Source organism: Dipodomys merriami, unplaced genomic scaffold (genome assembly GCF_024711535.1).
Source record: "Dipodomys merriami isolate MVZ:Mamm:240054 unplaced genomic scaffold, mDipMer1.0.p SCAF_143, whole genome shotgun sequence".
In the NCBI taxonomy this organism is placed as follows: domain Eukaryota; kingdom Metazoa; phylum Chordata; class Mammalia; order Rodentia; family Heteromyidae; genus Dipodomys; species Dipodomys merriami.
The window spans coordinates 2,577,570-3,122,541 of NW_027202749.1; the positions used below are offsets into that span (position 1 = coordinate 2,577,570).

At 56.9% G+C, this 544,972-nt stretch overlaps 8 protein-coding genes across 19 annotated transcripts; 4 read left to right on the plus strand and 4 right to left on the minus strand.

Moving 5' to 3' along the window:
- Window positions 1-8,570: 8,570 nt before the first annotated feature.
- On the plus strand, window positions 8,571-90,642 carry Afap1 (actin filament associated protein 1). 4 transcript variants are annotated; one of them, XM_070021785.1, is made up of 18 exons: window positions 8,571-8,712; window positions 48,655-48,783; window positions 50,678-50,772; window positions 52,428-52,536; window positions 53,335-53,546; window positions 56,233-56,412; window positions 61,046-61,141; window positions 62,377-62,458; window positions 67,895-68,044; window positions 71,581-71,792; window positions 74,608-74,753; window positions 77,901-78,018; window positions 81,279-81,527; window positions 81,772-81,886; window positions 82,651-82,815; window positions 84,349-84,539; window positions 86,215-86,379; window positions 87,891-90,642. In XM_070021785.1, exons 2-18 carry the CDS (start codon window positions 48,657-48,659, stop codon window positions 87,915-87,917), a joined length of 2,439 nt encoding a protein of 812 aa, XP_069877886.1. In that variant the 5' UTR covers window positions 8,571-8,712; window positions 48,655-48,656; the 3' UTR covers window positions 87,918-90,642. The 4 variants fall into 4 exon arrangements, with proteins under 4 accessions (XP_069877886.1, XP_069877890.1, XP_069877887.1 ...); XM_070021786.1 differs by lacking the exon at window positions 8,571-8,712 and adding an exon at window positions 19,224-19,284; XM_070021788.1 differs by lacking the exon at window positions 8,571-8,712 and adding an exon at window positions 29,435-29,454.
- Window positions 90,643-95,282: 4,640 nt separating this feature from the next.
- Sorcs2 (sortilin related VPS10 domain containing receptor 2) lies at window positions 95,283-321,388 on the minus strand. Its single transcript, XM_070021615.1, has 27 exons — window positions 321,014-321,388; window positions 225,424-225,491; window positions 187,477-187,576; window positions 149,820-149,984; window positions 143,902-143,975; window positions 138,273-138,337; window positions 136,249-136,361; window positions 135,552-135,641; window positions 132,049-132,228; window positions 126,178-126,324; window positions 122,493-122,595; window positions 120,845-120,921; window positions 118,513-118,604; window positions 117,837-117,944; window positions 113,882-114,002; window positions 113,056-113,189; window positions 112,025-112,153; window positions 111,253-111,424; window positions 106,633-106,819; window positions 105,021-105,154; window positions 104,060-104,183; window positions 103,407-103,519; window positions 102,846-102,971; window positions 100,237-100,336; window positions 99,482-99,581; window positions 98,087-98,190; window positions 95,283-97,147 (listed from the first exon to the last, which is right to left on the minus strand). Exons 1-27 carry the CDS (start codon window positions 321,386-321,388, stop codon window positions 97,083-97,085), a joined length of 3,366 nt encoding a protein of 1,121 aa, XP_069877716.1. The 3' UTR covers window positions 95,283-97,082.
- Window positions 213,414-215,148, plus strand: Psapl1 (prosaposin like 1). Its single transcript, XM_070021610.1, has one exon. The coding sequence runs from the start codon at window positions 213,414-213,416 to the stop codon at window positions 214,989-214,991; it is 1,578 nt and encodes a 525-aa protein (XP_069877711.1). The 3' UTR covers window positions 214,992-215,148.
- A 22,765-nt stretch (window positions 321,389-344,153) lies between the features above and the next one.
- On the plus strand, window positions 344,154-349,736 carry Grpel1 (GrpE like 1, mitochondrial). The gene is made up of 4 exons (XM_070021792.1): window positions 344,154-344,260; window positions 347,010-347,172; window positions 348,126-348,207; window positions 348,318-349,736. The coding sequence occupies exons 1-4, from the start codon at window positions 344,199-344,201 to the stop codon at window positions 348,662-348,664; spliced, it is 654 nt and encodes a 217-aa protein (XP_069877893.1). The 5' UTR covers window positions 344,154-344,198; the 3' UTR covers window positions 348,665-349,736.
- A 1,440-nt stretch (window positions 349,737-351,176) lies between these two features.
- Tada2b (transcriptional adaptor 2B) lies at window positions 351,177-360,087 on the minus strand. 2 transcript variants are annotated; one of them, XM_070021790.1, is made up of 2 exons: window positions 359,803-360,087; window positions 351,177-354,374 (listed from the first exon to the last, which is right to left on the minus strand). In XM_070021790.1, the coding sequence occupies exons 1-2, from the start codon at window positions 360,070-360,072 to the stop codon at window positions 353,382-353,384; spliced, it is 1,263 nt and encodes a 420-aa protein (XP_069877891.1). In that variant the 5' UTR covers window positions 360,073-360,087; the 3' UTR covers window positions 351,177-353,381. The 2 variants fall into 2 exon arrangements, with proteins under 2 accessions (XP_069877891.1, XP_069877892.1); XM_070021791.1 differs by lacking the exon at window positions 359,803-360,087 and adding an exon at window positions 357,247-357,372.
- A 439-nt stretch (window positions 360,088-360,526) lies between these two features.
- On the plus strand, window positions 360,527-362,814 carry Cfap184 (cilia and flagella associated protein 184). Its single transcript, XM_070021793.1, has one exon. It carries the CDS (start codon window positions 360,588-360,590, stop codon window positions 362,385-362,387), a length of 1,800 nt encoding a protein of 599 aa, XP_069877894.1. The 5' UTR covers window positions 360,527-360,587; the 3' UTR covers window positions 362,388-362,814.
- A 6,225-nt stretch (window positions 362,815-369,039) lies between these two features.
- On the minus strand, window positions 369,040-449,066 carry Tbc1d14 (TBC1 domain family member 14). 5 transcript variants are annotated; one of them, XM_070021799.1, is made up of 14 exons: window positions 449,046-449,066; window positions 438,356-439,061; window positions 418,276-418,396; window positions 397,931-398,049; window positions 394,847-394,929; window positions 392,036-392,153; window positions 390,110-390,216; window positions 386,080-386,160; window positions 385,075-385,169; window positions 380,936-381,007; window positions 380,251-380,379; window positions 378,249-378,358; window positions 373,627-373,885; window positions 369,040-369,189 (listed from the first exon to the last, which is right to left on the minus strand). In XM_070021799.1, the coding sequence occupies exons 2-14, from the start codon at window positions 439,042-439,044 to the stop codon at window positions 369,124-369,126; spliced, it is 2,049 nt and encodes a 682-aa protein (XP_069877900.1). In that variant the 5' UTR covers window positions 439,045-439,061; window positions 449,046-449,066; the 3' UTR covers window positions 369,040-369,123. The 5 variants fall into 5 exon arrangements, with proteins under 5 accessions (XP_069877900.1, XP_069877899.1, XP_069877902.1 ...); XM_070021798.1 differs by lacking the exon at window positions 449,046-449,066 and having other exon boundaries at window positions 438,356-439,239; XM_070021801.1 differs by lacking the exons at window positions 438,356-439,061; window positions 449,046-449,066 and adding an exon at window positions 424,492-424,657.
- Window positions 449,067-459,670: 10,604 nt separating this feature from the next.
- On the minus strand, window positions 459,671-523,016 carry Kiaa0232 (KIAA0232 ortholog). Of its 4 annotated transcripts, XM_070021794.1 has the most exons (10): window positions 522,902-523,016; window positions 507,154-507,654; window positions 493,186-493,323; window positions 482,047-482,113; window positions 481,092-481,170; window positions 474,601-477,937; window positions 473,171-473,242; window positions 467,801-467,909; window positions 464,083-464,180; window positions 459,671-462,279 (listed from the first exon to the last, which is right to left on the minus strand). In XM_070021794.1, exons 2-10 carry the CDS (start codon window positions 507,382-507,384, stop codon window positions 462,103-462,105), a joined length of 4,308 nt encoding a protein of 1,435 aa, XP_069877895.1. In that variant the 5' UTR covers window positions 507,385-507,654; window positions 522,902-523,016; the 3' UTR covers window positions 459,671-462,102. The 4 variants fall into 4 exon arrangements, with proteins under 4 accessions (XP_069877895.1, XP_069877896.1, XP_069877898.1 ...); XM_070021795.1 differs by lacking the exon at window positions 473,171-473,242; XM_070021796.1 differs by lacking the exon at window positions 464,083-464,180 and having other exon boundaries at window positions 462,172-462,279.
- Window positions 523,017-544,972: the final 21,956 nt, after the last annotated feature.

Sequence of the window (544,972 nt, forward strand, 5' to 3'; positions counted from 1 at the left end):
GAGCAGGGGAAGCCCACGACAGGTCTTGGTCTTCGCCTCAGAAATGACTCTAGTCCCAGGCACTAGAGAGGTGTAAGTGGGAGCACCATGGCGTGAGTCCCCCCCAGGCAAACCCGCAGGACCCTACCTCAAAAGTAACTAGACCAGGGTGGGCGCCAGTGCTTCAACATGGGATCCCAGCCAAGCGGGAAATGGAGATCTGGAGGGTCAAGCTGTCAAACCTGCTCAAGAGAGAAAACTTGAGATCCGATCTCCAATGACCCGACAAAAAGCCAGACTAGAGGCACGGCTCAAGTGGTCGAATGCTGGCTGTGAGAAAGAAAGCTAAGAAGAGCTTAAGGCCCTGAGATCAAATCCCAGCAAAAAGAAAAAGACCCACCCAACCCAAGGCGGCGAGGGCCGGAGGCAGGACTCAGCCCCGCCCCCATGCAGACCTGCCCCTGGCCGGAGCCGGCCCCTCCGCACCCACCCTGCGCCCCCGAGGACGCCCGGCCTCTGGGGAGAGGACGCGGGGTGGCCGGTGGAGGCCGCCTGCCCCGGGAGATGTCGCTGGTTGGTTGTCACGGAAAGCCACTGCAGGGCAGGCCTCCCTAGAAGCCCGGAGACCACGCTCCTCACAGGGTGAGGAAGAACGGGGCTCTGGGCAGAAGCCCTGCACCAGCGGGCGGGGGAGGGGGGAGGAGGAGGGACAGGGGAGGCAAGAGGGGAAGGGGGCGGGTGACTGAGCCACCAACCAGCAGGCTTCCCCAGCGGTCGCCGGGCCCCGCCCCCCTCCAGGGGAGACCAAGGCGCGAGGAGCACCTCCTCACCCCTCCCTGCAAGCTGCACACTCGGGCCGCACTGCCCTCGGCAGGCCCCAGGCGGGCCCGCACCAGTGCCCCCCCCCAGCCAGCACTGGCTGTCTGAAGCAGAGACTGAGCTTGGCCTAGAGGAGACCTGGGGGCTGGTTCCCTGAGAGGCCCAGGCCCCCCCCCAGCCGCCCTCAGGCCTCTTTCTTACCACCCACACTGTATCCTTTGCAAAGGCTTTCTCCTACTGGGACTGCCCGTCTGGCAAACTCCTATTCATCCTTCAATACCCAGCAAACACACCCTCTTCTCTGAAGACTTTTCACAAAGCATCTCTTCCTTCCCCAACTGTTGTAACCCAAATAGCTCAGTTCATCATCTGGCCATCGACAGAGACAAATAGGAGACGCTCCTTGAGCTCAAGGGCCGACCCCAAACCTGTGAGCAGCCAGTGAGACACTCTGCAACCCAGAGAAGCAAACCCTGGTGTGGTGAGGGGCACAGCACAGCGGGCGGAGCCCAGCAGGGCTGCGAGGCTCCCTCCCTCCACCCCTGCTTCCCCCCACCCCCAGCCCCCTAGCGCTTCCCCCGGAGCCCAGTCCAGCGAGGTGAGCGAGGTCAGCCAGGCAAGGGCGGCACCTTCCAGGCAAAGGAAGCAGCAGGGCTGACGAGGACCGGAGGCTGTGGAGGGCATCCAGGAGCCGGGGAAGGGCGGCGGGGCGGGAGGCAGACCCTTCCCATGAGGCCCGGCCTGCGTCTGGGGAAGTCCTCCCTGTCAGCTCGGCCTGTTCCCCCCTGCTGCTGGGCCCCTGCTTTTGCGCTCCCCGGTCATCTGAGCTGCTTTGGCAGATGCCTGTGTCTAGGGCGTGGCAGGCTGGAGAGCATGGGTCAGGGCTGCTTCGGTTATGAGGCCCCCCTTTGTGTGTGGGGCTCAGGTCTGAGGGGATCCCTGCCAAGAGGTAGCAACATGGCCCACAATGCCCAGCAGTGACCCCAGACCCACCCCTGCGGTGCCACCATAAGGGGGTCACCTTCACTCCAGGCCACTGTGCTCAAAGCCTGGCATCAGGGTCTTCTCTGGTCTCAGACACCTACATGTCGGCCAGCCTCGCCTGCCCAGAGGACAAACACTCATTCACAGGATGCAGGACCTGTGTCACCCCCAAGGTGCAGGGGTCCCTTTCACTATGTCTAAGGAATGGCTTTGTGTCACCTGGCTTTGTTCCTAGCTGTGTGGGACACCAGGCCAGGACGGCCCAGGGGCTCCCTCCGGTGGGCACGCCCCACACCAAGGCCCTGGCCCTGCTGACTGAGCATGCAGGTGCTAACTCCCAGCCCCCACCCCAGACAAACTTTTAAAAATGTGTGTACGAATATGTATTCAGTTAGCCGTCTGCAGACCACAGCTGAGAGGCCGGTGATGCTTGGGCCTTCCCCCTCACCGTGACTTCCTGTCATTCAGGGCGTGGTCAGGGGCTCTGGGTTTTTGGGGATGGAGAATGTTCCTGAGGACCTGCATCCATGGGAGTGCAAGCAGCCTCAGCACACGCACATGCACTGCCAGCTCCACATTCTTATCTCCACCAGGACTGGGCTGGCAGTTAAGCCCGGGCCCTGGTGGCACTGATGGTCTGTGTGGGTCATAAGAAGATCTCCATGCTACCCAGGCAAGGTGTACAAGTGAGACACTGTCTCAAAACTAACCAGAGGAAAAAGGCTGAGATCTGATGCAACCTTGTGCCTACCTAGCAAGAACAAGGCCCTGAGCTCAAACCCCAGAGCCACACAGACAGACAGACACTTATTCACACATACACACAGAGCAAGGGTAGGTGGGAGGTGTTTGCACAATTCCCCAATATAATCATATGGTTTTCTCTTTGGAAGACCTCCTATAGTATTGGGTTTCATAATATCAAACCATCTTTGCATTCCTGAGGTAAACTCCATCTGGCTCGAACCTGCCGCTCCCTTTGATCACATAAAGATGATCCCGGGTGCAGTGACAAACTATCTTACTACATTTTTTTCTTTTACATTTCCTTACTGCTATTTTATTTTATTTATGTTGAGACCAATTGGAAGATGTCTCACACAGCAGTCCCTGAAGGGAGGCTGACATCATCCATGCACTGTGGGGAAATCGTTAAACTATAAGACATGGGAAGTGAACTTACACAAATGAACTCAACATACACATGTTGTTTAAATTAGTGCAACAGACATCGTCTCCCATCGTTCCTGGGAGCGCTGGGGCATGATGTCATGTTTTTACCCTATTGACCAGAGTCTCGCTGGGATTGGTGGGTGTTTCATATAAAATGTAACTCGAGACAAACAATGTGCACATTGCATCGGAATCTGAAAAGAACCAGAAGTGAGAATCCCATCTTACAGAGATTATGTTGTCTGGAGGTGGTGGTGCGAGCCTGCAGTTTCAGTGCTCAAGAGGCAAAGGTGCAAGCAGGAGGTGGCCATCCAGGGCCTGCCTGGCTACACGGCAGACCCCATCTAGAAAGGAAAGAAAGGGAGGAAGGAAGGAAGGGAGGGAGGAAGGAAGGGAGGAAGGAAGGAAGGTAGGGAGGGAGGAAGGGAGGGAGAAAAGTAAAGCAGGAGGGGGGAAACTTACTTTGTTGGAAGAGATTTTAGGAGACATTCTACTGAGATGAGGTGTCTACAGGCTAGGCGAGCTTCTTTTCTTTCTATAAGCATTCTTGTAGAATGTGTTAGCTGGGGCACGTGCTCGTGCTCGCTCAGCTCTTCTGTGCCTGCGGCCGCTGTGAGCAGACGCGCTTGTCTGGGCGGCAGGCGCGGGCTCCTGGTCACCATCGCCAGAGGTTCTCTCTAACTCGGAGCCCAGCTGTGCGTCCCCCGGCCCAGCGGAGGCTCCGGCTGGGCTCACAGACAGATGCGGTGCGGTTGGATTTCTTCTCATCAGCGCGGGGGGCAGAGCAGCTCCCGCCACGCAGGACACAATGGAACCCTGCCGGGTCCCCTCTGCTTCGGGCCGCCGCAGAGCGGGGCGCTGACGTGGGGCCCAGGCTGGTTCCCGGCTTAGCCGTGGACGGCGACCCCATCTCCACTGGCATCCCCAACACCGCTCCCCGCCCGGGAACCCGTCTCGCCAAGTGCTGCAGGTGTGGCGGGAGGCGTGTTCAGACGTGTTCTCGGCGCCAAGCCATTCACCCCACAGTCGCCCTGCAGTCCAGGAAGGGCGAGGCTGAAGATGACCTTTGGGGTGGGGGTCACCCCCGAGGAACACCCGAGCCCTCTCAGGTCAGGCACTGGCCGGGAACCGCGACTTGCAGCCATAGTACCTTCTACGGCATCTTCCCCAGACCAGGCCTGAAATACCCAATCCAGGCCATCCCTCACGCAGGACCGCGTAACCATCGGCATCTTCCATCCCTGCCCAAATTCTTTGTCTATTTAAACCCACAGCTCACGCCTGTGCCTTCGCAGAGGCCGGGCCGGGCAGCCGCGCTCGTACCCGGTGCCAGATAACTCTCGGTAACTCTTAGTTACTGACTTTCCAGTGCACGCTATGGTCATCGGCTAGACCTGACACGTGGCCACGGGAGACCCCGTCTGGACGCTAAACTCTGGTTTCCGGCTTAGGATTGCATGCCTGCTCTAAAACGTGACCAGCAGCACGAACCTCTTCCTCTCCCTTTCTTTGCTCAAGGCGAGCGCTCGCTCTACCGCTTGAGCCACAGCACCACTTCCGGTTTTCTGGTGGTTCATTGGAGAGAAGAGTCCCACGGACTTTCCTGCCTGGGCTGGCTTTGAACCGCGATCCTCAGATCTCAGCCTCCTGAGTAGCAAAGGGGACAGGCGCGGGCCGCCGGTGCTGGGCTCCAAGCCACGTTCCTTCTCTGTGCAGCAGGGCTCAGGCGCTCGCGGTGCCGACGGTGCGGCCGCCCGAGTGAGCCGGGCCGCGCCCCTCCCCCCCCCTCCACCTTCCCACGGACGGACACAGGTCCTGCCAGCGGCCTGCAAGGAGCACGCGGAGCTGGGGAGACAGGGTCCTTTCTGGAGGAAAGCAGGACACTCAGGCCTACATTTCACCACTGGCCTGTTGAAGACTCCCCGTGGCTACCAACCCTGTATTTTAGAAAGAACCAGCCGAGACACGTGGCCGGTCCACGGGTGAAGGTGTGTGGCAGGGGGCCACACATCTGCAGCCGGGAGCCCGGTCGCCCTGGTGAGCTGACGTCACTTCCTGAACCGGGCCTGGAGCTCCCACGAGCACCCGCGTGCCGTGGATTCCCCATTCTGGGTCCGGGAGCCCGCAGCGGGGCTTTGGCGTATTCCCTGCTCAGGACTGGGCGCTTCCTTGAGCGCCCAGGGGGAAACCTGGCCGGGTGTTGGACCCCAGCTTCACCTACCGGTCCCTCTCAGTATCAGACCAGGGCCTCCACAAGGGGCCCGGCCAACGCCGGCTGCCTCTGGTCCCGAAGTGGGTGGTGCTCCACCCACAGCTGTTGGGGAGAAGGTGAGTCTCGTGTGAGTTTTCTGGAACATTCCAGGTTCCGCAGAGGAGAACTCATGCCTTGCTGGGATGGGTTTGAGAGATGGGCTCAGTCGTGTATTACAGCATGTGTGAGCGCCGGCACCCCTCCGGGGGCCAGGCTGCGCGAGTGCAAATCCTGTACGCGGCGAGCGCGCGAATCCTGTCCGCCGAGGTGGCGCAAGGTCCCACTTCCTTCCAGCTTCTCTCTGCTTCTACTCACTGTTGGAGGACGGCCTTGCTCCTCATTACAGGACCGCAAGCGTGGCATCACGGGAGCAAGGACTTGAGCAATTAGCCAGGATAAACCTTTTATCCTTTATGTCGTTGTTTTTTTCCCCCCACATGAAAAGTCTGATAAATATGAAGAGTTGGAATGCCTCTCCCTCTTTCCTCGTGGCTGTGCGGTAGCTGCTGCAACTCCAGCCATCATACATGTGCTTGAGGTGGTGCTCCCTGCTGCCGAGAAAGGACACTAGCTGTGTTTCTTTCCCAAGAGAGAGGCATCCTCCCTAGACACCAGGGATATGCCAGGAATCTGTAGCTACTGCTATCTTAGGAGTAATTTGCCACGTGGGGCCTGGGAAAAACGGGGAGAGTTCTGATTTCTAGCACTTGCCAGTTCAGTGGTCCGCCTCCTCCCCTGGGTCTGGTTGTAAGCCGCCATGTTGACCCTGCTGACTGCAGACAGGAGAAGAGACTGAGGCAGCGGCACTACCTGGGGCTTCCACCCTCTGAGGCAGCGGCATAGAGGAGAAAGCCATCGCAAACCACTAGGGGATGATGCATTCAATTGTCTTAAATATAAATATATATGTGTAAAACAGCACGGTTTTGTCATGTAATATTTGAGGAATGAGTCTGTTTAGCGGTCAACTTGCAAAGTTCCCAGAGAATGGGCTGTGAGCTCTGGTGGCCCGGTTCAAAGCCGGCCGGACAGGGCGGCGAGAGCCCTCTGCGTCACCTTCCACTTCATCTCCCTCCCAGGCCAGCCCCTGAAGGGAGGGAGTCTGGCCGGCAAGGAGGCAGGGAGGCTCTCTGTGATGGAGGTGGTGCGCTGAGCTGGCCCTTCTGCCTCTCCCGCCCTCCATTCGCCCTCCCAGGACCTGTGGAGCTCTGCCGGGAGCCAGCCAGTTTGTTCCTTCCTGCTCTCTCATGGCCTTCCTGTGCACAGGAAGACAGAGGAGCTTTAAATGAGCAGGTAGCATCGCGATGAATGCCAGGAAGAAGCGTAGGATCCGTGAGCGGGTACGGGAGAAAAGGTTCATACCTGCTGCTTCTTGCTTCTAATGAATGCCCGCAATCTTAGGGGCTGAGAGCGGCCAGGCACCAAGCCAGGATCTGCGGCTCATGCCTGCCGTCCTGTCTGCTCACAAGGCTGAGATGGAGAGGATCCTGGTTCAAGGGTAGGCTGGGGAAAAAGTGAAACCCCATCCCAAAAATAGAGCACAAAGGGCTGGGGGCATGACTCATGAGGTAGAGTAACTGCCTAGGAAGAGCCAGGCCTGAGCTCAAGCCCAGGACCACCAAACAACAACAAAACAGTAATAATAATAACAGCCCACGCGTCCCTTGGCACATGTCTTCTTCTATCATCAGAACGTTAGTATATTTAGCTAGATCCTCTATTTAGGGCCTTGCCAAAGCCACTCTGTGTGTGCTGTGCTGGGCTGGGCCGTGCTCTCCTCTGAAGCTTGACTTAGGGAAGAATCTAGTTTCCAACTTTTCAGGTTGTTGGCAGAGTTCATTTCCTTGCATGGACATGACAGGAGGTGGGGCGCCCACTGGGGGCTCCCCTGGGGGGTGGTGGGAGGTGGGCTGCCCACTGGGGGCTGTCCTCAAGTCTAGCCTTCACAGAGGGGCCAGCTCCCTGTCCAGCAGCTGGCTTGCAGGGGCCGCAGGTGCACGCTCTGCTCTCTGGTGTGGTGTGTGTAGCCAGCGTCGTGTATGTCTACGTTCTTGTCAACCTGACCTGGACGGAGAGGTGAGGAATGTGGAGGAGCAGGTCTGGCGTGGAACGCAAAGCCTTCTGGGATGGAGGAGGTTGAGCTGCCTCCCGGAAGGCAGTAGGGGCTAGGAAGGGATCTGAAGCAGATGCTCACATAATGTAGATAGTGTTTGAAGCCCAAGGGAGACTGAGATTTCTTGGGAGGGGATAAATAAAAAGGAAGCAGGCTTGGTGCTGGTGGTTCATATTTAGAATCCTAGCTACTCAGCAGGCTGAGACCTGAGGGTCTGGTTCAAAGCCAGCCCCGGCAGGAAACCCTCTGCGAGACTTTTTTTTTTTTTTTTTGCCAGTCCTGGGGTCTGAACTCAGGGCCTGGGCACTGTCCCTGGGCCTCTCTGTGCTCAAGGCTAGCGCTCTGCCACTTGAACCACAGCGCCATGTCTGGCTTTTTCTGTGTATGTGGTGCTGAGGAATCGAACCCAGGGCTTCATGCGTGCTAGGTGAGCACTCTACCACTGAGCCACCTTCCCAGCCTCCCTGAGACTCCAAGTAACCACCAAGAAAGCTGGAAGTGGCGCTGTGGCTCAAGTAGTAGAGCACTGGCCTTGAGCAAAGAAGCCCAGGGACAGCGCCCAGGCCTGCAGTTCAAACCCCAGGACTGGCAAAAGAAAAAGGGGGGGTGGACTGGCTCCAGTTTCCATAGCCCCTGGGGCGTCGGGGTGGGAGGGTGAGAGGGTGGGGGGTGGGGGCAGGTGCCGCCCCTCCCTGGGAGGGGTGGGGGGACGTGGCCAGGGCAATAGCTGTGGGGAGGGAGACTCAGTCCAGACATCTCCAGGGGGCTCCAGGGCGGGTGGAGGGCCGGCAGGGCGGGTCCAGCTCTGGGCCCCTCCACAGGGAGGCCCCACTGGTTTCCTCGGCACCCCAGCGACGACCTGCTCGCGGCCGGTCCGGTCGGGCCGAGGGAGGGTCACGCCTCGAGCCTCAGTTTCCCTCCCGGTAAAGCAGGCCTGTGTCTGGCTCTCAGCCCTACGAACCTGGGTCTGGGTGAGGAACGGGCCCTGGCTGCGAAGCCCAGGTGGGCGTCACGCGACGCCAGGCAGTCCAGGGGCCCCAATCCGGCCACCCGCACCCCAACTCCCCGCGGGTCCGCGCCCCCCGCCGCGGCCCCGCCCAACCTCCCTTTGTTTCCCCAGGTCCCGCCCCCTCCGGGCAGCCCCTCTCCCATTGGCCGGGGGGCGTGGCCCGGCGGCGGGAGGGGCGGGGCGATCGTGGCGGGCGGGGCCCGGCGCGCGCCTGCGCAGTGTCCTCCGGCCGCGGCCCGGCGCCGGGCGCATCTCCGCGCGGATCCCGGCGGAGGGCGGCTCGGCGAGCGGCGCAGGGCCCCGCCCCGGGGCTCCATTGTTGAGGCGGCCGCCGCGGTGCCGGCGCCCAGGGCTGGAGCGAGCAGGTCGAGCCGGAGGCGCGAGGTGAGGCGGCGGGAGTCCCCGGGCCGGGCGGGGTCCGGTGTCGGGCGGGTCTCCGGGCAGGGCGGGGCGCCCCTGTCTGGGGTCCGCCGGGCGCCCGGGCGTCCCGGGACCCGGCCGGCTGGGGGCCAAGGCGAGGGGCCGGGCCGGGACTCGCCCGGGCGCCCGGCTTTGTCCGGCCGGGGCGGGCGCCGAGGGCTCCGTGCCCGCCGCAGCGCCGGGGCGGGGCGCCCGGTCCCCCCGCGTGGGGCGCGGCGCCGCGGGGCCCGGCCGCGGCCTGGGTGTCACCGTCCCGGGCGCGGCGGCGAGGACCGCGTGCGGGGCCCGCTCCCAGCCCCGCGCCGGGGGGGGCCCGGCCTCGTGGCCCGCGGCGGCCGCGGGGTCCCCGCCGGGTGTCCCGCGTGCGCCCCGCACGCGTCCGCCCTGGCCCCGGGGCGGGGAGCGGCAGCTGGAGGGCCGGTTCCCGGGAGCCGCGCCGGCGGGGCTGGGGCTGGGGGGGATCCCAGCTGCAGGGGGCTGGGACTGGGCTGGGGGCTGGGGCTGGGCTGGGGGGATCCCAGCTGCTGGGGGCTGGGGCTGGGCTGGGGGCTGGGGCTGGGCTGGGGCTGGGGGCTGGGCAGGGGGCTGGGGCTGGGCTGGGGCTGGGGGCTGGGGGCTGGGAATGGGCTGGGGGGATCCCAGCTGCAGGGGGCTGGGGGCTGGGGCTGGGCTGGGGCTGGGCTGGGGCTGGGCTGGGGCTGGGGGCTGGGAATGGGCTGGGGGGATCCCAGCTGCAGGGGGCTGGGGGCTGGGGCTGGGCTGGGGCTGGGCTGGGGCTGGGGGCTGGGACTGGGCTGGGGGATCCCAGCTGCAGGGGGCTGGGCTGGGGGCTGGGGCTGGGCTGGGGCTGGGGGGATCCCAGCTGCTGGGGGCTGGGGCTGGGCTGGGGGCTGGGGGGGATCCCAGCTGCAGGGGGCTGGGGCTGGGCTGGGGGCTGGGGCTGGGCTGGGGGCTGGGGCTGGGCTGGGGGTTGGGCTGGGGGCTGGGGTGGGGGCTGGGGCTGGGCTGGGGGCTGGGGCTGGGGGGGATCCCAGCTGCAGGGGGCTGGGGCTGGGCTGGGGGCTGGGGCTGGGGCTGGGGGGATCCCAGCTGCAGGGGGCTGGGGTTGGGCTGGGGGCTGGGGGCTGAGCTGGGGGGATCCCAGCTGCAGGGGCTGGGTGTTGGGACTGGGGCTTGAACTCCGGGCCTGGGGGCTGTCTCGGGGCTTTCTCCACTCCAGGCTGGCACTCTAGGACCGTGACACACCTCCACTGTTGTCCTGTTTTTCTTTCTTTTTCTTGGTAGTTACTTGGCGGTGAATCCCACAGCCTTTCCTGCCCCTGCTGGTTTGGTTCTCTGATCCACGGATCTCAGGCTCTCCGGTGGCTGGGTTACAGGCGTAAACCATGGGAGCCTTTTCGGGTCAGCTTTTCCCACTTGAGAGCAGTAGGAAGGGGCGTTTTTAACATGTGGCCTGAAGTTTCTTCTAAACCAGGAGATGTCTACATCCCTGGTGCAAACCCTTTGAGGTCCATACCTGGTTTATTGGCCCCGTGTTTTCCGTCTGCCCACACCCAGTTCCTCAGGGAGCTCCCTTTCTCCCTCTTCTGTCTGTCTGTTTCCACTTGGTGGTGGCCAGGTCCCTCGGAAGCCCTCCCTGCCTTAGGCCTCTTCCTTCAGGAGCTTCTGGGCTTCTCCGCTGCGTGGGTTTGGGCAGTACGGGGTTAACCCGAGTGTTGGAATGCCCGGGAAGAGCTCTGGTCTGCAGTCACACTTTGTACCTGGGGCAGGTGGCTGCGGGGAGCAGAGGGCCTGTCCCCCTGCCTGAGCCCTGCAAAGCACTCCACTCTCCAAGGGGTTTTAGATGACCGGACGACTTTACATCCTAGCCTTTGCCGCACAGTTCAGAGTACTTTATTTAGAACCTATTGAGCTGGGAATTAGTTTTCAGTTGCTCCCGGATGGTTACTCTATGGACTTCCTCACCCCCAAGTGTCTTGAACTCGAGCCTTCCTACCAGCCTTCTCCGCCCTGCATCTTCCGTTCTTTTCACCGAACACAGCGGAGGCCGGTTTTCTAGTGGAGTTCCCTTGGTGGCGCTACCAGCTTCGGGAGAGGCTTGCCGAGGGGCTCAGCGGAGAGGCTTGCAGAGGGGCTCAGAAGAGGACCTTCCTTTCGACCCTTCTAGTTTCCTTTTGGAACGATAGCTGTGTGGACCACTGCCGTGGTTGTTGAGGACCCGTGTCTGTGGTGTGACCTTAAGGAACTTTCTGGTATTGCCTTGTACATTCTTCACATTTGTTTTCACTTGCAACATGGGCGTCCTATAAAGTTGGTTTGGCTTCTTTCCTCAGTGAAGTCATCAGCTGCCGTCCTTTTTCTGGAGCATTTTGTCATCTTTCAACTGTCTGTGAAGTCTGCCAACTGTAGGCCGCTCTTGCTCCCCATATATAATAGAGATTTTGGTTTGGAGAGTCTGAAGTAAATGGAATTTCGAGAGTGCCCTGAGTTGGAGGTACGTGGCTTTAACCGTTCAAAAAGCTGCATCACAGTGACCCCGCAGGGACCCGATTCTAAGGAACACAGTAACAGTTCCTGAAAAATCTTAAGGCCTTTTTCAGTTTGTCCATTTGGTAAGGTGGGATATTTTGTGTGCTTGATTCTTTTCAAGATCTAAGTTTGTAGAAGGACACAGTTTTCTCTGCTACTTTGATGATGATAGGTATTAAAAACAGATGAAGCCAGGTTCCAGTGACTCACCCCTGTAATCCTAACTACTCTGGAGTCTGAGCTCTAAGGATTGCGGTTCAAAGGCAGCCCGGGCAGGAAACTGAGACTTACCTTGACTTACCTCCAATTAACCACCAGAAAACCTGAAGTGGCACTGTGGCTCAAGTGCTAGCCTTGAGCTGAAAAGTTCAGGGACAGCGCCCAGGCCAAAGTTTGAGCCTCACAACCGCGCCCCCCCCCCAAAAAAAAAGACAATAGCTGTTTGGTCAAGTAGGGTCACTAGTGAGTTGCAATTTTTATTTAACTCAGGATGTGCCTTTTTTATTTCCATTCTTTTTCTCATTAAGGGGGAAAAAAAACAAAAATTGTGGCAGGAAGATAGTTTTGTCAGGACGTCTTATCTTGGGGGGAAGGGCTCTTCCAAACCACTGGATTTTATTTTTAAAGCCTTTTATTAATATTTAAACTGAAATTTCTCTAGTTCATGCTTGTGCTACACCGAGAATATTTTTTGTTCGTTGCACGTTTGATTTGTGTAAGGTTTAAATGGAAAAGGGTGTGTTGTGGAAGGGTCCCTGGGGCTGTGTGGGGGGGATGGGGTGGGGTGGGGGAGGCAGATTTTGACACAGCTTTTCCTTCACTGTTGTTCTGCTGCAGTTGCCTGAGGGCTCAGGGGAAGGGGGGAGGGGATGGAGAGACGCCTCTCCCCTGGGTGGTGGCGAGGTGGGCTGCCTTCTGCCAGTGTTTTCAGCCGTGGTGTGCACTTTCTTTTTCCAGACTGTGATGATTTTATAAATCATCTGGTGTCCTCAAAGCTCAGAGTACTTTTTCTTCGTCTTTGGTGTCCCACTCCCCACCTTCTCTGGGGATTTTCTGTTTTCCATTTTAAGTCTCCCTTTGTGTCTGGTGCTGTGGCTGGTTACCAGCGAAGGATGTAAACAGGAGCCGGACACTAAGGATAGCTTTCTCTCGTTGTTCTGGGCAGGGCACTTGGATTCAAATTTGGCTCTGTCAAGGCTCTGTTTAAGTCGAATTTCTTGGAACTTCAGTTGCTTCTTTTATAAAAGGGTGTTGGTCGTGAGTAACACCTTGTCTTCCTTACCCAAGAGATTTTTTTTTTAGCATTATGAATATAATGGTATTGATTTTAAGTTGTAAAATAGTGTGTTGCCAAAACATTGAAAGGAATGTTTCATTAAGAATTAGGGTTGGGGCTGGGAAGGTGACTCAGTGGTAGAGTGCTCCCTTGAGCTGAAGAGCTGAGGGACAGCGCCCAGGCCCAGAGTTCAAGCCCCATGAACGACCAAAAAACAAAAAACAAAACAAAACAAAAAAAACAAAAAAGAATTAGGCTTGGTTTGCGTGGCTCCTGCCTGTTAGGCCCGCTCATTGGGAGGCGGAGATTTCAGGCCAGAAAAGGGAGGGGGAGGGAAGCTGGCCAGACCCTCCACGTACAAGCTGGTTGAGGTAGGGCTTGCCTTTCATCCAAGCTGTGCTGGAGGCAACTGTGGGAGGATTTTGATTTGAGGCTTGACTGGTTAAAAATGTGTGAGATCAGCCGGTGTCAGTGGCTCACGCCTGCAATCCTAGCTGTTCAGGAAGCTGAGATCTGAGGATCTTGGTTCAAAGCCAGCCCTGGCAGGAAAGTCCATGAGACTCTTATCTCTAATTAAACACCAGAAATCCAGAAGTGGCGTTGTGGCTCAAAGAGTGCTAGCCTTGAGCTGAAGAGCCCAGGGATAGCCGCTCCCCCCCTCCCCCCCCAGTTAAAGGCCCCAACGACCAAAAATAAATAAATAAGTAAAAGATATGTGAGATCTAAACAAACAAGCAAACCCAAGATGTGTGAGGTCTAAACAAACAAACCAGCAAAACCCAGGCCTACAGAGCAGGAGGACCCGGGGTGGGGAGGGGGGACGTTCATCGGGCTTTTTCTTTTTTTTCTTTTTGTTGGTCTTGGGGTTGAACTCAGGGATGGGCTCAACTTTTGCTCAAGGCTAGCGCTCTACCACTTGAGCCCCAGTGCTACTTCTGGTTTTCTAGTGGTTAGTTGGAGATGAGAATCTCACAGACTTTCCTGCCCAGGCAGGTTTTGAACCCGATCCTCAGATCTCAGCCTCCTGAGTAGTTGGGATGACAGGTGAGAGCCACCAGTGTCTGGCTCATCTCTTTTTCTTTTTTTTTCTTTTTTGTCAGTTGTGGGTCTTGAACTCTGGGCCTGGGTACTGCCCCTTAACTCTTCAGCTCAAGGCTAGCACTCTACCACTTGAGCCCCAGTGCCACTTCTGGTTTTCTGGTGGTTAGTAGGAGATGAGAGTCTAACAAACTTTCCTGCCTGGGCTGGCTTTGAATCGCCATTCTCAGATCTCAGCCTCCTGAGTAGCTAGGATTACTGGTGAGAGCTGCTGGCGCGCCGCTGGCATCGGAGCTGGGGAAAGCGCCAGCCTTTTCTGTGCTTGCTTACGTTGTGTGTGTTAGCTCGCTTTTCTGTTGTTTGGGTGTTTGTTGTATATTTTGGGAATCACCAGGTTCATCCCCTAGTTGTCATGGTCTTTTTTTTTTTTTTTTTTTGTCATGGGGCTTGAACTCGGCCTGGGCGCTGCCCCTCAGCTCTTCAGCTCAAGGCTAACGCCCTACCACTTGAGCCACAGCGCCACTTTCCTCAGATCTCAGCCTCCTGAGTAGCTAGGATGACAGGCGTGAAGCACGGTGCCCGGCTGCCGTGGTCTTTTATAAGCAAAATTACTGAATGTTCACCACTGGGCCTCTAGCAGTCCCTTTGCCCGTTTACCTCCTGTGAACCTGCCTTTGTGCTTTCCTTCTTCACAGTCACACTGGGGAAGGCCAAGGTCAATCAGAGGTCAAGGTCAGGAAGCACTGGCCTTGCACTAGTAAGCTGTGCACACATGCACGTGTGGAGCCGGGCCTTTTTACGTGACATCCACAGACATTGTTCAGATTTCCTGTCATGTGCTAGATGCGGGTTATGGTGGAAAGGGCTGGGGCTCGGTCTGGAGGGAGAGCAGGCCTGCTGGACTGAGGGCTAGGGGTGGCGGTTTCTGCTTTGTCCCAGGGTGGGCTGGTCCATGCATCCAGGAGGCCACCTATGGTTGTTGCAGAAAAAGGTGGGTATGTGGGGGAACACATAGCAGCCATTGGGGAAAACAGGAAACAGGATCGTGGTTCAACTCAACCCATGCAGTGAGATACCCTACCTCACACAGGTCTGGAGGGGCTCACGTGGCAGAGGCCAGCCTCGCCAGCCTGAGGCCCTTAACAGGAAGACAGTGTTCCGTCCTGGGTAGGAGTCAGTGCCCGGCAGCGGAACAGCTGATGGTGTCACCGAGTATTAAGACCAGGAGTTGATCCCACAGGCGTTTTTGTTTGTTTTACTTTATTAAATCACTGAATGGATTTCACGTGTGTATTTTGAATCCCCACCCATTCCACGCCTGACCCTTGCGTCTGCCCCACCCCGCCGGAGCATTCCATACATAGTGAAGGCCAGCACAGGGCGGAGCTCTGTCAACAAACGGGCATTTTAGACAACACGTTCTTGGCAGTGGAGCCCGAACCACATTTACCAAATGCCACAGGGAAAGTTCTCACTTTGCGTTGTAAAAAGGGCAGCAGACAGCAACTCTTACAGAAACGGAGTAATACAGAAAATTTCAACAAACCATTCAAACTACTTACCTGCTTGAAGAGCCTTCTTCCCTGCCACAGCTCTGAGCAGATGAGTGAGTAGCCGCCATGGCTGGAGGTCCGGAATCAGCACTTCACCTCACTGGCGAGCCTGCCCCCGTGCGAGCCTGCCCCCGTGCGAGCCTGCCCCCGTGCGAGCCTGCCCCCGTGCCAGCCTGCCCCCGTGCGAGCCTGCCCCCGTGCGAGCCTGCCCCCGTGCGAGCCTGCCCCCGTGCAAGCCTGCCCCTCTGCGAGCCTGCCCCCGTGCCAGCCTGCCCCTCTGCGAGCCTGCCCCTCTGCGAGCCTGCCCCTCTGCGAGCCTGCCCCCGTGCCAGCCTGCCCCTCTGCGAGCCTGCCCCTGTGCGAGCCTGCCCCTGTGCTAGCCTGCCCCTCTGCGAGCCTGCCCCTCTGCGAGCCTGCCCCTCTGCGAGCCTGCCCCCGTGCCAGCCTGCCCCCGTGCCAGCCTGCCCCCGTGCGAGCCTGCCCCTCTGCGAGCCTGCCCCTCTGCGAGCCTGCCCCTCTGCGAGCCTGCCCCTCTGCGAGCCTGCCCCTCTGCGAGCCTGCCCCCGTGCTAGCCTGCCCCTCTGCGAGCCTGCCCCTCTGCGAGCCTGCCCCTCTGCGAGCCTGCCCCTCTGCGAGCCTGCCCCCGTGCGAGCCTGCCCCTGTGCGAGCCTGCCCCCGTGCGAGCCTGCCCCTGTGCTAGCCTGCCCCTCTGCGAGCCTGCCCCCGTGCGAGCCTGCCCCTGTGCGAGCCTGCCCCCGTGCTAGCCTGCCCCCGTGCTAGCCTGCCCCTCTGCGAGCCTGCCCCTCTGTGAGCCTGCCCCCGTGCTAGCCTGCCCCTCTGCGAGCCTGCCCCTCTGCGGGCCTGCCCCCGTGCTAGCCTGCCCCCGTGCCCCTCTGCGAGCCTGCCCCTCTGCGAGCCTGCCCCCGTGCGAGCCTGCCCCTCTGCGAGCCTGCCCCCGTGCGAGCCTGCCCCTCTGCGAGCCTGCCCCCGTGCTAGCCTGCCCCCGTGCTAGCCTGCCCCTGTGCTAGCCTGCCCCCGTGCCAGCCTGCCCCCGTGCGAGCCTGCCCCTGTGCTAGTGAGAGAGCCACCCTTTTCTTTCTTTTTTTTTTTTTGTCGGTCCTAGGGCTTGAACTCTGGGCTTGGGTGCTGTCCCTCAGCTCTTCAGCTCAAGGCGAGCGCTCTACCACTTGAGCCACAGCGCCACTTCCGGTTTTCTGGTAGTTTATTGGAGGTAGGAGTCTCATGGTCTCTCCTGCCCGGGCTGGCTTTGAACCGTGATCCTCAGATCTCAGCCTCCTGAGTAGCTAGAATTATGGGCGTGAGCCACCCTTTTCTTGCTTGTGTTGTGCTTCAATGTCTCCCACTTGAACTGGGTCCTTTTGGTGCTTTAGAAGCTTTTTCCTGTTTTTTTAAGGGTTCTTGACCTTTTGATCTTGGTGTCACTGGTTTCGCGTCTTTTCCATTCTGGTTTGATTTTTGTACATTTTTGGCTGGAGTATCTTGTCTAGATTTCTTCACTGGAACTTCTTTTTCCTCGTCATCAAAATTGTCGTTCTCTCCATCATTGTCCTCCTCATCTTCATCAGCAAGTTTTACTTTTTCCCATGGGTCCCTGCTACCCCTTCCAGGGCCGTTTCCCTTGCCAGACACACTTACGAGTTTTATATCCTCCACAGCAACACAGTTCTGCGTGGACATCATGCGTGTGTGTTATAAGGGGAGGTGCGCACAGTTCTGCCTGGACATTGTGCGTGTGTGTGTGTATGTGTGTTACAGGGAGAGGTGTGCACAGTTCTGTGTGGACATTATGTGTGTGTGTGTTACAGGGGGAGGTGTGCACAGTTCTGCGCGGACATCGTGCGTGTGTGTTACAGGGGGAGGTGCGCACAGTTCGTGGACATTGTGCATGTGTGCGTGTGTGTTACAGGGGGAGGTGCGCACAGTTCTGCGTGGACATTGTGCATGTGTGCATGTGTGTTACGGGGGAGGTGTGCACAGTTCTGCGTGGAAATCGTGCGTGTGTATTACAGGGGGAGGTGCGCACAGTTCTGCGTGGACATCGTGCGTGTGTGTTACAGGGGGAGGTGCGCACAGTTCTGCGTGGAAATCGTGCGTGTGTATTACAGGGGGAGGTGCGCACAGTTCTGCGTGTGTGTGTGTGTGTGTTACAGGGGGAGGTGTGCACAGTTCTGCGTGGATGGCCTGTCTCTGTTACAGAGGAGGTTTGTGGCTTCCCATACATTTCAAAGTGGCTGGACCCCAGACGTTTAAGAATTCGCTACTTAACATGATATTCTTTTTGGTCAAATATATTTTGTTTCAGTTTTAACATAGCTGAACAGGCACATAGTTTTAGGAGTCAAAAGTTCTCTAGGCTTAGAACAAAAACATAGCAGTCACCACCCTACCCTGACCCAGAGGCCTCCCTGGTAAAGTCTGGAGGGGGAAGGAGAGAGAGAGGGAGAGAGGGAGAAGGGGGAGAGGGGAGGGATACAGGATTGGGGGGAGACCTGCCTCCTCCGTCTGTCCGTCCCCCTCCGTAGTTCTGTGATTTTGTATAGAGTGTGAAGTGAATATGAACCCTGCCCTGCTTGCCCACCCAGAGCCTCAGAACTCCTGTAACTTCCCTGGTGCTGGGGGACAGAAACATCTTTCCATGTAAGACTTGGTCTGGTCCTCAGCTCCTCCCTGGAATCCCTTCTAATCACTGGAGCATTGCATGCCTTTTGCACAGTAGTAGGTGGGCCCTGACAGTCTGGACTTGGGGGGGGTCAGGAAGACCAGGGAGCAAATGTCAGCCCCACTCTCCAGCCCAACACACACACACACACACACACACACACACACACACACACACACACACACACACACACACACACACACACACACACACACACACACACACACACACACACACACACACACACACACACACACTCTCTCTCTCTCTCTCTCTCTCTCTCTCTCTCTCTGTCTCTCTCTCTGTCTCTGTCTCTGTCTCTCTCTCTCTCTGTCTCTCTCTCTGTCTCTCTCTCTCTCTCTCTCTCTCTCTCTCTCTCTCTTTTTGGTCCAGTCTCGGGGCCTGAACTCTGGGCCTGGGTGCTGTCCTTCAGCTCAAGGCTAGTGCTCTATCACTTGAGCCACAGCGCCACTTCTGGTTTTCTGGTGGTTAACTGGAGATAAGAGTCTCACAGACTTTTCTGCCCGGGCTGGCTTTGAATCATGATACTCACATCTCAGCCTCCTGGCTTTGAACCATGATCCTCAGATCTCAGCCTCCTGAGTAGCTAGGATGACAGGTGTGAGTCACCGGCACCCAGCGGAAATGGTTTCTTGATGGTGTGACTCAGCCCCCGGGATGTTTGCTGGTGTGGCTGCTGAGGTTGGAGGAGCGAGGAGCGGCACTGGGCATTGTGTATTGTGTGGGCCATGTGTGGGGAGCCCCCGGCATCTCTGCAGGGCCTTGTTTGTGCTGAGTCCATCTCTGGGGCCCTCGGGAGAGGGTGGGCCTGACCACGTGTGGCCAGTGCTGTCTGCCTCCTTGCTTCTTGATGAATTCAGGTGTGCTTGTTGGGGGGGTCAGAGCTTGCTGGAGCTTTTTCTTTTTGGTTGGTCGTGGGGCTTGAACTCTGGGCATGGGCACCATCCCTCAGCTCTTCAGCCCAGGGCAAGTGCTCTACCACTTGAGCCACAGTGCTACTTCCAGCTTTTTCTGCTTATGTGGTGCTGGGGAGTCGAACCCAGGGACTCATACATGCAAGGCAAGCACTCTACCACGGAGCCACCTTCCCAGCCCTTGCTGGAGCTTTTCTGCAGATGGACGGATGTTTTAGTTTTCCTGTTCTTGAAGGGCCAGTTCACAGGAGGGGACTCAGGAGTTCCAAAGCAGAGGTCCTTGGGTGGGGGTGTACCCTCGTGCTTGTGCAGGGGGGCCTGGGGGGAGTGCCATCCTCACCGCCATCTCCACTCCGCACTGTGTCCTGTGTTCTAGGCTCTCCACCTCCTAGCCACGCCCTCAGCCCCTCCTCTCCTTTAGTCTGGAGAGCACCGCTGCTGAAGCGGGGACATCACGTCCTCTTCTCTAGGGCTCCGTTGTAGGGGTGACGGTGCGATCAGCTCCCCACGTGGCTTTGTCACATGGTAAGTGGGACCCAGACTGGCCCCCAGAGCCAGGCTTCTGACTCGCAGCCTCCGCTGCCCTTCACTTGCTGTGCTTTCTGGTGGTGGTCCAGCCTCTTTGGGCTGGGACCGTCGTGCCCACGGGCTGTCACCCCGGAGATTTTGCTGGCCGTGGGAACTTGGTGAGCAGTCACTTGCTGCTCCTGGAGCTTGGGGATCGGCCGTCTCCTCAGTTCTCCGGGCTGGTGGGGTGGCGTGGAGGAGTGTGGAGTGGGCTGTGGGCTGTGGCTGTGGCAGGGACTGGAGGGCGTGCGGGCTGCACCGGAGAATTCCTGCCGGGGACGGAGGGGGACTCCGGGGCCTTGTCAGCCTTCACAAGAGCCTTTCCTCCAGTTCTGTGTGGGACAGGGTGCACCAGCCAGTGAGCAGTGTCCTGCATGCTCTCAGTGCTCCACAAAGCCCTGTCTACATATTTAGGGTGGAGAATGAGCCCCCAGTGTGTCCCCAGCCTGGTCAGACGCTGCTGAGCAGGGCTTGAGTCGAGATCGCCCCCCTCTACCTCCCCTACCCCCGCTGAACGGGGGGCTTGAGTCGAGATCGCCCCCCTGTTGAACGGGGCTTGAGATCGCCCCCTTCCCCCCCACCGCTGGCTCTCGGTTTGGGGAGGACGTGGAGAAGGCAGCGTCTCACGGAGGCAGCACCTGGCTTGCCTGGTCTGACCTGCCTGACCACTGCACAAAGCCCCTGGGGTTTGTTACACAGCCACCCTTTGTAACGTGGTGGCTGGGCTTGCTCTGACCTCCCCCTGGTGGCCCGCTCTTACCTCTGTCTTTGTGGTGGCCACCAGGTACGGCGGCATGGCCAAGACCTGCCTGGGCACTGTGGCTCTGCTAGCTAGCAGCCGGCAGGTCTGACAGAGCCTCTGGGGTGGGGGAAAGGGGGAGGATGAGGTGCTGTGCCCAGTCCAAGGCTGGGCAGGGGGGAGACAAATCCAGAAACACAGTGCTCCTGGACACATCCGAGGTGCTTTGCCACACTGTGAGGCTAGCTCTGGCAAAAGTCACGGGGTCCAGCTGCCAGTTTTGAAGCAAATGAATCTCCAAGTCAGTTACAGTAATTTAGGTAATACAGAAATGTAGAAATAGGTAAAAAGTGGAAATTTGAATTTGTTTTCTCTAAAGGTTGTTGGTTAAATGTGAATTTCACTTTCTGTGCACTGTATACACACTGTGAGAGTATGGATATGTTTAACAATTGTGTAAAGTTATTCATTCATGTCCACCCATGTGCCCAGTACTGCACTCAGTGCTTTCCATGTGGTCACTTGCTTAAGATTGTGACCATTTCACAGTGGGGAAACTGAGGCACAGAGAGCCCTTGTCTGGTGTCACACAGGCAGACTGTGGGGAGGTGCTCCGGCCGGCTTCAGACCTTCTAACGGTTGTGCAGATGACCTGCCCCACAGGTGGGCACTGAGGCCCCAGCCTCAGCTCTGGAACCCCTCCAAACCCTGGGGGGACGCACTGAAGCCTGGGCAGATGCCGCTCAGGCCTGCGCCACAGCCCCCCGCGCTGTCCAGGCCAGAAGGCCGCCCGGGGCAGCGCTTTAAAACCTTGACCTTGGGGGTGGGAGTGTAGAAGGAGGAGGGCAAAGTGGGCATCCTGGGCCACCCTGTCCTCCCTCCCCTCCCTCCCCTGCCCTCCCCCATCCTCCTCCTCCCTCCCCTGCCCTCCCCCATCCTCCTCCTCCCTCCCCTGCCCTCCCCCATCCTCCTCCTCCCTCCCCTGCCCTCCCCATCGGCAAGAGCTCTGCAATGACCTGAGGCTGAGTTCACTTCCTCTGCGGCGCAGCGCAGGTGGCGGGGAGCTTGTGTGACCAGCGCGTTCCCCGCTTGCCCCTGTGATCCCGCGCAAAGCTGCGGTGAGGCCTGCGTGGGGCTGCTGACACTGGGTGCAGACTGCAGTTTTGCTCTTGATTTTGATGACTTCTGGGTGTCTGGACATCACGTGGCCATCCAAGTCTGCAAACTATGGAGGTGCAGGCGAGCGTGGAGAGCTCACCTCCCAGTCATGGTTCACGTGTGTCCCGTGAGCGTGGGGCCTCACCTCTGCCAGCCCGGTGCTTTGGTAGCCATGTGCGTGCGGGCTCTGTGCCCGGCATGCAGCAGGCTGCCGGAGGGACCCGAGCAGGTGGGCATCGGTTGAATGATGATGCAGTCAGAGTCATCGGATGTGACAGAAGTTGCCTCAGTGTCATAATTATTACCGGGGAGTGAAGCACTTCGGACACTTGCTAGCCACTGGTGTCTTCTCTGCCGGCTGGGGAGTGACTGAACCCTCTTGGCTTAGAATCTGCCGTGCAGGGCTTCTGCAAAATACCGCCTGACCACATGGAGAGACGCCCACATTTAAGATTCACCCTGTGGAAATCAACAGCAACAACTCACGTGAGAAAGCCAGGCTTCTCAGAGCTGCCCACTGTCTGCAGGGGCCGAGCCGCCGGGGCCTCCGCACAGGAGAGCTGGGGGGCAGCCGGGGAGGGGTGCTCAGGGAGCCTGGGGGAGCGGAGGTGCCACCTAGAGACACCTCCCGAGTAGCTGGAAGAATAGGCGTGAACCCCTCACCCAAACCGTCACCCTCTTTTTTTCTCCCTCTTCCTCCTTGACACATTTCTCACTACAAATTGAACAGCTACCTTGGTTCCTTCATTGATATTCTTTGTGAATGGCACGTGCAGCGACTTCAGGGAAGCGAGGTGTGTTCCTGGAGCTTCTTACAGCCTTGCTGGTCCCCGCCTTCCCCTTCCAGCTTTGCAGACATTCTCCTGCACCTCAGGTTCACCGGGGGAAGAGGCCGCGCTGACTCAAGTGGTTCAAGCCCTGCCCTCCCTGTAGTGAGGAAGTGGCACACATAGACACTGGCTGTCCAGACAGGACTCCCCTTCCCCAAGACCCAGCCTGGGGCGCAGAGATGCTAAGCTACTGTGGTGGAGCTTGGTGGAGAAGTGGAGGGAGCAGAGAGAAGGAGGTAGCTGCCATTTCCTGTCTCATAATGATTGACCCTAGGTCACCGATTTCCTGTCTGATAATGATTGACCCAGGTCACTGATTTCCTGTCTGATAATGATTGACCCCAAGCCACTGGTTTCCTGTCTGATGATGATTGTTCCTAAGCCCCTGGTTTCCTGTCAGTCTGATACCTTTTAATTGTGAAGCCCTGGGAATCAAGTCCCAGCCTTGGGCGGAGACTTCTGAGGGGGGCCTGGTCTAGCCCCAGCTGGATTCTTAGTACTAGATTCTCAGTACTGGATTCTCAGTACTGATGATTAGTTTTGCACGCTGAGCTCTGGTAAATAGGCATCAGGTGAATTGCTGTTCTTAGGATGTGTTCAGGGTTGGCAGTATTGGTTGTTGGTGGTTACATAAACAGTATGTAGTGTCTTTGTGTGTGTGTGTGTGTCCATGTCCATTCTGGGGCTTGAACTCAGGGCCTGGGCACTGTCTCTTTTTCATTAAAGGCTGGTGCTCTACCACTTGAGACATATCTCCACTTCCAGCTTCTTGCTGGTTAATTGAAGATGAGAATCTCATGGACTTTTCTGCCTAGTCTAGCTTTGAGCCATGATGATCCTCAGATCTCAACCTCCTGAGTAGCTAGGATTGTAGGTTTTATGTTTTGGAAGATGGTTCTGATGCCGAAGGAGAAGGAAGAGTGGAGGGCATTCCTGAGTGGAAGGGGGCGGCTAGCAGGCTAACATACCCACCCGCGTGCCTCCCGGAGGCCTGGTGTGGCCAAGGCACACAGAAAATGCATTTGGAAGAGAAACAAACCCAGATCAGACGCAGAGCTGACAAAGGAAGCTAAGAAGGGTGGTGGTTTCGGTTCTAGAAGAGAGGAGCCTGGATGTCCCACCTCTCAGTCCCCGGGGAGAGATGAACTAAAACCGCAGTGGTTATCAGGCCGCAGCGGAGTGAACGGGGCTGCAGGCCGGGTTGACACGCTCCTGCCCCAAGTCTGGAGTCACTGAATGAAACATCAAGCAGTGCCTTCGTGCTTCTGTCTGATCACCCCAGGACAGGCTGCCTGCCTGTCACCGGAGAGGGAGGCAGGGCGGCTCAGGCTCTTAATTATGTCTCCTGAGGAGCTCCCGTCCTCAACATCCGCTCCACCCTCCGGCTGTGTTTGGTCCTGTCTCCTGTGTCAGAGGTCGTGTGGAAGGGAGCCACCCCTCCTCGCACATGTCCGGGAGGGGCATCACGCCCTGGCCACCTGCCCACAGCGCACAAGTGGCGGGCGTGACAGCCCACGTCTGCTGGGGACAGATGGGCTGTGTCAGCCCTGGACGCTTACAGCGTTGTGGCCTACAATAGCCCATGACAGCCGCCAGGGCTGGCCAGCTTGCTCAGGACTGCTGGGCCAGCCAAGGACTGGACACAGGAAGACGGCCTCCAGGCCCCACCCTCGAGTGACTGTCTGGGTGAGGCCAGGGGAGCTGCCCGGGACCCGTCACATTCTCCACGGACTTTGGCGATGCTCGTCTGTCACAGGGTCCCGGCAGCAGAGGCTTCCAGGGTGGTTAGATCAGACACGGCGTAGGGAGGTGTGGGAACATCCTGTCGCTAGTGAGATGTCTTTTGTGGGAGTGCCTGGGCCCTGGGCCCTGCATCCTGGGCCCTGGGCTCATATTGTGCCCATCGCTGGATTTCTGCTTTCACCTTCCATCTGCGGGAGAGGGAGAAGGGCTTCATCTCTGCTCCTCTCAGGTCCCTGTATTCTTTGTTAGACTCATCTTCTGTTCCTGCCCCAGGCAGGAGCCAGGCTGGGGCTGGAGTCCCCCCCCCCCCCCCCCTCCAGGCCTGGCTGAGCTGTACTCTGTTTCTCTCTGTTTCTCTCTGTTTCCTGATTTCCATCTTTAACTTGGCAAGCCCACCCTCAAGGTGGGGTGGGGGGTGGGCTGCCCCTCTTGCACGTGCGTTCTCTCCCAGAGGACAGCACAGAGGACACTGGGCATTGCTTTGGTGGAACCCACGCCAGACCCCTTTGCCTGGAGTTGACTTGGTTTGGACTGGAAGGAGCTCCGGCATTGTTTTCTTTATCCTGAAGCATAGTCACGGCAGACTGGGGACTTGCTCAGCCAGCTCCCAGGGTGGGGAGGTGTGTGTGTGGGGGGCTGCCACCCCAGCCGCATCTGGGGGTTCTGTGGAAAGCATTTTGCACACACAGCCGGGGTGGAATAGAGGATGGACTGGAGCCCAGGCTGCTGTGTTTCTGAACTGCAGCGTGGTCTCAGGGGGAGTGGACCAGGGGTGGCATGGTGATGATGGCTTGGCCCACAGATGGCTTGCACTGCGCTCTGCAGTGTCTTCCGTGGGTTCACTCACCCGTCCTCACCCCTCTCCCAGGACAGCTTGTGATTGATACTCACAGAGCAGAGCCGCCACAGATCTGGCCCGGCGTCACCAGCTCGGACGATCTAAGCACCGCTTAGATGTGGACAAAGTCCTGACTCCTCCGCCCTGGCTGCACAGGGTGTGTGGAGGAGACCTCGCCTGTGTTGGCCTGGCCTGCGTTGGTCTGCGTTGGTCTGGACTGTGGAGAGGCTGCTGTGGCTGAGTGGCATGGAGGTCTGGGCGGGGCCACGCAGGCCTGCCGCTGACTTCAGGGGCCCTGTGTCTCAGGATTGTTTGGAGGCGTTGAAGAGCCTGGTGAAGCCTCTTCATTTCAACACATCAGCATCACCATTTAAAAATTATTATTATTATTATTATTTGGTGCTAATCTTGGGGCTTGAACTCAGGGCTGGGTGCTGTCCTTGAGCTTTTTTGTTCAAGGCTAGTTCTCTAACATTTGAGCCACAGCGCCACTTCCAGCTTTTCTTACTGATTAATTGGAGATCATGACCTCACAGACTTTCCTCCCCAGCTGGCCTTGAGCTTTGATCCTCAAATCTCAGACTCCTAAGTAGCTGGGATTTCGGGGGTGAGCCACCAGTGCCCGGTTAGGGTCTGCATGCCATTTTGGAAAAGCTGAGCTGGGCCTCCTTTTCCCACCATGTGCCCCCTTCCACAAAGACTTGCCGCCTCTCTGCAAGTTCACTTTGCGACTGGGAGGGTACCACAGCTTCAAACTTGCTTTGGGCACCACTTGCTTTCTTCACATAAGAAAGGGCCAGGGCGGGGGAGGATTTGGGTACCTCTGGCCGGAGCAACTCCACACCCACTGAGCGCCCCTGTGTGCCTGGCACTTAGGACGTGTGTGTTTTTGGAATTGTTTAATGGTTACTTTTTGACTGCTTGGGCAGCAAGCGATACATCCACAGGTGAGGCAGGCCTGCTGTATTCAGAGCCATTTGGTAAAGAGAATGTGTCCCTAGTCCTTGAACCATGCATTTCTTTAGTTCTAATTAGCAGTCGTTAATTTACCACTTAAACGTTGGCTTCTTGAATTTCAAATGAATGCAGCCAAGGGATCTCACACTTGGGCCCTTGCCACTAAAAGCAGAATTGGAGCTGTCTGAGGGAACAGTCCCAGGCTTGGCTCATTTCTTTGGCTGATTCTCCCAAACTAAGCAGGAGGCTTTGCATTCCTTTACAGTGACTTCCGGGACTGAGGGCGGAGTCACGGCGGGCCCTGGCTTCCTTAGCCTGCCTGGGGACTTGGCCTCCATGCTGTCATTTATGCTGTGCCCGGCACAGCCAGGCGCCTCCCAGGGCACCCCGGGGTTTCTTTCCTTAATTCTCTGTCAGTCTGCAAGTGTTTCCTGTCCTCCCTCTGATTCTCAGACTTGCAGTTCTTTTTGAACCAGGACTACTGTCGTGGCTGAGGCCTGCCCTTGGCACTATCTAGTACGCACGTAAGGCATTCTCTCTTTGGTAGGCCAGTGGAGTACAGAATAAGGACAGATCTTGAGATTCAAGCTGTGTGCTATGAACTCTGTGTTGGCAGAACTTTCTAGATCGTTTTGTTAATACAAACTAAAATAATTTAGTAACTCAGCTTGGTGGCTCCTTATTGCCTGAGAGGCTCGGCTTTGGGGACAGGCAGCAAATAATGTATGACTCCTGCCTTCCCCAGCATGCCTGTCTCTCCTGTGTCGGACAGATCTGGGGGCCATGCCCGTAAGACAGCGTGAGTGTCCAGCTAAAGGGCTGCCCTGGGATACAGGGCCGGCTGTCTGGTGTGCACCTGAATACAGGGCTGTCTGCCTCATATGCACCTGAATACAGGGCTGTCTGTCTGTGTGCACCTGAATACAGGGCTGGTTGTCTGGTATGCACCTGAATACAGGGCCGGCTGTCTGTGTGCACCTGAATACAGGGCTGGTTGTCTGGTATGCACCTGAATACAGGGCCAGCTGTCTGTGTGCACCTGAATACAGGGCTGGCTGCCTGGTGTGCACCTGGACACTGGGCGAGTTGTGCATTATGAGCATGAGCCATGGATACAAATACAGGCCACTCTCCACAGGACCCTGTGGTGAGTGCTGCCTTGCAGCCTGGTGAGTGGCCTTGGTATGGATGAGTGATGAGTGGTCTGTGCGTAGGCCTCTCCTTCCTTTTTAGAAAACGGTGCAGTGCCAGCTCACGGCTTTGCACCAGAAGCTGGCTATCTCTGGCGTGGTTTGGTGGCTACCCTGCCAGGCTATTCCTTCTGCCAGGTGGGCTCTGGCTCTGGCTCTGGGCTGTGGAAGAAGGCTTGGCTATGTGCAGGGTAGGCCTCCTGCTGCTCCTTTGACTTGGAGACCCTGATGGCCTACACTACACGCTGCAGTCTAACTTTCCGCCAGGTTATCTTCCGTGAGCACGGGGACAGCATCCGTGGTACTGGGTCAGCCATGGCGCTGTGCAGCTGTAGACATTTCCTGGCTTCCTTCCCAGTGAAGGCCACTGGGCAGAGTAGAGAGCTGGAAAGAGGAGGCCGCCTGCTGTGGGTCACGCTGAGCGTGTTTGAAGCGGAAGTCACCCTTTATTGCTCTACTTTTTGGAGCGGATTCCAACTTTGGGTGAGTTCTTTGGAACTTCATTGCTGTCAAGTGGCAGTTGAGTGCCTTTGACCGATGCTATAGAAATATATAAAACTCAGCTTTTGCGTGTAGCAGTAGAAAGCTGCCTCTTGCTTAGCTGTGTGGTGGTTTGGGGGACTTAACGCCTGCCTGGAAAGAGGTGGAGGGAGTTTTCTGTTCACTGCCATTCTCTGAGAGCTGACTGAGGCTGAGGGCCGCTCAGAAGCAATGTGCTTGCTCATGGGTGTCTGAGGCACAGGCCTGGTGCTGGGATAGCCCATGGGGGAGGGGGGGGGAAGGTTGGCGCCGGCATGGTGCTGGGATAGCCTGCGGCGTGGGGGTGCCGGCCTGGTGCTGGGATAGCCCATGGTGGGGGGGCACCGGCCTGGTGCTGGGATAGATAGCCCATGGTGGGGGGGGGCACCGGCCTGGTGCTGGGATAGCCCATGGTGGGGGAGCGGGGGCACTGGCCTGGTGCTGGGATAGCCCACGGGGGGGGGCACCGGCCTGGTGCTGGGATAGCCCATGGGGGAGGGGGGGAAGGTTGGCGCCGGCATGGTGCTGGGATAGCCTGCGGCGTGGGGGTGCCGGCCTGGTGCTGGGATAGCCCATGGTGGGGGGGGCACTGGCCTGGTGCTGGGATAGATAGCCCATGGTGGGGGGGGGCACTGGCCTGGTGCTGGGATAGCCCACGGGGGGGGGGCACTGGCCTGGTGCTGGGATAGCCCACGGGGGGGGCACTGGCCTGGTGCTGGGATAGATAGCCCATGGTGGGGGGGGGCACTGGCCTGGTGCTGGGATAGCCCATGGTGGGGGAGCGGGGGCACTGGCCTGGTGCTGGGATAGCCCACGGGGGGGGCACTGGCCTGGTGCTGGCCCCTTCCTGGTGCTGTGGGCTCCCGGTGTGCGTTCGGTGCCCGTGGCATAGCCGTGCGCTGTGTTTTCGTGCCCTGTGAGGCCACAGCACTATTCAGCCGGGTTAAAGGAATTTTTATTGAAGACATTTGCGAAAGAAATCTCTTTAGAAAAACCTGCCCCGTTTCTCCCGTGGAGTTAAATTCCAGCTCAGAAAAAACAGCTGTGTGCCCAGAGGGTTTTGGGGTTTCGGCCTGTGACAGATGAATTTAATTTGTTGTTATATGAGGATATTAATCTTGTGTGGTTTTATTAGACCTCTCTCTCAAGTGGAATAGACTTTTCTATAAAAGTCACACTTTCTCTTGGAGAAGTGTGACACTAATTTTATGGGACTGTCTCCCAAAAGATTACCTGCCAGTGGCCGACTGTTTTGCTTCGGAGGGCAGCCCCAGGCCTGGGCTCCTGCCTTGCAGCTGCCTGGGGCTGGAGAGCGGCATGCGCTTCCGCCGCTGAACCCCCTGCGGCTGGCACACATGGGTCCACAGAGACGCCGCTGTCACCCAGTCCCCCCAACACTCGTGAGACGAGTCCTTGCCACGTCACTGCCAGCGCCAACAATGACCACTTAAAAAGCGGTGACACCCAAAAAGAAGGATTGCATTCTACTTTGCACCGCCTGTGAGCCGGCACTGGTCTTGAGCGCGGGCTCTGTCTTTGAGCTTTTTGTTTTTTGCTAAAAGCTTTCATGCTCTGCCTCAGCTCCACTTCAGCGACTCACAGACTTTCCTACTCGGGTAGGCTTTGAACCGTGATCCTCGGATCTCTGACTCCTAGGGGCTGGGATTACAGGCTTGAATGGCTGGTTCTGGGCTCAGTTTGCATCTCTGAGCATTAGTGGAGTTAAGTGATTTGCCATGTGTTCACTGTGTGATTTGGCTCTTCTGTGTTGAGTCCCAGTCATTGGTGGTGGAGTATGGGACTGTGACCATGGAGTCGGTGAGGGTGGCCGGCCATTCTATTGTGTCACCCGGAGACGGGATGCGCTCCTCGGCTGTGCGGTGCTAGGCGGTGGGCGTCCTTGGCATAAGAGCCACCTGCCTTTGGCCCATGGATCGGTGTGTCCTTAGAAGATCCTGCACCAGGGTGACAATTTGCCACGGCCCCCATCCTGCAAAGTCCTGTGGATGGCGGTGGCAGCGATGGCTCCCGTGGGGACAGCAGGCTCCCGTGGGGACGGCGGGCATGGGAGCAGGAGCCTCTGCACCCTTACCGCTCGCTGCGGCGCTTCCGTGCGCTCCACGGGAGGTGGGGTCCTCAGCACCTGACAGCCCGGTGAGTGAGCTGACCCCCGCATAGATGCAGCCCGGGGGGAGGTGCCGCCGGGACTCACGGGGAGAGGGGCTCTCTGGGGGAGGGGAGTTGCTGGGGTGGAGGGAGAGCCGGCGATGTTTTGGGGAAGAGGCTGGGCTGTGGGCCTCACGGGGCCTCCCCCATGCTGGTGTGCCTGAGAACCTGTGCTGGAGCCTGCCTGCCCCCTCCAGACCAGCATGGCCTGGTCTTTGCCCCTTGCCACCTTGTTCAGTGTCTGGGTGTTACAGGTGTGGGAGGGGCCTCTCAGGGCCAGGGTGTTGGGGGCCCCTGGAGGTGTCACTCAGTGTTATGTCAGGGTGTTGTGTGGGAGGGTGTCACTCAGGGTCAAGGTGTTGGGGGCAGTGGGAAGGGGTCACTCGGTGTCATGTCAGGGTGTTGTGTGGGAGGGGTCACTCAGGGTCAGGGTGTTGCAGGTGTTGGAGGTCCCTGGAGGTGTCACTCAGCATCACTCAGGGTCAGGATGTTGCAGGCTGTGGGAAGGTCTCACTGTTGGCCACTGAGCCCCACCTGGATGACAGGCAGCCTGGCAGAGGACTCTGGATGCACCTGTGCTGACCACGGGGGCCGCTTGTCTCTGGTGGACATGCGCAGGCTCATCTGTGATGGTGGCAAGAGTTGCTGGACCAGAGCTGCCTCCTGAAGCCAGATGTATGATGGAGGCGGGTCTCCTCAGGGTGTGGGGTGGTGCGGGTCTCCTCAGGGTGTGGGGGGGTGCGGGTCTCCTCAGGGTGTGGGGTGGTGCGGGTCTCCTCAGGGTGTGGGGGGGTGGGGGTCTCCTCAGGGTGTGGGGGGGGGTGCGGGAGGTTGGCTGGTTACGGGCTGTTGTAGCTGACCCCCTTGGATCAGAAAAACAGCAAGGTACAAGACATTGTAGAATACCGCCTTCCTCTGTGGGTGCCATTATTTCTAAACATGTAGAAAAGTCTCCTGGGAACTTGAGGCTCTTGTGTTCACTCAGAAGAGGGCAGGAAGTTGCAGAAGAGGCATGTTTGGTTTTTTTGGTCAGTTGTGGGGCTTGAACTCTGGGCCTGGGCACTGTCTCTCAGCTCTTCAGCTCAAGGCAAGCACTCTACCTCTTGAGCCACAGCGCCACTTCCAGCTTTTTCTGCTTATGTGGGGTGGAGGAATTGAACCCAGGGCCTCAGGCATTCGAGGCAAGCACTCTACCACTGAGCCACCTTCCCAGCTCCTGATGTTTGAATTTTTATTATTGTGGTTTTATTATTTAGTGAGTCTTAGTCATGTTTTTTTTTTTTTTTTAAGTCGGTCGTGGGGCTTGAACTCTGGGCCTGGGCGCTGTCCCTCAGTTCTTCAGCTCAAGGCGAGCACTCTACCACTTGAGCCACAGTGCCACTTCCAGTTTTCTCATGGTTTATTGGAGATGAGAGACTCACAGACTTCCTGCCCGGGCTGGCTTTGAACTGTGATCCTCAGAGTTCAGCCTCCTGAGTAGTTAGGATTGCAGACCTGAGCCACCAGTGTCCAGCTAGTCTTAGGCTAGTCTTAGTCATTTTTAAGTTGGTGTGACATTTGTCATCAAAGCACTGTTTACTTTTGAGAGTTTGAAAAAATGATAGTAAAACCTGCGAGTGGGGAGAACTTCTGTGCCTCAGTTGTGGTGAGGTTAGGCACCGCGGTGGGCTCGTCTCCCCACACTTCAGAGCAGGCCACGCGTGCGTGGGTGCAATGCCGGGCCCCTGGACGGGGTTTGGGTTGTGTGGAGAAAGCCTCTCCGGCCTGGGCTCTGGAGGGGCTCTCATGAGCCTGAGCTTGGGCAAGCTCTTGGTGCTTGGCTTCTCTCTTCTTTTTATGGAGTGGGCATCGTGGTACTTTCGCGCTGCGGGTGTGGGGCTAGGGGACACAGGGACACGGGCACGAAGAGAACGTAAAGAGCAGAGCCGCCCGGGGTCCGCCCCTCCTGAGCCCTGGGCCCCGCTGAGGCCCCGCAGACCTGCCATCGTCATCTGCTGTCATCTTAGCGGCCCTTGCCAGGCACAGCTTGTCCTGATTTGCATTTTGGGTGTTGGTGCTATTTATAAATAATTAGGAAGGCATGGGGGCCTGTTTATGGCAAGCTAGCCAATTCAGCAAAACACGGAGAAAATCTGTTAGCACAGCTTGCACGTGCCCGGACGCCGGCATTGAAATAAACACGCTCATTTGCCCGTACTTAAAATGAAACAACAGAAAAAGGCATTTAGTCACCGGCCAGATGGTTTGCAGAGCTTTTTCCTGGACGTGCACGAGCGTGTCTATCAGACATCTGAAATCCGAAGCCATCTTTGAAACAGCGCCATGGCTGCCCTGGCTCCGGACGCCCTTCAAGGGGCGCGGAAGACCGGGAGAAGAATCACAAAGGCTTTTGTCAGTGCAGGCTCAAGCTGTCCCTTTGGTGCCCTAGTTCCTGATTCATCTTACAATGTTGGCATCACCCAGGTGCGGGGCGGGCTCTGGCCGTCCTGCCTCTCCCACCGCCTTCCCTGGCCACCTCGTACACATGTGTGCTAACCCTGCAGCCCCAGGGCCGGGCAGAGACAGCTACGCCTGTGGAGGGAGTGAATGCTGAGAGAGCCTCCTTTGGTCTTCTGTGGCTGCCTGACTGGAGTGGCCACAGGAGCAGGGACCGTTGTATGCTGAGGCCTAAGGGTTGTGTGGATGCCCCGCCTTGCCCAGACGCACCTGGGAGGAAGAAGGTTTGGGTGTGTGGAAGTGAAAGAGGTGGCGAAAGAGAAAGCGGTGAGCTGCGGGTCACCGCCCTTCACCCAGGATTCCAGCGTAGGCCCCTGAGGGGGGCAGGAGAGGAAAAACTGAGGCACAGGATTGTATAGGTCCTGGGTGAGGTTCTGCGTGCGTGCGTGCGTGCGTGCGTGCGTGTGTGCCTGCGTGTGTGTGTGTGTGTGTGTGTGTGTGTGTGTGTGTGTGTGTGTGTGTGTGTGTGTGTGTGTGTGTGTGTGTGTGTGTGTGTGTGTGTGTGTGTGTGTGTGTGTGTGTGTCTCCCAGGGCCTTGTGCATGCTGAGCCAGGCCCCAGCCCCTGAGTCTTCTCAGACAGTTCATGTCTGCTACGCTGTCCGCTTTACTTGGAACCAGGGCTCATATGTGCTCCAGTGGCTCACACCTGTCATCCTACCTACCCAGGAGGCTGAGATCGGAGGATCATGATTTGAAGCCAGTCTAGGCAGGAAAGCCTGTGAGATTTTTATCTCCAATGAACCATCAAAAAACCAGATGTGGAGGTAGGACTCAAAAGGCAGAGCACTAGTCTGGAGGGTAAAAGCTCTGAAACACCACCCAGGCCCTGAGTTCAAGCCCTCGGGTGGGCTGTAGATCACACCTGTGTCCTAAGTCTTGGTACGTAGAAAAGGTCTTCGATTTCCAATTTCCTCACATGTTTTATTAAACATACAAGAAAGTAGGCATTTGGGAGTGGCAATTTTAGAAAAAAAATCAATTTGGAGTATTATAGTTGCTGTGCAATTCTGGGTCTAGAATTGAGGTACTTCAGACTTCTGTTTAAGGTACATTTTCAGCCCCATGGTTTAGGTAGAAATTGTAATTTTAGACAGATGCGCTTCTAGCTGTGTGTTTTAAGAGAGGCCTTATTAATTTTAAATTTGCATGGAGAAGCAGATGGCAGGGTGAGGTGATAGTCAGATGTTAGATCATTGATAGCTTTTTGCTCCAGTGTATTAATAGAGCTGGGATTTGGGGACCGGGAAGCCCACGATCAACTGCCATAATTGTCCCCAGGCCAGCTGGGGCCCTCCCCCTGGGCTCCAAGATTGCTCCTATTACAGTCCATAAAGACGGATTGTTCCTTGCGTGAAAGCATCACATTTTATCTATTCCACCTAACGTTTGGAAGCAGAGCTGCCCAAAGAAAGCTCTTTCAAATCTGTGGATTTAGAAGTCCGGAACAGATTCGGGTCCTCTTTGTGAATGGTTGTGTGCTCATGATGGAACCGAGCGGTGCATTCTCCTGCAGGGTCTGCGCGGCTCTGTTTGTGAAGGATGTGAGACTTGGAGTATAAATAGGAGTTCAGAGGGTGTAGGCAGGGCTTGAGCCCAAGTTTACATAGATCCAGGCTGAAGGTGCAGAAGGACCTTGCTGTCCAGGTGCTGGCCTTGGAAAGGCTGGCGTCCATCTGCTGGCCAGTCAGCCCCGGTGGGGGTCTGTAGCGGTGCTGCGTGAGGCCTTGCAGTCTGAGTCTTAGGTCTTGTCAGATCTCAGGCTTTCGGCTTTGGGTGCTGCGCTGAGATCGGGAGGCGGGACCTCGCTCGCCAGCCCCCTGAATCTTCATAAACTTCATGAAGCTGCCAGGAGGGGGAGGCCCTCCCTCCCCGCCTGCCCGGCTGCACACGTGCCCTGTCCCTTCCCTCCTTCTTCCTGCCCCTTCCCACCCAGGCCTCTCCTTGCTGATCTGAGGCTGCTGAGACTATGGGGTACGGGCAGCTCCGCCCTGGTGCCCGCTGTCCCCTGAGACCGTGGGGTGCGGGTGGCTCCGCCCTGGTGCCCGCTGTCCCCTGAGCCTGTGGGGTGTGGGTGGCTCTGCCCTGGTGCCCGCTGTCCCCTGAGCCCGTGGGGTGCGGGTGGCTCTGCCCTGGTGCCCACTGTTCCCTGAGACCGTGGGGTGCGGGTGGCTCTGCCCTGGTGCCCGCTGTCCCCTGAGCCCGTGGGGTGTGGGTGGCTCTGCCTCAGTGCCCGCTGTCCTCTGAGCCCGTGGGGTGCGGGTGGCTCTGCCTCAGTGCCTGCTGTCCCCTGAGACCGTGGGGTGCGGGTGGCTCTGTCCTGGTGCCCACTGTCCCCTGAGACCGTGGGGTGCGGGTGACTCTGACTCAGTGCCCGCTGTCCCCTGAGACCGTGGGGTGCGGGTGGCTCTGACTCAGTGCCCGCTGTCCCCTGAGCCTGTGGGGTGCGGGTGGCTCTGCCCTGGTGCCCGCTGTCCCCTGAGCCTGTGGGGTGCGGGTGGCTCTGCCCTGGTGCCCACTGTTCCCTGAGACCGTGGGGTGCTGGTGGCTCTGACTCAGTGCCCGCTGTCCCCTGAGCCCGTGGGGTGCGGGTGGCTCTGCCCTGGTGCCCGCTGTCCCCATGGGGATAGTTCCTGTCTTGGTTGGACAGCATCAAAGTCATGTGGCACCAAGTGGGATCTGGAAGCGGTGCCCCAGGGAGGTGTGTTCCCACCCCAGGTGGAAAGCTGGGCACACATGTGGCATGTGGTGTCTACACTGTGATGTTTGAGGATGGCAGAGGATTGAGAGTGCAGCTGAGGGTAGTCTGTGTGCGTGTGTGTGTGTGCGCGCGCGCGTGTGTGCGTGCGTGCGTGTGTGTGTGTGTGTGTGTGTGTGTGTGTGTGTGTGTGTGTGTGTGTGTGTGTGTACTGGGGCTTGAACTCAGGGCCTTGGTGTTGTCCTTTAGCCTTTTGACAGTTTAGCTTTTTTTCCCTAGGCTTGAACTTGGGGCCTGGGTGCTGTCCTTGCGCCTTTTTGCTCAAGGCTAGGACTCTACCACTTAAGACACAGCTCCACTTCACGCTTTTAATCGCCTCGACTGGCTTCAGACCCAAGATCCTCAGATCTCAGCCTCCTGAGTAGCTAGTGGGACAGGGGCCTAGTTTCATTCCCTCTCCCCCAAGTGGCCATCTTTCTTGTGATCAGCCTTCACTTAAGTGCTGAATTCTTGCTCAAGCTGATGCCTCCAGCTGCATTCCACACAGAAATCATTCTTGGTCTTCCAAAAGCACTTTCACCGCCTAGGGGGAGAGCAGTGCCAAAATCTGGCTGGACTTAGCAGGAAGGCGGGAGGGACCACCAGGCCGAGCCGGGGGTTGGGCACAGGCCCGGGATGGGAGAGGCGACCTGACCGGAGGCCTACTCAGTGTTTCCCAGTTGGTTCCCTGTTTCTCTAACCTGGAAGTCAGGTTCTGATGCTGGGGAGGGCGCTCTGCGGTCCACTCCTTTGATCAGTGCACTGCAGCGCCCATGCCAGTGACACATGAGTGTTAAAGGCGGCTGTATTTATTCACGTGCCAGGGTTTTCGCGGTGTTTGAGGAGGTGGGCTTCTGGACTCCTTGCATGGTTCTGTTTCAGAAGGCAGTGGCGTAGGTAGAGCCACTGGGTCGGGGGAGGGGCTGGCGGTAGCTGGTGGCAGCGGCCAGCCTGGGGCGGAGGGGGCGTCCACTGGTGACGCTGTCCCGACCACGCTCTCCAGCCTGTTTGGTGTGTGGGGACCTCCTTCCTTTCCTGCTCATTTCATTTCTTTCCTTCCTCTCCTGCTTCATTTTGACTCATGGCTCACGCTGTACACAGAACAGCCCTGTCAGACTCGTAGCCAGACAGTGCTAATAGGTGTGATCTGAGGGCTGCTGCCTGTGACCTGTTCTCCCCTCCATCAGGGGGTTTGGTGGTAATTGTGATTTCTGAGAACATTGTTCTGATAGGTTCTACAAAGTCAGGCTTTCTTCAGTGTGAATTTGCTACAGAGGCTATATTTGCAGACAAATCGATGATCTCCCAGCAAGACTGCTGCGGGTGTGTGTGGTGGTGTGGTCCAGAGGGAACTGTGTGAGTTTATGAATCACTAGCAGCAAAATTCAACCAAGTCAGTTACTAATCACTGATGAAATGATGAATGATGAATCAGTCAGCCAGGCCCCAATACATTTAAAAAAAAAAAAGACCATGACCTGTAGCTGGTCGCTGCCAACAGGTCACTCGGTGTTTTCAGGCAGTTGAAAACCTCACTGCCTAGGCCCCTGGATCCTTCGCTATGTCCAGTTACCTGGTCCACAGCCTGCTTTCTGCTCTCTGCCTCAACTCCTGTAGGGCTCCAGATGAGTCCAGTGGACCAGCACAGCGCTAGCACGGCTTCCCACGCCTCCTCTTCCCCAGCCCCAGGGTGGGAGGCCTGTGTGTGTGGAGGGCGCTGCTCACTCACAGATCACGGTCAGAGAAGGTGCTGTGCAACAGGGATGGTTTTGGTCTTTGCCCTTTTTGAGGAAAGATTATTCATGAGTCCATCCATTACCCTGTTTTTGCTTCAGGAAGAAAAACATGGCTTCCCTATTGGCGTCTCATGTGATCCGATACCAACCGACCGACGATTGCGGCCTCGCTGTCCGCCGTCCGCCGTGGTGGCGTGTGTGGGGCCAGCGTGACAGGCCCTTGCTTCGCTCCCGCTGGCAGGGAGCTGGGGGTCGGGGAAGCAAGGCATACAGCTGTGAAAACTGGAAGAGGGAAGTCGTGTGGGGTGGGCTGGTGGGGGAAGGGGAAGAGGGCTGGTCTGTAACCTGTGCTGGGGTGGGGCCGCCACGCTTCAGACACAGAGCCTGGGAGACTGGCTTTCGTGATGAGAGGGACCGAGGTTGTAGCGATGACAAAACAGATGTTGGCTGGAGTCACTGGAAGCTAGACAATGGGGTGCTGTATTAGGATGGGGAATGCTGAGTTTGGGGTCACAGTGGAGATGCCAAGAAATGTTGGAGAAAGAAAAAGCAAAATCCCCACGAAGCACAGCCATCCGTGAGGAATGAGCGGAGCAGACCTGTGTGCACAGGGCCGGAGAGCAGCAGAGGCGTCCGTGGAGTGGAGCCCAGTCGCTCTCCCCCGTCCTGCCCCGGCCCATACCTGTGTGCCGTCTGCCGTGCCACCAGTGCTCGACACTGACTTTGGTTGGCTGCAACCTGGAAGTTGCTCTGAAGTCCTGTTCTCCCTGGCTTCTCCCGAGGTTCGTTCTCCTAATTCGTCATCCCCTCCCCTCGCCGGCCCTCCCCTCACTGTCCCCGCCTGGCACCGGTGGACGGTGAGGGGCTGTGGTGACCCCAGCTTCCCTCCGGAGGCCGAGGTGTGAAGGGAGCATCCCACCCTGCCCTGCAGGGTAGAGCGCACGCCGCAGTTTTGCTGGCGCTCACTGGGTGCCGGGGCGGGGCCCGGTGGGTGTGCTTTGTCATCTTGGGCACCGCCTTTTAGGGTGCAGATGGTCCTTATAGAGTCGTGCTGGTGAGGACAGGCGCTCGGAGGCGGCGTGGCGGGGCTCCGGGCCTGAGGAGGGCTCTGCGTGTTTACCTGACCACAGACGAGCCCACAGCTGGCTTTGCAGAGGGAGGGGGAATCACGCGCAGAGCAGAATGTCCACCCGGTCCCTCCGCCTGAGCCCCTGCTCGTTCATCTCGCACGCGCCAGCTCCAAGCCCCGAATCAGAGTGAGACAACCGTCTTCTCTAATGTGCTTCTATTAGCACTTCGGCATATGTTACCCAGAGCGCCTTGCCCACCGCCACCCCCGTGCCCGCACGCTCACCGAAAGAACCATCTGCCAGCAGCGCCAGGCAGACAGATGTAGGCCGCTCAGCCTCCCCTCCCCAGGGGGCAGCCTTGGGCCTCCTCTCCGGGGGCTGAGGCTCCAGCCCGGCCTGCTGTCAGCAGCCCAGGGGAGAGGTGATGGGCCGGGAACCCGGGGCCCTCACCGCCTCCCTGATGACCAGCTGGTGGCAGGCACAGGCCTGTGCGTGGGAGGAGGGGTGGACAGAGGAGACATGGAAGACGGGCCTTTGTCCCCTGCAGCGCAGACTCGGCGTGTGTAAAGGACCACGCTCAGCGCCTTCAGACCGGTCCTCGTAGGTTCCCTGCTCTTGGCTTTCTCCAGACTGCCTTGAGATGAGTTTCCTGTCCACACCGCTCTGCTCTCCCCATGGCTCTGGAGACTATGATTAGAAAGGGGTCCTTTGTCTTGGCCTTCCAATTTCCCTCCATAGAGTCTATTTCCCTGAACACACAGAGCGCACTTGGAGCCAGCTTGTGTCAAGGCCAGCGTGGTGTGGAGCAGGTGTGTGGGAGCAGGCAGGAGGCTTTGCTCACTGGGCGAGGAGTAGGGAGGGGCCCACAGGCGCAGGCCCGGGCTTTCCCAGGCTGGCTCTCGGTGTCGGCACCTGTTCTCATCACAGCTTTCCACTGCAAGGGCCTGCGTCTCTGGCTCTTTTAATTTGTTAAGAGCCTGGTGTGTCATGGCACAGCTCTGTGTGTGTGTGTGTGTGTTGTATCTTTGTATCTGTCTTGGGGCTTGAACTCAGGGCCCGGGTGCTGTCTCTGAGCATTTTTGCTTAAGGCTGGCACTACCACATGAGCCACAGCTTTACTGCTGGCTTTTCCTCATTCTTTGGAGCTAAGAGTCTCACAGATGTTCTTTCCTGGGCTACCCTTGAACTATGATCCTCAGATCTCAGCCTCCTGAGTACCTAGGATTACAGGCGTGAACCACGGGTGCCCAGCAAGGGGTGCGTGCCTGTGTTTATTACTATAGTGAGTCCAGCATTCTCTGGAGGGCCAGCCTGGTGCCCCAGCGAGGTGGAGCTGCTCCCCTTGGCCAGCACTGGCCCGATGGTCAGCTGCGTTAAGGCTGTGGTGTCTGTCGTTGGGCAGCGCTGGCCTGGTGGTCAGCTGTGTTAAGGCTATGGTGTCTGTGTTGGCCAGCGCTGGCCTGGTGGTCAGCTGTGTTAAGGCTGTGGTGTCTGTGTTGGGCAGCGCTGGCCTGGTGGTGGTCAGCTGTGTTAAGGCTGTGGTGTCTGTGTTGGCCAGCACTGGCCCGATGGTCAGCTGCGTTAAGGCTGTGGTGTCTGTTGTTGGGCAGCGCTGGCCTAGTGGTCAGCTGTGTTAAGGCTGTGGTGTCTGTCCTTGGCCAGCGCTGGCCCAATGGTCAGCTGTGGTCTGTCCTTGGCCAGCGCTGGCCCGATGGTCAGCTGTGGTGTCTGTCCTTGGCCAGCGCTGGCCCGATGGTCAGCTGTGGTGTCTGTCCTTGGCCAGCGCTGGCCCGATGGTCAGCTGTGGTGTCTGTCCTTGGCCAGCGCTGGCCCGATGGTCAGCTGTGGTGTCTGTCCTTGGCCAGCGCTGGCCTGGTGGTCAGCTGTGTTAAGGCTGTGGTGTCTGTGTTGGGCAGCGCTGGCCTGGTGGTCAGCTGTGTTAAGGCTGTGGTGTCTGTGTTGGGCAGCGCTGGCCTGGTGGTGGTCAGCTGCGTTAAAGCTGTGGTGTCTGTGGTTGGGCAGTGCTGGTCTGGTGGTCAGCTGTGGTGTCTGTGGTTGGGCAGCGCTGGCCTGGTGGTGGTCAGCTGCGTTAAGGCTGTGGTGTCTGTGTTGGGCAGCACTGGCCCGATGGTCAGCTGTGGTGTCTGTGGTTGGGCAGCGCTGGCCTGGTGGTGGTCAGCTGCGTTAAGGCTGTGGTGTCTGTGTTGAGCAGCGTTGGCCCGATGGTCAGCTGTGTTAAGGCTGTGGTGTCTGTGTTGGTCAGCGCTGGCCTGGTGGTGGTCAGCTGTGTTAAGGCTGTGGTGTCTGTGTTGGGCAGCGCTGGCCCGATGGTCAGCCGTGTTAAGGCTGTGGTGTCTGTGTTGGGCAGTGCTGGCCTGGTGGTGGTCAGCTGCGTTAAGGCTGTGGTGTCTGTGGTTGGGCAGCGCTGGCCTGGTGGTGGTCAGCTGCGTTAAGGCTGTGGTGTCTGTGGTTGGGCAGCGCTGGCCTGGTGGTCAGCTGTGTTAAGGCTGCGGTGTCTGTGTTGGGCAGCGCTGGCCTGGTGGTGGTCAGCTGTGTTAAGGCTGTGGTGTCTGTCGTTGGCTGTCCCCAGGAAGCCTCTTCTCGGAGTGAGCACCCAGAGGTGATGGGACTCATGCCACCATGGTTTCCCCGGTTCAGCTGGGCCCAGGACGGTCTGTGCCGCTGTCCTGTTAGCGCAGCCCTGGGCGCCCAGGGAACCACGCAGGGGCTGTGTTACCAAAGCCTCGCTCACCGGGACAGGCATGGGCCGGCTCCAGCTGTGGTCCAGCCCTGGCGCCCCTGACGTGGGAGGAGAGGCTGAGCTGGCACGGACCCAAGATGCCCACCCTCTCTCTACACGGCTGCCTGAGCACCGCCGTGCACAGCGGAGCTGCCAGAGGCCCAGCACGGCCCGGCCCTGGCGTCCTGCGTGTTCCCGGCCCCCAGTGTCCTTCCCTGCCTGGGAATCTATGCTTGGTGTAGGTGGAGCTGGGGGAGGGGCTGAGGCCGTGGGTGTGTGCATGTGAATCTGAACACGCTCTTCAGATCTCACCACATGCAGAGAGCCCTTTCCTAGGGTGTGAGTGTTGGTGTGGTAGGGGGGCTTCTCCAGGTGACCCCTGGGCAGCAGGACCGGCCTCACCCCATGCTGGTTGGAAATGCAGGCTCTCGGGCCACACCGGGACCAGGGGTGATGACCCTGGTGAGGCAGTTTGGGAGGTGCAGATTTAGGGGCCCTGTGGAGAAGGGGTCTTCCATAAGCCTTCACCACAGGCTGAGAGCAGCTGTGACCGTCACTCATGGACGTGGTTTTCCCCACAGCCAGGGCGCCGCAGAGCAGGGCAGGCAGGCTAGACGGGCTAGAGACCGCTGGTGTCTGCCACACCTGGCCGCGAGCCTGGGAAGTCCCGTGTCCTCTGGCGCCATAGTTCTCTGCGTGTCAATGCAGGTGTCTGGGACCGATGCTGTGGTGGCCCTGGTGGGTGCAGGAGACCCCGTGTTTTGGCCCCTACGGGGGTGCTTCCAGTACCTGTCCTCTGCACAGCCCCATTCTCATTTCAGGGTGGGCCCGCGGGGTCACCCCAGCTAGTTGGGGTCCTGCGGGCATAAGACAGGATGGGAAACACTGGTGTCTGTGCAGTCTCAGCGTCCTGATGCCTCTGTTGGACCCCCAGACCCCCAGTTAGACTTTCAGTAGCTTCACCAGAGCAGGCACTGTGTGCGGCAAAGTAGTGGCCCAGACATCAGCTCATCACGTCGGGCGCACGAAGAGACTTTCCTGGATGTACTGTTGGGTCGTTGCTGGCTGGGAGGCCGGAGGCCCTGATGTTCTGACAGCCTGCTTCTCTGAGGCCTTGTCCCCACTCCCCGAATCACCCCACAGGGTAGCTGCACAGCCCCGCGTGGTCTGCTGGGCCCGGAGTCATGGTTCGGGGCCCTCTTCTGCTCCTGCGGCCAGGCTGAGTGCTCTCTGTGGGCCACTCTCGCTTAGAAGTGGCACTGGGGTCAGGGTTCATGGTGTCCTGTGGATCTCACTCGGCTTTTGCTGGCACTCCACCACTTGAGCCACACACGCGGTCAGATGCTCTGCTAGTTATGGAGATGGAGTCTTATAGATTTCTGACTGGGTCAGCTTCACACTGCGATCCTCATATCTCATCCTCCTGAGGAGCTAGGGTTGCAGGAATGAGCCATCGGTCCCTGGCTTACTTCTCATTATCTGGGATCTTCCCCCAACATGAATGGATACTAGGATTTTATCACATGCCTCTATCTATGAAGATAGTCATGGGGCTGGGAAGGTGGCTCAGTGGTAGAGCGCTTGCCTTGCATGCATGAAGCCCTGGGTTCGATTCCTCAGCATCACATAAGCAGAAAAAAATAAAAAGCCGGAAGTGGCGCTGTGGCTCAAGTGGTAGAGAGCTAGCCTTGAGCTGAAGAGCTGAGGGACAGTGCCCAGGCCCAGAGTTCAGGCCCATGACCGGACCCCGCTCCCCATAAAAAAAATAAGATAGTCATATCTCTTCAAGGGTCTGTGAGGTACATTGATTGATTTTCTGATGTTTTGCCCACCTCCTTCTAAGGACGCACCCCACTGCTCCTAACGTGCTATTTCCATTTGCTAAAATTGAGTCCATGCCCACGAGGGCTTGGTTTGGGGTCCTTGTGGTAGTGTCTTTTCCCCTCTGAATATTTGTTTGCTTTTCTTCAATTTTCTGCAAGGCTTGATGGATAATTTATTAGTATTTCTCCTGAAATGTTTGGTGGAGTTCACTCATGAACCAGGTCCTGGGGTTTTCTTCAGTGTAGCGCTGTGTAGGTCGCTTGGGCCTTCTGGTCCCCATCTTCCTGGGGGAGCTGTCCCCCTTCATCTGAGCAGCTGAGCATCCACATGTGAAGTGGTTTGTGTTCCCTCTCCGTCCTGCTGGGACCCGGCGAACTGGGCGCCCATGGCCTCTCTCCTGAGGGACCCCAGCACACATCAGGGCAAGGACTGGCCACTGCCTGGGTAGGGGAGGGGCTGCTGGCGGATCTGTCGCCCAGAGGCTGTGTGGTCCGAGTCTTTGGTGCATTTGGATGACCCATAATGTAAATTCTTTCTCTATGGCAAGCAGCTCGGTTTTCTAAAATAAGTGAACAATTTCATTTTTGAAAATTCAAGTTTTTCCATCCAAGCAAATTATTCCTGAAATTAGTAACTTCTTTATGGGGTGAGACAGTTGCATGAGCCAGGCCTGACAGCTAAGCCCAAGATGTTACTTTGTTTCTTATTAGCATACATTAGCTATAGGAGGGGGAGTTCTGTGACATTTCCAGGCCTGTGTCCCGTGTTCCAGCCAGTCTTCAAGATGTCCTGTGTTGCAGGAAGGGTCTGTGCATGGGTGTGGGCTTGCGTGTGCTTTATGTATGAGGCTGAGGGGCTGGAAGAGTCCCCAAACTAGAAATATGTGCATGAGTTAGCGCTGCTTCTGTGCTCACTGCAAACGATCTGTCATTGGCTTGTTTTTAGTCCATTTGGTTTTACTTGTAATGTTCCTTTTTCTTTGTACTGTTTGTGTGTGTGTGTGTATGTGTGTGTGTATGCCGGACATGGAGTGTGAACTCCTGAGAGCCTGAGAGCTATCTCTGAGCTTGTTTGCTCCAGGCTGGCACTTTAACACTTGAGCCACAGCTTCTGGCTTTTTTTGGGGGGGCGGGGGAGGGTAATTTATTGAAGATAAGAATCTCACAGGCTTTCATGTCCTGGCTGGTTTTGAATTACAACCCTCATGTCTCCATCTGGGAGTAGCTAGGATGACAACGTTAGCCACAGGCATATTGGTTACTTAGAGTTTTGAATGGGATTCATGACCTCCTGTAGATGGCTTTCTTCCAGCTTTGTTTTTTAACTTAATAAAAGCCCCCAGAGATTACAAAAAGAATTGACATAGAAATGCCGGCTAGATGGCTTTTGTTTTTGCAACGTTGGATTTGAACCCAGGCCCTTTCATGTCCTAGACAGGTGCTTGATCCACTAAGCCACACCCTCCATTCACCTAGGTGCTTTTTCCTGTTGGCCTCTTACTACCTCTGACCTTTAATTTACCTACATGTCATTTGCTTGTTTCCTTACTTGGACTGAAGGGATTGCCTCTTCGGCCTTCATGCCACACTTTTGGACACCCAAGTATCTGTGCGTGAGTGTGTTGTTTTGGTGTCCTTGTGTGTGTTCAGCACACACGTCCCTGTCCGGCTCTGCTCTTCTGCTCCTCCCAGGCTTCCTCTTGACCTGTACCCTCTCCAGCTTTCCTTCAGTTTTTAACAACCTGGTAATTGAGCTGAGCAGAAGGAAATTGAGCAGATAGATAGAGCTAAGTGGAATGGAAACACTGAAGATCACATTGAATGCTTTCTCAGCAGCTAGCGTGGTTCATGTCAGCCGTCTCCTCCCTGCTGGGGAATCTGGACAGCCGGTCCTGAGGCTGTGTCAGGTGGCATGTACTGTTATGATCAGTTAAAAGTGAAAGCATGTTCAGTCAGGCTGTGGTGGCTCATGCCTGAAATGCTAAGCTGTTCATGAAACAGATCTGAGAATCACAGTTCAATGCCAGCCTAGGTAGGGAAGTCTATCTCAGATTAATCAGGAAAAAGCTGGATGTGGAGTGTGGCTCAGCTGGTAGTGCACTGGCCTTGAGTGAAAAGCTAAGGGCAATGTCCAGGCCCTGAATTGAAGCCCCAGTATTAACGTGGTGGGGGAAAAGTACACCAGGTCCAAACGTTTGCCTGTCTTCTGTTTTCTACAAAAGAATGGCAGGCCATTTTCCACCATGACTCAAATCATCCACAAACAAATGAATAGGCCTTTCAAGGAGCACGGTGATCTTCCAGAAGAACATGGCTGTGGATTTTGACTGGTTCCTCTGGGGTCTTCTGCGGGCTCGGGTAGTCCAGACAGGAAGCTCAGAGGGAGGGCACCCCTTCTCAGAAGCCCTGGCTTTCCTTGGGGACCTGGTGAGTCAGAGCTGCAGCTGTCTAGGGAGCCCAGCAGGCTGACCGGGTCTGCGCCCCCTGGAGAGAGACCCCAGGCGTGAGTTGCAGATGAAACTGCTGAGCTGAGGTGGGAGACATTTGTTTACAGTCCTTTGGGGAGTCCTGTGGGGCAGAATGGAATGGAGCATGGGAAGTCAGGAAGCTCAGTGGCTGGGATCCAGGGTCCCCCAGTCTTTGAAGTCATGGCTGTGTTGAGTTCGAGAGTCTCAGATGTTGTGTGGAGCGGAGGGAAGCTTTCTGCCCAGTTAGCGTCTAAAAGGAGGCTGCTTGCTCAGAGATGTTGCTCTAAGCAGCCCGTTTGGATTTTCTGGGAGGCTGTGGAAGGATCAGGAGGAGGCAGAGGATGTGAGCTGTAGCCCTATAAGGGAAAGTATGCAGGGGCCTCCACATCTCATGCCTGCAGCAGCTGGAATGCGTGTGTGCCTTGGAAGGCCCAGCCCCGTGGTCACCTGCTGCCCGGGAGCATGGCCTGTGTGTCCCCCCCACGTCCCAGGTGTGTTCTGAGCATGCCACCCAGGACACCTGCTAGCAGAGGAGGAGCCGTCATCTCTGCAGTTCTGTCTTGAACACAGCCCTCCAGGAGTTGGGTGCCGGTTCATGAACTCGCACTCAGCGCACACACATGCTGTTTGCCAGCATCGTGCTGGACAACTCACCCAGGCAGAGAAGTCACACTGTGGTCCCCGCCACCTGCTCAGCCGGGGACCTCAACACAGGAGCCTTGAACAGTGTAACGTGGGAAGGGGCTGAGGGCAGATCAGAGGTGGTGACAGCCAGAGAGAGACGACCAGGTGGGAGACGGAATAGTGTGTGTGCACGTATGTGTGTGCACTCGTGTGTGTGTGTGTGCATGCACACATATGCACGCGTTAGGGATGGGTGAGACACACCAGACATGGACTAGCAGCATGTGTAAAGTCTCACGGGCAGAGCCAGAGGGAACTTGAGCTGCTGAGAGCTGCTTGTGTGAGAAACAAGTGTGAAACAGGTGTGAAAAGAGATGAATTTGGGAAACGAAGAGAACTAAGATCCCGAAATGGCCTTTGGAGAAACTGGTGGGGAAGGTCAGGGAGGCTATTGCGGAGGCTGAGGGCAGGAGAATCTCAGGTTGGAGGCCAGCCTGGGCATTATGCTAGAGACTGCTTCTGAATACAGCTGGGCACGGTGGTTTCTGCCTGTCAACCTAGCCAAGAGGGAGGGATGTTGTTCCAGGACAGTTCGAGCAGAGAAGAGCCGTGCTCTGAACAGAGAGAAGCTGGTGTGGTGGTGTAGCCTGCCGTGGGGGTAGTAGGGAAGTGGCAGTCAGGGATGGAGCCTATGGCAGGGCTTTGCTAGGAGAGACTGGCTTTTGGTTTTCTCGTTTGTGCAGTTCCTTTAGGTTTAGACATCACTTTATACCTGCTTCAATAAATCAAAGCCTTTGGGAATTGTCAGGTTTTATCCTATCTCCTGGACCACTTTATACACAGTGTGGCGTTCAGGCTTTGGCCCAATCGCACTGTGCAGCCATCGGGGTTGAGGCTTGTTTTGGGGGGATCCCTTGATGACAGTCTGACACATGGCGGTCTTCTTTTTTATTTTTTTTTAATTTTTTTTTTTTTGTCCAGTCATGGGGCCTGAACTCTGGGCCTGGGCACTGTCCCTCAGCTCTTCAGCTCAAGGCTAGCGCTCTACCACTTGAGCCACAGCGCCACTTCCGGCTTTTTTTCTTTTTGCTTATGTGGTGCTGGGGAATCGAACCCAGGGCCTCATGCATGCAAGGCAAGCGCTCTACCACTGAGCCACCTTCCCAGCCCCACATGGCGGTCTTCTGAGCAATGATCTGTTTTGCCCGGCTCCCGCTGGATGTGCAGAGTCTCACAGAACAGCCTTCCTCGCTGTTTGGTGCTGGGAGGCTGTTGATGAGCTCCGGGGACCAACAGCCTCCACCGTGGGTCCTCCATCTTTGAGTTCTGATAATGCTGCAAGCGTGTGGTCAAGGAGCGGCCTGCTGGATGGATGCGGGCTCTGCCGCACACTAGCCCACGGGTTCATAACACCCATCCTATCTTTAGCAAGAGGGAGACGACTTGGGGAACTGTTTATCGTATTACATGACTAAGAAAAACTGGAGCTGGGATTGTAGCTGTGTGCTGATGAGCATTGCCTGGACTTTGTAAAGGGCAGTGGAGCGCGGCAGGGGCCACGTGAGCGCCAGAGGCTTAGGATGAGCGGAAGTCCTCCAGGGAATGAGTCCCCTGTTACCTCGGGGTAGATCTTTGGGCCAGTCACATCACGCTGTTTCATGTCATTTCTACCACTGTAACATTTTGGAGAGAAGAGAATGCCTGCAGACCCCTCTGGCTCGGATTCAAGGCTGCAACTCCTGCGGTTCCCTCCCTCCCTCCTTTCCTCTCCCTTCTTCTCCCCTATCCCTCCTGCCTCCCCTCCCCCCTTTCCTTCTACTCCCTCTTTCCTTCTCCTTCCCCTTGCCCTGCCGTTGCCCTCTTCCTCTTCCTCCTCTTCCTCCTCTTCCTCCTCCTCCTCCTCCCCCTCCTCCCCCTCCCCCTCCTCCTTCTCCTCCTCCCCCTCCTCTTCCTTCACCATCACCTCCTCCTTTTAAAAAATCTGTAACAGCCTGGGCCACGCTTCTCTAACATGTGCCTCCATGTGGCTGGTATTACAGGCGTGCGCCATTAGAGTTGACACGAGATCTTAATACTTTTTGCCCAGGCTGGCCTCTGTGAGTCTCCTGACCTCAGCTTCTTGAGTAGCTGGGATAAGTCAGTGCACCTGGCTCCGACCTTCTTCCCCTTAACACTGGAATTCAGCATCGTACATTGACACTAAGTGGTGACATCAGCTTTGGGGCATGACATCATCTTTGGCAGCTGGCTCTGGTGCTTCTTTTAGCTGAAATCTGCTGCTTTGACACAATGTGAAGGAGCCAGGTGTTTGTTCAGAAGGGACACCCATGTTTGTTCAGAAGGGACATCCATGTCTTCAGTAGTCTTTCAGTAAGGTTGCAGTGGTTGCTGGGATAGGACCTTGGCTAGCTCGTCATCAGATAAAGAAGATAGCCAAAATACTCCAAGAGCTCCGAAAGTTAAACAATAGTACAAAGATTGCCATTAAAAATTACATATGTGAATTGAATTGTTCTCAGAAGAAATACAAACAGCTAATTGATACATGAAGAAATGTTCAAAATCCTTAGCCATAAAACAAATTCAGGGCCAAACTCCACTAAGATTCCATCTCGCCCCAGGCAGAATCAGGAAGACATCCTGGCGAGGATATGGGGAAACGGACCCTCAGACACTGTTGGTGGGAGCACCGTGGGGGTCCGTGTGGAAGTTCCTCACACAATCAAAAGCATCTGCCTTCGGACGGTCATGCCACCCTACAGCTGTATTTGAAGGAATTTAAGTGAAAACACAACCTAGATACCCGCACACCTGGGTTTGCAGAGCAGTGTTCACAATAGCCCGACTGTGGACTCAGCCCAAGTGCTCTCCACCTGAATGGACAAAGAGAAATACGATGGGTGTGTGTGTGCATGCACACACATGCATACGCATGCACATACACAATAGTATTAGCCTGCACTAAGGAAAAGTGGAATTATCCTATTGCAGGAAAATGAATGGAACTGGAGGTCATCGTGTTAAGTGAAACAGACCATGCTGGCAGACAAGCACTGCATGCTGTCCTATTCAAATCCAGTCGTTCCTGAGTGACAGGAACGTGGAACCGGGACTGTGGGTAGAAACGCGAAGGGGAGGGTATAAGACAGAAGGAGAGGGTGGGCTCGGGGTGATACGGTTGAATTACTTTTTATGCATATATGAAAGTAGAATAATGAAATGTTTTACATTGTCTTCCGACGCGGGGAGGCTAAGAGCGTAAGCGGGGGCTGGGCTGGATCGTGGTACATTGTGCATGCATGAAAATACCACAGTGAAACGCCTTGTACACCTGATATCTGCTAAGCGGGAGCACTTGAGGAAAAGCTAGGAATGAAAGGCTTTGGAGGTTGAGGTGTACATTCATGCTGTGATGTTTGGTTAGGTTTTTATTGTGACATTACCGACATACCAAGGAGTCTCATAATCCCCTCCCTTCTCTCTCCTTTGTTCTCAGCAATGGAAGAGTTAATAGTTGAACTTCGCCTCTTCCTGGAACTCCTTGACCATGAGTATCTCACAACCACCGTCAGGGAGAAGAAGGCAGTGCTCAGCAACATCCTGCTGCGGATACAGTCCTCCAGAGGTGGGCTCGGGTACAGCCCTCCAGAGGTGGGCTTGGGTACAGCCCTGCAGAGGTGGGCTCGGGTACAGCCCTGCAGAGGTGGGCTCGGGTACAGCCCTGCAGAGGTGGGCTGGGGTACAGTCCTCCAGAGGTGGGCTGGGGTACAGTCCTCCAGAGGTGGGCTGGGGTACAGTCCTCCAGAGGTGGGCTCGGGTATAGTCCTCCAGAGGTGGGCTCGGGTACAGCCCTCCAGAGGTGGGCTGGGGTACAGTCCTCCAGAGGTGGGCTCGGGTACAGCCCTGCAGAGGTGGGCTCGGGTACAGTCCTGCAGAGGTGGGCTCGGGTACAGTCCTCCAGAGGTGGGCTCGGGTACAGTCCTCCAGAGGCGGGCTCGGGTACAGTCCTCCAGAGGTGGGCTGGGGTACAGCCCTGCAGAGGTGGGCTGGGGTACAGCCCTGCAGAGGTGGGCTGGGGTACAGTCCTGCAGAGGTGGGCTGGGGTACAGTCCTCCAGAGGTGGGCTGGGGTACAGTCCTCCAGAGGTGGGCTTGGGTACAGTCCTCCAGAGGTGGGCTGGGGTACAGTCCTCCAGAGGTGGGCTCGGGTATAGTCCTCCAGAGGTGGGCTCGGGTACAGCCCTCCAGAGGTGGGCTGGGGTACAGTCCTCCAGAGGTGGGCTCGGGTACAGCCCTGCAGAGGTGGGCTCGGGTACAGTCCTGCAGAGGTGGGCTCGGGTACAGTCCTCCAGAGGTGGGCTTGGGTACAGTCCTCCAGAGGCGGGCTGGGGTACAGCCTTGCAGAGGTGGGCTGGGGTACAGCCCTCCAGAGGTGGGCTGGGTACAGTCCTCCAGAGGGGGCTCCCTTCTCCCAGCCCCTTCACCTCCAGCCCGCCTTGGATTCCACCTGCTTTCTAAGATGTTTTGCCCATTCATTGATGGTCATTGGAGCTGTTTATTTGGCGAGTGTCCTTGAGAGCCTGTCTTGTGCCAAGTGCTGGGCTATCTGCCAGGAGTGAATAGAATTGTGGGGCCCCCAAGAGCACCCCAGTGTTAGCTGGAGGGGTCAGAACCTGGCGCCATGTTTCTGTTTCTAGAAGCAGCTCAGACGCCTGCCGGAGCTCTTCCTGGGGGGGCCTTGTAGGCTCTTTAGCACGTCTCTGATCTTCAGACTCTGCCAGGAAGAGCCGGGTTCTGCGTCACCCACGTCCTCTGCGCAAGCAGCGTAGCCCCGCGAACACCTTCCCTGTCACTTCTGCACCCACTTTCCCAGATGCCCGCCGGCCTCGTGCGTGCCGAGGGGGGACGGTCGCTGCACACTCTCTGTGGTGTTGGGAGAGGGCTGAGGGGACTCTAGGCCAGGTTAGAGAGGCGGAGGGCACGTGGGCAGCAGGTCCGCAGGGGACCCGCGGCGCTGTCTGGATTCTGCCCCAGTCTGGGTGATAGATGGTGGCGGCTTGGACTACGCCCACTGGGGTGCCGTGGTGTGGGGGCCTGGGTGGGCGGAGGACCTGACACACCTGACCCCACCTCTCAGGCTTCTCCTCATGCCCACGCTGGGCCTCTGAGCACTTCCTCTGATGCTTCCTCTGATGCTTCCGGTCACCAAGCCTTCCTTTACCACCTGCTATGCTAAAGCACCAGCCACATGGTTTTGTTTTTTTTTTTTTTTTTAAAGCACTGGCTTCCATTTCTATTCCCCGCCCCCCCCCCACTTCCGCCTCCCCTTCCTTGCCCTTCCCTTTTCCTCTTCTCCTCCTCCTCTTCTCCCTCTCCTCTCTCCCTCTGCAGTCCTGTCGTGTACTTAGTTACTCGGAAAGCAGGGAATAACGATCCCACCTTGCAGATCGCTGTGGAGCACTGGAGAAGGAGCCTGCCCACAGCGCCCCTCACCAGCCCTGTGCTCTGCTTGCTTTGCAGGCTTTGAAGCCAAGGAGCACGCCCCGCGGCCGGAGAGCAGCGGCCTGCCAGCGCCCCCTCAGCTGCCTCTGCCGGAGATCCCTCAGCCGTGGCTGGTGAGTGAGTACCCTGCCCCTCGCGGGCGCCCGAGGCCCAGCCAGCTCAGGAGGCCTGCGGCCTGGCTGGGATGCGGCCTGGCTGGGATGCGGCCTGGCTCAGAGGTGGCGTTGGGAGACTGCCCGAGCCCTGGGTCAGGTTCAGGAACAGAGACGCAGAGGTTGGGCAGGCAGAGCCAAGCCAGGGAGCCCCAGGGCTCTCGAGTCACCTCTGAGGTCCCCGGCTGTGACCAGGAATCTTCTGCCCTTAAGGAGTCATTTTCTTCAAGAGAGACCAAGTGTGCACATGCTAGCACGGTGGCTTCGTTTGAGGTTTTGTGTTTAAGTCAAGTTTTGCACGTGCACGGGCCTGCGCCGCCGGCGCTGCGTACCGCCCTGTGCAGTTCCAGGCCTGCTACCTGCTCAGTCGGGGAAAGCGGCCGCGCGGGCCGCGCCGGCACTCAACTTTCTACGCCTGCTGTCAGTGGGGTCAGCCGACGGGGGACTCGGGGGCCATGTCCCCTTACCTGTCCTCAGCAGAGCCCTGGAGCCCGGCGGGGGAGGGGCGGTGGCGGGCCTGGCTCACGCAGAGCCATGCTGCTTCCTCGTTTACCAGACGCCCTTACCCACGGGTGCCTCCCCAGACCAGTGACGCCCTTACCCACGGGTGGCGGGAGGGAGAGGTATGTTCCCAGACCCCAGTGTCGTCCAGCTCTCCAAGGCCACGCCCCCATCGGCGGCAGTTCCTGTCTCCACATCCTCATGAGGGGTTTGGATTTGTGACGAGGGCACCGTGGGATGGTGACCAGTGAGGAAACAGTACGATCGTAGTGACACGCTGCCACAAGCGTCAGTGAGGGATGGCATGGGAAGATGGCGGCGTCTGGACCCCGAGCTCGCCAGCGTGTGTTGTAGGTGGTGTACGAGGGCGCAGGCAGAGCTGCACATGCTCTGCTGTGAAGACCGCTGAAATGTCACACACCCGGCGCGAGCCCCGGGGCACAGCCAGGGCCCCTTCACCAACCTGCTCTGCCCAGACACGCCATGCCGCTCATCTTCAGCCACATTCATCCTGCCGTGAAGGCAGGGCCGGCTCTCCCTGACTTTGGCAGAGAGGCCAAAGCTGACCTGATTGCCTAAACACCATTCGCCCCTTTTTCACATTACTGATGGACGCGGCATGCATTCTTAGAGGTAGAATTACTGAGCTAAGAGTGTTTCTCTATGAGGTTGTTCCCAGCGTGTGATCACCAGGAAGGATCAACAGTTTAAAGTCACAAAGGACATGGTGGCTCTTGCCTATAATCCCAGCTACTCCAGAGGTAGAGATTGGGAAGTTTATGGGGCGCGTCTACGCGGGGATTGCAAGGACAAGGGAACAAGGACCCATCCCTGGGTCAGAGGCCCAGAGGCCAGCCTGAGCCGGTCCGAGCCAGCCCGGCTGCACTGGGGAGGGCTGCTGTGCCCAGGACCCGCTGCTGTGTGCAGCGTCTCACTGGTAGGCTGGTGTGGCCGTGGCCATGGCTGCGACCAGGGCAGGGCTGGTGTGGTGTGAACAGGAGCTGGCCTTGCAGCCTGGGGGTGGAGGGCTTTTGTCCAGCGATGGCTGTGAGGAGGAAGTGCTGTGGGGTGAAGCCCCCCAACCCCAAGCCAACCCCGAGTTTTCCTCTCCTCAGCCTCCTGACAGCGGGCCTCCACCCTTGCCCACGGCCTCGCTCCCCGAGGGCTACTATGAGGAAGCGGTGCCACTGAGTCCCGGGAAGGCCCCAGAGTACATCACAGCCAGTGAGTGGGGTCCCCGGAGCGGGCTGCAGCGGGCATGGGACACAGCCATGGCTTGGGGTTCTTCCTCTTGGTGGTCCTTGGGTTTGAACTCGGCCCCTCGCACGCTACGTTGGCACCCTGGCACTCTACTGCCGATACAGCCTCCAGGCTAGTTTTTTTTTTCAGGTAAGGGGTAGGTTTATTCAATAGACCTGCTGGGAAAGAGCTGGGAAAGAGAAGAGAGAGCTGGGAAAAAGAAATTGCTGGGGAAAAGAGAGAGCTGGGAAAGAGAGAGAAAAGAGCTAGAAAAGAAGAGAGAGCTGGGAAAGAGAAATTGCTGGGGAAAAGAGAGCTGGGAAAGAGAGAGAAAAGAGCTAGAAAAGAGAAGAGAGAGCTGGGAAAGAGAAGAGAGAGCTGAGAAAGAGAAAAGAGCTAGATAAAAGCAGAGAGGAGGCTAGTTTTGTGTTTGTTTTTGTTTTTTACCAGTTACTTTTAGGAGAGAGCCACGGTCCATCTTGAGGCTTCTTGCAGTTTCTGGGATTATATGCGTGCGCTGCTGCATCCGGCTTCCCTCTGTGCAGACGGAGTCTTGAGGACTTTTCTGCCAGGGGTTGGCCTCAAACCTTGATCTTCCCAATCTCAGTCTCCCAAGTAACAGATTACAGGCAGGAGTCACAGAACCCAGCTTAGGGATGGGTTTAGTCACTTCCTGTGGGAGCATTTTATTGAGTTAGCACAGCCACCCCTTTCTCACTGGGTTTCCTCAGAGATTAGAAAGTCAGTGTTGTGCTCCTCTAACTGTGCTCACCTGCCTGGCAGATTATGACTCGGACGCCATGAGCAGCTCCTATGAGTCCTACGACGAGGAGGAGGAGGATGGGAAGGGGAAGAAGACGCGGCACCAGTGGCCGTCGGAGGAGGCCTCCATGGATCTGGTGAAGGACGCCAAGATCTGCGCCTTCCTGCTGCGCAAGAAACGGTTCGGCCAGTGGACCAAGCTGCTGTGCGTTGTCAAGGACACCAAGCTGCTGGTAAGCGCATTGCAGTGCCGGGCGTGCGTGGCAGGGAGCCGTGCTGGGGCCGCATTGAACGCCAGAGCCGGGCCCTGGAGTGCTGGGGCTGCGTTGAACGCCGGAGCCGGGCCCTGGAGTGCTGGGGGCACGGTGAACGCCAGAGCCATCCCAGCTCAGTGAACAGGCTGAGCTGGACTGAGCCCCGCCGAGCCCTGGCTGGGCCTGGGCGGGCGGCCAGCCAGGCTGTGCATCCCAGGCCAGGCTTGGAGCCCCCCCGCCCTGCCGGGCCTGCTGCTGTCAGTGGAAATGCTCGAATGCTGTAACTTGCCTGGCGGTGCAGGATGGACCGTGAGTCAGTGAATTCCTCCCAGCCAGGTCACCATGGGAGGGGAGGCGCTGGGGGGAAGGAAATTCTTTGGAAATTAACCCAAGAGGCAACATAGGAAGTTGGAGAGAATGAACCAGAAGCTGGGGGTGGAAGCCGTAGCCTGCAGTGGGCTGTGGGGTTGTTCCCAGAAGCCTCTAATGAGGGAAGGGGGTGAGCCTCCATCCCCCACCCTCTTCTCTCCCTGTCCTCCCTCTCCTCCCCACTGGAAAACATGCCTGATCATCAGTTATGAACTCGACAGAACCTGTGTGTGTTTGTTCATGTATGTTCGTTAGTTCGTGTTCACGCACACATGTGCCAACACTAGGGCATGAACTTAGGACCGGGGTGCTGTTTCTTAACTATTTACGCTCAAGTCTGGTGCTCTACCTCTTGAGCCACAGCTCCACTTCTGGCTTTTTTCTGGTTAATTGGAGATAAGAGTCTCATAGTTTTGTCTCCCATGGTGGGTTTGAACTGCAGTCCTCAGATCTCAGCCTCCTGCCTGGTGCCTGGCTCTTACTAGTACATTTTTGCCTTCTGCTTTTCTTTCAAGTTGGCTGGTAATTGCTCAGAAGTGTGTCACAAAGCAAAACTGAGCCTTTCTGTTTTCACTGGTCATGTTTTAATGGAACAGATGATAGTTTTTTGGTGGTTTTTTTTTGTTGTTGTTGTTGCTAAAACCAAGTTTTTTGACTTGTGGGAGTCATAATTTCCTAGAGTCACAGACCATCGTATGTTTTTAAATGAATGTCTTTGTCAGTGTCTTTTAGAAGAGTGGGGTACATTGCTTCTCCACATGTGTGGCCTGAATGTCTCCCACATTGAGAATATGCCAGAAATGATGCTCTTGGGGATTTTAAAGTCTGAAGAACTCCATGGACACAGCCCTCATTTACGGTCTCATGTACTGGCTGCAGATGTGGTTAGAAGACGATGTCTTAAGCACACACACCCCACATACAGCCTGGGCCGTGGGCGGGGAGCAGCACCTTGGGGTCCAGGCCTGCAACCCTTCCCCCCGCCCCTCTACATCTTCTCTCCCTCCTCCCCTCTGGCCTTCAATGAGTTTCTCCTCTCTACATCCTAACCATATAGCTCCCACTTAGAATACTTCCAAATAGTGGAAAGAAAATGAAACATGGGGAGAAAGCATCGACTTTGGCTTCATTCAGAAGAGCTCATGGTTTAGCTACTCAGACAACTCTGTTAACATAAAGCAAATTAGCTGTGGGAAAGCCAAGTGTTTTTCAGACTGAACAGAGAGTGGGTGACGGTCACCGCACTGCCCATCCCCGGTGGGCAGCGTGCAGGACGCAGCCCCGTGCTGTCGGCGCTGCCTTCTGGCTCTGCCTTGTGCAGGTGGCCTGGGGTCGGCACTAAGCCACCCAGGCTCCACCTGGGGGGGTTGAATGGCACACATGCAGAGTCTTGTGTAGACTCTCAGGACTTGGTAGCATGTGATTTTTAGTGTCAATTAGTAAAATATCAACAGTGTCAAAGCCCAGTTTGCTAATGAGGAAGCGGACTCAGTGAGCTTGAACTCCCAGGCCCAGCTTGGACCAGTGACTGAGCAGGACCAGGTGTTCCCCACACAGGATGTCTTTGGTTCCAAATAATAAGACACCAGGGCTGCAGGACGCAGACCTCGGCTGTGAGCCAATCGCTGGGCGTCTTAGAGCACCTGGCGGGCCTGCCGAGCAGCGTGAGCTTTGGGGGACACAGGAAAGCGCACCTGGTGGGGGGGCACAAAAGTGACATTTGCTGACCCTAAGCAGTGCAGGCTGTGCAGCCTCAGCAAATCCGAGAGAGCCTGGCAGGCCACAGTGATCGTGTGAACGCTAGTGCATTTGATGCGTTATTTAGACAGAATTGCATGTTGTGAAGCAGCACCTGAGAACCTCCACCTTATCCAAGCAGGGCCTCCCTGGCTCCCGCAGAATCTAGAACCTCAGCTTTATCATGTCCAGATGCTCAGTGAACTCTTGGTAATGAGCATGCGTGCGTGCGTGCGTGTGTGCACAGACCCTTCCCAACCACGACCAAGCCTGGCACCACAGTTTCACAATGCCAGGCTTTATTTTGCTGTGTTTTTTGAGTTAGTACTGGGGCTTGAACTCAGGGCCTGGGCTCTGTCTCTTAGTGGTTTTGCTCAAAGTGAGTGCTTCTCCACTTGAGCCACACTTGAACTTCTGGCTTTTTGCTGGTTAATTGGAGATAGTAGGTCTCCCAGACGTTGCTGCCCAGACTGGCTTTAACGGTGATCCTGGGGCGGGAGCCACGCGCCCGGCTCCGTGCCACTCCCCGACAGGACGCATTGGCTTGTGTTGAACACAGTGCTACAAGAGCTCCAAGGACCAGCAGCCGCAGATGGAGCTGCCGCTGCAGGGCTGCAGCGTCGCCTACATCCCCAAAGACAGCAAGAAGAAGCAGCACGAGCTGAAGATCACCCAGCAGGGCACCGACCCCCTGGTGCTCGCCGTGCAGAGCAGGGAGCAAGCGGAGCAGTGGCTCAAGGTAGGTGTCCCGCCGTCCCGCCGGGCGCCTCTCACGGCCATCCCTGAGGCGCCCCCCCCCCCCCCCCCCCCCGCTGCTATTCAGAGTAGGGTTCTTCTAGCACCGGCAGAACGCAGTAACCCGAACACCTTCTTCTCTTCGTGCCTCCCATTCTGGCTGAAACCCTCTTCCCCCAGCTACCCACCTTCTCAAATGTCCGCGGTTTGAGCGTTTGCCTCACGGTGGTGCTGAGTCCCCGAGCGTCTCAGAGCTGGGCCATCTTCTGGGTTTGATTGTGTGTGTATCTGAGCATTGTATGGCTTTCCATGGTTACGTGAATGAGCAACCCAGTGGCGGCCCCTCCTGCGTCATGGGGCATGTGGCCACCGGTCAGGTTTCATCTCTGTGGCCCTGCCCCTCCTCCCTGCCGCCTCGTCTTCACAGTGCTCCCTGTGCTGTGCTCCCTCCTTGTCTTCACAGTGCTCCCTGTGCTGTGCTGTCTCCTTGTCTTCACAGTGCTCCCTGTGCTGTCTCCTTGTCTTCACAGTGCTCCCTGTGCTGTGTCTCTCCTTGTCTTCACAGTGCTCCCTGTGCTGTCTCCTTGTCTTCACAGTGCTCCCTGTGCTGTGCTGTCTCCTTGTCTTCACAGTGCTCCCTGTGCTGTGCTCCCTCCTCGTCTTCACAGTGCTCCCTGTGCTGTGCTCCCTCCTTGTCTTCACAGTGCTCCCTGTGCTGTGCTGTCTCCTTGTCTTCACAGTGCTCCCTGTGCTGTGCTCCCTCCTCGTCTTCACAGTGCTCCCTGTGCTGTGCTGTCTCCTTGTCTTCACAGTGCTCCCTGTGCTGTGCTCCCTCCTCGTCTTCACAGTGCTCCCTGTGCTGTGCTGTCTCCTTGTCTTCACAGTGCTCCCTGTGCTGTGCTGTCTCCTCGTCTTCACAGTGCTCCCTGTGCTGTGCTCCCTCCTTGTCTTCACAGTGCTCCCTGTGCTGCCGCCTTGCCTTTGCAGTGCTCCCTGGGGTGGACCCGGAGTTTTGCCCAGCAGGAGTCGGGGAGCTTGCGGGGAGCAGGGAGCGGCCCTGCGCTGTGGCCCCGGGAGCTCTGGGGTGGCCGTGGGCTTGCGTGGTTTTGGTGTGGTCTCCCGCTGCTCTGGCTCTCCGTGCTGTCCGTGCTGTGCAGTGCCACCCAGGCCTCCTGTGCGTGGGGACCTCTGTCTGGCGCTGTGTCCCACTTCCCAAGTGTGCCGCCCACCGTGGCCGCGAAGCCACACTGGCCGGCGCTGGCCGCACTGCGCGTCCCGGGCTCTGAGCGCCCCCTCTACTCTCTATTCTTAGTAATTTTTTCAGTTTCCTCAAAATATCATAAAATGTTAGTAATGACAGTTTTATGGGAGGTCAATCAGCGCTGTCATCGCAGCCTTTACCTTACAGAGTCCACGTCTTTATGAATGGGATAAATTAAAATAAATTAAAACAAAGCAGTTCTCCTAGCTGGGAGAAGAGAGTGAGAGAGAGACAGAGACAGGAAGAAGAGAAGAGGAGAGAGAGATAGAGAGAGAGAGAGAGAGAGAGAGAGAGAGAGAGAGAGAGAGAGAGAGAGAGAGAGAGAGAAGCAAGGGCGCTGGAAATCCGGAGTTGTCCTTGTGTGCCTTGAACTCCGGATGTTTTTCATCGACCCGGTCTTCTCCATCTGTCTGTCAAAGAGAATTATCAAAGAGGTAAAATGAAAAGGCTGAGTGCATCCTTAGCACTCTGATTAAAAGCCAGAAGTGGAGGAGTCTCAAGTGGTAGCCTGCCAGCCTTGACTGAAAAGCAAGAGCTCCTGAGTTCAAGCCTCAGTTACCCCCCTGCGCCCCCCCCCCCATTAAAAATGAACCCTGTGGTAAGAAGCTGAAGTAAAGGCGTGGCACTGTCTGCATGGCGGGGCCGGCTCATAAACCAGTGATGGTCTTTTGTTTTAAACACAGACTGCCGTTGCCCCATTGTTCAAAGCTTCTGATCGAGGATTTTGGTATTTTGAAGCACGACTTTAGTGTAATGATTGAAATGCTTTATTGGAAACACACACATCCCTTTGCCCAGTGTGATAAATGTGAGGATGATGATGGGTAACAGCACGCGACTCCCTGCAGGACTTAACCAACCCGGAGGTTCTCCTGAAGATGCCGCAGCCACCAGCTCTGGCCGCAGTGAACTGAGTGTGTCTGTCTGTCCGTCTGTGTAGTCACACAAAAGGGGCAAGCATGAGCCATCCTTAGAGGTCACACAGAAGACGAGAGCCAGTATTCCCAGAAACAGTGTGGTTGGGTTTCTTTAAAAAAATGTGCAGAAACTGTGTTTCTGGAGAGGAGGGTTCAAGTTAGAAGCAAGCAGAATACCACACACATAACCACTTGTTTGGGGAAGGACATGTGACTGAATTTGAACACAAGCCTCTTAAGTATGTAACTTCTCGCAGAACATCAGAAACCGACTGCAAAGAGCTTGTTGAAGGCCACTCAGCCTTTGTTTATGGCCTCTTCACTCACCCCGCCCTCCCCCACTCACCCCGCCCTGCCCTGGGCTCAGGCCGAGGCTGCCTGTCCTGGCAGGGCAGGCAGTGGTGGAGCTGCTCACCTCCGCCAGCTCCCTGCACACCCCGGTCACCTGGCCTCCCCTCAGGAGGCTCCACCCCTCAGGGTCCGCCTCCCAGTAATGCCACAGGCTGGCCCCTAACCCTCAATGCATGGCCTTTAGGGAACATTCTGGATGTAAATCATGTCCAATCATCCATCTGTCATCCACCCACCATCCGTCTATCTATCCGTATCACCCATCATCCATACATCTTTTATCTATCATGCACCCTTCCATCTGTCCACCGTCTACCCACCCATCCAGAGCAGGAGGCCAAGAGGTGGGAGCCCGGGCTGGATGCTGAAGTATAGCTCTGTTTAGCTATGGGCATGGGAGTGGCAGTGTGTGTGCACATGTGCCTGCATGCCCGCGCACACACACAGCACGCACGAACAAGGGGGTCAGAGCTGCCAACACGGTGTGTATTTTTCCCCCAGCGGAAATGAAACAGGAAGAAGCAACTTTCTGGAATGGGTATTTCTGTTACTGAGACCACAGTTCTTGGCCAGCTCTGTTTAGGGGTACACTCCTTTAGTGCAAAATAAGGAGCCCAGCAGATTCAGTTTTGCTTGTATAATTGAAACACATTTCCTCCATTTAGAGCTGTAATTGTGGGCAGCAGCCTGGTGTGGAGAGGCGCTGGGTGGGCGGGCTGCCCACACTTGCCGCCAGTCCGTCTACCCCAGGCCACCTGCAGTGCGATTTTGTGTGTGGTTTAGATGAGGGGAAGACTCAGCCTGCTCAGGTAGCAAGGAGGCCATCTGGGGCTCATACCCAGCTTTCTCTGGCATGAAAGCTTAGTCATTTCCCATTGTACCTTGCTCCTTCCCTGGAGAAAAGATAGTCTGGTCTTTCAATCAAATAAAAATGCCGAGGAGGAATAAAAAGCTACTGCAAAGAGGCCAAAGTGAAATCAGCAAGGAAGTGGGAGCATAGAGAACCAGCTTCCTCCTTCCTGCATCCGTCCGTCCATCCTTCTATCCATCATCTATGCATCCAGTATTCATATATCCTTCCGTCCATCCACCAGCCATCTATCCATCCACCGGCCATTACCCAGACATCCTTTTATCTGTCATCTGTCCTTCCGTCCATCCATCCACCCACCCACCCACCCATTACCTGTTGAGGCAGCTGCGCTTCTTCCTCTACCCCGTCTGCGCTCTGCTGAGTTCGTTCCTTCCACACGAGGGCAGTCTCGGCAGGCGGGTGTGGCGGTCAGTGCTTCCTGTTTGGAAGGAGTGGTTCTTGACTGGGCACAGGCTCCGTGCATGCAGGTTCTTAGGCTATCTTCATTCTAGATTCAGGCCCAGGTGCCGTGCATGTTGACTCGTGCTGTCTCTATTCTAGATCCAAGCGCGGGCGCTGTGCCTGTAGGCTCTTGTGCTACTTCATTTAGCCACAGTCCTGCAGACAGGTCTTTCTGATTCTGCGAATGAGGAAATGATGGCCAAGAGTGGGGAAGGAGGTTCTCCAGGCCACCGGCAGGGCCCGAGGCCGGGGCTCCTCACATCCCACAGGGCCTGAGGCCCAGGCTCCCCAAGTCTCATTGCACCAGGGTCCCCCACCCAGCACTCAGCTGCCATCCGGGTGACCGGAGCCCTCAGCAGGACGCACAACTCAGAATCCTGCCCTTTGCGCACTCCTCCCTCCCGCTGCGGGCCCTCCCTGTCTGCTTCCCGGCTGCTGTCTCTGGGACTCCTCCTCCCTGGCGCCCCCGCCCCCGTCCTGTGGGCCCCTCCTGCTCATGCCCTCTCCTTGGCCATCTTGCTCAACCTTGCGGCTTTCTCCTGCAGTCCCGGGCGCTCTGTCTTCCCCTCTTTCACCCTGGGCTTCTTGTTGGTTCTTGTGCCTGCTTGCCGTGTTCTGTGAGCCTAGCCCAGGAGCCCACATGCATTTGCCACCGTGGCCCCGGAGTCTGGGGCGGCAGGAGGCCGGGCAGCACTGGTCTGGCGAGTAAATGAGCCAGTGGACAGGGTCCACCTTCGTTGTGGGCCCCGCCCCCCTCCTTTCTCCTCACAGCGTAGGCCTCTGTTCCTCACAGGTGATCAAGGAAGCCTACAGCGGTTGCGGGGGCCCCTCAGAGCCAGAGTGCGCCCCCCTGCCCGGCGCGCCCGTGCACAAGGTGGAGCTGGAGAAGGTAAGGTGCTCATCTCTGCCTCGGTCGTTGATCCTTAGTGATCGAGCACATTCGAGAGCCGCAGTGTGACGTTTCTGTACACCGCCGGCCTCGGGCTTCTGTTTCATTGCACTGAGAGCGTTCATGTTGCTCAGAGTTAACGCCGTTCTCTGGACGCTTCCATACTGCTGTTGGCAGGGAAGCCACGACCCTCTATCTCCCTGGCCCCATGCGCTTCAGGGCCTATAGTCATCTCCCACACAGGGCTGCTTGTTTTGTTCCCCACGATGCAGGCAGGTGTGGGCAGAGAGGGTGAGGGTCTCCTGCAAAGTCACGTAGCTACTCAGTGGGCCCCGATCGAGACTGGTTCCTTACAGAACACAGCAGGAGCTTCATAAATGCACCTTCCCAACGCTCGTCCCTGGCAGGCCCCAGCTCCATGCTCGCTCCCACTGTGAGGCAGAGCACCGGGCGGGGCTGCTGCCCCACCGCCTCAGAGGTGTGGAACCCGAGCCCCGAGCCGGGCCCTGTGCCCAGTGCTGCTGCTTGTCTGCCTATAGCCGGGGACCTGGCTTTCCATGTGAAGTCTTCTCTACACACACACCACACACACACACACACACACACACACACACACACACACAGTATACACACACACCTTGACCTCAGCAGTGGAGCGTGTTGGGCGTGTGCGGGGCAGGAGGAGACTTGGGCAGATTCAGGTCAGCCCCCGCAGTGTGGGCCACGGGCCGGGACCTGGGAGCGCGCACGGTGCCGTCCTGTGCTGGGGAATCCCTCCTGCCCGGGGAGCTCGGGCCTCCACCAGGTTGGGGAGACACCCACACCGCGGAGGGAAGGGGCTTGTTCACAATTCTTGGATTTTAGTCACCAGACAGACACATAAAACCAGCCATCGCAGCAATGGACCCTGACTACAAAACCTCTTCCTGTTCACTGTGGAGACCCCGGGAAGTTCTGAGAGAGATAAATGGGGGTCTGTCCTGGAAGGCCGGGGTTCCGAGTCTCTGCTCATTCCAAGGGCTGCAGGGCACAGGGAGGAAGTTCCATGGGTCATGTGTGACTCACTGCCGCAGCTGGGAAGCGTTTTCACAGTCCTAACTGTTCCAGAACTGGGTGGAGCGTTCTGAGCCGCAGTCCTGGGACCCAGCTGCGCTCCTGGCCCTCCGTGTGCCCGGGCCTCGGCCCCGCCCTCCACGGGACCACTGTGGGGTAACGTGGCCCTCGCATCCTTACAGAAACTGTCCTCCGAGAGACCCAGCTCCGACGGGGAGGGCGTCGTGGAGAGTGGCGTCGGCACGTGCAACGGGAAGGAGCAAGGTGAGTGTCTGCCCCGCCACAGAGGACAGACACACGGTTCTGCGCAGGCACAGCGCCCGGCTCCCCACGGGCCCCCTGTGTGTCTCGCGACACAGCACTGGTTGCCCCTGCCATTCCGGACCCTGGCGGTCTTCACTCCTCCCCAGGGGCTGTGTTGTCCCTGAGTCCTGCTCAGGCCCTGCTCCCAGTGACTTGACACCACCTGCTCCTTGCCCCTGGCGCCCCAGATGTCCCTGTGGATGTTGCGATGGACGGCCTTTTGGGACTTGCTTGTTTCCCTGACTACGTGCTGTCGCCGGGGTCAGACTTGCCTTCTCAGGGAGGCTCAGGCTGGCCTGGAAAGCACCACTGAGCAGGATTTGCATCCTGGGTCAGCATCCCGGGATTCTCTTCCACTTACAGCTCTGGTAGTCCCTCTGCCAACTTTATTTCCTGCTGACTTACCTGTGTTTTATGAGCTCTAGTGTAGGGATTTTGAGTTTTGTTGTTTATTTGTTTTTGGGTGCTGGTCCTGGGGCTTGAGCTTTTTGTTCAAGTCTAGTGCTCAAGCTACTTCTGGATTTTTAGTGGATAATGAGGTAAGAATCTCACAGACTTTATTGCCCAGGCTGGTTTCCAACCTTGATCCTCAGATCTCAGCCTCCTGAGTAGATAGACTTGAAGGTGGGAGCCTGGCCAGTGTCTGTGTTTTTTTTTTTTTGTTTTTTTTTTTGTTTTTTTGTTTTTTTGTTTTTTTTTTTTTTGGGTCCGGTCATGGGGCCTGAACTCTGGGCCTGGGCGCTGTCCCTCAGCTCTTCAGCTCAAGGCTAGCGCTCTACCACTTGAGCCACAGTGCCACTTCCGGCTTTTTTCTTTTTGCTTATGTGGTGCTGAGGAATCGAACCCAGGGCCTCAGGCATGCAAGGCAAGCGCTCTACCACTGAGCCACCTTCCCAGCCCTAGTGTCTGTGTTTTTGATGCTAACCGTGGAGCTTGATCTCCAGCTGGGCGCTGTCCCTGAGCTCTTTTGCTCAAGGCTTGAGCTCTACCACTTTGGAGCCATAGTACCATTTCTAGTTTTCTGATGATTAATTGGAACTAATGATTCTTGCAGACTTTCCTGCCCCAGCTGGCTTTGGACAGCGATCCTCAGATCTCAGCTTCCTGAATAGGCGGGAGCCATGAGCCTCCCACCCAGCATCTGTTTTAAACTGGGCTGGGTAGCACTACAAACTGCACCATGAATCTACCTCTTTTGGCCTGTTACCTCGTGATCTTGGGTAGCACTTGTAGGCCTGTAGCATCAGCACAGTTAACATGGTACAGGTCACAGGACTACTGCCCCAAATGTCCCCGTGTTCCCCATGGTCACGACCTCTGCCTCTGAGCACCCTGGCCTAAGAGCTGCCCAGCTGGCCCTGCTGCACGGAACTGAGGGGCGTGGCCTCTCCGTGGTGGCAGTGGGCAGGGATTGCCAGGCGGGGCGGGCTCTGGCATGGCCCCTCCTGTCACCGGGCCAGGCTCCCCTGTGTGCAAGGACTCCCGCTGGGTACCTCGCGCCAGGCCGGGGGCGTCTGGGCAGTTGTGATGCCTCTGTTTATGTGCACGTGGTGTGTCCTCGTGTTCCCCAGCCAGCTGCAGGCGTGGGATTGCAAGGTCCCGTAGATTCACAGTGAGGACGGCCTCTTCTGTTCCGCCGTTCTTGCCCCTCAGCCGTTGACTTGCACCTGAGGCTTCCCTGGCGACTCGTGACCTTGCACACCTGCAAGGTTTTGGTAACGGAGGCCCTTGACTGCATCCACGTCAGGTCACTGAATGCACGTCCTTTATCAGACGTGTGTTTGGCACAGATTATCTCTAGGCTGTGGCTAGACTTCCCTCTGAGTGTGCCCAGTGGGTGGTGGAGGGCGCGGTGCCTGACAAACCAGGCCTCTGTGCTCTGCTTGGACCTGTGACCTCAACTCCCTACCTGGAAAGCACGGCGCAGACAGTCTGACCGGCAGGGCTGGAGTTCATGCTGGGGGGGGGGGTCACGCTGTCTGCTCCCTGGTTGCGGCTTTCCGGCTCTGTCTGACCTGAGTGTATTTTAGTCCTGTCGCCCAGAAGCACTGAGTGGAAGGTATTATCTGTGCCTTCCATGGGTGAATTATGTATAATCAAAACAGGAAAGTGCTTTCTGAGTTTCGCCCTGCAGTAAAATAACATGCAATCTCCATGTCCTTGCTTGGCTGTTTTGTTTGTTTAGAGTTCTCTTGTTTTGTTTTGAGGTGGAGGTCTCCCTGTGTTGCTCACTTGAATGGGGGCTCCCAGGTAGCTGGAATAGCATGTGTGCATCACCATGCTTGGGCCTGCTTCGCCATGGGCGTGGAGTGGGTACTTCTTTGTTGCTGTGTTCTCTTGTGTGATTTCACCGCTGCACATCTGTGTGGGAGTACAGTGTCTGAATGTGCACCTGTCGTATTATTTGCACTTAGAAGTTTCCTGTTCCCTGCTACTCCTCCCCTGGGGCTTGAACTCAGGGCCCGAGTGCTATTCCTAAGCTCTTTTATGCTCAGAGCCACAGCTCTCCTGGCTTTTTGTGGGTTATTTGGAGATAAGAGTTTCATAGACTTTCCTGCGTGGGCTGGCTTTGAACCGTGATCCTCAGACCTCAGCTACCTCTGAGGTAGCTGTGCACTTACCCAGCCTTACTGGTGCCCCCTTTTAACGAGAATGCCCTCTGTGCTTTGGGACTTAGAGGCAAGCTGGTTCAGACCTTTCCCCGGCCAGGGCTGTGTTCTCGACTCCGCGGCCCACGTACAGCGATTGCACCTTAACTTCTCCCAGCTTCCTTCGGGCTGTCCGCCCCAGGCCACTCCTCCGTGGTGGGGTCTTAGCTGAGCTTCCAAGCTGTACCTGCTTGATCCGTGCCTCACACAGAGGAAGCCTGAGCACCCTGGTTTTGTTTGATGTCTGTGTCTGGTGAAGGTAGCGGCTGATCTGGGTGAGCCTCTCCCTGCCTCAGGGGGATCCTGTGTCCCAGACACGGTGCAGAGTCAGGTCCTGGCGCCAGCCCCCCGGGTGCTGAGTGTCTCTGCAGAATCGCATGTGCTAGCTGATCCGCGCGTAGCCTGGGGGGGGGGGTCCTTCCCAGCCGACGTTGGAAGATGGGCACCCGCGCTCTGTGGAGAATAAGGAGCCTCGGGGTTATATTTAGGTATTCGTGGGGTGCTTATGGGTTCCCAGTGCGCGGTGTCGGCCGCCCCCGCCGCTCCTTTCCACCTCGCCTGCCGCGTGGACGGTCGCGCACCTTCGCCGAGCTGAGAGTGGTGGAGTTCCACAGTATGTGTGAAATAGCCCTGAGAAGTTCTGGGTGCTTCCTTCTCCTGTCCCTTCGCCTGTCCGTTCTGCGTTCTCTCTCTCGGGGAAGCAGAGGCATTCCTTGCCGAGGTCAGAGGTCAGAGTCCTGGTGGGCAGAGCAGGTGGCTGCAGGGCTGTGTGCTGAGGCCTCTCCTCCTCCTTGAAGAAAGATGTCCCTCAGTCCTGTCCTCATGCGGCCTTGAGAACCTGCAGATCCCTCCCGCCCCAAACGCAGACCTGCAGCTGCGCCCGCCTCACACACCGCCTTCTCTCATCTCCCTCCCGAGGACCGCCCGGCCTCAGCTGGTCTCCTGGGGTCTCAGCCCCACCCCACAGGACAGGTGGGGAGTGGAGGACAGCATCTCCTGAGACAGGAGCGACAGCCTCTGGGCTTCTGGATGGAGGTTGCAAGTGGACGATCAGGCTGACGGGGGCTGTGTCTGTGTCCTGACTGAGGGGGGCTGTGCCTGTGTCCTGACTGGGGGTCTGTGCCTGTGTCCTGACTGAGGGGGGCTGTGCCTGTGTCCTGACTGAGGGGGGCTGTGCCTGTGTCCTGACTGAGGGGGGCTGTGTCTGTGTCCTGACTGAGGGGGGCTGTGTCTGTGTCCTGAGGGAGGCTGTGCCTGTGTCCTGACTGAGGGGGGCTGTGCCTGTGTCCTGACTGAGGGGGGCTGTGTCTGTGTCCTGACTGAGGGGGGCTGTGTCTGTGTCCTGAGGGAGGCTGTGCCTGTGTCCTGACTGAGGGGGGCTGTGTCTGTGTCCTGACTGAGGGGGGCTGTGCCTGTGTCCTGACTGAGGGGGGCTGTGCCTGTGTCCTGACTGGGGGGCTGTGCCTGTGTCCTGACTGAGGGGGGCTGTGCCTGTGTCCTGACTGAGGGGGGCTGTACCTGTGTCCTGAGGGGGTGCTGTGCTTGTGTCCTGACTGAGGGGGGCTGTGTCTGTGTCCTGACTGAGGGGGGCTGTGTCTGTGTCCTGACTGAGGGGGGCTGTGTCTGTGTCCTGAGGGGTGCTGTGCTTGTGTCCTGACTGAGGGGTGCTGTGCCTGTGTCCTGACTGAGGGGGGCTGTGCCTGTGTCCTGACTGAGGGGGGCTGTGTCTGTGTCCTGACTGAGGGGTGCTGTGCCTGTGTCCTGACTGGGGGGGGCTGTGCCTGTGTCCTGACTGGGGGGGGCTGTGTCTGTGTCCTGACTGAGGGGGGCTGTGCCTGTGTCCTGACTGGGGGGGACTGTGCCTGTGTCCTGACTGGGGGGAGGGGGGCTGTGTCTGTGTCCTGACTGGGGGGGGGCTGTGCCTGTGTCCTGACTGGGGGGAGGGGGGCACAGCGGCTGTGCCTCTATGCTGTTCCGACAGGAGCAAGGAGGCTGCAGCTTCTCCCAGATTTTCCAAGAAACGTGTATGCTCAGGGTCTCTAATTCCTCAAAGGGTTTGTGTTGCCCCAAAGCTGGCCCACGGAGGGTTGGGGTACTGGGGGAAGAAGGGAGGGTGACCGTGGCTTGACTTGGATTCAGTCGCAGCCCAGGGAGCCCCTGTGGCCGAGGAGGGTCCCACAGCACGGGCCCTAGGAGCCTGGCCAGCTCACCTTGTCCACAGGTGAGGAGCTGTGCCCCTCCACCCCACACCGCAGCCCCAGCCCGCGTCCTCGCTCCACTGGGTGCAGAGGAAGCCTGAGGGCAGGACGGGGCGCGAGGGGCTGAGCCAGGGCCGGGCACCGTGGCGGCGACACGCCTCGTGGCTGGGTCAGAGCTCCTGTGAGCCCGCTGCCCACCTGGGTGCGTCCCGCGACGCGCATCCTCCCAGTCAGGCTCACCATGTCTTCAGATGCTCAGCAGAGCACCGCCGTGCGTGACGTTCCTAGGTTTATACACCACCTGTTAATTCCCAGCTGAGCACATCTGGAAGTCAGGGGCTGGCCCAAGAGCACCAGACAGTGCAGGGAGGAGCAAGTGTCCACGTGGACGAGTCCCAGGGAGGCGCCAGTCCCCGCACAATCGCCCCGTGCTCCCGGGTCCCAGTGCAGCCCCTGTCGGCATGGCACCCAAAGTGAAGAGCGCGTGGTGCTGATACGCTCTCGTGTCCCCCGTCAGCGAGCGTCCACAGCTAACTTGTTGTTGTTGACAGTGAAGAGGAAGAAGAGCTCCAAGGCGGAGGCCAAGGGAACTGTCTCCAAGGTCACCGGGAAAAAAATCACCAAGATCATTGGGCTGGGGAAGAAGAAGCCATCCACTGACGAGCAGACCTCCTCGGCCGAGGAGGACGTGCCCACCTGTGGTAAGACCCCCCAGACACCTGGCGTGGAGGAGGGGCCCCTGGTCATGGGCTGGCGTGGAGGAGGGGCCCCTGGGCATGGGCTGGCGTGGAGGAGGGGCCCCTGGGCATGGGCTGGCGTGGAGGAGGGGCCTCCTCGTCGTGGGCCGGTCTGGGGTGGGACTCTCGTCCTAGCACTGCAGCCGGCTGAGCTGGGGAAGGCTGGTGGCAGCAGTGCCATTGGGAGGAGAGAAGCAGGGCACTGGCACCATGTCCCTTCCACCCCTCGCTCTGCCAGGAGGACAGGACCCAGCTGCAGGCTGCCGCTCAGCCGAGGCAGAGCTATGACAGAGTGGAAAGGTCCTGGAGGCCTCCATGTGCCCGCTGTGGCCTTGGCCTTCCTGGACACTCGGTGACGTGGCTCACCCTCCGTCTTACAGCCCTGAGACAGGTCGGGAGTTTTTGTTTTCTTTTTCTCATATGGTGACTTGAACCGAGGCCCTGGGCATTGTCCCTTAGCTTTTTCACTCAAGGCTGATGCGCTACCATTAGAGCCACAGCACCACTTCCAGCATTTTGGTAGTTAATTGGGGACAAGAGTCCTGCTTGGGCTGGCCTTGAACTGCGATCCTCAGATCCCAGCCTCTCCTGAGTTTGTCCTTCCATAAGGACAAATTGCACACGGATAAGGCAGAGACTGCACAGACCCTCCTTGTGTGAACAGGGCACGGACCCTCAGCGGATGGTGATTAAGAGCAGGGCTGGCCCAGTCCAGACTCAAGCCGCCTCACCTCCGTGTCTCCCGAGGCTGCTCACTGACACTGTTCTGTGTTCTGAGCCCTAGCAGAGTATCCCCAGGGCATGTCCATGGTGTGTGCTTGTGCACGCGTGCATTTCTACCAGCCTCTGTGCATACCCGCCTTCTCCTTTCCCCCAACCTAAAGCTGTCCCCAGCTCTGCTAGGCAAGGGTGAAGAGCGGCTGCAGGCACACAGGACCGTGATTGTTTTCAGCCAGCTCAGTGGAGTGGGAGAGGTTCAGGCAGAGGAAAGAAACTGGGCTCAGGCCCAGGGCACCAAGCTGAGCCTCTACAGCTGCAGCCTCCACTCCGGGGATGCTGAGCAGAGCGGCCGGCTGGAAGGGCAGAGCAGCTGGGCAGGCCGAAGAGGTGCGCATGCGTGGGCCTTGCCGGGGAGGGCAGGCTCCCCCCAGGGCTCCTGGCATGGGTTGCTCAGACTGCGCCCGGCCGGACCCCCTGCTCTGCAGCATCCGCCGTGGCTGTCCCATGCCCGGCCTCCTTTGAGGAGTTACCGTGGATTCAGTCAGCTTCCCACACAGCCCCTGGTGGTGACCAGACACAAGCGAGGTCTCCCCGACCACAGTGTGAGTGCTGTGGGCCCTGCGCTCACGGGTCCTGAGGACCACTCCACACTCAGGAAGCTGTTGGGTCAGGACTGCACCCCGTCCTCCCGTGGTCAAGGCCAGCACCCCAGACTATGTCACCCAGGCTTTGTGTGTGTGTGTGTGTGTGTTGAGGCTTGAACTCAGGGCCTGGGTGCTGTCCCTAGTTTTTTTTTCCCCTCAAGTCTGGTGCTCTGCCACTTCAGACATGGCGCTACTTTCAGCTTTTCACTGGTTAATTGGCGGTAAGTCTCACAGTCTTTGCTGCCCATGCTGGCTTTGAACCCAGACACTCAGATCTCAGCTTGCTGAGTAGCTCACATTACAAGCATGAGTCGCCAGTGCCTGGCTCACCCAAGCTTTTGAAACCAACCACAAATTGCTAAGCCCCAAGCCTCATGCAGGACCACAGGAGCTGTGTCAGGAGCGGCCTAGACGGTGGGCTTGGCGGGGTCTGCATGATCTGGTGGACATGTCCCCTGTCGCATGGCTTCCTGCCGTGGACATTGCAGTGACAGCATAGGCTTCTTACGCAGCACTCTGTGTGGTTCAGGTACCCCCCACCAACCTGGGAGCCCATATTGGGCGGGCACACGAAGCCCTCTGCCCCGGAGGCCAGCGGGAGGCAGTAGTGAGCTTGGTGGCCCCTGTGGGCGGTGCGTGATATGACACACGGTGTCTCACACTGCCCCTCCCGGCCCCACCCCTGCCAAGACAACTCCAAGTTACTCATTGGGATGGAGCGGCTCTCAGAGGTAAGGTTTGCCGCTCGTGACCTCTGGGCACACTCTGTCGGGCGGCTGTGGGTCCCCTCTCGGAGGTGAACAGGCCCTAGAAGCTGCCTGCCTGCCTCTGCACAGATGCCCGAATCCGAGCCCCTGGCAGCCGGCTGCTGCCCCGGCAGGCGCTTTTGCGTGGTTTATTTACTCTCAGGCCTGTAGGTCAACTTTAGGGTTCTGCTGAAATGTTCTTGTAACATGGCTGGGGAAGTTCTTGCTTTAGAATTTGGAGCAGAAATCATTTCAAAATATTGAACCAAGGGCACGGAGGCATGGCTCAAGTAGCAGAGTAGCAGCCTTGAGTGAAAAAGTCGAAGTAAGTGTAGGAGGCCCTGAGACCAAGTCACAAAAGCCACATTAAACGGAAATTCCCAAGGTTTTAGGCTACAGTGAGTAGCACCCTGTAGTACATGGGACCAAACAAACTGCACAAAACCCCAGCCTCCGGCCGGTGTGGCAGGTCTGGGGGCGGAGTTCACCGGGAGAGCCCTGCTGCGTGGGCCGGTCGACTCGCCCCCTGGTGGCAGAGGTGTGCTCCAGCATGAAGGACGGGGAGCTGAGCTGGTTTCACTCAGGAGCCAGGCTTGGGCGTTGGGTGGAGAGGATCCTGAGATAGTGCAGTCCCTCTACATCCCCTCTCAGGGTGCTCTGCCATTTCCCTGCCTGGCCCCTCCCTTCTCGGTGTTTTCGCCCCAGAAGATGGCTGCTTGGGGTCCCCCTGGGCTGTGCGGGGCAGAAGGGGGCCACTGCCGAGGAGGGCGCGCTGTCCCTGATGTCCTGACTACGCCAGCAAGTCCACTGTCCAGGGCTGTATTCTTTATTCTATTTTCCCTTTCTTAAACTGAACACGTCTGAAGTGTTAAAACCTGGCGTTCCCTGGTCTAAATAGGACAGGCCTCTATGGCTGGCACGTCAGGAAACGCCAGCTCTGGTTGGTGGGCGGTGCTCGGTGACCCCGCCCTGCAGGACCGTGTGGGAGGGGCTTGGAAGCCCCAAGCCCAAGTCCGCCTTCCAATGGCTTCGGCCCTGCTCGGGTGTTGGCTGCTCCTGAGAACAACCTGGCCTCCCGCAGGCCCGTTCCGTGGTTATCCTGTCCCAGCCTCTAACGCTGGTCACCCACTGCCGTGTTCTCAGGGCCGCACGGAAGCCCTGGGCACGAGAGCTGGTCCTTGGAGCTGTTGGGGCTCCCGCCAGCACCGTTGCCCACCCTGTTCCTTTGGAGCTGTCCTCTTCTTATTTCTGGGAACTTGCATTGAAAACTTGCTGTGTGGGGCGTGTTTTATATCCATGGCCACGCCAAGGAGGCCAAGCCGGGGACCTGGCAGGACCCCTCCCCGTCTGTCCCCCGGGAGGCCACCACGCGCTGTCCCTGTCCCCGCAGGCTACCTGAACGTGCTGTCCAACAGCCGCTGGCGGGAGCGCTGGTGCCGGGTGAAGGACGGCAAGCTGGTGCTCCACAAGGACCGGACGGACCTGAAGACCCACGTGGTCTCCATCCCGCTCCGCGGCTGCGAGGTGACCGCCGGCCTGGACTCCAAGCACCCGCTCACCTTCCGGCTGCTCCGCAACGGGCAGGAGGTGGCCGTGCTTGAGGTGAGTGTCCCGGGGTGTGCGTGGGCCCCCAAATCCAAGTGACCCCTCTGGAGAGTGTCCCGGGGTGCGTGGGCCCCCAAATCCAAGTGACCCCTCTGGAGAGTGTCCCGGGGCGTGCGGGCCCCCAAATCCAAGTGACCTCTCTGGAGAGTGTCCCGGGGTGTGCGTGGGCCCCCAAATCCAAGTGACCCCTCTGGAGAGTGTCCCGGGGTGTGCGTGGGCCCCCAAATCCAAGTGACCCCTCTGGAGAGTGTCCCGGGGTGCGCGGGCCCCCAAATCTGCGTGACCCCTCTGGAGAGTGTCCTGGGGTGCATGTGGGCCCCCAAATCTGCGTGACCCCTCTGGAGAGTGTCCTGGGGTGCATGTGGGCCCCCAAGCCGCATGATCCCTCCTGAGCATGTCCCAGGGTGCATGTGGGTCCCCAAATCCGCGTGATCCAGCACCGGAGCTGGCCATCTTCCCGCACACCACCGGCTGGCTCTGTTACCCGCTGCCCTTCTCCCAGTTCCTCTCGGGTTTGGAGAGAGGCAGGCGGGCCCCACAGCCCCGAGCTGCCAGCGTTGGCCATATTGGCCATGTTGGGTTTGCTGCTGCTTCCCTCTGCTTGCACGGAAGTTACGTGACACAGTTCCACGCGAGGACATCTGTCCCAAGTGCAGGAACAGCTTGTTGTAAACTTCTTTGTTCCTTACGACTGGCTGCCTTTGAGCTGTGCCAGGTGCCCCTTTTTCTCTGTTCTCTGTTCCTCGTGGAGCAAGTGTTTGGGGGCCACCTGACACCCTACAGGTAGAACCACGAGCCAGACTTCTCATGGGTGGAAGAGTAGACCCTGACTTCATGTGCCAGCATCACATTCCTTGTGTGGCTGCTTCTCGTTATAATAATTCAGAGATGCACACGCATGCGTGTACATGTGGACCTAGTGACTCCCGCCTGCTAAAGTGTGGTGCCACTGAGCCACAGCCCAGCCCCAGTCCACACTCATGACTTGATTTTGGGGAAGGACAGAAACCTGTGTGCATGCGTGTGTGCATTTGGGGGGTTTCTTGGAAGGTTACGGATCTTCTGGCACATATGAGGTCTGGGCGTTTAGAGTTTGATCTGGGTGTACGTGCAGATGGAGGGGTTAAATAGGTTAAATAGGTTTTAGAAATACTAATCGTTAATTGTTACATTTTATTTAGCTATTTTTGCGTTTTATTGTTATTATAAAAGTGATGTACAGCTGGGCACTGGTGGCTCAAGCCTGTAATGCTAGCTACTCAGGAGACTGAGATCTGAGGATCACGGTTCAAAGCCAGCCTGGGCAGGAAAGTCCATAAGATTCTTTAACTCCAATTAACCACCAGGAAACTGGAAGTGGTAGAGTGCTTGCCTTGAGCTGAAGAGCTCAGGGACAGCACCCAGGCCCAGAGTTCAAGCTCCATGACCAACAACAACAAAGAAAGTGATGTACACAGGGGTAACAGGTACTTAAGTCAGTGTGTGCCTGTTTTGGTGGTGCTAGGGTTTGAACTAGGCCTTGCGCTGGCTGAGCGGACGTCCTGCCGCCGGAGTCACTCCTAGCCTTTTTTGCTGTAGTTATTTTCAAGTAGGTTCTTGGATTTTTGACCCAGGAGCCTTGGGCCGCAACCCTACAAGCCTCTGTACAGCCGGATGACAGACACCCACTGCCACGCACAGATTATTTGTCCAGATTCCCCGGGCTGCTGCAAATCTTATTCCTCCTCATCTCTGCCTCCTGAGTAGCTGCAATTACAGGCCTGAGTCACCCCGCCTGGCCACATTTGTGCTTTTTGAAAATGCAAGTTGCCGTGTCAATTCGCTGTGATCTGCAGCCCCAGACTCATGCTCGCTCTCTGGGATGCACAGTCAGATCTATCCCCACCCCCAGCCCCCTGTTTGCCCCGCTGGCCACAGTGGCTTGTGACTTGGGGGTGGCAGCCACCAGCCAGCATCAACCACACCAGCGTCTTCCTGCCACTGGCACGTTCTCAAAAGGACTGGTATATGGTATGGAAAAGAAGGGTCCGTTCAACGTATTGATCACTTTTTAAATTTCCTTCTTTTTTACTTTCTTGTGCCAGTGCTAGAACTTGAACTGAGAGCCTTGCACTGTTGCTTGGCTGTTTTTGCTTGGGTGTGATGCTCAACCCCTTGTGCACAGCTCTGCTTCTGGCTTTCTGCTGGTTAATTAGAGATGAGAGTCTTATGAACTTTCCTGCCCTGGCTGGCTTTGAGCCATGATCCTCAGATCTCAGCCTCTTGAGTAGCTAGGATGACAGGCGTGAGCCGCCGCTGGTGCCCGGCCTTAGCGAGTGTAATCTTAGGGATATATTTCAGACTTGCCACCATGTTGAAGATGGCTCCACAAGGCCACCTGGACGGTGGGCAGCATCTTGGCTGTGGAGGCACAGCCGACACGGAGGTGATTTTGTCCCCTCTGCCCAGGAGAAGCAGGGCCACTCTGGCAGGTCGCGTCTGTGTCACTGTCCACAGCCAGCCTTGGTTGACAAAGGAAGGAGGCTTTCTAACCCCAGAGAGAGAGAGAGAGAGAGAGAGAGAGAGAGAGAGAGAGAGAGAGAGAGAGAGACACACACACACACACACACACACACACACACACACACACACACACAGATTGTCTTCACCAAGGGTGACTGGGACCTTGGCTTTCCCTGTTTGTTACACACACACACACACACACCCCCACACACACACACCAGCTGGGTTGCTCCCTTCCTGGGACAACATGGTAACACTTCTTGTGCAAGCAGTTGTCTGTGGCTGAAGAGAACACGCTGTTCCTGCACAGGCGGCATCTTCGGAGGACATGGGCCGATGGATCGGGATCCTGCTGTCTGAGACGGGCTCGTCCACGGACCCGGGAGCCCTGCACTACGACTACATAGATGTGGAGATGTCAGCAAACGTCATCCAGACTGCCAAGCAGACCTTCTGGTGAGACCCCGGGCATTAGACAGAGCAAGCCCAACACCTTCCCTTTGCTGTGGTGGTCCTCTAGATTTTGCTGAAATATTTGGTCACTCCTTCCCTCTGAGATGTCCTGTAGTGCAAGGGTTGGCCAACTTGCTGGGTAAACGACCCGTAGTAAACACTGATTTTGTTGGCCAGATATCGGCAGTTAGTTACATGCGCCCAGCTCCACTGTCTCAGGCAGACTTAATACATAACAGAAAAATGGATGTGTCTGTGTTTCAAGAAAACTTTATTTACCGGGCGCTGGTGGCTCACGCCTGTAATCCTAGCTACTCAGGAGGCTGAGATCTGAGGATCGCGGTTCAAAGCCAGCCCGGGCAGGAAAGACCGCGAGACTCCTATCTCCAATAAACCACCAGAAAACCAGAAGTGGCGCTGTAGCTCGAGTGGTAGAGCGCTCGCCTTGAGCTGAAGAGCTGAGGGACAGCGCCCAGGCCCAGAGTTCAGGCCCCATGACCGGGCCCAAAAAAAAAAAAAAAGAAAGAAAGAAAACTTGATTGGCAAAACAAGCAGAGGGCTGAGTTTGGCCTGTGGGCTGGAGAGGAGGCACATTGCCATAAGAGGACTGAGGTGTGAAAGCGTCTTTCTAGTGTTCTGAGTTTGAATTGTGGCTTTGCAAAATGGTGCTTTGTGCAAAAACATTCTCCCGAACTGTGGTTATTTCCTTAAAAAAATGTCAGGAACCTGGGCGGCAGCAGCTAGGTGCGGTCCACAGATGCCCAGCAGGGTGTCTAGGACCCACCTTCCCGATACCTGCACTGTGACCCCCAGGGTGTCCGGGGCGTCCCTGGTGTGGTCTGCTCTGTGACCAGAGCTCGCAGTAGCACTGCTGGACCCAGGCTGACCTCAGTGCAGCAGACGAAGGTCTTTTTTTTTCTCTGTGGAACTTAGCCGAACTTGGCATCTACCATTCTGAGACTGCTGCAGGCAGCTGGGCGTGGTTCATATGGTAGTCAGCCAGGTCTGGACAACAGGAGTTCTGCCTCAGCTGGTGGTGTGGGCACCAGGGTGGCTGGGCCTGGGTGCTGTCCCTGAGCTCCTCTTGCTCAAGGCCAGCACTCTAAGCTTGAGCTATACTCACTTCTAGCTTTTTCTGTGACTAATTGGAGATAAGAGACTCAAGAGCTGGCGGAAGCCAGCCATGACCCTCAGATCTCAGCCTCCCGAGTAGTTAGGCCAATAGGTGTAAGCCACCAGCGCCCTACTTCCTCTTCATTTTCTTCTCCCTCTTGTGTTCTTTCACGTTTACTTCTGTGTACCTTCAGTGTGCCAGAAGCCAGTAACTAGGGGGAGAGGCGTGTGCATGCCGTCCTTTGCCAGCAGGGGGCAGTGGTGCTTTCTCAGGACAGGCTCAGAGCCCAGGGTGCTGCTGAGAGGCCGTTTTCACCTTATCCCCTAAGTCCTCTTAACACTCCGCTTTTTTTTTTTTTTTTTTTTAATCTGGGAAGACACAGAACTAGTAAGGGAGACCTGCTTTCCTGTGTGATTTTTATCTCTGGCTGTGTTGGAGCAGAAGATCTGTTTGCTCCAGGCTCTTTCTTCCCTGGGAGCCAGGCTGTCTGCTGTCTGCGCCGCTAGCCTCATGGGCAACTGGTGTGTGGAGGCATCTCACCAGATCTGCACAGGCCACCAGCGTCCTGCAGTGGACCAGCAGATGGACAAGCTAAGACACTGCGGGGGGGAGAGCCAGGGGACAGGCAAAGGGGAAAGGGAGGGGGCTGCTGGACAGGGAGGCCGAGACACAGGGTGCTGGTCCTGGGGCTTGAATTCAGGGCCCCGGGCTGTCCCTAAGCTTTTGCAATCAAGGCTGGTGTTCTGTCACTTGAGCCATGGCTCTACTTTCAGCTTTTTGATGGTTAATTGGAGAGAAGAGTCTCGGATTTTCCTGCCCAGGCAGGATCTGATCCTCCTAAGGAGCTGGGGTCACGGGTGTGAGCTACCAGTGCCTTGAAGTTCTGAGACTCTTGTTGAGCCTGACCGTGGCCAGCAGGGGAGCAGGAAGCAGGGTCTGCGGCGTTCTTTGTGGGAGCAGCATTTTGGTTTTCTTAGGTGACTTAGGAGTCAGCTGGTCCACTGTGTGAGACCCAGAGGCACATACTGTCCTACCTCCCCCACCCCCACCCCTGCCCACAAGCTGAGCACTCTATACACCCCCCCCCCCATGCATGCACGCACGCACCCATGTACCACCACCAGCCGTAGGGCCGGGGTGGGGCTGCAGCACACCTCGATCAGTCCCCAGGCTGCACTGCAGGTGACATCTGCAGTCGTCGAGTATGCACTAGCTCACAAGATCGCAGGGCCCAGGCCCTGCCGGTGTGTGAGGATGGGCTGGAGCCATGGCGGGAGGGCGGGGGTGGGGCCCTCCCTGTGCCCCCCCAGCTGGCGCCCGGCTCCGTGGGGTGATGACCCGTGTGGCAGCCAGCCTTCAGCCTTCCCTGCAGCCACGGGCGGGGGCCAAAGAGCTCGTGATGATGACAGGAATGGTCGGGCACTAAGGAATTCCAGGTTGGGGGCGCTGGGCAAGGGCCTGGAGACCCAAATGCACTTCTGGTTACCTCATGGAGTCTCATCTGTGAAGGGTGTGGTGGGGCTGCTGGGCGCTGGGCTGGCTCGGCTGCGCCAGGCTCAGACACATCTGAAGAGCGTAGCAAACAGGCCTAAGAACTTTGCAGAAAGGCCCATGTCAGCCTTTTCAGGCATGTGTGCGCAGGGCAGCCCCTCTGCCGACTGCTGTGCTCCTCATCCCAAGTCCCCGTCCCTGCAGTCAGGCCAGGCGGCCGGCCTGCCCTCCCCCGGGCCAACGCCGGCGCCCCTGGGCCTCCTCCGCCGTGAGCTGAGGAGGGGGTGAAGCCACCGCCCCCAGGCCCTGCCCTCTCCCCCCCCCCCACCGCCTGCCCCCAGGGCCCTGACTGCCTGCCCTCCCCTCCCCCCGGCCCTGACCGCCTGCCCCCCTCCAGGCCCTGACTGTGGACCCCCCCCCCCCCGCCCTGACTGCCTGCCCTCCCCTCCCCCCCCCGGCCCTGACCGCCTGCCCCTCCCCCCCCCCGCCCTGACCGCGACACCCCCCCCCCCCCCGCCCTGACCGCCTCCTCCCTCTCTCCGCAGCTTCATGAACAGGCGCGCCGTGTCCACCAGCCCGTACGTGGGGAGCACGTCCAACGGCTACGCCCACCCCAGCGGGGCCGCGCTGCACTATGACGACGTGCCCTGCGTCAATGGCGCGGTGAGTGCCTTCCCGCGCTGCCGGCCTCCGCCCGGGGCCGGCGCCTTCCAGCAAGCCCGGCTCGGGCCCTGGCCGCTGCCACCCACAGGGTTCCTGGACGTGGGACGGGAGGGCAGCAAGCCCCCCACCCTGAGGGTCCCCTGGCTCTGGCCATGTACACTGGACACCCAGCCCAAGGTATCTTCTAAACGGAGGCGTGTAGTGCGTCGAGGGCCAGATGTTTTAGGCTCTTCTTTCCTTACTGCTTTGTTTCTCACTTCCCCTGAAGTTCGTTCCTGCAATGTGTTGTCAGGAAGTCCGCCCCATGGAGGCCTGAGGGAGGGGAGGCTGGAGCTCAGGCGTCCCCTGGGCTCCAGTCAGGGCGGAAGTTCTTCTGCACCAGCCCAGCCCTGCCTGCCCCCTGTGTCACCACCAGCCCAGCCCTGCCTGCCCCCTGTGTCACCACCCCAGCCCTGCCTGCCCCCTGTGTCACCACCCCAGCCCTGCCTGCCCCCTGTGCCACCACCAGCCCTGCCTGCCCCCTGTGCCACCACCAGCCCAGCTCTGCCTGCCCCGTGTCACCAGCCCAGCCCTGCCTGCTCCCTGTGTCACCACCAGCCCTGCCTGCCCCCTGTGCCACCACCAGCCCAGCTCTGCCTGCCCCGTGTCACCAGCCCAGCCCTGCCTGCTCCCTGTGTCACCACCAGCCCTGCCTGCCCCCTGTGCCACCACCAGCCCAGCTCTGCCTGCCCCGTGTCACCAGCCCAGCCCTGCCTGCTCCCTGTGTCACCACCAGCCCAGCCCTGCCTGCTCCCTGTGCCACCACCAGCCCAGCCCTGCCTGCTCCCTGTGTCACCACCAGCCCTGCCTGCCCCCTGTGCCACCACCAGCCCAGCCCTGCCTGCCCCCTGTGCCACCACCAGCCCTGCCTGCTCCCTGTGTCACCACCAGCCCAGCCCTGCCTGCTCCCTGTGCCACCACCAGCCCAGCTCTGCCTGCTCCCTGTGCCACCAGCCCAGCCCTGCCTGCTCCCTGTGCCACCACCAGCCCTGCCTGCTCCCTGTGTCACCACCAGCCCTGCCTGCTCCCTGTGCCACCAGCCCAGCCCTGCCTGCCCCCTGTGCCACCACCAGCCCAGCTCTGCCTGCCCCGTGTCACCAGCCCAGCCCTGCCTGCTCCCTGTGTCACCACCAGCCCTGCCTGCCCCATGCCACCACCAGCCCTGCCTGCTCCCTGTGTCACCAGCCCAGCCCTGCCTGCTCCCTGTGTCACCACCAGCCCTGCCTGCTCCCTGTGTCACCACCAGCCCAGCCCTGCCTGCTCCCTGTGCCACCACCAGCCCAGCCCTGCCTGCTCCCTGTGTCACCAGCCCAGCCCTGCCTGCTCCCTGTGTCACCACCAGCCCAGCCCTGCCTGCCCCCTGTGCCACCACCAGCCCAGCTCTGCCTGCTCCCTGTGCCACCACCAGCCCAGCCCTGCCTGCTCCCTGTGTCACCAGCCCAGCCCTGCCTGCTCCCTGTGTCACCAGCCCAGCCCTGCCTGCTCCCTGTGTCACCAGCCCAGCCCTGCCTGCTCCCTGTGCCACCAGCCCAGCCTGCTCCCTGTGCCACTACCAGCCCAGCCCTGCCTGCTCCCTGTGTCACCACCAGCCCTGCCTGCTCCCTGTGTCACCAGCCCAGCCCTGCCTGCTCCCTGTGTCACCACCAGCCCTGCCTGCTCCCTGTGTCACCAGCCCAGCCCTGCCTGCTCCCTGTGTCACCAGCCCAGCCCTGCCTGCCCCGTGCCACCACCAGCCCAGCCCTGCCTGCCCTCTGTGTCACCAGCCCAGCCCTGCCTGCTCCCTGTGCCACCACCAGCCCAGCCCTGCCTGCTCCCTGTGTCACCACCAGCCCTGCCTGCCCCCTGTGTCACCACCAGCCCTGCCTGCTCCCTGTGCCACCACCAGCCCAGCCCAGCCTGCTCCCTGTGCCACCAGCCCAGCCCTGCCTGCTCCCTGTGTCACCAGCCCAGCCCTGCCTGCTCCCTGTGCCACCAGCCCAGCCTGCTCCCTGTGCCACCACCAGCCCAGCCCTGCCTGCTCCCTGTGTCAGCGCCAGCCTGTGTCAGCAGGTGGACTCCTTGGTGGGCTTCCTTTGCACTTTCAGACCCAGACCTAGTATTTAGCGTGCTTCCCACTGCTCACCGGGACAGAGTCAGAGTGCACACACGCACTTCTAATCTAGAAACTTGGTTGGGCCACTGTGTCCTAAGTTGTCTGTGTGACTTCACCCTCGGTGTCTTAGGAGAGCAGTAGTCTGGTCTAGACTGTTACTAGCGCTGGATGAATACACCCGAGGTCCTCATGGAGCGCTGGCACCCATTTATCTGCGCTGTTTTTAGGTTGCAGAGTCCCCAACGTGCCCAAAACAGACGCGCTGAAGTGATCACAAAGCCATAAAAACCTTTCCTATTTTTGCCACAAAAGGCTATAATTACAGTCTGGAGAAAGGGCTGCTGCGAGATATAAAAATAGGGAAATGAGCAGAACACATGAATTAATATTTCCTTTTTTAAGTGCTTGGCAATTTAAAGCCTAAAATACCTTGGGGGTGGTTGGTGGAGTGGCGGCTTGCTTTGTACCCGTGTCTGCCCCTGAGTGCCTTTGTCTGCCGCGGCTCGCCTCTGCTTTAGTCCCCTGCCGGTGCTGCTGCTGTCCACCCGCCTTCCCCACGGGGCTTCAAATGCCTAAGGGTGTGACCTGGCGCACGCTGACAGCGACCAGGAACTACAGTCTCCACGCTTGAGCGGGCTGTGGGGAGCCTCGGTGGGCTCTGAGCCCTGACCCCCCAGAACCATCTGAGGCTCAGCGGCAGCCTGGCCTCCGGCCATTGGGGGCTCTGCCCAGCGCGCCCTCTCGCTCACCGTGTGGCTGAGCTCAGCCTCAGCGTCCTCCCCTCCAAGGCTGGCTCGAGCTAAGGAACAGCGTGAGCAGAGCATGGGTGCAGAGGCGTGGGTGGAGCCTTCCTTGGGTCACATCCCCGCGTGCGTCATCACCACCCCTCCTTATTTTCTGTCACACTCTGTCCAGTCTCAAGGCTCAGATCAACATCTCCTTTCTGCTTTGAAGAATCGGCAAAACAAAACACGTTCTTATCCAGTGACCTAGGAAAGGGTTCTCGACCTGTCTCTGTGTGTGCGTGTGCATGGGGTCTCGCATGTGGCGTGTTCGGGTGCTGCTCTCCTTTCTGGCTGGCGCCGGCCGGGCCGGGCCGGGTCACTAACGACAGCTGTGTGTGTTGCAGTGGGACCCGGAGGACGGCCTTCCTGGCTGCGGCAGCCGAGGCCGGGGAGAAGAGGCGTTGTACGACAACGCGGGCCTCTACGATAACTTGCCGTCTCCGAGAATCTTTGCTCGCTCCTCCCCCGCTGACAGGAAGGCTTCTCGGCTGTGCTCTAACCACTGCAAGGCCCCGGCCAGCGGCCTGCCCCGCTCCCCCTCTGTCACTAACACCTCTTCCGTGGGGAGGGTGACTGTCGGGCTGCACACGCAGGTACACGCACGCTCCCCCATCCCCGCGCCCCTCGGGAGCCGCGCCGCAGGCTTCCTGGGGTCCTGGGGCGCCGGGCCGGGCCCTTCCCAGCCTCCCAGGGTCCAGCACCTGCGGGCCGAGCGCGGCCCCGCTCTGTCTGCCCGTAGCCTGAGCTGGGTTCTAGATAAAGAGTCAGAGGCTGAAGGAAACCACGGAGGAAAAAAAGTTAGGTTCTTGTGTCTTAATATTCTGTCTGTTTCCACAGCTCAAGGGCAAAAAGCCCCCCGTGGCATCCAACGGGGTTCCCGGGAAAGGGAAGCCCCCCAGCAGTCAGCAGAAAAAGGCAGAGTCCGCAGCAGGCGTGAAGCGGACGGCCTCCAGTGAGTTCTGGGTCCGCTCTTCCCCAGGTCCCCCCTGCCCATCCGGCATGGCTCGGGCAGCGCTGTCCAAGCCGCCCGCCAGCAGAGTCGCAGTGCGCCTGCGCCGTGCCACGCTCCTGGCGGCGTGGAATACCGAGAATACCCTTCTCCCCAGCCGAGCCTCCGGCACGGTGGCTGCAGCAGCCGCTGCCTCCCGTCTGGCAGGGGACAGGCGCGGTTACAGTAGTCTGCCTGACTTGGCAGTTTTCCTGTGTGGACAGTGTGTCGGGGACATAGCGGAGGTCCCTGGGACCCTCGCAGAGCCTCCTAGTTCCCCGTGCTGTGCCAGCCCCCCTGACCAGCACGTTTGGGCAGGGTCTCCTTTTCCAGGCAGCAATCCCAGGAACCCTTGCGGAGAAGCGAGGACACTCAGGCCAGGGACGGAGCTCAGGTCGGGAGGTGGCTGTCCTGGTCAGGAACAGCTGTGGCACTGAGGGACGGGGGCTGGCAAACTTTGGGTAACAGGCTCCAGATTCCAGCCTTGTTAGAGAGGAACTCATGGGGGAGAAAAGCAGTGGCCTTCTCTGAGAGCGTTCCATGCTCGTGTATTGAGTGGTGGCTAGTCTTAGAGAACGTGGCCAGCGCGTCTCCTGCTCCTGACCAGCTGCGGGCTTCCTCTGGCTGAGCCCCCCAGCTCCCCGCTCTGTGGTCCCCTCTGACCTGAGGGCCGGGCACCCCCGCACGGCCTCTGCAGAGCCAGCTAATCCCCCGCACTGTCCGTTCAGATGCCGACCAGTACAAATACGGCAAGAACCGGGTGGAGGCCGATGCCAAGCGCCTGCAGACCAAAGAGGAGGAGCTGCTGAAAAGGAAGGAGGCGCTGCGGAACAGGCTGGCACAGCTCCGTAAGGAGCGGAAGGACCTGCGGGCGGCCATCGAAGTGAACGCCGGTAGGGCACTCCCCCGCACTCCGCGGGCGCGGCATCGGGTCACCAGCTCATTCTTTGCCCCCTTGGGGATGGGTGTCGTCCGTCTGTCTCCTGGGGCTGGGCCCTGCCGGGCAGCCCACAGCGGGCACCCGTGTGATGGACGGCCCTGTTGCAGCCCAGGCCCAACCCCAGGCTGTCAGCTGGAGCCCCAGGTCCCATCCACAGGGAAGACCTCTGCCCACCATCTCGGCAGGCGCTGCCCCCGTGTGGGCAGAGCAGCCCGCGTCTGCAGGAGGGGTGGTCTCTGGGGACACGCACCTCCCTCAGGTCTCCACAGCGCAGACCTGCTTTCCACTCCCATGAAGGGTCTGGCCGCGGCTGAATCCTGAAAGGGATCGGGGAAGAGGGTGGCCAGCGGGCCGGCTGAGAAGGTCAGCTAGTAAGGCCCAGCTACGGGGAAGGGGTCCCAGGTCATGCATTCCTGCCCTGCAGGGGTTTCTCACAGCCTGGCTTCAGTTTCTAGATCTATCTCCCCTGGGGGGGGTGAGCCCCGCTCCAGACTTAGACCAGGTCTGTCCAGTTCTAGGTGAGCCCTGGTCCACATCTATACTAGACCTGGTTCAGGTCTAGGTGAAACCCAGTCCAGATCTAGGCAAGATCCAGTCAAGACCTAAGTGAGACCCGGTCCAGATCTAGGTAAGAGAGACCTGGTCTAATGCTAGAGCAGACCAGATCCAGTTGTAGATGGTACCTGGTCCAGGGCTAGACAAGAGCCAGTCCAGAGCTAGGTAAGACCTGGTCCAGTTGTAGACCAGACCCAGTCCAGACCTAGATGAGACCTGATCCAGATCTAGGCGAGACCGGGTCCAATCCAGATTAGACAAGACCCAGTCTAAATCCAGGGGAGACCTAGTCTAGACCTAGGAGAAACTTGGTCCGGTTCTAGATGAGATCCGGTCCAGACCTAGGCAAGACCTGGTCCAGGTCTAGGTGAGCCCTGGTCCAGGCTGGGTTCCTCCCGCCGAGGGTGTGAGGCCAAAGCTTCTGGCTAGCTTAGTACTCCCCACCCCCTATCCAGGCTGAGGCCCTCCCAGCACTTGGACCAGTGCGCAGACCTGTCCTGACTGCTCCCTGGGTGGTAACAGGAGAACAGGAGGGGCCGTGCAGGGCAGGGTGAGCTGGCGGGAAGCGGGAAGTGCGTGGCACGGGTCTGGAAGCAGTGTGGAGTCGGGATGGAGCCGCCTTTCCCAGCCTGGTCTTTAGTCTGCAGGGCGGTGCTTTGCAGAAGAGCTCCCAGGATGTTGGGTGTGGACAGAGTGTGCAGGTGTGGGTGGCACTGGCGGGCCCTGTGTGTGTCTGCCGCCCTGGGGCAGCGCGAGGCCTGACCCCCGTGGCAGGTGAGTGGATGGGAAGCACGCACACCGCCTCCTCGGGATTGTCAGTCGGCAGCACCCTCAGATGCACCTCGTGTAAGCCGTGTGCGCTGGGGCCCCGCAGCGTGCTGTGTCCCCCGGGCGGGGCCGGGCCTCACAGACCGCGTGTCCCGTCTCCTAGGCAGGAAGACCCAGGCGGTGCTGGAGGACAAGCTGCGGAGGCTGGAGGAGGAGTGTAAGCAGCGGGAGGCGGAGCGGGTCAGCCTGGAGCTGGAGCTGACCGCCGTCAAGGAGAGCCTCAGGAAGGCCCTGGCCGGCGGCGTCACCCTGGGGCTGGCCATCGAGCCCAGGTCGGGCACGTCCAGCCCGCAGGTGAGCGGGCGCGGCGGGGAGGCGCTGCGTCCCAGAGGCCGCGCCTGCTCCCGGCTGGGCGTGGCCGTGGGCGTCGGCACACTGGCCGCCTCACCAAGACCTTCAAGCAGGGGGGTGCGGGCCGTGCCTCTGCATGGCTGACGGCAGGCCAGGGCCTTTCCTCGTGGCACCAGGTCCTGTCTCCCAGGCAGCAGGTGTGGCACGGCACACTGATGTCACGCCTGGCGCGGGGTCTGTGTGGGATGTGATCGTGGGCTGACGCTGGTCCAAGTGCCTCAGTAGCCCCAGGGTGGTGTCAGTGAGGCCTTCCAAGGCCAGCCCGCGTGCAAGGGCCAGCACCGAGCACAGGAAGCAGACAGCACTCCCTGCCCCCCCAGCCTTGGCCTTCCTCCCCCTCACCCCGTCACCCCCCTCCCACGCCTCGGCCTTCCTCCCCCTCCCCCTGTCACCCCCCTCCCACGCCTCGGCCTTCCTCCCCCTCACCCCGTCACCCCCCTCCCGCGCCTCGGCCTTCCTCCCCCTCCCATCACCCCCCTCCCGCGCCTCGGCCTTCCTCCCCCTCCCATCAACCCCCTCCCATGCCTCGGCCTTCCTCCCCCTCCCATCACCCCCCTCCCATGCCTCGGCCTTCCTCCCCCTCCCATCACCCCCCTCCCATGCCTCGGCCTTCCTCCCCCTCCCATCACCCCCCTCCTGCGCCTCGCCCTTCCTCCCCCTCACCCCCCCCGTCACCCCCCTCTCATGTCTGAAACTTCCCCCCCTCCCATCACCCCCCTCCCGTGCCTCGGCCTTCCCCCCCCTCCTATCATTCCCCTCCTGCGCCTCGGCCTTCCTCCCCCTCCCATCACCCCCCTCCCATGCCTTGGCCTTCCTCCCCTTCCCATCACCCCCCTCCCACGCCTCGGCCTTCCCCCCCTCCTATCACCCCCCTCCTGCGCCTCAGCCTTCCCCCCCTCCCATCACCCCCCTCCTGCGCCTCGGCCTTCCTCCCCCTCACCCCCCCCCCGTCACCCCCCTCTCATGTCTGGAACTTCCTCCCCCTCCCATCACCCCCCTCCTGTGCCTCGGCCTTCCTCCTCCTCCCATCACCCCCCTCCTGTGCCTCGGCCTTCCTCCTCCTCCCATCACCCCCCTCCCATGCCTCGGCCTTCCTCCCCCTCACCCCCCCCCCCCGTCACCTCCCTCTCATGTCTGGAACTTCCTCCCCCTCCCATCACCCCCCTCCTGTGCCTCGGCCTTCCTCCTCCTCCCATCACCCCCCTCCCATGCCTCGGCCTTCCTCCTCCTCCCATCACCCCCCTCCCATGCCTCGGCCTTCCTCCCCCTCACCTCCCCCCCCCCCCTCACCTCCCTCTCATGTCTGGAACTTCCTCCCCCTCCCATCACCCCCCTCCTGTGCCTCGGCCTTCCTCCTCCTCCCATCACCCCCCTCCCGTGCCTCGGCCTTCCTCTGGCTGGTCACTGTCTGTGGTGGTCCTGCTTGTGTCCTCCTTCCGGTCACCGGTCTGTTCTTTGGAGCATGCTGCGTTCAGGGCTAGGAGGTGGGTGACTGGGTGGTTGGGCTCCTTCTAAACTGTGCAAGGTCCCGGTTCCGCCCCTGCAGGGTGAGAGGGGTGGGGTGTGATCCTTTGGGGAAAGGCTGTGGGGCGCGGCTCACGGCGTCTCTCGCGGGCAGTCTCCCGGCTTCCGGCACCGGACTCTGGAGAACTCGCCCATCTCCAGCTGCGACACCAGCGACACCGAGGGCCCGCTGCCCGTCAACAGCGCCGCCGTCCTCAAGAAGAGCCAGCCGGCCACGGGCAGCTCGCCCTGCCGCGGGCACGTGCTGCAGAAGGCCAAGGTGAGTCCTCGGGCCTCCTAGGGCGCGGGGCGGAGCGGGCGCGGGGCGGGGCGGGCGCGGGGCGGGGCGGGCGCGGGGCGGAGCGGGCGCGGGGCGGGGCGGGGGCGGGGCGGGCGCGGGGCGGGGCGGGCGCGGGGCGGGGCGGGCGCGGGGCGGGGCGGAGCGGGCGCGGGGCGGGGCGGGCGCGGGGCGGGGCGGGCGCGGGGCGGGGCGGGGGCGGGGCGGGCGCGGGGCGGGGCGGGCGCGGGGCGGGGCGGAGCGGGCGCGGGGCGGGGCGGGCGCGGGGCGGGCGCGGGGCGGGGCGGGGCGGGCGCGGGGCGGGGTGGGGCGGGGCGGGGCGGAGCGGGCGCGGGGCGGGCGCGGGGCGGGGCGGGGCGCGCGCGGGGCGGGGCGGGGCGCGGGGCGGGCGGCCTCCCTCGGGCTGCCTCGCACTGCCGGGCCCCTGCTGGAGGCTGCCAGTGAACGCGGCCCAGACCTCAGGCCCCGCCGGAGCCCTCAGCCAGCGTCCTGCCCGGCTCAGCCCGGGGCTGGGCTCACGGGTCGGGCCGAGTGACCAAGTAAGTGAGCTTCACGGAGGGAAGAAGGGCCTCCCTCCCGCCACGGCCCTCTGCCAGGGTCTGGGGACACCCGAAACCTCCGCCGCCGCCACAGGACCTCGTCCTGCGACAGGGTGGCACCCACTGCCTTCCACGCCCAGCCTCGGCGTCTCGGAAGTGCGCGGCCATCCGGGCTTGGAGCCGCGCTGGGACTCCGCGGTGGAGGCCCGATGGAGGCCTGGTCCCGAGCAACGGGGCGAGGCCGCCTCCTGTGCTGCTCCGGGCCCTCAGGGCGTCCCCAGCGGCGGGGAGGGGAGATGCGTGTGCAGGGCGCCCTGCAGGGACACTCGGGGACACCCCAAGGACATCCTAAAGATGTGCGCCGGTCAGGTGCTGGCGCTGGGCTGCCGGGCCAAACGCACACCAGAGCCACGGGCGGCTCTGCCATCGGTCTGAGCCTCGGCACTGGGAACACTTGAGGTGTCTGTCTGTCTGTTGCCTTCCTTCTTCCTAGGGTGGGCTGTTTATCCACACCTCCCACTGTGGACACCTTCCCCCACCATGAGTTTCATTTCGTTTTATAAACCAGCACTGGGGCTTGAGCTCAGAGCCTCTCATCCCCACCTGGCTTTTTTTTGCTCAAGGACGGTGCTCTACCATTTTAGCCACAGCTCTACTTCTGGCTTTTTGCTGTCATGGACTTTTCTGTTCTAGCTGGTTTTGAAATGCAGTCCTCAGATCTCAGCCTCCTGAGCGGCTAGGATTACAGGTGTGAGCCACTGCACCCATCGCTTCCTCTGCTTTAGAATAGGTGTAGATACACAGCGGAAGTGCTGGGCCCAGGGCCACTGTGTTCCGTTCTGGGGAACCTCTGCATCATGGTGGGTGCCAGCCACTCGCCGGCCTTCAGTCCTGAAGGCTGGCCAGCTGGCGGTCGGTGTGCGGGTTGATGCGGCTCTCCTTCCTTCCCCCCAGGAGTGGGAGCTGAAGAATGGGACCTAGAGGACGGCCAGGGCCCCCGGCCTCACCCAGGGACCCCGCCCCGCCCCCGCGCCACCGCCGCGCCATCCAGCCACAAGCCGGGATGCAGAGTGGCGATGGCCTGCCGATGCCAGCGGCTCACGCGCAGCCCCTCTACGGTGCAGTGGCGCCCCTGAGAGAGCCTCCTAGTAAGACTGGGGTCTGACTTCATCGTCAGAACGCAGAAGCAACCAAGGAGTGACCCGTGTTTACGAGGCTCCTGTGTCGGATGGAGAAGTCATAGCCTCTGACCCCTTCTGCCACCTTGACTGGCCGCCGGCCTCTGCCTCCGGGCGCCAGGTCCTCGTCCACCCAGACCTCAAGCCCACGCGGGCAGTGTCTGCACCCCTGCCCGGCCCCCAGCCCCAGGGACGTGGTGCGAGCGTTGTGTTGGTGCGGTGCTTTGTCCGCAGGACCTGAGCTGCCGTTCTTTTTAACCTGAGTATCTCTCAGCCGCGTGGGCGCCGGCCGTGGGCAGCGCGGAGACGCCGTGGCCGGCCTTCCCGTCCCCGCCGCAGCGTTTGCATTCTTGTCTCGCGTGTGCCCGTCCCCCTCGGCCCGGGGCCCCAGCCCTCCCCCACCACAGCCTGAGGCTGAGGCTGATGTGGAGGCCACAGCTCCCTTGGAAAGAAAAAAGCACAGGACTCACAGCCATGGTCTGGGCCAGCTTGAGCCCCAGAAGGGCCGTTGAGAGCGCCCCAGGCCACGCGCCTGCCTGCACCCCTGTGCACAGACCCAGGCCCCAGGTCCCCCCAGCTCCTCTGCCTGCCCTCCGTGCAATAGCCCTGGGCTCCGGTCGCTGTAGACACGCACGAGGCCTGGCCCTGCCTGTGCTCTCCAGAGGGCACTTGCCAGAACTTTCCACGGCTGTGCCCCTGCAGCCAGTGTGGGCTTCCCCCACCCCCCCAAAAGCAGAGAACCCAGCAGTGCTCCACACAAAGCCATTCGCCCACAATCCAGAACGTTCTTATTGCATAGGAAGAGGTTGCAGGACAGAGGCGCCGTCAGGGCCTGCCCGGGCAGCCTCCTGTCCATGCCCACGTCTGTCAGGGCCAGCTCAGCTCCTAGCACGGCCTCCAGACCCGCTGCTGCCTTTGGTCTTCTGTAGAAGCAGGAGAGCGCCCCGGCCGGCGCCCTTGAATTCACTGCAAAGCCATTTGCCACGAAGCCCCTTGGCTCCCGAGGGGTCAGCGGTGTCTGCGGCCCCCCCCGCAGGGCACCGCCACCAGCATTTACTGTGGTCCCCGTACAGAGACGCCGGGCACGGGCCAGGTGGCCCCCAGGCCCGTGTCCTCACCAGCCACGGGAAGAGCTCTTCCCACCCCGCTGGGCTCTGAGACCCCTGCGAGTCGGTGAAACCCTGCATCCTTTCCACCTGCAGGCCGAATGGAGCTAACCAGACCCAGGCTCCTAGGCCGTGCCAGTCGGCAAGCTGCTTTGCCAGGAGAGCCGTCCTAGGCTTCCACTGTTCCGCCGGCGGTGTGGGTGGAGGCGGCGCAGGTGAGCGCCTGTGGTCTGGGTGTGGGGTGCTAGAGCCGCCTCAGGCTCCCCCTGCCCCCCCCCCCACGTCGGCGGTGTCAGGCCCTGCCGAGCGAGCGTTCGGGCCTGCGCCCAGGCTCCTGACGCGCACGTGTTGCGTTTAAAACCCGTCTGCTCACGTCACCAGTCATCTTGAAGGAGCGCAGCGGGTGAGACGCATCCCGAGCCCCGAGGCCCGCGAGGGCTCCCGCGGCCAGCTCGCGCCTCGTCCCCGCGTCCGTGTCTGTGTCTGCGCCCGCCCGCCCGCCCGCACTCCCTTCACATTTCTAGATTGGATCAGAAAGTTCGTGTAGTGCATTTGCTTCAAAGTAAGTTATTTATTTGTATATGTTCAATAGCAAAGTTTTAATTTATATGTGTACATATGGAGCGCGCCCAGGGTCCCTGCTGGGTGCTGATGGTGGTCTCAGTGACCCTCCCTCTGCGTGCCTGGGTGTGGCCGAGGGCAGCCGGGGCCGAGGGCAGACCAGCGCCACTCTGAGCCTTTCCATGGAAGGACCGGCCTGCACCGCCCTGCGCTGCCCTGTGCCGAGCTGCCACTCCACACCCCTCCTTACTTGGTGCTCGCTCCAGTCACACTTTGGAAGGATGCCCTTGGCGTTTCTTACGTCTTCTAGGAACTCCCCAGCCTGGGCCCAGACTTGGGCTCCTCCTGTCACTTCGCTTCCGTGCACTGCACGGTGACCAATATGGATCAGCTGTGTGGTCCTACATGTCACAGTGGCCTGTATAGGCCTACCATGTGGAATCTTCCAGAACCCTTTCTCTGGGATCCATGTGACCCCCCCGCTCCCCCCTTCAGGGCCGCAATCTCTCCTGCCTGCTCCCTGCATGCCCCGGGCTGCCCAGCCCAGATGTCTGCAACATCTGTCTCTTGTTTGTCCCCAAGTTACTTTGGGCTGTCTCCAAGCCCACTCCAGCAGGCTGGAGATTGGCTGCCCTTGCCAAGCCTCCGCCGGAATCCACATGCAGGACTTGAGGGACAGCTTGGCGTGGGCCGGGCACGGGCCGTGGGCAAAGCTTCTGGTCATGCTCCCTTTCCAGAGAGCGAACCTGCCAACCCCTCCCTGGGGAGGTGTAGCTTCAGCCCGTGGCCCCCTGCTCCCGGGAGACAGCCACCTTCCACCCCTGCCCGGCACTGCAGCTACCATGAAAGGGGCAGAAGCATCGGTTGTGTGCGGGGGGGGGGGGGGGGCCTGCGCTGCAGGGGGGGGACGGTGAGCGGCTGCGTGTGGTGAGCGGCTGTGCGTGGTGAGCGGCTGTGCGTGGTGAGCGGCTGCGGCTGCGCGTGGTGAGTGGCTGTGTGTGGTGAGCGGCTGCGTGTGGTGAGCGGCTGCGGCTGCGCGTGGTGAGTGGCTGTGTGTGGTGAGTGGCTGTGTGTGGTGAGCGGCTGCGTGTGGTGAGCGGCTGCGTGTGGTGAGCGGCTGCGTGTGGTGAGCGGCTGCGGCTGCGCGTGGTGAGTGGCTGTGTGGTGAGCAGCTGCGTGTGGTGAGCGGCTGCGTGTGGTGAGCGGCTGCGTGTGGTGAGCGGCTGCGGCTGCACGTGGTGAGCGACTGTGTGTGGTGAGCGGCTGCGGCTGCGCGTGGTGAGCGGCTGCGCGTGGTGAGCGGCTGCGGCTGTGCGTGTTGAGAGGCTGCGTGGTGAGTGGCTGTGTGTGGTGAGCGGCTGTGCGTGGTGAGCGGCTGTGCGTGGTGAGCGGCTGTGCGTGGTGAGTGGCTGTGTGTGGTGAGTGGCTGTGGCTGTGTGTGGTGAGTGGCTGTGGCTGTGCGTGGTGAGCGGCTGCGTGACCCCACGCCCTGCCGCCTCCCAGCGCCGCCCGTGGGCGCACACCACAGACTGGTGACATGATGAAAGCTCTTGCTTTCCCTTCCTCTTTCCTAAAGTAAATGTTAGGTGGGAGCAGTGATTTCAGATTTGTGAGGCGGCCATTTTGTTCCCGTTCCTTCCTGAATCCTCTGGGCACCGGGTCCACACTGTGAAATAAACTGACCATGAAAGCCTCCCTCACAGCGCCCGGCCCTGCGTGGGGAAGACAGCGAGGCTCTGTGTGGCCAGCAGGGGCCCAGGGCGGGAGGGAGGAGGCCTGCCGCAGCCCCCGGGCAGCCCTCGTGCCCCCCGCGCCCCCCGTGCCGCCTGCAGGGCCTCCGTCATTTCAGAATGGGATGGTGACACCGCGCTTCCCAGGGACCAAAGGTGTTTTGAAGACGATAATCTGGTTAATTAGCTCTCCACGGAGAAGGGAAACATTCTGCATTTGAACACCAGCGTTTCCTTAACAGCCCTTCAGAATTCATTGACCATGGCTAGCTGTTGTAAAATGTCTTCATAGTAAGAATGTAATTATTTCCTGATTGTATTTAAAAAAAAAAAACCTAAAGTCATATTTAAAATTCTCTTTGAAAGGAGCTGGCAAAGAAACAGGAGAGATTTTTTAATTATTATTATTATTTTATTATTGTTATTAAATACGTTGCTAGAGCCCATTAGGAAAAAACGTGAATATGTTTTGAGTGTGTTTCTCACTATATTTAATTCATAAAGGACAGAGTTTTATGAAGAGATCGCCATGAGACGCTAATTTTCAGCCTTGACCCCGGTTTGTAGTCTCGCCTTTACCACTTGAGTTTTCTACAGTTTTCACACGTGTAGCCTCTGACTGGCGCCCTGTGGCGTGACCCACCTATTCGTGTATTCTTAATAAAACTGCCATGTGGACCAGGCCTTGGTGTCTACCTCAGGTGACTGCTGCTGCACACTGCGATGCCATGGAGATGATGGGGTGGTGGTGGAAATCACGGGGGGGGGTGATGGAGGTCACTGGGTGGTGGTGGTGGAGGTCACTGGGTGGTGGCGGTGGGGGTCACTGGGTGGTGATGGAGATCCTGGGTGGTAGTGATGGAGGTCACTGGGTGATGGTGATGGAGATCACGGTGGGGATGATGGAGATCACTGGGTGGTGGTGATGGAGATCACTGGGTGGTGGTGGTGGAGGTCACTGGGTGGTGGTGATGGGGGTCACTGGGTGATGGTGGTGATGGAGGTCACTGGGTGATGGTGATGGAGGTCACTGGGTGATGGTGGTGATGGAGGTTACTGGGTGGTGGTGGTGATGGAGGTCACTGGGTGGTGGTGGTGGAGGTCACTGGATGGTGGCAGTGGGGGTCACTGGGTGGTGATGGAGATCCTGGGTGGTGGTGGTGGAGGTCACTGGGTGGTGGTGATGGGGGTCACTGGGTGGTGGTGGTGGAGGTCACTGGATGGTGGTGGTGGGGGTCACTGTGTGGTGATGGAGATCCTGGGTGGTAGTGATGGAGGTCACTGGGTGATAGTGATGGAGATCACGGTGGGGATGATGGAGATCACTGGGTGGTGGTGATGGAGATCACTGGGTGGTGGTGATGGGGGTCACTGGGTGATGGTGATGGAGGTCACTGGGTGGTGGCGATGGTAGTGAAGATCACTGGGTGGAAGTGGAGGTTACTGAGCAGTGGGGGTTTAGGGAGGGACTGGACTGGGAGCAGCACTTTGTATGGGAGCCAGAGGAAGAACTTTTCCTGGAGCAACTGTACGTGTGTTGTTTTTTTGTTTGTTCTGGTTTTTTTTTGGGGGGGTGGGCCAGTCGTGGGGCCTGAACTCTGGGCCTGGGCGCTGTCCCTCAGCTCTTCAGCTCAAGGCTAGCGCTCTACCACTTGAGCCACAGCACCACTTCTAGCTTTTTTTCTGCTTATGTGGTGCTGAGGAATCGAACCCAGGGCCTCAGGCATGCAAGGCAAGCACTCTACCACGGAGCCGCCTTCCCAGCCCTCTTGTTTTGTTTTGTGCCTGTCCTGGGCTGTGAACTCAGCACCTGAGCATTGTCCCTGAGCATTTTTGCTCTTCTGCTTGAGCCACAGCTCTGCTTCCAGTTGTGTGTGTGAGATTGAAGATAAGTCTCCCTGACTTTGCTGCCGCAGCTGGCTTTGATCCAAGATCCTCAGAGCTCAGCCTCCTGAGTAGGCTTACGGGTGTGAGCTGCCAGTGCCAGGCTTGCAGTTGGTTTTTAAGTGTATTTTTGGTTCCCAGACCTGAATACTCAAGAGACACAGCCAAAGCCCAGATCAGTGCCAAGCATTTGGGCCGACCTGACTTGGCTAGGAGGAAGTCCACCCAGCAAGACACTCAAAACTCTCATGCACCTTTTGTGTGTAGAAGTTAGGAAAGACTTCCGGGATTGTAGGCGGGGTTGCTCACAGGCAGCAGGGGTGGGGGTTCTGTGAGGAGAGGGGTGGCGAGGCGGCGGGGGGGGGGCTGAACCTGGCCTTGGACGCCATGGTGACAGGTGCCACCTCCCCTGTCCAGAAGCACCCAGCAGAGTGGAGCTGGCTGCCTCGTCCTCCCAGCGGCCATGGTAACACCCACGGGCCACCTGCCTCCCCTCAGGGCTGCCACTTCCCACGTGATGCATACTGCCCAGGCTCCAGGCAGCCCCCCCCCGCGCCCACCTACCTACCCCCCACCCTCTGTCTGCCTCCTCGTGCCCCCTGCTCCCCGTGCTCGGCTCCTGGAGGACCGGGCTGAAGTTGTGGGAGCCAAGCCCGCAGCGACCCCAGCTGGAGCCACAGCACGGCTGGGTAAGCAGGCGGCCCTTGGTTGTGTGGCCGGAGAGGAAAACGGGGCCCTGGGGGCCACGTGGCTGTGAGCAGTGCGGCCGGGAGAGGCGGGGAGGGTCGGGAGGAGGCAGCACCTCTGCTCACAGCCGGGAGGAGACTCGCGGGCCACCGCGGCGTGGCGCACGGCCGTGGCCATCCTCGCCTGGCCAGGACGGACTGGTCTGCGCGTGCGTGCACGGGCTTGGAGGAGACCCCGCAGGTGTGTGCAGCGCTGCACCGCTGCGCTCGCAGCCTGGCTCCGTTCATGCCGAGGCCCGACTAGATCTTGGAGTTCTGCGTGGCCACGGGCGGTCTTCAGACAGGAGCACGCACGTTCAGGGACACGGTCTGTCCGCTCACCAGAACGCGCTGAGGTGATTGGCAAGTTCGTGTGTTCAAGGGGCCGGGTGTGTGGAATGGAATGGGGCAGAGGCCAGAGAGCAGCCGTGAAGCCCTGCTGTGATCTGTGACCCCCTTGACCTCAGTTTCCTGAGTAGCTGGGATTAACAGTGGGTGCCATGCCCGGCTTCAAGAGCATCCTAACACCACGTTTACACCTGTCTCCCCTCCTCTCCCTCTCCCTCCCGCTCCCTCCCTCCATCTCTCCCTCCTTCCCTCCCCCCCCCCCCCCCCCCCGCCACAGTTGACACTTCAATTACGGGTGGCTCAGGCCCAACCGGCCTGCGGTCACAGCTGGGCTGGGGGAGATGTGAGGCGGGGATTGGGAATGGACAGCCAAGATGGATGTGGATCGGGTGTCGTCACATCCTGGCCTGCTGGTGCCCAGCCCCCACCTAGGGGAATGGCGGCTCTGGTCTCACCAGACAAACGGAAGGAGCTGACCACATAACCTGGAACTTTCTCCATAAACCTCAATAACCAGTTTCCCAGGGCCCGTGTTGTACAACCCATGATCACAGCCACATCTGCAGCCCCCACAGAAGCCCGAGGTCCTGCCACCCCCAGCCCTCCCTCCCATCTGGAGAATTCACTCTGCTTTGGCTGACAAGCCCTTCCTCTGGGAGGCCAAGGAACTTTCTGCCCTGGTCGCAGTGACCCGAGTCTGGTGACAAGCCTGTGCCTTTGCTGTCCGCCTCAGCGTCCTCGCCCCCCACCACTGCGTCCGCTCACCGAGACTTCCACGTCAAAACACACGGTCTTCAAAATAAGGCCAAGTGGGTCACGTCCATTGAACCTTTGTTAAAAGCATCACAAATGATTTATTGGTTTTTAAAAAGGAAAAAACGAGGAAGAACGCGTTGGTTGTTATGTGCACATGGCAGGAGGTGCCCGACGCGGCCGGGACCCCAGCGCACGGAGTCTGGTCCCCGGGGGCGTGGGCACCTGTGTGGGGCACAGGTGGCGCGGGGCGCAGGTGGCGCGGGGCGCAGGTGGCGCGGGCGGGTCCTGGCTGGACCCACTCACTGGGGAAGCGGCGCTGCTGGACGCTGCTGGACACCACGCTGTGCCCAGGCTCTGCACCCACACGCCCAGATGGGTGGGTTGGTTTTTTGAAAGAAATAGTAACATAAAATACAAGGGGAAAATGCACACGTAGCGAGGGAAAACCCTGACGGAACAGCTTTGAGAACTAGTCGAGTGGTCACCAGGGACTCCCTGGGGGGTGGCGTCCAGGGCTCCCGTGCGGCCTGGGACCTGGGCGCCGACGGCTCCGTGCGCATCTCCAGAGCGGGTCTGGGCCTGGGGCAGGAGGGGGCGGCCGGCGGCTGGGGGCTGGTGCTGGGGCCAAGGCCCTTCCTGGCACTGGGCCCTTTAACCCAGCCCCTCGCCAAGGCCAGTCTGGGGGCCCAGGAGCCTCGGCCGTTCTGGGCTGCAGGGGGAGCGCCTGGGGCGCCCTGCCTGGCAGTGCGCCTAGTTTCCGTCCATCACAGGTTCACCATGACCAGAGTACCTCCATGCCAGGAGCAGCCACTCGGCCAAGGCCGAGCGCTCCAGCGATGCCCTGGGGTGGGGGCTCACCCCTGGACCTCCCCAACAATAGGAAGAACGGGGGCATGACCCTGAAGCTGGCAGGGTGGAGGCTGGCCTGGTGGAGGCCTGGGAGGAGGACGGAGAGGAGGGGATGGCGGGAAGGGGACTGACTTCATGATTCAAGGCAAAAGGTGAAGTGTCCTGCTGTCTCTGTGCAGTGCTGCACTGGGTCCCTGGCCCCAGGCAGCCGAGCCGGGCCCCCAGACTACCTCGCTGTGACCCCCCTCTCCGAGTGCCCCGGTTCACCGTGAGGAGCCGCACAGCTCTGCCCACCCATGCGTCCCTGGCTCCGCTCCACGCGGGTCCCAAAGCAGGCAGGAAACCTTCCAGAGCCTGTCAGGCTGGGAGCCGTCCTGGAGGGGCTGTGAGGGCGCCTCCTACTGGCAGCCTGCGGAACTGCAGGAACAGGGCTCCTTTGCCCACCACACTACCTGGGGACAACTAGAGGAGCTCCGGTGGTACAGAAAGGGGGTTTTGAGAGCCAGTGACTGCCGCTTAGCTTAACAGTTAAACGTGCCCCGAATGCAAAGGGCTACCTGGAGAGGTATTTACAGGATCTGCAGTTTAACAGGAAGAGGAGCACTGGAGGGCACCGGGGGGTGGTGTTGGGTGGGTCTGGCTTACGGGACTCTGGGAAGCCCCCAGCAAGAACAGGAGCCACAGGGCAGAGGCTGCGGACCGAGGGCCGGGCCAGCCCGGCAGCCTCACCCCACGCTCCGGACAGAGTGGCCTCGGCTGGGAGAAGTCAGGCCTCAGCTGGGCAGCAGGGCAGCGTGAGCGGGGTCCAGGGCCAGAGGCAGGGACGGGACATTGGTGGCACCTTGGGCCTGGTCCGGGTGGGCGGTCAGGAGCGGCTGGGGCTGACGGAGGGAGTGTCCGCTCCCTGGGCGGGCACGGCGGGAGGAGGCGGCCTTCCCGAGGGCTCGGCGGGGCCTCCCAGCCGCCCCTGGGCTCCTTCGTCCTCCGCGGGGAGACGGTGGTCCGGGCATCAGCTGACCAGGTAGCTGTGCATCTCCCGAGAGTTGATGCTCAGGACCACGCCTGAGTGGTTGCCTAGGCAACAGAAGACGCGTGGCTGTGAGCCCCGTCTGCCACGTGGGGACGGCGTGAGGCAGGCCGTGGGGGGACCCGCGCGGAAGCGGTGAGTCGTGGACACCCGCGGTGGCATCGGCTGTGCGGGGTGCGTCCTCCGTGACCGTGGGGGGGGGGGCGTGCAGTGCTGTGGGAGCAGCGGCCCGGGCGCAGAGGTGAGGCCACACTGACCTGAACGGGAGCCCGAAGGCATCCGCAGCAGGGGGACGCGGGAGGGGCTGACGCCCCGCCCCCTCCTGGCAGCAGCTGCTGCTGGGGGGTCTGGCATGGTGAGGACTGGGGCGGAGCCAGAGAGAGGGGGCGTGGTCGTGTCAGCCCGAGACCGGGGCAGGGTGAGGGCCAGGGGCCCGGGGCTGCCCACGGAAACTGCCTCCCTGCCGCCTCCCCAGCTACCCCGTCCCGCAGCACGGCCGGCCTTGGCCGGAAGCCGGCGGCAGGCCTTGCTGCTGTGGAAGGTTGGAGCCACGGCGACGGCGGCCGGGGTGGACCACTGACGGGCTGTGCAGAGGGGACGGGGTGGGGCCCGACCAGGTGAGGTTGTGTCCGGCTAGAGCAGCCTCACTCGGAGGAGTGATGCAGGGCCCTGCCCGACTGTCCGGGCCGGCCCCGGCTCCGTGAGCAGGGCGGGCTGCAGAGGCTGTGTGGCGCACAGCGCTGCGGGCTGTGCGAGGTACTCGGGGAGCCAGTATTTTTGCTGGCAGTGGTCTTCATCCCCCCTCTGGGGCTGCCTGGTCTGGCAAGTCCCCGGACACTGATTCCGTCAGAGGCCCCGGCCTCCCTGCTCCAGGCACACAGGGGTCCCGCAGCAGGGCGGGCCGGGTCCTGTGGCCCTGGAACCCCAGGGAGAGTGTGTGGGGGTGCCCTGCGGAGCCTGCGCAGGCCACGCGTCCCAGCGCCTACCCTGGACGGTCCCCTGCGTGTCCTCACTGTGGCTCACGGGACTGGTCATCTCCTGCTCCTTCTCGTTGTGCATCTGGGCGTACACGGTTCTGCCCGGGCGTTTCCTGCAGGGCAGAGGCGGCTCCCAGCTCTCGCAGAGGGCGTGGGCACCCAGCCCTGCAGAGGGCCAGCCCCAGAGCCTGGCTGGGTGCCCTCGCTGGCCTCCGCAGAGCTGGTGTGGCTGCTCCACTTTGTCTCCCAGTACCCAGGGCGGAGGGGAGAGTGACCCACCCACACCCAAGGTCCAGCCCGGTGCCAAGAGGACCCAGCCAGCCCTGGCCCCCGCTCAGCCTCAGCCGACGCGCGCTGGGCACGGGAGCTGAGGTTCGGGCATGGGGCCCCTGCTTTCCAGCAGTGACCAGGGGGTTGGGAGCTGGGCACTAGGACCCCACTTCCTAGGGGCCACAGGGGTCAGGTGGGGGACGAGCGGATTTCCTGCCTAGGTACCTGGCGGAGGGCTGGGTGAGACCCCAGGCCCGGGCGGCCAGGGAGCTCGTGCCTCAGGGATTGGAAAGCGGGAAAGGCCATGGCCTGCCCCGGACCCCCAATCTGCCACCTGGAAAACTCAGGCTGTCCCCTGAGGTCCCCTCCTCCGGGGGACGCCAGGTTAGCTGAAGCTCTGCTATTCTTTCTCAGACCCCCCCTCTCCCCCCCCCATCCAGGTAACAAGGGGGACAGGTGCGGACGCGCCCGGCCAGAGCAGCACCGGCCCGTGCCCAGCCATGGGCCGAGGGGCCGGCAGGAAGGGGCGTCCGTTAACCTCTACAAGGACACATGTGCATCGAAGCCAGCAGATAGGGGTCCCCGGGGGACGCCCAGTGCCCAGGCCCTGGGGGAGGGTGGAGGAGGCGGGCCCCGCTGTGGTGAATGGGGCCCTCAGTGGTCCTTGGGGACCAGCACGGTCGGTCTCCACGCATCATTCTGCTCAGGCCCAGAATCCGGGGATGTCCAGGGCGGCCACCGTGGGTGCCGGCTTGTGGTCTGTGTGCCCAGGCCCCCCAGGCCCCCGGCCTCAGCACCCCCATCTGAACACCTGGGGCCCCCGTGTGGCGCCCGGCCGGAGAGGCTGGCGCAGGAGGGCCAGGAAGCGGTGCTGTCCCCCGCTCACGGGGCCTGCGCCCCGCACCCAGCCTCGCTGGCTGGGCCTCCCTCGCCCGCAGCTCCCCAAGGCCCGCACGGGAGGGGCTCCCTCGTGGAGGGTGCTGACCGTCTGTCCCTGGGGACCTCCGGTGACAGTGCCAGCAAGGGAACCAGCGCTGTGTCCTCCCCCTCCCCCCCCCCCCGCGACCCCGCCAGGAGCCGAGGCCTCTGCCCGCCCCGCGTCCAGGCCGCGCAGAGACGGGGAGGCGGCCTTGCCTTTTGAACTTGTAGAGGATGAACACCACCACCGCCAGCAGCCCCACCACGAAGAGCACCGCCGCCGCCCAGTAGCCGCCGCCGCCCAGCCGCCGGGGACCTGCAAGAACAGGAGGGGACAGCCATGGCAGGGCTGGTCAGTGAGGGACAGTGAGGACAGTGAGGGGCAGTCAGGGACAGAGCAGGGCAGCCGGGGCAGGGGTGCCAGCTCTGGAGAGGCTGCTGCATGTCATCCAGCCTGTCCCCGCTCAGGTGGGGAAATGCACCCTCACGGCCCGGGAGGCACCAGGATGCTCCTCTCGGGCCGGTCCTGCAGCTGCTGACCTGCTCGGAGCGTGGGCGGAGCCTACCCCTGCAGAGCGCCCGGCCCCCCCCCCCCCTCGTGCGCATGCCCGGGGTGAGCTGCCTGGGCTCCCTGTGGAGTGGCCATGGGGACCAGCAGCAGGGGTCATCTGGAGGGGACGTCAAGCCCCGCGGGTCTGGCCAGAAAGCCATGCGTCTAATTGGAGACTGTCCACCGGAGGGTCTCCCGGCGGGTGACGGAGGGCCACCCATGGGGCCTCAGGGCCTGGGTGCCTGCCCAGCCTGCCCCCAGGCCCAGCCAGACCTCCCACCTGAGTCTGCCCCCCCCAGACCTCCCACCTGAGTCTGCCCCCCCCAGGCCCCCCCAGACCTCCCACCTGAGTCTGCCCCCCCAGGCCCAGCCAGACCTCCCACCTGAGTCTGCCCGCCCCAGGCACAGCCAGACCTCCCACCTGAGTCTGTCTCCCGCAGGGCCACCAGGACCCGCAGCCCGCCTCGCACGGGGAAGCTGATCTTGTGAGCACTGAGCACCTGCTGGATGGCTGCGACTCTCTGAAAGGGGAAGGGAGGGGCGCTCAGGCCAGAAGGGGGGCACTCAGGCCCAGAGCTGGGGGGGGGTGCTCAGGCCAGAGGGGAGGGTCAGGGCCCTGACCCCTCCAGAGGTCAAGGGCTGGAGAGGGCCACGGCCTTCCCAGCCTCGGTGTCCTCGTGAATGGGCAGGGAAGCTGCCTGTCACCATGAGGACGGGCAGGACACGGCTGGCCCAGGTGTGTGTGTGTGTGTGTGTGTGTGTGTGTGTGTGTGTGTGTGTGTGGTGTGTGTGTATGCGTGTGCGTGCGTGTGCGTGTATGTGTGTGCATGTGTGTGTGTGTGTGTACACCTTCACGCCCCGCCCGCTCCGTCATCCTGCAGGGGAAGCCGCTGGCTGGGAGGCTGAGTGGCGTGTGGCTCCTGGCGAGGGGTTTCGGTGGACGGGCCATGCGTGTCTCCACTTGGGCCGCCGCCCGCTTTCCAATTGGGTTATTTCGTGGGCTGCCTTCAAGCCGGGTCCTGGCCTCTGACATGGCTGAGTTGGATGCGGGGCCCGCCGACCCTCTCCCCTTGTTGGAGCCTGGCTGCGCAGCTTCTTGGCTTGATGGAACTGCGAGTATCCCCGTGTGCCGGGGTCCCGTGTCCTGTGTGCCAGGGTCACCGTGTGGCGGGGTCCCATGTCCCGTGTGCCGGGGTCCCCATATGCCATTGTTTCCGGTGTGGGCACTGGGTGCTGTGTGCGCCCGCGGCGGCGTCTCTCTCCTTGGCGGCTGTCGGGAGGCTGTGTGGCTGACTGGCCGGGGCACTGCTGGACTGCTGTCCCCCCAGGGCGTGCCAGGACCTCAGCAGTGTCTGGATCTGCTGCCTTTTGACTTTGGCCACCCTGCTGGGGCTTGGGCACCCAGCTGACTCTGGGTCTTTGGGCCCTCGGTGCTGCCGCAGTGTGGATGCTGTGGTGTGGACGCTGGCCGGTGTGGACACTGGCCGGTGTGGATGCTGCGGTGTGGATGCTGCGGTGTGGACGCTGGCCGGTGTGGACGCTGGCCGGTGTGGATGCTGCGGTGTGGAAGCTGGCTGGTGTGGACGCTGGCCGGTGTGGACACTGGCCGGTGTGGATGCTGCGGTGTGGACGCTGGCTGGTGTGGACGCTGGCCGGTGTGGACGCTGGCCGGTGTGGACGCTGGCCGGTGTGGACGCTGGCTGGTGTGGACGCTGGCCGGTGTGGATGCTGCGGTGTGGACGCTGGCTGGTGTGGACGCTGGCTGGTGTGGATGCTGGCTGGTGTGGACGCTGGCTGGTGTGGATGCTGCGGTGTGGATGCTGGCTGGTGTGGATGCTGGCTGGTGTGGACGCTGGCTGGTGTGGATGCTGGCTGGTGTGGATGCTGGCTGGTGTGGATGCTGGCTGGTGTGGACGCTGGCTGGTGTGGATGCTGGCTGGTGTGGATGCTGGCTGGTGTGGATGCTGGCTGGTGTGGACGCTGGCTGGTGTGGACGCTGGCTGGTGTGGATGCTGGCTGGTGTGGATGCTGGCTGGTGTGGACGCTGGCTGGTGTGGATGCTGCGGTGTGGATGCTGGCTGGTGTGGATGCTGCGGTGTGGATGCTGGCTGGTGTGGATGCTGCAGTGTGGACGCTGGCTGGTGTGGATGCTGCGGTGTGGATGCTGGCTGGTGTGGACGCTGGCTGGTGTGGACGCTGGCCGGTGTGGATGCTGCGGTGTGGACGCTGGCCGGTGTGGATGCTGCGGTGTGGACGCTGGCTGGTGTAGACGCTGGCTGGTGTGGACGCTGGCCGGTGTGGATGCTGCGGTGTGGACGCTGGCTGGTGTGGACGCTGGCTGGTGTGGACACTGGCCGGTGTGGATGCTGCGGTGTGGATGCTGGCTGGTGTGGACGCTGGCTGGTGTGGATGCTGCGGTGTGGATGCTGGCTGGTGTGGACGCTGGCTGGTGTGGATGCTGGCTGGTGTGGATGCTGGCTGGTGTGGATGCTGGCTGGTGTGGATGCTGCGGTGTGGACGCTGGCCGGTGTGGATGCTGCGGTGTGGATGCTGGCTGGTGTGGACGCTGGCTGGTGTGGATGCTGGCTGGTGTGGATGCTGGCTGGTGTGGATGCTGGCTGGTGTGGATGCTGGCTGGTGTGGATGCTGCGGTGTGGATGCTGGCTGGTGTGGATGCTGTGGTGTGGATGCTGGCTGGTGTGGATGCTGTGGTGTGGACGCTGGCTGGTGTGGATGCTGGCTGGTGTGGACGCTGGCTGGTGTGGACGCTGGCTGGTGTGGACGCTGGCTGAGGCTCCCACTGTCTTCCCTGCCATACTCACCTGGGCTTCCCAGCATTCCTTGTGGTTTCAGTGGAGGCCACGTGACCATCCCCAGCCAATGGTGTAGGAGACCGTCCCACGGCCTCTCCTCCCCCTCCCAGACCCCCATCAGACCGCAGCGGGGTGGACGGGAGCCTCCACGGGCTGTCAGTGTCCTTGTCTGTGGGTGTGGCCCCCACGCCGGGCGGCCCAGGGCCGCGGGACTTGCCTTGTCACTGGAGAGGCTTCTCTTCCTCGTGGGCCGGGCCGGGGGCAACAGCACGTACAGGTCGGCCAGGGTGGGCAGCCCGGGCTTCACCACGGTCAGCAGCAGCTCCTCGGGGATGCCGGTCTCCTGCGGGGACAGAGAGATGCGTGCACGCGTGTCCTTATGGTGTCCCCTGTCCCGGGGCCTCAAACACAGGTTCCTAAGTCCCACTCGGCTGCCCTCACCCCCTGCACGCCACACGGCGGCCCCAAGTCCTCACAGGCCTCCCTCTCCAGACCTGCCCCTCCCGCCCCGCCCCTCCACACGCTGCCCGTGCTGAGCTCCTACTGCGCCTCCTATGCCCAGAACAACTGCACCAGCATCATTCACAGGATGAGAACCATGGTCAGGATGGGGCTCAGCCTACACACCCTCGGGGGACCGGGCAGACTGGCCCCCCCTCCACCCCGCTGCCCTGCCCCCGTCTGTTGGCTGTGAGGCTCCGGAGCGACTCCACTCCGGCCTTCCCTGTCTCCGGGCTCTGGCTCAGGGGAGGTTTAGTCGGTAGGTTGAGACGGATACCTTGGAGAGCATCCGGGTGACCACCAGGCCCACGTCCTCCCGCCACTCGGGGGTGTTGGGGTTGTAGCTGTCCAGGTCCTGGGAGAACTGCAGGGACACCACCTGGAACTGATCTGGAGAGAGGCAGGGGTGGGGCTCCAGTCAGTCCTGGCCCAGGCCCCGCCAGGACGGGCCTGGGTGCAGCCCTCCGCGGCCCTCCGCGGCAGCTGGGGGCGGCAGGGCCGGCTCAGCGTTTGGAGATGAAGCGTCCTCCCCGGGCACGGCTGGGCAGGCGGGCTGCTCACCAGGGCCACCAGAGGCCGTTACCATGAACTGACATGGGGGGGGGCCGGTCTAGGGGGCGCAGACGCAGCCCACAGGGTGTAGACGCCACAAGCTGGCCTCGTTCCTTCCTGCTTTGTGGGCTGCAACTGGACCGGCCCCCATCTTAAGAGTCCGCGGCTCAGAGCTCTCAGGTTGAGGCAACAGGAGCCCCAGAGCTGACCGTGACCTCCCTGCTGGCCTCTGAGCCTCTGTGTCCCCCCTGTGAAGGGGGAAGACCCAAGGGACCGTGTGCGTGAACCGCGCAGTGTGACCGGGTACGCGGGCGTGGCCACAGCAGCCACGGCTCTGCAGGGCCGACGCGGGTGCGGGCGCCAGGGCCGGGCACTCACCCAGCACGCGGACGACCCTGGAGTCCTGCAGCACGGAGCTCCCGCACGCGGCCTGCACCGTCACACGCACCTCCCCCGTCTCCACGAAGCGCGTGGCCACCCGGTTCTCCAGGGAGATCAGGGGCTGCGGGCACAGGGGGCTCAGGGCTGGCAGGGGCTGCCGTGGCCACCAGGGGCAGTGCCAGCCCTGCCCCCGCCAGACGGCCGGCCGCAGGGAGGGCTGCTCAAGAGCGCCTGATTCAGAGGAGGGGAGAGGGAGGGAGGGAGGAAGCAGGGAGGGAGGGAAGGGAAGAAGGAAGGAAGGAAAGAGGAAAGGAAGGAAGAAGGAAGGAAAGGGAGGGAGAGGAGGGAACAAGGGAAGGAGGGAAGGAAAGAGGGAGGGAGGGAGAGAGGGCAGGCAGGCATCCTTGCTCTGGGTCTTGAGGCCCAACCTGAGGACAGTCGGCCTTGTCCTCTCGCCAGGCGCTCTCTGTCTCTCCCCCTCCCTCCCTCCCTCTCCCTCTCTTTCCCTCTCTCCCTCTCTCTCCCTCCCTCTCTCTCTCCCTCTCCCTGTCCCTCTCTCTCTCTCTCTCTCTCTCTCTCTCTCTCTCTCTCTCTCTCTCTCTCCCTTTCTCACTGTCTGTGGCTGTTTTCACAGCACAGGCCAGGCCTCTCAGTGAGGCCCCCAGGGTCTCCGTCAGCTCCTCCCTTGGGGTGCCCTGCATGACTGCTCCCCATAGATGGCCCCTCCCCAGCCCCCTCCCCGGCGCCCCAGGTACCTTGCCAACCACTTTGTGGCCCTGGTCACGCTCCGCCCAGGCCGGCCACCTTGTTCTACCTCTTTCCCCAGGGAGGCAGGGACCCATCTGATCTACCCTGTGCCCGCAGAACACGGGGACCCCGAACCGATGCCCAGGGAAGCCGGCCTGGCCCCTGGCGGGGACAGCGCCCGGATGGAGTGGGAGGCGGCGGCGGGGCGCACCTGCAGGCTCTGGGCGATCCACCAGTAGAAGACGGTGAGGTTGGGGTTTGTGGGCAGCAGCACGGCCGTGAGGTTCACCTCCTGGTTGACGCCGGTGACGGGGACCACCTCCAGGTAGAGGGCCTGCAGCGGGGCTGCGGGGCGAGGGGGCAGGGTTCAAGGACAGCGGGGCGCCCGCCTTCCACCGTCTAGTCTTTTCTTTGTTGGTCCTGGGGATCAAACCCAGGACGTGGCGCGGGCTGGGCAGGCGCTCTGCGGCCAAGCTGCAGCCCCGCATGCGCCTCTCGAAGGGTGCTCTTGGTGACCGATATCACCCATGTCAGTGACGCCTTTACCACTGACCCCCCATCACCACCAACACGACCCCACCAACACCACCATCACCACCACCATCATCACCACCGCCAACACGACCACCACCATCACCATCATCATCACCACCAACACCACCAACACAACCACCACCACCAACACGACCACCATTACCACCAGCACCATCACCATCATCACCACCACCAACAGGATCCCCGCCACCACCACCATCATCACCACCACCACTACCACCATCATCACCATCATCACCACCACCAACATGACCACCACCATCATCATCACCACCAATACCATCACCATCATCACCAACACCATCACCACCACCATCACCACCACGACCATCATCACCACCATCACCACGACTATCACTACCATCACCACCACCAACACGACCACCATCACCACCACCACCATCACCACCATGACCATCGTCACCACCATCACCACCACCAACACGAACACCATCACTACCATCACCACCACCAACACGACCACTATCACCACCACCATCACCATCACCACCACCACCACCATCATCACCACCACCACCATGACCCCCGCCATCACCACCATCACCACCACCATCATCACCACCAACACGACTCCCGCCACCATCACCATCACTGCCACCACCATCACCACCTCTACTACCACCATCATCAACCAATATGACGACCACCACCATCACCACCTTCACCACCACTACCACCACCAACATGACCACCACCATCACCACCACCATCACCACAACCATCACAACCACCACCATCACCACCACCATCATCATCACCACTAACACGACTCCCGCCATCACCATCACCACCATCATCATCACCAACACGACCACCATCACCACCACCAACACGACCCCCGCCACCAGCACCATCATCATCACCATCATCACCACCACCAACATGACCACCACCATCACCACCACCACCACCACCTCTACCACCACCATCATCAACCAATATGACGATGACGACCACCACCACCACCAACATGACCACCACCATCACAACCACCACCATCACCACCATCACCACCACCAGACCAGCACCATCACCAGCAGCAATATGCTCACCAACACTGTCACTGCCGTTACCACCACCGTTCCCATCGCCCTCACTACAGCCACCCACGCGAACCCCAGTCCTGTCCTGCCCAGACCACTGGTGTGCTGTGTGAGTGCCGGCCTCCCCGCCCGTGGCCCGTCATCCCGGGGCTCCCGTGCGCCCCAAGACCAGGCCCCGCTGGCTCCTCGGGGTGACGGACTTACAGTTGACCTGGACAAAGAGGACGGCCTCGTCGTGGCCGGCCGCATTCTCCGCCCTGACGGACACGCGGTAGACGCCGGGGCTGTCGTAGCGGTGCCGGATGGGCTCCCCGCTCAGCGTGAGGTTCACGTACATGGCCTTGAAGTCGTCCCCGAGGTCCACCTGGTACCTGGTGGTGAGCACGTCGCCCTGCGGGACGGCGGGGGGCTCAGCCGGGGCCTCCCCTGGGCCCGCAGCCCGAGTGGATGGGCGGCACCGCGCAGCGCCTTCCAGGGGCACAGCCGGCTTCCACGTCGGAGGAGCCGCCTGGCTGTGAGGAGGGGCCAGGCGCTGGCGGCGGCAGAGGGCGGTGCGGGGGCAGATGGGGCCCCGGTGCCCGAGCACGTCACAGAGCACGGGGGGAGCACGGCTCACACGGGAGGAGCCCGGGGAGCACGGCCCTCACACGGGAGGAGCCCGGGGAGCACGGCTCTCATGAGAGGAGCCCAGGGAGCACGGCTCACACGGGAGGAGCCGGGGGAGCACAGCTCACACACGGGAGGAGCCCGGGGAGCACGGCTCACACACGGGAGGAGCCCGGGGAGCACGGCTCTCACACGGGAGGAGCCCGGGGAGCACGGCTCACACGGGAGGAGCCCGGGGAGCACGGCTCACACGGGAGGAGCCCGGGGAGCACGGCCCTCACACGGGAGGAGCCCGGGGAGCACGGCTCACACGGGAGGAGCCCGGGGAGCACGGCTCACACGGGAGGAGCCCGGGGAGCACGGCCCTCACACGGGAGAGCCGGGGGAGCACGGCTCTCATGGGAGGAGCCCGGGGAGCACGGCTCACACAGGAGGAGCCCGGGGAGCACGGCTCACATGGGAGGAGCCCGGGGAGCACGGCTCACATGGGAGGAGCCCGGGGAGCACGGCCCTCACACGGGAGGAGCCAGGGGAGCACGGCTCACACGGGAGGAGCCGGGGGAGCACGGCTCACACACGGGAGGAGCCCGGGGAGCACGGCTCTCACACGGGAGGAGCCCGGGGAGCACGGCTCTCATGGGAGGAGCCCGGGGAGCACGGCCCTCACACGGGAGGAGCCAGGGGAGCACGGCTCACACGGGAGGAGCCGGGGGAGCACGGCTCTCATGGGAGGAGCCCGGGGAGCACGGCTCACATGGGAGGAGCCCGGGGAGCACGGCTCTCATGGGAGGACTTCTGCAGTGCCGCCAGGCCTGCGGCCAGCAAGCCACGGTGTCCGTCACACAGCACCGTCCTCAGCTCTCCACTGCCCCCGTGTGGTGCGGAGCCGGGGTGCGGGCGGCGCGGGCTTTGCGGGCAGGAGCTCCCAGGGCTGAGCCTCCCGGCAGTGCTGTGCTCAGAGCCCCGATGGTGGCCCTTTGTGACAGTGACCCGGAACCTAATATATATGACGCTCCGTTCCCCGGTTTTCTAGGTTTCAGGATCGAGGCTGAGGTTGCTCCTGCCCAGTGCTGCGTCACAGGGGAGGAGACCGGGAGGGACTGAGCTGCCTGCCGGGGGCTCAGCCTGGCAGCCTGCATGTGGGGTTTAAGGAGCACTTGCTGCGGCTTCACGCCGGGCAGCCTTGGGGGAGGGAGGGGCCGTTCACAGGGGTCCCCAGCCACCATGCATCTCCACGGGTTTTCTGGATTCCTGTGTGTGTGCATGTGTGTGTGTGTGTGTGTGTGTGTGTGTGTGCACGCACATGTGTGCCAGTCCTGGGTCCTTTAGTTTTTTGCTCAACTGGCACTCTACCATTTGAGCACAGCTCTTCTTTTGGTGTTTTGCTGGCTAACAGAAATGAGCGTCATGGAATTTCCTGCCTGGTCTGGCTTTGAACCGTGACCCTGGATCTCAGCCTCCCGAGCAGCTGGGCCCACTTGTGACCCCCCCCCCGGTTGGTGCCCGCCTCAGATCCCGCTCCTCCATGCTGCGTGGGGCTAGTTTGAAGTTGATGTCAGTTGTGGGGTGTGGATGAAATGTGTGTGTGTGGCTGTCCACCCAGCAGCTGCTCTGCACCTGTGCAGAGGTGAGCAGAGACGCACGTGTGCACGTGCCGCTCCCAGCCCCCACCCCCATCGTCAGCCCTGACTCCCAGTCCACCCATTCCCAAGCCAGGGGCGGGTGAGCGTGGCTGTGTGGCTGTAGGTGGCAAGGTCATGGCGGTCTGCGTGCGTGAGTCCGTGTGAACGTGTTTTGCACGTGTCTGTGAGTTGGTGCAGAGTGTGTGGTGTGGGTGAACGCGCCGGCCTGCTCCTCTCTCCCCGCCGAAGACAGCAGCTCCCGGGGGCCTGCCCTCCCCGTGAGACCTTCCTTCATTTCGGTGCCGGTGCTGGGGCTTGAACTCGCGGCCTGGGCACTGACCTTCAGCTTTTTTTCTTTTTGCTCAGGTGTCTGGTGCTCTACTCGACCCACAGTTTCGTTGGGGATTTTCGGTGGTTACTGGAAGGTATGGCACATGGACTTTCCTGCCTGGGCTGGCTTCACACCTCCAGCCCAAGATCTCAGCTTCCTGTGTAGCTGGGATTCCAGGCGTGACCTGAAAGAGCCCTTCCTACGAGCCTGACCTCCCCTCGCCACGGACCTCCTCAGGCCTGGCAGGGCTCCTGGTGCAGGGCTGGGGCCTGGGCAGCTGGGGCCCAGGGCCAGGGCCTAGAGCTGGCCTTCAGGCCAGTCTGATTGGCTCTGCAGAGGGGAAGCACGTGCCGCATTCTCGGCTCTAGGGGGCAGCAGAGGGCCGTGTTTCAGGGCAGTCTGTCCGGAATCCAGCGGCTGCTGGGTTAGCTGGGGGTCCAGGTCCCCCCAGCCCCGTGCCAGGAACGCCGCGCTCCAGGGTGAATCCCAGACTGTCTGGAACAGCGAGGGGTCCTGGGATGTGGGGAGTCAGAGCCAGGGCACCGCTCAGGTTTGGGGGGTACAGACTTGGTCTCTGTCCACTGAAGCCAGAGGCTAGCAATGACCAGGCACGCCTCCGTTTCCCCACTCACACGCAGGTTTTGTGTACGTGCCTGACACGGCCATCAGCACTTAGCAGGCTGTGTCGTTCCCAGCCTCAGTCTCCCTGTGTGCGGGGGCCACGGCCCATGGCTCTGGGTTCGAGGGCTCTGTCCTCGCCACCTCACCCTACCTTGGCACTGTGTTTGGAAAGACACTTAACTAAAGCTCACAGAACACAGCCGCGCGTGACAGACGCTCGTAACTGTGAGCTGATGAGCCCAGGCTCAGGGACCCCACTCCCGGGGACACAGGGGTCCCACCCCTGGCGCCTTCTGAGCGTCTGCGCTTCCTGCACATTGTGAGTTCTTCTAAGGGTCACTTCTTGATTTCCTACAAGATCGCCAGTATTTCAATAACCAGAAACATAAGCATGCTATGGATTAAGTTAAAAGACCAGAAGGAAGCCGGCGCTTGTGGCTCACGCCTGAAATCTTAGGCACTCAGGAGGCTGAGATCTGAGGATGGCAGGTTCAAAGCCAGCCAGGGCAGGAAAGTCTGTGAGACGCTTATTTGCAATAAAAGGCCCAGAAAAAGCTGGAAGTGGCACTGTGGCTCAAGTGGTAGGGCACAAGTTTTGATGAAAGAAAATTACAGGGGTAGAGCCCTGGCCCTGAGTTCAAGCCCCAGGATCGGCACACACACCACCACCACCACCACCACCACCACCACGACCACCACCACCACCACCACCAGAAGGAAATACAAAATTTAACCAATTTAACCACTCCCCTGGGGGAGAAGAATTTAAGTGATGCTTGTATTTTCTACCTTTCACGTGTTTCCCATTCTACAAAAATCATATATTAATTTTAAAATCAGAAGAAAACGTAGCATTTTGTGCTAAAGTAAAAATAGAAAGAGTAGGAGGATAGACACACATATAGAGAGAAAGAAGTAGAGCTGTGTACACACACACACACACACACACACACACACACACACGCATATCGCATACGTACAAGATTGTGGCTGTGTGGTTATAAATAACAATTTCTTTAACTTTGTTTTTGTTAGGATTCCAAATTCACTAAATCAATCTAATTAGAGGTTTACCAAATTTTTTGCCGGCTACAGGAGTGAGTCAGCATTGTATCAGCCGGGTAAACACGGATGCACACGCATGCACACATGACACACGGGCGCACACACACACACACAGGGTGAGGCCATCCCCCCCCCCCCGCTGTCCCACGCCCTCCCTCCACCTCTACCTCACACTCTCTGTGACTGCCTCGTCTCAGATGGTGGGGGCCTGAGGTGAACCCCCCACGCCCGTCCTGGGCCAGCCCCTGTCCCAGGCCAGCCCCCGTCCCCGGCCAGCCCCTATCCCGGGCCGACCCCCGTCCCAGGCCGCCCCTGTCCCAGGCCAGCCCCCATCCTAGGTGGCCCCTGTCCCCAGCTGGCCCCCATCCCGGGCCGGCCCCCGTCCCCGGCCGGCCCCTGTCCCAGGCCAGCCCCCATCCTAGGTGGCCCCTGTCCCCAGCTGGCCCCCATCCCGGGCCGGCCCCCGTCCCCGGCCGGCCCCCGTCCCCGGCCGGCCCCCGTCCCCGGCCGGCCCCCGTCCCCGGCCGGCCCCCGTCCCCGGCCGGCCCCCGTCCCCGGCCGCCCCCGCCACCAGCTCACCTGCTGCTGCTGCACCTCGAAGAGCACGTCCTCCCCAGGCCGCACGGCCACGGCGTCGCCGCGGACGCGGACCCGCAGCCCCCGGGGCGGCATGAGCGGGCACTGCAGCTGCACCGGGCTGCGCCGCAGGTCCACGCCGCCCTCACACACGTTGGACACCACCTTCCGGTACCTGGGCGGGCGGGGCGGGGGGGCAGGCATCACACCGGGGGGCCTGTGGCTTCGAGCACCAAGGCTCCGTGGACCCGCCACCCATTCTCCAGCCCAGAACACGAGGCCCCGGAGGGCAGCATGGCCGCGGGGGACAGTGCGCCAGCCCTTGTTACTGCGGCCCGGGGGGCGAGGCGAGGCCCTGCTGACCGCTGTGGTTTTGCGTTGTCCCAGGGAGGGCGGTGCCTACATCAGCCGAGCTCCAACCCTGGCCTTGCCCTGGACCGCGAGGCCCCGAGTTCCATCTCTGTGTGACCTTGGGGGAGCTGGACTGTGTCCCCGGATCCATCAACTCGCCCACCTGACCCCGTCTCCCAGTCTCCCAGCTGCCGGGGGGGGGGGGGGTCTAGGGGTCAGGCCTTGAGCTGAGAAGGGCTTCACCCAGAGCCGGCTCCAGGCAGCGCTCGATCCAGACGCCTTCCCCCCCCCAGGCCTGACGCACCGACCTGCAGGATGCAGGGCCCCGCGCAGGCGCGGCCCAGCCTCTCCCCACGGACGCTGCACTCAGAGCGGCGGCCTGGACTGGGAGCGCGCAGGGCGGAGGCGGACCGCGGCCGCTCACCCCAGGCTGCTGGTGTAGGTCTGGCCCAGGGCGCAGTCCTCGGGAGGTGACAAGGGGTTGAACCAGAAGTTGGCGGAGCACTTGTCTGCTGCAGACTCCGGGGAGGGCATGCGCTCGAAGCCGTAGTCACTGGGAGGAGAGACGGCATCAGAGCCAGCCAGGGGGAACGGTGCCCGGGGGGCGCCCAGGCTCCCAGCCGGGGGGACCCAGGGGTCGGGGGAGCCTGGAGGGCGGCCTGGGGAGTGAGCGACATCTCAAAGGAGCCGTGCAGGGCAGGCCAGCTGCCAGGAGGGAGAGTCGGGCGCAGGAGGCTGCAATGCAAGGCCTGAGATGGACGGGGAGGGGTAGGTGGGAGGGGTGGGGGGGACGGGAGGGGGATCGGGGAGGGGTGGGGGGGATGGGAGGGGGGTCGGGGAGGGGTGGGGGGGATGGGAGGGGGGTCAGGGAGGGGAGGGAGGATGGGAGGGGGATCGGGGAGGGGAAGGTGGGAGGGGTGGGGGGATGGGAGGGGGATCAGGGAGGGGGATGTGGGAGGGGTGGGGGGGACGGGAGGGGGATCGGGGAGGGGTGGGGGGGATGGGAGGGGGGGTCGGGGAGGGGTGGGGGGGATGGGAGGGGGGTCGGGGAGGGGAGGGGGGATGGGAGGGGGATCGGGGAGGGGAAGGTGGGAGGGGTGGGGGGATGGGAGGGGGATCAGGGAGGGGGACGTGGGAGGGGTGGGGGGGACGGGAGGGGGATCGGGGAGGGGTGGGGGGGATGGGAGGGGGGGTCGGGGAGGGGTGGGGGGGATGGGAGGGGGGTCGGGGAGGGGAGGGGGGATGGGAGGGGGATCGGGGAGGGGAAGGTGGGAGGGGTGGGGGGATGGGAGGGGGATCAGGGAGGGGGACGTGGGAGGGGTGGGGGGGACGGGAGGGGGATCAGGGAGGGGAGGGGGAGGGGGAGGGGGAGGGAGGCCGCTGGTAGGCTGGAGGCCTTGCAGTAGGTGCCCTGTGAGCGTGAGGCCGTGACCCGCCTGGAGAGTTCGTACTCACCAGAGGAAGTCGGAGTCCCGGCACTGGCACACGCGTGAAGTGAGGGCCGACGTGAAGCTCCGCCCCTTGACACACCAGGATGTGGACTTCCTCTTCCGGAAACTTCTCTGCTGGCCCATAATGCAGTGGTCACCCTGTAGCAGGGGACCAGGGTGAGGGACCGGCCCGGAAGGGGCTGGCTCTCCACCAGTTTGTCCTGACCACCCTTTGGGCAACAGAGGGGACAGGAGGAGAAACTGAGGCCTGGAAAGGGACTAGGCATGTGTGAGGCCGAGATGAGGCAGCTTCCCTCTTCCTCTTGCGTTGCATACCGCCGCGTACCAAGTGTGTCTGGCCTGGCTGGGCCCTGAGGGGTCACAGGACTGCGGGATCCATGACCCCAGGAGCTCCCGGTCCCGGGGTGGGGGGGTGGGGGGGTGGGAGGGCGTGGGACGGCCGCAGCTTTGAGGGCCGTGTGGACTCCGGGCAGGTCCAGGGGAATGCTTGGAGCACCCAGGGCCGGGACAAGCACAGGGCTGGCAGACTGCCTGATCCAGCTGGAGTCAGGTTCTGGAAGCTTCTCCTGCCTCCCTGTTAGCCAGTTCCAGCGAAGCCCATGAAGCCGCCTGGTACGAACATGGCACCTGAATCCCTGCCTCCTGGGTGAGCCGGGAGCCGCAGCCTGCGTGACAAGGCCCTCGGCCCAGGGCAGCTGCGGGTGCCGGGAAGGCTTGGACAAGCCCCGTGTGGGGAGTCTGTGAGGGGTCCCCGGGGGAGAGGCTCCTTGGGCTGGGGGTGCCGTGGGCAGCAGAGCAGCCTGTGCGGGGTCCCTCCCCCCCACACACACCTGGAGGTCCGTGAGGTTCCAGGAGCTGTAGTCCTCGTCTCCACACGGCCTTGGGAAGGACGGCCGGAAGTCCACCTTGACCAGTTCCCAGTCAGAGCGGAAGCTGATGTGGCCGAAGACCCTGGGGAGGCGGGGACGGGGTGTCACTCCAGGGTGGCCTTGTCCCTACTGTGCAGACACCCCCTCCCAGCTCAGGGCCCCACACCGCAGCCCACGGTGCCACCCTGCTTCTGAGTTAGGGCTGTGATGACTTCCACAGGCCCTGGCAACCGGAATGACTGCTGTTGGCTTCATTGGTGTGGGCCATCCATGGCCCGTCCCGGTAGACAGGCACAGGACGGGCGTGGGACAGGCGTGGGGCATGGGACAGGTGTGGGACGGGGGTCTCTCGATGGGTGTGGGACAGGCGTGGGACAGGGGCTCTCGACGGGTGTGGGATGGGTGTGGGACAGGCATAGGACAGGGGCTCTGGACAGGCGTGGGACGGCGTGGGACAGGGGCTCTGGACAGGCGTGGGATGGGCATGGGACAGGGGCTCTGGACAGGCGTGGGACGGCGTGGGACAGGGGCTCTCTACGGATGTGGGATGGGTGTGGGACAGGGGCTCTGGACAGGCGTGGGACGGCGTGGGACAGGGGCTCTCTACGGACGTGGGATGGGTGTGGGACGGGCGTGGGACAGGGGCTCTCGCCTCCTCACAGCCACTGTGGCCGTCCCATGGCCCTTCATGCTGGGCCTAGCACTGTGCTCTGTGGGGTGATTCGTGGCCATGCTCTATGCAGTAATGGGTGGCTATGTGCTGTGGATTGGTGTCTGTGTTCCATGGAATGATTGGTAGCTATGTTCTGTGAAGTGATTCATGGCTATGTTCCGTGGAGTGATTGGTGACTATGTTCTCTGGAGTGATTGGTGGCTATGTTCCATGGGGTGATTGGTGGCTATGTTCTGTGGAGTGATCAGTGGCCATGTTCTGTGGAGTGATTGGTGTCTGTGTCCATGGAATGATTGGTGGCTGTGTGCTGTGGAGTGATTGGTGGCCATGTGCTGTGGGGTGATTGGTGGCTATGTTCTGTGGGGTGATTGGTGGCCATGTGCTGTGGGGTGATTGGTGGCTATGTTCTGTGGGGTGATTGGTGGCCATGTGCTGTGGGGTGATTGGTGGCTATGTTCTGTGGGGTGATTGGTGGCTATGTTCTGTGGAGTGACTGGTGGCTGTGCTTTGTGGAGTGATTGGTGGCTGTGCTTTGTGGAGTGACTGGTGGCTGTGTTCTGTGGAGTGATTGGTGGCTGTGTTCTGTGGAGTGATTGGCTGTGTGCTGTGGGTGATTGGTGGCTGTGTGCTGTGGGGTGATCGGTGGCTGTGTGCTGTGGGTGATTGGTGGCTGTGTGCTGTGGGTGATTGGTGGCTGTGTGCTGTGGAGTGATTGGTGGCTGTGTGCTGTGGAGTGATTGGTGGCTGTGTGCTGTGGGGTGATTGGTGGCTGTGTCTCTGTGGAGTGATTGGTGGCTGTGTGCTGTGGGATGATCGGTGGCTGTGCTCCGTGGAGTGATTGGTGGCCATGGCCAGAACATCTCATGCTGCTGTGATGCTCCCTGCCTTTCCCCAGCCTTCCTCCACCTGCCAGAACTACTGGTTGGAGTTGGGCTTGCAGCAGCAGGATGGGAAGTGTGGCCAGCCGGCTGCTCCGGCTCACCCCGGCCCCCCAGGGGAGGGCCGCCCGTGGGGGTGGAAGCCTGGCACACTGGGCCTGCGGAGCGGAGCAGGACAGCTGTGCCACACCCGGCTCTGCCTTCCACTTCCCGCTGGGGACGAAGGCGCGGCGTGGAGCCAGGTGACAGGGCAGCTGTGGCTCCCGTGGTTCACACGCACGGCCGGCCGGCCACTCGCCCGGTGCCCGTCCTCACGCGGATTTCACCCAGCGACACCCGGCCCTCCCCTCCAGAGAGCGATGGCATCTGGCCTACTGCAGATCCGTCTCTCTCGCTCTCATTTCACAGAGGTAAACTGAGGCCAGGTCAGAGACACCCCAGCAGGGCAGCACCACGGGCCACCCAGAGGCATCTGCATGGAGCCTGCGTGGGCCTGGGAGGTCTGTCTGGGAGCCATGGTCAAGGCGGGCCGAGCAGGCACCCCAGCCCCCCGCTGGCCCGTCCTGAGCTCGGGCGGAGGAGGAAGCATCTCTATCCCGAGACCTTCCGTCTCAGTCCTGCCGTGTGCCCATCCCCAGCCTCGGCCCATGCTGTAAGAAATATCTGTGATCTGGTGAAGCTGGGCACACTCAGGGAGGCCAAGGAGCCCAGCGGCCGCTCTCCAGAGAGCAGGAGAATGGGCCGGCTCCCCAGCGTGGCCCGGGAGGACAAGGCCACCCGGGGTGTGGCCCGAGGCCACCCAGCCCCAGCACTGGGGACAGCTCCGAGGCCATGCTGCTCTGGAAGGCAGTCGGCAGTGTGCGCCACGGAAGAACCGTGTCCCATCAAAACGACTGTGAAGCCGGGCGCCGGTGGCTCACGCCTGCCATCCTAGCTGCTCAGGAGACTGAGATCTGAGGATCACGGTTCAAAGCCAGCCCAAGCAGGAAAGTCCGAGAAACTATCTCCAATAAACCACCAGAAAACTGGAAGTGGCGCTGTGGCTCCAGTGGTAGAGCGCTGGCCTTGAGCTGAAGAGCTGAGGGACAGCACCCAGGCCCTGAGTTCAAGCCCCACAACTGACATAAATAAATAAATACAAACAAATAAATAAAATGACTGTGACTAGCCTGGGCATGATAGGTGGGCTGGCATCATGGGGAAATGAGAGAGACAGATAGACAGACAGACAGAGACAGAGCTGAAGACAGAGATGGAGGCGTGTTCTGAATGAGGGCTCCCACACAGGTAACTTTCACTGCGTTCCAGCCTGAGGCCGGCGGTCTTCTGCAGTTTGGATTGTTTCTGTGCCGCCGGCATCGGAAGGCCGTTTGCAGACGGCTCTGTGAATAGCTCTGTGGGGACCGTTCTGAGGCCTCTAAGAAACCCACAACAGAGCATCACCTGGCTGTGAATTCAGCCATTATGGACGGGGCGGGCGAGAGCGGCGGGGAGAGATGAAGGACGCAGCTGTGCCTGGGCCTCAGCCCTGGCCGCGTGACGGAGAGCGGGCAGAAGGGCTCGGCAGGGCCTAAACGCACACAGCACACGGCTACGCAGCGCACCGGGGCCCAAACACCCTGTGTGAGCAGGGGAAACCGAGGCCCGAGAGCCAGCTGACTTGCGTTACTGTGTGCAGTGAGGCCGCATTGCTGGCAGCCCCCGCTCCCGTTCCCGCTCTGACGAGCCCCGGCCTGATGCAGGGGCCTGGGGGACTCCGTCCTCTCCAGGCTGCCGTCGGAGCCCCGGGCACCACCGGCTCAGCGTCCCTGGCAGCAAACCTCTGCCCTGACCTGTGACTTCAGTGCAGGCCACGCCTCTCTCCTGCCTCACCCCTTGACCTCCCAGGCTGGGGACCCAGGCCTCCCCAGGGCAGTGGGGGGCAGCTGCAGGAGCAGCACTGTGGGCTCCTCCACGGGGGCCAGCGCCGGCCTCCGGAAGCCCGAGACTGGCCTGCCCCAGCAGGTCCCCGCGCCATGGCACCCAGGAAGAGGCACCGCGTGGGCCTGTGTCTGGTCAGCCTCTGGGGCTGGGTCCCGGCTCCTGGGCCTCGGTGGCTCTGACCAGTGGACATTGCTGGTGTCAGTCGGGGGACGATCACTTATTGTCATCGGCAGCCTGACCGGTGCCAGGGGCGGCTGTCCAGAGCCCTCTGCCGGCCGTGGCTCTGCCCCTTGCACTGCAGGGATCCCGGGCAGGGCCTGGTGGCCCCCAGCAGGCTGCGGGGGGCCGGGGCCGGGGCATGAGGAGCCCCCAGCCCCGGGAGGAGGCCCCCACCTCAGAACCCGGCGCTTCCCGCCCCCGCCCGCCGTAGGCCCCCGCTCACGTCATGACCAGCGTCTCCTCGCCGGGCTCACTCAGCAGCCCGTCCACAAACACCGAGGTGCTGGTGAAGTTGTGCGTGCTCCAGGTGAGGCCCTCATCCACGCTGAACCTATGTGCGAGGCGCACAGTGTGAGGGGTGGGCGGCCGCCCCTCCCGCTCCCCTGCCCAGGGGACTGGTCTCGGGGGCCAGTCCCACGCCTGGCCTGTGCCAGGCCCCCGGCTTCCCCGTGGGGGCTGAAGCCAGCACCGCCAGGCAACCCGTCAGCCCGACGTGCTCTGGGCGGGGGCCAGTGCCGGCCTCCGGACCACGGGTGGCGCGGTGCCGCCATCATCCCGTTCCTACAGCTCTTCCTGACTGAAGTGACGCTGGCTTCGGCCTCTGCCTCCCTCCCAACCCCACCTCCCCTGAAGGCCTTTCTCCGGCTTCAGGCTGCTGTCAGAATTTGAGCCCGGCGTGCCCTGCCGGCTCCCTGGCCCCCGGGCCGGGGCACCATTTTGCCCAGCCAGGCTGTATGGACTGCCATGTGGTCTATATTGCCCACTGCCCACCTCCAGGACCAGGAATGGTTCCGGGGAGATCTGTGGCCCCACAACCCCACCTCAGCACCCCCCCCCCCGGCCCCGCAGTCCCCGCTCCAGGCCCCCTACTGCCCCTCTGACCCCGCCCACTGCCTCACTTGAGGATCTTGAGGGGGATGGAGGTATCCTTGATGGCCGCGATCACGCCGCCGTGGTCCAGGTAGAGGACGTGGTGCTCCTCCTCGAACACCTGCGGGCACAGCGGGGGCTGAGCGCAGGCGGGGCGGCCGGGGCCTCAGGGAGGGGCATGGCAGAGCCAGGCCTGGGCAGAGCTAGTCTGAGGGCCCGCCACACCCCTAAGCACCCCTCCTCCAGGAGGGCGGCAAGCAGCAACTCTTAGACCTGGACGTGGGGAAGAGACATGTGGGAAACGGGGGTGGGGCTGGGTGGGGGGGACTCCCATGTGGGATTTGGCCTGGAAGCGTGGGCGATCCCCTGGGGTAGAGATACTGGAGAAACACCGAGGTGCAAACCCCAGTCTGGCATGGGGCACCCCACGGGCCACGGGCTCCAGGTGCCCTCTGACCCTGGGTGGGCGGGGCTGCCCCCACAGACCCTCATTTGTCCCCCTGCCCCACCCCCGTCCCCAGAGGACGCCCCCTGGGGTGTGAGCTTCCTGTCTACCAGCACCCAGGGCTGGTGTGGCCCTTGCTCATGCCAGGACGCCAGGCGCCCGCTGGCTCTTCAGTGGACATCAGGCCCCAGGCCAGATGCCACCTAATGTGGTACCGTGGGACCCGGCCACACCACCGCCCCTCCCCCCTCGGCATGTCTCCTCGTCACGGCCTCTCAGGCCTGTGGCTCCATCGCAGAGCCTGGGCCCGGGCTGCGTCCCCAGGCCTCCCGTCAGCTCTGCCGAGAATGAGTGCCCAGGGCCCTGGGTGGAGCCTGTGCCCCCCTCTCTGACCTGCTCCTCCCCAGGAGCCCCCTCCCTGCCCCCAGGGGCTGGGCAGCTGGCTTTGGGAAGCTGGGGCAGAAGGGCAGAGCTCCGGAGCCTGGCCTCTTCTGGATGGCCCTGGTGTGCTGAGCCTCAGGTCCCCGTGACAGGACTCTCAAGCTTGCTCTGCCCCCTCCTCCACACAGGACAAGTGACAGGGCCTGGATGGCCTCTGCCCACAGAAGGGTATCACCAAGCCACATCCGGGGATCCCGGAGAGGGAGCTGGGCTTTTGAGGCCACAACCCCGTGCCTCAGTGGGTCACCGGGCAGCGGGAGAGGAGCCCCACACCCTGCTTCTGGGCAGCTTCTCCCTGCCTGTCTCTTCCCTCCCAAGGCCCCCAAACCCCCTGGAGGTTCACATTTGCCATTCTGACTCTGCAGGGAGCCCTTGCTGCTCACGGTCCTGTGGGCTTAATGAGGCCCGCTCTGTCCCGGGCCACTCCTGTTCGGTGCCACCCGCTAGCACATCGCCACACATCCCAGTGCTTTTAGCTACTCTGTCATCGGCCTGGATATCTGCTCTTCCACTTCCTCCTCCTCTGGGTAGACGCACAAAGACCCAGCATGGACCCCTCTGCCTGCCCCGATGTGCACCTGTGCGTGCCGCGTCCTCCGGCCCCTCCACCCCATCCTGCCCATCGCCGGGCAGGGAGTGGAAAGGCCGGGCCCCAGCCTTGCAGTGTGCCAACTGCTCCTCCAGCATCACCCCAGCAAGTTGCTCTGTGCACGTGGCCACCAGTGCACTTCATGATGGGTCCCTAAAAGTGAGCGTCTGCCCCCGTCCCTGGCTGCGTCTTCTGGCTGGGGCTCAGGGTTGATGGACAGACACGGCCTGGCATACTTCAGATGTGCTTCACCACGCACAGTGAAGAGGAATGCTATGGTGAAATACACCTTTTGCCCTTTTCCAAGTTCCTTGCACACTGTTAGGAAACTCAGACCTCCACTGCGGCGGCCGTGCGCGCAGTGTGTTCGGCATTAGCCTGTGCGCACTGGACACACGCATGCGTGCGGGAGAGGCTGGCCTGGAACAGATGACCGGACCCTTCTCCCAGCACGCAAGAGCCATGCCAGGCCTCAACACGCCATCAGGCCAACACCTGAACATCTCCCAGCATCTGGGGCAGGCTCAGCATGACCCCCAGCCTCCTCTGCCCTGTGTCCTTCTCCACTGTCCACCCATCCGCACCTGTGGGGACCAGAGGTCACCCCGGCCCCACTCTCTGGCTCTTGGGCCTCCTCCACCTCTGTGCCTTCCCTTGTCCCTTTCCTCGGGTGCCCTGGTGGCATGTCTGACCACAAAGCATGCCTTGGATCTGCAGTGCCCACCTGGCAGAGCCCTAGCTGCTAGGGGCCCCTGGTTGGCCATTGGGGCTGGCAGGAAGGTAGGCCCCGCCCCTGTGAGTGGAGGGGCTGACGGCCCGGATGCAGTTCCTGGAGCCCTGGTGGGTTGGGGGCGCAGCAGGGCCCAGGCCCCTCCCACCCCCTTACCTGCCGCCAGGTGCGCCCACAGTCTGACGTGATGTACATTTCCTCTTTGTACTCCACCAGCTGTGAGCCCAGGTTACCTGGACCAAAGGAAAGGGGGGCAGCCGCGTTCTTGGAGGGAGCTACCTTCTCCCTCCCCACCTTCACCGTGGGCAGAGTGAGGGGCCCTGTCTCCTGGGTCTGTATTTCCACGGCCAGAGCACGGCCTCCTCTTCTAACAGGGGCCTGCTGTAGCTGCTGGGCACAGTAAAGGCCAGCCCTTCCCAGGGAGCCAGACCCAGGGTCCAGCTGTGGCTCAGGTTTAGAGGGAACTTGAGCCTTCACAGCTGCCTGGAAGAACACTCTGACAGGTCACAAGACAGGACAGTCACAGCCACCTTGGGAGCTGGTCTGGCCTGCCTGCTACAGTGCCCATCCACCATTCCATCCAGCTATCCACAGTCTATCCATCCTTTCATCTACCAATCCATCCATCCATCCACCATCCATCCATCCACCATCCATCCATCCATCTATCCACCAATCCATCCATCCACCCACCAATCTATCCATCCATCTATCCACTAATGCATCCATCCACCATCCATCCATCCATCCATCCACCTAATATATCTATCCATCCATCATCCATCCATCCATCCACCCACCAATCCATCCATCCATCCATCATCCAGCCATCTATCCACCAATCCATCCATCCACCCACCAATCCATCCATCCACCAATCCATCTATCCATCCATCCATCTATCCATCATTCATCCATCCACTCACCAATCTATCCATCCTTTTATTCACCAATCTATCCATCCACCAATCCATCCACTCGCTACCCACTCATTCATCATCCATGCATTTGCCTACCAATCATCATTCATCCACCAACCCATACATCTCCCAATCCACTCATCCACCAATCCATCCATCACCCATCCATCTATCCATCCTTTCACCATTTCATCCATCCATCATCCATCCACCAATCCATCCATCCAGCCATCATCCATTCATCCATCTATCCACCAATCTATCCATCCGTTCATCATCCATCCATCCACCAATCCATCAGTTACCCATCCATCTACCCACCAATCCATCCATCCACCAATCCATCTATCCATCCATCCATGTATCCACTCACCATCTATCCATCACCCATCTATCTATCCACCAACACATCCTTCCCACCCATTCCCTCATTCCCTTCCTACCTCCCATCTTCCCTTCCTTTACTCTTTATTTCTTCCCTCCCTCCTTTCCTACCTCCCATCTTTCCTTCCTTTACTTTTTATTTCTTCCCTCCTTCCCTTCCTACCTCTTATCTTTCCTTCCTTTACTCTTTCTTCTCTCCCGTTCTGTGTTCTTCTTCCCTCCCCTCCACCATTCATGACTCCATTATCATCATCTACCTATCCATCCCTCCATCATCGATCGATTCATCCATCATCCATCCATCCACCCTTCCACCCTTCCACTCAGCCATCACGTGCCTCCATCATACATTCACTGTATTTTCTTCTTCAGAATGTTCCAGAAGAGCTGAGGCTCATGGAAAGCCTGTGGTATGGCCCCTGCCAAACACATCATAGTCCCAAGTCCCTGGTGCTACTGGTCTTCAGCCTGGAGGGAGCTCCTGCAGGGTGAGCACCCACCTGCACCCATGATGAGGCCGGGGGCGGTGTCCTTGGTGTGCACAGTGCCTGACACATAGGGGCTGTCTGCCCAGCGCAGGTGCAGGTGCAGGTGGCACTCCGGCTGTGGGGGAGGGAAGGAAGTGTGGTTAGCACGTGGCAGGAATGGCCTTGGGAGATCAGATCCACCTCCGGGGTTCCAGGGCTGTGTTACAGCAGTGGAGGAAGGGTGGGAAGTGGGTGCTGGGGCTGACCGTGGCTTGAAGGGTGGCAAGGATGGGCGTGGCCCCAGCAGATACTCTTGGGCATCCTGGGGCGGTGGGAGTGGCGTGGGGGCCAGCAAGGCACCCCAGGCTAGGCCAGTTCTCTAGAACAGAGACCCCCCTGCATCTGGGGGGAGGGCCTCCATCTCTAGGGAGCTTCCTATGGCCTGGGTCTCCACAAGGGGGACTTCTTACTATGGCCCCCACATGTAGGGGTGAGCCAAGGTATGTGATTGCTAGAACCTACAAAGCTCACACTAACTCCATCCACATCTGTCCATGTACTCATCTATCCATCTTCTCATGAACCTATCCCTTCATCTACACACCTGCTAATCCATCCACCCACCCATCCATGCATCCATCCATGCATGTATCTGTCTGTCCATGCATCCATCCACTAACCTACCTACTCATCCATCTGTCATCTTCCATCTATCCATCCATGAGTCCATCCATGAGCCTACCTACTCATCTATTTACTCATCTATACATCCATCTATCCATCCACAAATCCATCCATCCATCCATCCACCAATCTATCCATCCATCCATCCATCCATCTATCCATGCATCCACCTACTCGTGTACCCATTCATTCATCTATCTGTCAACTTACTAACCCATTTATTCATCTACCCATGCATTCACCTCATGTATCCATTCATTTATCTATCTGTCAACTTACTTATCCATCCATCCATCCGTCCGTCCGTCTGTCCATCCATCCATCCATCCATCCATCCATCCATCTATCCACCCAGGACTTTATTAAAGGGGGCCGGAGTATAGCTCAGTGGTAGAGCACTTCCCTACTATGTATGAGGCCCTGGATTCTATTCGCAGAGCTACAGAGGACAGAGAAAGGCCTTTGCTCAGTTGCACCTACGTGGGGGCCTTGGATGTGTCCAGCAGTCCCTGTTGAAGTAAAGTTGGTTGCCCATGAGCCACTACCTCTCTTTCAGGGAGGAGAAAGCCCCAAGGACTGGCTCTGGAGGCCCCACCAGCAGACTGGACCCTTTGAGGAGAGGCCCTGAGGGAGGCCCCCTGTCTGCAGGAGTGGCCTGACCCGCTCTGGTGGGAGCTCTGACCAGAAGGTGGTATGGTGGGATGTGGTGGAGGCTCCATGCAGTGGGCGTCTGGATGCCGTGTGTATGGCACAGCCCTGTTTGGTGGCCTGACTCCCCTGGAGGGCCAGGGGCGGCCTGCAGTACCAAGACCATGGCTGGTCTCTTCGCCTGCTCCTGGCAGGCCAGGCTCCCCCTGGGTGGAGATGGAGGGGTGTCTGAGGCTGCCTGGGTGAGGGGGAGACGCGAGGGCTGGAGACGCATGGGCTGCAGCTGCCCAGGCAGAGGAACTCGGGCATCTGTCGGCTCGGCGGGTGGTGGGGCATCCGGTGAGCCCCACGCAGCCCTGGGCTTCCCTTCCCTGCACGTTCCCCACACAGGGCTGGTGGGCGTCTATAGCAGTGTCTGGCTCCTCTCCCCAAGGGTGAAGGTCGGAGGGGCTCACCCCGGCCACCCGGACCCCACCTCTTCACCCCGTCTTCACCTCTCCCAGAGATCTCCACAGGCAGCAGAGTGTGTGGGTTTCTATGCTGAATCTTGGATGCTAGAAAGCATTTTCCATGGGAGATTCATCATGCTAGAACACTCACGGAGCACTGGACTGTGGAAATGACCCCATTTCACTGTTGCTGGAAAGAGCTGTCCCCCACAGTGCCAGCCAGGGATGCCGGGGGAAGATTCTTGATCCAAGAACAAGAGAAAACCCAGGCCAGCCCCGGGGCCCAGGGACAACTGCAGGGCGTGAGCTGTGAGCTGGTCGGGCGGGGCTGATGGCCGTCCCGCCTGGGCTGTGACAGTCCACCGCGTCGCCCCGAACACATTCGCAATTATTCTGGCGTGAGCAGGAGCCCTCGGTGAGGAACAAGCCCTCTGTGCAGTTTGTCCTCCATGCCCCAGGAGTGGGCAGCTGGCCTGTCCATTCATTTTCCTGCTCTGTGAGTGTGTGCATGCTCTGGCCTGTGTGTGCACACCCCTGTGTGTGACGGTAGTGGGGCTTGAACTCGTGGCCTTGAACTCTCATTTGTTTTTGTTTTTTTTTCACTCAAGGCTGGCACTCTACCACTGAGCCACGTCTGCCATGTCCAGCTTTGGGTGGGTAATCGGAGGTGAGAGTCTCATGGACTTTCCTGCCCAGGCTGGCTTCACACTCTGATCCTCAGACCTTAGTGCCTGGCAGGAATTCTCCTGCTCTTGGACGCACCCCGGGCCGTGCAGGCAGGAAGCGCTGGAGTTTGCAGCTGAGACTCCAGTGGGTGTCCGTGGTGGTCCACGGGCTCATGGGGTAGTTCATTCTCCACGTCCTCCACGCTCCCTGGGGCGCTCTGTGCGCTGCCCGGGCGCCACGCTCCTGGCTTTGCTCCTCTGATTAGTTTAAGGCTGGGACATAAATCTCACAAAGGTTACCTCTTCACTGAGCTGCGTAATCACAGACAAGAAGCTATTCTTTGCAAAAATTTGCTTTGACAGATTAATGTGGCTTAACTTTCCTGATAATGATACAAAAACTAGCCCTTTCACAGAAAATCTGGTCCCGGGTGGCATTTTGAAATCGGCAGGTGACTGAGTCTCCAGGCGGGCGGGTAAACATCGGGGCCTGCCATCTCCACAGGCCGGTCCCGTGCAGAGCTGAGCGTGGCAGGGGTGAGGGGTGGGGGCACAGCCGGGGCTCAGAGAGCGAGCTGGGCCCTGCTGCCCTAAAGCCAGCTGCAAGCCGGCTGTCAGGGCCAGCCAGAGCCTGGTGTGGATGAGGGAGGGACCAGTCCTGACGTGGTGGTTTTGGCATCAGAGAAGCCCAGATTGTGGCCGGCAGGGGTGTGGTGCTGGGCAGGTTCACATCAACTCAGGGACTCCTGTCCTGTTCATTCTGTATGTGAGCAGCTAGGCCTGGGTCTGGCCAGTGTGTGTGTGTGCGCGCGTGCGTGTGTGTGCGTGTATGCACACACCTACACACACTGCTCACACCCCCATATACCATGTGCGCACACACACATACCCTACACACCACACATACACACACCATGCACACACACAGGCTGGTGTGTATTTGTTGGAGAACACTGGGGTTGGAGGGGAGCAGGAGGAACCAACAGAGCCGAGGCCCACCTGCTGGGGTGGGTGCTCCCACACATGGAGCGACTGCAGCCACGGCCGCTGCCAAGCACCGAGCTGAGAAGGCTCCCGCTGTGCGGCCCGGCTGAGCACACAGCAGCCGGGCTTGCCATGGCCGGGACCCGCTTTCCTGCCCCCTCTGGTCCCCTCCACCCGCTCTGCGGCCCGGGCTGCCCTGGGTCCTGCAGGAGTCCAGCGGTCGTCCCGGGCAGTGTCCGGGGGTGGCCCCCCAGGGCTGGCGCTGTGCGGCGGGGGCAGGGCACCTACCGGCTGGCAGTTGGTGGGTCTCCCGTTCATGTCGGTGCTGGGCGGCCTCAGGTAGTCCCAGTCTCGGCCCTTGTTGTAGGTGATGAGCGTGGTCACCTTGCCCTCAACCTTCTGGTTTGCCAGGAAGACTCCTTTCACCCCTCGGACCTGTGACCAGCACAAGGAGGGCAGAGCGGCCTGAGTGACCCGAGGCCCGCGTCCCTCCTCCCCGCGCCACCCCACGCCCCACTGCCCGGCCTCCCCTCCCCACAGGCCCACACGTGGACTCAGGGCAGCGGACGGAGGCCCGGGTATGGCCTTCCACAGGAGCCTGGACCTCTGTGCAGCCGGCTCCGCCATCCCAGGGCCCGGCCGTCCGATGAGGAGAAAGCCCTCCTCCCCGCTGCCTCCCTGGCCTCTGCTGCCAGTGGTGGCTCAGCTCCTCCCCGCGTGCGGCCCGGGCTTCCCACGGGAGCCTCTCAGCTCACTTCCCACGGGAAACCCCCAAGGACAGGGACGGGCCGCTCACCCAGCCTGCCCTGGCCAGGGCCCCCACTGCCTTCAGGGCTCGCTTTCTCCAGGAAGGGCCGAGGCCCGAGGGACGCGTACAGCCCGAGGCCCTCTTCTGCACGCTGTGTTTCGCAGAGGACCCAGACCCGCGTGCCCTGAAGCCACCGTGAGGCCGACAGGCACAGGACGGGCCCCTCCCCTCCCCATCCCCGGGGAGACGCTGTGTCTGTCCCTCTGAACACAGCATGGCATGGCTTCTTCCAAAACGCCTCAGGAAACCGGGCACACAGGGTTGTGCGGTCACGCAAAACTTCCTAGCTGAAGATGACAGACGGTAAAGCTCAGAGAAACGCTGCCAAGTTATGAGCACTCCTGTGGAGGGCACTGGGATGAACGTGCACCTCCCGCTCGAGTCTCACAGCCCGTGATGTCTGTCCCACTGTACAGGACTGCAAGGACAAGAGGCAGACGGCAGACCAGTGATGTGCTGGCCGAGAGGAGGGTGGATGGACAGACAGACGGATAGGTGGGTAGATGGGTGGGTGGGTGAATGAATGGGCTGAGGGGTGGCTAGATAATAGATTGATACATGTATGTATGTGCGTATCTGTGTATATTTGCATGTGTAGACAGCAGATGGATGAATAGAGGGATGATGGGTAAATGATAGGTAAGCAGATGAGTGGTGGATGGTGGGTAGGTGGATGAATGGGTGAGGAATAAGGTGTCAATAGGGGGTGGGTGGATGGGTGAATAGCTGGGTGGGGAGATGTTTGGATGGAAAGATGAAGAGATAATGGATGGATAATAAATAGTTGAGTTGATAGGTTGATGGGTGGAGGAATGGATGGATGGAGGGATGGATGAGTGGATGGATGGATAGGTAGGTAGGTGGATAGTTGCATGGCTGGATGGAGGGATGGATAGGTGGATGGGTAGATAGGTAGGTAGAGAGTTGGATGGATGGAGGGATGGATGGTGGATGGGTAGGTGGATGGATGGAGGGATGGTGTATTATTTTCCTGTTAATGTGTAACAAAGCCACCATTTTACAGCTCTAGAGGTCAGCAGCATGACCAGGTCTCTGAGTGAACATCAAGGGTCAGAAAGTTTGTGTTCCTCTCTGGAGGTTGTTGGGGAGAATGTATTTCCTTCCTTCTTCCAGCTTCTCGTAGCTGTTTGTGTTCTTTAACTTCTAGACCCTTCCCTTTACCTCTGGGGCTGCGACCCAGCTTTTCCTACCCCCTCACACTTGTCTTCTCTCTGGCCCTCTTCTTCTGCTCCCTCTAGCGCTGCCGGGACCTCCAGAACCCCAGGGGTTCTTCAGACTTCCAGGCAACCTCCCCATCTGCCTGCTGGTGCCCCAGTCCCACCACAGCCATGTCCCCCGCCAGGTGGTGCTGCACACAGACTGGTTCTGTGGTCATTTCTGAGGGGACATCATTCTGCTTAGCACAGTCTCCCCAACCCCCAAAGATGCCCACAAGTACTCCCCTGCCCCGTTCTAAGGTCCCCCACAGCCCCATCTCATGACAGCATTATTTCAGGACCGATCAAGTCCCCTCTACATTTCCTCAGCTCAGAGTTCCACAGCTTACAGCTGAACCGCTCCGAGGGGTCACCTGTGAGCTGTGGAACCAGGGATCAATCGTCTGCTTCCAGGACAGAACGCTGGGCCAGGCGTTCACAGGGGACGCCTTACAGAGCTTGGCGGCAGTGGGAAGCCAGAATGGAGTGCTCCTGAGCCGTTTTTACAACCCAGCCAGGAAGGGGGAGGTCTGGAGACGTGGGGACGGATGCTGTGGACGTGGCCGCCCTCGGTTCTCGTGAAGGGCAGCTGTGTGCTTGTGCGTCCGCTTTCTGCCCACAGAACCTGGGGACCCACTGTCCTTTCCTGTGCCATCCTCTCTCCCCCTCACCGCACACGGGCGGTGCTTTGTGGGCTGAATCTCACGTGCTGAAGCTGTCCTGCGCTACGTTGTGACTTCAGCTGAGATTACTGAGAGGGAAATGCACGCGACCCACAGCTGGAGAGCTTTCTGCGTGACCGCGGGTTCTGAGGGCTGAGTCTCTCTGAGGTTTAAGCAAAGGTGATTTCGTTAGCGCCTCTCCCCCGACAGGGAACATCCTAATTTTAGCATCCTTTGTGATTGGCCAGGCCGGGGCTTTCTGTGCCGCAGTTCTCTCTTCTCTCCTTTCATCTGCGCAGCGGGCAGGGCCCGGGCCACGCTGTCAGCACTGTCCCAGCGCACTGCCATCCGGAGGGCTGGAGCTGCTCCCCGCCACGCAGACACGGAGGGCCTGGCCGTGGCCTGTGGCACGTCCTCGCTTCCCGCCGCCAGCCTCGCCCACGGCAGCCTCTGTGCCCCCGTGCGCTCACCAGCTCTGCCAGGCCGTCCAGCACCGTCCGATCTCGCGTCCGCCAAGTCCAAGATCAACTCCACAGCCACAGGAGTCACACGCAGCAGCGGCTTCCTCCTGGGCCCCACATCTGTCAGCATTCTGCCACGTGTCAGGGACACACACACACACACGCTTGTTCTCTTGTTGTGTAGTCCGACATGCATCCCACTGGCTGGGTGTGCACACGGCTGGGGCACTGGAGGCTCCGTTCCCAGCCTCTTCTATCTTCTAGGCCACTCTGGTTTGTGTCTCCTTCCTCAGCTGAGGCCTGGGTCTCCAGGCTCCCTGGGGCCGGGTCTCCAGGCTCCCTGGGGCCGCTCCGGGGCTCTGATCCACAGGGCAGCTGTGACAGTGACTTCAGACCTGGCTCAGGGACTGGCTTGGACTGTGCACTGGACGCTGTGGGGCCGGCCAAGGTAGGCAGCGCCGGCTGCAGGGCCCCTGCACCATGGATAGGGGCTCTCAGGACACGGAAAGCTCGGTGGACAGAGCCTGCGTGGGTCCGGGTGCACCTCAGTGCTTGTCCCTCTGTTCCTGTGGTGGTCACAGCCTCAGAAGCTACAATCCACATAACAAAGAAAGATCAAATGGACAGAAAGAAGATAACGGGGCCCACGGGTGGGACCCCAGCAAGGCCGGCAGGTGAGAGGACCTGGCGCCAGATAGGAAGGCTGGGCCCCTCAGTGCCTGGTGGGGACGCTGGCCCCCATCTGGGCTGGGGCACACAGTGCACCCCTGGGGTTCACTCCAGCCAGAACGGCGGCCTCTGTCTGGACCGGTCTCCGTGGAAACACCTGGCCATGAGCCACGGCCACCTCTCATGTCCCAGGGAACACAGGAGAGTCTTCTGTGGACTGGGTCCACCCACGTGGCAGTGTGGTTGTAGCCGTGAGCGGCGTGTGCTGGGAACACTACCACACATGGGTGTCTTGGAGCCTTCCACATTTCCACTCTCGGAGGCCGGTCCCCGCCCGGCGTCCCCGCTCCCGCCGTCCACTGACACCACTCCACCATGGCTCTGCCCCTCGGTGGCTGCTCCCCTCCCGTCTCAGGTCAGGACGCTTGCTGCGGGCGCTGGGCTCCCTGAGTGCCCGCCGGCCCTGCCTGTCGCCCTTTTCCACACCAGCTCCCCCACGGGGTCTGGGTAGGAGGGTGTGTGCGTTAGGCCCAGGCGTGCCCGCGGTGTGGTGCGTGTGTCACAGAGAGCTGTGGGCAGAGCAGAGCGGGCACCGTCGCCACCCCGGCCCCCAGGCCTCGGCGTCCCCCGCCCACTGTGCTCTCCCTCGAGCCGCAGCCGCAGCTTGTGAGGAGCCGGCACCTGTGCCTGCCAGGTCACCCCCTGTCCACGGGGCCTCCGCAGACACGGGCCCGGTGGGGGGCGGGGGGAGGTGAGAGGCCTCGCCATCCAGCACCTGTGACCAAGCCCGCACAGGGTGGCGCTGTGGGCACTGCACTGGCCCAGGGCTTTCCAAGCGGGCAGAGGGCAAGACTGGAGGCGAGCGACAGACAGGCGGTCGAGACGCGGCCAAGCCGGGAGCCGGCTGGCTGGCTCTGCTTTCCCGGCTTGGCCGGTCCGTCTGAGGGGCCTTTGCCTTCGTCTCCTCACCTGCCTACGCCCAGGCTATTTCTCCCATCCTGGCTGCCGTGTGAGCCACAGCAAAGAGAGGGCGAGGGTGCCCGGCAACCAGGCACGGCAGGCGTTCGGCGGGTGTGGAATGAACCCTGTGGCTGTTCAGGGCACAAGCCGGGGGTACTGTGCCCGGAGGAGCTCAGGGTGGCTAATGTAAGAACCACTTCTGCTGGGTACCGGTGGTCCCCGCCTGTCATCCTAGCTACTCGGGAGGCTGAGATCTGAGGATCGCAGTTCAAAGCCAGCCTGGGCAGGAAAGTCTGTGAGACTCATCTCCAATGAACCACCAGAAACCCGGAAGTGGCGCTGTAGCTCAAGTGGTAGAGCGCTCGCCTTGAGCTGAAGAGCTGAGGGACAGCACCCAGGCCCTGCGTTCACGCCGCATGACCGACCAAAAAAAAACCTATGTCTGCAAAAGTGACCCCCAGAAACACTGCCTCTTCGCATCACAGCAGCGTGCGGCCCCACAGTTCATGCCAGAAGAGAGGTTCTCCCTCGGAAGTCGTCCGCCTCACCTGCCCTGGCCCACAAAGCTAAGGGTTAGTCCCTCTGCAGGGGGCGGAGTGGAGGGCGGGGCAAGGCAGGAAGGGGCGGGGCTTTGGAGGGTGGGGCGGGGCAAGGCAGGAAGGGGCGGGGCTTTGGAGGGTGGGGTGGAGCGGAGGGTGGGGCAGGAGAGGATGGGGCGGAGCAGAGGGCGGAGCAAGGCATGATGGGCGGGGCTTTGGAGTGTGGGGTGGGGCAAGGCAGGAAGGGGAGGGGCTTTGGAGTGTGGGGCGGGGCAAGGCAGGAAGGGGCGGGGCTTTGGAGGGTGGGGCGGAGTGGAGGGTGGGGCAGGACAGGATGGGCAGGGCTTTTGGAGCATGGGGCGGAGCAGAGGGCGGGGCAGGACAGGATGGGGCGGGGTTTGGGTATGGGGCGGAGCGGAGGGCGGGGCAAGGCAGGATGGGCGGGGCTTTGGAGCGTGGGGCGGGGCAAGGCAGGAAGGGGCGGGGCTTTGGAGGGTGGGGCGGAGCGGAGGGTGGGGCAGGAGAGGATGGGGCGGAGCAGAGGGCGGAGCAAGGCAGGATGGGCGGGGCTTTGGAGCGTGGGGCGGGGCAAGGCATGATGGGCGGGGCTTTGGAGTGTGGGGTGGGGCAAGGCAGGAAGGGGCGGGGCTTTGGAGGGTGGGGCGGAGTGGAGGGTGGGGCAGGACAGGATGGGGCGGAGCAGAGGGCGGGGCAAGGCAGGATGGGCGGGGCTTTGGAGCGTGGGGCTGGGCGGAGGGCGGGCAGGACAGGATGGGGCGGGGTTCGGTGTGGGGAGGGGCGGAGGGCAGGGCGGGGCTTGGGGCGGGGCCGCGGCGTGCGCACCTCCAGGATGTCGATGACCACGCTCTCCTCGGCCTGCCGCGAGCTGCGCACGTGCTCCAGCACCAGGGAGTAGTGCACGCCGCGCGGGTCCGACTGGTACAGGTTGTAGGTGTCGGCCTGGTTCCACTCCTGCACCGCCACGAACACCTGGTTCTCGTCCGTGCTGATGATCTGCAGGTCCTGCGGGGAGGGGGGCGTCAGGGGCCGGCGCAAGGTGCGGCCTCCCCTGAGCGGCCTCTCCTGCGCAGCCGCCTCCTGGAGAGGCCTCCGGGGCGGCCTCCCCCTGGCAGTGCAGCCTCCACTGGGGGTCTCCTCCTGGCAGCTTCCCCCTGGCGTGGCCTTCCCCTGGGCAGCCTCCCCTCGTATGGCCTCCCTCTGGCAGGGCTTCTCCGGGGCGGCCTCCCCTGGCATGGCCTCCCCTGGCAGTGCAGCCTCCACTGGGGGTCTCCTCCTGGCAGCTTCCCCCTGGCGTGGCCTCCCCCTGGCAGCCTCCCCTCGTATGGCCTCCCTCTGGCAGGGCTTCTCCGGGGTGGGCTCCCCTGGTGTGGCCTTCCCTCAGTGTACACAGCCTCCCCCCGGGTGGCCTCCCCCGGAGCAGCCTCTGCTCAGCACATAGGACCCATGGCTGGACACAGGCCCCTCCACTCTGCTCCGCTTTACAGCTCTGCCCAGGGTGGTGCTCATCCCTCTACCCGGCCCTCCCGGCCCTCTCTTGTCCATCGATTCTGCTTGCCAGGGGTTCTGGGGCCCAGGCGGCCACTGGGACTCGGTGGATGCTGAGGTGGACGTGCGTGTGCTCGCTCACCGGGCTCCTGCCCGGGCTGGGCCCTGCCCAGCACCCCAGCGTGCAGAAGGCCAGCCCCCCCACCCACTTCCTCCTCCACCCGTGGCTTCCTGACCTGGTACACAGCTCCCTCCCCTGCCTCGTCCAGGCAGAGGCTCCCAGCCTTGCTCTCCCCCTCTGGGGCCAAGCCAGGTGCATGGGCTCAGTCTCAGCTCCACATTTCATGTCCAGAAAACGTAAAGCATGAGCGTACTCGGAAGAGAAGGAGGCCTGGCAGAGGGTGGAGCCCCTGGCCTCCTCCTTCCTGCCTCTTGCACTCAGGCTTGGGCCACAGGAACTGCTGACCGGGGTCTGAGCAGGCCTGCAGCCGGCCCCGCGGCGGGCACGCTTTGTGTTCCTGGCACTGCCGGTGCAGCCGGGCGGAGGGGACGCGGCAGTCGCGCAGCCCCGGGGCCAGCGCTTCCGAGAGGCCTGGACCTGTGCTGTGTGTTCAGATCTCTTCACAGAGAAGCCGGGCCAGGTTGTGCCGTGTGCACGGTGCACTCCCAGCGCAGAGGCCCCCCAGTCACACAAGCCGGGTCCCCGTCTGCAGGGACGGGCCGGACGCAGCGGTGACAGCCACGGCAGCGTGTGATCAGGAAGGTGACGGGGCACTAGCCGGCTGCGCCCGCCCAAGATGGGGGCTGCACACCACGGGGCCTGCAGGGAGCACCCCATGGGAGCAGGCTGGTCTGCACGCTCGCCGCCCACCCGCCCCTCCCAGACATCCCTGTCGGAGCCACGGCCCGCGGTCACCGCCTGCGGTCACCGCCTGCGGTCACCTCAGCTCGCAGACAGCCGCAGCGGATGGCGGGAAACGAAGCCGCGTCACCCATCACCAGAGGGGCACGGGGCGTGCCTGGTACGGGCAGGACCCCGCGTTTATGGCAGCCAATCCCCCCGGCCCCTGTCAATGCTCACACAGCCGGGTAAGAAACACTTCCCACAACCCAAGAACAAACGCAAACAGTGATTTGGAGCTGTGGCCGCCGCCGACAGGGACCCGCGTTACCATGTAGGAACGCACGTGTCTGGCTCCGCGGCGAACACGATGCACAAACACTGCTTTTAGTGACTGCACGATTTGCCGTCTGTGACCCAGACATGTTCCACCAAGTCCTTCCTGTGAGCGGCTGTGAATCTCTAGCCCCGACGTGCCTCGGCCTGTTTGCTAGTGTGGGTTCTGTGGGGACAGTCGCAGCGCTGGAGGCCGCAGTGGCTCGGAAAGCGTTCTTCCAGGCTGTGGAGTCACTGTCCTGAGAGACGGGGTCAGCTCCCCCCCCCGCCCAGCGGGACGGGGGCTTCCGGTCCCCAGCTGTGCAAGGAGCACAGTGGATGGCCTGTGCAAAACCCTCACTGCCTAGAGAGCTGTGACACACAACACAGCTTCTGCAAAACAGGCAAGCGTTCACCTGCGTTTTCCTGTGTGTGCGCATGTGTGTGTGCACGTGCCTGTGTGCGTATGTGTCTGTGCGCATGTGCGCATGGCTGGTCCCAGGGCATGAACTCAGCCTGGCGCTGTCCCGCTCAGCAAGCCGCAGGGAGGCCCGGCCAGGTCACTGCCTGCGTCCTCCGCATGTAGGAGGCTCAGGAGGGGACGGGCAGAAAGGGGAGGCTTGTGGGGGAGGTCAGTGGGGAGGAGGTCAGTGGGGGAGGTCGGGGGGGTCAGTGGGGGGGTCAGTGAGGGGGAGGTCAGTTGGGGGAGGCCGGCGGGGGGAGGTTGTTGAGGGGAGGAGGGGGGGTTGGTGGGGGGAGGCCGGCGGGGGAGAGGTTCGGGGGGATCTGGGGGGTGCTTTTCTCCAATCCCTCATCTTCATGATGTTACTCAGGCAATGAGGAACAACAAAGGGGAAATGTGGAGGACGGTGTGGGGTGTGGGGTGGAAATCAGCAAGAGTCACAAATTCACCGTAAAACAACCAAATCTGATTAGGAAATGCGGTTAGCCAGTTGTTTGTGGGAGCTGTTGACTGGTTGCATTGAGGAGTCTGAGAAGAGGAGGAGGAGGAGGAGGGGGAAGGGGATGAGGAGGGGAGAGGAGGGGGAGGAGGGTAATGAGGGGGAGGAGGGTAATGAGGGGGAGGAAGAGAGGGAGGAGGAGGGGGAGGAGAAGGGAAGAAAGAGGGAGGGGGGAGGAGGGTAATGAAGGGAAGGAGGGAGGGAAGTGGAGGAGGAGGAGGAGGATAGACACCTGGGTCCCCAGGCCTCAGGAGTCTGAGCCTGCTCAAGGCCAGAGGACGGGGCAGCAGGCTGGGCCCCGCCCACCCCAGTGGGGTGGTGAGGGGAGGTGGGCTCCTCCCACTGGGGTCCCGTGGCCCCCAGGCCGCCTGATGCTGGGAGCCCCTCACTCCCGCACGGCACCGAGTGCTGGCTCCTGAAATAGAAGCATTAGCTCCTCATTTAGGAGCTGAGCCGAGGGGCTCATTTACGAAGCCATCGGCTCCTTCCCTTTCCCTTCATTTTTTTTCTTTTCTTTTCTGTTTTTAAAGAGAAGTTTAACAAAGGCCTCGTGGACGTTTCCACGGGGCTCAGGAGAGGCCTCTAGAACCCCGCCTGGCAGCGCTGGAGCCCTACTGTGCCTGTGGGCCTACTGTGTGCTGACGGACCTGCTGTGTGCCTGGCACTGGCCGTCCCCAAGAGCGCAGACGTGGCGAGACCGGCGGGCGGCTTGGTCACCTTACCTTGGGCAGCGCGTACTTGGGCAGCTTCATTAGGACGAAGGGCCCGCGGCGGTAGGAGACGTAGTAGTTGGTCCGGTTTGTGGATGTAGCCTGGCGGGAGGGAGAGGCTCACAGGAGAGGCTCAGGCCAGCCGGGGCCGCAGGGGCCAGTGCTGCGCGCGGGCCGGGCCTCCCCTCACCGTGGGGCAGCCCTCCTGGGGAAGGACGGCGCATGGGGCAGCTCTGGGGCCTGCATCGGAGCTAGACCCCGAGAGGGGGCTCAAGACCCGGGCTGGCCCAGGAGATGGAGGCTGGGCGGGGTGGCAAGCCCGGCCCCAGGAGGCCCCAGCCTCCTGACCTGCTGCTCCCCTGGGGGCCACATAGCTCCGCCCAGCCTCGGGCTCACGCGTGTGCACTGGGGAGATCAAAAAACACGGCAGGATGTGTAGGGTCAGGCCCGGGGTCGGAGGGCGCGGGGAGGTTAGGACACTGGTGTGCACAGGGCCATTGGAGCAGCGTCCCGGGAGCGGGGAGGGGCCAGGCGGGATGGACCGGCCACAGCCGGGCGGGGGAAGGGCTGCCCGGGGCTGAGCACATGCTCCATGGAGGGGACAGGAAAGCCCCGGCTGGCCCGTGACCCGAGCAGGACCCCGGGGCTGTGGCAGCGGCTGGTCTGGGCCCCGGGAGCCGGGACCCGAGGCCAGGCCACCTCTGCTCACCTTGAAGAAGACGTACTCGTCCTGCACGGTCAGGGAGCCGGCGTCCACCGGGCCTGCGGCTGCGGGTGTCTCCCCAGAGCAGTTGTGGATCACACAGGTGATATACCGGAACCCTGCCGGAGATGCGTGTCACATCCCACGGCAGACCCGGCTGGCCCTGCCATCCATCCCGGACATGGCACTGTCCGGCGCCACCGTGGCTGTGGAGCCCTGGGCTGGCTCTGCCCAGGCCACAGAGCTGGGGCGGGGCTGTGTGGGTCCGGGCAGTGTGGAGAGCAGTCGGGCCTGTGCTGGGCTGGGAAGGGCCACACGGGGGTCCCATCCCAGACCCCAGAGAGGATGTGGGGGGGCATCCAACCCCTCCCTAGGGAGGACCGCCCCACTGTCCCCCAAGTAGCCAGTTTCCCCGGGGTTGGTTTGCTTGGATGGACACGGGTGTGGCCAGACCATTCCCTGGGACTGCCTCACACCCACGCTCACACCCACGCTCACTCCCGAGCTCACACCCACGCTCACTCCCGAGCTCACACCCGCGCTCACTCCCGCGCTCACGTCCGCGCTCACACCCACGCTCACACCCGCGCTCATTCCCGCACTCACTCCCGCGCTCACTCCCGCGCTCACACACACGCTCACACCCGCGCTCACTCCCGCACTCACTCCCGCGCTCACTCCCGCGCTCACACACACGCTCACTCCTGCGCTCACTCCCGCGCTTACACCCACGCTCACACCCGCGTTCACACCCGCGCTCACTCCCGCACTCCCGCACTCACTCTCGCGCTCACTCCCGCGCTCACTCCCGCGCTCACACCCGCGCTCACACCCGCGCTCACTCCCGCGCTCACACCCACGCTCACTCCCGCGCTCACACCCGCGCTCACTCCCACAGTCACACCCGTGCTCACACCCGCGCTCACACCCGCGCTCACTCCCGCGCTCACACCCACGCTCACACCCACGCTCACTCCCGCGCTCACACCCGCGCTCACACCGGCGCTCACTCCTACACTCCCGCACTCCCGCGCTCACTCCCGCGCTCACTCCCGCGCTCACACCCGCGCTCACTCCCACGCTCACACCCGTGCTCACACCCGCGCTCACTCCCGCGCTCACACCCACGCTCACACCTGCGCTCACTCCCGCGCTCACACCCGCGCTCACTCCCGCGCTCACACCCGCGCTCACACCGGCGCTCACTCCTACACTCCCGCACTCCCGCGCTCACTCCCGCGCTCACACCCGCGCTCACTCCCGCGCTCACTCCCGCGCTCACACCCGCGCTCACTCCCGCGCTCACACCCGCGCTCACACCCGCGCTCACTCCCGTGCTCACACCCGCGCTCACACCCGCGCTCACTCCCGCGCTCACTCCCGCGCTCACACCCGCGCTCACTCCCGCGCTCACTCCCGCGCTCACACCCGCGCTCATTCCCACGCTCACTCACTGATTCACTGACCTGCAGGGGGAGCACAGATCTCAGGGGGGCACCGCCCTGCACCCTGCAGGACCGCCCAGAGCCTAGTCTGCGCAGTGACCTCGGTCGGCCACCCTCGTAGCCCCCAGGGGCCATGTGACTGTGGGGTCTGTGGGGGGGGACAGCCTCAGCCTGGCGTGGGGGGCGTGGGGGGTCTGTCACTCCCAGTGATGGCTCTTCACCCAGACCCGAAGGCCAGGGCCTCTTGTTCCTCTGTGCATCCCACAGAGTGGGCCACGGGGGCTGCGCTGTCCATGAAGGGTGATTACGGAGGCTGCGGCCACCTCAGGGCCCTGCGGGGGGCTGTGAGGGCGGTGGGAAGTGCTCTGTGCTCAGGGGCCCGGAACAAATCGGCCCTTGAATAGACTTCACGCTGGAGCACAGCTCCTCCACTCTAATTCATCCCCACAGGGAAGCGAGCGCATCCCGAATCATGCCGCGTCGCCGCACAGCCCGGTCAACCGTGCGGGCAGGGCCACGCGGGGCCCGGGTCGGCCGTCCGGGCAGGGCCACGCGGGCCTCTGTGCCCGTGCCCACCCTACTCACCTCCACCCAGGTCCTGCGCCTCCATGTGCACCAAGTTGGGGTCGGCGTCCACGCCAGACACAGCCCTGGAGGAGAGAGCCGAGGCTGGCATCCGCGGGGCCCACGGCCCTTCCGCACCGAGCCCCTGGGCCCCACAGCGCCGGAGGCCGCGGTGGTCCAAAGGCCATGGTCTGTGCAAGAGTGCAGGGACCCCCAGGAGTAGACAGAGGCCCAGCCAGTGTCCCTCCAGCCCGGCCCAGGGCTGGGGTGGCATCCTGCTGTTCCCAGGAAGACTTCCACTCACAAGACTTCCTGTTCCACCTCCCAGCATAGCCCGGTTATCACGGCAGGGAGCCCAGGAGTAAAGAGACCCGTCCTGTCACACAGCCCCGGGGGGCAGCTGGGGTTCCAGCCAGGACCAGATCTGAGCCAGCTGGTGCCCGTCCGCCGCCACTGGTGGCTCCCCAGTCACCCCCCCCTCCTGCAAGAACATCGAAGCCCAGGCATCTGCGCTCATGACTGTCATCCCAGCTACTCAGGAGGCTGAGATCTGAGGATCACCGTGCAAAGCCAGCCTGGGCCGAAACTCCGTGAGACTCTTATCTCCAATGAACCACTCAAGCCCAAAGTGGGCTGTGGTTCAAGTGGCAGGGGGCTGAGTAGCCTTGAGCAATAAAGCTCAGCACCTGGGCCCTGAGTTCAAGCCCCAGGACTGGTGTCGAGAAAAGGAAGAAGCATGGTGGGAAGCTTCAGGTGCTCTCTCTCTCTCTCTGTCTCTCTCTCTCTCTCTCATTCTCTCTCTCTCCCTCTCCCCCCTCTCTTTGTCTCTGTCTCTGTCTCTGTCTCTCTCCCTCTCTCTCTCTCTTTGTCTCTCTGTCTCTGTCTCCCCCCTCCTTCCCCCTTCTCTCTGGAGCTCAGGAAGCCTCGGGTTCTCAGGCACTGAGCCCTCCCCAAGGCTCTGCAGGGCTCTTGGGGGGACAGAGCCCCATTGCCATCTTGGACCATGTGCCCCGGGCCTGGACACGCCCTGACCGTACCGTGCACGGCAGAGCAGAGCTTGAATTCGTATTTCACAGGAGAGAACAGAGTGCTGGAGGCTTCACGTCCCCAGGTCGGGCAGGGCAGGGCCGGGCTCCCAGGTGGGTCTGTGTGACCCCGATCTCACACTCCACCCCAGCCACCCCAGGAAGCCCACACCCCACCCCCCGCCCCAGGACTCTGCCTTAGAGAGCGGGTACCGTTCACCCCGACCCTGGGAATAGAATTGACTTCCAGGGCACGGCGCGTCTTTCCTTGGACATACTTGATAGCTACAACCACGGGGGCAGTCCTCGGGGTGCTCGGGGGTCCCCAGGGGTCAGCACCACGCAGGTCTCTTGTCCATGTTCACCCAGGTTTTCACCCTTTTTACAGATGAGGAGCCAAGGCCCAGGGAGGTGAGCACAGATGCAGGGCCACACAGCGCCAGGCCAAAGACCGCAGCTTGCTCGCTGTACACGTGTGGCCCGTGAAAATGGCCTGGTGGAGGAACGGGGGTGGGGGCGCATCTCAACTGCCCTCCCCCCCGCTCCCAGCACGCAGGGCACCAGTGTGCCCTCCCCCCGCTCCCAGCACGCGGGGGCACGGGCCTGCCCTCCCCCCCGCTCCCAGCACGCAGGGGCACCGGCCTGCCCTCCCCCCCGCTCCCAGCACGCGGGGGCACCAGTGTGCCCTCCCCCCCGCTCCCAGCACGCGGGGCACGGGCCTGCCCTCCCCTCTGCTCCCAGCACACAGGGGCACCAGTGTGCCCTCCCTCCGCTCCCAGCACGCGGGGCACGGGCCTGCCCTCCCCCCCGCTCCCAGCACGCAGGGGCACCAGTGTGCCCTCCCCCCCGCTCCCAGCACGCGGGGTCACCAGTGTGCCCTCCCCCCCGCTCCCAGCACGCAGGGGCACCGGCCTGCCCTCCCCCCCGCTCCCAGCATGCAGGGGCACCGGTGTGCCCTCCCCCCCGCTCCCAGCACGCGGGGGCACAGGCCTGCCCTCCCCCCCCCGCTCCCAGCACGCGGGGGCACGGGTGTGCCCTCCCCCCCGCTCCCAGCACGCGGGGGCACGGGCCTGCCCTCCCCCCCGCTCCCAGCACGCGGGGGCACGGGTGTGCCCTCCCCCCCCTCCCAGCACACAGGGGCACAGGCCTGCCCTCCCCCCCCCCCTCCCAGCACGCGGGGGCACCAGTGTGCCCTCCCCCCCGCTCCCAGCACGCGGGGGCACGGGTGTGCCCTCCCCCCCTCCCAGCACGCAGGGGCACAGGCCTGCCCTCCCCCCCAGTCCCAGCACGCCGGGGCACAGGTGTGCCCTCCCCCCCGCTCCCAGCACGCAGGGGCACCGGTGTGCCCTCCCCTCCGCTCCCAGCACACAGGGGCACCGGTGTGCCCTCCCCCCCGCTCCCAGCACACAGGGGCACGGGCCTGCCCTCCCCTCCGCTCCCAGCACGCGGGGGCACGGGCCTGCCCTCCCCCCTGCTCCCAGCACGCGGGGGCACCAGTGTGCCCTCCCCTCCCGCTCCCAGCACGCAGGGGCACGGGTGTGCCCTCCCCCCGCTCCCAGCACGCGGGGGCACAGGCCTGCCCTCCCCCCCGCTCCCAGCACGCAGGGGCACAGGCCTGCCCTCCCCCCCGCTCCCAGCACGCAGGGGCACGGGTGCCTGGAGCGCAGCTCTCCACGCCACCAGCATTGAGTGGCCGTCGCCCCCAGCCACCTGCCCTCAGCATGCCCTGTTTTAAGAAAGGTCTGCAGAGTGCGGCGTGCCAGGAGCCAAGGATGCAGAGACCAACCAGTCACAGCCTTTGCTCCCCAGGAGCAAGCAGGAAAGCGAGAAGCCAATCAGCATCACCACCTGTCCACCACCTGTCCACCTGTTCCCCGTCATAAGTCCACCTGTCCATCCACGCACTCGTCCATCTACCCAGTCATCTGAACTTACCTCATCTGCTCATGTAAACATACATGCCTTTACCCATCTTTAATTCCTCCAACCACACAGCCATCCACCCATTCACTCCATCTCCCCATCCATTATCCAGCCAGCCGCCCAGCCGTCCGGCCTTCCACCCACCATTTATCACTAATTATCCATCCATCTGCATATCTACCCATCCACCATCCATCCATCCATCTATCCATTGCTGGAGGCCTGGTTCAAGCAGCAGAACACCAGTGGACTAAGCATCATCACATGCGTGCATCCACCCATCTATCAGCCATCCATCCGTCCATCCATCCGTCCCTCCACTCACCCATTCACCTCCCTGCATGTATCCAGTGCTAAGTACTGTGGACCGGTGCTGGGTCTTGACCTCACCATCATCTGTAAAGTGGTACCCACTCCTGCCCACACCCTGTCGCCCTTCACTCATGTATTCACTCCTTCCTTCATTCATTCACTCCCTGATTTCTTATTCACTCACCCACCTACCCACTCGTTGACTGATGACCAGACCGAGGCCTCAGAGGCGGGCTGCAGGGTTGATCGCCTCAGTCAGATCCGGCCCAGGCCTAGAGCTGCTGCTGAGGGGCAGACCTCGGGTGAGTGCTCCGGCCTCCCCGAGCCTCAGTTTCCCCATGTAGCCTTAGGAAGACCAGGAGGATTGCTTTGAGCCAGTCTGGTGCCTGGCATGTGGTAATGAACACGGGAAGTACCCGGCGGCGGCGGCGGCAGCTGTGATGACGTTAGTTTGGGCCACCGAGAGGCCCGGTCTGCAGCGGGCACCGGGCAGGGTGCCGCCTCCCCCGTGCCACGCGGGCCTCCCTGGGGAGAGGGTGCTGTGCGGCCAGTCCACTGCAGCCAGGCCAGGGCGGCCACAGGTCCTGCCGTCCACTCAGGGACAGAGCTCTGCAGAGATGCCGCTAAAACATGCACTCACGTGTGCGTGTGTGAGTACGTGTGCACGCGTGCGCATGTGCATCACCGGCTGTCAGCACGTTCCGGGAGGAAGCACGTCGCCCCAGCAGCCAGATGCCTGCTGTGGTTATCTCCCACACACAACACCTCTGCGGGCTTGGGCAGGAAACTGATCTGAGATGGTAGCACGTCTGAGTTAGTGCCGATTTCCCTCCCAGCGTCTGAGCGCTGTGTGCTCTCCAGCCGAGAGTCTCCACGAGCCAGGCGGGGCTGGGACGCCCTCAGCCTGACCTGGGACTGGCCTCAGTGTGGACGGACTGCTCAGTCCCTGGCCGGACACAGCCCAGAATCCCACCCCCTGGCCCCCTGAGAATGCCTGGGGTCCCTCTGGCCGCAGCTCCCGCGCTCCATGACGGACGTTGGAGCCGTCCGTGGCGGCTGGGCACTGCGGAGGTCACGCATGGAGGGGCATCCTCGGTTGTCCCCAGAGCCGAGGACATGGTCTCCAGGGCCAGTGCTGACCTGAGGAAGGCCCCGGGGACAGGGGGTGGAGGCAGGAAACCAACCCCTCTCCTGGTTACGAGCGAGCGAGGAGAGGGGAGGGGCGTTCCCAGTGTGCTCCCCCCCCCCCCCCCGACAAGACTTGGGCCGGCCAAGAGACAAGATCCAAGGTCCGCGTCCACATGTGTTAGAAATCAGTGCTCAGGTGCGACAGAAAGAGGAAGGCATGGAAGCGTATGTGTGCGCACGTGTGTGTGTGCGCACGCGTGTGGCAGATGCAGATGGAGAGGATCTGAAGGTAACTGTCCATCTCCAAAGAGAGCCGAGTCAGAAGGAACCAGAGCCGGTGCCAGGGCTCATGCTGTAATCCCCGCTTCTCAGGAGGCTTGGGATCTGAGGATCCTGGTTCAAATCCATCCCAGGCAGACTCTCTCAAAGTAACCAACAGAAAGCCAGAACTGGCTCACGTGTTTGAGGGCTAGCAGGGAAGGAAGAAGCCGAGAGTGTGAGGCCCTACGTTCAAGCCCTAGTAATGGAGTGCACGTGCACGTGCGCACACACACAGAAACAGAAAAAGAAGAAAGAATTGGGGGTCACAGTTTGGCATGGGGCCCTGCGCCTGCGGCCTTGGCTCCCCGCGCCCCACTGCTGCCTTGCACAGTCCTCCCTGAGTCCAGTGTCCAGGGAGTGGTCCTGGGAGGCTCAGCGGCCTTGCTGTCCCACTGAGGGCCGAGGGGTCCCCACGGGGGAATGCGGGTGAGGGGCAGGCCCTCCCGGGTCTGGTGTGGTCTGCAAGCTCACCTGGGGTCCAGCCCCACCTCACCTGCCCTGGCCCCTCCTGCTGGGCCCCGTGGCCGGCAGGGTGGGCACGCGGGGACATGCATGTCTCCCCAGGGCTGCTCCTTGCTCCGCAGTGGGGGCCAGGCAGGGGAGCCCCGAGCCTGCGACAGGGGGCCGGGTGGGGAAGGAGAGCGGGCCCTGTCTGGCAGAGCCAAGGGCAGCCCCAGCAAAGAGAAGTAGGTACACCACGAGCCGGCATTTGCAGAGCCCCCGCCCCCAGGTCACCCCTCTACCTCTGAGGAAGCAGCAGAGGCGCGGGGAGGAAGGCCCAGGCGGTAGCACAGCCTGGCCACTGGTGACGCCCCAGGGCTGGAGGTGGACACGGCCAGGACTCTTGACCGCTTCCAAGTTCCATCTCCCCGGGCAGACCCAGGGCAGGGGAGGCGCCAGGGCCGGGGGTGTGGCCTGGGGAGGGGCGGACGGGCTCTCACCAGAACACGCGGTCTTTGGTCACGCGCTCCTGCAGAAGTGTCCACTTCTTCCCCAGGTCCGAGGACACATAGAGCTGCGGGGCAGAGAGGGGAGACGGGGATTCCATCAGGACCGGGGGCAGCCCGCGGCCAGGGCTGCAGGAGTGCAGGCGCTACGACTCCACGGGTTCCCACGGCCACCCTACCTCTCCTACACTGGCCAGTGTCGGGGGGACCCCAGAGATCACCGCAGGACAGGTGTCCCTCCCTGCCCGTGCGGGAAAGCGGGTGCAGGCTCCATGTCATTCAATGATCTTGGCCGCCCCAGCTGGGGTGGAGGGGGGGGAGGACCTCTCCTGGGTTTCTGGAGATGCAAGCTGTTCTGGAAGGTTCTATGCTACACTGGACAATGAAATCCTTGTTCCTTCAGCTCCGGAGCCATCGGTGCTACACCACAGGTGAGCATCCCCAAAACTTGCCTGTCCAGAGGTGGAGACATGGCCTCCATCTGGCTCCCCCCTCCCTCCGCTTGGAAGGGCGCCTTGCCCGTCCGGCACGCGGCTCCGCCTCCCCGGCCAATCACACTCTTCCTGCACGTCTCTCTGGGGTCAGCGCCGTCCCCATTCGTGGACAGCCTCCTCTTCCTCCCTCCCGACTGCAGTTCCTGCGTCTGCGCTGCAGCTCTGCATCCAAGCCCCACCCGATGTTCTGCCCAGCTGCCGCAGGCCTCCCCACGGTACGTGGAAGTCACACGGGCCGCATGCACCCCCGCCTCCCATTCTCAGTCCCCTCGGTGTGGATTCCTGGCATAGGACCCTGTAATAGACACCCCCACCTCGCCTCCAGCCTGCCCGGCAGGCCCCGGCTCCCGGCGTGGGGGGAGGGAAGCCCCCACAGCAGGGGCTCACTTCCCTCCTGCCTGGCGCTCTGCTGGCCCGGCCCCACAGGTCCAGCCCCGGGCTGAGCCTCCTCTCCGGCCAGGTGCTCAGGCAGCCTGTTTTCCGAGTGGATGCGCACGTTTGACTCCAGGGCAAGAGCTTACAGCCCGATCCCTGAAGGCCAGAGAGGAAGAATTTCCGCTCTGCAGGCCAGGCGTGTGGATGACTCCTCCTGCCGGACCTGCCCTCCTGCGTTCTACGCTCTATCTGCGGATACAGGAGCCGCCCCATGGGCTCACTGTGTGTCTACACTCTCTATCCACGGACATGGGAGCTGCTCCGTGCCCTCACTGTGTGTCTACACTCTACCCGTGGACACGGGAGCTGCCCTGTGGGCTCACTGCATGTCTACACTCTCTATCCATGGACACGGGAGCCGCCCCATGGGCTCACTGCGTGTCTACGCTCTACCCGTGGACACGGAGCTGCCCCGTGGGCTCACTGCATTCTACACTCTACCCGTGGACACGGAGCTGCCCTGTGGGCTCACTGTGTGTCTACGCCCTACCCGCGAACATGGGAGCCGCCCTGGCATGATGAAGCCCTGGCCTTTGAATCTGTGTGCATGCATACAGGGACACACCTGTGTGTGCATGAGTGTGCATGTGTGCTAGCCCTGGGGCTTGCACTCAAGGCCTGCGTGATGGGAATCTGCTTTGTTCGCGTAACTCACTCTTGTTCCCATGGCTTGGCCACCGACTCCCCTCCCCCAAATCCTCCAGCCCGGAACCTTCACTCCCCACCCTCTCAGGTGACGGCCGGACAGACCTGTACCACAGACTTGGGAAAGTCTTTGAACATTCCAGCTACCTGGGACCTGCCCCCCACCCGTGACCCCCATTCAAGTCCCTCCACCCCAGCCGCTGTTAAGTCACGCCTTGTGTCTCCTGACTCTCCCGTCACCATGGCGTCCCTCTTCAACCTTCCGTTACAGTTGATCTGGTCTGTCCAGGCTGTTCCCTGCTCTTTATTCTAATGACTCAGTTTCCTAGCACTGGGTGCTGTCTCTGAGCTTTTTTGCTCATGGCTGGTGCTCTACCACTTGAGCCACAACGCTTCTTCTGGTTTTCTGGTGGTTCATTGGAGATCAGAGTCTCACGGACTTTTCTGCTCAGGCTGGCTTGGAACCGTGATCCTCAGATCTCAGCCTCCTGAGTAGCTAGGATGACAGGTGTGAGCCACCGGTGCGCGGCTTCTGTGAGAGGTATGGAGGGCCAAGGAGGAAGGGGCACTTCCCTGGCCCGGTGGGACACTTCTGGTGACCAGCGTGTCACAGAAACCTGGTCCTGGTCTGGGGAGTGGGAGGCAGCAGCTGGACTTCCTGTCCTGGCTTTGGCCAGGTGTGGGCCGCAGGGACGGCCCCTTCAGCTGCCCGGATCCACCCTGGCCTCGTGTGTCTGCCCAGTGAGCCAGGCCACCCCTTGCGGGCCTGCAGAGGGCGAGGCTCCCTGGGGGTTGGGGTCCCGGCCACGCCAGTGTCTTTGGCACATCCAGCCCGAAGCCTCTCCTTGGAGAGGTTCTACAGAGCTTCCTTCACAGGGCCCGGCATGAGCCACGCCCTGAGCCCCAGGTACAAACGGCCAGAGCAAAGACGAGTCCAGATGAGACGGAAGTCTCATGGCTCACCCTATGGTGATCGCTTCACCTGTGAGGACTGGGGCCACAGAGAGCCACAAACACGGTGCCGGACACCTGTGGCCTCAGGCACTGGAAACCACAGGACCCTCACACTCCGCCCCCCATGCACACACCAAGCTCTGAGACTGACCACAGGACCCGCCCTCCCCACCCAGCACTTGGACTTGGATAAACGCAGCCCCTGTGTTCCTGGGGCTTTCTTTTTCCTGCCTTTCTCTGTGCCATCACCTTTGTTTCTCCACGTTTGTTGTGTTAGAAAGTAACAACAGACCTACTCAGACTCCCCTTGCAGGGAAGAAGAACTCGACTGGCCAGCCTGGATGCTATTACTCCCCTGTGTATCTGGAAGGCAGTCTTGGCTCTGCCCCAGACTCCCATGGTGTGAAGGAGAGTAGAAGAGGGTCCTGATGGGAGGTAAGTTGAATAAGACAAAGAAGTGAGTCCAGCCGGGCGCCTGTGGCTCACGCCTACCTAACAGCTGAGGATCACAGTTGGAAGCCAGCCTGGGCAGGAAACACCCTGAGATGCTATCTCAAAAAAAAAAAAAAACTACTTAAAAAAGACAGAAGTGGCATCGTGGCTCAAGTGGTAGAGCACTGACCTTGAACAAAAGAAGCTCAGGGACAGCACCCAGCCCGAGATGAAGCTCCAGGACCAGCAAAAACGAAAAGCAAGCCTGACTATGTCTCAGACGGGCCTGTCCGCAGCTCTGCAGAGCCGGCCGTGGCCAGGCCCAGGGAACGGGAGCTGGCGCCAGCTCCTGCGCCGTCCTCAGTGCGTGGTCTGCAGTGAGCTGCGTGGGACGTGCCGGGGCTTCCCCTCCTACCGGTCCCCGGAGCCACCCGTGTTTGCAGAGCCTCAGGAGGCGTGGGGAGCGGGCTGGTATGCAGGAGGTCTGCGCAGGTTAACGGGGCCCGGGAGCGCCCCAAATTGCGATGGCATAGCCAGGGAAGGGTGGTGGGGTGCAGGGCAGCCCGAGGGGGGCACTGGCAGAGCAAGGGCAGGCACCTGGCGGGAGGAGCGGGGACGGGGTGGGGGTCAGGTTTGTACGCACCCCTACATCCTGTGCGCCTGGTCTCTCCCACCTTGGGGACATGGCTCCGTGTGACTTGCTTTGGTCAGTGGTGTTAGTGGGGCTCAAAGCCGCCACTCAAGCTTCTGGGTGGCTTGCTTTGCCCCTAGAAGAGTCAGGCGAAGGCCTGAAGCCCAGTAGCCACACCCAGCTACATCCCGTCAAAGTCCAGCCGAGCCCAGCACCCCCAGCGCCCCTGGGCTGATTCTCAGCGTGCGCCGCTCTGGGCACCCTGGGCGGAGGGAGGGAGTGACTCCAAGCTTGGCACTTGGAGAGCTTGGCACTAAAGAGCTTTGAAAGGCCGTGAAGTCCCCAGAACAGAGCCCCGCTGCCACTGCGATTAATCCTCCAAACTCTTCTTTACCTCAACGAAACCTTTGTTCCTCCCCCTCTGACTTCCCTGCTAGTCGCAGAAAAAGAACCAAGGAAAATAACCAAGATTTCAGCTCCATTAATTTTTCAGGGCACCATAAATTAAAGAGCAATTGTAAAGCAGTCAATTTCTGTGGGAAAATAAGTCTCCGTGATTGTGCTTCAGTCTAATTACATGGAAGGCTAAGTAGTGCTATTAATATCCAGATCACACATAGTCCCGAGAAAGATGCTGGGCAGAGGCGGCCCTGGGACAAGTGGCCATGTCAGGCAGCAAGGACAGCTGCGGGGATGGAGGCGGCCAGTCTGCTCCACCAGGAGTCTCCACTGACCTGCTTATCCCTGTGGATAGAGACCACCAATCAGCCATCCATCATCCATCATCTATCAGCCATCCATCATCCATCATCCATCATCCATCCATCATCCTCATCCATCCATCCATCATCCATCCATCATCCATCATCTATCATCAATCATCCATCCATCATCCATCCATCATCCATCCATCATCCATCCACCTATCATCCATCCATCATCCTCATCCATCCATCCATCATCCATCACCCATCCATCATCCATACATCCATACATCCATCTATCATCCATCCATCCATCATCCATCCATCATCCTCATCCATCATCTATCATCCATCATCCATCCAAACAGAAGCCACCTATCCATCCATCCATCATCCATCCATCATCCATCCATCCACCCATCCATCATCCATCATCCATCCATCATCCATCCATCCATCCATCATCTATTATCCATCTATCATCCATCATCCATCCAACCAGAAGCCACCTATCCATCCATCCATCATCCTTCCATCTATCACCCATCCATTCATTCTCCATTCATCTATCTTTCTGTCTATCTATTTATCTATCTATCCATCCATCCATCCCTGAACCTTCGTATAACAACTTAAAGATGATTTCTTTGAACGGTCTCTTTGAAAGGCAATCACATCGAACCTCAGAACTGTGACTGTTCTCCTTCAGAGTAAAAGGGACTTGGTGGCCATCACAGTGAAGGCGTGGGAATCATTAGGGTGGATGCACAGTGTGACCACATGGATCCATACACAAGGGGGAGACTTCCCATGTGTACACCTAGGGGCATGCGTGACTCATGTGTGCACCATGTACACCCATGCACATGCACAGCGGCCATCACAAAAATGGAGCAGAGATTTGGTTACATGGCCCTAGAAGATGGAATGTGATACGGCCATTAGCCAAGGGACACTGCAGCCACCCGCGCCTGGGAAAGAGGAGGATGCTCCCTGGAGTGGTAGCAGCAACAACAGGGCCTGCTAAGCCTCTCCCAGGCCCTGGCCTCTCCCACGCGGCCCCTCAGGCCCGGGCAGGGGCGGGCTCTCCACAGCCCAGTTCCGCCCCACCCTGCACAGCTCTTCTTCTCTGCCTGGGACCTCTTCTCTTGCACTTACTTCCCATGGGGCCACGGGCCACGGCTCCCAGGGAGGACTGAAGGACAATTCACTCTTCCTGCTGAGAGGAAGGGAAAGGCCCAGTGATGCTGGTAGGGGAAGGTGTGCAGAACATTCTGGAAGTAGGGGCCACGATTGGTATGCAAAGAGGAGCCACAGAGGGGCGCCTTCCCACAGTGGCTGTGACTTCCTGACTCCGCCTCACCAGCCTCGGTGCAACCCACGTCCTTCATGTCTAACGCCAGTGCCACATGGCATGACTCCTGACACCAACACACAGCCACACAGCAGTGTTGGCGCAGCGCCGTACCTCCCGGCCCCAGCTGGGCCCTGCTCAAGTCCACAGCTCGGGCTCTGAGCCTCTGCTCTGACTTGATGTCTGTCCAGCCTGGCGTTGGCCAGCGAGGGCTGGGTGGATGTGCCCGCCACACAGACCGCGCCCGGCCTGTGCCATCTCACCTTGCTCTCCTTGGTGTAGGCAAGGACCTTGTCTTCCTGCTTGGGGTGGAAGATGAGGGTCTCCACGAGGAAGGGGATGGGCTGCCTCTGGAAGCTGGCACCCTCATCTGTGCTGAGGAACAGGCTCTGCTCCCGGGCACTCAGGGAAGAGCTCACGAGGATAAGCTGAAACGCAAAGCAGGCAGGGGTTATGAGCCAGCGCCTCTCAAGTGCTTGGGTGCTGCCCCTTCCACACACATGGGAACAGCTGGTCTACTCCAACACCCTGCTCAGTGCAATCCATCCATCCATCCATCCATCATCCATCACCCATCATCCATCCATCCATCCATCATCCATCATCCATCATCCATTACCCATCACCCATCCATCATCCATCCATCATCTGTCCATTATCCATCCATCCATCCATCACCTATCCATCCATCCATCACCCATCACCCATCCATCCATTCATCCATCATCCATCCATCATCCATCCATCCATCATCCATCCATCCATCCATCCATCATCTATCATCTATCATCCATCCACCCATGCAACCATCATCCATCATCGATCCATCCACCCATGCATCCATCCATCCATGCATCCATTCATTCATCCAACATCCATTCATCCATCTATCCATTCATCCATCATCCATCTATCATCCATCCATCCATCCATCCATCTATCATCCATCCATCCATCCGTCCATCCACTCATTCATTATCCATCACCTATCATCCATCCATCATCCATCCATGCATCCATTCATCCACTCATCCATCTATCCACTCATCTCTCTATTCATCCATCCATCCATCCACTTACCTGTCCACTCATCCACTCATCCATCCATCCATCCATCCATCACCCATCCATCCATCCCCTACTCCCCCGCCCCCACCCCCATCCACTCATCCTTCCACCCACCCATGAGGTAACCCAATGCCAGTACTATTGTGTACCACTGAGACTCAAGGTCTTAGCTATTAGAGAGACTGTCCTGGAGGAAGCTGAGACGGGGCACAGCACTGTTCACATCTGAATCAGGGCTCGGAGCTGACTGGGGTCCTCCAGGAAACCAAGTAGGGCAGGATGGAGGAAGAAGGGGATGAGGAGGAGGAGGCCGTATATGGCAGAGAGGGCACTGTCTCAGGTCAACAGTGACCCAGGAATTCAGAGGCAGGCCCAAGGGACTGACGGAGACGGGGGTGGGGGGGTTGGTTGTGTTGAACACAGGGCGATCGGGCAAGTAGCAGAAGGTTCTATTCCTTTTATTTTTGGCAGTACTGGGGTTCTGAATGCAGAGTGCAGACTTACTTGGCACTCTGCCACTTAAACCAGGCCCCAGCTCTGGAGAGTCGATTGGGATGGCTGGTGTCTTATGAAAGTGTGAGTCCTCCCCCTCCTGCCGCACCTTGCTTAGACACAGGGTCCTGGCGATGCAGTCAGGGAGCTCAGGATGAGCATCCGGGGTGTGGGGTGGCCCCAAGTTCAGTGATGATGCCCTCATAAGAAGAGTCAGAGATGCAGAGAGATGGGGACAAAGAAACTGCAGGGGGGGATTCCTCTGCCAGTCACCCAGGCCCGTGGCTGGGCGGGAACGTCAGACATCGGAGGAAGCGGCAGAGCTGGGCTGACAGCTGGGCCTCAAGGAGGAGAAGCGACGGCGCCCGCGCCCACCCGTGACCGGAACATCACCCCACGCGTGGGCCGGGGCTGTCCTCAGCCCCCCTGACCCCCTCCCCCACTGCATGACCCCCCTGACCGGAACATCACCCCCACGCGTGGGCCGGAGCTGTGCTCAGCCCCCAGCAGTGGGCTTGGCTCAGCAGCCACTGGGCAGGCGCGTGGCTTCGTGGGCGCCCTGCACAGTGGGAGGCGGTGTCACGTTCCCCAGCACCCTCCCACCCCGGGAGAGACAGGGTCCAGGAGCCGCTCCTGAGGGAGGCCGGCCCGGCGGGCTAGAAGCCCCGGTGGCTGGGTTGATGTCGCACGCCGTGGCTGTCCCTGCTGCGCCCCGTCGCACATCGCCGCGGTGACCGGCGGTGGCAGGGAGTCTGCAGGGAGATGTCAGGCACAAGGCTGCTTTGAAACCGGCCGGGGGCATCACGAAGCGCCCCCTCCCCACAGTGCTCCGCCTGGCCAACCCCACAGGGAGGCTGCAGGGGGAGGAGGGGGCTTTGAGGCATCAGCCACGCGTCAGGACACCCAGAGAGCCCCGAGAGGCCAAGGCCCGCTGCCCCTGCCATTCTGTCAGCTTCTGCTCATCGAGCCGCGCCGTGCGGATGCCGGCTCCCGCAGGGCTGCTCGGGCAGGACGGGCAGAGCGCGCCCCAGCCACCGCGCTGGGGCCACGGGCGGGGGGTAGTTGTGGAGCAGGGAGTCGTGGAGCCCCTCCCCCGGTTCCCTTGATGACCCTTCTCCTGGTACCTGACCCGGGTGAGCGTTCACTGAACGCGTGTCTAGGATGTGTCTAGGATGTCTGTGCACAACTCTGGAAGGGAATTCTTACGCTGTTGTCACCCCTGCTTGCTAGGTGGGGACGCTGAGGCACAGAGAGGGAGAGCAGGCTGCTAGGGTCACACAGGTGTCTGGGATGGAGCCGGCAGAAGGGAGCATCTGACTGTGAAGCTTTTAGGGACGCTGGGCAGGGCCTGTAGCCGGGTGGGCAGGTGGGGTGGGGAGACGCTCTGGCCCTCGGCACGGGCACTGCTTTGAGAAGGCCTCTGGGCCCTGCCGTGTCTCCAGAAGACAATCAAGCCCCAGAGCGCCAATCAATCTCCCCCCCACCTCCCGCCCCATCCCCCTCCAGGAGAGCCTGCGTGAGCTGCCTGGGAGCAGGGGTCCGCCTCGGGAACACAGAGCCCCTCCCCAGGGACCAGGGCTGTGTCCCGGGATGGCCTGCCTGGCGTGAGGTGCGCAGGGAGGGCACCGGAGGGCTGCGGGGGGGGGGAGCGCAGTGCCCCCCCAGGGAGGGCTGCAAGCAGGCACGCTCTCGACGTGCTCCCTGGACCAGGGCCGAGGGAGGACACCCCAAGGCCGGTGTGAAGGAACTGTCCTCAGGGGAATGAATGCTGGGGAGCGGGATGGAAGGTGGCTGGGTGGCTTTGTCAGAAGGAAGTGTGTGTGTGTGTGTGTGCGCGTGCGCGCGCGCGCGCGTGCTGGTCCTGGGGCTTGAACTCAGGGCCTGGGCACTGTCTGTGAGCTTTATTGTTCAAGGCTTGTATTCAAGGCTCTACTTCCAGCTTTTTGGTGGTTAACTACAAGAGTCTCATGGACTTTCCTTCCTGGGCTGGCTTCGAACTGTGATCCTCACAGTCGCTAGGATGACGGACGTGAGCCACTGGTGCCCGGCCGGAATCCACTGTTTAGTTTAAATAACTTTTTCATCTCAGAGCGGTTTCAGATACACGGAGAAGATGCAAAAAGGGGTGGGGGGAGGTCCCCTACACTTTGCATGCACTTTTCCCTACTGCTGGCCTCTGCCTGGCTGTGGCACAGTCCCAGGCCGGGCAGCGGCGGGGGCACACCGGGAAGGGCGGCGTGGGGCAGCGCGGGACATGGCGGGGCCGGCCCCGTGCGGGCGCACTGCAGACCTGCTCTCCTCCCCCACACAGCGTCTGCGGAGGGCGGCCCCCCACCCCCCCCCCCGCTGGGTTCTCCAGTGGGGTCTCTGCCCAGCTCCCGGAGCTGCACAAATTCTCTGGAATGCCTCCACCCGGAGGTCTCTCTCTCCTCCTATTATTTACTTGTTTAATCACTTATTTATATCACGAGGCGCTCATGAATATTTATTTAATACTCGAAGCTGAAACTCAACGCCCGGCTGACGGAGCAGCCAGGCCCGGCTCTCCTTTGCTCTTTTGGCCCCGGCACACCCCAGTGCCGTTTCCTCGCTGCACGCGAGCCCCGGAGAGCCAGGGGAGATGAAAACCAGATGTCCTGCTCCTGGCTTCGCCAGGGTCTGCCCCACCCCGGGCCTGCCCGCCGGGGCCACAGCAGGGCATGGTGGCTTACAACCACCAGCACAGCCACTCGGGAGGCACAGACGGGGAGGATGGAGGCTCAAGGCCAGCAGGAAGGAGAGAAGTTGCTGCGACCTCATCTCAGTAAGTTGTGTGCCTTGAATTCAACTCCAGCGTTTCCCTACAACCCAATGGTTTCAGCCTCCGGTTGGGCTGTGCACTTTGGGCAAACCAACGCCTTTCTCGTGCCTCTGACGGGTAGTAAAAGCCCATGAGGGTGCCGCTGGACACTGGGCAAAAGCCACAGGGTCATGGAGAGGCGATGCATTTGCTCTCCCCCTTTCAGAGAAGACCCTGATTCGCATTCAAGTCACCTGCAGGGGCAAAAGCCAGAAAAGCCTCATTCGCTCGTTAGGGCTCAGTGCAAGGCTGCCCAGCCACCTTGGCCGAGGCGTGGGTCAGGGGTGCGTGGGGCTGCCCGAAGAACTGGACCCAGATGGAAATCTGGCTGGCGGACCAGAGGAACGCACAGCGCAGGGTCCCCGCCCAGCCTCGCCCAGCCCCGGTGCCCACCAGGCGCACTGGGCCTACACTGCTCCTGGGAGAAGCCACAGCAGGGCTGGGCTCTCCATCCTGGCTCCAGCAACTCCAATTCCAGTCTTAAGTTCTCAAAGATGGCAGCGTCGATGTGTGGTAGAACCCACAGGGCTTCCTCTTCGTTTTCTGAGCACAAAATTTCAGGCTACTTCAGCAAAACCAGAGGACAGTCCTGCTGTGCCGGGGGGGCCCAGCAAGCGTCCGGCCCGTCCCTCTGCCAGGAGAGCCTTCTCACCACCTGCTTACCAAACTCATTCCTGCCTGCGGAGGCTCCAGGGCCACCTCCCCAGGAAGCCCTCGGTGGCCAAGCCTGCCTGCCCCAACCTGCATCTCACTCCTGGGCGTGCTCCGCCCAGCGGCCCGAGGATGAGCCCATCTCTGCCTGCCCAGCCCCAAGGGGCGGCCCAGGGCTCTGCTGGAAGTGACCCCAAACAGCGACCCAGAGATCTGGGTTGGGGACCATTTTGGGCCTCGGCGTTGGCAGCATGAGCCAGGAAAGAGGGGGAGAGAAAAGGGGCAGCAAGGAAGGGATTATTGGAGCAAAGAAAACAAATCAATTAGCGTTGTGCCAGGCGGAGGCGGGCAGATTGCGCTTCCAAATTGGGAACCAGATTCTATTTTAAATGCTGTATTTTTGCCGCTTACTATTCTGGGGGAGACGCACATGGTACCTGTGCGGGGTTTGGGGGGCCACCCGCTCTCCCGCGCGATTCCTTTCACCGACGGCTAGTCCATGTGAAGCAACAAGCTCTGGGCCCAGCGCGGCCCGGGACCAGGGAAGCCCTTGCTTTATTGATCACCTATAGAAAACCGGCCAGGCAGCCGCGATTCTCCCTATTTCTCAGAGGGGAAACTGAGGCCGGAGTGGCTGAGCGTCAGGCGGGAGGCTGGGCTGCCGGCCTGGCTCCAACCCAGGTCATCCCTTGTCTCCTCACCCCCTTGCCTGAACCTCTCCTGCGTCCTGATACAACTGACTCAGAAGATTCTAGAAAGGGCCTCTCTACCTCCAGTGACAAGAAGTGGCTCCCAGAAGCCTGCAGGGGGTCTGTCAGAACTTCAGGGATGGATATCTGCCTCCAGGAGAGGGGGGGGGCTTCCCAGTGCCCCCTTTTATCCTGGTCTCCGTGCTTTTTTTTATCCTGGTCTGTCTCCGTGCTTTTTTTACCCAGCGGCTACTATGCCAGCCGCGGCCCCCGGGGGGCCTAGGGGAGAAATGCTTTGCAGTCTGTGACTGCCGGGGCTGGCCTGCAGGGGGCAGGGCTGCGGCGGGTGGAGGGAGCCCGCAGTGCAGGGCCAGGCCCATGGCGGGTGGGCCGAGGTGGGGGGGGCGCTTCAGCCAGGCTCCTGCGCCCTCTGCCTGGCCAGGGCTGCTCCCCTCCCCACCTTTGCTCTTCAAGGCCAGCCATCCTCTCTCCACTGCCTCTCTTAACAAATGCAAACAAACCGCCCCCAGAAAGGTCCCGTCCCTGCCAGCGTGGGCTGCCTGCCACACATCTCCCCATCCGCTCCACTCTGCACCGGGGCGGGGGGGGGGGCGCCTTCCACAGGGCCCCAGGGTGCTGTCTCCGGGGCCCCTCTTCCTCTGGTTCCTAGCGAGATGGAGAGGCCCAGCTGGGGACCTGGGAAACCTGGCTGCATTGCCTAGAGAGGCAGACAGAGGAAGCGACGTGCCAGCACCCACCCCCGCGGCTCAAAATAGAACCGGCCCAGTCTCGTACGGGCCTGCATGAGTCACGGCGAACAGAGGCTTCTCGCATCCACCGCACCAGAGGGGCCCCGGGAGCCGCAGGAGGGCACTGGCCCGCCCCCGACAGCAGTCACGGGGGCTGGTCCCCCCGGGACGTGGCCTCGGGCACACAGGAGGCTGGAGCTGGACCGGGGTCGCAGGTCACGGAGGGGAGACCACCGGTCACCGCAGCTCGGGCAGAGGTGGTGGTAGGAAGTCTCAGGAGGGGACCGGAGGGGACAGGAGGGCCCCGTCGTCTCAGAGCCGGGGCAGGGTGACACTGAGTGCTGGGAGCTGCTGGATGGGTGGCGGGCCAGTGGCGGTGTCCGGGCCCCCAGGGTGGGGCGGGTGCCAGGGCTTTGTCTGGGGGGTTGGGCTCACAGACAGCTGGGTGGGAGGCAGGCCCGTGGAGACTCATCCACAGAGGACAGTATGGCCAGGGGAGCCGACACCCCTAGGCCTCTCTGGCCTGCGTCAGCCCGAGGGTCGGCGCTGGTTGGGTTATGACGGCCACCCCAGCCAGAGGCCTCTCAGGCTCCTCATTAAAGATGCTTTAAAACATCTCACTGTGTGTGAAATGAGGACTATTTTAACTCTATTTTAAACAGAATACTACTTTTCAACGTCACACACACACACACACACACACACACACACACACACACACACACACACCAGCATGAGCCAAGCTAACTGACACAGCTGCCATTTATCTACTTGTCTTTTTTCCTGGGGCTTGAACTCGGGGCCTGGGCACTGAGGCTGAATTTATTTTGCTCAAGGTTATGGTGCTCCACCATTACGCCACAGCTCCATTCCAGCTTCTTTTGTAATTAGTTGGAGATAAGAGTCTCACAAACTTTCCTGCTTGGATAGGCTTCGAACTTCCATCTCAGTCTCCTGAGTGGCTAGGATTACAGGCGTGAGCCACCCCTGCCCAACCACATGTCATTTTGGTGGGAAGACATCTGAGATTTCAGACAGCCGCTGTCTACTCGGCTGCCGCCGGCCCGGGCCCCACCCCGGCTGCGTCCCTGGCATCCTCCCAGAACCGCACGGGGTACACAGCAGCACAGAGCAGGAGGCCCTGTGCCCAGGACCTTTGCTCCAACCCATGGCCTTGACCATGACCTTCACACCTGTCCACAGCCTTCCCTCAAGCCCTCCCAGCTGGGCCCCCAATGAAACTCCTTCCTGAGCTCTCCCCTGGTTTCTGACCAAGAAGGTCTGACCATGGATGGTTCTAGAACTAGGCGACCAAACACAGCGAGCTGGGACGGGACCTCCATTCCCTTCTCCTACGCTTCACATGACCCCCATCTGAGGGACAGGTGTTGGGGTGCAGTTGGTTAGGGATAGAAGGTGCCAGGGACACAGGGTCACACAGCAGGGGAAACAAAGGAGCCTGGACTCTTGGAGTGAGGGGCAGGGACCCCTCCATGCGGGGGGACGGTTTGCTACTTCTTCCTACTTTCTCTCCTGGCTCTCCTTTCACCTCCAAATATACTTACTCTGCTTACGGCCCTCATTTTCCTGTCCTTTCATCCTCCGGAGGGCAGAGAGAGCGACCCGAGCGGCCCTAGACCCTATCGGCCTTGCTTTCCGCTGACTTTGCCCGGACCCCAGAGCAGCCTGCTCCCCCTCCACCAGTGCTCCCCTCCCCTGCTGCCCTCCCCTTTCCTTCCATCTGAGAGTTCAAGCTCCAGACCCAGTTTTGGTTCACAGTGCGGGGATGAAGGTTCTGCTCAGCGACGGGAGCCTGCTGCATACGCAGAGCCTCGAGCACAACCTAGCACTGCGGTAGCTGAGCCCGCAGCCCAGTCCTGACCCCTCCCGGGAGGGGGGTGCAGGCGCGTGCTGAACCCCAGCACACAGAGCCCTCCACCTCCTCCTACAGCAACTAGGGCGGGAGGTGCTCTTGTCTCTCTGGACGGGAAATAACCCCCCCCAGGTCCCCACAGCCATGCACCCCGGAGTCCAGGCAAGGGTAATCACCACCACAGTCCTGCGTCTGCTTGGAGATGTGGGCTGCCAAACATCCAACATAATTTCCCAACCCCTCTCCTCAGGTGCAGCTATGGAATTGATTGCCAGGAGATGGCTGGTTCTGTTTTAATCACTGGCCTGACAGTTGCTGAGATGTCAGGAAACAGCCCCCAGAACATCCACAGATTGAACGGGGAGATGAGCTTTTCCCCCGGCCTGAGGCTGACTCCAAAACCCAGCACTCGACAACAGAATATAACTCATCACCGGTATTTTATAGCCCCGATCTGGGGCCAATCTCGTCCGAGGCCCGGGGAGCCGAGAGGCCGGCCTGGCCTCCCTCCTCCACAGAATTATTGACGCTCTTTGTTGTCGGAAGAGATTTCCGCCGAGGCTCTGGGGTGAATATGGTTTAATTGTGTTTTGTTTGACTGTCTGAAGACATTTTGTAGACAATGCTAAGCAGCCTGTTTGCTCGGGTGGAGTGTGGGGGCTGGCTAATTCTCTGGGGTGACTGTGTTTTGGAAGATTGTCTTTTATCAGGGTAGTTGCATTACCGACGTACGATTAGATCAGGGAACAATTTGTTCATTTGTCTGCTTCTAATTGAACAGTAGGAGGCGGGAGGGCCCAGCGCGGCGCCTTTGTGTGACGCCTTTTTAGCAGCGCCTTGGGAGTCCGCTGGGTAAAGGTGACAGCCGGGGGTCCCGTAACACTTTCACATCAGACGTTTGTGAGCAGAGACGAGGCGTGACTGCGCGGCTGGTCCAGGCGGCTAACACGCTGGCCGAGGTCAACGCCCCGGGCTGGCGGAGAGATCGGGGCTGTGCATGCTCTGGTTGGAGAACGCCGGAGGCGCAGCGTGGAGCGGGGGGGGGGGGGGGGGGGGGCCGGACCTTCCCCCTGCCCGAGAAGCCCAGTCGCCATGCGTGGCTCATGGAGTGGGTCACCCCGGCCATGTGGGTCCCCAGGGACGGCCATCGGGGGCCCACACACCACAGCGGCGGCCAGTCATCACCCTGACCTCAGTAAAACTGAGCAGGTATTATGCACAGCCACTGCACAGATGCCTTCTGCACCGTTCCAGCAACTCTGTCCAGGAAGTGGCCATCCTGTGATGCGGACCTAGGAGGCTGGAGGCTCCCTGGGGGGCTGTGTGTTCATTGAAGCCATGAAACTGGGAAGGGTCCTGAGGGAGAGCGGGGAAGACTGGGGGACTGGGAAGCGCCCTCATCCACACACACACAAACACACACACACACACACACATACACACACACACACACACACACACACACACACACACACACACACACACACACATCCCAGAGAGAAAGCAGGAGCCAGAAGATACGGCAGAGTTGTTGGTGAGGGCAGGAGAAAGGAACACCGAGGAAGCCCAGTTCCAGAAGATGAAGCTGAGTCCTGACGACACTGGAACTTCCCCAGCGTCCGCCAGGGAGCGCTGGCCAGTCCCTGAGCTCTGGTCTTGAGCTTGAGAACTGAAAGTGCCGATCACCACGCTCTTCCTTTCTCCCATGGGGTCCACTCCTGCACATCCTTCAGTGGCCAATGCAAATGTCACCCCTGTGGCAGAAGACTCCCTGCTCCATCCTGCGGCCAATCAGATGAGCAGGTAGACAACACAGTCAGTGGCAGGTGATCGGTAGCTTGGTAGTGAGTGTTTGGATGGATGGATGATGAATAGATGCATGGATAGGTTAACGAATGGATGACAGATGAACGGATGGATAGATGGATGGATGATGAATGGATGCATGGATGCAAAATGTATCACCCAGATATCCAGAGGTTTGCCACAACTAATCGTTCCTAGCTCCAGTGGAGGCACACGTGGCCCCTGTCAGGGCCCTCGCTCCTTGCCTTGGCTGTGAGGGGGGAGGGGAAGGGATGGCCACTGCCCTGCCTGTGGGGCTCGGTGGGTACTGTGAGGCTGGGGACAGCCACAGGCGTGGCTCAGGGACTCGTGGGCGGGCCGCAGAGGCAGCCCTGAGGAACACGGAGCCACACGCACCGCCCCAGAGCTCTCCTGCCAGAAATCGCCTCCAAAATGTACATTGAGGAGACATAATTTCCACATGGCTGGCTTTAAAACCAAGTAATGAAGTGGTTTTACAGTCCATTTTGAAAACAAGCTCTTTAAGTGATGAGTATAAAGCATAACTCTCTAATAGCCAAGTTCTTCAGTTTTGTGATTTCTGGTGCCTCTAGCCCCTCCCACACTGCCCTGGCCCCTCCCACATTGTCCTGGCCCCTCCCACACAGCCCTGGCCCCTTCCTTACAAACCCCCTTCCCTGGCAAGAGTCCTTTCAAAATCAGATCTCAACTGGTGTCTGGACTTTTCTTTTTCTCGGACAGGAAGCCAGCAGCCCCCAGGCCTAGTAGAACCTCTTTCGCTGTTGCGTGGTACAGTCCGCCATGGCTCCCTGGGCTTTTCTGCTTGTCATGCTCCAGATTCAGAGATTCAAGCGCTAACTCGTCTCAGCCCAGGCTGCCGGGAGCCTCCTGTCCGACGTGGTCCCTCTGGGACCTCAGCCGAGGGCCATCTTGGTGGTGACCGCACAGACCAGGGCCTCTCCCAGGCTCCGGTCCCACCAGGGGGATGGAGCGGGCGTGTAGCAGACGCTCTGCAAACATTAGCAGAGACCTCAACAACCGATGGGGAGACATCTGTCCCCAAGCAGCCATGAGGCGCAGAAGCAAGCTGTCTCAACTGCCTTCCGGAACACGCCGGTTCTTCCCAGAGCCTCCTTTTAAAATTACATTAAAGGAAATTAACAAGCTTATCTGAGGGGGGTGGAAATGGGTTTTAGTACGAAAGGAGACCAAATTCGGAAGAACAGTCTCTTACAGCCCAATTTCACTCATAATAGGGTGTCTTTTCGAGCCTGCTAATTAAACAGCATTTTCCCTGAGTCAAAGAACTGAGATTTGGCTCTGAAGGGAACTTTGCAGACAGAATCTGACATGCAGGTCTAGCGGATCCCTATAAAAAGCAACGTGAGTCAAAAGAACGCCGTCTACGCTCCAACAGCAAGGGAGCGCTTTGAAGAGAGGAGCCGTCCCCGTATGAAGGCCACGCGGCCTCCCGCGCCCTGTGAGAGGCCTCGGCGTGTTCTCGCGGTGCTGAGCGGCCTCTCCTGCAGATGTCGGGTTAGGCCGGCCATCTGACCGTGAATGCCCTGATTTCGGCCCCAACCTATGCGGCACCATCTCCTATCTCCTGATGGCAGCAGACACTGGACCAGAAAGCTGCACCTCTTCCAGGAAGAGGGCCGTTTCCACACGGGTGGAACCCCGTGTTTGCAGGGGTGCAGCCCCAAGCCATCCTGCCGCTTCTGCCTCTGGGGTGCAGCTGGACACGATGGGGGCGGCTGGGTTTCTGCTTTCCCCAGCCCAGAGGAAGGCAGAGCCCAGCAGGACAGAGACAGCACAGCACCAGTCCATTGGAACGGCCTCACATGGTGCTCGGTTCCTGGTTAGCCTTCTGTGGACGTTTTGGGGTACCTCGGCAGCGGGGACCCCTGCCCCTCTCCGTAGGACAGGAAGACACGGAATCCCAGAGCTGCCAGGCTCCATGCTATGGGCTTTCCTGCCCCATCTCAGAAGGCAGAATGCACATTTGCTCCTTGCTCTGTTTCCTGATTCCCTGCAGTGACTGGGGGGCTTCAGCAGGCCAGGGAGGGGGATGGATGGCCAACTCCCGTAGCTTGGGGTGAAAGCCAGATTCTAGAAAGACTGAGGCACACAAAAGATGTGTCCCAGCCCAATGACAAGCAGCGATGGTATTGTGGGAGTGAGCATGCGCCAGGCATCAGGCTGTAGGGCACCAACAGGGACGGCCAGCACGCTGCCTGCAGGGCTGGCGTCGAAGAGAAACTCACCCCTCAGACCAAAGGCCTGCTCACATCCACACCCTCCAACGTGGCACTGCCCGAGGGCCTCCCCTGGCTTCACCACAGGCTGCCCACGTGGGCTGTCCACACCCACTCGCCGAGGGCCTCGGGGCTGCCTCGACCCCAGGCGAGTCCAAAGCCACGTGCAGCAGCGGGGACCACGCAGCCGCTCGGGCCTCTTCCCTGGGCACAAGTAATCATTCCATGAGCAGATCCTAAAGAATGGGAGGGAGGCCCGGTAGGTGGCTCACGTCTGGAATCTCCAGCTACTGGAGAGGCAGAGATTTGGAAGGCTGAGCTTTAGGCTCAGGCAGACTTGTTTGCAAGACTCCCCGTCCCCCACCAAGTAATAAAATGTTGGGTGTTGTCGGGTTACGGATAAAGCTAAATAGACTGGAGGTATGGCTCAAGTGGTAGGGCACCTGCCTAGCAAGTGTGAGGACCAATTAAAACCCAAGAACTACCAAAAAGAAAAGAAGGAAGGGAGGGAGGAAGGGAGAGGGAAATTGAGGGAGGGAGGGAGGGAGTGGGGAAAGGAGGGAAGGAAGGAGGAAGGAAGGAAAATAAGGGTGGAGAAAGACACCCACACATGCACGTACACACATGCACGCACATGCGTGTGTATACACACACACACACACACACACACACACACACACAGGGGAGAGTCTAGGGCACACGTCCAGTAGCCCGTCCCCAGCAGATCTGCTTCCTGGGTTTCAGTCCTACTGAACTCTAATATCCCAGAAACCCCCCAAACGGAGCAGGGTGGAGTGAGGAGGGAAGGCCGGCCTGCGGCTCTGAGTGTGGCTGGGAGCCTCCTTCTGCATCCCTGGTCGGCTCAGCTCCGGGAGGAGGGGCCCCACTCTCCCTGAGCATGCACCGTCCCCCCCCCCCCGCCGTGCGTGGTTCTGAGGGTGGGGGCCTCGGGCGCACAGCGGGGACACACCCCCTAGGGACAAGGGCGGAGGCACAGCTGCTGTCTGTTGGACTCTTCCCTGCCCACCCCTCTCTGTGCCCCCCCTCTTTTGGAAGCAGAATTAGGGAGCTTCCATTTGGAGTCACTGGATTCTGGCCCAGGGCAGCCTGGAGACAATGGATGGATGGAGTAGCTTGAAGGACTCAGAGCGGAGTGTCAGGATGGCTGCGGTTGGGGGTGGGGGAGTGGGCGTTGGGCTGCGCGGGCTTGGCTCTGCGCAACGAGCACGCTTGGGCTTACGAGGCCCCAGGTGCTTCTCGGCAGAGGCTCTCTCCAGAGGGGCAGAGGGAAGGCTGGAGCTGGAGACGCACACCGTAACCGCAACATTATTCATTTAATACTGGGTGATTCTGGAAAGTAAGTTACAGCGGCTCGGCGGCGGAGCTCCCGTGCTAACCGGTAACTGGCTCCCCTGCCGCCAGCACCCGCCAGCGTCTGCCCAGGGCCCCGCCCACCCTTGGCCAGGCTGCGCCTGCCTTTGGAGCCTACTTTAGGGACCACCTAGGCTTGGCTGGGTGCTAGCCTGCAGGGGGAGAAAGGGAGGACTGGGTGGCAGCGGAGACCAGAACATCCGGGTCCCTTGCAGCCCTGCCCTTTGCCTCCAGGCACCTGGGGCAGATGGCCCGGTCCAGGGTGGCGGCCATGTCCCCAGTCCCCGGGCAGCCTGCCCTTCTGCGAGGGACAGGGCTGCTCCCTGCACGAGGAGCTGGTGCGTGAAGGCTGGCGCCCTGCGGGCGGGCAAGAGCCGCCATGGCGGGGCTCACCGGGACCTGGAGGGTGTCGGCAGCCTCTCCCCGCGTCATCAAAGGAGGGGACTTCCTAGGATCCCCCCGGCGGCTGACCCGCAGTCTGCCTGTCCTGTGCTCTGTGTTGTGCACGACCCCGCACCATCGGGTGGGAGGCCACCCGGGGACCCAGGGCTGTCTGTGCTGCGGTCACCCGCGCCCCCGCACCGGCCACCACCTCGCTTCCGCCCCCCCTGTGCTATCTATGCACAGGGGTTGGGACAGGCCTTGCCGGCGGGGGTGGGGGAGGGCACCCCAGAGTCCAGGCTGACTTAGGCCCCTGCTCTGCACCCAGATCTCCAGCGCCTCTGCAGACCCCCTGCAGGCTTTGCAGGGACCTCTCCCCGCAAGGACAGGCTGCCCAGGACTAGCCACGCAGCCACACCAGGCCACAGGGGCCTCGGGACCCAGCCATCCAGGTAGGATCCCAGGACTGGGTGGACGGTGGTGGACTGGGCAGTCTCCACCAACCATTCCTGCTGGAGAGAGACCGCCAGGCTCAGCACCCGCGGACCGGCTCACCCACGGGGTGAACAGCACGGCTGCTCTGAGCAACGTGGTATGGCCTCACTCTCCACTATTTAAGATAATAAAGAAGCCAGGCACCCACCAGTAGTGTACGCCTGCAATCCTAGCTACTTAGGAAGTCATGAGGATTGAGGTTCAAAGCCTGCCCAATCAAGAAAGCCCATGAGACTCTTATCTCCAACTAACCAAAGAATCTGGACGTGGAGCTGGGCCTCGGGTGGAAGAGTGCCAGCCTTGTGCAACACGGCTCTGAGCCAGCGTCCAGGGCCTGAATTCAAGGCCCAGGGTCAACCATAACAAAACAACAATAACAACATTAACATCAATAATAATAGAGGCATTTGGGACTGCTGCTGTGGTTCAAGTGGTAGAGCACCAGCCTTGAGCACAGAGAGGCTCAGGGACAGTGTCCAGGTCCTGAGTTCAAGCCCCAGTATAGACACAGGAAAAAATAGAAAGAAGAACTAGATGAGTGAGTGAAGGTTTGGTGTGAGCAGCTGATGAACCCCAGAAACAGAGGAGTGCGGTGGCTGGGCACAGCACACTGGGCCCTGGTGAGGGAGGGCTCCAGGAAGGTTCTGGAAGTTTCTCCACCCAGGGACGTCAAGGCCAGCCTGAAGCCTCCGGCAGGGCAGCCCTGGCTTTCCGGGCAGTGTTGTCGGTGGGAGGGGCATTTTCCTCTTCATCTGCCACCTGCTGGGAAGCTGTGTGGTGGGGGCTGGACTGGCCCTGCACAATGCTCTCAGGAGAGCACACACGCAGCGTAATCCCGGATAAACACAGCCAGGGCAGGGCCAACGCAGCAGGCGCTGCGGGAAGCCGGACCATCAAGCAGCCACCGCCGCCGCTGAACGCAGCCCAGAGGGGCAGAGGTCTCCGGGGCCTCTGCCGCTGTGGCAGCTTCCCGAAGCTCCTCGGCCCCGAGGGCTCTGTGGGAGGGAGGGGGGAAGATCAGAATTCTCTTCAGAGCCCCCCTCCATCTCTAATCTCCCAGAGCCAGGAGCGTGGGAGAGGCCGGGCTGAGCAGAGACCCTGCGGCTGCACTCAATGGGGCTGGCTAAGCTGGGTCTCCTGCCTACCCCCCACACTGGATGTCTGAGGGAGAGGGGCAGGGAGGGAGGGGAGGGAGAGCTGGGAAAAGCTGGTGTCTTCTCTTCCAGGACACAGCGGGAAGGATTTGCATTGCGTTGGGCTAGGAGGAGGAGCAGCCCCACCGCGGTGCCCCATCAGCCTCTGCTGGTAAGAGCTGCTGGACGCTGGGCGGGGTGGCCCACACCTGGAACCCCATCTACTCAACAGACTGAGAGCTGAAGAGTGTGGTTTGAAGCCAGCCCAGGCGGGAAAGTCTGTGAGATTCTAATCTCCAGTTCACCAGCAAAATTCTCAAAGTAGTGCCGTGATTCAAATGGTAGAGCACCAGCCAAAAGCTAAGGGACAGTGCCCAGGTCCTGAGTTCAAGCCCCATGATAAACCAAAAAAAGAAGAAAAGAGTTGTGGGGAAATCATCCCGGCCTCTGGGGAGACAGGAGCGGCGGGGCTCGGGTCAGCCAGCCTCGGTCCGTGGGGGTCAGCTCCAGGCTGTGGTGCCTGAGATATCCCTGCACCGCGGGCTCAGAGGCCTGAAGGGAGGGGTCTGGGACTGCAGCCGGGTGCTGAGCACGGCGCATTCCGGATCCCACGTCCCCAACCTCCGCAGAGCAGGGGGCAGAGCGTAACATTCTGCCACGTACCCAATTCAAAGCAGACACGCCGGAAGGTCGGATCCATGGGGGAGAGGGCGCGTTCTCAGTGTGACGTGTTCTCTTAATAACCCAGCCCCACACTGGCCTTCTTGCTTGCTTTCTGCTGTGCCTTTCCAGAGGGGTTCTTGGCCATGAACGCCCGCGAAGGGCCTGGCCACTCGGATTTCCTCTGCGAGGCTTCCTGTCCCCCCTTCCTCCTCCCGTGGGTGTCCCCTCAGATGGAAGGCCCCTACCAACTCGCTGAGTCTTCAGTTTAGTGGTCTAGACAGCAGAGTGATCCAGACACCAGCCTTCAACCGGGGGGGGGGGGGGAATCTGGTATCTGTTATTCTGCTGTGTGACCTTCCGCAGGTCACTTAACCTCTGTTTCCTCCTCTGTACCATGGGCCCAACGGCCCAACACGGGCTCCTACAGCTTCTGCCGTCTTTTGGGCAGTGCCCGGGATGGCGTTGTGAACAAAGCTTTCTCAGCAACTATCATCAACATCGCCACCGCTGTTATCACCAGTGCCAACACCACCAGTCACCATCTGCCCCGCGCCCTCCTCTGCCCCGGCCCGTCTCCTCCACCCCTGCCTCCTAGCCGGCTGGCTGCCCAGACAGGAACACACAGGCTGGCCCTGCCATTAACGCCTAGCCCCACGGGGCACGAGGGACCCCTGACCCCCCCGCCCCTCCCCAGCCCCCAGTCCCCACCCAGCCCACGCCCACCGTCCTCTGAGCTGTGCACAACCCGAGAGCGTGCGGAGACCGCCGCGGAGGAGCAGTGGGCGAGTGGACGGTGAAGGAGTGAGCGAGTTAGTGAGGGAGTGAGGGAGTGAATGAATGATGGACGGGGGCAGTGACGAGTGGGAGCCGCGTCTGGCTTCCCCGCGGGCCCCGCCCCAGCTCTCTGTGGTGCAGGTGAAAGGCCTCTCAAGGACTCCGCTCGCACAGGCCACGCTGCCTGTGTGCATGGGGCGACGTGGCCCGTGGGGAGCCTGACGCACACTGTGTGCTTCCCGGGGGGGGGCGTCCATCGCCCCTTGGGTGTCACTGGACATCGCGGCCCTGGGTGCAGGCGTGGCTCGGGGCCCGGGCCTCAGGCCGTCTCCGCCTGGCCTCGCAGCGGTCGCGACCCTCGGCCCAGCCCGGCCTGATGCTCTGAGTAGCAGACGCTGTCCTCCGGGTGAGGGCCGCAGGGTCCCCAGCCCGGCCCGCTCCTCCCGAGGACACGGGCGGGTTTCGCATGCTAGCGGCTCTGTGCTCCATGCTCTGGGGGACCCCAGGCCGGCCGCACGCGGGACCCCACGTAGTTCCAGGCCACAAACTCAGCGACACCAGCGCGGGGCCCCGGTCCGTCTGGAAAGGAAGGACTCTGCCAACGGGGGAGGGAGGAGGGGGAGGGGGAGGAGGGGAGGGGAAGGAGGGACGCAGTATTTTCCACTGACGTCAATCCCACTGCCCCTCCCCTGCCCCATGGCCCCCAGGGACGGGAGGACAGAGGACCTAAGTGACAAGCAGACGGGAACACTGTCCCCAGGGCTCGGACGGGTCCCGTGGGACCTCCTTTCCACGGTTAATGGTCGTTCTGTGGCTGGAGAAAAGCCATCTTCTATCGTGCAGGCGACCGAGATGACAGGTGGACTCTTGACACAACACAGCCCGAGGAGGGGTGGCCCGCGGGGACCCGGTGTCCTGAGACGGGGAGCGGGGAGCCCCTGCTCCCAGGGTGCACTCAGCTCCAGCGGGCAGATCCCCGGACACGGGCCGGCTGGTGCTGGACGGTGCCGCTGCCCGGCCACCTCTCCCGAGAGGAGAGATGGCTAGCCTGCAGCCGGCTGGCCGTGGATGTGGCCTGGTGTAGGATCCACGGGCCTAAGTATGTCCTCCAAGCCCAAGGTCTCCTCCGCCCCAGCCCAGATGAGCACTAAGCACGCTGTCTCTCTCAGTGTCTCTGTCTCGGTCTCTGTCTCTGTCTCCTTCCGGCCCAGTTGGGCACTAAGGCTTCCCAGCCCCAGATGGCTGCAGGGCACTGCGCTGGGCGGCTGTCTCTGGATCAGGCTCTTCCTAGCGCAGTCCTGCCCATGTCTGCACCCCGTTCACTTCCAGGGTCACCACTGTCCAGGGCAGCGACTAAGAGCTCATCCTTTGCTTTGGCCTAAGACTGGCCTGGATTCTACACGCAAGCCCGCAAGCCCCGCTGTGCACGGGAAGCCGGTGCAGGCCCTGAGTGGGCGTGGCAGGTACTGATTGTACCTCTGGGGTCGCATTTCTTGGGTGCACGAGACCCACAGTGGCCTCAGCTCCCTGCTCAGAGCAGGCCCAGCGGGCTGTCCCACGGGACTGAGGGCCCCAGAGGGACCAGACCAAGAGTGCTCGAGTCCTGCCCCTGCTCACTCCCAGACATGGCAGAGGGCTCGGGGGCGGCGCGGGCTTCATGCGGCTCTGCTGCACGGGGGACCCCCTCACTCCGCTCCTCCAGCCCCTGTGGGGCTGCCGGTGTCCCCAGCCCCAAGGAGAAGTCTCCTGGCATGGTCCTCCCCCGATGGAGCACGTGCGGTGTGGTGTCCCGTCCCTGGGGGGGGGACCCTCCAACCCCCAGGTTCCACTTGCTCCAGGAGCTGGGCCACCGGTGGGGGTGACTCAAACGCTTGCTCAGCACCCTGAGCCCCGCCCCAAGGCCCTGGGCAGAGCAGACCCCCTCCGCAGGCACTGACCTGCCGGAGCTGGCAGCCCTCAGGGGGCCTGCGCTGCGTGGAGAGGAGAAGGGCGGCACCTTGAGACTTTCCTCATGTGTTCTAAAGCTGGGGACAAGGTCTGTGAGGGGAGATGGCCCCGACTGTCCATGATGGGCTGGGACCAGGAACACAGCCAGTCCAGGGCCCAAGGGTGTGGCAGCCGGGGCCCTCCCTAACCCCTCCCTGTTAACAAGGCTCCTCCCTCTGCAAGGGGCATCTGGACGTATGAGCAGAGCCCAGTGCTGGCTGTGGGGGGACAGAGCCAGGGGGATGGAAGGAGAGACACCACCTCTGGAAAGGACCAAGTGCCAAAGCCAGAAGAGAAGGGAGAGGATGCTAAAAGGAGGAGGGAATGAAACCCTGGGGAAGAATGGATCTAGTTAACTCGGGAGGCTGAGAACTGAGGACCATCATTTGAGGCTACCTCAGGCAGGAAAGACTGTGAGACTCTCATCTCTAATCAATTGCAGACAACACACACACACACACACACACACACACACACACACACACACACACACACACTCACACACACACACAGAGCCGGGCACCAGTGGCTCATGCCTGTAATCCTAGCTACTCAGGAAGCTGAGATCTGAGGATCACTGTTCAAAGCCAGCCCGGGCAGGAAAGTCCATGAGACTCTTATCTCCAATAAACCACTAGAAAACCGAAAGTGGCACTGTGGCTCAAGTGGTAAAGCTGAAGAGCTGAGGGACAGTGCCCAGGCCCAGAGTTCAAGCCTCAAGACTGGTGAGAGAGGGAGGGCGGGCAAAGGGGAAGAACACACCCTGAAGGATGGGATCGGTGCAGAGTCCCATCTCCAAACCACAGCACAGCCTGCAGAAGACTCAGAACAGCGCCCCCCCCCCCCCCCGCCACGACGTTTGAGATGGAGATGGACAGCTTCAGATACAGGGGGCTCGAGCTGCCCACGACCAGGCAGCTCTGCCCTAGGGAGCACGCGAGGCTTCGAGGAAGAGGGTAAAATCGCCGCCGCACGGTGCACAGAACCCCCGGGGCCGCTCCTCGCGTGCCGGAGCGGGAAGGGGCCTCGTCCGTCCCTCACCCTCTCGGGACGCCACAGGTGGAGCGCCGCAGCGCGCAGCCCCGGCGCCCACGCGGCCCAGCCGTGCCAGACGCGCAGGGGAAATGCATCAGACACCTCGAGAAGGGGACCCACGGGCGTAGAACAATTTATGCCCGTGCAGTGGTAGTAAATACGGCCATTAAACAATGACTCCGGCGCAATTAACTCCAGCACAAAAGTCGGACGATGAGAAAGGGATCACTTGGTGGCCATGATGTGTAAATTGTGTGGAAGCGCATCCACGCTCCTCCGCTTGTCCTCCGGCTGCCCGTGCTGCTGGCCGGGGAACGTGAGGGGGGCAGCCGGCCGCGTTCTCCCAGAGAAGCCATAGCAGAGCCTCGTCCCTTCCTGCAGGAGCGGGCGCTGCCCTCCCTCCCTCCCTCCCCCCCGGCTGGGTGCTCAGTCGGCCTGCACCAGACTCTGCTCATCCCCGGCTCTGCGGAGGGCTGGCCTGGCGCTCCACAGGGAACCGTGTGATTAGGCTAATGACACGCGTGCCCTCAGCTCGGCTCGGTCACAGAGCAATTCGTTTCCCTTCGCAACCTCACAGGGTTCGAGCGCACAGGGTGAAGGTAGTCTTGGAGTTCCACAGAAAGCGCCCCGGGGCACCTCACCACGCACCTCGGGGGTGGTGGGGCCGAAGGTCACCAGGACGCCTGCCTCATCACCCAGGGCATCTCCATCTCAAGATGTCAGCCTTCCCTTCTGGGAAGAAGACCGCGCTGGGGGCCCCAGGGGCCTTCCCCGGCCTGCGTCTGCGGGGCCTCTGCTTCCGGCCTTCGCCCCCTACTGTCTGCTGGTTAAGGTGACTGGCTTCACCATTTTACATGAAGGGCTGAGGGGCAGCGCTGAGATCATGGCCTTTGCCGTTCACTGGTTCAAAGCCATCTCTGACCCTTATGGTGCTGTGTGACCTCAGGCAATTGACTTACCCACACTGAGCTTCAGTTTCAACATGTGTAAGAAGGGAAATAACACCTTCATCTCCAAGTCTTTTCATGTGTTGGAATCAATGTCTGTAATTAGCTCCAAAAGTAGTATGCCTGATAAGTGGTCGGTAACCAGCCCAAGCCTATATTGACATTATCTTCCTCATTATCTCTACCTCACAGACTATTTTGAAGCCACTGAAATGATGCTTGCAAAGCAATCCTAATGAGCAAGGGGATGATGAGAATTCAGAGTGGAAAAGCATCCCAACGGTAAGAGAAAAGAGAAGGAAGAACCCTGAGATGCAGGACCCCTCCCCGCAGGGTGGCCAGTCCCAGGCCCCCCATTTTGGGGTTGTCTAGAGTGATCAAGCACTCCTGCAGGGTCAGGGAGGGCAGGGCTGGGTGTGGAGGCCCAAGGGTGGCGGCAGGTGGCGGCTGGGCATGGGAGGTGGGTCTGGAGCTCCCTGGGCACCACCAGAGAGGGCTGGGCGGGATCAGCACCTCAGACAGCACCAGGCCGACTGGGCAGGCGGCCTGGGGCTCTGGCCCCAGGGGTGGGCGGCTTTGACCTAAGGCCCCTGGGAAGGACATGCCTGTGTCATTCATTGGGTCTAGTCTGGGGGACTCAGGCCGGTGTGGGAGACACCACAAGGGCTGGTCCAAAACCCCCTGGCACCCCTGCCCTCTGCCGGCACCCCTGCCCTCTGCCAGATGGCAGAGACAGCGCCTGCCCAGCGAGGCTCAGAGCCTACAGGTGCGAGTGACAGCAAAGTCCCCAGTCCCCAGTGACCAAATTCTCCACCTGTTCTGCTTTACAGATGGGGAAACTGAGTCCCTGGGGCCCACATGCTCCCGTCCCCAGGGCCTCTGGTCCAGCTGAGGACCTCGCCCAGGCTGAGCTGAGCGGGAAGGTGAGCATGGAGGCTGGGAGCGGCAAAACTCACCAGGAAACTCCAGCGGGCCCCAGGGCCTTTGCCCGTCTGCCCCCCAGCCTTCACCCGCACGCCCCCTTTGCCCGCGGATGGACCATGGGAGCCAGGAGCCCTGTGTCCACGAGGCGCTGGCCTGAGCAGTGCGCGGTGGGCTTGAAGCTCACGTGCAGAGTGAGGAGAACTTCACCAGCGATCTATTTCTCCCGGGGACCCAGGCCGGAAGCGTGTGGGAGCTGGCGCGTGGGCCAGGTCTGCAGGAGAAAGTCCACCGCAGCCACCACCCCGCGGGTTCGGGCCTCGCCACGCCCTCCGCCCTCCGTGGCCTTCAGAGTCACTCAGCTGCGTGGTCATTGAGACGCTGTCGGCTCACCGTGACCCCAACCCCCCGAAAATGTGACGGTCTTAGCTTCAGGCGTTCACGAAACGACAGAGCCCCTCCACTCAACTGACTTCTTAGCAACCCTCTGCCAGATGACTACACAGGTCATGCAAACCACGCGCACCGGCTCGGCACCACGGGGCACGCGGTGACCGCGCGGCCCACTCTGCAGCCGGGCACGTAGGACACGCGGGTCACACACGGTGGTGCGTGCTCACCTGGTGGGCAAACCCGAGTGCGGAGTATCCCACCCCTTCATCCATCTGTCATGCGTCCATCCGTTCACCTTTGTGCCAGTGCTGGGACTTGAACTCAGCGCCTGGCGCTCTGGCTCGGTGTCCACACCTCCACGTCCAGCTCCTTGCTGGTTAACCGGCCCTCGAGAGTCTCACACACTTCCCTGCCCGGCCGGGGTTTGGTGAAAGCCCACAAGAGCGGAAGATGGGGAGGCCTCGGTTAGAGGCCAGCGTCAGCCAGCTGCTTTCTGCAGGCCTCTCTGGTCGCCTGCACAGACGGCAGCCCAGCCGCGTGGCCCAGGTGTGTGCCTGCCCCCGGGGAAGCCTGCTCACATGCGACGCCGTCCCCGGGCCCTGGTGCACGCCCAGCCCTCTTCTTTGCACGCCCAGCAGTCACTTGGCTGGGAGCTGGGTCCTGCCGTGACCGGGAGCACGGCCTCACAGACCTGCCCGGCTCCTGTGGGGGACGAAACGCCTGGCAAAGCGGGGTGCGGGGGGGACACTGGCTGCAGCAGGCCCGCGAAGGCTGTTAGTCCTCTCGCCACCAATGTCCACTCGCCCAGGACAACGACCCCTTTCCGCCTCCCCAGAATCCACCTCTGGAGCCCAGCCTAGAGCGTGTGTGCAGAGTGCCATGCACCGCCCCCCCCAGGGACAAATCCAACCCAGGTACTGTTCGTAGGAAGAGAGAGAGGGGCCACACGTCCCCTTGAGAGAAAGAGCCTGGGATCCATCTCCCCCAAGGAAGGTCTCGCAGGCGGGCGCCAGAGCCTGGGCAGGTGCCAGGGACAGGCCGAGCCCAGGCACAGGGAGGGAGCCGGCAGGGAGGTTTGTTCCAGGGCCGGGCATCCTGGTGGCTTTTCAGCTGGAGAGGGACATGCGATGGCATCTGCAGCTGTGCCCGCAAGGCCACCCCGCCAGGCCAGAGCGGAGCAGGCGGCCCGCCCTCCGACCAGCAATCAAGCAGACCCCACACCCGCCCAGGGAGTGGCCTGGTGAGCAGGGCCCGCGCACCCCCTCCTCCCCAGGGCCGAGGGGCTCTGAACCTGCTCCCCGGCTCCCGCCCACCCTGCCAGCCCCCCGCCCCTCCTGCTGCCAGCTTGCCCCTGCTGACCGCCATGGCCGCCACCCCAGGCAGCCTTCCCAGAGAAAGCTGCCTTTTCTCGTTTGGACTGACGCTGCCTTGCCTGTGTCCACCTGCGCCCATTCCCTCCTGGGCCTCCAGCCGACAGCTGCACGGCGCGGTCCCTGTCCCCACCACGCTCCCTGGCTGCTCCAGGCACACTGGAAGCGGAGTCTGTGGGAAGACACCCATCCCCGCGCCGTGGAGGGGACACTGGCGCTCCCTGCACCGCGGGTGCCAGCCAGGAGCCGGGAGGCAGAGGGCCCGGGGCGTGCGTGACCGGAGGCGTGGTGGAGAGGGGCCGGGAAGGCCTGCCCGTGTCACACCATCCCACCCCGGGCCCCACACCTGGCGGCCGCCCTGCTCTGGGCAGCATGGGGACGCAGCTCTGGGAAGTCCCTGCCCCTGTGGGAACGGTGGCGTGGGCTGGGACATGGGCCGGGCGGGGCGGGCCCCGGGGTCCCTGGCGTCCTCCCACTGGGCAGCCCCCATCCCCGCCCAGGCACAGCTGCAGAACCAAGCGTCACCCAGCCCCGGAGCTTGAGCCTTGCTGAGAGCTGCGCCCAGCACCACCGGCCATCCCCACCCGGCGCTAGACAGTGCCGTCCATCTGCGAGGACAGACAGATGGACGGTGACTCACCCTCACCGGCCAGGACCCCATCCGACCCGGTGTGACGACACAGGGCTCACCTCGACCTCCACATGCCACGAGGGACCAGGCCACAGAGGCAGACGAATCCCGCGGGATCCCCCGCCATGGGACAGCCCGCCGCCCGCCTGCCCCACGGCTGCCCGCGCCCGGGCACGGCAGGGCGGCTCGGGCAGTCCGGGAGGAGCGGGCCGGGGCCTCTCTCGGATGACCTTGCCCCACTCCCAGGTCAGGACACCTGTGGTCTGGCGGTTGGTGGCGCCCGCTCTGGTCCTCCTAGCACGTGGCCAAGCGGAGTTTCGGCAGCTGCCATGTAGAAGTGGAGGTGAGGGTGGCTGTGGCCCCTCGGGGGGGGGGCAGTCTCATCTCCAAACATGACACGTGTGTGTGTGCGTGTGTGTGTGCGTGCGCGTGTGTGTGTGTGCGTGCGTGTGTGTGTGTTTGGGTCTAAGGTCAGCCTAGAGGTGCTAAGACACGGAGGACATCATGATCTGGGTCTGGGCACCCCTGCCCCCGCTGCAGACGAGAAAAAAACTAGGGGTACGGTCTGGATGCCACCCGTGGTCTTGGGAGCACTGTCTGCGGAGGCCAGGAGCCCCCAGGCCCACGACCGGTCCCCGGATGTGAGCAGGAGGGCGCGTAGGCTCTCTGCAGGGCCATCCGGTGAGGAGAGCGCCAAACCAAACCAACAGGGAGACGGCGAGCTGTGGGAGAGAGGCGGAGGACGGGCCACGGCCGACGCCCAGAGCCCAGAGCGGCCCCGCAACAAAACCCACACGTGTTACCGGATCCCAGCCCGGAGGACCAGAGCAGGCAGCTGCAAAAGCCACTGGACGCTGCGACCGCCCGTGTCCCAGCAGAAGGGCTCCAGGTAATCCACGCAGACACCGCGTTCCCGAGAGGCCCCGGCTTCGAGGTGACCGGCCCGCCTGGGAGGATGGAGGGCCGGCCCCGCCCGTCTGCTCCCGTGGCATGCACCAGGGGAAGAGAGGCACCGGTGCCCACAGCGCGGGCTGGCGGCTCCCGGGGTGGGGCAGACACCGCTCAGTAATGGGCGCCCTCCGCGGGTCACGGGACCATGTGCTCCTTGTCCTGGAACACACGTGCACAGCGCGATCGGGCACCAGCTGCCCGGGACAGAGCTCAGGTCCAGCCGTTCCCTACGGTGTCCCTAAGCCGGGCTTCCAGACTTGCGCGCCGGGCTGCCGTCCTCGACCACAGACCCCACGGCCTGTGCCCCGGACTGCATGCCACACTCCACGGAACGGGACCCGACGTGGAATCCTGTGCGCTCCACAGGGGCGGCCACGGGGAGGCAGGAGCGGTGGCTCGGCCTGTAACCCCAGCTACACAGGAGACTGAGAGCCGAGAATGGAGATTTGAAGCCAGCCGGGGCAGGCATGCCCATGACACTCTTATCTCCCGTGACAGCAAAAAGCCGTAAGTGGAGGTATGGTTCAAGTGGTGGTGTGCCGGCCTTGAGGGATAAAAGCTAAAGGACAGCGTCTAGGCCCTGACCTCAAGCCCCAGTACCAGCACAGACACGCGTACACACACAGAGCTGTTCCCAGTGAGCCTAACCCCACACAGCCGAGGTCCTCATAGGTAAAGAAATTCACTGCGGTTCCACCCCCCCCCCCCCCCCGCCGCTGCACGGAGCCCGCAGGGAGCCGCGGAGGGGAGGTGCCGGTCCCCGTCAGTCCAAAAGAACTCCCCTGCTTCCCACAGCCTCATTTCCGGAACCCGGCTCTTCCGCCAGATGGCTCCCACGCAGGGTTGCTTAGTGACAGTGGAGCCGAGGGCCCCGCAGGGAGGAGGGGTGCACATTCTAGAAGGGCAGGGACACACGGGACCAGCGCCCTCCCCGCCAGGCAGGGGCAGGGGCGGAGGCCGGGCCCACGGAGGCCGGGCCCGTGGAGGCTGGACAAGGCCCGGCCTCCCGGACGGGAGGGAAGAGAGTCAGCCACCTGCTGGGAGCCCAGGGCTGGGGGACTTGGTCCCCCGGGGGACCTCTGCCCCGCTGTCCCTGCCTGGGAAAGCCGTCCACTCACTTCCAGCAGCGTGGAAATGAAGATGGCGTCTGGGAGGGGCTGCGGAGTGGGGTGTGGGGGCCTGTGGAGAGAGGCCAGGTCCCCCGCTCCTGACTCTGCTTCGAGAGGAGCCCCCACCCCACCGGCAGCACGCCGCTCCTCTAGACCAAGGCTCGCTGACTCTGTCCCGGGACAGATTTCTGTATTGCTGGGGAGCTATCCTTGTATTTTATCATTCATTCATCCATTCATTTTTGTGAGGGTCCTGGGGCTTGAACTCAGCCTGGGCGCTGTCCTTGAACTATGTTTGCTCAAGCAGGCGCTCTACCACACCAGCCACAGCAGCCACACTCCTTTTGGCTTTGGGGCAGTTTCTCAGAGATAGGAGTGTCACGGGTCTTCCTGTCCAGGCTGGCTTCGAACCGTGCTCCTCAGCACTCAGCTGGGATGACAGGCATGGGCCGCGGGCAGCTCACCCTCAGCCTGTGCTTTGAAAGCACTGCGTACCGGGTCACGCGGCGCCGGCCCCGGCTGCCCGGCCCCGGCTGCCCCTCGGAGGACACTCCTCAGCCGTGACCTCTGCTCCACGCGGTCTCTGCAGACACGATCGGTGGTGAACGTCTCCCTGAGTAGCCGGGCCCGGACCCACCGGGCCTCACTAAGAGAGGAGATCTGGGCACAAAGGCAGAGAGAACGGGGCCACACAGCCCTGGCCGTGACCCCAGGCCACAGTGGCCGGGAGCCCCCTACCCCAGGGCCCCAGGGCAAAGGCTCATGGGAAGCAGTAGCCAGTATTTACCTGGTACCCCTCACGCGCTGCCTGCCCACAGCAGGCCGCCCACTGCCATGCCCACCATGGCACCTCAGGGAACCCGCCACGCGAGTGGGTGACGGAGTGAGGGACGGACGTCACCCTCCCGCCCTCCCCGGCTCCGGCATCTCCCTGCCATGCTCGTGCTGGCCTTGTGGCCTGGGAGAGGATCTCAATGCGAGGGGTAGCCGGCCCCGGGCAGGGAGGGGAGACGCCAGCGTTCATCCTGTGGTCACCGCCCGGTCCCCGCACGGCCCCCGTGTCCAATGCTCCAGCCTCCCCGTCATGAATCCTGTCACAGACAGCCTGTGTGGCAGGTCGGGCCACCACCGTGAGACGGGAGGCGGGCCCGCCTGCTTCCTCCACTCGCCAGCTGCTCCCTGCACAGACCCGCCATGGGTCACCTTCCCGGAGGGGCGCAGCGCCCTCCCCCACCCCGCTCTGCAAAGCAGAGTGACTACAGACCACTGGGCCTGGGGAGGCGGGTGACGGAGCAGGTGGATGAAGGGAATCAGCACGTCGCTGTGGAAGGGATTCAGCGTTTGTCCCCACCATCGCAGGCCCCCGAGTCCCGTGCCCCAGGCCCTCCCTGCCTTCAATTCTGTGGGCAGAAGCCCCCCTTGCATGCAGGAGAACTCGGGGTGGTCCCCTCTGGTTCCCCCTCCAGAACAGCGGGGACCGCGCCGTCCCTCTCGGGTGGGCGGCGGGCAGCTCCTCCGGCCGGTCTCCGTGGTGGGGATGCTGGCGAGTGCTCACGGGGCGGGACCCGGCCCCAGACAGCAGCTCAGGGACTAACGATGCCCTGCAGCCCCCACCAGCAGGGCCCCCCACAGGACCCCACTCCCCATTCCCAGGTGTCAGTGGTGCCAAATCTGGGAAAGCCTGGGCTGGGGGCGCCTCACCCCCTTTCCTCTGACCCAGCTCAGGGGCAGGTGAGCAGCGGCAAAGCTCGGGGTCCACTTCTAATCTGCCTGTCCAGTGCAAGTCTCCACCTCTCCAGCTCCGCTGTCATCACCCGCGCCGGGTGTTGGAACACAAAATGCACCCAGGACGCAGTGCATGGCGGCCGAGGCTGTGTCCCCTCCCCGCCTCCTCCTCCAGGTCCTAACCACCCCTCACCGGGCGCCAGGCTGAGGGGCCCCTCACACCGCTGCCTGCCACGCGACCCATGCCCCCGGAACCTTCTGAGCCACACTGGCAAAGCACAGTGCTCTGAATGGCCTGGACACAGGAAAGAACTTCACAAAAGTTGGCAAGGGGAAGGCACTTGGTAAATATTCATTGGATGAACAAATGATTATCATTATGATAATAGAATCCAGCCTACGGCACTTAATTCAATTCTCCGTCTCCATGGTTGGTTACTAATCTCTATACTCAATAAGTGTGATAAGGAGAATGAGTTCTTGCGTGGCTAGGACACTTCACACTCCGGAAAGCCCCGCGTGCTTCAAAGGCTTCTCTTGTCCTTGCGTCATTCCGGTCTCACAACAGCCTGAAGCCAGAGTACTGATGCCAGCTCCCAGGCGCAGGCGGAGAGGCTATGAGACATCATCACACACACACACACACACACACACACACACACACACACACACACACACACACACACACGCTTGCGCGCACGCACGCAGAGAATCAAAGATCAGAGCAGGGCAGAGGAAGAGGCGAACAGCTGGGGCATTCTCTGAGGCTGACGGAACAAAGACTCCGCTGCTCTCCTCGGGGCCCCAACGGGGTTGTACACTGTGACCATTGCCTTCCTTGTCTTTTTTTCCATACTTGCCTGCCAGTGAGCAGAAAGCATCACACTCGCATGTCTGCCACAGGCATATCAAGGGACAAGTAGATGGACGGATGGACAGACAAATGCATAGATGGATGGACGGCGAACAGATGAACAGATGAATGCATGGATGGATGGATCGATGAATGAATAGATGTATATATGGATAGATGGATGCACAGATAGATGGGTGGGTGGGGGGTGGATGCATGGATGGATACATGGGCAGACGGATGGATGGATGGATGGATGGATGGGTGGAAGGACACAAGAGCAGATCAGATAAATAGCCAGGATAGATGACTAGGTGGATGGATGAGTGGGTAAGTAGAGGTAGGACAGCTGAATGGCTGGGTGGGAGATGGATAGATGGACAGATGAATGGTAGGTGGGTGGGTCATGAGCATGTAGATGAATGAGTGGGCAAATGGACAGTAACCTTGGGATCCTAGCAATATGAGCTCGTGTTCTTAAATGCTTCTTTCCCTTCGTGTGAGAGTCTTTGTGCAGATTCCTACTTGTCTCCTCTTCCTGGGTCTGTCTCCTCCATCCTTCCACAGCATCTCTCTTGGTCCACTCTCTCCCTCCCTGTACAAGCCCCACGTTCCAGCCGGTGGAGGAGGAGGAGCCCTCTCCCACACAGTGGGGCTGGGGTGCCAGCGAGCATCCTGTCTCGGGGGCCTGCTCCCCTGCCTGTGCTGGCAGCTGGAGGTCCTGGTCTCTTTGGGAAGGGGCCCTGCTAGGACGTGCCAGCGGAAAGCTGCCCGCTTGACGCCGTTCCCAGCCATTTCAGAAGGATTGCACCTGACCGTACCGGGGAATGCCATTAGAACGAGACAGTTTAACAGCCCCGCGCTCCCTGGCCTGGAGTGGGCTGTCTCGTGCAATCAGCGTCATTTTCATGCAGAAGCGTGTGTGCCGGGGTGAGGGGACTGAAGGTGACCCCTGCAGTTTGGATCTGAGCCATGGGCTTCCTCGTGTGGTCCTGCCGCGAAGCAGGCCTCCCTGCCCCTGCCCCCCTCTGCCCCCCCTCCCCGTGCGTGGCTGGCTCGCGTACGGGGTTAACCTGGAGGCACCTCCTTCCCCAGACCCCACGTGCCCTGCAGATCGCAGACCCCCCCCCCATCCTTTGAGAGACGCCTCGTGAATCGCTGCTGGGTGGGAATCAGGTCACGTGATACAGGCATGGCGCACACAGCGCCTGTATCTTCTACCCACACCTCTGCAAAACATCTGGCCTATGAGCTGCAAACATCAGAGTTTTTCAGGGGGCTGAACACCGATCCCCAGAGCCGCCTTCTAAAGAGCTGATCTCGCCCGGTGCAGGGGCCCGGCTGCTCAGGAGGCTGAGATTGGAAGATCACGGCTTGAAGCCAGCCTGGGCAGAAAAGTTCATGAGATTCTTATCTCCAATTCTGGGAGAAAGGCAGAAGTAGAGCTGTGCTCAAGTAGTAGAACAGTAGCCTTGAGTTCAAGCCCCAGGACTGACACACACAAAAGAAGTATTCTTGTCTGGAAGTGGGTAAGGCCAAAGGGGTCACGGCGGACACGGGGGGGGGGGGAGAAAAATACTCATAACCCCTGAAGCAGCATCACCGAGCCATTCGCTGTGGGGTCGGGTGTGCCAGGCCAGTCCACCCCCAAGGATAAGCACACAGTTGGCAGTTTGTACCCCCAGAAAAAGGGTGCACCAATAATGCCCCAGGGCCGTCAGTCCCTGGTCCCCCCACAACCCAAATGAGGACGGTGGGCGGCTTACAAAGGCTTTGGCTCCTGGCTTGGTGGACTCCACCCCTGCCTCCCCCAGCCGCAGGCCCGGGCTCTCGGTTTACCCGCCACGTCCTCATCTGTCTCCAGCACCGTCCACTCTCCATGCGCCCACAGTGGCTCTCAGCGCCGTGGCTGAAGTCCGTGTTGTCTTCGGATGGGTCCCTTCCTGCCTCTTGCTGCCCCTCTCCGCTCGGCTGATTCCCTCTCCCCTCCCCTCGCCCCTCCCACCTCCCAGCCCCCACCTCTCACCCACACCTTGTGCACCTGAACAGTCACAAATCACCTGCCCCCAGCTTCCTCCACACCCCAAATACTGGGGACCGGGATGATGGGGAGGGCCAGAAGAGACGGACCGGGGAACTGGGGGAAATGCGAGTCCCGCTGGGGTGTGTGCCCAGGGTCCTGGCAGCCAGGTCCAAGACACGCCGCCGCCCTGCCCACCACCCAGGTGGACGCACTGTGCGCTGCCAGGAGACCCCCAGCCCAGCCGCACCCTCCCGCCGGGCTCCCGCGGCGAGGGAGAGGCCGCATTTCATGAAAAGTCCAGCTGGACTCAGGAGGACACCTAATGGCTAATTTACACGGAACGACTCGATCCGTAATTGCTCTCTAATTACGCGACAATCAGAATCATATCTCGGCCCCGTCCTCGGATGCCTATTTGTCACCTGCGTGGAGCAGGACTGCCGCCAGGAGCCATGACCGGGGGCGGCGTGCGGGGCGGGCCGCGGTGCCCCACTGCGCACAATCACCTGGGTCATTACCCCCTGCACCCCAGCAATCACACGCCGCCGCTGTCATGGGTGTATTTCAATTTATTTGTACACCTAATCACAGTCTCCTCTGGGGAGCGGGTAGCAGTTGCATGGATCATGTAGAGTAAGCAGGGGTGTGGTGGGGAGCATGGGGGGCGGTGCAGGAGGGGCTGCCCGGGAAAGAGAGCAGAGCTCGCCCACATTGTCCCCCCCACCAATGCCAGAGCCACAGGGTTCAGCTGCCCGGCGGGCGTCCCCCCTGCCCCGATGGGGACCGTGGCTGCCTCCACTTCCCCTACACCAGGACCACCCCCTCCCCCCTCTTCTCCCTCCAGAACCCGAGCGTCTCCGCACAGCACCCTTGGTCCTTGCTTGCTCTGGACCATAATGGTGGAAACACAAATGCCTGTCGGTTCCCACAGAGGGGCGGCCCCGCAAACCTGAGCATCAGCAGATCAAACCAGGCTTTCGTCATCATCGTCCTCGGGGAGGAAGGAGAGGAGGAGATACCCAGAGATTCAGATCCGTAACATCAAAGCCACTTTCCTTAAGGAAGGCTGTCACGTTTTGTTTAATGGCTCTGGTACAGTGTGTGGTGGAAAGCCACAGAAACAGAAATCAATGCGCTGAGAGGAGGTCTTCCCTGGGCGGTCACCGGCCTCCGTGACCACTGAACGCAACATAGAAACGAGGACGTGGGCGCAGCTAGCTCACCGCGGGCCGGAGCGCAGGGGAGACGCAGCCCGACCGACCCAAGCCCCGACCCTCAGCAGCCGGCCCCCGCTGACAACCTGGCTGCTGAGCTCGGGTCCCCACAGCTGGCCACCCCGGTCCGCAGGGCACGGGAGAGCAAGGAAGCTCAGAGCCCGCACGGCAGGCCCCGGGGTTGGACCCAGGTCCCCCTGTTCCCCCGGCCCTCGCTCTCCTCTCACCCTGTGGTGCTTGGCAGACAGCGGGGCTGGACAAAGGGCCCGGCGCCTTGACGATGGACAGGCGTCTGTCCCCCGTGGGGGAGACGGCTGGTGTCTCTTGGTCCCACAGTGTCTGTTCCTCGTTTGGCTGTTTGCTTTGAGACAACGAGGAGCCGTCTCCCACTGTGTTCGGTGACTTCCCAGAGCAGATCCACACAGAGCCATGAAACAGGCCCAGTGTGGGCATTCCATTTACAGAGTTTGAACTCGGGGCCTGGGCGCTGTCCCTCAGCTCTTCAGCTCATGGCGAGTGCTCTACCACTTGAGCCACAGCGCCACTTCCGGTTTTCTGGTGGTTCATTGGAGATAAGAGTCTCATGGGCTTTCCCGCCTACAATGGCTTTTAATCGCACAGCCCCTTGAGCACAGAGGACTGCATCAAGATGTCACTCTCTGGAGGTAGCCAGGAAGGGCAGCAGCCATTGGTCAGTGGACATGGGAGAAGGAGGCGGCCAGCTGGTGGCCGAGGTCAGCGTGCCGGGGCCCCTGCTGATGGCCAGCCGGCGCTGGCTGAGTAGACGGCCGGGGTGGAGCCTGTCCGGGGGTCAGGGCCCTGTGAGATTGCTGGCTGGACTGCCTTCCACCCCGGACCCAGTGAACAGACGGTCACCTGGGCCTAGAACCTGACCACCATGTCGGGTCCCAGCTTCGGGAAGAAGGAGAGGGAAACTCCGTTCTTTCTGTCTCCTGGTCCCGGGTGCAGGGCCACTGCGGCCTGTGCCGACACGGGCCGATGACCGGCCCCTCACCTAGCTCGTGACACGAGAGAACCCCAAAGGCCTGCGGGGCACGCGGCTGTCCCCGGGGGTCCCCGTCCCTCACCCTCAGCCTTGCAGAGCCGCGATGGACAGGTCACCAGGGACCTCCCCGCTGGGCCTCCCCTTCCAACCCCCGAGGGAGAGGCGTCTTCCTGACCCGGAAAAAAATGGCGCAGTTGGATGTGTCTGTGTGCAAGTGAGGAGAGCTGAACCTCGGGCCTCGGATCCCTGAACCCCCGGGGCTTCTGCACCCCATTTCCACGGTGGCTGTCCTGATGTCAGGTGCTGATCACGCTCAGAAGAGAGCAAGGCCAAGCCTCGTCCCCACCTTTGACCAGCCCAGGTGGGAGAGAGCTCCCTTCCGAGACCCACAGTCCCGGCTCCCACGGTCACCCGTAGGCTCCGAGAGAGATGCCTTCCACACGTTAGGCCGGTGTTTCGGGGTTCGCTCTGTTTCTAAGATGAAAGCTCTGCACACAGACACATCTAGTTCTTCTCCATTTTTGCTCCTGGACGGGCAGGCGCTGGCTCCCGGGGCGCCGAGGGATGCCTGGTGGAAGGGAAGGCCCACGCAGCTGGCTCCGCTCCCCGACAGCGCGTGCTCCAGGCCCCTGGCTTTGCTCTCGGCCGCAGGCTGGAGGCCTCACTTCATCGAGCAGGCTGGCTGATTTCCACACTCACCCCTGCTTCGGCCCCAAATAAAGAGGGACCAGGAAACCTAGGGAGGATGGGGCCCCCCATACGAGAGGAGGACAGGGCCACAGGCCAGGGAGTCGCTCAGTGCTAGAGAGCAGTCGGTGGTCTCCGAGGCCAGGATCTGAGTGGAGAGAAGCCCGTGGCAGAGACGGTAAGGGTGAGGCCTCAGTCCCGGACCAGGGCGGCCAGAGGGGCCCAGTGCAAGCGCAGAGCCCGGGCCACCCCGTTTCACATGGGCAAGCACAGCAGACACAGACCTGGGCTCTGGCTGAGCTCTGGCTGAGGACAAGTGCGGAGCCTAGAGAACGCAGGGCTGAAATTCGTCTTCAAAAACCGTCCTCCCCAGCTGGGGGTGGGAGGTGGGGGGTGTCTACTGGCCCCGGATGGAAATGGCAGTGAGAACCGCAGGCAGGCTGTTTGAAGCCGACGGAGGCTGTGCTGGTGGAGGCTTGTTGATGGAGTCTGTGCTGACAGAGGCTCGCTGGTGGAGGCTGTGCTGACAGAGGCTCGCTGGTGGAGGCTGTGCTGACAGAGGCTTGTTGATGGAGTCTGTGCTGACAGAGGCTCGCTGGTGGAGGCTGTGCTGACAAAGGCTCGCTGGTGGAGGCTGTGCTGGTGGAGGCTTGTTGATGGAGTCTGTGCTGACAGAGGCTCGCTGATGGAGTCTGTGCTGACAGAGGCTTGCTGGTGGAGGCTGGGCTGATGGAGGCTTGCTAGTGGAGGCTGGGCTGATGGAGGCTTGTTGATGGAGTCTGTGCTGACAGAGGCTCGCTGGTGGAGTCTGTGCTGACAGAGGCTTGCTGGTGGAGGCTGGGCTGATGGAGGCTTGCTAGTGGAGGCTGGGCTGATGGAGGCTTGTTGATGGAGTCTGTGCTGACAGAGGCTCGCTGGTGGAGTCTGTGCTGACAGAGGCTTGCTGGTGGAGGCTGGGCTGATGGAGGCTTGCTAGTGGAGGCTGGGCTGATGGAGGCTTGTTGATGGAGTCTGTGCTGACAGAGGCTCGCTGGTGGAGTCTGTGCTGACAGAGGCTTGCTGGTGGAGGCTGGGCTGGTGGAGGCTTGCTGGTGGAGGCTGGGCTGGTGGAGGCTTGCTGGTGGAGGCTGGGCTGACAGAGGCTTGCTGGTGGAGGCTGTGCTGACAGAGGCTTGCTGGTGGAGGCTGGGCTGGTGGAGGCTTGCTGGTGGAGGCTGTGCTGGTGGAGGCTTGCTGGTGGAGGCTGGGCTGGTGGAGGCTGGGCTGACAGAGGCTTGCTAGTGGAGGCTGGGCTGGTGGAGGCTGTGCTGACAGAGGCTTGCTAGTGGAGGCTGTGCTGATGGAGGCTGTGCTAGTGGAGGCTGTGCTGGTGGAGGCTTGCTGGTGGAGGCTGTGCTGGTGGAGGCTTGCTGGTGGAGGCTGTGCTGGTGGAGGCTTGCTGGTGGAGGCTGGGCTGACAGAGGCTTGCTGGTGGAGGCTGGGCTGACAGAGGCTTGCTGGTGGAGGCTGGGCTGGTGAAGGCTTGCTGACAGAGGCTGCACTGGTGGCCCTGGGCAGTCCTGACTCCCCCCCCCCCCCGCCATGTGTGGCCCGAGAGCTGCTTGCCCATCCGGGACTCTCTCCCTTCCCCTGTAAGATGGCGCGGGAGGGGCTGGGAAGTTGGCTCAGTGGTGGAGCGCTTGCCTTGCATGCCTGAGGCCCTGGGTTCGATTCCTCAGCACCACATAAGCAAAAAAAAAAAAAAAAAAAGATGGCGCGGGAACCCCCACCTTGAGGTCTGTACTCTCCCAGGCCATCCATTCAACACAGAAGGTTGGTGCTTTGTCTTTTGGTGTAAACGTGAGTGTTTTTACATGTGTGCATGTGTTGTATGGTTTTAGTATTCATTCCAACACCAGTGAAAATTCACATGAATTTTTAATACAAAACATGGCTTTGGAAAGTGTTTTCCCGCCGGGCAGTCCCTCGGGGCTGAGCCCCCAGGTGCTCGAGTCCTTGAGCCCGGATGCCCCTGCAGCCCAAAGCTGCTGGGGAGCTGGGGCAGGGGCAGGGGGCCGGGGCCGGGGCCCGGGGGAGCTGGGCGCGGCAGGGCGTGGGCCTGGTCTGCGGCAGAGGGCCCAAAGCTCCCATCCAAGGCAGGAGAGACACAAATAGAAGGGGGTTCACGGGTCTCCTGAGCAGCTCACAAGTGCTGAGTCTTCCCTTCCCTGCATGGGGGGGCCAGGGTGGCACAGGCCATGGGAGGGGCTTCCTTCTCTGCCGGGAACGTGCAGCATGGGAAGTGGTTTCACACACACGCACACACACACGCACACACGCACACATGCACACACGCACGCACACACGCACACATGCACACACACACTGCTGCCATCTCAAGCCCTCAAAGGCTCTAGAAAGTTCCTCCCTGGTCCCAGGCGGGGTAGGTGCTCTGCCCAGAGGGGTGTCTTCCCAGCACCAGGACAGATGAAGCCGGGCACACAGAGGGCTGTGAGCGGACGTGGGGGGGGGAGGTCTGGAAGGACACCAGCCCCTTCCTCCCGCCTTCCTGAGCCCTGGCCAGGGCACCCCTCCCCCTCCTGCCCTGAAGGACCCCCACATTGCCATCTGTCCTCCTGGACAGCAGCAACAGGCTAGGAGAGACAGACACAGCGCACCATGACGACCTGCTTCAGAAAGCAAGATGGTGCTCCCTGAAAGATGGTGCTCCCTGAAAGACGGTGCTCCCTGAAAGACGGTGCTCCCTGAAAGACGGTGCTCCCTGAAAGATGGTGCTCCCTGAAAGACGGTGCTCCCTGAGGCGGAAGCCGGCCAGCGTCGCTGTCCTTCTGTCTGCTCTCCCATCCCCCCGCCGGACCTGCATCTGTCCACAGCACGGCGGGATCTCCTCTTTAAACTACTCAGCCAGTGCCCGGGCTCACGCCTGTAATCAGGATGAGATCTCAGGCCTGTGGTTCGAAGCCAGCCAGGGCAGAAAAATCCTCGAGACTCTTATTTCCAACTCACCAACCAAAAACAAGAAGTTAAAAAAAAAGAAGTTGTGGGTCGAGTGGAAGAGCACCCCAGCCTCCAGCACACACACACACACACACACACACACACACACACACACACACACACACACACACACACACACACACACACACACACACACACACACACCAAGAAAGAACACAAGGTCCTGAGTTCAAGCCCAGAAAAACAACACAACACAGCAGCCTCTGGAGAGCTCTGCGGACCGGGGCCGGCCTTGCGCCGAGCATGGCACCGGGTTGAGCTCACACCCTGCCCTGTGTGTCAGTGACCTACACCCCAACTTCCTACAAGCAAACCGAGGCCTGGCACAGAGGGTCAGGACCCGTCTGGCACAGCGCTCCTGACCTCGCTCCCGGGACCCTGGGTAGGGCAGAGGCAGACCCGCATGGGCAGGAGACTCCCTGTTTCAGAACTAGCATGCGGGGCAAAGCCAGGACGCTCACCTCACGCCACGAGACCGCACACAGAGCTCAGATGAGGAATGAACGCCGCGGACGGACAAGACTGAAGAACCAAGGGGCAGCCCCCCCCCGCCCCCCTCCCGCCTCCCGCAGGCGCCTGGCCTGAATGACACTGCCCCCAGCGGGGGAAGATAAACAGCCCGGCCAGCAGGCGGGCCCTCCCTCGGAGGCCAGAACCCACTCATCAAGATGGACACGACAGCATGGCTGCGGGAGAGGTAGACGCCTCACCTTCGCGGGGACCGCTGTCCCAAAGCCGGACAGGAGACGGTGCAGGGGGGCTGCCGAGTGCCAGGACCCCGGGGCCGGCCGCCCCAGGCGGGCGCTTACCTTCCGCTTGTTGCTCGGGCAGATGTAGAAGTTGTCGATGACCGTGGTGACGCCGGGCTGGAGGGTGAGCTTGGTGTAGGACGTCCCAAAGTCCGAGGACCTGGGGAAGCAGAGGCAGACTGTCAGCGATGCCTTCGGGGGCCAGGCATGCCGGACGGCATCCTCACACCTCCCGCCCCCCCCCCCGGGAGCAGAGCTGGGGCTCCGGGGACAGGGCTCACGCCAGGCCGGAGCGAGGCTTCGTGGGCATGCAGGCCTCTGACTCCTCAGGACATATGCCATCTACAGGAACATCTGAGTCACCCTGCCTCTCCCATGCTTTGCAAACTGCCGGTGGACAGCGTCCCTCTGTCCATCTCACAGATGACTGGAAGGTGGTCCGGGGGGACAAGTATCCTGCCTGAGATCACCCCGATAGGCAGTGGGAAGGATCCAGACGCTGTGTGAGGCCAGGCTTGGTTCTAACTGGTGTCGGGCACTCCTGGACTGTTGCCCTCAATGGTCCCAGGACACCTCTCCTGACGGGCGCCACCTCCTAGAAGCCAGGACTATCAGAGAGGCGTGCGCCGGCCGTGAGGCCCAGGCGGGACCTCCGGGAACGGGTCACGGCGGGACCCCAGGGCCAGCGCTCCAGCCGCGTCTCCTCCCACAGAGCCCCCCTCCTCACCTGTCACGGGGGGGGGGACACAGGGGGTCATCCGCCATGGGAGGGGCATCAGCGCTCATGCTTGGGAGACGCTGACTCGTCAGGTCAGGTCCTGGGTTCCCCGCTAACGCCTGAGCAGGCTGTGACCCGCACTTGGGCCCTCATGGTCACCCATGAGACTGTTCTGGAATACAGAGTGCCCGTGTGCTGCGCTGGGGGAGGGGGTGGAGGAGGCCTGGCCCGGGCCCGGCCTCACACCGCAGCAGGCAGCAAAGCCCGCACAGTGCGGCGTGTGGCCTGAGCCCCGGCAGCAAAGCCCGCACAGTGCGGCGTGTGGCCTGAGCCCCGGCAGCAAAGCCCGCACAGTGCGGCGTGTGGCCTGAGCCCCGGCAGCAAAGCCCGCACAGTGCGGCGTGTGGCCTGAGCCCCGGCAGCAAAGCCCGCACAGTGCGGCGTGTGGCCTGAGCCCCGGCAGCAAAGCCCGCACAGTGCGGCGTGTGGCCTGAGCCCCGGGGCGAGGGCACGCCGTCCCCGCCCCCCGCTTCCCCCCCCCCCGGCCTGCCTGGAGCCCCGGATGGTTATGGCCCCCCTGGTCAGGAAGCCGGTTGTCTCTGGCTCCATGGCCGTGCGTGGGGTCACTCCTAAGGCTTTGTCCTTCAAAGGCTTCAAGGTCACAAGGTCTCTCGCAGGCCAAGCCAAGGAGCAGCTCCCAGCACCCCGGGACCTCACTTCCAGCCTTTCCCAGCAAGGGTCACGTGCCTGGGGTCCGCCCAGCCCCTGGCTGAGCCGCGCCGCCCGTGGAACCAGCGCATCTGTTCCCCAAACCTCCGAGAATCGAGCGTCTCTGGGAAGGAGGGAGAGGGAGGCTCATCCGCGGAGGATCGATGCGGGGACGTGGACATTACCAGCCGAGGAGATGCAGCCGGAACTCTGGCACCCCGCTTCCCGACCCCAGCCGCAGTGAGACCCGCCCGCTGAGGCGGCCGCTCGGCCACAGCCCCTCCCCCTCCCACCTCGGCCAGGGCTCTGCCAGGCGGGGCTGGGGCTGGCCGGGGTGAGGACAGGACAGGCTGTGGGCTGGCAGGGCAGGCTGTGGGTTGGACAGCAGGACGGGCTGTGGGGTTGGACGGCAGGACGGGCTGTGGGTTGGACAGCAGGACGGGCTGTGGGTTGGACAGCAGGACGGGCTGTGGGTTGGACGGCAGGTCGGGCTGCGGGGTTGGACGGCAGGTCGGGCTGTGGGCTGGCAGGGCTGCGGGGTTGGCAGCAGAGCCCGGCCTGCAGGATGGGGCCGAGCGGCACCGGAAGCCACGTTCCCGCCTCCGGAGGAAGGCGCCTCTCTCCGGGTCACACCCCGCCCGCCGCCCACCGCCCGCCCGCGGGCCGGCCCACGCCTCGCTGCTTCCTGTGGCTCTGCCCTTTTGCAGCGCGGCCATGAATAATGAATCTGTTATAAATTTAGAAGCTGTCCTCTCTCCCCGCGGCTCGGCCTTTCTCTTTATTTTTTATCATGCTGGCTGGCAAGAAGCGAAGCCCTGGAACGCGCACTGCCCTCCACTCCCTTCCTGACAGCCAGGATTAAGTCACTGATTTTACAGCCTCGGTGCGGGGCTGCGGGCCGCCCGGCTGAGCGGGGCAGGGCCCAGTGCGCCTCGGGCCGCCCTCCCCGCAGACAGCCGCACCTCAGTCTCCCGGCCGCTGCCTGTGCATCTGAGCCTCAGGGAGGATGGGACGGCTCTGCGGGGCCGCCGGGAGGGCTGCGAGGGCCGGACGCACACACAGGCAGCCATGTTGGCACCAAGTGGTCACTGGCTCCAGTTTTCTCCTTTGCTTTCTCACATGGACCTTGCAGAACAGCAGAGCGAGACATGTCCAGTCTCGTCTGGAGAGGCTGGGGCCGCCCAGGCCTGTGTGCTCCGTGTCCAGCTGCTCCCCCCGCCCTGTCGTCTGCGCTGTCTCTCCTCCATGCCCTTCCTGACTCCCAGTGACTGGAACAAGGCACTGGGCACCCTGGGCTCGGTGTTTGCTGCTCCAGGGAGTAGAGTGGCATCTGCTTGAAGTCCTTGGTGAGATGGGCCAGCGGGTGTCAGTACTCACACCTGCAGTCCTAGCAACTTGGGAGGCTGAGATCTGAGGATGGAGGCTGGAAGCCAGCCCGGGCAGAAACATTGAGACTCTTATCTCCAATGAGCCAGCAAAAAGCTGCAAGGGAGGGGAGGTGTGGCTCACGTAGTAAAGTACTCGCTTGAGTGGAAAGACCTAAAGGACTGCCTGGGTTCTGAGTTCAAGCCCTAGTGCCACCCAGAGAGACAGAGAGAGATGCATGTCGGGTGCCACGTGGACAGGCGGGACCCAGCACGAAGGGCGGCTGCAGTGGTGGGCCCGGGCATCGGGGCCGCGGTGGTGGGCCCGGGCATCGGGGCCGCGGTGGTGGGCCCGGGCATCGGGGCCGCGGTGGTGGGCCCGGGCATCGGGGCCGCGGTGGTGGGCCCGGGCATCGGGGCTGGAGGGAGGGGAGGCTACGCCCCCACCTGCCTCAGACCATCACAGGGGCGGGTTTGTAACCGCAGCAGCACCCTACCCGTGACTCGGCACACAGCACCCCACCTTCCCCGCGCCCCATCTCCTGGGAACCCGGCTGCCTTAGGAAGAAAGCGCAGATAGCTGGGATAGTAAATAACACACGGGCATGCATCTGAAGCCCATTTCCTCCCACTCGGCTCGGGGGAGTGCAGGCTTCTCCCCGGGGGAAGGCCGGCCGGTCAGTAATTCACAGAACCATGGTGGAAAACCACGTCAGAGCACCCCAAAGAGGACAGAGACATCTACCGTGTGACCCGCAGTCCTGACTGCGTCTGTGTCCACAGAGGTAGCAGCGGCACACGCCCAGCGGCCTGGACAGAGGGTCACCGCCACACGAGCAGACAGACCAACTGCTGGGCAAATGCACGGAGTACTACACAGCCCCCAACAAGGAGAACGCCCATCATTTGCGGTACCAGAAGCGGCCCTTGCAGACTTGCTGCGGAGTGGAATAAGCCAGACAGAGAAAGGCAGCTACCGCACAACCTTATCAGGCAGGGTCTGCAGAAGGTAAGCGCCGAGAAGGAGAAAGGAGAATGGGGGGGGGGGGTGCTGGGACTAAGCGGGGGCAGTCCAGCGGCACTGAGAAGCTCTCAGGCCATCAAAGGCCCTGCCCTACCCCAGACAGCAGAGCAGACAGGAGCTTGTGGCTATTCTGGGGTTCCCTCTGTGGGTGGCCACCTCCGGGCCTGGGGGTGTCTCCGCCGGGTCCTGCCTGGACCGTCCACCAGGGGGAGCCATGCCCACTCGAGGCCGGAGGCTGCCTGCCCTCGCCCTGCTCCCTGCCCTCGCCCTGCTCCCTGCCCTCGCTGGTCCCTCCTGAGCCTGGTCTCTGTGAGTGGCACAGAGACCAGCTTCAAACCCACCCCGGAACCCATCGGCGGGGCCCGCCACCGCCAGCCTGCCCCGCTGTGCTCCTGGGGACCCTGGGACCCCACTCGGTGGCAGTCACTCGACCTGCAGCCGTGGGGTTGGCGGGGCTGTGGAGGATGCGCGCGCGGGGCTGGCCGGGCCTCTGTTCTCCAGAGCGCAGACGGTGAACCTACACCACGCAGCGTTCACCTAAACCACCTGCACCGCTGACCGGGAGTCGCAAGACCCAGTGTTCGCCCGGAGGAAGCCAGTGCCTGCTCTGGCTGGGTGTGGCTGCAGTGCTGCCTGGGTGGTCAGATCACCCGCGGCCGGGCCGGAGGGCAGGCAGCTGACCCAGCACCCAGAGGAAACCCCGGCTCTGAGCGGACGCTGTGCTGGGCAGAGACCGGGCTCGAGCGCCTGGCAGGCTCAGAGGAGGGAGGCAGAGACCGGAAAACTGCTCAGGAAGGTGTGTGTGATCGCACGGCCATTTCACACACGCCATCAGTCCAGGGGTCTAGAAATGGCAGCACTGAAGGAGGGGGAGAATCAAGGAAGAGACCCAAGAATGCAAGAAGCTGGGCGACCTGCCCTGCTCCAAGCCAGAGCCGTGACCGCCCAGCCCCCACAGGGAAGGGCTCTGAGCTCAAGGGTTTGGAGTCTCCCCTTCCTGTCTGCAATCATTTGATGATCGCCCATCTCCAACTGGCATGCCAGGCCCTGAGGATACGTACGCACCCATAGCCTAGTCTGCTGCCAACTTGCTAATAACTTTTGGAGATGGATAACGGGCTTGAACTCGGGCCATACACTTGCAAGGCAGGTGCTGTACCACCTGACCCATTCCTCCAGACCCTTTAGTTATTTTCCAGGTAGAGTCTCGCTGTCTACCTGAACTGGCCTGGGCTGTGTCCCCTGGTACACGGGGATGACTGTCACTGAACTTCCTCTGTAGCTAGGGTAACAGGCAGGCACCACCGCACCCAGCCACTGAGATGGAGTCTGGTGAACTTTTCATGCCCAGATTAGTCCCAAACTGCAATCTTGTGATCTCAGCCTCCCAAGCAGTTAGAATTATAGGCATGAGCCACAGAACCTCCTCACTAGTAAATAATTACTAAATGATGAACGGAGCATGAATGAGGAATAGATGTATGGTGGATGGATGAGTGGGTGGATGATAGATGGATGGATACATAGGTGGATGGATGGATAGATTGATGGATGGATGGATGGATGGGTGGGTGGGTTGGTGGAGGATGGATGGATTGATGGGTAGATTGATGGATAGGTGGGTGGATGGGTGGACGATGGATGGGTGGGTGGAAAGATTGATGGATGAATGAATGGGTGGATGGGTGGGTGGATAGGTAGGTATGTGGGTGGATGGATGGATGGATGGGTGGATGGATGGATGGATGGATGGATCTGTGGGTGGATGGATGGATGGGCAGGTGGGTTGGTGTACAGCTGGATGGATGGATAGATGGATGGATGGGTGGGTGGGTGGATGATGGATGGATGGTGGGTGGATAGGTGGGTGGGTAGGTAGGTATGTTGGTGGATGGATGGATGAATGGATAGATGGATGGATGGATGGGTGGGTGGGTGGGTAGATGGATGGATGGGTGGATAGATGGATGGATGGATGGATGGGTGGGTGGATGATGGATGGGTGGATAGATGGATGGATGGATGGGTGATGGATGGATGGGTGGGTGGATGGATGGGTGAATGGGTGGGTGGATGGATGATGGATGGATGGGTGGATAGATGGGTGGATGGATGGGTGATGGATGGATGGGTGGGTGGATGGATGGGTGAATGGGTGGGTGGAAAGCATGAATAAGAGAATGAAGCCAGTGAGTCCCACAGGAAAGGCAAGCAGGGGCCTACTGAATGGCAAAATAACTATTTACTCCCTTCAAAGTTTAAACATCCAACTGTTGGCCCCTTGGCAACGCAGCTGTCTGAGAGGCCCAGGTTTGGTGTGCAAGGATCTCTTCCAGAGGCTGAGAAGGAAGCGGGGAGGCAGCAGAGCTGTTAGCTCTTGGAGCCCTGGGGCGCAGCTTCGTCTTCCCTGGCCAAGGGAAGGGCCTGTGCCTCTGTGCTCCACCCACGGACCCCTCCACCCCCAACGGCGCGCCAGGCAGCTGTTCCTGCCCCTGTGTGTCGCCAGAGACTGGGGCGACCAGGGCACGGACGGCCTGGGAGGCCTGGGAGGGGGCAGCGTCTACACAAGCAAAAGCCCCTTCCTGTGCAGGTGCAGGTGCCCATGACACATGAGTATAAGGCTGGGCAGAAGGGGGCCACGCCGACAACTCCTGGCCCAACTGTCCAACTCTGAGGCCAATGCCAAGGCTCAACTTGGCTCCTGTTCCAAATTCATGGGTTGAGGGAGACTCTTATTGTACTGTACCATGTTGACTACAGTGGCACGTATCACCGTCTCATGCCAGAAACAGCCCCTGGTGATAACAAAACCAGATGGCCAGACCTGGAGATCTGACTGGAGGTGGCAGGCAAAGGACACCTGGACCTCCACCTGCCCTGAGACTGAGGCAGACATCACCAATAGATGCCAGCACTCTTCATGGCTGAGACCACCCTCTGCCTGTCCTGAGACCGTGGCAGACATCATCAGTGGATGCCAGCACTCTTCATGGCTGAGACCACCCTCTGCCTGTCCTGAGACCGTGGCAGACATCATCAGTGGATGACAGCACTCTTCATGGCTGAGACCACCCTCTGCCTGTCCTGAGACCGTGGCAGACATCATCAGTGGATGACAGCACTCTTCATGGCTTAGACCACCCTATGCCTGCCCTGAGACTGTGGCAGACATCACCAATGGATGCCAGCACCTTTGCTGCTGATACACACCCCTCATCTCAGCCCCTCTCAGCACAGGGTCAGAGATCAGAACACCTCAGATGGCATAGCCTCCTGGCCACCTCCAGGTTTGGCCACTGGGGACAGTGACAATGAAGACAGTGTGTGACTTGATGGTAAGTGAGCAGCTGTGCCTGCATCTCTGTTTCCTTTGTCTCTGGATAGAGCTGGGCTGTGTCTGGTGTCAACAAAGGGAAATTTTAATAGACTCATGGCAAGCCTGGGAAGTAATACAATTCACAGTGACCCCTAATTAAAGCGCATGGAGTGCACAGCCAGAGCCCCTCGGCTCAGAGCCGCTGGGGCTTAATTGAGAGAAAGAGATGCAGAGAAGCGGATGGCCTGGCAGCGGGGGCTGGGAGCGAGGGAGCTCCTCCGTGAAGGGACTCTGAGCTCCTGAGGACAGGCCGGCGGCCTCGGCTGGAATCAGCCTGCCGGCGCCCTGCAGGGTGGTCTTTCCCAGGTGCGGGGCAGGTAAAAGGCTGGGACCGCAGCTCCATTTTATATCCTCCCACACAATCTGTACCAACGCCACAAGCAGGCTCCTGGCAGGTCTGTCGGGGTGAGGAGGAGTTTCAGAGCTCATTCCTTCCCCTCAGACTCCTCGCCATGACTGTGTGGACAGAGCAGGTGCCAGGGAAACAGGAAGGGGCTTCATGGCTCAGAGAAGGCCATGTCTGCTTCTCCAGGCTGTGATTCTGTAGGGAAATCTGCTGGGCTCTTGGCTCTTGACAAAGTGAAGGCTCCAAGGACACCCAGACCTTCCTAACCGTGGTGGTCCTGATCCAGCATCCAGGGAGCTTACATGAGGCGCAGAAGGGGCTGATAATGGGAAGGCGAAGGCAGGCGTAGAGATGTGGCCGCAAGCTAAGGACACCTGGCGCCACCAGGCGGCACAAGACGCAGGAGGAGCCCTGACTGCAGATGTGTGACTCTAGATCTATGACGGAGCAGATCCCTGGGCCTTGGCTCCCCCCCAAAAGATCGGGGCTCCTTTGCTGTGGCCACCACCAGATGCCACAGGATGGGAGGCTGTCCCCTGGCCGGGGGTGAGGCCAACACTCTTTGGGGCCAGCTGAGGGCCAGGGCGGTCATCAGAGCGTGTGGAAGGTGGTGCTGGGGCCATGGCCACATCTGGCGGGGCTTTGGTGGAAAGGCACTGAGCTGCCTTCTCTCTGTGGCGCTGCGGACTCGGCGCGGCTCTGCTGGTGTGGCAGCCAGCGGGCTCTCTGGGGCCAGGGGCAGCACGGGCTGTGCAGGGGCCGGGCCGGGAGGCGCAGGGGTGCCGGCCACAGCAAGGGTGGGCTCCCTGGGCCTGCAGGTTGAGGACGGGTGGGGTTCTGAGCGTCTGGGCCCTGCTCCCTTCCTGCCCCGCTGCCTTTCAGCCCAGCTCTTCCTTCTGCCTCCGTGGTCCGACCCGTTATTCCCCACCCTGAATGCTTCCCTTCTGCTTCAAGCTCACCAGCTGCCCCCATGGACGCTGCCCTGGTGTGGAGCCCGCTTCGTGTCAGCCTTTGGCCCCTGATGCCACCTTCCACGCCCACTTGGTGACCTGCCATTGTGAAGAACGACAGTAGAGGGCGCTGGACCTACCTGGGGGCCTAGAGAGGGCTTCTGGGGCGTGGCTTAACGGGGATAGCATGGCTTTTGTGGGGGCGTGGCTTTTGGGGGCGTGGCCTCGGGGGCGTGGCTTGAGGGGCGTGGCTTCCCTTGGGTTGTGCACAGGGAGGTGGCAGGGCTGGGCCCGACCCCTCCTACCCCAGACAGAGTCCACCTGGTGGCAGGACACTGCCGTCCACAGGGGCACACCAGAGTGGGGTCTCACTCGGGCCAGGTGGGCTGCAGGCAGCAACTGTAAGAAGAAGAAATGTTCACTCGCGTGTAGATCAGAAGGCTATGAGCACAAGGTCAAGGACCCCACCCCGCCATCACTCACTCAGTCATTCAACAAACGCCCCCATGTGCAGACAGACAGTCACATCCGCAGACACCACCAGCCAGACAAGGCCCTGACGGAGGGCTGGGCCTCGGGTGCTGGCCTCGGCTTCCGGTGCTGGCCTCAGCTTCCGGCACTGGCCTCGGCCTCCGGCAACCACAGTGGCCCACATTAAAAGAATGAACTATACAAAGGTCCTCAGCTCAATCCTCTCACTAAAGACAGGATCATGTGGGGTTTCCTTCTAAACAGGGATGGAGGGGCAGGGGCTAGAGCAGGGAGGGAGCAGATGAGGCTGGACCGGTGGGGGGGGCCATACCCTGCACCCCGCACCCCCCAGCCGGGCCATACCCTGCGCCCCGCACCCCCCAGCCGGGCCATACCCTGCGCCCCGCACCCCCCAGCCGGGACATACCCTGCGCCCCGCACCCCCCAGCCAGGACATACCCTGCGCCCCACACTCCCCAGCCGGGCCATACCCTGCACCCCACACTCCCCAGCCGGGCCATACCCTGCGCCCCGCACTCCCCAGCCAGGACATACCCTGCGCCCCGCACCCCCCAGCCTCTTCTGCACAGAGCGCGTCCCGTCCTCCTAGGCCTGGCTCCTGTCTGTTCCACAAAGCCTGCAAACCCGGGCTTGCCTGCATCCGCCCCGCAGCTCGGCCTAATTCCCTGTGGGCAGATCGCCCAGCCCCCCAGGACGAATGAGCCCTTCGCTGGGGGAGGCCGGGGGAGGGGGGGCAAGTAGGATTCTCCCCTGGGCTGCATCAATCACAGGGTTTGGTGGGGGCTGGCCAGGACCCCCCAAACCCAGTTCTGGACTGGCAGCAGGGTGGGGTCAGGGATTACAGCAGCACCTAAATTACGGGTTCCGAGAGGAAACAAGGCAGGACCAGGGTTTTTGGTTGTCTTTTCCTTCCCAGCTCCTTCCTGCGGTTCAGAGCGTGCCAGGCCCATGGCTCGGCCTCTGCTTCCCCCGCCCCATCCTCCCCGACTGCCTCTTCAGCCGCCGCCCCACACAAGCCCACCCTGACGCCGCCCTTCCATCTGTCCTGCACCCTCCGTGAGTCTGTCTGACCTCAGGATGGCAGCTGAGGGCCGTGTGCCTCAGCAGCCCGCCCGCACCCAGCTCAGCCTCGCTGTGCCGGCAGCTGTGCGAGGCCGGTGGCAGCTGGCAGAGTCCACACAGCCTGGGGTGTAGGGGGACGCCGAGCCTCAGGGCACAGCCTGTGGGAGGCTGGGAGCGAGGAGGCCGACAGGACTGCGGTCTCCTCCTGAGCCTCCTCGCGAGGCTGGGCTCCCACATCCACCCCCCTCGCTGGCTTCCGATGGCCCGCCTGCATCCTGTGCCCACTGCCTGGACGAGGGGGTGGGCACCGCTGCCCAGCTTGTGACTGATGGCGGACAGTTGGCATTTAGAGAAAATTAGGGTCAGAAGGCAGCTAGCATCCAAAGCTTCTTTCTGGTTTCATAAGTGGGGCCCGGCCGCACTGCGGGGTTTAATGAGAGGATCACGGCCCAGAGATCAGGGGCACAGAGATGCTGTGTTCTCGGGAAGGGAGAAGCCGTTCGGCTGGGCCCCGGAGAGCATGGCACACTCAGACAATGTGCTGGGGAGTGGACAAGGGGACAGGCTCGTCCCCAGCTCAGGGTCCCCTGCTCAGCCTCGCTGCCCTCTCACGGAGAAAGCGGCCAGACGCACCCTCACTCCACCAGCGCTCGGCTCAGAGGCTTCCTTCTTGTGGGGCCCCCGTCTAGCACCAGTCAGGCCCTGTGGGCACACCCCTGCCCACAGCGCCAGCCAGATAGCTCACCTGCCTTCCTGCTTAAGAGATATGACAAGAACCACCAGGCTGAGGCTCAGGAAAAAGCTCTGAAACACAGACTACCACACCACTTCCCAGCATGCACCTTCCAGAGTAGCCCAGGCCAGAGCCCACCCTGCCCACCTGGAAGGGTGAGAGGCTGGCTGGACTGACAAGAGGATGAACCACAGGGAAAAGCCTAGAACAATGGACAGATAGTAGGTAGATGGGTGTGTGGAGGGAGGTTGGCTAGATGGGTGAGAGGGGAATGGATGGATGGATGGATGGATGGATGGATGGGGGATGGGTAGATGGATGGATGGATGAATGAATGGATGAATGGATGGGTGGATGGATGAAAGGATGATGGGGGATGGGGTGGATGGATGAGTGGATGAATGGATGAATGGGTGATGGGTAGATGGATGGATGAGTGGAGGGATAGATGGATGGATGGATGGATAGGTGATGGGTAGATGGAGGGATGGGTGGGTGGATGGATGGATGGATGGATGGATGGGTGGATGGTTGGATGGATGAGTGGATATATGGATGGGTGGGTGGATGGATGGATGGGTGAATGGATGGATGAAAGGGTAGGATGGATGGATGGGTGGATGGGTGGATGGATGGGTGGATGGATGGATGGGTGTTGGGTGAATGGGTGGATGGATGGATGGATGGGTGGATGGATGAATGGGTGGATGGATGGATGGATGGGTGAATGGATGGAAAGATGAATGGATGGATGGATAGATGATGGATGGATGGATGGATAGATAGATGGGTGAATGGATGGAAAGATGAATGGATAGATGGATAGTTGGATGGATGGATGGATGGATGAGTAGGTGGATGAATGGAGGAGTGGATGGATGGATGGATGAGTGGATGGATAGATAGATGGGTGAATGGATGGAAAGATGAATGGATGGATGGATAGTTGGATGGATGGATGGATGGATGGATGGGTAGGTGGATGAATGGAGGAGTAAATGGATGGATGGATGAGTGGATGGATAGATGAATTGATGGATGGATGGATGTACAGATAAATGGATGGATAAATGGATGGATAGATTGGAGGATGGAAGATGGACGGATGGATGGAATTCCTGATGCCCCATGCCTGCCTTGTCTCTCAGCTACTCGACCCCTGTGCAGGGCGCTGCCCCCGAGGACCTGTCCAGTCAGGCTCTGGGCTGCTCCAGGACAGAGCTGCCACTGGGTCTTGGGACGAGGGCCATGGACATGGCTGAGTGGCCACCGTGAATGGCGGGCCCTGGGCGTGGGGCACCGCTGTGGATGGTGGGTCCTGGGCGTGGGGCACCGCTGTGGACGGTGGGTCCTGGGTGTGGGGCACCGCTGTGGACGGCGGGCCCTGGGCATGGGGCACCGCTGTGGACAGCGGGTTCTGGGCATGGGCGCTGCTGTGGATGGCGGGTCCTGGGCGAGGGGCACCTCTGTGGATGGCAGGCTTTGGCGTGTAGGGGGAGGGGGATGAGGCCCAGCCCCCTGTCCAAGCTCCTGGTGGCTATGCAGGGCCCAGTCCCAGGCCTAGCTCCCGAAGCTGAGGGGTCCTGGGTCCCGTGGTGGAGCTTGCGGGCTTCTGTAAGCATGGGGGTTGGGAAGGAGTGCGCCATCAGCAGTGCCATCCCTGAGCCGCGGGAAGCCCTGGAAAGCCGCAGGGGACCCTGCTCTGAGGCAGCAGGCAGGGCCACCATGGGGTTCAGGGTAAATATGGCAGACGAAGCAACAGCAGGTGCCATCTCCCCCAGAGGCCAGAGGCCAGCACTGGACGGGGCCAGGGGTGGGCCGGGGCCTGGCTCCGCAGTGACCCCCAGGCCCCAGGCGGGCACAGCGAGGAGTGGGGAGGGCCCAGGAGTCTGCCTGTGTGGGGCCCTGGAGGCCAACCACCCGTGTTCAGGTCCTGACTGGGATTTGTGGAGCACAGGTTAACTTGACTTCAAACGCATAACTAGCTGGGTATAGTGGTCCACAGCTATGATCCCAGAGCTTGGCAGCTGGGGCAGGAGAAGTGAGTGCCAAGCCGTGAGACCATACCTAACACACACACACACACACACACACACACACACACACACACACACACACACACACGACCATACCTTACAGATCACACACACACACACACACACACGACTATCCCTTACAGATCACACACACACACACACACACACACACACACGACCATACCTTACAGATCACACACACACACACATACCAGACTATACCTTACAGATCACACACACACAAAGACCATACCTTACAGATCACATACACACACACACACACACACACACACACACGACTATACCTTACAGATCACACACATACCATGAGACCATACCTTACAGATCTCTCTCTCTCTCTCTCTCTCTCTCACACACACACACACACACACACACACACACACACACACACACACACAAGACCATACCTTACAGATCACACACATACCATGAAACCATACCTTACAGATCACACACACATACACACACACACACACACACACACACACACACATACACACACACACACACACACACACGCTGTTAGGAGTCATAAAGCTCTATTATCTTTGGTGAGTAGGATTATGGGTAAACTCTTTTCCCTTCAGTATGTTCGATGTTTTCTATAACAACCACATATTCCCATAAAGGAGAAAACAAACTTTTGAAACAGTGTCTATGTGTCTCTGGCATCTGCCCCTGGAGATGGCAGCCATGGCCTGTGAACAGTTAAAATCAGCAGACACCAGAAAAGCCCAGAAGGTCTCCATCCTTAGGAATGCACCAGAAGCCTCACCTCCAGCTTAGCACAGGAGCAGCCCCCGCCCTCCCCTCTCCCCTCTCCCCTCTCCCCTCTCCCATTCCTCTCCTCTCCACTAACCTCTTTTCTTTCCCCCTCCCCTCTTCTCCCCTCAACCCTCCCCATTCCTCCCTCCCCCTTTCCTTCCCTCTTCCCTCTTCCTTGCCCTGCCCTCTCTCCTCTCCCTCTCCTTCCCCTCTCCCCTCCCACTGTCCCCCAGATTATCACCAATTTTACACTGAGCAGGATTTGCACTCTTCAGCTAAGCTAAAGGGAAGAATGTATGAGCCGTGCAAAGAAGGGCGTCTCTTAGCCTTCCTTGTTGATGCCCGAGTGGCTCTGGGCTCTGGGTGCCAGCGATTTCACAGCCCCATCAGTCTGCCAGCCTGAGCCAGACCTACAGCATGCCACACTCCAGGACAGCCTCCCCCCCTCCCCCCATCCCGCAGGTCATGTGCAGGTTTGGTGGAACCATGCTGCCCTGCACCCCACGAACTTCTATTCATCTCTCAATACCTGCCACCAGGAAAGCTGTCACCTGGACCACCCCCACAGAGCCTGCTCTGATTTACCAGCTAGACGTGACAGCTGCCCCACGGTGCCTGGCCAAGTTCCCAACATGCATCACTTGATGTCTATTACTCCTCCAGTTCTGGAAAGTTCTAATATACAAACGTGTCCGGTTCCCTTCGGGTCCCATTCACTTCTGGTAGAAACTCGGCACATGGTTCTCACTGATACTCACTCTTCAGTCCTAACAGCCAGATAAAGAAGGGACGCGTGGCTATCTTCCTCTCGTGCTGCCCGGAGGGTCTGTCTCCCCCAGCGCCCAGCCTGGCTCTGCTCACCGCTGTACCCAGCCCCCCTCCCGTGCCCAACTGGGAAACTAATTTCCTGCCGGTCAGGGGGCATCAGTATGCAGCCCTGCTCGGCACTCTGGGAGATTAATCAGGCCATTTGTATGCACCAGGCGGGGCCCAGAGCTGGGAAGGACGCCCCGGCCCACAAACTTTCCTCCCCACAAGCTCCAAATCCAATAACCACAAATCACCCATCTCATTCCCCTCCTGAAGTTAAGCCACAAAGTGCCCTGCCAGCCCCACACCTAGTGTTTGCCAGGGACGCGGTGGCGAGCCCGGAATCAAGGTGTGAGCCCACCCTGCCTCCCTCCCGAAGCCCAGCACACTTGCTGCTTCTGAAATCCCTTCTCAGGGAGCCCAGAACCTGCCCACCCCTTCCCAAGGGTAGACAGCATTGAAAACCAGGTTTGAACCCAGTTTAGTACCCTGTTTAGGACCAGGCTGTGCAGGGAAAGTCCCGCTCCTGCCCCCGGGGCTCCGCGGCCCTGCCCACTCCTGCAGGTTTGACAACCCCCCCTTCCCCCCAGGACTTCCAACCCGGGCAGGAGCAAGCCTTCCCGCCAGCCCCCAGCTGCCACGGCCTCTGCCGGGCCTGTGGCTCTGGGCCTGGAAGCTTCCCACAGGACAGGCCCACGCCCAGCCCCTGCCGGTGCCATGAGACCACGGCTTCTCCTCTGGCCGTGGTACAGGAGAAACCGAGGCTCCTGCCCCCCCCATCATCATGCACCAGAAGCCTGCAGGACAGTCACCCCTCCCCAGGCCCCAGGCCGCCTTCCCACCCTTCACAGCCTCCCAGAGTGCAGAGCGCACAGAGCCAGGCTCCACCCCAACCCCCTCCTGGGGGCGTGCTGTCTTTTCTGGAAGGTTCACTCCAACTCCTCACAACTATGGCAGACGCTGGCAAGTATAGCATGGAACCCGCCAGATTCCTACTCTGCCCAGCTGCCACGCGGCAATGGGGAAACAGAGGCAGCCGCACGGCACCTCTCGGAGGTCTGGCTGGATGTGATAGGTAGGTCCAGGTCAGTGCTACAGGTTCAACCGTGCCTGGGCGCCAGGGGCTAGGGTCCTAGGCAGTGGGGGTGGGGTGGGGGGAGGGGGGAGGGCTGCACTCCCCCCGTGGGCTTCATCCTCGGTGAGTGTGACACTCAGGAGACGGGACGCCTGCCCTGGGCTCCATACGGCCTAGAGGTGTGAAAGGCCACTGTTCCATTTGCTTTTTCCCTCAGGCCTTCCTACTGGGGTGTAAGTGTATTGTGGGTCCACTTCCTCCCACAAACCCCACAGCCCCCACAGCCGCCGGGCAAGGGGTCTGAGTGACCAGGCTGGGCCCAGAGGTCAGGTCCAGGCCAGCCGCCAGGAGGGAGCTGGCCCAGGGGATGGAGGACAGAGGACAGAGGATGGAGGACAGGGGTCGGGGGATGGAGGACAGAGGATGGAGGACAGGGACGGGAGATGGAGGACAGAGGATGGGGATGGGGGATGGAGGACAGAGGATGGGGGATGGAGGACAGGGTTGGAGGATGGAGGATGGGGGGGTGGAGGACAGAGGATGGAGAACGGGGGATGGGGGATGGGGGACGGGCGGGTTCCACGTCTCCTTTCCTATTCTGCGACCGAAGCCAGGCCCTTCACCGTCGACGGGAAAACGAGAAGGCTGTAATTATTTTATTAGGGACTAGGAAATGAGGAGTGATTTAATTTGGGGGTGAACGGCACCGCTGCTTGCCTCGTGGCTTCCTCCGACCTGCCCTCACCCCTCTCTGATTCTCTCTGACATTCCTGGCAGGACATCTCCAAGACGGTTCTGGAAGACGTTGGCTGTGACCTCCCCTGGCAGGAAATGGGGAGGCTACGAGGAGGCGGGAGGAGGAGGAGGGAGGGCAGGGTGCCTCCCGTGCGCACGCAGGCACGGACGTTCCTGTCCGGAGCGTGGTCATGCGAGCCACGGGCAGGGCCAGGCCGAGGCCGCGCGTGGGACACACGGGGCTGGCGGGGCAGAGGCCGCTGTCCCTAAACGCCCTCCCCACGTCCTGCGGGCGCAGACCGGGAAGGGCATGACTGACACTCGGCCCTCTCCTGTCGGGCGCCCTCCACCCCCGACGCGTGGCTGCCCCTCACAGCCTCACCTGCTCTCTGGGTGGCGGGAGGAAGAGCACACGTTGAACTGAATTCCAGGATGGAGAATTTCCAGGCATTTCCTCAGTTCCTGCCACCGCGGTCCCTGCAGGCTCCTGCCCTGGGGTGGGGCCCGGGCGGGGTGGCTCCTGAGGCCCCGGGGGAGAGGGGGTGACTGTGGATCAGTCAGGGGGGCAGGCAGACCCGAGGGCAGGTCACAACCCGGAATCCATCTCCTCAGGCCTGGACCTCTGGGGTGGGTGAGGAGGGTGACACAGGACGGGGACACAGAGGTGACACAGAGGGCGGAGGGGCGCCACCCACCCAGCCACAAAGGCTCAGCGTGGGGAGCCATGGGGGCCGCTGGCCCCGGGCACACCATCCACCGATCCAGCATTAATTAGCCACCAACTGCGTCCCTGTCCGGGGCCGCAGGCTGGCGGGGGAGAGCGCAGGCCGACAGGGGAGAGGGCAGGCCGACAGGGGAGAGGGCAGGCCCGCAGGGGAGAGGGCAGGCCCACAGGGGAGAGGGCAGGCCCGCAGGGGAGAGGGCAGGCCCACAGGGGAGAGGGCAGGCCAGCAGGGGAGAGCACAGAAAACCAACAGCCCTGGCTCCCGGGGAGCAGGCCAGTACCTCTGCCTCTGGCCAGGTCCACCCAAAACGAAGAGGCACAGGAAGGCTCCACACCCGCTAGTCTGGGAGTTCTAGACCACCTTGAGATTCTGAGAATGCACTGAGAGGGAAGAAGGAGAGAAGAGAAAGGGAGGAAGGAGGGGGCGGACAGAAGCAGATAGGAAGGAGGGAGGGAAAGACAGGGAGAAAAGAGGGAGTAAGGAAAGGAAGGAGGGAGGAAAGGATGAAGGGAAAGATGGAAGTGGGAGGGGGAAGGAGGAGGGAAGGAATGATAGAGGGAGAGGAAATAATGAAAGGAAGGTGGGAGGGAGGGCAGGAGGGAGGAAAGAGGAAGGGAAAGGGGAAGGATACATCCAGGGAAGGAAGGAAGAGAGAGGGAAGGAAGAAAAGCACCAAGAAAGAGAGGAAAAGAGGAAGGAGGGAGGAAGGAAGGAAGGAAGAGGGAGAGAAAAAGGGTGGAAGGAAGGAAGGAGAAGGGAGAGGAGAGGGGAGGGGAGGGGAGGAGGGGCCGACAGATGAAGGAAGGAATGAAAAATAAGAAATGAGAGGGAAAGTAAGGGAGGGAGGAAAAGAGGGAGGGAAAAAGGAGAGGGAGAGAGCAGGGGAGAGGGAGGGAAGGAAAGCAAGAGGGAAGGGAAGGCATCTGAACCCGTTTGGGGGAGGCGGCATCTGTCCAGCAGGCGGTCAGGCTGGGTTACATTGTTTCTTGTGGTTTGAATTGTTTCCGAATTGCACATTTTCAAAGCTGGCTCGTCTCTGGTGGGGAGCTGCTGTCCCCAGGGCCGCCGGGACGAGGGCCAGAACCTCGGGGCCAGGACCCCGGCCCGAGCCTGCCTCTGCCTCCCAGGCCGGACGGAGCGCAGGGGACACATGGCCAACATGCACGTGAAGTTAATGGCGATCTGTACCCATCTCTCTGAGGATTAAAAACCACATGTACGCCAGGCACGGCAGTACAAGTCAAGAATCTCAGCACGTGGGAGGTTGAAGCCGGGGAATTGTGAGTTTGAGGCTAGCCTGGGCTACAGAACAGGGCCTTTTCTCAAAACAGGAAGGAAGGGAGGGAAGGAGGGAGGGAGGGAGGAAGGAAGGGAGGGAGGGAGAGGGAGAGGAAGGAAGGAAGGAAGGAAGGAAGGAAGGAAGGAAGGAAGGAAGGAAGGAAGGAAGGAAAACCAGAAAAACGAGATGACAGAAACACGGTGTGAGGTACTGGTGCCCGGGCTGGAGCTGAGGAAAGCCGTCTGACTGGCGAGACTCGGCTTTTCCATCTGTGAGATGGGTCAGACACGCCCCTGCCATTGCTGGCCTGTGGCTGGTGAGAGGGAGGGTCAGCCCAGGGCAGGCCCTGGCACAGCGCTCCCCTCGGCCAGGGAACGTGGCCTTTCCCTCCTGTCTAGCCGGGCAGGCAGAGGATGTGCGTCCCGGGGCTGGGTGGGATGTGGGGGATGATCAGGATGCTGGGGGGGAGGGAGGAGGGCGGCTGAGGCCCAGGGTGCAGATCCAGCGGCCCAGGCCTCAACTCCAGCTCAACTGAACTTCCCAATGCTCAGCGCCCCGCCTGCAAAGCACTGGGGGGGGGGGCGGGATTCATGTGCATTCCACATGCTGGGGCCTTCCCTGGACCTTCTTCCTCCTTTGACCCCTCCAGGCACAACCAGGACCGGGGTGTACAGCTACGGGAAGGCTCAGAGGCCTCAGGACGCCAGGCAGAGCAACCGGCCCGCTGGCCCTCAGTGCCGTCCGCCCTGGGACCCTTGGGGCCTCCTCCCCTTCACAGGAGCAGAGACGAAGCCCCTCTTCACAGACGCCCCATGCCCGGGCCCCAGAGCCACGCCAGCGGAAAGGAAAAACCTTTGCCCTGGGATTGCATGCCACATCCAAGGCCATGCCTCAGTTTCCCCAGAGGGAAAGGCCTCCAACCCCGTAGACTTGATGTTCAAATATCTTGACAGCCACTGGCTGCCCCCCCCCCACGCCTCTGCCCTCCAGGCCTCTGCCTGGCCTGTCCGTCCCCAGCCCTGCTTGAGTCTCCCTTCACCCCTGCCCTCTCTCCCCACCCACAGCCGTGGCCGCATTCTCGGTGCCTACACCCGGGCGCCGGCCTCTCCCCTGGTGTCACAACAGCAGCTGGACCGGTCTGTCCACCTGCACCCATCCATCCTGGCCATCTGCCCAGTCATGTAAGCCAAAAGTCCTTCGTGGGCCCACACACACGCTTTCTCTCACTGTGCACAGAAAGCCGGCAGCAGCCGCCCCTGGAGCATCTATCAGCCCCAGCCCCTCCCCGCTCCCCATCACCACACTCACCCCTGCTCAGGCCTCCCTCATCCCTGCACCACCTGCCACAAGACCTTTGCACATGCTGGCCCCCGCTTGGAGCATGTACGTGTGCACACACACACACGCACACGCACACACCCCCTCCCTCCTGGCTTCTCTCACACCTTTGCCAAACCCTCAAACACTACTGAGTCACCCAGGCCTCCACGGGCCACACTCGCGCTCCTCCCAACCTACAGGATTTCGGTCTCGCCCGCCATGTTCTTCTGTTATGGCACCTGTGCTTGTGCCTGGTCTCGGCTTCCTCCCCCGGAGTGCGAGGTTCCCGTCTGTGTTGTTAACACAAATGTCCCCAGTGCCTGCCTGGACCTGGCACTGCACAGGTGTCAGGAAGTGATGAGACTGACAGCCCAAAGGAAAGAAACAGAGCCAACAAGGGTCCGGCATCGCTGTCCCCTTCCACGTGGGAAGCGTGGGAAGCGGGCCTCGCCTTCCTCTGCCCCCCCCCCTTCAGATAACCCACCATGCACATGGGCGGGGCCTTGGCCGCTTCCTCCCGCCCCCTCCTCCGGGGTGGGTGGCCCAGTGAGACCTGTGAAGCCCTGGGATCTGCTATCTGCAGCCACTGCCAGGCTTGGAGCCCGGGGAGCTCCCGAAGCCCAGAGAAGCACGGGACTCAGGACCGGGGCAGAGCCACCCTGCATCTGCGGAAGATGGGAGATGTCCAGCCAGCGTTGGGGGCTGGGGTTTGTGCCTGGGATCCTCCCCCCCCCCACCCCGCAAACAGGGAAGGTCTACAGTATGGCCAGGAGTTCCCAAAGGCGGAGCCTCAGCACCTCACCCCTACCCCAGCTCCACGCCTCGGTGAGGGAAAAGCGTCACAGATGCCCAGGCTGGGGTTCCGGGTGCCCCGCCATCCCCCGGGGGCCTGGCTCCGGTCCTTCCTGACTCCCAGGACGTGGGCCAGACCCAAACCCCAGCATGGAAGAGGAGCTTTAGCGATGCTGTTTTCACATAGGGAAGAAGTCAAACTGTCCCTGTTTGCTGACCACAAGATCTTCTATCTAAAAGACCTGAGAGGTTCCACCTCCCACCCCAGCTCCTAGAGCTGAGAGATTCCACCCCGCCCCCCAGTTCCTAGAGATGATCAACAACCTTGGCAAAGCAGCAGAATACAAGATTAACCCACAGAGATCAGCAGCCTTTCTGTATACAAGGTACAAGCAAAGAGGGAAATCACGGAAACATTGGCATTCACCTCAGAAAAAAATGAAAATATTTAGGAATAAACCTAACCAAGGAAGCAAAAGACCTCTACAGCGGAAACTATAAAAAGAAATAGAAGACATCAGGAAATGGAAAGACTTTCATGTTCATGGATAGGTAGACTTCACATTGTGGAAACAGCCACACCACCAAAGGTGACTTGTAAACAAAATCCCAATGAGATAGAGAGATGGAGAAAATAATCCAAAACTTCATATGGAACAACAAAAATCCTGGAATAGCCAAAGCAATTCTAGACCCCTCCCCCCAAAATGTAATGCTGGTGGTATCACAATCCCAGACCCCAAGCTGTACTACAGAGCTACAGTAACAAAAACAGCTTGGTATTGACACAAAACAGACCAGAAGATCAATGGAATAGACTAGAAGTCCCAGAAATAAAGCCATATACCTGATTATTTGATATTTGACAAGGGAGCCTGTTTGTCACCACGCACCAGAATCACCTCAAAGTAGATCAAAGATGTCAACATCAGATCTGGAACTTTGAAACTACTGCAAGATGGAGTAGGAGAAACATTAGAACTCATAGATATAGGTAGGAACTTTTTTGAAGAGTCCCACGTACACCAAAAATAGGAGAGAGACTTGAAAAATGGGATTACATTAAGATAAAAAACAGTTTCTGTACAGCAAAGGACACAGTCACTAAACTATCCAACAGACTGGGGAAAATCCTCACCAGCAGTTCATCTGACAAAGACCTAATGTCCAAAATACACAAGGAGCTCAAGAAACTAACACCTCCCCAAACTAACAAACCAATCAATAATTAGGCAAAAGAATTAAGGAGAGACTTCTCAGAAGAAGCAAGAATGGCAAATGGACACACAAGGAAATGCTGAACATCCCTGGCCATAAAGGAAATGCAAATCAAAACAACTCTGAGATTCCAGCTCACCCCAGTTAGATTAGCCAACATCAAGAATTCAAACAACAAACGCTGGTGGAGACGTGGGGAGCACTGTTGCTAGGAGTTTGAACTAGTATAACCACTCTGGACAGCAGTCTGGAGGTTCCTCCAAGAACGAAACATAGCCAAACCACTGTGGGCATCTACCCTGATCCTTACAAGTCAGGATACAATAAAACACTCACACATCCAGATGCCCTACAACAGATGAGTGGATCGATAAAATGTGGTACCTACACACAATGGAATGTTACTCATCCTTTAGAAAGAGTAAGATGATGTCATCTGCAGGGAAATGGATGGATCTAGAACAAATTGTGCTAAGTGAGGTAAGCCAAGCTCAGAGAGACAAAAGATGAATGTTTTCTCCCATCAGTGGAAGCTCGATCTAAAACAGAACTGGGCATGATAAGCTATGCAGGCTCTAGGCATTCATGCACGCAGTCCAGCTAAAGGAGGAACACAAGTCTGAACATTTAAATGCTAGATGGAAACGTGGGTTTTTTGGTTGCTGGTGGTAGTTCCACACAGGGCACCTCGCCCCTTCCACTCCACTCACTGACCCGGCCTGGGGGGAGGATTGGCTTGTGGCCCTGGGAGGGGCGAAGCAGCCTGTGCCCCACATCACAGAAGACAAGCAAGGCCTGGACGTGACTAAGGTGAGGGGAGCTGTGAGGGGGCCCAGCCTGGGAGACAAGCAGGCAGCACAGGGCAGCACCGCGGATGCCGGGCAGGGGTGAGGGTGGAGGGCAGTGTTGTGTCAGCACTGCCCTTCTCAAGTCTGATACGTGCTCTGTGATAAGAGTGAATGCCCTTGCCTTTGGTAAAGACACGCTGAAGAAGTGGGGCCGAGGAGCTGGCCGTGATTGGTCACGTCTGCAATCCCAGCGACTTGGGAGGTAGAGATGGGGGGTGGAGATCACGTTACTGACTGATAATGGGCTGGGCACAGTGGTGGCGGTGGCCCATGCCTGGCGTCCAAGTACAAATGTGAGATGTTGAAAACAAGACCCTAACGAAAGCAAATAGTGTTGAGCCGGGGGCTCGAGTGCCAGAGTGCTTGCCTAGCAAGTACGAGGTCCTGAGTTAAAACACCAGTAATGTCAAATAAGTGAACAAATAGATAAATAAGGCAAAGGAAAAAAATCTACAGTAATAGTTGCTGGGTTATGAAAAATATATTTAAGTATGTATGTGTATGGACAGATGATGGATGGATGATGGATGGATGGATGAGGAATTGGATGGATGATGGATGGGTGAATGGATGGATGAATAGATGGATGAATGGATGGATGGATGAATGGATGGATGGATGGTGGATGGATGAATGGATGGATGGATGAATAGATGGGTGAATGGATGGATGGATGAATGGATGGATGGATGGTGAAAAGATGAATGGATGGATGGATGGATGAATAGATGGATGAATGGGTGGATGGATGAATAGATGGATGGATGGATGAGGAATGGTTGGATGGATGAGGAATGGATGGATGATGGATGGGTGAATGGATTGATAGATGATGGATGGATAAATGGATGAATGGATGGATAGATAAATGGATGGATGATGGATGGATGAATGGATGGATGGATGAGAAGAAAGGAAGGGGTTATAGGTGTATCTGGGATACATGGGAGTTTCTGGTACTCTTTTCACAATTACCTTTTAATTGAGAAGCCATGTCCAAAAAATCCCATAATCCCCCATGGCCCAATCAGAATAGTTCAGATTTCCTGTCCCGTTCCTGGTTCTGAGCTCCTCCAGCGCTGGGGACCTTGCAAGCGACAACCCTTTTCTACTGGCGAGTGCCTTGGGTCACGTCCGAGGGGCTCTGCCCACTCATGATGGGGCTAGCCTCCAGAACCTTCTCACCCCAACACACGGCCTCCAGGAACAGCCAGGACGCCGGGGATTCAACTCCATAGACTCTTGGGCAAGATTTGGAGATTTGGGGTTCCCACAAGAGGAGCTGGAGGGCGGTACACCCCTGCCCGGTCCCTCCATGCTGTGCCTTGCCCCGGGCTGCTCCCAGCCGGGTCCTGGAGCAAATGGCCAGGCCCGGAGAGGGGGCATGGGTGAAGCAGGGGTGAAATGGGGGGGCAGATTCCTCCTTTGGTTGAGCCCGCACCTCGTGGGTCTGCGTGAACGGTGGTTAGCGAGCATCAGGACCCGATGCTGCATTGCCAGATGCTGGGTTGGCAAGCGCAGGGTATCAACCACACCCCAAGCGAAGCAGGGGTGGCGCCTGGTCCCCCAAAGTCCCCGGGGGGTACGTGCCATGTGACTGGGCTGCAGCTGGCTTGGGATCAGCCCAGCGGAGATGGGGAGATGCTGTACCGGCCCCCCAGCCGGAAGGGACACACACCATCCAGAAGGGCATGGACAGGCCCGGGAGCCCTCGTCCACCCCATGCAGCCACCAAGAGTGGTGGGCCAGAGATGCGCTTACTAAGCGGCCATTGTGCTAGGTGGGAGTGGAGAACGTTCCAGAATCTGTGGGATGACCTGGGGACTAAGGGATCGAAACAAACTGGAGGGATGAGCTGGGGCTGCCAGGCTGGGCCCTCCCCCAGCCCCGGCCGGGTCTGGTCCTTGTGGGAGCCGCGGGCGGGCGTGTGCCAGCACATCGCGCCCAGCACATCTAGATAAGGCACCAGCTCACCAGCCGCACCTCCTCAGAAACTCGCAGGGCTGGTCCTCTGCCCTGCAGCTGAAAGTGGACTGTCTCCTCCCTGGCCCTCAGGGATCAGAGGCCATGAAGTCATGTAAGGGGTTCAGCGAACCCCACTCGACGTTCCCTGAGCCATCCCTGCCCCGGCCACAAAGCTGGAGGCGGCAGGCTCTTCCGCCACCCGCGACGCCCACGTGTGGGGCTGGCGCCCCGAGGCATGCAGGGGCCTGTGAGCCCCAGCGGGGCCCCTGACCCGTCCACGCCCCGCGGGAGCCCGGCGGAGGTGGACAGCCATGCTGCAATCAGGCCAAGGGCGAGGCCAGCTCCGGAATTCTCCAGACACCTGCACTGTTTGCCCGGTGCCTACGCGCTTGCCTAACGTCGATTTCAAAAACTAAGGAATGAAAAATAAAGATAACACACAACCTAACGATAAAACAAACTCCTTCTGTCCATCTGGACCGTCCGCAAATGCTCAACTCCTGTCTTCTGGGGACCAGCCCACGCTTAGCCTTTGATAGAAATTTCCAGAATGAAGAAACCTACGGGATCTGGAAGTAGCCGCCCTCGCGCACACACGCAGTGTGAGGTCGAGAGCTCATTTCTCTCCAGCAGCCTGGGCCTCTGAACGATGAGATCTGTTTCCCCCAGGCTTGCAGGGCCTGCCCCAGAAACAGGGCTGCGAGGTCACATGAGAAACCAGCCCCTGGAGCCGGGTGCCGTGGCTCAGGCCTTTAATCCCAGCCACTGAGGAGTTAGCAATCAGGAGGATTGAGGTACCAGCTGGCTCAGGAAGGGAATTAAGAAAAAAGCAAGACCCTACCTGAAAAATGACTGAAAGCAAATAGGGGCTGCTGCGTGTGGCTCCAGTGGGAGAGCACCTGCCCAGGAAGCGCAAGGCACTGAGTTCAAAACCCAGTACCATAGGGAGGGAGAAAGACAGGGAGGGAGAGAGTAAGAGAGGGAGGAGGAGGAGAGGGAGAGGGAGGGAGAGAGGAAGAAAGAGGAGGGGGGAAAGAAAAGAAAGGGAGGGGAGGAGAAAAAAGAAGGGGGAAGGGAGGGAGAGGAGGAGGAAGGAGGGGGAGGGAGGGAAGAAAAGTGGAAGTTCAGCCCCCCTCCACCACGTGGCACAGACTGCCTTTCTGCCCTTCCCCAGGCAGGAAGAGGGCAGAGCGACTCCCCTCCCCGGAGCCGCGTTCCAAGGTCCCATGCGAGGCTGGGCCTCACAAGCACCCCAGGGGGACCAGCAGCAGCACCTGGCGGAGAGGGCGTGCGGAAGCTGGGTCAGGTCAGGGGAGGGGGGACTCCCCCCGGCCCCCCGCCCGGAAGCAGAGGCCCAGAGCTGACAGAAGCCAGGTTCACAAAGAAACCCAGCAAGAAAGCATTTGTGCAGGGGAGAAGAGGGGCGGACGGAAGGCGTCTGGGCGTGGGCGCTGCCCCACAGAGGCCAGGGGACAGGCCCGGGAGGCCGGTGTGGCCCCAGCAGGGGCGGGCTCTGAGTCAGGCGGGGCGGGGCATGCAGGTGCACCCAGCCTCTTCTACTCTGGCTAGGAGGCCAACTGGGTTTATTCGGCAGCCAGGCAGCCGACGGCACCGGACGGGCAAGCCAGCGGCAGCATGCTGTGTACCCTGCTTCTCCTGCCCGGCCTCCTGGGGGCCATGGCCGGCCCCATCTCTGTCCCCCAGGAGTGTGCCAAGGGCTCCCAGGTGTGGTGTCAGGACCTGCGGGCTGCGGTGAGGTGCGGGGCGGTGGCGCACTGCCAAACGGCGGTCTGGAGCAAGCCCACCGCCAGATCCCTGGCCTGCACCGTGTGCCAGGACGTGGTGACGGCGGCCGGCAACGGGCTGAACCCCAACGCCACGGAGTCAGACGTCCTGGCGTCCGTGATGAAGACCTGTGCCTGGCTGTCGGGCCAGGAGTCCGCAGCCCGCTGCCAGGGGATGGTGGATGCGCACGGCGCGGTGGTGCTGCGCATGCTCGCCAGGGGCCGGGGCGGCGCGTCGGCGCCGGTCTGCTCCTCCCTCACCCTGTGCGAGCCTCTGCAGCGGAAGCTGGCCGCCCCGGGGGCGCCGCTCACCCGGGAGGCCGCGTCGGAAGTGGTGGCCCCGTTCATGGCAAAGGGGGCCCTTGGCTTCTACCCCCCGCCGATGCCCGGCGCTGCCGCCGCCGCCGTGTGTGCAAACTGCGTCGGGCTGATCTCCCGGCTCCAGGCTGCGCTGGGATCCAACATGACCTTGGCGGAGGCCAGCGTCGTCCAGGGACAGTGCGCTCCCCTGGGACCCGGCCTGAGGGCTCTCTGCCAGAGCTACCTCAGCCAGCTGCTGGCCCCCGCCGAGCAGACGCTCCAGCTCCTCGCCCCGAGGGACATCTGCGGGCAGGGCGGCTTCTGTGAGGACAGGCCGGGCCCCGCCCCACAGCCGGCGCGGGTGGCCGCCGTGGACGGGGTCCCCTCCTTGGAGCTGGCGCTGCCGGCCAAGAACGAGATGCAGATGACGTCCGGCCTGACCTGTGATGTGTGCCTGGACGTGATCCAACAGGTGGACCGCTGGCTCATGACCAACAGCACGGAGGCCATCATCAGCCATGCCCTGGAGCGCGTGTGCTCCTTCATGCCGGCGTCCGTGGTCCGGCAGTGCGTCACGCTGGTGGACACCTACAGCCCCTCTCTGGTGGAGCTGGTGACCAGAGTCACGCCCGAGAAGGTGTGCACGGCCCTCCGCCTGTGCAGCAACCCCAGGCGGGCGCGGTCTCTGGCGGCCGCTCCGGACGCGGCGCCCTCGCCGCTGCTGGACGAAGAGAACCAGGGCAGCTTCTGCGCCACCTGCAAGAACGTGCTGGGCGTCTCCTCGCAGAACCTGGACCGCAGGGCCACCAAGCGGGACATCCTGAGCGCCTTCAAGGGCGGCTGCAGCATCCTGCCCCTGCCCTACCTCACCCAGTGCAACCACTTCGTCATCCAGTACCAGCCCGTGCTCATCGAGAGCCTCAAGTTCCTCATGGACCCCACGGCCGTGTGCAAGAAGATCGGGGCCTGCCACGGCTCCCGGACGCCGCTCCTGGGCTCCGACCAGTGCGTGCTGGGCCCCAGCTTCTGGTGTAAGACGGAGGAGGCAGCCGAGATGTGCGATGCCCTGCAACACTGCCGGCGCTTCGTGTGGAAGGTGGCGCACCCCCACAGCGAGGGCCAGCCGTGACCGGGACCCTGCGGCCGGCCGGGGCGTCCTGCGTTCCCCGGGGCCTCGGAGGTGGGTACCGTCCCCAGCCCCATACCATAGCTGGGGGAGAGTGGCATCTCTCCTTCTCTCCTCGGGAGCTCTATCTACGCCTCTGTCACTCGGCCCTGCCCATACCGATGCCCCCAAAAGACTAGAAATGCACCCCGCCTGCCCAGGCCAGGGCTGCCGGCAGGGGGAGGGGAGAGGCCAGGGCCTTGGGCCACAGCTCACCCTGGGGTCTCCGGGGGGGGGGGAGTCTGGGCTTTGGCCACAGTCCCAGAGGGGTGCTTAGACTTTAGAGGCCTCGCCACGGGGGACCCTGTCCTCTTACTCTTTCTGCCACCCCAGTGCTGAGTCAAAGTATCAGCACGCACCCCAAATCAGGAGCGGAAAATGTGTGGGCTCGAGCCTGGGCGGCAGCGTTGGAGGAGTCCTGGGTGGGCAGGGCCAGTGGCCCTGCCCTGGGCACGCCCCCTCCAAGGCCGCTTTCTGATTGGTGGATGGAGCGCTCTGCTGGGCCCCCCCCCATATACCCAGCAGGGGTGGTGGGGTGCACAGGGCGTCCGGCTGTGTGATAATTGTATAAAGCACAAACACTCTCCTGACGGTGCCGGCTGTGTTTATTGTCACAGCAGGCTGTGGCTCCAAGGGTGCGCCATCCCCCCCCCAGGCCTTCTGCTGGGGTTCTCACCCCCCACCTCCAAAGAGAAGGCTGCCCTGGGCCACGAGCCTGCGCCCCACGCCGTGTACAGGCCCAGCACACCGCCGCCCCCCGCCTCGTCCTCAGGCCCAGCATAGAGCCGGCGCCGGGCCCACACACCGGGGGACACACGGGCCACGTTCACGCCTGCCACTGTGCGAGGATGCTGGGGGACGCTGGGGCCAAGGGGAGGGACCCCAGAACCAGCAGAGCCAGCCAGCCAGGGAGCCAGCCCGCCCGGCAGCTGCTGGGTCACTTGGGCCGAAAGAGCTGCTAGCAGATGAGCACGTACGGTCCCCCAGAGGCGCCAGAGAAGAGGATGAGGGGAGGGTGACAGCATAGGCCAGGAAAGGGGGGGGTGATGAGAGAGAGGGAGAGAAGGGGGAGGGAGAGAGAGGGAGAGGACAGAAGAGAAGACGAGGGGAGGGGAGGACGGGGGTGACCCCCTCTTCCATTCTGACGGTGGGAACCCCTCAAGCTGCCCTCGGGGAGCTCTCGCTGGGCAGGGCCCTTGCAGGCTCCCCCTTGGTCAGCAAGGCCAGAGGCAGCCCAGGCTCTCTACCTGGCTGGGGCGGCCAGCCTCAGGATCCCACAACCTCCCTGAGCCCTGAGCGTGGAACAGGGGTGGCAGCCGCTCCTGGGGACACTCTCCCCCCTCCCCCCTCCGGGGAACTCTCCCCCTCCCAAGAACTTTCACTGTAAGATGGATCACCCTCCCCCAACTCCCCCTATAGAACAGAGCCTGGCCTGGGCTGGGCCTCCCTCAGCCAAAAGCAGCAGCGGTGGAGGGGGAGGGGGTTCGCACAAGAGGCTGTTTCTGGGGGAAACGTGGATGTACCAGAAGCCATGGGGCCTGGAAACGCGAGCAGGAGCACGCTGGCTCCTCAGCCCTTCCCTCTCTCTGGATACCCAGGCTCAGGGCCCAACCCCTCAGGCCTGGACCACAACCCCTCTGGGCCTCAGTTTCCCTCTGGAATCAGAAGAGGAGGGGCTAGATGGGGGCACGTGCCCTCATACCCCAGCGCCCTGCAGCGTAAACCATAGCACAATGTAGGCTCTCCCTGCTCCTGGACCCAGCCTGCCTGCCGCTGAGCCCTTCTCTGCAGGACCCCAGGCTGGGCCAGCGCCGGTCCTCAAAGCTGACACTCCAGGAAGGCCCTGGGAGGTGTTGAGGATGGGCTGGGCCCTCCCCTCCCCCCTCCCTCCTCCCTCCCTTCCCTGTCTACCTCCCCCTTTCCCACTGTGGAATGTTGGGCATGGCCCTCCTGTTCCCCCCAAAGCCTGCACCAAGCCAGGCAGGAACCAGAAACACTGGCAGGTGGCCCAGGAGCCCACGCAGCACTCAGCACGCAGCACTCAGCCATTTGTTCAGGCCAGTGGGCGGGGTTGCAAAACACAGACACCCAGCCCAGCCGGTCCTTCGGGTGCCATTCCCAACACGCAGGGAAGAGGGCCAGAGAGGAGGAGGGGACCTCCGCCCCTGGCAGGAGCCTCGGACCCCATACCCGGGGTCCTCTGCAGACGGGGCAGCCCCCGGGGAGGTGGTCAAGGCCACCAGCCAGCCCTGAGGACTCTGGAGCCGCAGAGGCCGCGTGGCTGTCAGGGCACCAGGACGGACCCCCGTGGGCCCCGCGGCCTGAGGGCCTCACCGGGCTTTGCTGCTGCGTCTGTGGTGACAGGGTGGGGCAGGTGGTGGGGAAGATGGACAGAGCCCTCAAATGCAGAGCACCCATCGCCGTGCCGGGCACCCCAAGATCCTTCTGTGCACAGCCGTGGCCAGCGCAGGGGCTCTGGGCTGCGGAGCTGCGCGGGTGCCCTGGCCGGGGGCTCGGCCAGCAGAAGGCCTCACCCCTGCACCACAAGGAGGTGCGGGTTAGAAACGGGGGAGGGGCACAGCCCGAGGCCGGGTGAGGCTGAGCTGGGCAGACAGTCGCCAGCAGCTGCAAGACGGCGGCGGGTGGAGCAGCTCAGAGGTGCAGGCGCCTCCGCCCTTCCTGCCCAGGACGGGCCAGGTCCCCAGGGCTTTCCGCAGGCACAGGCAGGACTCCAGAATGCTGCAGCCGGCAATGCAGAGCCCCATGCCGCCCAGCGCCCTCCACTGCGCCTCACTCACGGCCCTGCAAAGTGTGAGCAGCCGGGCTGGGGGGGGGAGCAGGGGGAGCGGTTACAGTCCATTTGTCCTGCCAGGCCAGCGGTGTCCTGCCCGATGGCTGTCCCCAGACCCAGCCAGCCCCGTGGGACTCTGGGCGCTCCCTCACCAGTACCGCGCGGGCCCGGGACGGCTCACCCCGCACCCCACGCTGAACGGGATGACATCAGTTTGGCAGCTTGCCGCCGGCTGGGACGGGAATGTTTTAAGCCGTGAAAACAGTCCAGCGCCACACACCGGGGCTGTACTGCTGTCCCCGCGCCGCGGTCCCACTCGCCGAGGCCCCGGTCCCAGGGGAACCGCCAGCCGCAGGACCTCCCTGGACGCAGACTCACACCAGCCGCTGAGTGAGGTGGAGAGGGCCAGGCGCCCCCACCAGACCACCACAGGCCGGCGTCTTGGACAGGCCCATCTCCCTGCCATCCACCCTAGAGGGGCAGGCCAGCACCCATGACCCCAGGAAGCACCAGCTGCTGACCACAGACACATGCGTGAGCCCAGCCATGAGCAGAAGAGAGACCCACTCCTCGGAGCCCAGCCCACTCCATCCATCCACATGATGGGGGAGGGGGGTAAGGAGAGGGAGGCCCGGGCCAGTCTGAGGGCAGAAATCAAGGGCACCATCAGGGATGTCAAGGTCACTGTCTGAAGGAGGTCAAATGACAGCCTAGGGGAGGTTGAGGTCACAGTCGGAGAGGTCAAGGTCACAGTCGGAGAGGTCAAGGTCACAGTTGGGAGGTCACTCTCATTGATGGGCTCACAAAAACACCTGTAAGTAGCTGCTGGCCTCCCTCAGCAAAGCTCTGGGGGGAAACAACCCCCAGAGAGGGGGGGAAACTGGCTGGGGGCCCTGAGCATGGTCCAGGGTCACTCCTCCAGGGCAGAGCAGGGACAGCGAGAGTTCTCTCAAAACCGTAACTTCAGCTCTCACCCCACAGATAAGGATGCTCACTGCTTAATAAAAACGCTGCATGTCTTGCTCCTGGGCTTTGCAAACTTCCCCCAGGAGGAGAGGCCGAGACCCTGCCGGCTTACCTGGGGGTAGGGGGCGGGGCTGAGGGGCTCGCAGGGGCTGCGTCCAGCCCTGTGGATCGGGAGCCCAAAGCCAGGGTCCAGCCCCGGCCAGCCCCAGCCGCGCTGTTCCTGAATGCAGCAGGCAGGTTTACAGCTCCATCCTTCAAAGCTCATTCAAGCGAGCTTTATTACAGAATAGGAAACACGGATAGGGGTTTCATACATTTACCACTCAGGGAGTTTTATTAAAACATGATAAATCTGCAGGGCCGAGAATGACTCTAATGCAAAAGGACAGGGGATCTGGGTCTGTCCATGGACCACAGGCCAAGCGCATTGTATATGCGTGTGTGTGCATGTGTGTGTGCCCGTGTGAGCGCAGGTGTGGGCACACATACGCAGGATATAAAGCATGGGCCCTGGCTCCCCCCACCCCTTCCCAGGAGCACAAGAGCCAGGACTTTGCACTCACGGGTGCTGCAGGAGAAGGGTGTGGGAGGGGTCTAGGGCCAATACCCACCCCCCAGCGGCCTCTTGGGCTGTGGCTTAGCACCCACCTCCCAGGCCTGTGGCTTCCTCCCCACTACCAACTTAAATGCTACAGCCAAGCTACTCAGGAGGCTGAGATCTGAGGATCGCGGTTCAAAGCCAGCCCGGGCAGGAGAGACCGTGAGACTCCTATCTCCAATAAACCACCAGATAAACCGGAAGTGGCGCTGTAGCTCAAGTGGTAGAGCGCTCGCCTTGAGCTGAAGAGCTGAGGGACAGCGCCCAGGCCCAGAGTTCAAGCCGTACGACCGACCAAAAAAAAAAAATGCTACAGCCAGTGCAGGCTCCCGCACAGAGCCCCGCCCCGCCCCGCCCCCAGGGCAGACTCAGAGAGGACAAATATTTGCAAAGTTGCGTGATCTAAAAATGGCTTTAGTTTCTGGGAAAGGGGCTCAGTGGTAGAGTGCTCGCCTCATGTGCATCATGGCCCTGGGTTCAATTCCTCAGCACCACATAAGCAAAAAAAGCTGGAAGTGGTGCTGTGGCTCAAGTGGTAGAGCGCTAGCCTTGGGCTGAAGAGCTGAGGGGCAGCGCCCAGGCCCAGAATTCCGGCCCCATGACTGACCAAAAAAAAAGAGTAAAAATGGCTCTAGTTGGGTGCTGGCGGCTTGCGCTGTAGTGCTAGCAACACAGGAGGCTGAAATCTGAGGATCAAGGTTCGAAACCATCCTTAAGAGGGAGGCTTTCCTGCTGAGCTCAGAGAACCGGTAGAAACCGGAGGAAGCCAGGCAGGGACCTGACCAGGGGAGAAAACAGACGGTCCGAGAGAGCCTGCAGCAGGAACGTGGACCAGGCCTGGCCTCGTCCAGATGGAACTGTGGCCGCACATCACCAGATATAAAGTGTGTCGCTTGCAGCCCTGACTTCCCGCTGACTTCACAGATCCCCCAGAGCAGCCTGCCCGGCCTCACGGTCCCCGGGCCCGGGCACAGCCCCAGCCGCCACGCCGCACCCCTGCAGCCCTGTGTGGCATCCACCTGCTCTACCTCATCCATTTCTAACCACCCCTCAGAGACATCTCCAGGGTCGGACGAGGAGAGCCCGTCCTGCCGCATTGGGAGAGGACAGAGCAGGCCCCACACGGGAGCAGGTGCCATCATCAGTGGCCGGTTCTCTGCAAGATCTGGGGCAGGTCTTAAGGCTTTGAGACTTAGCAGTGGCCAGCACAGGGCAGGCCCCCGAGAGTAGCTGCCGATGGCTGGGCCTCGGCAGTCAGGCCAGAGGCCTGCACCCGTGAGAGAGTTCCACAACAGCCAGAGCAGCAGCACGGAGGGAGGCAGGCTTGAGGCAGGCTTCACATTCACCTTCACCCCAGCAGCACCACCGGCAGCCTCAGACAAACCCCACGCCCGCACCGGCACTCCGGGACACACGCACACAAGGACATGGTCCTTGCTTCCCCACCTCCCTCCCGCATCTTTGCATTAGTAAAAAGTAAAAGTGACTCAGATGTCTTTAAAAAATGAGGATTGGGCTAAATAAATAAAACCAACGGCAAGTGAGAGTATGTTATACAGCCGTTAAAAATAGCAGATGTAAAAATAAGTCAAAGCGTCAGCAAATGTTTAATACATAATTCCCTTGGGATTTGGGATTTATAAAACATGTATATATTTGCATCCTAAGAAGACTGGCGAGAAGATTCATCTCAGATATGAATAGTTTTTAGCTGTGTAAAGGTAATAATGAAAAGAAAAAATAGTTTTAAATCTCTTGGGGTGGGTTTCACATGGGCATTATTTTTGTGCCTCTTCTAACATTTTTCAAGATGCCTGTGAGGATCAAGAACTGGAATGATAACATTTAAAAGTAAGGGATTTGGAGCCAGACTCCTCTAACACCCACACGAACTTGGGGCCTTGTGCTGGCTTGCTGGGCAGGCGCTCTTCCCCTGGGGCCACATCCCCAGCCCTTCTTCTGTTTTAATGATTCTTTACACAGTAGAGTCCTGCCTTTTGCTCAGCCTGGCCCGCGCACGTGCCCCGTTTGTGCTCCCTGTGTCTGGGGGTGACAGGCCCTGCCACCACGCCCGCTGTCCCTTGGTTGAAATGTGATCTCATGGAATGCTTTGTCTAGGCAGGCTTTAAACCCCAATCTTCCCCATCTCAGACTCCTGAGTAGCTGGGATTACAGAGGTAAACCACTGCACCTGGCTCAAGAACTTCTTTTTAAAGACTCACACTGTACAGTCTTGAGCAGCGAGACAAAGCATTGCTGCTGAAGTTCATCCATCCACCTGTCTACCCAGCCATCCATATATTTACTCATCCATCTATCCACCCACCCACCCATTGATCCCATTCATCTACCCAACCATCCATCATCTGTCCACTCATCCATCTATCATCCATCCATGTATTCATCCATTCATCCACCCATCTACTCATCTGCCCATCCATCCCATTCATCTAACCAACCATCCACCATCCATCCATCCATCCATCCATTTGTCCATCCATCTAGCTATTCATCCATCCATCCATCATCCATCCATCTCGCCGTGCATCCATCCATCCTACACAACTGTCCATCATCCATCCATCCATGCATCTATTTTCTTATTCATCTACCCATCTGTCCATCTGCCCATCCACCCATCTATCTATCCATCCATCCATCCATCCACCTATCCATCCATCTGTCCATTCAATACTCATTGCTTGGTTCTAGGCATCCTGTGATTTGACAATTTCCGTTCCCAACTGACTCATGTTCTACCAATGGTAGGCAAAGGTGGGGGATGGTCCATAAACAACACCCGCACTCCAGTGGGTGATGTGCCAAAGCATGCTGGGGCTCCTGGGCACTGAGTACGCAGGGGAGCTGCTTTGGGAAAAGAGCTGTATCTGATATTGAATCTGGGCTGGGGGCCAGGACCTGCCACACGCACACACCAGGCAGGCCGCTAACACAAGCACAGGCCTCTCCTAGACAGTTCAGCTTGGTCCAGGTTCTGCTAACTGGCCTCCTGGCCTTGCTAGGGCTCCCAGGTGGTGCAGAAATACCATGAGGGGCTGCATCAGAGCCTCGGGAGCCGGCTAGGCCCGGCCTTTTCACTGGGAACAACAGCGCCCCCAGGTGGCCAGCAGAGGTTGTCGAGAGGTGAAAGGTGTTTTTCCTTCCGAGTACAAAGCATGGACACACCAGCTGCAGTTCAACAGATTGTGGGAGCGAGGTAGGGAATCGATGTCTAAAAATGCGGAAGAGGAGCGGACCATCATGAAAAACACGGTGGGGAACTTAGATCCTGGGGACGCCCGAGGTCATCGCTGTGTCCAGGGGACCGGATCTTCCCTAGGGGAAGCGGGGAGGAAGATGCTACTCACACCGAGGTCCCTGTCAGCACAGGGCAATTAAAGATGCTTTCAGCCGAGATCTGCAAGAGACAGTTCCGGAATGCAAGTAGCCAGACCTGGCCTCAGAGCATGTGTATTGTGATTCTGCAGGAGAGCTCTCGGAGGCTCGGTGCGCATCCGGTAAGTGTGTCTTTAACAACCCCGTGAGTGCATGCTCCCCCAACTCGGGCACCTGTCAGGGGCAGGCGGCCTCCAAGGAGGCCCGGCCTTCCCGACTCCGCTACGTCCCCACACACAGGGAGCGGGGACTAGAACAGACTCCACTCAGAAGCAAAGGCAGCGGTCAGTCCTTAAGCACGGGACACCATTCAGCCTCAGCAGGACTCAAGGGGAGGCGAACCAGAACAAATTGGCAAGTTTTAGAGAGATGTTAAGTCCAGAGCCCCCGGGCTCAGTGACCCCGCCCCAGCCATGGCTGAGAAGGAGCCGCAACCAGCCGGCCCAGCCCCGTGGCCGTGAAAGACACAGGGCAGGCCCGGTGACCACGCGGGGAAAGGAGCACGGAGCGAGCACCGAGCTTGACTCCACGGCAGCCGAGCAAGCATGGCACGAAAGACGGCGTAAACAGAGAGCGCGCCTGGGCTGGAGGTGGGGCACGGGAGAGCGTTCCGGAAAAGAGGGATGTTTCCGCATGTTTAATAAAGACCAGGCTGCGTGTGCGTGGGAGACGCCAACGAGAAAGGAACATGGGAAATTAAGAGCCGCTGCTTCGCTTTGGGGAAAAAACAAATTGAGACGCTGTCCAGGCCACTGCCCCGCCGCACAGAGCAGGGACGGTCCTCCCTCTTGTCCGCCCCTCTGCGGAGTAACTGGGGGGAGGGGGTGCGTGGTTTGGCCTATGGGCTTCTCCAGATGCTTCTGGAAAGTTCTACTGGAAGCCTGACAATCAGGAAGACCAGCCCCAGGCAGGGAGCTGTCCCTGCCAAGTCCCCACACACCCCACAAGGACCCAAGAGGGAACCAAAGCCACAGTACACAGGGTCCCCGGACCCCAGCGCCTGCCTCCGGCCGCATGGGGGTGGCAGCAGCGGAGGAGAACACGATCTGGAACCTTCTGGGGAAGGTGGTGGGGGCATGGGACCGAGTGCTTTCGGTCTTGATCGACCCACACAAGGCAGACGAGCAAGCTCACCGAGGGAGCGGTCTGTGGGTCGGAGACTTGACTACTTCTGTCCACTCTGCAGCCCGCGGGCCACCCCGCCCCCCCGCCCAGGAGCCGCGGCCCTCAACCCATCCTCACCTCCCAGAGCACCCACACGCCCGCACAGGGGGTGAGCACCAGCTGCTTCTGTCCTCCCACCCGATGCCCCATGGCCAGTCCCTCTGGGAGCTAGCCTCCAGCCTGAGAGACGGGGTCACTCGGGAAAGCCTGTCTTCCCTGCAGAAGGGGACCCTGGGCTGAGACCTTTCCCGGCCGGCAGTGTGATGGAATTGGAGAAAGGCTGGTGAGTTCCAGAGGCCAAGACCCGGCCGTGTGCCGGTGAGGAATTACTGGTGACAAGTGGCCTTAGCTCCCTGCATGACCGGTCAGCTGGCTCCGGGGTGCCAGGCCTGAGACAGCAAAGCAGCACCCCCCTCCCCCGCCCGCACCGCCTCCACCCCCCCCCCCAGACATGTCACCACCCCCACAGGAACACACCGGACAGGCCCGCCGCCCCTCCCGAGTGGTCACGTCACACAAACCACACAAACCCCGGTGGGCAGGCATTTCCCCAGATACAGCAGGGAATGAAGAAGGAACTCATTACTGCTGGAAACACAGCCACTCAGCGTGGCAGAATCCTTATGGGAGCAAAGCCTCACAACACAGCCGGGGAGAGCCGTCACCCCTGAAGGGACAGGACAGGACAGGATGGAGGGGGAGAGGTCACCCCTGAGGGGACAGGACAGGACAGGACGGGACAGGACGGAGGGGGAGAGGTCAACCCTGAGGGGACAGGACAGGACAGGATGGAGGAGGGGAGCGTCACCCCTGAGGGGACAGGACAGGACAGGACAGGACAGGACGGAGGGGGAAAGGTCACCCCTGAGGGGACAGGACAGGATGGAGGGGGAGAGCGTCACCCCTGAGGGGACAGGACAGGATGGGACGGAGGGGGAGAGGTCACCCCTGAGGGGACAGGCTGGAGGAGAGCTGAGCTGTCACCCTGAATGGACAGGACAGAGGTGACATCGGCTGAAGTCTTCTCTCTCCTCTCCTCTAAGGCATCAAAGGGCGGTCTGATGTCCCCGAGCTGAATTCACAGTGCTCTTAGAAAGAGACATCCCGCCCGGGCAGGAGGCGTTTATTCTCAGCTCTAAAGCGGGGACAGAAAGGAGCCCGCCCCTCCCCCGCGAGGCCGCTGGGCTCGGGCCTGTGGGAGCCGCAAGCGCAGCAAAGAGAAATTGTGCGCTGACCTGAATTCCCCAAGCAAACAAAAGCAAGTCGGGGGGACCGCAGGGAGAGCGGCCCGCAGCTCCAGGGAGCCAGGGAGCCGACCGTCCACAGACAAAACCCCCATTGGCTTCCCAGGGCCCTGTGTGTGTCGGGCCACCAAGGGCCAGGGCAGCCAGAGCTGGGCATTTCGTCGCCTTCCTCAGCCAAGCACCCAGGAGATGCTGTGCAGCTCAAGAGGAGAAAGGCCCATCCCTGGGCTGACTTACCGCCACAGAGAACTTTCCAGAACCTTCCCCATGTCTGCGTGGTAGTACTTCGTCAGGATCAAGATCACCTGTGGTGTGAACAGAAAGGAAAAGGACATCAGTGTGTTTCAAGGTTCTTAGGCACGCTCCCCTCCCCCACCCCACACTGGGGGGAGCTCTTGGGGAGGGGGCTCCCAAGGGTAAGTGACCCCAGGGCCTTTGTGCCATAGACTTTAGGCGCGGGGCTGGTTTCTGCTCTGAATACTTGCCCCTGACAAAGGAAAGAAAGGCAAAGGGGAGAGTGCAGGCAAATAAAGAGAGACAGGGACCCCCAATATGGAGGTGACACCCCCTCCTCTTCCTGAGGACGTGGGGGAAACATAAGCGTTGATGAGCCGGGCGCAGATGGGGACAGGAAGCAGGCACCCCATCCGCTCCAGCCAAGCCCAACAGTGACCCAACCAAACACCAGAACAGCGGAGACGCGCCCTGGAGGACGATCGCAGACCCTCCCCAAGCCGGCCGGGCCTCACACCTGTCAGCCCAGCCACATTCAAAGCCAGCCCAGAAGGAAAGTGTGTGAGACTCTTATCACCAACCAACCACCACACACACACACACACACACACACACACACACACACACACACACACACACACACACACACACACACACACACACACACACACAGAGAGAAAAAGAGAACTAGAGCTCTGTGGTTCGAGTGGTAGAGTACCAGCCTTAGGGATAGGGACCAGGCCCCAAAGAAGGACTCCATGAGACTACAGCAGAGCTATGGATTTCCAGGCTCCATTTCTCTCTCTCTCTCTCTCTCTCTCTCTCTCTCTCTCTCTCTCTCTCTCTCTCTCTCTCTCTCTCTCTCTCTTACAGAGAAACCTGTCCTCCTCTTTCTCCTCCTCATGGTCTTCCTCTTCCTCCTCTTCCTCCTCCTCCTCCTCCTCCTCTTCCTCCTCTTCCTCCTCCTCCTCCTCCTCTTCCTTTTGTTCCTCCTCCTCCTCCTCCTCTTCCTCCTTCTCCTCCTCTTCCTCCTCCTCCTCCTCCTCTTCCTCCTCTTCCTTTTGTTCCTCCTCCTCCTCCTCCTCCTCCTCCTCCTCCCCCTCTTCCTCCTCCTCCTCCTCTTCCTCCTCCTCCTCCTCCTCTTCCTCCTCTTCCTTTTGTTCCTCCTCCTCCTCCCCCCCCTCCTCCTCCCCCTCCCCCTCCCCTCCTCCCCCTCCCCCTCCCCCCTCCTCCTTCTCCCCCTCCCCCTCCCCCTCCTCCTCCTCCTCCTCCTCTTCCTCCTCTTCCTTTTGTTCCTCCTCCTCTTCCTCTCCTCTCCTTCCTCTTCTCCTTCCTCCTTCTTTTCTCCCCTCCTTTGGAAAAGACCTTACACAGCCTAGGATGGCTCTCGGGTTGGAAGTCCCGGCTGGGGATTTGTACCAACCCCCCGGTTGCTGAGAGGCTTGCCTCCGTTTCCCTGGTGTACTCCCCCTTCGCATGCCCCACAGTGATTTGGTAGGGAGAAAGAACTCAAGAGCCCCAGACGGAATCCTCCTCGCTCCGGGACCTCCCCACACCATCCACAGGCCTGAGACAGGAAGGGAATCATTCAACACCTGCCCTAGACAATCAAACGGCGGCCAAAGGGGCAGAGAGGCTGAGGCTCGGGAGCCAGGGCCGCGCACCAGGTGTGCCCCGAGGTGGGCCCCCTGCACACAGCTGCTCTGCGGCCAGGCGGTCCTGACTACCCGGGCGCAGGGCGGCGGACGGGGAGCGGGCAGCTGAGGGAGCAGAGGGAGAGGCAGGCGGCGGACACAGCCCGAGGCGGCCCATAAATCACCGACCGCGCACGCTTTTATTCTGTGGTTAAACCATTCACCACGCACCGGCCCCCTGAAGAACAAAGCGGGGCAGAAAAGGCAGCAGTTTAGAAAATGAAAATAGATGTGTTTAAGAACACTCCAAGGTTTTTCAAAACCAGTGCGTGAATACACACACGCACGCACACACACACACACATACACACACACACATACACACACACACACACACACAAAACCAACACGGAAGTGAGGATGCGACGCCCCGTGGGAAGAAGAGATTGATCCCCAATTACTCCACTAGCCGCTGCATTCTCCTGTACATCAAATTTCATTTTGCCCACCACCAGTCCCCATTAGCAGCGCCTCCCGGGCCGGTTGCCATGGAAACCCGGGGGGGGGGGTACGGGGACACCCTGGGAGCCCGCGGTGTGGCCCGCAGCCTGGTTAATTTGGGTCACCACACCGGCCATCTCCACCACTCTGGCTCCTCCCTCTATGAGCTGGATTCCTGGGCGCCTGGCCCCGGGGGCGTCAGGCCCGCTGATCAAGTGTGTCTTCCCCTGGTGATTAGAAGAAGGGAGAGAGGAGGGGAGGGTGTCAGCAGAGACGGGACAGCGTGAAAGGCGGAGATGATTAAAGGGAAAAAAAGTGAGGCCTTGTCATTCGAGGGGAGATCTGCTCTGCCTCGCTCGGGGAACAAAGCGATTTTTTTTCTCACCAGCTCAAGGCCTGCCAAAGTCAGAGCCGATTCTCCAAAGACAGGAAGGCAGGCAGAGTGACGGGGCCCGGATGAGCAGGAGACAAGCGTGTTCTTAACCTATTGATTTATATTTTATGTCGGGGGAGATCTGAGGAGCCGGAGCACGGCCGCTGGCAAGAGTCTCAAAGTCGGTTTTCCTTGTCCTGTCCTAGGTGAAATCAGAACCCACGGAGCCCCAGTGATCCGGACTCAGGCTTGGCCTCCAGCCTCCTCAGATCTCAGCCTTTAAGCGGGCGTGAGGCCCTGCTGGGGTTAGAAGCTGGTATCCTGGGCTGCTTCTCTAGAAGTCCTGCTGGTGTGGACCGGGTTGCTTGGTGTGGGTGACCAGTCAGCAAGGCTCCTCCCCCCTTCCCTCCTGGGGGCCCCAGCCAGCCGCCCCTCACTCTGCACGGGGGCCTCACTGACCCGTCTCCAGCCACCCGTCTCCAGCTTCCCTCTCCTGCCCACATCCAGCGCGCATCCTCAGCCACCTGCGGGGCAGCCCGAGACCCACCCCTCGGCATCCACCTGCCCCCGCAGCTCACAGCACCTGTCCCGCGGGGCGTGGGGACCCAGGGCTGGGCACAGCACAGTGTGTGTCTGTAACAAGCACCTGAGCTGCTGGGACAAAGGAAGAAATGCAGGCGGCATTCGCCAATAAGGCAGATCAGCAGGCGGGGGCCGCCGGGGCCTCCCTCTGCACCGGCGTTCACTCCATCCCGTCTGTGTGGGGGCCTGATGGAGGTCCCGAGCAGCAGACTAGGGCCGGCCTTGCTGGGGGCTACAGTAAGGAACTCACTAGAAAGGGCTGGAGAAGCGGACGGCCGGGCAGCCCTGCCCGCACCCCCACGAGGTGGGTGGCAGGCTGCGCGAGGCCCGTTTGGGTCGGGCCGTCCAGGTTTGGCGTCTGGCCGCACGGGTACAAACCCTCCCGCTCCGGTCTGCTCTGTGGGCGGAGGCGGCCGACAGGACCGACGGCCGCAGCCAGGGAGGCCTCGGGGCCTCGGCTCACAGCCTGGGAGCAGCGTGGACAGGGATGGGCGGGGCGCCGTGTCGCGGGCTCACACGCCCGGCCTCCCCCTACCCACCCCCCCCCCCCCCGCGCTGCTGGGGCCACATCTTCATCCTCCCCATCTCACAAGTGAAGACGCAAAAGCAGAGAGGGTGCGAGCATTTCACCAAACACTCCTGTCCCGGGACGGCCGGGCGCAGCACGGATGCGCGGTTCTCGCTGTGCGGCCGGGGGACAGGAATCCCCGGAGCTCGGCGTCTCCAGAGGCACAGAACCACCCCAGGCCTCGGGAGACCGGAAAGAGAAATCACCCTCATCATCACAACCCATGGGGAGCATGAGGTCTTCTTCCAGAAGCATCCAGAGCTGCCCAGGCTCTCAGGAGACCCCCCGTGGGGCCCAGAGGGAAATGAGACGCAGCCTAGTTTAATTAAATATTAATAAGGCACATGGCTCCCCAGAGCCGGCCTCTCCGCTCCCCACACACCACTGAGGCTCATGGGATGATCTCCCTCCGGGGGAGGGTCCGGGCTGGGCTGCAGGAGTCAGCAATGGGGCACATCCATCTGTCCGTCCATAAGGCCGGAGGTGCTAGCTGAGCTGTGTGGGGCCAGGGCAGTAGCCTTCCCTGAGGAGCAGACACGCCCCCGGGGTGGGCCTCCCTCCGAGACTCCGCGTCCCCATCCATCAGGGGACAGAACAGAACTCAAGACACAGGGTCTTGGCCGCTCTGCGGACCGCCTCTCCCTCTCCACCCCTCTGTGGATGGAGACCTGGGAAGAGGATGGGTTGGTGGGAGCCACGAGGCTCCCAATGGGGGCTTCCCACACGACAGAAGGGACCAAAACAGCTCCCCACTCAGAGGGGACACCCAGCGTCCATGGAATCTCCAGCCCGCGCCCCTCCATGGAGCACAACAATGATGGCAAAGCTGTGGGCGACAGCCGGAGGCTGGAAGAGGCTCCCCACGCCGAGGGTCACGAGAGGCAGGGTCACAGGACCGGCGTTCCGGAGGGGCTGGGGGGGGGCTGAGACACGCAGCGGGCCGCACCTCCCTGTGAAATGGCTGGATGGTGGATTCTAGAAACGAGACAGGTTGAGGATCACCCTGGAGGCGTGAGAGAGCTGGACGGCATCTGGGAAAACTGCGATGTGACTTGGAGGAAAAGCGAGAGTGAACGGGAGACCAGAAAACTCCTACACCCGTCCCACGCCAGCCTGGGCTCCCAGCTCGTCCAAGGAAAACGCTTTCTCAACAAAAATGCACATGTGCCTGCCTGAGCCTCCAACACCTGCTGCTCGCCTCTGCCTTCGTACTAAACCAGTGTGTGTGTGTGTGTGTGTGTGTGTGTGTGTGTGTCTGTCTGTCTGTCTGTCTGTCTGTCTGTCTGTCTGTCTGCCTGTCTGTCTGTCTGTCTGTGTCTGTGTCTGTGTTTTCGAGGTATCATTTTGTTTTGTGGGGGAAGGTTGCAGTGTTGGGGATGCAACCCAGGGCCTGGCCCATCCTCGCCGACCTCACTTCCATGGAGCTATCCCCAAATCTGTTTTTATTTTATGTTGATAAATGATTCTCTAAGCTGCCCAGCTGGCCTCAAATGTGTATCCTCCTCTCTGGGCCTCCTGAGCGGCTGGGATCACAGGCATACACCTGCCGTGTCCCTGGTCTCACACTGCTCAGAGATGAGGGGCCAGCCAGCCTCGGGTGCACGCACACGGCCCTGGAGCATTGATGAATGCCGTGGGGTCACTAGGGAGAAAATCGCCCTTCAGCCCAATTAATATAAAAGAGTTGGACCAGATGGTAGAAAATTGATCTCCTCTCAGGAACTAAATGCATGTCCTGAGCACTGGTCTCTGCAGTGACTAATAAGCAGGCTCCAAACCAGCTTCCACCATGGTGGACATCTGTCCCACCGCCCCGGGCCTGGGCAGCTACGCACAGGTTCCACACTGGAGCCTTTCACATGGCATTGGTGGTCCTGCCCTGGGAGATCAGCTGCAGTCCAAGGCCACGCTGGGGGGCTCTCAGGAGCTGATTTCACTGCACCCACCCTAGGTGAGTCCCCTTTGTGGAACTGAAGAGCTGGTGAAGTCCTCCAGTTCCACACAGGGACAGGTGACAGCTTCCATATCCAACACAGCAAGGCCATGCTTCCTTGCTCTTCTGAGAGCCTCCATCCGACCAAAAGCTACCCCAGCATGGCCAGCCTGGAAGCCTCAGAGCCACCAAGAAGCCCAGAAGAGCAGGCCAGGTACAAAAGGCCACCTCCACCCCCGTCCTCACCAGGCTCAGTAGGACCCCCCCCCCCCCCGTCCTGTCCTGGCTTTGTAGCAGGCATTCCACAAAGGTTGTGGAGTGAATGGAAGGATAAATGGATAGACGGATGGGCGGGGAGATGAATGTGGGAGGGATGGATGGATGATAGGTAGATGAAGGAAGGATAGATGATATATGTATGGATGATGAATGGATATGGACTCTGGATGGAAGATGGACGGATGAGTGGATGGTGGGTGATGGATGATGGCTGATAGGTGGATGGATGATAGATAGATGGATGGGTGATAAATGGATGATAAATGGATATTGAGTGGCTGATAGATGGCTGATGGATGGATGGATGGAGGGATGGATGGGTGATGGATGGGTGATGGATGGGTGGGTGACGAATAAATGATAGATAAATGAATGGATGGATGGATGAATGGATTATGGATGGATGGATAGATAGATGATGGATGGATGGATGGTGGGTGGATGGAGGGAGGGATGAATGGATAATGGATGGATAGATGATAGATGGATAGACAGATGATGGATAGATGAATTGAGGGAGGGAGGGATGGTGGTGGATGGATGGTAAGTGGATGATGGATAGATGTTGGATAGATGATAGATGGATGAATGGATGTATGGATGATCAATGGGTGGATAGATGATGGAGGGAGGGACGGAGGGAGGGGGATGGATGGATGGATGGATGGATAGATGGATGATAAATGGAGATGGATGGATGGATGGGGTTGGATAGATGATGGATGGATAGATGGATGGATAGATGAATAGATGATGGATGGATGATTGATGGAAGAATAGATGATGGATGGATGGATGATGGGTGGATAGATGGATGGATGGATGGACGGATACACACATGCATAGATGAGGCATGAGGGACAGATGGAGGGACAGACAGACAGATGGACAGCTTGCCTTGAACATGCCCGGCCTCTCACACCTGTGACTCCTGCTCTCTCCAGCAGACCTTCCGCTTGTTCTCTGTCCCCTCCCTTCACCACACATGCCCACCCCGAGGGCTGCACAGGCGCCCGTCAGGAAAGGCCTGTGGGCCCCTCCCCACCTCCATCGGACGTGCGTTCTCTGGGGCCACAGACTCGGGCTGTGTGGACTCTGTTGTGTCTCCACGAGCTCCACCCACACGGAACCTGACGTGCTTTGGAAAGAAGAGTCCCTGGGGTTTCAAGGTGAGAGTGTCCTGAGCCAGGCCAGTCCACGCCCATGGAGTGGAGCACATGGGGTCGACGCAGGCCGAGACCGAGGGACGCCTCCAAGCCAAGGGAGGCCAGTGGAGGCCGGACATCCCCAGCGGCCAGGGGCAAGGCCAGGGGCAAGCCATCCACCGATGCTTGTCTAGACCCCCAGTCCCAGAGCTGTGAGAACAGGCCTGCTGTTCAAGCCTTAGTCTGTGACATGCTGTCCCATGGCTGGAGCTCTGGAGACCCCAGGTTCCCACCCAGGTCCCCTTCCACGGCCCCAGAGAGCGCCCCACCCCCACCAGAAGCCCCGCCCACTCCCTCCCCCGGCTCTGCCTCCAGAAACGCCGGGCACCCCAGAGCACATGGCGGGGGGGGGGGGGACGGGGCCCCTCCCTCCACCCAGCGGACACCTGTCAAAGGTGACAAGCTGGGCTCTAAAGAAAGGGAGAGGGAGAAGACGCCACGGGAAAGGACCCATAAATCAAAATCCGTCAGCAGAAAATAAATGGAGGAGTGTTGCCATCTGTGGAGCGTTGCGTGTCTACCTCCAGTCTGTTCAAGGGGTAATGCGTGTGCTCGAGGGGGGGCCCAACAGCCCTGCCACCCCGCCCACCTTTAGGACGGTCGTTTCCTCGCCATTTCTCACTCCGATTGAACTGTAATTCCCCATCACTCCTTTCTAATGTCACTGTAGGGAATATTCCTAATGAAATCACAGGGCCGCCGCTCCCCGCGCTCCATGCTCACACCGGGGGGGAGGGGGGGCAGGCAAGCCCCAGATCTGTTTTTGGCAACGAGGTAACTGGGATGGGAAGAGATGTCCAGGCACACCCGCCCACCCTGCTCTCAGACCAGAACTCCCGCTACCTGGCGCCCGGCACTCGTCTCCTCTGTATTAGTTGATCCGCTGAGGTATTTAAGGCATTTGTTATAGCAGCTTCTGTTACTTAAATGGCAAAGTTTCCATCACTACCAGAAATAGAAAAATAAGCATGCGTGATAATGCCCAGAAAAATAGCTGCAATAAACAAACAATAGAGCCACGCACCAGTGGCTCATGCCTGTCATCCTAGCTACTCAGGAGGCTGAGATGTGAGGATCACAATTCAAAGCCCTCCTGGTAGAAAAGTCCCCATGAGACTCTTATCTCCAATTAACCACCAGAAAGCTGGAAGCAGCGCTGTGGCTCAAGTGGTAGAGCACTCGCCTTGAGCAAAAGAAGTTCAAGGACAGTGCCCAGGCCCTGAGTTCAAGCCCCATGACTGACAAAACAAAACCAACCCACCAAACAACAACAGCAACAACAAACAGCAGCATGCTTGAGACAGATGCAGGGCTGAGGCCGAGGAACCGGGAGGGCTGAGCGCCGCTGGCGCATTGATGAACTCCCCAGCCTCCAGGGTCATCATCCAATGACCTCCCGGGCCATTTCCAGCCCCAGGAGTCCCCAGCCACTCTGCATACTACCACACACACACACACACACACACACACACACACACACACACACACACACACACACACACACACACACACACACACACACACACACACTGGCCCAGGCACCACAGAGCAGGACGGCCCTGACACCTGTGGTTTCTGCCTGAAGCCAGGGCTGGCACCGTGAGGACCCTGTGGGGCGGGGCAGGACCCACAGGACCTGCATAGCAGTGGCGGCTCTGAGACAGAGCTGTGGGCCACGCAGAGGCCCTGCAGGACCCTGGGCCCAGGCTGGTCTTGGAGACCAGCGGCACCGGCCCTGGGCCGAGGCCTGAGCGTTCCGACACTTGTGTAGCCATACCGAGGCCCTCGGTACGTCCGTGCCATCACGGGGAGGGAGATGGTCCCGCGATGCGGTGGATACGCACAGCGCTCGTGGCAGAGGCCGATCCTGGGGACAGGGGGATCTTCTCATCTGTCCCCAGCAGGGCTTTGGGAAGGGAGAACGAGGGGGGCCATGAAGTGGGAAGCCAGCAACGAGGAGAAACACCAGCATGTTCACACCCTGGACGTCCGACACAGGCACCTGAACCAGAGCACGTTTTGAAACGGTGCTCGGTGACTCCCGCGCCGCCTCCCGTGCGTTAGCGCGCCGCGGCCTGAAGGGACGCGTGCCAATGCTGCGCACCTTTAAGGAAAGCCTCGGGGTCTGGAAGGTTCTACCTCCTCCTGCTCCAGGACGCTGCCCCTCCCAACCTCTCTGTGCACAGCCAGCTGCCCCCTTCTCCCACCCGTCCACTCCAGCCCTGCCGGGCCGGACACGCGCTGCATCTGCACCCCTGCCGGCCCACCCAACACCCCTGGCCTCTTTCTGGCAAGTACCTGAGAAGGAAACACGAACAGGCCTGTGAGGGGCACCCCCAGCGAAGGTGTGGACCCCCCCCCCCCACAGTCAGCACCGCCCCATCCCCCACACGGGAGGGGGCTCTCAGGACAGCCTCACGCTTGCTTCTGTTTTCCCTGGTCTGAGCCATGCACGGCCACACAGGGAAAACAACAGGAACGAACGGGATCCACCAAGAAGCTCCGTGCTGCCTGTCCCAGCCAGGGTCAGTTAAGATCGTCAAGACGGACGGACACCGGACGGGCAGGAAGCGGGAGTGTGGATTTTTGGCTAACAGAATAGCCCAAGATGGGTTTGGAAGACCTGGGGTACCTTTGGGTTCTCGGGTGCTGGGCCGTGTGGAGTGGCAGAGACGGAGGACAGGACATGCAGGGGTGAGCAGGGCCGTGCAGGGGTGGGGTAGGGGGGCAACACGCCCAGGCTGAGGGCCGCCCTGTGCCGCCCGGAGCCCACGGCTCAGCCAGGCGGCCTGTTAGACGCACCCCGTCCTCAGCGCGGGTGCCCCCCGGCCCCCGCCGCCAAGGCTGGACCGGCCCTCGCTCGGAGCTGAGGAGGCCCACGGAGGCCCACACGTGGACACGCGGGGGTAACGGGACTCGGGAAGGACAGGAAAAGACAGAAGGGTTAAGTTTCTAGACCAGCAAAGAAAACCAAACAAAACGACACACGATCTTCACGTCTGGGATCTGATTTGTGAGGCTCTCCCCAGGCCCACGCAACACCTTCCTGGAAATAGCTCTGCCAGGTCCAGCATCTGCCTCCAGAACAGCCCAGCCGCCCGTGGGGGAGGGACGGACGTCAAATCAGACCTCCAGAAAACCTCCTCAGCTCCACCAGAAAACCTCCTCAGCTCCACCGCCAGGCTCATTGCCAGCTGGGGCACAGCGGTGGGAAGGATGGGGAAGGAGGGGGAAGGAGGGGGAAGGAGGGGGAAGGAGGGGGAAGGAGGGGGAAGGAGGGGGAAGGAGGGGGAAGGAGGGGGAAGGAGGGGGAAGGAGGGGGAAGGAGGGGGAAGGAGGGGGAAGGAGGGGGAAGGAGGGGGAAGGAGGGGGAAGGAGGGGGAAGGAGGGGGAAGGAGGGCAGCCTCCACCCACAGGGCTAAAAATGGAGCTGCTGTCTCCATCAACATGACAAAGACAAAAACCCTGACTGAGAGCCAGTCCACAAAGAACAGTGATTGAAAGGTAATGACAGAGGAGCGGAGCACACTTGGCAGAACTCTGGCAGCGCACATCCCTCGAGGCCTTGGCTCTGGGAAGGAGCCTGGCGACGGATGCCCGCCGGGGTCCGCTGGGCATAGGAACAGGCAGCTTAGTCCCTGCCCCCTCCGCCAGACCCGGCACAGCCTCTGATCTGTCACCACCGTCTCGTGCCAGCTCAGGGATCGGGCGGACACATGGGCTTGACGGTCGGAGCGGAACTGCGCACTCATCTGCACTATTTATTCACACTAACCAGCCTGGCGTGCCCCAGCCTGGCAGCGGGTCCACACGCCACCCAACCCAGTCACGAACACGCATGGCTGAGAGAAAAGATAGCGTCCCAGGAAAGGCTCCTGGCCTGGGACAGGGAAACAACAGCTGACATTGCACGCACAGCACACCCGCCTCCTCCACGGGATGCTGAGCGCGTCTGTCTGTCTGTCCACTTCCTCCTCGTGGAGGGCACGGGCCAGCCCCGTGGCCCAGGCATGCAGCAGAGCCAGGACCCAGCCACCGGACAGGACTGGCCCGGCGGAGGCTGCCACGGTGGGCTTCAGGACCCCTTTCCGGTGACTTTTGAAATCCGCACACCTCCGTGCCAGCCTCTAGGGTCACATGGGTGTGCACAGACGCCGTGGGGAGGGGGCGGTGCTGGGTGGCCGCTGAGCATCGGCCTCCTCGCGGGGCGGCCTTCCCGCCCGGGTCTTCCGGTCAGCTTTCTGTTTACAACCCGAGAAGCAGAGATGATGACAGAGATGGTGACCACTATGGACAACATGGGGTGGGGATGGGGGGTCCCCAGCACACAACCGCTGCCAGGCCCTGCAATTCCTGCCCAGGAGCACGTCTAGAACTTTCCGAACCAGACATGTTCACCTAATCTCTCTGCACTGTCTCCAGGTACACCGGATGCTCAGAGAGGCAGGCCGCACGCACAGACACCAGAGGCCACGCATGGCCCCAGCAGCCCTTGCCCGCGCCGAGGCCCCTCCTGGGTCTCTGTGTGCGCGATGTCTGTGGCCGGCAGGGCCTCAGTCTCTGCCGGTAACTGCGAGGCACTCTGGAGAAGCTGGCCGGGGTAGAGAGCAGATCTGAGGCTGCTGGGTAGGCGGAGGGTGGAGGGAGGCGTGGGGAGGGCCTGGGGTGGGCAAGGGCAGCCTCTGCCTCCCCGGGGCAGCCTCCTACGCACACTCACCAACCAATGTACTTCAAAAGGCATCCGTCCCCGGCACCAGTGGCGCACTCCTGCCATCCTAGCCACTCGGGAGGCTGAGAGCTGAGGATCAGGGTTCAAAGCCAGCCCTGGCAGGAAAGTCCGTGAGACGCCAATTATTCCACTCACACGGCCCCCACTGCGCCCCTCCTGTCTCCATGCCACAGACAGGCTGGGCCTCCAGCCTGCAGCCCAGCGGGCTGTCTCGGGGCCACAGCCGGCCACACCGCGCCCGGACCTCCACGCAGATCACATCCATGGTGAGCCAGCCACTTGGCTGGGCAGCGGCCCGCAGCGGCCCACGGGCGGCACCGAGGCGTGGCCAGGCCACGAGGCCAGCCCCAGAGCAGGGCATCGTACCCCTGCGTGACCCTGGCACTCGGGGCGCAGGGCGAGCCCGCAGTTAGCACCCCAGCTCCAGCACCAAGGCTGAGCTCAAGGCAGGGGGGACGGCAGAGCCAAGGCCCCTTCAGGCCACGCCCCCCATGTTGCCAGGACAACGCCAGGACAGCCGCAGGGAGTCGGCCCTGGAATCCCGTCCCACCGCACAGAGGCCGGCCACCACCCAGCCACACGTGGGGACAAGTCAGCCCCGAGACAGAATGCCACTCATGCTGCTCCCGGCAGGCACACCGAGAGACAAGGGTGCGACCAGCACCGGGCACAGCCCGCCCCTCCATGCCCACGCCCCAGACGCGCCCCGGCGAGCGCACAGTCTGGAAAGGGTTCAGCTCACACCGCCTAGGAGGCAGTGGGGGCCTCCACTAGCGGACAAGACCCAGGCCGGGCCCAGATTCCAGGACCACGTCTGCGGGCTGACGCCATGGGTGGCGAGGCTGGTGGTGAGGGTGGTGGTGATGGCAATGGGGCCGTGATGGCGGGGGTGGGGGTGCTGCCCGCGGTGCCGACTCTGGATGCAGTGGCGGTGATGACAATGGTGGTGGTGGTGGTGGTGGTGATGGTGGTGATGGTGGTGGTAATGATGGTGGTGATGGTGATGTGATGGTGATGGTGATGGTGGTGGTGGTGGTGGTGGTGGTGATGATGGTGGTGGTGATGGTGGTGGTGATGGTGATGTGATGGTGATGGTGGTGGTGATGGTGGTGGTGGTGATGGTGGTGGTGGTGGTGGTGATGGTGGTGGTGATGATGGTAATGGTGGTGGTGGTAGTGGTTATGTGGTGATGGTGATGGTGATGGTGGTGGCGGTGGTGGTAGTTATGTGACAATAGTGGTGGTGGTTATGATGATGGTGGTGGTAGTGGTAGTTATGTGGTGATGGTGGTGGTGATGATGATGGTGGTGATGATGGTGATGGTGGTGATGATGGTAATGGTGGTGGTGATGGTGATGGTGGTGATGGTGGTGGTGGTAGTTATGTGGTGATTGTGAAGATGATGGTTGGGGTGGTGGTGGTGATGATGGTGGTGATGGTGGTGGTGGTGATGGTGGTGGTGTTGGTGATGGTGGTGGTAGTTATGTGGTGATGGTGATGGTGGTGGTGGTGATGGTGGTGGTGGTGGTGATGGTGGTGGTAGTTATGTGGTGATGGTGATGATGATGGTGGTGATGGTGATGGTGGTGGTGGTGGTGGTGGTGGTGGTGATGGTGGTGATGGTGGTGATGGTGGTGATGGTGGTGGTGATGATGGTGGTGGTAGTTATGTGGTGATGGTGATGATGGTGGTGGTGATGATGGTGGTGGTGGTGATGATGATGATGGTAGTTATGTGGTGATGGTGATGGCGATGGTGGTGGTGGTGATGGTGAAGGTGGTGGTGGTGGTGGTGGTGGTGGTGGTGGTAGCTATGTGGTGATGGTGATGATGGTGGATGGTGGTGATGGTAGTTATGTGGTGATGGTGGTGGTGGTCATCATGGTGTCACCCAGGTGAGACATGGCCATTTAGGTCCTAAAGACACATTAGCCCCCAAAACAGGCACAGGACTTCCAAGCTGGGCCTGGCTCTGGCTCTGTGCGGGCTCTGTGGAGGCGACCACGGCACGGCCAGCGCTCCGGGCAGCACCTGCCACCCGGGTGCCCCGCTGCGGCTCTCTACCCCCTCTCCCATTGTGTGGAGCCTTCCTGCGGCCGGGGCGCCCCACGCCCGCTCCCCACGGGAGTCCATTTCCTCTTGTGTTGGACTCAGACAAGTAGCTTCTATTTTTTCCCCATGACAACATAATGTGATTCATAATCACCGGCTCCCGAGATGGTAGTGACGGGGGTGGGGGGCGCTGCCACTGTGAGTCCAGCCTGAGCCACGGCAGAACGGGAGGCGGGCGACCCCCCCTCCCGGGCAGCAGCGGGCTCCAGAACGGGGCTGCTAATTTGGGTGACAGCCGTGGGCGTCATCCTCACGCTGAGAGCATGCCAGCCAAACCCATCTCACGGCCCTGCCCGCTCCCGTTGACGAGCTGCGGCGTTCACAGAGGCCGGGGGAGGGGACGGGCTCGATCCCCGAGTCATCACCCCGGCAATATTTCCACAAGGAAACTCATCATCCATCGGGGCCGTTAGAATCTGCTTGGCGCTCGCCCGGTACAATTAAGCATAATGAAGTTACCTCCCAATTATGTATTTTGTTCCGTAGATAATGAAGTGTCTGCTAGGACGGGTCCTGTGAGGAGCTGGATCGGATGCTGTGGGAGAGGGGGATGGCGTGGCTGCCCGCCCAGCTCTCCCAGGAGCGCAGAGCTGCAGAAAACAACCTGTGAGTCCAACCCAGAGACCACGGCGAGGGGCCGGGGAGGCGAGGGCCGGGGCCAGGACCCCAGAGAATGACGCAGCCAAGCCGGGCTGCAAAGTCAAGCGGTACAAAGTCAGCCGAGGCAGAAAAACCGTAAGACTCTTATCTCCAACTAACCACCAGGAAGCTGGAAACGGAGCTCTGGCTGGAGGGGTAGAGCACCAGCGTTGAGTGTCCGAGGATCCTCCGGAGAGGAAGAAGCTGATCAAACGTCCCATTCAAAGGAAAAGAGAGCAAAGGCCGGTGACTCCCGGACAGAACACAGCCACCGGCGCCCGCCAGCAAAATCACGTCAGAGCGGAACTCTGCGCTCTTGAAGAGGGGCCGTGACCAGGGCTCTCGGCAGACTCACCAGGGGCAAGTCTGCCATCTCCAGCCCGGCCCCTCCCTCGGCACTGCGGGCCCCGCCCCCGCCCCGGCCGTGCGATCTCTCCCACGCCAGCTCCCGTGGCACCAGCCGTGCCACTACCACGGCCGCTGGGTACATTTACTACTCAGTGGACGGCGGGAATGTGGGCTCTCGTCCCAGCCTCTCAGGTGCGGGCTAAAATAATAAAACACCGCGAGGAGCCGCTGGGGCGGCGGGGGCCGTGACAAGCACGCGAGCCAGCTCTCGGACAGCCTTCGCCCGGCGCCTCGCTGGGCGCCACACCAGGGCAGACCGCCCTCTGCCCCCTCACCCGCGCTCCCGCCCCACGGACACTGCCAGCCCCCAGGACGCCATTTCACACTGGCGCCGCGGGCGCTCAGCAGGGGCCGCCTTCAGTGCCATCTGTGTTCTCCAGGGTGAAGAGCTTTTTATCTCCAGCCCCGTGGACCTCCCTTTCATGAATGCGCGGCGCTGGGTCGGGACACCTCCAGCAGGAGAAAGCACCCCTTCCCCGGACGGCAGAGGGACGGCGAGGGCAAGGCCAGAGTGCGTCCTGGGGGGGGGGGGCTCTCCAGTGTGGCCTTTGTTCTAAGGCATGGGCACGGACCAGGGGTGGAGGGGTGTTTGCAGATCCTGTCACTGCCCCTGCTTCTGTAAAGCCGCCCCCCCCCGCCCCTCCTTAGTGGATCTTCCCACAAATAACCAGCACCAAGGGGTCCAGCAACCGTCAGCACAGCTTCTCCATGACAGACGCTGACCTGTGACCTGTGCCTCTGCAGGGGATGGGGGGGTGGCAGGGACACCTGGACTGAGCTGGCACGCCCCACCCGGCCTCCTCCCCAGCCAGCCCTGGGCCTGGACATGCTATTATTATTATTGTCAACAACCTCAACGGCCAGCTGAACACGGGCAGTGTGCTGTGGCAGATCGACTCGGCCGGCCTCACCATGGTGCCGAGGGCGTGGCGTGCGGACTTGACCGACGCAAGCACTCCAGGGAGGCTCGGTGTCTTGCGGGAGGTGGCCACTCGCTCACAGCCAGGATTTGAACTCAGATCTGCTGGATCCACCACGGTGCCTGAGACAGAGGCCCGTGGGAAAGTGGAGAGGACTCAGGTGGGATCGAGTCCCGTGGGGCTGGACTGTCTAGCATTTTGGGAAAACCCTACAGCGCGGACTCTGAGGCACTTTTCCTAAGCTAGTAACCGTTACAAGCCGAGCTTTCTCCCCCAAACCTCAAAACTCCAGACATAAAAGTCTCATACCCAGGCTCTCAGAACATGCCTGCCTGCGGAATGGGGGGGGGGGATCTTTACAGAGGTCACCCAGGTCAATTGAGGTCTCAGGGTGGTCCTCACCCAGTCTGTCTGAGGGAGACAGCCCAGACCCTGAACCCAGAAACCCCGTTAAAGATGCTTGAGGCCCTCAACAAGACAGACACACATCACGGGGTCCTGGGGAGGTGTCCCTCTCCTGCACTGACCTCCCAAGGGAAATACAGTCACGATGGACACACCAAGCGTTACACTGATGATGGGGAGAAGCCCAAATCCCTGTGGGTGCCACAGCCCCCAGGCCGCCTCCTAAAGTCCTGGGCAAATGTCAACACTGCCACCTGCTGATCTGAGCCTCACCCCCCTCCCTCCCTCGTCCCCTCTCCCCCTGCTTCCCAGCGGACAGCCCCAGCCTGAGGGAGCTGGGACCAGGACAGGAGAGGCCGCCACTGTGTGCACCTTCCTCGTCTGCCAAAGGTTCCCCAGTGAGCACCTGATCTTCCTTCCTTCCTTTCTTTCTTTTATTGGTTGTGGGGCTTGAACTCTGGGCCTGGGCGCTGTCCCTCAGCTCTTCAGCTCAAGGCGAGCACTCTACCACTTGAGCCATAGCACCACTTCCAGTTTTCTGGTGGTTTATTGGAGATAAGAGTCTCACAACTTTCCTGCCTGGGCTGGCTTTGAACCGTGATCCCCAGATCTCAGCCTCCTGAGTAGCTAGGATTACAGGCATGACCCAACAGCGTCCAGCTGAGCACCTAATGTTTCTACTTCCAGAAAATACACATCAAGCCCCACGCCTGGCAGAGAGCAGACACCTGGTCAATGCACGTCAGGTGTCAATGGCTGATGTGGTCTGAATTTGAAACATTGCTCAAAAGCCCATGGGTTAAGAGCTTGGTCCTGGGGTTGGTGCTGTGGGGCTTTAAGAGGTGGGGCTTAGGGAGAGGACTTTAGGTCATTGCAGAAGGAGCTGTTGAAGGACCCTCTCCCACCATGATGCTCTGCTTTACCATATGCCCAAAGCAACAAGACCAATGGACCAGAGACTCGGGCCTCCAAAACTGTGAGGCAAAATCAACATCTCCCTTTATAGAAAAGCTGATACTCCTCTGGTGCTTCACTGACAGAAATCTGACTGACGAAGAAGACGCTACAATTAAGATTTTGTCTGGACCTTCACTAAGCAGAAGCCAGGAGAGGTGAGGGGGAAACAGCTATCCACAGTGGCACCCTTGATGCCCGGCTCTCAGGCCTTGTTAATGAGATGGAGACTGAATAGGTAAAGACCTCAAAGATCTAAACATTGGTACCCGAAACCTAGTACCAGCTTACAACCTAGGGCAAAGCCAGCCACCTTTATCGACTGCCAGGGACAGGTACCCCGCTCAGGACACACCCACTGGGCTTGAGTGCAGGAGTCAGCACTGAAAAGCAAGAAGACACTTGGACGTGTCTTTGCTCTCTGCATCTCAACCAGCAGTCCCGGATGCTGAGGGCTTATAACCAGGAAACACCAGCCTCTCCAGAAAACCTCAGGTGACCCTGTCTGAGCCTCTGAGCCTCAGTTTCTTCACCTGTACAATGGGGCTGATGGCAACCCCCAACCTGGGAGGTGCTCATCAGGACCAGAAGCCAGCAAAGCCCCGAGTGCTCGGGACACACCCAGAGCAGCCCCTCTGCTCTCAGGCTGACCCGCGGGCCACCCTTGTGCTGACGGCTGTTTCCCAGATTCCCTCCCCACCGTCAGCCCCGACTCCAATGGGCGCCAGTCCTCCCCACCCCCATCACGGTCGGGCACCTCCATCGCCGTGTCAGCTGATGGACCCCAGCATGGAGGAGGAGAGACGTCTCACACCCAGCTGGCTGAGCAGCTCTTGTCTCTCTGAGCCGGTTTCCCTTCTTCCCTATTTTTACCCAGGCTGCCAGGAGGCTCCAGAGAGCCATGGTTATAAAGTTCAGCCACTCACAGGCAACTCCACATGCCCCAGGATGACCAAGGCCTTGGCGGTGCCCTAGAGTCACCTTTGAAACGTGCAGAGCCCCGGCCCGCACAGGCGTTAGTTCTGCCACACCAGTCCACAGATGCTCTTCCTCCAGTGACCCACGTGACCCTCGGCGATCAACGCCAGGCGAGCTCACCAGTCTCCACCCTGCTGACGGGTACGATGCGGATAGCTCCTCCGCAGCTCAGAGTGGTCGGGGAGCCTCCCCAAACCAGGGCGCCCGGGAGGACATGCACTGCTGCCTTCTACCCCACAGTAAGCCCCCAAAGACCCTGCAGGTCACACCCAGACCCACAGGGGAGCCCAGGCTGCAGCACATACATCTCCAAGCTCACGTGAAGGAAACGGGCCAAGTCCATCCCCCAAAGCAGGACAGCAGCTCCTCAGAACATCCCAGTAACCAGGATCACGAAAGGTGGGCACACAGGGCCTCCACACCCCTGAGCTGCCCAGAGCTGCATCCACAGCCCGGCTCTCTGAAAGTGCTCAGTGTTGGTGGATAGATGGGTGGGCGGAGTGAGCACAGCAAGTGGATGATCAGGTGGGTGGGTGGCTGAGCCGGGAAATAAGCAGGTGAGAAAACAGATAAATGGTGGCATAGATAGATAGATGAATGAAACGATGGGTGAGAGGATACAGGGGCTGGACGGGGGCAGGGGGTGCGTGGATAGAGACATGGATGGATGGATGATTGACGGATCCATGATGCGTGGATAATGGGTGGATGGACACGTTGATAGATGATGATGACGGATGGTAGGTGGATGGGTAGAAAACTGGATGGATAAGTAGGTGGAGAGATAGATGGAGAGATAGATGGATGGATGGACAATAGGTGAATGGATAGATATATAGAGATGGATGGATGGACGGACGGATGGATGGCTGGGTGGATGGTGAGAATGGACAGGTGAGCGGGAAGGATGGACCTCTCTGCCGACCTCACTGACTCTTCAGGGAGGCACAGCTGTCCTCCCCTCTGTGGCCCACAGACATTTGTCTTTAAGCCAGCCCAGAGAACTGGGGTTTGGAACCCATTTGACAAGGAAGCCAGGCAGGAAGAGGTAATAAACCAGCCAAATATAAATAGGGGGAGTGGGACACGGAAAGGGAGATGGAGGGCAGCAGAGCTGGGGAACCTGGTGAGAGAGCCAAGAGAGGGGAGAGGAGAGAGAGGGGAGAGAAGGCAGGGGAGGGGAGCTGAAGGGAAGGGAGGAGAGGGTAAGGGAGGGAAAGGGAAAGGAGGGGGAAAGAGAAGGAGCAGAGGGGAAGGGAAGGTAGGGAGAGAGAGGGGAGAGAAGGCAGGGGAAGGGAGCTGAAGGGAAGGGAGGAGAGGATAAGGGGAGAAAGGGAGGGGAAGGGAGAGGAGGGGAAGGGAAGGAAGGGGAGAGGAAGAGAAAGGAGGGGAAGGAAGGGGAAGGGAGGGAGGGAGGGGTAAGGAAGGGGGAGGGGAACTGAAGGGAAAGGAGGGGAGGGGAAGGGAAGGGAGGGGAAGGGAGGGAAGGGGGCACAGCTGACCACAGAGGGCCTGCAGGGCTGGAGGACCCACAGCCCACGCTGCCTGCGGATCTCGGTCGGATCTGGAAGTCTCCGCAGGGCCGTTTTAGGAGGCTGTGTCAGGGACAGCAAGCATCCTGTCTCACGTTCACACCTACGCTGCAGATGAGGTGGCGTGGTATGGGGGGGGCTAGCATGGGGCTGAGACCTGTGAGGGGCTACGTCAGTGGGGGGCCAGACACGGGGCAGGGGTGTGTGTGTTGGCTCCTCACCTTTGCCAGTGGCCTGGGCCTTGTGCTCAGGGCACCATCAGCTGGACCCTCAGTTGTAACGACCAGCCTTGAACACCCCCTCGGCCCCCCCAGCTCCCCCCCAGACACGGCACCCTGCTGTCTGCGTGCACACGCAAGTGTGAAGAAGCCCGACACCAGCAAGGGGGGGGGCTCCACAGTGCCAGACCCTGCCGGGAAGGTTGGCCATCAGCACAGCAGTTAACTGCTGCAAATTATTCATAGTCAATTAGAAAAGGCCATTGTGGCAAACGGGATTTTATTAGCCAATCGGATGAGGTCTGCCAAGGAGCCTGGTAAGAGTCCCTGGAGTCCCCCCCTCCCTCCGTCCAGGCGCCCCCTCCCTGTGCCCCCCCGCCTGCCCCTAGGGAGTACAGCTGTGTCTCCCCTAGATGCCCGGCTGCTGTGCTGTGCGCTGGGAGGCACAAGCCCAGCCTGAACCTGCATTCAGACCACCCTGCGTGCTGGGTTTGCCTGTCACCCCAGTGCCAGGCCCTGCCGAGCAATTGAGGTGCTTGGGGAAGCATCCAGACCCCAGCACCCGATGAGGAGGAGCAGGAGGACGGACTGGGCCTGGACTCCACCGTCTCCCGGGACATGGAGACCTAACCTCACCCCATCACCCTGCTCCTCCCACCCCCCCATGACCTGTGACCTTAAGGCCTCCCGGGGTCAGGGACAAATGCCTACAGAGCCCTCAGCAAGCCCAGGAGAGCATCCACTGGCCCTGCTCCCTGTGCCTCGGCCTCCCCGGCCAGCAATCCGGCCACCCCTCCCGGCCACCCGGACCGGCCCCTTGAGGGTCACACTGTTCCCCACAGGCATGTGGGCTTAGTCATTTCTGTTCCTCAAACCTCAGTTTCCTTTTATGTAGCGTGGGCTGACACAGCTGCCAGGCTGCCAGAACAGGCGGATACACGAATACAGAAAGAAGGTCATCCGGCGACGCCCAGCATGTCGCGTCCTTGCCCTGACTCGAGGCTCACAGAGCAGCCTCCTCCCACCAGGCCTTCTGCTAGGACGCCAGCAGGGAGGGAGGCCGGGGTCGCCCCAGGGCCTGCCCCAGGGTGCCCGAAAGGCCCCGCCTCACCCCGGGCCCACGAGGGACGATCAGTTAACTGCACTTGTCACCCGTCTTGGTTAGCGACTCGTGACCTCGGAAAGCCATGGCCTCCACACTGGCTGCGTGTCTGCTCGTCTCAGGAGTTCACGAGGAGCCGTCGGAGCACCGCGCTCTGCGGTGTTCATCACCAGTCTATTAGTGCAGACGCCACTGTAATGAATCGAAATTTACATCGTGCGTAATCTCATTAATTGTGTGATCACATGGAGTTTGACAGTTTTAATGCATTACTAAGGGAAAATAGTCTAATACATGACAGTAAAGATCTTATCAAGGTTAATTTGCCTTAAATTCTGCAGCTACAGACTTCTCCGTTTCCATTTGAGATAACGTGCTTTAACCGTGCTTTAACCGTGGGGAGCTTTGATCAGGAAGACCGAGTCTACACGCAGCCACGGGACCTCGCCTCTCAGGAGAGGACGGAGGACGGCTGAGTGCGGTATGCCGGCCTTTGCCGCTCTGCCGTTTGCCCCACATTGGGCAGCCATAAGCTCCTCCCGAGGCCCCAAGGCCCCAGCCACACCTACATTCTAGAAGGCCCCACGGAACCCCTGGTACCCAGTAGGTGCTTTTCATTCTTATCCAAAGCACACATATAGTAGGTCATCATAAATGAATGCAAGATACCCATGGAGAGACAGACAGACGGACAACTACATCACCAAATCAAACCCAGGGAGAAAGCGGGACTTGGGAAGGGACCTTGAGGGCTCCCAACCATGGAGGAGGAGGAGGAGGAGGAGGGAGGAGGAGGAGGAGGAGGAGGAGGAGCAGCAGCAGCAGCAGCAGCAGCAGCAGCAGCAGCTCCGTGCCCACCTCTCAGGGGGCAAAGACCATGTCCACACTCAGTTATATTCAAAAACACTCCAGTGCATCTGCTCCCATGCACTGAACTGTAAAACAGCCACTATTAATACCACATTCCCTAGGGACATGACCTAATTCTTTCAGTCAACAGACATTCACTACTATGCATGCGCAGGCCCTGGGCTCAGTGCTGGTCACAAAGAGCTGGGTAGGTGTTCCATATTCCCCGACCTCCTAGCGATCACAACCTGACATCGTGGATGCAATGACGGATGGGAGGACTCCTGGCTGGGGGACCAGGGCACCTGAGGTCTGGATGGGCCACAGTGGACAAGCAGTCATCAAGAAAGGCTGAAGGAAGAGCAAGGAGTCGGTCTTTTGGGGAGATGTAAGGTATATAAATGCATATGCACCCAATAACACAGCCCCCAAATACAAGAAGCAAAAATAGGAATCAAAAGGGGGAAAGACAACTTGACAATGACCACTAGAGATTTCAACTACCCTGTTCTCAGGGTGAGTGATGACAGAAGGTCAGTAAGGACGTAAGGCTAGAGCAGCATTGTAATCAAATTACAATTATCAAATATTCTACCCAATGACTGCCCAGTGCACATGAAACGTTCTCCTCCTAGCTGAGTCACAGGGTCTGATAAACATCATAGGCCTGAAATCATACAAAATACACTCTCTAACCAAAATAAATTAATAAGCAACCATGGAAGGAAATTTGGGAAAATCCCTAGTAGTTGAAAATAAACAACAGATCAAATAACCTAAAGATAAAAGAAGAAATCAAATGGAACACTGGGTAGTAGTATCATGAGCTGAATGAGAAACACATCATAATCCAAGGGGTGCAGCTAATGCAGTGCTAAGAGGAAAATATATAGCTCTACATGTCTATGTAAAATAGGAAGCCTAACCTCTAACTGATCCCCTACCTAACCCAGGAAGAAAACAGAGGGCGAATTACAAAGAGAGTAGAAAGAATAAATATCAGAGCGGAAAAACAGAACTGATGTCTGAAAAAACAATAGAGAGAAATCAGTGAAGACAAACGTTGGGTTTTTTGAGAAAAATCAAGAGAAATAGTAACTTTTTTGAGATAGAGATATACTATGGAAGAAGAGATGGCAGAGAAGAAAGAAGATGCTTTGTGTGGAAGTGAAGCCCCAGGAAGGGCACAGGGAAGACACCCCAGAAACTGGGGTGTTGGGGGAAGGGGAGGGGGCGGAGGGGAGGCTGGGTCTGCTGGAACACCGAGCAAAGAGCTTATGGGTGCGGTTGGTGTGCCTGAGCCCCACGCCTCGTGGCGCATGTGAGCAATGACTTGGGGTTTGACCTCAGGACCTCCATTTTCTAAGTAGGCACTCCATCACTCAGCTATGGCTCCAAACCTGTTTTTCATTGGTTAATTTTAAGATAAGGCCTCACTTCCTGCCTGGACTGTGATCTGCCTGTTTTTTAGGCTTCCCAGTGCTGCTGATATCCCAAGCATGCACCACCATACTGAGCTTCCCTCCAGGGACCTTTCTGTCCAGAACCACGGTCCTCTCGCTCTCTGCCTCCTCCCATGGAGCTTAGGATGACAGGTGCACATCAGTGTGTCCAATTACGGAGTGAGAAGTGGTCTCACAAACTCTTCTGCTCCAGCTGGCCTCAAATCATGATCCTCCCATCCTCAGCCTCCCAAGGAGCTAAGGTTACAGGCATCAGCCACTCACACCTGACTCACTCCAGGTTTTAAGCAGAAAAGAAACACCATGGTGCTGAGTTTTTAAGGTCAGAGTGATTCCAAGATGAGAAACCAAGGCACGGAGATATATTGGGACTTGACTCCTACCAGGCCCCAACCAGCAGCATTGCTAGAGCTCAGACTCAGCCACAGCAGGACACAGGGGGGGCAACCACCTCACCCCCCCGCAGTCAACTCACCATACAATCACCCGTTTGCCAGCTGATGCAGCTGCTAGAGCTCCCGGCCCTTCCCTGCTGCCTGTGTAATTTCTCTACAAGAGGCACGGGAGCTCTCCTGCTGCTTGGAAACCATGTCTGACCTGCGCTTTGCACGTGTCCTGTCGATCTGCCGCACGCAGAGCAACTCAATCTTCCCTGTGCCACAACATCGTCAAGCTTATGACAGGCGCCTAGAAGACATAAATCCGGTCTCGGCTCTCAGGAGCAAGCTTACCAGCTCCAGAGCTTTACCCCGGTGAGCCGTGAGTGGTGTTTTTATCACAGATACAATTCCTGCCCCCACCCCATCCAACCCACCCTGCAAACACCCTCTCTCTCCGCTAGGAAGGGGGAAAAAACAGGCCACACTAGGGGTCCCCAAGAATGAGTGCCCATACCATCAGCCTCCTGCTGTGTGGACAGCTGGGGGCCCCTCCCGGAGCGCTGGACAGGCACAAGGCCTCCACGGCCTCCTGGTGGAGAGGACTGAGGGGCTGTGTGAGCTGTCTGGATGAGCCTGGTGGAGGAGGCAGGAGGAGGGCCGGGGCAAGGGTGAGGGGTGGGGCCAGGGGAGGGTGGGGCCAGGGGAGGGGCGGAGTCAGGGGAGGGTGGGGCCAGGGTGATGGGCAGGGCCAGGAGGAGGGGTGGGGCCAGGGTGAGGGGCGAGGCCAGGGGAGGGGTGGGGCCAGGGGGAGGGGCGGGGCCAGGGGAGGGGTGGGGCCAGGGGAGGGGCGGAGTCAGGGGAGGTTGGGGCCAGGGTGATGGGCGGGGCCAGGAGGAGGGGTGGGGCCAGGGTGAGGGGTGAGGCCAGGGGAGCGGTGGGGCCAGGGGGAGGGGCGGGGCCAGGGGAGGGGTGGGGCCAGGGGGAGGGGCGGAGTCAGGACAAGGAGCAGAGGGGCTTCCTTTAGTGCATTCAACCCCCTGGCCCAGTTTGGAATAGCAGTGTCTACATGAGAGTCCCACACCTCCTCTCCTCTTCCCTCTCTGCCCGTTGCATCCTCTCCTTCTCACTGCACCCATCCCGCAACATCTGGTGGTCTATTCTGTGGACCCAGACGTCAAGGTACATGGCTGTGATGAACAGCCCGCTGCGGATGCTGACTGTCCATCTAACCTTCCCCTTCCAGCCAGCAGCCTCAGCAAAGGTCAGAGGTGCTGGCAGGCCGGCCAGCTTTCCCTCCTTTCTGGAAGGTTCCATGGGATAACCAGGACCCGGTCTCCTGGGAAGCTGGGACGCCCATGTGGATCACTGCTGAGGGGCGTGGGCAGAGGAGAGTGGGAACCAAGGGCCTGGACCCGCTGGTTACATCAGAACAGCCCTGTCTTCACCTGCATGGCCAGCTGGGTGTCAGGACTCACGGCCACTCACCCACTGCTCCTCTGCCCTGTCCCACTGCCCTGGGATCCCACTGCTGAGATCCAGAGCACACCTTCCCAGCGCATGCGTGAGGATGGAGCCCATCACACATGAGCCCCTGGGGGCCTGGAGCTCCCACTGCAGGCCACTGACTCCAGAGACCCCAGGACTCCTGCCTGCCATCCTGTGGCACGTGTGAACAGCAGGCACAGTGTTTGCACACCTCCTGTCTACCACATTCACCCAGCCCTGCAGACAGCCCCGCGGGCTGTGCCCTCCCTGGCCGGCAATGTTTTCTCTCTGCTTCCAGAGGGGCCATGAGACAGGCAGGTTCAGAAACCTGTATGTCAAGGGCTACCTGTGGAAAGAAGCCAGGCTGGGCTTTGAAGTCAGATGTCCACCCTCTGAGCCCAGGTCCTGGATCCCAGGCTGGGCACAGCAGAGCCAAGAGCCACCAGAGCACCCAGGCGCAACGCCCTCATGTCCAGACCCAGGGCTGTGTCTCGATGGGCAGGGCATGCAGGAAAAGCTGAGGCTCAGACGTGTGACCTGTTCTGCCTGCTGTCTCAGCTGAGCTGGAAGCAGACCCCAGCCTGTTCAAAGGCCAGATGTCCACTTCGTCACCACACCCTCTGCTCTCCAAGCCCAGACCACGGTCCTGCCCTCCCCACCACAGCCTAAGACGGCATGCTTGCAAACAGCACTGCCTCCTCTGGTGCTCTGCTCACAAGAACGCACACGTCCCCCACAGCTGGGGTGGGGAGTGCCCTTTACAGACCAGCCCCTGGCCCTTGGTTCCGGGTGTCCCGTGGGCCTCTCAGCCTGGGGAGTAACCTTGGCTGGCACCAGAGATGCGGGCATCGCCACCTTCAAGGCACCTGCCTCCTTCTTCCACCGTGGCGACTTCGATTTATGATGCTAGATATCCAATTAGCCCCTCTCTCTGCCCACAGCTCGAGGGTTAACAACCGTAATAATGATGGTCTGCATCCGCGGGCACTTGGTCTGCTCTGGCTATTCTTTAAGGCAGAGCATTTTATATGAAACTTTATAGGGGACACTTCATTACCCAGACTTCAGAATCCTATAAGAACCGCAGGGCAGCCGGAGTCCCTCAGAACCCTTTCCTAAGGATTAGCTCAGGAGTGTAGGAGTGAGTTGGGCTCTGGGGCCCTGCCAGAGACACCGCCACCTCTGATGTGACAGGACACAGGTGGGCCTGCAGACAGCCCCAGCAGCCCTCCCAAGGGAACGAAGAGCACCTAGTTGCCCAGTGGACTCACCCCGGCTGGTGCAGGATCGACAAGGCTGGGTGAAAAAGACTGGTGCGGGGAGGAGTCCTCAAAATCACAGAAAACACAAGGACAGCGGAGTAAACCAACTCCGGCCCCAGGAGCATGGGGCCAGAGTCAGTCCCGGAGCACAGACCGGGAGGCTGCGTCAGCTCAAGCACAGGTTTGGGGCCCAGCGCTTCATCAACTTTAGAAGGGGGCGTGGCCTTCACCTACTGGCTGCTTTAGAGAAAGGGCGTGGCCTTCACCCACTGGCTGCTTTAGAGAGGGGGCGTGGCCTTCCACTGGCTGCTTTAGAGAGGGGGGCGTGGCCTTCCACTGGATGTTTTAGAAGGGGGCGTGGCCTTCCACCACTGGCTGCCTTAGAAAGGGGGCGTGGCCTTCCACTGGATGCTTTAGGAAGGGGGCGTGGCCTTCATCACTGACTGCTTTAGAAAGAGGGTGTGGCCCTGTCCTGGTGAGTCTCTGGAAACCATGGGTAACTGCCCTGACAGTGGGCAGTGCTCAGACCCAGGGCCATGGGGCTACCCCCACCATCACCATCCTCCCTGAGAGCTGTGGCTCCTCTTTCTACCTGCCAGGGTGTGGGTGCTCTGCCATGATGGCCGTCACCTCTGAGCGCCCAGAGGGCATCCCCTGCTCCCTTCTCAGCTGTTGAACCCTGCTCTACCATACAAGGAGGAAGAAAGGGGGGTTCTGACCAATCAGGGGCAGGCATGACCCCTTGCCCAACCAGAAGCCACTTGTGACACAGAACAGTAATCCCACCAAGCCTCTGGGTGTCTCTAAAGCGGGACACAGGCCCAGCCTTACAGGGTCAAGGGTGCTCCTGGGCTGCACCAGGACCCCCAGGAAGGCCTGGTTGTGCCCTTGCCCATCAGGAGCTAATGTCACCCAAACACATCCTCTATGTCCCCAGCAAGGACTCAGTGCCAGGGCCATGCAGGGCATGTCTGAAGATGGTGTCACAGCTAAGTACACTGCCTTCAGGACCCACCTGACGGAGGCTGACCACTATAGACCCTCCCCCACAGAGGCTGACCACCACAGACCTCCCCTACACAGACTGACCACCACAGACCCTCCGCCACAGAGGCTGACCACCACAGACCCTCCCACACACAGACTGACTGACCACCACAGATCTCCCCACACAGACTGACCATCACAGACCTCCCCACAGAGGCTGACCATCACAGACCCTCCCCCACAGAGGTTGACCACTATAGATCTCCCCCACACAGCTGACCATCACAGATCTCCCCACACAGGCTGACCACTACAGACCCTCCCCCACACAGACTGACCATCACAGACCTCCCCACAAAGGCTGACCACCACAGACCTCCCCACAGAGGCTGACCATCACAGACCTCCCCCACAGAGGCTGACCACCACAGATCTCCCCCACACAGCTGACCATCACAGATCTCCCCACAGAGGCTGACCACCACAGACCTCCCCCACAGAGGCTGACCATCACAGACCCTCCCCCACAGAGGCTGACCACCACAGACCTCCCACACACAGACTGACCATCACAGATCTCCCCACAGAGGCTGACCACCACAGACCTCCCCACACAGGCTGACCACTACAGACCCTCCCCCACACAGACTGACCATCACAGACCTCCCCACAGAGGCTGACCACCATAGACCTCCCCACACAGACTGACCATCACAGACCTTCCCACACAGCTGACCACCACAGATCTCCCCACACAGCTGACCACCACAGACCTCTCCACAGAGGCTGACCACCACAGACCTCCCCACACAGCTGACCATCACAGATCTCCCCACAGAGGCTGACCACCACAGACCTCCCCACACAGCTGACCATCACAGACCCTCCCCCACAGACTGACCACCACAGACCTCCCCACAGAGGCTGACCATCACAGACCTCCCCACAGAGGCTGACCATCACAGACCTCCCCACAGAGTCTGACCACCACAGATGTGCCCCCGCACCAGGAGCCGCTGCCCTGGGGAAACCTGCCCAGCCCTGCCATGTGCAGAGGCCTGGTGTCCCTGCACGCTGGCACTGTGCCCAGCACAGGGCAGCACACAGCAGGTCTAATGAGGCTCTGAGTCCGCCGACGGTGACTCCCATGTGGGCACACATGCTGGGCTGCAGTCGGTGCCAGGACGGAGCCAGGCAGGCCACGGACCCGCGATGAGCCACAGAGCTTCTCGGAGCGTTTATTCTTTTCCAGACATGTCATCGTGCCACAGCCAAACAACAGAAGGCACCCCGGCACTCATCTCGGATACACAAAATGTGGTCGTGACACATTTAGGCTCCAAAGATGGTCACCTCCTCTTGCCTCTGACCTTCCTTCTGGGCCTTTCCACCATGATGCCTCTCCAGAAAGGTTGGTGCGCACGTGACAGCACGCTGCTCAGGAAAATCCGAAACGAAGACCGTCCAGGGAAACACACCAGGGAGAGGCAGGCTCAGCCCCCGCCCGGCAGGGGAGGACACGAGCAGGGCCTGCCCAGCTCGAGAGCCGGCACGGTGAGGCCATTCATCCCCAGACGTCCACCCCACTGGCGAGTGCCGGCGGAAATGGCCTCGCTAGCTCCTGGTTCTCCTCTTTTGGGTTGAACCGCGGCTTCTGAATCCATCTGCCTAGTCCCAGCCCGAGAACCTCAGAATGGGACCCCACTGGAGACGCTGATCTGGAAGGAAGGCAATGAATCCACAAGACTCACAGATGGCCGGCAGCCACAGAAGCTGGGGGGCCTGGGGCAGCCTCCAGAGAAAGCAGCCATCCCAACCTCCAACTCAGAAGACCTCCTGCTTCCGGAACTCTCAGGGAGTGTTTCTGTAGTGGAAGCACCCAGGCTGTGGAGCTCTTGTTTCCCAGCACTAGTTGACTGATACAACCCTCTGCTGGCACATTTTGGTCAGGAGTCTGAGTACCCACCTGCATGTATCCTTGGCTCGTAGTGACTGCCCTGTCAATCATCCTGTTGCCCCTCCCACCCCTGCCTCATTGAGCCTATCACTGTGGACACAGCAAATGACCGGGGACACCAAGCCACACGTTAAGACCCACAGAATGGGCCATTGTTGTGAGTTTACAGACTCAAAGACAGGCTCTCTGGCCACAGATGCAGCTGCCAGGCACGCCCTATCCCCCAGAAAACCTTCCAAGATGTTCAGCCATGCAGCAGCAGCTTTGAAGTAGGCCAGCAGGGCCAGAGGAATTGTAATCAATTATGGCAGTTGTCTGGTGCCCTGGCACTTGGGATTAATTAAATAGTTTCCAACTGTGATCGAGACACTGCATAAAGTATTTTTAGATTAATTTTTAGAGAGTAAATGAGAGCATTAGCATTTTATGTGCCGGCTGAGGGGTGGGGACCCGCGCACAGACAGAACAGGAGGCTGGGAGTGAATTGTGGGAGCCCCGGGGCGTGAGGGGAGTCCCGAGCCTCTGTCTTGGTGACTCTGGGCCTCAGTTCACCACGGGTACTGAGGGACCAAGAGCACAGCAGATGACCTTAGCTCATTCATTCATTCATTCACTCACTCCTTCACTAATTCAATCATTCAACCAAACGCTCATTCTCTCAATAATTCACTAAATCATTCATTCATTCACAAACTCATTCACTAACCCAATCATTCAGCTATTTACTCACTGGCTGATTCACACTCATTCACTCAATCATTCATTCACTCATTCCTCACATAGGCATTCATTTACTCCTCTGTTCATCTACTCATTCATGCACTTACTCAATCGTCACCTTGTAGTTGCAATAATCCTGTGCTTACAACCCAACCAGGACTCAATTCCAAGGTGAGGAGTTGCTTAAAGAACCCCATGCTTGGGGCTGGGAAGTTGGTTCAGTGGTACAGCGCTTACCTTGCATGCATGAGGCCCTGGGTTTGATTCCTCAGCACCACATAAGCAAAAAGAAAAAAGCCGGAAAGTGGCACTGTGGCTCAAGCGGTAGCCTTGAGCTGAAGAGCTGAGGGACAGCACCCAGGCCCAGAGTTCAGGCCCCATGACTGGACCCCCCCCCAAAAAAAAGAACCCAAGCTTAGCCCTCAGAGGGCCGTGGCCAGGTGAGCTCTGAGCTCACAGGCAGGAGGAGGCACAGGCACACGTGTGAGCGCGCGCCAGTGTGCAGAACTACGGAGCTTCAGAGGCACGAGAGTGTGAGGGGAAAGGAGGTAATGGAAGGGGGCGTGATGGGGGCCGAGGGGCTTACTCCACGTGGAGCAGGATCTCCCCTGTGCTTGCTGGGGAGGCTGCTGGGATTCCAGATTGTACGACTTCACGCCAGTCACAGGGGACAAAGCTGACCATGGCTGCAAGTGCAGAGGGACTCCGACCACCTTCAAAAGCCTCGCCCCTGGTGGTGGCCGCAGGGCCCTGAGGCTGGCCGACTGCTCGCCTAGCCAGCACCCCGCTGCCTTTGGCTCTTGCAATAAAACCAGGCTTCCTGTGTCCTCAAGACATTCACGCTTGCAGCCCCTCCCCGTGCACACTCTCCCTGCAGGGCCCGAGCTTCTGTGAGCATGAAGCCAAAGACCACCTTCTCAGAAGGCCACTCCTGTCCACCACCCCTGTCCCTCCCTGCACTGGCCACACTGGCCACTGTGAATCCCTGGGCCATTGAGTGCTTAATGCCCGTCACTAGCCCACACAGCAGCGGACTGGGACCGTCCCTCCTATCAGGGTTGGGGGGGGAGGAGTAAAACATCAACAAATGAAGTGTGGAATCACTCGGGCCCACATTCTGATTCTGCACTAAATGTCTGTCCTCCTGACACTTAGCTGTGAGTATCCACTGAACACCTGGTGCCTGTCCAGTCTCTTCTCGTGGCAGCCCTGCCAGCCTGCACTCCGTGCTGGGCAGCGAGGGTCAGGGCCCTATTGCTCAAGAGGACCTGAAGGTGCACATGTCCAGAGCACCCAGGAGCTAGACTCAAACCCAGTACAGCCCTAGGCTGACGGGGCCAAACGCACAGACCCCACCAGACTGTGTGCCTGGTCCACGGGACTGGGGCTCACACAAGTGCTGTGCCTCCTGACCCCATCCTGTGAGACCAGAGCCCTGCACCTGCCTGCTCGCTCTCGGCCCCTGTGGAAGACGGGAAGGAGTCAGGCATCAGCGGGGGCAGACTCACGACTCCCCCAGCCAGCCCTGGGGTCACCAAGCCACGTGCTGCAGACTCACCTCCCTGAAACAAACAGCCACTTCCCAAAGCCCCAGCCAGGGCTCACAGGGCGTTGGGGGCTCCCCCGGGTGGGAGGCAGACACCAGAGCCCCAGGGGGAGACTAGCTCCTGAATAAAGCAGGCAGGCATCCTCCAGCCCAGCCTTCCCATCCCATCCTCCTCCAGCCCAGCCTTCCCATCCTCCAGCCCAGCCTTCGAGTCAGCATAAACCAGGACACAGAACGAGGCAAAGGCCGCGTGTCGGAGGGCCCCACGTCCACCCCACGCACAGTCCTGTGGGCAAGGATCCGGGTCACCAATGGGAGAGCCGGTGAGCTGACCAAGCCCTGCCAGGAGGGGGCAGAGCTGAGGCACACGCTCTCTGCAGGGTAAAGGTGGTGTTGCAGCGAACAGACCAGTGAGGGAACCCCTCTCCCTCTCCCTCTCCCTCTCCCTCTCCCTCTCCATCTCCCTCTCCCTCTCCCTCTCCCTCTCCCTCTCCCTCTCCCTCTCCCTCTCCCTCTCCATCTCCCTCTCCCTCTCCCTCTCTCTCTCCCTCTCCCTCTCTCTCTCCCTCTCCCCCCCCACACACCCCAGGCAAGGCCTCAGCTGCCCTTCTGTATCCAGGGAGATGAGAAAGGGCGGGAGGACACCAGGGAGGAGAGGAAGGTGGCAGACAGATGGAGCCACAGAATCTGCTCTGTTTGAAGGCTCCCTGTCCGCACAGGAGAGTCCTTTCCCACACGAAGTGGACCCAAAGACAGCTGCAGACAGGACGTGGGGCTGCCCGGGAATGAGACACGCCCGTGCACGGAGGAGGCTTGGAATTTCTAGCACAAATGTGGGTCTGACCGAGGCACCGGACCCACTTCGGGCTGGGGGCTGCGGAAGCTTTGGGCTGGGGGCTGGGGAAGCCTCGGGCTGGGGGCTGGGGAAGCCTCGGGCTGGGGGCTGCAGAAGCTTCGGGCTGGGGGCTGCGGAAGCCTCGGGCTGGGGGCTGGGGAAGCCTCGGGCTGGGGGCTGCGGAAGCCTCGGGCTGGGGGCTGTGGAAGCGGAGCCTCTGTCCGCCGCTCTCCATACTCCCGCGGCTGCTGGGGTCAAGGCTGACGCTGCGGCCAGAGGCTGCGTCTCAGCCCCTCCCTTGCTCTCACCTCCTCACCTTCCGCAGAGCACCCCAATACTTCCTGCTCACCATCCCATCCCATGACCCCAGAGCCACCCTGCCAAGCCTGCCCGATGCCACCTCTTCCAGGAAGCCCTCATCCGCACAGCCACAAGGACAGCTCCCTCCTTCCGTCCCAGGCAGGAGAATCTCCCAGTGGTGCAGAGGGGGCGTGGCCGGCGGAAGGCAGGGGTCGCATTCCCGCTCTTGTGCCCCGGGCCGGGCTGCAGTGTGCACACTCTGAATCCCTTCTCTGTGGCTCTGCAGAGCCCAAGCCGTCTGGGCCCAGGACTCCCGGGTCTGAGACTCGTCCACCACTGCCCTGCCCCAAGTGCTCACCCATGCCGTGCCCACCTGGGTTGGACTGGGAGCAGGGGTGGGGGGGGGAGGCAGGAGGCAGGGAAAGCAGGAAGGCGAACTGGATGAGGCCCACGGGAGGAGGCAGGGAGGTCCCAGAAATGAAGGAGGAGAGACGAGCAGAATCGCACTTGGGAGCTCCTCACTCGAGCTGCACACCACAGGGAGCCCACCTGAGCCTCTACTGAGTCCCCCCCCCAGATGCGAACCCCCTCGACCCCCAGGGACCTGGGTGGTCCTACAGAGGTGAGGGAAGCCCAGGGACGTGGAGGAGGTCATTGGGGTGGGGGTGTTGCTCTGTGAGGGCCCCGGCAGAGACGTGCAGCCGTCCTGGCCCATCCCCCAGCCGGCTGGGCCAGGAGAGATGTTTTGACAGAAAGGAACACTTGACCGCAAGAGAAAGCGTCCCGCTGAAGGGATTCCGCCTGTTATTGCTTTCAGATGGTTGGAAACCAGCTCGGAGCCACGTGGTGAGACCTGGGCGTGGGGGTGGGGGCTCAGGGAGGCGTCGGGAGCAAGGGGCCCTCTTCGGGCCTCGGTCTCCCCTGCCTGAAACTCACAGGCGGCGCCAGGTCTCCAAGGCAAGGCCTACTAGGTGCAAAAACCCTGAGGAATCTAGGAGAGGGTCTCTCTCCCAGCCAGACCCCCTTGAGGAGGGGTTCCAGAAAGCTCCTTCAACATAGCTCACCCCACCCCAGGCCTGCACCAGGCCAGCCAGCACTCAGGAAGCCCGGCCCCACCTCCGAGCCGAGCGAAGGCCTCCCACAATTTACTTGGTAAGAGGGGGAGCAGCCGGCCGTGGACGAGCCGAGCGGGCCTTCCTTTATGTCGGAAGGGACGCAACTTGAGTTAGCAGCAGCCCTGGGGGTGGAGGGAGCGGACTCAGGAGGCAGGGTCGGGCGCACCGTCAGAGCCCAGTGAGCGAGACTCAGCCGCGCCCAAACGTCCTCCCGTCAGCCCCAACTACCTCATCCTTCTGTCTGTCCTTCAGCGATGGTGCCGTCAAGCGGCAATGTAAGGATGGGCCGGAGCCCATCCCTGCCCCTGCGCCCTCCCTGACCTCTGCCACGCTCTTTTGGCGTTGATCTGAACCAGCACGACCACCCCACTGCACAGATGTGGAAACTGTTCTGAAGGCCACGCAGAGCAGAAGGCAGGGGTGGGACGTAAGGGGTGCTCGACCCCCCCCACACCTCTGCGGACTTCTCCAGCACTTCCAGACCCTCCCGCCTCTCTCTGGAAGTGGCCCCGGTCAGCAGGGCCCGGGGAGGCCTCTGCGGGATGGGAGCTCGCTGGCCGAGGAGCCAAGATCAGGATAAAGCCCGTAGACAAGCCCCCACGCTGCCCGTGTCCCGCGGGGGCTTCGGCGCCACCCTGACCTGGCTGGAAGGTGCTAGAAGCTGGTGTGACAGTGCTCCCAGAGCTCCTTCAGCGAGGGAGGGAACAGGGGAAGGTCACTGCCGCGGCGGCAAGGACACAGGGAGCAGCTGGCTCTGTGCTCAGAAAGCACGGCGGCTCTCTCCCTCCGGGCCGAGGCTGGACGGGGGGGGGGGGGGCGGGGGGGGCGTCAGGCTTTAGAGATGGCACCCCAGTCTCACCCCCAGCCCTGCCCATCCCTTGATGTCGGCTCACCTGCCCCCTGGTCTCTCTGTGCCCCCTCTGATGACTGGGGCGCCCTGGACCAGCTGCCGCAGTCCCCAGGGGCTCATTAGCCCCAGGCTCGGGCCAACGCGCAGCACAGGGCTGTGAGCTGGAAGGGCCGCTCCAGGGGGCACCGGAAGCCCCCATCAGAGCCGCGCCTGCAGGAATGAAACCACTTCCAAGCCCCCCCCCCCCCCGTGGCTGCTGGCTGAGGCCCCTCTCCCCCGCCTCTCAGGAGCTCCTGTCACCAACCCTCACCTGAGGCCCCGCCCGCCCCCAGCATCACAGACACCCAGTCCCTCACGCGCTGCACCTCCGCCCGCTGCCGCCCGCTCCTGGGCATCTCGGCAAGTGCCAGCCTGCCAGCTCTAGGCCAGGCAGCTGGGTTCAAGCTACAAGCGACTAACGTCCCTACCTAGTGGGCCCCACACGCGCCACACTGACCCCCCCAGCCTCCAGCTCAAAGAGGAGCCCCAGCACACCCCCTTGCTCCCCCTTTCCCTTCCTCCGCCAGCCTTCCTGTCCCTGGAACTCCAGCCTCAGCCCCCAGGGCAGGCACGGAAGACGCGTTCCCCAGCATAGATCAGCCCCGGGCAGGGGCAGCTCTGAGGCCTGGGCAGGGACCTTCCCTCCCACGCTGAGGGTCTGGGAGCCAGGCAAGTGCAGCCGTGACCTGAGCCGTGCGGGGAGGGCTGGCATGTATCTCCACACTCAGATTCTGACTTTCATCGTTCAACTGTCACTTCCCGTCTGAATCTCCCGGGTGCTGTGGCAGGAAGGAAGAGCCAGAGAGCTGGGGCCGAGTCCTGGCTCTGATCGTGTCCCCATCAGCAGGACGTGTCCGGCGCTGCTGGTCCCCCAGTCAGGTGTGCCTGGTAGTGGCCGGGCGGGAATCATCACGGAGAACACACACAGCCGTCTCTGGGCATAGCTACCCTGACCTGAAGTGGGCCTCCTAGTGGTAGGATGGATAACAGCCCCCAAAGATGACCTCATTCTAATGCCCAGAACCTGAGGGACCCCCAGAAATGGTGAATGAGCCTGGATGAGCTAGAGGGGCCACCGCCGTGGTGACAGCTCTTCCCGAGGGAATCACAGCGGGAGTGGGACACGGGACCACAATGCTGGGGTGAGGGAGGGTGCAGAAAGCAGGCGACCTCTGGGCGAGGGAAGCAGCCCGGCCACGCCTTGACTTGACGCAACTGCAGCCTCAGGAAGGACACGGCGACGCACCGTGTGGCGTCAGGCCACAGGGGCCCCGTGTGGCCGCAGCCACGGCACACTCACACTCCTCTAGGATGCTCCTCTCCTGAACAGCATTGGCAGAGATCTGGGGTCGCAAGATTTTGCAAAAGGAAGCCCTGTGTGACACGCGTTTCCAGGCCGGGCCGAACGTGGCCTTGGTGGGTCGGTAGAGTTCTTTCTCACAGCTGGCTCTGCCTGAAGCCCCTCCCAGCTTCTACAGGTCCTGGGGGGTTTTCTCAGCAGGCAAGCTGGGCACTGACCGGCACCGGGAACTGGCAGCCCAACACCGCCAAAGGTGATGGTGGCTGCCATTGCCTGGGGCTGTCATCCAGGATGACTCAGTTTACCCAGAGCGAATGGCCGCGCACCTGAGCGCGTAGGAGGCCAGGTGAAGGGGAGACAGGTGGGAGTAAGGCAGCCACAGTCGGGGAAGCCAGAGCAGCCGGAGTCCCCAGGAATGGGCCGGACCAGAAGGACCCTGTCCGGAGTCCCTGGGAAGCTGGGCTGCCCACACCCGGACCCAGACTTCTCCCAGGACTCTGAGGGCTCGCTCCCTGCAGCTGTGGGCCACCTGGGCGGCTGCCTGCCTGGGACAGCCTTGAGGACCTCACTCAGCTCCTGACACCAAAAACAGGGGCAAAGCCGGGCACCGGGGGCCCACGCCTCCCACCCAAGCTACTTGAGAGGCTGAGATGTGAGGATTGCGGTTCGAAGCCAACGCAGGCAAGAAAGTCCGTGAGACCCTTGTCTCCCAATGAAGCACCAGAAAGCTGGAAGTGGAGTTGTGGCTCTAATAGTGGAACGCCAGCTTTGAGTGAAAAAGCAGAGGGACAGCACGCAGACCTGAGTTCAAGCCCTAGCACCAACACACACACACACACACACACACACACACACACACACACACACACACACACACACACACAGAGCAAAGAAAATGGGGACTGGGAGGGGCCCAAGGCTCGCCACCCACCCGGGGCAAGGCAGGAAAGGCCCTGCATCCGCCTGTCACCCCAGCCCGTCAATGGGGCCCTTCACAAGCACGCGGGGGCGTGCTGGCCCCGTGCCAGCCCTGCCCGCCCCTCAGCTGACCTGCCCTCCAACCTCTGCCGGCCTGCGCTTCCTGCCCCGACACTGGACCCACAGAAACTGAACTGGCCTCTGGCCAGGGTCCAGGCCGGGCTCCTCCAGACTCCGCCGTCCCTGCCTGAGAAGAGTGATCACGGGTGACAAGGACAGCAGCCCGTGCTGCCCACGGGATTCGGGCTCCCAGGAGGCCCTGCTGCTGTGGCCCCCGCTGGGGGAGGCACTGGGAAGGGGCCCAGGGGTTTAGTGTCCACCCAGGGGAGGGAAGAGGTCCTCCCTGAGGGAGGGGACCTGCTTTAGAGGATGGTGCGCAGTCCGTGGAGGAGGTCCCCAGCCGGGTGACAGGCAGGCTCTCCTCCCCCCCCCCCCCCCCCCCGTAGCGTACAACCCACAGAGGCCCGGACTTGATCAGCAGTTCCTGTCCACGTTCTGGTCCAGATTCCTGGACCCTGCGCTTGGTTGCAGGTACCCTACATGGAGAACCGCGGCCTCTCCCTACCCATAGCCAGCACCTAGGCTGGGCCTCCTGGGCCGTCAGAGCACGTGGATGGGACTTGGGGCCGGTCCTTGTGTCCCATGAGATCTGAGGCCCACACCCTGAGGAGGCGGAGGCGGTGTCCAGGACAGACCAGCGGGTGACCAGGGACACCTGGCTCCAGAGCTCCACATGCCACACCCAGGACTTTGGGGACCCCTGTGTGGACCCCACCGTTCTCCTCATGGGCTCAGAGCTCAGCCAGGTCCGGCCTGAGCAGGCCCCCTGTCCTGAAGCCCCCAGCACCTGCGTTGGCTTTGTGATGCAATCCAGAAGCTCCCAGAAGACAGCCCGGTCACCTGTCGCTGAGCCCGTCACTGCGGGTCCCTCTGTCTGGACCTTCCATGCTTCCCCAGGCCGTGGATATATCTGGCTATTTTTTCTTTTACCAAATGCCTCCTGTGAGAGGCTCTGTCCACTCCCCCTGACCCCTGGGTGCTTCTTCGCCAGCTCTGCCAGGCGGCCTGGTCCTCACCACCTGTGTGGAGGCTGGCTTCCACCTCTACCCGCCCCAGCACCCACAGCACGGTCAGGAGCACAGTGGGTGCCCAATAGAGGCCTGCAGAACAACGGTGGGACCCGCGTCCGGGAGCAAAGGAGCTCAGGGGAGAGGGGCGGGAAAGCTGACGGACCCTCTGACCCCGCCCAGCAAGCGGCTCCCCCACAGGACAGCCATCCACAGGTACTGGGAAACTGACCTCGTGGCTCACTGAAGCTGCTCCCCACCCAGCTCTGCTCATCCTGCCGAGGCCATGGGAGAAGCACTGCAGGATCTCAGAGATGCTCCTTCCAGAAAAGAAAACTGGCTAGTTCCTGCCATCCATCCACCCGTCCATCCATCCACCCATCCATCCATTCACCCGTGCATCCATCCACACATCCACACATCCACCCACCCATCCATCCATCCACTCACCCATCTATCTGTCCATCCACTCAACCATCCACCCACCCATCCATCCACCCATCCATCCATCCATCCACCCATCCGACCATCCACCCACCCATCCATCTGTCCATCCACTCAACCATCCACCCACCCATCCATCCATCCACTCACCCATCCATCTGTCCATCTACTCACCCATCCATCCATCCACCCATCCACCCATCCATCCATCCATCCACCCATCCATCCACCCATCCACCCATCCATCCATCCATCCACCCATCCACCCATCCATCCATCCATCCACCCACCATCTATCCATCCACCCACCCACCCACATATGCATACATACACACATACACCCATCCATACACCCATCCATAAATACACACATACATACACCATCCATTTGTCCATCTACCCATACATACATACACCCATCCATTCATCCATCTACCCATACATACATACATACATATATACATACACCCATCCACCCGTAAATCCATCTGTCCACCCATCCATCCACCCACCCATCCATCCATTCACCCGTGTATCCATCCACACATCCACATATCCACCCACCCATCCATCCATCCACTCACCCATCCATTTGTCCATCCACTCATCCATCCATCCATCCATCCATTCACCCATCCACCATCTATCCATCCACCCACCCACCCATATATGCATACATACATACATACATCCACCCATCCATCCACCCATCCATAAATACATACATACATACACCATCCATTTGTCCATCTACCCATACATACATACATACACCCATCCATCCATCCATCCACCCATACATACATACATACACCCATCCATCCATCCATCCACCCATACATACATACATACACCCATCCACCCATACATCCATCTGTCCACCCATCCATCCATCCACCCATCCATCCATCCATCCACCCATCCATCCATCCATCTGCCCATACATCCATATATCCATCTGTCCACCCATCCATCCATCCACCCATCCATCCATACATACATACATATATATATACGTACATATATACATCCACCCATACATATATACATATGTATATACATCTATATATACATTCTCTCATCCATCCAGTCATCCATCTATCCACTCCTCCATACATTTATTCACACATCTATCCATACATACATCCATACATCAATACATCCATCCATTCCTCCATCCACCTATCCACCCATCCAGCCACCCATCCATCTATCTGTCCATGAGTCCAACCATCTATCCACTTATCCATACATCTATACATCCATCCACCCACCCACCCATCCATCTATGCATCCATCTGTCCACCTATTCATCCATCCATCCATGAATCCTTCCATCCATCTATCCATCCTCCTGTCCATCCATCCATCCATCCATTCCCCCGTCTCCTGAACCTGTTACCTCAGTGGCAAGAAGCCCATTTCACAGAGGGGTCATGGGAAATCCTGGAGGTGAATCTGCAATCCAACCAGCAGGTGTGGAATCTACTCAGGCCTGAAATACTTTCACTTGGGCACGACGGGGGGGGGGGGGGGGGGGGTGGTAAAAAGCTACCCAGCCTTGACCCTTATCCCTGCTCATCTCAGGACCCTCACCTGCACAGACCCCAGTGCAGTCAGGAGGCCCCAAAGGAGGGTGCTCAGTAGCATCCAAATGGCCTTCACGCTTGGCCTTCCCCTGCCAAGGGGGATGCTCCTCATTTAGGGACGGGGTCGATCCTTCCCCTCACTCCCACCTGCAGACAACAAGGACCCCTCCCAAGCCCAGCGGCTCAGCTTCAAGAAGACACTGGCTCTGGAGACACCAGCCGTGACCTGCGGTGCCCCTGGTGGGGAAGAGACAAGAGCGCCCTGCTGGAGGAGGGCGCCCCGGGCACGTTCCGCACGGGCCTCTGCTCCCCACACCCTTCCCTTGAGGCCACCTCTAAAAACAAGTGGAGCTGCTATCAGCTCAGTGGGGGAGGGGGAGAGACCTGTCACCTGGTCTGATGCCCCATGCGTGCATCTAGCCAGCCGGGCCAGGGGCCCCCAAGGATGAGTGCTGCCACTAAGACCCCCCCACACTCCCTTCTACCGCAGTTAAGATTCTTCAGGACTGAGCTCATGTCCCTAAGTGCCAGAGAAGTGAATCATGTCTCCTACTTGTCAGAGGACATTCTCTCATGATGGGGGGGAGGGGGAAGGGGTGACGTGGTGAACAGTCCCCACCCCCCCAGCTGGCCCTGTCTGAGCAATGGAGCCGTCACCAGGCGATGAGTTTCCATCTCTGAATGCCTCTGCAGCCACCTGGCCATCCTGCAAGACAGCGGGTGGGAAAGGAGACAGAACCTGAACCATCTCACCAGGGACTCCACCGAGGCCGCCTGGCTTAGTGGAAAGGGAACGAGCTTTAGAGCCAGACTGCCTGGGTTTGAATCCCTGCCCTCCACCCACCGGCTGTGAATCTGCAGCTTCGCCTCCAGACCCTGAAGCAGCCGGGCTGGGAACAAGCAGCTTCCGGGAGAGCTGAGCCACAGGAGCACAGTGTGGACCCTGGGCCACAGGACCCGGGGACACGCCGTGGGCCCACGCCAGTCCCTGGCACTGTACTGGAGAACGTGTGGTGGCTTCTCTTCCTGCTTCTCAGAGGTGGAGATCAAGACTAGGGGAAATGAGCAGACGAGGCCCTACACCAGGGGAGGGGCCTTTAGCATCAGCCCCTGCTTTAGCCCTGGCTGTAGTCTTCTTGTGATCCAGGGACTACTGAGTCGTGGGGGCCCTGTCCCTCCTCCACGAGCGGGGCACAGCACCTGAGATCAAACCTCCCGGTCCGACACCCAGCCTCCCTGGAGCCAGGCAGATGAGCTCCTACAGTGAAGGGTGGCTTTCACCCCTCAAGTCTCCACCCAGGCCCACAAGCCACCTTCCAATCGAGCAAGCCGTGACCCTCCCAGCGGCCACCCACTTCTGGGGGTCCCTGCATGGGGGCTGGATTCATACTCCAGTTTGGATTCCTGCCCCCCCCATGTGGTGCCCTTCCCTCGACTCCTTACTACATTAGCAGAGTATAGGTATACATTTAAGTAACCCATCCAAAGCTGTTTGTGGGAGGAAGCAGTTAGGAGAACCGAGTCACGCCCTGCCTCCCTGCTAAGTGATCAGCGTAGAATAAAGCACTATGTGTAAAGGCATTTCCCAGATGTTACACACCCAGCTCGCCTAGAATTACCAGCGCTCTGGAAAGGAGAACCAACGCAAGTGTGGCATTCAAGGTCAGGTGGAGGTCAGGAGCAGCCGAGTCCCAGGCTTCAGGGCAGGCAGGGTGATGCCACAGCTGGCTGGCACCCCACAGCCCCTGCAGGTCCCCGGGAATGTCAACCTTCCTTGTAGACCCTTAAAACGGGGCTTCCCCATCTGAACCCAGAACACAGGTCTGGCTTTGCAGAGCCTGTGACTAATGGCCCAGGGGCTGAGTCCTGAGGGGATGAACATGGGGGAGGGGGGCAGTCCTCTTCCTCCCTCTCAGCATCCTGCAGCATTCACAATGAGCTCTGGTCCCATGGACCAGGAAATGCCACAGCCACAGCCAGGGGACGTGTGGGGAGGGGAGGGGGGGACGGGACAGAGCCGGGCAGGGCAGTGTGTGGCGCGGAGGGCAAAGTGGAGCAGGCCCTGCTGAGCTGAGCTGAGCTGAGTTCAGCCTAGAGGAGGAGAGGGGACAGGGCTCACACCCAGGACAGAGGGTGTGGTCGGCAGGTGACAGGCTCTTCCCTGTCCCTGCTCCCACTTTGGGCCTGGGGCCCCTGTCCAGCCCTCCAAGGGCAGTGCTGGGTCTCCAGGTGCCAGGCCGGCAGAGGGGGCGTGGCCCCATCTCAAGCCTCTGGTCCCATCTAGCCTGTCTGATGGCAGAGGCGCTCTGTCTCACAGCTGGGAAGGACTAGGCCTGCTGGAAGGTAAGCCAGCCACAAATAAGTGCCTGGTCGTCTTCAGTAGAGAGCAAACCGGGTCCAGGGAGCCATCAGGCCTGCGCCAGGAGATCTGACCCACCCCACGTCCCGGCCACCCAGGATCCCTGGGCCCGGGCCTGTGATACTCGACCACAGTGTCTCAAGTCCCCACCTTCGCTCCCCACCACTCCACGCTCCCTCCCGTTCCGGGCCTTGAAGGCACATCTGCCCAGAGAGATGGCCCTGTCCCCTGCCTCGTCCATCTGGTATCAGCACTAACTGTCACCCGTTAGGGCCACAAGAGCAGGGGAGGCCTGTGTCCCCCATGATGTCCCCAGTGCCCAGCAGGCCCCAGCACCCCCTCGGGATGACAGAACCCAGCGGCCATGGCTGGTGCACAGCCCTGTGCCCTTCCCCGGCTCGCTCAGAGGGGACACGGGCACGGGCTCCCAGGAGCTCGGAGTGAGCCGAGCCAACAGCGCCAGAGTCCTGGGCCCCGCCCCGCCCCCACTCCGGAAACAGCGGCTCGTCCAAACGTGTGGACGTGTTTGCGCTTCTCAGTTCCCCACGAGCGTATGTCAGCTGTCACTCCAGCCATCTGGCAACAGACTCACAGAGCCGCATCTTCCAAACAAAATGTCAAGTGCGCATCTTTCCAGCAGGTGCCATCGTACGCCACTGGCGACTTGAGCAGATCCGGCCTCCCTGTGCTCGGCCTCGCCCCCCGGGGCCGGCTGTCCATCTTTCAGAGCCACTTCTCTGCATCCTGACGAGGATGCGCCTGTGCCGCGCGCCGAGCCACGTCTCAGAGGAGCCAGGAAAAGCCACAGCCAGCGTGGGAAGGCGTGCTCCCTGCAGACTGGAAACCTCCTTCCTGGAAACCTCTAGCAAATGCTCTCTCTGATTACGGGCTTACTATTAACCACTGGGCTGGAGTTGCTTTTGAACTGGTGTGTGCATTTCTTTGTCTTTCTAAAAAGGGGCTGCTGATGATTGGTCAGTATCAAGACACCAGAATGTCAGCGTTGGCGAGAACCAGGAAGGTGACAGGACAGAGAGGAAGAAGCAGGTGGAGAGAAGCACTGGGGAAGAGTGGAGCCTGAACAAAGGCACACAGGCTCAGCCCAGGGCTAGGCAGCCATGACACTGTAAGTCACTTGCTGACACACAGCATCACAGGGTCACTAGGATTATCTTGATCTACAAAAGAGGCTAAAATTCTAGACATGGCTTTTTAAGACACTAGAATATGATGAGCCAGGAGCCGGTGGCTCACGCCTGTCATCCTAGCTACTCAGGAGGCTGAGATCTGAGGATCGCAGTTCAAAGCCAGCAGTCAGGAAAAGTCCGTGAGACTCTTCATCTCCAATAAACCAACAGAAAACCAGAAGTGGTGCTGTGGCTCAAGTGGTAGAGTGCTCGCCTTGAGCTGAAGAGCTGAGGGACAGTGTCCAGACCCAGAGTTCAAGCCCCACAACTGATTTAAAAAAAAAAAAAAAAAACTAGAAAATGCCACATTTAGAAGTGGAAGTGTAGCTCAAGAATAAAGCACCAGCCTTGAACAAAAAAAATCTAAGCAAGAGGGTAAAGCTGTGAGTTTGAGTCCCAGTACATACATACATACATACATACGTACGTACGTACATACATAGAAAATGTTGTATAAGCCAGAGGAGACAATCCAAAGGTCCAATATTGTTAGGCAACAAAACCCAAACTTAGCTCCATCCATGACCTGGCTGACCTGGAGCAGAACGAGCCCAAGAAAGGAAGAAGCTGGCCTCTTCCGGGCTCTTCCCAGATATCACTGCCTTCCCTTCTACAAGCAATGTCCAACATTCAGACAACAATCACAAGACACATTTTATTGTACCTGCCCCAAGCTGAAATACCCTGTGTCAAGTGTGCAAACACACACACATACACACACGCACAAACACACACATGCACAGGAACAACAGCGCCAGCTGTGACAGGCACAGGTCTGCAGAGCAGACCTGAGCGGAGCTCAGAGGCCAGGCCACGGCCGTGGATGTGACACTCCACAGAGGTCACACCACAGGGACAAACACGTTTGTTCAGCAGTTCCTGGAGGTGGAGATGGCCACAAAGGCACCAGGGAGCAGCAGAGCTGTTCTAGACCTTTCCATAAGCGGGCTGAAAGTCATAGTGTTGCACACCTAAAGTAGCATACCTTCCGGAAGACCAGGTCCACTGAGCAGACCTGGAGGGAAGGAAGAATGGCCAGCCTGGCTGTGGACGGCTGAGTGACCTCTGCCCAGAGCGAGGACCAGCCGTGGAGGTCACCCAGCCCTCCTCACACCCAGGGGAGGCTCCAGAGACATTTTACAGACAAATGAGGCCGAGGGAGCGGTGGGAGGCTAGGCTCGCCAGCACCAGCTGACGGCCGTGTGCGAGTCTGGATGTGCTGAGGGCAGGCGGGGCCTCACACCGGCACCTTCCGATGACATCCACGGGGCCCTCACACCGCACACTGTACAATGAGGACCCGCACCTCCCACGCGAAGTCTCTCTGTATCACCCCAGACCAGGCAGCCCGGGTACTCGGGTGGAATCAGCAAGCCCCTGCCTACGAGCAGCACCTGGACCCCAGTACGGCATTGGGGTTCACGGGTTACTGAGGCCACCCTGGGCTTCTGGGCTTCCCACACCAGAGTGCCCAGCAGGGGACCTCAAAGATGGGGACGGAAAGGTTAAGTTCCTTTCTGAGCTGAACCAGGAGCAAAACTGAGCGGGGAGCTGGGAGAGGGCGTGGGGGGAGGGGATCTGTCTGTCTAGATCGCGAAGTCAAAGTCAGCGCAGCCAGCTCTGACCTTTTGCTGCCTCGGCCCTGGCTCACGTCACCCTGGGGGGGTGGGGGGCAGGCTGGAGGCCGAGCCTCCACTGAGCCTCTACCCTGCTAGAGGGCTGCCTCCGGAGGGCCAAGCTCAGCTGTGCAGAAGTTCTCTCCTGGGGTCCCCGCTCCCCTCCCCCTGGGCTTGTCTACCAGGCTGTGAGGCAGAGTTGACTGAGTCCAAAGAGCCTTTCTGAAGCTGTTCCCACAGCTCGGTGGGGGAGGGACGAGGCCCTGCCTCTCACTGGGTCACCTAAGCGTAACTCTGAGGCCCCTCACCCCACTTTCCCATAGCAGCTCCCCAGGAAAGGGGCGTGGTCCACCCCAAAGCAGAGTCCAGCCACCAAGCCACCTGCCACTGGCTACACCTAAATCCTTGTGGCCAATGTGGGGGGTCCCTGTCCAGCATGGTGGTCTGGCATGTGTGGGGACATGGGGCGGGGGGAGGCAGGGCACAGCCTGTCACAGTGAGTTCCGGTCCTGACTCCCTGATCTACTGCTGAGAGGCACTCTGCCTTCGCGTAGGGAGACGGAAAGGGTCACGCTTCCTACCTCACCCTGGGGAGTGGACGCGGTGACTCTGGAAATCCTCGGCGGGGTCATGGGGCGTGCGGGCTATGGAGGATGCTGTTGGCAGGTCCTGCACGGCCCCGCTGGCTCCCTCCCCCGAGCCGTGTCCTCACAGGGTCACCAGATGGGATGAGGGTCACCCCGAGGACCTCATGACCCCTGCAAACACCTGTTTGCAAACACAGCCGCGAGCCGAGGCCCGGGGTCGGCGCCTCATCCGTGGCTCGTGGGGAGCCCACCCCACCTGCCCGCACACCCCGGCACGCACGTCGCCGGAGCACGCTGTGGAGCTGCGCGGGCCAGGAGACGGTCTGGAGCCTCCGCGAGCCCCGCGCCTGGAGAGGCGGCTCTGGGGGGCCGGGAAATGGCTTGGGGGACACTCGCATGCCACTGCCTCACAGCCGCCACAACCAAGGCCCTGAGTCACCACGATGCCCACAGTGTGCCAGGGAGACAGACGGAGGGTCACGGGAAGAGGAAGACCGAAGCAGAGGGGAGTCGGGAAGAGGAAGGAAGAAGCGGAGGGGAGTCGGGAAGAGGAAGGAAGAGCGGAGGGGAGTCGGGCTGTTGGATGTTAAGGGGCGCTGCTGGCCAGGATGGCCACGAGACACACAAAGCCGCTCACCACAGCCGCTGGCCACGCCCCAGCATCGAGTACCACACCACACAAGGACGGGGACAGGTGTCTGCACTGGAGACGCTTCCGCCGTGGGGCCGTGGGGCGCGTGCCACCGGCCGTCCCCACGGCTGGCTCCTCACTAACTCCACGCTGGAGCTTGGTGCCCAGGCAGCCCCGGCGGCCCCAGGCATGTGGCCCTCTACGCCATCGCCATCACCCTCGGTCCCCAGCCTCCCGCTCCATCCCAGACACTCAGCGGCCTGTGACTCAAAGACCTCAGGGCGGCGGGGACCCTGCAGCTGAGCTTTGTTTCCTGGAGAGCTTCGGCCTCTGTGGGCCCCTGGGGAGTGTGGCAGGGGCCTCTACCCAATCTCTAGAGTGGCTGAGCAGGGGGCTGGGGGAATCCAAGTGCCTTCAGGACGTTCCATTCGAGAACACACAGGAGCCAAAGGAGCCTCTCATTCAGAGGCTCAGGAGGCTGAGCGCAACCTCTGACCCCGGAGCCTCCTTCCTTTCCCTGGGAAGCAGCTGTGAGCCCCCTGTCTACCGCACTTCCTCCACAGAGACCCGGGGGCAGGACTTCCTATAATGCATTCAGGGTGACCAAGAGCCACGCACGAACTCAGCCTTCGGGTCCTCGCTGCTCTCTTGTATGAACAGAATATGTCAGCACTCTTCCATAATTGATGACCCTTGTCATCCATAATAGCTAATAATAAGAGCTAACATTTTCTAAGCCAAGCACTTTCTATTCCTTATCTCATTTAACCCATGTAAAGTCTCGGGAAGGTTGGCTCACTTGTCCAGGGTCAGGGGACAAGTACTAACGAGGACATTGAGCAACAGCTCTCCCGAGACACACCAGGACTGCACTAAGCCGGGGTCTATAGTCATACATGGGTCCCAGAGTCATGCCAGGCACTGGGTCTGCCCTGGCATGCAGCTGATGCTCAACAGGAGCTTGCTGAACAGAGTCCGTTCTGAATCTTCCACATTTCAGCATGTAGCACAGTGTCAGGGATACTGGGGATGCTCCCAGTTAGTATTTGTTGATGGGAGGGGAAGATGAGATGTGCAGGAAGGAGAGAGGGTAGGACAAGATGATGGACGCATAAATGGGTGGTTAAGAGATGAATGCAGATGGATGATGGATGGATGGATGTTTGGGTAGCTGGGTGGATAGATAGATGATGGATATGGATGGATAGATGGGTTGATGATGATGGTTGATGGGTGGATGGGTAGATAATGGATGGATAAATAGATTGGATGGATAAATGGATGATGGATGGATGGAGGGATGATGGATGGATAAATGGATTGGATGGATAAATGGATGATGGATGGATGGATGGATGATGGATGGAGGGATGATGGATGGATAAATGGAAGATGGATGGATGGATGGATGATGGATGGATAAATGGATGGTGGATGGAGGGATGATGGATGGATAAATGGATGATGGATGGAGGGATGATGGATGGATAAATGGATGATGGATGGAGGGATGATGCATTGGTAATTGGATGATTGATGGAGGGATGATGGATGGATGGACGGATGATGGATGGATAAGTGGATGATGGATGGATGGATGGATGATGGATGGAGGGATAATGGATGGATAAATGGAAGATGGATGGATGGATGGATGATGGATGGATAAATGGATGGTGGATGGAGGGATGATGGATGGATAAATGGATGATGGATGGAGGGATGATGGATGGATAAATGGATGATGGATGGATGAATGTGTGGGTGACAATGATGTAGGCGGGTAGGGGAATGGATGGTGTCAATAGACAGATGAAGGGTAGTAAAGGTGGGTGTTTGCCAGGCTGCTCCTCTAGACATGCGTAGCATCTGTAGCAAGTCCTTGGAGAAAGACACCGCGGACATAAATAACTAAAACAAGGGACTGAGGCCTCTAAGGGCACTGAGCAAATGAAGAGCCGGGGGTCTCAGAGACTAGAGAGAGTCTGCATGGAGATAAGAAAGGAGCTACAGACCTGAGCTCCTCAGGGCCCCCTGTGGTCCAGTCCCCATCCAGCCCAGAGAGACAGGTGTCTGCTGCTGGGCTGGCTTCCGGTCGCACTGCATGTCCCCTGACCAGAGCCTAAACATGAGCGGCATGGACGGAAGACAGGAACACTGACCATGTGCAGGTGCCGATGGTGGCTGACTTCGGTGACCTCACACTCGCAGCCATGGTGTCACTCTGTCACGGGCCCGCAGAGGCTGGCCTGAGCGCTGACCCTGGCTGCAAACCCTGGCGCCCGGCCGCAGGGAGGAGAGAGGCCCCCGAGCAGCGGCTGGGGCTCGGGCAGCTTGGTTTTCACACCAGCCCCTAAGGGGCCCAGAAAAATCAATTTACAGGATCTCTGGGACCCTGCCCACTCTCCACTTCACTGAGGACTGATCAACTGCATTATGAAAATCCATCACCTTCTCTGGCTGAGAGGCCGCGTAAACCCCGCGCCTGCGCTTCACGTACCGCCACCTGGTGCTCTACCCTCATGCCACGGAAGGCTCACGGGACAGCGTCTCCAGCCCAGCCTCTCCCGACCAGCAGACTGGCTTGGTGCTGGCCTTCCTGTCCCCACAGAGCAGCCCTGATGGAAGGTCCAATCCCAGGCAGAGAGAGAGAGAGAGAGAGAGAGAGAGAGAGAGAGAGAGAGAGAAGGTAGGTTTGCCACTCAAAGCCCTCAAGGCTCCAGGGGAGTTGCTGTTGCTATCTAAGCCCTCCCCCAGATGTCACTGGAGGCTGTGGGGCAGGGGACTGGCGTCAGCTCGGGTCTGACAAGGTCATTTAGAATGACATGAGGTCAGGGCACCAGAGCAGGACACAGGCCCTGGATGTCCAGAGGTCTTCTGCCCACGGCGCCCGGGGCTCAGCCCGGTGGACCCAAGCGCCATTCCCGGGGCTTTGAAGCTCCATCTCAGAAGAAGAAACGGTTCCAAAACCTTAGCACAAGCTCAGTTCACACTCCAACGACTGTCCTGGCCTCCAGGGTCCCGTGTGAAACGAGGTCCCTCCGGCCCCAGCCACGCTGGCCGCTGACCACGACCCTGAGACCCTGCGAGCCCGAGAGCTTGGCCGGCTTGCCCGGTCAGGATGGATCCCTTCTGGGAAGGCCGTGCTTTCACAGGGCTTTGCGGGTGCTGTGGGATCCCCAAGTCCCACAGTGCTAGGAAACAAGACCCAAGTAGCAGGAGCCTACACCGCAGGGCCAGCGCGGCCCCAGTGCCCAGCTCACTGCAAACCCGGAGTGAGCCGCCCACCCCGAGCTGCCCCACCAGAGAGGAATGCCCGCAGTCCCCCGCGCCACCGCCCGCCCAGGCCCCCGGTGCTTCGGCCCAGCCACAACGCGGCTCCGGGGAGGCCCAGGGGAGGGCCGAGAGGCCGGGTGAGGAAGGGGCCCGGCCCTGGTGGCCCTCGCTCTCTGTGGGGGGCGCAGAGCCATTGGGGTTCAGGCAGGGGCACAGCCCGGGTTAGGACGAAGAAGCCATCCTGCCGGGGAGGGAGGAGGTCCTGTGGCGTGTGAAGGCCCACAGCGCCAAAGATGAGGGACAGAACTCACATCCCACCGGACACACACCTGTGCACACCATGAGCAGAGACGCGCACGTGCGCACACACACACAGCTTCACAGCCGCCCCTGCTGGAGCTCTGCTCTCCTCCCTCGCTGTTTACAGAACAGTATCAACACCACCCACCCACAGCCATTTCCCTCTGACAGAAGATGCCAGAAACCATGAGAAGCCAAGCCCAGGAGAAAGGAGCGCCAGGAGAAGGCCTTGGCCCGGTGGGTGTGGCGGTGGCTGAGCCCTGGTCCCTCGGAACTGGTCAGCCCCCACCCCTGCCCCCAGGGCAGGGTTAGCCCGCTGCCCCTCGGGGCCACAGCTTTCCCGTCCACAGCCCTGGCATGGGTTCCCAAGAGAAGCAAGATGAGAAAGGACCGGAAGCTCCACACAGCCAGAGGGCTGTTTTTCTTCTTTTCTGGATGAATTGGTTATGGAAGAAACTTCCAGACTGCTTGGAAGTGAAAGAGGAAAGGGTCACGCATAGAATCTTCCGGAATCCCCTCCCGGGACCTGCGCAGGCACAGTGCCGCTTTTGTCTGGCTCTGAAAGCCTCTGTGGGGAGAAGAGGACGTGGTGGGCGGCAGCAAAGGTCTTCGCTAGGCACAGAGAGCTCGAGGACGCTCCCCTACCTCAGTTTCCCCCAACGCACAGCAACACCTGCAAGATCTGGGTCTCTCGAGCCAGCGGGGACCCCGACCGGCCCCCAGGCCTCCCCGAGGAGAGGAAGCCTCTTCTTTATGGAAGAACTCACTGCATGCCCCACGCGAGCAGGCACCAGCCCACCGTAGTGCCCCTCCACCCCCTCCAGCCGCGGACAGCTTCCAGGGCCTGGCTCTGGCCTCTGACCCCACCGGCCTCCTGGGAAGCATGAGGAGCTCAAGATGTGGGGACTGAAGGGGACTGCTGGGGTTCCCAGCCTCGCGGGAGCTGACTTGCCATGGGCTCAGCTCCCTTCCAGCCCTGCCTCAAAAGCCAAGCTGCTCTGAGCAGGCTCTGTCTGAATCAGGGATCCAGGCGATAAGACCCGGATGCATCCAGGCCCAGCCCAGGGACGCCTCTGTGCAGGTCTACCAGCCGTCTTCCATGTGTCCAAGAAGGTCACCAGGCCCTGAGGGGGGAGGGGGCAGCCCAGGGGGACTGCGCCCCACACGGGAGCCTCCAGCCAGGCCAGGCATACCCGCAGCCAGGAAACCCAGAGCACCCAGGCTCCAGACGCCGGGGCCTGGGAGGGCAGGTCCGCTTCCCCCTCCACCACCCTTGCCCACCCTGCGGTTCTCCCACAGAACACGGAGGGAGGAAGCCTTTGGGGAAGGCAGTACCCAACCCAAGGAGGCGCGCTCAGCTTCACGAAGTGAACAAGGCGGCTTTTCAATCGCGCCCAGAGAGCTGGGGTGTTGAGTGCTCTCCACGCAGCAGGAACAAGGAACAATGTGTCGTGCTGACTTTTGCTAAATTTACCATGATGTCCTCTGACCTCTGACCTTCAACCTCCCACGGCTCAGATCCCCGCCACCCACCAGGATCCATCTGCTTTCCGGAAGGTGTCTCCGTCTTCCCAGATGCAGGGGCAACGCTCTGAGGAAGAAAGGGGGTGAAGAGAGGAGGGTGCCCCTGGCTACTGAACGCAAAGGACATGTCACCTGGCACACAGCCACGCCAGCTGCCGCAGCCAGCTGACGGGCCTGTCCTCCAACCTCCACTCATGGGTCATTCCATGGCCATCCACCCAATGAGTGCACCGGATGGACTGATCGGAGAGAGGAAGACCCTTTCCCGCCGCGCCAGCCTCTTCCCTGGCCGCTCCCCTCCAGCTCTGAGGGGCACAGAGCAAGAGCGGGAGAGGGGGACACCAAGGAGGACAGACAGAGGGAGGCAGAGAGGAAGATTTACCCATGTGTCAACAGGGACCAGGCTGTCTGACAAGAAAGGGCTTGAGTGTATGAATGAGTGAGCACCTGCCCGGGAAAGAATGAGTGAATGAGCGGAAGACTGACTAATGAACTGGCGTGATGTCCCAGAACCGCCGCTGAGCCCCAACCACGGCGCGCACAACACACCACCCTCGGGGATCCTATAAGATCCCACATTCGGGGCTGAGCGGGAGGCGCCCGGCCGAGGTGCCGCTTCGCAGGGCACTGCCGGGCCAAGCCCCCGGGGAGTCGCCATCACTACGTGGATGGTGAGCCCGTGGGTTTAGGTGAGTTCTGTCGGGAATCCTCATGCAATAACTGACCGCCTACTGTATGCTTCTGCTCAAGGCTCTGGAAACAGAAAGCGGGCTGGCGAGCAGCTCACCGACAGAACAGGTCCCACTGCCCACGGTACTATGAGCCCCACGGCCCAGCAGGCTCACAGGGCTGGGAGACCCCCCCAGCACGCGTGGACCTTCGCTCCTCCCTTAGAGTCATGCTGAAGCCCGTGGCCAGAGGGGTGGGGAGGAAGCGTGAATGATGGATTGCGGAAGGGCAGAAAGCAGGAAAGAACAGTCCTCCGTCACCATCAGCTCGACAGAAGAGCGCAGAGAGCGCTCAGCACTGCGCTCCAGGCACAATTGAAAACACGCCTCATTCACTTCTCGAAGCTAGCACACCTCGTTGGGCTGGATACTGCCTGGCCCCTGGGAAGCCACTTCCCAGGTGCACCGTCCCCCCTCCCGACCCCGCCAGCTCCTTTTCGTAGAGTCCTCCAGGGACACACCTTTTGGAAAATCAAATTAGCTTTGCTTTTTATTGCCTGTCTGAGCCCTGTTATTTGCACATGGAAGGGCAGACTGCCACATTAACATCCCACGCTGGGGATCGCACAGCCAGGCCTGCCCCTCCCCCCACCCCCATCCCCCCCCCAGCAGGCACACAGGCAGAGAATCCTGGGGGTGTGATTAAGGGAAACTTTGAAGTGCTAATCAGATGATGTTATCATGTTTATTGATGCTATAAAATGATATACAATATCCTGTGTGTGTGTGTGTGTGTGTGTGTGTGTGTGTGTGTGTGTGTGTGTGTGTGTGCTGGTCTCAGGGCCTGGGCACTGTCCCTGAGCTCTTTTGCTCAAGGCTAGCTCTCTACCACTTGAGCCACACCTCTACTTTTGGCACTATGGTGATTAATTGGAGATATGGGTCTCACTGACTTTCCTGACTGGGCCAGCTTCAAACCATGATTCTTAGATCTTGGCCTCTTGAGTAGCTAGTATTACAGGGGTGAGCCACCAGTACCCAGCACAGTGTTCTTATTCTAGTGTATAAGAAGATACAGGGATACAACCACAGAGAGAGAGAACACATGTTCACTGATTGTCTGGCACTGTTGCAGAAGCTGGTGCACAACAGTGAATCAGGGGACAGAATGACCCGACACTCACCAGCCAAAGGGCAAGTCGGGAAAAGATATGGCCAGGTCCAGCTGCAGTAAATGTCATGGAGAGAAGGAGGAGGAGGAGGAGAGGAGGAGGAGGAGGAGGAGGAGGAGGAGGAGGAGGAGGAGGAGGAGGAGAAGGAGGAGGGGAAGAGGAGGGGAAGAGGAGGGGAGGACAAGGAGGAGGGAAGGAGGAAGAGGAGGAGGAGTGGGGGAAGAGGAGGAAGAGGAGGAGGAGGAGGGGGAAGAGGGGGAAGAGGGGAGGAGCCGCCTTGGGGCACAGAGCTGCCAGGGAGGGCTCTGTGTTGCATTTCGAATGGAGGTGGACAGGGAGGCCTCACAGAATGGAGGAGCATGAAACCTGCATGAGAGGCCGAGAGAAAGCCAGGCAGACATCTGGGTGCTGGAGGAGAGCTCTGGGCAGACAAAGTGGCAAGCATAAAGAACCTGAGGCCAAGCAGGCTCCACAAGATGACAGATGGGAGCCTGGGAAGGATGGGCTCTTCTTCGTGGGACGGGCCCACTGCACAGTGGCTGATGGTACAGGGCTTTGCTCCCGCACCCCGCAGGCTCCATGAGCTCAGAGGCCACCAGCTGCATCTCACCCCCTCTGCCCCTGGAAAACGTAGCTGTGGCCGGGAACGGGGCCAGCGGGGCAGTGCGGGGACGCAGGCGGTGCAGGGACGCAGGCAGTGCGGGGACGCAGGCGGTGCAGGGACGCAGGGTGCCCACCGGGTGGCTGGGGGGTCAGCCTGTCCCAGGGGGGCTGAGGCACGGTAAGGCCTCTGCCCTGCAGGGAGAGGGTCTGGCCCACCAGGCCCGGCGAAGCCCTGGAGTCAGGTGTCAGCCCAGCCCGAGTTCCTGCGAACTCTAGCCTCACCCTGCCGCTGGCCGCCCCTCAGCACCCCTCCCACCCACAGACCCACAAAGCATGGGCATGTGGGGCTCTGAGGCCCCTCATCCCAGGTGTTTGCTTAGCCCAGAGAGATCGCTGCTGCAACTCTGGAGCCTGTGTACAGCAGGTGCTAAGTGCCGGCTGGAAGAATGAGTGATGTGAAGCAAGAGACCCAACGCCAAGCCCTGGTCTGTGTTGTAGGTGGGCGTGGCCTCTCACCGTGGGCGTGGTCTCTCACCGTGGGCGTGGCCTCTCACCATGGGCGTGGCCTCTCACCATGGGCGTGGCCTCTCACCATGGGCGTGGTCTCTCACCATGGGTGTGGCCTCTCACCATGGGCGTGGTCTCTCGCCATGGGCGTGGCCTCTCACCATGGGCGTGGCCTCTCACCATGGGCGTGGTCTCTTGCCATGGGCGTGGCCTCTCACCATGGGCGTGGTTCTCACCGTGGGGGGCGGGGCAAGGGCCCCCCACGCACATCTCCCCCAGGAAAGCCACACTTGCCACAAATACAGCTGTGTCCGCCAAACCCAGGGAGCACAGGTCCCCTCCGTCCTGACTTAACCAGGCTGGTGTCAAGTCAGCAACCCCCAAGGGGAAAACTCCGCTCACGGGGCCCTGGCCCTGGCCTTGGCCTGGGAGAGGCTCTGGACCGAGCCCTGCCACCCAGCCGTACAGGGCTGCCCCCAAAAGAACACAGCACCCTCAATTCCGGGCAGGGAGCCAGCGAGGTGAGCGCAGCCTGGGGGACCTGCGCCCCCCAGCCCCTTCCCCATCCACCTTCAGGAAGAAAGAACAGAGAAGGCCGCTGGCAGCATTAAATCCCCCAGGATTTGCCGCAGGTGCCTCAGCTTTGTGTTAGAAGGGAGAACTGCAGTGATCTCCAGCTATTCTTTGATGTTCCCAGCCAGCAGATGGTCTCTCTGAGAGACTTCCCTACTAATAGGAACACAGCGAAGTCGGAGCCACCAGAGGCCAGGCCTCGCGCACCCCTCCCCCTCCCACCCCGTCCCTCGCACTCTGGGGGACCTGGTTCTCCGCACAGATTCTTCATTTGGACCCAGCCTTGGGGCCACTCGGAGCTCCACTGGGCTCCAGCCGGGGCCTCTCCCCGCTGCTAGCTCCACTGCCCTGGGAGGCCACACGGAGGCCCAGGCCCAGGCCACCCACTAGGCTGAGACGGGCTCTACTCAGCCAGGGACTTTCTCCCCTCCCCCATCCCATCTGTCTCTTGCCATTCTAGAGCTTTCTGTCCCCATCTGGGAAATTGGGTGTCAGAGAGGGAGGGGCAAGGAGCCAGTGCAGCCCTGGGCTGACGCCCCTGCTAATCCTACAACTTGTACGACGCCATGACACGGGGGTCACTTTTAATTATCTTCCGCCTGGCACACGCAGAAGAGAACAAACATGGGAGGAGCTCTGACTTCCCCAGGGGCTGCCACAGCCGATTCCCTGGGGTCTCCACCTGGCAGCACGGCCTGGCCAGGGGAAGGGGGCCGCACCTGTGGGGGTGGGGGGCAAGGCCTGACAAGCTCGCGCCACCAGGCATTCCTGCTGGGGACGGGCAGTGGCCCCGGTGAAGAGGGAGGGGCAGACGGGGGTGTGGCTTCTTCCAGCCCGCTTCCGAGGGCCATTGGCCAATTCCTCCCATTTCCACTGACCATGGGAGGGGGAGGGGGGGCTCAAGCAAGGCCCTGCCCTGGGGAGGAAGGGCCCCCCCCCGCAGAAGCCTGCTTTTGTCACCGAGTGCAGGGGACAAGCCCAGAGACAAGCCAGGGGGCATTCAGGAGAGGCATCCGTGGCCCCAGATTGTCTCAGTGGGGACGAGGTTGGTGGAGCCCCAGGACAGGACCAGGGCTCACAAGGTTGAAGCCGGCAGGCCGGGGGCTGGGCCAGGCTGTGGCTTCTCCAGGAGGCGCCGTGATGGTGGTGGTGTCCCCAGCAGCGGCAGAGGGCAGGGAGGAGGGCATCACAGCCCGCAGGGCGGCCTTCCGCCAGAGGACGCTCTGTGGGTGTCCCGGCTGCGGGCCAGGTCCAGTGTTTGCACCCCCTTTGCTATAGTCCTAAAAGGCTGGAAGGAGCAGGTTTCCCATTGGACAGATGGGGAAACTGAACCTGTAACCACCCACCACCCCGCCAGCAGCCTGGCCACGTCTGAGCCCGCACCTGGCTGGCGCGGGGGGAGGGGGTGTCATGCGTCCCAGGGTGGTGATCCAGGCCACCAGGTCCCACCCAAGGCCTCTGGAGAGGAGGCAAAGCTCATTCGCTGCTAAAGCTGGGTCACTGACAGGGGCACACAGGAAATATGAGGCTCGCGGCTGACTCCATCAGAGAGGAATTGTGCCCCAGCATCCACCCCACAGAACAGGCACACCCCATCCTAAAGGTGGAGAGGGCTGCTGTTTCCATGGGCAGCTGGGGGCGGGGGGCAGGAGGACACTCTGGAACCACAGAGCCAAGGCCAGGTGGGTCTCCAGCAGGTGTCACTGGAGCCAGGAGAAAGGCTGGGCCCTGGGGTGGGCATGGGCACTGGGTCCCTCCAAGTAAAGCATTCTGCCCCTGGAAGCCCACGGCTGCTTCTCCATTCGGCACTGGCTTATTGTCTTTAGCTTAAAGTACTAACAGAGCACCTACTCTGTGCTGGACCCACTAGCTGGGTACGGCCGTGTGAAGATGAAGAATCTCCACGGTCCACGCCCCGCTGAGGACCACCGCAGAACACGATGTCCTCTCGTCCACGGTGGTAATGTGTGGGCAGCACGTAGTAGGGCTGTCCTGGGTGCCCACCACAGGGACAGAGAGAGCGGGTCTGTGCACTCCCCTCCACAGATCCTGGCCGGGGCCCTGGACCTCTGACTGCCCAGCCACAGGGTGGCTCCCGGCGCCCGTCCACGCCGCTCGCCCGGCTCTCCAGCCGACCCCGCCTCCCCACCCCATCGCCACGGCAGCGTGGCTCCCAGCCAGCGGCTCTTCATCCCCAGACAAAGCCTTAAAGCAAACCACCCGGCCGGCCGGCCAAGCTCAGGTTGCGGCCCGCAGCAGGCCTGGCTGGGAGGCTGATTATTCAAGAAAATCAGGCCTCCGCCATGTTCCTGAGCTTCATCAGGGCTGAGGCTTACAATGGGGGCATTGTGCCGGCATCCATGATGGCAGCTCCTCGGGGGAAAGGAGGGGAGAGGGAGGAGGCTGCAGCTGGAGGAGAGAGAAAGAAAAGGGAGGGCAGGAGGAGAAAGGGCAGGGAGAAAAGACAGGAGGAGGAGGGGGAGGAGGAGAGGGGAGGAGGGGGAGGGGAGAGGAGGAGGAGGGGAGGGGGGAGGGGGAGGGGGAGGAGGAGGGGAAGAGGGAGGAGGGGGAGGGGGAGGAAGAGGAGGGGGAGGGGGAGGAGGAGGGGGAGGGGGAGGAGGGGGAGGAGGAGGGGAAGAGGAGGAGGAGGGGGAGGGGGGAGGAGGAGGGGGAGGAGGAGGGGGAGGAGGAGGGGGAGGGGGGAGGAGGAGGGGGAGGGGGAGGGGGAGGGGGAGGAGGGGGAGGAGGAAGGAGTGTAGAAGAGAAAGAGAGGAGGGAGGGAGGAGGCAGAGAGGGGTACACCAGGAAGACAGGTCCAGGCAGCTACTCCTGGCCCCTCCCAGGGCAGAGAGGCTCTTCCCACCAGAACTTTCCATTCCATTCTCTCTGTTCATGGTTGACAGATTTGGTGATCCCCTCCCCCCTCCCCGCACTGCAGCAGCAGCTGTGACAGGCCTACCCAGGCCAAGAACACACGTGTGCAGTGTGCATGTTGGGGTCCCCGTCTCCCCATCTGCCGAGCAGTGGTGGCATCTCCGCTCCCCCAGGGCTCAGCACACGTGAGCCGTAGACGCAGGCTGATCAGTCGGCCACAGATCTCGGATACCTTTTTCTGCTTCCCGTGCCTCAGTTTCACCACCTGTAAGTCAGGGTAGCATGCGTTCCCTTCCCACAGCGGGGTCCAGAAGATGGGAAGGGGCGGCACACAGTAGGTGCTCAGGCTCCCCCCTTCCCTCTAACTCCCTTCAGCCCACGTCCACCCCAGGCGGGCTGGCCCGGGCTGGCTTGCTGCCGCCCAGGAAGCTCTTCCTGGGGTCACAGCGGATGCTAACACTCATCTTTCTAGCACCAGGAAGCTCACGAAAGGCTCTCACAGAGACAGACAGCAACGGAAGGACAGACAGACAGATGGACAATGGAAGCAGTCATAGGAGGCAAGGTAGGAAGGTGGTGGGCCCACCTGGCTCTGGGCATGTCTAGGGAGGACACGGAGTGCTGGGGAGGATGTGGGCATGCGCCGGGAGGAGGCCGGGCACAGGTGGGGCCCAAGCCCTCACCCGTGAACCCCACAGATAACACAAGCTGGCGGGTGCAGTATCTAGCGTGCAGCAGCCCTTCGACCTGTGGAAGCATGGTGATCCTACAGACGCCATGGGTACTGCTCATGGACCACGGCTGAGTCCATGAGAAACGCAGGTCATGGCTCAGCAGGAGGAGCAGACGACGCCACCCTGGTCCAGTGGGGTCTCCGTGGGGAAGGTGGCGGCCACAGGCTACTACAAGAACCACGGGGGAACACGGGACCAGGCCACCCCTGCCCCGCAGCACAGCCCCGGACCCGGACGGTGTGAGGACGCGAAGAACAAGGGCAGGAGGCTGGATGGACTCTGCTTTCTCAGGTCCCCTGCCCTGCTGGCAGGGCACACAGCCTCCTTCCATATCGGTACACTTCAGCCCCCAGTCCTGGTGTTCAAGGCCCTCCCTCGGGGTCTGGTCCCAGCCCACCCATCCCTCCCCCTCCCAGTCCCTGCCCATTACCTACCAGAACACTCCTGCTTCTCCCAAGTCTCCCCGCGGAGGCCGGAGGCCGGGAGAGGGTGCACACAGAACCTCTGGGCCGGGGAGGCTCTGAATTCTCCCGGCGGGGCTCCTGCACCCCTGGGGAGTCCAGAGGGCATCACAAAGCCAGAGGGAGACGGCAACCGCGCAGACGCACGGACAGGCCTTCGGCGGAAAGGAAAACCCTGGTAGGTCTGCTCTGAGCGTGACCTGCTGCGTGGGCACTCGGCACTGTAACCAAAACCGGCCAACGCAGGTGTGCGCAGGCTCAGCCAAAGAAAGCCTCCCGACCCGCCAGAATCTGAAATGCCCTTCCGCAGTCCCCCCGCACCCATCAACTCCCACCAAGGCCCCCTTCCAGAACCATCTTCGGAGACAGCACGCCAACTGTGGAAACAATACATTCACAACAGCGGAGGAAGAGTCACGCGCCTTCTACAAAGCCGCATGATGGAAACCTGAGCCGGGATCAAAGGCCCAGGGCAGCCTGGACCATGGAGGGATCAGCGGGGGACGAAGCGGAGCTTGGAGAGACCCCCGCGCCACGCCCATGCCACCGACGCCTCCACAGAGAGGGTGAGGGGACATTCGCCGGCCACCAGCCGCGGCCAGCTGCGCAGACCAGCCTCTTTCCTGCCTCTCTGCGGTTTCTAATGAGCGTGGCCTAGTTTTCATTTTTAATTAATAAGTCTCTCTGGGAAATAACCACCACACTGCACACCGACAACCTTCACGACAGGGCACGGGCCCCGTGCCAACTCCTCTTCATCAATGCAGGGAGAGTCGGGGATCCAGGCTGGCACCCCACCCTGTCTTCTGAGCAGGAAGCCACTGATGGTGCCAGTCGCACCCAGGGCCCACGCACGCGCCTCTGTGGCTTCCACGCCGCCAGGGCCTCCAGAACCTGAAGGGGTCAACAGAAGGGGTGTGCCCAGCACCATTTTCTCCCATGTTTCCCACACAGGGGTCACACTGACAGGTCCACACCGACCCTGGACGACCCGGCAGCCTTCGCCAGGGAGTCTGCGTGACGTCACGGCCCTGCCTTTCTCCCTCGGCTCCAGAGCACTGAGGCAGCGCGGCCTGGCCAGGCTCGGGGCGGGGCGGGTGGGCAGTCAGTGGCTCTTCTCTGCTCACACTCAAGACCAAGGCTGACAGCCAAGACCCAGGGCCTGCTCAGCACGCACGCGGCCAGGCAGGGCTGCCTCGCGGTGGGCAGGGTCATGACCTCGGCTGACCTGTGGGCTGTGTCCTCGATGCCCCTCACAGTGTGTATGGCCAGCTGTGGTTGGGCCCAGCCTCAATGAGAAGGGTTGTAGGAGGCCAGGCCCGGGCCCACGGGGGTGACCCACTGCTTCTCCTGGCGCCCCTCAGCACTGTCAGGGGAGAGGAAGCAGATCTAATCCGTGCTTAAACATCGCCCTCACCCCAAATTACAATGGTGCCCAGAGAGAAAAGGAGGGGAAGGTGAATGGGTCCCCACTGCTGAGGCAGGATGGGAGTCCCCGTCCGCTGAGCGCAGCCAGGAGAAACGCAGGAATCGAGACCCAGGTCTGAAACCCCGGGCTTCCCGGGGGTGGGGCCTGGCTGCCAGCCCACCCTCTCCTCCAAAACTAACCATTTTGAGTGGTTCGTAGGAACACCGCCGCGCCGGGCACCGGTGCTCACACTGGAATCCCAGCTACTCAGGAGGCTGAGCTCTGTCCCCGACGCCAAGCTGGCTCCGTTTCCAACTGCATCTGTCTGCCACAGCCATTCTGGGGGGTCCGGTCGTGGGCCTGAACTCTGGGCCTAGGCACTGTCTCTCAGCTCTTCAGCTCAAGGCTAGCACTCTACCACTTGAGCCACAGTGCCACTTTCGGCTTTTTTCTTTTCGCTGATGTGGTGCTGAGGAATCGAACCCAGGGCCTCATGCATGCAAGGCAAGCGCACTACCACTGAGCCACCTTCCCAGCCCCTGCCACAGCCATTCTGAACGAGGCCTTGCTCCCAGCCCGGTCGGCCGCCGGCTAGCTAGCCTCCCTCCTAACCATGCGCTTGCATCTGTTCCTCATCTTCTGAAGTATTCCTAAGTACGCCTGGAGATCACATCAGGAGATACCAGCCGATGCTCTTTAGAACGCGGTGTCTGCTGCCCACTCCAGCCGCTGACAGTGCACTCCAAAGAGCCAGCGAGAGGCAGCCGCGGTCCATACCACGCTGGCCTGGGGCTCATCGGACGGAAGCACCAGCCCTCAGGGGTGCACCGGCTAGGACGGGGGGTGGGGAAGAACTAGAGCAGGGACGTGGGGACACTTGTCCACACGTCCACACCGACCGCCCCCCCCCCAGGCTCTGTGGGAGCTCGGCTTGGGCCTGCTTGAGATCTGGATTCGCAGGTGCCTCTCCAGACGTCCACCTCCAGCAGTCCCCGGGCCCCAGCTCACTGCGTGGGGCACTCACTCCTCCCAGCAGGACCAGCTCTCTGGAATGTGCTAGAAGGTTTGGCCTCCAAGTAAGCCTGCCTGTACAGAGCTGAGTGATTTAGGGCAGGCCCTGGCTTGTGCCCTGGGCTCCAGAACTTCTTATGTGACTGGCACACCACGCCAGGCCCGGGCCTGACATCCATCACCCCATTCCTCATGACCCCGCGTCCTCAGCGCGGACCTGATGTCCATCACCCCATTCCTCATGACCCCGCGTCCTCAGTGCAGGCCTGACGTCCATCACCCCATTCCTCATGACCCCGCGTCCTCAGCGCAGGTCTGACGTCTATCACCCCATTCCTCATGACCCCACGTCCTCAGCGCGGACCTGACGTCCATCACCCCATTCCTCATGACCCCGCGTCCTCAGCGCGGACCTGACGTCCATCACCCCCACCTCATGTCCCCTCCTCGGTCTCACAGGCTCTCAGCTCTGCAGTCACGGTGTGGCTCAGAATCAATCCCATGCCTGGGCAGGGATGAGATCATGATGCCATAATCAATGCCATTCCTCGGTGTGAATAAAATAATCAGGAGATCTGGAACGCACCCAAGAATTGTTAAATCAGCCGTGCACCTGTGGCTCACACATTCAGTCCTGGCTACTCAAGTCCTCAAGAACTGAGGACTGAGGTTTGGAGCCAGCCTGAGCAGGAAAACCTTGGGATACTCTTATTTGTACTTAACTATCAAAAAGCTGGAAGTGGAGGTGTGGCTCAAGCAGTAGAGTACCAGCGTTAAGTGGAGAAGCTAAGGGATAGCACCCAGGCCCTGAGTTGAAGCCCCAATATTGATACACACACACACACACACACACACACACACACACACACACACACACACACGATTTTTAAATCAGATGAAATACAGTCTTTGACATTTTTAAAACCTGCCGACGGGAGAGCTTTCTTTTCTTGCTGACTTCCAGCCCCAGTTCATGCAGATAAGCTCCACTCTGTGATTACTGCTGTCTGTCTGGTGGTAATGAGCATGGAGGCCTTGAAATTAGACTTGGAGCCCAGTGCCATGGGGCCTGCCTGCCTGTGAGTCCAGCTACTTGGGTCGCAGGAGGAGGAGGATCACAGTGTGAAGCTGGCCTGCCCCCTCCACCTTTAAAGAAGCACAAGACCCTACCTGAGAGAATAACTAAAGTAAGATGAGGTGGGCTGTGGCTCAGGCGGTAGGGTGCAAGCTCTGAGGCCCTGAGTTCAAATCTCCGTGCCACAGACAGATCAGAGGGGCCCGCAGCGGCAGCAGGGAGTTGGGCTGTAAGGAGCTGTGCGGTCACGTTACTGACGACAACTTCAGAAAGCTGGGTCCTCCTGCCTCCGTCCCTTCGTACAGGCTCCTGTGCATCCAGGGGAACAGTCTAACTCACCTGTGAGACCTCAGGCTACTCACGCCCTTGGGTCTCATTCACCGAGCTCCTATCACAGGCCAGAGCCCCAGCCGGGGGCCCAGCACACAACACAGGCAGAGTCCTGCCCCTGTGGGTTTCGAGTTTGAGAGCAAAACCATCAGACAAACACGTTGACCAGGTCTGTAGATATTAGATAGTGCCGGGCCCAGTGGCTCATGCCTGTTGTCCTAGCTACTCAGGAGGCTGAGATCTGAGGATCACAGTTTGAAGCCAGCCCAGGCAGAAGAGCCCCCGTGAGACTCTTACCTCCAATGAATCAGCAGAAAACTCAAAGTGGCACTGTGGCTCAAAGTAGTAGAGTGCTCGCCTTGAGCATAAAAAAAAAAAAAAAAAACAACAAAGAGCTTAGGGACAGTGCCCAGGCTCTGAGTTCAAGCCCAACAACTGACCAAAAAAGAAAACACAAGTAAGTGCTGTGAGAAGGGAGCACGGGAAGGGGGGCTTCAGAGTAGCGGAGGGAGTGGGGGAACCCCTGTAGAACAGGGGTGCACACAGACCTGGGCGGCAAGGGGAGCCTGTGTCTGTGCGGACGTGCCCCAGGCCTGGGGAGCAGAAGGCGCCATGGTTGATGGTCCGAGGAGAATGGGCGGGGGAGATGGAGAGGAAGAGGAGAGGAATCCAGAGGGGCAGAGCAGGGCCTCAGGGCTTGGGAGCCGCTGAGCCACGGGGCTTCCTCTGAGAAGACAGGGAGTCCCGGGAAAAATCATAGTATTTTCTCCCTTGATGTCCTCCCAGGACCTGAGTCTTTGTATTCACTCCACATTTAGTAAGCACCCCGCAGGAGAAAGAGAGCTATTTTGGGGTTCACCTCCTTGGCAAAGGCTTGGGGAACCATGAGATCCAGAAAGGATCCTTTCTTAGCAAAAGACACGTTTTAATTCCAGGGTGAGCGTTCTAAGCAACAATTTTCTTAGCAACAATTAGTTCCAGACGCCACTTTAAAAATATCCAACTCCAGGCGATATGGGGGCAGAGCTGTCACTGAGGGGGGGCAAAGAACTGGAAAGTTCTACCATCCTGGGCGGGTGGTGCCTTGCACACACCCAAACAGGCCTCACAGCAGCCGCCCCCAGCCGGGAATGCAGACCCAACACCGAGCCGCTCCCCGCCTGCCCGTCACAGGCTGCACAGACCCAGCCGGGCTCCGCTGCCGGGGAGGGAGGGACGTGAAGGACACACTGTTGCTCTGTGTGGCTCGGCTGTGTGCTCAGCCTGGAGCTGTCCATGCAGGGGGGGTGCCGGCCACATCACAGGCTCTGACCAGCCTAAGGCAGGGTCCTCGGCCAGCTTCTGGGCAGGAAGGTCACTGCGAAGGCGCTCAGAGCCGAGCCTTCTGCTCACCACCCGGCTCACTCCCACCTGGTCTCCTGGGCCACTCAGTCTCTCTTCCCAGTGTCCACTAAAGGTGGGCTTAGGACACCTAACCTTCAAAAACATCTACTCCTCTCCGGGGAGCTGGGGAGGCAGACCCCACATCCAGCTGGAAGAGCTCTTAAGCAGCTCCACTCGGGCAGCCCAAGGCCCAGTAAGTGTGTTTGGTGCAAAGCACTGGAAAGAAGCGACCACCCTGAGTTCAACTCCCTGACCTCAGTGTGGAGTCAGCATCAGAGTAATGAATGCCAGAGGAACAGCGCAGGTTTTCGAGATTTCAGGGAAGGGAGACACCTGCCCATTTCTAACAATCCAGCCATCCCTCCCCGAGCGAGCCATCTTCCCACTCACGGGGAAAGTCAGCTGGTGTCTTAAATATTTACAGGGAAACCACCAAGGATTCTATGGAGCAACGGGGTTACATGGGGGCCCAGGGTGGCACAGAACCAGGTCTACACAGAGCCTGGTCTTCCCAGGAACTCCTGCCAGCCATGCCCTTCACCAGTCACTCCAACAACCAGCCATGCCCACATAGTGTCGGCCACGCTCACACATACTCTGCTATGCCCTCAAACAGCCCGTTCCACAGGAACCTCCCTGGTGCCCACATAGTCTGCCACACCCAGTGTTCCACAGGTATGGATGGGCAAATGGATAGACCAGTGGATGGATGATGCATTGATGGGTAGATGGAGGATGAATGGAAATGTAGATAGATGGAGAAATAGATGGTGGGTGGAAGGGTCAGTAGGTGGATGTGTAGTGGACTAATGGGTAGATGGATGTCCCCCTCAGCCAGTATAATCAGAGGATAGATAGATGAATAGAGGATAGATAGAATGAGTGAAAGATTGGATGAGTAGATGGATGGATGGATGGGTGGATGGGTAGTTGGATGGATGGGTGGATGGGTGGGTGGTTAGGTGGATGGATGGGTGGATGGATGGGTGGGTAGATGAATGGGTGGATGGGTGGATGGGTGGATGGGTGGATGGGTGGATGGGTAGGTAGATGGGTTGATGGGTGGAAGGTTGGGTGGGTGGATGGATGGGTGGATGGATTCGTGGGTGAGTGGGTGGGTGGAAGGTTGGGTGGGGGGATGAGTGGGGGGATAGATGGGTGAGTGGATGGGTGGGTGGATGGGTGGATGGATGGGTGGAAGGGTGGGTGGATGGAATGAGAGAGGAGGAGGAGGAGGAGGAGGAGGGAGGCATAGCAGCATCTGCTGTTATCCTGCCAATACAAACTCCAGAGTGCTGTGTGTGTTTAAACGCAAGCTGGGGGCCTGAGAGGAGCTTCTGGAGGAGGCAGCCTCTGCGATGCTCCCTGGAAGCTGGGCACGGGCTGGCTGGGTGGAAATGGAAGGTCTGGAGACATCCTGTTTCTGTGGGGCCACCTCTCCCAGCTGTGCTGACCCCATCTTATAAAGCTAATTTCCACACGTGCTACTCCCAGACCCCCCCCCAGCTCACTCTAAGCTGTTTTGTATACACATGCAATGTATTTATCAATAGTGTTTGGGTTTTGGTCGGATAAAATGTGAACTGCACTTCATACATAATGCAAACTCCCCACCCCACACGAATCAACTGCCTTGGTGGGCTCACCAACGGCTTTATAAAGCCAGGAGGAAGCCCCCAGACGGCACTCGCTGGTGGGGGACTGCCCCCAGAGAGCCAGCACCTCGCGCACCCCCAGGGCGCACTGGGTCAAGGTGGGTTCAGGATCAAGGACAGTTTTTTTCTCTTTTTGTTATTGCTCCAGCCAGTGCCTGTGTCGGTGTTTGAGGAGCCTGGGTCCTGACTCCCTGCATTTGAATAAATCAATTGCCTCTTCCTTAATAACAGAATGTATTAGACACAGATAGATACAACGGATCATTCCAGGAACTCATTTGCAAGTCAGAGCTCTTGGAGGATTGTTTATGGAGAAGATCGGGTGTTTCATAAATCTGGGTGGAGAGGAAGGAGGGAGTAAAGAACAAGGCAGGAAATAAATTTCCATGGCACAATTTGCATTCCATAAATACAGTCTCACAATTGGGCCACCAGACTGTCCACGACAGACCAGCCCCGCACTTCCGAATGAAGCCACACGGCTGACCAGGACACACACAGGGCTCTGACGGTGCCCTTGGGGGGTGGGGAAGGGGGCTGCCTGCACAGACTCACGCCTGCCCTGCCTCCAAGCTCACCGCCGAAGCACCCTGCCAAAGATCACCAGCCCTCTGGCCCCTGCCGGCTGGATCAGAGACCTGCTGGTAGAAATTCAGTGTTGGGAACGGAACAGATGACATTGCCCAACTCCACACCATTCTCAAGGAACAGAGTGTAAGAGAAAGCCCCGGATGAACGGCCAGCGGCAGTGTCCTGTAAATGCTCACAAAGGCTCTAATTCATGGGAACACTGTTCAAGTTAATAGAGCTCTTCAACACAGGACTGGTCAGAGCCTTGAAAAGATGCTGGGTAAAGCCAGGCACCAGTGGCTCACGCCTGTCATCCTAGCTATTCAGGAGGCTGAGATCTGAAGATCCAGGTTCAAAGCCAGCCTGGGTAGGAACATCCGTGAGACTCTCATCTCCAATAAACCACCAGAAAACAGGAAGTGGCACCGTGGCTCAAGTGGTAGAGTGCTTGCCTTGAGCTGAAGAGCTGAGGAACAGCGCCCAGGACCAGAGCTCAAGACCCATGACCAACCAAAAAAAAAAAAAAAAGCCCAAGACCCGCTGTTCCCCAGAACCCCCTGGGGAAATGCTGCCGAAGGCTGCGTGGGGTGGACAGGAAGGTGTCTGGCTCCTGAGAATCGGCCCTGAATGCCATGGAGGATTCTGGGGCTAAGCAGCCAGGGAGCTCACCCCTGCACAACCTACGGGCTCAGCACACAGGCTCAGCTTAACCCTGCACAGCCAGTGAGCACAGCACACGGGCTCAGCTTAACCCTGCACAGCTAGCAGCTGGGCAGCACATGGGCTGAGCTTCACCCCTGCACAGCCAGCGGGCACAGCGGGCTTGGCCGCTCCCTCCTGCTCTGGCATGGGCCACTGGCTGGAGGGCAACAGAAGTTCTGCAGATTATCTATCTCCCCACTGCCTTGCAAACCAGAGGCCACACCCAACTCCATGCCCGCGCCCATGGCGGGCGCCCTGGCCGGGGCTCTGCTGTCACACAGGGGCAGTGCGGTGGCAAGGGCCTCCCTGCCCCAAGCCTGCTCTATGCGCCACCCCTGCCCTGGTCCTCCCTGAGTCTGGCCAGTGGAGGCCGCGGGCGGATGGGGGCTTCCCCACACCGCCCCGCCGGCGGTGCCCCTCCTCCGTGGATCCGCCAGCCTCTTGCCTGTCGGGCTGGCACCGCGACGGCTTTGCTGCACACCTGTTCTTTCCATGTCCGGGGCAAAGGCAGGGGTCCCGTCCCATTCCACCTCGCAGTCCCGCAGTCCCGTCCCCCAGCCCCCCAGCTGCGCCCTGGGCTGTGCGGCCCTGCCTGGCCTGGGGCTCAGTCCAGGTCCAGAGGTCCTTCTGGAAGCCCAGCCCAGGCCTGCCATGGAGCCCGATGGGGTGCGGCCCTCCGGGCCGGGTCCCCTCCCTCACCACCGCTCTCGGGGAACTTGGGTCTCCAGGGTGGGTGAGTGGTGCCTGCCTTCTCTAAAGAGCCTGTGCAGGGGTGAAGCTGAGCCCTGTGCTGTGCCCGGCCAGCGGGCTGTGCCATGTGTAGCGAGGTGCCCGCCGTGAGTCATGGTGGGGGGAGCGCGGGCCCAGGGCTGACGCTGCTCACTCCTTGCTCAAAGGCACGGGGGTCTTCGGTGGTCGCGTGGCCCATCAGTGCTTCCATTACCCCTAGGCGAGGAGCTCGAGATTCCCGGCGGGTGATGGCCTGATGAGCCACCCCTCAAGGGGGAACAGGACCAGAGTGGAAGGCGGCTCAGGCTTCGGCGAGGCTCCTTCCCACAGCAGAGCCACGGCGTGGCTCCGCGCCCCGCAGCTCCGCCGCCGCCCCCCCCCAGGGTGACGGTGAGGACACGCGGTCTGCACAGGCTCGCCGCACAGGCAAGGACCCCAGCGCACCACCCCGGGCCGCAGCGGGTTCCGTCAGCCCGGGAGGAATGTTTGGGAGGAACCGCGCTGTCCCTCGTCTCAATAATTTCCTCTCTGGAGCGTTCCTCTGCCAAGGCAGATAATGATTTCATTACCCAGAAGCAGTAAACCTCCGGTACGCGAGGAACGCAGAGAGGAAATGTGCGGGCATGTGCGGGCTCGCGGGCTCCACGGCCCCACCAGCCCCGCCGAGGCCCCGTGTCTGTACGCAGGCCACGCACGTGTGTCCTCCACATCTCCGGCCACGCAGTGAGAACGTCACTAAGAGCGGAGCGGGGTCTGCGGGCCGTGGGCGGGTCCGGCCACCTCCGCTGGGACCAGCGCCGCTGGCACGCCTCTGGCTGGCAGGCAAGCCCGCACAAAGGCGCACACAGGAGGGCCACGCACAGCAGGGACGCACACAGTAGGTGTTCGGTGACTGCTTGAGTTCTCTGGGCATCTCCTGCGACACTGGGAGCAGCCGTTACGGGACTCAGCCGAGCACCCAGCGGCCGTGCACCTGGCCCAGGCCATCCCCGACCTGACCTCCTCCAGAAGCCTTCCTTGATTGCGGCCTGCACCGAAGGCCCGGCTCGCGGGGCCTGACGTGGGACTGTGCCTCTCAGGGACCCAGCTTGCTCCTCGGGATACGGGGCCCCCGCCGTGAGGCACTGTCACACCACATGCCTCTCCACAGAGACATCCTGAGCCCCGTCCACGCTTCACCGAGCCACAGGCCCACGCCACGCACCGCAGAACCTTTAGGGTTCGTGATTCGCGGCCTCGTGACCCCGGAATGGGTTCACCCACGAGGGTCCTGCTCCCCGCGGCTCCACCATGCCGGAGCTGACTGCCGCCTACAGAGATGACCCTCCACCCTCCTCCAGTGAGCTCGGGGGTGCAGCTGAGCACCCCTGCCCCGGGGCTCCTCCTGCCGGCCTCGGGGCCTGTCCCCGACAGCTGCTGGCTCTGAGCGACCAGACCCAGACACACGGATTCCCACGCCCTTCTCCCCAACTGCCCGGCTGGCAGAGGGGCAGGGGCACGGCGGCGGGCAGGCCTCCGCCCCCAGCCCCGCCGAGCTGCATGTGAACACTGCCGGTTCCTCCCAAAAGCTCCGGAACAAAGACGGGGGTGGGGAGTAGGAGGGGGGGACGGGATGATGGGGTACGAGGTGGGGGGAGGGGGACAGAGGGGCTGTGTTGGCTGCCACCTAATTGTGGGGAGAGGATTTCCCCTCGTGTTTCAACAAGGCGGGGGCGGAGGGCGGGGGTTCATGGGCTCCCTCACGGGGCCTTCGGGGCTCAAAGCCAGGGTACAGGGCCAGCCTCTCCCCTGCAGTGCCCGTCCCCCACCCCTTCTCCTCACCCCTAGGAACTCAGGGCTCTGAAAAGGCCTGGCAGGCCGCAGCACCCTGTGTTCATTAACATCCAGCCTGGCATGCTCCCAGCAGAGACTGCCAGCGGACACAGCTCTGGGGATAGATAAGCCGGGCCTATCTATCCATCTATCTATCTATCTACCTATCTATCTATCTATCTACCCATCTATCTATCTATCTATCTATCTATCTACCTATCTATCTATCTATCTATCTATCTATCTATCTCTACCTACCTACCTACTTATCTATCTTCTGTCTTTGTATCATCTATCTACCTATCTTCTATCAGTCTATCATCTATCTGTCTGTCTGTCTATCTGGGCTGGAGGAGTAGGAAACTGGCACTCAGCGTCCCCAGGCTGAAGGCCTTTGACAGTGGGGCCAGGGAAGCCACCAGCTCCGAGAGAAAAGCTCTCCGCTCCTCCAGAGCCCTGCCCCGGCCTTGGAAAGCAGGGAAACAGAGGCAGGGCCCACCAGGCACCTCTACACCAGAGAGGCCCGTTTCCTCTAGCCACAGATCCCACCAGACGCCCACTGCTTACCGGCGCTGGCAGCACCAGGTCTTGGGCAGGGCCATGGTGGGTGCCTTGGGTGTGGTAAGGCCCCTGCGTGCCAGGAGTGAAGAGCCAGGACGTGCTGACACCACCGCTAACTGCACAAGGCCAGCCAGCTATGGCTCAGGTGGTGGGAGACGAAGCTCCCGGCAGGGCTGGGGAGCCCAGCGGGTGGGGACTGGGGCAGGTGTTGGAAAGCCTAGAGGAACTGGGCCGTCTGTCCAGAAAGATAGACAGTGAGGCAGGCTGGAGCAGGTGAGATCTGGAGAGGAGACGGGGCGGGGGGCGGGGGGAACGGGGGGATGGAGGTGCCTGGAGAGTCGGGGTGAGTCAGGAGTCTCAGGGCCTCCCAGATCCAGAGAGGAGCAGCCTGCGCCCTCCCTCAAGTATCAGCCATGGAGTGGGCAGAGGGCCTGGAAGAAGTGGCCTGGTGGTCGGGGCCCAGGGCCTTGGGGGAGGGGAAGGGGGCGCTGAAGACAATTCGTGATGGAACACACAAGGGAGACCTTCCAGTGGATGCCAGGTGGTCCACCGGCTCCACAGAGTAGATGCTAGGCTGGTCCACCGGCACCACAGCCTCCCTGGTACCCAGATAGTGCCGCCGAGCCCGGCTGCAGCCTGAGCCACCTTTTCCTGCAGGCAGCCGGGCCTGGTGTGGGGGACAGGGCCCACAGGCCCAGGGCGGCACACGGGCCTGGTGTGGGGGACAGGGCCCACAGGCCCAGGGCGGCACGCGGGCGACCAAGTCAGGGCACACAGACTCCCATCTGCCCTCATTCACTCAGCACACCGGCAGGAGTGCACGTGCAGAGGTAGGTTCTAGAATGACGGAGGGAGACAAAGCAATCGCCCAGCGAGTGGGGTGTGGGGTGGGGACCACGGGGCCAGGCCAGCACTGATGACATCCCCGCCCACCCCAGCCCCTGTGTCCATTCAAGTTGTTCTCCAATCAACCCACAGTGGGAGGGCGGGAAGGGTGGGGCCTGACGGGCCACCCCTGGGTCTTCATGTCTGTTCCAGGGCCTGCTCAAGATACATGCTCAGTAAAAATGGAGTGAAGAACAGTCCTCATCCCCTTGAAGGTGGCAGGAAAATCATAATGGGGCCTGCAAGACCTGCAGAGGAAGCCATGGTAGACCAGATGTCCCTACTACAGGACACTGAGTTAGATCTACTAGGGTTCATAGAGGGGGAAATTTGACTACAAAACTGGCTACTCCAGGCAAGCCCTCCCAGCTGGCTGTGAGCGACCTCCCTACACGGACACGGAGCAGGGCCTGGGGAGTGGTGCGGGCGCACGGGCTGAGCTGGGGCTTCTCCTGGGGTATGTCAGGCCTCTAGGGGCTCAAGGGCCCTTTCTGTTTCCAGCTACCAGGAGAGGCTTGAACTGCCAGTCCTCCCCCATCCAGTCCTCACCCCCGTCCCACAGAAAGAACAGAGAGGCTGGGGCAGCAGCCCAAGGGGGCCTGGGCCTGCAAATTAAAATGCAAGAGACCTGGCGAGATTTAGCATTTCAGACAAGCAACCGATCCATCGATCCTAGGTGTGAGCGTGCCCCAGGTGTGGATGAATTTGAATTGCAAATAAACAGCAAATGATTTCTTCGCATAAGCCTTTCCCCAGGTAATGCTTGGCCACACTTATCCTAGAAATGATTGGCCGTTTATCTGAAAGTTCTCCATCTCACGATTACCCTGGATTTTATCTGCTAGCCTCCAGGCACGGGGGGGGGGGGGGGGGGGGGGAGGGGGGGGATGGGGGCGCTGTGCCAGGGCGGTGAGGACAGACAGCGCCAGCGCCAGAGCCCACCTGCAGGAACGGGAACGGGGCAGAGGGGTGCGGCAGGCCCCAGAGGACAAGCACCCTGACCCCCATCGCTCCAGCCTGGGAGTTCCTGGAAAATTACCCTTCATTCCAACCGACACCTGTGGCACACAGTCACCTAGCAAACAACGGGTCCCAGAGAGGGCTCCACCACGTAGCCAGCCGGCGGGGCCTTCGCCAAGAAGATGAGAGGTGATTGCGGGGAGCTGGGAGGCTGGGCTCCCCTTTCCTCCTTCCAGAGCAGGTGGGCCGCGCTTGCCAGCCAGGCCACAGGCGTTCGGCTCCGGGGACAAGGTGCCACGTAGCCTCTGAATGCCTGTGGCCTGTGGCCTGCAACCTGTGACCTGTGACCTGTGACCTGTGCTGTGGCCCTCCCTGCTCTTGGAAGGAGCTCACAGTGCTGTATCTCTGAGCCCACAACAACCTGTGGGGATGCCACCATCTCCACAACTCAGCCCCCGGAGGCCCAGCATATGGAGGCCACTCATGTCCCCACACCCAGGAGTAAACCTGAGCCCAGACTCCCACGAGTGAGTGCCCACAGCTCCCCCACCCCGGCCCCAGCCTTCTCAGCAAGGCCGCCAGGCCAGCAGGCCCCGTCCTCTTCACAAATTCCTGAGCTTTAATCTTCAAACACAAAGGAATCAAAGCATTGTTCCTTGGCTCTTGCGCTCCTCTTCCTAGCATCCACAGAGAACAAAGTAGTCTTTTCAGAACTTTGTCAGCCAGAACCATGCATTCTCAGCAAAAGGAGGCAGCAGGCACGGGAGACGCTCCTGGAGGCCCCTCCCACCTCGGGTCACACCCTTACATCCCTGCCAGGTCCAGTCAGCAGCCTGGGGTCCATGTCCAGAAGGACACAGCGTCAGGAAGACTCGGGGGAAGAGCACAGGGAAGCAATGGAGAACCAGGGAAAGCACAGGCCTGGGGCCTATGGAAGGGCCCACAGGTCCAGGCAGGTAATGGAGAGATGTGGGGGTCTGGGGGTCTATGGCAGGGTGCTCATGGCCGATCTGAAGGGCCACCCCAGTCTCCGCGTGTGGCCCCTGTGAGGGAGGAAAATGAGTCCCTTATACCGACAGCTGCATTCCAGGTGCCAAGAAACAGTCCACAGAGGGCAGAGGATTGTCCCCATGTCCCCAGGCAGAGGACATGGGGACAAGAAGGAGGAAGAGACTTCTAACATGGCTCTTGTTGAGCCTCTCAAATGCAGACGCCCCGCTGAGGCCCGGAGCAGGAGCCCTGGTCTCCGCCAAGCCCGATGTGGGCACGGGTCATGCCAATCTCAGCAGCCAGAGCCAGCAGGTCTCCGCCAAGAAGGAGAGGGTGCAGCAGGCACAGGTGTGGGGTCCCGGGACACAGTGTGGATGGGCTCGCCCACAGGAGCACTGGGACGGACAGAGCCAGGCTGTGCAGGAAGCACCAAGCCGGTGACCGGGAGCAGGGGGTTCAACTCCACCCAGCACCCAGCATGGAGTCTAGGCCCCTAGTAGTCAGGCCCCTCAAGTGCACAGGCTTGGGACACTGCTCCAAGCCCAACTTCCACCCCCAAGCATGTGAGAGACCCGCTCACGCCTGAGAGCAACCAAGCTGCGCGGGGATGACAGCGCCACAGTGTGGTCATGAGGGGAACTGTCACACTCCAGCAACACACACACACACACACACACACACACACACACACACTTATTGTTGTTGTTGTTATTGTTGTTATTTTTTAATAACACCTAAGACCACCCACCTCAACTTGGACCCCACATCCGGCCTCCCTCTACTTCCAGAGCCCCCTCCAATTACTCCTGATTGAGTCTGGTTTCCCTAGGTCCCAGCATCTAGTGTTAACAACGTCACGGTTTATTTTTATAAGTGCATCTGCCACGCCCAGCAGCTGCACCACAGTGCTTGAGTTTGCCTTCGAATGCAGTCTCTTCACTGCGAGTTTCATAGAATTTTGCCTCCTCACTGCCAGAGATTTTACAGAGCAGTTTGTGGCAGGAAAGGCAGCTCTCCGCTGGCCCAGCATCCGGACCCGTCAGCTCCCCACGGGTCCACCCAACCCTGCAGTCCTGGTAAGATCTTATGACTGTTCTCTTTCCCTAACTAGACCTCTCACATAGAACAGAAACACATTTCAAGCCCCCCATGGTGCAGCACACCTGTAATGCCAGCTCTCAAGAGAAGGAAGTAGGAGAATCTACAGACGTGTCAAAAAAAACAAACAACAAAATCAACACATTTTGGATGGATGCACCGTAAACCATTCTACAGAAAAGGACAGGTGGGGGGCAAAGAGAAGGAGCCAGCCCCCCGTCCCACGTGCTCCACCTGGCTTCTGAGGTGGGCGGGGCTGGGGCTCTGGATGCCTAGGTCCGCGCTGGGCGCCCCTCCCCACACCTGTGCCCCCACGGTGGCTCTACCCGCTCCTGGCTGCAGCTTCAGAGCTGCGGATGTGGGTGCAGTCCTCCTGAGAGGAGCTGCTGCACACAGCTGAGCCCAGGCACCACCAGAAGACTCTTCTAGAAAGACGGGCAGTGGAAGAGAATGCCTTTTTCCCAATAACAGAAGGAAAATTGCTTGAAGTAGGAATCCCTTTGGGTCAGGAGCTCGCGCGGACTGGGTGAAAAGCCGTCTATTTTTATTGCAGTCGGTTTTGTTCAAGTTAGATTTACTAAATAAGAAGATGAAGATTGCTCGTGCGATCGGCCGCTGGTCGGAAACTTCACGTTTCTATTTCGGTTCCTAGCTGGACTCAAGGTCTCTAATGCCTAACTCCGAGGTCTCTGCCAAGGACTAAAAATAGGCATTGGTGACATGTGTCAGCCCCAGGGACCCCAGTCCCAGGATGGCTGGCCCGGCTGGGCCTCACCACGCCAGGGTGGCCCTGACCCTGCTCAAGCGGTGAGCACGCGCACGCGCGTACACTCTCTCACACACACACACACACAGCCAAGTCTCCATCTAGAAAATAACAGAAGCTTCTTCCTCCCACAAGTGAGTCTGTACTAAATGTCTACACTCGACTAAGGGACTGCTCATGAAACTACTGAACACCAGTGAAAGTGAGGGGCTGGGAATCTTCACCCCAATCCTCCCTCACCTAGGCCATCTCTTCCACTGCCCCAGCCCCTGGCGGCTAGACCACTGCACTTCCAGACCCCTCGCTCACCACCCTCTGCCAACAGACACCCATACACCACACACACACCAGCGAGCAGGCCTGCCTCAGGGCCTTTGAACCTACTGGTCTGTTCTCAAGAATCTGGCCCAGATTCTCCCATGGCTCCTTCTGTCATCTCCCTCGCAGCATTTCTCAGAGTGCCCTCAGTGAGATCCCCCTACCTACCAAAAATGCCAACTCCTGCCGTTTCCAGAGAGTTCGCCCCCAGCCCCACCCCGGGAAGTGGTCCCTGTTGGGAGCTAAGGACCAGCTGTGGGCTCAGCTGGCCTGCGCTGAGGAGAACAGGAGCCGGGGCAGGCGGAGCAGGCTCTGGGAATGGCTGCCACCCCGGGGGCTTGTCGCTGCTGCCACGTCCTGGAGAGGTGGCTGAGGCCCCACAGGCAGGGGTGAGACAGCACCTCACCCAGCCCACACACGTCTGGGTCTGCTGACAGTCTGCCCGGCTAAGACCCTCCCCCCATCCCCCCCCCCCGGCCTGCGGCGCCCCTGCCCACAGAGGAGACCGGCCGCTCACAGCAGACATCTCCACCGAGGCAGCGGCCGCGGGCACAGGCCGGGCCCCAGTGCCAAGGGCTCGGAGGGAAACGTGGGAGGCGAGCGTGAGTCTAAAGGTCAAAAACCCACGAGGCCCAACGGAACAGCGAACGCAGAGCCCGGGGCTGCGGAGGGGATGACAAGAGTCACCACCATCCCGCGGCCCGCGCGGCGACACAGTCAAACTGCACGACTCGCTCTACTCAGTGCCCACGGCGCCAGCTCCACGCACACGGGGACGGGCCGGGGCACACGGGGACAGGTCGGGGCACACGGGGGGGAACGGGACAGGGGACGGGCCGGGGCACACGGGGGACAGACCAGGGGGCAGGCCGGGCCACACGGGGGGACGGGACAGGGGACGGGCCGGGGCACACGGGGGACGGGCCACACGGGGGGACGGGACAGGGGACGGGCTGGGGCACACGGGGGGATGGGACGGGGCACATGGGGACGGGCCAGGGCACACGGGGGACGGGCCGGGGCACACGGGGGACAGGCTGGGGCACACAGGGGACAGGCTGGGGCACACGGGGGGAACGGGACAGGGGACGGGCCGGGGCACACAGGGGACAGGCCGGGGCACACGGGGGACGGGCCGGGGCACACAGGGGGACGGGCCAGGGCACAGGGGGACGAGCCGGGGCACACGGGGGACGGGCCAGGGCACACGGGGACGGGCCGGGGCACACGGGGGACGGGCCGGGGCACACGGGGGACGGGCCAGGGCACATAGGGGACGGGCCAGGGCACACGGGGGACAAGCCATGGCACACGGGGGATGGGCCAGGGCACACGGGGACGGGCCGGGGCACACAGGGGGATGGGACAGGGGCCTCCCCAGGTAGAACAGGCCCCTCCAGGACAGCTGAGCCGGGCCTCACCTCTGCCTCCCGGGCGGGGTCGCCCAGCCCACAGCCATGGAAGGCCTGGGAAAACCACGTGCTCAGCAGCTGCAAGTAGGACTGGAAATTCAGCCCAGCTAGGAGCTCCTTCCACAGGGAAGCGCAAGAAAGCCAGCCACAATGTGCTAAGCACCCAAACGGCCCTTGGCCAACACAGGGTCCCCCGCCCCTGCCACAGGCCCAAGTCTGCTACCAAGTCCTTGGGGTGTCCATCCAGAGTGCCCGCTCCCGAGAGGGCGCAGGAACGCAGGCCAGGCCAGGGGAGGGCAGCCGCGGGCATCAGAAAGGGCAACATGCACAGGATCGAGATCCCGTGTCCATATTTGTGTGCATCACTGCACTCCACAGACCGCCATACTCTGACAGAGAGAGACGGAGACAGAGACAGAGACAGAGAGACAGAGAGTGAGACAGAGACAGAGAGAGAGAGGGAGACAGAGACAGAGAGGGAGACAGAGAGGGAGACAGAGACAGAGAGAGATAGAGAGGGAGATAGAGACAGAGACAGAGACAGAGACAGAGAGACAGAGACAGAGAGGGAGACAGAGACAGAGAGACAGAAACAGAGAAACAGAGACAGAGAGACAGAGACAGAGAAGGAGACAGAGAGGGAGACAGAGAGACAGAGAGGGAGACAGAGACAGAGAGAGACAAGGACAAAGAGACAGAGAGGGAGACAGAGATAGACAGAGACAGAGAGAGATAGAGAGGGAGATAGAGAGGGAGATAGAGACAGAGACAGAGACAGAGAGACAGAGACAGAGAGGGAGACAGAGACAGAGAGGGAGGGAGAGAGGGAGGGAGGGAGGGAGGGAGGGAGGGAGGGAGGCCGTGTGGTGTTGCTTAATTCATCACTTATTTCTATACCAATCTGGAGACAAAACAGTGATAGAAACACTAGGGGAGGTGTGTGGGTGAGGTCCCACAAACACCCCAAGTACACCTCAGTGCTCGGAGACCCCAGCACAGGGGTGGGGGGAGGGGGGAGGGGGCCAGGCGGCTACAGAAACCACACAGGGGCAAGAGCCGTGGAAAACCTGATGCAGGTCTCTGCAGGTAGAACTTTCTAGAACTGAGGAGGGGGGTGGCAGACCCATCGGCCTGGCCCCTCTGTGCCAGAAAGCAGCCCTGCCCACTTAAGAGAATGCTGGAGCACCATGCTCAGAAACGATGTCTACAATCACAGGCCGCCTCACCGTCCGGCTCGGCGCGGGGTTACCAGCGGCGGGTCCCCCTCCCTGCCTCCCTCTGTGATGCCTCATGGCTCTGCCGTGTGCCAGGCTTGCATGAGGTACTGCGGGGTGCAGAAAGCAAGGATGAGCCCCCCCACCGTGTCCCCAGCTCCTTGCCCAGGCCGAGGCCACACCAGCACCAACCCGTGCCCGGCCTCCTTGAAGGGGACCTGACCTGTCTCCTCCCCCAAGCCGATTCTGCTCCTGGAGGCCCCGGCGGGGGCCCAGCACCACACTGCGCCTCCCCCATCCAAGCCCAAAGCCACAACATGAAGCCAAGCTTTGGACTGAGGCCTCGAGCCTGGGCCGGTGGTGGCTGTGGTTTCGCTCTGAACACTTCCAATAAGCTCCTTCTAGAAGCACCACACAAAGCTCGACTATTCTTTTCTTCTGCTGCCCGTACTGAGGCCTTGAGCTCTTCCTTGGCTTTTTTGCTCAAGGGTGGTGCTTTACCACTTGAGCAGCACCTCTACATCCGGCGTTTTGCTGGTTGATTCATAGGTGACCAAAGTCTCTCCATGCTGTGTGTCTGTCTGGCATCAGACCCTCAGGCCTGAGCCACTGGCGCGCAGCCGGGCACGCTCCTCATCGCAACCCCCATTTCCATTTCCTGGCATGGTTGGGGTGTCAGGGACATGCGGGGGGGGGGGTGCCAGAGGGTATCAGATGAAGTTGAGGGGCCTCCAATGGCGGGGTGTGAAGGGCAGGTCTGCCCAAAGCGCCTCCCATGTGACTCAGCCCGTGGCAGGGGGGCTCGCCCAGTCATGCCACCTAAATCAGACCCCTGGCTAGGTGCCGGTGGCAGGTGTCCTAAAGCCAATGAGAGAACGGGAGCCGGAATCCAGAACACCGGCCCCGGCTGGCCCGCAGATCTCAGAATCACCATGGCCCCAAGCCTGGCCCTGGCCCTATGTCTGACAGAGGCAGAGCGAGACACGTGTCTGTGTGCAGATGGAAAAAAACTAAATCTAAACCCCAGACAACCACGGGTCATCCGCTGTGTCCGTGAGGGACGTCCCCGCCAAAACCAGGAGCACACATGCATGCGCTCCGCTCCTGTGCACACAAGCGGGGGGCGGGGGGCATTGAACTTGCAAGTCAGACCCAGCCAGACGTGAACTACGGCAACTAACAGCCAAGCAGGGCTACTCCGCCACCAGCACAAGAAGCACAGCACGGCCGGCCTTGAGGAAGACAACGGGTGGACCAGCCCAGCATCTCCAAGCAGAACCCAGACGCCGTTGAGTGACTAATGGGTGGGCAGGGGGCGGACGGGGGGTGATGTGGGGGTGGGTCATGTCGGGGCCCACACACTCAGAATGACACTCACTGCCAAATTTCATAGCTGGGCGCTGGTGGCTCACGCCTGTAATCCCAGCTACTCAGAAGTCTGAGAACTTGAGGATCCAGGTACAAAGCCAATCTGGGCAATAAAGTCCATGAGCCTCATCTCCAATTAACCAGCAAAAAAAGCTGGAAGTAGAGCTGTGGCTCAAGCGGTAGGAGTAGCCTTGAGAGAAAAACAAAAACAAAGTATGAGGTCCTGAGTTCAAGCCCTAGGACCCGCACACAACAAGTACTAACACAAGAAAATGTGTGGATTGTTTACTTCTGGAATTTTTCATTTTGTTTTCCACTCAGTTACCCGTTTCCACGGGAACTAAGCCACACAGGCCGCAACACAGGAGAGGCAGGCACAGGCAAGGTCCAGGGCACAGCGGCAGACACACTCCAGGAAAGGCCCCCAAATGACCACAAGCCAGCAAGCTTTGATGCCAGGGTGGCCCTGGAGGCATGGGGATGTGGGGGAGAGGCTCACGGACATGGGGGAGAAGGGCGGGGAGGGGGCAGGAGGTGAGCAGGAAGTCAGGCCCTAGGCAGGAAGTGGCAGGGCTGGGCGGGTCTTCCCAGCCTTCACCCCACCTTCCTGTGGGTCACCTCTAGTCGACGCACAGGGACCGGGTTGGGTTCCCTGTCCTCGGCGCGCTGTTCGCCAGGATGGCCTCCTGAGAGGAGATCCCAGAGGGACCGCGGCTACCTATAATTAACATCGATGGAAAGCCGAGCCCCAGGAAAACAGACAGACCACGTCCCAGACTAACAATCCTCAAGCAGTTTCTGTTATTAATGGTGCGGTCTCCGCCGTGGCTTCCACCTGACACGGATTTCTGCCCCAGTTGCCAGGACCGTTCTCGGGGGACAGGACGTGAAGGCCACCAGGGCCCGTTCGCAGGGTGCAGCAGCAGCTCCACAGAATTACGGCGTCTCTTGTGTCTAACGTACCGGCAGTTCTGGTCCAGTCCCAGGACTGCAAACTCCCAAGGAGATTCTAGAAGGCTCCGCTTTCTGGAAGGCTTTATCACCAGCTCAGCCACCCTGGCCATTCATGCCAGGGGAAGGAACTGGGCCCGAGAGGTCACCATCTTCCCGGGGTCACTCTGGAGACAGCCTGAGTCCTGTCACCCTCATTCACACATCCGTTCAAGACCCCAGCTCTGGGTCCTGGTTCTAGGACACGAGCCACTCTACACACAAGCCAGCCTGTGTGCAAGCCAGCCCACGCACGAGCCAGCCCACACGCAAGCCAGCCCACACGCAAGCCAGCCCACACACGAGCCAGCTCACGCACGAGCCAGCCCACACACAAGCCAGCCCATGCACCAGCCAGCCCGCACACAAGCCAGCCCACACACAAGCCAGCCTACGCACGAGCCACTCCACACACGAGCCAGCCCATGTACAAGCCAGCCCACGTGGCTGCTCTGCCTCGGTACCTAACAGTTGTGTCTTTTTCCTCGCTCCTTTTGTGTTGCTACACACACGCACACACACACACACACCAATGTGTAGCCTGAGCAGAGGCCGCGGGCTCGCACACCTGTGTGGCAGGTGGCAGCCTCCCTGCCCCTCCCTCCCAGTCAGACATGCTCAATAAATATTTGCTGGCAGGACGCATCGCTTCCAAGGAGCCGAGAGCTTGGTCTTACTCGAGAACAGGTGGGCGCGGGGCCGCAAGCGGGCCGCTGTCCCGAGGAGCCACAGGTGGAGGCTGGGTGGAGAAGCCGGAAGCCCGCAGGCCAGGCCAGTCATAGAACAGACACACGTACACACCTTTCTAGGCAAGGGGTGTCAGCACCAGGCCCCAAGTTTGAATCCAAGTGCCCCTTTCTTTTGGGGGTCACCAGAACTGCAGCCCATCCACCCCACTGCCATGGGAGCTCACTAGGGACAAAAGGGAGGCAGGGTTGAGCAGCTAGGAGGCGAGAAGGAATGTTCCAGCAATGTCTCTGCAGAGGCAAGGACCTGCCAGGGCTGGCAGGAGGAGGCCAGGAGGGGGAGGGAGGGCGACCGGGCCTCGGGGCCAACTTGCTGCTCCGCCCACCAGCCTGTCCAGCCAGGACTCTAAGCTGTGACGTCAGCCCAGCCTGTCCGGCCAGGACTCTAAGCTAACCCATGACGTCAGTCCGGCCAGCCCTGCAGACACACTGAGGCTCGCTTCTGGCCCCCAGGACTGGGAGAAACTCAATCTACTGCTTCCCACTACCCCATTCTGTGGTGTGCTTTAGCCAGCGGGAGAAGCCAAGGCCACGGTCACAGGCGCGAGGAACCGCCTGTGGCCACCAGGAGCCCGGGGCCCCTGTGGGGTCAGCTGAGCTGGGTGGCCGCTCCTCTGAGGACCACGCAAGCTTCCTGCCCCTCACCCTGTTTCCCAGCACTGGTCCTGGGATGAAGGCAAAGCACAGACCCCTGGGCTACATACCCTCCCTGAAGCTCCCCGACCACGTCCGGCCTTGGCTTGGCTTCACTGGCCTCCTCGCTCTTCAGAGACTAGACCTGCTGTGCAGGCGCCACTCAGGGCGGACCTCCTAGCCCTGCGGGACACCCCACGAATTGGGAGAGCCAGTGGGTGTCCCAGGACCTCTCCTTGGAGACCCTGCATGTACTGGGTGCCCACGTGGTGTCTGCTGAACGGTCCTGCACCTCCCACCCTCCCGCTGTCCCCTGGCAAGCAGAGGCTGGCTTCCTTCTAGAAGGTTCCAGGAGTCCTATCTGGGACTGACCGCCTCACATTCTTCTCAACACCAGTTGCCACTATGGCACTGAAGGCCGGAGGCACCCAAAGTCACCTCCCAGACCACTTGGCGGCAAAGGAGACAAGCCCACCCGAGCACTGGCAGGAAAGGAAGGTCAGGGGTCAGGGAAGGCCCGGACGGCCCGCCAGGCTCTGCAGCTGGCAGGTGGGGCCTGCGGTGGCCAGGCCAGCTCCCGCCTCGGAGCAGTGCCCAGTGACAACCACGAGGGAACTCCTGCACACAGCCAGCGGGGACGCTTGTGGCAGTTATACAGGAAGCATTCATTACCTACTCACTCCATTAAAAAAACATGACTAGCGGGGCGCCGGTGGCTCACGCCTGCCATCCCAGCGACTCAGGAGGCTGAGATCCGAGGGTCACGGTTCAAAGCCAGCCCAGGCAGTAAAGTCCGTGAGACTCTTATCTTCAATAAACCACTAGAAAACGGGACGTGGCGCTGTGGCTCAAGCGGTAGAGTGCTCGCCTTGAGCTTAAGAGATGAGGGATAGGGCCCAGGCCCAGAGTTCAAGCCCCACCACCGACAAAAAACAAAACAAAAACAACCCATGAGCCCCTCCTCTTCCAGATGGAGAGAACGAATGGGATTAAGGCCTGAGGGATCAAGAGCCTTCATAGCCAATCACCACTTCCTTTCCTGAAGGATGACCCTCTCCCCCCCCTCACGCCCTCCCCCCTTACAGATCTGCCGCAGTCCAGTGTCGCTGCCCACCTGCCCGGACTCCTTTCTAGATTCTTCCCAGGCCCAACACAGCTAGCCCCACCCCACCCCAGCCCTGCCTTCATCCTTGCAGTGCTCTCTCCTCTTCTCCCCACCATCTCTAGAAGCTTCCAGATTTCTCCATGCAGGCAGTTCTGGGGAATTTCTCCCCCTGCAGTAGAATGAGGATTCAAAGTCAGAATTTATTGCTTTAAGAAAAAAAAAAAGTGAAGAAATGTGAAATTTCCAGAACAAAGGAGTCTGATGCCGTGACTCAGCTCTGCCCTTTACCACGGAGGCTGAGGAACAGCGTGGCAGAGCGGCGCGGCCTGGCTCCGGAAGCCCCGGGGGCCCCGCGGCCTGGCTGACCACCACCCTCGGAGAGCTTCGCGGCGTGGGCTGCAGACGCTGCCGAGGGTGAGCGGGGTCGGGCGCTCAGACGCCTCCCGGGAACACGGGAAGCCAGTGCCAGACTGTGCCAGGCTCAGGGCCCAAAGCCTAGATCCTATCACACGTGGCCACGGTGCCTTCCAAGGTGGGCACCACCACCCCGAGTGGCCAGCCACGAGCCAGCCATCAGGGGTCATTCATCAAGATCAAGCGCAGGGACGTGTGTCCTTGGCAGACAGTGGGCGAGCACCAGAGATGCCCAGGGCCCCCCCCACCTGGAGACCGGCCACAAATAACCCCTTCCTGCCACCAGCTCATGACCACCTGCCCCTGGCATCGCCCACGCCCTGCACTGGGCTAAAGCCTCGGACCAGGTTACCTCCCTGCTCCATGAGCGAATGGACCACTACAAGGACTCTGCTTGCTAATGCTGTCCAGGCCAAATTCAAGTTCAGCCAAGCCCTAGGTGTGGCCAATACTTGGTAAGCTCATCTGTAGCCATCCCCGTCTGGTCGGGCCTGACCATGACCTGCGGTGTGGAGTCCAGCCCAGACAACAGACAAGAAAAACCGGACCGGGGCCAGGCTCAGAACTCACAGATTAGCGCCTGTGGGGGCGAGGCTCAGCAGCAGGGCCCAGGAACTCCGCCCAGTATGGCTGCAGACGAACCCCGGGAAGCCAAGCCCCAGAACATTCTGCAGGAGGGACTCACCTCAGCACCACACTGGCCAGCTGGCCTCAGCCCAAGTCCACTCAGGGGAGGCTCAGGGCCCTAAGAGGCGGGCACTGCGCCGGGCCTCTGGGCAGAGTCCCTGGGTCTCCCCTTCCTCCACCCCAATCCCACTGCAATGGCGGGACCTGGGGCAGCTCCACCCAGGGACAGCGTCGGACCCCCAAGAGGGAGCCGGTCACCACAGAAGCCCAGTGCGACGTGAGAGCAAGTGCTCCCAGATGTGCCTGGCCCCGGAGCCAGGGTGACGGGGTGGGTGGGTGACGGGGTGGGTGGGTGACGGGGTGGGTGATGGGTGGGTGGGTGACGGGGTGGGTGACAGGGTGGGTGACAGGGTGGGTGGGTGACGGGGTGGGTGACGGGGTGGGTAGGTGATGGGGTGGGTGACAGGGTGGGTGACGGGGTAGGTGGGTGACGGGGTGGGTAGGTGATGGGGTGGGTGACGGGGTGGGTGATGGGGTGGGTGGGTGACGGGGTGAGTGGGTGATGGGGTGGGTGGGTGATGAGGTGGGTGGGTGACAGGGTGGGTGAGTGACAGGGTGGGTGATGGGGTGGGTGACAGGGTGGGTGATGGGGTGGGTGGGTGACGGGGTGGGTAGGTGATGGGGTGGGTGACGGGGTGGGTGACGGGGTGGGTGGGTGACGGGGTGGGTGGGTGATGGGGTGGGTGGGTGACGGGGTGGGTGACTGGGTGGGTGACTGGGTGGGTGATGGGGTGGGTGGGTGATGGGGTGGGTGGGTGACGGGGTGGGTGACTGGGTGGGTGACTGGGTGGGTGATGGGGTGGGTGGGTGATGGGGTGGGTGGGTGACGGGGTGGGTGACTGGGTGGGTGACTGGGTGGGTGATGGGGTGGGTGACGGGGTGGGTGATGGGGTGGGTGGGTGACGGGGTGGGTGGGTGATGGGTGGGTGGGTGATGAGGTGGGTGGGTGACAGGGTGGGTGACAGGGTGGGTGATGGGGTGGGTGACGGGGTGGGTGGGTGATTGGGTGGGTGGGTGATGGGGTGGGTGAGCAGGTGGCATCTGAGGGGCCCTGGCTGCCCAGCAGGCAAGACAGGCTGTAGGCCACAGCAAGGCCTGGTCAGTCTTCTTACTGGCCAAATGATGGAAGAGAAGGCCGAGGCCAGCAGCTTGCACAACCAGGCCACAGAGCAGAAAGGTTAACTCTACGGGGGATGGACAGTGGGCCGTGGTGACAAGGCCAGCCAGGGCCAGGGGCACAGGCAGGGCCGGGGAGGGCACAGAACCACTCTCTGTGCTTAGAAGATTCCAGGCCAGGTCCCAGCACAGGCTGCTCCCTGCAGGGCCTGCCAGGGGACCAGAGCCAGGGCCCGTAGCACCTGAGCGCAATCGTCCTCCTGGCACCAGGGAGAGCGAGGGAGGTGCTGGCAAGGGGGGCGCGGGCAAGGGGGGCGCGGGCTGGGGGGCGCGGGCAAGCGGGGCACGGGCAAGCGAGGCACGGGCAAGGGGAACGTAGACAAGGTCCTGCAAGATTCCCTCCAGCTCCCAGGCGCCAATGCCTCTCACCCCTCAGGCCATGTCAGCCACGGGGGCCTGGGCACCACTGGTACACGGCAGGTCTGGTCCAGTGAGCAGAGCGGATGCCCCTCTCCCGGGGGGCAGGAACAAGGCTGCAGAACAGAACTGCAGCGTGGCAGTTCCAGACCTTCTGGGAGGGGGCAGGGAGTGGCACTACTGACCATGGCTCGGTATCTGCTGGCAGGAGCTGGACAAGAGGACAAGGGGTGGGTGTAGCAGCTCCCACATGAGAAGCAGGGAAGCCTTGCCCAAGACAAAGGCTTATGAATATTCATCTATGCTAATGCATCCATTCTGGAACCCCGGTTTACCCCCCCCATCCCCATGGTGGGTGACCCGCCATCACCCCCAGGCCTGTGAGACTGAGTCACACAGACCTCAGACTTTGGTTCCTCGGTGCTCAAGAGCCTGGCAACCAGAGGGAGGGCAGAAGAGCAGCACTGTCCCCTCCCCTTCCTGCCAAGGCCCCCACATGACAATGGCCCCCACTTCCTGTGGGAACAGGAAGTGTCCTGGCTTCCTGGAAAAGCGGGGATCTCATGAACCCTAAAGACAGGGGGCCACTCTGCCCTTCCCCCCACCCCAAAAGGCAGAGCCCAGGCGGGCAGCAGGGCCAGGGAGCGGGCAGCAGGCCCCCAGGGCCACTGCCGCACCCCGCCAGGCCTGCACCGTGGTTTCCCGGTCCCTGCGTGGCCTGGGGCGAGATGGAAGGAAGTTCTGAGGAGGTAACATTCCAGGCAATCATTCATATCGAGAAACTTGTGAAAAACCAGATGTCAACCAGAGAGACTGTTTTACGAGCAGGCTCGGAGATGAATGTTTCATGAAGAACGCTGGCCTTTGTGTTACTTCAGCAAACGACGCCAGAAAGGGAAGAAAAATGCTACCACCTGCAACCATCTTCTTTTTTAAAAAGACAGCACGTTTTGAGTGTCGCATCCCCCGCAGCCAAGGCCTTTCCTCTGACAGGCCAGGGACATCATCGGCCTTGTCAGATGAGGAAACTGAGGAAGAGCGGGCAGGGCACTTCCCATGGCAGATCTCGACAGGCAGGCAGAACTCTGGCCACAGCGCACACATCTGTTGGGCCCTGGCAGGCCCGAGCAGTCCCGCTGACTCCCCCGGCTCCCAGCCCGGGCTGAGGCAGGGGGCGGGGGCTGAAGGAGGGGGCAGGCAACCCCAAACCTTCCCCAATACGGACGCCTTGTCAGCTTTTCCCAAAGAACACGTTGGTTTGTGGGCACCCAGATGGGCACAAAGGTCATTTGAGGGCTTCCCAAAGTATCTCAAAGGTATCAGAGACTGGTTATCCACTGGTGGCTCATGCCTGTAATCCCAGCTACTCAGGAGGCTGAGATCCGAGGAGGATCCAGATTCAAAGCCCACCTTGGCAGGAAAGTCCGTGAGATACTTATCCCTAATTAGCCAACAAAACGTCAGAACTGGAGCTGTGGCTCAAGGGTTGGCACACACAGCCCTCAGTTTAACACAAAAGCTAAGGCACAGTGCCCAGGCCTTGAATTCAAGCCCCAGGAGTGGCAGAGAAAGAAAACTGGTTTTTCTTCCAAAGCTGGTCCAGAGGAAGTACTCTCTTAGTGTAGGACTGGGGAGGGAGGAGCAAGCCTCTCATCCAAAGGCCCAACCCTCTGCTGAGCCCTGCTCACCAAAGAAGCCGTCTGCCGCACGGCCTCTGCCAGCCATCTCTGTTGAAGGCTGGGCAGACCTGCCCCCCCCCGCCCCCCAGTGTTTGCTTTTCGCTCTACTCTCTGTAAGCCAGCTGACACTGAGAACAGGGACACTGTGTCAACACGCCAGCCTCACTCTGGAGCCGGGATTTTCTCACCGCTGAGCACCTGGCTCCACCTGGCTCAGGATAAGGCAGGGCCCGGGGCGTGGAGGGCACTGAGCACATGCCCAGCCTCCAGGGCCCACTGCAGGCCGCCCTGCCCCCGCCGGCCCTCCGGCACGGGCTCCTCGGGCGGGCAGCGGGCCTCAGCCTCTCCAGCTCTGTCCCGTCTGCCTCACCGTCCTGGGTGGAGGCTAATTCGTGTTTTGAAGGACCTCCATGGAGCAGGCAACTGACCAGAGATGCCAGCCTGTCGCTCATGGGGCGTGTGGCAGGTCATCCGTCCCCGACTCCCTCGCCGGGCTGGAAGGGGACAGGGCCACCGAGCGGGGGAGGAGGGTGTCAGCAGTCTCCCCCCGCTCCTACTCCACCGGTCCCTAAGTCACCAGACATTCACGAAGCACCGACAGTGTGTCGCCCAGGGGGACCAGCAGGGAACACAAGGCCCTCAGGAGATGAGACAGGGCCAAGGCCAAGGTGGGGGTGGCGGGGCAGAGGGGTCACACTGGCAGGGCCCCCTGTCCCCTCCCGTCTACCAGCCATGTCCTGCCACACCACTGTTATTTGTGCGCGTTTCTGTGTCTCCGCTGGCCTTTCTGGGGCCTGTGAATTTAGATGGAGAAACAATGACCTCTTGATTGTCCAAATACAACCGAGCTGTCCTTTTATTATGAAAGGGGCCCCTAAGTCACAATGGGGTTTAGAACTGGGACCGCCAGTGCCACCGAGACCGCGGTGTCTCCCGGGAGACCCAGCTGCCATTGGCCTTGACACCCCACGGCACTCCCCGGCTCCCCCCGCGGCCGGCGGCGCGGCCAAGAAACCAGGTCAGCACTTGGAGACTTCGCTGCTGAACTGGTGTGCTTCACACTCACGAGTCTCATGCTAAATCCAAAGGCACCTTCCAAGAAAGTTCTAGGGGCTTCTCCAGAGGTGGGGTGGGTGAGGATCTACGGCACAGAGATCTAACCCCCCCCCATGGCAGGCTGGGGAGACCCCGGCTCCCAGCAAACGCCCTGTGAGCATCCTGGATCCCCTGACCCCCGGGGCACCCCCCTCTGAGCTGACACACATCAGGTCCTAGGAGTTACTTGGATCCCAGGATCAAAATAAACACCCCAAAGCCCAACTCAGCCATCAAATGATAAATCAGAAAACAAATCTGGACGAGTTGAGCAGTATTGATGGGCATAAATTGAGAAAAACACAGGGTTTTTATTGAGTGCTTCATTTTTATGGAGTGAAAATTGAATCCCTGAACTGGTCAATGCACAAGTCGATAGGGAAAGGGCCGCGGAACAGGAACAGGGGAGAACGGGCTGGAACTGGACATGCGCATGGCTGGCCGGACGATGCCTGGGGACAGCAACCCCTCGGGTGACAGGTGTGGGCACGCGAGGCAGAATTCAGAGGACATGGGAGTGAAACAGGACATACCCACTCGTGGCAACGCCATACCCTCTCCTGGGCTGTGAATGAGCCCCACCCCCACCCCCACCCCCACCCCCCACCCCACCCCCACCCCCCACCCCACCCCACCCCCACCCCCCCACCCCAAACCCCACCCCCACCCCCCACCCCCCCCACCCCCGCACAGCCCTGCCTCTGGCTTCCCCTGGGGATCACAGCCCTGCCACGCCCAGCAAGTGGACAGAACTCCAGACTAACATGGGAGCCATTTCTGCTGTGGCTCAAACCTCAGGCTAACTTTAAAATTAAACACAGGGTGATGGTATGAAGTAGCCATCCCATTTCTGGGTACACAGCCAAAAGAATTCCAACCAGGAACCTGACCTACAGGCAGTGTTCATGGCAGCCAAAGGGAGGTGGAAACAACTGGCGTGGCCGTCATCAGGTGAACGGGTAAGCAAAGTGCCCGTGTGCCCTCCTGGGGAACTATACAGCCTTGAAAAGGAAAGTACCACGTGGGTGAGGTTTGAGGACATTAGGCATTTAACCACAAGCCAGTCCTCGAAGAACAAATGTGGTGGCTGGCATGTGCTCCCCAGAGCTGCCAAGGGCAGAGGCAGAGAGCAAGCCAGAGATTCCCAGGGGTGGCGGAGGGAGCGTGCGTTGGATGACGGTCATTTAGGGGAACACCATGGGGAAGTGTGGAGAGCGATGGTGTGGACACACAGCTGCTGTGCCTAACGCCACTGAAGTATGCATTTAAAACAGTCACACCCAGCGCGGTGGCTCCCACCTTTCATTCTAGCTACTCAAGAAACATCTGAGGATGGTGGTCCAAATCCAGCCTGGGCTGAAAGGTCCATGAGACCCTTATCTCCAATTAAAAGTGGAGCTGCGGCTCAAGTGGTAGAATATCAACTTTGGGTAAAAAAGCCAAGGGACAGCACAAGGTCCCGAGTTCAAGTCCCAGGACCAGCATACACCACATACACACACACACACACACACACACACACACACACACACAGTGTTAAACTTTGTTATTTATATTTACCACGAGTTAAATAATAAGAATAACAATATTCTCATACTAAAAACATGCACTTGAGCTCAAGAACAGACAGACAAATCAGGACTCGGGTCCTTCTTACTGGCTGTGGCCGGGCGTGGGTTGTTCTGATCTGAGAGGGTCTCCTTGGGACTGCCTCGGCGCGGCGCCGCTGGCCGGGCAGTGGGTGTGCTAGCGGAAGCTGTGGTTATTAATTTTCTACATCATAGGGGATGTGACTGGGGGTCGCGTTGGGCAGATGCCGCCCTGGGTGGAGCCCCAGCAGGACCAGCTTCTCCTCTGACGCCTGTGCAGAAAGCTCACAAACGGCTCCTGAAGCGAAACTGACCTGAGGAGAAGCTGCACAAACCCCGCCTGACCCTCTTCTTACGCTCCTTTGAACTTTATTTTATATCCGGGCATCAGGAAACGGCAGAGCACAAGAGATGGGCAGAGTTTGAGTCAAGGCAAGCTAAACAGTGGAGCAAATTATCTGCTCTTGCAAGAAAATTACTAAGGAAGAAGAGTGCTGTTATTTTAAGACCTTGGAGCTGGTGTGAGGAGAAACTAATTAAATGATTGTGCTTTTCTGTGCAAATACAGTAAGTGACTGCAAGCTAAATGCCAAACGAGAAGGAATTTTTCCACCTCAAAAGAATATGGACGGTTTTCTGTCTGGGTCTGGGCACTGTCCCTGATCTTTTTTCGCTCACGGATAGAGCTCTTCCACTTCCCACTTTGTGGTGAAGAGTCCCGGGGATCTTTCTGTGCAGGCTGGCTTCGAGGAGCGATCCTCAGATCTCAGCTCCAGAGTAGATAGGATTGCAGAAGCATGCCACCGGTGCCTGCCAGCGCCCAACTAAATACTGGAGTTTCTGTTTCTCCACTTCCGGTTTTCCCGGGCTGGCTCTCACTCCCTATTTGATGTTAAAAATGACAAGGGCGGCCTGTCTGGAGTCAGGGTGAGCAGCTCTCCATATTGTCCACAGCAGGCCTGAAGCAAGGTGCTGGACAGGGATGGGGGGGAAGGGGAGAGGTGGGGTGCAGGCCATGTCCATCAGAATAACAAAAGACGTGGGTATGGGTACTTCACACCCAGAATCCAGCTTACCTCCACACAGCTCCTCACTCCTTCCTTTAATCCCCATTCCCCTGTCTACGAACCAAACACACATACACTAACATGTGTGTATGGGGATCACAGGGCTGCCGCTCCTGTTACAGATGGGGAAACTGAGGCCCAAGAAAGACTGGGAACGTGGGTATCGAGCACGTCTGAGCAGAGACAGGCAGAGGAGCGGCCGCTGTGCGCTGGCAGGAGAGGAGTGGAGGCCGAGAAGGCTGCGGTGTTGGGTGAGAGTCATGAGCAGCACCTCGGAGCCCGCCGGCACCGGGGCACATCAGCGCCTCGTCCCCCTGCAGTCCCTGGAGACCAGGTGCTGGCAGTCCCTGCAGAGCCTGGAGCAAGCGCTGACTCCAGAGCCCACACCACGGCCCCTGCACACACAGCTGACACACGTCCTGTTACAGCCAGGCCCCGGCCAGAGCCGGCATGCACACACACATGCAAGGCATGTACACGTGCCCACGCATGGACACACTCGCATGCATGCACATAGACATATGCATGGCACACACAGACATGCACACTCATGTCCAACACATTCACGTACAGGTGTACATGCATGTGCAGATGCACATGGGTACACATGTGCACACATATGCGCACATATACACATGGATACACTCACGCACGCACACATACACAATGCACATAGACACATACACAGCGTGCTCACTGCCCCAGCTTCCTCCCTCAGGCTTCTGTTCATCTGCCTCATGGGGTACACATGCACCCTCAAATTCCAGTCTCCAGGCCACAGGCCTTCCTGCTGCGAACTCAGCCTCCCTCCATGCAGCCTCCGCCCTCCACCTCCTCCCGCCCCACAGCCCAGGCCCCGCCTCCCATGGGGCTCCTCCCACCCCTCTTGTCCTTCCCACTGAGAGCCAGGTCCAGCTTCTCACCCTGATCCCAGCTTCTTAGAAGAGACTGTATTTTAAATAGGTGATTACCTTTCAATGAGGTCATTGCCGTAAACTTATTCCATGTAACTGGAGTCTTTGTAAGAAGAGTGGTTGGGGCGGGGAAGGTGGCTCAGTGGTAGCGTGTTTGCCTAGCATGCATGAAGCCCCAGGTTCCATTCCTCAGCACCACATACACAGAAAAAGCCAGAAGCGGCGCTGTGGCTCCAATGGTAGAGTGCTAGCCTTGAACAAAAGCTCAGGGACAGCGCCAAGGCCCTGAGTTCAAGCCCCAGAACCAGCAAAAGAAGAGAAGGGGGAGGAAGGGAAGGAGGAGGGGGGGAGAGAAAGGAGGGGCAGGAGGAGAAGGAGGTCGGGATAAGACACGCAGAAGGACTGTGGAAACGCTGCCAGCCAGTGGCAGAGAAGCCAGCCCTGCCCACAGCTAGAACTCGAGACTCCCAGCCTCCCGGAAGGAGACTGCCACCCTGCCATCCGGCACACGAACGCACCTGCTCAGGCAGGGGCCATGCTGACCTCCCAGGGCAACTGGGCTGGGCTGCCAGAGGAGGACCTGCCTTTACTCTTGATATTTTTGCTTTGGTGGTACTGGAGTTTGAACCCAGGAACTCTCGATTGCTAAGCAGGCACTCTAGTGCTGAACCACACCCCCAGCCCTCCTTTTTGCTAGTTGGGAATCTCTGACTTTTTGGGGAGGGGGGGATAGTGTTATGGGCCAGGCTTAGACTGTGATCCTCTTTTAGCCATGCCTCCAGAAAAACTTTGACTTCAGATGTAAATTACTATGCCCAGCTCACTAGTTAAGACCCAGTCCAGCCCCAACCACCGTCTCAGCCTCCTGGGTTATGGATGTGAGCCACCTCATCTGGCTGCCCTGACCTTCTAACGCAGAGAACCAGGTTTCAGAAGCTCTTAGGACCTGCAGTGCTCGCGCTCAGTTTGCGCACATAGGCATTAATAGGGGCTCATCAAGACCCCCAAGCAGAAGATTGCTCATCATGGAGGTCTCTGCACGTGACCCCCTCCACATGCTAGGTGTGGAGGAGGTGGGCCAGGCAGAAGAGGGGGACAGGCAGGAGGAAACAGAACTGAGGGGACAAAGCTAGCTTCATGAAGCTGGGGTCCACATCCAAGGCTGATCAAGACTGAAGTTCAAGGATCTCCAGGGAAGGAGCCCGGGCGGGTGGTGCTTAAAATAGGCCGAATCAGAGCATTCCGATTCCTGGGCTGGGGCAGACATTTTTGCATCCCGGTTATAGGGACCGGTGACCCCAGAGGCAGAGACCAGTGCGGCGATGGACACCCACGGGCCGGGGGGGCACCCGGAGACGCAAGCCCTGGCGCTGTGTGTGCACTGCCCACTCCGGGGGCCGTAAAAAGGGATGGAGGTTGGTTTCAATGAGACATTAATCCTACATATAACAAGCGGTTGCCGCAGCTAGAAGTCAGACAGGCAATGTTTGAACTTCCAAGCGAGTCCCAGCCCCTCTCCATGGGAGCAGGAAGAACGGAGCTGTGGTGAGGAAAACGCACCTATGTTCCCGGGCTGCGGCCGGGGACTGTCTTAGAAGCAGCTTGAATCCTGCCGCTCCTTCTAGTGGAAGGTGCTCAGACGCCATTAGTCACAGTCCGTCCCCACTCAATGCTGTGTGCGTCTGTGCCTGTCCTGAGGCTTGAAGGCAAAGCTGGGCCTGTCCCTGAGCTTTCTCACCCCAGGCTGGGGCTGCGCCACTGGGGCCACAGCTCCACTTCTGGCTGTTTTTGCTGGCTCATTGGAGATAAGAGCCTCAGACTTGCCTCTCCAGGCTGGCTTTGAACCGCTGTCCTCAGATCTCAGTCTCCTTTGTAACTCGGATAGGTGTGAGTCACAGGTGCGCAGCAGCACTAGGAGATCTCCTTGGCCAAGTGGACACCCACCCTTGATAATCCCAGACTGCCGTGGGCGGGGCCTGTGCCCCCAGAAGCTTCTGTCTAGTTGCTTGGACTTCTCTCCCCTACTTGGCAGGGAAGCTGGTGTAGCCCTGCCCTCACCCCTGCTCACTGCCCAACAGCCAGCACTCATCTGTCAGCAACCAGGCTACAAGACCACCCGCTGAGGCCAGCCACGCCCCCACAGGCATGGCCACCGAGAACAGGTTCCTTCCAGACCCCCGAGGCCTCAGCCCGCCAGCCAGTCCCCTGCCTCAACTCTCTGAGAAGCTCCTCCAGGCCCCCGGGGCTCAGAATGGGATGCTGGAGGCAGCGTGGTCCCCCTCCCCCCAGCCCCCGATGCTGAGGGACAGAGGGGCAGGAAGAGGCTTGCTGGAGGACCTGCCTCAGCAGACTGCTTTGGCTAGGTCCAGAGCCACGGGATCGACTCTCCCTGTTTATTTGGTCGGAGTTGTCAGTTTCCAGGTTTCCTTCCAGCCAGCAGGGAATGTGAACAGGATTTGTCCTCGAGTTCGGGCCAGTGGGGAAAGGCTGGCCGGCTGCACAGCTGGGTCTGGCCCCTTGTCAAATGCAGATGGAGAGCTGACCCAGGCCCTCAGGAGAGGGGCACCCCCCCCAGAGCGCTGACCGCTCCCTGCGGGCTCACCACGACCGGGGATCGGCTCTGCCCTGAGGGATGCCGGTCCACATGGAGATGCCACAAATGACCCAGGACCTGAGGGGGGACCTGGGCCCTGCAGGCCACCAGCCACTGGGGAGGGCGCACCGCGCTCCAGGCCCACCACGCGTCCACACACACACCCCATCTCTTCCACAGCACAAACGGAAGCGAGGTACCGGGTGGCCCCTGAGAACTCGGGGAGCCAGGAGGAGGTGGGGTCAGCCAGAGGGCATGGAGAAGATCGGCTAAGAGAAGTGAAGGCCACTTCATCTCTCCTCCTCTCCCCCCCCAATCAGAGTGGACCCCACCCCTTCGCCTACACTGGCAGACCCGGGACCCCAGAGTGACCGTTGGCCCTGGCTCAGTCTAAGGCTGGCGTGTGAGTTCACACTCACACATGTACACACTCATGCACACTCACGGACACTCACACTCACACATGCATACTCGCACTCATGCACACCCACACATGCACACTCATGTGCACTCACACACTCACTCATGCACACTCACACGCATGCACACACTCAGGCACACTCACACTAACTCATGCACGTTCATACACTCATGCACACTCACACACATGCACACTCACGTGCACACACTCATGCACTCACACACTGATGCACTCACACTCATGCACACATTCATGCACTCACACACTCATGCACACACACATGCACCAACACTCGCATAAACACACTCACTCATACAACTCATGCACACGGCACTCACACACGCACTCATACACACCCACAGGCTCACACTCACGGGCACTCTGGCACACTCGCGCGCGCACACACACACTGCGAGGGAGCCCCCAGCCCCCCGGGGCTCGGCGCGGGGACCCCGTGCCCCGCCAGGCCGCCGGGTCGCACGGACCCCGGCGCGGCGGAGGGCGGACCGAGCCGGCGGCGGGCGCGCAGGTCGTGGGGAGGCCGGGCCGGGCGGCCGGGCCGGTGACTTACGCCGCTGCTCTCCCCGGTCCAGTGCACCATCGCCTGGTTGTGCGTCGCGTCCCCCTTGAGCACGAACGAGGAGCTGACCAGCGAGACCTGCGCCCGCGAGGCCCCCGCCGCCGCCGCCCGCGCGGGGCGCCCCCGGCCCGGAGCGGGGACGCGGGGCGCGGGACTCGCGCCGTCCGGGCGGCCGCGGGGCGGGCTCGGCGGGCCCCGGGTGACCCGCGCGGGGGCCCCCGGGCGCCCGGGCTCGGCCGGCAGCGGCGGCGGCAGCAGCAGCGGCAGCAGCAGCAGCAGGAGCGGCCGCGCGCGGGGCCGGGGCCGGGGCGGCGGCGGCGGGGCCCCGGGGCGGCGGGCTCGGGCGGCGGGGCCCGGGTGCGCCATGGTCGCCGAGGGGCGGCGGCGCGGGGCGTCCGGGCCGGGGCGGCGGCGGCGGCGGCGGGGAGAGCGCGAGGGCGCGGGGAGCGCGGGGAGCGCGGGCGGGCGGGCGGAGCGCAGAGAAAGGAGCGGGCGAGGGGCGGGCGGAGGAGGGGACGAGCGCCGCCGCGCAGCCCGAACGCCCCGCCGGGGCCGCAGCGCCACCTGCCGCCCGCGCGCCGGCAAAGCCGCCGGCCGCCCCGCCCGCCCCGCCCGCCGTGGCACCTGCTGGGCCCGAGCGAGAATCAGGGTGACCCCGGCCGGCGGCTACTCAGGAGGCTGAGATCTGAGGATCACGGTTCAAAGCCAGTCCGGGCAGCAAAGTCCAAGAGACTCTTTATCTCCAATAAACCACCAGAAAGCCAGAAGTGGCGCTGTGGCTCAAGCTGTAGAGCACTTGTCTTGAGCTGAAGAGCTGAGGGACAGCGCCCAGGCCCAGAGTTCAAGTTCAGAGATCAATGAAATAATAAAACAAAGACCCGGTGTCCCGAGCTGACAGAGGGGAGAGGCAGCAAGTGACGTGGTTACCCCACCACCACCACAGCCAGCACGGCCGTGGAGACAGCAGGCCGGGTCCGGCATCTCCAGGGGGCTCCGACCCGCACACACACATTCTGCTGCAGGAGTGGGGTGCTGGGCAGCCTGGCCGGACGCACCCCGGTGGATGTGGAGTCAAGGGCCCACCTGCCTGTTTCTGTTCACTGGCAAAGGAAGGTCTCTGGGTTCCCCTGGGACGTGCCCAGCTGGCCCTGGGGACACACACATGGGCAGGGCCAGGGTCCAGGCCAGCCCTGACCCTTGGGCTGAGCCAGGGCTCACCCACCCATCCCCCACTTCCCCAGAGGAGCCGGAGTGGGGTCCGGTGGGCCCAGCTGTTCCCGAGAGACAGCCAGGGCAGAGGTCAAAGCCCTCAACACCAGCATTTGGGAAAGACTGCAGAGTTGGGCCCCAGAAAGTCTACCCAACAGCAAACACCTTACCGGGGTCCCCTGGACCCCAGCTCTTCTTCCCATGGGATGTGTACCAGCTCCCTGACCCCGGGTATAAATCCCCAACCTGTCAGGATCAGAGGAAGGGAGACCGAGGAAAGGAGGCCGGGTGGCTGTGGGAATACCTGGTCCAGCCAGGGAGTCAAAGGGAGCTGGAAAGGGAAGGGGGCAGGGCCTGGGGAGGGGTCAGCCCCCTCCAGCCTAAATGGTAGAGACTCCTGCCCCTGAAACTATACCCCCAGCCCCGTGTGCATTGCAGGGGGCTCTTTGACAGCTATGGTCTCTTTCAGCATCTAGTGGTGTTGCTGTGTTTTGGTTTTACATCTGAAAGTCGATTACTGAGCGCCAACTATGTGCTTGGGCTGGAAAGAAGATGGCTATCTTCTTCATCGGGGACCATCTGTCCCCCCGGGGCTAGGCTGTGAAGCATGGGCTGTGCCCGTCTATAGTAGAAGCGACAAAGCAGACCCGTGCACATGGGAGGCCGACCCTGCCCCTGCCCCTCCAATCCCAGTGGAGCTCTGCGTCACCACACCGCTTGTCCTCCAGAGGAGGTGGGGGGTCTCAGGACCCCACCCCAGAGGCTCAGATCTACACCGTCCAGCTAGCCGGGGAGCCTCGAGGGAGGAGCAGAGCCAGCCTGTACCCCAGATGGCAGCATGACTCACCAGGGCTTTCCAGAACGATCTGCCACCTGTGCTGAATGCTACATGCATTTGGAAGCGGAGGCTCGTTCCTCCCTCTGGGAGTACGGAGCCCCGCGCTCTTGCCACCTGCACAGACCTTTAGGGCATGCAGACATGGGGCACTGGGACAGGGTGACGAGAGGACCCCAGGGCTGCAGGGCCCCTGTCCAGCGTGAAAGCCACATTCAGCCACCGGCCAGCACCCCCAGAAAGCAAGCTGCCTGCTGACGGGCCGTGGAGCGCTCTGGGAGCAGGGGGGATGCTGGGAAGTGTGGAGGGAGCCATAGCAGGGACTCTGCGGTGTCGGGTCGGGGGCAGGGGGGCTGCCTGTCCGGCGGAGGAGCCGCCTGGAGACACTGTCTGGCCTGCTTTGCGTTCGCGGGCGGATGGGCCGTGGCTGGCATGTTGTAGGCAGGGGAGCGGGATTATTGGCATGTTTACAGCCGCCGGCTGCCACCACAGTTGAAGGAAGCCACTTGGGGATTCCTCCCAAGGTTCAAAGAAACACTGTGGTAGCCAGGAACCCCACAGGGACCATCACCCCACTTCCAGACGCCTCCCATTTCTTGGCACTTGTAGTAAAACGCATCAGGGACCTGGGGACCCAGAAGCAAGAGAAAGAATTGAAAAGTGTGGACAGCGAGGACAGCAGGCCGGGCTGCTCCAGGCATGGCGTCCCACCTGCCCAGGAGGAGGAAAGGGGGGCTGTCCCCAGAGACCTCAGTGGTGACCCAGAGCCCACTGAGACCACCAGAGGCTCTGCACACACCTGGCGTGACATCAGTGCACAGGTGAGACCTGCAGGCCCGAGGCCAGGCCACCTGCATGTGCTGGTACTCAGCCCCCAGCACCCAGTCCAATGCCAGGCTCTCAGACTCAGCCCCCAGCACCCAGTCCAATGCCAGGCTCTCTTTCAGTACTGACATCTAAGATGCTCAGCCCCAGCCACCCTCCTCACCCACTCTAATCGGCTCTACACTGAATCACTCCTGCTCTCTGCTCTTAGGGATCTCTGAGTCTGATGGAGGAGGCACACAAACCCACAGACATGGGCGCCAAGAAGGGCGTGCCCACAGGAGTTATCCAGGAACCTAGAGGAACTATCTGGGGAGAAAGGGAAACAGAGCAGCATCAGTCCTGGTAACAGTATGGCAAGAAGCACCCATGGGCCAGGCAGGGTTGAGGCGAAAGAGCTCACTGGGCTCAGGGCACCGGCAGACAGATGGGACAGATGGCCACGCGGGAATGGGCACCTCCTGTCTGTCAGGGAAGGAGTCCAGTGGTGATCAACGTGCCCTCCCAGCCCGAAGCAGCCGCTGGGCTGGGGCTTGGGGTCTGTCTGTGTGCTGTGGGGAGAAGGGGGTTGGGGAAGGAATAGATTTAAAGGCCCAGTGCTCAGTAGCACCCCAACAAATGATGCCTTTTGTGGCAGATGAGTGGGGACCCCGCTGGATCCCAGCACAAACCTTTAGTCTGCAAAGACACACTTCCCGACTGCTCCCCTCCAGAAACGAGGGAGACACTGTGTCTTCCCAACACTCAATCAGACCTCTTGCTCATGAAAAGCCCCTCCTCGAGTATTCACAGTCTCTCGTGATCATATATCAACTTATCTTTACTAATGTGACAAAGCCTCACTTGTGAGTCTCCCCCCCAAAACCCTGTAAAAAATAAAGTAAAATAAAAATAATTAAAACAACAAAACCAGAAGCCATTCTTACTGGAAGACACCTGCGGGACTCCGGACTCCAGCGAGAGGAGGAGGAGGGCTTGGGAGACCTCGCCCTTGCCTTGCCCTCGGCTTCCACCTCCACCAAGAGGAAGCCTGCGGGCCACACCGGCACAACAAGGCTGCCACCGCCCACAGAGCTGTCCCCCTTGACCTTCAGCAAACAAGCAGGAAGAGGGGACGGCTCCGAGCGGGCGGGATGGGGACAGGATCTCCTTGTCAGTTGTCAGGGGCAACACAGCAAGGCCGTGGGGACATGGGTTGGAACTGCAGCTTGGACCAGAAGCCAAAGGGTGATGTGCAACAGACCAGGCCATGCTCCCACCCCACAGGCTTCTGCTGTGTGTGCATTCGGGCATATAATTTGTTGTTGTTGTTGTGCCAGTCCTGGGTCCTGAACTCAGGGCCTGGGCGCTGCCCCTAAGCTCCGGTGGTATATAATTATAACACAGGGAGGAGGAGGAGGAGGAGAAACAGGGGGAGGGGGAGGGGGAGGAGGGAAGATCACATCTGGAGCAAGAAAGCTGAAGAGACCAAGTCTCAGGGTCCCTTCCTAGGACAGCCCCTAAGGATGAAGCCACGCCCCCTAAGGCCCTCCTACCTGCCACACCTCTCAAGGCTCCACCTCTCAGGGACCAAGCCTCCAATCCCCATGGAGCACTATTAAACCCCACCCAGCCACCCTGGAGAAGACAAGGGTCCCAGAGACTCCACAACCTGTGGGAGCCAAACCAGGGCATGCTTCTGCAAGCCGGCCTCCCACGGACCATGGCAGAGTAAGTCCGGGCAGCCCGGGGACAGACAGACAGACAGACACGGAGGACCACACCCGACACAGAGGTGCACACGGCACAGCGGCGCATGCACAAGTCTGCAGTCCAGCTACCAAGTGCCCCCAGGGCATGGGCACGGCCACTCACAGGCAAACTCTTCCGGATGCCAGGGCTGGCAGCCAGGCCTGCACCCACTGGGCCGGCAGTGGCCATCCTGCCCTCCTCCCTCTGCTGGAAGAGAGGCACCCAGCATGCACCTCTCCCCACCTCACCCAGCATGCACCTCTCCCCACCTCACCCAGCATGCACCTCTCCCCACCTCACCCAGCATGCACCTCTCCCCACCTCCAGCAGTCACACTTTTCTAACTCTCCCCACCCAGCCATGGGTTCTGGGTCTCAGTTTCCCCATCCATAAATTGAGAGGATGGAGGCCAGGCAGGGCAGTAAAATGCCAGCTACTTGGGAGGCAGAGATCAGAAAAACTGCAGTTCAAAGCCAGCCCAGACCTTCCCCTCCCCCTCCAAAACAAGTGGTGAGACACAGCTCAACAAATGAGCTTGGCATGGGGAGCTGACTATCACCCCAGCCTTGCAGGTGCAAAGTCCAGTCCTGGACAGTAACAAGAGACCTTATCTGAAAGAACAAAGAAAGCAAAAAGGGCTGGGGTGTGGTTCAAGTATAGAGAACCTGCCGAGGATGGGCTCCCTTACGTCCCCCAGAGAATGCCCTTAGTCCAGGAGGCTCTGCATGATGCACCCAGCACGCCAGGAGGGGCAGCTGACTTTATCCCTGTTAGAGTCACGTGACATTGGCATATCAAGCACTGAACATTTCTGCAGCTGAAAAACCTATTCAGCTCTGATTAACTCCAGGGTTTTCCCCAACTTTTTGACCCAAAGTGCTGGGGTCCAAGGGAAGTGCATTTGCATGTGAGTGAGGAGTCAAGGCCCTGTGGGAGCAAAACAGAGCGAGGGGCACAGGTGCAGAGCTGCAGGCGCCGCCCACACGCTGAGCGTGGGCAGGGGGCGGGCAGGGGGAGGAGCTGCAGCTCTCCAGTGCTCAAGTGCTGTGCTTTATGCTGAGGTTGAAGAGAACCTTCTAGAGGTTATCAGGAGAAGGAATGAAAGCCAGGCACTGGTGGTGCACACCTGTCATCCAGATACTCAGGAGACTGAGACCTGAGGATCACAGTTCGAAGCCAGTCCAGGCAGGAAAGTCCATGAGACTCATCTCCACCTAACCAGCAAAAAGTCAGAGGTGGAACTGTGGATCAAGTGGTAGAGCACCAGCCTTGAGCAAAAATAAATAATATAGAATGGGAGAAGGGTTGATCTGGCCAGCTTTGTGTTTAGTAGAGTTTGTGCTAGCATCTGCTAAAGAAGGCTGGGGGAAAGCTGGGCGCCAGTGGCTCACACCTGTCATCCTAGCTACTCAGGGGGCTGAGATCTGAGGATCGTAGTTCAAAGCCAGCCCCAGCAGGAAAATCTGTGAGATGCTTATCTCCAATAAACCACTAGAAAACCGGAAGTGGAGCTGTGGCTCAAACGGTAGAGCGCTAGCCTTGAGCTGAAGAGCTGAGGGACAGTGCCAAGCCCGGAGTTCAAGCCTCAGGATCAACAAAAAAAAAAGAAGAAGAAGAAGAAGAAGTCTGGGAGAGGAGGGAGAGCAGAGGGAGAGGGGGGGAGAAGGCTGTGGGAGAATTGGGGAGAAGGCTGGGGGAGGAGGAGGGAGGGCAGAGGGAGAGGGGGGAGAAGGCTGTGGGAGGATTGGGGAGAAGGCTGGGGGAGGAGGAGGGAGGGCAGAGGGAGAGGGGGAGAGAAGGCTAGGGGAGGAGAGAGGGGGAAAGCTGGAAGAGAGAGCTAGGGGAGGAGAGAGAGCAGAGGGAGGGGAGAGAGTTGGGGGAGGAGGGGGAGGAGAGAGAGACGGTAGAGTGGGGGAGGGAGGATTGCAATGAGAGGAGGAAGAGGGAGGAAAGGGGGGAGAAAGTAGGAGGAGGGGAGAGAGCAGAGGTGGGCAGAGCTGGGAGGGGGAGGAAAGAGGAGGGGAGGGAGGGAGGAGGGGAGGGGGAAGGAAGGGCAGAGCAGGGAAGAGGGGAGAGAGGAAGTGGAGAGTGGGGGAGAGGGAGGAAAGGGGGAAGGGGAGAGAGCTGGCAATGTGGTAAACTCAGTCTCCAGAGGATGACTCAAGATTTAGTCCCCAAAAAACCCTCTTGTTTCCAAATACCCGATGATTTGTTTTCATATAGACAAAGCATCCAGATCTTTCGCTGATTTCCCAGTCTCCATATGGTGCCTAGGAGTTGCACAGGCAGCGAGAAGCTACCGGAAGGTTTTACACCCTCTGTGTAGACACTGTCCTAGTGGAGGCTGAGAGATTTGGGGTTCGGGCTCCCTGGAGGAAGGTTTCCAAAGCCCTCCACTTCAGAGGCTTCTGGAAAGAGGCCTCCCAGGATTCCTTGTCCTCAAGATTCCGCTCAGAAATCAACATTTTCATTGCCAAATATTGACTATGGACTTGACATTTCATTTAAATTCTTCACACGTTGGAGAATTCTCAAAAATGAAATTTTGGTTGAAGATCATGGTTTGAAGAATTTCACTCAGCATTTTCCTTGGAGAGAGTGACTGCCTTCCCCAAGACCAGCAGCGAAGCATGGGCCCTGCTCCAAACCGGTTCCTGCAAGGCCCTCTTCGGATGCAAAAGCCACCCCAGTCTGACATGATAGGGGGCACGGGACAGGGTCGGGTTCTGTCCACCACTGTATTCCTAGAGGCACACTCAGGGCTGAGAGCAGAGTGGACACTCAGACAGCATTTACTGAGTGAGTGGATGCATGCATGCATGGATGGATATAGATGGATGGAAATATAAATACATGGGTGGGTACATGTAAATAATGATATATGGGTTGATGAACTGATAGGTGATGAGTGATGGGTAGATGGATAAGTAGATCGGTAGGTAGGTAGACAGACAGACAGATAGATGATAGATGGATAGATGGATGATGGATGGATAAATGGATGGATGGATAGATGGATGGATATGGGAGTGGGCAGACTGAAGTGCCTGTTACACTGAAAGCTTCTAGATCTTTGCTTCTAAACTACAATGCCTTGTATGACCAGCAGCATACTAGAAGGGAAAGAGGACTGGATTCCTAAAATCTAATAAACATGCCCAGTAAGACCACATGATAAAATACTAATGTGGCAAATCAACTGTACTTTTGTATGCCAGCAACAATCTACAAATGAAATTGAGGAAACTGTTCATGGCTGGGCACGAAAGGCTCACACCCGTAATTCTAGCTACTTGGGAGGCTGAGCTAGCTAACATTGAAAAAGTTTGAAAGACTGCTTTTCAACAGAGCTGGGCTCTCTAGTGTACCTCTTAGCCTAGCTATATAGGCTGGAAAGTTAAAACAGGTGGATCACAGCCCCACCCGTCAGCCCACATCAGCAGTAACAAAGACGAGACACTGAGTATGGCTGATGAGAACTGACCACAGCTCAGCCATCAGGACAAGTTTTGTTTTAAGTTAAGATGTATCTGGAGTAACATAGTATCTTTCTCTTACCTAAAAAGTGACATGTTGTTACTGGTCCCATGTCACAAGTAGGCTACTCAAGAGAAATAAAACAGACATCCCTAGATGTCTGTGCAAATCCTAGTAAGTCATTCACAATAGCCCCAAACTGGAACCAATCCACATGTCCATCAATGCAGGAATGGAACATGGAGGCCCTCCTAGAGATTGGAGGAATGGAAACACTGCGGCGCTGGTAGAGATGGAGGAAGGAAACACTTGCAGACAGTGAAGAACGATATATTAATTTAAAAATGGAGGGGCTGGGAAGGTGGCTCAGTGGTAGAGCGCTTGCCTTGCATGCATGAGGCCCTGGGTTCGATTCCTCAGCACCACATAAGCAAAAAGAAAAAAGCCGGAAGTGGCGCTGTGGCTCAAGTGGTAGAGCGCTAGCCTTGTGCTGAAGTTCTGAGGGACAGCGCCCAGGCCCAGAGTTCAGCCCCCACAACCGGACCCAAAAAGTAAATAAATAAATAAGAAATAAAAATGGAATAACTGATCTATGCTGGTAGTCACTGAACCAAGTAAAATCAACACAGACACCAACTGCAACCAATGGTAAAATTCCATCTATTTAAAGTGTCCAAGGGGCTGGGGGTTTAGCCCAGCGGAAGGGCGCCCGCCTGGCGTGCCCAAGGCCCTGGGTTTGGTTCTCAGCCCTGGTTAAAAAAATAAATAAATAAATAAAATTAAAAAAAATAAAGTGTCCAGCAAAGGCAAATTTATGGAGACAGCACACGGGGCACAGGGCCGCGGCCTGCGTGGGAACGGGGCGGGTAATGATATGCTCTACAACTGGCTTGCACCCGGGATGCACAAATCTATAAAATTTCTAAAAACCATTGAAGGAGATACTGCAAATGGGCGGATTTTATGGTGTGTAAGTTATGCCTCAATAAAGCTGGGTCTTTTTTAAAGACAGAAATGGGCTTCGGGGCTTCATCGCTCATTTAGCCGCCAGCCCGGTGTGTCTGCGCTGTGCGTGTGTCTGGCACGGTCCTGCCCCCGGCCGAGTACACTAACAGACCAGCGGCCCGGGCTGGCTGCCGCCTTCCTGCCTGTAGGCTCAGGTCAGGGAAGTGAGAGCTGTTTGCTTGCTTGCTTGTCGGGGTGCAGGCTGGTGCTCTACCACACAAGCCACGCCTCCAGTTCCTTTTTACTTTCATTGCTTTCAAGGGAGGATCTTACCTTAAGCACAGGCCAGCTGGGCTGTCATCTCCTACTGGAGATGACAGGAGCACACCAGCCAGCGCCAACATGACAGGTATGTGCTACTGCACCAATGATGGGTTGAAATGGATTCTCATGAATATTTATGTTCTACATTTCCAGATAGAAAAGCAGCCTGGAGGGGTAAGCCACGTGGGGACAGAGGCAGAGACGGGAAGACTGGATGGCAGCAGATGCCAGGGAGAGGCCCGAACCGATTCTCGAAGCCACAGAAGGACCCATTTCTGCCCACACCTTGACGCCACACTTCTGTCTCCTGAACTTGGGCAGAATATTTCTGTTATTTTCATCTGCTCAGCTGTGATCCTTTGCTATGGTGGCCAGAAAAGAGGACAGGGCCTGTGCTCAGTTCGCGCAGCTCAGGACCCACCCCACATGCGCTAGGCACAAGCTGATTCTGAGGAGCCGGGTGCGTGTTTGAACCCAAGCCCCGGTGTCTCTTGGATTCATGAACTAGAGCGCCCTTCCTGAGGCAGCAAACATGTTTGATAGATGGTTTGATCTTTTCTAGAAAGTCAGATATTTTACCAGTGGACCCTGTCTGCGCGGCCTCTGCTGCCCTTTCTTTACAGCAAGCGCACTACTCCTTTTATAAGAGGCTCTTGTCACCAGAGCAAAATGACAGCCAGCAGAAAGGCCACTTGGAATGAATCTACTCAGAGGAGAACACAGGGGCAAACACAGGAGGGCAGGCACAGGGGACAGGGGCAGCAGGCTGCGGCCCAGAATCAAACAGAGAGGAGCCAGTGACTCATACCTGTAATCCTACTCAGGAGGCTTAGATCTAGAGAACTGCAGTTCAAAGCCAGCCCAGGCAGGAAAGTCCAAAACAATCAATAAAAAGCCAGGAAAGAAATGTGGTTCAAGTGTTAAAGCACCAGCTAAGAGAACAAGCCAAACAAGCACAGGGCCTTGAGTTTGACCCCCAACACCACCAAAAAACAACAATAAGGGTGATTAGTTCTAAGTTATATGCGGTTTTTAGTGTGTTTTATTTTTTATTTTTTATTTTTTTGCCGGTCGTGGGGCTTGAACTCTGGGCCTGGGCACTGTCCCTGCGCTCTTCAGCTCAAGGCTAGCACTCTACCACTTGAGCCACAGCGCCACTTCCAGTTTTCCAGTGGTTTATTGGAGATAAAAGTCTCACGGACTTTCCTGCCCAGGCTGGCTTTGCATGGTGATCCTCAGATCTCAGCCTCCTGAGTAGCTAGGATGACAGGCATGAGCCACCAGCACCTGGCTCGTATGTTTTATTTTTTTGTGCCAGTCCTGGGGCTTGAACTCAGGGCCTAGGCACTATTCCTGAGCTTTTTATTCACTTGAGGCTGGCTCTCTACCATTTGAGCCACAGCTCCACTTCTGACTTTTTGGTGATTAATTGAAGGGAAGAGTTTCATAGACTGTTCTGCCCAGGCTGAATGCAACCCTCAATCCTCAGATCTCAGCCTCCTGCAGAGCTAGGATTCATGGTGTGAGCCCAGTGCCTAGCAGTTATGCATATTTCTATTTTTTTAGGCAATGGTTTACCTCCTCTCCCTTCACCTCCTCCCACCTCTGCTTCCTGCTTTCCTCCTCTGAGGCCTCGTGTCTATTAGTCAGTCTCTGGTGAAAACATAGCCTAGAAGGCAACTGAAGAGAGGAAGGACTTTTCCTTTTGGCTCATGAGTCCAGACAGCAGAGCTGCTTGCCTCAAGCAGCCAGGAAGCAGAGAACAGCAATAGGAAGTGGCCAGGAAGCAGAGGGGATCAAGAAGGAAGCCGAGAGAAGGGACAGGAAGCACACAGGGAACAGACGCACCCTTCGGGGGACACCCCCCCATAAAGCCCCACCTTCCCCAGTACCCGTCCCCCCCTCCACAGCCCCCCCCCCCCGCAGTGATTTTCCTCTGCAGTCAGGGGCGATTTTCCCTGCTGGTTTTTTTTTCCCTCTCAAATCGATTAAATCAAATATGGTTTGGATGGAGAGCAGGGTGGCTGCAGCCAGGAGCGTTGGTTCCAGCAGTTACTCCAGGCTCCGGCCAGGAGACCTCGCCTCGCCCTGACCGCCAGACGATCGAAATGCATTCATACAGGAAGTTCAAAGCTCCTCTCTTGATTTAGACCCTAAGGAAAATACCACAGAGGAGAATGAGCTTCTCCACTCAAGTAGCACTTGATGCCTGATCTGACTGGATGAACTCTTTTGAGTGGGTGGCTTTGCTCTGCTGCCTGTGATAAAGGCAGCAATCACGCGCAGTTCCATGGTGTGTTCTCCTCTCCACGGCGGAGGATCCCCAGTCCACGCTGGAGAGCAGCGTTCAGGGCAAGGCAGGGCGAGCACAGGGCCCCGGCGGCTGACCACTGGAGGAGAAAACCAGCACCTTTCAAGCCACAGAGAATGCAATTCCCAGGGCCCCCAAAGCCCGGGGACAAATGGGTCAGAAGCTGTTTGGGATGCTAGTTGGAGGGAGGGTATGCTTTTGTCTCTGGAGCAGCAGCGAGCAGATGAGGGGTGGGGCCTGGGATGGGGCCTCAGTGGGCCATGGAGATGCACCCAGCTTGGGCCCGCGGCCAGCCCAGTTACTGCACCCCCTGATCACAGGCCACGGGAGCCTGCCTCTGTGTGAGAACAGCTCTACAGATCTGCCCCTTCCTGTGACTCAGTTTCTCTCCTACAAAATGGGATTGGAAGTCATCTGCTGCTCCTTGGCAGTGCTCACATGTGCAAGACAGAAAGTGAGCAGCGGAAAGTGGCGCTGTGGCTCAAGTGGTGGAGCGCCCACCTTGAGCTGAAGAGCTGAGGGACAGCGCCCAGGCCCAGAGTTCAAGCCCCAAGACTGATAAAAAAAGAAAGACAAGAAAAGAAGAGAAAGAAAGAAAGAAAGAAAGAAAGAAAGAAAGAAAGAAAGAAAGAAAGAAAGAAGGCGAGCAAGCAGCTGGTGAGCTGGTGCCAGGCGGGGGAGACGGAGCTGGCGCCACGGTGCTTCCTGAGGCCACGAACTCACGTTTTAAAACGGCCCAGATGGGAATCTGTGTGTTGTGGAATTTCGTTGCGCATATCTCCAAACCTGGAGAGCGTGACTGAAATGTGTCCAGTGGCACGAAGCCACGGGGAGCCCAAGCACACCATGCATTGGAAGCCGGGCGGCAGACACCTGGCCTGAGCCGCACACTGCTGGAAACCAAGGCTGGAAGCAGGCACAGACAGCTGCTGGAGTCCAGGGCACTGAGATCGGGGATTCTCCCCCACGGGCCCCACCACGAGCCCTGGGAGGCCGCGCCCTGAGAACACACAGCTGGTGAGCACAGAGCTGGAGCAGCCAGCCTCCCCAGCCTCCAGCCCACAGCCTCCCCGGCCTCCAGCCCACAGCCTCCCTGGCCTCCAGCCCACAGCCTCCCCGGCCTCAGCCCACAGCCTCTCTGGGCTCCAGGTCATGTCTACACTTAGGCAAATGCAGAGTGATCCCTGTATCACCAGCAGGGGGCCTCTGGCTCTGATTTCATCTGCGTGTGTGATGTGTTTGAAGCTGGGCACTGCAGCCGCTCACACCAGTCGTCTAGCTAGGCAGGAGGCTGAGATACAAGGATTGTTGCTTGAAGCCAGCCTGGGCAGGAGAGTCCGTGACACTCTCATCTCCAATAAGCAACTCAGAAAAAAGCCAGAAGTGGTGCTATGGCTCAAGTGGTAGAGCACTAGCCTCGAGCAGAGAGAGGCTCAGGAACAGCGCCTAGACCCTGAGTTCAAACCCCAGGACCAAAAAAAAGAGTGTTTGAACAGAAACATTCTATTCACATAAGGTCACGAGGTCAGATTCAATAACGCCAAAATGTGGTGACAGGTCGCCTTTGGCATTTACAAGGATGATATTCAGCTGCTGACTTATTTAGTCTTCAGAATTGCTCCTGAAGGAACATACGGCCCATTTTAGAGGCGGGAGCTGGTGAATGTGAGGTTCTCCCACGTGAACTCGACGGGACCCCGGGGCCTCACTTGAGACTCAGCTCTCCCCAGCCAGTACAGCTGCGGGCTGGCTCTCCTGTGAGCATGCACAGCCTTGTCCTCCAGCTCTGGGCCTCCATCAGACCCTCACACCACCCGGCCTCCTCCAGACCCTCACACCACCCGGCCTCCTCCAGACCCTCACACCACCCGGCCTCCTCCAGACCCTCACACCATCTCGGCCTCCTCGAGACCCTCACACCACCCGGCCTCCTCCAGACCCTCACACCACGCCAGCCTCCTCCAGACCCTCACACCATCTCGGCCTCCTCCAGACCCTCACACCATCCCGGTCTCCTCTAGACCCTCATGCCATGCCAGCCTCCTCCAGACCCTCACACCACCCGGCCTCCTCCAGACCCTCACACCACGCTAGCCTCCTCCAGACCCTCACCCCATCTCGGCCTCCTCCAGACCCTCACACCACCCGGCCTCCTCCAGACCCTCACGCCATGCCAGCCTCCTCTAGACCCTCATGCCATGCCAGCCTCCTCCAGACCCTCACACCACGCTGACCTCCTCCAGACCCTTACATCATGCCGGCCTCTATCAGACCCTCACATCATGCCGGCCTCTATCAGACCCTCACACCATCCCGGCCTTCTCCAGACCCTCACACCATCCCGGCCTCCTCTAGACCCTCATGCCACGCCAGCCTCCTCCAGACCCTCACATCATGCCGGCCTCCATCAGACCCTCACACCATCCCGGCCTCCTCTAGACCCTCATGCCACGCCAGCCTCCTCCAGACCTTCACATCATGCCAGCCTCTATCAGACCCTCACACCATCCCGGCCTCCTCCAGACCCTCACACCATCCCGGCCTCCTCCAGACCCTCATGCCATGCCGGCCTCCATCAGACCCTCACACCATACTGGCCTCCTCCAGACCATGCCACGCCGGTCTCCACCAAACCTTCACACTGGTGCCAGGCCAGCAATGGTTCCCTCTGTCACTGTGAACACAGCACAGGGACATGTGTGGCTCTACCACCTCCAAACCAACCCTGAGAGATGGAGGAAGGGAGGGCTGAGGGGAGGGAGGGAGGAGGGAAGGGAGGGAGAAAGACAGGAAAGAAGAACAAGGGAGAGAGATGGAAGGAGAAAGGGAAGGAGGAAGGGAGGGAAGGAGGAAGGGAGAGGGGAGGGAGAGAGAGACAGAGGGAAGAAGGGGGGAGGAGAGAAGGAGGAGGAAGCCAGGAGTGGGGCGGGGGGGGGGCAAGCATGATCAGCACACTGAGCAGGGCAGCCCCAGCCTGGGTCCCCGGCTCTGCACAGAGCTGCGCTGCCCTGGCCACCCCGCCGCCGTCAGCGGGACAAGGCGCGCTCCCAGGCCTGTACCCCTGCGCCACCCGCGGGGGTGTCTGGTGTGGCCTCTCTAGCCCACGTTTCCTGAGCCCCGGCCCAAGGGTGGCAGCAGGGCCACGCGTGTCCGCAGCGCCCCCCCCGTGCTGTCCACCCCCCCCCTGCCCGCTCTCAGGCCGGGAAGCCTGCAGGGCAGTGGCGGCGCTGGGCAGTCTGGGGGTGGCGCTGCCCCCTCGCTCCCAGCCTTCCCACGGGTGAACCTCCTTTTTACCACAGCAGAACCCACGGGTGACAGAGCATAGCTCCACGTGACAGCCCACGCAGGGCCTCCTCAGCCTCCGCTATCTGCCCTCACCTCCCCGGCCCGGCACGCAGGGGGAGGAGTAAGGGGGAAAACGCTGAGCTCAGGGGGTGGAGGGGGCAGAGGAGGAGCAGAGCCGCCCTGCCTCCAGCCTCCGGCCTCCTGCCAAGGTGTTCCATCCTGGGGGGGAGGGGCGGGCGGGGCGGGTGTGAGCTGGCGTTGTGAACCACGCATATAGACAGAAAGTGAGCACGGGGGCATTGCCAATGGTGAAGATGTTCTACAGTCATCTTCGGAGGTGTCTGCCTCTGTCTATGAGTGCACTAAAAGCCACAGGATTGTGTACTTTAAAATGGTGGGTTGTGTGTAAATTGTATCTCAGTGAAATAGGGTTTATTTGCAAAAATGTTTCAAGAAAAGAAAGATGTAAATCATGGATGTCAGCTAGAAAAGAAAATCCAGGTAGAAACTAACATAAACACAAAAGGAGGAAAAACAAGAAATCCACAAGGTAGAAAACTGAAAACCAGCCAGGTACTGGTGATGATGGCTGTAATCCTAGCTACTCAGGAGGCTGATCCTTGAGGATCAAGGCTCAAAGCCTGCTCACTCAGGAAAGGCTGTGAGACTCTTATCTCCAAGTAACCTGCAAAAAGCCAGAGTGGATCTGAGGCTCAAGTGATAGAGTGCCAGCCTTGAGGGAAGGTACTAACTACTACTACTACTAACAATAATAATAGAAACCCTCATCTGAACACCACAGTGAAAACTGAGGAACTCAGAAGCTGGTTCTTTGAGATGGTCAACAACACTCTTAAACTTGACTTCAACTACTAGGGGAAGAAAAGCAAACGCACACTTCCAAGATCAGGAGTGACAGAGGACATGGTCATAGAGCCTACAGGTCTTTCTGGAAGCACTCAAGCCACAGACAACCCATGAAAAGCATTTTGGTTGGCCCAGAGCTGCACAGACTCAGGAAGAAGTGAAAGGTCAACGGGCTGACACAGCTTCACTTTGTTTTACGAAATTAAGCACTCCTGTGGACGGCTCAGGCCGCTGATCCAGGCAGGAGAGCGTTTTTCTGCCTACCGCCATTGGGTATTTGTAAGATCATCTGCATGCCACAGAAAATGACCCACCCAGGCAGCCACAGGCGGCAGACGAGGGGGCTGGGCCTGTCCCCTCGTGCACAGCTGCTTTTGGGGGCCTCCGTGGCGCCCTGGCGCGCATCCCACCCTGTGTCCAGAATCACATGCGCCGGGGCTGAAGACAGGCTTTCCACTGACCTCAGTGCCCCCTCGCTGTTACAAAATGCTGGACAGAGAAATCAAAAAAAGGAAGGTTTGTTTGGCTTACGATTTGGGAGGTTTCAGTCCACAGTCACGTGACGCTGTTGCTCTTGGCCCACAACCAGACAGGACATCGGGGCAGCAGGCTGCGCTGAAGACACTGCAGTCCAAGGAGGGCTAGAAGCAGAGAGAGAAGAGGAGGGGCCTGGGACCCAGGCTCCCCTTCAAGGCCACACCCCCAATGACCTAACTTCCTCCCACTGCCCCACCTCTTAATGGCCCACGGCCCTGTAACCACCACCCGGTTGACAAGCCTTCAAAAGATGCCCTTGGGGTCCTTCCCACATGTGCCATTACACGGTCCCTTCTGATGATGTTTCTGCTCCAGTCTGCCTCCACGCCAGGGCTCTGGATGATTTAGGACAGGATGCCAGAACTGGCCACGTGGTTCAGGGGCTGTGGCAGGGCCTGTGGTTCTAATTTGCACTTAGGGGAGAGTGGGCACACCTGGAGTCCATGTGAGTCCGTCCCCCCCCCAAGCGTTCTCTGAGGGCACTGGCCACGGAGGAGGGCGGGACTGGGGTGGGACTTGAGGCTTTGCACAGATGCTGCGGGGAGGGGCTGGGGGGTGGGGAGTGGCAGGAACGTGCATGAGGGGCTCACCAGCACCCTCCGCAGCTGTCATGGGGCTTTGGGGGCGTGAGAAGTGGTGAGGCTACTGTGCCTAGACAAGGGAGGCTCCTCCCCCCCTCCCCTTCCCCTCCTCCTCTCCCTCTCCTTCCATTCCTCTTCTTCCTCCCTCCCCCTCCCCTCCTTTTTCTACTCCTCCTCTTCCCCCCTCCTCCTCCCCCTCCCCCTTCCTCTTCCTCCTCTTCCTTTCCCCTCTTCCTCCTCCGCCCCCTTCCTCTCTCAGTCCCAGAGTGCAGGTCTGGGAGCCGCAGGGCCGCTTCCTCTCAGGGCTGGGGGGGCTCCTGCTCAGTGGCGGCAGCGGCGGTGGCTGGTGGTGGTGGCGGTGGCTGGTGGTGTGGTGGCTGCGTCTGGGGCTCCCTGGGGCTCTGCATCAGGCACAGTGGCCTGGGGCCTGGTCCCCGTGCTGGCCGCCCCCTTCTCCACGCTCAGGGAGGATTTCACTCACTCTGTTAGCGCAGTGAAGGCCAGCTCTGACCAAGGTCTAATTAAGACAACCCTCGCGCCAGGTCCAGACCCACTGGTGGTAGATTTACCTTGCAGCTGCACCAGCTACCTTACCATTCCTTGTTTCTTCTTTTTAACCCAGGGCCTCACACTTGCTTGGCAGACGGTCTGTGGCCGAGCCATGCCTCCAGCCCTTTTCTTTTTTACATTGGTTATTTTGAAGGGGAGTCTTATTTCCTGCCCAGGCATGCTCCAGGACCTCAGGCCTAGTTGCGTTTCCTACTTTGGATGGGATGACAGGTGTGTGCATCTACCCACATGCACAATACATGCACAACGAGGATACACACACACACACAGTAGAGACGCAGACATACACATGCATGATAGACAAACACATGCACAGAGACACCATACACACACATAAATACACCTAGACATATGCAATGACACATGTAGAAAATGCAGTCTGGTTGTTAAAGGGACTGCTCATTAAAAGTGAGCCACACAGTTCATGTCATGACAACACAAAAGGAGTGGTAGGACATCTCAGGAACTGGCCAGACCAGCCCCACCGCAGGCTCCAGGGTGTAAAGGGTTAAACGCATCTGAGTTTAAGCTGGGAGCCGCCTGGGCATGGTTCTGCACCGCTGATCTCCCAGACATGCAGAAGGCCAGGTTTCAGGTGGTGGAGGCTTCCACTCAGTTTGCAAAGGAAGGCTGGGGAGGCGGGGCAGCGTGTGAGGAGGATGGTGAATCCACAGATCAGCCCGGGGAGCGTGAAGGTAAAAAGCCGGAGCCACAGGAGAGGCCGGGACGCTGGCTGTTGGGCAGTGGGCCGGCCTGGAGGGAGGCTCCGTAGGCTGCGAGGAGGGAGGCCCGGGCTGGGGAGGCCGCGGGTGAGCTGCCAGGTTTCGTGTCCATCCCGCTGATGTGGTCCAGGCCTGCCTTCCTGTCCTCGTCCTCCCTTTCCGAGTGGAAGTGCTCCCTGGGGAGTGTGGTATCTCAGAGGTCACACCCCGCAGCACAGAGTGAGTCCGGGGTCACGGAAGACGTGGGTTTGAGTTCCTGAACCACATGGAAATGGTTGACTTGGAGACTCACAGAGAAGACGGGATGAAGTTTGCGTCATGGTCTGCCCAGAGCTTTCTGGGGCCCGGGGTGGAGTGCGATGGTCCAGAATGACGTGTGTGGGCACCGCACTGAGTCAGACTGCAGGGCTTCGGCATGAGTGGAGTCGCAGAACTACAGCGCGACCGGCAGGTGGCAGAGCAGAGCAGGTCCCGGGGCGACCTCTGCCTGGCCCTGGCTGTGGTCCCCGGCTGCTCTCCACCCCCCCCCACCCCCCCACCCCCCCACCCCCGCCGCCACGCGCTCACTCGGAGCAAATATTCCTCCCTCAAGTGATTCCTGTCCGGGAAGAAGCCACGCCATGAACAAGAGCTGGTAATTGGTTTTAAAGGTCAGGCTGCAGCTCCGTGGCATGCCAGCGGGCATTCTCTGATGAACACGCTTTTTCTCAGAGCCAGGCACAGTGAAGGCAGAGAGGTGGTGGTCCAGAGGTGCCCAAGAGTCTTCCAGAGCTAGAAGAAAATTCGCTGATCAAAGCTGAGCGGCCTGGGCCAAGTGAAACAGAGCCACGGTGACCACAGACGTCCAGTTAAAAAAAGACGTGGATCGCAACCTCCAGAGAAAACTCCAAATAGAGCCACTGTTGCAGCCTAGATGGCTGCATTCATTTGCATTCCTTGTTCTTGCTGCTGTGTTGCTTTGAGACAAACTCCCACCTTGTAGCTCCAGCTAGTTTCAGCCTCCCAAGAGTCGGGTTTACAGGTATGCACCACCACATGCAGCCTTGTACAACAACACCTTAGTAGAAAAGACCAAGCAACTCTAGCTGGGAGTCAGTGGCTCACACCTGTAACCCTGGCTACTCAGGAAAGGCTGTGAGACTCACATCTCCAATAAAACACCAGAAAAATGGAAGTGGCGCTGTGGCTCAAGTGGTAGAGCGCTAGCCTTGAGCTGAAGAGCTGAGGGACAGCGCCCAGGCCCAGAGTTCAGGCCCCATGAGCAACAAAAATTTTTTTAAAGGAAAAACAATTTTTTAAGGAAGAAAAAAAAGACAAAGCAACTCTGAAGTCTGACTCACACACGGATGATTCCATGTTCTGAATCACTTCGGAAACCTCAAATGACTCCATGTATCAGCTAGCTGCTACTGCCACCGCCTGACAAACATCCCAACTTAGCCCAAGAGAACAATCAACGTCCCACTGACTTTTGGTTACCGTCATTTTCCTTTCAAACATCGGTGATTTCACACTGTGGTTTTAACTTGCATTTTGCTCATGGCCAGTGAAATGGAATGCTTCTCATGGTTTGGTTTTGTTTCTTGCCTGTCTTCCCATGAAGTTGTCTGCTTTCCTTAAGGAACTCGAATTCTCTGGACAGAAGTTCTTTTCTAGGACTACAGAAAGCTAGCTAGACAGATGTAATGAACTCTCCCTCAAACTCTTGAGTTCCTTCCACCCTCCTTGGTGTTATTTGTTCATGAATAAGAGTTCTTATTTTCAATACAGGCCCATTTACCAGTGTCTTACTTTATGATTAGAATTTGTGAAGCATAATCAAGTTTAGAAAAGCTTTGTTTGTTCCAGGGTCACAAAGATGTCCCCCTCTGTTCCAGAGAGCTCACTTTCTCTTCCACACTTAGGTCTGCGGGCCACACAGTAGCACTTCCCATACTGTGTGAGGTGGGGCTTTTCCCAGAAGCACTTGTGGCTTTCTATTATTTTCTTGATGCATTCTGCATTCTGGATTGTGGGAAGTCATTTTGAGCTCATCACATCAGTAATTTACACATGCGCACGTCTACTAGTATGCATGCACAAGAATTGGAGGGCACAACCCATCTGCTAAGCCTGCTGAGAAAACAGACCATGAGCTGTGGGAAGACCCACCATGTGCACAGACCAGAGTCTGTTTCTGGTTATGTGAAGGAACAAGTGAAACGCAATGCCTGTGAAGGTGGGCTCTCTCTCTCTCACACACACACTCAACAGGTGCTCACAGCAAGACAGCAGCCCTGATGGAAGAGGGAGGCTGTCCTTAGGGAGGAGCTGTGCAGGTTTCTCACTATGTACAGCATGCATCAAAAGAACACTGAGTGTGAACAGCGGGTATATGCCCTGTAATAAAAATGGAGCACCATGGAAAACCCCAGAGAAAATAAAAATTGCCCTGATGCGGCCACCTTCTGCCTCCTTCCCATGACTAAATGCTCCCTCATAAACATCGGCTCCTCCAATTTGCCCCACGGCCCACTGTGGGATTTCTGCCCACGGCTCTGTTGAGTCTGGGCCCTGGAGACACAGAGCACCGTGGTAGGAGAGTCTGCCTTGGTGGGCCTCCCTCTCGCCGCCCCCCTCCATTGGGACCACCAACGGAGGGGCCGGAGCACGCAGGTGAGACTGTGCCCCTCAGCCAACCTATTTGGAAATACCACCAAACTCCACTCTACAGAGGTCGAGATTCACTGTCACGTGTGCTCGGTGTGGCAGCTTGTTTCTGCCTTTGTTATCACTGAAACGGCTCTGAAAAATGAATAGGCACATTGTGTTCTAATAAAACTTTATTGATCAACACAGATGATGGTGTGCTCAGGTCAGACCTACCAGATGACCTGAATCTGATGGTTTATTGACTGGCAACTGTAACATCAAGTCAAAATCCTTGCTCCGTGGCACCTAGGTTAGTGTCTGATTGGACAGTGGGCAGAAGGGGAGATGGAGTTCATCTTTACAGTTTTGTCTCCCACACCTATGAAACCCTATATCCCTAGTTTGCTTACCTCAAAAGTTCAGTGAAAGAGGTGGGCACCAGCCTGTCATCCTTGCTACTCAGGAGGCTGAGCTCTGAGGATGGAGGTTTGAAGCCAGCCTGGGCAGGAAAGTCTGTGAGACTCTCATTTCCAATAAACTACACAGAAAAAGACAGAAATGGTGCTCTGGCTCTAACGGTAGGGTGCTAACCTTGTGCATAAAAAGGCTAAGGGACAGCGCCCAGGCCCCAAGTTCAAGTCTCAGGACTGGTAAAAAGAAGAAAAAGAAAAAGTTCAAGGAAAGTATGAGGATCACCTGCAGCTCCAGGCAGCTACACGCAGGTGAGCGTGCTGGCTTCAGCCCTGGCACACGCACACACACCGCTGGGCCTGGCTTCAGCCCTGGCACACGCACACACACCGCTGGGCCTGGCTTCAGCCCTGGCACACGCACACACTGCTCAGCCTGGCTTTGACTCTGACACGCGCGCGCACACACACACACTGCTCAGCCTGACTTCAGCCCTGACACACGCACACACACACACCGCTGGGCCTGGCTTCAGCCCTGACACCCCTGCCCACACACCGCTGGGCCTGGCTTCGGCCCTGACACATGCACACACACACTGCTCAGCCTGGCTTTGACCCTGACACGCGCACACACACTGCTCAGCCTGACTTCAGCTCTGACACATGCATACAATGTGGGGCTGGCTTCGGCGCTGACACGCGCACACACTGCTCAGCCTGTCTTCCGCGCTGACAGGCGCGCGCACACACACCGCTGGGCCTGACTTCGGCCCTGACACACGCACACACACCGCTGGGCCTGGCTTCGGCCCTGACACACGCACACACACCGCTGGGCCTGGCTTCGGCCCTGACACACGCACACACACCGCTGGGCCTGGCTTTGGCGCTGACACGCGCACACACACCGCTGGGCCTGGCTTCGGCCCTGACACACGCGCACACACACCCTCCGGCCTGGCTGTGGCCGAGCCTCCCGGAGCCCCCAGTCCGATCCGCGCCGGGCACACACCCGCCCGGCAGTGCGAGCACCAGGCCCAGACCGGCATCTGCGGAGCCATTTCCGCGGAGGGCAACACGCCGCTCCGTCGGCCCGCGCGGAGCTGGCTCTCCCCGACCCCCGCTCCACGCGCCTCCCGCCCCGGAGGCCCCGTGCCGGCCGCCGGCGCGAGCTCGCACAGACGGCGTGGTCCGGACTGGCGCTCGCGCGGGGGGGGGGGGGCCCGCAGGCCCCAGGCCTCCCCTCGGGGAGCGGAGGGGCCCGGAGGCGGCTCCGTGTTCAGTTCCCGAAGTGGCCGCCGGGTGGCAGCACTTGCGGGCCGCTTCGAGGTGGCCACCGGACGTGGGCTGGGTGGGTCAGGGCCTCGCTGCGGGGAAGACCGGCCCGGCGCAGGACTCAGCGGCTGCAACTCCACTCACTCATCTCTGGCCCATCTGACGCCCTAGGGGTCCCTCTTCCGAACCCCTCAACACGCGACGAGCACGTCCATAGCCCGGGGCAACGCGGCCGCGCCTCGCTCCCTCCCTCCCTTCGACGCCTCAGTCCGCACGTTCTATCCCGCGTGGCCACGCAGGCCACGCCCCCAAGCACACCGGGCACGCCTCCAGAACCTCTCTATCCATTGGCTCTTCCCTGACCTCGTCCCGCCCACAAGGACGCGCCTCCCCCTGTTCCCTTCACCTCTCACCTCACCGCCCGGGCTCCCTGAGGCCGGAGACTCCGCCCCCGGAGGGAAGGGGGCGTGTACTTCGTTGTGATTCGCATATATTAGCGACCATTGCCCGTCCATCACGGAAAACGTGATCCTGGATTGGCCAAGGAGAAGCAGCGGGAGGGACAGCGGGAGGGACGGCGGCAGGCGTGCCCGCGCACGCACAGTGCGTGCGCACGGACGGCGGCAGCGGCGGTGGTGATGGCGGCTCGGTGCGTCCGGGCGGCGCGGCGCAGCCTCCCGGCTCTGTCGTTGTCTCTCAGGTAAGGGCGCGTCCTCAGGAAGGCCGCCTCCGTTTCCCGCCCGGCGCTTCGGGCCTCAGCCTCCTCGGCGCGGGCCGCGGGCCTCCCCGGGGCTCCGTCCTGGACCCGCTTCTCTCGCCGCAGGACGCGGGCCGCGCGGGCCCCCTCTCCGGAGCCCGCGCCCCGGGGTCCGCTGCGTGCCCGGGTGCGCCCGCGCGGCCGGCTCGGGGCGCGGGGCCGGAGGCGCATGGCCGCCCGGACCGGAAGCGCGGGCCGCGGGGCGCCGCGGGCGGGGGCCCGGCCAGGGTCACGCCGCGAGGCCGAGCGCCGCCGGGCGTGGCCCGGGCGGTCGGGCCCGGGGAAATTCCGTGTGCCGGGGGGGGGGGGGGGAACGGCCCCGTCCGCCCCGCCGGCTCCCGGGCGTTCCCCTTCTAACCCGGGTCCCACCTCAGAAGCGAGCCCGGCGCGGCCTGGGACGTCCACCGGGGGCGGCGGGGAGCCGCACGGGGCCGGAGAGCGGCGCGAGCCCCGGCCGACGGCCACTGCGAGCAGCGCGTCCCCAGCACCCGCGTCCCAAGGCCTTTCGCTCTGGCCGTTTGTAAGCGCGGTTGGTCGGCAGGAGCGGTCAGCCTGGCCGAGGGCGGCGGCCTAGCTCTCCGCGTGCCCCGTGCGTCCCTCTCCACGCCTTGCCCCGCTCCCAGAGCCTCTGGCCAAGCGGAGCCCAGCTGGTGGCAGACGGAAGGCGGTGACTGCCCCGGCGAGGGGACAAACCACCAAAGTGACCGTGTCATATAAGTTGTTGCTCCCTCGTGGTAGCAGAGCACACCGAAGTGCAAACGAAGATGAGGGGCTTCTGTGTATCTTCATAAACAGGATCACTCCTGGGTACTCCTTGTGTGGCATAAATGAAGGTGGTCAGTGGAGCAAGTGGCCTGCCCACGGACATCGCAGCCATCCGCTGGCACACAATGTGTGCGTGACGAAATTGGAGATTTTTCTCTCGAGCCTGTCCCCATGAGGCATGAGTGTGTTTTTTAAGTTGCCTTTCTTGACAAAGCACTCAGAAGGCATCCAGAAGATGGCTACTGAGCTCATCTCTTTAGGAGTCGGACAGTTTCCAGATTCTGGGAGCAGCAGTCGGTCCTCTCACTGAACATCAAGTTTCAGCATTAGTTGGGTGGTATATAAATATGTGTGCTCCGTGTACTGATCCCTTTTCTTTAATTCAACAAGTTTTCTTAAAGCTGGGAAGAAAGTTGAATGTAGTAGATCCTAATTGGACACCTGATGAAGACAAGTGGGTTTTAAGATTGTAAGTCACCGAAGACTTTGAGACTTGATGCTCTTGTGTAGATGAGATAGATAATACCTTAAATCATTCCTAGGGCTCATTCTAGAGCACTTTGTACTTCTCCTGTACACAGCACATGTTCCTGACTCTGCACCTTGGTCCAAACCATTGCCTTTCCTGGAGTAAATCTCTGCCTCCCTCTCGACACAAACGCTCCCTGTTCTACAAAGCCCTCTGTGGGTCATGGCACAGCGGACACACCAGCCACCCCAGCACCTTGCATCAGAAGGCTGATGCAGGAGGATTGTTTATAGCCGTCCATGTGTCTAGGCTGTGTCTCTAAATAAGTAGGTCCCCAGGCTTCCCCATTTCCCTCCTAACAGCCTCACACTTGCTAAGCAGGCACTCTACCAATTGAGACACCTCATCAGTTCCTTTTTTTTTTTTTTTTTTTGGTCAGTCATGGGGCTTGAACTCTGGGCCTGGGTGCTGTCCCTCAGCTCTTCAGCTCAAGACGAGTGCTCTACCGCTTGAGCCACAGTGCCACTTCCAGTTTTCGAGTGCTTTATGGGAGATAAGTCTCATGGACTTTTCTGCCCGGGCTGGCTTTGAACCGCGATCCTCAGACCTCAGCCTCCTGAGTAGCTAGGATGACAGGCATGAGCCACCGGTGCCCAGCACCTCTCCAGTTCTTTACTGGTTTATTTTTTGGATAAGATCTCCCACTTTTCACTGTGGCTGGTCTAGCTTAAGATGTCTTCTTGCAAAAGCCCGAAGTGGCACTGTGGCTCAAGTGGTTAGAGTGCTAGCCTTGAGCTGAAGAGCTGAGGGACAGCGCCCAGGCCAAGTTCAGGCTTCATGACCAGAGGAAAAAAAAAAGATGTCTTCTTGCTAGCTTTTACCAGAGTTAGCCTCACACTGCTATCTTCCTGATCTCCACCTCGCAACTTGTTGTGATTACAGGCATGGGTCATTGTGCCCAGCCAGCAGTTTGCCTTTTTTGCATGATGGTGAATACTTTGTGGGAAGGATCTCTCCTGGTCTGCCCTTGTTAGCCATGCAACTAGTGGCTCTACCTCTGTCCAGTTGGGTGACTTGTTTGTATGAGGGTCACAGTATGTTTACACAGCCTGTTTACACAGCCTGTTGGTCCAGCCTGCTGCAGGGAGGGCAGGGCTGCTGGCACCGCCTCCTGTGGGCTGTTGTTGACCAGAACCATTAGGGGCAGGTGTGCTTCAGTGCAGTAGATACAATGTATACAATAGATACAATGTATATGATTTGTCCCTTTACTGGTGAAAGCCTTTCTCTCCCAAGCCAGTCCCTAATTGCTTGACTCTTAAGTTTCTAAAATGTCTTGGGATCACATGCCAACAAGCAGTCTGCTTGTGCGATGATCCCATGCCAACAAGCAGTCTGCGTGTGCAAGTGCATGCCAACAAGCAGTCCATGTGTGGAGTGACGCGTGACTTTCTGCAGGCCCTCTCCTCGGTGGTTGTGCACAGCCACAAAGCAGAAGAACAGTGGTCAGAACCTGGAGGATGACAGTGGCCACAGCGAACAGAAGACAGAGCCACCGTCCACAGACAGGATTCTTCTGGACGAGAAGGTGAAGCTGGAAGAGCAGCTGAGAGAGACAACGGTGAGGCCAGGCGAGGGAGCGAGGGAGCGAGGCCCAGGCCGAGGCCGGGCGAGGGAGCGAGGCCGGGGCCGGGCGAGGGAGCGAGGCCGGGGCCGGGGCCGGGGCCGGGGCCGGGGCCGGGGCCGGGCGAGGGAGCGAGGCCGGGGCCGGGGCCGGGCGAGGGAGCGAGGCCGGGGCCGGGCTCCTGGTGTAGAGTCTGCTCGCACCTTGTATTACTGTGGTCTTCTCCAGGGAGGAGAGCTCGGTACAGCCGGGGACTTGGAGGAGCTGGGTGGAGTTGGGAGGAGGGTGGCCCGCAGTCATCATCGGGGAAGTGGGAGGTGGCACTGAGCCAGCCCTGAAGGTTGAAGTCAGTGCCCTGCATCGTGCGTGCTGGCGCTGGCCCGGCCCCAGCCGGGGCCCCACTGTGACAGAGGGAACGGAAGCAGGAAGGTGGGGTGTCCCAGGCGGCCAGGCAGTGGACCGGGAAGGGGTGCTGACAGCTGCTTAGACTGAGAGTGGGAGCTGCTGGAGGTGTCACGCAGCTGACTTTCACGGGGGCCCCTCAGGAAATGGGGTGCCTGGTCCTAGGGTCCCAGGATTGTTAAACTGTTTGAGTCCCCACAGAGCCTCCCTGGCAGCCCCAAGGGTCCCAGAGGGTCATTTGTGGGGCACTGGCTGCCCTGCACTGGGACGACGGCCTGTGGGGTGCTGGCCCTGAGTTAGGAGTGTGGGCCCTTCCTGGGCTGGCGAGTCATCACGGGAGGAGCACGCCAGGGGAGCACGGGGCGGGCTGCCGCAGGACGCTGGTGCGCACGCTGTTAAGCTATCTTGGCTGACCTGAAATCCCAAAAGTAATGACAGGTTGCATGTGTATTTTGGCTTGGGGTTTATTACAGAATCATCTTTCAGTCAGGGTGGCTTTCTTAAGACAGTTTTCCACTTTTAATTCATATACATTTTTCTTTCCTTAGGAAAAATACAAACGAGCCTTGGCAGATACCGAGAACTTACGGCAGAGGAGTCAAAAGCTGGTGGAGGAAGCCAAGTTATATGGTAACTCGTGGGAATGCTGTCGGTGCTGGGCGGGCCGGGCAGGGCCTGGGACAAGCAGCCGTGTTCCCCGGCTGTGATGTGTGCAAACCGCCTTCTCTGGCTGGCTCTAGGCATCCAGGGCTTCTGCAAGGACCTGCTGGAAGTGGCTGACATTCTGGAGAAGGCCACCCAGAGTGTCCCAAAGGAAGAGATCCGAGATGACAACCCGCACCTCAAGAGCCTGTACGAGGGGCTGGTGATGACGGAAGTGCAGATTCAGAAGGTGTTCACGAAGCACGGCCTGCTCAGGCTGGACCCCGCCGGAGCCAAGTTTGACCCTTACGAACATGAGGCCTTGTTCCACACGCCGGTGGAGGGAAAAGAGCCGGGCACGGTGGCGCTGGTTAGCAAGGTCGGGTACAAGCTGCATGGGCGCACCCTGAGGCCCGCCCTGGTGGGGGTGGTGAAGGCAGCATAGCCACCTCGCAGCTTCTGGACTTTTCCAGCACTTGCTGTAACTTCCTAGTTTTCATCAGCGCCCGTGTCTCACCTTTGCCCGGCCTTGTCAGGAAGCCGGAGTCAGCTGCGTCGGCACGTGGGAGCTGGTCACTGGCTCTTAGCAGCACGTGTTATCATAGGCTTCCACAGGCTTGCAGAGAGGCCGAGGGACTTGTGGAGTGCCGTGGGTAATGCTGTATCCGCTCAGCTTGGGTGATTGCAAAGCATTCTAACAAATAAAAAGGTCTTGGGGAGTTGTGTTTGGCTGCGCGGTGAGCACATGCCGCGTCCTCCACGGCTCTCCTGCATCTGCAGTGCTGTGCTGGCTCCTCTGAAGGGAAGGAAGGCCGGAGGCGGACGTGCTTGTCAGTTAAAGCTTAGGACTAGCATGCTGGAGGCCGAGGCAAGAGGACCTTGACTCCAGACCAGCGTGGGCTAAATACGTAACAAGACTCTCAAACAAAAATAATTAGGTGCAGTGGCTTACTCCTGTAATCCCAGCTATTGAGGAGACTGCAGTTGGGAGGATCATGGTTCAAGGCCAGCCCAGACAAAAGATATTCTTCCCTCATCCCCATTAATTACAGTAGTTGGGCAAAGGTAGGAAGACTAGAGTTTTAGGTCCCAAGCAAAATCCCAAGACCTTATTTTAAGAAAAAGAGGACAAAAAACAGGTAGAGGAGATATAGTTGAAATGATAAGAGTCTGCTTAATAGCAAGTGTGAGTCCTGGAGTTGAAATCCCAGTATCTCCCCCCACCCCACCCCCAAACAAACAAAAAGAGCTTGTGACCTTTGAGAAGAGTAGGCGCTAAAAAATGAACACTGCTAACGTTTCATATTGCCAATAACTGAATTTGGCAAACTCAGTTCCTGTTTCCAGTTTTGTTCATCCCAATGTTTAAGTCTGTATTCAATACTTAAAACCTCAAGGTGCAATCCTTGTTACGATGGACCTCCTTGAAATAGGAAAATTACATGCCTGGAATACTCTCAGTGTTACTGAGTCGGGTTTTGTTGAAGAGGATTAAAAGCCCAGTGTTTATTTTCCTACCTCATGGTGATGGTTTCTTGTCCTTCAGTGGACTGTGAGTCCCTTAGGCACGTGGCTGAGGGCCCGGTGTGCTGCTCGGAGGGCAGAGCGGCCCTCCAGCAGGGACAGGCATCCTGGGCCAGGGCCCAGCTGACTGGGAGCTCTTCTTAGTCTAAAGGCTGTTCTCATTTATATGGCTCTCTAAGGCCTAGTAAAAGCTGAGTGAGGCCAGACGCCTGTGACCCTAGCACTCAGGAGGCTGAGAGCTGAAGACAGTGGTTCAGAGCCAACCCAGGCAGGAAAATCCACGACTCTCATCTCCAATTAACCACCAGAAAATCAAAAGTGGCTCCAAGTGGTAGAGCACTAGTGCTAGCCTTGAGCAAGAGCTCAGGGACAGTGCCTAGGCCCTGAGTTCAAGCCCTATTACCTACTAAAAGGAAAGAAACAGCTGAGTGATTAGCTAAGCTATTTAGGAGGCTGAGGCCCACAGGACCGCAACTCCAAGCTGGCCTGAGGTGCAGGGTCCAGGAGACGCCCATCTCCAGTTAACAGAATGCTATGGTGGAAGCATGGCTCAGGTGGTATAGTAAAAAAGAATGGTGTGTGACCTATTACTATTATCAACAGAGGTAACCTACTGTTTGGTGGGATGCAGCAATGCGCCATTTACTTCACAGCAGAGATGGGGAATGAGCCAGACATGGCGGTGCCCAGGTGTAATTCTAACTACTTGGAGGTGTGGACATCATGGTTCTAGGCCACTCAAGCAAACGTCCAAAACTGAAAAAGAAAGAACCTGGGCTTGTGGCTCCAGGGGCAGGGCAGGCCCACTCAGCCCTGCATCCCTGGACTCCTCACCAATGGTTTAACCTGTGGCAGACCAAAAGTCCACACCTGTACTGAGCATGGACAGTCACAGGGCTGCCTCACACAAGCCGGGCTGGGCTGGGCTGCCCCTGAGTCCCACCCACAGCTGGCTACAGGCTTGTCATTGGTTTTTAAATAGTCTTACCTGGTATCTCACAAGGCCCCTAGCGATTGGTGTAGCAGGGGAACATGGGCTTCTGTGCATGTGTCCTTTTCCATAAGGGGCTTGAGCTGAGACTTGTACCCTCTTGAGGGACAACTGCATGTACACATGGCAGAGCTATTTCATGGAGTTCAGTTATCCACTGTCGCCGTGAGCAAGAACATGTCAGGTTCACACACATTCCTACCACCAATCACACTTGCTGACAGTGTGCTAGTCAAGCATTGGAAAGCTGCAGGCCTGCGCTGGGCTGAGCTGTTCAGTGTGGACAGCCAGAACCCGAGACCTGAAGTGGCCCACTCCCAGGGCTGGGCTGGCCTGCAAGCGTTTTCTGCCTAGCAGAAAGCTGGTGTGACAGCGTGGTGCGCTTGCCGGCCAGGGCGGGTGCTGACTGCAAGGCTGGCGGAGCAGGAGGAAGAAGCCGTCACACATTTCCCAACGTGTTTAATATGTAAAAGGATAATAAAAAACGGTAGTCAGAGTTGCAATTTTTAATACATTCTCGGAATGTTCGCCTCCCAGAGCATTATTTCAAAGAACTGAAGAATTACCTAACTTTTTGATTCAAAGACAGTTAAATTCAAAAAGACCTAGTTCCACAGGGTATGCTAGTTAACGCACTGTGAGAATTAAATACAGACAAGTCAGGCTGTAGCTAACAGTAGAGCAAGGACTAATGTGACAGAAATAGCTAGAGCAGATGGAAGAAGAGGCAACCAATCCTAAAATTACTTTTCCCTTGTAACAGCATATTAAAACTTCAACATAAATTATACATTCATTATGGCATTTAGAAACCATCAGAGACATGCACATGACAGGCTGCTGAGCAGAGTCTCATCTTCCGGCCCTGGGTCCAGACCACACATTGACAGGGATCCTCTGCTTTCCACACTTTCAATAGAGGTCTGGCTGTCATTTTATATAAAAATAAGACGAAACATAAAGCCTCACCAAACCAGGACCCTCATGTTAAAAAAACAACAAAAGAAAACGCATCACTACAACTAAAGCCGTGGCTCTCAAACTTGAACTTTCACCTTAGCTACATGGAGAGCCTGCTAACAGCTTGCACTCCAGGGGCCTCATTCTGCCTCTCTAACAAGCGCCCAGGAGCCCACTTTGAGAACCACACAAACCAGTCTGGCCGGCAGGGGACAGTGTGGAGGCCATACTGCTGGGCTGCTGGCTGGGCCTGGCGGACAGCTGGGCAGACTTGGCCAGCCCACAGTGTACCTACAACTAAAGCCATGTTCAGTGTACTTCGTGTTGAAAAGCTGACCCTAGGGGACGGGATGTAAGGTGAAAAGGCACGGAGTCAAGTCATCCTTGGAATGAGGTTTGGGTTTTTTGCTGTTTTTCCTATTTTCTTTAAAATCACTGTAAGGTCAAGCCCAAACATTCTGGGAGGTAAACAGGCTCTTGTACCTATGGGACGGGGTGGGGCGGGGCGGGGCGCGGGGGGGGGGGGGGGGGAGGGAGGGGCAGGATAAGCTTCGCGGAGCTGGAGGTGGGGTGGGGTCTGTGGTCACTCCAGGACTCTAAAGCAGGGTCTGGGCATGAGAACCCTGAGCAGCGGGAAGACAAACGCCTTCCTCAGGTTTAGGAAGGTACCATGTACGACCTTAAAGGGAGCCCAGAAACGAGCTTTCCAGTTGGGCTGAGAAGCTGTTTCTGGGTTTGTTTCACAACAGTGAACAGAAGCAGCACCGGGCTCCAAGGCACAGCCAGTGCTCCCCACACTCACCAGAGCCCCTGGAGCTGACCCTGGCCCTGCCCAGCTAGCAGCTGGTAGGCACGGCCATGCCCTGGACCATCTGCTTAGCCAGGTAGCACGGTCCTATGTACAACTGGGCTGAAAATCCTGAGGGAGCCGACACCCAGGCTTGGAGCCCCGGGCGTCAGCCTTGCCTTGTAAAGCAGGGTCTATTGGCCTAAGACGTCCTACAGGTGCAGCGGCCCCGTGACAACCCTGTGTCCCTTCCCCGAGCGCTTTGCCTTCCCAGGGACAAGGATGCAAGAAGGCATGGAGGGCCGGCGGGCCGTGCTGCACGAGGCAGGGAAACCCCAGGCTCACTGTGCCAACGAGGGGTTCTTCCTCTTCAGGGGCGCAGCGCCAGCGGGTCTGGTGGTGGTCTCGGGCCTCCACAGCGGAGAGCTCTGGGCATGGCCTGCCTCCAGGTAAAGTGCTGCGTGCCGGGGCTGTGTTGGGGTGTCAGCTGGGGCAGCAGTGGGCTCAGAAAAGGGGCGCCAACAGCAACTTGCCTGAGAAGAGCTTGTGTCACCAGGGCAGAGCTGATGGTGGGCAGCCCAGGCCCTGGCACCCACCGCACTCTCGCTTCTAGACCTGAAGGAAGGAAGGCTCACCCAAAAGAAGGCCAGCATCCGCCCCGTCCGCCCTCTGCCCACGGAACACACAAGGCAGTTCGTCACCTTAAAGGATACTTTTAGGACGAAGTTAAAATAGACACGCATTTGTCTCCCCCGTGATCCAATGTGAGACTGTTGCTATTGCTTCTTTCAGAGGATGGAGAGAGAGCATCAATACCTTGACACCAGAGGCCGGGGAGGGCGAAAGTGCGCCCCCAGCCCCGGGTGGGCGACTCGCAGCGGCTCCAGCGGCGCCCTGGCCTCAGGAGGCGTCCCTGGCTATCCACCCGCTTTCCGTGAGGAAGTTCAGAATCCTCTTCTTGAGGACCTTGTCCAGGTAGCTGGGGAGGCGGCTTTTGGAGGGCACGCCCTGCCGCTTCTGCAGGTGGTCTTTGATGATGATGGTCTTCACCGTCACGTAGCGCGCGGGGCTCAAGTTCAAAGAGCTGCACAGCACCTTCTCACGGTCGGACAACAGCTCGAACCCAGGGAGGTTCTCGATGGCTGCAAACTCGCCATCCTTGCCGTCCTCCTTCCCCCTCTTGGAGCCGGCCATGTTTTTGTTCTCCTTCCTCCGCTCCCGCTTGTGCCTGGCGGCCTCGTACTCGGCCGACTCCTCCATCTTGGTGATCCCGTTCCGCCGGTAGCGCTGCAGCTCTCGGATTTTGGCTCGGAGCATCTTCTCCTTGTGCATGTTCTCAAACAGGTCGTCAAACTCCTTGCACGACATGAACTGGTAGAGCGGCCGCAGCTTCAGCCGCAGCTCCTTCTCCTCCTTGGTGATCTTGCGCTTGGGCGCCCTCTCCTTCTCCTTCCGCTCCTTCCCCAGGAAGGCGGGCACCAGGTTGTAGTCGCGGGCGATGTTCTTGCGGCGCTGGCGCTCCTTCAGCTTGCGCACGTACATGTCCACGTGGGCGCGCTTGAGCTCGATCTCCACGTCATCGTCGTCGTAGTTCACCGAGAGCCCGCTGATGAGCGTCTCCGCGTCCTGGTCGTACTCGATCTCGTAGTCGTCCCGCAGTGGCATGTAGCCCAGCTGCTGCTGCTCTGCCACCGAGATGTCCAGCGGAGGCAGCGGTGTGGTGAGGCTGGGCGAGAGAGGCCCTCCGCTGGGGCAGGTGTGGTCGGTCACGCGGTTGGGGATGGTGTCGGGGATGCAGGCCTTGCCCAGGTTCCCGTGGATGTACATGCTCACATAGTGCTCCATCACTTCCTGCGGGGTCCGGGAAGCACCGACGTGCGCGGCCATGTCTTCCTACAACAACAAAGGCCGAGCGTCATGAACAAGGAGCAAAGTGCCCCACAGCCTGCCGAGGAGGACGGCGGGCAGCGCGGAAGGCAGCGGGCGGCGCGGAGCAGCGGCTCTGTCCGCCCTGGGTGGCAGGAGCCGACCCAGACCCCGAGCAGTGCCGCGCGGTGCGGCGCGGTGCGGTGCGGCGCTCCGTCCTGCTACCTCCCATCTGTGCGGAACTGGGCCCACTGCCAACTGTCCTCAGCACGGGACACAGGGACACGGGTGGGCCGAGGATGCCCCAACGCCTCTTTGAGGCTCGTCTCTGGGGCAAGGCCGTGGCCCAGGGCTGATCAGGAAGAGCCCCGCCCGTGCCGCTCGCCTCGGAGAGGGGCAGCCGGTCCCTCGCTGCGCTGTCTGCAGGTGATGGCAGCTCACAGCTTTGGGGGGCGGGGTCCTCATTTATGACACATTCCACACCTAAGAAGGCAGCGGCAACCCCGCCGTGGCTGGCGGCATGCACCCCTGCCGGCTATTAAAGGGAGGAAACCTAAAGCTCCCTCAATCTTTTCCTTCCACCAAGTGGCCTCTTCCTTAACACAACCACGAAAGCCACTTCAGAAGCAACTGCCCCAAACGCGCCCTCACTCACCCGCCCCCCAGCGCCCCAGGGAGGGACAGGCTGGCTGTCCCCCAGCCCGTGACCCGCGCCGCTCCTCGGCCAGCAGCCGGCCGTGCCGGGAGGGGGCGCGGGCCCCATGCCAGGTCCTCCGCCCAGGCTCTCTGGGGCCAGGCGCAGGCACGCAGGCAGGGCTGCTCCCACCAACTGCGGGGTGTGGCGCAACGTGGGAACGCAGGGCAGCCGAGCCCGAGGCCAGGCCTCCCTGGGAATCATCAGGAACAAAATAAAACTTACAGGACTCCTGTCGAGAACGGCACTATGAGCGCCGCGTCTATTGCTTTTATTTGCTCAGTAAACATCTGACCCACACAAAACACCAGTCACAGCCACCTCTGGCTGGGGACGGTTCACCTTGGAGACCCAGGCTGGCAGGGGCCTCAGCCTCAGACCCTCAGACCCCAGGCCCTTTGCTTCCCAGCACAGGAAGAGGCTGCAGTCGGTGAGGCCAGGCCCAGGGCTCCGCTAGCGCAGCAGCCGCGGGCGAGGCAGAAGCTGTGGCCTCACTCCAATTCCCCGAGTCACAGACGCAGCCAGGAGAAGAACCCACGGACCTGGCGAACACCGCAGCCCCTCCACTCCCCTCTCCAGGTGAGCCGCTCACAGGGTATCTGCCAGAGCCGTTTAGCGCCTTCATTGAGCACGGCCCACCAGGCCAGGCCTTCGAGCTATTCCGCAGAGCCCGCTCACAGCCCTGAGCCGCAGCCCCGGCACACAGCCCGGCCTGCCGCTGCCGCTGCCGCCCGCACTGCTGTGCCAGGCTCCAGGCTTCCAGGGCTGGCTCTGCCCCTTTGGCTGTGTGACCTGGGCACACTGCGAGGCTCTGTGCCCTGCTCCTCAGCTGAAGTCCTGGGAAGGAGGAGCCACTCCAGCTCATGCCAGCACGCACATGGCCTGGGCACAAGCCGGAAATGTGCTCCAATCAGCAACCCTGCCACCAGCTGCCAGCCTCCATCCACCACACGCACACCCTGGAAGACCCAGGTCCTCCAGGAAGCCTTCAATGTGCCCTCAGCTCCATCCACGCCTCTCCCTCCCAGGCTTCTCATTCTTTGTCCTTGTGGATTTTGTGAGGACGCAATTAAAATAAAAATGCCAAGGCCAACACGCACCACCAGCCTGGGTGGGTGCAGGGTACCGCTCCATTTCACGGTGAGGAGAAGCAGCGGCCAGGTAGGCATTAATGCTGTAACCACAGACGAGGCCCCGCCCCGATGTGAAGAAGGGCCGTGGAGCAAGCACCTGAACCTCCTGCCCTGGCTCCACAGCCTCCCGCCCACGTGGGTGGCGCTCTACAGCACACGCAACACGCTGTGCCCACGCTGCCACCCGGGGCTCCACGCCTGTCCTCCATGAGCATCAAGGGCGCGGGGACAGCGAGGCACAAGAGAGGATAAAGCCGGGCTTCCTTCCCTCGGTGGTGTGGGTCTGCGCTGTCTCCACATCACTACATCTTTGTTTCTTCAAATGAATGAGCCTCAAAAGGGACAGATGCCAAAGAAGGCTACCTCTCCTGGAAGCTACTGGAAGCAGCTGGCCCCTGACTGGCCAGCAGCCAGGGAGGAGGGGCAGGAAATAAAGTCCACTGCAAACATTCTAAAGGACAGGAGAGAGCCTCTCTCCTAAGGGACAAGGAAATCCCTTTTCTAGCTTTCTACCAAAGCAACACCAGCGGAATCTGGCTGAGACCCAAGCACCCCGTGTTCAAAGCAGCACTGCTCACGGTAGAGGAGATGGCCACTATCGGGGGACGGGATGAGGTGCATGCACACAGTGGAACACTATAAAGCCATTAAAACAAAACGCTGACACCTGCTACAACATGGGTGAATCTGGAGGACATTGCGCTGAAATGAGCCACACGAAGTCTAACGCTGCAGGATTCAGCTCAGAGACAGAAAGGAGGGTGGGGTTGCCAGGGGCTGGGAGAGGAGGATGGGGAGGTCTTGTTGAATGAAGACAGAAATCAAGTGTGGCTCAGTGGTAAAAGCACCATCACACAAGCACCTGAACTCCAACCTCAGTGCCACCAAAGAAATTATTAGTACTTAGTGCACCTGCACTGTACCAGTAAAATATTCTATGTCATACAGAGTTTACCCCAATGAAAACAATCCAGTGTCTTAAACAGAAAATAACAGAGGTGTGTCAAGGGCACATGTGTGTGTCCTGCCACAGTGTCTCCTTAAGAGGGCCCTAGCCAGCGGCACACACTACCTGGATGGTGCTAGAAACAGGCTTTGCGCTTTCCGCAGACTGGCAACTCCCAGATGCAGGTGTGTGGGCCTCATCGCTGCTTAGCATGAGCTTCCCGGGCTCTCACAGCGCGGCCTGTTTGTTCCGTGTTCCGTAGCACCCACAGTCCTCATGGCAAGACACGAGGGCAGGCCGTCCAGCCCGCGGCCAGCACGAGAGCCTTCTGCCTGGTGACAAGTGGAGGGGGCGCTGCCTCACAAGCTCCGCCGTCCTTCCCACCTACCCACAGGGGGGTCGGCTCCGCTGGTGCCAGCAGTGGCCCAGTGCACCATGGAGTCAGGCTTGGGCCCAGACTCACGTCTGGTTTCGCAGGTGTTCCAACATTGGTAAAGGTGAGGCGTCTGCCCAGGGAGTAGGAGACACGAGCAGGAAGGAAGTCGGCGCCAGCCCTACCTGCTGAGGTAGGTAGTGCCAACCGTGAGCTCACACAGCCTCAGCCGCCCTCTCTGCCACCCTCCCCCACCGGCGGCCCCCAACTCTGGTCTTCCACTTTGGGTCAGCTAGCTTCCGCCGTGCTCCCCAATACACCAGACTCCCCTTCTTCCCCACTGCCTTTGTTCCTGCACAGCCTTCTGAGCCCCCACTGGGGGCCAGGGGCCCCTCGCACCTGCAGGGTCACGAAGCCGTCATGCCAGCAGGGTCTCACCGTGGGGGCCAGCATGCAGTGAGTGCCGAGCAAGCACTGAGGATGGACGAAGGCTCAGCGCCACGACCTGCGTACCACGCAGCACCGGCCCGCAGATGCCAGCTGTCATGTGGAAAGGCAAGACCACTGCCCCCACTGACACCCACCGGCCTCCACCCGCAGACCCAGGCGAGAGGCCCCGCACTGCTGCTTTTCTACCCATCTCTCCCGCACCGCTGAGCACCGGCCCTCCTGGCCACCCTGCACGGCAGCTGGCCTCAACTCCTCCCCAGTGACAATCCCATGTCTCTGGAGCCAAGGGAAACCTGCAGGCCCCTGTTGGTGTTCTTGTGTTCCACAGACCCCTTGGAACACTGGCTGCCTAAATGTCTCCAGCACCCCCCAACAGGCCTGGGATCACTTGACTACTGGCCAGGGTCCCCCGTCCTCTTGCTGCCAAAAGTGCAGGCACACCAGTGCCAGGCCCTGGCAAGGCTGCCCATCCCCAAACCCTCCCGCTACTTAAACAGCAACATGCTGCTCCCTCCAGGCCCCAGGTCTCGGTGCCAGGCCCCAGCAATGCCCCCTCCCCACTTGGTCTCCCACAGGAAGGTGTACCTCCCCAAGGCCGTCCCTCACCAGCAGCCATCTGAAGCTGGAAGGGAACAGTCTCCCTCTATACTGCTGTCCTCAAAGCCCCGCTGCCTCTTCCCACCGTCCAGGCTTCCCAGCGCATGCGCCCACCCAGTGATCTTCTCCCACTGAGCCTCAGCAGAACACCTTCCCCGCCTCCCACTCCAGCTGCAGCAGCGAGCTGCTGGCCTCCGACCTGGACTACTTCATGTTCTCATTTGGTGGGTAGGCCCACACTCGGTCACACAGGCCTGCAATGGATCCTGGTTCTGTCACGTGCAAAGCTATGGGATCCGGGACGAGAGCTTAGATTCAGCTGTATGCTAAGAGCAGCAGGCCACCCACAGGGCCGCCGTGCCACATCAAGTACTCACACAATGGACACAGGACCCCAGAGTACACCCTCAGTGTGCCAGTATCAGGGCACCTGCTCAGAATGGACCAGAGCCACGCTGTAGTGCCTTGAATCAAAAAGAAAACCCAGAGGGAAAGCAACGGGCCCAAGATGGCCAGGTGCCTCTCCTCCAGGGCCCTCTCTGCGGGCTGTTAGTAACGTTCACAATCAAGGCGAGGCTGTGGTTTTGGGGTGGCGATGGTGCCGGCGGGTAGGTAAGAAGTCAGGAGAATGAAGATTGCAGGGTGGTCGATGGGGGCCATCCAGGGCCACAGACTGGCCCGGAAGGCTGGCCACTGCTTGAAGAGAAGATGAAGGCAGCGCGGGGCCTGGCACAGAGGCAGGGGAGGGGCGAAGGGAACGGGAGGCAGGGTCCCGGCGTCCCCGGGGAGGGTCCCGGACTGCTTCCCTACTTCCAAGCAAGTCTGCCTGCCACAGACCCCAGGCCCGCGGGGCCCCGGCGGGCTCCGCTTCCCCTCGCGGTGAGGCGCGGGCGGCAGCTCCGAGGCCCCCACAACCGCCCGCTCTCCTCTCCCCCTCGGCGGGCCCCGCACGGACCCAGCGGGGACACATCAGCCCGGCCGGGTCCCGTCCCTCGCGAGCGGAGCCCAGGCCCAGCGCCTCCTCCCGCAGGGCCCCGCGGGCCCCGGAGGGGCGGACGCCCAGGCCCGCGGCCTCCACCGCCTCGGCGCCCCGGCCCAGGCCGGTCCTCCCGCCGGGAGCCGCCCGGGAGCCGAGCCGGGCCACCTGCGGCTGGCCCGGGGCCAGGGGTCAGGGGTCGGAGGTCAGCGGGCGCGCTCCGCCCCCGCCCGCCCGGCCCGGGGCCCCGCGCCCGCCCCGCACTCGCCCGGCCGCCCGCGCTCACCCAGTTGCCGAAGCCGAACTGCTCGATGGCGTCCAGCAGCAGCTGCTCCTCGCGGCTGGTCCAGCCGCCCTCGGCCTCGGGCCCCCAGAGCGTGAAGCGGCCGCCGTCCACCAGCTGGTAGCCGTGGTAGCGGCGGTGGTGGCCGATCTCGGCGCCGGCCGAGAAGCACTCGGGGCACAGCTCGATGTCCTGGCACTCGGTGCAGCGGAAGCGCAGCGGGCTCACCTCGGCCAGGCAGTACACGCAGTACTTCTTACCGAGCTCCGCCATCTTTCCCCGCTCGCCCGCCGCCCGGCCCGCCGCCGCCGCCGCCGCCGCCGCGCCCCCGGCCGTCAGCGCCCCGCCGCTCGCCGGGCCCGCCGCGCCCGCGCCGCCGTCCGCCGCCGCCGCCGCCGCCACGGCCACCCCCGCCCAGGCGCCGCCGGAGCCGGCCTGCCGGGCCGCGTCCCGCCTCAGCACGCAGGCGCCCTCCGGCCCGGCCCGGCCGCCGCCGCCGCCGCCGCCAGCGCCGCCGCCGCCGCCGCCGCCGCCGCCGCCGCCGCCGCCGCCGCCGTCGCTCCGCCGCATCGCGCAGGCGCCGTCAGCGCGTCCCCGCCCGGGGGCCCGGCCTGCCGCTCTGCGCCTGCGCGGTACGCCCGCGCCGGCCGCCGGGCCAGCCGGGGTAGCCTCATCGCTCCGCCCCAGGTCTGGCAGAAGGCCACGCTCGGGCCGGAAGTCAAGCCGGAGGGCCACGCCTCCTGAGCGCGAGCCGGCGCCAGCGTCCAATCATCCTCGCCTGTCGCCCGATGGTCTCTCCCTATTGGTCCATCTATTTCCGGCAGGCGGGGAGAAGGGGGCCGGGCGTCGGGGCGAGCGCCTGGCCAATCGCGGGGCCTACCGTGCGCGCCCCTGGTTGCCCCGGGAAACCTAACAGCTCGCAGCCGCGACCGGCGGACATGGACGGGGACGAGCGCTCGGAGCCCTCGGAGGACGGAAGCGAAGATGGAGAGAGCCTGGACACGACCAGGATGTCTGAAAACCAGTTCCTGGATGAGTCCGTGGAGCCCGAGACCGAGCCAGGGTGGGAGCTGGAGGCGGGCGCGGAGGAGTTGGAGACGGCCGAGATAGAGGCTTGGGAGAGGGCCGTCGCCGAGGACCAGCCCGAGGAGGCCGAGAGAAGCCCGGCGGCCTCCGAGGCCCCGAGCGGGGACAGGTCGGCCGAAGCCCAGGAGGAGGAGCCGGCCGAGTCCGACTGGGAGGTAGCCGAGGCGGAGGAGCCGGCGGCGGCGCGGAGGAAGGAGACGGGCGCGTTCCCCCGGGGCTCGCTGCCGCTGACCACCATCGCCGAGGAGGCCGCTGCGGAGCGGCCCCGGAGGGGCGGGGAGGAGGAGGAGGAGGCGGCGGCGGCGGCGGCGGCGGAGGAGGAGGAGGAGGAGAAGGGAGCGGGAGCGGCGGCGAAGGGCCGGGGCAGCGAGCCCAGGGAGGGCCGGGGCCCCGACGGGGGCGCGGGGGACAGGGCCGAGGGAAGCCGGGAGGCGCTGCCGCCGTCGGGCCGGATGGACGACGAGGAGTGGTCGGAGGAGGTGAAGAAGCAGCAGGAGCAGCAGCTGCGCCGCGAGCTCCTGGACCAGTACCACCTGCTGCTGATGGAGCGGAACCGCTACCGGCGCTACAACGCCTACCTGCAGCACCGGATCTGCGAGTCGCTGCGCAAGAAGAAGGGGCTGGAGGCGGCCGAGACGCCCGAGCGCGCGGCCGAGCCCGAGGCCCCCGAGAAGGAGCAGGCCTACCTGCACTACCTGGCCATCCTGGAGGAGCTGAGGAAGCAGGAGGTGGACGACCTGGAGTGGTACCACCAGGAGCTGGGCCAGCTGAAGCAGCAGTGCCAGGAGAAGCAGGCCCGGGTGGAGAAGGAGTGGCGCCGCTTCCAGGCCCTCAAGAAGCAGGTGGTGATGCAGGTGATGGGCAGCTGCCGCCTGCGCGGCGGGCGCCAGGCCGCCCTGCGGGAAGTGGAGCAGACCCAGGCGCTGGAGGACAAGAAGGAGAAGGAGATGAGCGCCGTGCGGCTGGAGAACGTGCAGCTGAAGCAGAGCCTGGTGCACTTCCAGACCAGGATGAGGGCTCAGGAGGACCTGTCGGAGGGCCTGCTGCTCATCGACTTCGAGCAGCTCAAGATCGAGAACCAGACCTTCAACGAGAAGGTGGAGGAGCGCAACGAGGAGCTCTCCAAGCTGCGCAACAAGGTGACCAACAACGTGCAGACCATCACCCACGTGAAGGAGAAGCTGCACTACGTGGACATGGAGAACGCCTGCAAAAAGATGCAGCTGATGGAGATCGAGTCTCAGGTGTCCCTCGGGAGGGACATCCTGACCAGGACCAAGCAGGCCCGTGACAGCCTGCGGATGGACAACATCAAGCTCTATCAGAAGAGCGGGCTTCTGGGTAAGGAGTCGCTCCTCCGGGATTTGGAGGTAAAGGTGGACAAGACCGCGGTGCTGAGCCAGCGCCTGGAGTCCCTGAAGCGCCACCACACGGGGCTCATGCTGTCCTGCAAAGGTGTGAAGCAGAAGATCCGGGAGGCCAAGGCCTTCCTCCCCTCCTGACCCCAGGGCAGGAGGGCGGGCAGGGCAGAGCCCCCGCCCGCTCAGCACACTGTCGGCTCCCCTCCGCGCACGCGCGCTCTACTTGCTGCTGCTCTCTTCAGAAGCCCATGGTACTTGGGATGGACACCTATTTTTGAATCTCATCGGGTTTCAGCTTCCAGATCAGGGCTGAGCACAGAAATTGGGCTAGCAAAATATGTGATTAAGCAAAAACCGGTCTAGACAGGACCAGTGACTGACTTCTCACAGTACACAGTCAGCTGTCCTCACGCTGAGCAAGTCTGTCATTTCAAGCACCTAATCGAAAGCAGCACTGTCCCGGTATCTGGAAGGAGCCTTCAGTCTCACCAATGGGCAGCATTTAGAAAAATTCCTCTGCAATAAGCCATTAACTTCTCTTTGGACTTATTAAACTATGTAGAATCACTGTCGCAGTCAGCAGCTCACTAATTCCCCTAATCTTGTATCATACAGGACTACTTTCTAGGGTAATGTAGAACAATCCCAGGAAAGGAGAGATGAGCAAGAAAGGGGCTGACATTCTATCTTTCCAGTCACAGGGCTCTCAACTAGTTTCTGTGCTTAGAAGATGCTCCCGTGTTGACTGACTGCCTTGCGTGGCTTTTTTTTTTTTTTTTTTTTTTTGGTCAATCGTGGGGCTTGAACTCTGGGCTTGGGCACTGTCCCTGTGCTCTTCAGCTCAAGGTAAGCACTCTACCGCTTGAGCCACAGCACCATTTCTGGTTTTCTAGTGGTTTATTGGAGATGAGTCTCACAGACTTTCCTGCCTGACTGGCTTTGAACTGTGACCCTCAGATCTCAGCCTCCTGAGTAGCTAGGATTACAGGCGTGAGCCACCTGTGCCCAGTTCCTTGTGTGACTTTTCCAGTTAGGTCTGGAGGGGGGGTGGTGGGGGGGGGGAGTTAAGAGAATTCTAGACCCTGGGCATTCTGTTTGCAAGGTCACACTGCTATTCTACCTATAGCCACTGGTTCTCTACTCCTACCCCTCTTCCTGCACTACGTGCACCCCACTCAGACAAGAGCCTAGGAGGGGGGCTGTGGGGCCTGGTGGCTACCACATCGGTTGTAGGGTTAGGGCATTAATCGAATACCAGTCTAATACCATTAATCTAATACCATTTTCTGAATGTCTGCTGTGTGCCACTCACTGATCAGCGCCTATATTATATTAAAAAATAATTGCAAGCTGGGCGCTGGTGGCTCTTCCTTGTAATCCTAGCTGCTCAGGAGGCTGAGATATGAGGATCGCAGTTCAAAGCCAGCCCGAGCAGGAAAGTCCATGAAACTCCATGAAACTCTTATCCTCCAATAAACACTCAGAAAACCGGAAGTGGCTCTATAGCTCAAGTGGTAGAGTGCTCGCCTTGAGCTGAAGAGCTGAGGGACAGTGCTCAGGCTCAGAGTTCAAGCCCTATAACCGACAAAAAATAATTGCAGGGGGCTGGGAAGGTGGCTCAATAGTACAGGGCTTGCTTTGCATGCATGAGGCCCTGGGTTCGATTCCTCAGCACCAGATAAACAGAAGAAGCCGGAAGTGGCGCTGTAGCTCAAATGGTAGAGCGCTCACCTTGAGCTGAAGAGCTGAGGGACAGCGCCCAGGCCCAGAGTTCAGGCCCCATGACTGATAAAAATAAATAATTGCAGGAAGAGAAGGATGAAATGCCAGGAGTAAGTGGGTAGCACAGCAGAACAGGGAAGGTAGTTACCATCACTTCCGGCAAAGACCCCTCTGCCCCCGCAAACCCTGGAACTAGGGTTTTTGCTGTGAGTGAAGCAGAGAGGCCATGGGTACTATCGCAGACGCGTCCACCATGCCAGAGACTGGACCCAGACACATTTGAGGCAAACATTATATGAAACTAGATCTTTGCTTTTATTTTTCCCAAAATTAACACATTTCATCAGTAAAAGATCATTTGGGGTGACAGCACATTTGAGATTTTTAAATTTTGCAAGTGCAAGTTCACCTGCAGCCAGAACGTGGTTTTGCCACTAGGCTCGTATGCTGTCCACAATATCAGGGTTAATGCCTGTCTGTGGCGAGTGCGCAGAGCCATGGAGCTGTGCCAGGACCACGGTGGCTCCAGCCTTTGAAAGCAGCTTCTTGGTTTTTTTTTTTATTTAAATGACTAAATATGTGCATACTTTAATGATTGTATGCACACGTGCATACATATACACACCCCACAGTCCTGGCACTTTAACTCAGGGTCTGGGCACTGTCCTTGACCAAGTTTGGTCAAGGCTAGGGCTCTACCACTTGAGCCACAGCTCTACTTCCAGCTTTTTGTTGGTTGATTAGTGATAGAGTCTGATGGTCTTCCTGCCCAGGCTGGCTTTGAACTGCGATCCTCAGATCTCAGCCTCCTGAGTAGGATTTACAGCCTCCTGAGTAGGATTTACAGGCGTGAGCCAAGACCGCCCAGCATGTGTAGGGGTTTTTTGAGGCAGGGTCTTGCTATGTCTGCCTGGTCTTGAACTTGATATACTCCTGTCTCCCAGGTGCTGGGACTATGGACATATACTTGTCATACCCAGTTCATTTTTTAAATTCACAACTTTTGGCATGTAAGACATAAAGTTTCCACGGGAAAGGCCTGAGTCTAGCTGCCTGTGGAAATGTTCTAGGTTTTTATGGTGCAGTTCTTTTCAAACTCTTGGCTTTTAAGATTAATCTTTACAAGTCACCAGGCTGTGGCTAAGACCTTGTTTTAAGCTTTGGTTACAGAAAAAGACGATGAGGCTTAGAGAACTTAGAGAAAGTTTTCCAATGGCTGGCTGGAAGTGTGGTTTCTTTCTGGGTTTCTCCCAAGTGCTCTAGATCAGGGGCAAAAGGCTTCAGAAGCAATGTCTAAAGACAAACGAGGAGGCTCTGGGGCCAGAGCGACGATCCCAAGTACACGGCTGGCTCATTCTGTTGTGATGTCGCGGGAGAAGGCCGTTCCCCCTGCGAGGCCTGGGCACACAGGGAAAGGAGGCTCTGGCAGCTGGTCCAGGGAGGTGAGGCTTTGTGTAGCCCCACCCAGGGGAGCCAGCTGGTTGCAGGGGCAGAGGGCAGTGCTGGCAGAGCAGACAGGAGCCATGTGGTGCTGAGGCCTCTCCAATAGCCAGGCCATTTCCCAACTTCCTAGGCAGGCAAGGGACTAAGTAAATAACATCAGCAAATACTTGAGTTCCTATCTGGGACCTGAAAAGCAAATCTATTCCCTCCCCAAATCCAAATTCTCCATGTATTGATGTGAGCTCACCTGACACCTGGCCCTGGGCTCAAAGGCTGCCCTCTGCTGGCCAGGCCCCTCCCAGGGGGAGGAGCAGCTGGGAGCTGCCGCTGTCCCCCCTCATTCAAGCGAGTGCTTTGCTCTCACTGTGCCTCTGTGGCAGGCTCACCTACCAAGTGCTCGCACCGGGGCAGGGTGTCTGGGTCTCCCCGTGGCCCATTAGCCGAGCGCCTACGCACGGGACACTGGGAGGTAGCACCAGGCTGCACACCGGGTCCTGCACCTGGGAAGAGATCAGAACTGCAGCAAGGCTCCGAGCAAACGTGACCCCTAGAGGGCTGCTGGAGCCGGCATCTGGGCGCGGCGGGGGCCCCAGGCCTGTGGTGAGAAACAGCAACTTGTGTGTCACACGGCAGGAGAACCGCCGTAGCGCTTCCGCGGAATGATGTGCACCAGCGCCAGATGCAGCGCCTGTGGCGAGCGCGCGTCCACCTCTCAGCACGACTGCTGTCAACCCTGCTGACACCGCACCTCAGCCCACGATGACAATGCAGTCAGGGGATCTGCAGCGGGGCTGGGCATCAAACTACTGTGGCTCTGTGCAAAGACCTCCAGCACTGTCCACAGGTGACGGGAGGGCACTCTTCCAAGCTCATTCCACTGAGTAGTGAGGGCCGAGTCGTGAACACTCGGTCTCATAGGAACTAGCCCACAGCTGGCACAGAACCTACATGCCTGCAGACCCGGTGGAAGGCTGGGGGGGTGGGGGGGGAGGGCAGGGAGAAGGAGGAGGGAGTCTAAAGCTGCAAGCAAGCCAGACTAAGGAGAGGTGCCCAGCTTGGAGGGGGCACTGAACCCTCAAATCCCAGGCCTAAGCTACCATAACTGCCATACACACACATACATATGTATGTATATATGGATATATTATTTTTGCTGGTCACGGGACTTGAACTCTGGGCCTGGGCACTGTCCCTCAGCTCTTCAGCTCAAGGCTAGCGCTCTACCACTTGAGCCACAGCACCACTTCTGGCTTTTTCTGCTTATGTGGTGCTGAGGAATTGAACCCAGGGCCTCATGCATGCGAGGCAAGCGCTCTACCACTGAGCCACCTTCCCAGCCCCACAGCCCTATATTTTTGATGAACAAATCCAGGAAGCAAATTTTTATATATTCAAGCATTATAATAGAATCGAATTTTGGCCATAAAATCCAAAGAATTTTAACTAGAAACCAACAGTGAGCATAAGTAACAATTTTACATGACTTTTATTTAATAAAACCACATATTTACAATTCAAAAAGTCCTACTTTGAAACACATTACTAAATAAAATTAAAGGTGACCTGTACAAGCAATGAAAACATGATGCGTAGCAAGGGTTACTGACAGTTTTCTATCAATAAGGTGTTCAAAATAGTCAAAAACTGAGCAGTTAAAAAAGTACCTTGGACGTGAATGCTGTTTCCCCAGCAGAGCTGCGGCATGGCGGCCTCGAGTCTGAAACTCAGGGGAGGTGCAGGCTCCCTTGGGTGCCCCGTGGGGTCCCGCTCACCTACACAGTGTCGACAACGCACAGGAGTATGACGCTGCGTTCGCCAGAGGCCGGCGGCACCTCCGGAGGGGCCGAGCGCCCGGTGGCCGCGCCGCGCCGCGCCACGCCACGCCGCGGTTCCCTGAGCATGCGGGAAGAGCTGTCTGCACCTGGGTGCAGCCGGGAGTCTGGTTAAAAAATGTCACGATGCCCACGCTTAGGTCAAATGGGTGAGGCATGGTGAGCACTGGGTTGTGAGCACTCGGGAGTTTCACAACAGCCTTCCCAACAGACTGCCCAAGGCCCTTGTCACCCACCTGTGCAAATGAAGGATGATCGTTATGTACAGTAAGAAAATATATACATCTTTTAAAGAACAGAACGTCCACATTGTGGACCAAAACTAAGTAGGTCTGGGGGGAAGGCCAGCCCAGGGCTGGACAGTCCACTTCCCACAGGCTGCGGGGCCTGGGCTACATTCAACATCTTGATGTCTGGAATGGCTGGGTCTGGAGGCCGCTGGCTGCTGGCCACGACAGCGCCTCCTCCAAGAGGTCAGGCGAGGCCAGCCGTGGAAGGCTGAGGCAGAAAGCGGTGCCCACGGTGCCCTGCAGTCCCCTGGGACAGCCCAGGTGAGAATGTGGGGGAAAGGGGACACCAAGAGCAAGGGCACATGGCAGAATGGGATGGAGGCTTGAAGAGGGCCCGGCTGCCACCCCCAGCGAGGGCGGACGAGCAGAACCTCACAGGCCCGTGGCAGCAGACCCGCTCTCCCCGCTGCTCGCGCACCACCAGAGCCGCTCAGGGCTCCTGACATGAGGGGCTGGCTCAGGGGAGGGGGCTCATGGACAGCGTGGACGGCTGGAACGCAAGCCACACACGTCCTTGCGGCCTGAGTCTTCCGCTCTGGCCTATCAGTTCACAAAAATGACAAGGAAAGCTAGAACAAAAAAAACTCACCGATGAACTTGGGGAACTCGGGGGAGGGGCTGGTGCCGGGCACTGAGGACGCTAAGGCCGCCCGGCTGTCAGAGAAGCCGCTCGGTCCTTGGACCAGCACGCACGCGAAGACCCTCAGAAGCCAAACGTGTGTGGCCACTGCCACTCAGGACTAACCGGGCCGTCTGTGAGACAAAGGCAGAGGGGGCCACTGCGAGAGCAAGGAGCGGCCCACGGCTGCCTCCACACGGCAGGCGTGGCGTCCTCTAGCCTCTGCTCCAAGGCTGCCCCAGCCCCCGGGCCTGCCTCTGTTGCTGTGGCTCGGCGGCGCGGGGAGCGGAGCGGCCTCTGGCACGGGCACCGAGGGCGCACCTGCAGCCTTCCTGCTGTGATTGGTCAAGGCAACATGGTCAAATGTCAACACGAAGGTCCAGCAGGTCCCCAGGAGCTCATGAGCACCCCAGCAAGCAGCCTTAGAGGGCCCATCTTCCTTTCTGCTGTCTTTGGTGGGTAGATTTTTAAAAACAGGACTTCCAGTTCTGGAAAGATTCTCTCCATACCTACACCAGCAATTCCTTTCTTATCCAAAACAGGAGCCAATAGCATCTCCGAGGCTCCCCAGGAACATTCCTCGTGCGTCTTGGCTGAGAGAGACGGTAATGTTCGTCCAGGCGCTTGGCATGGCAGCTTTACAACGTGACTTGTGCTGGAGGAACGCGAGGGAGGGGACGGCCACCGCCCCGTCTTTGCCCCATATGGGGACCGTGGTGGCTGGCCTCCGCTGGTGCCAGGCCACAGTCCACAGAGCCACTTAAGGCGAGGCCCGGGCTGAATGCTTTGAATGCTGTTTGATTTAGTTTGTTTTTTAATTCTTTGAACGCCGTTTGGTTTTGTTTAAGGCCAACTCCAGCATCGGGACTCTGACAGGCAAACAGCCTGCTTTCCTGTGGCCAGTGTCAGTGTGAAAAATCACAGGTCTGCTTGGAGACCTGCCTTGCGCAGAGAGCGGGGCCTGCGCAGGCTCAGTGTCGGAGGGACGGGCTTCCTTTCTCCATCTCCCGGCTGTCTTTCTGTAGTGCAGCCAGCACCTAGAATCAAGGACAAGGTGGCTGGGGTGAACCTGCCAGGGGCCGCGGGCACAGCGTCTGCTACTCAATACTCACAACATCTGCGCCAAGGACCAGCAGCCCCTCCTGGCCAGTCCCTGGCCAACCCCGCTCTCTGCCCTCTGGGCCTCCTACCTGCATCCAGGTATCTTTCTAACACACCATCTCTGGGCAATCTGCACCCATTTCCACCGGCCAGAGCCAGCGTCGGAGCAGGGGGGTGAGGTGAGGCCTGCGGCTCTCCAGGCCAGCCCTCCCCCCTCCTGCGCCTTCTGCACTGTGAGCCTACAGTGCACGCCTAGCAGGGCTGGACAGATGCCGGCTCTCCCGAATCACCTTCCTGCCCCCTGGCTCCTCACTCTGCTTCCCCTGAGCTTGCACAGCCGTGCTCAACACGACTTATTCTGTGGTATTTATGCTAGTGCTGGGGCTGGAACCCAGGGCCTCCCAAACAAGCTCCATTTTTTCACTCACGGCTGGTGCTCTACCACTTGAGCAATGCCTCCAGTTCTGGCTTTTCTGGTTATTTGGAGATAAGAGTCAAGGATTTGTCTGCCCCTGGCTGGCTCTAAACTGTGATCCTCAGATCTTGGCCTCGCGAGTAGCAAGGATTCCCAGTGAGCCACCAGCACTTGGCTGTTAACTTTTATTTGAAAATCAGATTCTACTACATGAGATTGATTGCCTAACAACAGCAGCAGAGTCACAGGCCCGAGGGGGCCCATGGGAGGGGGTGAGGCCCCAGCCACCGTCTTTAGGCCCACACCGAGGACCCTGAAACACAGCCAGACAAGCTTGGCAAGGGCAAACCTACAGAAGCAACCTCCGCCGTGCAATGCTCACCTGCCTGGGCAGCCTACACTACCATCCCGAATGATCAGAGGCGAAACAGACGCGTGGCGCGTGGGTCTCAAATAAGCTGTATGAAAGGAGTAACCACAGATAAAAGTCCCCCTCCACCTCTGAGTAAATAGGACCACCAACACTGACTTTATTTCTTTTTTCTGTGCCAGCACTGGGGCTTGAACTAAGGGCCTGGGTACTATCCCTTATCTTTTCCACTCAACACTGGCACTTTACCATTAGAACCATTGCTATACTTCCAGCCCTTTTCTTCGGGGATGGGGGGGGGGAGGGGCGGAGATGTTAATTGGAGAGTCTCACAGACTTTCCTGGCTGGGCTGACTTCTAGATCCTCAGAGCTGAGCTTTCTGAGTTGCTAGGGTTACAGGGGTGAGCTACCAGTGCCTAGCTATCATTGACTACTTTGAAGGAGCTCACCAGTATCTCAGACTCAAGCACAGATCTAATAGGAATGCCACTGGCCACAGTTCTCCACGACGGAGCTGTGCGAGCCTGTCATTCTACTGAAAATCACGAAATGTAGCACAGGCTGCCTCTCTTCTGATCCCTGAAACACAAGCAGCAGCATGGTAAGGTCCAGGGTTAATGCTTCCGTCTGCACGTTAGCGCACTGGTGTGCACGTGTGCCGTAGATACGGGCGGGCTAGAGGAGCCTCAGGAACAGAGCTCCCTCCCTTAGAAGGCACCGGGGAAGGAAGCAGTGGGAAGACCCAGACCTGTGACCAGGAGGAGAGGCCTGGCTTTCTCTCTTGACTTCAGAAAACCACTCTAAGCCATGAGCCCGGAAGATGGCCTCCCCCGGAGGCCTGTGAGCTCCATGCTCTGCCGCTGCCATCCTGACATGCTGGAGCCCGGGGAGCCAGGGCCCAGGCCTCCGCTCACACTGCGCCTTTGTTAGTTACCGAGCGGCACTCTCTCCGCCAGCCCTGCTCATCCTGCGTGCTGCAAATGACTTACTGAAACACAATCCTCCCTTTGGCGGATGCGCTTCAATGATTCCCAGCTCTCCACAGAGACGTACAGAGCTCACCAACAGTCAACTGAGAGCGCCTTTGTAGCCCAAGAAGAAAGCTCTGTCCCTTTGGCCACCATGGCCTCCTCCTGCCACCTTCCTCCTCACCCGCGGCTCAGGGGACCATCCATGCCCTCCCGTCTCCCCACAAGCGCCTGTGTAGGTGTGTGTGAATGGACGCACTCAGTGCCCGGGCCTGGCTGTTCTCAAAGAGCATGCCCATTCAAGGGCACATGGCAGCCTACCATTCCTGTTAGTGAACTCAGCTTATTTAGTAATTCAGAAACATCACTCCAGGCTCAGGCTCGAAAGCCGGGGGAATATCTGCGGGGCCACAGCAGCATTTGTTCTCCCAACAGCCCCCGGGAGGAATGGAGCCACCAGCTAGATGAGGCACTGTGCACGGGACAGGAGGGGCAGACGGGAGGTCAGGTGCGAAAGGGAAACCTCTGGTTAAGCATGAGGCCCTGGATTATATGCCTTAGCAGGTGAAGTGTACGGTATGTACACATACCACGGTGTGCAGATTCAGTGAAGCTGCAGAAAAACACAGCCTGCCCAGAGATCAAAGAACTGTAACCTGACTGCACAGGAAGTAATCTTGCCAACAAACTTCGACTCGAGGAAGGAGTTTGGTCAATCGGCAGGACTGCAGAGGCGCCCAGGAGCAACCACCACAGGGAGCCGGGGAAGCGGGAAAGGCTGGGGACAAAGAGCCCCCTTCTTCCACAAGCAAAGGGGGCCACGGAGGGAAGGCCGCGGAAGAACGTGTGCTCTACGATGACTGAAAGATCTTTCACCCACACGATACATGGACCTCATTTGGATCCTGATTCAAATAAAATGCATTAATGACACCTGAGACAATCAGAAGCATAAAAGCTCTGGGTCTGATGACAGGGAGGGCTTGTACTGGAGACAGCAGCGCAGTTATGCATGGTTTGGAGAGACAGTCACACACCCATGACACACTGCTAGGGCTCCCGCTTCTGGTCACAGGAGACTTGAGCAGAAGTTGGGGACAGCTGAACTGTGAATCATAGTTACTGCACAGTATCCCTACTCTTACTTAATTTTGCATGTATTTTACATCATCTTCCTCCTCCTCCTCCTCCTCCTCCTTTTTGTGGGTTGTTGAACTCTGGACCTGGGTGCTGTCCCTGAGCTCTTCAGCTCAAGGCAAGTGCTCTACCACTTGAACCACAGTGCCACTTCGGTTTTCTGGTGGTTTATTGGAGGTAAGAGTCCTACAAATTTCCCTCCAGGCTGGCTTTGAACTGTGATCCTCAGATCTCAGCCTCCTGAGTAGCTAGGATTACAGGTGTGAGCCACCAGTGCCCGGCTATTTTATACCTTCTTATTAATAAACAAGTTCAATCATCAGGCTTTGTTGGCTCATGCTTGTAATCCTACCTACAGAGGAGGTGAAGACTGGAAGAATTCTGGCTTTAGGCCAGCCCAAGCCGTTTTTGAGACCCCACATCAATTATGGTGGTCATTCCTGTCATCCCAGCCACATGAGAAGCATAAATAGGAAGATCACTGTCTAGAGTGGCCTAGGCATAAGTTTGAGACATTATCTGAAAAATTACTATAGCAGAAAGGGCTAGGGGTATGGTGTCTGCATAGCAATCTAAGGTTTGTAGTTCAAACCCTAGTACTAGAAAAAAACATAATAAATGAAGGAAGGGGAGAAAGGAAGGAAAGAAGAAAGGAAGGAGATAAGGAAGAGAGAAGGGAGGGAGGGAGGGAGGGAGGGAGGGAGGGGAACTGTCAAGAATAGGCACAGAAGGGCTGGGAAGGTGGCTCAGTGGTAGAGCGCTTGCCTTGCATGCATGAGGCCCTGAGTTCGATTCCTCAGCACCACATAAAAAAAAAAAGCCAGAAGTAGCACTGTGGCTCAAGTGGTAGAGCGCTAGCCTTGAGCTGAAGAGCTGAGGGACAGCGCCCAGGCCCAGAGTTCAGGCCCCACGACTGGACCAAAAAAAAAAAAGAATAGGCACAGATTGGCATACATAGAAAATCATCAGCCTCCTCAGCTACTGACTGAGGATAACTGAGCACCACCAAGCATCAAGAACCATGGTTGTCGTTGAACTTTTCAGTGTGCTAAAATGTGGAGCCAGACAATACTGTGAGACCTCTGAGAAGCATGGGGAAGAATGGAGACGCAGGTCCAGACTGGAGCCGCTCAGTCACTGCGGCTGCCAGGAAGGAGACAAGGGGCGGGCGCTGGGCTTCGCCTAGGGATCATCGCCTCTCTGGGCTTCCTGAAACGGGCCAATCCCAGCCACTTCCCCAAGTACAGAGCCTGCCTCAGGCACAGTCCAGGCAGGGCAGCCGGCCGGCCCTGCTGTCCGCCCCTGCAGGACTGTGATTCACCATATGGCTTCTAGTATGCAGAGAAGATGACAGCTCAGCTCTGAGGCTCCCGATGCCGCTGCGGGCGGACGGCTTTCCCCCCTGTACCCTCCAGCTAGCAGCCCGCACAAGACACACGGCCCCGCGCACCCCTGGGGGGAAGGAGCAGGAGACCCACGCACCTGCGCCCACTTCTTGTTGCGACTCTGCATCTGGATGGCGGCGATCGCCGCGAACACCTCCTCCGCAGGCAGGTCCTCGGGCAGCCTTGTCAGGAACTGGGCGCTGTGGATGAAGTCCATCCTGGCCAGGATGTCCTCGAACAGCTTCAGGATGCCCAGGGCTGCGCGGAAGAGAAACTCCTCCCCGTCCCGGCAGAACACGTCCCACACGCGGCAGGCCAGGTCCAGGGGCAGGGACTTGCTGTACAGGGTGAAGATCCTGCGGGGAGGCGGGCGGGCGGGTTTGAGGTCCCGAGGGAGCGCTGTTCTCAGGCGACCCGGGGGGATGTGTGAGCGCAGCCCTGTGCAGACTGCCGGCTGTGCACCAGCACCGGACACCGCTGCATGCGCTCACCTCTGACGGACACCTGCCAGGCTCCTGCTGGGTAGGGCCAGGAGCTGCACATGCCTCGCGCGGCCCGGCATCTGCCCAGGAGCCAGGGTGGCCCCTGAGTCCTAGCCTAGTAACTCCCTCTGGGTAGGAGTCAGCAAGGAAGCAAAGTAAAATTTGCCAGTTTTGGTTTGGTTTGAGACAAGATCCAGGCTGCCATGCTGCCTCAGTGGTCTGAGTACTGGGATTAAACGCACGTTCCACCACGCCCAGCCTTCCTAGTAGAGATGAGTATTCCCTTAAGGATTATGACATTACCAGCAGGCTATCCAGCAACCCTTTCTAACCTGCTCGGGCCCAAGGAAGACATAGGAGGCCTCATAGTTGCCCCGTCCAGGGGTCCCCTCCAAGGGACCGCTGGACGCACAGTCCTCCCCGAGCTCCTGCCACGCCGGTGCTCATCACAGTGCATCGGCTGGGTTTGTGCATCACTTGCACCCCTGCCCCTCAGGGCCTTGTCCTGAATCCAGCAGTCTTAGTGAATAAGTTCCTGCTCTGCTATAGGAGTCACTGGTGCCGCCTCACCACCAGCACCGCCTCACTGTGAGTGGCAGCTCCCAGCAGCTCCCCGTCCCCGGCCAATCCTTCTGGCAGTGGCTTCCCTACAGCCCTCAGCCTTCCTCGCTGGCTCTTCCAGAGTTGGCACTGAGCTCTGATGCACCTGACTTCAGGTGCAGGGCTCAGCTAAGGGCTGACCCGGCCAGGAGTTACTGCCCCTAACCCCTCCCTGTGTGCCTCCTGGCCTGCTCTGTGCGGCCTGCTGTGACCGACAGGATTTCCCTGCAGGCCTCTGCACTGGGCCCAAGCCTGCACACAAGTACAAAGCCAGGCAGGAGCACTCCACACTGTCCTCAGTGCAAACCTTCCAGGAAGGCGCACTGCACAGGTCACCCGGCCATGTAACCGTGCAGCGACCAAACCCGGACCACCGGGTGCCCCAGGCTGTGCAAGGCACTGCAGAAACAACCATGAGCCCAGATGAGGACCTGGCTTGTCTCATTTTACTGAGGTTCAGAGCCTGCAGACGGATGATACATCCCAAGACCCCGAAGGTGGCCTCTAATAGGTGAACATGATTTAAAGCCACCTGTGATGCTGTTACACCACATACTCGCAAGGCAGACCACAGCCACAGGCCCAGGACAAGCCCCTGACAAGTCCTCAGCCTGGGTTTCTTCATAGTTCAAAACCAGAAACTGTCATCATTTGGCCTAAAATGTATGGTTCAAGAAAGTTCAGAGCCGGGTGCCGGTGGCTCACGCCTGTAATCCTAGCTACTCAGGATGCTGAGATCTGAGGATCTTGGTTCAAAGTCAGCCTGGACAAGAAAGTCTGTGAGACCCTTATCTGCAATTAACCACTCAGAAAACCAGAAGTGGTGCTGTGACTCAAGTGATAGAGTGCTAGCCTTGAGCTGAAGAGCTCAGGGACAGCGCCCAGGGCCAGAGTTCAAGACTCATGACAGATTTAAAAAAAAAAAAAAGAAGAAGAAGAAGAAAAAGTTTAGAGAGATCTTGTGTTGACATCAGACTGGGCTCTCAAGCCTAGAAAGGGACCCCCCAGGATCAGATGTGCCCCAGCCTGGGCACTGGCCACCCACAGGCCAACCCTAAGCCACAGAAGTGCTTCGCAAGTCTCTGACCGCATCAGGAGCATGAAGTGGATACCACGGAATAGGGCTGGTGCCGGAGAGGGGAGGGCTCCCTTCATCTGTGTGCTGCAACTGGGCTGAGGCACAGCCTGCCAGGCCCTGCTGGGGAGAGAGGCTCCATTCAGCAGTAGCTGTTCTGGCCCGGGACCTCTCACATGCCATGGGAGTACAGCTCATGCACACAACACTCAAGGCAGGACCCAGCCCACGCAGACACTGGGAGGGGAGCTGCAGGGGCCGCCTCTCTTGCAGACATGGGACACCTGCTTCCAGACACTGTTTCCCAGGCACCTACCTCTAGGCGAGGCCCGAGCAAACCTTTTCCCTCCTCCAAAGGCCTCTCAGCACCCACTAGAGCCTGGACTACTGCAGACCCTTAGCAAACATCAAGTGTGGTGTCTCAAGCCATAATCCTAGCCATTGGGGGGGGAGGGTTTGATCAGGGGATCATAGTTCAAGGCTAGCTGGCCACAAAGTATATGACTCTATCTCAACCAATGGCTAGCTACTGTGACGTGAGCCTGTCATCGGGGAAGCGCAAATAGGAGCTCACAGTCTAGGCCAGCCTGTGTATCTATAGTGAGACCCTACCTTGAAAATAACCACCACAAAAAGAGGCTGGAGATGCAGGTCAAGCGGTACAGTGCCTGCCTGCAAGCAAATGTTTAGGCTAAGCTCTGCCCCTGTCACACACGTCCCGTTCCCACACGGCCATACACCGGCAAGTCAGGTGAAAAAGGTTCAAGATACTATTGGCCTTCAACAGAACCCGAACGCTCCAGCAGGGCAGTGCTCAGCAGGTGGCGTAACGGCCAGAGCCCTGGGCTGGCCGCCATCTCTGACGTCCCCCGCACCTTCCTCCAGTGCTGGGTTCTAAGCCTTAGGAATCCAAGGGGTCAGGGTTCACGGTCAAGTAAGTAGTATAGAGTCAGGCTGGGTGTGGTGGCTCCTGCCTATAATCCCAGTTGGGTGAGAGGCAGAGGTTGGTGCACTACAGTCCAAAGTCGAGCAGGACAATAGTGTAAGACTCTATCTGAACAATAAACTGAAGGGCAATGTCCTTGAATTCAAACCCTAGTGCTGACAGGGCAAGACAATGTAAAATGGTTGCCAGGGGGTGCCTGTGAGCTAAACCCTCATCCGGGTACACTGCCCTAGAACAGCCCAGAGTCTGGCCGAGCACCCCACCTTCAGCCGGGGCCTGCTGCTCAGCGCCTCCTCTGCCGCAGCCTGCAGTTGGGCTCCACCTCTACCTAGCGCTTGTCCGCAGCTTGGCAGAGAAGCCGGAAGGATCTCAGGTGAAGACGGGAGCACCTGGAATGTTCTGAACGCTCTGCAGCGCTGCACTATCAGGGGATCGGACCGTTCTTGGACGACGCTTGGACTTTATCTTCAAGAGGCTTCTTGCCTCCTGAGGAGAGCGAGGTGAAAGCCCAAGCCAGCCAGTGACTCTGGCCTCCCCACCGTGGCTCTGTTTGCTCTGAGTTAGTGCTGAAATCCAGAAAACTCTCTCAGGATGCGGCCGCTCTGAAAAGCCAGTCGTCAGGGTCATCACAGGAGAAAGCAGCAGGGAGGACTTCCCACCCTCACCAAGATCACGAGACAGCGTGGGAGACGCTGGGCGTGGTCAAGGCCACGGGGACCCTGAGACACGTCCACCGTGTGCCCACGGCACGCACACATCTCCAGACACACCGGGGAGTAGCAGCACCCACTTTCTCAGCAGCAACAACCGCTCCGCACAAAGACATGCCTGGTCCACAGCACAGAATCTCCACAGCCTCTTATTCATGTGTCAGGGGGCTTCTACAGAGCCCCCAAAGCACCGCAAAACCAAAGTCCAAAGCCCAATCTGTTGTCTGTGCTTGTGGTCCCAGCTGCGGCCCCAGCAATCCCTCGCTGGCCAACGTCTGAGTGAACCAAGATCCTCGGGCAAGTCCACACGGCGTCCCTGGACCTGCCCATGCCGCCACTGCCCACTCACCGCCTGCTTCTGCTTCCCCTCCTTGGTCTCTGTGCCTACTAGGCTGCTTGAAACTCACCTGGGCCCCACACAAGCCATCATCCCCCACAGCCCTAAGCCCTGCCGAGCCCTCAGCAAGGCTCCTGACACCCGTGTGGCCTGCCCTCCCAGACCCCCTCTGACAACCTCGGCCCACCTCCACCCACCCCAGCCCAGCCACCATCACCCCTGCCAACCCTCGAGGCCTCGTGCTGCTTCTTACCCATCCACCTGCTCAAGTCCCACGTCCCCTCATGGACTCTGGTCCCCTTCCCTCCCTCTGGACTTGTGTCCATTCCCAGACAGCACCCGGGCCTACTGGACAGCACAGTGCCTGCGGCACACACCTCGTCCACACACAGCCTCGGCTGGCCGGCAGGTTGTGTCCTGCTCATCACCCACCCTGAGCCCCAGGTGGGCAGGGCAGGAGGCAGGAGAACAGAGAGCGCCTTGCAGGAGGCGCAGAGGGAGGGGCAGGGAGGACCAACAGAGCCGGAGGACGAGAAAACACTCTAAAAACTATGGAAACTCAGGCTTACCAATCAATTAGGTAGATGTCTGGAGTCAAGTTGTTCTTCTTGAAATGCGCAAAAAGTTTTGGCAAGTTTTCTTCAAAGAAAACCTCAAATGCAGCAAAATAAGTCAACATCTAGGAAGATAATGTGAAATACACGAATGAGGTAATTAATCAGCCCAAGTTTCCCATCAACCGAAGTCAGGATACTTCCTTTACACCTTTAGACTCAACCACTGCTTCTGGCGGGGAGCTGCGCATTGGAATGCTGATCCACTGGGGGCGCGTGCAGCCCGCTTGTAATAAACACCATGCCCACCCCGACATCTGGTTATTCCTTCAGTTTCTAGAAAGGGAAGCTGAAGCTGGCTAAGCACCGGTGCGGGGCAGTGCTGGGACCTGAACTGGGGCCTGTCCCAGGGCAGGGTGGCAGGCTCACACTCACCCACAGCCAGCTGCCAGCCCCTAGCGCTCCCAGCAGGAAGGCAGGCTGGAGTCTGAGGGAAGCCAAGCACTCCAGGTCAATGTGTGGGCCATGGAGGGGGGCCGGGAGGGGGGCTCCCCGCTGAAGGGGAGCACCTGCACCCAGGGGGGCCAGGGCAGTGGCACGGCTCACCCCCACCCGTTGTGTACACAGACAGATCACTCATCTTCATGAAGGGCTGCACTATGGACGAGTAGTCTGTGTCCCCCCCCCCCCCCCAGGAACAGGCACCAACGTGACTGCTGCAGCGGCTGGAGAGGAGGTTGGCGTGAGGCTGGCGTGTGAGCACTGGCCTGGGTCACTGTGCCACGGGAGGAACCTGCCCCAGCCAGACTCACTCGAGCTCCCAATTCTGCCTTCTCCTTAAAAAAAAAGCAACTAAAGTAACTAAGGACAGTTTTTTGTTGGGTTTGCTGATGCTAGGGCTTCAACTCAGAGCCTAGGCTCTATCCCTTAGCGTTTTCACCCAAGGCTTGTGTGACTTTTGCTGGTTTATTGGAGATAAGAGTGCTGCCAGGCAGGACGGAGTGTCTCCTGTGAGACCTCCTGCCAGGCAGGACTTTAATTCCCGGTCTGCGTCCCAGTCCCCTCGGCTCCACTCTAGCCTGCTGACTGGGCAGTGGCCGGCTCTGCGTAATGCCTTGTCTGTAACTGGAACTCTCTCAGATAGATTCCTACAGGCAGAGCTGTGTGCCAGTGCTGCCTACAGCTTCTGAAACATAACGTCACATCCCCGTCCCACGCAGCCCTGCTACCTCACACTCTGCTTACGGCCACAGTTAGGCTGCAGTTTCTGAGAGGGGACCCTCGCAGTCCTGAGGTCACGGGGGGGGGGGGGGGAGGAAGCACCCCCCAGCTGAAGGAAACTATTCGATCGCTTGGGTCCTAAGATGGTAACTATGGGAAAACCAGGGCTATGTGGTTTAAAAGCTGATAGAGCCATTGAATTGGAGGCTCTAGAAAGAGCAAAGGCTGAGGAACTACAGCAGCCTTGACCTCGGCTCCTCCCACTCCTGAGGCCTGAGAGCAGTCACCCCCCCTCCAACCCCTGAGTTTCCTTGTCCATCTGGACCACTCTAGAACTCAGCTACAGAGCGTGTGGGGCCGTCCCAGGGCAGAGACCATGGACAGCAGCTCACTAAGCAAGCTGCGGCCTTCAAACAAAGGCAAAGGCGCACAGTCCTCATCCTTTAGCCTGCGCTTGAGCTGAGTTCTGACACCGTGTGTGCTGCTGCTTTAATTGACAGGGCCTGAGTCAACTCCAGTGCTAGCGTTCCTGACGTGCAGCACCTGTGGCTGCAGAGCTGCCCTCCTCCTCCCTAGTAAAGAGCAGTCTACAGAAGCACTGTCTTTCTCCAGAATGCACCGACACGCTCATCCACATGGCGACTGACCACGTGCTTCCATACTGAAGTTCAATACAGCATCCAAAATAACCCTCTACCTTACAGAGGGCTCCAAATACGTCTTTGTGGAAGAAAACCACGCAGTCTCCCCTGAAAAGACAGAATGACCCCAGGGCGTGCACACAGAACATACTCACAAGGCTATGGTCCACTCGGAAAAACGCCATTTGACAAGGTTTATTCAAAAGATTAGAAAAAGCAATAAAGGCATCTGCAGTATCTAGGTTCAAGATCAACACTGCGGCTATAAAGGACATACCCTGAACCTGAGGGAGGAGAGAAAGGCATGTTAACCAAAGCCGACACAAGATCAGGGCGGTGCTTTCATTCATCCAACACCCACACTACCAGGCCCACAGCCATCCCTCCCCCCCCTCCCCCCAAGGCTCAGCTGCCAGCCATCAATTCCAACCGAGCACTGCTCCATCCCTGCTCTGCTCTCCCCGGCCACACCCCTGTGGAAAACCACAGCCCAAACCGGCTAGACCCTCTGCACTTGAGACACGTGCTGCAAACGCTGCATCTTGGTGTTTAATGCATGCACATACATCTGTTCGGCCACAGAAGGGTGGTTACTGCTAAAGGCTTTGCTGATTTAATGTTGGGGAAAATGCATGCACAACATGATGTCACTTCCCGTGACGGCACGATGATGCAGGTCAGCCGAGCCAGCCCTGTGACTGTGAGGAAATGGAGTCTCCCAGGAGACGCTCCGTGCTCCTTAACATTGGGCCTGACGTCGGAGGCGAACAGGAGCTGGGCAACATTTTGACCTTCTTTGTAGATGATACCATTATACAATATTGAAAAAATGTCACTTACATAGCCCACATCTGGTCGGTAGCAAGTGTAAGCGCCCAAAATACTGTGCAACATGTCATGATACGGACCACCCTAGAAGGAGCGACAGCAAACAACACATGCATGAGGACAGTTAGTCTCCAAAGGCATCCCTGCTATGGCTGCAGCCACCGCGGCCGCCACCGGCTACCACTACTGGGAGGAACCTGCCAAGCACCATGCCAGCAGCTCTGTATGTATTAGGCAGTGTAATAAATTATCTCCAAGTGAAGAGGCGCCTTGGGAGAAAGCTGGCCGGTCAGCTAGGTGTGAGCCTAGGTCAGGGCTCTGCCTGCTCAGACCCCACATTCCCCATGCTCCCCATGGGCCTTTCCACCTCCCTTCCCCCACCTCTGTTTCCTTGGCATCTTTCTGCATGACAGGCTCAGGGGGCACACAGATTCTGTTTCTGTTCTTTTGTCAGTCGTGGGGCTTGGAACTCTGGGCCTGGCACTGTCCCTCAGCTCTTCAGCTCAAGGCTAGCGCTCTACCACTTGAGCCACAGTACCACTTCTGGTTTTCTGGTGGTTCATTGGAGATAAGAGTTTTATGGACTTTTCTGCTCGGGCTGGTTTTGAACCGCGATCCTCAGATCTCAGCCTCCTGAGTAGCTAGGATGACAGGTGTGAGCCACCAGTGCCCGGCTACAGCTTCTGTTTTGTTTTAGACATCCTCCCAGGTCTCCAGCCCTCCAACATTTCCATTTATTCCTAAAATGCTTCCAAAAGAACAGATGTGATTTTCCCACCTAATCAAGCACAGAAGAAAACCCAGAGCCACACCACGCTGTCAGCATGCTAGAAGATGCTACCTAGGGACTAGCTGGGCCAAATCAAACACCTACTGTCCACATCGACCTCATGCTTGTTGAGCATGGATACAGGCATTCTGGGAGGGGGACTGGAAGTCATCCCACAGGTGACCTGGCGCTTATAAAGGAACACAGGGACCAGACTAGTGTATCTGAGGTATAGAAAAGCCAAGTGAGAGAAAAGATACTTCCAAATCACAGGCAGACGAGAGAGGAAAAAACAGCAAGAGTGAAAGACCACTAACCTAGAGTCAGGAGTAAGGGCAGTGGTAGAACAGACCACCAACCCACAGCCTGGAGGGGTGGGTGTTAGAGCCACCAACCTAGTACCAGGAGTGGGGCGGTAGAGCCAGTTGCCAACCTGGAGCCTGAAGTGGCTACCACCAGGTGAATCTGGCCCACGACTAAGGGGAAGAAGGGTACTGATCATTTCTTGATGCTCAATGTCTTGATGGAAGGGATTTTCCACCACTCTAACTGGTGTAAGCAGACCCAGCTCCTCACTCTAAATGCCCCCAACTTACTACAGACACCTCATTCCTTTGGAGCCCTAAGATTGAGTATGACTGACTCCATATGAGTGAGTCAATATGAGACGGAAAAAGCCTCATGCAAAGGGATTTGGAAAGATAAGAGGCAATCCCGCCACCTCCACCAACCCCAAAAGGACCCCAGAGTGCCTGCCCCGCATCGGAGCCTACCCTCTGCTTCTCGAGGGGCTGCCTGGGAGCCCTCCAGCCAGCAGTTGAGAGCTCAGTCTCAGGACACGGTCCAGCAGCAACCTCCAGAATGGAGGTCGGGAGCTCGGCTTCTGCAGGGCCTTTGCAGGCTCTGAGGGCTCCATGACTCTTGGGCAGGGGGCGGTCACAAGGACCCCAGAACCATGCCTATCACACAGCAGGAATATTTGGGTAGAGCCGCCCAGCTGTCATCTGAGTCCCTCTTACTGTCCCCCCCATGTCTGAGCACCTTACAGGCCCTTCATCTCTGGCTGGATTCAGCTGTCTTGTGGTTTCGTGTTCACAAGGTACGTAACATTTAAACAGCACCAGCGGAGCAGTGCTGTGTCACCTGCTGCCAGCCTCTCCTGAGGCTGCCACCCTCAATCCTAGTCACAGATAAGCAAACTAAGGCTGTAAAGCTAGCAGGGAGGAAGGCAAGCTGAGATTCAAACCCAGATCTGTCTGAGATCAAAAGGAAAACCCATTTATCAAGCCACATGTTGAGGCCCCTCCAGGGCTGATGAGGAGGGACAAAAATCTCTCCATGTGGGGCGGGGGAGGCTCAGGAAGAGAAAGTCTTTCCTCCCTGAGAGTAGCTGGGAGCAACTTTGAGACTAGGGGACTCCGAAGCATGGCTTGGTCTGAGGCCTAAGGAAATGAATGGCCTGTGTAGGGAAAGACATCAGAAGTCAGTCTCTGTAAGGAAGTCTGGGAAGCAGGCTGCCCAGCAGAGGCAACCACTGCTTAAAGCGAGGGCCAGACCTCCAGGTAGCTTTGTAGTCTTCTCTTCTGCAATGATTCCTGAAAAACCAAAAACCAAATGTTTGCAGCTGGGTTAGAACACAGAAGGAAGAGCGTAAAAGCACCCAGGAGGTACCCTGGGTGCTCACCTTACAGAGCGCTAGACCTGGACACAGTGAAAGCAGAATACCCCAGCTGGGGACCGGTGGCTCGCGCCTATAACCCTAGCTCTACTCAGGAGGCTGAGATTTGAGGATCAAGGTTCAAAGCTAACCTAGGTAGGGAGATCCATGAGACTCTTAACCATCAGAAAACCAAAAGTGGGGCTATAGCTCTAAGTGGTAGAGCACTAGCCTTGAGCAAGAGCTCCAGGCCTTGAGATCAAGCCACATGACCAACGATAACAAAAAAGCCAGAAGTGGAGTTGTGGCTCAAGTGGTAGAACACCAGCCTTGAGCAAAAAAACCAAGGGACAGGACCTGGAAGGAAGGAATACACAGCTCCCATAGGCAGGGAGCAAATGGGAAGAGGGAGTAATGCAGAACCAAGACACCATAACCAGGATGTGGCACCTTCTCGGCACACAGGCTGTTATACCACCTTCTAAAGGCAGCATCTGACAGCAACATCCACAGCACTCTAAGTAAAGCACCTCCTGTCCTTCCTTCCTGTGGCTCAGGCCATGATGCCAGCCCCATGTCAGCCCCCAGAGCTCTGCCTCAAGTGCTCTCAGTGCCGGTCCTGCACCCACAGCTGCTTCCCACTCTCAGCAGAGCAGGCTCTCCATGGGGGCTATGCTGACTGACCTGAGCCCTCTCTGCTCATTCTTCGCAGGGAATTCCCTGACCACTGTGGTCCCATGCTCCTGACCTGTTCTGCTTCTCCCTGCATGTTTTGCATTCCCTGTTAGACCACAGTAAACCTAGCCCAAGCACCTCCCAGTGGAGGACGGTGCTTCCCTGGCGCTGTCAACAACCAGATCCCTGCAAAACATGTCTAGACTTGGGTCAGACCTGTGTGTTCATTCAGCAATCACTGAATCTACTAGCCCTCTTTAGTCCATCTCTTAGCAGTAAGCTGTGGGGGAGCAGGGCACACTAGTCAGACTGGACATTCCAAGACTGCTCTAGGGAAAGGAAGTGAGTGGAGGCAGGCAGGAGGCAGGAGGCAGGAGAAAGGAGGAAGGCTGCTATAGTACCCCACAATGACAAGATTCTCATGTGAGAGAAGGTAGAGAGCGCATAGAAGGGACAGAGTAGAGGCTCTGGAACACAGCTAGCAATACACTAGTTCTGATTGCAGAGGGATCAAGGCAGACTCTTGGTGGATGACCACTGGCTCAAACTGAAGGTCTGCTCTGCTAGGACTCTAAAACCTCCTGCTGGCAGCCTGGGCTGTGCTCAGTGGCCCACAGGGAGCCTCCTCTTGTTCCCAATGCCATCCAAAGAGATGTCATCTCCGCCCTGAGGCCTATAGCTGGCTTCTACCCCAATGGCGTCCATGCTCTAGACCAGCAGCTTAGAAACCACTCCCCATGAAGTATGAGGCTGTAAGACCTCCTTTCCCCTGGTTTGCTGCCCTGGCCCCTGTGAGACCACATCTGATGGCTTTGCTGAGCACACGGACCCTTCTGCACCACAGCACAGGACAGAATCAGCCATTCAAGCAGAGGTACTGCCACCACACCGCTTGCAAAGGACCCCGTTACACTGACTTCACGTCCAAAAGAACAGCAGTACTATCCACCCTACTCTCCCCAAACTACCCTGCAAACCTGATTACAAATCCATGCAGCTCCACTGAGGAACTGTAGACAAATACACTTGCAACATACCACTACCACTTACTTGCTGGAAGATGCAGAGATTAGGGAATGTTCTAGAAATGTCCAGTTTAATAAGCTCCAGACTGGCCTCTCTGTCTGCTGCAGAAAACCCGGCATCTGTGAGAAGATGGAGAGTAGCGACACTGCTTGGAGCACACATGGGACTAGGCCTATCGCAGTCCAAAAGTTTTGCTTCGGTTAGGAGGAACACTACAAGAGCACTACCGTGCAACACGATGGTTAATTATGCATATTGTATTCCCCAAAATGCTAGGCAAATGGACGCACTCAACATAAAATTGTAACCATGCAAGGTAATATATATGTTAATTAGCTAGATTTCCTCATCCCACATGTACATATGCTTCCAAACATGATGAATGCAAGAGACACTTATATTGTCACCAACAAATAAAACGGAATAAAAATGAAAGCAGAGAGCTGAGTGCTGTCATCCTAACTACTTAGGAGGCTGAAGATCTGAGGATTGTGGTTTGAAGCCAGCCTGGACAGGAAAGTCCATGAGACTCTTATCTCCAATTAACCACCAGAAAACAGAAGTGGAACTGTGGCTCAAAGTGGCAAAGTGTTAGCCTGGTGTAGCATTTCTAACATGCATGACTAGCCCATTGTTTTACATTTCTTTGACTTCCAACAGCACATAGGGCAGTATTTTAAAAACCCTCAGAAAGCCGATTTCTTGACCAGCAGACATGGTCATTCTTGTGCCTGGTGTCGGGGCCTCCCTGCCTCTCAGGAGCAGGCTCAATGATCCAGGCACCAGGCTACCCTATTGAGAATGGCCTTCCCAGAAATGGTAGTGGCTATGAGCTGACCTCCTGTGTGTTAGAGCACAAACCTCGGACAGGGGGTGGGTTCTGTTGTTCAATTCCCTTTCAAAACAAACCTTCCCATGAGGCACCATAGGAGTCCACCCTACAGTTATGCAAGTTTTGCTTGGGGGGGGGCTAACTGCGAGGGGTTAACTGCCCATGTCTGCAGCACCGAGTCTCCCTGTGGTCTGTACCTTCACTCTCCACTTCTGAACCTCCTGTGCTGAGGGACCGCCACCGCTCCTTGGCCCGGGCCAGACAGATGTCAAAGAGTTCTGGAAGAAAAACCAGAGAGTGAGTCTCCTATTAGCATCTGTCCCCAGAACCCCAAAGAATACATAACTATTTCCTTCAAACATAGGAGACTTGAACAACTCCTCCTGACTCAGCCTGCAAGTCCTTTTTATTACTGAGAGACACAGGCACACACAGAGAAAGAATACACATGCAGCCGGGCATGGTCTTCTTGACATAGCCCATCCACAGTACGGTGCTCTGATTCACTGGGCTGGGTAATGCCTCTCCCAGGATACGAGGGCTCTTTCTCACCTGTGTCTACAGCCAATAGCCCCAGACGGAGTCAGAGCAAATGAGGTGTATCTGGCTGACAGAGGTGGGGCAGGCAGAGGAGGCAGCAGCAGCAGCGTCTGGTTTCCAAGTCCTAATTCTAATTTAATCCTGAATGCTGTAATCCCCAAAGACAACAGCCTCTAAAATCCTAAACCATGTAATTCTCTAAGAAAAACATTTAAAAACTTTTTTGAAGACATGTATATTTTTAAGAGAATTTAGTTTAGAAATGCATAAAAACAACAAAATACTTTAAGGCCACTATATAATGAAGTAGGCAGAAATGTTTTTGTAAGCATACTCAGGAGTCCTAAGGGCAGCCACGTGAGTATGACACATAGAAGCAGATGAACAATGTTCATACAGAAATCCACTGAGAAGTGAAATGCATAACACACTGAGCTCTGTAATTCAAACACGGGGGCAGACTGCCTGAGCCTTTTGACAAAGATTAAAAATCAAGGTGGGCCCAGAGCTGGTGGGACATGTCTACAATCCTAGCTTCTCAGGAGGGTGAGATCTGAGGATGCAGCTTCAAAGCCAGCCTAAGCAGGAATATCCATGAGACATTCAGCTCCAATTTACCACCAAAAAGCCAAAAGTGGAGCTGTGGCTCTAGTAGCCACTAGACTGCTAGCCGTAAGCAAAAAAGCTAAAGAACAGCACCTAGGCCCTGAGTTCAAGCCCCAGTACTGGCACTAAAAGGACATGCCATGCTACCTTCTTGGCAGACTTCCTACTCTTGCTACTGAAGTGAGGCAGGGGTAAGGAATGCCCAAGACATAGAGCTGGCAGAGAGAAGCATCAGTCAGTCTGGGAATCTCTGCCATCTGTAGAATCCACTTTCCAGCTACTCTTCTAAACAGTGGCTTGCGAACAGTTCAGTGACCCATGCTTACAAGCCACGTCCTGTGCTGCTTTTTTTTTTTTTTGGTCAGTCATGGGGCTTGAACTCTGGGCCTGCTCAAGACGAGCACTCTATCACTTGAGCCATAGTGCAACTTCCAGTTTTCTGAGTGGTTTATTAGAGATAAGAGTCTCACAGACTTTCTTACCCCAGCTGGCTTTGAACCATGATTCTCAGATCGCAGTCTCCTGAGTATGTAGGTTTACAGGCGTGAGCCACCAGCACGGGCTCCTGTGCTGCTTTTTACTAGACCCATCTCCCAGGCCACAGGGGCTTCCAGTGCCCCTGATCTTGATGCTGCCCAGCTCCCAGATGTCCTGGCCACTAGAGACCACGAGCTAATCACTGAGATATGAAGTGAAGCTACCCAAAAATGTTCACTTTATTTTTTTCCTTTAACTTTTGAAAAATGAAGTAGAGTACATCTGCCTTCAGGGCCAACCCCGCTATTTTATTACAGTGTAATGCAAATTCCAGTACACTATTAAAAGCCGCTAGGTAAAAATCTTGATGAATGGCCCCGTCTACCTTGCAAAATCTGAGCCAGCCTGCGGTGGCAGGAGGGCACGGTTACGGAATGTAACTTCCTGTCATCATAACACAAAAGCCAAGGGTTCATGGAACAATTGTGGCATCCTGAGCTGGTGGGGGCAGCAGGGAGGACCTCCGTGTGCCCCAGCTTCCAGGAGGTAACCTGTGCTGCTATTTGGTAGGTGGATATAAAGGGCTGTGTGGCCTGTGACCACCAGGGATCTTTGTTCCAAGTGAAGAACTTGACCCTGGGAGGCACAGAGGCTGGTGGTCTCAGGGCAAAGCTAGCCAAAGTGTCAGGGCTAACGCCTCACATAGGAGGTGCCTGCCTCACTGGCAAGGCCACTGGCATGTACCACGCCAAGGGTTATTATACCTTCTTCCCACACCCCTAACTCCAATTCAAAGTACCAGCCTGACTTGCACAGAATTTTTTGTTGCTGTTGTTGTTTTGTGGATTATGGGGCTTGAACTCTGGGCCTGGGCGCTGTCCCTCAGCTGAAGGCTAGCGCTCCACCACTTGAGCCACAGTGCCACTTCCAGTTTTCTGGTGGCTTATTGGAGTTTCACAGCTTTTCCTGCCTGCGCTGGCTTTGAACCGTGATCCTCAGATCTCAGCCTCCTGAGTAGCTAGGATTACAGGCGTGAGCCACTGGCGCCCAGATAGGAGTAAAGTTTTAAAAGTCCTACTAGTTTCAGTTTCACTAAGTTTCCAATTACACAACCACAAACAGGGCAAACTGCGGTGCTCTCAAATCAGAATTCATACTTCAGAATCCTCCAGGTCTGGAATGGGAACCCGGGTTCCTCCCATACTGGGATAAAGTACCTAACTCTTCCAGGATGGTAAAGTGTCTCCAGAGGAAAACTAGGTCATCAAGACCTGCCCAGAAGGGTCACACTCAGTGCCACGTAAGAGATAAAAGGAAGGAATGGGAGATGAGCCGCGGCACTCAGCAATCAGACCCCCAGATCACTGTCGGAAGCTAGTGCAGAGAGGCGGTGAGGCTGGGGTCAGGGAGGCCCCACAAGGTGCCCAGTGCCTGCCATGTGCAGGGAACTGGGGTGGGCACTGGTGTCAGAGCCAATCGTCAGACAGTGGAGACGGCTAATCACTCAGACATAGCTTAGAGGAAGGTTCAGACAAATCAGCTGCCCAGCCAGACCCACTAGATAACAGTGCAGCAAAGGCTTTCATTTAAATAAAATCAACCCAGACATCAGTGAGAACCAAAAATTAAGCACAGATGCAGCAGTTCTGCACCTAACAGCCAATTTGCACAGGCAGGGTTGTTGATCAGAGCCTAGAAATTCTTTAAGAACACAGACCAAAATGAGTACTTTAGCCACTTCTGCAGTAGTCACCTGAGGGTGATTTTTAAATCATACTTTCACACCATCCGTGTCATACTTTGTCGTGTGTAAAAGCCCTAAAGATAAGTTCTGGCAGGTACGGATTTGGCCAGAAAAGGTGCTTTGAGGCTGCAGACTGCCCAGACCTCCCTTCTCAGATGGCCAATCACCACCCACCCCTCAGCTATGCTACTCAACAAGTCAGGGATAATCAAACCATTGGGATGCAAACAGCAACCTGACTAAAGCCAGAAGGTACAAGCTATTCTGCCCCAGACTGGAAGGCTTTCACTGGCACAGGAGGGAGAGCAAGAAGGTGGGCCAGCCGGCCCTCAGCTCAGCTTCAGCAGGAAGGAACAGGAGAAAGCAGCTGCTCCCATGCCTGAGCTCCAAGCTCAGTCTGTGAGCTCCCGTGGCCTTGGGACACCCAGATCCCTGCCCAGCACTTGGGCCCACCTGAGATTCACACGTCTGAGCTTCAGAAGTGAATCGGGGCATGCACACTGGGCACAGAGCACACAGTGACTGACAGCATGAGAACCCCAAGCGTGACACTCCAGCCCAGTACCACAAGGACATCAGCCCTAGAGTGATATGCCGTCCACCCCGTCCCAGGCTCATGCCCACATGCCCCGCCAAGTCCTCATCAGGACTCTGATGAGGGTTCACGTTGGAGCCCCCAGCCCCCCCATCCTGCTTTGTTCAGGACATCTGCCCTGGCCTCTCAGCCAAGTGAGACATCACAGTGCACCCACCTCCCAACTGCCCTTCTTAAAGATGCAGCTTCCTGGCAATGCTGTCTCTAAGGGACCAACAAGGACACAGAGGTTTCCTCTGGGCCTCAAACCTCGCAGGCCACTCACCGTGGGTGATGTTCAACTCATTGCCAATGGCCAAGCTCCAGACTTTGCCTCTCACACTTGGTGGGATTCCCTGCCACCACAGATCTCGAACTTTCCTAGAGCACCACCTGGAGAGAATAGGAACATGGTTTCTGAGTTTGTTCTCTGTGATGAAAGGCTTGTCATGCCTCATGCCATTAGGGCTGAAAACACAGCAGCCTGGCCCTCAGGGAGCTCGCCATCTGGGTTGTCCCGCAAACCAGCAGGCTCGCCACCTCACAGAACCAAGTGCAGAGTGATGACTAGCAGAGCTCACACACATGAAGGACAGGGTCACACCTGAACCCTAGGGATCTGAGGATCGTGATTAGAAGCTAGCCCAAGCAGGAAAGTTCATGAGACCCTCCAATTAACCACCAAAAATTCAGAAGTAGAGCTATGGCTCAAGTGGTAGAACACTAGCTTTGAGCAAAGAAGTTCAGGGATAGCACCCAGGTCCTTAGTTCAAGTCCCAGGACCAGTGAGCATGCGCACGTGTATGTATGCGCACACACGCGCATAAACCTGTAGGACTGCAAACAGCTGGATGTGGGCAAGGAGGGTCAGATGGCTCTGCTGAAGAGCTAGAAGTGGAAGGGAGGCCCCCAGGGGTTTTTCAGGGCAGCCCTCAGGGACAGGAAGGGACAGCCACACACTATATAGTTCATCTCACCCTGAAGGTAGGGCACACTTACTAACTGGGTACATTCTAATGGCGCCATCGTCCCTCACACTGATCACAATGAACACACCCTGCCAAAAGACTGGCTGAGGGCACAGGCGCCAGCCCCACATGTCCTCCTGAGCCCAGCTCGGCTGTGAGAGGCAGCCCGGAAGCTGTCAGAGTGCATCCTGACTCCACCAGACCTGTGGATGTGCAGCAGCTTGCTTCTCCTCTCCCTCTGAACTCCAGAAGCTAAGCCGGCCCCTCCCTCAAGGCTGCAACACGTAGTACATGGGTAGAGCACAAAGCACCCTGCATTGTGCCCGGCACTGGATGGCAGCTATTGCATGTGCCTCCAGACCTCACCCTCCTGGGCAGGGTAGGAAAGAAGGGGCCACACACATCCTGCAAGGCCTGAGAACCTCTGCTTTGACTACATGGCCTTGTTTCAGAAAAAGCATTCAAGGTTTGCTGGCAGTATCCAGCCTCTGAGGGACACTATCGAGAAAAGCAAGTGTGTTTCCCCAGCAGAGACCTCAATAGGGCTGTCTGGTCCCTTTGTGACACCCCGTGATTGTAAGGAATCCCAAGCACTGTGCCAAGAGGGACAAGAGTGAGGGACCCCTGCTCCCCATGGCCTCTCCATGGACCTGGCACTGCTACCTCCACACTGGCCTCTCCATGCTGACCAACAGGAGGAAAATGTAAGGTCCAGCTGGCCCTCAGAAGTGAGGATGCCACAGCGGCAGCAGACCCCACCGTGTGTGCCCCGCACTGACCGGGGGGCCACATCAAAGACAGCCCAGAGTCCACCCTCAGAGAGAAGCAGTGGAGCACACAGCCTCCACACCCCAGGGTGGTCTTCCACAGCTTAGACCAGGGCGGGGACAGGAAAGTCCTTCCTGGGGAGACTGAGCCCTCCAGAACAAAGAGGAGTCGGCAGGGTGAAGTGGTCCAGGACCAGATCAATTGTAGGCACAGGAAACAGTGCAATCAATGGAGTAGAAAAGGAAGGAGGCGGGACTGTCATCTCACTAAGCTAAGCTAGAGTTTTTATACGGAGAACCACACCAAGCCACTGAAATGGGAAGTAGGGGGTACGCAGGTGTGGGTTACAAAGTCAGTACAGGCTACTGAGCAGATGAATGGAAGGAGCCGTCACAGCAGCAGGCACCGTGTGGCTGGGCCAAAGCAACTGAGGCCAGTGGCCCACAGCTCAGTAGCGCTGCGCAGCTGCAGCTTACATGGTGTCCCAGTTGGGCAGGATCTCATTATTCCACGTAAGCACAGCGTTCCCGATGCTCTCTTCCACTCGGCATCGTTCCTCCAGCTGCTTTTTCCTCCGCTGGGCTTCTTTAAGTTCTAGAAACCACAGCAAAAAAAAAAAAAAAAAAAAAAAGAGAAAACATCCATTAACCAGTACCCACCACATTCAAGCCAAAAGATTTCTCTCAAGGGCTGGGACGGTGGCTCAGTGGTAGAGCGCTTGCCTTGCATGCCTGAGGCCCTGGGTTCGATTCCTCAGCACCACAATTGCAAAAAGAAAAAAGCCGGAAGTGGTGCTATGGCTCAAGTGGTAGAGCGCTGGCCTTGAGCTGAAGAACTGAGGGACAGCGCCCAGGCCCAGAGTTCAGGCCCCATGACTGGACCCCCCCCCCCCCCACACACACAAAATTTCTCTCAAAAGAGTCAAGCTGCAAACACCAGGAAACCATGTAGAAGCAAAGCAAATGTTAGCTCCCAAGCTCACTGCACAGCCATGGAAATACCTTCTTTATTCACTTATTTACTTAGTTTGAGACAGGGTCTCACTGTACAGTCCAGGGCTCACGCTGGAGCTCTGTAGCCTCAGGCTCCTGAGAGCTGGCCTGATAGGCATGCACCACCACACCCAGTCCCTCAGGGATTTTAGAATACTAGCTCCATCCATCTGTTAGTGTTTTAATTATATAGTTTATTTTGATTTCATTTTTTGAGTGCTGACTCTGGGACTTGAACTAAGGATCTGGGCATGGTTCCTGAACTTTTGTGCTCAAAGCTAATGCTCTACCACTTGAGCCATAGCTCTACTTCTGGCTTTTTGGTAATTAACTGGAAACGAAGAGTTCATGGACTTTCCTTCTGGACTGGCTTTGAACCACGATCCTCCTCAGATCTTAGTTTCCTGAACAGTTAAGATTACAGCCATAAGCCACCAGTACCCACCTAGTGTTTTAATCATAACATAGGCACAGAGAAGTATATAAATACTAACATGATCCAATTTACACAAAATAGTGAAGCCCATGAAGCTGTCCCAACCTAAGCAAGGCACGTCTCCAGAAACCCTTCTAGAGGTGTCATCTGGCTCTACTCTTCCCAAGGTGACCTCTAGGCTAAGCTCATTCCTAACAGCTCCTAATGGCTTGCGCATCTCTCCTATATAGCAGGAGTACTCAATTTACACACACTAGAGCAAACGCTGCATTCCACATCCCAATTCAACCAACTGCACATGGAAAATATGGGGTGGCGGGGTGGGGGGCGGGGGGTGGGGGGAGACACAGACACACATCACATTTTCTTTTTCTTTTTTTCGGGTCCGGTCATGGGGCCTGAACTCTGGGCCTGGGCGCTGTCCCTCAGCTCTTCAGCTCAAGCCTAGCGCTCTACCACTTGAGCCACAGTGCCACTTCTTGCTTTTTTCTTTTTGCAAATGTAGTGCTGAGAAATCAAACCCAGGGCCTCAGGCATTCAAGGCAAGCGCTCTACCACTGAGCCACCTTCCCAGCCCACACATCACATTTTCTTGTCATTAGTTCCTAAATAATACACAGAACAACCACACCAAGCCCTGAGGAGAGGCATTCGGTGATCAGAGACAACTCCAAGTCCATGGAGGACGTGTGGCTCTGACACAAATGTATCTTACACAGGAGACTTGGGCACCAGAGTCCAGGACCCACAGGGGCAATGAATTTTAGCCCATAGACACAAGAGGGACAACTGTATTTCTCTTGTTGTCTTTTTGGTGGTGGTCCTAAGGCTGGAACTCAGGGCCTCATTTTCTCGCTTGGCTTTTTTGGTCAAGGGGGACAGTCTACCACTTGAGCCACAGCTGCACTTCTAGCTTTTTGCTAGTTAACTGGAGATGTGTCTCATAGACTTTCCTGTTCAGGCTGGCTTTGAACCATGATTCTCTGATCTCAGCCTCTTGAGTGGCTAAGATTAGATATGAACCACCAATGTCCTGCTACATTTTCTTTTTGAGGCAAAATATACACTACATAGAATTAAACTACTTCAGCTAGGCAGTTCATTAAGCACAGTAACATTGCCAAGCCACCATCACTACCATCCAGCTCCAGAACCTTCTCATCTGCCACATAACTGAACCTTGCCCCTCCCCCAGTGCCTGGCAACTCATGATCTATTTAAAAAAAAATCTCTGTGAATGTGACAGCTCCAGGGGCTCATTATCAGTCGGATAAGACAGTATTTGTCCTTTTTTTTGGGGGGGGTCCGGTCATGGGGCCTGAACTCTGGGCCTGGATGCTGTCCCTCAGCTCTTCAGCTCAAGGCTAGTGCTCTAACACTTGAGCCACAGCGCCACTTCCGGCTTTTTTCTTTTTGCTTATGTGGTGCTGAGGAATCGAACCCAGGGCCTCAAGCATGCAAGGCAAGCGCTCTACCACTGAGCCAACTTCCCAGCCCCAGTATTTGTCCTTTTATAACTGGCTTATTTCACTTATGATGATCTCCTCAAAGGCTCACTCCTGGGTAAGTAGTAGGTGTCAAATTTCTTTCCTTAACCTATTACATTTTAAGTGTCTATAGAGGTTTTTAGGTATTATGAGGGCCGAATTCTTTCCTTATAGAGCCCCTATTCTTGTGTGAGCTTTTAGTGTTTCTACCTTGCTACCAGACACAGGTAGGAGAACATTCTTTTTTTTTTTTTTTTGAATGGGAAAACCATACATTTTAAAGCATTAAACCAAACACTGGGCAAAGTCGAAGCTCTGTAGCTCCAAAAGCAAAAGACAACAGCTCAAGGCAGAGAGGGATGCCTACAGTACCTCGTTTTTTGGCCTGCACCACCATTTCTTCATACTGTTGCCTGTGCTTCTGCGCTTCTTCAGCTGGTTTTGCCGGGAGATTGCTTAACAGGAAAGAAAGGGTTTTCCACATTAGAAATATATAGATATAGATACAGATATAGACATAGATATATACATATATATATATATATATATATAAAAGAGCCTGAGAAAAAAATATCTGAAGCATTATTTATAAAAGAGTGCAAAAGCTAAAGATCACAACCTCAAATTATTTTTTAAATATACAGTTCTTTTATAAACTGAGAAGTACCATTTTACAAAAGAAAAATGCTCACTATAAGAACAACTAAATTAACAGGCACTGGTGGCTCATGTCCATAATACCAGTTATTCAAGAGGCTGAGATACGAGACTCACAGTCCGAAGCCAATGTGGGCATGAAAGTCTATGAGACTCCTAATTCCACTAAACTACCCAAAATGCCAGAAGTTGAGCTCTGGCTCAAGTGGTAGAGCACTAGCCTTGAGGGAAAAAAAAAAGCTCTAGGACAGAGTACAGGCCTTGAGGTCAAGCCTCAGGATTAGCACACAAAATACATACATACATACAACTAAACTATAAAGATTAAGAAAAAATAACAAAGCCAGTACCCGTGGCTCACACCTGTAATCCTAGCTACTCAGGAGGCTGAGATTTGAGGATCATGGTTCAAAGCCAGCCTGGGCAAGAAAGTCTGTGAGACTCTTTTTTTTTTTTTGTCGGTTGTGGGGCTTGAACTCTGGGCCTGGGCGCTGTCCCTCAGCTCTTCAGCTCAAGGCGAGCGCTCTACCACTTGAGCTACAGCGCCACTTCCGGTTTTCTGGTGGTTTATTGGAGACAGGAGTCTCATGGTCTTTCCTGCCTGGGCTGGCTTTGAACCACGATCCTCAGATCTCAGCCTCCTGAGTAGCTAGGATGACAGGCGTGAGCCACCAGCGCCCGGCTCTGTGAGACTCTTATCTCCAATAAACCATTCAGAAAACCAGAAGTGGCATTGTGGCTCAAGTGCCCAGGCCCAGAGTTCAGGCCCCACGACTGACAAAAAAAAACAAACAAATAAAAAACAATTACCTATAATATAATAAGCAATTATTTGGTATTTCTCACTCTATTGTCTTAAAAAAAATTTTGTGTCTGAACCTCAGAGCATGACTAGGCTCTCTGGTTGGGCTCAGCTTTGGTTTGGAGTTGGGTTTCTTTGTTTTGGTCCTAGTACAGTTTGAACCCAGAGCCCAGAGCTTGCTCAGTAGGTACCTTATCACCGGAGCCACAACCAGAGCTGTATTAATCTGGCCAGTTGTTTTGTTTTTGTCGGTCGTGGGGTCTAACCTCTGGGCCTGGGCACTGTCCCTCAGCTCTTCAGCTCAAGGCAAGCACTCTACCACTAGAACCACAGCACCACTTCCAGCTTTTTCAGTTTATGTGGTGCTGAGGAATGGAACCCAGGACCTTATGCATGCGAGGCAAGCACTCTACCACTGAGCCACCTTCTCAGCCCCTCTGGCTAGTTTTTTTTTAAAGACTGAGCTTAAAGCTGGGTGCGAACGGTTCAGGCCTGTTATCCTAGCTACTTAGGAGGCTCAGATCTGAGGATGACGGTTCAATGCAAGCCTGGGCAGGAAAAGTCCAAGAGACTCTTATCTCCAATTAATCCACAGAAAACCAAGAGTGAAGCTGTGGTTCAAAGTGGTAGAGTGCTAGCCTTGAGTAAAAGACCTCAGGGACAGTGCCCAGGCCATGAATCCAGGCCCCACAACCAACAAAAAATAAAAATAAAAATAAATACATACATGAGTTTAGCTCTGTAGTTCATTTGCTTTACTATTTATATACATCGTTTTAATCATTCTGGGCATCCCATTAATAGCTACAAAAGGCACACCCCCTCTTAAGTGGCTGTGGACTTTAGGGAAGGGCAGTGGTGCCTGGCCTGCATCTGCCCACATCCACATACCACAGCCAGGACCCACGTTCCCTGGGAGACTATGAGCCCTGGTGCCTGAGAAGCAGGCCCGCCACCAGCACCGAAAGGAGGCGCCAGCCAGCCGCATCCCACACTGATGGCCCTGTTTCCATGACACGGTACCATCCTGACTTTCAGTCCTCTGCGCCAGGATCTCCCCACATCCACTTCCATGACCCAAGAACTAACAGTAGGAGACACACTTACTCTTTAGACTTCACCTGTTTTAAATGTTAGAGGTGGACAGGGGCCTTAGAGATTAACTAGCTTGATGTTTTTCCAGCCTTCTTGCTCTCTCCTTCTTGATCAAAGAACCTCCTATTCCAACACAATGTTCTAAGGAAACTGAGTAAATAGAAAGAGATTGTCTATGACCTGGTGAAGTGGAGCAAATGATGTCCATATCACACAGTGGACACATGGGTCCACAGGGCCCAGCCTGTAATTAGCCACAGCCTGCTCACTGTGACCCCAAGAACCCCACAGGCCAGTGCAGGAAGTGCCCTTCGATACCAAGGCATTCCCAAAACACCTCTTCAAGCTGGGTGCCTGTAATCTCGGGAGGCTGGGGTCTGAGGATCACAGTTCAAAGCCAGCCAGGGCAGGAAAAGTCCATAAGATTCTTATTTCCACAAAAAAAACTGGAAGTAGCGCTGTGACTCAAGTGTTAAGAGTGCTTGCCTTGAGCTGAAGAGCTGAGGGGCAACACCCAGGCCGAGTTCAAGCCCCACGACCAACCAAAAAAAAAACCCCACTTCTTCAGCATCTGCTGCCCAGGGACTCCAGAGATCACAACCAGTCTCACATGTATAGTAGCTACTTAAGTATTTCTAAATGACAAACAAAAAGAGAAACTTCCTGAGTGGAAATGCCTGGAAAAACTTGAGTGCTGGGGGCAGTTATGCCAATGGGCCACATGATCTCATTAGAGAAGACATACTGATGTGGGCAGTGGCGGCGGGGGGAGGGGGAGGGCAGGGGGACAGTAATATGGCCACTCTCCTTCCCTCTCTGGACCCCGCTCTTCTCCAGTGAAAAGGACTGGCGAGTTGCCTTGTCTCCTGAGGCAGATGGCACACAGATTTCCAGAGACTCACGCAGGTCTGTCCTCGAGGATGAGTGCGGTGGTGGAAAGCGGCTCAAAGTCCAAGTTCTTCCTCACATTTTGCTTTGGGGAGGGTGGCCTGATTGGGCTTCCAGCCTTGTCTTCATGTTCCTAGGACAAAGAAACCACCGTGACTCTGGGCCCAGCCAGTTCTTTTTTACATGAGGTTCTTCCAAAAGCAAGAATGATGCTTTGTAAGTTAACTCTGAGGATAACGCACTGGAAATCTTTCCTGCTAGTCAGAGGGAGAAACTGCTGCCCACAGGGGCCTAACGGCTCTCGGTGGGACCCAGGACTTTCCCCTCTGAGTCTTACATGTTCCCAAGTTGGGGAAGCTACAAGGTCTCTCCATCACACAGCCCTGTACAAGGACCCACCAACTCTGATGCGGGATCTCAAGGCCTCTGTGTGAGAGGTGCTGCTTTCTGTCTTCAGGACACTAACTTTTTAGTGATGGTTATAAAGGCCACCGGGACTCCCTCACTCCAAATCACCATCAACTGCTGCTTATCAATGTGTCAGTTTCTGAGTACAGTGCATCTTGATCAACGCCACCACTTCCATCCTTCTCCCCCATCCCTCCCAACCCCAGCCACTCAGGCTACCTGATTCAATTTCACATATGTACTTTGAAAGTATTCCCATATTCACCCACACTTCCTCTCTCCATTCACCTGCTCTCCTCTTCTTTTCTCCCCCGGCCCCCCAACTCATGATGTAGTTTCCTGGCATTCATTCTGTTAAACTATTAGTTGTTTGAAGGAGTTACAGCACCACAATCTTGCCCTGTATGTACTGTAGTTTTAAGGTGTTTATGTATATGCATATAGCCCTGTATATGTTTTCATGTGTATATGAGCTCTACTTGCCACTGTGTAAATCATTTTGCCATGCTCTGGAAATCTAAAGGCCTCCATTCCTACTGAGTCACTAATTTGATCCGTGGACTACAACCACCAAAGCTTAGTCACATCTGGTGACCCACATTCCAAACACCCAGACAGAAGGGTGAAGGTGTGTGTGCCCGTGCTTACACACCCTTTGCTCCCTGAAATATCAAACACCATGTGTGCTTGCGCACAAGGCTCTCAGAACCACCCCTTCAAGGGAACATAATCTAGTTGGGAAAATAGGGCAAACAAACTCGGAGTAAACCCTAGCTCTCAACTCCCCTCCAGGAGACAGCAGAAATGATTGTCAAGCAGAAATTATTGTGAGCTGGATTTTGTTGACATTTGTTGTCATGAGTGATGCTCCTGGTAAAATTATTTCACAAGTAATTTTTCTCTCAGCTAGACGGGCCTACTGAAGCTTCTAAAAAGTAGAAAGGAAAAAAAAAATAGATTTCCTCTAAACACCAAGGCTGTGAGAAGCAAGTGGGTGGGACAGTTTCTGTTTACCTGGATGCACAAGGCTAGAGGTCACACCCTAGACTCCCGGTTTACAGTGCTTCCTCGGAGGTACTGAAATCACCCCCCCCCTTACCTGAGACATGGAGAATATGCATTAGCTCATGGACCCAAACGTCTGAGAGGATCTACCTTGTGCCAGCCACAAGTACCCAAAAGTCAAAATTTTCAACATTACGGGAAAACTATCAAATATGTGTGAGGAGAAAGAGTCAGACAAGGCCTGAGACAAATATCTCATTAAGTGCTATTTATCTGATGAGCCTGGCCTACTGAATGGTGTGCCAAGGCCAAAGACCTTGTGTTAAAAGTCAGACGTCCTAGTATTTGGAAGATTTTCCCTTTGCTTCTACTCCATGCGGGCCTGGCCTTTCTCCCAGACCTGCATAAGACAGAAGAAGACAATTGGTGCCAAACACTAATCATGGAGCACTGCAAAGTCTGCAAGCAGCAGATAAGAAAGGTAGGGACAAAGGAAGTGGGTGCCTTGACCACGGCCAGAACACCACACCTCAACCGTCAGGGCTTCTTGTTCATCATCAGCAATGGCAAGGCCTCACACACAGCACTGGGGAGAATCTGAGGGACCGGACAGCACCACCCCACCACCCAGAATGGATTACGTAGATCCAGAGAGGTCAGTGACTCACTCTGCAGGTGGGCAGAGAAGCTGGGTCAGATGCCAATCACTGGGTTCTCTGGCCACATGCCACCAACATGGACAGGAAATAATCTCATCATGCACAGCTTCAGGAAAGCTTTCAACCCTGAATGAAGCTTGTAATGCTGAGGTAAGTACACCGAGTATGTGGGGGCCAAATAGCGTGTTTGGCTCACAGTGACTCAGGATTACAAGGCCAGAGAGGCGCGGCTGGTCCCAACCTGAAGTCCCAGGTGGCATTTCAAATCCCAGATGGTGTTCCCAAATACAAATGGGATGCCTTTGAGAACAGTCACAGTCCTGGCCCAAACCTACTTCTCCTCCCATGGCCTTCTAGGTTTCCAGTCAGCTCATTGTCCAACCAGACACACCAAATCTAGGCTCAAGAAAAGGAAGTTGCGGCTGGGAAGGTGGCTCAGTGGTAGAGCGCTTGCCTTGCATGCATGAGGCCCTGGGTTCGATTCCTCAGCACCACATAAGCAAAAAGAAAAAAGCCGGAAGTGGTGCTGTAGCTCAAGTGGTAGAGCGCTAGCCTTGAGCTGAAGAGCTAAGGGACAGCGCCCAGGACCAGAGTTCAGGCCCCAGGACCAGACCCCCCCCCAAAAAAGAAAAGGAAGTTGCTCTAAGGGTCCTGGGAAGATAAATGCCCTAGGGAAGCAGCACTCACCTGTGAACTTTCAGCATAGGTGCTGCACATGACACAGCAGAGTGCTAAGGCTTTGGGAGCCCTGGCTTTCAGCTTCAGCAAGCCATGCCTCCACCTTCTTGCTATAACTGGCAGTGACTGTGACTACCACAGCGGTGGCTGACTAGAAACACACACACTAGACAGCTGGATACCTCCTGAAGACCTCAGCCCTCTCTGGAAACCAGGGGAGAATCGGTGGATTCTCCATCTCAGTGTAGCTTCCTCTGCATCCAGTCAGGTCAAGGGGCATGACCTGAGTAACACTGCTCTTCACTGCTAGACTAACTGCAGCCCACAGGCCCATCAGTAACATAAATCAACCAGTCCACCCTGGGCACCCTTACAGAGGAGATTTCAGGATTCTTCAGAGTCCTGGTGTGACTGAGCTTCATGGACATGAAAGGACTTCTACAAATGAGCTAATAAGTGGAGTGCACACTGCAGAAGCCATATGTTTCAGGTGTGTACCAGGCAAGATCTGCACACTAACCTCAATTGCTGAGCTTTGTAACCTTCTCAAACTGTCTAACTTAGATTCAGAAGTAGCGTGAATTGATGGCACCACTGCTAATGCAAGACCACACCTGGCTAATGCAGCAGCGATGGAGAAGTTATGGTGTGTGGTGAATGAGCAGGTTCCGGGGAAGAGCAGCAGGAAGCAAGGTACTTGAGCAGGGCCTCAGCTCCAGACCGGGGCCATAAGCAAAGCAGATGCGGCAGGAGGAAGAGGAAGGGGACCATGCAGAAAGGAGGAAGCTCATATGTGAATAAGCCACATGAGGCCAAGCTCTTTTGTGAAACCCTTAGTCCCCAGCCTCGTAGAGCATCCAGGAAAGACACGAGAAATGAAGGAAGGACAAACAACAGGCAGTAGGAGACTGCAGGGGACCAGGGAAGCATCCCAGAAAGGTTTCCATCTGAGCAAAGAAGCTATAGGTGGGAGTCTGGATACAAGCCTCTGACCGCACGGGCGGTGGCCTGGGGGTGGGCGGAGGTAAGAGGGAGACCTAGGCTCCCCCTAGGGAGCTCGCCTGTGGATGAGCAAGGAGGGCGCTGAGCCAGTTCTCCTACACAGGATGGTCTCAACCAGCTGTGGGGACAGCAGCTGGGACAGCCCCGGGAGAGAGACACAGCCAGGCTAGATGCAGGGAAACTATGACCTTGGATTAAAATATGTCAGAAAAGACCAAAAATAAAAAAATACAGGGACTTGACTCAATAGACACTTGTGTTAAGGGGGGAAAACTGGTTTCTTAAACTAGGAAAGAAAACCTTCTAGACAGAAAGACAAGAGAAATTACCAGTACCACTCAGAACTGGAGTGTTACACACAGTCAAACACACAGGTGACCTGGCAGGCGGAGCCTGTCTGGGACAGGCAGCCGTCCCCTGTAGTACCCCGGAGTGTGAGACGAACTGTCGGTGGTCAGCCCCAGGACCCAGGTGGCCTGCAGGGGAGCGGAGCGTGCAGGAAGAACCACCCCTCCCAGCCTGCCTCCCTGACCTGTTGAAGGTGAGGATTAGAGGAGAAGGCCTGTGGCCCCAGCAGGTACCCTGGATTGACAATGGCAGAAACGTGGTTGCCTGATTTTCACAATATTTGAGACACGGGTGCGGGCATAGCATAGTTGGCTTCACACACAGCCCTTTGTGACAGGCAAGCGTCTGGGAGCTGTTCTGTCATTCGGGCGCCTGGCCTGGCCTCTGCGCTCGCAGCCCGCTCCTGGGCGCGCTGCCCTCCGCCGGGGGCCTCTACCTAAGCCCCCAGCGCTCTGGGAAGGGGCTCTCCCAGGCACCCGCAGGGTCCCGCACCCTCGGGAGAGCTCAAAGGTCAAATCGCTACAGAGCCCGGAACGCACGAGCGGGTGAACGGCGCTGAATGCGCTGGGTCTCGGCAGCCGGCGGGCTGCGGTCTCCGGGGCGCAGCCGCAGCGCTGCCTCCGGCCGGGGCCCCGGCCCCCCGCACAAGGGGCCGGGAGCCGGGCACCGCGGGTCCATGGACCGAGGGCCATGGACCGGGCGGTGGACCGGGGGGCCGGGGACGGGGAGGCCGGGGACCGGGGGACCGGGGGGCCGGGGACCGGGGGACCGGGGACCGGGGACCGAGGACCGGGGGGCCGGGGACCGGGGGGACCGTGGACCGGGGGGCCGGGGACCGGGGGGACCGTGGACCGGGGGGCCGGGGACCGGGAGGCCGGGGACCGGGGACGGTGGACCGGGGACCGAGGACCGGGAGGCCGGGGACCGGGGGGACCGTGGACTGGGAGGCCCGGGGCCCGGGGGGCCGGGGACCGGGAGGCCGGGGACCGTGGGGCCGGGAACCGGGGACGGTGGACCGGGGACCGAGGACCGGGAGGCCGGGGACCGGGGGGACCGTGGACTGGGAGGCCGGGGACCGGGGGGACCGTGGACCGGGAGGCCGGGGACCGGGGGGACAATGGACCGTGGACCGGGAGGCCGGGGACCGAGGGGACCGTGGACCGGGAGGCCGGGGACCGGGGGGCCGTGGCGCCGGGGGCAGAAAGGACGAAGGATGTGCCCGCTGAGCACCGACCCTGGAGGAAAACCCCGCGGGCGGCAGGCGCCGGGCCGGGCCGGCCGGGACGTGCGCACACCTGCGCCCCGCGCGCGCGGGGCCGCGGAGCCCGGGCCCGGCCCGGGACCCCGACCCGGGGACTCACCATGAACGCCGGGCCTCAGAGGCGCGCGGCCGGCGGCTCCATGCCCAGCAGCGGAGGCCGGGCTCCCTCCGGCCTCGGACCGAGGACGCCGTCGCACCCGAGCTCGCACTCGCGGGCGGGGCGGCAGGCCGCTCAATCGCCGCCGACGCGCCGATCCGCCCTTGCGGTAGCTCGGCGCTCCGGGCCTCACGGCGGCCTGGAGGCGGGACCTCAAGGGGGCGGGGCCCTGTGACACGCAGCCCCGCCCACAGTCCCTCGCAGGCCCGGCTCTGGGAGCCCGGCCCTCCCCACCACTCTGCCGCCCAGAGGGGCGGCGGCCACCCGGCTCCGCCCCCCAGGCCCCAGCCGGATTGTCAAGGTTAGCTTAAATCCGCTTCAAGACGCCAGCCCGGGTCCCTTGTGGGCAGCAGGCGGGACGAGCATCCCTTCCACGGTACGGTTAGCTTGGGACCACGTGGGGACGTGGGGACACACACACGCGCACACGCACACGCACATGCCCCGCACAGAGCTCACTGCAGTGCTTGCCTAGGGCTGACTGGGAAGGGCCGGAACAAACGTGGGGTGGGGATGCTCTCTTGAGATGCATTTATCACAACAGGCTACAAAACATACTTGCATTTCTTTGGTCTTTTCGAAAGTGTGTAGAAGGGCCAAAATTCTCTCCGGGGTGCCCAGCGTGAACCCATGTGGCACCAAGTTGCGCCAGGCTCTCTGTCCTCTGGGCCTCAACCGAGCTGGATTTCCAGCTACCAAATCCACCACGGAAGTTCCCTCACTCCATCAGAAGATAAAAATCAAGGACAACGACGGATGACTGTGCAGCTGTGAACGCAAAATGCTGTGGCCATTTGGGGGATGTGTGCCAGTTTCTGCCTGGCTGCTAAGAGCTACCCAGGAGAACCGTTTCCACAAAAAGACTTGCAGGCAAAACCCAAACCCTAAAAACAACGTAAAATGTCCACAACTGAGGACTGTATAAACCGCATTACAACAGCAAAGGGAAGAAACACAATGATACCTCTGCTACACAGGGCGAACGTCAAGAACACTACAGTAAGTGCACCAAGGACAGTCACAGGGCCCCATCTATGAAATTTCTTCCAATGGTCAATTTTCAGCTTGATGACCCAGTGCTCATACCTGTAAGCCTACCTACTCAGGCTTGAGGTCTGAGGATCACAGTTTGAAGCCAGCCCTGGTAGGAAAGTCTATGAGACGCTTATCTCCAGTTAACCACCACAAAAAGCCAGAAGTGGAGCTGTGGCTCAAATGGTAGAGCACTAGCCTTAAGCAAAAAAAAAATCTCAAGGACACCATCCAGATCCTGAGTTCAAGCTTACAGCCAATACCAAAAAAAAAAAAAAAAAAAAAAAAAGGTACATCTCCAGATGCCTGCAAACAGGCATGAAGTCTATGATAGAAGTTTGGGGTAGCTGGGCACCGGCGGCTCACACCTGTCATCCTAGCTACTCAGGAGGCTGAGATCTGAGGATCGAAGTTCAAAGCCAGCCTGGGCAGGAAACTCCGTGAAACTCTTATCTCCAATAAACCACTAGAAAAAAACCAGAAGTGGTGCTGTGGCTCAAGCAGTAGAGCACTAGCTTTGAGCTGAAGAGCTGAGGGACAATGCCCAAGCCCAAAGTTCAAGCCCCACGACCAAAAAACGAAAGTACTGATTGTAATGTGAACACCCGTATACATATATTAAGAACCAATGAGTAGGTTTTACGGTATCTTAATTAGAATTCAATAGACATCTTTAAAAAGCAATAGGATTAAACCAGAAATTGAGCCTGGCCAGCAGGAATAAGGAAGGTCTTGTTAGAAAAAGTATCTAGGGCTGTGTAGCTCGGTGACAAGAATGCTTGCCTATGGGCTGGGAAGTTGGCTCAGCGGTAGAGCACTTGCCTTGCATGCATGAGGCCCTGGGTTCAATTCCTCAGCACCACATAAGCAAAAAGAAAAAAGCCGGAAGTGGCGCTGTGGCTCAAGCGCTAACCCTGAGCTAAAGAGCTGAGGGACAGTGCCCAGGCCCAGAGTTCAGGCCCCCGACTGGACCCCCCCCCAAAAAAAGAATGCTTGCCTAGCATGCATGAGGCCCTGGGTTCAATCCCCAATACCATCACCACCACCATCACCAAAAAATAATCATGCATTAATATACCTGAGGAAAGGAACATGACTAGGTAGCAATGCTAGTTTGTACTTTACGCTGAAGAGCTGTTCTGAGGCATTCGATGTACAGTGCACCTTCCAAATGGCTGGTGCTTTAGCAACGGACAAGTGCAATGAGAACGGTGACATGTCACCACTGTCCACCCAAGGGGTGCTAATCCATGTGTGTATTCAATCCATTGTCCTTTGAGCTCTTGCCAGGGCTTGGAAGCAATGTCAGGAGGCTGAGTGGCAGTTTTCAGTTTTCACCTCCACTGCATCCTTACAAACACTCCTGCCTTCCTCTCAGCCACAGCCAGGCCCTGAGCCTCTCTCCCAGCACTAGACCCCAGGTTCCTGGCTGCACTCACTGCGGTCGCTGACTATAAAACCTCAGAGTGGGCTGAAGGCCTGGTGAGGCACAGCGGGGGAGGTGCTCAAGCACCCGTGGAATCAGCGTGGAATCAGCGTGTCGTATGAATCTGTTCTGCCTGCCTGTCTTCTGCCTGCCTGCCTTCTACCCAGCAAGCCATCAGAGTGCTCGGCCTGAGGAACCAAGAGGAAGATAATCCCTGCCCTGAATCACTCACAGAGCAGCAAAGAGACCGTGTTGCTGCTGTCTGGAGGCTCGGTGGCTTACAGGGACAGGGAGGTTAGGGAGGGGGGCCCAGTGGGCACCTGGCTAGCCTGGAAGGTGAATGATGCCTTTCTGGAAATAAAGCCCAGCCTTCAGAGACAGGAGCACATCGCATCATCTGGATCCATTATCAGGATCCCCATCCCAACACCTAGTGCTCCATGCGTTCCAAGTTATCCAATGTGAGCCAGCATAAGGAGTTCACAGATTCACTACAGTTAAACATAGGAGAGATGAGCCTTCACTATGTGATAAATAGCAGTAAGCCATGTTTCCCAAGACATATATATGCCTCTTCCGCCTCCTCTGGCAGGCTGTACCCTGCAGCTGCTACTTGAACAACAGTTGCTAACTTGTATTTTAGAATTGAGCACTGGTTACAAAATCTTAACTACACATTACACCATGTGATGACAGGTTGGTTTTTCCTAATTTTGAAACATAAAGAAGTCATCAAAAGAGATTCCCTCCTCCTTGGACTGCACATCTATCTTACTCCACAAAAGAATTTTCACCAAGCACTGTGGCTCATGCTTGGAATCCTAGCTACTCAGGAGGCTGAGAACTGAGGGTGCGGTTTAAAGCCAGCCTTGGTGGGAAATCCTTGTCTGCCCCATTACCTGGTACACTTTCTCTTTCTCCACTAAGCACCATGTCAGCTGTAGCTGCTCTCTATCTATACCTGTTCTCTGCCAGGTGGAGAACGTCCTCTTTTTTTTTTTTTACTTTGCTGAGTTAAAAAAAAAAAAAAAAGAAATAAACACTGAATTTTACCATCTGCATTTTCTGCTTCAACTGACAGATGTGCTACTCTTTAGATCAGTAATGACTTTCAAATGGGGAGCTGGCCTTGCTTTCCCAGGACACACAGCATTGAGCCCATGTATTGCTTTTGTTCTTTTTCTTTTCTTTCCTTTTTTTTTGGTCATGGGGTTTGAACTCAGGATCTGGGTATGTCCCTGAGCTCTTTCGCTCAAGGCTAGCGCTCTACCACTTTCAGCCACAGCACCACTTCCAGTTTTCTGGTGGTTTATTGGAGATAAGTTGGTTAATTGGGATAGGCTGGCTTTGAACCATGATCTTCAGATCTCAGCCTCCTGAGTAGCTAGGGACTACAGGCCACTGGCACCCAGCTGCTTTTGTTCTTTTTAAACAAAATCTTGGATCCCATCTACTATGTTGAGGCTGTGAATAAGTGTCTTCACATTTGTCTTTCTGGTACTGAGTTTGTCTTCCTTTGCCGACAGGGTAACACTGGCCTCATAAAATGAGTCATGAAGTATTCTCTCCTCTTCTAAACTCCTCTTCAGAATTTATCAGTAAAAGCAGGTAGGGCTGGACACACACACACACACACACACACACACACACACACACACACACACACACACACACACACACACACACACACACACACACACACACACACACACACACACACACACACACACACACACACACACACACACACACACACACACACACACAAAATGTGAGAGAGAATGTGTGCATGCATGTGTGCCTGTCCTGAGTACTGTCCCTTAGCTTTTTCTGCTCAGGCTGGTGCTGCTCTACCACGTGAGCCACAGCTTCACTTTTGGTTTTTTAGTGGTTAACTGGGGATAAGAGTCTCAGACTTGGGGCTGGGAAGGTGGCTCAGTGGTAGAGCGCTTGCCTTGCATGCCTGAGGCCCTGGGTTCAATTCCTCAGTACCACATAAGCAGAAAAAAAAAAGCCGGAAGTGGCGCTGTGGCTCAAGTGGTAGAGCGCTAGCCTTGAGCTGAAGAGCTGAGGGACAGTGCCCAGGCCCAGAGTTCAGGCCCCACAACCGGACACCCCCCACCCACCCCCGCCAAAAAAAAAAAAAAAAAGAGTCTCAGACTTCCCTGTCCTGGATGGCTCTGAACTGCGATCCTAAGATCCCAGACTCCTGAATAACTAGGATTCTAGGCAGGAGCCACCAGCGCTCAGCTTATCATTTCCTTTTTTTTAATAACTACAGGATGACTCAAGTTATCTTATACCTTTTTGATGACTTCTGGGATTTCTAATTTTCAAAGAAATGGACAACCTCATCTAAGTTATCTACGTACACAGTTATGCAGAATATAGTATTGTCCTTGTACTTTTTATTTCTTTCTACTTACTATTTTAATCCTTTTGCTTCACTTTACTTTGTCAATTTAGCTACAGTTTGATGAGGATACACAACTTTTAAAGAATCAGCTTTTGGTTCTACCATCATTTTTGGTTCAAATTTGGTTCAAATTTAATTCTATTCTTATGTTCATCATTTGTTTCCTTTTGCTTGCTCCATTTATAGTTCCTTAATACTTACTTAACTGATGTGGGATCATTCTCTTTTCCTTCTTTCCTTCTTTCCTTCCTTCCTTCCTTCCTTCCTTCTTTCCTTCCTTCTTGCCTGCCTGCCTGCCTGCCTTTCTTCTTTCTTTCTTTCCAGTACTGAAGCTTGAATAAAGGACTCAGCACTCTTGCTCTGCTTTTCTGCTCACTCTACACTTAAGTTATACCTCTGCTTCCAGCTTTTTGCTAGTTAATTGGATATAAGAGTCTTTTGGTTTGTCTGCTGGGATTGGTTTTAAAGATCAAGCCTCAAATCTTAGCCTCCTAAGTAGTTAGGATTATAGGCAATAACCATCAGTGCCTGTTTTTTCTTTCTAATAGGAGAATTTAAATACTATGGATTTGCCTTCCAAACACTGCACCCTACACATTTTGATAAGTTGCCTTTTTGTTCATGTCAAAATATTTTTAATTTTCCTTGTGACTTCCTTATTGACCTATAATAATTTAGAAGAGGGCTGGGAAGGTGGCTCAGTGGTAGAGTGCTTGCCTTGCATGCATGAGGCCCTGGGTTCAATTCCTCAGCACCATATAAGCAGAGTACAAAAAAAAAGCCGGCAGTGGCACTGTGGTACTCAAGTGGTAGAGCACTAGCCTTGAGCTGAAGAGCTGTAGGACAGTGCCCAGGCCCAGAGTTCAGGCCCCATGACCGGACCCCCCCCAAAAAAATAATAATTTAGAAGATTGTTATGTGTTCATTTTCCACAATTCTTGAGCGATTTCTAATATCTTTCTGTCATTGCTTTCTAGTCTAATTCCTGTTTCTGTTCTAAGCCTGGATAGGGTCTGTGCTGGAGGTGAATGGCTCTGTAGTGGCCAGGAAGACATGGTTGGTGGACAGTGGCACTCAGCTCTCCCATGTCCTGGCTGATCCTGTCCAGCCACTATTTTTATTTTTTTTCCATTTTTTAATTTTTTATTGTAAAGATAATGTACAGAGGGTTACAGTTACATGAGTAAGGTAATGAGTACACTTCCTATTGAGCATTGTTACCCCCTCCATTGTTTTCCCCCTACCACCCCTTCCCTGAGGTTCTTTTTTTTTTTTTTTGATTGTGATTAAGTGATTACATAATTACCCGAATTTCACAGTATTGTGGAATAATGATGCTCACTTAAAGTCACAAGTTCATTCTAACTTTCCTGGAGCAAATTGTCTATCACAGTCTATAACATATAACGGTGTACACATATACACCATATATGTGATCAGCAGCATGGGGATATTTAGTAGTGGTTCGACCAGATGAGTGGGAGTTCTTTGTTTCTTGAGTCCTGTTAGTTTTGTTGTATCACCTAACATTTTGGATTTAGCATCCACTTTATCAGGGAGACCATGTACCGTTTGTCTCTTTGCTCTTGGCTTACCTCGCGCAACATGATTCCTTCTAGCTCCATCCATTTCCCTGCAAATGCCATTATTTTGTCATTTCTAATGCCAGCCACTATTTTTAGTTGAATCTAGAAGGAATGTGGGCTTGTCCACTTCTTCTGAGCACAGTTTCTTTGCTTTGTGTGTCTGCAGTTCTGTTATTAGTAGACATTCACTTGGGATGATTATACCTTGAGTATAATAATGTTCTTTACTCTCAAATCTTTTTTTTAAACTTTTCATACTAATAGACCCATCTTTTTTTCTTTTGGGGGAACTGTAGCCACAAGCTCATAAATTCTAAGCTTTACCTAGGAACTATATCCCCACTGCATCTTCTTCTCTTTCATTGTATCTAATAGTTTATATTCAAAGTGAGTTTGTTACAGACAATATATGGTTATAATCCATCAAAGTCGGGCACTAAGATGCATGACTGTTATGCCCAGAGGATTTACATTTATTGTATGTTTAATTCAGGTCTACCGTCTTAACTGCTACTTCTCTGTTCTTTCTCTACTCCCTCTTTCCTGCTTTAATTCCAGAGGTTTTATTTTGTCTCATTTCATTTTGTTTTTTTGAAATTTAGAATCTCATTTAAGCTTGCTCATGATGTTTCTGGCTAGTTATCTTTTTGCATCATTTGGATTTCAGTTGTAACATATGCATTTACTTTTTCATGACCATATAGGAATCAATATTTTACAAATGCAGAAATTTGATGGCCATATCAATTCCCCTTTATATTTTAGTGTCTCCTATCTTCTATCTACTTATGCTTAAAACCCTAGATAACATTCTAATTTTGGCTTCCAACCAAAAAGCATTAAAGAACTCCCTAAGAACAGTCCACTGTGTCTGTCCAGAGAAGCTTACATTCCCGTTCTTCCTTCCTGGTGCTCATCGGACCTTTGTCTGAGAAGAGCTGACTCTCTAGCTTTGCTTTAGCCAATCTTTTGTGGCAGGTTAGCTGACAACAAATGCTCTTAGTTTTCCTTCATCTGAGAATACCTGTAGTTCACCTTCATTCCCAATACACAATTCTGGGTGTAAAGCTCTTTTCTTTCAGCATTCTAAAAATGCCATTTCCCTTCCTATTGGCCTCTGTGGGCTTCTGATGAGAAATTAATTCATTCACATTATTATTCCTCAATAAATAATGCATTATTTTCCTCTGGTTCCTTATAAGATGTTTTTGTCTTTATCTTCAGCAAATTTGTTATGATTTATCAGGCTGTGACTTTTAAGGGTGCATCTCTTTGGAGGTTACTTAATTTCCTAAATTTGTAGGTTTATGTCTTTCATTCAGCCATTAATCAGTCCACTATTTTTTGGTATCACATTCTTTCTCATTTTCCTCTGAGACTCCAATAACACAAATCTAGACTTTTCAGTATCGCCCTTGTGCTCCTTTTCCTCCTCTTCGTCCTCCTCTTTTTCCTCTGTGATCACTCAGATTGGGTAATTTCTGATCTATTTGAAATTCAATCACTCCTTTTCTAGCAGGCCCATCCACCATTGGGCCAGTCCAGTTAGCTATTTCAGTTATCTCAGATTTCAATTTAAAACTTTCCATGTATGGGGCTTGGAATATACCTTAGTGCTGGAGCATTTTCTAAGCATATGTAAGGGCTTGAGCTTGATCTCCAGCACCCAAACCAACAAATCCATGTAGTTCTTGTATTTTCTGTTGATTAGCATTTTCTATCTTCCCAATCCCTTTGCTTGAATTCCCATGGCTTGAATTCAGGGCCTCACGTACTCCTGCTCAACTTACTTGCTCATGGCTGGTACTCCACCACTTGAGTCATACCAACAGTCCAGCACTTTGCTGGTTAATTGGAAATGGAGACTCTCAGACTTCTCTGCATGAGCCAGCTTTATCTTCCCAACTCAAGCGAGTTTTCCCTTATTTGTGGGAACATTTTTTAAAAATAACAGCTGCTTTTAAAGTATTGGATACTGCCGACATCTAAGTAATCTTTAGATTGGTATTTGATGGTTGCCAAGACAATCCTAGTTCACAGAAAATTTCTAGAAAATTTTGGACTCTGTGTTATGAGACTCTGATCTAGGTCTGAGCACTGACATAGTTGTCTTTGAAGCAAGTAATCCACTTGGATTCCTGACAAGTTCCAACCAGTCTTCTGTGAGCTGAAAAAATAAAGTACTCAGCAGTCTCTGGTAGGCTGAGCATGCACACCATGTGCGCAGGCACGCCACCCAGTGACCGGTTAGGATCTGCATGGTCTACCCCAAAGCTCAGCTCTGGCATCCATGTTTGCTACTTAAGGTAGAATCCACTTGCTGACGGCATGACAGGAAATACGGGAGTTCATTAACAACCTTAAAGGGGCATCTTCCTGAACTTCTCTTTACAATCCTCTCTGTGCTTTCTGGCTCCCCGAGTCTTCCCCTTCCTGCTTAGTCACATAAACTGTGTGCTCCTCAGAGCCAGGTGAGAACGAGACAACACGCAGAGGTGCACCCACCTAGGCAGGCTCTTCTCACTGGCTTGCCGTCCCTCAGCGTTAGTTCCTGCCAGCCTGCTGCCACCGCCATGCTGTCCACCGCCCAGCTGCAGAGCTAAGAAGAAATGAAGAGGACAGCTTCTGCCTCTGCTGCGGGACCCGCTGCGCAGACCAGCCTGCAGAGCCGTCCCTGGCAATCCCTGCCGCCAGCCTTGGGCTGCCTACACCCAGGCTGGGTTGTCAATAAGGGACAGACCCGTGAGCTCAGCATCCATTCAGCAGCATGTCAGTCCTTGTCCTTCCCAGCCCCTCAAGAAGCGGCTCTGGGCACTCCACTCAGGCTCTGAGGCGCATTCCCTGGAGGCAGGTTGGGATGTACTGAGGAACTGGGACCTGATCGTTTATTTCTGTAAGTTTGTCTAAATCCACATTTCAAAGACATAGGGGGTCCATGAAAACAAAGGTAGTTTCTCTCTTGTTCAAGGAGTATACTATGCCTAAGGCCTACGACTAGTTATACCACTGAGCACCTGATCTATCTTTCTGCCATGTGTGATGCGTTGTGACTTTCTGAGTATCCAGACTTCTCAGAATGCAGAGTGAGGGCCGTGAATGTCCCTTTGAGAGCCCCTGAATTTCCGGGGCTCTTCAAGATCTAAGATTGTCTTGAAATTCCAGAAGGCCATCAAAGACATTCCCAGTGACACAGATCCACCCAGAGCAGGCCACGGACTCAACGTGGCTCACGTGACCCTTTTATCCAAGACACTGGACGGACAAGCCTGTCCCTCCCTGCAGCTATCATTTCCACAATCAGCAGCTGCCCCAGAGTCCGGCCAGGGCCTAAACGTTCTCTTTACCTCGCTTCTTGACTGTCAAGCCTGTGGATACAGAACTATGTCTAAAAGACTCACAAACACATGAAAACACCTCTCTGTTTTCAACCCTGAGCCTCTGACATCTGCTCAACAGCTTCACGGTCTAAAGGCCTCTCAGGCCGATGAGTTCACACGGGTCCCAACCTGAGACAAGGGGGGTGAGGGGTGACTAGTGGAGGCCCGGTCTCTGAAGACTCGGGTCTGGCTGGGATAGCCAAGAGTGGCATGGTACAGGCATGCCTGAGCACGGCCTCTAGAAACTTACAGGGTGGAGATGAAGGACAGGGCAAAAGGAACGGGAAGCAGAGAGTAGGAGGCCAGGAGGGGCAGGAGTGAGCAGCTGACACCGTGCTGCGGACAGACGCCCAAAGACCAGGGCGGGTCAAGAGCTGGCCCACTGCGCGGGGTGACTGGCAGCCACATGAAAAACCTGACCTCGGAGAACAGTGCTCAGTGGCGTCAAAACTCCCCTCTCCTCCACAGCATTTATCACCGCAACGACACATGTGTTAAAATATCTCTCCTTGATCCATGGCCTTTCATTGTGATTCCAGAATGGAGATACTGAACAGCTGTAGAGCAAATGAAAGGGCCAAGAGACCCAAGGAAGAAGGTCCTCTCTGCACACAGGGCAAAGGACTGACTCCAAGGAGGGCAGCACGGTCCAGCTGAGCCTCAGCCCATGAAAACTCACGTGTGGAGGCCTGAGGCCGCACTCTTCCCATACAGCCCCCCCACATCCCTCCCCCCATTCTCCAGATCGTCTCCAGGCCACCATCAGGGACTGAAGCTTGCATGCCGGCATGCTAGGGACCCTTCACAGCCCGTGGGAGCAGAGAGGACTATTTTCTCCTGTAATGTCCCACTCTTCCATCTTGTACATTAATGGCTCCTAAAGCTGAGCATGTAAAAGGAATGACTGCAGAGCCATTACAATATGGCTTTGGATCTCAGCGTCTGGGTTTGTGTTTCAGTGTGTTGGTGTCAGAGCCGAGGACTTGCATTTCTCACAAATGCTAAGTGATAAAAGATATGTCCATCTGGCAACCTGCTTCAAGAACCACAGCTTTAGGCCAGGTGCTGGTGACCACGCCTGTCATCCTAACTACTCAGGAGGCTGAGATCTGAGGATCATGGTCCAAAGCCAGTCTAGGTTGGAAAATCGGTGAGTCTTATCTCCGATTAACCACCAAACAGCCAAAGGTGGAGTTGTGGCTCAAGTGACAGAGCAGCAGTCTTATGTAAAAGCTAGGGGACAAGTCGGGCATTGGTAGCTCATGCCTGTAATCCTAGCTACTCAGGAGACTGAGATCTGAGAATTATGGTTCAAAGCCAGCCTGGGCAAGAAACTCCATGAGACTCTTATCTCCAGTAAACCACTCAGAAAACCAGAAGTGGCGCTGTGGCTCAAGTGGTAGAATGCTCACCTTGAGCTGAAGAGCTGAGGGACAGTGCCCAGGCCCAGAGTTCAAGCCCCAGGACTGGAAAGAAAGAAACAAACAAACAAACAAACAAATAAAGAAACAAAGGAAGAAAGAAAGAAAGAAAGAAAAAAGAAGCTAGGGGATAGTGTTCAGGCCCTGATTACAAGCCCCAGTACCAGCACACCCCACACACACACACAGCATTTGTGTGATGCTTTTACCTTTGGCCACTGCTACTCCCCTGCAAAGAAACTCTCCATGAATTATAAAATAAGCCGATAGAAAACATGACTTAATTTAAAAACATTTTAAGAAATGTGAAAAGATAACAAAGTAACATTGCAACATTTCCCCCAAAACTGTAGAGGCCCAAGATAAGAGCGTGGTCCAGGTGGCGCAAGGCAGACACCCAGGGCCATGGAGTCACCACTGAACCTACTTCTTAACTAGACTCACCACGGCCACTCCTTCACGAACTCTGAACCACAAGTTGTACCAGACCCTGCGTAAACACATACCATATACTCTCTCCCTTCCGGGCAGGGGTGGGGGGGGTGGGGGGGGAGTCCAGAGAATGGGTATTATCCATTTATCAGAAGGAAACAGAGAAGAAACAACTGGCCCCAGGCTATCTGGAGAAATGAGCGAGGCTGAAAAGCCCAGAGCTGTCGGCTATGTGCTCACCACAGGCTCTGGGGACACACGCATGGCCTGGCTGCTTCTGTGATGTGGTGCCAGCCAGAGCCCTGGCCCCGGCACGGCACAGGGTCTGCGAACAGGCGTGACGGGGTCTGCAGACAGCCTCAGCCCTCTTCTCCCACCTGGTGTCTGTTTCCCATAGCTGAGAGCTGGCTCGTCACGGAAGGGGACAAGAAGAGCACAACACTCCTACAGCCCTGGCTACCTCACTAGATTCCGCGCACACACACCACGTACTGACTCACTTGAGTTCTCCATCCTGGAAATCGGTGCCACTGCTCTGAACAATAGAGAATGAGGCTCAGAGAGGTTAAATAACACCTAAAATCACACAGCCAGACTCCAAAGTCTGTTTTCTTTTCTTTTCTTTTTCTGGTTCTGGGGCTTGAACTCAAGATTTCTTGCTCTTGCTTGGCTTTTCCACTCAAGGTAGTGCTCTACTACTTGAGCCATACCACTTAGCTTTTTGCTAATTACTAAAGATAAAAGTCTCTTAGATTTGTTTGTTCAGGCTGTCTTCAAACCACAATTCTCAGATCTCACCCTTCTGAGTAGCTAGGATTATAGACAGGAGCTACTGGCACCCAATTATAAGTCTATATTCTCAAAAGCACCATGTGTTATAAAAATAATAACTATTTTTTTTGGGTCCAGTCATGGGGCCTGAACTCTGGGCCTGGGCGCAGTCCCTCAGCTCTTCAGCTCCAGGCTAGCGCTCTACCACTTGAGACACAGTGCCACTTCCGGCTTTTTTCTTTTTGTTTATGTGGTGCTAAGGAATTGAACCCAGGGCCTTACACATGCAAGGCAAGCGCTCTACCACTGAGCCACCTTCCCAGCCCTATTATTATTATTATTATTATTATTATTATTATGGCAAGAAGGAAAAGGAATGAAGCATTTCCTGAAGGCTTTATGCTTTAGCTCCTACTGGAGCTCCATCACCTTCTCCGACCACAAGTGTAGACGCAAAGCAGGAGCTGTGGGAGCAGAGGGCAGTGGCACAGCCACCGCAGGCCTGGTACCCAAAGCGTCCCCCTCAGCGCAGGCCTGACCCTAAATCCCTCTCAGGCTTTGTCAACTCGGAGCAGGACAGGAGAGATGAGAGGGCCAGAGACACAAACAGAGGCACATAGGCTGCAGGCTGGATCGTGTGACCAGTACAGGTACTGTTGCGGTCTTTATTATTGATGACCAAAGCCAGATGGTCTTTTCTGCAGTATCGTGTTACTACACAATCAGCCAGCTAGTCATTTCAGTTCATTAAAAAAAATAAATAAGATAAAGGAAAAGGAAATAGCAGGGCACTAAAAAAGAACCCACAGAATTTTAAGCATGAGACAAGTGATATTAATAAGTCAAGGAAACATCTGCTTAGTGTAATTGTTACTTCTTAAAATACAGTTTCTTTAAAAAGTCTACGATAGTTTGCTTGATTAATAAGTCTATACAATGATTTAAATCCAAAAGTAACAATCTACTAAAATGTATTCCCACACTGATTTGCTTAGTGAGTCAACAATTCTAGGGAATTGTAGACAGTATTCAAAACAAATTAAATTTGCTTAGGGATGGAAATGGCGCTCCGGGGGAGCCTGTCTGCCCCCCTCCCCCCCCCAGCATGCACATCCAGCAGGTCCTCGACCCTCTGGGTTTCTCATGAGGGCTCACTCTGCGTCCACAGTAAGCTCCGCAGGGCCAGACCCCACTTCCTCTCTGGTGGACTCAGAGAAAACTCACTATCCTCAGCGAAGGACAGCCGCATGTCAGCACTGACGGCAGTACACCCATAGGCCCTGTCGACAGCTTCTTCCTGCTGCTCCTTACCCTCACTCACAGTGCCCAATACCTTCCCAGCCCACAGTGAGGCCCCAGAGCCCAAGAGTCTGGGTCTACCTCTGCCACTCCCTAGCTGCTGGAGTCAGGGGCAGTGTGTGAAGATAACAACAATCCTCTCTTCCTCCTGGGGTTGCTGGAGTTTTAAATAGACTAGAAATACAAACACTATCTCGTAAAGCCCAGAAATCACATGGTACCAGATCCCCGCATGGACATCAAGTGCCAGTGTGGAATCAAAGAGAAGGCCACGCCTCCTCCCCACTGCCTCCCTGAGGGCCCGTGCACAGATAGGTCTGGAGTACTGCTCCTGAGCACAGGCTCTGCTCTTCCTCTCAGCCGGGGCCAGTGCTGAGGCCTAGCATTTCGTTGGTACTAAAGGCTGTTTACTGAATGACTGTCAGGGAAGAGAAACCTGAGGCTACAAAGGAAGCAGTTGGGAGCCAACAACGGGCTCCCAAGATGCTAGGGTAGTAGGTTCGGGTCCTAGGAGGAGGCACAGGACTGCCCACGCACAGAGAACACAGCATCTGGCAGCACCCTCCTCTCCGCTGTCATCCCCACACAGGGAGCGAGGCTGGGAGTGGTGATACTGCTGTGGCCTGGCTTCGTCCTAAGCCCCAGCCCCCAAGAAGACACAACCTAAGAGTGCGCAAGGGAAAGGGTCTGCGGAGGCTGGAGAAGGCCAGCCTGGCCTGGCCTGCCTGTCCCAGAGCAACACGAAGGGACAGCTAAGACATCCGTAGGAATACTTTAATATCAAACATAATAAAAATTTGGCGATGAACACATTTCCAAGTGTCATTGGAAACACTGATTAATGAAGTTACAAATACTTAAAGCTCAGCTTTGACAACCCATCTTTCATATATATATCTGTCAGAATGAAAAGGGCTAAATTCACTCACATTCTGTCCAGACCTGAGTTTTAGGAATGAGACACACAAGGAATACAAAGAGGTTCCCCACTCCAAAGCCTCGGCAAAGGTCACCTCCACACGGTCCACCACATATGCTGACCCCACACCCCAGCGGGACGCTGGTTCCCAGCCCAGTATACCTTTTGTATTCTCTCTGAATCTTTCTGAGCATTCTCTCGGAGTGGAACTTTTCCAAATAACTTCCATCCCAAGTCTCTTTGTCTGTCAAATCTTGCATTGTGTTTTCTAGCAAGCAAATTCCTATAGGAAGAAAATAAAAGGGTTAGGGAGCTTCTGGGTGCTTAGAGAAACAGCAGGACAGCTAAGTCACTGATTAAAAAAAAAACAAGCAACCTTCCTTTCTGAGGTAGGACACCGTGAGTCACCTACTTGAATTCTTTAGACCTGACTTTCACAGAGAGAGAATTAAGCAGCAAGAGAACCAGAAATAAACTTCTTGTTATTCAATGGTTACATGTAAAAATTCCATAATTTAGAATACGGAAATGTGTTAAATGATAACAAAGTGTATGAGAAAAAGCTAGCCAAATCAAACTGAACTCTGGCTCAACCATTTAACAAGTTGTGTGATGCTGTGACCCACAAGGCTGTGATACAAATTGAGGTCTCAGGTTCACAGTGTGTGCCATCAGACCCTCTACAAGGCAAATGAGATGGTGAGGTGGTGGCTACTGCGTCTTCTTTTCTGACAACATGGAAACAAAAAATCCAACTGGCAGTAGGAATAAGCAATATGGAGATGCAATTTCAACTACAGGCGTAATCGCGAGCGTGCGTGCGTGCGTGCGTGCGTGCGTGTGTGTGTGTGTGTGTGTGTGTGTGTGTGTGTGTGTGTGTGTCATGGGGCCTGAACTCTGGGCCTGGTGTGTGTGTGTGTGTGTGTGTCATGGGGCCTGAACTCTGGGCCTGGGCGCTGTCCCTCAGCTTTCTACCACTGAGCCATCTTCCCAGCCTGTAGGTGCAATCATTTTAAACAAATGGTCTCTAGGGGTCCCCAGAAGCCCCCAATGAACATGAAGCACCTCCCTGCACAAAAGAAAGTGCTCTAGGAAGACAAAGGCTTGTCCACTGAGGAGATCCCACTGCCAAATCTGGAGCAATTTAAACATCAAAATAATGAAAACTGGCACCGGTGGCTCAAGCCTGTAATCGTCGCTACTCAGGAGGCTGAGATCTGAGAATCAACAGTTCAAAGCCAGCCCAGGCAAGAAACTTGGTGGGACTCTGTTAGTCTAATAAGCTAAACTATAGGAAAGGAGCTTATTGGACTAACAGACTCTTATCTCCAAATAACCACCAAAAAATTAGGAGTGGAACTGTGGCTCAAAGGGGAAGAGTATTAGCCTTGAGCTCAGGGACAGCAACCAGGCCAAGTTCAAGCCCCACAACTGACAAAATAAAAAATAAAAAAAATAAAAAAAGAGAATGGTGCAGTAAAAGACTCATCAAATAAAACAGAAATCTTTGGGCACAGGAGGACAAATAAGCAAACATAACTAGTGGAGGAGGAAAAGCTTGGAGAGGCAGGCACTGGTAACATACTACTGTCATGCCAGCATAGTTAGAAGCTGGATGGAAGAGGCCTTTTATTTTTAACACAGCTTAAAAATAACTCCTAAAAATGGTGACTTGCAAAGTCAGCTTACTTTACCCTGGAGAAACTTAGGGGACACCATCTTGTCACCGTGGCAAGAACATGACTAACACGCACACCCGGCCACCCAGGGTGAAGACTAAGGAGACAGCGAGGCCTGCCAGCACTCAGAGCTCAATTGCAGCGGCCTCGGGACGGGGCAAGAACCCTGGGAAAGAAGGGGCCCACGTGCGAGACCCCTTTGCTTTGCACCTCTCCCTCCATCATAGGAGGAGGAGCACTTGCTCTTGGCAGAGACAGTGACTGACTTAAGACAGGGTCAAGGACTCGGAGCCTCAGGCCAGTCTGCCTGGGCAGACCACCAAGCAGAGCAACAGCACTGGCCCACGACCCTGGCCTCCAGCCCACACAGGTCAGGCCAAACTGTCCACAGAGGGTCGTGGGGGCCCACCACACGCACACGGAGAGCTCATCTCTCACCCAGCTCACAGGCTGCTGCCACAGGCTCGTCTTCACTACCTGCTTCTCCCCAGATGCCATTTATCTCCTGCTCCACGGAGGCGGTGGGCAGCCAGGGGCAGGAAGGCGAAGGGCCATGTTTACTCAGTCCTCTAGGCATCTGCCTCTCTCCAAAAGGGCATCAGCCTTGGCCAGAAGCTCCTGTGCAGGCCGGGACCATGTAGGGGTGCCAAGACACCCGGCCTCCCAGCTGCCACACTTCCTGAGGGACTCAGCCACCTCCAATGACAAAAAAAAGGGTGGGGGGGGGGCAGTCATGGTCCGTAAAAACCTTTGGCCTCTTCCCAGGTTAGCGCCGAACCTCTCCCATCTGTGACACACGCCTGCTGGCCTGGGTGCAGCTCCACCCTTTCTTCGGCTGTCCCTCATGTATAGTTTCAGATCTGTCTTGTGCTGGGACTCTGTCAAGCTCTGGGACTCTGCCAGGCACCAACTGCAGCACCTGAGCCACAGCCCAGGTACAAATGGCGCTAAGGGGACACCAGAGACCAAAGCTGCCGCCTCGCTGGAGCCTAAGCAGGTTACAGAGAAGGGACAGTGGAGAGCTGGCCCCGGAGGGTCACTCAGCACGTGGGGTACGGCCTCGGGGGTGCACTACCCATCACCGTGTGCTTCCTAGAGGCTGAGCCTTGCCCCAAGCTGAACGCACAGAGCAGCAGAACCCCAGCCTTTACAGCACACAGGGACCAAAGAGCAAGCAGGCCCAGGAGTGCCAAGAGGTACGCAGAGCTGGACCCTCACCCTGCCCCGCCCTCAGAGCCACGGCTTCAGTGCTGCTTCCATCCCCCTGATTCGGTTTGACGACGAGAGGAGCGCAGTGCGCAGGCCTGCGACCTGCACACCAGCCCAGTGCCGTCCACACTGCGGACACATCCACGGTGTCTAGGACCCAGATCATGAAACACACAGGTGAGCCCCAGGAAGCCCAGCAGCTATCTGCCTGCTGAGCGGGGGGTGATGCCTCAAAGACCAGAAGGTTCTCTCCAGCCTTGAGAGGAAGGGAGCCTGAGGGTTAGGAGCAGCTCCCCACAAATGTGAAGAAAATCCCCCACATCCATCGGTGTGTGTCCATGAGGAGGTGGGGCCGGTTGTTAGTGCCCTCGCCTTCAACTGCCTCCTAGAGCCACTGGAACAGGTGCTCCGGGGACAGAGGGTGAGGAGACAGCCACCCGCACAAAGCCGGAGAAGCGGCTGGCAGGGCGCGCAGCCCAGTGCTCACGGAGAGTCCACACGCAGGGCGCGCAGGCCCTGCTGCGGGATGCACAGAGGTCAGTCAGCACGACCTGCCGTGCATGGGGAGCTCAGAGCCCAGCAGCGGAAGCCGGCCCAGCTCACCCTTGCAGGGGGCAGCATGGCTTACTAACCACAGGAGCACTGGCCCAGCCCAGCAAGAGGCAATTAAACCAGACCTGCAAAGCAGCCAGCACCCCCTGACTTTGCATGACCCAACCTCAGCAACACGCCCTCCTCCGAGGAGCACAGCGACGTGGAGAGCTGCTCTACTTCTACCGCCAGCCTAGAGCAGGTGCCAGCAAGAGGACCCAGCCTCAGGGCCGCCACCCCAGACCTTCATGCAGCAAACAGGTGCCGTAGTAGGCTGGCAAGTTCCACCTTCACTTGTTCAAACACATACTGACCTAGATAGCAATTACCTGACCTAGTGCATGTTGACCCCACGGGCACTGCTCCAGGACAGAGCTTCTGCTCCAGACTGTACCCTCAGCTCCCAGGTGACAGCCTGGTAAGGTGGCACATTCCCTAGGCTGCCCCCTGAGACGCATGCCAGGCAAGGCCAGCACGCAAAGGAGTGTGCTGCAGTGGACGTGGCCCATGAGTGCCTCCATTTCTTCCCGGTATGAATGCAGAACGGCTGGCCTTCACCCTCAAGGGGACACACGCAGCAGCATGGATAACTGCGGCCGGCTCCTGAGGAACAGCCCAGCCCAGCAGCAGAGGGGACATGGGGGGGGGAGGGGCAAAAAGGCAGCAAAGACCCCTGCTGGGAGAGCCTGCTACCCACATTCCTGCATCCTCTGCTTCCAGCAAATAGAGGGGTGAGGCAGAATGGGCCTTCCTAGTGGGAATTCCTGAGCCCACCACACTCCCTGTACACCCATGCCAGCAGCTCAGACTCCTATCTGCATCAAGAAAGCCACAGGGTCACCTCCTCCTGACACATTTGGCTGAGAGCTGAAGCACAGAGTTACAACATGAAGACCACCAGCCACACTGGCGCTGCTCGGGGGTGCGGAGGGGTCACTCGCAGACCACGGGCTACGGCTGTGCCAGCTATACCCTCTGCAGAGCAGCAGCCTAAGGCCAGCGACTTTCCCCACAAAGCTTGTGTCTATACATGGAACTCACTTCTCCCTACGGCTAACGCACGTCTCCTGCAGCTGTGCTGCGCAGCCCTGGGCCGGGGGTGCTCAGAGACCACAGGCCAGCAGCCCACATGTTCCAGCGCCACAGTGTGAACTATTTGTCAAACACTTTTTCAATCTAGCAATCATGCAAACCTGGGTTCCTGGCCTATCGAAGTATCACAATGGGCCAAACCTTCAGGACAGTAAGCCAGCACCGAGCTGCAGTGCAGTGGGTGCTCTGTCCCGTACAGCCCTTCACTCCATGCTTTGCTGCATCTGTGATGCCAACATCTCCCGACCTGGGTGCCAGGGAGGCCACTTTAAGAATTTAGGGAATCTTCTTTAAGGGGAAACAAAAAAGCTTACTTGTGAACACAAAATCGGGGACATGTGAGGGCACTGGCAGCAGAGGCTATGTGTCCAGAGGACGTGACGCCAGCAGGGCTCACAGGCCAAGTCCCTGCCACACAGGGACCGTGTCACCGCCGGAGAGGAATGCCTTTCCCTCTTGATTCCAACGACTGAGATGCTCTCTGACAACAAAACACAACAGTGCCGCACCTGGGTCTGGGCTACCAGGGCAACACAGCACCTGCTCACAGGTGCTCACCGAAGGCAGGGTACAATGTCACCTGTGCCTCAGAGGCCGCCTTTGCCAGGGTGCCAGGCTCCGGAGGCCACGCCCTGCTCCTGCCACTTACCGCGGAGGAGGCAGTGCCTACAGCAGGCCTTGGCACACATCCAGCACTCAAATGTGTGCAACCAAAGCTTTTCCAAGGAATCCCCTGTAACTGGAGAACAGCTGTGCCCCGCGAGATGCAGAGCTGCTGGCAGAGCTGGTGGGTAAGCCACAGGGAACGTGCTATGGCAGGTTCCGCCAGCCACACATTCCTCAGGGGTTTCTCAGCAATCCTCGGCCTCAGGACACCACACACCTGAGCTCCGAATCATAATTACTTGGAGTTTCTTGCTCTTTTCCTCTTTAGTCTTGTGTACAGCAATCTGTTTGCAACTTGATCAGACACAACCTGAACAGACCATGAGGTAACTTCTGGACCATCTTCTAAGTCCCAGCTACAGGTCACCTGCCGGGCCTGCACTGCACCAGGCAGTTCATCAGTCTACATCCTCCTCCCAACAACCCTAGGAGAAAGGCACGCATAGCCCAGGAAGAAGTCACCGAGCCTGGCATCTATCTGGAACAGAGATGGCAAAACCAAGAGCAGATCAGGTGCCGGTGGCTCACACCTGTCATCCTTGCTACTCAAGAGTCTGAGATCTGAGGATGGCAGTTCAAAGCCAGCCCAGGCAGGAAACTCCGTGAGACTCTTATCTCCAATGAAACACCAGAAAATGAAGTGGTGCTGTGGCTCAAGTAGTAGAGCATGCGCCTTGCTTGAGCTAAAGAGCTGAGGTACAGCACCCAGGCCCAGAGTTCAAGCCCCATAACCGACCGGAAAAAAAAAAAAAAAAAAAAAAAAAGCAAAAGCAGTTCCTGGCAGGCCCGTTTGCGATATCTGTTTCTACCCCTGGAGCTGGACACGTGTCAGCCTCTGTTTTTTCCCTGGAACAAAGGTTCCACCTCACCTGTCACAGAGAGGCCAAACAAAGCTGAGCTCTTCACAGTACAAGTCCTGTGTGATCAGATCCTACCAGCTCCCCAGGAACTAGGAAGTGAGAATGACACTGAGATCTTTTACTGTGAAGTAAACACCAGACACGTACATACACAAGCACCAGCCCAGAGACCCCTGGCCCCTGCAGGATCTTGTCACACCAGAGGGAAAAACTACCTGACCAAGGGCAACAGGTGAAATCAAACCAAGAAGTAAGGCAGCAGCCATAGCACTAGAACCCACCTGTCCATGAACAGCAGGAGTGCGGGAGAGACAGCCATGGTGTCTACTGGGACCGCGCAGCTCTGGGGGGCCGGGTGCTGGGGCGCCACTCTACTGGTGCCACATTCCTGGCAAGTCACAGTGCCAGGGACAAGCTGGGAGCCTTCCTCCTGCCCACAGGGCCTGAAGGTGAAGGCACACAGAATGAAGATCGGCTGGAAGGGCAGGGGCGGGGCCAAAGAGGAGGGGCAGCGGGGCAGCGGAGCCGGGTGCCCTGGTTCCTGGGCCAGGGTGCAGCTCCCGCAGACTCCAGCACAAGCTGTGATAGGATGGGCACACTGGTCACGACGCCCACTGGCACCTCCCACTGGGAAGCAAGGCAGCATCGCAAAGCGCCAGCCCCACCACGCCTGTTAAGCACATACCGCGCCATGCAAGCCATCTCACAGGGGCATAGGGGTGGGTCACACACATGGTCCAAATGCCCACAGAAGCCCCCACTGCCAGGTGCTCCCTCGCTCACCACTGCCTTAAAAAGCAACAACAAAACAGATTGGGAGCACAGGCCCACATCTGTAATCCCAGATACCTGGGAGAATTACGGTTCAAGGCCAGCCAGGAAAAGTTACCCAGCCCCTAGGTCAAAGAACATGAAAGGTGAGGCGGTACCCACTTGTAATCCCAGCCACACAGAAAGTACAGGCAGGAGGATCGCAGACTGAGGCTGGCCAGAACCCAAAGTGCAAAACCATACCTGAAAAATAGTTCAAGCAAAAACAGCTTAGAGATAGGGCTCCAGTGTAAACAGCTTTCCTGGCCAGCCCAAGACTCTGTGTTCAAAGTTCAGTATCACCAAAAACAAAAACAAAAAGAAGACCTCACTAGCAAGTTCAAGCCCAGCAAAATGATCATTTTAAGAACACCTGCAGCCTATACACCAAAAATGACCCTAGCCAGGGCCTCTGTGTTTCCAAGTCAGCTCCAGGGCTCCTTAACAGAGAAACCCTGTGTCTGTGTGCTTGTGTGTTAGGATGGCCAGCTAGGATGGCTGGGTGTGGGAGGAGAAGGGGATGGCTGCCAGGCGTGGGCAGCTCTCACGGGTAATCCTACTCAAGCAGCTGAGAGCCGAGGATCAAGGTTCAAACCTAGCCTGGGCAAACAAATCTAAGAGACTCTTACTCCAATTACCCAAAAAAACATGAAGCGGAGGGTGAGGCTCAAGTGGTAGTAGGTCAGCCTTGAGTAAAAAAGCTAACCAAGAGTTTGAGGCCCTGAGTTCAAGTCCCAGTGTGTGTGTGCATGTGCGCACACACACACACATACACACAGTGGACTGTTACTGCTACTTTACACATTTCTGAATTTGTATACATATGTGTATATATTACTCATAGTTTTTTTTTAAGTCGGTGGTAGGGCTTGAACTCTGGGCCTGGGTGCTCCCTGAGCTCTTAGGCTCAAGGCAAGTGCTCTATCACTTGAGCCACAGCACCACTTCTGGTTTTCTGGTGGTTAATTAGAGATAAGAATCTCACAGACTTTCCTGCCTGGGCTGGCTTCAAACCATGATCCTCAGACCTCAGCCTCCTGAGTAGTAGGATGACAGGTATGAGCCACCGGCACCCGGCTTATAATTTTTTTTTTTAATGATAATCAGTAGAGACAAGGCTGGCCCAGGAGCAGTGCTGTCCATCCATACAAGTAAGTTTGATTAATCGGCAGAGAAAATTTGAGTGGAACTCTGTGGGAACTTAGACAGGGAAGCACTCCGTGGCTTCCCAGCCCATGGTAAGAGACCAACACAGGCCTTCCTTTGGCTAGAACCAAAAGGAAAGTTCCAGCCTATGCTCATGAATGTAGACATAAAAGTCCCCAACAAGGGGCTGGGAAGGTGCTCAGTGGTAGAGTGCTTGCCTTGCATACCTGAGGCCCTGGGTTCAATTCCTCAGTACCACATAAGCAAAAAGAAAAAAAGCCAGAAGTGGCGCTGTGGCTCAAGTGGTAGAGTGCTAGCCTTGGGCTGAAGAGCTGAGGGACAGCGCCCAGGCCCAGAGTTCAGGCCCCACGACTAATGAAAAAGGAAAGAAAAGAAAGATTGGGGGCTATGGTGGGGGAAAAGCCCACCTGTAATCCTAACTATTTGGGAGGCAGTGGTAGCAAGACAGCAACCCAAGACTGGCCCAAGCCAAAGTATGAGACCCTATCTGAAGAGCAAAGTAAGAAAAAACAATGAACAAGGCAGAGCTCAAGTGGCCCTGAGCTCAAGCCAAAAAGAAAAAAGCCCGAAAGAAATTTTGATCAGTAAGAAAACAAAACAAGGCTAGTCAATGGCACAAACCTGTCACAATGGCTAATTTGAAGACAAAGACAAAGAGTATCGTAATTCAAAGCCAGCCTAGCCAAAAAGTTAACAAGATTCCATCTCAACAAACAAGGTAGGTGTAGTGAATTATGCTTGCAATGTCAGCTATGCAGGAAGTGTGGGTAAGAGGCCTGTAGTCCAAAGCCAATCCAGGAAAAAGAGGGCAAAAAGCAAGACACTATATGAAAAATAACAACCTAAAGCAAAAAAGGCTGAAGGCTTAGCTTTTGAGCACTTGCTAGTAAATGTAAGACCCTGAGTTCCAACCCCAGAATAATTAAAAAAAAAAAAAAAAAAAGGAGAGACAGATGATAGACTGACAGATGATAGATAGATAGATAGACAGACAGACAGACAGACAGACAGACAGACAGACAGACAGACAGACAGACAGATAGATAGATAGATAGATAGATAGATAGATAGATAGATTGACAGATGATAGAAACATACATACATTCTGTGGGTATACTCAATATACACACACCTGGAGAGGACTTGTACTGCGAGTACAAGTGGGAAGCAGTCCAGCCCTGACAAACAGTTGAGCAGCATCTACAAGAGCAGACTCTGAAAGTGCACCCAAGCATATATGTGCAGAGGACTATGATCCATCGGCATGGTCCTTCCCCATGAAAATGCCCAACCCCAGGACACAGAGAGTGGTGGGCCCGAGAGTATACTATATGGTTCCAATGATCTCAAGTCCAAAACTGAAGAGAGCTGGGTCTCAGCAGTCAGGTGGGCAGGCTGGCAGGAGCCCTCAGCACACAGGTGGGGAAGTCAAGCATTATCAACTCCAGCGATCTCCTCTGCAGCCTTTCCAGGCTTGGCTGCCCTCCCCACAGTCCCAGGCTCCCAAAGCACTTCCGCCTTCCTCTTCGGCACAGCACTGGCACATTGTGTTTTACCTCCCACCTCCCACAACCTGCTGCTGAGAGCTATGCCCACTTAAGTCTCTGTGACCCTCACCCCCCAGGCCCAGCACAAAACCTACTGGCAGCACTGCAACCACAGGTCATTCATTAACTAACCCTGAATCGACTCCTCTACCAGTCTTTCACCCGTCCTTACCAAGGCCCCCTGTTCTTTCTCCCTCCCCCACCTCCTAGCGTCTCCCCAAACACTCCTCTCATGTAAACACAGGAAGAAGTGTGTGGGGCTTGGGCCCTACCATCTGCTGGGTGTTCTACAAGAAGAGAGAAAAGGTAGACCAAAAATGTCCAGGTAACTTAATATGAAACATTACTGAGGCAAAATACGAAAGTATTCTTAATTTCCAAATAAATACTGAAAAAAAAAAAGAGGGGAGAAGACAGAGCCATTAATAGGCTGGAGGCCCACAGGACAGCGACCACCTTCCAGGGAAGGAACATACTGTGTCCCTTCATCCCAGAAACCCTGAGGAGTAAAGATCTGGACCCCAGCATTGAGAGCGCAACTAGAGTCCAGGCGTTGTGGTTCACACATGTAATCCTAACTACTCAGGAGGCTGAGATCTGAGGATCATGGTCCAAAACCAGCCAGGCCAGGAAAGTCTGTGAGACTCTTATCTCCACTGAACTACAAAAAGCCAGACAGAAGTGGAGCTCAAATGGTAGAGCACTAGCCTTAAGCACAGAAGTTCAGGAACAGGGGGCTGGGAAGGTAGCTCAGTGGTAAAGCGCTTGCCTTGCATGCATGAGGCCCTGGGTTCGATTCCTCAGCACCACATAAGCAAAAAAAAAAAAAAAAAGTTCAGGAACAGTGCCCAGGCCCAGAGTTCAAGCCCTAGGACAAGGAGAAAAAAAAAAGTGTATCTGGAATGTGGACTCCAGCAGAGCACGGCTCAGGTGCCAGCTCCACCTCCCACTGCCAGGGCTTCGGTCCGCCAGGGTTCCGTATTAATAAGTAACACGAAGGAAGGGCGGTTAATTAACCTCAAAACACCAAGGGTCTCATCTCAGTGTTAGCCACATTCAGATATGCTGTTTACTCAGTAAATACTCACTGAGAATCAACTGCACCCTGGGCACCGTGCCACACCTGGGGAGCACCACCATTGAAAGGTAGGGCCCTTCTCAAGTGACGTAGGTAAGCCTCCATCCTCCATGATGTTCTCAAAGATGGGGAAATTCCAACGTTTCACCTTGTCTGACATCATGCCACAAAGACAAAGCTGGAGCTGGACTTCAATCCGAAAGAGAAGCTGGAGCAAGTGGGTCTGCTCTCAGGAGTGTTGGAAAGTCCTGACACCCACGTCTCAGCCCAAACCAATTACCATCCACTTCTGAGGGCAGCACATATCAACAGGTGGCTGATAAGTAACTTTATTTGTATTTTTTTTTCTTTTTGGTGATACAAGAGTACAAACTCAGGGCTTGCTAGACAGGTGCGCTACCACTTAAGTCATGCCCCCAGCCCTTTAGGCTCTGGTTATTTATGAGATAGGGTCTCACTTTTTGCCCAAGCCAGCCTGGACCACATTCATCCTAATTATATTTCCTATGTATCTAGGATAGCCAACACAGCACCACGCCCCTCTTTTACTACAGAGATAGAGGTCGTGAGAACTTTTTGCCCAAGCTGGTCACAGTCCCCCCAATCTCAGACTCACAGCGGGTCAGATTACAGGCATGAGCCACCATGCCCAGCTTGTTGCATTTTTTTCAATGCTGAGGACTGAGCCCAGGCCTCACACATGCTGGGCAAGAGTCCTATCATTGAACTTCTCCCCTACCATGAACTGCTTAAAACACCCCAGAAACTCTACTGTGCAGATCTTTGCTCCTTAGCCAACAGATGGATTCCTTCTTAAACACCTCATTTCTTTCTTTTTTTTTTTTTTTGTTTGTTTGGGTCCGGTCGTGGGGTCTGAACTCTGGGCCTGGGCGCTGTCCCTCAGCTCTTCAGCTCAAGGCTAGCTAGCACTCTACCACTTGAGCCACAGCGCCACTTCTGGCTTTTATTTTCTCTGCTTATGTGGTGCTGAGGTCGAACCCAGGGCCTCATGCATGCAAGGCAAGCACTCTACCACTGAGCCACTTTCCCAGCCCCATACCTCATTTCTTTAACTGATGCTTTAATCTGTATGAATTTAGGATAACTCCTTTCCAGCAGTTTCCATGAGCAGCAAGCTATCTTTTAGATTTGTTTTAAGCTACGCCAACACTGCTACCCACTGAGGTGAGGCTAACCTGCAACTCCCACCTGAGCACACAAACTTGTCAAGTATCTCCTCAAATCGCCGCTGTCTTCCCTGCCCCCCAGGCTTTGTTCATGTAACCCAAGTGGCTTCCAAAGGCAACACACAAGTGTGCCAATCCCTTCTACCCCGGCAATCTGGGCCACTTCCTCCTATCTCTCAGCTTCTCTCATATGGCAAATGTCCAGCCACAAAGCGGCTTAAGGAAATCACCTACATCAGCTCCGGGAACATGAGTCCCTAATGCCCCAACAGACAGAACCAAGCCACTAACATCTGCAGATGTTCCAGGACCAATTAGAGCATCAGCCAGGGGTCCAGGATGACTAAGCCCCAGGTCTGGGACATCATGGAGGAGCTCACAGAGGAGCAAGACCCATGTAATGCTTCTAGACTACAGCCAGCTGACAGAAGACAGAACACAGAGCACAGTGGCCTGGTAGGGGCCACCTCTGCCTTGGGAAGGGGTCAGAAAAGGGTGTCAAGCTGTCCTGGTCCTTAAGATCACTGTAAGTGGCAAGGAGACAGGGCAGAGGAATGAGTGCCCCACAGGCAGAGGCCAGTCAGGGCACTGGGTCCAGCAGGTGCCGAGCAGCCAGAGCCAGACTAGAAAGGAGCAAAGATGGCCAGATGTAGAGCACAGAGAGGTGGAGTCCTCTCCATACCCAATTCATATAAACAAGGCCAGAGCCGTGGGGTGAATCCATCAGCCCACTGGCCACTACTGGGCTAGGAATCATCCTCATTCATAGAACAGGCTGGAGCTCACAGCAGGGAGGGGGATGGGGCTTGTGGCAGAGCACTACTGTGGCCTCCGGAGAGGAGCAGTCTGAGCTGGCCAGCAGTCAGGAACAGTGGCCATGACACAGGAAGCATTCAGTGGGACTCTGTCGCAAAGACCACAAGGCCATTATCAGAAATGCAGGTAAAGCCGGCCGAAGTGCACCTAGGCAATCAAGGCAGAAACCAAAGTCATTTCCTTATTATTTGGTCAGTAAATGATTCACAGACAAATATCAAAAGACATTAATACATGGACAACCAATTTTTAATTGTGTGGAGTACTGCTTTTCTCTAAGTAAAAAAGCAGGACACCAAATCCCAGAAGCAGGCTGTGTTGGCTTATCTTTCTACAGCTCTGGGGGTGGCACTCAGGGCCTCATGCGCAGAGCACGGGTCCCAGCCACAAGCTGTACTTTCATATGTTTGGAATTCATGGAAAGTTTGGAAATAAAGAAAAATTACAGTAGAAATAAAACTGGAAAAAAAAGAATTATATCCAAACTGCTTTATCTCTAAAGCAAAGAAAAGCTTTAAGAAAGTTTATATATAGGGGCTGGGAAGGTGGCTCCGTGGTAGAGCGCTTGCCTCGCATGCCTGAGGCCTTGGGTTCGATTCCTCAGCACCACATAAGCAAAAAGAAAAAAGCCGGAAGTGGCGCTGTGGCTCAAGTGGTAGAGCGCTAGCCTTGAGCTGAAGCACTGAGGGACAGCGCCCAGGCCCGGAGTTCAGGCCCCATGACCGGACCAAAAAAAAAAAAAAAAGAAAGAAAGTGTATATACAGGGACTGGGAAGGTGGCTCCGTGGTAGAATGCTTGCCTGGCATGCATGAGGCCCTGGGTTCAATCCCTCAGCACCACATAAGCAGAAAAAGCCGGAAGTAGCACTGTGGCTCAGTGGTAGAGCCCTCGCCTTGAAGAGCTGAGGGACAGCGCCCAGGCCCAGAGTTCAGGGCCCATAACTAACAATAAATAAATAAATAAGGGACTGGGAAGGTGGCTCAGTGGTAGAGCGCTTGCCTTGCATGCCTGAGGCCCTGGGTTCAATTCCTCAGCACCACATAAGCAAAAAGAAAAAAGCCGGAAGTGGCGCTGTGGCTCAAGTGGTAAAGCGCTAGCCTTGAGCTGAAGAGCTGAGGGACAGCGCCCAGGCCCAGAGTTCAGGCCCCACGACCAGATCCCCCCCCAAAAAATTAAATAAATAAATAAATAAATAAATAAATAAGGCAGTGTATATACAAGTCAAAAAGCCTATCATCAAAACCAAAAGCCCCACAGCAGAACAGGGCCACTTTCCAGGCTCAGCATGGTATACAGTGGGCAACCATGAAGGGCGGGGGTGGGGGGGAGGAGAGGAGTGGGGGAGCAGCTTGCACTGCTGGGTCTAAAGCTCTCAAGATCCACACAATAATGAACTTCAAAGGAAAATGTTCAGCTTGTAAAGGGTCACTGTTTTCACACTCATCATTCAAGATCATTTACTGACGCCTGCCCTGGTCCAGCGGCTCCGGGTCCTAGAAGAGCGTGAGTACCCGCAGGAGGGCTCAGGGAGGGGCTAGGCATGAGGGGGGGGTGGGTGTTCAGAGAAGGCTTCACTTCATAAAGGACAAACAGGAATTTGCCAGAGGCAAGAGACTGGGCAAAAGTGCCGAAACCAGGCGGAGGCCAGAGATAAGGGCCAAATGGATGCAGAATGTCCGGATGACACACCAGGGAAACTGGACTCTATTCTGCCTTCAGTGCAGCTCCGTGCAGGACAATACAAGCTAGCCACCGATCCTCTGAAAAAGGGAGGCAGGAAAATACACTGAGATCAAAGGGCCTCACTGGTCATAAAAACCTCCTCTCTTCTTGAGTGCCTGGCCTAGGGAAAGCTCCTGCAGGCCTGCACAGGCTCTCAGCTGCAGAGCGCCTGGTAGAGTCCACGCTGGAAATAAATATCCTTTCCACCCATCTCAGGTTGCTACAGAAGCTAATGTTCACTTAACTGGATACATCCATTGTGGCCGATGCTCAATTTCTTCTGCTTTAAAATAACCTCGAAGCTGAGCTTTGGTGGCTCACACCTGACATCCTAGCTACCGAGGAGGCTGCAGGAGGCCAAGATCTGAGGATCAAGGTTCTAAGCCAGCCCAGGCAGGAAAGTCCATGAGAATCTTACTTCAATGAACCACCAAAAAGCTGTAATGGAGCTGTGGCCCAAGTAGTAGAGTGCGAGCGTTAGGGACAGTACCCAGACCCTGAGTTCAAACCCCAGGATACACACACACACACACACACACACACACACACACACACACACGTGCACACACACACACACACACACACACACACACACACACACACACACCTCTAAAGAAATGGAATATGGACCTGAGCACAAAGGAGAAAAGGCAAGGGGAGGGAAGTGGAAGGAGGGAGAAGGGGAGGGAAGGGAGGAGGCAGAAGGAAAGGAGTAAAGGGGGAGGAAGGGAAGGAAAAAAGGAGTAGGGAGGAGATAAAAGAAGGAAATAAAGAAATAGAAGCATCTGTTCCACATTTCAAATGTCCTCACTCCCCAGGCCTTGCCTGCCTGCCTTCCTCAGCCCGCTCCTTCACCTGTGCAGGGGCGCAGCCTAGTGCAGAACTACCTACGTGAGTACTCTCCCCATTCCCACTTCCTTAGTAGGAAACCTGGAAGGTTAGAACTCCCGCACTTCAAACACGTGCCCACAACTCACTGGGACACTGCACACAGACTGGACTTTTAAGGCCTCTCTCTGGAAGCAAAAAGGAAGGAGCCTGCGGGGGCCCCAAATAGCTTTGTCAAATCTAGCTGGCTCACCGTTCTCCATGCATAGAGCCTCGCAGGAATCCTGAGACAAACCACAACCGTTCACAGCAATCAGCAAAACTGGAACTGAAACCACTGGGTGACCAACTCACTCCATCCACATAAACAGGAACCGCTGTGATGTGGCAATCCCATAAAACACACAAAAACGAGGGGACGTGAAGGGACTCCTTGCCAGGTCCACCAAAGGGGCCTCGCTCAAAAACCAGGGTAGCTGTACACAACACACTATTCCAGGTAGAAAATGAGTCATGGCCATCTTAATTGTGGGGTTATTCCACTACCCACCACCTCTGTAAAGCAGAGCAGTCTCTACCCATCTTGGGCAAAGGGAAGTCAGTTTCTGGGTAGTACGGAGCTGCTTTGCGGGAAGAGGCCTGCCCATGGCTTCTCAAAACCCACATCTTTCATGGTCCACAAAGTTCCCTGTACCTACTAGTAAGCCCCTGCCTACCAGGTTGGCCACAGCCTCACCATGACAGACAGAAGGTGGACCACACAGCACATGGATACAGGGCTTCCATGAGGGAATGGCGTCTGCCTGAGAGCATCACCATTTTTGGAACGTTCCAGAAGTACAGGAAGGGACATATGTCCTGCAAGGACACATACATCCCCTTTCCCCTCCTCTCCAAGCCACTTTGCTACACAACAGGCAGAGAAGCCCAAACGCAACTGGCTTGCAGGCCGGCTACATGAGCAGAGGGGCAGGCTGAAGCAGTCCCGCTTTGCTTTGGCTGGTGCCCTACCTTAGGATTTGACTCTGACACTCAACAGCAGAAGTGCACGCCATCTTCCCGACCTAGAATTGTGACATTAGCACCAACATAGAGTGGCTAGGATGGCAAGTCTCGTCATCCAAGAAGGCAAGGAAGAAATGGTGTCATACAGACCACAGAAGAGCCAGGCAGCCTGCTCTGAATCAAGGCATCAACACCACAAGGGAGATTTCTCAGGCCACCCATCAGAACATGAAGGATGACACCGTTGGTCACTCACTGCAGGGTGGCCTTGACCTAGAGATCCTCCTACCTCTGCCTCACCAGTACCACCACACCTGGCCTGTTTTACCTTCTCTGCTCATCTCTTGGCCAGTCAGCACTTGATAGCATTCATGCATTCATTCATGTGATGAGCAGTATGTGAGAGTGCAGTACTGGCCACTTATTTTGGGCACTGCTGGGTTTGAACTCAGGGCCTTGTGCTTGTCTAGCAAGTACTCTAACACTTCAGCCATGCCCACAGACCAGTGGTTAAATTACAACTTGGAACCAGGGTAAGCCAGACCCTAACCATGCCCCTAGGGGTCTTCCAGTAAGGTCAGGAAGCAGACTAGAAAATCCATCATTCCAGACTTTTAAGCACAGCCAGGTACACAGCGCCCAGCCATCACAGGCCATCACAGGCTGGCCCTCTGCCCAGGCCTTCACTGGCAAGCTTTTCTTGGCCCTAACATGCACATCAACATCTCTCTTCAACAAAGGATCCTACAATCGCCTCCTCTGAGAGTTTAATAAAGGACAAGACAAAGGAAGTTGTAAGTAGGCAAAGCCAATTATGACCCTCCAGACCACTGCAGATTAGCAGATTAAACCCCGGGCCTCTGGGAAAGCAAGCCTGAGGAAAAGCAACGCAAGTGCAGTGCAGTGGCTACCGCATCCTCTCCCACTTGCTGGGGGGTGGGGGGGGCGGGGGAGGGGGGGTCTTACACAAAGACTACACTGCATTCGCAGGATCCCTTAACATGGTACCTCTCTTCTACATAAGAGGTTCAAGTTGCAGCACATTAACAATTAATGTACGCAAAGCTGGGTGATCCAGACTGTTCTCTATCTCCTTCCCTAGGATATCTGGCAATGTTTGGTCATCACAACACATGTTGCTGGCATCTAGTGGGCAGAGATCATGGCTCTGCAACACACCCTCCAGTACATAGCACAGCCCAAGAGAGTGCCCATCCCACAGCTCCAACAGAGCGGTGTACAGGCACAGCCTACCTCACGCAGCAGTGGGGTGCCTGAAGCAGAGTTACAAGAGAAAGCTACTAGCTAGGGAGAACCAAGAAGTCGGTCTAGAAGTCCAGGAAGATGGTCTGGAGACGATCACCTATTGTATCTCTTCCTGGTGTAGCTCTTCCCCCTCGGGGGCTCAGAGAGGTGCCAGGTGCCTCCCCCAAGGTCCCACAGCCATTAAGGAGAAGAGTTCCCAGTGAATGCAAAGGGCCTGAGCCTTAAACTAGAGCTCCTGACCACCTGAGCACATGTCTACCCTACCCCACCCACCAGACTACAGGCTCCATAGGGACGGGGACTGGCATACAGATCTGGACGGAGTCTGGGACTCAGATGTTGGTACAACAGAAGCAGAGGAGCAACTGCAGCTGAGCCTGGAGCTCCCTCAGAGCAGCAGTGAGGCCTAGCGGCCAGACCCAGGGGCCATCCCTGCTCCTGACTCACACAGGCTCCACACCAAGCAGTCAGGGACACAAGTGTGCCCACTCCATGCCTGCCCCCGAGCTGGTTCTCCTAGACCAGCCTCAAAACAGTACTTGTCATGAGCCTTTCCCCAGCTCAGTAACAAGCTCGCTGAGGTCAGGAGAGCAGAAGCCTGGAGACCAGGGAAGGAGCAGGAAGGTCTCTTGCTGGGATCCCCAAAAGCCCAGCTGTGGCCTGGACACAACCCTACAAACACTGCTGTAGTTTGCACTTCTCTGAACACCTGCTGCTGACCAGGCTGAACATTCTCTGCAACTCCTCTTACTCATCCATGACAATAGACATGACATGGTTCCTCTAAGCAGCTAAGTGGAAGCTTCTCTAACGCACTCATGAGATTCAGGGACCAGAAGCCCAGAAGACTCAGTGCAGTGCTGTGACTCTGACTCACCTGGGAGATTCCCCCGACTCTCTGGAAGGCACTGAAGTATGGCTCCACCAACAAAACAAGGGAGGCAAGAGCCACCAAGGAAAAGAATAGAGGTGTTCCTTTCTGTGGTCCACGGCAGTGGAAGAATATCGTAAAACACGGCTTCAGAAAGATCCAGAAATTGCCAGGTGCGGGTGGCTCACACCTGTCATCCTAGCTACTCAGGAGGCTGAGATCTGAGGATCATGGTTCAAAGCCAGCCCAGGCAGGAAAGTCTGTGATACTCTTATCTCCAAAGAATCGCCAGAAAACTGGAAGTGGTGCTGTGGCTCAAGTGGTAGAGCGCTCGCCTTGAGCTGAGAGCTTATGGATAGTGCCCAGGCCCAGAGTTTAAGCCCCATGACCGATAAAAAGAAAGAAAGACAGACAGAAAGGAAAGAAAAGAAAGGAAAGACAGAAAGACAGAAAGAAAGAAAGATCCAGAAATTGTGAAACTGATGCTGTTTCCTCTAAAAGCAAAGGAGTTCCAACAGATAGCTCAACTTGTCTACATCCCAGTCAGACAAGAGTGGTAATACAGTGGGGATACCATGGTCACCCCAAATGATTTGTAAAGCCTTCTGTGTGTCAGGAAATGCACGGCAACCCACAGAATCGCACCCCGAGGCTTCTCACCCACGGCCCAGGGGAGGCAGCAGAGACAGCCAGCACTGTGAAGACAGGGCGCAGAGAGGGGGACACGACCAACACAACAGCAGTGGGGACCCCTGGACCCCCAGTTAAGGAGACACAGGGGAGCGAGATTACATCAAGGTCCAGGAGGAATGTGGGTGAGCTGCGGCGGTGAGTGGCAGCGTGAAGCAGATCGCCCTCTGGCACACGCTCTCCCCAGCCCCTGCCATCTGCAGAGCACTTGCCAATTTGGGAGTTTACCTCTGACTGACAAATGCATCCACTCGCCCCAGCCCCGTGCTGCAAGCCCTCCTTCTGCCTGTCTCTCTTTCTCTCTCACTCCTCATGGGACCCACCTACACTGGGGCCTTGGACACAGACACTTGTGAACAAAAGCTTGAGGTCTATAGGTTGATCAACTGTAACAATGAGATGTACGAGACACTATGTTGAAAACAAACTTTACAACTTTGGGGGTGGGGGGGAGGAGCTGGGGAGGGAAGGGATGGTAGGGGAAAACAAAGGAGGCAGTAACAATGCTTCACGGGAGATGTACTCATTACCTTACTCATGTAACTGTAACCCCTCTGTACACTATTTTTACAATAAAAAAAAGTATTAAAAAAAAAAAAGACAAAGCTTGAGGTCACAGACTACAGGCAGATGCCAGAGCTGCTGTTCCCCTGGGTCTTCAGGAAACCTGTAGGACCCCCCAACGTGCCTGTCTGGGGGGCAGCGGGGCTCATCCAGGGCCCCCCCCCCCCCCCGTGGTAGTGTAGGTGGCTGAAATGCAGTGGAAGCGCCCAGGCCAACAGCAGAACCATGTTAGGGCCCCGGGAAGAGACGGGCTCTCCTGGAGGTGCTGGGCCTGGTCTCTGCCCGGGAAGTGTTCGATACGGGGTTAGCTACGCTGACGCCAGCCTCACTGGCACCCTGTGCAAGGCCCAGGGCACCGAATCCTCAGTCCTAGAGCCCCGCGGAGCCTCAGGCTGACAAGCTCAAGGCTCGCGGCCACACGGGTTGTCAGCGGCCACGGAGGCCGGAGGACCCGGAGAAGCAGCTGGCAGGAGGGGCCGGCCCCCCGATGGCACCGCGGGGCCTGGCCAGGGTCCTGAAGCAGCACACACCCACCGCCTGCTTCAGACTACAAGCAGGTCAGTGGGGTCCCTGGCGGGACGCGGGGCCATTACCTCGTGAAGAAGCTGCTGAAGGGCCCTAGGATCCTCAGCCTGCTCCCCGCCTGGGCCTCGGCCTCCCGGTCCTGCGGGCGGAAGTCGCCGCTCTCCTTGACGGAGCTCAGGGTGACATCGGTGAACGGCGGGTCCTCGTCGTTCTCCAGCGTCACAATGGCGCTGGAGCTGCTGGTGACCACGAGGTCGCCCAGGTCCTCGTTGCTGACGGACAGCGTGGCGGACAGCTCTGTCCCCAGACTGGACACGCTGCAGACGGAGACATCGTCGCTGCGGCTCAGGGCGGCGGCGGCGGGCCCGCAGAGCCTCCCCGCGTCGAAGCCGGTCCGGGGGAAGGTGGAGGACTTGCGGACGGCCGGGTCCCGCTCGGCGCCGCCCGGCGCGGGGGGCGCGCAGGCCGGCAGCGCGCAGGCGCTCTGGAAGGCCCGCGCGGGGGCCGCCTCGGGCTCCGACGGCTTCCGCTTGCCGTGGACCAGGCCGCAGGGGATGGGCTCGGGGTGGCCGATCTCCAGCGTCGGGATGCCCGAGTCCACCGACCGAAGGCTGCGCTGGTCCTCCGGGGCGCCGGAGGGGGGCGCCGGCCGGTACCCGGGCCCCTTGGCGGGCGGCCGCCGCAGGCCGGGCCCGCCGTCCCGCGCGGCCCCCAAGGCTACGCCATTTGTGGAGGTGGACAGGCGCCCATCAGTCATCTTGGTCCGAGGAGAAACTGGAGAAACACAGACACGGAGGTGAGAAGCTGGGGTAAGGCGGACCCGCACGCGGCCGGGGCGGGGCGGGGCTCCCACGGAGGAGGCCCCGCAAAGACGCCTCTGCGCAGAAGCCACCATCTTCGCCGCCGCCGCCACCATCACCATCGCCACCACCAGCATCATCACCGCCACCACCACCACCATCATCATCACCATCACCATCTCCACCACCATCATCACCACCACCACCATCACCGCCACCATCACCACCATCACCACCTCCACCACCATCATCATCATCACCATCACCACCATTACCACCGCCACCACCATCAACATCACTGCCACCATCACCACCATCACCACCTCCACCACCATCATCATCATCACCATCACCACCGCCACCACCATCAACATCACCGCCACCATCACCATCATCACCATCACCATCACCACCACCACCACCATAACCACCATCATCATCATCACCATCACCACCTCCACCATCATCATCACCACCACCATCACTACCATCACCATCATCATCACCATCACCACCACCACCTCCATCACCACCAACACCAACACCACCACCACCATCACCACCACCACCACCACCATCACTACCACCACCATCACCACCATCACCACCACCACCATCACCATCACCACCACCACAACCACCATCACCACCATGAACCATCATCATCACCACCACTATCATCACCATCACCACCACCACCAGGCTGTCTCTCAGGATCGCACTGGGCTCACAGACATGGGGGTAGGCTTCCTTCCTTGGTGGGGAGCTGCTATAGTTTGGATCTTGAATGGCATGGACAAGTTTGTCCCGTCCACCCCTCTCCCACTCGCAGACACACAAGACCCTGTGCAACCGAGAAGTGATAGAACCTTTTAAAAGGCGGAGGTAGCTCATGCCTGTAATCCTGGCTGCTCAGGAAGTGGAGATTTGAGGACTGGGGTTTGAAGCCAGCACAGGCAGGAAAAGTTATCTCCCATTAACCACCAAAAAGCCAAAGTGGAGCTGTAGCTCAAGTGATGAGTGTTTTCATTGAGCATAAAAAGCTTAGGGACAGTGCCCAGGTCCTGACTTCATGCCCCAGGGCTGGCACAGAAAAAAGAAAGAAAGAAGGAAGGAAGGAAGGAAGGGAGGGAGGGAGGGAGGGAGGAAGGGAGGGAAGGAAGGAAGGAAAAGAAAAGAAAAACAATGGTATAGAGTCTACAGGGAGGAAGTGAGGTCCTGGGGGAAGGAGGAGCCTTAACAGGACTTTAAGACCAGAGCTGCTTCAATAACTCTCCATGAGTCATGAGGTAAACAGGACTCATCTCCCACCTGCTCCCACCATAATGTGTTGTTCTGTGCCAGGCCCAAATAAACATGTCCTGAAGCCTCTGAAACCATGAGCCAGCTATTTTAGTCACACCACCACAAAGCTGACACCAGGGTAAATGATAAACAGAGCCAGCACGGGTGGATCAGGAGAATGAGATCTGAGGATCGCGGTTCAAAGCCAGTCTGGGCAGGAAAGTCCGTGAGACTCTTATCTCCAATAAACCACTCAGAAAAACTGGAAGTGGTGCTGTGGCTCAAGAAGAAAACTAGAAGTGATGCTGTGGCTCAAGAAGTACAGTGCTCACCTTGAGCTGAAGAGCTGAGGGACTGCACCCAGGCCCAGAGTTAAAGACCCATGACAAAAAAAAAAAAAGATAAACAGGATGTCAATACCCAAAAAGAATGTGAGTTCAGAGCTGGGGACACATCTCAGGGGGGTAGAGGGCTGGCTTGCCCAGGATTCACAAGATGGGGGGGGGGGGGTGCGGGGGGGGGGGTAGGAATCCATTCTGTCTTATTCTGAGACTGCATAAAAACCAAGCTATCAAGTGAGGGAAGGGGTGACATTGTCCAAAAAATAAATGTACTCTTTACCTGACTTATGTTTACTCCCTGTACATCACTTTTATAATAACTAAAAAGAAAACAAAAACCAAAAAAATCAAGTTAACCCTCATGAAGACAGAAAAACAACAAAATGAATTACACATATCTTCTGCAGCGAGACCGGCCACACCCAAGCTGCCCAAGGCTCCCACACGCACCGCCACACTTACTGGTGATCAAGGCAGGGAAGACTGTGAGTAAGCAGAGCTGGAATCTGGAGGCCCCAAAATGGGTCCTGCCTGGTTTAGAATGGCTTAGCGTGTAGTATCATAAAACCCAATCAGGAGGCTCGTTCAGTGAAGATAAATAATCAGCAAAGCAACAATAAAGGTCAAGTCTTGAGGGGGAAGAGTGAAAATCCTTGCTGCCTCACAGATATCTAGGGCCATGTGCAAAATGCTCTGGCCTAGCAAGGAGGGGGGTGAGCCTGGAGAACACAGCCACCGGCACACCCGCTGTGTCAAGTTACCTCCTCTTATTTTCCGTTAAAATGTCAAAACTACAGAAATCGGTTTCTGTACTGAAAGCCAGCCAGGGAGAAAAGCAAGGTAAGGAACTGGACTTTGGACTCAAGTCCACAATACACAGCCTTGGGATAAGCCAGCACAGGGAATGCACTGAATTGGCTCCTGGCCCCATAGGCATTTTGCTGGCAGCTGATACAAGGTACAATGGCAACCCACCACCGGGGGTCTGCTCAGCTTCTGCTAGGCACCTTCCGGACGCCTCAGAAATCCCACTGTTTCTCAGGGTCCCATAGCAAAGCAAATTCACTAAAAGCAAAAGGGGGGGGCAATCACCCTCCCTCCAAGAAACTGAAGGCGGCAGACAGACAGTACAGCAGGGAACAAAAATAGAAATGTGAAAGAATGAATCAAAAAGCAGAATTCAGAAATAGACTGAACTATATAGAAGCTTAAAATATGACCCAGTGAGTAAGAATGGATTACTCAATTCCAATGCTATACTGATTATCAATTCTTCTTAGAAGTATGGACCACAGTCTACTAAACAAAAATATGGACAAAATTAGAATCTGACATAAAAGTAAAAATATATAGGTACAGCAAAAGGACAATGTTTCTTAAAGCTATAATGCAAAACCTCAGTGGATGCCCCAAAGGACTTGAAGATGCTTTCACAGACATGGAGTCCCAGCATGCACCGCTCCCAGGCAGCATGCCCTCTCTGTGCTCCCAGCTCTGGGAAAACCCCTCCAGGTGTCATGTTACAAGAATCACAAATGGAAGATATGCACAGATTGGAAAGTTGTACATTTAATTAAAAGAAATACACAGTAAGAAGCCCTTTTATCAAAGGCAATAGAATTATTAACAAATCAAGCTGGTAGAAAGCCTTCAACAGAAGAGGAAATCCGTAGCTAAACAGCTGAATGAGCTCTCTGGCAGGCCCAGCTAAAATTCTTTCTTACCATCGGAGATAACCTCAAGAGAGGTGCTTAACCTCCCAGACTCAACGTTCCTCCTCTCCATCTTACTAAATGGACAACACCATATTACTCACAATCGCATTTACGTAGTACTTACACATTTTTACTTTCATGTGAAATCTGACTTTTATGTCAAAACAAATGAGGTTTGGTGAATGTGCCCACGAGCCAGAACCTGACACCAAGCAGGTGGCTGCTCACTGCACACTTTCCTCTGCTTTCCAGCCCCATGGAGAGCCCCAGCACCTGCAAAAGATGGAGCTGAGCGGAACAAAAGACACGAGGAGCCCGGCGCCGGTGGCTCATGCCTGTCATCCTAGCTACTCAGGAGACTGAGATCTGAGGATCGCAGTTCAAAGCCAGCCCGGGCAGGAAAGTCCATGAGACTCCTATCTCCAATAAATCACTAGAAAACCGGAAGTGGCACTGTGGCTCACGTGGTAGAGCACTCGCCTTGAGCTAAAGAGCGCAGGGACAGCGCCTAAGCCCAGAGTTCAAGCCCCACAACCGACAAAAAAAAAAAAAAAAAAAAAGACACGAGGGCTCCCCTACAAGAAACTCTGACCCTGCGGCTGGGAAGGTGACTCAGTGGTAGAGCGCTTGCCTTGCATGCCTGAGGCCCTGGGTTCAATTCCTCAGCACCACATAAGCAAAAACAAAAAAGCTGGAAGTGGTGCTGTGGCTCAAGTGGTAGAGCACTAGCCTTGGGCTGAAGAGCTGAGGGACAGCGCCCAGGCCCAGAGTTCAGGCCCCACGACCAAACCGAAAAAAAAAAAAAAAAAAAAAGAAATTCTGACCCTAACAGGCATGGTTGGTAAGCACTTAGGGTCCCAGCTACTCAGGAAGTAGAAGCAAGGAGGTAGAATCCAAGGCCAGTCTGGACCAAGCTAGCAAGATAGCAAGAGTGTATCTCAAAAACAAAAATGGAAACAAAAGGGCTGGGAGCCTGGTTCATGCAGCAAAGCACTTGTCATGCACAAGGCCTAGATTTGATCCTCAGTGAAAGGGGAGGGGAGGGGAAGGTAAGGGGAGGAAAGGGAGGGAAGGGAAGGAGGTAGGTTAACTGTCCCTAGAGCAGACAGGAACACTAAGTGTACCTGCCATAGAAAAGTCAGCACCTGGGCAAAGAGGAGAAGTCTGAGAAGCCCACAGGACTAGAAACCACTTAAGTGACACATTTCATCCATGTCATTCAAAGGCTTCTTCCCATGATATCGATCATGATGATACTCATCAGCTGATGAACTGTAACCCTTTTTACAACTAGTTGGAGATAATAAAATTAAAACTAAGAAACAAAACAAAAAAACCCAAGCTGCACACCTGTGGCTCATATCTATAATCCTAGCTACTCAGGAGGCTGAGGATCACAGTTCAAAGCCAGCCCAGACAGGAAAGTCCATGAGATACTTGTCTCCAACTAACCACCCAAAAACTGGAAGTAAAGCTGTGGCTCAAAGTGGTAGAGCGCTAGCCTTGAGCACAACCAGCTCAGGAACAGCGCCCACGCCCTGAGTTCAAGCCCTGTGATCAACCAAAATACAACAAGAACCACAAAAACCAACTTTCAAAGCTGCTCAAGACAAAGTACAAGGAAGAAGGAAGCAGGCCCAGAGCCCAAGCTTGGGTGTGACCTCTCCCCTACTCTCCTCTGCCACGAGGCCATGGTCAGGAGACCAGGGGCAATCTTTTAGTCCTTTCTGGTCCCAAGTCCAGTTTAAGTTCCTTGAACCTCAAGATACGAACAGTGTGTCAGTCTTCAGAGAAATAAAGCCTAAAAGGAAATCTGTACTTCCCCTTGCAGCTCACACTAGAAACAAACTGCAAAGGCAGAGTTCACCTGTCCTTGCGCCATTCACCTGCCTGTCTACCAGATGCCACTGGGGCAAATAAACCAGAAGCTATTGTCCCAGCATCCTGCCAGCACCAATGGGGGGGAGGGGGGGAGGACGGCGCAGGAGGGGGGGTGGGGGGGATTTACACAAACAAGACTCGTGTTTCTGGGATTTGGAAGCTGACCAAAAGCAGGTGGCCTGCCTCCAAGTCACATGCTTTCCAAACACAGACTATGCCTGAATCCCAAGCTAAGCAGGTATCCAGGCCCCTCTGACTCAATCTCTCCCCACCTGGCACCACAACCCTTGCCCCTCCACATTCAGCTCTACTGGACCACTGCGTGGTGCTCTTCCCAAGGGCGCCCCTGGGGGGCCTGGGCTGCAGGAGTATGGGCACAGAAGCCACACTGCCAGAACTCTCTCAGCTCCTCCTCTCTGAAAAGCCCTTCCAGCTCGCTCAGGGAGAAGCAGGCTCCAACTTCCTGGTCTCCTGTGGGCCCAGCCCACCTAAAACATCTGGATTTTACAACTTTCTCCTGTCTCCCTCCCCACTGGACTGCAGGCCTTAGGCAGGCACCACTCTACCATTTCTGGATACCACTGCCTGGCCAAAAGAATAAGAATGTTTAAAACTACGTGCTGAATAATTACTGCCTACAACTAAGTTCTTAAAATGGGCAGAAGTCAAGCACAGGCCCAGCCAACCAAGGCTGCTGAGCTGGGTCAGGGGCCAACAAGAAGCTGAGCACCAGAAGCAAGGGCAAGGAAGAAGCCTTTACCACGGAGTTCCTAGAGACATGTCTGTGCAGACAGAAGACACCAGGTACCCCATGGGAAGTCCCAGACCTGGTGGTGAAGACCACTGTCCACACCAGGTCAGAAAGTGGTAGGAAATTTCTCTTTCTTTGCTTACAACTCCCACGTCACGGACCTCAAGTTCCCCATAGCGCTGCCCGCAGCCCGGGCTGCCTCAGGTCAGCCCAGGGAGGAAGGAGCAGCCCCAGGGCCTGCTGCCAGGGGAGACACAAAACACAGCGCAAATGATGGCCAGTCATCACTTTCCGGACAAAAGAGAACCACGCAAGATGTGAAGCGAGGATAAGAGGAAGACCGTCTGAGTGATTTCCCTGCCCGGGCCGGAGCTGTGCAGGAAGCGGAGAGGAAAGCTGCCAAGGACTGAGACAGCCAACTGTCATTCCCCAGAGCTGCCGTCAGTGTCAGACCAGTCAGAGGGGACAGCGGCTCTGCTAGTGACTCTGGTAGACTGAGGGAAGCCACTCCATCCAGAAGCCACCGCTTCATTTCCAACTCCTTCAATAGCACCTGAACAACAGAAGTCTCCATCAGTAAATGAGACAGTTTATGAAACCCAAGCACTGGTGGCTTCAGGGGGGGTCAGGCACCTTCCAGCACCCTCTTCCTGTGGACTGAGGCCCTTCCTGCTCCCTTCTCTCTGGCTCCCGAGGAGCGCCTCTTGGCACCCTATCAGCAAGGGGAAGTCACCGCTTCCTCCAACCCCCGATGGACAGCACACTGCCCTGGCTGCACTCCTCCCCTCAGCCCGGCAGTGCCCCTTTCCAGTTCCTTATTGAAGGTCACGGCATGAGGGCACATGTCACAGGCCAGACCTGGGATGCCCGCCGTACCTGAACATCATCAAACTAACTTCATGTGGACCAGGCACCATGTGCCATTCTGTTTAAAGGTTCTCAACACTGATACGCACTAGGTACTATCCCAGTGCACACAGGAGGAAACAGAGGTGTGCAGCCTGCTCAAGGTGTCCACTGCAGAAGGAGAGCTGGGCTGGACCCCAATCCTGTGACTCAAAGGTCGTGCTTTGCTGATGACAAAGGCCAATCACACCAGGACCCTCCTACAATTCTCACACAGAACATCAGGCTGTACTCTCCACCTTTTGTTGTTGGTGGTGGTGGTTGTGGGGCCTGAACTCTGGGCCTGGGCGCTGTCCCTCAGCTCTTCAGCTCAAGGCTAGTGCTCTACCACTTGAGCCATAGCACCACTTCTGGCTTTTTTCTGCTTATGTGGTACTGAGGAATCGAACCCAAGGCCTCATGCATGCCAGGTAAGCACTCTACCACTGAGCCACCTTCCCAGCCCCTGTACTCTCCATCTTACACTTCGTGAAGAGTATTCTTCCTGCCCAGGTCTCCTGGACGGGCCCCACCTGAATCTTCTGTCTCCAGCGAGGCCTCAAGGTCCCCCATGTTTCCACGAGGCTGCACTTGCAGCACAAGATAGGTCAGGGGAACCGATCACACCATGGAACCAAGGAAGGCCAGGGACGAGCACCCCACCCCCACCCTGTCCCCGCCCCATGGAGCCCCGCTTCCTCTTCAGAGGCTCTATGGCACCAATGGGCCTTCTTCCTTAACTCCAGTCCTGGTGGAGGCAGGAAGGGCAAGCAGCTACTCCGGCCTGCCAGGCACTGAATTTGGTGTTTCCATCCATAATCTGGTTAACACCCCACCACCCGAATTACTTGGAGTCACCACCCCAGGGCACATGCCACCCTGAGGGCCAGTACAAGCAAGCAACTGCAGCCATCCTGCCTAGCATGACAGGTCATACCCTTTGCACTACCACACATTGCCTAGAATGGGCTAGTTACTATAAAAGTATATTGTGTGTGTGTGTGTGTTTGTGCGCGCGCACGCATGCGCACTCGTGTGCACACTGGTCCTAGTGCTTGAACTCAGGGCCTAGGTGCTGTCCTTGAACATTTTTGCTCAAGAATAGCACTACCACTGAAGTCACAGCTCAACTTCCAGCTTTTTGGTGCTTCATTGGACATAACAGTCTCAACGGACTTTCCTGCCAGGGCTGGCTTTGAACCTCACTCCTCAGATCTCAACCTCCTGAATAGCGAAGATTATAAACATGAGCCGCTGGTGCCAGGCAAGTCATTTTTTTTAATGGATTGGTCTTTAGGGTAAGAATTGTCACAGCCAGCCTCCAGGCAGAAACATGAGACTCTTTCTCAAAACCTAAGCAAAGCAAAAAGACCTAAGGGCTGTGGTTCAAGTGAGTGAATGCCTGCAGGCACTTGAGGCCCGGAATTCAAACTCCAGTACTGAAAAAAGTAAATTTTAAAAATAAAACAGGAAAAATAGCCCAGGCTTTAGAAGTAGACTTTCTGGATTCAAATCTAGGCTAATCCAGGAACCGGTTGTGTAATCTTGAGTTCCTTTCTTAACTTCCCTCTGCCTCTGTTTCCTTGAAGTAAGATGGGGACACCTCACTGACAAGAATTAAGGAAAGAAATGCACACAGATCCTCAGCACGAGCTAAGCCTTGGAGATGCTGGCTGGTGTTATTCTTCTGGGCAAGAGAGGACCAGCCACCTCAGCCCCACAATTTTAGCAACACATTTGCATAAGCAGGCCCAGAAACAGCCACTGTGTGTGTACACAGGCTGGAGGTATAGCTTCCTCCTGCCACTAACAGCTCTCCCGACCTCAGCCACGCTAATCCAGCCCTGAAGGCTTTCCAGTCCCACAGTCAAGCATAAGCCGGGCCCAAGAACTTTCTAACCCAGCCCTGAATTACACAGTTCCCTTTGAAATTCTCTCCGGTAGACCGCGTATTAATGTCTACACGTGCCCGTGTCAAGGTTGGAACACGAAGGTTAGTAGCTCTGAGCCGTGAGCCACGCGAGCCACAACAGTCACTTTTAAAGAGCGGAGTGTGCGTGGCGGGGGGTCGGCGGGGGTGGGCTGGGCCGAGCCCGCAGCGCAGAGTGGCCGCCGGCGGCGGACCACGGGCCTCTTCCCCGGGGGCCTCGACCCCCAGGCCGGCACCTCCCCGGCAGACCTGCTCGGTAAGCGGCGACCCCGGCTTCCCACAGCCGTGCTGGGCGGGCGGAGAGCGGAGGGCCGGACCGGGTCCCCCCCCCCCCCCCGGGTCCCACCGCGCCCGCGCGACGCCCGAGCGGGGCCGAGGCGGCCAGGTTTGGGGGCGCACTGACCCCCCACGGCAAAGCTTCGGGTTCGCCCTGACGACGCACAGGGCTTCCCGCCGGGCTCCCGTGCGTCCCGTCCGGGGTCAGCGGGGACCCCGCCTCGGGCCCACCGGCACCTCCGCGGCCGGACACGGAGATCCACGGACGGGGCCCCGCCGGCTCCGCCCGGGCGCGCACGCTCTCCCGCGGCGGGCGCTCCGAGCCCCGCGTCCGAGGGAGAAACTTTTTGCCGAGTTCCGGCCAAGGCGCGAGGGACGGGGGAGCGCGGCCGGCCCTCCGCCCCGAGCCGGGCCGGCCCCGAGCCCCCTCCCCCGCCTGAGGCGCGCCCCTCGCGGCCCGGCCTTCCCGAAGCCCCCAGTACCCCGTCAGCGCGGCTCACACGCCATCCCGGGCCCGCGCCCCAGGCCGAGCGGGACCCGCAGCCGGCTGGGCCCGCGCCGCCGCAGCGCGTCCGTGGCAGGTGCGCGCCAGCCGCGGCGCGGCCACGCCCCTCCCGGGACACGCCCTCGCACGGCCACGCCCCCGCTCCTGGCCACGCCCCCTCGGCTGAGCCCGCTCTTCCGCCCGGCCCGTCACCCCCGCCGCGCCGCCGCTGCGCTCGGAGCTCGGCGTCGCTCGCCCGCCCCTCTTCCGGCCGCTAGATGCCCGCCCGGCTTCAGTGCAGCGCCTCAGGCCCTTTGCTGTCCCGGGTCCGAGCGGAGCTGCGCGGAAAAGCCTCGAGAGGGTTCGGGTATCCGCAGAGCCGGCGCAGGAGCGCGACAGGGGCTCCCTCACCTGGTCGACTCCACCCGCGGCCATCTTGGAAGTGGGAAGCGGCTGGGCGGGGGAAGGGGCACGAGCGGGCTGGACCAGGCGTGGGGAGCCGAGCGGCGGAGCGCATCGATGGGGCGCCCCTGCCCGCAGGTGCGGGAGGGACGCGCGCCGTGCCGGACAAAGGGAGGAGGCCGCGCGAGCACGCGCCGGGGTGGGCGGCCTCCGCGGCCCCGGGCGCGGCTTTGACCTCTTGGTCCGCAGAGAGGGCTTCTCGGCTTCCTCCGTGGTGCGCTCACCTGGGGCCTGGCGCCATCTCCACTCCCTGAAGGCTTCTCATCAGCGCTGCGGGCCCGCGGAGGTGAGGTCGGGCTTCACGAGTGTTCTGGAAGCTGGGTAAGGTGCAGAACGGTCTGCCATCTGTGTGTGTTATTTCTATCTAACGGGGGGAGTGGGGAGGGCTGTGATCGAATCCGTTTCACGGAGCAGAGCATGAATTCAGATAGAATTCCCCGCCAGATGCCTGCTTCTTGGCGATGCTGCTTGGCCACCCCATAGGAGAAGTAGTTGACCCTCTAGAGGGTGAGCTCTGTGAACCAGACCCAGCAAGCTCATCACATGTATTCCTCCTGGGCCAGTTGCAGATGTGTCAGATTGCTGTGGCCCCACCAAGAAGACCTGGGTTTAGACCAGGAATCACCAAAGGGGAAACCCAAGAGCCCACTATAGCTGAGCCGACCCCAGGACTCGAGTGGACCAGTCAGGGTCAGGAAGAGCATCACGTCAGCCCAACACCTGGAGACACGCAGTGAATTCGTTTTGTGTGGGGTAGGGTCATTGGGGGTGGCTCACAAAACCCCTAACTTGTCTCTCCTCCCCAGCTCATTGCTGTAAAATTGCTTGGCACATATTAGTGATAGTAGGAAGGATTCTAAAAAATAACAATAACCACCTCTTGGTGTAATACAAGAAAGCAGAGTATTGGTGTCTAATAGAAGCTTTATAAAAGCCTAAACTTGGTGATTTTAAGCAAAAACAATACCAGGTCTTGTCCCTGCTCCTCCACACTAACAGGAAGGCAGATCCTTGCCCAGTGCTGGCTCAGGTAGAACTGGGCACATGAGATTAGTAGGATGGCTTTCACAGCATTTCTTGGGACTCCCTAACTACTTCCCAGCCTGATTGAGAGTCTGGAGGGTTTACAACAATCAGGAGCCATTGTGGTGCAAAGCTTTGCGTTTGGCGCCCCCTATCGGCCTTTCCACTCACACTCGCCAGCCTGTTGCTGGAGAAAGACCCCCCCAAGAGCCCACATCCCCTTCCCTGCCTGTGGCTTTGACCTATGTCTTACCTTATTGTCCTCAGCACCCGGAAGTATTCTAGGTAAAGGCACACAGCAATCTGAGCCTAGCAAAATTAAAAACAACAAACAGGATTGAGATGTGTGGCTATCTGTGTCACCTCACTTCACCTCTCAGAACCTAGCACCTCCTTGATGCCTGGAATTGAGAGAACACTGTCAAGGTGTCAGCTGTGCCTGGGGCCCCAGCCTGGCCCACTGCTGCAGGCTCTACTGCTTCCCAGGACGCCAACCCCAATGGTTCCTGGGATGACTGTAAAGCCCTTGCTTGATTCAGACAGGAAGTCCATCAGACCCTTATGTCACTGGCCAATGCCTCAGGCATCCAGAAAGCCTCTCTACCTGCCTCCCCCTGCACCTCTATCTCCATAAGACAGACAGCCTTTCCTCCTACCCTGTCACCAGGATCCAACAGGGAAATGCAAAAAAAAAAAAAAAAAACTGTCTACCTATCTTTGCCAGTGTCTAGCATGCCTGGAAAGCTCTTGGCCACAGCACCACCCACTCCCAGCAGTGATAGGGGGACCACTGTCAGAAGCCAAGCCCAAGCCAGAAAACAAAGCTAAAAAGCCTGGAGTGTGGCTCAAGTGGTTAAGCACCTGTCTAACAAGCTCGAGGTCCTGAGTTCAATCCCCAGTACAAAAGGAGAAGAAGGAAGAGAAGGAGGAGGAGGGGGGAAAAAAGTATAGGGGTAAAAGAGGAAGTACCCAGTACACCCTAGCATCTTCGCCTGTACGTTTTGTAACTTTAAATGTCCCCACAAACAAGGAGGATGGGCCCACAAACATAAGCACAGTGCCCAAGGCCATGGGAGGGTGATCTTGCCCCCAAAACCTGACCAAAGCAACACAAGGCCTGCACCCCCTTGAGAGGCTGGCATCACCACAGACACGCTCGATTGGGCTGAGGACCACCGGGTTGTGCCCCACTCTCCGGCTGCTCTGGGAACTCAGCACCCAGATTCTGGGAGGCTTAACTCAGGAGGGACTGGCTCCCAACCCAGGAACACCCATCTCCAGAGCCTGGGGTAGAGGGCAGGAGGAGGCATGGGCACAGATTCCCTCGGGTCACACTGATGCATCAGAGAAAGAAGAGGCCAGGCTCAGGCTCTGAGGAAATGCACAGAGGGCTTTGTGTCACAGCTCACCAAAGGAATCTCCAGAGCAGCGTTGCTTTGTTTTTTGTCGGTCATGGGGCTTGAACTCTGGGCCTGGGCGCTGTCCCTCAGCTCTGTCACAAGGTTTTTTTTTTTTTTTTTGGGTCCGGTCGTGGGGCCTGAACTCTGGGCCTGGGCGCTGTCCCTCAGCTCTTCAGCTCAAGGCTAGCACTCTACCACTTAAGCCACAGCCCCACTTCCGGCTCTTTTCTTATGTGGTGCTGAGGAATCGAACCCAGGACCTTGAGCATGCAAGGCAAGTGCTCTACCACTGAGCCACCTTCCCAGCCCCTGTCCCTCAGCTCTGTAGCTCACGGCTAGTCTCTACCACTTGAGCCACAGTGCCACTTCTGGTTTTCTGGTGGCTCATTGGAGATAAAGAGTCTCACGGACTTTCCTGCCCAGGCTGACTTTGAATTGCGATCCTCAGATCTCAGCCTCCTGAGTAGCTAAAATTACAGGCGTGAGCACCAGTGCCCAGCAGTAAAGGCATCCTCGAGCAGTCTGCTGTTGCTGCCACCCAAGAGCAAAGCAGGGGGCAGGGGGAGAGTGACAGTGCCACTTCCCCTCTGCTGCCCCACTTCAGGGTCCATCCCTGGGTCTCTACCCTAAGGGTCCCTCAGCACTTCCCACGTGTTAGGTCAGGCATTGTGCTGGGCACCAGGATGCCAGGTGAGCACAAGGAGTCACTAAATCTCTACCCTAAATCTCTCAGAACCTCCAGGGAAGCAGGGCACTGGTGGCTCACACTGGTAATCCAAGCTGCTCCATTGCCAGTTAGCCAGCAGAAAGGCGGGCTGGAGGCATTGTTCTGTGGTGGAGCACCAGCCATGAGCAGCCAAGACCTCGAGTTTGGCTCTGGTACCAGCCTCTCCCTTGGATCTCATCCTACCAGCCCTGGCCACTCTGCCCACAGGGCAGTGGGTGGGGAATGGGGGAGGAGGCTTTCTGGGGTGGTTTTGAGAAGGGTTTTGCTATGTGGTGGTACAGGATGGTGAGGCAGGAGGACCCTCCTGCCTCAGCCTCTGGGGGTACAAGTGGTGAGAGGGCAGAGAAGGCAACAGCTCCACGCTCTGTCTCTACCCATGGGATCCCTGCCTCCACGCCACAGCCCTCCACTCTCCCTCCCTACCACTGAGTGCCCGGAAAGAGGCAGGCAGCATGGGCGGCTTGGCGCTCTGCCCGGCACACCCATCCTCTCTGGGCTGTCCCAGGTGGACACGGAGCTCGAGGAGGCCGAGTCTGGGGTGGAGAGCAGCCACCAGGCCACGGCCTTCCTTAGTGGGCAGGAGGAAGGCGAGGCAGGCCGGTCGGCCTGGAGAAGTGAGGCCCAGGAAGAGAGGGTTCCAGGGCGAGAGGAGGCCAGAGCCCGGGCAGAACCCCCTCTGCTCTTCCACCCAGCCTGGGGCCTCAGCAGCCTCTCCCCCTCCTGCCCCCCGCCACGCGAGAGCGGGAAGCTCTTCAGTGTTGGAGGCAGGCTGCCGAGCATTTGTTCATGCACAGGTGATGGAAAGCAAGGAAGCATCTGGGATATCTAGGGAGGGCGCGCTGAGCCACCGGCCTTCCTAGGGAGGCTTGAGAACTCTTCCTGGCACGAGGCACTGCGGGAGCCTGAACACGCATAGAACAGGTGGCTGCATAGAGCAGCCCTGGGGAACGGAGTCAACCATGGAGAATGTCCCCAGAACATTTCCCTTCAGTACAGGCGCTCAGCACTGTGCTCTAAGGCCCTGGCGTTACTGTCCGAGTCCCTGCAGCAGTCTTCACATATCTCATCATCAGTGGGACATGGTGACTGAGGGAGGCCGGGCTTGGAGGGCGTCATGACAGGTCGTGTGCACCGCTCACTGTGTGTCCGGAGCCCCTACCCTGGGCACACAGACTGCAGATGCTGTGGAGGCCACTGATTGAATGTTCCCATAAACTACAGGAGCTACGTCTGTAACAAACAGCACCGCAACAGACACACCTAGTGTCAGCTGCAACATGAAGGCTTAGGAAAAGAGAAGAGGCCTCAGGAAATAACCTGTGCAAAGGTCCTGTGGATTAGTCCTTTCAGATCGGCCTAACCAAGTACCGCAGACTGGCAGCTTACAAATAACAGAAATTTGCTTCCCACAGTTCTGGAGGCTGACGAGGTCTGCCTCCAGGTTTACAATGTGTTCTTAGGGGCTGAAGGGCTGAGGGTCCTTTGATAAGGGCACCAATCTGATCTAATCTGTCAGATAGATGACTTCATCACCTAATCATTTCCAAACAAATTACCGTGGGGCTGGTTTTAACATAGGAAGTGGGTGGGGGAGAGCACAGGGTGAAAACTGTCAGATGAAAATGGAGTCTCTGTGAACTGAGGAAAACTGGGAAGGGATGGCACACGGGTGCCCGGTAGCAGGGTCACAAGGGTGACCACAGCCTCTTAGCCACGTCTGCAAGGAGCCTGCCCGCAGTCTGTCCAACCTGGGATCTCCCTGCTTACTGATCCTGTGGCCAAGGATGTTTGCATAATGGGCGGGAAAACCAGCAAAAAAAAAAAAAGCTGGATTAGAGACACGGCTCATATGGTAGAGCATCAGCCATGAGCAAGAAAGCTGAACAAGAACACAAGGCTCAGAGTTCACGCCCCAGTACAGGCACAAGCATCCACAAAAGGAAAGGAGGTGTTGGTGGGCAGCTTCCAGTGGCTCTGCCTCCAAGAGGTAGCAGGCCTACAGAAAACTCGGGAGGTCAGTCCTGTGTCCGGGCCCTGCCCCAGGCTCAGTCCGGCACTGGTGGCGACAGCGGTGGCTTCTCTGCCTTTCAGAGTGAGCTCCCCCTCTGACTCTGACTTCCGTTTGTAACCGCTTGTGGGTAACGTGTGTGATAGAAGATACCAAAACCATGTGAAACAGAAGACGGTACGGGATCCTGAGAGACCCATCACTGCCAGTCTCCCCTGTACTCTCCCATTTTCCTAGATTCTCCCAATGTAGATTCAGTTTCTGCAGTAGTTCAGCTTTTTAAAAGCATAATGATAATGTCATTGGCATATCTAATAAGCAATTTCTCAAATATCTTCTATTACCCTATTTTGTAGGTGTGTATTACTTCACTGGGAATAAAACCCAGGACCACTGAGCCACAAACATAGCCCTCTTTACAATCTTATTTATTTTTATTTGGCAGTTTGATTTCAGGGCCTTACACTTGCCAGGCAGCCGCTCTACCATTAAGCCGCTCTACCAACCCATTCTGCCTTGGTTATGTTCCTAATAAGATAGCACAGTTTTGCTCTGGGTTGGCCTCGCACCACAATCTCTGCCAATGGTGGCCTTCCCAGTAGCTGACACCACGGGTCACCAAACCTGATTTATGTGTTAGATAGCTTCCTTCCCTGGCTGGCCTAGACCTGCAATCCACCCAATTTCTGCTTCCCAAGTAGCTGGGGTCATAGGTACGCACCTATGAACTATGTATTTAGGTTTTGGTGGTACTGGAGATTGAATTCAGGGCTTCGCAGCTGCTCTACCACTTGAGCCATACCTCTAGCCCCCTTTTTTGCCTTGGTAATTTTTTTTTTTTTTTTTTTTTTGTCGGTTGTGGGGCCTGAACTCTGGTCCTGGGCGCTGTCCCTCAGCTCTTCAGCTCAAGGCTAGTGCTCTACCACTTGAGCCACAGCACCACTTCTGGCTTTTTTCTGCTTATATGGTGCTGAGGAATCGAACCCAGGGCCTCATGCCTGCAAGGCAAGCACTCTACCACTGAGCCACCTTCCCAGCCCACCTTGGTTATTTTTTAGGTAGAGCTTTACTTTATGACTGGGCAAGCCTGGGCTGGGATCCTCCTACTTCTGTCCCTGGGGTTACAGGCATGCAAGATCTAGCCCAACAGCTGGTTGGGATGGAGTCTCGTGAACTTCTGACCTCCGACTACAACCCGATCTCTACCTCCTATCTAGTGAGGATTGTAGGCTTGAGTCACTATATCCAGCCAGCTTTTATTTTTGAGTCAGGGCTAAGGTGCTCCTCATGCTTCTGCCTCTTGAGTGCTGGGACTACAGGTATGTATGACTGCACTCTCAGTTAAAGGCTCTCAGCGGCTCTTGGATTTATTTTGTTCAGCTGTGGTTCCACGGGCCACCCGCTGAGGCTGGTTTACATTGGGGTTGCCGCGTGGAGCACTGTATTGATTTTCAATTAACCAGTTTTCAATGTGATGGCAGCATGCTTCAATTCCTCTCACATGGTTGACCAAGGGCTTCACTGCTGAGAAAGCCCAAATCACCACTGTCTGGGAGGTGGGGTGGGTCACCAGTCTACAGGAGACTGGCCTGAGAAAGGCTCCTGGGCACAGTGATCATGAGTGACCTGTCTTATCACTTGTTCACGCTCCATCTAGATCTCTGTGACAGCCTTCTTTGAAATACTGCACAAGTTCTAGCACATTCTTATTTTTAATTCTAGTCGGTCATGGGGCTTGAACTCTGGGCCTGGGCGCTGTCCCTGAGTGCTTCAGCTCAAGGCCAGCACTCTACCACTTGAGCCACAGCACTTCTGGTTTTCTGGTGGTTCATTGGAGATAAAGAGTCTCCCGGACTTTCCTGGCCCAGCTGGCTTTGAACTGTGATCCTCAGATCTCAGCCTCCTGGGTAGCTAGGATGGCAGGCGTGAGCAACTGGCACCATATCTAGCCGTCTTTACCCAGTGTTGGAGAGCACTTGCTCACCCATGGCATACACAGTGCCCGTCTCAGGCCCTCCACACTGGCAGCCGGAGGCATACAAGGCCCCACACGAACTAGTCCTGCCAGCTCCCCAGCCCCAGCCCAATACCCAAGTGGAGGCCATGAAATGGCTCCTGCCACTGGCTTCAGAGGGGGCAACAGCCCCACCACGCATCCATTCACGCCCGGCACTGATCTGTGGGAGACCACCTCCCTAGGACTGGAGATGAGCCCGCGCTGGCAGTGTGGCCCACCCCCGAGCTGCTTCCCCGCTCCCCTGGAAGGAGGGGAGATCCTGTTCCTGTCACCCGGCGCCTCCCTCCAAGCTGCCTTTCTGTGTGTGGCACTGTGCCCTGCTGATGGCCTTCCGTGGGGTGCTGCCCAGCAGGCAACAGGGCCAGCCACTGGGGTGTGCGGGAGCCTGGGGCGGAGACAGAGCCTCCTGTGTTTCCTGGAAGAGAAATGGGTCCCTCGTCCTTCAGGACCTGCCACCCACCCTGGGCTTGCAAAACCAAACTAGCTCCGCGCCGAGCCTGCCCCGTGCCCTCTTCTCACCCGTACATCTGTGCCAAGATCTGTGGGAGAGGCTCTCCTGCCCCTGAGACTCCAAGTGGGCCTTAGGTGAGGTGCCCGGCTGCCCGCCTTCCTCCTCCACAGGCTTGGTGGTCTGGACGGAGCTCCTCGGCCCTGCGCCAACGCGCACTCGTGGATCTGATGCTGCCCTTGGCCCCATCTTCTGGCCAAGCCAGCATACTGGGAGTCAGATGGAGGCCCTGGGATGGCCAGAGAAGCAGTTTTCCTGTCTTCAAGGGTGTGGGTGTGCCTGGGTAAGTCACATGATGGTACATGGCTGTGGCCAGCACCTAGCTGGCCAGGGGTTACATCTGTAGAGCCGGCCAACTGCAGCAGTTTCCACAGATGCCAAGGACCCTGACCCACAGACCAGCCCCCTCCCTTGGGACTAACCCTGGCAATGGTGCCCACTAACCACACCAGCGGTGGTGGCTGGCAGGCGGCGCCCAGGTGACATCTGCCCTGACGTCCGTGCTCAGAGCACGGCCTGCGGCCGCCTGTGTGCTACCTTCCCGTTCCTGCTCATGCTCAGGGCCGCCCGGCAGCAAGGCACAGCAGCAGGGCCGGAGCCGCAAGCCTGAGGCAGAGGCCCGTCTCTACGGCCGCCCTGTGCCACTCGAGTGGACCACAGTGCCTGGCAGAGCAACTCGTGTGCTGGGGGGAGCAGGCGCAGACAGGCAAGGGGTTGGTGGGGAGCCAAGGCTTCCTGTTGGGGTGCTCTTCCCTGGAGACACCCACAGGTATGTAACTGATCTGTGTAGCTGGTCAGGGGTAACTTTCCCTTTGCACTTCTGCTCTGGCCAGGCTCCCCCTGCCCCCCCCCCACACACAGAGGGAGCACGGGGTACACTCAGTCCTGGGACACATCATATTGGCCCTTGGGATCCCAGTGACGGGCCTGTGAGCCCCGCCTGCCCGCAATTCCTGGAGAGGGCATCCTGGTCAGAACCTACTCCCAGCGTGTAGAGTGACATCTGGAGGTGGCGGTGTGGGCGCGTCGAATGCAGTCACAAGGCTCAGCTGGAGCCCTGGCCCTGCCAGGGACCTGCGTGACTTTAAACACATCTCACGTCCTGTGGAGCCGGCTTCCCCTCAACACCCAGGGCGCCCTGAGCTGAAGGCTGAACAGAGCGAGTCCCATGTTCCTGGGTGCCCATAGCACCTGGGTGACTGTATCACTGCCAGCCACACACACATCCGTGGTGTCTCCAGGAAGAGGGTCCTACCAGGCCACTCTAAGGAGGGTAAGAGTTCAAGCCAACTCTCCATAGAAACCAGTCTTGGTCAATTATGATCCAGCACTCAGAGGCTTCTCTAGGTACAAGGTACCCTACCTACCCAAGATCACAAAGCCAAAAGCAGCTTAACACCAAGCCAGGTACAATGGCACACATCTGTAATCCCAGCTATTTGAGAGGCAGATCCAGGGAACATGGAGGGCTCACAAAGTATCAAGGTGGCTGGAAGTGAACTGGGGAAAACGAGGTCGCATCCTTAAGCTTCATTTTTTTCAGAGATAAACTGCATAAAGAATATGGGTTCTGTAGGGCGCCAGTGGTCACGCCTGTCATCCTAGCTACTCAGGAGGCTGAGGTCTGAGGATCACGGTTCAAAGTGAGCTGCACAGGAAAGCCACTGAGACTTTTTTTTTTTGGGGGGGGGGGGGTCCGGTCGTGGGGCCTGAACTCTGGGCCTGGGCACTGTCCCTCAGCTCTTCAGCTCAAGGCTAGAGCCACAGCACCACTTCCGGCTTTTTTCTTTTTGCTTATGTGGTGCTGAGGAGTCGAACTCAGGACCTCAGGCACACAAGGCAAGTGCTCTACCACTGAGCCACCTTCCCAGCCCGCCACTGAGACTCATCTCCAATTAATTACAGAAAAAGCTGGAAATGGTGCTGTGACTCAAGTGGTAGAATGCTGGCCTGGAGCAAAAAGCTTAAGAGACAGCACCAGCACTGGCAAAAAACAAAAGAAACAAAAAAACCATGGGAAAATAGGTGTTATAAGGTAGAGAAAACATTTTCAAGTATTAAAACAGGACAGGCACAAGCAGTAAGTCAAAATTTAGTCCTCTACGGAGGCCCCTCGCCCCCACCTCCACCCCCCTCCATGAAAGGTGACTGCTAAACTGAGAACAAGAACTTTCCTCAAATGGCTCAAATGAAGTACATGCTACAGCGTGGAGAAAAAGGCACATACCACCTCAGATGGTGGCCAGAGCCTGCTCCAGAGGACGCCGGCCAGCGCGCCACGGCAGCCCAGGATCTCCCCACGGGAGCTGTGCCCACCAGTAAGGACAGACACGCTCAAGGCTGCCCACAGGAATAGCATTCAGTAGTGAATACACAGAAAAATGCTCTAACCAACCGTGATCAATGCTAAACCTCATGATGGCAGAGAATCCAACTGTAACCACACAGCTGCGTGACTGCTGAGCCTGGACGTCAGGACAGAGCGAGTTCCTGTCTCAACCAGGGGCTGTGGCAGCTCTGCAGCACAGGGGTGAAGAATGGAGGCGTCTGCCTTCCCCATGTGCGCTCTTAAGCATACACAGACTTCTTTTTATAACAGACACCAATCATGTTACATGTGTAAACATCTGTTGTTTTTTTTTCTCCAGAGAAAAACAAAGAAGCAGTTTTATTACCTTTGTGAGGATCAGGCCTACCGCGTGTGCTGGGATAAAAAGTCTGCTTATTACTCAATAGACCCCGCCCACTCCCCTTTCCAGTTTCCGGGGCCTCTGTAAGGAAGTTACCTGCTTTCCATATAATAAGGTAATTTACGCTCTTAGGTTCTTCAGTTAAGAGGCCGAGTTTCTTGAAATCTTTTGTATCATAAATAATATCAGCAAACTGTTTTTAATTTTTTTTTTATTTGGTGTTAACTCCACAAGAAAACAAACAAAAAAAAATCAGTTACTCTGGTGTACGTGAAATCAGAACAATACAACCACGGAAAAAAAAATCTGAGCGCAGGAATGGAAAACTGAAACCTCAGTGCTATGGATATGCAACCTGCGTCACACCAGTGCTGCCACACTACAGAGTAGTGTGCCACACCAGTGAGCGTGTCACACCAGTGTGTGCCACAGGGTAGTGTGCACGGCACATCACAGTGAGCATGTCACACCAGTGAGCGTGCCACACCATGGCATAGTGTATGCGCCACACCATAGCGCGCTCAGCATTTGCCAACTGTTTTTAATGCTTTTTGTGATCATCCATTCACAAAACTTAAAAACCACACTTTCAACTCTGTGCTAAAAGCCTCTGAGCTTTAGCCACTTCACTATGATAACAAATAGACTTTGTCGATCCTTTGCTTATCAGCCTTCCCGTCCCCCACGGAAGGCATTCTATAGCCCCTCCCCCACGCTGGAGGATGTCAGCTCCTTTGTCACTTTGGAGCCCTTTCATGATGAGCAGCAGCTGTCCACAATCAGCTGAGCTCAAGGTTGTATCGGAAATCTATTTATTTGGTCTCTGCTACATAAGCAACGATTCCTAGGATAATGGTCACTGCAGTGATTTTAGGAATTTTCAATTTCCAATCCTTTTTTTTTTTTTTGCCTTTGATGTTATTAAGTGATATTTCAGTGCAGATGCTAATCAAATTTTAGGAAGCTCTAAAAGAAAGAAAATACATAAAAACTTATGTCTATAAATAAATAAGTGCAACAAAAAAACCTTACACATGCACACACGCACTCATACACACACATACACACACATACACATACACACACACACACACACACACACACACACACACACATCCACTGTAAAGTGTCAAAGGATGATGGTATGCTGTATAAAAATAAACCCTAGCAGGCAGTGAGGACCCCAGAGAGCGATCCGGGCTTCCCATGGTGAGGACACACACAACTCCAGCACTCCACACAGCACTGATGCTGCTTTCTACATTGTCAATTAAGAAAACACAACACACTTAACTGCTTCAGACCAAATACTTCGTGGGGCAGTTCAGTTCCCAGCCAATAAGCTCGTTATTCCTGTGTCCACTGCCTGCCCAAGTCAGTGGTGACGCTGTCAGACTTTTCTCCAACATCCCTGATGTCGCAGACATGCTAACCTGATTTTACAGGCTAGATGTTTTTGTTTTAAAACAGCGAGCTGGTTAAAAAAAGGAAAATGATTTAGAATGTTTCGATTTTGCACTTTTTGCTCCTAACCTCGCATCACTCTGCTGTACAGTGTGGTGAGCGCTCGAGGACGTGGGCGGTGCGTGCACACGCCTCCTGCGAGATGCACCGACTCCTTGGGGGAACCCAAGGCAACTGGAAAGCAAGTCACACGAGGCGATAATCAGAACAGCAGTCACACCGATACGCAGAAAAAATTACTCTACCCATCCCAGCCCACAGCACACAGAACTTCCCAGAACATTCTCTCAAACACAAAGTAAGAAGCAAGCTATACTACATCACAGCTACAAAGCAGCTAGCTGCAGCAGCCAAGATTTCTTTGGGGTGATAAGGCCTTCCTTCTTGCATGTCAAATGTTTGTAACTTCCAAGTTTTGAGGACTACAACTCAAAGTAGTCACCAATGAACAGCAACCAAGGGCCTCACCCTGGGCTGAGGGGTGGGTGAGGGGCATCCTTACCCCTCCCCGCCTCATCTCCTGTCCCACCCCCCAAATCCTTGGCTTCTTCAGTTAGCAAGAGTAACAAGTCATAGTTTCTTCCGTGATACTTTAGAGGGAAACTCTAAGAGAGAAAACACAGTAGTAGTTTACTAAGTCTCTAAGCGCACACCCTTGCGGGTCCTAGTCAAGAGTCCATGAGGCTTCACTGAAGGACCGCGGATGAGTCGCCATGCCTCCCTCCTGCCTTCAGAAAGGCCCGGGCCCCGTGCAGGGAAGGGCCCATCTCCTGGCTCTCAGAGAACATGGCTAGTCTCTGGCCAGCGCCACAGCTGCTGGCGCTGCTATGTGGGTGGGTCATGGCGGAGCAGCGGCAGCGAGGGGAAGGAAGGCCTGCAGCTGCGATGCAGGAGCGGGGACACCTCTAAGACAAGCACATGCACACCCATTCTTCACTGGACAGCACAGTCTAGTCTACTTCAGATAGCAAGAACTGAACAGCTGGGAAACAAATCTTCAACAGGACAGCTGTCCTCAACTCTAAAATAAGCAAGAAGAGAAAGAGAATCACTGATGTGAATCAGTTAATTGAAGAAGAAACCTAAGTTGCTGCTTTAGACTAACAGGCCTCACAGAAGGCGATTTCCCGTCACACATCGTTTGACACGAGCGGAGCCACTCTGCAGGGTCAGAGGTGAGTTCGGGAGAAGAGCTCCTCTCCACTGGGGCCCGCCCACTGGCCGCCTTCGGAGCCAGAGTCCCGGGAGTCGGAGCTGGCGCTGGAGTACGTCTTCCTGCGGAGGCCGTTCGGTTTTGCTCCAGAACCTCTCTCTTCTGTGCATCGTGCCTCATAAACAGAAGACACCTAAGATTCAAGAACAAATGTTCAACAGTTCAAAAATCAAAACTTCTCCTCCAAAGGGCTAAGACACCCCACTGATTAAACAGAGAAGAAAGAACAAATCACTAGTGTTCTGTGGAGTTTCACTTTTTTAGAGAAAAATTTCCTCTGCTCCCTAATCCATCAAGATCCCAAATATGAATTCTGCACGGGGTCACGTGGACAATGTGGCGGTGTCAGGGTAGCTAAAAGGGATTCCTTAATTTTCTACAAGTGTTTAAGTGCTCTGGTGCTGGGTGCAGACGGGTGCAGACCTTTTCCAGGAGGTGGCCACTCCTCGGGTTCGATGCCCTGCGGGTGGGGAGGATGGGAGTGGCTGAGAGGTGGGACTCTGGGGGGGAGGGGGGAGTTTCTGCAATGGGCCCAGCATGATCTCACCCTGCATAGGGTTGATTCTCTAGTGTGGGACTGTTCCTCCATGAGAGGGTTAGCATCTCTTGCCCCTCAGACACGAGAGGCAAGTAGAAACTCTGCGAGTCACAGCAACGCTCGCCACCCCCACAACACACTTACCAGCCCTACTCTATCACTGTCCCTGCTGGAGAGCCCAAAGCACTAGCACTGAAAGGCCAGGGAGGGGAGATCAAGACTGCTGAGCCAGGGGGCCAAAGCACACAGGGCCTTCCAGGCCAGAGGGAGTTAGGGCTTTATGCAGCAGGTAGGAGTGCGGGGAACGGGATGGGGGTGGGGTCCTAGAGTCAGGGCACAGGGGCTCCCGGCTCAGGACTGCACTCACTTGGTAGTTCAGTTCTATGACCTTAGCCACATGGCTCTTAATCTTTAGGTGCCTCATGTTTTGGGGTTTTTTGTTTTTTTTCCAGGAAAAATGGGCGTGCCATCAGTGCCTACCACGTGAGGGTATTTTGAGGCCACTGTCTTGCTGGCTAGAGAGCAGAAGCAGAAGCAGGAAGGACCCTGAGGAGGCATGAGAGGATGGATAGAGGGGCGGTATGAAGTGGATGTGAGTGGAACTCAGGCCAGTAGGCAGACTGCATGTGCAGGGAGGGAGGAAGAGACAGGCAAGAGTGGCTCCAGGTCTGGGCTTGAGGTTGGTGGGAAGGAGGAGTCTGCGAGCCCCCTTACAGGGCAGCCTCGGTCCACCAAATGACAGGCCTGTGGGCACAGACATCACGTGGTGTTTTGAAGGAAGTTCTTACAGGGCTTGAACCAACACCCACAATCAGCTCTGAGAAGGAAAATGAGTCTCCTTAAATTTATTCACCCGCCTTCTTGCCTAACTAGGAAGGCCTGAGACTAAGGCAGACACGGGCCATGACCCTGCCTTCAAGGCACCCAGCCTTTCTGACAATACCGATGTATAGATTATCCAGTGCACCAAATGCCATGGCTCCAACAAGAGTGCTACCCAGACAGTGTGGTGAGGGACAGAGGCAGGGGGGAGGGGGCGGAATATCTGTCCCTCAGAGGCCAGGACAGACAGGAAAAAGCCACTAGAAAGGCTCCTTGGCAAGTGCTTTGACAGATGCAAAGGTGCCGCTCAAGAAGGTCGGGGCCGGCCAGCTTCCCATGTAGATGTCCTGCGGCAGCAGTGTCAAGGCGGCCAGAGCAAGACGGAGGACTTTGTGAGAAGGCTGGACATAAAGGGTCAAGGGAGAAGGTGAGGGAAACCCGAAGGAAAAGCCAGAGAGGATGGGGATGGGGAGGGGGTGGGAGTACGTCGCATGGCTCCCAGGTGTCTGACTACAGTGACGAGGGCAGCCGTGGCCATTTCTAAGTTAACAGCAAGGAGGAGGACAGTCCACTTACCCTATTAAAATCTAACAGACGCTCTTCATTACTGGGTATTTCTTTAACATCTGGATATTCTTCTATACCATTGTCTCCCTTGGCATTTGTATAACATTCTTAATCATTTTGAATGGAAAAGGGAAAAAAGGGAAAGGGGGGAAATTCCATTAAGACAGTTATGAAACATACATTTTTGTTCCATTTTCACTGAAAAGTCAGATCTCCCAACCCTTTGGAGGTTTAAAGCAGGCACTAAAAGAAGGCAGGCAGCAAGGTATGCACAGGAAAAATGCTCTCTTGGACCAGACTATGAATGAATCTGATCTAAACCACAGGCATTCTAAGCACAGTCCAACATGAGACCTGCTCCAATCTGCTCTCGCGCCTCTGACAGGGTGCCCTTGGGAGCACAGGATAAGGAAGCTCATGGGGCTGTGCTCTCAAGAGTGCATGCGAGTGGAGGGAGACGGTGACACGCTACGGATGTGCTCATGAAACAGCACACAGGGACGTGCAAGGAGAAAGCAAGACAGGCCTGGCCTGGCCTGTTCTTCCTGGCAACCCCCCTAACCCAGTGTTCCCTATACCTGTGCCACGTGAAAGGAAGGAGGCTAACCAGTCTCCTTGTACCGGGCAGTGGCCCCCAAAGCAGGAAGGACTCAAACAGCTCCAAGAAGTCCAATTGTTTGCAGCCTAGGCTGAGCATCTGAGTCATCGGTAGCACTCAAGAGACAGACTGCTAGAACTGCTTGAAGAGGCAGGCGACGGTCCAGCCGTCTGAGAAGCAACCCCAGCAGGTACTAGTCTCAATCTAGACTGGCCTTTGTCCCCTGGCTTCATGCAGGCAGCGTCTATGAAAGACATGGCACATGAGAAAACTAGCTAGACTGGACTTGGGCCTAGCTCTGACATATACTCGGGCAGGAAGTCCCTTGGTACTCGAAGCAGCACCAATGCAATGCTCTGTGCACAGAGGCACGGCAGCAGCCACCACTGGGGGTCAAGGGAGGCCATGCATGCCAAGGCCTACCCTGTGCAGCCTTTCACCTTGTGTTGGCTGTATGCATCACTCTCCACAATCTGGCATGGCCAACTGAAAACTACTAGGAAAACCCAGGCTTGATGCCAGTTCTGCTCCTCACCTGCAGTGTAACTCTGTCCCAGACCTCTTACCTGCCCTCGGAAGACTCTGAGCACATCACCTTCAAGGAGGCACTCACTGTGCACGAAGTTGGCATGCGCACAACCACCACACTAGGCTGGACAGGGCAGGGGCCTGTGATGGCCCAGCCTTGCTTCCTCCCTCTGACTACGCTCCCACCCCGCTGCTCTTGCCCCAGCTGGTCCAGGAATGCTCCTCTCTCCCAGGAAGGGCATTAGGACAGAGAACTAGGCCCCTGCAGCTCACAGTGCTCACAGCAACAGCCATGAGTAAATTCAAGGGATAAGCCCAGCACGGTCTGGTGCCCTGTACCTTTCTGCACAGCTGCCCAGACTGGACTCGTGCCTTTGAGCCTCTACTTACAAATGGAGCCAGTGGAGCACACAAAGGCCCCATCACTGTGGAGACCTAGAAACTAGGCACAGCAACATGGAGTTCCAACTGAGCACTGTGTCTCCAGTCTGGGCTCTAACCATGGTCTCTGCTCCAGACTCAGGGCCCTCTCCACATGGCTAGGATAACACATGCCAGTGCCAGCAGACCCTTCCAAATCCTGAAAGCCAGCTGGACAGTGCTGTCACACCAGTCAAAGCCTCTGGAGCCTGCTCTCCACTAACTGGCTGCTTACACTCCCGTGTCATCAGCCTTTGTCCAGCCACTGCTTCTGTCTGGCACTTCTCCCTGCAGCTAGTCTAGGCAGTCCCACCTAACCAGAGGAGGGCAGGGATTGTCTCTGCATTCCCAGAGCCAAGAGCAGTACCCAGTACAAGGCAGGCATGACCTGCTGAGTGAAGTGCCCATTCAGCAAGAAGACGACGGGGGAGAGTGCCAGGGGCATGCACCCTCAAGCCAGCTGGGAGCCCAAACAGGCTGTCTCACTTCCCAGCCTGGGCCCCTCTGTGTACTGGAGGACAATCTGCTTTCCAGAGAACAAGTCAGGCACTACTCTGAGCAGTGCCAATCATGCCCAATACTAGAAGCATCAGAATGTGCTCAGTCATTACTGCCTACCTGTCTTCTACCTGGAACTTCCTCCCGAGGCTAGAATTACCCAGGCCCCCCACAGAAAGTACATTTCATACTGTCATGACTGGGCAGCTCACGGGGATCTAATCATCCAAAGGAGTGGCTGCCTCCAGGCACAGGTGGCTCCCTCCTGTCATCCTAGCCACTCAGGAGCAGAGATCCAAGGATCTCAGTTCAAAGCTAGCCCGGGCAGAAAAATCTGTCAAATTCTATGTCCACTTAACCAGCAAAATGCCAGACTGGAGGTGTGGCTCAAGTGGTTGAGTGCTAGCTGTAAGATAACACACTGAGGCCCTGTATTCAGGCCCTGACACATAAGTGAACAAACACAGACACACACACACGGACTGGCTACTATCACTTATCCACAAGCCACTCTATACCACAGACAGAAGTAGTACATAGCATCACTTATTGGCACCTGCCAAGAGATTATAACCTTGATAACTGAGAACCTAAAGCCAGAAGTTGGTGCTGGGTTCCTTCCTACTAAGGATGACAGCCATCCCAGAGCTGAGGGACCCATCAGTGGAGTACATGTTAAAATCACTACAAGGAAGCAGTCTTATGCTAAAGGTGGCAGCTCCTTACTAAAGGCTCTTCCAGAGTGGGCTTCTGCAGCACAGCTCTGGATTCTTCACTGTTGCCACAGATGTTTGAAGCATACACCTGATGGTAACACCCTCCAAACTCACAGACACCCTTTCCTCAGCCATCCTTTCTCCATGGAAACTCTGACAAACACACTTAGGTTCCCAAATAATCAGATAAGCTCCTTCCCATCTGCTTCTGGGCCCAGCGACAACCTGCTGAGCCCATGGGACCTTGTTTATTTATTTATTTTTTTGTCAGTGGTGGGACTTGAACTCGGCCTGGGCGCTGTCCCGAGCTCTTCAACTCAAGGCCAGGGCTCTATCATTTCCAGTTTTCTGGTAGTTAATTGGAGATAAGAGTCTCCTGCCTGGGCTGGCCTTGAACCTCAATCTTCAGATCTCAGTCTCCTGAGTTGCTAGGATGACAGGAAGGAGCCACAGCAGCCGGCTTTGTTTAATATCTTCAAGCAGCTGTACGAAGGAGTTGCCATTCAACAAGAAGTCTACAAATACAATCTATCTTGATCAATGTCACTCCCTTCAATATTCTCAATGCATCCCTCTCCTCCCCACCCCTACCCTCACTCTTTTTAATTTTGCAGGCCATGCATTGGATTCTTGGCTGCATGCTCCTCTTCTGGACCCCTGTTCTTTTCTCCTGTCAGTCCCTCGTGCTTTCTTTCCTGATTATTTCCTCCTCTGTGTCCACTGGTGGCAGCACACATCTCATCATGGCCATTAGGAATTTCCAACCTGTCCCCTGTTGCCCTGTTGTTGAGGTTAATAGCAGGATCCAGTTCTCACTCCTCATCACTATGTGCTGTGTGTGTGTGACAAAGATGCTTGCCACAGAAATCGCTAGTTAAGTGTTCGTGGACTGACAGTCCTAACAAAGGAATTTGTTGCGCTAATGAATTTGAAATCTGAATGAGTAAATGAACACAAATCTCCTTACCTTCACATTCTGATGCTGGAAAAAGAGGAGAATACAAAGCTTTTTCCCACCACATCTGCTTTCCTTGATTTGTATTTATTTCTTGTACATCAGTGTTCAATACAGGAAACTGTTTAGATTAAACCAAATACAGAAAGTGTTTATAAACTGGCAGGATAGAGACTATCCAACTATTATTAATTATGGACAGCAAAGTCCAGGATTTTTACACTGGTGAGACTTTTTGGTACTGTTTTGGATAAGGCAAGGATAAAAGCCAACATGTTTGTAGCAAATTAAGTTTTCATAAAAAGCTATTACTCTGAAAGTGGACAAAAATCTTAACAAAACAAACCCCAAACTACTAAACAAGGCTTAAAATCGGACAAGAAATGCTGCCAATTTAGAGAAGATTTCTAGGTTTCAAAGTGCACACAGGTAATCAGGGCTCTGGCATTAATGAGGTACGCTACAGAATGGGGTAAAGGGTGACGACTCTTACCCATGGCCACAGCAGGGGGAGGTGTCCACACCCACAAGAGTAACCCAAGGCTGAATCCACGCTCCAACGTTCACAACTACAACTCTCAAAGGTTAGCTGGACTCTCTCACCACCTTTCTGGGAAGCGAGGGCAAGGCCCCACATGGCTGTGGTCAGCTTGGTCGGCACACACATTCTGGTGTGCCAGTCTTCACCCCTCCCGTGTTCTTTTTACTCTGCCTGTGGCAGGCCTGTTAACACTCCCAGAGCTAGGGCCTAGGCTTGTAGAAGCAGCCTGCTCAGCGGAGAGGCCTGTAAACTCCAGATAAATATTTACCATTTTAATGCCTTTTTTTTTTTTTTTTTTTTTTTTTGTCGGTCGTGGGTCTTGAACTCTGGGCCTGGGGGCTGTCCCTCAGCTCTTCAGCTTAAGGCTAGCCCTCTACTGCTTGAGCCACAGAGCCACTTAATCTTTATCACTTTAAAGGTGTGTTCAAGTTTAAAACCTGAACTACTTCAATAGCTGATGATCATCAATTCTCTAAAAGGTTTAAGCTTTTAACTGTAAATTATTTTATGGGTCTAAAACTGTTTGACTCAGAAACATATCTCTATTTTGTGACTGAGAAACACACTTCATGCTTTCATTTTTATTCAAAATAATTTTCAGAAATACCCCTAAATTAGGAACCAGAGGAGAATGGTACTGTCTATCCAAAGTGGTCAGTTAACTAATCTTCGTTGTTTTCTCCTGCAGCTTATTCTACAGGAGACCTAATCGCACTGTTAAGACTCGAGGTGCTGGGGTCAAGAGGACTGAGCAGGTGAGGCTGAACGTAACTGAGGCCAGCAGTACAGTCTGTAGTTAATTAAAGGTGGACAACAACACCTGACACCCGGTTCACAGCAACCCTAAGCCTCTTCAGGAAGACCTTACCTATTCTGCGAGAGGCACTGGGCAGTACTAAGGGAAGGGTAGCAGAATTCTCACCACCGCATACTGGAAAGATGTGGATTTTAGGGAACAGGCCCCTGTTGGAGTTCCCATCAGCTCTGAGGACCTAATGATGCTGCTTATTTATCTGTGAATCCTCTCATGAGACAGGATGAGGACTTGGGCGAGAGAAGGGGAGTTAATGATGGAGGACTGGTCATGGTGAAGAAGGAGCCTGGAGGGGTCAAGGCACCACTGAGGAACTGGGGTCACACACGGAGACGAGGTCAGATGCCAACGGAGACGCACTGGGAGCTTAAGGACAAGACTATGTATTTTAACCAGGTACACAGTAGATAACTGTGCCTACAAACCTGAAGAATCCCCTCTAATCTAGGGTGATTACTCAGCACATCAGTTCTTCTCTTTCTTCTGCTGACCCCATTACTAAGAGCTGACCCATTTCTACCTTTGTTTCAGGAGTCTTTGCAGCAGCATCCTCCATTTGGATGTCAGCTCCAATGGCAGGTTATTTACAGTCTTGTTTCATGCTTGGCTAACTATGTTCAACAAATAGGTGTCAGTTCATGAACTCTTTCCTGCCGGTTGTTCCCAACTTTTAGGTTGCAAAGCAAAGATGTGACCACATTTTGCTTACCTACTGTTTAACAATGAACTAAGCTTGGTTTGGTTGTGAGTACTAAGGAGGAAACTGGAGTCAGGGAAGAGAGTTAGATCACCAAGAGGAGGTGATCTACCTGCCTCCGGTATCTTCTCCCTCACCCACCTCCAAGTGCTTCCTGCCTGGTCTGACTCCTCCCTGCATCCCCAACTAACCATGTGCCTGGTGTCCACGCCCCGATTCTGGACAGCCTTACACTCTCATAAAGCACCTAAGTCAGTGTGTTCACTGTAAAGGCAGCAGGTAATGACAAAAACACAGGCTCTCTGCTGCTATTCATTCTAGCACCTGGCACAGCAGGCACTTGATAATACTCAATGAAAACAGTGCATGTGTGCGGGGTTGGGGGGTGGAGGGATGGGGAAGGGAGGAAGAGGAAAAAGAAGAGGAGAGAGAGAGAGAAGCTTTATCCAAATTGCCTAACAACGAACATTTTTAGCAACACCTGTTACACTCAGAGTTCTTCAGAAGATGAAGGTAAAGGAAGCCAAGACTCTGAGCTTTACATTCTTTCTTACTCAATAGCCTAGCTATTCAGGGGAGCAGAAAGATGCTGCAGTACCTTTATGGGGTTCCAGCATCCTCTGTCAAAGCTGCCTGTGTTGTTAGGGCCCGCCTTAACCTCTTTAAAGAAAAAAAAAGTGAAAAAAAAAAAAAAAAAAAGCAACAGATAAGAGAAGATCCTGAGCACAACACAGCCTGGAAAGCACCTGCTTTGTGCTTTCCCTCATTTGTGGAGATTGAGAGCCATGGGAAAGCTTTGGCCAGCTCCCTCCCCTCACCCTGTGGAGCCTGTACCTCCTGCAGCAAAACATCATGGGGGGGCTGGGAAGGTGGCTCAGTGGTAGAGCGCTTGCCTTGCATGTCTGAGGCCCTGGGTTCAATTCCTCAGCACCACATAAGCAAAAAGAAAAAAGCCAGAAGTGGCGCTGTGGCTCAAGTGGTAGAGCGCTAGCCTTGAGCTGAAGAGCTGAGGGACAGCGCCCAGGCCCAGAGTTCAGACCCCACAACCGGACCCCTCCCCCCCCCCCAAAAAAAAAACAGCATGGGAGGGATTGTTGTAACATCGCCAGGACAGCCCCTTTCCGACTGCAGACCCACCGCCCTCCACAGCCAGTCTAGCAGCACAGCCCAACGTCTGTAGAATCTAAGTGACTTCTCTTTGACTGGACCAGGAGATTCTTGAAGGCAGTAACTGAGCCTCCTGCTTCTTTTTGGAGCTAAGGGAGCAATGGAGTAAGTGACAAGAAGGCATACACGCTGAGGACCTGCGGTACACTGCAAGTTTGTTGGTCCTTACTTCCACCCACAATGAAAGAGCCATGGTCCCTACCATACACACCTCTACCCAGGCTTCTCCACCTGGCATCCCGCCTGCAGCCTACGCCCTCCTTACATCCTGTACAACCCAAGTGTGTTCAAATGGCCTTCCACACCTCTTATGGTCTGGACAGGCTCTCCAAGGTTCCAATAGCGGTCCAGGTTCACCTCCATCTCCCAGTCTACCTCAGTCCCTAAAATGGTGTTGGCTCTGATGCACTGAAGGTTAAGGAACTAGGTAGTGGATCACATACATCCATACAGTGAAACGTGTAGGAAATCAAAGGCCATTATAATAACATGCCATTTTAGTTAAAAAGGAGAAAACAGGAGGAAGTATGTGTTTCCACGCAGGAAACACAGATGGCAGATTTACTTGTGCTAGCAGTTGCTACTGGGAAATATGATACTCTCCTGTAACTTAATACAAAATGTACCAATGGCCTATTTCAATGAAAGTAAACTATTTACAAACTCATTTTATAACCTGTTTACTTTGTGTGTGCCAGTACCAGGGCTTGAACTCAGGGACTTGTATTCGCAGCTTTTTTGTTCAAGGCTGGCACTCTACTCTTGAAACAGACCCCCACTTCTGGCTTTTTGCTGGCTAACGGAGATAAGCTTTGAGCTGCACTCCTCAGATCTTAGTCTCCTGAGTAGCTAGGACTACAGACTTGGGTTGCCAGCACCTGGCTGGACTGGTTTTCTTGAAGACCAGAATGAACTCTTCATGGACAAGAACGATGCTCCCTCACCCAGGGCTCCCACCTCAGTGAAACAAGCAGGCCACAGGCATCTGAAAAGGCTGCGTAAGTGAACTTTTTTTTTTTTTTTTGGTCAGTTGTGGGACCTGAACTCAGGGTTTACATATCTTTCTCCCTGGACTTTTTCCATGGACTAACCTATTTATCTCATCTTTATGTAAATTCAAATATTCTCATAATACTGACTGCTATTCTGACTCATGTTCATTATATCTTGTGGTTTTTAGTTTAACTCTCAATTCTAAACATAAGGAGATCATAACTTATAGTATAAGTATCAATTATGAGTGAAAGAAAGCAATCATTTGATTTGTTTTGTTTTGTGGGAAGTAGGGGCTCAAACCTAGGGTCAGGTCTATGCTAAGCAAGCTGGTACTATTCGCTGTCCCTGAACCTCTTTTTGCTCAAGGCTAGTGCTCTACCACTTGAGCCACAGCACCACTTCCAGTTTTTCAGTGGATAAAAGTGTCACGCAGACATTTCTGTCCGGTCTGGCTTTGAACCGCAATCCTCAGATCTCAGCCTCCAGAGTAGCTAGGATGATAGATAGGCATGAGCTACTGGCACCCAAAAACAAATCCTATTCTTCTCATTTTCCCAAATACCAATTCTACTAGAAATGCTACATTTTTGTCCTCTTGCTCTAGTGCAGAGACTACTAGTCACTTTTTTTTTTTGGTCCAGTTGTGGGGCCTGAACTCTGGGCCTGAGCACTGTCCCTCAGCTCTTCAGCTCAAGGCTAGTGCTCTACCACTTGAGCCACAGCGCCACTTCCGGCTTTTTTCTTTTTGCTTATGTGGTGCTGAGGAATCGAACCCAGGGTCTCAGGCATGCAAGGCAAGCGCTCTACCACTGAGCCAACTTCCCAGCCCTACTAGTCACTTTTAAGTGAGTTCACAGACTGCCTTCTGGAAAGGTTCTCCAGGGAAGGTAAGAATCTCCTCTTATGAGCCCCAAAGTTGACCAGCCAATTGTGACGGGGGCAAGGGCACAGGTCTGAGCCCCAGCCTAGTCTCAAACTGTCCCTTCAGGTCACTCCTTCAACTTCATACCTCACGTGGATCTATGAGGTCAACCTGAACCTATAGAGATGTTAGGAGAGATTGGTGCTGACAGTACCGGCAACTCAACTCTTGGGAAACCCCAAACATCCTCTGGAAGCTAAGACCTCAAGGCCCAGAATGCTGATAAGATAAATACATCAACATACTAGAAAGCGAAGGAATATGGTAGTGGTATGATGTAGAATCTTGCTTCTTTCCTCTTTTTCTTTCTTCCCAATCTGGAACCAGGTGAAATACAAAGTACATAAAGGAATATTTAAGGAGTAAAAATGGGGCAATGAACAACAAATAAAGGCTAGCATTACTGAGTTCTCTTTAGCATTCACATTTTGGTTTTTCAGTGGAAGTGAACTCATCACTCTACACATCTCTATGGGCCGACTAGAAGGGATTCCAAGTTCCTGGGACCCCTATTCTCACAGCTGGACACTGAAGCACAGAGCCTCAACAAATGAGTAAGGTGTGGTCCACAGCCATATGGAGTTGCTAATCAAGTACAAGACAGAAAGTACATAAAAAACATGGAAAATGTGATAAAACAAGAGGCAAGAAGTGCAGGAAAATTACAAGGGAGAAATGAATTCAGCGTGAGGGTGAAGTAGAGAAGTAGGACTGTGTCAGTGAAGGAGGTGCCTGGTGCAGAGGGCCTCAAGGTGTGGGTGGAGCCAGCATGCTGAGGGAGGGGAGAGCGAGGGGGAAGGGAGAAGAGGAAGGAAAGGAGGGGGAAGGGAGGAGGGACACAGCAGCTGTCCACCTCAGAAAGCCTGGCTTCTAAATGCCTTCAACTCTGCTTAATAAGCTGCTTTTGGAAAAAGGCCAGCCACGACTATGCCAAATGCTAGTTGAAAAGTGAGCGAGACAGGTAGCTAAGCTTGTTTGTGAGACAAGTTATTGCCTTAAATATTATTTCTGGTGTAATCAACTGAACTTCAAACCACTTTTTAGGGATATACTTTAGGGGTACAATAACTCTTACTTCATAGACAATCATAGAGAATTCTCAATTTCAAGAACCCATACTTCATATAAAGCCAGGTATACCTATACTAAGGCTCAGTAAAATATGTTTTGCGGCATTTGGTTTGTGGGTTCCTTTTTACATGTACCACACTATATCTTAGGGAACACTGTCCAGATGTAATGTATTTTACACATAATAAAGTTTTAATACACCTGACCAACATCGAACAGGCTTGCTACCTAAAAAAAAAATCTTTCTGCTAGCAACTATGTCTTGGTTCATGAACTTTGAAATCTGAAATGCTTATGTACATTAAGTTTTTGCTTAAAGCATAGTACATGTATATTATGTAAGAAACTTGTATGCTGAAATTTCTTTCCAGAGAAAATGTCTTTTCTCTGTAGGAAAGTCTACTGTCTACTTCAAATTTATAAATGTCAAATCCATTTTAAGTCCTTAAAAAAAATGTAAATTTGTAAGAAAGGTAAGCCCTAAGACATTTCAGCTAGTTTCCCAGAAATTTAAACCTTATCTTTCATGTCTGATATGGCTCTTCCAGGATTACTGTCTGGTTGATACTTGGTCAAATACAGGCAAGCTAGGTTTTATACATACCTCTTCCAGCTGTCCGGAAGAAAGTGGATTCTCTTCACAAGCAGGGAACTGACAGCCTGCTTTGCAACTGCAAAAATCATTGATTTCTTCCTCACACTGTGCCATTATCTTACAATTTGCTTCTGAGCTTTCTGAATCTATCTCCAGAGATTCATCCATGCTACATTCCAAACACTGGTTCTGCTTTGCAGCCGGCAGAGTCCCAGCGGCCTCCTCCTGGGAATCCAGCGATGTCTGAGCACTCTTCTCCATTCCAGATTTCTTTAACCTGGGGAGGAATTTCCCAGACTCCAGCTCTGATTTTCCATAGTAATGACCTTCTTTCTCTGCATCTTCTTCCAGAGGTTTGAGATCAGCCTGTGGATCTTCAAACACATCAACCTGAGAAGGAATGGGAATACTGGCTTCCTCTTTCTCAGATTCAAATTCCGACTCACTTCCTCCTCCGGGGGACAGTTCAGATGCAGAAATTGGACGAAAGTGAGTCCTCGGAGAAATCCGAATAGCCCTGTATTGTGTTCTGTCAACACCACATATTCTGGGGTGAAAAACTTCACTGTCTGAATCAGAGCAGAGGATTGATTTCGGCTTAAAACTAGGGCTGAAAGATGCAATCCCTTCAGGTTCAAATGAACATTCTACATGAAGAACTTGTGAAAATGGATTGCTTAAGTCCAAGGAGGAGAATGAATATTCAAGCCCAGGATCTTCCACTTGAAAGTTACCACATGCCCCAAGCAAGTCTTCATGGAAGATAAAAGAAAATCCCTTATTCAATCCATTTTCCCCACTCTTCGGCTGATCGTTCTGTTCAAATGAAACGAAGGGCTTCCATAATTGCCTGTGACCAGGAGCAAAGCTGTTTCCAGGGGTCATGAAGACGTCTGTGCCAGCTATTGTCACAACGTCGGAAGCTGCACACTGCAGCAAGCTTCCTTTTGTGTGACTAGGTGGTACAACTGCCCACTCCCCATCGCTGTTGAAGGTCTTGAGTTCTCCATAAACTCCTCCGAGAATGAATGCATTCTCTTTATCTTGGGCCACATCCCACGGTTTCGAAGGTGTGGTATAGTCACCACCATCCACATTTGACAGCTCCCTAGAAACAAATGCTCTTTTCTCCGGGTTCTCCTTCTGCCCCTCCCAGAGATGATATTCTGATCTCTGCACAGCCCTGCTAGGCTCCTGAAGGGTCTCCAGTTTAGCTTCGGCATCCAAACAGCAGCAGTAGTTATTTACATCAGTCGAGAACAATTCATCCTCAACTCTTTCCATTTCTACCGTAGCTGCAGAATTTCCATCTGCCATTTTTGTCCAAATGTCTTTAATGACCCCTGAGCTGTAGCCATCTCCGTGTGGACTGCTTTCACTACCTGCTTGTGTAGTTCCAAAGCTTTTGTTTTCTGGTTTTTGTTCTAGCTGAATACCACAGACAGATTCTAGTTTAGATCTTTTCTTGAAAACTAATGTAGGAACTTCCCCTAAAGTCCTACTGTTTTGCTGGCAAGTTTCATCTTGCAAAAAATCTAGAAGTTCTTCATCCACATAATTTGATGAGATTCTAGGAACTACATAGTTAATATCTTCTCCACTAAACTGTGTGGATTCTTCAAACTGAATGTTTAATGTCTCATTATCTGAACGTGTTTCTTCTGAATGGGACCACGGACTACAGGTTCTTGTTGAAAGATTAGAACAGTGTTCATTTTCTTCAAAGGCACTATTTTTGGTCCATATTAGCAATCTAGACTGTGTTTTCCCAAGCAGATTAGCACTAGAATCTGTATTTTCATTTCCCAAATTGAGTGTTTCAAAAGAAAATGGTAAAACAGAATTACTGCATTGCACTTCAAACACTGAAAAACAAGAGTTTATACCAGATCCTTCATTCATATCTGAAAAGAGCTCTTGATTGCCAGCAAGCAAGTGTGAATTGAGCATTGTGCTGTCCAAGACCGGAGAGTCTCCTCCAAAACTCTCCCCATCGGCATCACCAGAGCTGGATGAACAGCACTCCCAAAACTGAGCCAGATTGCCAAGGTCTTGCAGAAACAAGCCCTCGGCACCCACGGGGCTGGTAGAATCTGTCCATATTGCACGTTCCCCTCGCAACTCCATACCATCTAACACTATGCAACATTCGGCCTCAAAATCTGTATTCTCTTTGCTTTTCTGTCGAATCATATTCAAAATCCGACTTTCTCCTTGCATTGTTTCTGAGGCACCAGGATCCAACATGGATTGATCAATATCCACTTCATAGAAGTGTGTTAATTCTGATAGATGAATATCATCCAAATACTTATTGTCCTCTGGCAGAGAACATAATGAGGTCCCAGTGAAGTCAATATCCTCATTTATAACGGCAGGCATCTCTACAAAATGACCATCAATGAAAGTACCTGCTGAGAGGTATGTTTTATGAATATTATTGTTGCTGATACAAAGACCATGCACTGATTCAGACAAGCTTTCCACTGCCTCTGATGTCGGAGCACTTGCGTCTTGTCTGTTTCGGTATGTGGTCTCTAGCTTGCTTTTTCTGCTCACTGGAACAAAGTATTCAGCAATGGGTTCGGTGTACCACAGGGGTTCCTCCTTGTATTCTTTGTCATCTCTGCTCTCTGCACACAGGTCTTTTCCTCCCATGCTCCCAGGATCTTTCCTCCCTGTCTCTTTCACTGGTCGTTTACCTCGCTTGCACAGCTGCCTGATGGACCCGCTGCTGCTGCTGCTGCTGCTGCTGCTGCTGCCACCACTGCTGCCACTACCAGCACCAGCACCAGCACCAGCAGCACCAGCAGCACCAGCACCAGCATGGATGCTTCTTTCTGCCTTCTCACCATGCTTCAGTGACAGCCTGCTTTGGCCATTCCGCCCTTTTTTGTTTCGGATTTCTCGCGCCTTGTGTCTCACTTTCATATACTTCATAGATGCTTTTAATTCACCTTGATTACCACTTGAACTTGAGCCTGCTTCACTGGAGCCAGAAGACCATGAGCGAGGACGAATCTTCCCTTCAGGTTTATGTCTGATTTGCTTTCTATACAAGGCAGGCTTATCTTCAGAAGTGCTGGGACTCACATTGTTCTCCTTATTATGTCTGCTTCTGCTCTGCGTTTTCTCATGAATAAGGGTGGGCACTTGGGCACCTCTTTCCTTGGTGACTTCGCCTTCACTATGACAGTCCTTTGGAGAGGGTGTATCTGTGCTTGCTGGGGGGGCTGTGGAGGAGGAGGAACTAGAGTAAGAACAGGCTTTGGACTTGTTCCACACTGTCATGATTTCTTGCAGGCAAACTGGTTTCTCAGAAAGTGGTGGAAATGCTTCGTAGTACCTGAGAAACAGAGTAAAGAGTTCAAAAGCAAGCACTTGCAGGTGTTAACACATAGCCACATACTAGTCCCAACCAGAGAGTACAGCATCTCATCTTTTTTTTTTTTTCTTTTTTGACAGTCCTGGGGCTTGAACTCTGGGCCTGGGCACCATCCCTGAGCTTCTTTTGCTCAAGGATAGCACTCTATCACTTGAGCCATATTCTCAGCCAAGTAACTCATCTTGAGTCATACAGAAATCATTAATCTAAAATAATTTATAGTACAGTAATGTATGTGGTATTCCTACTTGGGAGTATAAATGGTTTCCACCTCATAGAGAGGCTCCTGGAGTAAAAGAATTCACACAAGAAATAAGTAAGAAAAGAGTCTGCTACAGGCTCTGTCCTTGTTCCCAGTGCTCTATCTCAGGACGCTAGCACAGGGTCTGTCCTTGTCTCTGGTGCTCTATCTCAGGACGCTAGCACAGGGTCTGTCCTTGTCTCTGGTGCTCTATCTCAGAACGCTAGCACAGGGTCTGTCCTTGTCTCTGGTGCTCTATCTCAGGATGCTAGCACAGGGTCTGTCCTTGTCTCTGGTGCTCTATCTCAGGACGCTAGCACAGGGTCTGTCCTTGTCTCTGGTGCTCTATCTCAGAATGCTAGCACAGGGTCTGTCCTTGTCTCTGGTGCTCTATCTCAGGATGCTAGCACAGGGTCTGTCCTTGTCTCTGGTGCTCTATCTCAGGATGCTAGCACAGGGTCTGTCCTTGTTCCCGGTGCTCTATCTCAGGATGCTAGCACAGGGTCTGTCCTTGTCTCTGGTGCTCTATCTCAGGACGCTAGCACAGGGTCTGTCCTTGTCTCTGGTGCTCTATCTCAGGATGCTAGCACAGGCTCTGTCCTTGTCTCCAGTGCTCTATCTCAGGACGCTAGCACAGGGTCTGTCCTTGTCTCTGGTGCTCTATCTCGGGATGCTAGCACAGGGTCTGTCCTTGTCTCTGGTGCTCTATCTCAGGACGCTAGCACAGGGTCTGTCCTTGTTCCCGGTGCTCTATCTCAGGATGCTAGCACAGGCTCTGTCCTTGTCTCTGGTGCTCTATCTCAGGACGCTAGCACAGGGTCTGTCCTTGTTCCCAGTGCTCTATCTCAGGACGCTAGCACAGGGTCTGTCCTTGTCTCTGGTGCTCTATCTCAGGACGCTAGCACAGGGTCTGTCCTTGTTCCCAGTGCTCTATCTCAGGATGCTAGCACAGGGTCTGTCCTTGTCTCTGGTGCTCTATCTCAGGATGCTAGCACAGGGTCTGTCCTTGTCTCTGGTGCTCTATCTCAGGACGCTAGCACAGGGTCTGTCCTTGTTCCCGGTGCTCTATCTCAGGATGCTAGCACAGGCTCTGTCCTTGTCTCTGGTGCTCTATCTCAGGATGCTAGCACAGGGTCTGTCCTTGTCTCTGGTGCTCTATCTCAGGATGCTAGCACAGGGTCTGTCCTTGTTCCCGGTGCTCTATCTCAGGATGCTAGCACAGGGTCTGGCATTTAAGAAGGCCTTCAGGAATGATAGGGAATGTGACATCCTGGTGCTTAGAAAAGCAGACATTGGAGAAGCCAAAAACAATGAGAAAAGTAGACCAAAACTGGGTCTTGCAGACCCACAGTGCATCAGTTTAGAGAACTGTGATGTGTGAGGACATGACAAAACACACGCCATTCTCTACATGCATCACTGACCACTGAAAATGGACAGAGGGAAGATCAGGGAGGCTGGCTACAGTGAGCTTGAAAATGAGGAACTTACTTCTGACTTTCTAGGACACTAGTGCTATTAAAGATCTAAGAGCAGAATGACTTGCCAAAGGATAATTTAAAGCCATGTTGGCCACTGAGAGCACTCATGCCCCACAGACAACACTCCAGGTCATGCCCAAAATGTCAAAGGCCGTGTTTTCAAGGGTCTGAACATGACTCTCCTTTCAGTCTATATTACAGCTATTCAACAGAAATATATTTTTCTAAATATATATACATATATATCATATATATATATATAGATAGATAGATAGATAGTTCTAGCAATCACACTAAAAGTATAAGATGGTGAAATCAATTCCAGTAATATACTCTAACCAAGTAAGTCCATATTATCGTTTCAATGAGAAATTCAGGTTTTGTACTTTTTTATACTGTCTTTGCAACCTAATGAGAATTCACCACTTATGGTGTGTCTCAATGCAAACTAGCCATATTTCAACAGCTCAGTACCCTTGCATGTCTTGCAATAACTGGATTAGATAGCACAAGTCTATACATGTTCATTTTTCCTTAGGCTTCAGAAGCTTGTTGTTGTTGTTGGTCATGGGGCTTGAACTCCGGGCCTGGGCACTGTCCCTCAGCTCTTCAGCTCAAGGCTAGTGCTTTACCACTTGAGCCACAGCGCCACTTCCAGGCTTCAGAAGTTTATAAAAGACGTGACAAAGTTGCCTGCTTACAATGAAGATTATTTGAATACTACTTACAAAGAAAAGAACTAAATGTATAGATGGTTAGGTCAAAGATCTGATTGTGTTCTTTTTTTTTTTTTTTTTTTTTGGTTTTTGGTTTTGGTCGGTCCTGAGGCTTGAACTCTTGGCTTGGGTGCTGTCCCAGCGCTCTTCAGCTCAAGGCAAGCACTCTACCACTTGAGCCACAGCGCCACTTCTGGTTTTTTAGTGGTTTACTGGAGTTAAGAGTCTCATGGACTTTCCTGCCCAGGCTGGCTTTGAACCGTGATCCTCAGATCTCAGCCTCCTGAGTAGATAGGATTACAGGCATGAGCCACCAGCACTTGGCTGTGTGTTCTCTTTTTGATAAGCAGTGAAGACTCAGTTTTCTTGCATAAATATAGAGACAGTAACAATTTCTTACAGCCATCTCAAAGGCTAATAACATAATGGACTTTGTAAACAACAGCCTTCCTTGTTTCATTCATTTTATAAATGTTAATTGCATCTGCAGTGTGAGCACAGAACCAATGAACTCTTTTGCAATCTCAGTATCAGTCATGTGATAAAGCTTCAATGGATGTTTTCTAAATTATGAAATAACAAATTAAATATACAACAAAACAAAAATAGAAGGCATGTCGCACTGTTAGTCTAATCTTAGCACACAGACATCTGGTACTGAGTACACTCTTACATACATTTCCACCTGATCCTTTGTGGGGGACGGCTCCGCCTCTGGAGAGGGCGACCCCTCTAACTTTTTGTGATTCTTCTCTTCTGTTAAGAAACAAAAATTCAGAAAGATTTGTCTTCTATCTAGTTAATACATGCCACGTTCTTTAGTTTCTCAAATAATGTTAATCAGAAATAACAGAGGCTTGTGTGGCCTCAAGAGAGTTCTTACTGGTTGCCTTTTTAATATAAATCTATTTCTTCAGTGGGCTAAAAGGCATTCCTTGGCTAAATCACACTAGCATCAGGCCTAAAGGTGAGAATGGTTTATCCTGTCACTGATACCATGGCTCTGGAGGCACTTGAATTAAGAGACCGAAGTCCCCTTAACTTTCTAATTAGACCAGAAGGGAACAAGCATCTGTTAAGATTCCAAAAATATTTTCTCACAAAATTCGGACTCATGGACTTTATACTGATTCATTTTGGCTAATACTAACCTGTACAGAAAATCCTCTATCACCATCAGCTGTTACATGACTTGCAGGCAAGCTAGGTGTCCCTTCAACTCAAGCAGAAACCACAAGTGTCTCTCCCCACTTGGCCCAGACACTAGATTATATCACCTACAAGCTGTGCCCTTCACAGGAGGCCTCAAGGTATGTGCACAGGTAAGGCAGGAAACAATGGTTCTTTGCTTAAAATCTAGGTCTCCTCTGAAGTCTTACAAAGCAATCAGCTACAGCAACCATACCTTAAATTTGAGCTTGAATTTTTCCTGTCAATAAAGGTTTCTTATGGTTGAAGTCCCTCCTTTTGAAGCAGGGATTTCTACAAGTGGCTGCAAAGGGCCAACACAGAAGCCATTCACAGAGCTCAAGACAGCATGGAATCAATCTACAATTTTCCTCAATCCAGATCCCCAGAGGTGTGATGGCAGGATGGGGCCACTGCTCCCGATGAGCTGATACTGACACTCACCTTGCTCACTCTGCAGGTCTTTCAGTCTGCAGCAGAGCTCCTCCACCAAGGTCTCAATTCCAGAGCTCTGCGTGACAACAAAAAGACTATTATTAGTTTGCCGCTAGGTACATGAAAGACAGACACTTAATACAGAGGCCTACAAGACTTCCACCTGGGCTGAAAAGGTGGCTCAATGGTAGAGCACTTGCCCTGCATGCATGAGGCCCTGGGTTTGATTTCTCAGCACCACATAAGCAAAAAGAAAAAAAGCCGGAAGTGGCACTGTGGATCAAGTGGTAGAGCACTAGCCTTGAGCTGAAGAGCTGAGGGATAGCGCCCAGGCCCAGAGTTCAAGCCCCACAACCAACCCAAAAAAAAAAAAAAAAAAAGACTTCCACCTAAGAAAAGAAATACATTGCCACAGTTAAGTGAACACTAGCATTTAAAAGCTGCATCTTTGTAGACCCAAATTAATTTATTTTACTACTTAACAACGTAAGTGGAACTTACTGTTAAAACATAGAAGTATTAATGACTGTTCTAGAATGGTATGTCTTCCCAGAGGACCATTATGGCTCTCGAAGTACAACAGACTGAGGACTCAAGTCCCATTATCTGGCCAAAAGTCATCCATCAAAAAACCAGCATGAAGGCTCACACCTAAAATCCTGCCTATTGAGGACGCTGAGATCTGAAGACTGAGGTTCAAAGCCAGCCTGGGCAGGAAAGTCCACGAGACTCTTATCTCAAACAAATCGAAAGTAGTGCTATGGCTCAAGTGGTAGAGCGCTAGCCTTGAGCTGAAGAGCTCAGGGACAGCGTCCAGACCCAGAGTTCAAGCCCCCACAAAAAATCTTTCTGACAGGCTCAAGTAATAGAGCCCTTGCCTAGCAAATGTGAGACCTGAAGTTCAATGTTTAGAACCACACAAACAACAAATCCTTTTTCCAGTCTTATAGAAATACAAGGCAAAGAAAATGACACACACACACACACACACACACACACACACACACACACACACACACTCCCTCCCTCCCTCCCTCCCTCCCTCCCTTCCTTCCTTCCTTCCTTCCTTCCTTCCTTCTTTCCTTCCTTCCTTCCTTCCTTCCTTCCCTCCCTCCCTCCCTCCCTCCCTCCCTTCCCTTCAGGGAAATCATCAAGTCTCTAGCCAAGGAGGAAGAGACCTAGAAATGAAACTCCTCCTTGGTGATTATACAGATCAGACACTGTAATAAAATAAGCCTTTTCTTTTTAAAATTATCCTCTAAGTCCTCTAGCAGCATTTGTTCTTCTGTAAGTGAACTTTCATGACTGCAACAACAAAAGCAGTACAAAACAACGTATCAGTGCTGTGAGTAATCAGGGAAGCTCTGTTTCTTTCTGAGTCAGGAACAAAGAATACACCTCTAAACAGAAGTGGGGTTAACATTTAAGGAGAGAACAACGAGAGTATGGAATTGGGAGGATAAAAATAAGAGTCACGCTTTAATGAAAAATGAATATTGGAAGCAGGCACAAACACATAATAACTCACTACGAAGACATTTAAACTTTTCAAATTCTTGATTTCAAGGAAAAAAAATAAGAAAATCCTTTACAACTTCAAGTTTATTCACTGGCCCCAGTTCTAATGAAATGGAACCATGTCTCTTATGTGGGCAACATGGACAGTTGCAATGAGACAGAACACAGCGCCTCTCAGCCTGCAGGACTAAAAATAGACATCTACCCAATTCACTTAACTCAAAATGACTCAGCACAAGCATTAAGGATATCTTAAGCAAGAAACCTCCCTGTTATACAGTTTTGCAGTTTAAGCAGCAAGAAACAGAGTACAACGAAAATGGTTAATGGCAAACATCAATAGTTACACTCTAGGCACCAACATTTGTAACAAGGAGGCAGGAAAATGGACCAGAAGAAAGCTACCTTCCTTCTTTAGAAAACAACAAAAACAATTCTAAAGACATGGCAGAAATTAGCTGTAAACACTGGTCCACTCCACAATTCCATCAGAGAAAGTCTTGCTTACCATAATGTTCAAGGTGTGATAAGGCTGGCAATTATACTCCATTTCCCCCTGACCCGGAACCTAACACCAGTGTCAGCTGACATGCTGCATACTGTTCTGTAGAACAAGCCTATGTCACTGTGCTCGTAAACCAAGGGCTGTCTGCAGTGCAAAACTGAACCTCCAGAGACAGCTTATTAAACACCTTTCAATACTCTAATACTAGTAGTCATTTGGAACGCTGAATGACCATTACAACCTAGTAACGGGATATTTTTCTTTGTCTTAGAAATTAGCCATGCTTTCAGATTTACATATGGGAGCAAATGTCATATACACACAGTATATATTATGTATATATATTTTCACATATACAGAGCAAAAGAAATAAAGAGCTTCTTCCATACTGTGTATAAAAAGCAAGCTTTACCAGTCAGGTTTTATTCTCTTTGCTAACTATACACAGTATCCTCCTTTGTAATTTTAGAACAATCATTTAGGCTACTGGGTTATCCTAAGCAGACCAGAAAGTCTGAAGGCACACAGAAACTGCCAGCACACCTTGTCACGTCCTGGCCTACACGACACCAATTTAAAACTGAGAAATTTTATTTAAATTTGCAATTAAAATATAAACTACAATGTAATCTGAAGAATCATATTTTCTAAGCATATCACATCCATAGGGATATTCAAGAATACTCAAGAAGTGGTGCTGTGGCTGAAGTGGCAGGGCACTTGCCTTGAGCAGAAGAGCGCAGGGACAGTGCCCAGTCCCACAGTTCAAGAACCATGGCCGGCGGGGGGAAAAAAAAAATTGGTAGAATTCTTACTTAGCATGCATGAAGCCCTGGGTTCCTTATTACCACATAAACAGAAAAGGCTGGAAGTGGCACTGTGGCTCAAGTGGTAGAGCACTAGCCTTGAGCAAAAGAAGCTCAGGGACAGCACCCAGGCCCAGAGTTCAAGCCCCAGTACCAGCAAAAAAGACATACATCATAGTACCATTTATATAAAGCTAAGGAACATAAAAAAGCCCCATATTTGCATGTGCCTTCAAACAATAAGCTCTACAATGGACTAATAAATAAGCATGGGACAAGATAAGCACCAGGTCGGGCAGGTGGTGGCCCCTGGCCCAGGGAGGGCTCAGTACCTTCCCTGCCACACCTCGGCCTTCCCAGCCTTGGTCAGTGTGTCCTACACCCCACACTGTACTGTCAGGCCACACTAGCCCCATGCCAGCCTGTAACTGCCTGCACCCCTATTTTTATGCCCTTTGCTCACCAACGGGGCAGACTTTTATAGCAGCCCCTCCCACTTGTTCCTTTCTCACACCCTCACTTTCCACTTTTGAAAGAAAGGAAAGAGGGCATTTCCAGTACTTCACCCACTTCCCAGCACAGACACTGCCTTACGCTAGAGGGAGCGCTGGAACAGGGGCTGACGGTGTGCATCGTTCCAACAGTCCAGTCTAGCTATGTTTGTGTTCAGAGGTGTCAGAGGTGCCCCAAGTAGAGTCAGAGGTGGTCTGACGGTCCGCTGTCCCAAGCATAGTCAGTGTTAAAGTGAGAGCCACTGACAGCTGGAGGCACTTATGTCTCCTATCTGGGGTTCCAAGACATCTCCAAAAATCCTACTGCCGGGGAGAATGGTTCAGGGCAACGGACATAGATAGAAAATGTAATGTAATGCCTAGCCTTTATTCTGCTTTTAGCTAATTCATGGACCCAAGTGAGGTGATTAGTGTTTCTCAGCAGATAATTTACTTTGTAAATATACAGCATATAAACAATACATATGAAAAATATGAAGGTACTCTCCTGGCAAAAAGAGCATTTACTAATGAGAGTCCAGGGGGGTGTGTGAAGCTAAGTGAAGAAGACCACAGTACCGTACCTGGGCATGAATCTTCTATAAAGCTTCTTTGAATAACCAGATCTGATTACTCAGATTCAGCAGTATCACTGTTACAGTCAAAACTGACACACAGCACTGTAATAGATTCACTCTCCAAGCAGGACATCACAACCTTTTTAATCCTCCCACTCTCAAAATGGGAAATGATAGAAAAGTTTTGATTAGTTTTAAGAGGCTCAATGAAACCAGGTGCCTGTAATCCTAGCTACTCAGGAGGCTGAGCTCTGAAGATCACAGTTTGAAGCCAGCAACTGGGAGTGGAGCTGTGGCTCAAGTGGTAGAGTGCCAGCCTTTAGCACTAAAGCTCAGGGACAGCACCCTGAGGCTTTAACCAGCCCAAACAAACAAAAAAAATGGCTAAATTCAAGTCTCAGCGGCAGGCACCTTCCTAGCAAGCATAAGGTCCTGAGTTCAAGCCCCAGCACCAAATACATACATACATACAAACTCACAAACATATGTACATACATACAAACACACAAACTCAATGAAAATAAAACAAATATAAGTTATTTAAAATAAAACAAATGCAAGCAAACATTAAAAGGCTTGAGCTTTGAGGATGGAGATATATAAACAAGTAAACCTGAGGATTTTTTTTTTTTTGGGTCCGGTCGTGGGGCCTGAACTCTGGGCCTGAGCGCTGTCCCTCAGCTCTTCAGCTCAAAACTAGCGCTCTACCACTTGAGCCACAGCGCCACTTCCGGCTCTTTTCTTTTTGCTTATGTGGTGCTGAGGAATTGAACCCAGGGCCTCCGGCATTCAAGGCAAGTGCTCTACCACTGAGCCAGCCACCTTCCCAGCCCAAACCTGAGAATTTAAACCAACAATAGCTACAGCAGAGTTTACAACTATTTCCTACTTTTCTAAAGGGAAAGGAGAGAAAGCTGAATATACTTAACAATATCAGATCCATGGGGAAGAGCTGAGAAATACACCATGCAACAGCTACCTGCTCCCAGGAGGCTGAGCTGCTACTGCTAAGTCACAGTACCATTCCTCCTAAGCAGACCCCATTACTAACTGAAACAACAGCAAATGCGAAACACATCAGAAAATGAATACTCAGAGACTCGCATGCTATTTGCATGTATAAATGAAAAGTGAATTACTAAAGGCAGCTTGAGCCAGGACCTAACAACCAACAAAGTCTATCAAGGGTCTTGATCTTCTAGAGAGATAATTCACCATATGCTCAGAAATCGTCACATCACTGCCAAATTTTCATCGATTTAAGAAATTAAAATGTAAGCTAGGTACTGGTGGCTCACGCCTGTAATCCTAGCTACTCAGGAGGCTGAGATCTGAGGATCGAGGTTCAAAGCCAAGCCCAGGCAGGAAAGTCTGTGAGACTCTTATCTCCAATAAACCACTAGAAAACTGGAAGTGGTGCGGTGGCTCAAGCAGTAGAGTGTTCACCTTGAGCTGAAGAGCTGAGGGACAGCGCCTAAGCCCTGAGTTCAAGCCCCATGCCCAACCCCCCCCCAAAAAAAAGAAATTAGGGGGCTGGAAAGGTGTCTCAGTGGTAGAGTGCTTGCCTCATATGCATGAGGCCCTGGGTTCAATTCCTCAGCACTACCTAAACAGAAAAAGCTGGAAGTGGTGCTGTGTCTCAAGTGGTAGAGCACTAGCTTTGAGCTGAGGAGCTGAGGGACAGCACCCAGACCGAGAGTTCAAACCCCACAATGGACAAAAAATAAATAAATAAAAAAGAAATTAAAATGTAGCCAGGTGGCGGTGGTGGTGGCTCATGTCTGTAATCCTAGCTACTCAGATGGCTGAGATCTGAGGATCAAGGTTCAAAGCCAGCCTGGGCAAGAAAGTCCATGAGACTCCAATCGCCAATTAACTACCAGAATACCAGAAGTGGAGCTGTGACTCAAAGTGGTAGCATGCTAGCCTTAAACAAAAAAGCTCTGAGACAGCGTCCAGGCCTTGAGTTCAAGCCCTATGACTGACAAAAATAAAAATTAAGCCAGGTACCAGTGGCGCATGCCTGTCATCCTAGCTACTCAGGAGGCTGAGATCTGAAGATCACAGTTCAAAGCCAGCCCAGGCAGGAAAGTCCATGAGACTCTTATCTCCAGTAAACCACTAGAAAATCCGAAGTGATGCTATGGCTCAAGTGGTAGAGTGCTAGCCTTGAGCTAAAGAGCACAGGGACAGTGCCCAAGCCTAGAAATCAAGCCCCACAACCAACCAAAATAAATAATAAATTAATAAATAATAAAATTAAAATTAAAACGTGACATATTTCACCTCAGTTGAAGTCTTTTCTGGTAGTTTCTCAGATATAAAATATGGAGTTATGCAGGCCAAGAGATGTGCTATAAAGCACAAGAAGAGTCTGGCAATGGTATGGTTAGACAACAGTCCACACTGTAACAGCCATACTACACATTAACACAGTGACAAGAATTTGTCTTATCTAAATGCACATCAGCCGGGTGCCGGTGGCTCATGCCTGTAATCCTAGCTACTCAGGAGGCTGAGATCTGAGGATCACAGTTCAAAGCCAAACCGGGCAGGAAAGACTGTAAGACTCCTATCTCCAATAAACCACTAGAAAACCGGAAGTGGTGTTATAGTTGGAGTAGTAGTGCGCTCACCTTGAGCTGACGAGCGCAGGGACAATGCCCAAGCCCAGAGTTCAAGCCCCACGACTGACAAAATAAATAAATAAATAAATAAATGAATAAATAAAATGCACATCACTACTACTAATCTACTATACCCCTATATGCAATATAATGTCATCTATATTACTGCCCTATAATTAGGTCATTGGCATTTTTATCAACTCACAAATATGAACTGTTTGTGGTTTGTTTGTTTGTTTTGGGTCCGGTCATGGGGCCTGAACTCTGGGCCTGGGCGCTGTCCCTCAGCTCTTCAGCTCAAGGCTAGTGCTCTACCACTTGAGCCACAGCGCCACTTCCGGCTTTTTTCTTTTTTTTTGTTGTTTTGTTTTTTTGTTTTTTTGGTCGGCCGTGGGGCTTGAACTCTGGGCCTGGGCGCTGTCCCTCAGCTCTTCAGTTCAAGGCGAGCGCTCTACCATTTGAGCTACAGCGCCACTTCCCCGGCTTTTTTCTTTTTGCTTATGTTGTGCTGAGGAATCGAACCCAGGGCCTCATGCTTGCAAGGCAAGCGCTCTACCACTGAGCCACCTTCCCAGCCCCTGTTAGTGGTTTTGACTGTGGTGAGTGATACTGATGACAGAGTGTCCTTGGAAGACCTCTAAGGGGGAACACCTGACTGAATCAGAGAGCCCAGCCCAATATGAAGGACATGACCATCCGTAGTAGTGAGGAAACAAGCAATAAACCTACCAAAACCATTCACTGTGGTGACAAAATACCATGATACACACTGTTTCATTATAATGTCCTACCTAGATTCTCCTGATCTTTTCTTTAGAAATCTGTGCAAGAGATTCTACAGAGAAGATCTCTGAGAGGACACAGCCTACAACCCATACACTGGCACTCAGGTTCTTTCTACTCACTCCAACTTCCATGAGCCCAGACAGCTGGTTCACAGGCTCTGTACTGAAGCACCAACCAGCACCTGGCTTCAAGGTGGGGACTTACAACTTCTTCCACAAAGGTTCACTGAGTACCTGGCATATGTCTGCATATTCATCACCTCAGGAAACTGAAATTTCATGACAATTTTCAAAATAACTATCAGGAAAAAGTAATGAAATTATTTTTTTTGAAGGAAAGAAAGAGGACAACTCTGTTTACTGGTGTTGAAATAACAATCCTTCCTATTACAACAGGGCAAGTACAAGTATTGCTCCACGACAGTCACGGAAGGACCTGTGGCAGGCATTCCCCTCCCTTGCACTGCTGCCGCCTCCACTCTTCAGCACGCAACATGCTCAGCTGATAGGAATTACACAAACTGCATGTGCAAAGGTCTCACGATAAGACTCTCAACCTCCTCCACAATTTTCGCCTACCCTGTTTTCACACAGCTTAACCATAAACCAAAGGCCAGTTTCTCAGCAACTCTGGTCAGAAGAAGTAAGATGTACTCCCAGACTGAGGCTGCCCTGCTCATATTTTCCTTCCAACATGACTCAGCAACTTCCTTGGATTTTGCTCAGAAAATTTACCTGAAATAACCTCTCACTTATAAAGACCAGCTGCATTCTGAATTTTTTTTTTTTTGCCAGTCCTAGAATTTGAACTCAGGGTCTAGGCACTGTCCCTGGCTTCTTTGGCTCAAGGCTAGCACACTTGCAGCTTTTTCTCTGTATGTGGTACTGAGGAATCGAACCCAGGGCTTCATGCATGCTAGGCAAGCACTCTACCACTAAGCCATATTCCCAGCCCTGCATTCTGAATTGTTTTAGAGGCTCCAATTTACTTTATCAATCTGCTCCTTCAGTACCATGATCAGAACACTTTGAGGTAACTGACCACCTTTTCTCTGTGGACTACTCACTCATGTCTCTGCTGAAGGGGGACCCAACGCAACGCCCCTCCAACCCACAGTTCATCCAGGGAGGGATGGACACCTAGCCCCACTTCTCTCTGTGGTGAACAGCAGTGGACACCAGGGCTTAGCAGTCATGTCCAGCCAGAGCTGGAATGGCCAGCCTATACCAGGTGTGTGCTAAGGTGGAGAAACAGAATTCTGAAAGCAAGGAAATGACCCAAAAGTAGAAGAAAAACACATGAGAGACTGTAGGTATTTAGAGAAAATGATTTTATCATACTGTGCCCAGCTTGGGTTTCTCCTGAGAACACTACATTCCATCTTGATTTCAGTGTGATATCCTGTATTCATGTATGCATGCATGTATGTACACACACACATGTATCCTATTTTTCTTAAATTAGCTTAATTAAAATCTCTCCTGTGGTAATGAAATGATACCTGATTAAGACATCCATATAACCAGTCATTTCCAAATTTCTATGCAACAAGAATATTCAGCAATAGCTTCAGCTAATTCAGAAATTTAAAAGGCGGGAGAGGGGAAGGCCAAAGAGAGAAAGGAGAGGAAAACATTTGGAAGATGGAAGAGCACTCCTAAAAGAAGAGTCAATTTTTAAAAAGTGAAATTTCACCAGGTGGCTCATGCCTATAATCCTAGACAAATAAATCCATGAGCCTCTTATCTCCAATTAACCACCAAAAAGCTGGAAGTGGGAGCTTTGGCTCAAGTGATAGCGTGCCAACCTTGAATGAAAAAAGAGACAGCATTCAGGACCCTAGTTTAGGCTCCAACACACACAGAGAAAAAGGTAAGCTGACCAGGAAGCTGAGATCTGAGAATCATGGTATGAAGCTAGCCCAAGCAGCAACGTCCACAAAACTCTCATCTTCATTTAGCCAGCAAAAAGTTAGAAGTGGCACTGTAACTCTAGTGGTATAGTGCCAGATTTGAGCACAAAGGTTCAGAGACAGTGCCCAGGCCCTGAGTTCAAGTCCCAATATCAGCACACATACACACAAGTGAAACTTCAACTCGGTTCAAGAGAAATTCAGTAACTTTTTCTATGTGGCAGGCATTCACTCTGCTAGGCCCAAAGAGAGCAAAACAAAGCACAAGGGTAATGCCCAGTCCTTGCCTTCAATGAGCAAGATAAGATATAAGCAGAGCCCCTACTTAGCATGTGCAAGGTCTTGTATCTGATCTCGGACACCACACACACTCACAAATAAAACTGTGTGTAAGTACAAATACATTTTATAAAAACAAAACACATATCAACATGGACTCCAAGAATTGGAAATAAGAGGTTCTTATTCTGTCCTGTATGTAGCTATTGCTCTTTTTTTGTCTCTTAAGTTTTCTGTACCTTGTGTCTTGTATATAAGTTTATTCCATCTGTGGAAGGCTAAGGGAATCACAGAAATAGCAGTACAAAGGATGAACTAATTAATGCAACATTGATACTCACTATGTTGGAAATGAACTTCACAACTTGCAGGGAGGGGAGTAGGGAAAGGTAAGCTGGAGAAAATGAGGGATAGGGTAACAGTGTTTAAAAACAAATGTACTCTAAGCCAGGCGCCAGCATCTCGCGCCAGTAATCCTAGCTACACAGGAGGCAAAGATCTGAGGATCGTTGATTAAAAGCCATTCCAGGCAGGAAAGCCCATGAGACTCTTATCTCCAATCAACCACCAGAAAACCAGAAGTGGCACTGTGGCTCAAGTGGTAGAATGCTCACCTTGAGCTGAAGAGCTGAGGGACAGCACCCAGGCCCAGAGTTCAAGCCTCATGACAAAAAAAAACAAAACAAAACAAAAAAAAAACCCACAAATAAATGTACTCATTACCTTACCTGTGTAACTGTTACTCTCTTGCTCATCACCTTTTCAATGATTTTTTTTTTTTTTCCAGTCATGGGGCCTGAACTCTGGGCCTGGGCACTGTCCTTCAGCTCTTCAGCTCAAGGCTAGCGCTCTACCACTGGAGCCAAGCACCACTTCCAGCTTTTTCTGCTTATGTGGTGCTAAGGAATCGAACCCAGGGCCTCATGCATGCAAGGCAAGCACTCTACTACTGAGCCACCTTCCCAGCCCCTCAATGAAGATTTTTAAAAGTAAAACATGGGACTGGGAATGTGGCTTAGTGATATAGAGTGTTTGTCTAGGATTCATGAAGCCCTGGGTTCAATTCCTCAGTACCACATACAGAAAAAAATCAGAAGTGGTGCTATCGCTGAAGTGGTAGAATGCTAGCCTTGAGCAAAAGAAGTTCAGGAACAGTGCCCAGGCCCTGAATTGAAGCCCCAGGACTGGCAAAAAGAAATTAAAAAGTAGCCGGGTGCCAGTGGCTCACGCCTGTAATCCTAGCTACTCAGGAGGCTGAGATTTGAGGATCAAGGTTCAAAGCCAAGCCAGGGCAGGAAAGTCCATGAGACTCTTATCTCCAATAAACCACTAGAAAACTGGAAGTGGTGCTGTAGCTCAAACAGTAGAGCACACGCCTTGAGCTGAAGTGTGCAGGGACAGAGACAGCGCCCAAGCCCAGAGTTCAAGCCCCACAACAAACCAAAAAAAAAAAAAAAAAGAAAGAAAGAAAGAAAGAAATTAAAAGTTAAAATGTGAAGTTCTTCAAAAGGGACAAATGGTAATGTTCACATATTACAGTGGTAATGCACAGTTTATTTCTAAAGTTTTTTAACAGGCTGTTATATTTATGTTAAGGCACTTTTCTCTTGCTTCTTCTAGGAGTTAAAAATGACAAGTGAACTTACTTCATCAGAAGCTGATCGAAGACACTGGACAGCAGCCTGTTTCTTCATTTCTTCTAGTGTTAGATCTGAACACTTTTTCTTACTCTTTCCCCATTTCTTATAAGCTCCTTTCTCCCAGCCCAGGAAGATGTCATTCTCCTGCAAGAAGATTGCAACAGGCTCAATAACTACAACTAAAGAATAAGTTTCAAGGGCTGTTTCCAACTACTATATATACATTCACAAAACGGCCCACACTAACATACTCCCCCTGAACACTCAGTAAACAACTCAACTCAGATGTTTGTACATAAACACAAAAATAACTGAAATTCTTAATTACAAGCCTTCTGTAATTCCTACTCTTTAATAATGAGTATTTGGTTACTATCATATTTTAAAAATCAACAGTTAAAATTTCCACATTTTATAGTCTAAAAACAAAAGATAAAGCATGTTAAATTTATTTCTCCTCCCTGACATATATCCATTATAAAAATCTAAAGAAAGCTCAACAGTGGTGTCTCCCACTTGTCATCCCACTCAGGAGACTGAGATCTGAAGGTCATGGTTCAAAACCAGTCTGAGCCTGGCTCACATCTGTTATCCTAGCTACTCAGGAGGCTGAGATCTGAGGATCGAGGTTGAAAGCCAGCCAGGGCAGGAAAGTCCATGAGACTCTTATCTCCAATAAACCACTAGAAAACTGGAAGTGGCACTGTGGCTCAAGCAGTAGAGCGCTCACCTTGAGCTAAAGAGCGCAGGGACAGTGCCCAAGCCCAGAGTTCAATCCCCACGACCGACCAAAAAAAAAAAACAAAAAAAACAAAAAACAGTCTAAGCAGGGAAGTCCATGAGACTCTTACCTCTAATTAACCACCAAAAAGCCAGGAGCAGAGCTGCAGCTCAAGTGGTAGAGCTCCAGCCTTGAACAAAAAAATTAAGGGACAATATCCAGGCCCTGAGTTCAAGCCCCAGTATTGATATGTGTGAGTGCATATGTGCATATATGTGATATATAACTAATTGTATAACTCTGTACTTGACTGAATTATAAACATTAACCCATGTTACCAATTCTTTTGGCTATATAATATTCTAAGGTGTGGGTACACTTAGCTATTTTCCTAGACTAGAAACTTTAATATTTTTCATTACCTTTCCTTTCTTTTAATAAATTATAATTAAAACTTTTGGACAGACAACATGTGACAAAGAGAGTAGAAAGGGCAGACAACAGCGCTTGGCTTACCTGTATGAATAAATCAATGAATGAATGAGCTAAAGAAGAAAATGCATACCGATAAAACCAGAAGAACTTTTAAGATCAAATAATAGGTCAGCAACCCAAGTTATTCTAAGGTCCAAAGCATAAAATTTAGTTTTGTACCACAGATAAAAGCGGACCCGGGCGCTGGTGGCTCATGCCTGTCATCCTAGCTACTCAGGAGGCTGAGATCTGCTAAGGCCCAGAGTTCAAGGCCCACAACCGACAAAAAAAAGTGCCAAAAAGATCATTCCTGGGCATGTTTTCAGATCTCACAAGCCTGAAAGTCATTTTTTCCTGATGGTATTATTTCCACTTTCCAAGGGAAAAATATGCAGTAGAGCAATGAGAAGTATCAGTGTTTACATTTATTCAATGTAGTTAGCTAGGCTACTTAGGAGATCTGATGATTCTTGCCAATATTTCTGGGGGTAGAGTTTGTCTTGTAACAAAAACAGGACAGAATCATTACAGTTTGCATTCAAAGCTTTTTAAAGGCAGAGGGAAAAAAAAAATCTTTAAAAGTCCTACTATAAACCTGGCGCTGGATTACCATGTCATCAATTCTTAGATGTGAAAATAAAATTATATTCTTTGTAAAAATAAATAAATAAATAAATAAATAAACCTGGCGCTGGTGGCTCACACCTATAATCCTAGCTACTCAGGAAACTGAGATCTGAGGATTCTGGTTTGAAGCTGGCCAGAGCAGGAGCCCCCCCCCTTTTTTTTTTTGGTCAGTTGTAGGGCTTGAACTCAGGGCCTGGCACTGTCCCTGAGCTCTTCTGCTCAAGGCTAGCACTCTACCCTTTGAGCCACAGCTCCACTTTCAGTTTTTGAGTGGTTAATTGGAGATAAAAGTCTCATAGAGACTTCTGTACAGGTTGGCTCTGAATCACTATCCTCAGATCTCAGCCTCTTTATTCGGGGGGGGGGGGGGTGGGGGGGGTCGGTCGTGGGGCCTGAACTCTGGGCCTGGGCGCTGTCCCTCAGCTCTTCAGCTCAAAACTAGCGCTCTACCACTTGAGCCACAGCACCACTTCCGGCTTTTTTTCTTTTTGCTTATGTGGTGCTGAGGAATCGAACCCAGGGCCTTAGGCATGCAAGGCAAGCGCTCTACCACTGAACCACCTTCCCAGCCCCATCAGCCTCTTGAGTTAGCTAGGATTACATGCACTAGTCATTGGTGCTTGTTAAGAATCTTATCTCCAATTAATTGAAAAAGCTGGAAGCAGCACTGTGGCTTAAGTGGTAGACTGCCAGCCTTGAGCAAAAGGAGCACAGAGACAGCACCTAGGCCCAGAGTTCAAGCCCCAGGCCTGAGAGGGGAAGGGGAGGGGGTCCTGCTATTCACAGTATATAAAAGAACAAATGCAAGTTACTGAAAACAAAACGTATTTTTGTCTTGGCTGGAGACTGGCTGTTTCTCCTTGTTTAAGTATTATTCCTCACAAACATTTTGCTACTAAAGTATATTATAGCTCAGCAGAGGTTAACATATAATGAACAGTCCCAGTCAACTTCTCTTATAGACAGCAGAAATTTTCCCAATTCAGGGAGATCTATAGGCCTTCTGAAACACAGCTTGACAATACCTATCCAACATCTCAAATATATAGGTGTACTTTTGATCCATTTTTTACTTCTGAGACCTGATGTCAACAGTAATGCTGTCTGTGATGCAGACAACTTCAATGTCAAACAGAGAGACATGGCTAAGGAAGTCATTCTTAATAAGTACTACTTATTGACCTGAAAAGTAACTGTTATTTTAAGAGAATCACTTTTACAATAGTATTATCTCACTTTTGGTTAAACATATTGTACATGAAAAGATTTGAGAATGCTATTAAAAGGTTCCCAGGGAGTTTGTGTCTTAGTGAGTAGGGACAGGTTATTACAGGGGGGGGGGGGTGTCCGGTCGTGGGGCCTGGGCGCTGTCCCTCAGCTCTTCAGCTCACAGCCAGCACTCTACCACTTGAGCCACAGCGCCACTTCCGGGTTTTTTTTTCCTTTTTTTTGCTTATGTGGTGCTGGGGAATCGAACCCAGGGCCTCATGCATGCAAGGCAAGTGCTCTGCCACTGAGCCACCTTCCCAGCCCCCAGGTTATCATTACATTTTTATTTTCTAAATTATATCTGGGCCATACTCCCTTAAGGAAGTCACATTTACGGTTTCACATAGAAGTTAGAAGAGGTGTTCACCTATCTATGAAACATCTATCAACAGCTTTACATTTCTGCTTGGCAATCTTTTTATTCATGGAACCAGTTTCATCCTTTCCCAAGAAACCATTGAAGTGTCTTTCTTGTGGTAGCAAGGTTGTAGCAAATATGGTATAGTCCCTGCCTACTAGTGATGAAGTCTAGTGGAAAAGAAAGAAAGGCAAAGCAACCATTCATAGCATGACTGATGCTGTCACACACATCTTAGAAATACTAAGTAAAGTGCAGAAGAGGATGTTCTTTTCTTGGCCTGAGAGGGAAGCAAAGGCTTCCTACCAGAGGAAGGGTCAGGATGCTCGCAGTCTTAAAGACTAAGCTGGCATGAGCAGGAAATGAATACCAGGCAGAAAATGTGCTAATGCAGGGAACAGCCAAGTTTTTCTGTAAAGGACTAGACAGTAACTATATTAAGCCAAGAGAAAGTTCAAAAATAAAATATAGATTCTTTTATATATACACACACACACAAAGAAAAAATGAGAAAGAACATTTCTAAAATTTTTATTGATAAAATGTAATTCAGTAAAAATGTATGTACTATAGCCCTTCTGATGAACAGCTGTTCTGGGGAGGAAATAACATGATTAACTGGAATTTAAAGTTAAGTGTTCCCTACCCATTACAACCAACTAGAGGCCAGAGACAGTGGCACACATGCCTACTGTCCCAGCTACTCAGGAGGTTGTGGGGAGGAGGATTAATCACTAAAGCCCAAGAGCTTCAGACCAACCTAACAAGAGCCAAGAAAGCAAAATAAAACCAAATCAACTACAAATACTCACCTCTTAAGGTTAACTTTTAAAAAATATTTTTGTAGTAAAATACAAATAAAATATACCACATGTGAGTACATGAGAGCAGTTGGTTTCCACCCTCTTTTCCAAACTACTGCTAACCACTAACCTGCCTTCTGTGTAGGGGTTTGCCTGCTGTGGACATTCTAAATAAATGGGCTTTAAAAGAACACACGTCCTTTGGGTCTGGTTTCTTTCACTTACAATGGTGTTCATGTTGTAGCATGTGTCAGCACTTCATTCCCTTTGGTTACCAAATACTATTCAGTTGTACGGATCACTACATTTTGTTGCTCCATTCATCCCCTGACAGACACTTGAGTTGGATGTACATTTTGGCTATCAATAATGCTGCTATGAATATTCAAGTGTGTGTGTGTGTGTGTGTGTGTGTGCGCGCGCGCGTGTGCGTGCGTGCGTGCGCGTGAGCGCGCCATTGTGGGGCTTGAATGCAGGGCCTGGGTGCTGTCCTTGAGCTTTTAATATGCTAAAGGCTAACACTCTTCCACTTGAGCCACGGCCTCAATTCCAGCTTTTTGGTGGTTAATCAAAGATAAAGAGTCTCTCCTACCTGGGGTGGCTTTGAACCTCAGTCTCCAGGAGTTACTAGGATTACAAACTGTGAGTGCATGGCATCTGGCCTGAGAGATAGCTATTGTAATGCACATTTACTTTCAATTCTACATAGAATTGCTGGGTCAATCAATCTTGAAGAACTGCCTATCTCCAGGGCAGCTGCTTTTCTAATCACACCAGCAATCTACTGGGGTGTGGAGGAGCCCCAACTTTCCATACCCTTGCCAACCTATGTAAGTGTGTTTTTTATTTTAGGTATCCTTGCAGGTATGAAGTGGTATCTCGCTGTGGTTTTAGATTCCCTAAGGATAAATCCTAACTGCAATTTGCATATCACCTTCAGACAAATAGTTACTTAAACTCTTTGCTTCATTTAATAGTTTTTTCTTTTGAGTGGGAGATAGTACCTGGACCTGAACTCAAGGTTCTCCCTTGACTTGTTCACAGCTGGCAATCTACTACTTAAGCAATACTCCAGGACTTTTCTGCCTGGGCTGGCCCTGGATTAAGACCCTTCGGGTCTCAACTTCTAAAGTAGCTGGGATTACAGCATGAGCCACAGGAGAGCACTTGACTCTGACCTCATTTCTATCTCTCCCCTTCTTGCCATGAAGTATGTAGCTTTCCTTTGCTATACTCTTCTGCCATGAAGTTTTCCTCCCCCACCAAAGCCTACAGGCAATGGAGACAGCTTACCATAAACTGACTGAACCTATGAAACTGTGCCAAAATAACGTCTTTCTCCTTTCTTATGTTGTAAATATATGTATTTACAAATGTATATATTTATATATATGTTTGTTATATTTCAGCGGCAGAAAGCTAATGCACACCTGCTGTCTTTTTATTTCTTCCATCTGTACTGAATGTCAATTGATGATCACGATAAAATAGCAGATACATACCAAATATTACTCAAAAACACTGAGTCAAATGAAATGTTTTTTCTGAGCTCTCCCTGGACTGGAGACCTGGCTTAGGAGCTCCTGCCTACTGATGAAGCTCCTCACTAATGAAGGGCCCTAAGTTCAGACCTCAGTACTAACGAAAACAAAGACAAAAAAAATTAAAACTCTAACCTTAAAGATGAATCACAATTATGAAGAACTTCCCAATGTATTATTTATTGCCAAGTACTTTTCTATTATGATGGCATTTATTACCAAGTAGTATGTATTACCAATTACTTTTCTAGACTTCACTGTGGGGTAACGTAAGGCTAGAGTTTTGAGTGACTCCCTCATGCTGTCTTCTATCAAAAAGGGAGACTGGGAACTGGAGGAAGGCAAGAACACAGCATTCTAATACACAGCTGGTGTCACTGACGTATGCAGTGAGCTGCTGAGCACCCCCCTGCCTCCCACAACTTCCTGGGAGCAGCCTCCTAAGAACATAAACTGACATGTCAGAATGGGACCAGTGCCATCTCATCTTGAAGCTCCGTGTGGCTAAACACAAACTAGTTGTCTCATCTCTTTGGCCACAAGGATCCACTCAGAGAGAGGCATGAGGCCAACCAAAAAGGCACCCTGCACAGTGCTGCTGGGCATGTAGAAAACACTTCTTTTAGAGAGTATAAAAGAATATGACGCCAAAACTATATCTGCTGTCACTATCCTGGCCCTACAAGGAGCTAGTTTATGCCAGAAAAGAAAATAATGAGCAAATAAGTGAGTTCTTCCCAAATGCCAATAAGCAGAGGTAATTATTATTAATAAGTAGCATATATTTAGACCTTTTTTCAAGTGTAGACGATAGCCCAACACAACAGTATAACCAGTATAAATGTACAGCTTCATGAAAAATAGTATTTGTTAGGTTAAACTCAGACCTAGACCATTATACCTGTCAAAAGTTATTTTTGTTACCCTTATACTTAATTGAGTACAATGTTTTAGATCAGAGATAATAGTCCTCAAATCTGGAAGGCAATTACGTTCTACAACACTTTTATAAAAGCAACATCATAATTTAAAAATCTGAGTAAGATCTGCTTTTATTGTTGTATTCTTTCTGGAAAACCAGCCTCCTGTTTGCCCTTAGTGGTGTAAACTTCATAAGCATGTGACTTGGCAGAATGGGGATTCTATCTTCAAGAGAATGAGAGATCAGGGGGCTGGTAAGGCAGCTCAGTGGTAGAACGCTTGCCTTGCATGCATGAGGCCCTGGGTTCAATTCCTCAGCACCACATAAGCAAAAAGAAAAAAAGCCAGGGCTGGGAAGATGGCTCAGTGGTAGAGTGCTTGCCTTGCATGCCTGAGGCCCTGGGTTCGATTCCTCAGCACCACATAAGCAAAAAAGAAAAAAAGCCGGAGGTGGCGCTGTGGCTCAAGTGGTAGAGCGCTAGCCTTGAGCTGAAGAGCTGAGGGACAGCGCCCAGGCCCAGAGTTCAGGCCCCACTACCGGACCCAAAAAAAAAAAAAAAAGAAAAGAAAAAAAGCCAGAAGTGGCGCTGTGGCTCAAGTGGTAGAGTGCTAGCCGTGAGCTGAAGAGCTGAGGGACAGCAACTAGGCCCAGAGTTCAGGCCCCACGACCGGACCCAAAAAAAAAAAAGGAGAATGAGAGATCTGCCCTCCCATCCCAGAACTCTGCAATGAACAGACCACAGAGGTTGTGATGCCATGTGACTTTTGAGGCTGTGTGTGTGTGTGTCAGAGAGAGAGAGCTGGGGGAAGATGTCTTGGGGCTTGAACTCTAGGCCTGGGCAAAGTCCCTGAACTCTTCAGCTCAAGGCTGGCACTTGAGCCACAGTGCGACTTCTGGTTTTCTGGTGGTTTATTGGAGATAAGAGCCTCACAGAATTTTCTGCCTGAGCTGCCTTTGCACCATAATTCTCAGATCTCAGCATCCTGAGGAGCTAGGATCACAGGTGTGAGCCACCAGCGCCCAGCTTGAGACTGTCTAACAGAGCCTCTCTTGGCTTGCCTGCTCAGAGGGAAGCCATTAATAGCGGCAGTCCAGCTCTAGTCCAAATGAAGAGATCTGCTTCATGACCCCACTGAACCTAGCTCTCTAGTTTTCCTACCAAGGTATCAAACATGCTAGTGAAGCTACCTTGGGGCTCCAGGCCAGTGCACCTCCCAGGTGGTTACCAGTGAGTGACCTCACATAAAATCAGGAAGAGGGGCTGGGAAAGTGGCTCGCTGGGAAAGTGGCTCAGTGGTAGAGTGCTTGCCTTGTATGCATGAGGCCCTGGGTTCAATTCCTCAGCACCACATAAGCAGAAAAAGCCAGGAGTGATACTGTGGCTCAAGTGGTAGAGCACTAGCCCGAAGAGCTGAGGGACAACGCCCAGGCGCAGAGTTCAGGCCCCACAACCAATTTAAAAAAAAAAAAAAAAAAATTAGGAAGAGGTTAAAAAAAAATCAATTGGGGCTGGGATGCAGTTCAGTGGCAAAGCGCTTGCCTAGCAAGTGCAACATCCTGGGTTGGATCCCCAGTACCAAAAAAGACAAAAAAAAAAAAAATTATTAGCCAAATGCTTTACTACTTGAGCCTTTTGCTTTGTTCATTTTTTGGTGGTACCGGGGAGTGGCCTAGGGCCTTGAGCCAAGAAGGCACATTTGTTGGGAAGGAGCTCTACCACTTGAGCCACATCTCTTGCCACTTTTCCCATTTGTTATTTCAAGGTAGGGTCTCTCACTTTATGCCTGGGCTGATCTTCTTACTCTTCCTGTTCACTAGGGATGACAGGTACCTTGAATTGCACCCAGCCAATGTGCTTCACTTTACTATAAGACATGTGTCACCTCACACAACCACTGGTTGAGGCAGGGTTTCACAAACTTCTATGTTTGGGCTAAGTCTCCAAGCTTATCTCCAGATCTCTGCCTTCCAAATAGTCTGAGTACAGGCTGGAGTCACTGTGCCCAGCCGCTTTAGCAGACAGGTTCTTCTGACTTTGCCTGAGGAGAGCCTGAGACTACAATCCTACCTTCTTCACATAGGTGCACCCAGGCTCACGGGTGTAAACCATCAAATCCAGCTGGTATTCTTCTGAGACAGTCTCACTAACTTTCTTGTCTCAGCTGGCCCCTACTATACATTTTGTTGAACAAATCTAGATTCATTTTATCTACACATATTATCAGAGATTTTAATTTAGCCTCCTAAAATTTATTATTTTAAACCAGGCCATCCTGTCACAAATAGAAAGTGCTACCAGAATGTTAGTCCAGTGTAATAAAACATCTTTTCAAGAGATACACTGTTATCAAAAGTACTAATTATATACAGAAATGTCCTAGTGAACACACTTGCTGAACAAAATATGTGGCAAGGCTGAATATTTCAGATTGAGATTGTTCTGGAAAATTTTGGGGGATACTCTATTAGCAGCTTATAACTGCATCCAATTACTTTTAAAGGATAGTTAATAGAAGAAACTCTATAAAGGATATATGGCAAGGTTTCTTTTTCCTTTTTTTTGTCAGTCATGGGGCTTGAACTCTGGGCCTGGGTGCTGTCCCTCAGCTCTTCAGCCCAAGCTCTTCAGCCACTTCAGGTTTTCTGAGTGGTTTATTGGAGATAAGAGTCTGGCAGCCTCTCCTGAGTTGGCTTTGAATCGTGATACTCAGATCTCAGCCTCCTGAGTAGCTAGGAGTACAGGCGTATGCCACTGGCGCCCGGCTACATGGCAAGGTTTCTATGGATGCTGTTTACTTAGCATTCACTCTGTGCCAGGCACTGTCCTTCCTATATTATTAGTGCCTAGAATGATTCCTCGCATCTATGACAGCTTAACAAATACAAGTCAAAGGGGGCTGGGAAGGTGGCTCAGTGGTAGAGTGCTTGCCTTGCATGCATGAGGCCCTGGGTTCAATTCCTCAGCACCACATAAACAGAAAAAGCCAGAAGTGGCGCTGTGGCTCAAGTGGTAGAGTGCTCGCCTTGAGCTGAAGAGCTGAGGGACAGTGCCCAGGCCCAGAGTTCAGGTGCACAACCGGCAAAAAAAAAAAAAATACAAGTCAAAGAATAAATCTCCTTTAATCCTCAATAATGTCATCAGACTTGCAGAAGACATGAAGCTTAGAAATGAAGAGAAAGGCAGAGGTTCTGATTCACCCAAGCTAGAAGGTGAAACACACTAGGTGCTGATGGGCTCACCTTTATGATCTAGCTAACAGGGAGGGCAGATTGAGAGGATCACAATTTAAGGCTAGCCCAAGCAAAAAGTCCAAAAGACCTCACCTCAACAAAAAAAAAAAAAACGGTTGGGCAAGGTGGCATGTGCCCGTTTTCCCAGCTATAGAAGAAAAAGGAAATAGGAAGATCATGATGGCATTACCACTGAGTACAAAACCTCAGAGACAGCTCCCAAGCCCTGAGTTCAAGCCCCAGGGCCAGCCTACGTGCATGCATACACACATATACAGATAGATACGCAGACGCAGACGCAGACGCAGACGCAGACGCAGACGCAGACGCAGACGCACACACACACACACACACACACACACACACACACACACACACACACACACACACACACACACACACACACACACACACACACACACACACACACACACACACACACACACACACACACACACACCAGCAGAAAAAGACTAGAGGTATGGTCCAAGTAGTAAAGTACCTGCCTAGCAAGTACAAATCCCAGTTCAAGCCCCACTACTGCCAAAAAAAAAAAAAAATAGGTAGAATAAGAACTCAGAGGGCTAGGAAGTTGGCTCGGTGGTACAGCGCTTGCCTTGCATGCCTGAGGCCATGGGTTCGATTCCTCAGCACCACATAAGCAAAAAGAAAAAAGCCGGAAGTGGCGCTGTGGCTCAAGTGGTAGAGCGCTAGCCTTGAGCTGAAGAGCTGAGGGACAGCACCCAGGTCCAGAGTTCAGGCCCCACGACTGGACCCAAAAAAAAAAAAAAAAAAAAAGAACCCAGATCTTCAGATTTTGCAGCCTATAATTAACCTCATGATAGTGACAATAAAGGAGAAGGCGGGCTCAAAGCAAGAACTGGAAGCTATATATCTGACAGTACTTGGGACAAACCCCAGATACTATCACACACACACACACACACACACACACCTCAGATACTATCACACACACCCCAGATACTATCACACACACACCCCCCCCGATACTAACACACACACACACACACACACACACCCCAGATACTAACACACACACACACCCCAGATACTAACACACACACACACCCCAGATACTATCACACACACACCCCAGATACTAACACACACACACACACCCCAGATACTAACACACACACACACCCCAGATACTAACACACATACCCCAGATACTAACACACACACACACCCCAGATACTATCACACACACACACCCCAGATACTAACACACACACACACACCCCAGATACTATCACACACACACCCCCCAGATACTAACACACACACACACACACACCCCAGATACTAACACACACACACACCCCAGATACTAACACACACACACACACCCCCCAGATACTAACACACACACACACACACACCCCAGATACTAACACACACACACACCCCAGATACTAACATACACACACACCCCAGATACTAACACACACCCTTCAGTTACTATCACACACACACACACAGATACTCACACACCACACACACACACACACCCCATATACTAACACACACACACACACCCCAGATACTAACACACACACACACCCCAGATACTAACACACACACACACCCCAGATACTATCACACACACACACACCAGCTACTAACACACACACACACACACACACACACACACACACACACACCCTTCAGTTAGGGACAATACAATGCATACTATTTTTCATCCCTTGTCCCTCCTATGCCTCCATGATGCACATGCTACAGCACATCTATTCCAGAGTGCTTCTATCTTCCCTAGTCAATGTGAATCCTAGCATGAACACACTCTCCCATTAGGAGCAAAAGCCAATCTGGGGAGGATTTGAGGACTAGAAAAGGTTCTAGGGGCATTCCTAGCTTCTTCCCAGCTCTGAAATGCTGACTATAAAATATTGAACTGGGTTAGGGGCAAAGCTCAAGTAGTAGAGCATTTGTCTAGCAAGTGAGGCCCTATAGTCAATTGCCAGTACTGGAGGAAGGCAAAAAAGATGAAGTTAATTAGGGATACTAGCCAAATAAAGGAATGAAGAAAAAAGTACAATTTAAATGTACATATCAATGCTCATCTAACAGAAAGCACTAGTTTCTGTAGACCTAAAGGTATACTGAAATAAAGCAGATGTTCCTCAACTTACAGTAAGGTTATATTCTTATAAACCCAGGAGGCCTAGCATGCACACTGACTTGCATATTACCTCCCCCCTGCAAAAAAAACTGGCATCTAGGCCCATGTCAAAAGGTGGTCCTGTCAAGAGGAAAAGGAAGCAGCAGGGCTGGAGCAGACTTTCAGGACCGAAGAGAAAAAGCTAGAGACCCAGGGGCACCAGGAGAAAGGCTAGGAAACAGGCTGATCTCCCAGAGATCCCCTCAGACAAGAGGAATTCTAAGGTGGAGTGTAGCACAAGAGGGGCTTCTAGACTGCCAGGAACACTTCACTTCTGTATATGGGTGTATTTACATGGATATGACCTCTGTGAAAATTTACCGAGTCCTATATTTTTCTTTTTCTTTTTTTTTTTTGTTGGTCGTGAGGCTTGAACTCTGGGCCTGGGTGCTGTGCCTCAGCTCTTCAGCTCAAGGCAAGTGCTCTACCGCTTGAGCCACAGCGCCACTTCCAGTTTTCTAGTAGTTTATTGGAGATAAAAGAGTGTCATGGCCTTTCCTGCCCGGGCTGGCTTTGAACCCTAATCCTCAGATCTCAGCCTCCTAAGTAGCTAGGATTACAGGCGTGAGCCACCAGCACCAGGGGATTTCTTCTTCTTTCTTCTTCTTTTTTCTTTTTCCTCCTCCTCCTCCTCCTCCCTCCTCCTCTTCCTCCTCCTCCTCCTCCTCTTCCTCCTCCTCCTCCTCCTCCTCCTCCTCTTCCTCCTCCTCCTCCTTTTTTTAACCAGCCCTGAGGCTTGAACTCGGGGCCAGGGCACTGTCCCTGGGCTGCTTTTGCTCAAGACTAGCGCTTTACTACTTTCAGCCACAGCACTACTTCCAATTTTTTCTGTTTATGTGGTACTAAGGAATCAAACCCCAGGCTTCATGCATGTTAGGCAAGCACTCTACCACTAAGCCACACTCCCAGCCCAAGAGGACTCTTTCGTGATGTTCAGCACACTGATCATTCCAGATTTCTTTTCTTTTTTTTTTTTTTTTTTGGGGGGGGGGAGGAAACTATCATTCTCCTCAAGTTCTGGTCCCTAGGGCTCATATTCTTGTATCCCTAACCCTCCAGACCTCATTACAGTGACCCGAACAAGAACAGAATGGCTTTTAATGTCGATCCTCAGATCTCAGCCTCCTGAGTAACTAAGATGACAGGCGTGAGCCACTGGGGCCTGGCTCCAGTAGCTCTTCTTAAAGAGAACAAAACTAAGGTTGAGGGTTTTCTCAAAAACTAAGATTTGACTTGTCAATTTAAACTCAGCACCTATCAAACACCAAAAGGAGACTTACAATGTGATACACCATGATTTCCAGTAAAGCTGCTGTGTCATATACACTGTAATTAACAATAAGTTTAATATTCTTGCTGATAAAATATAGTATTCACCTTTGGAGTAGTCGAAGCGTAATTGCCTAGGCTATGCAAGACCCTGGCTTCAATCCCTAGTACCACAAGAAAACAAAACAAAAACCAAAAAGACCCATGGTTAATTTAAGTATGTACTTGAATTGAAAGAGTATCTTGCATAGTAGAAACCTATTCTCTAGGGCATTACTACTCAAAAGTGACTGGTCATAAACCACTGTGGATGTTAATAGGTTATTTAGCAGTCCATAATAAAAGAAAGTAGCACTAAGATCTAAAGTCTGTTGAGAAAAGGCCTAATGTGCTCAGTGACATAGCTAATTTACCTTCCAATGCAATCTTAGTGTCCTGTAACTCAAAGGTTAAAAGTTTGCAGACTCACACTGATAAGCACAATCTGGAATATCAAAATGCACATACAGACACAAGCACAGGTTTTTTTCATGAAATACATGAGACATGTAAATACCTGTTCCTGCAGGTCGTAGTCATAACTGTCATGCAGCAGAAGACTGAGGACGTATCGAGTATAAATCATGGCATCAATGCCACATTTCTCCAGCTCTTGTCCCAGCCAGGTCTGCACTGGGCCCAAAGCATGAAGCAGAGACATGTCAGAAACAGACACTGGGCCTGGATAAGAACCTGAGGAGCTTTCAGATGGCAAACCGTCCACCACAAGTGCACACACAGGGTGCATGAATTTAGGTTGCTGACATCCTTAAAACGCAAAGCATTTTCTGCAGTTGGTACTCAGTTGATCTCTGGAGGGGATTTTCACTCCAGCAGAAAGGAGAGGTGCTTGACATCTAGGACAAACATGTGCATTTGTGCTGTAGTCAGCTCTCTAAATGAGACTTTCCCTTTTCAGGCATGACTAATTAATAAGTATCTTGCCAGCAACAGACATGTAGCTGAAATTTTCTACTTTTGTTTCACATTGAGGCCAAATGTAAATCTCCGGCAGAACCTACAAAAATGAGAGAAGAGAGAAAAATATATAGTTATAAATTCAATTTAAATTTTTAAAACTTCCTCTTCATGAAGGCATTATAGGTATATTAGAAAGTTTCCCCCAACCTCTGGAATCTCTGACTTTAAAAAATTTAATTTTTTCCAGGCGCTGGTGGCTCACGCCTGTCATCCTAGCTACTCAGGAGGCTGAGATCTGAGGATCACGGTTCAAAGCCAGCCCAGGCAGGAAAGTCCATGAGACTCTTATCTCCAATAAACCGCTAGAAAACCGAAGTGGCACTGTGGCTCAAGTGGTCGAGTGCTTGCCTTGAGCTGAAGAGCTGAGGCACAGCACCCAGGCCCAGAGTTCAAGCCCCACGACCGACAAAAAAAAAAATTGTTATTATGAAGGTGATGTACAGAGGGGTTACAGTTACTTAAGTCAGGTAATGAGTACATTTCTTTTTGGACAGTATCACCCCTTCCCTGGCTCTCTCCTAGCTTTTCCCTCCTGCCCCACCCACAAGTTATATAGTTCATTTTCAAGATAGTGTCCAGTAAGTACCACTGCAGCATTTGTTCACCATTTGTCCCTCCATTTCTGTGCCTCACCTTACCCTCCTAAAATCTTTGACATTTTAAACTACATGACACAGTAAACTTTAAAAGCTTAATATCATTTAAAATTAAAATTGAAAGGTTGATTTCTGCTTATGCTCATATTTATTTTGCTATCACAAGATAGCAAATAAATAACTTAGTAGAATTTGTTTATCTGCAACGAAGAATTCACTAACAAATTACCAGTTCATATTGAATATAATAGAAATAAGCTACTGAAGAGCCATTTCATTGGAACACTGCTTTAAAAATTAGTTCCTTAAACTTAAGTTTTATACAGGTAATCAAAATTTTTAAGCCACAGGCTCACACCTGTAATCTTAGACACTCAGGAGGCTGAGATCTGATGATTACTGTTCAAAGGCAGCTAGAGAGCTCATAAATTCAACAGACTCTTAGCTTCAATTAACCAGCAAAAAGCAGGAATGAGAGGCATAGCTGAAGTGGTAGAGCACCATCAGCCTTGTGTTATCACTCTACATTTTTACTCAAGGCTCTTGAGTTCAAGCCCAAGTAATAGCACAAAAAATTTGTTTTTTTTTTTTTTTGGGGGGGTCTGGTTGTGGGACCTGAACTCTGGGCCTGGGCACTGTCCCTCAGCTCTTCAGCTCAAGGCTAGCACTCTACCACTTGAGCCACAGTGCCACTTCTGGCTTTTTTGTTTTTTTCTGCTTATGTGGTACTGAGGAATCAAACCCAGGGCCTCAAGCATGCAAGGCAAGAGCTCTACCACTGAGCCACCTTCCAAGCCCCCCCAAAAAATTGTTTTAAACAAACAACAACAAAATAAATACCAAAGCTGAAGGGATGGCTCAGATGGCTATATCACCTAGCAAGTATAAAGTCCTGAGCTCAAACCCCACTACCAAAAAATAAAGGTGAAACACAGATTTGTTTTATACCCATGCTAAACTATACTGTTATCTCCACCGCATCTTTCTTGTTCCTCTAGACTGAATCTCTCATTACTTGTAACAAATGACCACCAATGCATTTTATAGTTTTCACAACGTGCTATTCAAGTATGAGTGTTATTTTAAACTATCAAAAATTGTTCATCACAGTGTCAAACTAGAGGAGGGTACCCTTAGGGGAGGGATCCAAAGTTGTTTACTCCTTTGAACATTTAAAATACCACTTATTGACACAAATTCTAGGAAATGGAAATAAGGAGTTTTTGGTCGTTGTGGGTAGTGGTCTTTTGTTGTTGCTGTTGTTTTGTTTTGTTTTTTAGGGGAGGTAAAGGGGGACACAGAAAGGGAGGAAGGCTGAACAAATGCAGTCGTGGTATTCAATATACTCTATGTGGGAAATGAACTACAGGAGGGAGAAACTGGGGGAAAGTAAAGGCAGGAGTAGCATGGTCCAAAAAGAAGTATACTCATTACCTCACTTATGAAATGATAACTCCTCTGTACAACACCTTAATAACATTAAAATTCTATTTTAAAAAATTGTTTATGAGGCTGGGAAGGTGGCTCAGTAGTACAGTGCTTGCCTTGCATGCATGAGGCCCTGGGTTTGATTCCTCAGCACCAAACAGAATAAAGCCGGAAGTTGCACTGTGGCTCAAGTGGTACAGCACTAGCCTTGAGCTGAAGAGCTGAGGGACAGCGCCCAGGCCCAGAATTCAGTCCCCATGACCAACAAAAAAAATTTTTTTGTATTTGCCAGGCGCTGATGGCTCACACTTGTAATCCTAGCTACTCAGGAGGCTGAGATCTGAGGATCACAATTCAAAGCCAACCTAGGCAGGAAAGTCCATGAGACTTTTCTCTCCAGTTAACCACCAGGAAACCGGAAGTGTCGCTGTGGCTAAAGTGCTCAAGCACTCACCTTGAGCTGAAGAGCTCAGGGACAGCACCCAGGCCCAGAGTTTAACCAAAAATTTGTTAAAAATATATTTATATCTAATCTCACAAGTTCATTTACTTGAAAGAACAGCCCCTTGAGTCAGGCTTTAAATGTTGATGTATTGGCAAGGCTAACCTCAAACTCATGATCCTTCTGCCTCAGCCTTCCAAATGCTGGGATTACAAGTTGTGTCATCAAGCCAGGCTAAATAAAGGGGCTTCTCAATCCGTCCAATTGTTTGTTTTACAGTGAAGATGGCTGCAGGGCAATCTGTGTCCATTTAAGCTACAGATAGACTCAATGAAGCTTGCTTGGCACACACTAGGCTTTTTCTGTAGTGTAGTGTAAATTTCCAGCTATTTTAAGAACTTAGCTGTTAAAAACAGTAGCAGTGAATGGTGGTGAATGAATGGAGCTGTGTGAAGGCTCTAGGACAATATTGCTCTGTGCCTGGCAGTGAATGTGTTGGAACAATGGGAGAACAATCCCCAAGAGTTGCTCAATCAATCCACAGCATCCCAGGAAACTCTGGACTAAATTTAAGTTTAAATATACACTAGCAGGATCCAGGAGTCGCGCTCCAGAGGTCTGAGACTCATGATCTGATTTGGGACAAGAGCAATTTTTTTTTTTTTTTGGTAGACTGTGGGTCCAGGCCTGGGTGTGGTCCCCGGGCTTTTGTGCTCAAGACTAGAGCTCTATCACTTTAAGCCTCAGCTCCACTTTTGTTTTCAGGTGGTTAGAGATAAAGATCTCAAGTACTTTCCTGGCCAAGTTAGCTTCAAACTGTGATTTTCAGACCTCCAACTTTTTTTTGGGGGGGGAGGGGGGGTGGTCAGTCGTGGGGCTTGAACTCTGGGCCTGGGCACTGTCCCTCAGCTCTTCAGCTCAAGCCAAGTGCTCTACCACTTGAGCCACAAAGCCACTTCCGGTTTCCTGGTGGTTAATTGGAGATAAAAGTCTCATGGACTTTCTTGCCTAGGTTGGCTTTGAATTGTGATCCTCAGATTACAACCTCCTGAGTAGCTAGGATTACAGGCATGAGCCACCAGCACCTAGCCAAAAACAGTTTTTTTTAAATGAAGGCATTTAATTCTTCAACTGTCTAGTCTACATGTTCTTAACATGACATAACTTTCCCTAAGCGGTCTGTGCTCTGAGGAAGAGAGACAACAGATCCAAAACTTACAATTACCAGGCAATACTTTTTAAACAAATAGATAAGACATAATGTCATGAGTTTCAAATATGTAATGTAGTAAAAAGGGTCATTTTGTGTTGATTCATTAATCTGACAAAATCTCACCCCTTTTATGACAGTGTTCTGGGAAATTCAGTGCTGTTCTTGTGGTACAGCATGAAAATAACTAGTGTTTCTAGGTGTTTACTAGTGGTGGCCTGGCGACGTTTGCTATACGCCATGAAAGTACACTCTATGTATGGTTCAATTTCTCACAATCTATGTTTAAATACAGCAGCCATGGGGTCTGCTTAATTTAACTATTAAGGTGCTTCCCTTCTTTTACATTTTGGTGTAATTACAACACTTTAAAAGCAGGGCTGTTTCTGATATTCTGCTGGTTGGGGACTTCTTTCTGAACTTGCCTGAATTGTAGCATAGCCAATCCTACCAGGTGCCACATAAGAAACAGCTAGGAACCATGCTGCCGCAGCGTTTGTACAATGTGATGCCTGGAAATACCTCGGCTGCTGTTCAGCCAAGACACTCACTTGCTGAAGCAGTCTTCCCTGTTCAAACTTACCTTATATACATGTTTAAAGTATGGAAGCAGGGGCTGGGAAGGTGGCTCAGTGGTAGAGCGCTTGCCTTGCATGCCTGAGGCCCTGGGTTCGATTCCTCAGCACCACATAAGCAAAAAGAAAAAAGCTGGAAGTGGCGCTGTGGCTCAAGTGGTAGAGCGCTAGCCTTGAGCTGAAGAGCTGAGGGACAGCGCCCAGGCCCAGAGTTCAGGTCCTACGACCAGACCCAAAAATAAATAAAATAAAGTATGGATGCAAAACACATACAATTTCAGCTCCTAAATGGCTTTTAATTTTTAATTATTTCAACATGTTAAGTAACATACAGCTCCATTTTCACTTCGTTCCTTGCATCTAGCATTATCACTACACTTTGGTCTAGAGTCTCACTGTCCAATACAATAGCCACTAGTCACAGGTAGCTATTTAAATTCAAGTTAAAAACTGTCCCTCAGCCAGGCACCAGTGGCTCACTCTGTAATCCTAGCTACTCAGAAGGCTAAAATGTGGAAGACAGATTTGAAGCTAGTCCAGGCAGAAAAGTCTGTGAAATTCCATCTCCAATTAACTGGCAAGATGCCAGCGTGGAGGCACACTCAAGGCTCTAGTGAGAGTGTGAAGGTAAGCCAGAGTTCAAGCCCTGGGACTGAAGAAATCTGTACTAGCACAAAAGAAATCATTCCTCAGTCATACCAGCCATGCTTCAAGTGCTCAAAACCTACATGCATAATGATGTGAATCCATGACGGCTACATCACACACAGAAGTTGTGACTCCAGCAAATGACTGTGTTGAGCTCCACAAAGACTCCTTCAAATCTCTCTTCAGAGCACATATACCCCTCATATGCTGCCTGCATTCTATACTCAGTATGATTCCTTATACCCAGGAGCTGGCATGCTGAACGCCAGGCCATCTGATAATACATGCCCAAGTAGAACTGTTTGAAGGAATTGGAAAGCATGTTCCTTTATGCTGGGTAGCCAAAAATCAAATTTCATTACAGGTCAATACAATCATAGACGGTTCGATCACAAGGTCAGACAAATGAAGCTTACTGGCAGGGTAAAACAAGAATGAAAATAACCAGGAGCTGACGGGGGGACAAAAGCAAGGCACAGTATGCTGCACAAACTACCCCCAGATAGTAATAAACACAAAGGCTGTATGTCTGCCGGCCATCCTAGATTGACAGGAATGCCCAGGGTAATTGTTCAAAATGATTATTCTGGTACCCAAGTGGACAAAAAGACCACCATGTGAACTCTGGTACTAGGCCAAAGGCCAAAGAAAACAAGTTCTGTACCAGAGTACACAGTGATGCTTAGAATGATTTCTTCTGGAAATGAGGGTCTCACAGCTCATTAGTTAGAATGAGTGTCCAAGCCCCACTGCATCAGGAACAGGTGTGTGAGCCATAGCCACCACTGCACAGGGGAAGAATTTGGGCCCTTAATAGGAACCACTTAACTTCTTTGTAACTTTGTTGAAACCAGTATCTGGTAGAGTTAGACAAAATTTGGGGTTTTCTGGCCAGTCCTGAGGTTTGAACTCAAGACCTGGGCACTGTCCCTGAGCTTCTTTTGTTCAAGGCTAGCACTCTAACACTTGAGCCACAGTGCCATTTCTGGCTTTTTCTGGGTATGTAGTACTGAGGAATCAAACCAAGGGCTTCATGCATGCTAGGCAAGCACTCTACCACTAAGCCATATTCCCAGCCCTACATAAACTATCAAGAGGCACAGACAGCCAAGCACCAATGACTCACATCTGTACTCGTAATTACTCAGGAGGCTGAGATCTAAGGACCATAGTTCAAAGCCAGCATGGGCAGGAAGTTCCATGAGACTCTTATCTCTAATTAATCACCAGAAAACTGGAAATGGAGCTATGGCTAAAAATAACAGGGCACTACCGCTGAGCAAAAAAGCTCAGGAACAGAACCCAGGCCCTGAGTTCAAGCCCCATGACCAACTGAAAAAAAAAAAGAGAGAGAGGCACATAAGATTAAAACAAGGCCTGGGAAGGTGGCTCAGTGGTAGAGTGCTTGCTCTGCATGCATGAGGCCCTGGGTTCAATTTCTCAGCACCACATAAGCAGAAAAAACCAGAAGTGGTGCTGTGGCTCAAGTGGTAGAGCTCTAGCCTTGAGTTGAAGAGCTCGGGGACAGCGCTCAGGCCCAGAGTCCAGGCCCCACCACCAAAAAAAAAAAAAGATTAAAACAATATATCCATGAAAGATTACCCTTCAGAAACAATGAGCACAGATGAAACATGGCTGCTGAACTGACAACTATCCATTCCCCATCTGTCCCCTTAATCACTTAAGGTCATTGCACTGTGGCTTCACACGGGGCTGTTACTGTCCTCAGCATGCTTTGCTTCATGACTGCCATTCAGACAACTGCCTGTTGGTGTGGGCTCCTTCACAAATGAGGCTACATGGTTCTCAGGCCAAACTGTGACATATTTCATGCCCTATTTAACATAATGCTTACACCTTAGTAGGTGAGCCAAACTGTGTTGAACTACTTCCTAAATCCAAACAAAGGAAAATAAATTCTGGAAAGAGAGTAAGCATGTAGATGGAAATGCCAACTTTCAAGTTTAGAGGCCACAAGAAGAGGGCAAAGTGAGTTTCTCCCTACCCTAGAAATACTTGGGTGAAGAGATCAGGCTGGTGGCTCCCGCCTGTAATCCTCACTACTGAGGAGGCTGAGATCTGAGGATCACAGTTCAAAGCCAGCCCGAGCAGGAAAGTCTGAGAGACTCTTATCTCCAATTAACCACTAGAAAACCAGAAGTGGTACTGTGGCTCAAGCAGTAGAGTGCGCGCCTTGAGCTGAAGAGCGCAGGGATAGAGCCCAGGCCCAGAGTTCAAGCCCCACGACCGACAAAAAAAAAAAAAGTGGGGGAGGGGTCACTCTAACCTAGGAATTCTCACCCATTCTTTTACCATCCCACGTCACATATGCAGCTTGCTCCCTGCCAGGCACTGTGTGTGGTACTGGAGATGTAAAGATGAGGACACTTAGGATTTTTCTATCAGTATGAACTGGTCTATATTAGTGAGCTATGATTTCATGCTTGCAAACCTACTTGTACTTCTTCCCATTGAAACCCTCTGTATTCCCTCTGGAAAGTAAGGTACTTCCACACTTATGCCGCAATTCTTGACTATATACACGTTGTGTGTGCACGCACATGCGCACACCCCAATTCCTGGAGCTTGAACTCAGGATCTGGGTGCTCAAACTTTTTTGCTCAAGGCTAGCACTCTACCACATAAGCCACAGCTCCATTTCTAGCTTTGTTGTTGGTTAACTGGAAATACATTTCCTAGATTTGTTTGCCCAGGCTGGTTTTGAACCATGATTCCCTTAGATCTCAGGACTCCTTAGTAGTTAGAATTACACGCATGCGCTACCAGCACTTGGCTTTGACTACATACTTTTGACTTGTCCTTCAGCAATTAATAAGATCTTTGTAGTAAGGAAGGACAAGTCAAAAGTATGTAGTCAAATCCTGGTACTGGAAGCTCATGCTTGCAATAGCTACCCAAAAGTCTCAAAACAATGTTCACTATTACGAAACTCTAAAAGCTTTTTCTGGAAAATGAAATTTAAATAAAAATGAATGAATGAATGAAAATTGTTAGAAACTAATAAAATAGCTAAATTGTGCAAATTCTAACACTTGATTAGGAGAAATTAAGGCTTATCTTCATTCTAAGAAATGCAAAGGGTTGGTGTTCTATCACTTGGGCCATGTCTCCAGTTTCTATTACTGCTATTTTGCAAGGTGCTTATTTATAACTCTTAAGTTAAATCTGCTTAAGGATGTTATGAATTTGTATATCGCTATAATGAAATACTGAGATTGGCTATTTATAAAGAACCGAGGTTTGCTTGCTCACAGTTCTGCGGACTTACAGTGAAGGCGGTGTAGCTCATTGATGAGGGCGGCAGCCGGCAGCACATCATGGCTGAGCATGTGTCGGAGCAAGCAGCCACATCTTGAATCAGGACACAGGCAGAGAGGAAGGAATCAAGCCTTGCAGCCTTTTTTTTTTTTTTGGTCAGTGTGGGATTTGAACTCAGGGTCTGGGCTCTGTCCCTGAGCTCTTCAGCTCAAGGCTAGCATAATACCAACCACCTTGAGCCACAACTCCACTTCTGGCTTTCTGGTGATTCATAAGAGTCTTGTGGACTTTCCTGCCCAGGCTGGCTTTGAACCACAATTTTCAGATCTCAGCCTCCTGAGTAGCTAGGATTACAGGCATGAGCCACTGGCATCTGGCTGACTTGCAGCATTTATAACTCTTAAGAGAACTACCCTAGTCCCTTCTCAAAAGCAGCATCCCATGGATCTCCTACTAGATTCCGCCTCCTTTTTTTTTTTTTTATTGTCGGACGTGGGGCTTGAACTCAGGGCACTGTCCCTGAGCTCTTCAGCTCAAGGCTACCCCTCTACCACTTGAGCCACAATGCTACTTCCAGTGTTCTGGTGGTTTTATTGGAGATAAAAGTCTCACAGAATTTCCTGCCCAGACTGGCTTTGAACCACAATCCTCAGATCTCAGCCTCTAGAGTAGCTAGGATTACAGGCATAAGCCATGTGCACCGGGCTTAGATTCTGCCTCTTAAAGGCTTCATTATCTACCAAGACCACCACCCTGAGGGCCAGATGCTTATTACAGGGACCCTTGGAGCACTCTTAAACAACATCCAAACTATAACATCTCCTCTTACAATGCAAAATGCATTTGTTCCATCCCCCATAATCACCAAGTGCCTGAACTATCTGTTTCATTAATGCTCAAAAGACAAATCTGAAATCTCCTAGGACTCAGGCAAACTGTTAGCTATGAGCCCCTGTAAGGAACAAAAATATAAGTTGCATAGTGCCAAGATAAAAGAGTGGGACAGGCATGGATAAACATTACCAGTCCAAAAAGGAGCAATGAAGAAGTAGTAAAATAGCCCAAAGCCACAGCCAAGCCCGGCAGCAGACTTGTAGAGCTGCGCACATCTGCAGGGCTGGCTCTGCACGCGGGCAGGCTGCACGGCAGTGTGGCTGCTTCTGTGGGAGTGTGGCAAGGGCATACTACTTTTTCAGGTCTCCATGGTGGTATGATTTACCAAAAATTGCTTTGTTTTTCCTTTTAATACAAGTGCCTGTGTAAAAGCTTACTTTAAAGCACACAGTCGTGTGTGTGCTCTGAATGTCGTAGAAATTCACCATTTTAGCCCTACTCCCTTCCTCCTGATTCTGAATTAGTTCAGTCAAACATTTAACAAGCTGATACTATGGAAAGGACTAATTGCACACTAGAGGGAACAAGATTCCCCTTTCTTCATGCAAGAATTAAAAATCCAGGAGCAGCTAGGCACCAGTGACTCACGCCTATAATCCTAGCTACTCTGAAGGCTGAGATCTGAGGATCGCAGTTCAAAGCTAGCCTAGGCAGGAAAGTCCATGAGACTCATCTCCAATTAACCACCAAAAATCTGGAAGTGGCGCTGTGGCCCAAGTGGTAGAGCACCAGCCTTGAGCTGAAGAGCTGAGGGACAGTGCCCAGGCCCAGAGTTCAAACCACACGAAGAACAAAAAAAAAAAAAAAAAATCCAGAGGCAGCCACCATACAAATAAATTATAGTTAGAATAAAACAGATTATCAGGCAGACACTGTGTGGGAGAAGAATGATGTGTGCAAGTAGCAGCTTTTCGGTCACATCTTCAAGATTGTGAAGTGAGGCGTGCACAGGACAGTGCCAGTAAAGGAAGCAATCATGAAAATGGCCAGCAGTCTGGTGACTGACTCTGAAATGCCCACGAGGTTCGTGTGAACTACAGTCCCAGGTGGTAATGCAACTCTCAGCCGTGTTCGGAAGTTCAGAAAGTGAAGCTTAGTTGGAGGAAGTAGGTCCTTAGTGTGCCTGGTCCCTCCCTCTCCCTGTCTCCATCCCTCCCCCCTCGGCTCCCTCTCCCTGTCCTGCCTCCCATGAGGTGAGGAACTCTGCTCCATCACATCTCAGTCATGACCAACTGAAGCATCAGACACCATGAGCCAAAGTCTATCTTCCCTCCCCTCAAGTTGGTGAGCCAAGACACCAGCCCAGGTATTTTTTATGGCGATGAAAGCCTAGCACGTAAGGTAACAAGAACTGCAGCTAATCGTTAAGAGTGAGCCCAGATGAAAATGCCCTTAAGAGTGATTTCCTAACCTTTTCAAATCACATCTCAACCAAGAGATGAAGTCGCTCGTGCACCTAAGGTAACAATCTTTGCACAAGCAAGCCTACAGCCTTACCGAGAGAACTGTCACATCCCTTGGGGGTGACAGATAACTTCTGATGCTTATGCTTACACACTTGGATTGAAAATATGGTAATTTGATGTTCATATTAAGTAATTTGACAAAAGACCAAAGGAGGACCAGAAAGGAGATAAGAGGAGTCTAGTTAGGACTACAGTAACTCTTCCTAAGGGATGGTAATGGCCTTAGGAAGGGCAGGGCAGGGCAGGGCAGGGCAAGGCCGGGCAGGATAGGGAATCAGGCAGAAAAAGAATGAAGTTGGTGCATGGAGGCTGTCCTGGTGAAAACATGCTCATGGAGAAAGGAAGTCTCCAAAGGTTCTCAGCTGAGGTAAGAAGGACAACAAAATATGTATGAAGCAAGACATCTTGTTACCTCATACTTGTACAGGATGTGCAGAACACAGCCTGGCCACCTCAAGTGCCTAACAAAGCAAAACAGGTGGGACAAGACGGTTCTCATTTTTCAGAGTAAAGACAAGGCCAAGAGAGGTTTGACAAGCTTGCCTGCAGTGACCCAGTAGGTAGCAGATGAGCCAAGACACCAGCCCTGGTGCTCTTTTAAAACCAATTAATTTTAGGAGTATAATTTCCACAAAAGAAACGTTTTGGACAAAAAGTGTAACATCTAGCCAGGAGCCGGTGGCTCACACCTGTAATCCTAGCTACTCAGGAGTCTGAGATCTGAGGATCGCAGTTCAAAGCCAGGCAAGGCAGAAAAGTCCGTGAGACTCTTATCTCCAATAAACCACCAGAAAACTGGAAGTGGGCTGTGGCTCAAGTGGTAGAGATCTTGCTTTGAAGAGCTCAGGGACAGTGCCCAGGCCTAGAGTTCAAGCCCCAGAATTGACCAAAAAAAAAAAAAAAAGTAGCATCTGCTGGAGGTGAAATGACACTTTATTTCTAAGGAATATTTTCAAGCTCATGCAGTGGTACAGACCCTGAGTTTGGATGAAGGCAAGGTGATCATCTCACCTTGCACAAACATAACTGCAAAGAAATACACTGAATTGTCACTATCTTCAACACAGTAAAACCACATTTCTAATGCTATGGTACTCTAATGTTTTGTCATTAAAATTCTCTGTATTGTTAATATGTTCTTAAAGTTAATTATAGGCATTGGTCTTGTTTAGAAAACATCTAAGCATTTTCTTATGTTTAAACCCCTGAGCAGTGTGTTGGGGGGTAAAATATGATGTGGGCATTATAGCCAGAGTTGAATAAAAAAAATTATAATACATGATATAGACAATAATAAAAGTGAAAACAAAAAGCTAAGATCTCATAAAGAGTAACTGATTTACAATACATGATATAAACAATAATGAAAGAGAAAACAAAAAGCCAAGATCACATAAGGAGTAATTCATTTATACTACATGATATAGACAATAATGAAAGTGAAAACAAAAAGCTAAGATCATATAAGGAGTAATTCATGTTGACAAGATTTCCAAAGGGCTCTGGAGAGGATACAATACGTGACTAGTAAGAACTTTTTCTTGTGTGTATGCTAGAACTGGAATTTGAACTCAAAGCTTTTTGTTCTCACTCTGCTTTTTCCCTCAACAACTGGTGCTCTACCACTTGGACCATGGTTATGGTTCTAGCTTTTTTTTGGTTAACTGGAGATGTGAGTCTTAAGGATTTGTGTGCCCAGGCTGAGTTTGAATCACAGTTCTCAGATCTCAGACTTCTGAGTAGCTAGGATTCAAACAGCCACAAGCATCTAGACGTGAAGAAGGTGGGAATAAATGGGCATTCCAATCAGAAAAAAAGATTATAAGCAAAGAGAAATCACTTGGCATGTTTAGAGAACCAAGAGTAGTCTTATTTAGATGTACAATGAGGACAAGAGACAAAAAAGGCCAATCACAGAGGTAACAGGAGGCCCCACTAAGAGGAACCCTCAATGTGATCTTGATGTCTGCATTCTAAGCTCCAGACCACAGTATATTTTACAGAAGTTTATGGAGCCAGAAGCTGGTAAGAACGAACTCTGGAAGCCATGCAAAGTGTAGACAGATAGGAAGGGCAGGAGGAGCGTTAAGTCAAGGCCGTAAACTCTAAGCTGTCAGAGGAATCTGAAGTTTAACAACAGCAACATTAATAGAGTACTGACGAAATTATTTCACATCTTCCTTCACTGACCAGCTCGACCATCCTGTGAGACAGGTGTCAACATTCTTCCCATTTCACAGGTGACAAAACTGGCTCAGAGGCCAGTAACTGCTCCAACTCAAATGCAATCAAATGAGAGACGAAGCTCAGGCTCAGTACTTTTCCACACAGTGCAAAATAAATATCAACTTCATTGTTTCTAAAGAGTGCTATGATAAAATAAGGCATAGAACTGCTCAACAGAACCACTAGATAAGTGCTAACAGTTCATTTAATTTTCTTAAATGTTTGCAACTGGTGTAACAAACTATCCTTAAAATAGTTATACATGTCATGTTGTAATGTTAAGACTTCTATTTTTTCTTTAAAGCAAAGGCACAAAAACCTTGTACTACCAATCATCTTTGTATGGAACTAAATACTTAAGAATAGTAACTGGGAGCCAGGAACCAGTAACTCACGCCTATAATCCTAACTACTCAAGAGGCTGAGATCTGAGGATTGCAGTTCAACGTCAACCCGGGCAGGAAAGTCCATGAAGCTCTTATCTCCAATAAACCACCAGAAAACCGGAAGTGGCACTGTGGCTCAAGTGGTAGACCACTAGCCTTGAGCTGAAGAGTTCAGGGACATTGCCCAGGCCCAGAGTTCAAGCCCCATAACTGACCAAAAAAAAAAAAAAAATAGTAACCAGGTGCTGATGGTTCATGCCTGTAATCCTAACTTCTCAGGAGGCTGTGATCTGAGAATTGTGGTTCAAAGCCAACATAGGCAGGAAGGTCCCTGAGACACATCTCCAATTAATCACTAAAAAGACAGTAGAGCTGTGGCTCAAGAGGTAGAGCAATATAGCCTTGAGTAAAAAGATAGGACCAGTGCCCAGGCCCTGAGTTCAAGCCCCAGGACCAGCACACAGTGTTTTCTTTCAATATTTCATTGGTTGCCTCTTTGCCAGTGGGTCATGCCTGTATCCTAGCTAGGCTCAGAAGGCTGAGATCTGAGGATCACAGTTCAAACCCAATTTAGGAAGGAAAGTCCATGAAAACTCTTATCTGTAATTAACGGAAAAAAGCCAGAAGTGGAGCTAACCTGAACAAAAAGCTAAGGGACAGTGGCTAGGCCCTGAGTTCAAGTATTGGCACAGTAAGTAAATAGATAAATAAGTGGCTGAATTAACATTTCCTTGCTGAAAACAGGCCTATATAAAAGACAATACACCAAAAACTGAGTTAATTGTGTGTGTGTGTGTGTGTGTGTGTGTGTGTGTGTGTGTGTGTGTGTGTGTGTGTGTGTGTGTTGTCAGGGATCAAAACCAGGTACTGATAGATGCTCGTCAAGCTACGTCCTCAACCGAAACCACTTTTTAAATTATTAAAAATTCATTATTGAGCAAGTGCAGCAATTGAATCTAGGATATGGGAAGCGTTTGTGGCAAGGAGCTTCTGTCTGAGTTGGAAGGCTGAATTTTGGATCCCTAGACCTATTTAAGAATGGTTCAGTCCAAAATAACTGATGGGCGAATGTGACCTTCAGGATGCAGGGTGACATATTTTTTCTCTCCCTTTAAATCTGAAGTCTATGAAATGCTGGACAGAATGTTCAGGAGCCGAGGTTACACTGCAGGGCCCAAATCTGGCAAGCGTGGGGGTGCCCACTCCACGGTCACCTGTTATCAAGCCGCCTGCCACCTCCTCCCCACCAACCCTCGACCTCCCATGTTGAAGCAAGAGAGACATGAACCCCATTTAGACATGAATCCGTGTGGAAGCTGGGTACATTCTCACCAGGGACCCCGTTAAGCTACGTGACGGCGGAGGGCGGCGCGTCGCCCTCCCCACTTGGTCTCCATCCTAGGCTTTCCCCAGCCGGCCCGGGGAGGCCGCGACCCCGAGAGCGCCCCGCCGGGCTGGGGGCTCCGCGCCGGGGGCTCGTCGCGCCGGGTCAGCTGCGCACCGCGCCGCCAGCTCGGTTCCCAGGCGCCACGAAGCCCGCGCGCCGCCCCCTCCCCGCGCCCGTCCGCGCAGCCGGGGCAGCCGCGGGGAAGGCTCCGCCGAGGGGCCGGGCGGCGGCGGCGCGCGGGCCGGCGCCGGTGACTCGGCGGCCCGTCCCTCCGGCCTCCGGCCTAACCTTCGCCAAACCCTGCGCCGCGCCCGGCCCCGCCCGGCCGCCCCCCGCGCCATAGGCCGGCGCGCCCGCCACTCAGCCGCCCTCCGCGGCCCCCGCCCCGCCCCGCCCGCCCTCCGCGGGCCCCGCAAGGACAATGCTGCGGGGCGGCCCGGGGCGCCGGGGCTCCCCGCGGGCCTCGCGTCCGGCGCGCGGGCCTCGGGGCCCGAGGCGGCCGCGGCCGGCAGCGGCGCGCGGGAGGCCGGGCGTGCGCACTCCCCGCCGCCCCGCGGCCCGGCCGCCGGCGGGGGTCCCGGCCCGAGCCCGCCGCGCGCCCCGCGCCCCGCCCGGCCCCGCGGCGCCAGCGGCCCGGCCTCCCTCAGGCCTCCGGGAGCCCCGCGCGCCGCCCGCCGCCTCTCCCCGCCCGGGCCCGTCCCTGCGCCCACCGTGCCGGGCCGCCGCCCACCGCCCCTCGCTCCGTACCTGCCGAGGCGGCCGGGGCGCGCGGCCGGCGGGCGCCTCTCCTCGCGCTCCGAGGGCTGCGGGCGGCTGCCGAGCGCCGGGCGGCCCTGGCCTGCGCCTTACGTAAAGCGGCGGCGGCGGCGGCGGCGGCGGCGGCGGCCCCGGCGCCACACGGCGGAGGGCGGGAGGCGGTGCGCCGCGGCCGCTCCGTTACCTGGCAACGGCCTCAGCGCTCCGCCAACCAGCGACGCGCTCCGTATCCTTCCGCCCCGGCGCCGGGATTACATCAGCGCTCCTGGGCCCCGCCCTCCGGCCTGGCTGCGGGCGGGAGGGCGGGGCGGGGCGGAGGCGGGGCGGGCCTCGAGTGGGAGTCCCGGGTCGGTGACCCGAGGTCCCCCAGGCCAAGCTCGCGGCCAGGTGGGGGCGCCGGGGCCGCTCCGAGGTTAGAGGGCTGGGCTGCCGAGCAGGCCGCCCCTGCGGGGGTCGCGTGTGGGCCTCCCCCCCTCCAAAGCTGCCTGCAGCCCCCCTGTGGGGTCCCCGGGGAGCCCCTGCGGCCTGGCCTGGCGGTGACTGGCTCCTCCACCTGCCGCGCCCCCTCCCGAGTCCCGGAATGGCTGGAGTGGGCGGCTTAAGATAAAGACTGATTCCAAAAGAAAAGGAGCACAGAAGCCAAGCTCAAGAAATGCGCATATATAGGTATATATATATATATATATATATATATATATATTTAAGTAGGCCAAAAAAATAAGACATTCTAGAAGATTCGGAAGTGGGAGCCAAAAATGTGCGCTAACCTTTTAATCAAAGTCTCTTCACACCCACTCACCTTCCCTAAACGACTCCTAAGCCTGGTTCTAAAGAGCAAATAATTAGGCATCCGAGAAGGAAGGAGCCTGCGGGACAGAATCTGCCTTCCAAGGAAAAAAGGCAGGCCCAGAGGGGAAGGGACTTCCTGGGGGCATTGCGCATTGTTTCGTTGGTGGAGGGCGACTAGGTGCCAGGCACTGGTGTTCTGCTCAGAAGCCGCGGGCAGAGTTCCTGGGCACAGCTCATAGACCTGGAGAAGCAGAGGTTGGACGTGGGAGACTTAATCCAATGGAGGTTGGCTGGACACCGCACACTGGAGGAGGCCCAGGCACCGTCATGGATACCGTATCAGTTATAATTGTCATATAGTGACTTTGCTCTTCACAAGAATCCTGGGGTTGATACTTAAGGCACAAAGAAAAAGAATTTTAAAGTATTTTCCCAAAGCCTGGCTGCCTGTGGTTCCCTAAAAGGAAGGCATGGGCAGCCCTCCAGTAGGAAGAGGCAGGAGCGCAGCCTAGGCTTTTCCCCATTTCACTCCCTCAACCTTTTCTGCTGAACAAATCTCATTATAAACCATTGAGTCAACATCTGGGCACTTGTTATACGCCTGGCTCTGGACCAGGCAGGGGTGGGGTGGGGTCCCTGAGCTCCTGGAGAACAAGCTCCAGGAAATGCAAAGGGTGGAAAGGGCCTGGGAAAACCAGGGTTGCCTGGGAACAGGAGAGGAGAGGGAAAGAAGACTTCAGGATCAGATTCGCAGGTGCGCCCGCCTGGCTACACACTTGGAAATGTCTCCCCCTAAATATGGGAGAGTTACAAAAGGCAGTGGACTCCAGACTTTTGCCGCATAACATTTCTGGCATATTTTTTATGAAAAGGTTGCTGTCAGCAAGTTTAAGTTTTGTTCTGTGTATACGTATGTGTATGTGCATACGCATGCCCTGGGGCTTGAACTCAGGGCCTAGGCAATATTCTTGAGCTTTTTCTCTCAAGGTTAGTAGTTCTCTACCACTTTGAGGCACAACTCCACTTCCAGGTTTTTGGTTGTTAATTGGAGAAAAGAGTCTCACAGATGTTCCTACCCAGCTGGCTTTGAACCATGATCCTCAGATCTCAGCCACCTGAGTAGCTAGGGTGACAGGTATGAACCACTGGTGTCCTACTAAGTCAAAGTTTTCAATAGTAATATATCTCAGATGTTCTGCAAGAAAAGAAAACAGTTGACAACTTTATAGCCCAACTACTTAACTGCCTTTATTCTTAACATTTTATAGCAAGCCATTTTTTACAAATAACAAACGAGAGCAACCTGAGAACTTCCTGGAGGAAGAGGCAGTCATACTCAATAGGAATGAATCCGGGATTAGTAGGGTTGGAAGAGGAGAGAGAATGTCTTTGTTACAAAAACAAAAACAAACCAAAAAAAATCTATTCTTGGTTTCCTAAACAAAATAGCTGCCTGCAGTTCTGCTTTTCCTGGAAGTCCACTGACTGTGGCCTCTGAGCCTTTTATCTTCACAGACCAATCTCCTTCCTGACCTTTGCCCAGCAGACACCTTGTTCAAGGCTCAACCACAGTGCCACCTACATCTTCCCTAGTGTTCAGTTTGGAGTAGCCAACCTTCCCCGGATGCCACCTCCCTGCTTGCTTGCTCACAGCTCTTTATCAGCATCTGAAAGTAACTAGCTGGTACATCTCGTCCAAGATGCACAATTGCATCACAGGACAGCCAGCATCTCGTCCATGGAGTTCTTGTCTGTACAGCCCAGGGCCCACTGCTGCTAGTAACTGCGTGACTACAGGTAGTCTGTCTTTTTCTTTTCTTTCTTTCTGTATCTGTTTTCCTTCCTCCTTGCCTTGTGGGGGTTTTTTCTCTTTCCTTTCTTCTTTCTTTCTCTTCCTCTTTCCCTCTCTCCTTCCTTCTTTTCTTCCTTTTTTCTCTTTTTCACATTCTTTCTTTCTCTTCCCCCCCCAATCTCTCTCTGTTTCTTTCTTCCTTTCTTTTTCCCTTGCTTTCTTTCTGGGTTTGAACTCAAGGCTTTGTGCATGCTAGGCAAGTGCTCTACCACTTGATCTATGTCCCAGCCCTTAACTGAGCCATCTTCTGCCATACAGTCTGAGTCAGTACTGGGAGAAAAACAATCCTGCCTTTTTTTTTTTTTTTTTCTGACCCAGGGGCTTGAACTCAGGGTTTGGGTTCTGTCTCATGCCTCTTTGTACTCAAGGCTAGCACTTTACCACCTGAGCCACAGCACCACTTGCAGCTGTTTCTGAGTGGTTTATTGGAGATAAAGAGTCTTACAGACTTTTCTGCCCAGGCTAGCTTTGAACCGTGATTCTCAGAACTCAACCTCCTGAGTAGCTAGCAACCCCGCCTCTCTGACCACTTGGGAACAGGATTATCACACATGGCACCTGTGCCCCAGGTACAGCTCAGCTGAGTTAAACTCTGGATGCCAGGAGCTCTGGAGCTGGAGCTGAGCTTCCCCTGGGAATGCCAAGGGGGCCAGAGGGCTCTGGTTAAAGCAAAGCTGCCCAGGCGGAGGACTCTCTCTCTCTCTTCAGCCTTGTCTACAAAAGAATCCCTCTTGGTTCCATCCTGTGTGTCTGAGCATTCATTTCAGTTCTCTTTAACCCCTGCCCAGCAGTACAGCAGTGGCTGTGGGAGTCGTGTGGTGTGTGTGCCGGCTGGGAGTCTGGGACTCGTAGGATGTGCCCCAAGGCAGGGTCTGTGGTGTGTGCCGAGTGGGCCGCAGGCCGGGTGGGCGTCTCGGTGAGGCTCAGGGCTCCATTTCTCCAGCCATACAGTGGTGTTGAGAAGGCGGGGTCAGACCTCCCAGGCTCGGGGATGCTAGGCACAGAATTTTCCTTCCTGTCCTCTGTTTTCCCTTTTGTACAGCAAAGGACTTGGGCAGGAAGATGTCAGGAAGATGTCCTTCCATTTCTCTGAATGCTGGCAACAGAATTTCAATTAGCTGACACCTTCCTAAGAGAGTGCGGACCAAAGCTCTCTTGTCACCAGACACGCACCCTGCCAGCTCTTCTTTCCCACCCCGACTGCCCTCCAGGGCTCTCCTCACCCCGTCTGACACCCGCAGCAGCCGCAGGCTGATGGATGGCCCTGCGGAGGTCAGCCAGGCTCTCCTGGGCCACACAACCGAGGGACAGTGCCAGGATGTCATTCTCACCCTGTCCTTGTACCAGGTTGCAGCTTCTCATCCGGCGTGACACCCAGAGAAAAGCCTCAAGCAAAGGCCTTGCTGCCACCTCCCAATGCCCCTTCCTGCATTTAGTTAGGCACTAACCTGATGCTCATCTCCAGTCAGATGCCACGTCCCCGTCGCCCACCTGCGCCCCCGCAGCCCTTCCCTCTTCACTTCCTCCGGCCTGTCCCTCCTCACAGCCCCCTCGGGAGCCCTACGTTTCTGTTGGGGTGGCAGACTCCATTTCAAGGCCTGACGAATGGAGGCTAGGCCTCTGAGAATGACCCCGGGCCCCTGACCTTCGTGAGCCTGCAGTTTCCTACTCTATGAGCTCACGGAGGGGTGATGGTTCATCTGCTCCTCTGTGAGTTGGGTGTGGGGCCTGACCAAATCCGGTGTGGTGTCCTGGGCAGCTTCAAGGTTGCCACACACTTGCCTCGTCTGGTCTTCATTCTTCCAAACTTGTCCCAGACACGGACGGCTCGGTCTCACTCTACACCTTCACCCCAGTCCATAAAACACTCAGCTTTGTGCCAGCACTGCCCTACCCAGAGGTCGGGTGGCATGGGACAGTGGCACAGGGTTTATGCACAAGGCCGGACACCAAGTTGAAGTAAGCTCCACCGTGTCCAGCTTGCTGGCCTGGGTCCACTAGTCTCCTCATCTGTAAAATGAGCACGATAATAGAATTCATGTGCTGGGCACCGGTGGCTTACCCTGTCATCCTAGCTACTCAGGGGGCTGAGATCTGAGGATCGAGGTTCAGAGCCAGCTGGGGCAGGAAAGTCCGTGAGACTCTTTTTTTTTTGGGGGGGGTCCAGTCATGGGGCCTTAACTCTGGGCCTGGGCGGTGTCCCTCAGCTCTTCAGCTCAAGGCTAGTGCTCTACCACTTGAGCCACAGCGCCACTTCCGGCTTTTTTCTTTTTGCTTATGTGGTGCTGAGGAATCGAACCCAGGGCCTTGAGCATGCAAGGCAAGCGCTCTACCACTAAGCCACCTCCCTAGCCCCTCCGTGAGACTCTTATCTCCAATGAACCACCAGAAAACCAGAAGTGGCGCTGTGGCTCAAGCCGTAGAGCGCTCACCTTGAGCTGAAGAGCGTAGGGACAGCGCCCAGGCCCTGAGTTCAAGCCCTACGACCGACAAAAAAATAGAGTTTGTGTTTGAGGGTTCGTGGAGGGTAAGAAGATCCAGAGCAGTGCCAGGGCCCGCCTCAGAAAACCCCCAACACTGTGCACAATGGCAGACGGCCGTCCCAAGCCCCGTTCTCAGCCCTGCCCCTGCTGTCCTCCGCCACCCCCGTCTGCACAGCACCACGCCTCCCTGTCTCCCACCCCTGTTTGCTCCAAGGCCCAGACTGGTCTCCTGGCCATCCCCCCCGCCCCCCAGCTTCATGTGGGCTGGGTCTCTCACGCTCCGGGCTCAGCACTGCTTCTGGGTTTGACAGCGCCCCTCTCTCGGTGGCTCCCGCTGGAGTCCCAGCACCACCCTGTTGCGTCTGTTTCAGAAATGACCTTGGACTAGGCTCTGAGGTCAGGCCAACCTAGGTGGGAGTTCAGTGCTGCCACTTGTCCCCTTGAAAACTGTCACCCCTGCCCCTGGCTGGCTGGCTTCCGGAGCTGTGAGTGCAAGCGCGAGCGTGCCCTCCACGAGTAAACAGTGAGCACCCATCTGTTTCTCTCTCTCCACGTACACACACACACTCCCCTTTTTTCTCTGTCTCTCTCTCTGTCTCTCATTATATTTCTCTCTCTTCCTCGATCCCACTCTCTCTTTTGAGACAGCATCTCATGATGCTACCCAGGCTGGCTTTGAATTTCTGGACTCAAATAATCCACCCAACCTCCTGAGAAGCTGGGACTGCCACACGTGGTTTGAGCACTAATGCCTTGATGCCTATGTTCAGTATATGAATGTCCAACCTCTGCTTGGGAACCCTGTTCCCCTTGCGAACCCTAGTAGACACAGAACCTGACAGCTGGACCCTGACCGCACCTCTCTCCTGGTGACATGTGCATCATCTTTAATAGCTACCTGAAGCCGTTCACAAGGCTTCTTCTGCACTGGTTTGATCTTCAAACCCAGGGGAACCCTGAATCTGGGTCACCAGCCTGCAGAGGCATTGGAAATGATTTGCAATCCACGTGCCAGCCCACGAGCACAGGGTGCGGCCTGCCGACAGCCAGGCTGCGCAGAGCAGCGCCGCACAGGTGCCCCGAGGTCTGGAGTGGGGAGCTAAAAGGTCACCCTCCCATCACCACGGAGAGCTGCCCCGCAGCAACCCGGGATGGCCCTGGGGGAGAAGCGGACCCCAGCACTGGGAAAGCTGGGGTCTCCCAGGCCCCCTGTTGCTGACCTTCACGTTGGGGGCAGACAAGAGACCAAGTTTCCAAAAACTTCCTTCTAGCACAGAACTTCCTTCTAGCGCGTGGCGGGACCTGGGGCCAGGCCTAGCAGGCCGGGACCACGGCTCCCAGCCCTTCCATCCCTCCACAGGACACACAGGCATGGCTCACATCTTTGTCCCTTGAGCAGTCCTGAGCCAGCACCAGTCCATTGCTGGGTCCCTGATGACCCAGACTCAGACGCTGTGAGGACTATACTCATGCCAGTGATATTTGCACAAGAAAGCCGCGTGCATTCTGAGGTTGGGTGACAACTCACTTTCTGTGAGACACAACTCAACCCACACCACCTATGGTGCTGCTGGCCATTCCTATTGCTCCTTCTATCTCAAGCCTTCCAAGAAGAGAGGGGTGATTATCATCATCCTCACTGTCAAGATTGGGAAACAAGGGCTGAGCGAATTGATTTCCACAAAGTCACACACAGTTCAGCTAGAACTCACAGTAACCTCCAAATCTACTTTCTTTCTCCTCCATCCTTCCATCCACTCATTCAACAAACCTTGCCAAGCAGTGTGACAGATGCTGGCTAGACCCTCGGTAGATAGTCACTCTCTCCCTCCCTCTCTCCCTTTCTTCCTCTTTCTCTCCTCTCCTTCCTCCCTTTCCCCCTTCCCTCCTTCCTTCCTTCCTTTCTTCCTTCCTTCCTTTTTTTCTTTTCTCTGGTGTCAGTACTCAGGCCTGAACTCAGGAGGGTATATTTTTGTGTGTGTCTGCCAGCCCTAGGGTTTCAATTTAGGGTACCATCCTATTTGCTCAAGGCTTTCACTTAACCACTTGAACCACATCTCCACTTCCAGCTTTTTAGTGATTTATTAGAGATAAAGAGTCTCACAGACTTTCCTGCCTGGGCTGGCTTTGAACTGTGAGCCTCAGGTCTCAGGTTCCTGAGTTGTTAGGATGACAGGCGTGAGCCACCGCCAGGACCTGGCAGGACCTTGTACTCTTGCTTAGCTTTTTTTTTTTTGGTCATGGGGCTTGAACTCTGGGCCTGAACTCAGCTCTTCAGCTCAAGGCTAGCACTCTACCGCTTGAGCTATAGCGCCACTTCTGGTTTTCTGGTAGTTTGTTGGATATAAGAGTTTCACGGACTTTCCTGCCTGGGCTGTCTTTGAACCACGATCCTCAGATCTCAGCCTCCTACGTAGTTAGTACAGGCATGAGCCGCCAGCACCCGGCTTCTTGCTTAGCTTTTCTTTGTGCAAGGCTAGAGCTCTACGACATGAGCTACATCTCTACTTCTGGCTTTTTGGTGGTTCACTGGAGAGAAGAATCTCACGGACTTTCCTGCCTGGGCTGGCTTTGAACTGTGATCCTCAGGTCTCAGGCTCCTGAGTAGCTAGGATGACAGGTGAGAGCTGCCTTCACCCCTCAAGAGCTTCTATAATTTCATCTCAACTGACCACCCAGATGTCCTTCTGTCCTTTAGGGATGAAGACACTGAGGCTCAGAGACCTGCAGTCACTGGGCCCATAGAACCCAGAGCCTTCTTCTCCCCTTCTGCTGCTCCTTCCACTTTAAGCAGCCACAGAGGAACAGATGTCGGGGCCACTTGACTATCTGTGAGTTCCTGGGACACCTGGTGTGACCTGGACACGGTGACCTCCAGTGACCCCTCAGCTCTGCGAGTTCCAGATGATAGGGTTGAAGCCACATCCTAGGCAGGGAGGGTGGTGGTTACACAGAATGCCAAGTATTTACAGCCCCATTTGGGCTGTAAAGAATTGCTACTAAAGCCAGTGACGCTGTGGCGTGACATAGGGGAAATGGGAATAATTGACATTTATTAAAACTGATATCATGTTTATGTCTGCATGCCATCATTATTTCCTAATGTGTGACAATGCTGATGTGTCTTTTCCAGGAAGCTAGAATCTTCTAGAAAGAAATGACTTCCAGGGAAGAGAACTTCAGGTGAAATAGCTGGAAAAAGAGTCTGCCCCAGCCAGCCCTCAGCCAAAGAGAACAGAGTTCACTTCCTAGAACCTTTGGTTCCCACATGCAAAAGTTGAACCATGGCACCAGTGGCTCGCCCCTGTGATCCGAGCTACTCAGGAAGCTGAGGTCTGAGAATCACAATTTGAAGCCAGACCAGGCAAGAAAGTCCACAAGATTCTTGTTTCCAATTAGCCACCAGAAAGCTGGGAAGTGGACCAGTGGAAGAGCACCAGCTGTGAGCGACCACGCTCAGGGACCCGGCTTGGCCTGTGCTGCTTGCACCTCGCTCGTGCTGACCACAGCGCCCACGTGGGGAAGCCTGGCCACTGCGTCGTCCCCGGTCCCCGGAGGTGAGAGCGCTGAAGCATCCACGCCAGGGTCTGGGAAGGGAAGACCAGGACTGAAGTTGCTTCTGCTGGCTGAGAGCACAGAGACAAACCAGCAACAATGCCACCCATCCAGAACGGCTCCAAACGCGCCAATGCCACACAGCTTTAAAAACATGCTAGAAGAACACATTCTGTCTCATCAGCAGGATCAAAACACCGCCACACAGTATCCACAGGGAATTCACTGAATTGAAGGCCAAAATACACAGACACCCCGGTCTCCTCTCGGCGTGGTGTGGAAGCCACGGCTGGCAGAGACACCGTGACCTTGCTTAGGAGAGCAATGGTCACGCCCATTCGTGGTTGGATTTACAGCATCACAAGGGACTATTGGAATTTCTGCCTGAAAACCACCGGCCCCGGCTGCGTGCACGGCTGGCTGGCTGGCTGGCTGGCTCCCAGCCTGCTACTGCCCCCAGCTGCGAGGTAAAGATGCCCCGCAGAGACACCCCCCCCCAAGGGGCCACTCCCAGATTTCAGCCACCTTCTAGGCAGCGTCAGTGTTGGCAGGGACAACTATCAGGCTGTGCTGGGCTTGGAGAAAGCAAGCAACTGGTACTTTGTATCCAGGAAACAAACAAAACAGAAGGAAACAAACCTCAGGGTGACAGCAAAGCGGGTATTTTCTAGTGATTCTTACTGAGGCACCAGGAAAGGTAGCAAAGATGTGGAATGAACTCTCGTGGTGCGAGCACCTACTATGCGCCAGGGTGTTTTCACCCACTGACTCTCTGAGGCCCTCACCCCTGGTCAGAAAACCAAGGAAACCGACTCTGAAAGAAACTAGGGAGTCACCCAAGACAGCAGCTGAGGCATGATTTGAACCCAGAGCAGTCTGCTAAAAAATGGACCTGTCAAAACCTTGGGAGCAGAAAGGCCCTGCTGAGAACTGTGTTGTGGCAGATGGAGGAGAGCTCGGAGGCCAGGGCCCAGGTTGGTGGTAGCTCAGGCTTCTCGAAGCTGACAATAAAACAAGTACTCACTGCCAATGGTTTATCACGAAGGAGGGGCCTGCAGAGTGATGGCTTGTGAGGACCAACTCATCCTAAACCCAGAGTCAGCGATGTGGAGAACTCACAGGGCAAGAGGGGTTCCTGGGGGGATCGAGGCTATGGGTCTGGAGACGGTGAGATGGTGTCACCACCAGCCCCTGTTGTCCTCACAGACCTCCCCTGTCCATTTGCCCAGCCCAGCCTGAGTCCTGCCCCAGGGGTCACTGGACCTCCAGGTTCAGCCAAGGCCAGCTCTTCTCTCCATGGCCCCTGGGATGTCCCCTCGCCTTGGCCTAACTAGTTTGCCCTGAGGTGACCTCTTCTCGTGGGGCTCCCAGGCAGGTGACGGGCCTCTCCTGTACACTGAAGGCAGCTAGGTAGTGTCCCATCCCACCCTTGGGTCTGCCCGGAGCATCCGCACCACCCTGGCCTGCCGGCCGCGGGCGCCTTCCGGTGGGAGGGGCGGGAGCCTGGCTCTGCCTCCGGTGCCCAGCCTAGGCCAGGCACCCAGGGTGGCCAGGGGAGTCATGGGAAAGGCACGCACCACTGCCCACGGCCCAGCCATGGGCCCCTGGGTCCAGGCTATTTTTATTTCTTCCCCTGCAGAGCTGAGGCCCTGAGGCAGGTTCTCCGCGGGGTGGACAGAGGACACTCGCTGGGGGCGGTGGGAGTGGTCCTGCGGCACCTCCACACCGGGCCAGCAGCTGAAGCCGTTGGGGACGCCTCCCGCCCCGCCTGGCTGTTGCTGCGTGGCTGGGAGCAAGCATCACCTTTCTGTCTCCTGCTCTGTCACATGGGTGCGGTGGAGCTCTCACAATCATAAGTTGGGGAGCTGGGAAGGGGGTCAGTGGTAAAGCGCTTCCCTGGGTTCCATTCCTCAGTACCACATACACAGAAAAAGCAGGCAGTGGCTCTGTGGCTCAAAGGGGTAGAGTGCTAGCCTTGAGCAAAAGAAGCTCAGGGACAGGGCTGGGAAGGTGGCTCAGTGGTAGAGCGCTTGCCTTGCATGCATGAGGCCCTGGGTTCCATTCCTCAGCACCACATAAGCAGAAAAAGCCGGAAGTGGCGCTGTGGCTCAAGGGGTAGAACTCTCACCTTGAGCTGAAGAGCTGAAGGACAGTGTCCAGCTTCTGAGCTCAAATCCCAGGAGTGGCAAAAACAAAAACAAAAACTCAGACTTGTCTCTGACACGTACTGCTTGTGTGACCTTGGGCAGGGCAGGGATGAGAATGATTGTCTCGTCCTTCCCACAGGGAGTGAGACCAAACGCAATCAGCCATTCTCCTTGAGGGGGGGGAGGGGTTACGAGACACCTGACCCCCCCCCCCCGCCCCGCTGCTGGGGTCCCCAGCTTCCCCGCTTCCTTGAGATTCACTCATGAGAAGCATTTGAGAAGCATTTCACAGAAAGGGGATCTTATAGGTAAGGCCCAAGCAGGGAGAGCTAGAAAAAGGAACACTTCCTGTTCTCCTCTCAGGAAATGGGAGTTCAAGACTCAAAATGGCAGCTGCTGTCTATCTGCTGCCTCAATTCTGAGACTCCAGAGAGTTTAGTTATCTAGAAACTTCTAATCCTTTGACAATGGTTTGGGGTGGGTAAGATGGGTGAGGCTTATCCCAAACACAGGTGGTTTGTCCTTTCAGTCTTTCTGTCTCCTCCCACTCGGGTAGAGCTCCAAGATCTTTACCGTTTCCTGGAAGAGAGCTTTAGCTAGTCCCTCCTCCCCCTCCCCCTCCCCCTCCCCCTCCCCCTCCCCCCTCCCCCTCCCCCCCTCCTCCTGTGCTGGTACTGGAGCTTTGAACTCAAGGGTGCTGTCTCTGAGTTTTTATGCTGAAGGTAGTGCTCTACCACTTGAGCCACAGCTCCACTTTCAGCTTATTGGGTGGTTAATTGGAGAGAAGCAGCTCACAGTCTTTCCTGCCCTGGCTGGCTTTGAACTGTGACCCTCAGATCTCAGTCTCCTGAGTAGCCAGGATTACAGGCATGAGCCACCGGTGCTGGACCCTCTCCTACATCTCTTAATCTTGCAATTTGACATTTAAAAAGTTCCTGTGGGGGCTGGAAAGGTGGCTCAGTGGTAGAGCGCTTGCCTAGCATGCATGAGGCCCTGGGTTCGATTCCTCAGCACCATATAAGCAAAATGAAAAAAGCCAGAAGTGGCGCTATGAGCTATAGCTATGAGCTATAGCCTTGAGCTGAAGAGCTGAGGGACAGCGCCCAGGCCCAGAGTTCAGGCCCCACGACCGGACCCAAAAAAAGAAAAGGTTAAAAAAAAAAAAAGTTCCTGTGGGTCTGTCCCTTGCCTTCAAGTCCTGACTCCAGCACTAGCTGCAGTGAGGAAATCAGTAATTTATTTCATGTACATAAAGAGCAGTGGTTAATGTAGTGGGGAAACTGAGTCACAGCCATCCCTGTGCTTGGCCAAGCTAGGGGTGGTTGGTTTCACAGACGCCCTGAAGCCCAGCCAGGAGAGGCGGGGGCTGTCCACCCAGCCCCAGGGCCTAGCTGAGGTAGGCCAGCCTTGGAATAGGAAATACCCGGCTCATGGGCACAGCCCGGAGGGCCCTGGCTTGGGGAATATGAAGATCCACTGTGTTGTTTAGGCCCTGGTGAACTCTGCTCCTGGTGCTGTGTTTATGTGTAATGCTCTGCTCATGGCGCTGGGAATGTGGCTCCGTGGTAGCTTGGTCTTCAACATGTGACTTTTGTCTTTAAAAGCTTGCTGCAAACTCTGTTCGGGGCTGCAGGTCTTCATTAGCTGTCTGAGACGGCTAGCTCTCAAGTACAGACTAGAAAATTCGGCCTCTCAAAATGTGGCGTCCCTATTTCCTGGTGGCTGGTTTTAGATCTGATTTAAGGTCGATTTTACCGCACAACATAGCCAGCGCTGCGTGTCTGTGTGGTCAGCTCTGCGTGGACGGCTGACTATGACCGCTCCAGCTCATCAGAATGGTTCCACTGAGGAAACACCATCCCATCACCCGGTCACTCAGCCACGGCGGGTCTCCTGCACCTCCGTCCCTCGGGGCTGAGAGCATTTCCACACCGCTCGCAGCAGCCAGGGCCACGGCTCTGGAGATCCGGCAGGCCCGGTGTCTCTGGAAGATGCAGAACCTGCGTGGCGGCTGCACATGGGTCCGGGAGGACCTTCTCAGGACGATAGGAGTCAAACTGGAGGAGGCAGCCCTGGCCCCGGGGAAGCACCGGGCCCAAGACGCATTGGATCTTCCTGAGTCGGCTGCTGCTCACACAGCGCCCAGCTCCTGGCCTCCGGGGGGTGGGGGTGGGGGGGGTGGAGACCACCTGCCTGGCTGTGCCAGCTGGGGGCTTCCCGAAGGCCGTCTGGGTGCCTAGCTCCTGTCAGGTGTCACCCTCAAGCACAGTGGAAGACTCCAGGGTGCAGCTCCTTGGTGCCGGGTAGCATCACAGCACCAGGTCCTCTGCTTAAACATCTCCCTCCAACAACCCCAGAGCGACTCCTCAGCCAACCACCCTGGAGCCCTTCCCAGCCTGGGACCAAGACGAAAATAAAGCTTTTTTTTTTTTTTTTAACCTTCCCAGCAAAAACCACAAACAAAATAAAATAAAATAAAAACATTAAAAAGGAAGTGTGGTATGGGGGGGCAGGGGCAGGGCGGGCAGGGGGCCGGGGAGAGGCTTATCTGCTATTTCAGTTACTTCCTGGGCAGTCTGATGATGGCCTTTTTGATAGTTGTTAAAAATAATAATGTTAGCCTGGTGCCAGCGGCTCACACCTGTAATCCCACTCAGGAGGCTGAGATCTGAGGATCACAGTTCAAAGCCACGCTGGGCAGGAAAGTCCGTGAGACTCTTCCAAAAAAACCACCAGAAAACTGGAAGTGGCGCTGTGGCTCAAGTAGTAGAGCACTAGCCTTGAGCTGAAGAGATGAGGGACAATGTTCAGGCCCAGAGTTCAAGCCCCATGACCGACAAAATAACAATAATAATAATAATAATGCTAAAATAATAATACAACTTCTCTGTCTCTTCATGTATCTAGCCTGCCTCATCTCTCCCCCTACCCCCTCCCAATACCACGACTTTGGTCTCCACAACTTTGATCTCTTTAATCTTGAAAGGTTGCAGAGGGGCACTGGACTATAGTTACTTCTTGCTGAGAAGGTTATTGGCCCCACCTGGAAGAGGAGGAGCAGAAAGTTGTGTCACAGATGAATGGACATCATACAAAATCCCTTGACATCATACAACATCACATAAGAAGCAATTGAAGGTGTCTTACGAAGAGAGGAATCTCACAAGGTTTAGTCTTCCGAAGCTGGCCCTTCTGATATTTGTTTTAAAATATATATATATATAATTTCCCTGTCTCCTCATCCGTCCGTCCTCATGAAGATGGCGGCCTCTGGACACTAGAGCTCCATCAGAACTTGAATGCAGAGTGGGGCTCTCATCTGTCTCCAACACAGACCCAGCATATAGGGCCTGCACTCTGGGCAACCCTCCCCATGGAGTCAGGGTACAGGGGTTTGAGCCCTTTTCTAGCCTAGAGATCACCTACATAGCCCCAAATAACTGCTGCAACTCTGAGTGTTATGTCTTCAGCACAGGCAGAAAGCAGGAGGAAGACACAGGTAAAAATAGCTTTCACCAGCTCTGTGTGTGTGTGTGTGTGTGTGTGTGGCTGGAACTGAACCCCAGGCCTCACAGAAGCTAGGCAAGTGTCCTGCTATTGAACAATAAATACACTCAACTTCTCTGTCCTGTTTATGGAGTATTTTGCCTAGTCACCCTCACCAAGTCTTCCTTGACTCATTGGTCAGAATGCAATCACATGCCAAACCTGGATGCAAGGGAGGCTGGGAAATGTAGTTTGGAGCCAGATCCATGTCTCTGGATGAAACCAATGTTGCATTACGAGGGCAGGGAGGAGAGATGGTGCGTGAGAGGAAAGGCAACCATCTCCGCTAGATGTCCAGTTGTGTTCTCTCTCCCCTGATAAAGGAATAATCCCCTGGACCCTTCTGTGCTGTAGATGACAACATTCAGTCTCCTAGACCCTTCTGTGTTGCAGATGACAGCATTCAGTCTTCCTGGCATGGCCTTCAGGCCTTTTACCCTCTGACCTCTATGCCCTCTCCAACCTGTTCCTCCTCTGCATTCTGGTTCCCAGACAAGACCCCGAGGCCTAAGGGACAGTTGCTTCTTGGTGACATCCATCACATTGCTCTGAAATCACTGAACTTTCTTGAACCGTGCCCCCATCCACCACCGAACCCAGGAACACTGGCATCTTTTGCTTAACAGCTCTGGAGGCTGGAAGGCCAAGATCAAGGTACCAGCAGATCGAGTCTGTGGTGCATCTGTAGACTCACAGTGACACCTTGTCACCTTGTCACTGTGTCCCTGTATGGTGGGAGGGACATGATCTCTCGGGGAACCAGTCCCACTCCTGAGGCCTAATTAACTCCTCCCCCCAGGTCCCTCCTGTTACTGATGCTCGAGAAGGCCTTACGCCATCTTGACCTCAACTGCACAATGGGTTCCTTGGTGCCCCACTGGGCCTACTGGTTTCTGAGCTTTCCAGGCAGCCATAGATGCTCTTGGCCCGTGGAGCTCTGTGCGTCAGAAGAGTATGAACCTAAATTCAGGAGGCTGAGGTCTCAGTTGTGAAGTGACAGATAAGAAGGCATGGGAGGGCAGCCGGGCGCCAGTGGCTCACGCCTGTAATCTAGCTACTTCAAAGGTTGAGATCAGGGAGATCTGGACCTAGGCCAGCACAGGGGGAAAAATGTGAGATCCTATCTTAAAAATAACCAGAGCAAAAGTGGCTGATTGATGGCATAGCTCAGGTAATAGAACACCTGTCAAGCAAGAGGGAAAAGACATGAGCTTCAAATCCCAGTACTGCCAATAACAGGAATAAAAGAGAAAAAAGAAAAGGAATAGAGGGGCTGGAGGCCTGGCTCAGGGAATAGAGCGCCAGTCGGTGAGCGGGAGCCTCGGATCCTGAGGTTAAGTCCCAGTCTCAGACCAAAAAAATAAAAAGGAAAAGGATGAAGGTTAACATGTTTGTAAGTTTAAGTATCACTATCCTACAATACTGTGAAATGTGTGAAATTTATGTCATCATTTAATCTCAATAAAAGTTATTTTTAAAAAAAGGAAAAGGAAAAGGCATGGCTGAGCAAACCCTGTATCTTTTCTGGTTTTCCCAGCCAGCTGGGGACTCTCTTCTGCCACTTTCAACACCGGGGCATCTCTAGCCACTGGCTGGAGATGAATGGCCTTCTCTCCAAGTACATACTGTCACACGCAGGGACAGTAGGCCCTGTGGAGACACAGGTGGTGGGTGGGAAGATGTTGACCTGGAAAAGTCTGTGTGACACAATTGGAGCTCAGAGACCTGCACAACTACACACTCTGATCTCAGCCTCATTCCTTCACTCAGCAGGGTCTGGCCTGTGCTGGGCTCTGGAAGATCAGGGATGAATCTGACAAGCCCTGCCCTGTACGCCTTCCTAGTGTCGTGGAGACAGCAGCAGGCAGTGGACAGACCCCTCTGTGCCTGGGCCATCAGGAGGGCCTCCTGGGGGTGGGGGTCAGCAGCTGTACCTCTTCTACTCATTGAGAATTCACAGTTAGACTGCAAGAGGTGACTCACACCTGCAATCCTAGCTACTCAGGAGGGGTAATCAGGAGGATTTCTGTTCCAAGCCAGCCCAGATACAATGTTCATGAGATCCTCACCTCAGCAGAAAAGCTGAGTGTGGTGGCACATGCCTGTCATCCTAGATATGTAGTAAGTGTGGATAGGTAGATTGAGGTCCAGGCCAGCCCAGGCCAAAAGAGAGAGGAAGAGAGAGAGAGGGGAGACCCTATCACAAAACAAACAACAACAAAAAGCACAATGCAAAAAGTTCAACTCCTAGTAGCAGGTGCTCACGGTGAACCAACAGCCAGGTTTTCTGGGGACGGCACCGGGCCCGCCTCTGGAAGGGGCTCATTGGCAGCCCCCGCCCCTGGCGGGCATCCAGGAATGCCAGGCGACCCAGCATCAAAAGCTCACTTGAGCCACAGGAGCTCCTCAGCCTGCACAGCCTCTAGGCTGTCATTATTCCCTGTTTCCAGATTAGGAAACTGAGGCTCAGAAAAGCAAAGCCGGGTCCCAAGGCTGCTGGGACTTGATCCCCTCTGGGCTCTGGAGCCTGAAGGAGGCGGCCCAGCCCCATCCGGTTTCTGGATGCATGCAGGGTTAAATATAACCCGGGCGGGTGGGAGGCGGGGTGGAAATCACAGGCTAACCGGAAAGTGTAGGCCAAAGGACAGCCTGGCCTCGCTGGCCCTGGGAGTGGCCGGCTGTACGATCTGCTGGGATTCCGGCCATCCTGCCTGCGCTCACCCTCCAGGCGCCCACTCGGGGCGAGGCCCCATCCCCAAATGTGTCACTCCTGTGCACGGTGGCACCTGTGGCTGGGGACGGCGTGGCTGCGGTAGACACGGTGCTGAGGACTCCGCCCTGTGGCTTCTGCTTGGCCAATGAGGGCGTCTCGCCGTGTGGTGAGCGGGCGCCAGCGCACCACGAGGCCTTCCTTTCCTTTCTTGCTTCAAAACTGCTGAAGACAAGTCCACGTAATGTAGGACCACTTGGAAATGTGGCTTCTGTGGTGTTGGTGCATCTCCACTACCTCTGTGTGGGTCAAAACCACATTCATCTGGGCTGGGCACCAGTGGCTCACGCCTGTAATCCCAGCTATCCAGGAGGCTGAGATCTGAGGATTGCCATTCAAAGCCAGCCAGGCTACAAAGTTGGTGAGACGTTTTTGGTCAGTCATGGGGCTTGAACTTATAGCCTGGGTGCTGTCCCTCAGCTCTTCAGCTCAAGGCGAGCAATCTACCACCTGAGCCACAGCACCACTTCTGGTTTTCTGGTGGTTCATTGGAGATAAGCGTCTCATGGACTTTCCTGCCAGGGCTGGCTTTGAACCGAGACCCTCAGATCTCAGCCTCCTGAGTAGCTAGGATGACAGGCACCAGCCACTAGCACTCAGCTCTACCTCCAATTAGCCACCAGAAAACCAGAAGTGACACAATGGCTCAAGTGGTAGAGCACTAGCCTGGAGTACAAAAACTCAGGGACAGTGAAGCCAAAAACCCAGAAGTGGACATGTGGCTCAAGTAGTAGAATGTCAACCCTGAGAGAAAAAGGTCAGCAAGGGTATGAAGCCCCACGTTCAAGGCCAAGAACTGGCATGCAAAAAAGAAAAAAAGAAGAGAAAAGGAAAGCAAGAGCTTTCTATCTGATCCCATCAGGCTGATGGATAGGGAGTTTCCTTCATCAACCCAGGTCTACAGGTGAAGAAACGGAGGCTGAGAAAGGCCGAGTGTCCACACAATTCCCATAGCAACAGGTGGAAGAGCCCTGGGCCCATCACGGATGGATGGATGGCAGACTTTCCTGCTAGGCTGGCTTGGAACCTGGCTCCTCAGATCTCAGCCTCCTGAGTAGCTGGGATGACAGGTGTGAGCCATAGGCGCCTGACACAAAGCCCTTTTATCTGACCCATGGTGAGTGCTCCATTCCTTACGGTTGTTTTGGTTACGTGTTTATCACACACACTAACATTTATTGAGCATCTACTGTGTACCATCCTAAGCATTTTGCCTGGCTACCTTGTTCATAGAATTCTTTTGGTTCCCCTCTACTCCCTGCAGCTGCTGTGAGAGGTAGGGACCCCAGATGAGCCCCCAGACGGGAAATCAAAGCCCAGAAGGGCCAGCTCCCCAGAAGCCTGTGGAGGAAGACTTGAACCCAGGCCGACCTGACTCTGAGGCCATGTTCCTTTGGTCTACACCCACCTGCAGAGTTTACACACCTGGAACTGTGTGTGGAAGTCTTACCTGGGCTGGGAGATGGTGGAGGCATGCTGTCTGCTCCCCATTTCTGTCATTATTTGATTTGGTTTTATGATGGCTGGTCTTATGATTGATGAATGTTGGTTTTGAAGTTAAGAGTAGCGGGCTGGGAAGTTGGCTCAGTGGTAGAGCGCTTGCCTTGCATGCCTGAGGCCCTGGATTCGATTCCTCAGCACCACATAAGCAAAAAGAAAAAAGCTGGAAGTGGCGCCGTGGCTCAAGTGGTAGGGCACTAGCCTTGAGCTGAAGAGCTGAGGGACAGCGCCCAGGCCCAGAGTTCAGGCCCCATGACCGGACCAAAAATAAATAAATAAATGAAGTTAAGAGTAGCAAGGGATTCTAGAGTCATGTATTACTGAAAACTGTTAAGCACAATTCCACGTGTGGCTCAGTCCCAGCCAATCTAAGACATGGGGGGGGGGGGTGGCGGGAGGCGGGGGAGGTGAGATGACCATGTAAAGTTGGTGCTTTTCCTCTTTTACTTACTCTCAGACAAAGGCAATCCTAACAGCAGAAGTCCACTCTGGTGCAGATCTGTGGTGTTTCCCTCCAGCAGGAAAGTGACCCTGAACTCACAGCAGCTCACGGGCTCAGACAGAGTCTGTCAGATGGACACTGGAATGAAAACATCTGAGGCCCAGAGAGGTTTTGTGCAACTTCTCTAGAGGACGCACATGGGGCAGGCTTCACCAAGAGTCCTGCCAGATTCCACACCAGTGATGTCCCTCCGGGCCGGCCCTCCCGGCTCTGGGCGCTGGTTCCCAGTGGGGTGGACCTTCCCTGTGGGGAGCTGTCCCTCGGTGAGGCGTGGCCCGTGGCACCAGAGGGGTCAAGGTTCAAATCCCAGTTCTGCCACCTGCCCAGGCAGTGCCCAGGCTTCCTCCCTTCCCAGGAGGATTGCGCACAGGGTGCGTGCTGAGTCACAGCAGGCAGGATGACTGCGGCTAAACCAAATCAGTTTCTCGGAGCTCAGCCAGAGGCTGGGAAAGCCAGGCGCCCAATAACTGAGGTGGGCAGGGCTGGGCTGGCGGGCAGCGGTATGTCCTTCCACCCTGACTGGACCTCTCCGGGTCCTCCTCTTCCTCACCCCACGCCCAATGCACACCTGCATCTGAAGACGCATTACTGAGGAAAGGTTGAATACATGCACACATATGTGCACACATGTGTGCACACACCATGTGCTGTGCACACACATGCATGCGCATATACGTGCACACACACATACACGTGTATACACATGCACACACATGTGCGTGTGACAGCTACATTCTCAGGAGGGGGGCCGAGGGGCTGGAGAAGAGAAGCACAGTCATGGGGGCAGACTGGGGAGGAGGGGCAAAGGGACTCAAGCAGCTGCCAGGCAAACAGATCTGAGTGGGCGGAGCCTGGAAGGGGGCGTGGAGCTCCGGAGCCAGGGAGGCTGTGGGGTGGGGCCTGGCCCCGCAGCTCCCTGCTGTGGGCATCTCCAGACCACACAGCAAGTTTGTAGGCTGTCCAGGCACCAGGCGGAGGGGGCAGAAGCACAGATGGAGTCTGGGTTCTGACAGCCTACGAGGCCACATCAACCTCTGAGTGTGAGGCAGGACCTGGATCTCAGCCTCAGTTTCCCCACCTGACAACGCATGAGAATTTCTATCTCGTGATCTCATGGACCCCTCATGAAACCCAGAGAGATGATATTGAACAAAGTATGTTTCTTTTGAACTTCAGGGCCTGGGTGCTGTCCCTGAGTCTCTCTTATGCTCAAGGATGGTGTTCTACCACTTGAGCACAGCACCACTTCTCGTTTTTGAGTGGTTAATTCGAGACAGAAGACTCACAGGGACTTTTCTGCCCGGGGTAGCTTTGATCTGAGATCCTCAGCTCTCAGCCTCCTGAGTAGCTAGATGACAGGCATGAGCCACCAGTGTCCTGTGAGAAAGTTTGTCTTTAAGCCAGGGGTTGGTGGCTCATGCCTGTCATCCTAGTTACTCAGAATAGCTGATGTCCAAAGGATCATAGTTCAAAGCCAGCTAGAACAGAAAGGTCTGAAAGATTCCATAGAGACAGCAAAAGGCTGGACTGGAAGTGTAACTCAAGTCATAGATTGCCAGCTGAGCAGGCAAGTCATGCAAGCAGAAAGCAAAGAGTGTATATAACATGCAAATCTCATCTGTGAGTGCTGCAGCTGCTGCTATCAATATTGCTGATTTGAGGTTTATTTTAGTTGTACTGAAGTTTGAACTTAGGACTTTGTACTTGCCAGGTAGGCATATTATCATGTGAGCCATACCCTAGCCCTTTAACTTTAGATTTCTTTAAAAAAAAAAAATAGGATTTGGGGGCTGGGAAGGATTTGGGGGCTCAGTGGTAGAGTGCTTGTTTTGCGTGCACGAGGCCCTGGGTTCGATTCCTCAGCACCACAAAAGCAGAAAAAGCCGTAAGTGGTGCTGTGGCTCAAGTGGTAGAGCACTAGCCTTGAGCTGAAAAGCTAAGGGACAGTGCCCAGGCCCAGAGTTCAGGCCCCATGACCGATTAAAAAAAAGGATTTTAAGTTTATGCCTAGGCCGGCCTCAACCCTCGAATCCTCTTAATTGTGTTTCCTGTGTAGTTGTGAGCATCACCATGCTCAGCTTTTATGTGAGATGGAGTCTCAAGAACTTCTTGCCTAGGCTGGCTTTGAAGCACAATCCTCCCAATCACCATCTCTTGATTATCTAAGTCTACAGGTGTAAGCCACTGCACCGTTACTATTACTGTTTTAGTCTCAGGGTGAACAAGTAGGCAACTGCTCACTTCAGTGAGAAGAGCCAGAGATTTGAACTCCCCACCTGTATCTAGGAGTACAAACTCCTGGGGTTCTAGGATAGAAGGGGAGCAGGGCTCCTGATGCCATCCTCTGATCTGATACCCTAACTGACCCGCTCCACAAGCCCACCCACACCAGGCAGACCCTCCCTCCACAAACAGTAGTGTTTAGCTGCTGCCTCGGGAGCCACAGACTAGCAGCAGTCAGGGATGACCGAAGCCAGCAAGAGCCACTGAGATGAGCAGAAACGCAGCCACAAGTGTTGAGATCTGGGGACACACACAGCCCCCTGGAGGAGCTGTCTTTGGCTGGGACTGAAGGGGCCCTAGAACCTAGGTCCACATTCATTTCCGGCTCCCAGTGTCAGGCCCTCGCTGGGAGTGGTGCCAGTGGAGGGGTACTAGAAAGGACAGGTGGTGAATATTTTAATTAATTATTATTGGGTGGGGGCCTTGAACTCATGGCCTGGGTGCTGTCCTTGAGCTCTTCTGCTCAAGGATGGAGCTCTACCACTTTGAGCTACAGCGCTACTTCTGGTTTTCTGGTTGTTAGTTGGAGCCTCACAGACTTTCCTGCATGTGCTGGCATTGAACTGGGATCATCAGATCTCAGCTTCCCGAGTAGCCAGGATGACAGGCGTGAGCCACCAGGGCCTGGCAGAATC

Coding starts and splice junctions, on each gene's coding strand:
- Kiaa0232 (XM_070021794.1), bottom strand. CDS start 507,384: ATGCACCCTGTGTGTGCACTTGTGGTGGACGGTTTGCCATCTGAAAGC. Junction 477,938..481,091: donor ACAAAGGATCAGGTGGAAAT/GTATGTAAGAGT, acceptor TCTGTTTCTCAG/GTACTACGAAGCATTTCCAC. Junction 462,280..464,082: donor GTCTGTTAGATTTTAATAGG/GTAAGTGGACTG, acceptor CTTGAATCTTAG/GTGTCTTCTGTTTATGAGGC.
- Cfap184 (XM_070021793.1), top strand. CDS start 360,588: ATGGTCTCTCCCTATTGGTCCATCTATTTCCGGCAGGCGGGGAGAAGG.
- Sorcs2 (XM_070021615.1), bottom strand. CDS start 321,388: ATGGCGCACCCGGGCCCCGCCGCCCGAGCCCGCCGCCCCGGGGCCCCG. Junction 104,184..105,020: donor GGATCGCCCAGAGCCTGCAG/GTGCGCCCCGCC, acceptor CTGTGCCCGCAG/CCCCTGATCTCCCTGGAGAA. Junction 99,582..100,236: donor CCTGCGGGAGACAGACTCAG/GTGGGAGGTCTG, acceptor CTGTTCTTGCAG/GTCCCCGGCGGCTGGGCGGC.
- Tbc1d14 (XM_070021798.1), bottom strand. CDS start 439,227: ATGATGCTGGTGGTGGCGATGGTGATGGTGGCGGCGGCGGCGAAGATG. Junction 392,154..394,846: donor GGTGCAGGCCAAAAAACGAG/GTACTGTAGGCA, acceptor TGTGGTTTCTAG/AACTTAAAGAAGCCCAGCGG. Junction 369,190..373,626: donor GCAACAAGAAGTGGGCGCAG/GTGCGTGGGTCT, acceptor CCTTGATTCTAG/GTGCTGGCTGCACTACAGAA.
- Afap1 (XM_070021785.1), top strand. CDS start 48,657: ATGGAAGAGTTAATAGTTGAACTTCGCCTCTTCCTGGAACTCCTTGAC. Junction 71,793..74,607: donor AGGAGGTGGCCGTGCTTGAG/GTGAGTGTCCCG, acceptor GTTCCTGCACAG/GCGGCATCTTCGGAGGACAT. Junction 86,380..87,890: donor ACGTGCTGCAGAAGGCCAAG/GTGAGTCCTCGG, acceptor CCTTCCCCCCAG/GAGTGGGAGCTGAAGAATGG.
- Psapl1 (XM_070021610.1), top strand. CDS start 213,414: ATGCTGTGTACCCTGCTTCTCCTGCCCGGCCTCCTGGGGGCCATGGCC.
- Tada2b (XM_070021790.1), bottom strand. CDS start 360,072: ATGGCGGAGCTCGGTAAGAAGTACTGCGTGTACTGCCTGGCCGAGGTG. Junction 354,375..359,802: donor AGTTCGGCTTCGGCAACTGG/GTGAGCGCGGGC, acceptor TTGTTGTTGTAG/GAAGACATGGCCGCGCACGT.
- Grpel1 (XM_070021792.1), top strand. CDS start 344,199: ATGGCGGCTCGGTGCGTCCGGGCGGCGCGGCGCAGCCTCCCGGCTCTG. Junction 347,173..348,125: donor AGCAGCTGAGAGAGACAACG/GTGAGGCCAGGC, acceptor TTCTTTCCTTAG/GAAAAATACAAACGAGCCTT. Junction 348,208..348,317: donor GGAGGAAGCCAAGTTATATG/GTAACTCGTGGG, acceptor GGCTGGCTCTAG/GCATCCAGGGCTTCTGCAAG.